The sequence below is a fragment of the Pongo pygmaeus genome, chromosome 19 (assembly GCF_028885625.2).
Source record: "Pongo pygmaeus isolate AG05252 chromosome 19, NHGRI_mPonPyg2-v2.0_pri, whole genome shotgun sequence".
NCBI classification, from domain to species: domain Eukaryota; kingdom Metazoa; phylum Chordata; class Mammalia; order Primates; family Hominidae; genus Pongo; species Pongo pygmaeus.
In genome coordinates, this window is record NC_072392.2 from 44,582,017 (window position 1) to 45,112,884 (window position 530,868).

General features: G+C 49.1%; 22 protein-coding genes, 1 long non-coding RNA gene and 4 other non-coding genes across 89 annotated transcripts; 11 read left to right on the forward strand and 16 right to left on the reverse strand.

Moving 5' to 3' along the window:
- Positions 1 to 4,421: 4,421 nt before the first annotated feature.
- Positions 4,422 to 10,363, reverse strand: UNC119 (unc-119 lipid binding chaperone). Its single transcript, XM_054458678.2, has 5 exons — positions 10,070 to 10,363; positions 6,307 to 6,420; positions 5,714 to 5,816; positions 5,392 to 5,564; positions 4,422 to 5,124 (listed from the first exon to the last, which is right to left on the reverse strand). The coding sequence occupies exons 1-5, from the start codon at positions 10,287 to 10,289 to the stop codon at positions 5,012 to 5,014; spliced, it is 723 nt and encodes a 240-aa protein (XP_054314653.2). The 5' UTR covers positions 10,290 to 10,363; the 3' UTR covers positions 4,422 to 5,011.
- A 729-nt stretch (positions 10,364 to 11,092) lies between these two features.
- On the reverse strand, positions 11,093 to 29,064 carry PIGS (phosphatidylinositol glycan anchor biosynthesis class S). Its single transcript, XM_063656392.1, has 12 exons — positions 28,988 to 29,064; positions 28,574 to 28,713; positions 28,378 to 28,489; positions 21,442 to 21,531; positions 21,055 to 21,146; positions 19,042 to 19,249; positions 17,685 to 17,827; positions 16,196 to 16,310; positions 14,541 to 14,686; positions 13,880 to 13,980; positions 12,566 to 12,776; positions 11,093 to 12,210 (listed from the first exon to the last, which is right to left on the reverse strand). The coding sequence occupies exons 1-12, from the start codon at positions 29,019 to 29,021 to the stop codon at positions 11,935 to 11,937; spliced, it is 1,668 nt and encodes a 555-aa protein (XP_063512462.1). The 5' UTR covers positions 29,022 to 29,064; the 3' UTR covers positions 11,093 to 11,934.
- Positions 29,065 to 30,644: 1,580 nt separating this feature from the next.
- ALDOC (aldolase, fructose-bisphosphate C) lies at positions 30,645 to 34,488 on the reverse strand. Of its 4 annotated transcripts, XM_054458692.2 has the most exons (10): positions 34,331 to 34,453; positions 33,499 to 33,554; positions 32,946 to 33,069; positions 32,648 to 32,859; positions 32,477 to 32,531; positions 32,221 to 32,381; positions 32,019 to 32,102; positions 31,592 to 31,766; positions 31,260 to 31,459; positions 30,645 to 31,146 (listed from the first exon to the last, which is right to left on the reverse strand). In XM_054458692.2, exons 3-10 carry the CDS (start codon positions 33,055 to 33,057, stop codon positions 31,051 to 31,053), a joined length of 1,095 nt encoding a protein of 364 aa, XP_054314667.1. In that variant the 5' UTR covers positions 33,058 to 33,069; positions 33,499 to 33,554; positions 34,331 to 34,453; the 3' UTR covers positions 30,645 to 31,050. The 4 variants fall into 4 exon arrangements, with proteins under 4 accessions (XP_054314667.1, XP_054314666.1, XP_063512145.1 ...); XM_054458691.2 differs by lacking the exon at positions 33,499 to 33,554 and having other exon boundaries at positions 34,331 to 34,487; XM_063656075.1 differs by having other exon boundaries at positions 30,645 to 31,766; positions 34,331 to 34,448.
- A 612-nt stretch (positions 34,489 to 35,100) lies between these two features.
- SPAG5 (sperm associated antigen 5) lies at positions 35,101 to 58,713 on the reverse strand. Of its 4 annotated transcripts, none has more exons than XM_054458685.2 (24): positions 57,904 to 58,713; positions 57,518 to 57,643; positions 49,488 to 50,575; positions 49,204 to 49,378; positions 43,927 to 44,001; positions 43,582 to 43,674; positions 43,356 to 43,490; positions 43,024 to 43,143; positions 42,809 to 42,901; positions 42,592 to 42,705; positions 42,142 to 42,235; positions 41,821 to 41,968; positions 41,638 to 41,740; positions 41,341 to 41,474; positions 41,000 to 41,138; positions 37,540 to 37,651; positions 37,282 to 37,368; positions 36,896 to 37,016; positions 36,672 to 36,783; positions 36,202 to 36,282; positions 35,903 to 36,058; positions 35,748 to 35,822; positions 35,540 to 35,620; positions 35,101 to 35,301 (listed from the first exon to the last, which is right to left on the reverse strand). In XM_054458685.2, exons 1-24 carry the CDS (start codon positions 57,952 to 57,954, stop codon positions 35,230 to 35,232), a joined length of 3,585 nt encoding a protein of 1,194 aa, XP_054314660.1. In that variant the 5' UTR covers positions 57,955 to 58,713; the 3' UTR covers positions 35,101 to 35,229. The 4 variants fall into 4 exon arrangements, with proteins under 4 accessions (XP_054314660.1, XP_054314659.1, XP_063512142.1 ...); XM_054458684.2 differs by having other exon boundaries at positions 49,204 to 49,381; XM_063656072.1 differs by lacking the exon at positions 37,282 to 37,368 and having other exon boundaries at positions 49,204 to 49,381.
- A 6,152-nt stretch (positions 58,714 to 64,865) lies between these two features.
- RSKR (ribosomal protein S6 kinase related) lies at positions 64,866 to 71,166 on the reverse strand. 4 transcript variants are annotated; one of them, XM_054458688.2, is made up of 12 exons: positions 70,972 to 71,166; positions 70,325 to 70,570; positions 70,144 to 70,227; positions 69,957 to 70,025; positions 69,502 to 69,571; positions 69,146 to 69,250; positions 68,934 to 68,974; positions 68,658 to 68,685; positions 68,457 to 68,546; positions 68,283 to 68,371; positions 68,033 to 68,143; positions 64,866 to 67,589 (listed from the first exon to the last, which is right to left on the reverse strand). In XM_054458688.2, the coding sequence occupies exons 1-12, from the start codon at positions 71,164 to 71,166 to the stop codon at positions 67,368 to 67,370; spliced, it is 1,350 nt and encodes a 449-aa protein (XP_054314663.2). In that variant the 3' UTR covers positions 64,866 to 67,367. The 4 variants fall into 4 exon arrangements, with proteins under 4 accessions (XP_054314663.2, XP_054314662.2, XP_054314664.2 ...); XM_054458687.2 differs by having other exon boundaries at positions 70,325 to 70,573; XM_054458689.2 differs by lacking the exon at positions 69,146 to 69,250 and having other exon boundaries at positions 70,325 to 70,573.
- Positions 71,167 to 71,324: 158 nt separating this feature from the next.
- Positions 71,325 to 102,095, reverse strand: BLTP2 (bridge-like lipid transfer protein family member 2). Of its 2 annotated transcripts, XM_054458681.2 has the most exons (39): positions 101,880 to 102,095; positions 100,935 to 101,064; positions 100,486 to 100,535; positions 100,040 to 100,187; positions 99,742 to 99,860; positions 99,147 to 99,207; positions 98,761 to 98,950; positions 97,427 to 97,550; positions 96,765 to 96,889; positions 96,439 to 96,506; positions 96,179 to 96,324; positions 95,388 to 95,506; positions 95,116 to 95,279; positions 94,699 to 94,957; positions 93,834 to 94,039; positions 91,385 to 92,477; positions 90,764 to 90,955; positions 90,418 to 90,620; positions 90,152 to 90,270; positions 89,811 to 90,031; positions 88,925 to 89,115; positions 88,698 to 88,797; positions 88,354 to 88,556; positions 85,142 to 85,436; positions 81,106 to 81,263; positions 80,633 to 80,839; positions 78,267 to 78,366; positions 77,856 to 78,038; positions 77,377 to 77,498; positions 76,729 to 76,884; positions 76,523 to 76,644; positions 75,648 to 75,828; positions 74,111 to 74,197; positions 73,768 to 73,878; positions 73,497 to 73,632; positions 73,258 to 73,388; positions 72,975 to 73,076; positions 72,544 to 72,678; positions 71,325 to 72,126 (listed from the first exon to the last, which is right to left on the reverse strand). In XM_054458681.2, exons 1-39 carry the CDS (start codon positions 101,945 to 101,947, stop codon positions 71,944 to 71,946), a joined length of 6,708 nt encoding a protein of 2,235 aa, XP_054314656.1. In that variant the 5' UTR covers positions 101,948 to 102,095; the 3' UTR covers positions 71,325 to 71,943. The 2 variants fall into 2 exon arrangements, with proteins under 2 accessions (XP_054314656.1, XP_054314658.1); XM_054458683.2 differs by lacking the exons at positions 100,040 to 100,187; positions 100,486 to 100,535; positions 100,935 to 101,064; positions 101,880 to 102,095 and adding an exon at positions 99,978 to 99,995.
- Positions 102,096 to 105,565: 3,470 nt separating this feature from the next.
- Positions 105,566 to 116,762, reverse strand: SDF2 (stromal cell derived factor 2). Of its 4 annotated transcripts, none has more exons than XM_063656077.1 (4): positions 116,588 to 116,738; positions 112,245 to 112,441; positions 108,435 to 108,491; positions 105,566 to 106,239 (listed from the first exon to the last, which is right to left on the reverse strand). In XM_063656077.1, exons 1-4 carry the CDS (start codon positions 116,736 to 116,738, stop codon positions 105,952 to 105,954), a joined length of 693 nt encoding a protein of 230 aa, XP_063512147.1. In that variant the 3' UTR covers positions 105,566 to 105,951. The 4 variants fall into 4 exon arrangements, with proteins under 4 accessions (XP_063512147.1, XP_063512148.1, XP_054314670.1 ...); XM_063656078.1 differs by lacking the exon at positions 116,588 to 116,738 and adding an exon at positions 116,180 to 116,309; XM_054458695.2 differs by lacking the exon at positions 108,435 to 108,491 and having other exon boundaries at positions 116,588 to 116,762.
- A 276-nt stretch (positions 116,763 to 117,038) lies between these two features.
- Positions 117,039 to 157,261, forward strand: SUPT6H (SPT6 homolog, histone chaperone and transcription elongation factor). 2 transcript variants are annotated; one of them, XM_054458693.2, is made up of 37 exons: positions 117,039 to 117,204; positions 128,307 to 128,446; positions 129,217 to 129,375; positions 129,471 to 129,547; positions 129,901 to 130,093; positions 130,332 to 130,416; positions 131,088 to 131,361; positions 132,658 to 132,759; positions 133,018 to 133,134; positions 133,487 to 133,576; positions 133,763 to 133,905; positions 136,261 to 136,409; positions 136,889 to 136,987; positions 137,736 to 137,865; positions 137,951 to 138,101; positions 138,277 to 138,431; positions 138,630 to 138,825; positions 139,600 to 139,739; positions 139,862 to 139,979; positions 141,360 to 141,436; positions 141,675 to 141,810; positions 142,109 to 142,246; positions 142,325 to 142,492; positions 143,103 to 143,230; positions 144,366 to 144,573; positions 145,094 to 145,241; positions 145,929 to 146,071; positions 148,711 to 148,851; positions 150,364 to 150,559; positions 151,855 to 152,093; positions 152,655 to 152,768; positions 152,941 to 153,065; positions 154,803 to 154,915; positions 155,195 to 155,272; positions 155,368 to 155,534; positions 155,963 to 156,150; positions 156,459 to 157,261. In XM_054458693.2, the coding sequence occupies exons 2-37, from the start codon at positions 128,338 to 128,340 to the stop codon at positions 156,643 to 156,645; spliced, it is 5,181 nt and encodes a 1,726-aa protein (XP_054314668.1). In that variant the 5' UTR covers positions 117,039 to 117,204; positions 128,307 to 128,337; the 3' UTR covers positions 156,646 to 157,261. The 2 variants fall into 2 exon arrangements, with proteins under 2 accessions (XP_054314668.1, XP_063512146.1); XM_063656076.1 differs by lacking the exon at positions 117,039 to 117,204 and adding an exon at positions 127,675 to 127,733 and having other exon boundaries at positions 127,995 to 128,446.
- Positions 157,262 to 158,453: 1,192 nt separating this feature from the next.
- PROCA1 (protein interacting with cyclin A1) lies at positions 158,454 to 167,091 on the reverse strand. 12 transcript variants are annotated; one of them, XM_054458703.2, is made up of 6 exons: positions 162,766 to 164,203; positions 161,971 to 162,366; positions 161,616 to 161,801; positions 159,657 to 159,792; positions 159,253 to 159,381; positions 158,454 to 159,158 (listed from the first exon to the last, which is right to left on the reverse strand). In XM_054458703.2, exons 3-6 carry the CDS (start codon positions 161,746 to 161,748, stop codon positions 158,498 to 158,500), a joined length of 1,059 nt encoding a protein of 352 aa, XP_054314678.1. In that variant the 5' UTR covers positions 161,749 to 161,801; positions 161,971 to 162,366; positions 162,766 to 164,203; the 3' UTR covers positions 158,454 to 158,497. The 12 variants fall into 12 exon arrangements, with proteins under 12 accessions (XP_054314678.1, XP_054314673.1, XP_054314672.1 ...); XM_054458698.2 differs by lacking the exons at positions 161,971 to 162,366; positions 162,766 to 164,203 and adding an exon at positions 166,299 to 167,067 and having other exon boundaries at positions 161,616 to 161,699; XM_054458697.2 differs by lacking the exons at positions 161,971 to 162,366; positions 162,766 to 164,203 and adding an exon at positions 166,299 to 167,067 and having other exon boundaries at positions 159,253 to 159,444; positions 161,616 to 161,699.
- A 1,961-nt stretch (positions 167,092 to 169,052) lies between these two features.
- On the reverse strand, positions 169,053 to 173,044 carry RAB34 (RAB34, member RAS oncogene family). 10 transcript variants are annotated; one of them, XM_054458750.1, is made up of 11 exons: positions 172,884 to 173,044; positions 172,002 to 172,080; positions 171,669 to 171,760; positions 170,756 to 170,821; positions 170,563 to 170,664; positions 170,404 to 170,468; positions 170,221 to 170,272; positions 169,988 to 170,045; positions 169,801 to 169,891; positions 169,562 to 169,669; positions 169,053 to 169,479 (listed from the first exon to the last, which is right to left on the reverse strand). In XM_054458750.1, the coding sequence occupies exons 1-11, from the start codon at positions 173,027 to 173,029 to the stop codon at positions 169,412 to 169,414; spliced, it is 927 nt and encodes a 308-aa protein (XP_054314725.1). In that variant the 5' UTR covers positions 173,030 to 173,044; the 3' UTR covers positions 169,053 to 169,411. The 10 variants fall into 10 exon arrangements, with proteins under 10 accessions (XP_054314725.1, XP_054314724.1, XP_054314716.1 ...); XM_054458749.1 differs by having other exon boundaries at positions 169,964 to 170,045; XM_054458741.2 differs by having other exon boundaries at positions 169,964 to 170,045; positions 172,002 to 172,214; positions 172,884 to 172,929.
- RPL23A (ribosomal protein L23a) lies at positions 171,970 to 179,094 on the forward strand. 2 transcript variants are annotated; one of them, XM_063656084.1, is made up of 6 exons: positions 171,970 to 174,069; positions 174,248 to 174,787; positions 175,462 to 175,645; positions 177,468 to 177,644; positions 178,313 to 178,382; positions 178,607 to 179,094. In XM_063656084.1, the coding sequence occupies exons 2-6, from the start codon at positions 174,763 to 174,765 to the stop codon at positions 178,619 to 178,621; spliced, it is 471 nt and encodes a 156-aa protein (XP_063512154.1). In that variant the 5' UTR covers positions 171,970 to 174,069; positions 174,248 to 174,762; the 3' UTR covers positions 178,622 to 179,094. The 2 variants fall into 2 exon arrangements, with proteins under 2 accessions (XP_063512154.1, XP_054314729.1); XM_054458754.2 differs by having other exon boundaries at positions 172,706 to 174,787.
- Positions 175,305 to 175,371, forward strand: LOC129018487 (small nucleolar RNA SNORD42). The gene has a single exon (XR_008495309.1). It is a non-coding gene; the product is annotated as a small nucleolar RNA SNORD42 (small nucleolar RNA).
- On the forward strand, positions 177,327 to 177,398 carry LOC129018497 (small nucleolar RNA Z17). Its single transcript, XR_008495318.1, has one exon. It is a non-coding gene; the product is annotated as a small nucleolar RNA Z17 (small nucleolar RNA).
- On the forward strand, positions 178,171 to 178,234 carry LOC129018488 (small nucleolar RNA SNORD42). The gene has a single exon (XR_008495310.1). It is a non-coding gene; the product is annotated as a small nucleolar RNA SNORD42 (small nucleolar RNA).
- LOC129018498 (small nucleolar RNA Z17) lies at positions 178,424 to 178,493 on the forward strand. The gene has a single exon (XR_008495319.2). It is a non-coding gene; the product is annotated as a small nucleolar RNA Z17 (small nucleolar RNA).
- On the reverse strand, positions 179,091 to 181,580 carry TLCD1 (TLC domain containing 1). 2 transcript variants are annotated; one of them, XM_054458753.2, is made up of 4 exons: positions 181,503 to 181,580; positions 180,231 to 180,313; positions 180,051 to 180,133; positions 179,091 to 179,636 (listed from the first exon to the last, which is right to left on the reverse strand). In XM_054458753.2, exons 1-4 carry the CDS (start codon positions 181,553 to 181,555, stop codon positions 179,253 to 179,255), a joined length of 603 nt encoding a protein of 200 aa, XP_054314728.1. In that variant the 5' UTR covers positions 181,556 to 181,580; the 3' UTR covers positions 179,091 to 179,252. The 2 variants fall into 2 exon arrangements, with proteins under 2 accessions (XP_054314728.1, XP_054314726.1); XM_054458751.2 differs by lacking the exon at positions 181,503 to 181,580 and adding an exon at positions 180,652 to 181,045.
- A 1,081-nt stretch (positions 181,581 to 182,661) lies between these two features.
- NEK8 (NIMA related kinase 8) lies at positions 182,662 to 198,198 on the forward strand. Of its 3 annotated transcripts, none has more exons than XM_063656080.1 (15): positions 182,662 to 183,007; positions 188,703 to 188,908; positions 189,482 to 189,714; positions 189,949 to 190,080; positions 192,022 to 192,230; positions 192,391 to 192,452; positions 192,535 to 192,716; positions 192,811 to 192,961; positions 193,384 to 193,460; positions 193,798 to 193,915; positions 195,174 to 195,324; positions 195,533 to 195,696; positions 195,789 to 195,947; positions 196,124 to 196,282; positions 196,670 to 198,198. In XM_063656080.1, exons 2-15 carry the CDS (start codon positions 188,773 to 188,775, stop codon positions 196,696 to 196,698), a joined length of 1,962 nt encoding a protein of 653 aa, XP_063512150.1. In that variant the 5' UTR covers positions 182,662 to 183,007; positions 188,703 to 188,772; the 3' UTR covers positions 196,699 to 198,198. The 3 variants fall into 3 exon arrangements, with proteins under 3 accessions (XP_063512150.1, XP_054314688.1, XP_054314687.2); XM_054458713.2 differs by lacking the exon at positions 182,662 to 183,007 and adding an exon at positions 183,462 to 183,612; XM_054458712.2 differs by lacking the exon at positions 182,662 to 183,007 and adding an exon at positions 183,462 to 183,612 and having other exon boundaries at positions 189,482 to 190,080.
- A 514-nt stretch (positions 198,199 to 198,712) lies between these two features.
- On the forward strand, positions 198,713 to 204,833 carry TRAF4 (TNF receptor associated factor 4). 2 transcript variants are annotated; one of them, XM_054458729.2, is made up of 7 exons: positions 198,713 to 198,999; positions 201,965 to 202,016; positions 202,595 to 202,699; positions 202,770 to 202,931; positions 203,016 to 203,177; positions 203,265 to 203,420; positions 203,701 to 204,833. In XM_054458729.2, exons 1-7 carry the CDS (start codon positions 198,857 to 198,859, stop codon positions 204,331 to 204,333), a joined length of 1,413 nt encoding a protein of 470 aa, XP_054314704.1. In that variant the 5' UTR covers positions 198,713 to 198,856; the 3' UTR covers positions 204,334 to 204,833. The 2 variants fall into 2 exon arrangements, with proteins under 2 accessions (XP_054314704.1, XP_063512151.1); XM_063656081.1 differs by having other exon boundaries at positions 198,747 to 198,999; positions 202,574 to 202,699.
- Positions 204,834 to 210,801: 5,968 nt separating this feature from the next.
- On the reverse strand, positions 210,802 to 310,149 carry FAM222B (family with sequence similarity 222 member B). 13 transcript variants are annotated; one of them, XM_054458719.2, is made up of 5 exons: positions 309,467 to 309,782; positions 244,704 to 244,751; positions 241,775 to 241,997; positions 221,536 to 221,657; positions 210,802 to 214,702 (listed from the first exon to the last, which is right to left on the reverse strand). In XM_054458719.2, the coding sequence occupies exons 4-5, from the start codon at positions 221,615 to 221,617 to the stop codon at positions 213,096 to 213,098; spliced, it is 1,689 nt and encodes a 562-aa protein (XP_054314694.2). In that variant the 5' UTR covers positions 221,618 to 221,657; positions 241,775 to 241,997; positions 244,704 to 244,751; positions 309,467 to 309,782; the 3' UTR covers positions 210,802 to 213,095. The 13 variants fall into 13 exon arrangements, with proteins under 13 accessions (XP_054314694.2, XP_063512157.1, XP_054314697.2 ...); XM_063656087.1 differs by lacking the exon at positions 309,467 to 309,782 and adding an exon at positions 297,761 to 297,890; XM_054458722.2 differs by lacking the exon at positions 309,467 to 309,782 and adding an exon at positions 267,447 to 267,753.
- Positions 309,482 to 315,585, forward strand: ERAL1 (Era like 12S mitochondrial rRNA chaperone 1). 2 transcript variants are annotated; one of them, XM_054458735.2, is made up of 10 exons: positions 309,482 to 309,834; positions 310,792 to 310,919; positions 311,033 to 311,110; positions 312,456 to 312,502; positions 312,663 to 312,724; positions 312,891 to 313,003; positions 313,093 to 313,341; positions 313,481 to 313,630; positions 313,720 to 313,800; positions 314,949 to 315,585. In XM_054458735.2, exons 1-10 carry the CDS (start codon positions 309,552 to 309,554, stop codon positions 315,069 to 315,071), a joined length of 1,314 nt encoding a protein of 437 aa, XP_054314710.1. In that variant the 5' UTR covers positions 309,482 to 309,551; the 3' UTR covers positions 315,072 to 315,585. The 2 variants fall into 2 exon arrangements, with proteins under 2 accessions (XP_054314710.1, XP_054314711.1); XM_054458736.2 differs by lacking the exon at positions 311,033 to 311,110 and having other exon boundaries at positions 309,510 to 309,834.
- An 18,592-nt stretch (positions 315,586 to 334,177) lies between these two features.
- FLOT2 (flotillin 2) lies at positions 334,178 to 352,711 on the reverse strand. 6 transcript variants are annotated; one of them, XM_054458755.2, is made up of 11 exons: positions 352,400 to 352,695; positions 343,790 to 343,871; positions 339,065 to 339,155; positions 337,948 to 338,071; positions 337,415 to 337,533; positions 337,179 to 337,292; positions 336,960 to 337,079; positions 336,656 to 336,870; positions 336,032 to 336,215; positions 335,552 to 335,701; positions 334,178 to 335,438 (listed from the first exon to the last, which is right to left on the reverse strand). In XM_054458755.2, exons 1-11 carry the CDS (start codon positions 352,446 to 352,448, stop codon positions 335,400 to 335,402), a joined length of 1,287 nt encoding a protein of 428 aa, XP_054314730.1. In that variant the 5' UTR covers positions 352,449 to 352,695; the 3' UTR covers positions 334,178 to 335,399. The 6 variants fall into 6 exon arrangements, with proteins under 6 accessions (XP_054314730.1, XP_054314731.1, XP_054314732.1 ...); XM_054458756.2 differs by lacking the exon at positions 339,065 to 339,155 and adding an exon at positions 340,717 to 340,807 and having other exon boundaries at positions 352,400 to 352,603; XM_054458757.2 differs by lacking the exon at positions 343,790 to 343,871 and having other exon boundaries at positions 352,400 to 352,600.
- Positions 352,654 to 357,754, reverse strand: DHRS13 (dehydrogenase/reductase 13). Its single transcript, XM_054458760.2, has 5 exons — positions 357,486 to 357,754; positions 357,251 to 357,369; positions 356,160 to 356,283; positions 355,652 to 355,963; positions 352,654 to 353,763 (listed from the first exon to the last, which is right to left on the reverse strand). Exons 1-5 carry the CDS (start codon positions 357,610 to 357,612, stop codon positions 353,312 to 353,314), a joined length of 1,134 nt encoding a protein of 377 aa, XP_054314735.1. The 5' UTR covers positions 357,613 to 357,754; the 3' UTR covers positions 352,654 to 353,311.
- Positions 357,755 to 359,895: 2,141 nt separating this feature from the next.
- Positions 359,896 to 405,880, reverse strand: PHF12 (PHD finger protein 12). 3 transcript variants are annotated; one of them, XM_063656089.1, is made up of 15 exons: positions 405,731 to 405,880; positions 404,328 to 404,479; positions 381,276 to 381,348; positions 378,205 to 378,598; positions 375,957 to 376,077; positions 373,444 to 373,576; positions 371,582 to 371,746; positions 368,530 to 368,688; positions 367,126 to 367,921; positions 365,751 to 365,876; positions 364,864 to 365,007; positions 363,427 to 363,525; positions 362,239 to 362,321; positions 361,501 to 361,639; positions 359,896 to 361,161 (listed from the first exon to the last, which is right to left on the reverse strand). In XM_063656089.1, exons 1-15 carry the CDS (start codon positions 405,866 to 405,868, stop codon positions 360,827 to 360,829), a joined length of 3,057 nt encoding a protein of 1,018 aa, XP_063512159.1. In that variant the 5' UTR covers positions 405,869 to 405,880; the 3' UTR covers positions 359,896 to 360,826. The 3 variants fall into 3 exon arrangements, with proteins under 3 accessions (XP_063512159.1, XP_063512160.1, XP_054314737.1); XM_063656090.1 differs by having other exon boundaries at positions 405,158 to 405,820; XM_054458762.2 differs by having other exon boundaries at positions 404,328 to 404,509; positions 405,158 to 405,820.
- A 257-nt stretch (positions 405,881 to 406,137) lies between these two features.
- SEZ6 (seizure related 6 homolog) lies at positions 406,138 to 464,505 on the reverse strand. 4 transcript variants are annotated; one of them, XM_063656092.1, is made up of 17 exons: positions 464,421 to 464,505; positions 439,352 to 440,008; positions 437,710 to 437,843; positions 424,025 to 424,220; positions 418,229 to 418,414; positions 415,066 to 415,234; positions 414,766 to 414,932; positions 413,959 to 414,153; positions 413,595 to 413,733; positions 413,286 to 413,482; positions 412,201 to 412,395; positions 411,601 to 411,792; positions 411,298 to 411,495; positions 410,972 to 411,010; positions 410,602 to 410,719; positions 410,411 to 410,513; positions 406,138 to 410,246 (listed from the first exon to the last, which is right to left on the reverse strand). In XM_063656092.1, exons 2-17 carry the CDS (start codon positions 439,686 to 439,688, stop codon positions 410,214 to 410,216), a joined length of 2,598 nt encoding a protein of 865 aa, XP_063512162.1. In that variant the 5' UTR covers positions 439,689 to 440,008; positions 464,421 to 464,505; the 3' UTR covers positions 406,138 to 410,213. The 4 variants fall into 4 exon arrangements, with proteins under 4 accessions (XP_063512162.1, XP_063512161.1, XP_054314740.2 ...); XM_063656091.1 differs by lacking the exon at positions 464,421 to 464,505 and adding an exon at positions 464,158 to 464,207; XM_054458765.2 differs by lacking the exon at positions 464,421 to 464,505 and adding an exon at positions 463,866 to 464,084 and having other exon boundaries at positions 406,138 to 410,230.
- A 6,346-nt stretch (positions 464,506 to 470,851) lies between these two features.
- On the forward strand, positions 470,852 to 474,559 carry LOC129017874 (uncharacterized). The gene is made up of 2 exons (XR_008495155.2): positions 470,852 to 471,000; positions 474,394 to 474,559. It is a non-coding gene; the product is annotated as an uncharacterized LOC129017874 (long non-coding RNA).
- A 4,902-nt stretch (positions 474,560 to 479,461) lies between these two features.
- On the reverse strand, positions 479,462 to 479,832 carry LOC129017873 (NADH dehydrogenase [ubiquinone] iron-sulfur protein 5-like). The gene has a single exon (XM_054458766.2). It carries the CDS (start codon positions 479,830 to 479,832, stop codon positions 479,512 to 479,514), a length of 321 nt encoding a protein of 106 aa, XP_054314741.1. The 3' UTR covers positions 479,462 to 479,511.
- Positions 479,833 to 501,397: 21,565 nt separating this feature from the next.
- Positions 501,398 to 515,381, forward strand: PIPOX (pipecolic acid and sarcosine oxidase). Its single transcript, XM_054458767.2, has 8 exons — positions 501,398 to 501,598; positions 503,108 to 503,256; positions 511,144 to 511,357; positions 511,636 to 511,818; positions 512,749 to 512,895; positions 513,267 to 513,425; positions 514,017 to 514,092; positions 514,382 to 515,381. The coding sequence occupies exons 1-8, from the start codon at positions 501,485 to 501,487 to the stop codon at positions 514,510 to 514,512; spliced, it is 1,173 nt and encodes a 390-aa protein (XP_054314742.1). The 5' UTR covers positions 501,398 to 501,484; the 3' UTR covers positions 514,513 to 515,381.
- Positions 515,382 to 530,868: the final 15,487 nt, after the last annotated feature.

Genomic DNA, 530,868 nt, shown 5'->3' on the forward strand with positions numbered 1-530,868 from the left:
TGATTGTAGATACACACACACACACAGTCATCTCACAGTGGTTCCAGGACCTCCCACAAATTCCAAAATCCATGAATGTGCAAGTAAGTCCCTGATATAAAATGGTGGAGTATTTGCATATAACCTACACACATCCTCCCGTATACTCTAAATCATCTCTAGATTACTTATAACACCTAATACAATGTAAATGCTATGTCAGTCATTGTTATACTGTATTTTTTAAGGACTAATGACAAGACAAAGGTCTGCACATATTCAGTACAGACATTTTTGATGCACAGTTGGCTGAATTCACAGATGCGGAACCTATGGCCAATTGTATATAGCTTTTAATACATAAAATAAATAGGATAGACCTGGCAGGGTGGCTTACGCCTGTAATCCCAGCACTTTGGGAGGCTGAGGCAGGCGGATCACGAGGTCAAGAGACCGAGGCCATCCTGGCCAACATGGTGAAACCCCATCTCTACTAAAAATACAAAAATTAGCTGGGTGTGGTGGCACGCACCTGTAGTCCCAGCTACTCGGGAGGCCGAAGCAGGAGAATCGCTTGAACCTGGGAGGCGGAGGTTGCAGTGAGCCGAGATTGTGCCACTGTACTCCAGCCTGGCAACAGAGCAAGACTCCATCCCAATAAATAAATAAATAAATAAATAGGATAACAATATATTTTATGTTCCTAAAATCCTTTTTATTGTCCATAGGCTTTAGCAGACTGACAACAAGAAAGTCTGTGACACATAGAAAAGTAAAGCAAGGGGCTGAGCCTGTAATCCCAGCAGCTTGAGAGGCAAAGGCAGGAGGATTGCTTAAGCCCAGGAGTTCGAGACCAGCCTGGGCAACATGGCAAAACTCTATCTCTACAAAAAATTAGCTGGGTGTGGTGGCACATGTAGCTTCTGTAGTCTCAGCTACTTGGGAGACGAGGTAGGAGGATTGCTTAGGCCCGGGAGTTTGAGGCTGCAGTGAGCCGTGATTGTGCCACGGGACTCCAGCCTGGACAACAGAACAAGACCCTGACTCAAAAAAAAAAAAAAAAAGGGTAATGTCCTTGCTTTAGTTGCCAGATGGTAGGGAAGTGGAGGGTGACTCTTAGGGGAGGGGCCCGGCTAGGGCGGCCTGGGACAGTCGCTTTTTAACAGCTGGAAGGGAAGATCTTAATATTTTAACCACTGGTTTGGCAGTCCCAGTGAGCACCTTGCCGGCCAGCCCAGGAGGGCACAAGCTGTGGGTTTCCCTGTGGTACTTGGGCTTTCCTTCTCTATCCAGCGGCAGCATCCTCACGACACCCCTAAAGAGTCAAAGCAGGCCAGGCACGGTGGCTCAGGCCTGTAATCCCAGCACTTTGGGAGGCCGAGGCGGGCGGATCACTTAGGTCAGGGGTTCAAGACCAGCCTGGCCAACATGGTGAAACCCCGTCTCTACAACAATACAAAAATTAGCCGGGCATGATGGCTGGTGCCTGTAATGGGTCCAGCTACTTGGGAGCCTGGGGCAGAAGAATCACTTGGACCCGGGAGGTAGAGGTTGCAGTGAGCCGAGATCATGCCATTGCACTCCACCCTGGGCGACAGAGCGTGACTCCTTCTCAAAAAAAAAAAAAAGAGTCAAAGCAAAAATGGCTGGCCCATTTCAGAGACAAAAGGGAATTGTCCCTTCAAGGTCAACAGCTCATGAACATCAGAGCAAAGACTAGCCCCACCTCTACCCTGTCTTCCTCCCAGGCAGCCTCTAGGTTCCTAGGGACAGTGCCAGGAACTAAATGCAGCAAGATGTACCATTTGCAATAGGACTAGTGCCGGAGGCATGAAGACTTAAAAGAAGACACGGGGCCAAGCTTTTCCCAACCTAGCCTCCTCCAAGCCCAAGGAACGCAGGCCTCTTTTCAAGGTGAGTGCCAACTGGGTGCCTGCTTCAGAGATGAGAACCTCAGAAGAGGGACCCTCCTCTCTCTGAAGATGGACGTGCAGCAGGCCCAATCTAGAACCCCAACCCAGTTCTACTTAGCAGCTGCAGTGAGTAGCACTATTATCAGGGTATTGGGAAAAGGTCCTCTTCCTTGCTATACCTTCTCTGCAGACTTGTAACCCCATAAACTACAACAGCAAAACCACCCCTATGCTGTACTTTCTTTCATACCTCTACAGCCTCATCTGCAAACAAATCCCTCCCTTCCACATTCTTGTCCTCATTCTCCTTCTTTACCTTTGTGGCAACTGATAGTTGCTGCCTACTTGCTTTGTGATGAACTTCTTTCCTCCAAAACATGGCTGTGCTCCCACCTCCCTGGAGGCTCACTCCTCCTGTCTCCATTGTTTCCTTTCTTTCTGCCCTGCTCTCAAACACTGGCCTTCCCTAAGGTGATACATTCTCGTTCACCCTCAATTAGGGGATGGGGATTCGTATTATAATAGCATCGTTTGGGAGAGTCCCAGTAATTGCAGGACATTTGGCATTCCTAAATATCAAGAGTGTCAGTGGAGGACCCCATGATCTCAGCCACCATCATAGCTTCAGCAATCACCTTGCGGCCGATGGCCTCAACAATCACCACCTCCAGCCTTTATTCCCCTCCTGGTCTTAGGGCCCACCTTTCCTGTCTTCTGGTAATTTTCTCCATACCACAGCATATCCCAGTCTGAAGTCACCCTCTCCTGCTGGCATCCACCCTGATCCAGCCTGCATTCCCAAACCCAGTGATGACACCCCTAGCTACCCCAGCACCCAGGCCACAAACCAGGAGGTCAGCCTCACCTCCTCCCTCTCTCCAACCCACTCATCCAATCAGCCACCACTCCTGAGGATCTCACCTCTTAAAAATATCAGTTTCACCTGTTTCTCTCCATCTTTGAGGATACTGACCTAATTCAGGTTCTCTTTCTCTCCCACCAGATTCCTGAAGCACTCTCCTCATCCTCACTGCCCCCTGCCTTTAGTATGGTAGTGCATGGAGCCAGACTGCCTGGCTTCAAGTCCTGGCTCTGCCACTTCATAGCTGTGCAACGTTGGCTGGGTACATTAACCTCTCTGGACCTACATTTTCTGTAAAATGGGCATCATAATAGTGCCTTCCTCAGAAATGACCATGTTTATGAGTTAACACATGTAGAGTACCCAGCCTGGCACTCAGTAAATCTTGGCTATTATTGTCAGTGTCATTCTTTCCAATCCACCATTCACTCAGCAGCCAGAGATAATCTGACCAGGTCATGCCCACTTAATCCTCCACAGGGGCTCCCCACTTCTCAGAAGCCCTGCTCCTAAGGCTCTGCCGATCTGTCTTCCTTTCACATCATATTGACTCTTGAACACACCTAGGCTTATGCCCATAATCGTAGCACTTTGGGAGGCCAAGGCAGGAAAATCCCTTGAGCCCAGGAGTTTGAGAGGGAGACCCCATCTCAAATAAATAAGTAAACAAACAAACAAACAAACACCTGACAAATCTTGCCTTGCGCCTTTGTTTATGCTGTTCCCTGTGCCTAAGTGCTCTTCCCCATCAATTCCCATCACAAGCAGCTGCTCCAGTGCTACCTCCTCTAAAAATCCTCCCCAGAACCCTCCACACAGAACGACTCTGATTCTTGCTCTCCATGTCCCCAGTCCTTTTTTTTTCCCTAGGGACGAGTATGTGTTCCTTCTGTCTCACTCACTTCAGAATTCCCAGAATTCAGTGCAGATCCTAGCTCCACAACCCTTCCCCCAGCAAGGGCTTCACAGAATCAAGCTGAATGCCAGCACTTCTGGGCCTCCTAGGGCCAGAGCTCCTCAGCCCAGAGGGTGCGTCAGCTCTGGGCATATCTGAAGGAGGGCCTGAAACTGTAGGGTGTGCTCTCTGCCCACCTCAGCTCCTGAATTTCCTCCATTAAGCAGCCCCCTCCTCTGAGTCTGGGGTGGGGGTGGAGGCTGAGGGCAGTGTTATGGGCAGGGCTACCCAGGCATGGGGGCTCCCCAAGGCAGCTGAGGGCAAGGAGATGGCTCCAGGCCTTAGCCAAAGCCCTGCCACCGTCTATGATGAGGGCTAAAAGCACAACCCAGTGGTCCTAGTGGCCTCTGGGGTTCAGGGAAGGTAGCGTGGAGGACAAGGCCACCCCCCAACACCTTCCCCTTGTACCCTGGAGTTCAGGGCCTTTGTTTCAGCCTCTGTTCTGCCAGGGTTGGCTCTGACTTTGAGCCAAAGCTTCCCCTCTCAGGGTCTGGGTCTCCTTCATCACAAGAAAGACCCTCTCCAGCTCCATCATGTTCTAAATGCTGACTCTAGATGGTGTCAGGGTAGAGAGAATCAGGGGACAGGAAGACTAAGGGGTGAGAGTGCACTGGAATGTGGGAGGTAGGAGAAATTTTTACTGCCTTAAGCACATTCCTGCCTATCCCTGCTCCCTTCTTTGCCCATACACACAGAGGCTAGCCACACCAGAGAACAGAAAAGGAAAAAGTTTATTGAAAACTATATACAGTTGGTCCAGCTCCTACCATGGGCTGCAATCTCAGCCAGTCCCTCCCACACCTCAGGCAGTGTCTTGGCCCCTCATGGGGAGGGATGGGGCTAGGCCTAGGGCCCAGACTCCCTTGGGTGGCTTGGCAGCTGGAGCCCACCATGGATCTTTGTAAATTTACAACTCTAAATGGCCTGAAGGTAGTGGGCAGGGGACAGGGAATGGATCCCTGCCTGATCTAGTCACAGCCTTGATAGGGGAACACTATTCTGAAACTTGGGCCCAAGTAGGGCCCAGCTAAGTCGTCTGGAAGTCCTGATTGCTCCTCTCACAGGCCTTCCTAGACATGGAGGCAAATAGCCTCCCTACGACCCCACCCCATGTAGCAGGCCCCATGGGCTTCATGGGCTTGACTGGGGACACCCGGTACCCTTCCTGCCAACATTGACTCAGGGTCCAGAGCTCCTGGAGAACTCCCCAAGCAGAGGACTTGGGGTTGAGGGGTGAGCGTTGGGGAGGTCACAGCTCCCAGCCCAGAACTGGAGCCTCCTGGGGTCAGGGCAGCCGTGGGGTCAGGGTGTCCCGCTGTAGGAATAGTCTGCTTTATTGTGCATCACCAGCCGGTCATCCACGAAGTAGAAGCTGTCAGACTGGGTCTCATACGGGTGACGGATCATCTCGCTGACTACAAGAGAGGCCCAGCCAGGCCGGGCAAAGGTCAGGAGCTTGAGTCCGGCCACTGCAGGGGCTTCAGGACTGGGGTACAGGGACAGCCAAACAGCCTGAAATATCCCCAGCCTCTTTCTCTACAGATGATATGGGAATGGTGGCAGACACAGAAGAGCCCCAGGGTGGGGAGAAATTGGATCAGACCCACAACTCCCCCTCCCTCCCACAGCTCAGTCTCTAGACGCCCCCACTTCCCCACTCCCAGAAGACCCTGCGCACGTACTCAGCTCCTCGGAGAGAGGAGGGAAGTCGTAGATGTGCTCGCAGGTGTTCTTGCTGCTGGGGATGCAGAAGCCAAAGTGGAAGTCGAAGCTTTTGAGTAGCTGGTTGCGGAAGTAGTGCCTCTCGATCATGCGGAAGTTGTTGACAGGCTTGTCTCCCACTGTGAACTCCACCCTGAGCAAGAGAAGGAGGCAGGGCTGAGTCTGTCCTTGAAGTCAGCTACCCAGCCAGGCTCAGGACAGGCCACCCCTACAAGAAGCTGAGAAGGGCCCACTCACACCTTCTCCCTCACCCCCACCACCACCCCCAGCCCAGCGACTCACGTGGCTCCCACCTGCCTCAGGCGGAGGAAGGCAGGCGTGAACTGGTAGCGGACAAAGCGCCCAGCATTGGGGTCCAGGTCCCGCCGGTTGATGGGCAACCGTTCTGCAATGTACCCCAGCTGGGGCTCAGTGGGCTTCAGGCTGGGCCCTTGTCCACCCAGGGTTCTACCCTTGGGTCCCCATCTATCTGATTTTTTTTAAACTCCCCAAGAAATTCTGGGGCACACTGAGGGCTCAGACCGTTGGCCAAATAGAGCCACCTAGGGGTTCTACGTCTGCAGGTTCCCAATCGCCACTGTGGTTTCGGGGGCCACAGGATGCTGAGGCCTGGGACCCGTAGGACTGCAGTTCCCAGAGAGCCCTGCAGAGGGCAGGTTGGCAGGGACCGAAGGGGTAGGGCTGACCTCGCAAGATGTCCAGCCTCAGAAACATATGGGAAGGAAAAGAAAGGGCTCCCCTGCCTGCAGACTCCTGAGAATGCTGGGGTCCAAGCCCCAGCTCTGTGGACTCCTCTGTGGCCCAAGGAGTCCCTGGGCAGCCCACTCCACAGCTCGTATCTGCCTCTCCATCAATGGCCCACCCAGCCCACTCACCTGAGACTGGGGGCTTCTTGATTTCAAAGAGGACAGTGCCTGAGTCCATGTCCCGAATCTTAAACCTGACGAAGTCGATCTTGTAGATATTCTCCTCAGGGGAGCAGAGGTAGTCTAGGGGAAACAGGCAGCTGAGCAAGGAAGGGGCCCCAAAGCCTCTGCTGCCAGGTCAGCTTGTGTGAGACCCCAGAGTAGCTACCATCTTCTCATCCCTGGGATCACTGCCCTCTGGAAAGAGGGACCTCAGCCCCTGCCCTTCATGTACACCCCCAGTGTGGAAGAGACATAACTCCGCCATGGGGATCTAACAGGGGATAAGGAGTGCCATCCTAGTGGTCTCTGGGGGCCAGGGAAGGGCAGGGCAGAGAAGGGTAGAGGACAAGGCCACCTCCTGAACACTCCCCCTCCCACCCTGGAGTTGAGGGTCCTCATTCTGGCCTCCGCTCTGCCAAGGCTGGCTAGATGACTTTGGGAGAATTGGGTATCCAGCCTGGTGGGAGCCTCTCCTCTCATATGGGAACAACTTCCTGCAGTCTGACCTGTCTCTTCTACTGCAACTCAATCTATCAACTTCTCTGGTACCCTGCCTTTGAGAACCACACTGTAAAGGGGGCCACACAGCTCTGTCTTGGGAGAGTCACAGTCCTTCTCTGGAGGATACTCCTACCCTCACCCCACAGCTGCCCCTGGCATGACATCTAGAGTATCAGGTGAGGCTGATGTTGAGGGGACTTTCCCTGATACGGGTGGTGCTGGGCCAGGTGAACAACCCCTTCCCCATTTCTCCTCCCCTCCCAACCCCCTCCTCTCAGTAAGAAGCTTACACCAGCCCAACTCCCTTAAGCAGCTTAACCAAAGCTCTGCTGACTCAAGCCCAGAGCCTGGGATATGGCAGGGGGGAGAAGGCCAACTTTGCTCTCATCCTTTGTTGATCTCCAAATGGGAGGAAGTCTTAGCAAGCAGAGGGAACCCCCTTAGAGGTCATTTGCGCAGCCCTGGCTATAAGCCACCACCATGGAGAAAGTGGTCCTGGACCCCCATAGAGAAGAACACAGGCTAGGCCAGGAAGAGGGTGTGGCAGGTGCAGCAGTGGGTGTGGAAGGGGTAAGGGGAGTCCTCAGGCCCAGGAGGGGAACCAAGAACAGTGGGAGGCCCTACCTAAGGAAGCTCAGGGAGCTACAGGGCCTGATCTAACCCTCACAGCTCTTGCAGCAGCAACTTCAAGTGCTCAGGGAGGCCCTAGCAACAAAGAGAGCTGAGAGGTGCAGGGAGGGACTCGTGCTGTCAGCCTGCACAGCATCACATCCTCCCCTGGTGGCCCACAGAGGCCCGGAAATCACCCTCCAGGCCCCTGGGCCACCTCCTATTCCTCTGGGGCAGGAAGAGGAAGTGAATATAAAGTCATTTTCTCTTCCCCAGGCCTGCTTCTTCCCCAAGCCTGATGCAGTCCCCTCCAGGAAGCCCTCCTGGCAGCCATCTGGTACCCTGGGGCCCAGCATGGACTTTATATAGCTTGGGGAAAAGGCAGGGCCCTGAGTCTACTACAGCCCACATGTGGGGTGGGGAGAGAATGGAAGTGGGCAACCCCTATCTCACCCCATTCACCCTATTTTCACAGAAAGTAAGCACCAGTATAAAGACATAGAAAGAGGGTACAGAGCATAGGGAATGGAGGTGGCAGAGTGGGGAGCAGGATCCCAGTGCCCAACTCCCAGATCCCTGTAAGGCCTTCTCTTCTCCCATTCTCCAACTTTTGGAGCCTCTCTCATTTGGGAACAACTTCCTGCAGTCTAACCTCAGTCTCTTCTACTGCAAACTCAATCTATCAACCTCTCTGTCCTTAGAAGAAGTGAGGAACAGGGATGTCTATGGCTCAGAACACCACGGCCACTCCTTCTCTCCTAGAAAGGATGAGGCCTGGGACCCAGGGTCAGGTCAGAATAAGGGGCAGAGTGGCCAAGGGCTCAGAACACAACTGCTCTATTCCTCTCAGCCACAAATAGCTTCCTAAGCTGGATTCAGGGCCCAGTAATCTGGGAACAGCAAACCTCGGACCTGCATGATTAGGGTCAGAAGAGACCAGGCAAGGGGTGCCAGGGTGGAAATCCCTGGAACTCTGTTCTCAACTCCTGCACAGGAAGGGGTTCACATGAAGCCCTTTCCTCTACTTACCCTTCACAGATGCCCCATCTCTAAGGGCTATGAATTTCCTCCAAATTAGGAGACAAATGGTGGTACATGAGCTGGAAGCTCCCTCTAGTTGCAAAATAAACCCCCAAAGTTACTCAGGACTCAGTCAGTCTGACCTCTGGACTTTCTCTGAGAAAGTTCTGTCCCAGAGCTAAGCTGAATCCTAAATGCTGCTATTGCAAATTATAGCCCAACTGGCTTCAACATCAGCCTGGTCCAGCCTCCTTCTCTCCATCGATGCCTGCTTGGGCAAGGGAGCTCAGTACTCTGGGGGCACAGCCAAGAATGGCTGCTGCCTAGCTCAGTAAGGAGAGAGGAATTGGCCCCCAGGGACCCAGGAGCACAGGCTCAAGGCTGCCTCCCCTCCACAGCTCTGTCTGGGAGCCCTGTGTTCTGCTGCTTTGGAAGCTCTAGGGCTCAGGTCCACTCCAATACATGCCCCCCATACCCACAGAGAGGCCCCCCAACAGTTATTCTCACAAAGGGGGCCAGGGCAGGTTGCTGGTGAATGTGGCCAAGATGGAGATGGAGAGCCACTGTCTCTCCATGCACCTTTCATCCTTTGAGGCTCATCCAAAGCCTCTGCTATGAGGTTTCCTGGCCCTCATTCCCTGCCTATGATGACTCCCTCCCCTGCCCTGAAAGCCAAGTTGTTTGACTCCAGGCAGCAGCTATGAGCAGCCCTGTAGGGCCCAAAAATACTACTGATCAAAGAGCCCAATGTACACAGCACGCATAGATGCCAGGCACTGTACAGAATCAGGGGACTTATCTTCACAATAATCTTATGAGATAGGTATCATTATCCCCATTTTACAGATGAAAAGACATGCTCAGAGAGGTGAGGTTACTTGCCCAAGGTCACACAGCCAATTATATGGCAGAGTTGGAACTACAACCCAGGCAGTCCAGCTCAGAAACTCTTAACCACAGTGGAGACCAAGCCTCCCTTGATGACAGAGCCCCCAGAACAGGACAGGTGCTAGTCCAGGCTTGGAGGGACGTTAAGCCACTCCCCATGAGAGGAACCACAGCCAACACACTAAAGCTGCCTGCTCAGTTTGTTTCCCGGGGAAGAAAACGGCCCAAGTCTTCCTGGAGGATCAGGGTGAGGGTATTAATGGTTGGGGAGACATGAAGAGTCTGAATGCCTCCAAGTAACTCAGCCTCCACCTAGCCTCCAGCGTGGGGGCTGAGGACAGGCTGCACTCAGCCCCTCTCCTCATTAGTGCAGGGGCGGGCCTCAAAGCGCTCTGGAGACTCCACAGCTACAGGGCTACGGTTGCAGCTGCTGCCGCACTACCTCCACGCTGGGAAAAGGGGACGGGCCCCTGGAAAAGGAAGGAATAAATCTCGAAAGGGAGAAGGAGGCACAGAGAGAGATCAAAGGAAGGGGGTACACAGAGATCTCGGACCTGGCGGCAGAAGGGAGAGCAGGGGACACAGGAGAGGGGACTCGGTGGGGGAGGGGAGGCGGGAAAGGGGGCGGGGGCCAGGGCTTGGCGCGCCGGGAGGGCCCCTCGCACCCTCTCCCCTTCCCACCCGCGGGCGGCGCTCCCTCGCGGGTGCTCACCACCGGTGATCCGCTGCAGCCCCAGCACGTCCTCCGGCACGATCGGCTGCTTCCTCTGCAGCGGCCCCGGCCTGGGCCCTGGGCCTGCGTCCGGCTCCGACTCGGACCCAGATTCGGATTCCTCCGGCGGCTGTGGTATGGGGGCCACGCTCGGGCCCGAGGGCCCCGGAGCGGGCTCCGCCCCCGTCCCGGCCCCACCGCCGCCCTTCTTCACCTTCATGGCCTTGCGGGGCCGCGGCTCGCCTGCTGCCGCTGCCGCTGCCTGCGCCGGCTGGAGCCGGGGGAAGGGGGAGCGTCCGCAGCTCCGCCCCCGGCCGGGGCCCCAGGTACCGCCCCGCCCCTGGGGTGGGCCCTGCGCTGATCCCGCCCGCCGCCCGGCCCAACCCTCCCGAAATGCGGCGGACGCGGGGGAGTCGGGGGATCCTGCTCCGGGCTTCATTCTGTTTTTCTAACACTTTCTTGTACTGGTACTAGTGGGGTCCTGACTACCTCTCCGCTTACTGTGTTCCAGCCTTTCTGCCCGTGAGTTCCGGGCTCAGGGTCTCTGCTTGGATGGTCTTCCCCAGATGGCCTCTTTTCTCCTAGTCACAGCTCAAATGTCATCTGCTCAAAGGGCCTCCCTCACACCCAGTCTGAAGTCCTTGCCCCTCAGTCACCATCTGACCAGCCTGTTTTTGTCTTTCTAATGCATTATGTGAAATTATTTTTATTTGTCCACTGACTCTTCCCCCTGAAAGCTCAGCTTTGTGAAAGCACTGGTCCTGCCTACTTTGTTCTCTGTAGGACCCCTGCACATAGCAGAAGGCTCCCTGCAGCTGGTGCTCAAGATTTTTTTTTTTTTTTTTTTTTTTTTTGACCTGATGAATTAGTGTCTCAGGTAAAACGCAGATGCTAACAGCCTTGGGCAATCCAGCTAGGAAGGGCACATGGCCACGTGGAAGCAAAGTGGACCTGTGAGCACAGGAGGACAAACACCAGGAAACTGTTACTTAGGCGTGAATGCAGAAAGAGTAGAACTCAGACTTTGTATCATTCCAATTCATATTCAGCCAGTGTTTATTAAGAGCCTACTATACGCCAGACACTTTACATGCTGATCACATTTAATCCTCACAACCACCTTGTAAGGGAGACATCATCAGTGCCATTTGAACGAGTGAAAAACTGAGGCTCAGAGAGATTCAACAGCTATCCAAAGCTCTCCAGACAATAAGTGCAAAAACAAGGATTTGAATTCAGGACTGTTTGATTCCAAATCTGGAACTTTCTGGAACCTCTCACACACACACACACACACACACACACACACACACAGAGAGAGAGCACCATGTCCTGAGCTGCTGCCTCCTGGACTCCTGCCAGACTGTACCTGACAGACAAAGCCAACTAGGAGGGAGGGGAGTGAGGGAGAAGGTCCCAGAGGTGACCAATGCCTGGCCCCTTCATGACGGCAGGGGCTAGGGCTGTCCCACAGGGACTAGAGAGAAGTGTGGAAGGGAGGGACTTTCCCATAATGCTCCCTCCTCTCAGTGCACGAATGTGCTATGTTGAGAAGTGGGGCAAAAGAACAAACAGTCCTTGCCACAGAGGGAGACAGGCAGCAGCCTTATCAAACAAGATAAGGAGACCCGGATGATGTGCCTTTTGAGGCCCCTGGCGGTGGAGGAGGATTGAGCCAGGTGAATGGGAAAGGAAGAAAAGATGAACCCATCTTGGAGTGTTGTACTTTGGTTGCTGGAGAGCCAACAGTGGAGACTGGAGACAAATATTTAAGTCACTCCGGCAGGCCCCATGTACGTGCCTCTCAATCTAACACCGCCCACCTTGGCCAGAAAGGAAGGCTTCCTATGGAGGTGCTGCCCTGCTCAGTCTGTCTTCTGAGGCTTTTTCCAGGACTTGCGGGTCTCCAGGAAGATCTTGACCAGGGACAGGAGGATGGGCACAGCCATAGGCAGGAAGAGTGGGATGTAGATGGCAAACTTCTGGTCATCAGGGAAATAAAGGAGGTGGAGGAGTGACGGGTCAAAAAAGGCAAGCTCAGAGGATGTCACAGCTTCCTGGCTGGCGACAAAGGCAGATGCCAGATGCCCAGAGGCCAACTCTTCTGCTGATTTCTGGACAGCAGCTACAGCCCTGTACACCTAGGAAGGAGAAGGGACAAGAGGGTATACCAATAAGTCCTAGGCATTGGTGGAAAGGGTGCTGGGCCTTATTGTGCCTTCCATCTACCAAGGAAGATGCCTGGAGTTCATCCAGGATCTGTGGAAGTCTGTCTACAGGGATATGGTTTATTTTCCTAGGGTCAGCTTGAAACCTCGCACTCTCATCTGCACTCCTGCTTGGGGGCTGGTACTGCCGTCTAGAGGAAGGCTGGGACGCTAAAGATGGCAAGCCCACACATACCGTGGACCTCACAGGCTCTCTGGTCTCACCACACTCTGGCCCTCTCTGGCTACTCCAGTCCCAAGCTGCAGAATCCATCCCCTGCCTGCTTACCTCAGATGCCACGTCGTCCTTAATGACAATGTTGCTGATCTTGCCCAGAAGCTGCGCCAGGGAGGTGAGGGTGGTGGTGGCTGTGGCCAGGTTCTCCACTGACCGAGCCCAGAGCAGCCGGTCTAGCTCCCAGGTCATTAGTCCTTCACTCTTAGGCCCTGAAAGCAGGCATTTTGGAGGCACCTGGGGCTGAGCAATCCCAAAGAGCAACCTGCAGGAACATCAGAGTAAGGTGGCTGAGACCACAAGGCGGGAGATGATGGCTAAGATTTCTCAAATATCTGTCCTAAGCCAGTGATTTTCAATCTTACCCAGAACCATAGGGGTTAAAGGGAAGTACCTCAGGGTCTTGGGGGCATAAGGGGCAACACCAAGCAAGTTGGCCCCAAATGCTGCTTCAGCAGGTGTTTATGCTTTTACCTGTTTCTACATTAGATTTCCAAGATCTTGTTTTTTAAACAAAGCTTCCATGGCTAAAATACTTCTGATAACACCAACTCAGTTTAATCCTTTCACCTTCTCTATCCTGTCTTTGAACAAATGGGGCCAATGGGACTTAGCATTAAGGGATGATCCAGGACTGCCTTTGCCAAGGCACATGTGCTGTGCTTCTCTAAGCCTGCATCCGTGAGAGACACTGCTAGTCAATCAGAAGAATACTCTTTCCTAATGAGCCCAGATACAGCCTTAGAATCCTCAACACAGAGCCTCAGGCAGCCACTCTCAATCCATCAGGCAGCATAAGAATTAACAGCTATTTTCTTAAGCAGCCCTAATCACACTCCATGGACCTGACATTCATGAGTCTATTTTTCTTAAAACTGGTTTTGCTGGCTGGGCGCAGTGGCTCACACCTGTAATCCCAGCACTTTGGGAGGCCGAAGCGGGTGGATCACGAGGTCAGGAGTTCAAGACCAGCCTGGCCAAGATGGTGAAACCCCGTCTCTACTAAAAATACAAAAAATTAGCCAGGTGTGGTGGCGGGCGCCTGTAGTCCCAGCTACTCGGGAGGCTGAGGCAGAGAATTGCTTGAACCCGGGAGGCAGAAGTTGCAGTGAGCTGAAATGGCACCACTGCACTCCAGCCTGGGCAACAGAGCGAGACTCCTTCTCAAAAAACAAACAAAAAAAAATAACTTTGTCACCTACTAGTCCTTCTTAGAAGGATGATGGGATCCTTAGAAACTTTTCTTGGTTTCCCTGGGGCTCTAGGCACAGCCAAGATATCCCTGCCAGGTAAGACGTGATTCCACTTTACAACTCCCCTCTACAGCCAAGGAGACTATGTCCCCAAGTGGATCATCCAGGACCTCACCGCAACTGTGCCAGGAACACCTCCATCACTCGCACCATGTCCACCTCGACTCTCACTGGCAGCACTGAGGCATTATAGGTTTTGGAGTCAACATTATATACCTGAAAGGGGGAATGAGATTACCACAACATCATACCAGGCCCATGCACAGCTCTGCCCTAGGCACTCTGGAGAGAAAAGGAAGACATATTCTGTGCTCTTTAGAAGCTATAAACCTCATGGTATAGCTAATATTTTTTAAGTACCTACTACAGGGAGCATTAAATACATTATCCCTATTACCCCCTTGAAAGTCCTGCAGAACATATTTTTTTCTTATCCCATTTTAGAATTCTCCCCCATGAGAAACTTCCAGTCTAACAAGGGAGACAAGGCTCCCAATCTTGCAAGACTCCCACAAATAAGGCCAAGATCTAAGATAGACACAGAATGATCCTAGGTAAGGGCAAAGGGTCATAGTATAGAAAACACTGGCAGAAGCAAAAGTGGGGCCGGCAGAAGAGGGGCATGAGCACATAGCACCCTCACCTCCCTGGTGCCTGCCCCTCCCACAGGCTGGGCCATGGAGGTCACCAGAAGGAAAACAGAAGGAACACAGTTTCAGGGACACCTGCCTGTCCCAAAAGCATGGGCTCTGGGGTCTGCGTAGTGTGACTATTACCATAATGCCACCCCAGCGGGGACTGTGGAAGGCATTGGTGGCCACTGGAGCGCCATCCTTGTCCTGAATGTACAGCGGTGAATGTGCAAGCTCAGGCACGTAAAGTAGAAAGTTGAGCACAGGGTACAAGGAGGCAGCACTGGATCCTGTGGTGTAAAGACAAGGGAAAGCAGAATATCAAAACATGCTGGACCTGGACCTTAGTCCCAGGTCAGCCTCTAACTTGCTGGTCACTCACTCTGGGACTGATTCCCCAACTAACAATCATTAGGATATCCTCCTGTCCAGGGTATCTCTAGTAAAGGGCTTCAGAATGTTCTCCCGAGATGTGCCACACAGATGGAAACATAGTCCTTAGCTCCAAAACACCCCCGAATTCTCCCTCCTCAAAGGCCCCTTGACTGTCTACGACAGCTTTCTGGGCCACTCCCACAATGTACCCATATTACTACAGATAGTTTTATGCAAACCAGAAATCTGACCTTATGTTATTTCCCTGCTTAATATCCCTCAATGGCTAGCCACCCATATCAGGTTAAAGTTCAAACTCCTTAACATGGTCCTTTATGATCTGGCTCCTGCCTGCCTTACCAGCTTCATCTTTGGTCACTCACTCACATTTCAGCCACACTAAACTACTCTGAGCTTCCTGAATGCCTAAGCTCTCTCACTCTTCTGCATCTAAGCTCACAGTTCCCTTTGCCTGAAATGCCCTTCTTTTCTCTACTCAGCACTGTCATAAGGTAGTCCCTCAGTCAATGTTTGCTGAATGAATAAATGAACGGAGGAATTTTCTAAGGCCTCACATGCCACCCCCTCACAATCCTCGGGCCACACTAGCCTGCCTCTGGTATCTGAGATTCCACAATTAGATATACTCACTTTGGTTTGCCTGTGTTACAGTTCTTAGTCACACCTCCTCTTCCTAGTTTCCACCCGAAAAATGAAAAACTATAATACTAGCTTCAAGGTTATTCAGCCTCAATCAGCAGAAATGTCAATTCAAATTCTGCCCTCAAGTACTTTTGCTGTTGTCTTTCCTATGTTGTGTGACAGCCTCTCTCCTAGATGGCTTTTAGGGAGATAGACCCAGCCTAGCCATTCATTTGTAAAAAGTGCTGGGAATCATGTTTAATAAATGCTTTTGGGTATGATAGGTGTGAGGATGGAGATATCAACAGAGCATCATGAAAAAGGAACCTAGGGCTCAGGCATGGTGGCTCACGCCTATAATCCCAGCATTTTAGGGGGCTGGGGTGGGAAGATCACTTGAGGGGAGTTCAAGACCAGCATGGGCAACATAGTGAGATCCTGTCTCTAAAAAAGATTTTGAAAATTAGCCAAGTGTAGTGGCACATGCCTATAGTTCTAGCTACTCGAGAGGCTGAGGTGGGAGGACCACTTGAGTCCAGGAGTTGGAGACTGCAGTGAGCTATGACTGTGCCACTGCACTTTAGACTGGGCAACAGAGCAAGGCCTTGTCTCAAAAAAAGAAAAAAAGGAGCCTCAATCTCCACAGTCTCCTCAGACCAACCCAACCTGGGAACCACCACTGTATATAATCCACCTCCAACTCCCGTCCCCCACCCAGCTGAGCCGTCAGGGTCCCTCCCTAGCCTGGCATAAAAGAAAGACCCTCATCCTTAGGTGCTCACCCAGCCGGGACTCCACTGGGTTGATGACATGGGGGAGGTTGTGCATGTCCAAATAGTAGCTGGAGGAAGCTGAGTCAAAGCGGGGGTTCACCCCCAACACTGCATAGTAAAGAATCTGGAGAGCAAACAGGGAGTGGTTACTTTGTTTAGATTTATATTCTACTTTCTCCCAAAAAAGATTTGAGGTGCTTTAAAAAAGACACAATCAGGACAAGGCAACATATAAGAGACAAAATCAGGGCTGAGAGAAAATAATTGCAGAAGAAAATACCAAAGCCAAGGGTAAAGTGAATAAACTAAATACGTGCTTTAAAAATCACGTATTTTACCAGGTTTCCTAACAGTCTACACAAAGAGAGAAACAAAGAACAGCATAATTCAGTGTCTACAAGATCAAATCAAGCCAGTTATTCAGAAGCAATGACTCCCACTAGGAAGACCTGATAAAAATTTCTCCCACGTATTTTCCCTACAAGGAGACAGCGTGACACAGAAAGCTACATTCTTCACATCTTTTTTTTTTGAGATGGAGTCTCACTCTGTTGCCAGGCTGGAGTACAGTGGCACGATCTCGGCTCACTGCAAACTCCACCTCCCGGGTTCAAGCAATTCTCCTGCCTCAGCCTCCCAAGTGGCTGGGACTAAAGGTACGCGCCACCATGCCCAGCTAATTTTTATGTTTGTAGAGATGGGGTTTCACCATGTTGGCCAGGATGGTCTTGATCTCCTAACCTCGTGATCTGCCTGCCTCACCCTCCCAAAGTGCTGGGATTACAGGCGTGAGCCGCCGCACCCGGCCCTTCACATCTTTATTGTTACTACAATAACAAATTTCAGGAAGCATTTCTCTAAAAACTAAATTCCTTAAGAATGGCTCTGCTGGGCTCCATCACTCACACCTGTAATCCCAGCACTTTGTGAGACCAAGGCAGGTGGATCACGAGGTTAAAAGATCGAGACCATTCTGGCCAACGTGGTGAAACCCCGTCTCTACTAAAATACAAAAATCATCTGGGCATGGTGGCGTGCACCTGTAATCCCAGCCACTCAGGAGGCTGAGTCAGGAGAATCACTTGAACCTGGGAGGCGGAGGTTGCAGTGAGCTGGGATCGCACCACTGCACTCCAGCCTGGTAACAGAACAAGACTCTGTCTCAAAAAAAAAGATGGGTCATGGCATTAACATCTAAGCACAACTGGTGAGTACAGGTGTAGAGGGAGCTAAGGAAGGTGGTTTGTTAACAAGCACTGACAAACTCCCTCAATGGGAAGCCAAGGAAGTAAAGACACCAGAATCTGCCCTCAATGGACGGATGGACACAGACAAGGGCACACACACACCTCCAGTACCCGCCCTTATGACACTCACATACATATACACACAGGAAATTCCTAGCAAATCAGCAAGCTCTAAGAGATGGAGGAACAGACTGCACTTGTAAATATGTATAGACGTTGAAAAGGACTCCTCAACTTGCTCCCGGTCTCACCTGAGAGTCCACAGAGAAGTTGCCAGCGGCACTGAGGGCATTCAGGAAAGGTTGCACATAGCGCCGGACAGCCCCCTCAATGTCCCAGTGGACGTCATGGGACTTGGGGTCTGGGTTGAGTAAACTGAAGGTGATCTCATAGCCTACAGAAACAGGAGTCAGGGAAGTCAGAGGCTCTTGTGGATCAAAGAAGAAAGGCAGCCTGTACTCCCAGCTGAGCTGAACTTGTTTCTCCTCTGGAATGGGGCTGCTTTCCATCATGGAACCAAAAGGAGGACAAAACTGGGATGAGGAACACTGAGTAAGAAAAAGCTGCCGGGCGCTGTAGCTCACGTCTGTAATCCCAGCACTTTGGGAGACTGAGGCAGACGGATCACTTGAGGCCAGGAGTTCAAGACCAGCCTGGCCATCATGGAGAAACCCCATCTCTACTAAAAATACAAGTATCGGCCAGGTGTGGTGGCTCACACTGTAATCCCAGCACTTTGGGAGGCTGAGGCAGGCAGATCATTTGAGGTCGGGAGTTCAAGACCAGCCTGGTCAACATGGTGAAACCCTGTCTCTACTAAAAATACAAAAATTAGCTGGGCGTGGTGGTGGGCGCCTGTAATCCCAACTATTCAAGAGGCTGGGGAAGGGGAATCGCTTGAACCTGGGATGCGGAGGTTGCAGTGAGACAAGATCACGTCACTGCACTCCAGACTGGATGACAGGAGGCTCTGTCTCAAAAAAAATAAAATAAAAATAAAAATACAAGAATTAGCCAGACATGGTGGCATGCACCTGTAATCCTACTCAGGAAACTGAGGAGTGAGAATCGCTTGAACCTGGGAAGCAGAGGTTGTGGTGAGCCAAGATTGCGCCACTGCACTCCAGTCTGGGCAACAGAGCAAGACTCTGTCTCAAAAAATAAAATAAAAAAATAGGCCAGGTGCGGTGGCTCACGCCTGTAATCCCAGCACTTTGGGAAGCCGAGGCGGGCAGATCACGAGGTCGGGAGATCGAGACCATCCTGGCTAACACAGTGAAATCCCGTCTCTACTAAAAATACAAAAAAATTAGCCAAGAGTGGTGGCGGGCACCTGTAGTCCCAGCTACTTGGGAGGCTGAGGCAGGAGAATGGCGTGAACCCGGGAGGCGGAGCTTGCAGTGAGCCGAGATCGCGCCACTGCACTCAGCCCAGGCAACAGAGCAAGACTCCATCTCAAAATAAATAACTAAATAAAATAATAATAACATAAATAAGAAAAAAATTGAGACTAGAGAAGAAAGGAGAAAGAAGTTGGCATGCAGATTTCCCTCCTGCCCCATGTAATTCATTTTCTCTGCCTTCATGTGGCAGAGCCTGGTGCCCTACCCAAGCTGGACTTGAGAGGCCGCCTCTTCTCAGCGCTCCACTTGTCCTCTGGAAGGTGGTCAGCCAGGGCAGCAGCAAGCACATCCTCAGTCAAAGACATGGCCTGGGCCACCTGGACTATGCGGCGGCCAATGATGTTAAAGGCCTCCCAGTGCATTATCCCCCGCACCACTGCTGTCCTCTTGGGCCCAATGTAGCTCATCATGTCCTGTGGGGGTGAGCAAGGGACAGAATGCCCATGGCTCAGAAAAGAAAGCCGAAAAGCACCCTGGCTCCTATTGTTCCGAATCTGCCCCTTTGCCAATGACCAACAGGTTTGCACCTCTCTTGAGATTCATGAGCTATTAACTCAGCATTTCTGAGCTATGAGTATATATTGAGTGTTTTCATTTGTTTCCATTCCCTTCTTTTTCCCAGTAGACATGGGTCCAGGCAGCATCTGGCTCTTCAGGGGCTGGTAAAATGGTGAAATGGAAACTCAGAGATGGCATGCTGAGCAAGAAAAGCAGAATAAACAGACAACTGGAGAGTCTGATATAAAAATGGCACATGACAAAGAAACAAGTATTCACAATAGCATTATTTCTAGCAGTAAAACCTAGAAATAATCCAAATGTCCATTAGCAATAGAATGGGTAAATTATGTTTATGTTTATACAATGAAACATAGATTCAACAGTATAATTATGGATGATTCTCTCACCAGGCTCTGCCACATGAAGGGAATAAAATAAAAGTGGCAGAGGAACATGTGCTATATGCCACCATTTATATAAATTCAAAAATGTAAAATTAAATACACTATTTACAGAGATACAACATATGTGATCAAACTCTAAGGAAAAGCAAGAAAATTACAAACACAAAATCTGGTTGCCTTGGGCTGAAAGGGAATGGAGTATAACCATGGAAGTACGCACTGTGCTACTGCACTGCAGTTTGTGAGCTAGGGGTGGGGATGGGGATGTTCATTAACATTTTCTTTAGTGTTTTTATAAAAATTAAATATTTGATTATAAATTTTCTTTTTGAGACAGAGTCTCACTCTGTCGCCCAGGCTGGAGTGCAGTGGCACTATCTTGGCTTATTGCAACCTCCACCTCCTGGGTTCAAGTGATTCTCCTGCCTCAGCCTCTTGAATAGCTGGGACTACAGGCACCCACCACCACGCCCGGCTAATTTTTGTATTTTTAGTAGAAATGGGGTTTCACCACATTGACCAAGCTGGTCTCGAACTCCTGACCTCAAGTGATCCGCCTGCCTCGGCCTCCCAAAGTGCTGGGATTACAGGCATGCGCCACCGCACCGGGCTGATTCTTGTATTGTTAGTAGCGATGGGGAGTGCAGTGGCATGATATTAGCTCACTGCAACCCCCACCTCCCAGGCTCAAGCACTCCCCCTGCCTCAGCCTCCAAAAGTAACTGGGACTACCACATCCAGCTAATTTTTTTTATTTTTTTGTAGAGGTGGGGTTTTGCCGTGTTGCCCAGGCTGGTCTTGAACCCCTGAGTTCAAGCAAACTGCCCGCCTCTGCCTCCCAAAGTGCTGGGATTACAGTGTGAGCCACCAGACCCAGCCAGCATTCTTTATTAAAAATATGTGGAGGCCGGGTGCGGTGGCTCACGCCTGTTATCTCAGCACTCTGGGGAGCCAAGGCAGGTAGATCACAAGGTCAGGAGTTCAAGACCAGCCTGACCAACATGGTGAAACCCCATTTCTACTAAAAATACATTACATGGCACATGCCTGTAATCCCAGGTACTCAGGAGGTTGAGGCAGGAGAATCACTTGAACCCAGGAGGCGGAGGCTGCAGTGAGCTGAGATCCCACCACTGTACTCCAGCCCAGGCAACAGAGCAAGACTCCGTCTCAAAAAAAAAAAAAAATTTTTTTTTTGGAGAGTTTTCTGTAGCAAATGGAAGAAATGAGTAGCAATGATGCAAGAAGGAGGTGACCCAGGAGTCCACGAGCTGAAAGGATAAGGCAAAGTCGCAGCCTCTCTGTTACCTTACCTGGGGAAGAAGTGAGGAGTGTTCAGAGATCACGTACATAGTCAGGGAGCCCTCCGCTTGTTCCTGAGGCTCATCTAACATAGCTTCTGCCTCTGGGGGCAAGAACAGGCGGTACACCAAGAGCAAAACACCATTCTATCTACCCCCAGCCCCACAGAATGCCTAACCCACCCCTTCACTCACATTCAGCTGACACAGTGGTCAGGCTTGGGTAAGCCAATCAACCTCTCTGGCCCTCAGTGGACTGGGCTGAATCCCACAGTTCCTCATTCCCAGCATTCCAAGAGAGGTTTTGGAGGTAAGCCAAAGCATGGGAACTATGCACTTAGAGATCAGAAGGAAAAAGAGAGCTTCACATTAAAATGGTGTGCTCATCCCTTCCCATACCTTGCATACTGCCCGATGACAGGGCCTCCTCCTCATGGTCCAAAGCCCTCCGATAGGCCTTCTGGAAACGGCATTTGATTTTCATTTTGTCTGGGAGGGATAAGAAGTAGCACGATGAAAAGGGCAAGCATCAGGCCTCTGCCCACCTTCCCAGACCTAACACTGTCCAGCATCTGAGGACAGCAAGATGGCTGTTTACAGAAAAAGACCAAGCAGCTGCAGCCAACTCTGATGATTTCTGCATAGATGATATCAAACACACGACACCCATTTCGCCCATCTGCCCCAGCTCTTGCCTTCACCTCTGCACACACTGGTCCTTCAGCTTGAAATGTCTTCCCACTGGGAAATCTATTTCAATAATCATTACATTAATAGGCAAAAGAAGAAAAACCGTATGGTCATTCCAATCACTGCCCCAAAATAATTAAATTCAGTGAATGTTCCTGATAAAAATGGCTGGACACGGTGGCTCATGCTTGTAATCCCAGCACTTTGGGAGGCCGAGGCAGGCGGATCCCTTGATCTCATGAGTTGGAGATCAGCCTGGGCAACATGATGAAACCCCATCTCTACAAAAAATACAAAAATTAGCCAGGTATGTGCCAGACACGGTGGCTCACACCTGTAATCCCAGCACTTTGGGAGGCCAAGGCGGGTGGATCACCTGAGGTCAGGAGTTCGAGACCAGCCTGGCCAACATGATGAAACCCCGTCTCTACCAAAAATACAAAAAATTAGCTGGGTGTGGTGGCAGGCGCCTGTAATCCCAGCTACTTGGGAAGCTCAGGCAAGAGAATCACTTGAACTCAGAGGGCGGAGGCTGCAGTGAGCTGAGACCACACCATTGCACTCCAGCCTGGGCAACAAGAGCGAAACTCCATCTCAAAAAAAAAAAAAAAAAAAAAGCCAGGTATGGTGGTGCACACCTGTAGTCCCAACTACTTGGGAGGTTGAGGTGGAAAGATGACTTGAGCCTGGGAGGCAGAGGTTGCAGTGACCTGAGATTGCACCACTGCATTCCAGCCAGAGTAGTAGAACCAGACCTTGTCTCAAAAAAATAAAAAATAAAAAACCATACACTTAATGACAAAACATTAAACATAATTCTATAAAGTTAGTAATAAAACAAGGATGCCTGCTATCTCCTCTATTCTCATTGTTATTCAGTATTGTTCTTTCTAAAGTTCTTGACCAATGTAATATGTGAAGGGAAAGAAAACTTGTAAGTATTGGAAAGAAACAGATAAAATGGCCACTTTGAAGCAGCATAATTATTTCTCAAGAAAATCAGAGAACCAACTGAAAAACTATTAGAACTAGCAACAGTTCAATAAGATGACTAGATACAAGAATATGCAAGAATCAATACCCACATAAATACCAGCAATATCCAATTAGAAACATCTTTTAAAACCTCAATCACATTAACAATAACGTATAAAAATACCCAGGAATAAATGTATAAAACTATAAGAAGAAAACTTCAAAGACTTTACTGAAGGACATAAAATATCTGAATAAAATGGAAAAGCATACAAGGCCCCTAGATGAACATTATAAAGATATCATATTATAAAGACTATTATAAAGATGTCAACTCTCCCCAAATTAATATATACATGTAAGGCAATCCTGAAGGGATTTTTTTGCCTCTTGAAACTTGACAAGCTAAACCTAAAATTTATTAAAAAGTTCCTCTTTTCTTTATAAAAGAATTCCAGGTCATACATTTCTTCCAGGAAGAAGAAATGACAGAATTGTAAAAGTCACTAATTTGGCCAGGTGTGGTGGCTGATGCCTGTAATTCCAGCACTTTAGGGTCCGAGGTGGGAAGATTGCTTAAGCCTAGGAGTTTGAGACCAGCTCGGGGAACACAGTGAGACCCCGTCTCTACAAAAAATTTAAAAATTAGCTGGGGCCAGGTGCAGTGGCTCACGCTTGTAATCCCAGCACTTTAGGAAGCCAAGACAGGCGGACTGCTTGAGGCCAGGAGTTCAAGACCAGCCTGGCCACCATGGTGAAACCCCGTTTCTACTAAAATTACAAAAATTAGCCAGGCATGGTGTCTGTGTGCCTGTAGTCCTAGCTACTCAGGAGGCTGAGGCAGGAGAATAGCTTGAACCCGGAAGGCGGAGGATGCAGTGAGCTGAGATTGCGCCACTGCATTCCAGCCTGGGTGACAGAGTGAGACTCTGTCTCAAAAAAATTAATTAATTAATTAATTAATTTAATTAAATAAATAAAAAATTAGCTGGGCACAGTGGCACATTCTTGTAGTCTCAGCTACTTGGGAGCTTGAGGTAAGAGGACCACTTGAACCCAGGAGTTCAAGGTTACAGTGAGCTATGATTGGGCCACTGCACTTCAGCCTGAGTGTCAGACCCTATCTCAAAAAAAAAAAAAGGACCCCTTCTCTACTTTTTCTTTCTTTTCTTTTTTTTTTTTTTTTTTCTTTTGAGATGGAATCTGGCTCTGTTGCCCAGACTGGAGAACAGCAGTGGGATCCCGGCTCACTGCAACATCCGCCTCCCCGTTTCAAGCAATTCTCCTACCTCAGCCTTCCAAGTAGCTAGGATTACAGGCATGTGCCACCACACCCAGCTAATTTTTGTATTTTTAGTAGAGACAGGGTTTTCCCATGTTGAGCAGGCCGGTCTTGAACTCCTGACCTCAAGTGATTTACCCGCCTCAGCCTCCCAAAGTGCTGGGATTACAGACGTGAGCCACCACGCCCAGCCTACTTTTTTTTTTTTTTTTTTTTTTGAGACAGAGTCTCGTTCTGTCTCCCAGGCTGGAATGCAGTGGCATAATCTTGGCTCAATGAAACCTCTGCCTCCTAGGTTCAAGCAATTCTCCTGTCTTGGACTCCAGAGTAGCTGGGACTACAGGCACACATCACCACACCTGGTGAATTTGTGTATGTTTAGTGGAGAAGGGGTTTCACTACATTGCCCAGGCTGGTCTGAAACTCCTGACCTCAAATGATCCACTGCCTTGGCCTCCCAAAGTTCTGGGATTACAGGCGTGAGCCACTGTGCCTGGCCACACACCAGTAGTCCTACCTACTTGGGAGGCTGAGGTGGGAGGTCTGATTGAGCCTAGGATTTCAAGGCTGCAGTAAGCTATGATTGAGCCACTGCATTGCAGTCTGGGTGACAGAATGAGACCCTGTCTCTAAAAAAAATAAAAATTAAAAAAAGCACTATCTTGTGACTGCTACTGAAATGGATTCTATGATCAAATAGATGCTAAAAATATCATGTAAAAAGTTGATGAGAAACTCTAAAATATAGAGATCAGGCTGACAATACCTGAACTTACTACATAATCTTTGCATCACCCAAAATGGAACAACTAGCCATTAAGTGCTTCAGCATACAACACAATAGGAAGTATACTACACCACCTACAATGTATTCTCATCCAAAAAATTGAACCTGGCTTTAATCAAACCACTAGATCTAACTCCCAGTTTATAAGAAATATGGATGCTAGAGGAATGAGTTAAATTAAACTGTGAGGAAGCTACTTGCCAAATCCCAAATGTGAGATGTTCTATAAAACAAATGACCTGGTTTCTCCAACAAATCAATGGTGTAAAAGAAATGTATGGGGGTAGGGTGGGGGAAGCTGACATAAAATAAAAGTGACAAAAAGACAAATGCAACTTATTGATCCTGATGGAATAAACTATCTGTGAAAGGATACCTTAGAGATAACTGGAGAGATCTAAATACAGACTGAGAATTAGGTGATATTAAGGAATCACTGCTAACTTAGGTGTGATAATGGTAGTCATGTTTAAAAAAGAAACAAAAAACCTTCAATGGCTTCCCTTCTTATCTAGAATAAAAGCCTAGAATGCAAATTCTCACAATGACCTACCAGGCCCTAAGTGATTCAGCCCCCTTCTACTGTTCTGGTTTCATTTCATTTCCTCTTTCTCTCTTCCTCATTCACCCCAGTGAAGCCACAAGGAGATTCTCACTGCTCCTGAAAGGTACAACACTTGCTCTTAACTCAGGACCTTAGACATGCTTTTCCCTCTGCCAAGATGCTCTTCCCCCAGATATCTGCACAGTCTATTCCCTTGCCTTTTAGGTATTTACTTGAATGTCCTCTTTTCAATGAGACCTCCCTTGTCCACCCTATCTAAAACTGCAATCCCCTCCCATTCCTCAAGAAAATTCCCTCTCCTCCTGTCCTGCTCTATTTTTCTTCTATCACCATCTAACATACATTTGACTTGTCTTTTTTTCTTTTTTTTTTTTTTTTTTTTTTGAGATGGAGTCTCTGTCACCCAGGCTAGAGTGCAGTGGTGGGATCTTGGCTCACTGCAACTTCCACCTCACAGGTTCAAGCGATTCTCCTGCCTCAGCCTCCCAAGTAGCTGGGATTATAGGCGCCTGCCACCACGCCCGGCTAATTTTTGTATTTTTAGTAGAGATGGGGTTTCACCATGTTAGCCGGGCTGGTCTCAAACTCCTGATCTCAAGTGATCTGCCTGCCTCAGCCTCCCAAAGTGCTGGGATTACAGGTGTGAGCTACCACGTCCAGCTTTGTCTTTTTTATTGTCTTCTTTCTGTCTGTTTTGTTCACTGCTATATCTCTAGTAACTAGAACTGTGTCTGACATAGGTACACAATAAATACTTGTTGAATAAATGAACAACCCTATTTCTGTCTAACAGATGAGGAAACCAAGGTTTAGAGAAGTTAACAACCTTACTCAAATTTACACAAATAAGTGGAAGAACAAGGCTTGAATTCCAGCTCTCTGATCACCCAGCTCTCTTGGTCACCCTTTATACGTGTTGCCTATACTATACGCTTACAGTATACCCATATTACTGAACACTGTGTCATCAAATATGAAGAAATCCATGATAAACTGAAAACAATCAAATTTCAAACTAACTTGTGAGGGATAGTCCAATTTTTGTTTAGAAAACAAGAAGTTTGGCTGGGCGTGGTGGCTCACGCCTGTAATCCCAGCACTTTGGGAGGTCGAGGTGGGTGGATCACCGGAGGTCAGGAGTTTGAGACCAGCCTAGCCAACATGGTGAAACCCCGTATCTACTAAAAATGCAAAAAATTAGCTGGGTGTGATGGCAGGTGCCTGTAATCCCAGCTACTTCAGAGGCTGAGGCAGGAGAATCGTTTGAACCCAGGAGGCAGAGGTTGCAGTGAGCCGAAATCGTGCCATTGCGCTCCAGCCTGGGCAACAAGAGCAAAACTCCATCTCAAAAAAAAAAAAAAAAGAAAGAAAACAAGAAGTTTGTGTGTGTACAGAGGCTGAACCATACGAAATATCATTTTTTTAAAAAAATGTTTTAACCAGCCGGGTGCAGTGGCTCACACTTGTAATCCCAGCACTTTGGGAGGCTGATCACTTGAGCCCAGAAGCTCGAGACCAGCCTGGGCAACATGGCGAAACCCTATCTCTACTAAAAATACCAAAACAAATCAGCTGGGTGTGATTGTGTGTGGCTGTAGTCCCAGCTACCGAGGCAGGTGGGCTGAGGTGGGAGGATCGCTTGAGCCCAATAGGTCAAGGCTGCAGTGGGCCCTGATTGTGCCACCATACTCCAGCCTGGGCAACAAACTAAAAAAGTAAATGGCACAGAGGTGCCTCATGCTCTAGACTCAGCCCAAATCTCCAGTCATTCCCAGTCTTTCACTACACATTCCAGCAAGGCAAAACTGCTCACAGGTCCCCCAATATGCTGATTCACCCCGCCATACTTTCACACGGGAGTATAGTTTGTTGGTTAAAAGCTTGAACACTGCAATCAGTCAGGCCTGGATTTAAATCCCAGTTCCATCTCTTACTAGCTGTGTGATCTTGGACAAGTTAAATTCTCTAAGCCTCAGTTTCTCCATTTATAAAATGGGGATCATATCATTAGAAAGGATTAAATGAAGAAACACATATAAAATGCTTCACCTAGTTTCTGGCACACAGCGAGCAACAACTATCAGCTATCCTTACACTGTCTCATGCTATTCACTTTGCCTGAAATTCTCTCCCTCCCTTTCCCATTTAACCTGAATTCCTACACATCCTTTAAAAATCTGACTTAAGAATTACATCTCTCAAAACTTTCTCTGCCTTTCTTTCCTCCCAGATGGTTAATACTCTTTACTAAGTGCAATCTCTGTTTCTTGTATACTTCTACTGTAATTTATTTTATCCTTCTCCCCTGCCTATGAACATCTTGAAACCATTATCAATTTCTTATTCATTCCTAAATTCCTGGTACCTAAAAAAAGTACCTCAGTAAAGTGTTTAACGTTAAACTGAATAGGGGCTGGGCGCGGTGGCTCACGCCTGTAATCCCAACACTTTGGGAGGCTGAGGCGTGCGGATCACCTTAAGTCAGGAGTTCGAGAGCAGCATTGCCAACATGGCGTAACCCCGTCTCTACTAAAAATACAAAAATTAGCTGGGCGTGGTGTCGCGCGCCTGTAATCCCAGCTACTCGGGTGGCTGAGGCAGAAGAATCGCTCGAACCCAGGAAGCGGAGATTGCAGTGAGCCAAGATGGCGCCACTGCACTCCAGCCTGGGCGACAGAGCGAGGCTCCGTCTCAAAAAATAATAAATAAATAAATAAACAAATTAAATAGGGCCTATATGCAAATCCAATTTAATTTCAAACTCTGTGTTCTTTCCACTATATCCCACCTCTTCCCCTATACCCTGATGGGCATCAACTGCTTCCGATTAGGTAGCCTGTCTTATGAGTAAAATTGCTATTTAGTGACTGTGAATTTGAAAGTAGTTTTTTTCTGACCAAACACACTGTTCATTCAGAGAGGTCTTTCAACAGTAAGTTTTTAACTGCGTTTATGGTACACCCCCGCTCCTCCCGTCCAACTCAGCTCTGAACTGAGCTCAGACGCGAAAAGCAGCCCTGATCCCCAGGAACTCACATTTCAGAGGAATCTCTCTTTCATGCACAACGGTGAAGGGCAGCTTCTCCTGGTCGTCCAGGGGCACTGACTCCCGCGTAAACACGACAGTGACAGGCACCATGAGGCGGAGCTACAGGAAGGAGCATCAGGGCCGTCACTGAGTCTCCACCTTGACGGGGGGCTGTCCCCCGACCCTCCCGCACGGCAGTCTCACCTGCAGGGCATTCAGCCCACTGATCTGGGAATAAGGCAACGAGGCCCGGTAGGTCTCCGTGGTCTTCCACCAGAGCGGTAGCCCCAGCACGATGGCCACCGCAGCGAAGAAGAGGGCGGCGCGCTTGCCCCGGGCCACCTCTGAGGGCATGGGGAACCGAATGAGGCGCTGGAAACGGGCTAGGGTACCGGCCCCATCCCCGACGCGGAGAAGCCCCAACCACCGGCCTCCAGGGGCCCGCGTTCATTGGGATCTCCGTGCGAAGGGACCCGGCCCAAGCCTGAAGGGAATCTTGTCTGAAGAGACCCCCCGAGCCCCCTGTCCCCAGGACCTCTCGCATACCACAATCCCCACCCCTGCTATTCCTCCCTTGCCATCAGCTAGCTGCAGGCCCCCACCCGAAGCCCACCGCACCTAGGTCTGTAGCCGCAGCCCCGGCGGCCGCCATGCTAGCTTCCGGCTGCTCCGGCCACCGTGGGGGCGGAGCTTCGTGAGCCTCACCCAATCGGAATCTCCGCAACGAGGGGGCAGGACCGCGGCGGTGATTGGGGCCAATCGCGAGCGCTACTCCAGACCCGCAGGCGGGAGCAAGCGGGCGAGGGGTGGGAGGGCTCCGCTGGGAGCTTCGCTGGGGGTCTGAAAGGAAGTCACCCGGGCGCGGAGGGACGGCCAAGGGGCCGTGCGAGTTTCGGCGCTGCTGGAACGAAGTCCCCCGCTTCCCTGTAGAGCACACTTCTAGCCCCGCAATCAAGAGCGCAACCTCTGCAGTCCTTAAATACTAGCTGGGCAACTACAGGCAGCTCCGAGGCTCATCTGAAAATGGAGATATTTACATAAATGAGGCCGTTCTTGTAAGGAGCCTGGCACACGGAAAGCCCTCAACGTCAACTGTCATGGTCTTATTATCCTTATCGTAGAGCTCCTCTTGGGGTGCCCTCTCCTCAAAGCCTCAAACACGGAGATAGCAAGCTAGTATGTTTTAGCACAATTGGCTCTCTCGCTATTTTAAAATAGGTTTTAATTCATTTCCAACTTGGAAATCTCAGGATACTTCACTTAAAAATCTTGAAAAGTCATGAGCCCAGACTCTAGATGCTGATCACTGCGGTTCAAATCCTGGCTTCATCACTTATTAGGTGAGTGATCGTGAGAAGATCGTTCTGTGCCTCTCTCTGCCTGTTTTCTCTATTAAAATAGGGATGATAGTAATAGTACCTACTTTATAGGGTTGTATGAAATGTGTCAGTACATATAAAGTGATTATAACAGGGTTGGTGCTATGTGCAAGCTATTTTTGTTATTATAAGGTCAGGCCACACAGGGTGGAGCATTTGTAGCCTCCCCAGTTGACACAGAACACACGCAGCTTGTTATCTCTTCTTTTTATCTGCTTAGACCCAGGTTCTCAGCCTACCTCACAACCCAGCCCAGTGGTCAAAGTTCAGCATCAGGCCTCACCAGAGCTGTCCTTACCCAGACCCTCAGATTGGCTCCCTTTGTGCCCACTTCTACCCCAAATGAGAATGGGCCATAGCCCTTGGCAACCTCCTAGATGCCCTGCTCAGCCTTGGCAGCCCGCAGAGCCTTGGTTTTCCTCTTTGGGCAGGAATCCAGGTGCTCGCTCGCCCTTACTGGTGTGGCTCCCCCTAGTGGAAGGTGCCAGGTCCCAGCTGGGCTTAACACTGCGAGATGGGAGAGACTCCCACCCACTCTTATCCCAGCCTGTCCTGCTGCTTCCCTGCTTTGAGCCTTGCACAAATCTGCCTTCAGGAGTTGCCAGTCTGGCCTCACTCCATCCTTCTGTAGCTGCAGCCCAGTGCCACTGATGTGGCAGTCCCTAGAAGACTTGCAGTCTTCCTCATTGCCCCACTCCAGACTTGGACATCAAGAGAGCAAAAGCCTGAGCTGGGGATGGTGACTGCATGTGCCCTTCCTCCATAACTTGAAGCCCAGTAAGACTCAAATCCCACCCTCTCCACCTCCAGAGTCAGAGGGCCCAGAGATAGAATTAGCAGAGATCAGAAACTGGGAGGTGGGAATTTGATGTGTAAAACAGACAGGCAAAGTAGAATGTTTTGCTACCATTTATTTGCTGTATGGTATGTACTCAAGGCATGAGTCAGGGCTTCTGTACTGCCCTCTGATCCCAGGAGACAGGGCAGGCAAGAAGGAGAGCCCAGGGAGAAGCTACCTCATCATAGGAAAATTGTGGGAGCTGGCAGAGGTAGGGGGAGACCCAGCCATCCTGTTCTGACTTCTAGCAATTTCTTCTGCCCTCAGTCATGAGGGGCTCCCTATCCTCTCATCCTATGGTGCCAGGTGCAGCAATGAGAGAGGGGAAGGGAGGAGAGAAAGGAAGAAAAGTTGGTGCCAGGTGAAGGCATCTCTGCTCTGCATAGCTATTTGGCCCTGGCCATGACTACAAGCAAAAGTGGGTGCAGATGGCTGGGCCAAGGGCTGTGGTATGGAGTGGATACTCAGTAGGCATGGTTGGCAATGTAGAGGGACTGTGCTGCTGCTCCACCATCTTCTCCACTGCCTTCATACTTGCCCTGGGCTGCAAGCCCATTCACCTGCAAAAGGGAGCGTGGAGTAAGCAGGCTGAGCCAGCCCACAGGTGCCAAGCCCTGCCCAGGCTATAGCCTCTGGGTGCTGCCCCCACCCACCACCACCTGTAGCTCCCAACCTCAGCCCGCTTGATGAACTCCTCAGTGGCAGCCCCAGCATTGTCCCGTTGCCCTCGCCAGGCATTGAGTGCAGAGGCTTGCAGGGCACGCCCATAGGAGAAGGTAAGCGCCCAGGGCCGGGGAAGGGGGCAGCGGTTGATGGCATTGAGGTTGAATGATGCCTCTTCTTCGCTCTGACCCCCAGACAGGAAGGTCACTCCTAGTGTGGAGGAGAGAAGACAAACTGACTGGTCACTCCCAATTTTTCCAGGATAGGGAACCCCTGAAGGCCACAAGAAGGACCTGAAGATGGGCCTTAGGGACAGGAGCAGGTTAGGGAGCTGGGTAGTACCTGGGACAGCTGGGGGCACAGTGCGACGCAGGGCAGTGACAGTTGCCATGGCAATCTCCTCTGGGGTATACTTGATGGGACAGGCATGGCCCGGGGTCACCATGTTGGGCTTGAGCAGGGTCCCCTCCAGGTACACATGATGGTCACTCAGGGCCTTGTACACAGCAGCCAAGACCTGGGTGGGGATTAGAGGAGGTTTACTAAGGGTCTGGGCCCCCACTGGTTACTGCTCGATGCTCCCTATCTATGGGTAGATGGGCACAGACTGTGAGGGCTCAGTACAGGCTCAGATCACAGGCCTGTGCCGGGATGAAGTGAAAAAGTGCTAGGGGAAAGTGTGCCTGGATCTAAGCTGGGGGCTCTGGGGAACAGGCACTCCTGCCGAGCTGTCCCTGCAGTATGTTTGTGTGCCCAGGTGTGGACTCACCTTCTCTGTAACATACTGACAACGTTTGAGGTCGTGGTCTCCATCAGGCAATATTTCAGGTTCCACAATAGGCACAATGCCATTCTGCAGGCAAGAGCAGAGATGCTTGGGAGGGGCAGTAGGGGAGATGAAGAAAGCCTTGTAACTCTCTCCCCACCAGGCATACAGGGCACCTAGCTCACCACCCTCCCAACACACACACCTGCTGGCAGATACTGGCATAACGGGCCAGCACGTTGGCATTCTCCAGAATGGCAAGTGCAGAGGGCGTGCGCTCACTGATTTTCAGCACACAGCGCCACTTGGCAAAGTCAGCACCATCCTTCTTGTACTGGGCACAGCGTTCTGAGAGCCCATCCAGCCCTGTAAGCACAGTGCCAACCTCATTACTCTGCCCCTCTTTTACCAGCATCAACTATCTAACACCTCTTTGGTCCTCAAGCCCACCCATCCTATACCTTGAGTGGTGGTTTCTCCATCAGTCCCAGCTAGAGGCACTACACCCTTGTCAACCTGTAGAGGAAGCACAAGCAGAGAGTTGAATCCAGGCAGGATTCTCCTTGCTACCCCTCCTACACAAGCTTATTTTCACACCCAGCTTCCATTCAGAGCAGGGCCAGGGGCTGCACCTTGATACCCACGACGATGCCCTTATCCTGGATCGTTCGGAGAAAGGGAACACCATTATCATCTTTCTGGTAGAGGGTCTCATGGAAGAAAATGACGCCTCCAATGCACTTTTTCACACGGTCATCAGCACTGAACAGGACCTGGCGGTACAGCCGACGGTTCTCCTCTGTGTTCTCCACCCCAATTTGGCTCAGCCGCTTGGCCATGCTGCCTAGGGGCAAACAAAGAGAGGCAGTGAGAACATCCCCAGGGTCCCCTAGCCACCTGTACCCTACCTGGCTACAGATGTCCACTTACCTACAGACTCATCCGCAGCCAGAATGCCTTTGCCCGGGGCTACAATCCGCAAGGCAATGTCAGACAACTCCTTCTTCTGCTCAGCAGAAAGGGCTGGGTACGACTGAGGCATGATGACAGCTCCCTGGAGTGGAGACAAGATAAAAAAAGCCAGACCTCACCTACTACCTCCTCTGCTGCCTGTCCTGGCCAGATGGGCCAAATGGCCTCCCCCATCAAGCAAGGAGCTGGGAACAGGGCAGCAGTCCTTGGCATGAGTCCTGGGCATCAAGTAGCACCAGTCCTTCTGACAGTTAGCAAGCTTAGGGCTCCAGTTCCCACATCTCCTTTTGTCCCTGGTAGGCATCCTTCCCAGCCCTGGGGAAAGATGCAGGGTGGGGGTGGGGAGGGGAGCAGCCCTGAAGCCACAGGTCTTCTGATGAATCTGCTGCCCAATCGATGATGCCAACCCTTCTTTCACTGAACTTGGCCCCTTGTTGAGGTAGGCAGAAGCCCTGGCCTTTCCAGCTTCCCTTTTCTCATCCTCCACAGGACCCCTAGGGAGTGTACTTACTTCCAAGGCTTCAGAATGAGGCAAAAGTACTTATTGCCACCCTCTTCTCTCAGCTTCTAGAGGAAAAGGTTGGAAGAACAGGTAGGGAGTAGGAGTGGCACAAATACCAGCCACAGGCTCTTGCAGCTTCTCCTTTTCTGTACTCCAAACCTGCCTGCCTATGCCTATTGCCTACTCCCACCCAGTACTGGAGGTTGGCCCCGGTGGGGCTGCAGTGTTGTAGGAAAGAGGGCCCAGCGGGTCAGCTGTGTTAGTGTGTGGAGACTGCGGTTAGTGACCCTCCGGGTCATCTCTGTGCCCAGGGAGCACTTCACCTGTGTAGCAGGAGGGATAGCAATAGGAAGCACTTCAATTCCCCACAACTCAGACACCCAGACGGGAGGGCAGAGGACCAAAGCTGAAAGGAGTAGAGAGCCTGAGAGAGAGATGAGACTGAGGGGAGGTAGTGGTGACACAGGCTAACTAGTCAGCGGGAGAGACCTAGACCAGGGGGGCAGAGAAGGTGGGAGAACTGGAGAGAGGATCTAGCTAGGAGGAGAGGGAGCAGGCTGAGAAGGAAATGCTCTGGGTAGGAGAGGCAGACTCCAAGAAAAAATCCAAAAGTAGAGGAGGATTTGGGATTGGAAAAGCTGAGGTCCAGGTGGGAGAGCTGAGGAGGGATAGAACAGAAGAAGTTGAGCCATGGGGTTTCAAGTATGCGGAAAGGAGCAAAGATGTTAGGAAAGGGTCGAAAGGGCACATCCCGGAGTCCCAGGTAGCAGGTCGAGGATGGCAGGGGAAGAGCCAAGGAGAAGCGGAGATGTTGAGCGGCTCCCGCCTTGCCTGGCCTTACCTGTGCTCAGCCAGTTAGCAGCCGCAGCCACAAGCACAGCTCGGGTTCTGATCTGCAAACAGATGCGGCTGCAGCCCTGGCTCCCTCTGGTAAATGAGGCTGCGGATGTCGCAGAGCTACGTGACTCCTCCGAGGGGTGTGGCCTGCATGCCCCGCCCTAACCACGCCCCCTCCTTAGGACTGGTGTCCGGGGCAAGGCCACGCCCTCAGAGGCGGGGAGGCGAGGTGGAGTGAGCGCCCCGCCAGGCATCAGTGGCTGTTAGGAACTGCCCTCCCACCTCGGGGAGCCTGGCCTTGACCTTGCGTTCATTTCTGCCACAATCCCTTTACCACGTGCCGGGCACTTGCTGGATGCTGGGGATTAAGCTTGGTCTGGTGAAGAGGAGGCACCAGAACAGTAATAACAGGTTGAGTAGGTGGGGCAGAAGCATCTTCAAGGTGCCCAAGTTCAGGGCAGGAAGTAATGAACTGAGCTTCTCTGTCCTCACCCCCATATTTGTCAGGGTATACCCCCGAGGGGGCTGGGGAAAGTAAGAGAATGAAGCCTTTCTGTTTCGTCCAGGCGGTGAGCCAGGGAACAAGCAGTCCAGTGCCCAGAGTTTTGGTGAAAGCAGGGGAAGGGAGGAAGGGCAGGGAGCCTTGGCTTTGGATGCAGCAGGAGGTGGAGAGGGATCTATGGAGGGTGCCCAGGCAGGAGGCCCAAGCTGCCTCTTCCCTGACTTCATCATCTGCCCCCTCTCACCCAAAAAGTAAGATTCCGTAAGCTTGGAGAAATTCATTAAATACACTTTATTTAAATAGCATTTATCTCAGTTGGCTCTATGCCAGTTGGTCTTGGTATGGGGGTAAGGGGGTATCGCAGGTAAAAAGGGGTGAAGCAGATTCTGGCTTTCAGTTTCTTAGCTTAGAAATTCCAGCAATCCCTGTAGCTCTTTGCATCCCCTCACCACCTCTGGAATAGAGAGCAGGGTCTGGGAAGAGAGGCAGAAAACGCAGCTCAGGACCACAGACCTAAGGCCCAGGGCTCCCAGCCCCAGGAGGCAGCCACTGAATTAGAGGGGAGAAAACAGACACCACAGAGAAGCCTGCAATAGTGATTCAGGCCCAGCTCTCAGCACAGGCTGGGAACCAGGGCTGTGCTCATTAGTACCTCCTGGGCCAGGCCTTGTACCAGGTGCATTAGTGATATCACCTCCCTCCTGCCTATACCTTATAAATATGCTGAACAATGTCATCTAGTTTTTCTAACTCCTTGTCAGAGCGCCGAAGGTTCTCCTCTAGGATATTTCGCTAGAAAGCAAACAGATTTTATAAGTCCTATGCATAAAAGAGCAAGCTTGGTAGGACAGGGGAAACATGGCGGGGCATTTGCTAACGATGGTAGGAAATGGCCCTGGAATGGCATGGACATTCTTACATGGCTCTGGAACTTGATCATGAGTTTTTCCTTCTCATTTTTCATCTCCAGGAACATCACTCTCAGTTTGTCCACCTAGAAATATGTCCAGATCAACAGGGGTACAGCCTGGGGTCCCCACCTGCTGTCCAGCTTCTCTGTTAACTCTGAGTCACCTCCTGAGACAGCCACACTTTCTCCTGGATCCAACTGGTGGCCATAGGCTGGCAGTTTGAGTCCAGCTGGCCTGCCAGGGCCTCCTGGAGCACTTTGGTCTCTGTCTCCGCACGCCGAAGTGAGCGGGTAAGGTGGGTCACCTCCTCTCTAAGGCTCTGGGAATGAGAATGGAGAGGTGTCCAACAGGACATAAGGATAGACAACATGTGGTGAACAAAAGTAAACCATTTCTCATATTTGGGATCCTGGCTGACCAGTAACACAGAAGGCAAAGGCCTGGGCATGATGGTGAACATACTATGAGCTCGCCACTCTTGTCTATCTGTTCTAGGATCTTCTCATTCTGCTGCTGTATCACTTCCTGGAGCTCCTTTTCATTCTGTGATGGAAAGGGAGGTGAGAAGACACATGGAGAGCTGGTCTCTTCACAGCCCTTGCCAGGAGGTAGGAGAGAGTGCCTGACCCATGCTTAGCCCACATGGGACCAATTGATTATCACACCAGTTCTTCCCTCAGGGCCAAGCCAGGCAAGGCACATTTCAGTGCTGGGAGAGCTCTGCTAGAGTTCCTGACTTCTCTCCTGGGTGGGTCTGGGAAGATAGGTCAGCCCATAGCTGATATGTGAAATGTCTGACCCCAGGAAGGGCAAAACTAGGGCAGTGGTTGGAAAATCCCCACCACCCAGATTCCTGGAGAGATAATGGCTCCCAGTGGGCCAGCAGAGCTGCCCCAGTTCTTCATCGCCCCACTTCTAGGTCCCTCCTTCACCTTGTAGCGCAAGCACAAGGCCTGGTTCAGCTTCTCTATGTCTGCTTCCTTTGCCTTCTGGGCTTCCTGATGCTGTTCTTCCTGGGCCTGCAGCCTAGCTTCCAGCTCACAACTGAAGGAAGGAAGAATACAGCAACATTCCTGTCCTTTCAGGGGCCAGTTGGACCCTTGGCATAAGAGGCTGTCTCACTGTCCCTCTGTCACCAAAACTGCATCCCACTCACATTTTTCGCTGTAGAGTCCTGATGGCTTCTTCTTTAGACTCTTGTAGCAGGGAACAAAGACTCTGAAGCTCAATAGTCATAATACTCATTTCTGCCAGGCTCTCCTCCATGCCTGGGGTCTCTGAAAGAGAAAGTGCCAGATAGAGGTCTAGCCTTCCAGCCCTGGAAGGAAGGAGTATATAGCCATCATTTCCACAACTCTTATCCGTGTTCCCCACCCACAGGATTTGAATGTCTGGAACATTACAGATCCCAGAAGGCAGAAATAAAATGAGCCCAAGTAGAATTGAGGTTTTTAGAGCAAAGCACTTCTCACTGCTTTCGTCTTTACTCATCACCACCAGGTTTTCTAGAAATGAGGCAGGATCCCTGGAGCCCCTCCTAACCTGCGGGCTGAAGGGAAACCATTGATGCTACTCGAGTGAAAGCACTCTTGTCACTTCCAAGCAAGGGTACAGGAGTTGATTCTGGTTCTAAGAGAAAAACCAATAATGCGAGAGGGCCCCTCTGATGATCCAGGCAGGGGTCTACCATAATGGAAGCCAGGGTAAGATAGACAAGCCCGCTGGTGGACATCTTCAACAGCTGAAGATGTCAGGAGCAGCGTCACAACTTTCCCACCCCCAAATCCCAGGGCCTTTAACCTTCATCTGCCACTGCTGTCAAGATGCTTCCCAGGAAGGTGCTGTCATTAGGCAGGGGGTGTTCCTGGGTGGGAGCACAGGCTGTACTCAGCAGAAGGGTCTCTTGTTCAGTCTAAGGGCAAAGAAGAAAAAATAGCTGCTGTTCAGGTCTAGTGAACTCCTGGGCTTCCAGATAACTCCCAGCCATCTCCTCCAAAATGCTGTTCCACCTATTATCTCAATTCTCTATCTTCAACTTCTCCATTAGTGCCTTTCTCTGAACATGTTTATATTCTTAAGCCTCTCCCACAAAAACAGCAGTATTTTAAAAACAAACCTAAACAAAACAAAACAAAACCCTTCTTCTTACCTTAAATCCCCTTTTAGCTACTGCCTTTTCTAGAAAGAAAATAAAAGAAAGAAAGAAAAGAAAAGAAGCCTGTACTTCTTGTTTATAACTCTCACCATCTATTGACTCCCCAGCCCACTACACTCAGGCTTCTCCCCTGTCATTCCACCTAAATTCTTGTCATTTGGTTCACCCATGGCAGCCTTACTTTCAAATGCAATGCATATATTTCAGCTCTTGTTTTACCTGACCTATTTGATATTGATGACCACATTGTTCTTTTAGAAACTTCCTTTTCTTAGCGTCCAGGACATGAGTCTCTCTCCTTTAAAGGCAGGCCCCACACCTTTCTGGTTATTTCTTCTCTATTCACAGGTCCTTCCTTAACTGCTGGATCCTCTGGGTTAAGTCCTTGGCCCTAAATTTACTCTAATTCATTCCCAGGGTGGCCTTGCCTTGGGAGCGTCACAAAAACATCTACTTCAAACTTCCCTTCCACATGAATGACTCTTCATCCCTCTCTCAACTGGATTTTTTCCCAGTCTGCAGACTCAAAGGCTAACTGCCTGTGAAGAATCTACCAGAAGGTTCCACAGTCAATCTGTCAACTTAGTATGTATGAAGCTGAGTTCACCATTTTCCCTGTGCCACCCTATCAGAAGTCTGTTCCTACTCCCCTATTTACTATTCTAGAGCAAGGAAAGGGAAGGCTAGCAAATTGTAGCCTACAGATCAAATCTAGCCTGCCAACTATTTTTGTAAATAAAGTTTTATTGGAACGCAGCCAGACCCATTAATTTACGTATCATCTATGGCTGCTCTTGAACTACAAAGGCAGAATTGAGTAGTTGAGACAGAGACCATATGGCCCAAAAAGCCAAAAATACTTATTATATGGCCATTTATAGGAAAAGCTTGCTGGCCTCAGTTCTGAAGTAGCTGTGCTTGTGGCTGCAGCTGCTAACTGGCTGCGCACAAGTAAGGCCAGACAAGGCGGGAGCCGCTCAACATCTCTGCTTCTTCTCCTTGGCTCTTCCCCTGCCATCCTCGACCTGCTACCTGGGACTCCAGGATGTGCCCTTTCGACCCTTTCCTAACATCTTTGCTCCTTTCCGCATACTTGAAACCCCATGACTCAACTTCTTCTGTTCTATCCCTCCTCAGCTCTCCCACCTGGACCTCAGCTTTTCCAATCCCAAATCCTCCTCTACTTGTTGGATTTTTCCTTGGAGTCTGCCTCTCCTACCCAGAGCATTTCCTTCTCAGCCTGCTCCCTCTCCTCCTAGCTAGATCCTCTCTCCAGTTCTCCCACCTTCTCTGCCCCCCTGGTCTAGGTCTCTCCCGCTGACTAGTTAGCCTGTCACCACTACCTCCCCTCAGTCTCATCTCTCTCTCAGGCTCTCTACTCCTTTCAGCTTTGGTCCTCTGCCCTCCCGTCTGGGTGTCTGAGTTGTGGGGAATTGAAGTGCTTCCTATTGCTATCCCTCCTGCTACACAGGTGAAGTGCTCCCTGGGCACAGAGATGACCCGGAGGTGTCACTAACCGCAGTCTCCACACACTAACACAGCTGACCTGCTGGGCCCTCTTTCCTAGCAATCTAAGGATCATCATTCACTCTTCTGACTTACTCTTACATCAAATTGGTTCTACTGCGTCTGCTTCCTAAATATCTATTGAATCCATTCATTCCATCCTCTCCTTTCTACCGCCTATAAAACTGCCATTATTTCAAGCCTTCAAAATCTGGCCTCCTGCCTACTTCTCCAGTGTTGTCTCCTGCCTTGCCCCACATAGCTCTCATGCTGCAGCCATGAAGAGCTGCTTCCCATTCCTCAGACTTGATGCATTCCATATGAGCAGCATCTTGCCTTGTTCATCCTCTAGTCCCAGCACCTAACCCAGGTTTTATAAGGTAGACACTATAAAAAAGAACACATCATGTACTATGTGCATGACTTTCTACGTACGACTCTCATATGTAGTCAGATGAAACTTTCATACACCATTCCCTCTGCCTAGTGGGACTTCCTAAATACCCTCCCCTGCCCCACAAACTTCTAAACCTCAAGACTGTACCCAAGGTCAGCTGCTTTGAGAAGGCATCCTAATTCTCGAAGGCTGAAGTGGTGTTCCCCTCTCTATCTCTCACAGTGGTCCATGCAGACCTCTACCATGATCATAAGTCAAGATGACAAATTTACATCTGTTTGTCTTCCATGCTAAACTGTAGATTTGTTGGCATTTCCTGTGCTCGGTACCCAGTTGGGGAAGAGGATCAGGTCATAAGCAATTGCCAGATTTTAGGATATTTGTTGTGCCTTTATCTGCTGAATAAGCTAATTACCTTTGTATTCTGAATGATGTCAACCATTTATTGTTTAGTGCACACTGCAGGGAGGCCAAAGAAGGCTATATTTCTGCTTTCTTGAAACATAGTCTGGTTGAAGAGACCAGGTATCCAAGGAAAATTAATACAAATACAAAAGGAGAGTAAGTTCATGAGAAATATGGCAGAAGAAAAGATCACCGGGTCCACATGATTTGATTTGGGAACATTTCAAAGAAGGTAAACCAGGGAAGATTTCTTTTTTTGGGGGGGGAAAGGGTTTCACTCTCACCCAGTTTGGAGTGCAGTGATACAAAAAAATTAGCCAGGTATGATCATGGCTCACTGCAGCCTCAACTTCCCAGGCTCAGGTGATCCTCCCACCTCAGCCTCCCAGATAGCTGGGACTACAGGTGCACAACACTACACCTGGGTTAATTTCTGTATTTTTTTGTAGAGATGGTTTTCACCATGTTGCCCAGGTCGGAAGGGAGGATTTTAATAGAAAAGGCATTTCCAATTTGAAGAAAGAAGAGAATGAATATGGGAACAGCCAGAGTCTGGGTTCTGGGGATAAAAATGGGGACATGTGTGTAGCATACAGGCAGTCTAGCTGGGGCAAAGTGTTCATAATAGGGAGGTAGGAGATAGGGGAAGAAAGGTTTGAGCAACAGGCTAATGAGGTCCTGTAGGTAACTGAAAGTCATATAAGGTCACAGTTAGAAAAAGAGTAATGTTTTAGGAAGACTATTCTGTAAAATAAAGATACAATTGGAAGAGAAGAGAAGGAACCCCAGGATCCTACCTTCTCCTTTAGTTTTGTCTGTAGGAAGAGAGTCAGGCTCTGTAGTTGCTCAGTCAGCACCCCTAGCTTTTGAGAGTACTGCTGTGTTTTCTCCAGGTCTTGCTCCTGGTTATCTGCTATGGTGCTGGCCAGTTTAGCCCTGAAATAAGGAACAGGGAAGATGACCAAAGACCAAATTACCTTCTCTGAACGCCTCTCCCAAATCCCCACAGAGCTGCATTAAAGGAGAGAAACAAGAGGCTCAACACTCACAGTTCTCTTCTTGGAGATTTTGGCTTCTAGAAGTGTTCCTGAGAAAAAATAAGCACTTAGGGGGAAGTACAGAAAGTTAGAGAACTTACGTTAGGTTCTCTACAGTGTCCTTGAGGTTCTCACACTGCAAGCTGCGCTCCCGGAGCACTTCCAGTGTGGTTTTCAATTGACACTCAACCTGACCCAGCTCCAGGTGAGCAACCTGATTCTCCTGGTCTGCAAACTGGGAAGAAAAGAGAAGGAGCAAGACAGGGAGGGAGAATTTTAGTGCCCTGGGTACAGAGGCTTTTTTTAGTTCACAGTCTCAAACCTTACCTCAACACTATCAGGCAAGAATCACATTTCTGAGGCTTACCAACTCCCTTGGCCCAAGCCATATTCCTTACCTCCAAGGTCTCTTTCAGGTCCCGCACCTCTTTGGCCAGGACAGCTTGTTGCTGCTGCAGTTCTGCCTGCATGTGTTTTAGTGCCATCTCTTCCTTTTGCCATCTGCCAGAGACCACATATTAGATCCCATTTGGTACTAAATCCTGGATGCCTACTGCCACAGTACCCTGTTAGGAACTCACTGAGCAGCCTGCTCCTCATTGCTCTGGGTAAGCTGGCAGAGTAACTCATCCTTCACAGCCAGGTCCTGGGCACAATGGGCATGCTGACTCTGTAGCTCTTTTAGCTGGCTGTCCATGTTGGCCAGAATCTGCAACTGAGCCCGAAGATCTAGAACAAAAGTATCCTAATGACACCATGCGGTCACCAGGCTAGAAACTCCCCAAACTTCTGCTCCAAAGCAAGTGCTCCTGAGTACTTCCTTGCTCTAGTGCCACACTCCAAGCCTTAACAGGGCTCAAATGCTTACATGCGTGCATACACACACACACACACACAAACACCTGTTGCTAGACGACTGTTTTCCAACTCCAGTTGTTCTGTTTGGCCTTTGCACTCCTCTAACTGGGCAGAAACTTGTTCCAGCACCCTAGAAACCTAGGAAGAAAAGATGGTTTTCCTCCTATAGTTCCTCCTGAATCAATAATCCCAGGACTTGGTCCAGCTTCTCTTTCTGGACAAGACAGAAAACTACCTTGCTCCTGGGCATCAACATTGCAGAAAATAAGGTTGATCCTCAGGAAAAAGTAGAGACAGGAGAAAAGTTGCTGAAGTAAAGATGCTGAAGGGCAAAGGAAAAAACTGGGCTTAAGGCCATCTTACAGCTAAGGGACCTTACTGGCTGGCCTCCAAACCCACAGGGTGAAAAGAAAACAGATCCAGGGTAAGAGGCTAATGGTATCACACATTAGGAAGGAAACCAAGCCTAAGTAGTCCCCACTTTTGGTTTGTACCTCCTGCTTTTCCTCAATTGCCGCATCACGTTCCTGCAGGGCCTGTTGGCTCTTGACTGTGAGTTTCTCTGTGAGTTGTCGAGACCGACTCAGCAAAGCTGTCCATGTTGTATACTACCAGGGGAAGCAAGCAGGTCAGTAGAGCACACTTGAGGCAAAGCTCCTAACAGGACCTGATGTGAGTAAGGAATTAGTTATGATGGCCCCAAATACTCACATCCAGTTGCATGGACCTCCAGTCTTGTTGCAAGGTAGAAGTAAGACTCACTGTCTGCTGAACCAGCTCTTCTTGCTTGGCATGAAGCCCTACCTACAAAAGAAAGATTGCCCAGGCGGGAGCCCCTTCCCTTTGGATACAGCAAAGTGGGAGTATGCAACCACCCTCCCCGTCTGTCAGCACAGACCCCAGGAAAGAAAATGCCGTTAAATTACCAGTTGGGTCTGGGTGTCCTTCAGAAGGCCTCTGAATTCCCGCATGGATGCTAGGTCCTGTTCCAGCTGGCTGATGCGCTGGCTGGCGTGTGCACAGAAAGCCTCCAGCACTATCTCTGCCTATTGAGGGAAGAGGTTGCAAGGACATAGTGGGCAACAGGGGAGCCAGCACAAAAAGCTGTAACCATCTGACACCTCAATAGATCAGTTCTTTACTGCCCAGGGCAGGCAGTTCTTAGGCCACCCATCTGTGTCTAAAGTGCATTTGTGCTCCTGCAGGAACCTTGAGGTGGAAACCTCCCACATCCAAGAACAAATGCCTGGCACCTTACCGCATCCTTGCCTCTGAGAGCCATTTCCTCTCTGTGCCTTGCCTCCTCCCTTTCTGCTTTGAGGCTCTGGAGCTTTGCCCTCAATTTCTTCAGCAAATCAAAACAGCAAGAGACCAAGGTTTCTGCACGCCGAGACTATATGATAAGAATCAGTTGATGTGTCTGGTTCCTCTTTATGGCTTTTAGTCCCACCACAGGCCTCCACCTCCATCTTCATGCTGCTTACCTCCTGACTCACAGTAGTCTTATCTTCTTCTAAATGCAACAGGGATAGGTGAAGCAAGGATATCAGCTCTTTGGAGACAAGCACCCATGATTGCTGTAGAGAAAAAAATGGGTAGGTGAGATTAAATATAGTCAAAAGTCAAATAAAGTCACTAAGCAGGAAACAGGGGCACTGGGGAAGAAAACCGCTAACCCCAATTCCAAGCTCCGCATAAGGAGACGTACTTTACAAAGGTTTGAAAACCTCCCTTCACCACCACGGCTTAGTATCACCATCTACTAACCACCCAGGATTCTCCATTCTTGATCTTCACAGGAGACCCAGTGGTGGTGTATCAACACTTACCATGACATTTCTGGCCTGCTGTAGGGCCTGTCCCATCTCATGGCTCTCCTTAAGATGCTGAAGTTTATTAGTTATCTAGCCAGAAAAACAGAGTTGTTCCTTGTTTTGTTTGTTTTTGAAACAGAGTCTTGCTCTATCATCCAGACTGGAGTGCAGTGGCACAATCTCGGCTCACTGCAACCTCCACCTCCCAGGTTCAAGCAATTCTCATGCCTCAGCCTCCCAAGTAGCTGGGATTACAGGCATGCACTACCACACCCAGCTAATTTGTATATTTTTAGTAGAGTCGGGGTTTCACCATGTTGGCCAGGCTGTTCTTGAACTCCTGGCCTCAAGTGATCCACCGACCTCGGCCTCCCAAAGTGCTGGGATTACAGGGGTGAGCCACCATGACCAGCCAAGTTGTTCCTTTTGAGTAGGCAACATGTACCACCAGCACCTCATTCTTCCTCCCACCCAGTGAGTTACAGGAGCCTTTCCTATTTTATTTATTTTTTATCTTCTGTAGAGATGAGGTCTTGCTATGTTGCCCAGGCTGGTCTCAAACTCCTGGCCTCAAACAGTCCTCCTGCCTCGGACTTCCAAAGTGCTCCTGCCACACTCAACCACCTTTCCTATTAAAAGCAGAAGCAAAGTTCTCAATTCAATGAAGCCAAGTCAGAAAGAAAAATCCACAGGTAGGTAAAAAATTTCTTTGTTTAGCCAGGCACAGTGACTCATGCCTGTAATCCCAGCACCTTCAGAGGCTGAGGCAGGAGGATCACTTGGGTCCAGGAGTTCAAGACCAGCCTGGGCAACACAGTGAAACCCCATCTCTAAAAAAAAAAAAAAAAAAGGCTGGGCGCGGTGGTGCACGCCTGTAATCCCAGCACTTTGGGAGGCCGAGGCGGGCGGATCACCTCAGGTCGGGAGTTCGAGACCAGCCTGACCAACGTGGAGAAACCCCATGTCTACTAAAACTACAAAATTAGCCAGGCGTGGTGGCACGTGCCTGTAATCCCAGCTACTCCGGAGGCTGAGGCAGGAGAATCGCTTGAACCCAGGAGGTGAGGCTGCAGTGAGCCAAGATCACGCCATTGCACTCCAGCCTGGGCAACAAGAGTGAAACGCCGTCTCAAAAAAAAAAATTTTTTTTCATTAGCCAGGCATGGTGGCACATGCCTATATTCCCAGCTACTCAGCTGGATTGAGGTGGGAGGATCCCTTGAGCCCAGGAGGTGGAGGCTGCAGTGAGCCATGTTCGTGCCACTGCACTCCAGTATGGGTAACAGAGCGAGACCCTATCTCAAAAAAAAAAACAAAACAAAAAAGGATGAACCAATTTATATCCTACAGATAAACAGAGTATGCTTACCAGCATTACCTATTTTATTGTTTGCTACTGAGTCACAAGAAAATGGCATCTCACTGTTCAATTTGCATTTTTTATTGCCAATAATGCTAACCTTCTTAGGTATTTATTCATCATTTTTACTTTCTTAATTGTCTGCTCATTATCCTGGGTCGGATAGATAAAACTCATAGTATGCCTAGAGTAAGTAGGTATGATCTCAAAGGCAGTAGAACCCCAGAAGACAAGTTCTAAGAGAAAAGTGAGAGTCTTCATTACTGAGGCAAGGCAGCCATCATCTGGGGGAAAAATTACTACTGGAGCAGCACTGCTGATTTCTTGGAGTTCATGGCTCCCTTCCCCAGCAAAGCAGTTATCATTCACTGCTGCATCATGAAATAAGGCACAGAGTAGCACATGAGCTTGGATAGGGCTCACATAGTGCTCAGCTGGACAGTCAGGCAGGTGATGAGATTAATGTGAAGGAGGCAGCCAGGCAGCAAGAACATGGCATGCTGATGGAGAATGGCTAAAGGTATGTCATTTCCCCTCTTTGGTTCTGCTTCAGTGGCCTACAAAGGGACCTGGCAAGCTTCAGGGGAAGAGGATGCATGGCAGATTCAGGGATGGGAAACAAGGTCAAGAACAAGAGGAAAGGACACAAAGATAAGAAAACAGGAGGGAAACTGAACAGCTGGAGGAACACAGAGCTTATGGTTTCCAGGATTTTTAGCAAATGGTAAGGTCATTACTTTGAGGATATTTTCAACTCAAAGGAGGTCTCTGCACATTTGGGACCATCTCTTCTTAGCAGCAGCCACCTATTATCTCAACAGCCACAATGGTGAGGTGCTATCAATTCCTTCACCTGCCACCATTCCCTTCCTTCCTAGGCCTGTGTTGTGACAGAATCCTCTAGAACATTGTTGTTGTTGTTGTTGTTTGAGACAGCCTCACTCTGTTGCCCAGGCTGGAGTACACTGGCGCGATCTCAGCTCACTACAACCTCTGCCTCCTGGGTTCAAGCGATTCTCATGCCTCAGCCACCCAAGTAGCTGGGATTACAGGAGTGCACTACCATATCCAGCTAACTTTTGTATTTTTTATAGAGAAGGGGTTTCACTATGTTAGCCAGGCTGGTCTCAAACTCCTGGCCTCAAGTGATCTGCTGGCCTCAGCCTTCCACAGTGCTGGGATTATAAGCGTGAGCCACCACGTTGGGCCACCAGTGGTCTTTTAGCTACTTTCCTCTAATATTTCCCGCAAAAACTAAGTACCCTTAAGTTTAAATTGTTGCAAAGGCTGTAATGTCCAGCATATTACCAATATTGACAATTTAAAATAATTTTTTTTTTTTTCAGACAGAGTCTTACTCTATCCCCCAGGCTGGACTGCAGTGGCGCGATCTCGGCTCACTGCAACCTCTGCCTCCCGGGTTCAAGCGATTCTCATGCCTCAGCCTCCCAAGTAGTTGGAATTACAGGTGCCCTCCACCACACCCGGCTAATTTTTGTATTTTTAGTAGAGAAGGGGTTTCGCCATGCTAGCCAGGCTGGTCTTGAACTCCTGACCTCAGGTGATCCGCCCGCCTCGGCCTCCCAAAGTGTTGGGATTACAGGTGTGAGCCACCGAGCCCAGCCTAAAATAAAATTATTAGATCACTCTTAAATATATCCAGTGGCATAAATACTACATACACCAAAATGATGAGATACCTAGTTGTTATCTTTTAAAAATACAAGAAAAAGCTCTTCTTAGCAGTCAGAAATTTTATTATGTCGTCCCTTTTTCTCTTTGAACATATATTTTTTATTTTTCTCAGAATTTCATCCTAATGTAATATATTTGTATGCTTTAAAGTCTGTTATTAGCTGGGCACAGTGGCTCACACCTGTAATCCCAGTGCTTTGGGAGGCAAAGGCTAGCAGATCACTTGGGCCCAGGGGTTTGAGAACAGCCTGGCCAACACAGCAAAACCCCATCTCTACTAAAAATACCAAAAAATTAGGTAGGTGTGGTGGCGTACACCTACAGTCCTAGCTACCCAGGAGGCTGAGGTGGGAGGATCACCTGAGCCAAGAAAGCTGAGGCTTCAGTGAGCCCTGATTGCAACATGGTACTATCTAGCCTGGGTGACAGACCGAGACACTATCTCAAAAAATAAAAATAAAATCTGTTATTAACCTTCATCTCTGCAACAACAACAAAAGTTCATCTAAATTTAAATTAAAATTTCCTTTAAATTCCTTTGACCAGAAGGCTTTAAAGTGAAAAAGCTTTCTTTTGGATAGAGAAATCTTTTAATCAGTTGTATATTAGTCACTGTAATATAATTTCTAATAAAATAAACACGCTCAGCAAAATTTAATTGGGAATCACCTATTAATGAAATCGATGGAGCTTCCTTCCCCTTATTAGTTCATATATCTGTGGATTACTATAATTCCAGCAATAAGAAATGGTTCAGCAACAATTCATGACTCTTTGTTTTTTAAGGCAGGGTCTGGCTCTGTTGCCCAGGCTGGAGTGCAGTGGCAAGATCTCAGTTCACTGCAGCCTTGAACTCCTGGCCTCAAGTGATCCTCCACCTCAACCTTCCGAGTAGCTGGGACTACAGGCACACACCACCGCACCCAGCTAATTTTTGTATTTTTTTGTAGAGATGACGTTTCATCACATTTCTCAGGCTGGTCTTGAACTCCTGAGCTCAAGCGATCCTCCCACCTCACCCTCCCAAAGTATTGAGATTACAGGGGTTAGCCACCATGCCAGCTAACTCCTTTCCATTCTGACAGATGTAAACACTGAGAAATCTTCTTCACATAAACAATAGGGGCCGGGCGCAGTGGCTCACACCTGTAATCCCAGCACTTTGGGAGGCTGAGGCAGGTGGATCATGAGGTCAGGAGCTCGAGACCAGCCTGGCCAACATAGTGAAACCCTGTCTCTACTAAAAATACAAAAATTAGCCGGGTGGGGTGGCATGCACCTGTAGTGCCAGCTACTCAGGAGGCTGAGGCAGGAGAATTGCTTGAACCAGGAGGCGGAGGTTGCAGTGAGCTGAGACCACGCCATTGCACTCCAGCCTGGGTGACAGAGTGAGACTCCGTCTCAAAAAAAAAAAAAAAAACTAAAAGAGTATAATTGGATTGCTTATAACATTGTAACACAAAGGATAAATGCTTGAGGGGACAGATACAGATACTCCGTTTTCCATTTTCCATGATGTGATTATTGACCATCACATGCCTATATCAAAACATCTCATGGACTCCATGAATATATTTATCTACTCTGTAACCACAAAAATTAAAAATTATTTTAAAAAATGTTTTAGGCTTATTCATAATTTTTCTTAAAATATTAAATATAGTCTACCAATGCAGAAAACGAAGAAAAAGAATACATGTGGAAGATGATGATCTAAAAACCAATTCCTTTAAAAGTTTCCTTGCTTGCACTCCTTTGGAAAGTTTTGATGTACCCCAGGGGTATAGTGACTACCCACAGCTCTAAGGGAATTTTCCAGATCCTCAGCTTTTTTGTTTTAAGAGACAGGGTTTCACTGTCTTACCCATGATCATAGCTCACTGCAGCCTTAGCCTCCTGGGCTCAAACAATCCTCCTGCCTCAGCCTCCTGAGTAGTGAGGCATGCAAAACCATATCCAGCTGATTTTTTAAAAATCTTTTGTAGGGATGGGATCTCGCTATGTTGCCCAAGCTGGTTTCAAATGCCTGGCCTCAAGCAGTCCTCCCGCCTTGGCCTCCCAAAGCAGTGGGATTACAGGCATCAGCCATTGTGCCTGCCCAGATTCTCAGCTTTTACAAATGTTCTAAGTATAAGCCTGTGATAGGAGTCCCCTTTGCCCTCTGGCAGCTTCTCAGCTTAAATTCCAAGGAAGAGAGCCCACTGGGATCCTTCAAGCTTTGAGAGGAACCTTCTTACCCCACTGTGAGATGTGTCAGTCTGTGTGCTACTGTCCTGGGTTTCTGGGTGAGGGACAGCCAGCTGGCTCTTCCAGTCCCGAAGCTGGCGGGAGAGAACCTCCAGAATGACAAGAGAGCTCAGCAGGTTATCTTCCAAGTCATGTCGAGACAAGGCGGTCAGATCTGGAGGCCAGCTGCTGCAGAAAGAGAAGAACATGATGAAAAGAAAGGGTGGGGAAGGGATGGGAGGGGAAGGTCCAGGGTAATGGAACTCACGAGGCACAAGGACATAGGGGCACTTACCCACACAGGAGCTGCTCTGTCTCAGAAGTACTGTCCTTGGTGCCAACCAGGCCTGTCTGGGATGTGTTTGTACTCTTTTCCTGTGGTGCTGAAGGAGTCAACCAAGTCCCCACCGAGCAAGTAGAGAAAGGGGTAGTGCCAACTGCAGCATCCCGAAGCACTGAGGGAAGGCATAAGCTTTGGCGGAGATTTTCCAGCATGACGGAGGTATCTACACCTTTTTCCAGCCAGGCCAGTGGGGACATCCAAGACTCTGTATCAGAGCCAAGAATCCTACCAACATCTTCTACTGCTGGGCCTGGAGCTGCTTGGGATTCCATTTCTACTAGATTTGGTGTCAGGCACGTGGACAGAATATCTTCCACATTTGAGACAAGTGCTTGATCTTCCGATTCAAACTCCTTAGGGTGTGTGGGAAACCTCATTTCTCTTTCCTCCATAGCTCCATGCTCTACAATTTCCTCCTCTGGGTCCACATGATTGGCAGGGAAATCTGCTGCCAAGGCAGTTGAAGGGGAAAGCCAGAGAACAGAGGAAGGCAAGAAGGCATTACTTTCAGAAGGTACTAAGTCCTCAGGCACAGCCTCAGTCCTACTGTCCCTCAGGCTTTCCTTGGAGCAATGTAGTTGTTCAGAACAGGGATTTGGTGGAGACTCCTCTAAGAGATGGGACGGAGATTCCTGAAAGACAGGTTTCTCAGATACAGCAGCAACTTCTGAAAACCTGTCTCCCATGCAGGGTGCCACCTCCTCTCTCACCAGATCGTCTGTTCTGAAAGGTTCATTTAAAGATATGCTGTTTGTCTCTGCTATGGTATCTAAATGGGCCTCAAATGTCATGTCTTGCTGCTGCCCCAGTGGAGATGGTACAAGGACGATGGTTTTAACCATATAGTTGTCCAGTGGGTCTACTGCTTCCTCAGACATTTTAGGAGTAGAGCTAATTTGGGGAATTGGATCTAGAGGCTGCTCATCTGATTCATGCTGACAAGCTTCTAGCCACTTTGAGGAATGACTGAAATGTTCTGAAGGGAAATCTGTCCTCTTGGTATTTACAAAATCCATTGGAGATGAGTTGTTGCTGCCTTCCTGCCAAAGGAAACAAAGGTAGTTGTCATGAGATACCATCTCACACCAGTTAGAATGGCAATCATTAAAAAGTCAGGAAACAACAGGTGCTGGAGAGGATGTGGAGAAATAGGAACACTTTTACACTGTTGGTGGGACTGTAAACTAGTTCAACCCTTGTGGAAGTCAGTGTGGCGATTACTCAGAGATCTAGAACTAGAAATTCCATTTGACCCAGCCATCCCATTACTGGGTATATACCCAAAGGACTATAAATCATGCTGCTATAAAGACACATGCACACATATGTTTACTGCGGCATTATTCACAATAGCAAAGACTTGGAACCAACCCAAATGTCCAACAATGATAGACTGGATTAAGAAAATGTGGCACATATACACCATGGAATACTATGCAGCCATAAAAAATGATGAGTTCATGTCCTTTGTAGGGACATGGATGAAATTGGAAATCATCATTCTCAGTAAACTATCGCAAGAACAAAAAACCAAACACCACATATTCTCACTCATAGGTGGGAATTGAACAATGAGAACACATGGACGCAGAAAGGGGATCATCACACTCTGGGGACTGTTGTGGGGTGGGGGGAGGGGGGAGGGATAGCACTGAGAGATATACCTAATGCTAGATGACGAGTTAGTGGGTGCAGTGCACCAGCATAGCACATGTATACATATGTAACTAACCTGCACATTGCGCACATGTACCCTAAAACCTAAAGTATAATAATAATAAATAAAAAAAATTAAAAAAAAAAGAAAAAAAAATTAAAAAAAAAAAAGTAGTTGTCTAAGGCAGTCAATTCAGTTCCGGACATACAATTACAGGTGCAAGATAGTGCACTCAAAAAAGAAAAGAATTCTTACTACCTCTGCTTAGGTAAGAACTTGGCTAATCTTTGTTGCTCATATAGAGACCCAATAGTAGGGAAAGAAAAGCTGCTAAGCCATTTTGGGTCCTTCCAAGTGAACCAGCCTACATTATAAACAGGCTGAGAATATAGATCCATATCATGGGCAGATGGTAGCTTGAACGTGACCCCACTCATCTCCATTCTGAACTCTAATGCACTTCTAGATAAACAGGTAGGAGGGGTCCATAGGGTGTGAGTGAAGGCTTAAGCTCTGTCAGAATCTAGAGTTGGTACAAGATCTTCTCCCTCTTGGCTGGGCGCAGTGGCTCATGCCTGTAATCCCACCACTTTGGGAGGCCGAGGCGGGCAGATCACCTGAGGTCAGGAGTTTGAGATCAGCCTGACCAACATGGTGAAACCCCCATCTCTACTAAAAATACAAAATTAGCTGGGCGTGGTGGCGCATGCCTGTAATCCCAGCTACTCAGGAGGCTGAGGCAGGAGAATTGCTTAAACCCGGGAGGCAGAGGGTGCAGTGACCCGAGATTGTGCCATTGCACTCCAGCCTGGGCAAGAGTGAGACTCCGTCTCAAAAGAAAAAAAACAAACAACAACAAAAAAAGATCTTCTCCCTCTTGAAACAGATGAGAATTTGGGAACCAGAGTTAGAAAGCACATGGACCACAGAGATCCATGAAGCCCAGGGAGAAAGGGCAACACTAACCTGTGCCAGTGACCTAGTCTTCTAGTCCACAGAGCTAAGGGCATCCTGAACACACGGTTGAGCCAACTTGGCCCTTGGGATTTGAAAAGCGCTAGACTTTGTAGCATAGGAGACTAAAGAGCAGAGAGACTTCCTCCTGATGCCCTGACAAGGGACTGACAACCTCCCTACTGCTGGGTCACAGGGAGAAAGACAAGTGCATCTTCCACCAACTGCACGATTGCTGGACCTGAGACTCAATGAACAACAAAAGAAAATATGAATGATCTTAAGTGGATCTGGTAGCCAGAGAAAGGATAAACACTAAGATAGTTAGTAAAGGCAGACCTTAGGCCAGGTACAGCTGCTCATGCCTGTAATCCCAGCATTTGGGAGGCCACAAGCGGGTGGATCGCTTGAGTTCAAACCTCATCTCTACCAAAAATACAAACATTAGCCGGGCATGGTGGTGCTGATGTGTGCCTGTAGTCCCAGCTACTCAGGAAGCTGAGGTGGGAGGATCACTTAAGCTCAGGGGGCAGAGGCTGCAGTGAGCCAAGATCGCGCCACTGTACTCCAGCCTGGGTGACAGAGCAAAACCCTGTCTCAAAAAAAAAAAAAAGAAAGAAAGAAAAGAAAAGGTAGACCCTAACAAAACAGAGCCGCTGGAAGACACAGATGATAATCTGAACAACAACAACAACAAAAAAAACGAGTACTTAAGCTTTAACTACAACATAAATACACACACAAAGACTTTTTAGAAATAATAAATATTATTTTAAATAAAAAATGTCAGTAAAATGAATTGAAAGAGTAAATTATCAGAGTTGAAATTAGAATTACTGGCCTGGACAAGTGGAAGAAATATCTTAATGCAAAGATAAAAATATAAAGAAATGTAAATCTGAAGGAAAAGCTAAGAGAATTAGAACATAAACCCAGAAAACCTAACAGTTAAATAAAAGAAATTCCAGAAGAGAACATATATACATGAGGCGCTGATTAACAAATATTAGAAGAAAACTGCCTTAATGAAACGCCTGAGTTTGCACATTAAAATGGCTCACCAGTTTCTAAGCAGGACTGACTAGAAAAGATACATGCTAGACACATAATTATAAAATTTCTGTGCTATAATGAAGAAAAAACTATTCTGGAAGCTTTAGATAGAAAGTCCAATTATTTATTAAACAAATAATCAAACAGACCGGGCGCAGTTGCTCACCTCTGTAATCCCAGCACTTTGGGAGGCTGAGGCGGGCAAATCACGAGGTCAGGAGATCGAGACCATCCTGGCTAACACTATGAAACCCCGTCTCTACTAAAAACACAAAAAATTAGCTGGCTGTGGTGGTGGGCACCTGTAGTCCCAGCTACTTGGGAGGCGGAGGCAGAATGGCATGAACCCGGGAGGCGGAGCTTGCAGTGAGCCAAGATCGCGCCACTGCACTCCAGCCTGGGCAACACAGCGAGACTCCGTCTCAAAAAAATAATAATAATAATAATCAAACATATGAAATTTCTCATTTATATCAGTGGATGAAACAAAACCAAGGTTAGGTTAAAAAGGGCTTCTGATATTCTGGCACTGTCCTACTTGGGTATTAGTTACATGGATGTGTACTTTATAGTAATTTGTTATGCTGTTAATGTTTTACTGTAATTTCATGTATCTTACTTTAATTTTGAAATTATTAAAAGGTATGGTGGCTCACACCTGTAGTCCCAGCTATTCAGGAGGCTGAGGTGGGAGGATTGCTAGAGCTCAGGAGTTCAGGGTTGCAGTGAGCCAAGATCACACCACTGCACTCTAGCCTGAGTAGCAGAGCAAGACCCTGTCTCAAAAAAAAAATAAAAAAGACAGGGCGTGGTGGCTTATACCTGTAATCCCAGCACTTTGGGAGGCTGAGGAGGTCAGATCACAAGGTCAGGAGTTCGAGTCCAGCTGGGCCAACATGGTGAAACCCCATCTCTACTCAAAATACAAAAATTAGCCGGGCATGGTGGCGGGCACCTGTAGTCCCAGCTACTCGGGAGGCTGAGGCAGGAGAATCGCTTGAACCTGGGAAGCAGAGGTTGCAGTGAGCCGAGATCGCGCCACTGCACTCCAATCTGGGCGATACAACGAGACTCCTTCTCAAAAAAAAAAAAGACAATATAAAGATGAGTGTGTGTGTGTGCATATATACAAAATAGACACACATAAAGAGATGCATGAAAGAACTGTCAAATATGACAGTTATCTAAGATAGCAGAAATATTTCTTCCTTATACATTTATATATTCAAATGCTTCAAACAATTAATATCTATTAATAATCAAAAATTTACAAAACAGGCCAGGTGCAGTGGCCCACGCCTGTAATCCTAGCACTTTGGGAGGCCAAGGGGGGCGGATCACTTGAGGTCAAGAGTTTGAGACCGGCCTGGCCAACATGGTGAAACCCCGCCTCTACTAAAAATACAAAAAATTACCCAGGCATGGTGGCACGCGCCTGTAATCCCAGCTACTGGGGAGGCTGAAGCAGGAGAACTGCTTGAACCCAGGAAGTGGAGGTTGCAGTGAGCCGAGATCATGCCACTGCTCTCTAGCCTGGATGAAGGAGTGAGACCCTGTCACAAAAAAAAAAAAAAAAAAAAAAATTAGGCCAGGCGCGGTGGCTCACACCCGTAATCCCAGCACTTTGGGAGGCTGAGGCGGGCAGATCATGAGGTCAGGAGTTCGAGACCAGCCTGACCAACATGGTGAAACCCTGTCTCTACTAAAAATACAAAAATTACCTGGGCGTAGTGACACATGCCTGTAATCCCAGCTACTCAGGAGGCTGAGGCAAGAGAATCACATTAACCTGGGAGGCGGAGGTTGCAGTGAGCCAAGATGGCACCACTGCACTCCAGCCTGGGTGACAGAGCGAGACTCCGTCTCAAAAAAAAAATTTGCCAGGCATGGTGGCACGCACCTGTAATCCCAGCTACTTGGGAGGGTGAGGCAGGAAAATTGCTTGAACCTGGGAGGCAGAGGTTGCAGTGAGCCAAGACTGTGCCACTGCACTCCAGCCTGGGCGACAAGAGTGAGACTCTCAAAAAAAAAAAAATTTTACAAAACAAAAATAATAGCTATTTTATTGGGGAAAAACCCTTTTCATTGTGTAGCTGACTGCATCTGGAGGTAGTAAGCCCAGCAGTTAAGAGGGAAGGAGAATTTGATTTCAATCTAGTGTTCTGGCATTGTGATTAAATAATTATGGTTAAATTCTATAAGCTCAGGCTGGGCGCCATAGCTCACGCCTGTAATCCCAGCACTTCGGGAGGCTGAGGTGGGTGGATCACCTGAGGTCAGGAATTCGAGACAAGCTTGGCCAATATGGCGAAACCCTGTCTCTACTAAAAATACAAAAATTAGCCAGGCATGGTGGCACATGCCTATAATCCCAGCTACTAGGGAGGCTGAGGCAGGAGGATCACTTGAACCCAGGAGGCAGAGGGTGCAGTGAGCCAAGATCGTGCCATTGCACTCCAGCCTAGGGAACAAGAGCAAAACTGCATCTCAAAATTAATTAATTAATTAATTAATAATCATAAATTCTATAAGCTCTATACAGCTAATTTCCACCTAGTACTTATTTATTTTCCACCTTAAGCTGTACTGTCTAATATGATAGCCACTAGCCACATGTAGCTATTTAAATTAAAATTAAAAATTCAGGCCGGGCACGGTGGCTCCCAGCACTTTGGAAGGCGGAGGCGGGCAGATCACCTGAGGTCAGGAGTTCGAGACCAGCCTGACCAACATGGAGAAACCCATCTTTACTGAAAATACAAAAATTAGCTGGGCATGGTGGCACATGTCGGAGGCTGAGACAAGAGAATCACTTGAACCCGGGAGGCGGAGGTTGCGGTGAGCCGAGATCACACCATTGCACTCCAACCTAGGCAACAAGAGCAAAACTCCATCTCAAAAAAAAATTAATTAAATTAAATTAAATTAAATATTCAATTCTTCAGGCCAGGCACAGTGGCTCACACCCGTAATCCCAGCACTTTGGGAGGCCGAGGCAGGCGGACCACTTGAGGTCAGGAGTTTGAGACCAGCCTGGCCAACATTGTGAAACCCTGTCTCTACTAAAAATACAAAAAATTAGCCAGGTGTGGTGGCGTGCACCTGTAATCCCAGTTACTCAGGAGCCTGAGGCAGGAGAATCGCTTGAGCCCTGGAGGCGGAGATTGCAGTGAGTCAAGATCGCGCCACTGCACTCCATCCTGGGTGACAGAGTAAGACTTCGTCTCAAAAACAAAAAAATTCAATTCGTCAGTCACTTCAGCCACGTTTTAAGTGCTCAATAACCATGTGACTAGTACTTACCATGCTGGACAGCACAGATTATCAAATATTTCCCTCATCCCAGAAAGTTCTATCGGACAGTAGGTATTTTGCAACTCTTTCAAGAAAGACTGCTATCATCATACTTCTGTTACTCAGGATGTCATCTGTCTATACGCTCTTTTTTCCTCCTCATACCTATTTTATTGATATCCCATCTCCTTCCAAAAATAATTCATATGCATGAAAATGAATAGATAGATACGATTAATGAAATAACAAAGTCATGGTCAAAAAAGAGGAAGCAAAACTTCTTATACAGCTATAACAGTAGCTGTATGTGATGATCCAGTTTGGCCTTGAGCTTTCTAGAAGGCAGAGCAAGAGGGAAAATATGGTAAACTACATAGTTCTTATTATCAGAAAGAAAAGGATAGTAATTTCTTCAGGAAGACGATTTTTCCAGGCAGTTAGTCCTAAAGCCTTTCTTGGAGGAATCTTATACAGGAGTCAAGCTGCTTCCTTGACAAGTTTTGACAGCAACTGAAATGCAGTTTCTACATGGCTACGTCTCTCAAGACGTTTAACAAAAGTACAAATCAGTGAGGGCAATTCTGCAAGGGGCTAGTTTAAACTAAGATGATCCAAGTACCCTACCTTCCAGTGGTGTAACTTGATCCGAGGAGAGTTCTGACTACCTCCTAGAGTAAATGGATATTGCCTCAATCTTGCAGCTGACTGACCTTTCCATAAGTGACCCCATGTTGGAGGAAGAGCACTAATCAGGGTGGTAGGATTTCTCAATAGTTTGATAAAGGTCGAAGGGAGGAGGAGGAGGTAATAAAAACTAACAGCCAAACAGAGATTCAGGTTCTCACTGGATTTCCTTTAACCACCCTAGGGCACCTCTCTGTTGGCCTGAATAGCTGTAAATGGATGTCACTGACGTAGAAAACTTCATTATCCTTATTAATTATTCTAGCCCTGGCCCTCTGTTCCCCTGAGCTCTCACCCTGGGCAAACAGCCCAGTCGAGAAGCTGTCCAGGCGAATCTCACCTGCAGCCCCAGCTTGCACAGTGATGGGGTCAGCGAGGAGCAAGCGGGGGGCATTTTTCCAGAGTTGGTGACGGCACCGGGCTGCAGGATAAGTTCGCGGAGAGGAGTTCTCATAGCTGGTTTTCCCTGAGAAAGAAACCAAGAAAGAGGGCGAGTGTGAGGAAGCCTGGGCTCTGCCAGCCCGCCCCTCCTCCCTCCCTAAGAAGCCCAAAATGCGATTAGAAGAGTAGGCTCGCACCCTAATCGCGCAGGAGCGGCAAGGCGAACAAAGACTCCACAAGACCCCAACCCCGGGCTCGACCCAACTTTCTAGGACAGTCGACACGGCCGGTGCCCCCGCGCCAGCAGCCCGGCCCAGTTCTCTCCGCCAGAGCTCTCCCGCTCACCGTCTGGGGCGAAGGCGACAGGCTGAGGCTCAGTTTTTTCACTCGCCACATCTTCAACCAGAAGGCAGGCCGATCACGCCTCAGACCAAGTCGAGGACGCCATGTTCACCCGCCGTCTGTGTTTGAACCTGCTCTGCGCTTCCCGATTGGCTGCTTCAGGCAGGCGCGTCCGCTCGGGGTTAGAGCCCGGGGGGCGGGGCCCGCGCTGACCACGCCCCCGGCCCTGCCTGCCCCTCGGTTGTCCAGCGCTTTCCGCTGATGGAGCCCTCACCGCAGACACCAGCGGTAGGGCTGGATGCGGGCCCGGCCCGGGACCGGTCTTGTGTCCTCACACCGGGGAGGACCACGCAGGTAGCTGGAGAGTCCAGGAGTCCATCCCTCCTGCTTCCAGCGGACCCCCTCACATCCGTGGTGTTCATATCCAAGTTGTCTCCGTGGATGGAGAAGAGGAATCCTCTCCCTAGGTCTCCCTCAGTCCTCTCCAGCCGCAGCCTTGACTGGAAAGAGCCGGCCAGGGAGTCTAGAAGCCGAAGCGGTGCCGAGCGGCTTCCCTAGGCTTGGTGGGCCCGCGTCCGGGACGGCCCGGGCCGTGGTTCTCGACCTGAGCTGTAATGTCTCCAGTTTCTGGGCTTTTCCTGGGACTTGCTCAGGCCGGCTACCAGTTTACTGGGCTAACCGCCTACACGTATTGAACACTGAGTGTGTGCCTGGCGCTGTGCCGAATGCCGTGTAGTAGCTCATTTAATGCGCATAAGGACCTACGTAGTGAGAAATACTATAAATATCCCCATTTGTGACAGGAAGGAGCTGAGTCAGAGAGACCGTGTGTAATTTGCTCAGCGTCACACAGATAGTAAACGGCAGAGCCGCCCTTCCTCCCCGCCCCGCCAGCTCCTGCCTTCTGCTGTCTCGGATCTCCTTTGCACGGGAAACCTGTTGAAGGTAGGACAGCCGAAAGGTAAGTATTCAGAGTGAACCGTCTGCGAAGGTGTGTGTGCTTTGCACACTCACGGCGCCCTGTTTACACTCTGCAAGTCTTAATACATTGGGGGAAAACAGCAGTCCAAAGAGGAGGAACTGTGATGTTATAAACTGCAGCGTCCTCAGGGACGGGCTCCTCTAGCACTGTGTTGTCGAATACGTTAGCCCTAGCCATAGTGGCTTTTGAGCACTTCAGATGTGACTAGTCCCAGTGGGAATGTGCTATAAATGTAGAACACTGTACAAACTGGATTTCAAACACGTCGTATGAAAAAAAGAATGCAAAATATCGCCAGGTGCGGTGGCTCATGCGTGTAATCCCAGCACGGAGGAGACAGAGGCAGGAGGATCCTTTAAGCCCAGGAGTTCGAGACCTGCCTAGGCAATATAGTGAGACCTATGTCTACAAAAAAAAAAAAAAAAAAATTTAGGCCGGGCACGGTGGCTCACGCCTATAATCCCACACTTTGGGAGGCCGAGGCAGGCGGATCACCTGAGGTCAGGAGTTCGAGACCAGCCTGACCAACATGGCGAAACCCCGTTTCTACTAAAAATACAAAAATTAGCCAGGTATGGTGGCACACACCTGTAGTCCCAGCTACTTGTGAGGCTGAGGCAGGAAGAATCACTTGAACCTGGGAGGCGGAGGTTGCGGTGAGCTGAGATGGCACCACTACACTCCAGCCTGGGTGACAGAGCTAGACTCCGTCTCAAAAAAAAAACAGTTAAGCCAGGGGTGGCAGGGGTGGGGGCACACACCTATAATCCCAGTTTGGGCAGATCGCTTGAACCTAGTTCAAGGCTGCTGTGAGCTATGATCATCCCACTGCACTCTAGCCTGGGCGACAAAGCAAGACCTTGTCTCAAAAAAAAAAAAAAAAAAAAAAAAAATATATATATATATATATATATATATATATCTTTTAAATACTGTTTACATATTGAAATATTTTAGGAATATTGGGTTAAATAAAATACATTAAAATTAATTTTTTTTTTGAGACAGGGTTTTGCTTTATCACCCAGGCAGGAGTACAGTGGTGCAATCATGGCTCACTGCAGCCTTGAACTCCTAGGTTCAAGCAATCCTGCCTCAGCCTCCTGAGTAGCTGGGACTACCGGCACGTGCCACCACGCCTGGCTGATTTTTTATAAAGACAGTCTCTTGCCATATTGCCCAGGATGGTATTGAATTCCTAGGCTCAAGCGATCCTCCCATCTCAGCCTCCCAAAGTGTTGGGAGTACAGTCATGAACCACCTACCTAGCCTTTTTAAACTTTTTTTTTTAATCTAATTTTTTTTTTTGAAACATGGTCTGGCGCTGTTGCCCAGGCTGGAGTGCAGTGGCACGATCTCACCTCCCTGCAACCTCCACCTCCTAGGCTCAAGCGATCCTCCTGCCTCAGCCTCCCAAGGAGCTGGGATTACAGGCGTGTGCCACCACGCCTGGCTAATTTTTGTATTTTTAGTAGAGACGGGGTTTCACCATGTTAGCCAGGCTAGTCTTGAACTCCTGAGCTCAGGAGATCCACCTGCCTCAGCCTCCCAAAGTGCTGGGATTACAGACATGAGCCACTCTACCTGGCCCCTCTTTTTACTTTTTGAATGTAGATACTAGCAAATTAAAAATTACTTATGTGGGCTGGGCACAGCGGTTTGGCTGATCTTGGCTCACTGAAACCTCTGCCTCCCAGGCTTAAGCGATCCTCCCACCTCAGCCTCTTGAGTAGCTGAGACCATAGGTGCATGCCACCACGCCCAGCTAACTTTTTGTGTTTTTGGTAGAGACAGGGTTTCACCATGTTGCCCAAGCTGATCTCCAGCTCCTGAGCTCAAGCTGCCTGCCCGCCTCGGCCTCTGAAAGTGCTGGGATTACAGACGTGAGCCACTGCACCTGGCCTATTTAATTTTTTTAAAAAAAGCTTTGACAAGATTTCTACATTGAAGACTCTATCAAACAAGTAACAAATAAATTGAGATTACTGATTTATTACATCAATGAGCAAGTGAACAAGTGAACAGATTAATATGTAATAAAGTAACTTAGGTTAGAGGTAAGAAATAATGAGTAGAGCTACAAAGATACTTTTCTAGAGGAGTATAGGATTGCTGTTGACTAATCTTAAATTCTTACAAAAGATAATATGAAATATAGAATTAAATATCCATTATTACAAGTGAAGTCTATCGGATTTCTTTTTTTTGAGACGGAGTCTCGCCTTGCTTTGTCACCCAGGCTGGGATTAAAGGCACGTGCCACCGCACCTGGCTAATTTTTATATTTCTTTAGTAGAAACAGGGTTTTACTATGTTGGGCAGGCTGGTCTCAAACTCCTGACCTCAAGCAATCCACCTGCCTCGGCCTCCCAAAGTGGTGGGATTAAAGGCGTGGGCCACCACACCTGACCTCTTTCTTTTTTTGAAGCAAGGTCTCTGTCACCCAAGCTGGAGTGCAGTGGCATGATCATAACTCAGTTTCGACTGGCAATAATCAGTAATAATTGTGCCTCAGATAAACCTTATTGGCTATGATACTGCCACTGCCCAAAGCTGATTATAGGTCACTGTAGCCTCAATCTCCTGAGCTCAAGTAATCCTCCTCAGCCTCCCAAAGTGTAGGGATTATAGGCATGAGCCACTGCACCTGGTCCTGATTTCTTTTAGATTAAAAAAAAAAAATCAGAGCATATAAACTTAAAAGATCATTTCAGATTGTATATTGAAAAAAAATGAAAAAAAAATTTTTTTTTTTTTTTTTTTGAGACAGTCTCACTCTGTCACCCAGGCTGGAGTGCAGTGGCACAATCTCGGCTCACTTCAACTTCTGCCTCCCGGGCCCAAGCTATTCTTGGGCCTCAGCCTCCTGAGTACTGGGATTACAGGCACACACCACCATGCCCAGCTAATTTTTATTTAGTAGAGACAGGGTTTCACCATGTTGGCCAGGGTGGTCTCGAACTCTTGGCCTCAAGTGATCCACCCACCTTGGCCTCCCAAATTGCTGGGATTACAGGCATGAGCCACCACACTGGGCCTAAGAGAATTTTTTTTTTTTTTTCCTTTTTGAGATGGACTCTCACTGTCACCCAGGCTGCTGGAGTGCAATGGCGTGGTCTCGGCTCACTGCAACCTCCGCCTCCCGGGTTCAAGCGATTCTCCCATCTCCACCTCCCTGGGACTACAGGCACGTGCCACCACACCTGGCTAATTTTTGTATTTTTAGTAGAGACGGGGTTTCATTATGTTGGCCAAGCTGGTCTTGATCTCCCGACCTCGTGATCCGCCCACCTCGGCCTCCCAAAGTGCTAGGATTTACAGGCGTGAGCCACTGCGCCGGGCCAGGAATTTTTTTTTTTATTTTAATTTTTAATTTTTGTGGGTATATAGGTGTATATATTAAGTGAATTTCATGTGAATACATAAAAGGTATAAGTCAGTGACTCTGAATGGAGGTGGAGGGAAGAGGAGGAGAGAATGCCTTCCAGAGATAATCACATCAGAACTGGATGAAAGAGTCAGTGCTTTTTCAAATTATAAAAATTATACTTTCTGAAACTTTTTTTTTTTTTGAGATGGAGTTTCACTCTTGTTGCCCAGGCTGCTGGAGTACAATGGTGTGATCTTGGCTCACTGCAACCTCCGCCTCCTGGGTTCAAGCAGTTCTGCTGCCTCAGCTTCCCAAGTAGCTGGGATTACAAGCATAAGCCATAACGCCCAGCTAATTTTGTATTTTTAGTAAAGACAGGGTTTCTCCATGTTGGTCAGGATGTTCTCGATCTCTTGACCTCGTGATCCACCCGCCTTGGCCTCCCAACGTGCTGGGATCATAGGCATGAGCCACCGCGCATGGCCTTTTTTTTTTTTTTGAGACGGAGTCTCCCTCTGTCGCCAGGCTGGAGTGCGGTGGCGCAAGCTCGGCTCACTGCAACCTCCGCCTCCCAGGTTCAAGTGATTCTCCTGCCTCAGCCTCCCAAGTAGCTGGGACTCCAGGTGCCCACCACCACGCCTGGCTAATTTTTTGTATTTTTAGTAGAGACAGGGTTTCACCATGTTGGCCAGGGTGGTCTTAATCTCTTGACCTCGTGATCCACCCATCTCGGCCTCCCAAAGTGCTGGGATTACAGGGGTGAGCCACTGCACCTGGCCCTCTTCTTTTCTTTTCTTTCTCTCTCTCTCTCTCAGTCACCCAGACTGGAGTGCAGAGGCCAAATCATAGCTTCAGGTTATGATCATAACCTGGGGCTTCTGAGCTCGAGCAATCCTCCCACCTCAGCCTCCTGAGTAGCTGGGTGGTATAGGACCACCACACCTGGCTAATTTTTTAATATTTTTATAGATGAGGTCTCACTGTGTTGCCCAAGCTGTTCTGGAAGTCCTGGACTGAAGTGATCCTCCCACCTCGGCCTCCCAAAGTGCTGGGATTACAGGTGTGAGCCACCATGCCCAGCCAAAACCTTGATTTTTCTGTTACCCCCTCCACTGCACCCTGAGAATCACTGCTGTAGTAGACTACTGAAGAGAGTATGTTGAAAATGTTCTCATTTGGTAAGAAGTAATTCAAACGACATTCAGGTGATTATGGTCTCTAAACTAATATGACCTAGGAGAGAGACCCTAGTGACATTATATTAACCATTTCTTAAGGACCTTAAACCCTAGTGACATTATGTTAACCATTTCTTAAGGACCTTAGCACATTGTGCTGCTATGACCATAAAAGCCATATAATGTGGGGTGACCTGAATATTAATTAACACAGTATTATAAAATCCTCTGCATCTGCACTTTGAAAAAGCATCACAGGGCTGGGAGCAGTGGCGCACGCCTGTAATCCCAGCACTTTGGAAGGCCAAGACGAGTGAATTACCTGAGGTCAGGAGTTTGAGACCGGCCTGATCAACATGGTGACACCCCATGTCTACTAAAAATACAAAAATTAGCTGGGCATGGTGGCGGGTGCCTGTAATCCCAGCTACTTGGGAGGCTGAGACAGGAGAATCGTTTGAACCCGGGAGGTGGAGGTTACAGTGAGCTGAGATTGTACCATTGTACTCCAGTCTGGGTGACAAATTGTACTCCAGTCTGGGTGACAAGAGCAAAGCTCAGTCTCAAAAAAAAAAAGAAAGAAAGAAAGAAAAAGCATCACAGGCCAGGCACAGTAGCTCACGCCTATAATCCTAGTACATTGAGAGGCCAAAGCAGGTGGATCACTAGAGCCCAGGAGTTCAAGACCAGCCTGGGCTACATGGCGAAATGCCATCTCTTAAAGAAAAGGGAAGGGGAAGGGGAAGGGGAAAGAAAAGAAAGGATATGAATAAATTGCCTTATTTATTTATTTATATAAATAAATAAATTTCAGCATCACAGAAATCTGAACCCATACCCCACAATTAAGAACCAGTGGTTATTTTACCCTCATTTTATACACCAGGAAACTAAGATCCAGAGAGGTTAAAATGACTTATTAAAGACGACGAGAGCCTGGGCGTGGTGGCTCACGCCTGTAATCTCAGCACTTTGGGAGGCCAAGGCAGGTGGATCATCTGAGGTCAGGAGTTCCACACCAGCCTGACCAACATGGCAAAACCCCGTCTCTACTCAAAATACAAAAATTAGCCAGGCGTGGTGGCATGCACCTGTAATCCCAGCTACCCAGGGGGCTGAGGCAGGAGAACTGCTGGAACCCGGGAGGCAGAGGCTACAGTGAGCTGAGATTGCACCACTGCACTCCAACCTGGGCAACAGAGCAAGACTCCATCCCCACCAAAAAAAAAAAAAAAAAAAAAGACGATGAGATAGTTATTGGTGGATCCAGGCATCAGATCTCCTAAATTCCAATCGAATGTTCTTAACTACTATTTTGGAAACCATTAATTCCTATTTTTAGTATTCAGAGTTTTTATCCAGTATGCAGTTCTGGTCATCACAATTTTAAAAAAGTAATAAAAGTGTCTAAAGAGAAACAAATGAGATAAAAGGATAAAGGATACATTGCCTTATTTATTTATATCCCAACCTTATTACAAAAAGGCTTACAAGATGCAGATATTATAGTAATATAAAAGGATTAAAACTTAGAAAAATGAGAATAAGGAAAATAAAAGTAGAAAAGGAAGACAGAACTAAGAACATGACTAGCATACAAAATACATAAACACTTGCTGAAGGTAGACCACAAACTGGGCTCTAAATGGTCTAGTATCAGTACAAACAGAAAAATACAATCAGTTGAATATTTAGTGTCCTTAAGGTAAAAACCAAACAGCAATTCAGGAAAAGCATAACTGGGTCCAGAGAAAATTTCTCCCATGCATTCTTAAATAGAACATTATGAACTGTTATGATAAACACCCTTTACAGTATCCACAGCAATTAAATTTATTTTATTTTTTTCCTGAGACAGGATCTCACTCTGTTGCTCAGGCTGGATGCAGTGGCATGATCTTCACTCATTGCAACCTCCATCTCCTGGGTTCAAGCAATTCTTCCCCCTCAGCCTCCTGAGTAGCTGGGACTACAGTGTGCGCCATCATGACCGGCTAATTTTTGTATTTTTTTGGGAGAGACGGGTTTCACCATGTTGGCCAGGCTGGTCTCGAACTCCTGACCTCAGGTGATCCACCCACCTCAGCCTCCCAAAGTGCTGGGATTACAAGTGTGAGCCACCACACCCAGCGAGCAATTAAATTTCATAGAGATTTTCATATGGATTACCAAAGTCCAATCCAGAAAAAGCAATTCTGCAGAGGCCAATAAAATGCCAGCTATGCATGGGGAAATCTGGCTTAATCTAGAGACAGAATAAATAAATAGAACTACGGAGTACTCTCCAGACTGTCTTTTGTCTAGAGAGATTAGATGTAACTGAATAATATGGTCTAGATTAAAACTTACTTTCCCTTCAAGTCTCAGGACAAAAATGAAAATTGTGAGAAGTTAGTTTAAGAAAAATGAAAAGAAGTCATAAAGGCCAAAACTGTATACAAATTTAAGGTCCAGATGATTTTCCTTACTAAAGGAAAAGGTTATTGAGATATGTCTCTAACCTTAAATCTTTTTTTTTTTTTTTTTTTTTTTGAGACAGAGTCTACCTCTGTCACCCAGGAGTGCAATGGCACAATCTTGGCTCACTGCAACCTTGGCCTCCAGGGTTCAAGCAGTTCTCCTGCTTCAGCCTTCCAAGTAGCTGGGACTACAGGTGTGCAACACCACGCCCAGCTAATTTTTGTATTTTTTAATAGAGACAAGGTTTCACCATGTTGGCCACGCTGGTCTTGAACTCTTGACCTCAACTGATCTGCCCACCTTGGCCTCCCAGATAACCTTAAATCTTAAGGTTGATGCATGCCTCTTAATCTCTTGGTTTGCCCATCAGAAACTGAATCATGGGCTGACTAGGAGAAATTATCAGTTTAAAAATCCTATGCTTTTGAAAGAGGTTTTATTTTGGATAACTGTTCCAATTATAGACCTAGAGAAGACATTTAACCCACCCATGTTTCAGTTTCTATTTTCTTCCTCACTAGATTATTTTATTCACTTTTCAAGTTTTAAAAATTAGATTTATTGCAGACTGGCCTCAAGCTCCCAGACTATATTTTTTAGCTGCATTATTTAGGGGTTGAAATGCCAGCTTTTGAGAAATTTTGAAAAATTCACAGGCTGGATGTGGAGGCTCACGCCTATGAAGGTTGCAGTGAGCTGAGATCGTGCCACTGCACTCCAACATGGGTGACGAGAGTGAGACCCTATCTCAAAAAAAAAAAAAAAAAAAGGGCCTGATGCAGTGGCTCACACCTGTAATTCCAGCACTTTGCGAGGCCGAGGCAGGCCAATCACTTGAGGTCAGGAGTTTGAGACCAGCCTGGCCAACATGGTGAAACCCTGTCTCTACTAAAAAATACAAAAATTAGCTGGGCATAATGGTGTGCATCTGTAATCCCAGCTACTCGGGAGGCTGAGGCATGAAAATCACTTGAACCTGGGAGGCGGAGGTTGCAGTGAGCTGAGATCGCGCCACTGCACTCCAGCCTGGGCAACAGAGTGAGACTCTGTCTCAAAAAAAAAAAAAAAAAAAATTCATATTGCTTCTGACAAGCCTATTAAACACATCAGTAGCACCCTGGGAGCCCATGAAGTATTATTATTGCTCAAGAAAGGAAACATGGCAGAGAAACAAGCAAAAGCAGCTCTGGCTGACAGCCTGAGGGTAACAGCACTGGAGAAGTAAAGAAAAGGAAAAGGTCACCACCCTGATCTGACATGTTGAATTGAGAGGTAGGTTGTATGATAGGGAAGGAATAGGGCCAGCTGTGGCTGCCAGTAGCAGAATGTCCAAGGTTGGAACTCTAAAGCCTAGGAGAACAGAACGGTAAGAGGCTACAAAATAAAAACAAACTGGATTATCAAGGTGGTCATACTGAGTGGGCAGGGATGGAGATCTTCAGGCTCCCAGCCGGGCCCCAATTTACAGTAGAGAGGCTCAAGCAGGGATAGGGTAGAGCAAGAAGGACTCCAGATCACAGTCAAAGTCGTCGAAGGGCATGGTCTCCGCTGAACTGGGCTGGGTAGCTAGTGTCTCCATGACGAAGTTCACTGGCTGCTTCTGTAGGAGCTCTGGGTCAAAGGCCACACCCCGAAAGAAAGGGTGGACCTGGAAGTGATGCAGATAACGTAGACGATGGAGGGGGTTCTGGCATAAGAGCTGAAGGAAAATAGAGCATGAAGGATGAGTGACTAGGACAGGAAAGGCCTGAACAGAAAGGATGGAAAAGAAGAAAGAAGTTCATGGAGCTGTGGAGGGTAGGAATAAGAACCCTGTAGAGTAGATGATTTGTAAAAGAGGGAGAAATAGAGGCTAATTTGGGGCAAAGGTGGGAATAAGGAGCTGTGCTTGTGAGTTTTCAGATGAGTGTATAGTGTTCCACTCTCTCAGAAGGGACCTCTCTGTTCTAGATGGGGAGGAGATTTGGGGGACCAGGAACTTAGGAATGTGACTCAGTACAGCTTAGATAGCAAGTAGTTAGGTAGTTAAGTTGGAGCCCCCCAAAAAAAATTGATGAGAGGAATGGGGAAAAATCACTTTAATGAAGGCAGGAGAGCATGAATGGTTTGGTAGCCAAGAAGGAAAGCAGTGCTCATCCTTACCTCATGGAGCAGGAGTGAGAGGCCCTGGTTAAGAGAAGCTGGGATCTCAGAGTCACTGTGGGTCACACTTGCCAACATGGCCACATGATCTCTCTCTGCAGCCACTGGAAACTGAGTTAAGAGGTAGGGAGTGGAGGTGGGGGTAGGGGTTCATTCCTTAGTAGGAATACAGCAAGATTTCCTAAGGTCTTTCTTCTTCCCGCCACAAGGCAAAGCTCTTCTCTGCCCAAAACTGCTACTATTCTCTCACCTTTCCAGTCGCCAGAGAGAAAAGCAAGACACCCAGGGACCACCAATCAGCAGCATGGTTGTAAGGTCCTCCACTTAGGACCTCTGGGGCTACAGATTTCAAAGATACTCGTCACTGACATCCTTTAGCTATCCTCGTGCCCAATGCTTACCCATCAGCTTTAACCTCTCTCACCCATGTACTGAAGAGTGCCACAGATAGTGTAGGCTCGAGCTCCCTGGGGCACGTGGCGGGACAGACCAAAGTCTGTCAGTTTCAGATGGCCTATGAAAGAAGGTAAGGCAACTGCACCACTGTTCTACCCCTCATCAGCCATGATTTATTCCCAAACCAAAATACCTCTCATCCTGGGGCTAAGGAAGGAAAAAGACTTACCTCGTTCATCTAGAAGAATATTCTCCATCTGAAAGATCACAGGTGAGAAGTAATTCTTCCTCTTCCTTTCAACTCTCTTTCATCATGTATACACCCCAGCTGAAGGTGATGCCCTACTCAGCACTCAAATCTATACTCAGAGAGCCCTTGCCCAAATCCTTGGCACCCATGGGGGCCCCAATGTCTACAGTTCTCAGCTCCCTAACTTCTTGGACTTGTTGGGACTTCTTATTGAGACTCCTTCTCAGACAAAGGGAAAAAAGCACTTAACTCTACCTTCACATCTCGATGCATGATGCCCAAGTCATGGAGATAACCTGTGGATAACAAGTATGGGGCATGCTGCAGCTTTTCTGTCCTTTCCAGTTTCCCTAGTAGCCCTCATCCCATCCCTATCCTATTTTTTGACCTCCATTATTAATTCTTTACTCTCCTTCTTTCCAACTTAAATCTTCCCTCCCCATTTCCTTTACCACTGTTTCACTTACACAGTACCAGGACCAACTCGGCAGCAAAGAGACGGATGGAAGCCTCAGGAAAGCAGCCAACAGCCAACCAAAGGGAGTACAGATCTGTGCTGCAGTAGCTACACACTGCAAAGCCAGTGTGGCGCTACATACATTGCCAGAAGTCTAGGCAATGTTTGGGAGCCGCAATGCCTGGGCTCAAGGCATTGTAGGCCTCCTGCCCAAACTGATACCACCTGCTGTTCCCCTCCCTTTGGGACAGACAGGTGCCATGAGAAGGGGAACAGAGCAAAGGCAGAACAAGCCAAAGAGGTAATCTCAGGTGGGGAATATGCTACAAAGACCCTGGGGGATGAGGAGAGAATCCAGTCACTCACTAATGAAAAGGTGCCGTTTTCCCTGCCAGCTGTCCCCCAAGCTGTGTACAAAGGGATGGTTGATCTGTCGCTAGGGACAAAGAAAACAGGAAGTTAGGGAGGAACAGGGTCATTGAAAATAAAGGCAGCTGAGAAATCAGGTTTTACCCAGATGTGCAGAGGGGGAACTGCTGCCTCACCTCTCAGTTCAGAGAAACTCAATATTTGGAACTATCTGGTAATCCTAGAACCAGCAAATACTAAGGAATACACTGGGACATGCTTAAGAGATTTCCCTGGTAGGACATGGGAAAACTGTGTTGAGAGCTGATACTTTTCCCAGATCTACTTTAGGGTTAAACTAGGCTGAAGCAGATGGAGGAGGCAGAACCAGTAAAAGAAGGTGGGCAAGAAAGGTACTTTCCCTACCTGTGGCCTAGCTCTTCCCACAATCCTTTCCAGGACTCTGTGCATACCTGGATGCTAACCTCCTCTTTGCACTGCCTCACGGTGTCCCTCTGTAGGACCTTTACCTTGGGCACCACCTATAAAAGGAGAGTAGTGATGACTCATAGAGGATAGTGCTATTGAATTGTTTATTCCTCCCAACCTCTCTGGAATCAAGATTGGAAACAGAGACTAATGTGGTACCTATGCCCCTACCTTCACTGCAAATACAGCATTCTGGGTGCAATCTAGCACCTTGAGGACAGTTCCAAAGGAGCCTTTAGCCACAAGGCCTAAAATCTGTACAGAGAAATGGAGAACAGGCCAGTTGAGACTGGTCATTTCTAACTTCTCCCAAAGACTGAGACCCCCCCACTCAGAGATTCCACTGACTTACCTTCAGCTGCTGCTGCCCCCTAATGGGCCTAATGGGAAACTCTGGTAGAAAGAGGTTGATGAACTGAGGCACTGGCCACTCTGGCAGAGGCTTCTCTACCAGTAGTGGGGCTGGCTTTAGGGACTCCCGGTGCAGATAGCGATGCCCCCGTAGTTCCCAGAGTTCTTCCAGATCTGACCTGATGGTTCCCACACCTGACCAGAGGCTCTTCCAGCCTCGGGCCCAGGGGCCCCGGATGTTGCCACCCTGCTGAGAACCAAGGGAGCCACTCTAAACTTTCTGCTCCTGAGGTATAGCAGGTTCCACCCATCTTACTAGGCACTCCCTCCCCTTAAGTCTCAACCCCTAGAGGGACATTTTTGAGCATGAGGCAAAATTCCCATTACCCTTGCTTTGTGCTAAGCCCCGGATTTCCTGGACACAATTCAAATCCTCTAGGAAAATAACTGTTGGACATTTTCACCATGATGCGTTAAGAGTACAGCCTGCACCTCAGTATTGGGCTGTGATGCTTTCATAGTACAGCCTCCCTGCCCCACCCCCACATTGGGTAATCACTGCCATGCTCCTAACCAGGAACTTCCCAGACCTCAAGCCCATGTCTCCCTCTCCTCCCCTCAGTAGGCTGCCAGAGCCCCACAACCTACCTTGTGAGGGACAGCCACCCGGGCGTGTTCCCCCTGCTGGGTGTGCTGCCCCTGCCGACAGCTTACTGCTCCCATCCCCAGCCTCTGCCTCCTCTCTCTGCTAAATCTGCCGTCCCAGTTATATAAGCAATTCCTCTCCCTGATGCTGCATGACATGAGCCCCGCCTCTTCCAGTCTGCAGAAACCCATCAGCATGGGGCCAGAGTCATACTAGGACTAGAAATTTCTGTGATACAGCTTCAGGGCAGAGGAAGGAAGGGGCCACCCTCAGAGTGGCAGCTGCAGAATGTTCTGGGTTGATGAGGGAGGAATACACAGATTGAATGCATGCACTCAACACACACACAAAAAAATGAGCATCAAATTTAAAATATCTTTTTTTTCTCTTTAAATCATTTTGCCATTCTCCACGGTATATCCTACGGGGAAGGGTAGGGGACCCATGGCCAGCCCTGGCTCCTACTGCCATCCTCCCAAGTGAACTCAGCACAGACTGGGGAGGGGTTGACCCCCACTCCAGAACACCAGTACCTCTTTCATACATGGCAGTGGAGTGAGGATCAGAGGATCAGCCCCCTCCCGTTTCCTGGCACAGAGGGAGGACAGTTACACTTAGAAATATATATATAATATATATATTTATATATGTCTATAAAAATTTATCACACTTGATCAGAACTATCCCCCTACCCTTTCACTTGACCCCAAGGGAATAGGGTCCTGCCCTGGGCCCATTCCCTGGGTCTTGCTCTCTTGTTGCCTCTCTGGCCCTGAGCCTCATCAGCGTGAGACGGAACTCAGCATTATTGTCCACCATGCCCTGCAGTGAACAGGCCAGGTGCTGAAGAGTGATGCCTATGGGCTCTGACACCCACAAATCCTGGTGGATAAAGGGAAGCCCCTCCCACCCCACAAGTCCCTGGAGCCTAAGCCAGAGTCAGATCCTGTACTGCAGCCACTCGAATCGCCAAATCATTTGCGCCTGCCAAAGATGGACTTCTTGCCAGGGTTCTTGTCGCCCACACTTAAACCAATGAGGAGCCGGGCTTTCTCCTCCTCTTCCTGCTGTTGCATGTTCAGGTCCGATTTAGTTTCTAGCTTTCCCCGGACCTCAGAGCCTGTTGCAGGCTTCAGCCTTAGCTTCTCTTTGATTACCTGGCAGATTGGAGAGGAGTAAAAGAAAATGTAAATATTAGTGGGCAGGCAGAATAAATCAAAATGAACCAAGACAGTAAAGATTTATTAAACACATCCAAGGCACAATGGGGCAATTCACATACAATGGTCTCTGCTCTCAAGAAGCTTACAGTCTAATTATAACCCCTTCTAAACTTTAGGTTGTGTTAGCTTTCAGTTCCCTAAAATCAATGGTGATATATGAAACACTCAGTAAACATTGAATTTAATAATCTGAGTGAGGTCATGGAGAGGGTAGGCATAGAAGCCACTCACTTCATGCACCTGCCCCTTCCCAAGGATATTTATTCATGGATTCTAAAACGAAAGGCTCCTGAAAAGAGGATCTGCCTGCCAGCCCCATTAGCCAAACAGCCATGAGCCCTGGCGTGATACCTGGGCAACCAGGGCTTTGCGGCTGTCCCTTTTGACAGCCATGGCAAAGTCTAGCCATGTCCATGTGTTGTTGTGGTACTCCAGACAGGGCAGCACCAGGTTAAGGTCACCCCAGTCCACACTGTTCTTCTCACCCTGTAAGAGGAGGGGGAGGGGAAAGAAAAAAAGAGGGGTGGGGAATACATCAGCTGCCATTTTGAGTCCCAGCCAGTCACTTGAGTGCAAGTCCTACAATAGTAACCTACAGATACTGATTTCCCCTTACCTCAGCCTCGTAATGGTGCTGACTCTTGAGGGGAGCAGAGGGAACAGCAGATTTATCACCCACAGCTCAGCATCACAAACAACCTGGCTGTCTCCCTGTATAGAATCTCTGATCTTATCTGGTTCCCTTCCCACCCTGTTCTACAAAGTGCTTGAGAAGTGCAGACCTTGTAGCTGACACATAGTGGAACCTGCGGAATCTTTATGTAGATGAAGGAGTTGTTCATGGCAGCTCGCTCTTTCATCTTGTCAATGTCATCCACAGGGTGCTAAGAAAGGCAGGCAAGGAGTGTGAGCCCTGAATCCATCAGAAGAAACTCAGAACCCCAAACATCTCCCTCTTCTTTTATCCCTAGAATGGACTCAGAGGAAACCGAAGAAATCCCAAGCCACACCAAACAGGACCTCAAGACTCTCCCATTTTTCTATCATCAGGGGCATATTTGGTACCTCTGGCGATTTGCGAAATGACCTTCTGACCCCAGAACTCCGAGTCAAACCCTGTGCCACACCCTTCCCAGGCCCCAGTGGTACTGCATCATCTGTTGCAATCAGCTGCCGAGGCTTCACCACTGGTATTCCTATGAAAAAGCAAGTGCACCAGCCGTCATCCATCCTTGTTCTGAAGTCTCAGCTGTCTTTGGGGCTGCTACCCTATTCTTCTGGGGCTCCACCATAAAAGTTCTCACCAGTAGTCACCAGTTTGGACTTATCCTCTTCATCACCAACTTCATCATCTTCCACACTTCGGCCAGGAAAGAAAAAGCCCATCATTCTATGGAAGAACTGGTGTGTCAGCTGGATGGTGAGAGGCACCACATTTACCTAAAAAGGAAAAAGATTCAAGAAGCAATTAAGCTCAGACACCATCATCAGTTTACCTACTCCTAATATCGTGTAACACACAGCTGGCTTTTGAATGTCCTTTGTTCCCAGGTCCCTAAGGGACTGCTTACTAACCTCAAAATGCTCCTTAACAGAGATACCCCCAACAGGGGGCCGAACTTTGCTGAAGAGGCGGAGAGCTAGCTGTCGCCCAGACTGGCAGGAGCTCTGGGGCCGCAGTACTACCTGTAGGATAGAGAGTAAACAAGAGCCCAACCCGATGTCCTTCCTGCCATAAAGCAACCCACAAATCCTCTGCAGAATGAGAGGAGAAGCAATGGTACTGCTAAGCTGGGCAAGCTTTCACCCTCTCAGATCACCACATTGTTTTCCATAGTGGATTTATATTGAAGGGCCGTTATAAATGCCCCGTGCTAAAAACATGCAAATGGACTAGGAATGGGGGAAAAAGACTTGCCTTATAGACAGCATTGGGGAGGAGGTTGTTCATGGTAAACCAGCCCAACTCCAGGAGATGTTCTGCTGTGTCATCAGACTTATTCACCTATAAAGACAGATTTCACCCCATCTACTATAATAAACTTTTCTCAGAAGTCTACTAGACAATTGTTATGTACCCAGTTTGTTTTCAGGCTCTACATATGCCTAATCCCAACCTTGAGATCTCCTTCAAACTCATACAATCAACACTCTTTAATCCAGTGTGTCTCATGGGCACTACTGTCCAGGACATTAAATGCTGGTAGTACTATCTAGCCATTGTGACATTAAAAAATGTTCTAATTCATTTCCAAACGCCCCTTGTAGGAGAAAGTAATAAATAATACTGCCTTCTTTATGTCAATGGCAGAAAAGCTGAATGTCAGTATTCGAATATTCTATTCCAAGCTAGACATGAAAGATTATTTGCCTCTGGGCCATACTTCTAGGGAACATCTTCTTACTCAACAAGAGAAGCATCTGATCAAACTCATCTGTATCTGATTTTTATTTTTATTTTTTTGAGACAGGGTCTCACTCTGTTGCCCAGGCTGAAGTGCAGTGACACAATCTTGGCTCACTGCAACATCCATCTCCTGGGTTCAAGCGATTCTCCTGCTTCAGCCTCCTGAGTAGCTGGGCTTACAGGCACACACCACCACACCCAATGAACTTTCTTTTCTTTTTTTTTTTTTTTTGAGATGGAGTCTCTCTCTGTCACTAGGCTGCAGTGCAGTGGCACGATCTCAGCTCACTGCAACCTCCACCTCCCAGGTTCAAACGATTCTCCTGCCTCAGCCTCTTGAGTAACTGGGACCACAGGCGTGCGCCACCACGCCTGGCTAATTTTTGAATTCTTAGTAGAGATGGGGTTTCACCATGTTGGCCGGGCTGGTCTTCAGCTCCTGACCTCAGGTGATGCACCTGCCTCGGCCTTCCAGAGTGCTGGGATTACAGGTGTGAGCCACCGTGCCCGGCCTATCATATATGTTTTTAATTATTTATTTTCTTTTTTAGAGACAGGGTCTCACTCTGTTGCCCAGGCTGGAGTGCAGTGGTGTGATCACAGCTCATTGCAGGCTCGAACTCCAGGGCTCAAGCAATCCTCCTGCCTCAGCCTCCCAAGTAGCTGGGACCAAAAGTATGCACCACGATGCCCAGCTAATTTTTAAAATTTTTGTTGAACTCTTGACTTTAGCAATCCTCCCATCTCAGCCTCCCAAAGTTATGGGATTACAGGCATGAACAACTACACGTGGCCTGTATCATTTTTAAAAAATTATTTTATTTCTTTATTCATTCTTACTCTCCCCCTATGGCATCAGAGCTATATGTGTATCATTCATTATAAACAGATGTGTCTAAGGAAGCTCTGCTCATGTTTCCAATCATACTATCATTAATAATCATACAATAATTAGCCCCTTTTTATTTCTCTTTTATGAGTTAGACTCCTAAGCTAAGTCAATGTCTCTCAATACAGCTGCCTTTGTGTGACCATATACCCCAGATACCTTGCTGTAGAGGAACCTCTGCAGTTCTAATTCAGCAATTCCCAGCTGTCCATCTTCCTCTGTCAGGCGCCACCGTGCCTGAGCAAAGTAAAACTCAGTGCGACGGACCACACTCACATCTTCTTGCTGCTTTCGCAGCTCCATCTTGTTAGCCCGCTGCAGTTGGAAATCCTTAAAACACCTATAAGTGGACAGAGGAGCCAAAGCCAGTAAGGGAAACAGCACATGGGTTGGGGGTGGGATAGAATGCTCTAGAATGATGCAGGAGGTAAACCCAGAAATTAACCTATTCTGGGTTAGCCAGTCCCTACATTTTTTTCACTGAATTTATTGCTCCTGACATTCTAGGTCATAGGAGCACAAATCCCATCTTTCAGCTCTATAGCTTCTTGATAAAGTAGTGTCTTCCCACTAATAATTCCTACAATTTTATCTGCAATTGTATACTGATCAACTTCAAGACATTTTCATATGTTTATGTCAGGTTCATTAAAAAAAAAAAAAAGATATTTTCAGTTCAGATGCATAGTATCAAGGCCACCAAAGTGATCTTTCAGCTGGGTGTGGTAATCCCAGCTCACGCCTGTAATCCCAGCACTTTGGGAGGCCAAGGCAGGAGAACTGCTTGAGCCCAGGAGTTCCAGACCAGCCTGGTCAACATAGTGAGACCACTTTGTCTCTAAAAAAAAAAAAAAAAAAAAAAGTGATCCTTCCCAACTACCCATTTTCTTATTCAGGAAGAGATGTCTGAACCTACTCCTACATCAGCCTTTGATAATGCACACTAGACCTAAAGACAGTCAAAACATGGGCAAGAAACAGAACTGCCTCTAGCTGGGGCACTGGAAAAGGGCAAGGAAAGAATGCTGGGGCACCTGATGAGGATATTCAGTTCTTCACTTTCCAGCTGCAGGCTGGCCTTCTCCTGGTTTAGCTGCAACTGAAGCTTCTGGTTCAGGTCAAGCAGATTCTCATTCTTGCTGTCATCCTGCAAAGACTAGGGAACCAGGATAGAAACTGAGAGACCACCCTCGTTCTAGGAGACTTCCTGGTTCTCGAACTATCTATCTGCAGTGACTACCTTCATGATAGAATACATCTGCTTCTCCAGCTGTCGTATTTGGGCCACATGCTGCCGCACAGCCTCCTGCAAATGCAGTATGCTGCTGCGTTGCTCCTCTGGATTGCTAGAGATCTCAAGCTGGAACCTGACCCGTTGCTTCTTCTCACTATGTTCCTAAAGGAATGGAAAGGGAAATGAATACGATTTTTAAGTAGACAAGTCTTGTAGTAAAGTGAAATAGAGAAAGGAGAAATAAATGGGAGGGGTCTCTTCTAGAAAGCTAACCTTTATCTGTCACTGGTAATGGCAACAGTAGTAGGTCAATGCAGAAAATTTGGCAATGTGGATTTCACAATAGGTCAGGCCCAACAGGATGGGATGGAGGTGGAAGCAGGGAATAGTAAATGTTTTTAGAGGTGTCTAGGTGACTGAGTAGAGAAATGACTAGGAGAAAACAATCAGGCAAACAAGCCCTACGGTCTGAGAGACATTCAGGCCTTTCCTAAGTAAGTGGAATTTCAATTGTCACTGCCTACTAAGAGAATGTATCAACCACAAGGCCCTTTTTCAGTGTGAAGCATGGCTTTTCTTACAAAGCCCAAATAAAGCACAAAGTCTGGGTGTTCCTGTGAGGCTAACCAGCATTCTACAAGGGCCCATGCTCACCTTCCGCTTAGGTTCTACGTGCAGCAGCAGGTTGTTGACAATGTCCAGGATCATGGCATACTGAGCTGGGTTGGTGGAAATTTCCAGCTCATGGTGGATAAGGGTGAAGGTATCCACAGCCCCTAGATAATTGTTAGCAGCTAAATAAAAGGCTCAAGTTTCTATCTAAATATCTACTCCATCTCTTAACCCACATTTGGAACCACCCCACTAGTCAACCCCACAGAAAGGGTGAGAGGTGCTCATGGGCAGAAACATGTTTATTTCAGAATCATAAACAATGCCCATTCATCCCAGCTCCCTCCAAGAATAGAAGTTATTTTCTCATAGCAGAACTTACAAAAAGTAGAGCAAAGTGAAATGTTAATGCCAGTGCACAGTGGATTTTTAATAACTCTACTGTCTCAAAACCACCAAGGAAATAACTACTTTCACAACTTCTCTAGTCCCCTCCTAAAAGCTGTTCAAGCCCTGAATACCTTCCTGCTTCTTTAGGAGATCTTCCTTTTCCTGGTTCTCAAGAACTTCAGGTGGCTTAATCTGAGTTGCTAGTTCAGGATCAATGTCATGGCTGTAACTAATATAGTACATTCGGCAGTTGCAACGCGAAATGATCCGCTGGACTTGCTGGGCTTGCTGTGCCTCAGCTGGCTGGTTCCAATCTGGGAAGAGGTGGGAAAGAGAGAAGAAAAAGACATTCTCAATAAAGGTAATGTGAGAGCCTCCCAGCTATGTCTCGGCAACTCCAGAAACACTGCTTTCAACCTAGCCTAGCACAAAATGGTCCTACTCCAGCATACATTGACGTTAAGAATAGGTAGGGAAATGAGGTCCCTTTGGGATGCACATCTGCTCCTAATCATTTGATGCAGAGGAGGGGGAGGGCTGACCTGTGGTTGTGGTAACCATGCCGCCCACTGCCTGCCCACTCTCCATCAGCTCCTGCACAGAGTCCAGACTACGCTGCCGGTGCTCCTCGATATTCTTCACCTGAAGACAGAGATGCAGGCAACTTTAGCTCCTGGGAAAAGAGTGGCTTGTCCTGGACAACTGGGTGACAGATCTCCATGTTTCAAGTAGTTACACTTAATATCTGGACCTCCACTGCATGGAATAGCTTGAACCATCTCCCAGGATAGAGGACATACTTGTCTCATTCTCTTGCCCCAGTCTACCCAAATTCTCCAACCCAACTGAGTTACATGCACACTTTGCCAGGCCCACAGGTCTTGTGCCAGAAAAACAATGAGCAAGGTTCAAATCTAATCATATCATGGGCAAAATATCTCATTAAAAAAAAAAAAATGACTTTCCTACCCATTTTGGTATTTGTTCCATTTGTGTTCTTGCTGTTTTCTATCTTCAGATAGATAACCACTCTGACAATGTTGCCATGGGGGAAGGGAATTGAATTATTTTTATTCACTCTGCCAAGCTGAAGTCAGAGTGAATGACACTGAGTGAGATGGGAAGACCACAGCAGATGGTGGATCTGACAAGTCTCAAAAAAATATAGGAAAGGCCAGATCAAAGTCCCTTGTACCTAAGCCAAAGACGTTCCACTCTAATGCTAGTATCGCAGCCTGAGGGGGGCGGGGGGAAAGAGTTCACCCACACAAGAAGGCATGCCTAAAAGCAGCAGAGGCACAAAAAATGCCAGAAAGATCCTGATAGCTCATCCATTCTACTTCTGCACGGGTAGTTAACACCTGTGCTTACCTCCTCAGACTACTGATAAAGAGCACTGCTTGCCTGAATGAACCACAGCTCTTATATATCAGCATGACTTCTCATATTACCAACAACCGGTCCCTTACACGGCTTGAGATCTGATCTAAATGCTCATTATCTCTTACTACACTTGAGGTTGCCTGGATTAAGCCCTAACGTCATTGATATAAGAAGCATCAGGCAGGGAGGTGAAAAGAGGGATCAGTTTTATCCCCACTAAGTAGAACTGCAAATGGATTTATCGCTGTGGTCCTTACCAGATACAGCTAGATCCTGTAACTCATATGGGGGGTGTACCATGCCGAGTACAATGTGGGCACTTAACACCTGTTAAATAAGTAATAACGCACAATCTTGACTAGGCATATCTCATAATCAATAGACTCTCCAACAATTCTGATGATATCTTAGAAGTTACAGGGTAAAATATAACCTGGTTCAGTTTTACCAAGAAGCTGAAAAGAAAATTAACAACCATGCAATGCAAAGACAGGCTCCTTTCCTTGTTTCTGCCAACTGCTCACAATCTCACCATCTAACAAAAACATTATCTTGGCTGGGTGGGGTGGCTCACACCTGTAATCACAGCACTTTGGGAGGCCGAGGCGGGCAGATCACGAGGTCAGGAGCACGAGACCAGCCTGGCCAACATGGTGAAACCCTGTCTCTACAAAAAATACAAAAATTAGCCAGGCATGGTGGGGCACGCCTGTAATCCCAGCTACTCAGGAGGCTGAGGCTGGAGAATGGCTTGAACCCAGGAGGCAGAGGTTGCAGTGAGCTGAGTTTGCGCCATTGCGCTCCAGCCTGGGCTACAGAGCAAGACTCCGTCTCAAAAAACAAACAAAAACAAACAAAACCACATTATCTTGCCACACACTTAGACTTCCCCAGCCATACTGACTTAAAAAAAAAAAAAATGAGTACTTTCCACCTGAATAAAGCTTTATATTTTCAAAGCACCTTATCATGTGATCCTTTCAACAATCTTGTGAGGGTGAAGTATCAATTCCATTTCACAATTAAAGGTGACTTGTCCAAGAGCTCATGGCTACTATAAAGGGAAAGCTATCATTAGAACTCACATAACCTGACTCCTAGGCAGTCTTTCATTCAACCTCACTGCCTTGCTGAAATAACCAATCAGTCATTTTCATGAGAGGACAGAGAAAGGGCAGATAGTGAACTTATCGAAAATTCTCAGTCACTGCCTGTTTTCTTGGCTGCCTGCTGATTAGTGTGAACATTAATAGGCATCAGCAATCTTAAAGAGTAAAACAGTTCCAGTCCATTTTATACTAGTTCTGAGAAATGAGAGTTTCTTTTGCAAGGAAATAGAACACCATGAGAAAAAAAAAAAAGCACTACATGCTTCCAGACCAGAGACTGCCCACATTCAAGGTGTTATTAGCCTCATTATTCTGCTAAGCTAGTAACAGCAGGTTACTGTCAAGAATCTTCCAGCCATTAGAAAGTCTATGGAAAACCAGGACTATAACGTGCCTTCACAAACCCACTGACTAACCTCTAACCAGAGCTGTCGGCCATCCTGCTCTGTGGGGCTACTTTCGGTGGTGGCAAAGTACTGCATGCCATCCAAGAGGCAAGTCCAGGATGTCTTTTGCTTCAATGTATCACCATACCAGGCTGGATGGTGCTGGCACTGCAGCAGTTGGGCTTTGGCAGCTGACACAATGACACAGCCTTCTGTCTCTGCTCCACGAAGAACCATCTATGTCACAGATAGAAGCAGAGTTAAGCTACCAAGGAAGATGAGGTTAGTGAGCACATTGTATCAACCACTGCAGCTAGGTCTAATTCTGGCTTACTGAGTAAATTTTACTGGCTTTTAGACATAGAAGTGATTATCTATGATACCTATGAGAAGGACAAATTTTTTGGAGCTCTATTCACCCATTCATATTTAGAGGTGGGGGAAGGGGAACAGTATGATCATGATCTAGCCTGATGTTGAGGTAACTTGTAAAGAGAAGGTACCTGACAGTTGACCAGTTCAATAAGGCAGTTTCGGTTGTATATGTCATCCGTCTGGCAGGCAGCAATGCCACACAACTGGTCACTCATCCCTGATTCCTCTTCTGTGAACACTACAAACCTGTCTGTCTCTTCAATTAGCTTCTGCAACATGTAAGCACCTGGCAGAGAAATAGGAAGCAGGGAAAGGTCACAGTCTCAAAGGGAAAGACTTTTCCCTTTCCAGAGCCAAACTGATCTTCCCTCAATCTATCTGGCTAGGTAAGGGCTTAGAATACATCCTCCCAAACCTAGAACTCTAGCCCAGCCCATGAAGGCAAAACAAGGGTTATTTCATTTTCCCTTCAATTTTAATAAAAGTAACAGATTCCCAACAGAAACTTAGAAATGCTAGGTAACATTTTCTTCTCTTAGATATTACTCTATGATCTCTCCCTTACCCCCATTTTATTCCTTTTTTCAGTTCATATTATTTTACATGCTATTTGACCACTATTTTCCACTTGAAACCACTCTCTTGCCATCAATGTCATTATATTCTCCTAGGTCTGCTGCTTCCCCTGATTATGTTTCCAGGCCATCTTCCTTCTCCCAGGTCTAAGCTCCTCAGATCCATCCTTGGCATGTTCCCTTCTCTTTCCTACTCTTTCTCTTAATGGGTTTGTCAACAGAGTATATGGTTAAGAGCACAGTCTCCAGAATCAGACTAGTCTGCCTGTATTGTGACCTTGGGCAGTCTGCCCTCTTTGTGTCACAGTTTACTTGTTTGTAAAAGAGTAACTCTCTCATGAGATTGCTATGAAAGTTTAAGGGGGCCAGGTGCGGTGGCTCACGCCTGCAATCCCAGCACTTTGGGAGGCTGAGGTGGGCAGATCACGCGGTCAGGATATTGAGACCATCCTGGCCAACATGGTGATACTCCATCTCTACTAAAAATACAAAAATTAGCCAGGTGTGGTGGCATGCACCTGTAATCCTAGCTACTTGGGAGGCTGAGGTAGAAGAATAGCTTGAATCCAGGAGGCAGAGGTTGCAGTGAGCCGAGATCACACCACTGCACTCCAGCCTGGTGACAGAGCGAGACTCCGCCTCAAAAAAAAAAAAAAAGCAACAGAAAAAAGAAAATTTAATGGAATAATACATAAAAATATTCTCTTAGCTCTATGCTGAAATTCCCAAATATCTATCTTTAGCCCTAAGCTTTTAGACCCTAATTTCCAGCTGTTTGTTAGATATTATATTGATAGCCTACTAGTGACACAAATTCAGCATGCCCAAATGTGAACTCAACAACCCTACACCTCCCAAACCTGCTTAGTCCCAAGGCTCTATTTCTGATATTACTGTTACCATCATGCCAGTCATCAGGCTCAAAATCTAGTCGTTATAATTTTCTCCCTTTAACTCCTCCTTCCAACCAGTGGTCAGTTCTCCCATATGCACAATAATGTTTCCATCCATCTTATCTCCATTCCCACTGCCTCTACCTAGTTCTAGCCCTCAATGCTTTTTTTCTTTTTTTTCCTTGAGACGGAGTTTCACTCTTGTTGCCCAGGCTGGAGTGCAATGGCGCAATCTCGGCTCACTGCAACCTCCGCCCCTGGGTTCAAGCAATTCTACCGTCTCAGCCTCCCGAGTAGCTGGGATTACAGGCACACACCAGCACACCCGGCTAATTTTTGTATTTTTAGTAGAGACAGGGTTTCACCATGGTGGCCAGGCTGGTCTCGAGCTCCTGACCTCGTGATCCATCCGTCTCGGCCTCCCAAAGTGCTGGGATTACAGGCGTGAGCCACCGTGCCTGGCCCCTGCCCTCAATGCTTCTTACTGAGACACCATAATTGTTCCCTAATTTGTCTCCCCACCTCCAGTTTCTTCCTCTCCAATCCTCCTACACACTACTGCCAGATCTGTCTTCATAAAAGTAAAACAATGACACACCCATATTCAAAAACATTCAGTAGTTCACCACTGCCTACTGTACAAGGACCGAAACCTCCTTAGCCCTATATGAAAGGTCTTTGATGATCTACCCCAGCTTTCCTTTCCAGTCCTTTCTCTCACTCCTCTCCTTTAGTTACTCTCTCTGTCAACTAAAAGAGACGGTTTACTCTCTGTGATACTGTGAAATATATATTTGGTCTTCCCTGCTTCCTGGAATATAAAATCTAAAATCATTAGTGCCTCCTAAGTGATGTCTTTTTGTGTGCTGAGTTGACTAGTTGCTGGCAGCCCCTAAGTAGCTTCCGGATGGTGGCTGGTCACTGGAAAGACCCAGGCAGGATTAGAGGGTTATAACTTTTAGCACCCCCCCCACTCCCTCCCCACACACTTCCTGGGAAGAGAGGGGCTGAAGGCTAAGTTAATCACCAATGGCCAATGGTTTAATCAATCATGCCTACATAATGAAGTCTCCATTAAAAACCCAAAAGGACAGGGTTTGGGGAGCTTCTGGATAGCTGAACACGTAGAGGTTCCTGGGGCGTAGCATGCCTGCCTGGGGAGGGCACAGAAGCTTTCCACCACTTCCCATACCTTGCACTATGCATCTCTTCATCCACATCCTTTGTAATACCCTTTACAGTAAACCAGTAAACATGTTTCCTTCAGTCCTGTGAGCTGCTCTAGCAAATTAATTGAACCCAAGGAGGGGGTTGTGGGAACCCATTTATAGCCAGTTGGTGAGAAGCACAGATAAAGCAACCTGGAACCTGTGACTGGCATATGAAGGAGAGGTGCGGGCTTAGAGACTGAGTCGTCAACCTTTGGAATCTGATGCTGTCCCCGGGTAGATAGTGTCAGAATTGAACTGAATTAGAGGACACCCAACTGATGTCCACTGCAGAATTAATTGCTTGCTTATTGGTTGGGAAAAATTCCCACACATTTGGTCACAGAAGTCTTCTGTGTCAATTGTGTCACTTCTTCTGTGTCACTTTCGAGTTTGGGTTTTTCCACTCAAGACTCTCCTTTGAACACAGTAAGCTTTCAAACTCCACTCCTACTCAGATTATTCCCTCTGCCTTGATTGCCCTTCTACCCCATTTCTACATGTTCAAACTATACTAGGCTTTCAAGGCCTGGCTCAAATGCTACTTCCTCAATAAACCCTCCCCTGATGGTATTCCCCCCTTCACTCCTGTCAGCAATAACTCCATTTTTTTTTTTTTTTTTTTTTTTTTTGAGACAGAGTCTTGCTCTGTCACCCAGGCTGGAGTGCAGTGGTGCGATCTCGGCTCACTGCAAGCTCTGCCTCCCGGGTTCACATCATTCTCCTGCCTCAGCCTCCCAAGTAGCTGGGACTACAGGCACCCGCCACTATGCCCGGGTAATTTTTTTGTATTTTTAGTAGAGATGGGGTTTCACCGTGTTAGCCAGGATAGCCTCGATCTCCTGACCTCGTGACCCGCCCACCTCAGCCTCCCAAAGTGCTGGGATTACAGGCGTGAGCCACCACGCCCGGCCCCATATTCTTTTTTTTTTTGAGATGGAGTCCTGCTCTATCTATCACCTCTACCTCCTGGGTTCAAGCGATTCTCGTGCCTTAGCCTCCGAAGTAGCTGGGATTACAGGTACATGCCACCATGCCTGGCTAATTTTTTTTGTATTATTTTTAGTAGAGATGGGGTTTTGCCATATTGGCCAGGCTGGTCTTGAACTCCTGACCTCAAGTGACCCACCCACCTCGGCCTCCCAAAGTGCTGGAATTACAGGAGTGAGCCACTGCGCCCGTCCAACTCCCATTTTCTTTTATTTCTCTCTTATGGCATTTACCACTTTGCTTCTTTCCCTTACTCATCTTGTTTTGGCTCCAACACTCCCCTTCTGATTCTCTTCTGGCCATAGGACCAGACCATTCAATGCCCCAACATCACTGTTACTTAATATGTAAGACTTAGGTGGCCTAAGAAGGAAAAATAATAGTTTCACTTCTTTACCTAGATAGAAGCACCATGACTCAGTCCTTTTCAAACTCCTGTCCAAGCCCATATCCATGTTCTAAACCCAAACCTATAAAGTCTCATCTCCCAGAGCTTACCTCCTGATGACCCCTTATCAGGTCGTCCACTGAAGCTAGGAGTGTTAACACGAGGTGGGGCTGAGGCACTAGTTGGGATACCCCGCTTTGGCTTTTTGGCTGGCATCTGTGGATCAATCTTTAACCCCTTCAGGGCCTCAGTAGAGAGATTACGTTTGAGTACAGCTGCCTTTTTGTAGCCATCATATAACCCAAAGGCAATGTCTCGATTGGTAGTTGTCCAGGAAATCCGTAAATCTACTAAGTGCAGCTGATGTGTATGAAAGGTAGGATCCCCATCACGAGTAGAGAGCTCCTAAGAAACAGGAAAAGGACCTCAGGGTAGCGTGGAAATTGCCCCCAATGCCACAAAGGCAGTGATAAGAGAAAAATTTGTTGAACAAGAAACCTGTTGGCCAGATGCCGTGGCTCATGCTCGTAATCCCAGCACTTTGGGAGGCCGAAGCGGGCAAATCATGAGATCAGGAGTTTGGGACCAGCCTGGCCAACCTGGTGAAACCCCATCTCTACTAAAAACACAAAAAATTAGCTGGGCATGGTGGCTGGCACTGGTAATCCCAGCTACTCAGGAGGCTGAGGCAGGAGAATCGCTTGAACCTGGGAGGCGGAGGTTGCAGTGAGCTATCACACCACTGCACTCCAGCCCCGGCAACAGCGAGAGACGCGGTCTTAAAAAAAAAAAAAAAGAAAAGAAATTCGCTGGGCGTGGTGGGGAGACAGACCCTGGAGAAAGAAAAACTAAGTGGTCTTGGCTTTTATATTATATTACATTCGAACTATACCTACTGTATTTTATTCGTTATCAAAAAATGTTTTTAGAGTTCCTCTAAAATTTTTTTAAGAAATGGAGTCTATTTTGCCCAGACTGGTCTTGAACTCCTGGCTTCAAGCAATCTTCCTGCCTTAGTCTCCCAAGTAGCTGGGACTACGGGCACAAGCCACTGTGCCTGGCCCCACTTTATTTTTTAAATATACTTATTTATTTTTATTTACTTATTTGAGACAGAATCTGACTCTGTCTCCCAAGCTGAAGTGCAGTGGTGTGATTTTTTTTTTTTGAGACAGAGTTTCACTCCATCACCCACGCTGGAGTGCAGTGGCATGATCTTGGCTAATTGCAACCTCTGCCTCTCAGGTTCAAGCGATTCTCATGCTTCAGTCTCCAAGTACCTGGGATTACAGGTATGTGCTACCACACCTGGCTAATTTATTATTTATTTATTTATTTATTTATTTATTGGAAACAGAGTCTCACTCTTGTCGCCCAGGCTGAAGTGCAGTGGTGCGATCTCAGCTGGCTGCAACCTCCACTTCTCGGGTTCAAGCGATTCTCCTGCCTCAGCCTCCCGAGTAGCTGGGATTACAGGCACCCGCCACCACGCCCAGCAAATTTTTGTATTTTTTAGTAGAGATGGGGTTTCACCATATTGGCCAGGCTGGTCTCAAACTCCTGACCTCACATGATCCGCCCACCTTGGCATCCCAAAGTGCTGCGATTACAGGTGTGAGCCACTGCACCTGGCCTAATTTTTGTATTTTTGGTAGAGACAGGGTTTCACCACGTTGGCCAGTCTGGTCTCAAACTCCTGACCTTGAGTGATCCATCTGCCTCAGACTCCCAAAGTGTAGGGATTACAGGTGAGAGCCACTGCACCCAGCCTCAATGGTGCAATCCTGGCTCACTACAACCTCTGCCTCTTGGGCTCAAGCCATCCTACCTCAGCCTCCTGAATAGCTAGGACTACAGGTGCACGCCACCATGCCTGGCTAATTTTTTTGTATTTTTTGTAGAAACAGGGTTTCACCATGTTGCCCAGGCTGGTCTGGAACTCTTGAGCTCAAGGGATCCACCCACCCTGGCCTCCCAGAGTGCTGGGATTACAGGCATGAGCCATCACACTTTGCCTATTTATTTTTGAGATGGGGTCTGTCACGCAGGCTGGAGAGCAGTGGCGCGGTCATGGCTCACTGCAGCCTTGATTTCCCAGACTCCAGCCATGTTCCCACCTCAGCCTCCTGAGTAGCTGGGACCACAGCCACATGCCACCACACCCAGACAATTTTTTGTATTTTTGGTAGAGACAGGGTTTCCTCATGTTGCCCAGGTTGGTCTCAAACTCCTGAGCTCAAGCAATCCACCCGCTTCAGCCTCCCAAACTGTTGGGATTACAGGCATGAGCCACCTGAGCCCAGGCCCCACTGTATTTTTTTTTTTTTTTTTTTGTATTTTGGAGCCAGCATCTTGCTCTGTCACCCAGCTTGGAGTGCAGTGGTGCGACCTCGGTTCTCTGCAACCTCCACCCTCCAGGTTCAAGAGATTCTCCTGCCTCAGCCTCCCAAGTAGCTGGGACTACGGGCATGTGCCACCATTCCCAGCTAATTCTTTTGTACTTTTAGTAGAGACAGGGTTTCACCATGTTGGTCAGGCTGGTCTCGAACTCCTGACTTCAAATGATCCATCCGCCTTGGCCTCCCAAAGTGCTGGGATTACAGGCACGAGCCACCGCATCCAGCCCTCCCCAACTGTACTTTAAATGACTTGAGAATTTCAACTTAAAATCCTTCCCTAATTGGGGGAAAAGTCAGTACCAATTTTTTTTTCAGTGTTAGGAAAAAATTTTACTCTATTTCCTAAACAGTAAGATACTATTTTTAGGAGAGAAAGAAAAAGTATTTTCAAAAAGAAGGATGCTGATACAGCTAAATCAAGTGAGTTTGTCATAAAGTAATGACATACATGCTTGGAATATATGAGAAACCTTACCAGGGACTTAACCTGCAACCTACTCCTATGGACTTTATTGTGTTCCCCCCAAATTCTTATGTTGAAGTCCTAACCCCCAATGTAACGGTATGTGGAGATGGGCCTTTGGGAGGTAATGACATGAGGTCACGAGGGTGGGGCACTCATGACAGAATTAGTGCTTTTACAATAAGAGAAACCAGAGCACTCATGCACACTTGTGCTCTCTCTCCCTCTCTGCCATGTGAGGACAGAGACAAGGCAGCCATCTGCAAAAGCCAGGAAGACAGCCCTCACCAGAACCCAACCATGCGGGCACCCTGATCTTGGACTTCCCAGTATCCAAAACTGATAAATACATTTTTGTTGTATAAGCCTCCCAGTCTCTGGTATTTTGTTATGGCAGCCCAAGTAGGCTGAGATACCTACTAATATAAATAAGTAATAAAGAAAGTGTGTCAGGGAGTACCTCCTCAGCCATGCGATTGCTATGCCGTTGGTAGGTGAGGGAGGACAAGCTCAGCAGGTGGGTCTTTGTTACCAAGGGATCAAGACAGTGATCAGCATTCTCTTCAGTGGGTGAGGCCATCAAGTGAACGGTCACCTGACTTAGGTCACTCACCATCTGGGTAACACTCCAATCAGAGATAAGGCGCCGCATCACTGTGCCTGCTGAGAAAAAGAGGCACACAGAGACCATGCTGACCAGTTCAGAGGATAGTGTAAGACAGAGATGGAGGAGGGCAATGGAACTGAGAAGGGAAAAACAACAAGGAACAGGACAGGAGAAATGAAAGGAGTCTTTCATCTTACCTTGAGGTATAAGCCGCTGAGTCCCCCGAGTGAAGACATGGCCCTGACTGCACTCAATCTGGATGCCCCGCTGCTGGGCAAATGAGGCCCAATAATGTACCTGGCAACGAGAGCATAACATTAACAAAGGATGGCATGAGAAGGATGATTAAGGGACTCAATATGAGAAACAAGAAAACTAGAAGCAGAATAAAGTGAAGATGTCAGCAGGGACATCAGTGCCTTACCTGCAGCTGGGGAAAGAGGGCTGTATAGGAAAGTTGCTTGTAGTGCTGACCAAGTTTCTTCTTGCTGGGTTTCAGGTTATTGAAGAGCTTTCCCCTGCAGATAGGCCTTGTGACACTTGTCCAAGTTGCCCAGAAATTTTGCATCCAGCGCAGGGTACTACTATATAGCAGAATTCGGGGCTGGGATATTGCTGCAAAGAGAAGGACAGACATTTCCTAGTTATGGATGAAACACAGAGGTAAAGCTAAATCCTTCCCTTGCTGCAGGTTGTAGAGGTTTAAAAATCCAAAATCCATACAGCACCTAGCCTCACATTCAGCATGCCCAACTCCCTCTTTCAAGGATCTAAGCTCTCTGCTTTCCCCTACTGCTATGGTCTAAATGTTTGCATCTCCCCAAAATTCATGCTGAAATACTAACCCCTAAGGTAATGATGTTAAGAGGTGGGCCTCTGGGAGGTCACTAGATCATGAGGGTGGAGCCTTCGTGAATAGGATTAGTGCCCTTTTAAAAGTGGTCCAAGGGAGCTCACTGACTCCTTCCACCACATTAGGACACAGCAAAAAGGCACCATCTATGAGGAATGGTCCCTCACTACACTGAATCTATCAGCTCTTTGATCTTCGACTTTCAAGCCTCCAGAACTGTGAGAGATAAATGTTTGTTGTTTATAAGCTACCAAACTTGTGGTATTATTGTTATAGCAACCAAAAAGGACTAAGACACCAACCCTTTCCCCGCCAAAGAAAAAAAAAAAAAAGGTCCTAACCTAGATTCTCCCTTGCCCTTCTCCCCTCCCCTCCCCAGAGGGTCAAGCTAAAGTCCCCAGCGTCCATGCCCGTCCTCCCAGCCCTTCCTCCCCACTGCCCCAGGCCCAAGCCTCACTTCCACTGTGCCGAGTCAGATCCATCTTGATGGAGAGATTGAGGTTCTCCGAGCGAAAGGCCCGGTAGGAGTCATGAAGCTGGCCCAAGGGCACCTCAGGCAGGAACTCTGGGGCCCGCAGAGTGACACTATGGTGATCATGGGGGTTCCCATGGCACAGCCACTGCAGGTCCAGTGTCATGCAGAGGTCAGGCAGGTGAAGGAAGCAGCAGTCGTCATACCTGCCTCACAATGGAGCCCCAGCCCTCAGTGCCCTGGTCACTCACTTCCCCTTGGCTCTTCCCCCTCCCTCCAACCTGAGCCCCTCACCCCATGGAGGACCCTCCCTTCACTCTACTCACTTAGAGGCTGTTCTCACGTTGATATCCAAGTCACCCTTGAACACAAACTGACCAGGTTTCCAATGAAAAGACAGGTGGCTCCACTCCCAGTGCATATTTTCAGTTGTGTTGTATGGATCCTATGACCACCCCCGAGAACTTGGTGAGATATAGGTAAGAAAACCATCCTCATCTCCCAAATCAGCACCTTTCTCTCTTCCCACATGTGCCATACAGACCTCAACCATACCATCCTGATAGGATAAAAGTATCATGACACCCCTCACCTCAGTGGCCAGCTGGTGCAGGTTCGCCTGTTCAATGTCCATGTGCCAGTCTCCATGGAACAGAAGACGGCTCTTGTCCCACCAGGGCAAAGGTGGGCTGGGGTCAGCTGAGGGCTTGGTCAAGAGGTCCACGCACTGGCCAATCAGCGTCCAGGCTGGATCCCAGCATGGGCCCCATACCACTGTGTACTGGAATATTTCCGCTGGGGTAGAGGAACAAAGGCTATAACTTGTTCACAACATTACCCCTCTCTTCCTCCTTCACTCCAGAAGGGTCTCAGCTCACCTCCCATTTCACCCATCACAAATGTCCCTCAGCCAAACCAACTGCCCCATCTCTACTCACAGTGGAAGTCATGGTAGAATTTGAGTGGGGGCATGTTCCTCTCCACTGCCACGTTACCCCACGGAAGCCCCAAGTGCAAGATCTGACGCCGACGGGAGCAAGGCTGACCACTCTGCTCGGTGCCCACAAGTCGACCCATTAGCCGCCAGTCACGGATCTCAAACAGGTACCGTGGGTAGTCTCTGATCCGAACTGTTACCAGAGGAAGGGTACACACTGGCTACTCAGAGGCAGCCTGAGCACTCTCGGGCCTGTCTTTTTCCTCACCACTATTTTACCCATCTATATTTACAAAGTCAATTGAGAGAACAAGGGCAGGCAGTTGACAGCAAGCTGAAAAATGACAGTGACCCCGGAGCAGAAGGTTAAGGGCATAGCACTGAGATCCAAGAGACACAATAACCTTAAAGATGACTGTGTTAGCTTTCCCTTTATGTTAGCCAAGCAATTTCAGGGTGAAATTCAGGAACAAAGAAAGGGAGGGAAGCCCACCCATCCCACCCCACCCACCCAAAACGGCACAGTTTCCAATATAACCTAGTTCCTCTGAAATCACTCAGAGAGCTCGCTAGAGCTCAGCAGGCAAACACGGGGTCTGCAAATAAAGGAAACACTACTTACCCAGAAAGGTCTTGACACTGCACTTGAGCATTCGACACCACTGAATGACAAGATCTAATCCCTCAGGGGGAAAAGGGCTGCCTGGATCAAGCTCTTGAACCTGTTCTACCACATGCTCAGGACCATGGAAGGAGGCATCTGCCAGAGCTACCAGTTCTAGCCCTGCTAAGCTCCAAGTGAGCAGTGCCCGGCGCATGGGTGTGTTGCCATAGAGACGACGGGAACGCTGGATGTAGATTTCAATGTTTTTGCGTTCCAAAGAGGCATAGAGCTCCTCAATTTTGCGGGCAGGCAATAACTCCCCATGCTGCTTCCGAAGGGCGGCCACTTTGGCATCCAGTAGCTGTAGTCTTTTGGCACTCTCCTTACTTTCATCCTTCATCAGCTCATAGTTATCATGAAGTTTCACCTCAAAAATATCATCCAAGAAAACCCATGAGAAGTGCTGAACCTTTAAGAGTAGATCAGGTGGGAGCGGGACAGGGCTTGGAGAGGCCCAAGCACGAGTCCCTCGATGCAGTCCCTTCAGCCACTTCTGAACTCCCACAGCCTCATCTAGAGTTCGAGAAAAGTCATACTGATAAGGAAACTCCACCGAGACTGAGCCGAAGGAGAGGAGCCAAACACGGTTCCGGAGGGTCTGCAGCGCAGGGAAGGGGTTCCGGTGGAGGATCATCTCTTCCAGCTCAGGTAGCAGCTGCACTTCCACCTCCTTGAAGTTGAAGATACTATTGCCATCAAAGCCAGCAGCCAGCTCTGGACAGTATGCCTGCAGGGAACCTCCATGCCGACTCAGTGACACACTCTCTGCAGCCAGGGTAATGAACTTGTCCTCAGCTACAAAAGCCGTGAGCTTGGCTGTGCTCACCTCCAGGGTTAGGTTTAGCAGCCGCTTTGGGGCTAGTGGCTCAGGGGCATGGCCTTCTAGCTCAGAAGTAGTTCCTGAAGTCTCTAGTGCAAGGGATGGTACAGTCTCAGGAAACACAGTGGCTCTTAGGAGGTCTCGGCACTCTAGAGTGGCCAGGACATGCTGGTACAGGTACATGTGATCTGGGGGGCTCCAAAGTAAGGTCAGCCCTGCACCACACTGAACCTTTAGGGAGCAGAAGAAAAGGATCTGTCAATTACCATGTCACAAAACAGTAGAGACGGCAAGGATTATGATACATGCATACCTGGCTCAAGAACCATCTCCATCCAGAAGTTGTTCCTGAGTAATCACATTAATTACTGCCTTGCTTTGTTCCTGTTAGCACTAATGTGCTGAGCTGACAGTTGATAGTGTCTGACATTTAAAAGCACTTACACTTTTTAAGTTCTCCTCAACTGGATTCTAAATTGTCTGAAAATAGGGGCCATGTGCCTTAATTCTTTGGTATCTACCATAGTATACTCAGTATAGACAGCAGGTACTCAATAAATCATCTGGCTTCATGTTTCTGCTTATGAGTTACCTTTCTATCAGCAACTACACTGTCTAGTAACCACTGCAACAGTCAACTTGAAAATGTTTCATGAATTGATTGCACCAATTTAATTCTCAAAATATAGCATAATAAAGTACTGAGCACACAAGTCAATATGGCAGCTGACTTATGTAAAAGTATGCCTCAAGGAGAGAGTAGTGTCTTTGTCAGCTTCTGAATAGCTAAGTGGACAGAGAAAAGTAAAATTCCAGGACAGAAAATTCTCAAGTTCTAGTCTCTAAAAAGGAAACTCTTCAGTTTCCAAAGGAAGGTGAAGTCTGACAAAGAGGAACTAACGCCCCACCCTCCTCCTAAGAGGGTCCCATGTCCATCTGTTACCCTGAGGATAAAGATACTGGAAAGCCTCTCAAAACCTGCCAGTGCCTCTATCTTCTGACTCCTTCCAGTCTTTTAATGGGCCGAGGGCTTCAGCAAAATAACACCGGATCATTATTTTTAAAAAAGCCCCTTATTTTTCAGAGATGCATAGTGAAATATTTATAGTTGAAATTATATGTGTCTGATACGTACCTACCTACTTCAAAATAATCCCAGAGCCTGAGGCAGGGGAAATTGGTGAGAGTATAATTAAAAGAAGTTGGTCATGAATTGGTAATTATTGAATTTTGATATCTAAAAACCTTATATATTCTCTCTAGTTTTGTATGTATTTTAAATTCCACAAAAAATTTAAAAACATACGGGCTAGAAAAAATAAAGAAGATCAGGTGTCATATTTCTCATGAAACCAGTTTCACAACATGAGTTAAAAAGAGAGGCTGGGCATGGTGGCTCACGCCTGTAATCCCAGCACTTTAGGAGGCCAAGATAGGAGGACTGCTTGAGCCCAGGAGTTTAAGACCAGTCTGGGCAACATGTGACACTCTGTTTTGGGAAAAGACAAGGAAAAAAAAAAAAAGACAGAGAAAGGCTCTAAGCTGAGGAAAAAACAGCCTGGCCCCACCTCTCCACAAGAACATTACCTCCAGAGAGCGGATGCTGCTGTGATAGGTGATGGAGATCATGGAAAGGCTGAGCACTGGGGTAGGGATGTCAGGGGCCTTGCAACAGGGTTGCATCTTCTCTGTGACTGATTTCACCAGCGCTAACACAAGTCCTTGAATTCCCACAGTGGAGGTCTCTGCACTGCCCAGGATAGTTAGGGTGTCCAGTCGTACCTCTGAAGCACCTAACAACCAGAAACCATGTTAGCCTTGGTTCCCGGCTCTCAAAGGGCAACGATAGTCCTCACTTGCCTTTCTCACTTATTCCTTTAATTATCTTTATTCCTCATGCCTCCCTAAGTTCATTCCTTAGGTTTTAAGGAAACTTTCCCTTTCCCATCTTAACCTAACTAGATTCGGCAGAGCCAAAGTTGTTCCTTAACTCCTACAAATTGCACAGAGACATACCATTTACTCTCTAGAACTAAACACACAAGGAAATAAAAAGCTGTATGTATCTCTCTTGACTAGATCAAGGCTGTCTTTTTCTTGTATGTCTTGCTTAGTACTTGCCTTTCATAAGCCCTTAAGAAATATCAAAAAGCCTAATATTTATGCAAGACTTTCAAGCATCTCATGCCTCTAATTTAGAAAAATTCCAGACAATCAGGTTCATTAAATGAGGAGCAGACTAAACCAACATAATCTGCTTAGGTTACACACTGCACACTTCAGTATATTGATTTACTTATTTTATTTTTTGGAGACAGAGTCTCACTCTTTTGCCCAGGCTGGAGTGGCACCATCTCAGCTCACTGCAAACTCTGCCTCCTGGGTTGAAGTGATTCTCCTGCCTCAGTCTCCCAAGTAGCACACTTCAGTATAGACTCCTTGTCCCACTTACCAACTAAGGCAGAAAGGGTAAACAAGTTCATGTCTTCGACCTTCAAGTCCACCTTCCACAGTAATGACACAGATTCCCCAAATGAAGAGTGCCTAGAAACAGCTGACTTCCCAGATTGTGGACCCATCAGGGATAAGATACGAGACAGACATTGGGCACAGGTATCTGATGCTTCCACCTGAAGTCCTCGAATGGTACAATCAAGAAAGAGGGTATCTGACTGGGTGCTGGACAGGCCCAGAGGCTGGTTATAGCTACCCTAGAGAAGAAGCAGACAGATCCCATTAGAAGTATGCAGGCGCACAGTTTTATAATGCCCTAATGCACTTCCTGCTGCCCACAGGATGCTCCGTGCTCTGATGCATGACAGGATGAGGAAAGCTGTGCAGGCCCCTATTCACCAAAGCCCTCACCTACCTGTAGTGTGAAGGAGTCCAGAACAAGTGCCTCACCCCAAACATGCATATTGGGTGGGTGTGGCGCCCGCTGAATGTGGGAGTCACTGCCCACACGCCAGCAGAGGTGGTCCACAGTTAGGACGCCCCGCTGATGGATGCTTTGTGGCCTGAGGTGCTGGTAATCTGAACAAAGGTGAGAAAGAGGGATTGCATGGAGCCACTGTGGCCATCAATTGGGCCTAGCTATACTAACGGACAGATTCTTTTTCCTTTTCCATCTTAGAGCCTTACCCAGAGAGATAGAATTGAATCCCAAGGCAAAAGGCGGTGTATCTCCAAGTTGAATGGAAATGTTGACATTGGAGACAGAGGTGCTAAAGATGATGGGAGCCAGGATTTGGGGGAAGGTTCTGCATAGGAACAAGACATCATTGTTTGGTAAGAAAAGAACTGCAGCTTCCTATCATGGAACAGTTTCTGAAGCTCTCACAATCAGAGTGAGGATTTAGAGTTTTATTGTGATTCTTAGGACGAGATACACCTAGAAGATAAAAGGCTGAACTCATCGGTTTATTGCTACTCTTAACGGTAATCTGCAGGAACCCCAGAAAGATATTAGGTTGACTCATATAAAATTGTCATTTTCATAGGCCAAATACAATGAACACCAGCAATACTATACGCTTGAACCTAAAATAACCAAGAAGCATCACTTCTAAACCATAACCTTAAGTTCTCTGTGCAGCACAACAGAAGCACTACACAAAGACATGACTGCCACCTTACAATCTAAGGCAGGCAAGACAAAGACATTCCTTATCATTTAAGTTCAGTTCAAAAAACATTTGTTTTGTATAAAACACTACACTGAGCACCGAGGACATAAAAACAAAGAGGACAGCATTCTGCTATCAAGGAGTCTAGTCTAATGGGAAAGATATATAAAACAGGATTGCTGTTGAGACTCAGATTTGAGGAGGTCAAACAACCAAATACATATTTAACACAGGATGCCAATTTGGACCAAAAGAATCCCAGAGAATCCAACTGACAAGAAGGTGGCTGAAAAAGATCAGACTGACCTTTTTTTCCTTTGCTTTAGAACAGGTGAACTAGACCCTTGGGTTTCCAGTGCTAGCAGGTGCAGCCAGTGAGAGAATTCCTGGTGCCGGTAGTGAATGATGCAAGTGTTCAGAACTAGGGAGGCTGAGAGGTCAATTGTGGTCACCTGAAATAAGAAGACCAGAACTGTGGGCTTGGGTTTTATTTCACAAACTCAAAATGAAATAATGTAGCGGGAGAATAGAGAAAGGAACAATTCTCGATACCACAATCATCACACCTGCACACTAGCCTTGAGGGAGTTGAGGCAGACAATGCGTTGGCGACTCTGGGACAATAACAACCCATCTGTAAGAGGCCAGAGGACAGATCAGAGGAGAGCACTGGAAGGGCAAGAGTTAAAACTGGGAGAGGGTCAGAAGCCGGCAAAGGGGTAAACAGGCTGTCATCAAAACTTGTGAGCTGGGGCTATTTTCTCTCAGTATGTTCCCTCCTTCTGCTCCCCAATTATACTGAGATTAGATTAAAGAGACCATATGGGGCATGAGCAAAGAGAGTATCTAGTTCTCCCATTCTCGCTCAGTACCAGTACCCCGACCCATGAACCTTCCAGCAGGAGTTCAGTGCTCATCTGTGCCATATCAGAGTTTGCTGTGAAGCTTCGAAGGGGCAGCTGATCCTCATCACGGTGGTACAGGAACTGCAGCAGCTTCAGAGTCCAAGTCAGGTGCCTGGACCGAGACAGATTCCGACTCAGGAAGATGTGGAATGCCATTCCTACTTCTTTTACTTTTATTTTTTAAAAGTAATTACTTTTTGGCCAGGTGCAGTGGCTCACGCTTGTAATCCCAGCACTTTGGGAGGCTGAGGCAGGGGGATCACGAGGTCAGGAGATCGAGACCATCCTGGCCTACACGGTGAAACCCCGCCTCTACTAAAATACAAAAAATTAGCCGGGCATGGTGGCATGTGCCTATAGTCCCAGCTATTCGGGAGGCTGAGACAGGAGAATCACTTGAACCTGGGAGGCAGAGGTTGCGGTAAGCCAAGATCACACCACTGCACTCCAGCCTGGGCAACAGAGTGAAACTCCGTCTCAAAAATACTAATAATTTTTTTTTTAATTCTTCCCACACTACATGGATGTAACCATTTCTACTTCCTTTCTCCCCACAGACAAGCTCAGCAACTACTAGGCTGGTTACAGAGATACCAACATACAGCTCCCACTATCACTCTCCCATCTTCTGTGTCAGGAGAGACCTCACCTCTTTTGACTATTCATGGACAATACCACGCTTGTGTTCTCCATCTTAACCTTGACCTGGTCTGGCAGCTGCTGGAGGAGGAACAGGCCAGGCAGAGTTGGCTCAACCAAGTTTTCTGTCACCTCTGAAAATATGAATGAATAACATAACAACCATCAATTCTTAACACTCCCAATTCTCCCGAAATGCCCTGGCCTCTATGGTCAAATTCTCCCACATAAAGTAGGCTAAGCAAATGCCTAAGCTGGATGGACCACAAGGCGAATGCCCCAGAGATCCAGGCACCTGCAGTACTTCTTTCTCCAGTCTCTAAAAACCTAAAGAGTACAAGGAGCAGGTTGGTAAATGAAAAGAATGTGGACCTTAGGGCCAAATAATTTAAACCTCATTTTTACTACTGACTGCCTGTATGACTTCAGTCAAGTTACCTAGCTAATCTTCCTAGGCTTCAGTTTCCTTATTTGTGAAATGCTGAGGATTTAGTGAGAGAATATACAGTCATCCCTTGGTATCCCTGGAGCTTTGGTTCCAGGACCCCCTGCAGATACCAAAGTCCGCACATACTCAAGTCCAGCAGTTGTCCCTGTGGGAACTCACGTATACAAAAAGTCAGCCCTCCATACTGGTGAGTTTCATATCCTGCAAATATTGCATTTTCCATCCACATTTGGTTGTGGATGCGGAAAACACAGATATGGAGAGCCAACTGTATTTATTGAAAAAAATCCACATATAAGTGGATCCGCACAGCTCAAACCTGTGTTGTTCAATGGTCAACTGTATATAAAACACATAGTACAAGGCTGGGCACGGTGGCTCACGCCTGTAATCCCAGCACTTTGGGAGGCCAAGGCTGGCGGATCACGAGGTCAGGACATCAAGACCATCCTGGCTAACATGGTGAAATCCCATCTCTACTAAAAAATACAAAAATTAGCCAGGCGTGGTGGTGGATGCCTGTAATCCCAGCTACTCAGGAGGCTGAGGCAGGAGAATCGCTTGAACCCAGAAGGTAGAGGTTGCAGTGAGCCAAGATCACGCCATTGCACTCCAGCCTGGGTGACAGAGCAAGATTCCGTCTTTAAAAAAAAAAAAAGAAAAGAAAAAAAAAAAAAACCCATAGTACAGGTCTAACTCATGACAGTTGCCCAATCAATGTTAGTTCTGCCACTCAGCACAAGCAAATGCCCTATTTCCTCTAACTATCCTTAGGGTCAAAGTCCATGATGACTATTGAATCACATCTAAATAAGCAGTGAGACCACTATTTTTTCTACTTCCAAAACAATCCCTGAGAACAAGGCAGCCAAGAAGCTCAATCATTGGGGCTTTACCTGAACAGGGAACAGGCTTAGATGCTAGGCTTGGGCCCTGGCACAGCAGTTGGCTCTGGAAAAGGCCCTCATGCAGTTCAGCATGGAGTGTCCACACATCCACAGTGATAGCCGTGAGATGCCGACTGCTAATGCCCACCTTTAGACACAGGTCCAGGGCCAGTGAGAGCTCCACTAGGCAAGTGTCCTCCTGTGGGGATGATAAGCCTCTAAGGTGTATGTAAGAAAGTTTGGAAGTTTTAGGTCAAAATGTGGTGATCTGGAACACTGGGTACTGACTTGAGGGAACCCCCTAAGGCCACAGAACCTAGGATGTAAGCCCTAAGCTCCTTCACACTTTATGCCCAGGAGGAAATGAGGCATCTGAATGATCATGGCATACTTACCAGCTGACCACTCTTTAGAACTTTGCTGTTGATCTTACATAAGCTCACCTCACAGATTAGCCTGGGAAAGGAAAAAAATTAAGAGCACTTGGCCTTGCCGGGTGCGGTGGCTCACGCCTGTAATCCCAGCACTTTGGGAGGCCGAGGCAGGAGGATCACAAGGTCAGGAGATCGAGACCAACCTGACTAACACGGTGAAACCTCATCTCTACTAAAAATACAAAAAATTAGCCAGGCACGGTGGCAGGTGCCTGTAGTCCCAGCTACTCGGGAGGCTGAGGCAGGAGAATGGTGTGAACCCAGGAGGCGGAGCTTGCAGTGAGCCAAGATTGCGCCACTGCACTCCAGCCTGGGTGAAAAGCGAGACTCTTGTCTCAAAAAAAAAAGACAAAAAAAAAACAAAAGAGCACTTGGCCCCTTTCCTCACCATTTACCTCCAGTCAAGCTCTGTTGGCTAGAAGGGACAAGGCAAGTGGAAATGTCTAATCTTAGCATCTCCTCCAACTGCACAGAATGAGAACACCTTGATAAGGAGGCCCTGAAGCAACTCTAGGCAAGAATAGGACGGCTAGATCCTCTGCTCCCCAGTGCTTACCTTTTCCCATCACTATCCAAAAGAAATCTGCTTCTACTGATCTGAATATGCCATAAGGACTCAGAGGTATCCACCTTGAGAACCATGATGTTTATAGCATCTACATGAATGGAGAATAGCTGGAAGGAAAAAGCAAGAATGAACAATAATTAATGTTAAGGAACTGCCCTTCCTTTCCAGATAAGAAAGAGGGGCAGCTCTTAGCATTATGCCCTAAAAATAGTAGAAAAATCTACCCATAACTCCAAAGCCAACCATGCCAAAGTACAGTCCAGGATAGCGGGAGAAGTTGTCTCACTTGGCAGAAGATCTTCAATAAGGATGGGCTGAAGGACAGTTCCTTTTGATCCACCCCAGCGCTCTGGGAGAATGGGGCAGACAGGCCAGAAACTTTCTGTAGGTCCGTTCTGATACGCACTTCTCCAAAGCACAATGCCACATAGTGTCTGCCCAGAAGAGAAATCTCACTGCCACCAGGTCCACCCCTCCCATAGCAGTCTATTCCCCACCCTCACATTCACTTTCTCATCCTTCCTAGAAATATAGCTCAAATCACAGAAATTAGTTTCATAGCAGTTATCAGTATCTGTCTCACAAGATAATGGCACCCAGGCTAACAGGAAGACTTCAGCAACAACCTCCCTTCCTCCTTGGATTGTGATGCCTCTGTAGAAGAGTGTCACTCTGCAAACACCAACTCCAAAGTACTCCTCTAGGGGAGAAGTGAGAATATAGGGTACTCACGGAAGATCATGGCTAAGGAGTTTGCTGGAAATCCACAGGTTATCAATTTCCTAAAACAGTGAGGGAGAAAGCTCTGTGTGCTAGCTGCTAAATAAGCCACGAGCAGCTTGACAAGCCAGGAAAGGTTCTGGATTATTAGAATTTCTGTTTCATAGGCATGTTGCCTTGAATCTTCTCTTAAATTAGCACGGTAAAATCTTCGATTTCCTATTATCTTTCTTTTGTATCTTTGTTATGTGCCCTGGACACTCTGTGTCCTGCAAACATTTTTAACTGAACAACTTGCAGCGTTCTCCAACTAGCTCTAAGATCATCTTGGCAAAGAAATGGCAAGGCTGGAATTAACTAGAAAAGCCACTAGGATTTCTTTTTTTAAAAAAAAGGAAATTAAGAGTTTAAATTCAATTGGATCAACCCTACACACATATCCAGAGTTTCCCAGAACTCACCACTGTTTGCTGGTGTTGCTGAAACTTAAGACTGACATTCTGGATCCAAAAAAAGCGGAAGGAGCCAATCTTTAGCTCCGCCTGCAGCTTCCGCTGACACCACTTGGTGGCCAACCGGACCACAAGCCACCTGCAGAAAAATTCCTGTTAATTCATAGGACCTTTTTCCAATGATGGTTTCCCTCACCCCTTGCTGGTTTTACAAAGCCTTGCAAAAGGTCGTGTCCTGAAACTGGATCTGAGCAACTCTCTTTTCTCCCAAAGCACCACTCTGTCATATACATTCAGCCACGCTGATCAAGATCTTAGCTCCCGACTGACCCCTCCACCCAGATGAAACCAGAAACTCCACCCTCTAAGTTGGAGACAAAAAAAAAAAAAAAAAAAAAAATCCCACAAATTGTTAGGAATCCCAGAGGCAGAGAGAGAAGGCCCCAGCAAGAGTCAAAGCGGAGGCAGCTCTGTCAGATGTGCCATCACACTCCCCAGAGGGTCTCTCTGTCTCCTGCCCCCACCCTCCAGACAGGTATCCACGAGAAGGCATTTTGAGGTCAGACCCGGCAGCTCGAATGCTGTTCTCCCCAGACCGATGCTGCAGGTGCCCTTCGCACTTAGCGAAGGGGACATGCAGGGGCGGGTGGAGGGGGAAAGGGAAGCCACTGAACCAGGCCCCTTCCTCACACTCCTATTCAGTTCCTGGCCTCAGTATTTCCTCAGACCCCGCCCGCTTCCTTAGTCCCCCCAACTCGCAGCCCATCCCCGGCAGCTCGGGCCGCGCGCCTCCTCACGATCCCTCCCCTCGCCGCGCGCCCCCTCCCTCCACCCTACCCACTCTGCCTCACGCGCCTCAGTAAGGCACGCGCCCCCTCCTGTCTTTCTTCCTCCTCTCCGCCCCCTCCCACCGCCACCGCCGCCGCCGCCGCCGCCGCGGCCGGGAACCCTCACCGGCCTAGAAAGAGGGCGCTAAGCGCAACTAGCAGCAAGACCAACAGCGCGGAGAAGAACAGAGGCATTTAGGTCCGGGTCCGGCCCGGCTTGGCCCCGGCCCCCGCCATGCCGGGCCCCGACGCCGGATCCGCGCAGCGCCGCTGCTGGCCGACCAGCCGCGCGCGCAGGAGCAACGCTGAGCGAGGACGCGTTGGTGCGCACGCGAGCCCCGCCTTCCGCAGCCCGCCAGCCAACCAACGGCCTCCCACCCCAGTCCCGCCCTGCCCCACGACCCGGCAGGGCCGACCGGCTGCGTGCGCGAGGAGCAGGCGTGGTTCCGGGAAGAGGGAGAGAGGGAACGGACCAAGAGCTGACGCACGACCCGGGCGCACCCCACGGTGCCCGGAACCGCGGGGCTCGGGGACCCGCGGGGGTCGGAGTCCGGGCCCACTCCCTGGGCTGGCGATGGACCTGACTCATTTCCTTCCGGGGAGCTCACTTTGAGGGGAGTTGCAGTCCGCCTAGCCACTTAGGCCTGGACTCAGGGTTCTGCTGAAGTTACACCTTTGGTAAGACGTGGTAGCACTCCCATCTTATTCAAGATCTTGTTTGAAAATTACTGAAGCAGAAACTAGGAGGTAATTAAAAGGCCTCAAAAATCCCGCCTCATTCCATCCACAGAGGAAACTAATGAGGTTTTGTTTTGTTTTTTTCTTTGAGACGAGTACTTGCTACGTTGCCCAGTCTGGTCTCGAACTCCGGCAGGCTCAAGGGATCCTCCTGCCTCAGCCTCCTGAGTAGCTTGGACTAAAGACGCGTGTCACGGTTCCTGGCCAATGAGTTTTTACTTCATTTACTGTTTGAACACTGTTCTGGTCAATCTACTTATGGCACGAACTGGGCCCTGATGGAGGAGAGGGGGAGATACTGCAGAAATAGTGAATATTCTTCTTGCCCTTTAGCAAAAAATAGTTTATCTGGGAAGCAAACATAATTACATGAAATAGACAATACATAGTCAGTTTTGCCTGCTTCCTTCTCTGTAGTTTATCTGGGAAACAAACATAATTACGTAAAATAGACAATACATAGTTTTCCCTGCTTCCTTCTCTGTAAAATAGTTTTATCTGGGAAGCAAACATAATTACATAAAATAGACAATACATCGTTTTGCCTGCTTCCTTCTCTGTAAAATGAGAGAACAGGACAAAGGTCCCTCAGCGTTACCGTGCTGCTAAGGGTCAGTATCTGAATGATCTACTGATACAGCACAAGCTAAGGAAATCCTGAGGGTTTCAAAATAAGTATTATGGAGTAGGTCATGTCTCTTTTCATACCCCTTCACTCCCACGTCCTAATCTCCATATATATCCTTCAAGATTTTACTCAGAGCCTCTCTTTTTGGCTCCCTCAGATAAAACACCATTTCATCTTTCACCTGTGTGTTGCCCAAAGTTGCTCTCACTCCTCTAATTGTTTCCTCCCTTATCTATTCCTCTCTTCAGTGATTTCACATCTCCCCAAGCGCGCCAACGCTGTTTCAAGGTCATACTTACCTCTCAAGCACTGTATTTGCGTCATCTTCCTCGTCATCTGCAGCCTTCCCTCAGGGTATGTCCTCCAAATGCTCTGGGAAGGCCCAATTCACTGAAAACCTCTGTCCAAGTCAAGGAGGGGTGCCGTGCAACACATATCCCTACTCTGGTTCATCTTATCCAATGTATTTATTGAGCCAAGATTCCTGTCACTTCCTTCCTTCTCCCTTGACTGTTACCAGCCCTACTCTCAGCCATCTCATAGCCTAAAATGTTGATTTTATCATTTGTCTATTTCTTTCTGGAGAGATCTTAAGGGATCAACACAAGTGAAGTGGAATAAAGGCAGGGAGTCAGGGGTGGGGGGTGGTTGAGGCAACAGTGGAGGTCAACTAATTCACGGCCTCCATTTATTGAGACCACAAATCCTTGTAAAAGAGACCAAGTCTTTTAATGTCACGGGCCATGTTTGGCACAGAAATGGTGTCTCTAAATATTCAACATTAACAAAGCAAATAGGAAAAAAAAAAGAACAAAACTCGGAAGTTTCTAAAAATAAAAAAGCCTGCTAGTCACTGAAATTCCAGCAGATGGCAGCCATCTCCATTCACCAATACCATGACTGAAAGCTACAGGAGCAAATTTTCTGCAATTGACACAGGAAAGGAGGAAATCAGGTAGGCAGAGGACAAAAGTAGTTTTCTATCCACCTTTTTAGAGAAAAATGTATCTACGTTTGTCCAAAAAACAGGATTTGTTTTCCAAAAGCTAAACACAATCGTAGTGCACTTAAAAAAACCTGAGTCAGAAACAGCTGGATTCCTATTCCAAAATGATTTATTAGTTTTAAGAATTCAGGCCGGGCGCGGTGGCTCACACCTGTTATCCCAGCACTTTGGGAGGCCAAGGTGGGCGGATCACACGAGGTCAGGAGTTCAAGACCAGCCTGGCCAATATGGTGAAACCCCATCTCTACTAAAAATACAAAAATTAGTCAGGTGTGGTGGTGGGCGCCTGTAGTCCCAGCTACTCAGGAGGCTGAGGCAGGGGAATCACTTGAACCTGGGTGGCCGAGGTTGCAGTGAGCCGAGATTGCGCCACTGCACTCCAGTCTGGGCGACAGAGTGAGACTCCATCTTAAAAAAAAAAAAAAGAATTCAGGCAGTAGGCCAGGCATGGTGGCTCACCCCTGTAATCCCCAGCACTTTGGGAAGCCACAGCATAAGGATCACTTGAGCCCAGGAGTTTCAGACCAGCCTGGGTAACACAGTGAGACCTTATCTCTACGATAAATCAAAAACTGACACAGGAGGATCACTTGAGCCCAGGAGGTCAAGGCTGTAATAAGCCACGATTGTGCCCCTCCCGCCTGGGTGACAGAGCAAAGACCTTGTCTCAAATTAAAAAAAAAGAAAAAAAGAATTCAAGCAGTTACTCAACTTTTCTGCTGCACTGATAAAAACGCAGTATTACCCTATATGAATTCTGTGAAGATTAAATGAGGTAAGATCTATAGGCCAGGCGCGGTGGCTCACGCCTGTAATCTCAGCACTTTGGGAGGCCGAGGCAGGCGGATCACCAGGTCAGGAGATCGAGACCATCCTGGTTAATACAGTGAAACCCTGTCTCTACTAAAAATACAAAAAAATTTAGCCGGGTGTGGTGGCAGGCGCCTGTAGTACCGGCTACTCGGGAGGCTGAGGCAAGAGAATGGTGTGAACCCAGGAGGTGGAGTTTGCAGTGAGCCGAGATCGTGCCACTGCACTCCAACCTGGGCAACAGACCGAGACTCTGTCTCAAAAATAAATAAATAAAAAAAAAGATTTATAATATGGTACCTAGTATTTAGCAGTGAATAAATACTGGTTCTTTCTTTCTACCTCTACCCCTTTTTCTCATTTGCAGTAACAGATACAAAGCAAACATTTCACTGGCTATTTATTATGCTGTATTCTCTGAGAGTTTTTAGCTATAATTAGTCAAAGATCAATTAAAGATGAGATGCCTGGAGAAAAGTCAAAGTAGAGAGAGAAAAGGTTTCTATGCAAGTAAAGCTCTTAAAAGGGCCCACATTGGAGCTTCATAGTGTCTCCAAAGAGTCTTAGGACTCAAGGATTAAGCAGCTAATGAAATAGCACACCTAATAAATAACAACACAGTGACTCATAATAAAATTATTGTTTTTATCATTTTGGAGAGAGAAAATAGGGGAAAAATCACATAAACAGTCCATGATGCCAAGCTCCTGAAGAGTAAAAAGTTTCCCAGCTAAGAGGGATGTTCCCCTCAGTTTATCAGTATGAATAAAAAGCATCTGCCCCTTTACCAGCAAGTCCTCTACTCAGAAAGAACTGACCCACGCAAATCTGGGAGAGTGACTAGTTCAAGTATGCGGGGCTGAAGTTTCCAAACACAGCCACTATTTTCTGTTGTATATCTTCATCTCAATGGTAACACGGCCACTGCCCAAGGAACTTGTGACAGGGATCCCAAGGTGAGGCAGCAACAGACGTCTGTGAACATTGTGCATTAACAGTGGCTCAGAGCCTCTAGATTCATAGCTCTGCATGGTGGGCTTCTGCCTTCAACAACTCACTGGGCTTCATGAAGATGCCTTCCATGGCTTTCCAGTAGTTGTTCTGACTTGGCTGGGCCATGCCATGCACCTCTTTTTGCCCACTGATAGGTCGACCATATTGTTCTCCTGTGACAGACAGCAGTACCTCAGTGGAAGAGTGTTTGAACCGCACCTCACCATCTCTCACCCAGTAGGGTCCATTACAGAGTACTGTCCAGTCATCCAGATAATCACCTTCACCTTCCTCACCAAAAGCACTCACTTCCTAGAAAATACAGAAGGTAGTAACATTAGCATGGCTGGCAAGGGCTTGAAAAGGGGTGGGAGGCAATGGGAAGAAAAAGAAGGCCACCTTGAAGTAAAAAATCAGAGGGGCCAGGCTCATGCCTGTAATCCTAGCACTTTGGGAGGCTGAGCGGGGCAGATCACTTGAGCCCAGGAGTTTGAGACCAGCCTAGGCAACATGGTGAAACCCTATCCCTAAAAAAAAATACAAAAGAAATTAGCTGAGGTCAGGAGTTCAAGACCAGCCTGACCAACATGGAGAAACCCTGTCTCCACTAAAAATACAAAAATAGCTGGGTGTGGTGGCACATGCCTGTAATCCCAGCTACTCGGGAGGCTGAGGCAGGAGAATCACTTGAACCCAGGAGGCGGAGGTTGCGGTGAGCCGAGATCACACCATTGCACTCCAGCCTGGGCAACAAGAGCAAAACTCTGTCTCAAAAAAAAAAGAAATTAGCCGGCCATGGTGGCACATGCCTATGGTACCCAGCTACTACAGCTATCACCTGAGTCCAGGGGATCAAGGCTGCAATGAGCTGTGATCATACCACTGCACTCCAGCTTGGATGACAGAGCAAGACCCCATCTCAAAAAAAAAAAAAAAAAAAAAATTCAGCTGCTTTCCAGTGTTGTTATTTTATTTATTTATTTATTTATTTTGAGACAGAGTATCGCTCTTGTTGGCCAGGCTGGAGTGCAATGGCGCGATCTCGGCTCACGACAACCTACGCCTCCCAGGTTCAAGTGATTTTCCTGCCTCAGCCTCCCTAGTAGCTGGGATTACTGGCATGTGCCACCATGCCCGGCTAATTTTGTATTTTTAGTAGAGACAGGGTTTCTCCATGTTGGTCAGGCTGGTCTCGAATTCCCAACCTCAGGTGATCCGCCCGCCTCGGCCTCCCAAAGTGCTGGGATTACAGGTATGAACCACCGCGCCTGGCCATTCCAGTGTTGTTTAAAATAAACCATGAACCATGGAAAAAGACGAAACACACAAAGGACGTAGGAGGAAAAAAATTCGTTGCTGTAAGATTATGGTCCATGGTTCCTAATTGAGTCATGGCATCAAAAAGAAAGGAAAAAAAAAGATTATGGTCCAAACACTTATTTTGCAATTAATACTATAGTTGCCTTATATTTTCTATTACAGTGTTAAAACAGAATTTCTTTTTTTTTTTTTTTTTTCTTTTTAAGACTTGGGATCGTGGCCAGGCACGGTAGCTCATGCCTATAATCCCAGCAATTTGGGAGAGCAAGGCGGGCAGATCACCTGAGGTCAGGAGTTCAAGACCAGCCTGGCCAACATGGTAAAACCCCATCTCTACTAAAAATACAAAAATTAGCCAGGTGTGGTGGCAGGCGCCTGTAATCCCAGCTATTCGGGAGGCTGAAGCAGGAGAATCGCTTGAACCGGGCAGGCGGAGGTTGCCATGAGCCAAAGGTTGCAGTGAGCCGAGATTGCACCACTGCACTCCAGCCTAGGTGACAAGAGCGAAACTTTGTATCAAAAAAAAAAAAAAAAAACAGTTAGGATCTTGCTCTGTTGCCCAGGCTAGAGTGCAGTGCCTCAAGTGGTCTTACGGCCTCACCTCCTGAGTAGCTAAGACTACAGGCATATACCACCACACCCAGGTAATTAAGTTTTTTTGTAGGCAATTGTGTTGCCTTGGCTGGCCTCAAACTCCTGGTCTTAAATGATTCTCCCCACTTGGTCTTTCAGGGTGCTGGGATTACAGGTGTGAGCCACCGTGCTGGCTTTAAAATACTTTACTTTTTTGAGACAGCATCTCGCTCTGTCGCCCAGGCTGGAGTGCAGTGGCATAATCTCGGCTCTCTGCAACCTCCACCTCTTGGGTTCTAGCGAGTCTCGTGCCTCAGCCTCTGGAATAGCTGGGATTACAGGCATGTGCTACCACACCCAGCTAATTTTGGTATTTTTTAATAGAGATGGGGGTTTCACCATGTTGATCAGGCTGGTCTCAAACTCCCAGCCTCAAGTGATCCACCTACCTCAGCGTACTGAATTGCTGGGAGTACAGGCATGAGCCACCACATTCGGCCCTTAAAATACTTTATATCTCTTGTTATTTGACATTAAATATTACTGCTTCATTCTCTTAACTAGATTTTAAATGACAAGTTCAAAAGGGAATGGACTCTTGGAGTCAGGCTGACCTTGAATCTCAACTCGATCCCTTCTTCTGTAAATCCTTTGAGCCTTTGTTTTCTCCTCTATAAAATGATCACAATATCACCTTACAGAGCAACTGTGAGAATTAAATGAGATAGCAAATATTAACTGAGCAAAACATAGCAAGTTCTCTACATTCTTTTCTTTCTTTCTTTCTAATAAGGCAGTGAGAGAGAGAGAGCAAGTTCTCTATATTCTACTCTTCATCTAAATCCCATCCTCCTTAAGGCCAAATATTCAGTTTCTATACGATGGCAATTGAAAAATTACTGATTATTTCAGAAGTGTGTGTGTGTGTGTGTGTATACACTCTACTTGATAAAATTGTTCCCAGGAGGGCACCAGCATGTAATTCTGATACTGCTATATTCGTATACTGGAACTGAACTGAAGTTCAATACATGGATGGCAGATGGTAGGAACAAGGTATCCTACTGTTGGAGTGGGAATTTACAAATTAGCACAGGGAGGAGGCTGGGACGATCTATGTGGTAATGGATTACAACTAAAGACATCAATAAGAACCCTAGCCAGGCACAGTGGGGCATGCCTGTATTCCCAGCTACTTGGAAGGCTGAGGCAAGAGGACTGCTTGAGCCAAGGAGTTCGAGGCTCTAGTGCACTATGATCACACGTGTGAGTAGCCACTGCACTCCAGCCTGGATAATATAGCAAGTACCCATCTTAAAAAAAAAAAAAGAAAAAGAAACCTCATTTAACTTAATATATAAGATACAGATGGCTATGCAAATAAAAATTTATAGATACGTATATATACATGAGTAAGCATACACAGGTAACAGTTCTTCTTTTATTTTTTTTTGAGATGGAGTCTTGCCCTGTCACCCAGGCTGGAGTGCAATGGTGCAATCTTGGCTCACTGCAACCTCCACCTCCCAGGTTCAAACGATTCTCCTACCTCAGCCTCCCGAGTAGCTGGGATTACAGGCTCCCGCCACCATGCCCAGCTAATTTTTGTACTTTAGTAGATACGGGGTTTCACCATATTAGCCAGGCTGGTCTTTAACTCCTGACCTCGTGATCCGCCCACCTCGGCCTCGCAAAGTGCTGGGATTATAGGCGTGAGCCACTGCACCCGGACTACAGTTATTTATTCTGTCAAGTGAGAGGGCCTAAAAGAAACACTCCAGTAGCAACAAGCTTACATAAGGCCTAGAACTTGGTTTTAATATCATTCTCCAATAAAAGGAAGCAGAGCTCCTTGGAGAAATAGCTGATTCTAGTACTGGAGCAAGAAATAAACAAGATGAGCCTGGAGCATCTTTTGGTGCCAGAAAGGAAAGAAGTGCTTTAAAGTGCACGCACATATACACAAAAACACAATGGGATACTACCAATGGACACAAAGCCAGCTGAAAGAATTCCCAATGGCCGAAGTTGGAACAACTTGAGCAACAAAATATAGCAGCATTAGATTATAACAAAATATAAACTATCCATAAGTTTATACTAATGTAAATAACTGAATAAATAAACAAATTGGGGAAAAGACACAAATCCCCAATATGGAAAAATCCCAAATAAAATATGTAGATATGCCACCCTAAGGTAGACAGAGTATAACTCTCCAGTCTGTAAGAGTGAAATGCACATAGTGACTTCCTTCCAAAAAGTGTATGGAAAGGGGGAAAATGAAAAGAATAACTTTACAGGAGAAACCTAACGAACAAACACTACTTCAGCCAGGTAATCAAGGTCAACATCAACAGTCATAAATCATAAAGATAGTATGTACCCCTGATATGATGGGATACAAATGGCACTTTACCTCTGTGATCTTCCTCCGAAACCCTTTATAAGTCCAGTCTAATCACAAGAAAAACAAATTCCAACAGAGGGGCAATCTACAATACACCTGACCAGCACTCCTCAAAGCCGTCAAGGTCATCAAAAACTAGGGAAGCCTGAAAAACTGTCACAGCCAAGAACAGCCTAATGAGACATGGCAAGTATATGTAATGTGGTATTTTGGAATGGAAAAAGAACATTAGGTAAAAACTAAGGGACCGGGCACAGAGGCCTCACGCCTGTAATCCCAGCACTTTGGGAGGCCAAGGTTGGGTGGATCACGAGGTCAGGAGCTCGAGACCAGCCTGGACAACATGGTGAAACCCCGTCTCTATTGAAAATGCAAAAATCAGCCGGGCGTGGTGGCAGGTGCCCGTAATCCCAGCTACTCAGGAGGCTGTGGCAGGAGAATAGCTTGAACCTGGGAGGCAGAGGTTGCAGTGAGCTGAGATCGCGCCATTGCACTCCAGCCTGGCACAGAGCGAGACTCCCTCTCAAAAAACAAAACAAAAAAAACAAAGGGAATCAGAAAAAAACTATAATCTTTAGTTAATAAAACTGTATGAATATTGCTTCATTAAATATAGCAAATTTACCCTTTGAAGGTAAGATGTTAATAGGGAAAACTGCATACCGGGGCTGGGGATAGGGAAGGAGTCATTAAGGGGTCTACATCCCCTGACAACTCAAGGCTTAAAACAGTGGCACAAGGCCGGGTGCAGTGGCTTATGCTTGTAATCCCAGCACTTTGGGAGGCTGAGGCAGGCAGATAGCTTGAGCTCAGGAGTTTGAGACCAGCCTGGGCAACATGGCAAAACCCTGTATCTATAAAAAAAAAAAAAATACAAAAATTAGCCAGGCATGGTGGCGTGAGCCTGTAGTGGGGGCTGAGGTGGGAGAATTGCTTGAGCCCAGGAGGCTGAGGCTGCAGTGAGCAAGATCACACATCACTTGCACTACAACCTGGGTGACAGAGCGAGACCCTGTTTAAAAACAAAAAACATAGTGACACAAAAGCAAATCTATTTTCCTAATGTAACTAGTCAGCATCATTAAAAAAAAAAAAAACTACAAGTTGGAAAACATTGGGTTTCTTTATTGCAGGATATCAGAATTTATGATATGCTAATGTATACCCAGTCTGTCTGTCCTTCTCATTTCTTGATTTGGTTTAGTTGTCTCCACTTTGACCAGAAACAATTTTCTTCACACTTATAAAACAAAACCGGCTGGGCGCAGTGGCTCATGCCTATAATCCCAACACTTCCGGGAGGCAGAGGCGGGTGGATCACCTGAAGTCAGGAGTTCAAGACCAGCCTGACCAATATGGTGAAAACCCATCTCTACTAAAAACACAAAAATCAGGCCAGGCGCGGTGACTCGCACTTGTAATCCCAGCACTTTGGGAGGCCAAAGCGGGCAGATCACAAGGTCAGGAGTTCCAGACCAGCCTGGCCAACATAGTGAAACCCCATCTCTACTAAAAATACAAAAAAAAAATTAGCAGGGTGTGGTGGCACACGCCTGTAGTCCCAGCCACTCGGGAGGCTGAGGTGGGAGAACCACTTGAACCCGGGAGGCAGAGGTCGCAGTGAGCTGAGATCATGCCATTGCACTCCAGCCTGGGTGACAGAGTGAGACTCCATCTCAAAAAAATAAAAATAAAAACAAAAACAAAAATTAGCCGGGCATGGTGGCATGCGCCTGTAATCCCAGCTACTTGGGAGACGGAGGCAGGAGACTTGCTTGAACCCAGAGGCGGAGGTTGCAGTGAGCCAAGATCATGCCACCGCACTGCAGCCTGGGTGACAGAGTGAGACTTCGTCTCAAAAACAAAAAAAAACCCACACAAAAACAGCCATTTCCCCAGGTCTGCACAAAAGAGAACATCTACACCTAGAAAAGAAACAGTTAAGAACCAAGAGATCAAACAAGCACCGACTGAGTAATGCAGAGCAGCAACGATCCATCGAAAGCCACCTCACCTGGTTTCCAGAAAGAGGTGAAGTGAAGTGGTGACTATGGAGGTTTCGGCCAGTGTTGACATGTGTCAGCCGGATGGGCTGGCCACACTTGATGGGGGTTCCCCTCTCACACACTGTGGCAGTCTTCCCCCGTATCCTCCAGTAACTGTTGCTGTCATCCACAGAGGTTACACCTGTCACTGACTGCTGCCCACTGCCTGCAGTTAAGAAAAGAAAGGCAACTCTCTTTCTCTGCCATGGACAACATGCTCAGAGACAGAAGCTTGAGTGCGCTCAAGATTCACCTTCACCTGTAACCCACCACCATGGCCAAGGAAGACACGCTGCTGAAGGTGTAACGGATATTAATACTGCTTTACAAGAGGCTGAAGACCGCCCTCAGCCATGATGGCCTAGCAGGTGGAACCTGCAAAGCTGCCAAAGCCTTAGACAAGGGCCAAGCCCATCTTTGTGTGCTTGCATCCAAATGTGAAGAACCTATGTATGTCAAGCTAGGGGTGGCCCTTTGTGCTGAACACCAAATCAACCCAATTAAGGTTGATGACCTTAAGAAACCAGAGAAATGGCTAAGCCTTTGTAAAACTGATAGATAAGGAAAACTTCATAAAGTGGTTGGTTGCAATTGTGTCACAGTGAAGGGCTACAGCAAAGAATTTCAGGCCAAGGATGTGACTGTGTACTTCAAATGCAAGAGATTAACAAATAAATTTGGTACCCATTCCTCAAAAAAACAACGGCAAGTGAGCTCAGCCTCACCCTTCTTGCCTATGGCCAATATTGTGCCCTGTGTCATAAAACAGGTAAGAAGGGGTGGGGAGAAAAATGCTATGCTTGGCAATATTTTTTCTTCCACAACATTAAAATATTTATAAAAAATACAAAATGTGCTGGGCGTGGTGGCTCACGCTTGTAATCCCAGCACTTTAGGAGTGAAATTTTTTTAGGCTGGGTGTGGCGGCTCACACCTATAATCCTAGCACTTTGGGAGGCTGAGGCAGTTGGATTGCTTGAGCCCAGGAATTCAAGACCAGCCTGGGCAACATGGCAAAAACCCATCTCTACTAAAAATACAAAAATTAGCTGGGCGTGGTGGTGGCAGCCTGTAATCCCAGCTATTTGGGAGGCTGAGGCAGGAGAATCGCTTGAACCCGGGGGGTGGAGGTTGCAGTGAGCCAAGATCGCGCGACTGCCCTCCAGCCTGGATGACAGAGCCAGACTCCGTCTCAAAAAAAAAAGAAAATACAAACTGTGTCCACATAATACTAGTTATTATATGATAAAGTATACTTAAGGGTATGTCATATCAGAAAATTCTAAGAATTTGCATCAAAGGATATCCAAAGCACAAATCTATGTGACTTTTTTGAGGCACAGGCAGTGCTAACCTATACACACTAGCCTGGATAGCCCCTAACGTGTCTAATCATATAATTTTAACATGTTTGTAATATTATTCATGTTCATTAACTATTACAAAAAAATTTTTGTATTTCACAATTAAAATGAGACTACTTTATGTTGCCAACTTTAAGCAGCCATTACAGCTCCCAATTCCCATGAGTGGTCAAGTATTATAAATGTATTCTTTGAGCAGGGCACGGTGGCTCACGCCTGGATCCCAGCACTTTGGGAGGCTGAGGCGGGCAGAACACGAGGTCAGGAGTTCGAGACCAGCCTGGCCAACATGGTTAAACCCCATCTCTACTAAAAATATAAAAATTAGCTGGGCGTGGTCGCATGCGCCTGTAATCCCAGCTACTTGGGAGGCTGAGGCAGAAGAATTGCTTGCATCCAGGAGGCGGAGGTTGCAGTGAGCCGAGATCACATCATCGCACTCCAGCCTGGGTGGCAGGGCAAGACTCTGTCTCAAACAACAACAAAAAAAAGTATCCTTGGAGGTCTGGCACAGTGGCTCATGCCTGTAATCCAAGCACTTTGGGAAGGTGAGGTGGGAGGATCCCTTGAGTCCAGGAGTTCGAGACCAGCCTCAGCAACATAGCAAAATGCAGTCTCTAAATGTACATATATATATATGTATATTTTTTTTTTTTTGAGACAGGGTCCCTCTTGTCACTCAGGCTGGAGTGCAGTGGCACGATCACAGCTCGCCACAGTCTTGACCTCCCAGGCTCAGGTGATCCTCCTACCTCAGCCTCCCAGTAGCTGGGATTTCAGGTGCCTGCCACCACACCTGGCTAATTTTTCCATTTTTTGTAAAGATGGGTTTTTGCCATGTTGCCCAGGCTGGTCTCAAATTCCTGGGCTCAAGCAATCCAACTGCCTCAGCCTCCCAAAGTGCTAGGATTATAGGTGTGAGCCACTACACCCAGACTAAAAAAAAATTTTTATATTTAAAAGAAAAAAAAAGAGGCTGGCCACAGTGGCTCACCGTCAATCCCAGCACTTTGGGAGGTCAAGGTGGGCAGATAGCTTGAGCCCAGGAATTCAAGACCAAGCCTAGGCAACTGACAAAACTCCATCTCTACAAAAGACGCAAAAAATTAATCAGGTGTGGTGGAGTGCACTTGTAGTCCCAGCTACTCAGGAGGCTGAGATGTGAGGATTGCTTGAGCCCAGGAGGTCAAGGCTGCAATGAGTCGTAATTGTGTCACTGCCAATTACACAGGTAAATGTAGCCAACTATCAGCTCCTTTCTACTATCTCCTTCCACTCAGCTCATGACTTTATTATATCTTTTTTCAGAAAAGGCAAACCAAGTCTCCCTTCCTACTTCTGGTTACTGCCTTACAGCTCTCTGGGTCCTCACAGCCACGCTTCACTAAACCATGGTCTACATTTTGTCTCCTACATTTTCTGCTTTCTATTCAACCTTTCACTTCCTCCTCCAAATCCTTATACCTTGGGATTATCCAAAGTTCTATGCCTGGCCTTCATCTGTTTCTACCCGTAGTTCTTAAACAATTGTTGAGGGTCAGGACAAAAGCATTTGTATTTTTAACAAGTTTCTCAAGTTATTCAAATTGATCCCAGATAAAGAACCACAGTTCATCCTGGGCAATTTCATCTACAACCCTGACATCTTCAACCACAGTCTGTACAAGATGTTGAATTTAATGTTGTATCTCAGGCTCAGCACAGATCCCTTTTCTGAGCTCCAGACTGAACCTGGTTCCCAAATCTGGCTGTCCATCAGAACCACCTGAAGAGCTTTTTAAACCTACAGATTGCTACTGCCAAGCCTCTGTCCACCTCCACTCTAATTCAGTAGATCCAAAGTAGGAAACCAAAACAAATTAAAAAATAAGCCTGACAACATGGTAGGTGTTCACTGAATGGGTGCTAGGATTATTAAGACATCGCAGAGATGATAACTCACGTCCTTGCCTAGTCTAACTGATCAGATGGGTTTTGGGAATCATGAACCAGACTAGCCCACCTGACAGAACTCTTTCCTCCCTCAGCAAACAGCATCATCAGTCATCCAAAACAGAAATCTACCAGCTATCTTAGATGCCTCTCACATCTCACTAGCTGACCTTCATTCTTTTTTTTAATCTTTTTTTTCAGGCAGATAAGACTTTCTTTTTTTGGTCTGTTTTTATTATATTGTAATTTTTTTGACTGATTATCACCACCGAATCTCCTGTATGTAGTACAATTCTCGCCATGTAGTAGGAACTCATTAAGACCTATGCTGAATGAATGAATCCACAAATAATTTATTACTAAACATTTTAATTTCAAACGCTTAAAAAAAAAAGTTTTCTCTGTAATTCCTGTCCCTGCTCCAAGTTCCTTACAATAAGGAGGTTAAGGTTTGGGTAGAAGGGGGCCAAAGATAGAAATTGAGGAGCAAGTGTAAGATGCAGAAGAGCTGGAAGACAAAGGGTTGTAGTCAACGAGTGAGCTCTTGGAGTTTAAAGTTTCAGATACAGTACTTACTGTAACTTTAAAATTTCAGACACAGCACTTACTGTCATTTTCTTGTTTGTCTCTAAAGCAGGCTTTGAACCTGGATAGATATGGATAGAACCCCGACTTTGTCATTTGCTAGCTGCAAGGCTTTGAATAAACGATTTAATTTCTCTGCGTCTGTTTCCTCATCTGTGAAATGAGGATAACAATAGTATCACCTTACAAGAATGTTAATAATCGGAAAAAGTACATAGGTAACGTGCCTGGCCTGTAGCTCACCAAATATTAGGTGGTGTTGCGATTAAGATGCCTTAGAACAACTCAGTTCTCCGACTCTCTAGACCTGAAGAACCTTCCCAGGGAACCCCTAACTCTCCCAGACCACACCCTCAGATTTTCTATAGGCCCCGCCCCTCCAGAGCCTCCCAGGCCTCCCTAGCCCACCCGAGCCCGGTCCCCAGCATTACCTGACCCATAGCGCACGTCGTGTGAGTGCAGTCGGACGTTGTGGCGCGTATTGAGTAGCTTCACCACCGAGCCGCAAGTAACGACAGCCAGGCTGGACGCTCCCACAGCGCTCCACAAACCCCCCAACAACAGCAGAGGTACTACCGCCATCCTAGCTGTATCGCGGAGCCCCAAATCTTCGAAGAAAACTCGGCCCCTCCCCGGAACCGGAAGCTGATGGCGAAACCACGGAGAGAAGGAAGTGAAGAAGCCCGAGTCTGATCTTTATGGTTTATTTGACTAGAGCGGCCTGAGAAACCGGCTGAGCCTGGTTACTTACGATACTCTCGCTCTCTTCCAGAGGCTCAGTGACAGCTGCCTTCCTGAGCCACTTCGGTTACCTTTCGCACCCACGGGACGAAAGCTTCCGAGAGCGGGAGGGAGAACAAGAAATGGCCCGCCCACTCTCGGTGACAGGGAGCCGGAAATGACGTAGCACGTTGACGCAGCAGCGGCGGCGGTGGCGGCGGAGGGGCTGTGCGGTGGGTCAGTGCTATCTTTTCCCAGTCTCGGTTCGACGACTCCATTTTCCTCGGTGGGGGCTTAGCGCACCGGAGGAGCGGCGGGCTTCAGACAGGTAAAGTTCCGACTGAAGAGCGTGTTTCTCGCAGGAGTCAGGTGGGGAACCGGGCTCCTAGGGCCTGGTCCCGTAAGGGAAGAGGCAATGGGGAGCCGTATGCGGGAAGAAGGGGGGGCCTGGCCTTCCCTGCTCTATGGTGGGAAGGGGGAGGAAAGCGCTGTAGTTGCTCAGAGTCTGAAAGCTTTTCCCAGGCCAGTGACACCCGGAACCCGTGAATTGGGTGGCACGTTGAATCAACAGGCTTCCTGGCATCCCGTCCTTCTCTCTGCAGGTTTTTAAAACTGGGCCACGCGAAAGGATTGGGGATGGAAGGGACCTGGGGCTTCTGAGCCAGGATCAGGTGACCGAGTTGTTTGTTCTGGGGATATGAATCCTACGGAGCTTTCAGCAGCTCGGCCATCAGGCTAGAGGGCGATGCCAAATTCCAGCTCTTTACATATTGCTGAATAATACAAATAGAACTTTTTGTAGATGGTGGCATCCTTCATCCCTTTCTAAAGATCGAAGGTCTTATAGAAGTCCTAAAGCCCGTCCATTCTCTATAGATTCATTTCCTCAAACGTTTGCCAGAGGCCTATCATGAACGTCAAAATTAGTTATTAAGTCAAAACTCTATCTTCTAGTTTCTACCTTTCTCCTCAGGCACTCCTTTGAACCAGCTGGAGAAGTTAATTTTTCTGGGTTGTTGCAAGAACTGATACTTATTTCAGAGGCCTAACATCTCTGAAAATACTTCCATGGAAATTCACTGTAATATCAAAAGTAAAAAGGGTGTATGAAGCTACATCATTAATGAGCATTAGGGAGTGTAAACAATATTGAATTTGATTAATTTCTTCGGAAAAATGTCTGGTTCCACTGTTTATCTGGAAGTTACCAGTTTGTAAGTCTTTGGTATTTTGATTACAGAAATATGACTGCTCTTCCATCAGCTGTGAATTTAGAGCCCTTTTTCACGAGTAATGTCCCTTTCACCAGTACAAGTACATTTTTATTCACTTGGCTTGTGTGGCTGCTAGATTGGATTAGCAGAGCCTTGCGACTCTAAGAGGTTTTAACTTCATCAGGAGATTAATTACATCAGAAAGTGGTACAGTCTGGAGAGGCTTAGTCAAATTTTACAGTTCTTCCTCTGAAAGCCTACCTAGTGTGGTGGAAACATATGATCTTTGTAGGCAAATACGTTTGCCCTGCTTCTATATTCTTGACCTTAATAAATGGCACTACCATCTGTCCTGCCTGTAATCCTTGTCTTCCTTCCTGTCCACTATTTCCCAATAAAATCAGTCACCAAATCCTGTCTCTCCCTGTAACTGTTCCCATCAGCATACAAATTATGTTCTGGTATCCTTCACATCCCTCTCCAACCACCCTGCCAGTTTTTTAAATTTCCACTCATAGATTTCTACCTGTACCAACTCAAATTTCTCACCTTTTATTCACTCTTCATTTTATACCAATCTGGCTTCTCTTCTGCCCACTCCATTTTTTTTTTTTTTTTTTTTTTTGGAGACAGGGTCTTGCTCTGTTGCCCAGGTTGGAGTGCAGTGGCCCCATCATAGCTCACTGCCACCTGGAACTCCTGAGCTCAAGCACTCCTCCTGAGGCAGCTTCTAGTAATCAAGTGCCACCGCATCTACTTTGCCCACTCCATTGAAGTTGCTCTTATCAAGGTCACCAGTGACTTCTATGTTGCCAAATCCAGTGGACACTTTGTTCTCATCTTACTCTGTCTCTGCAATATTCAACATAGTTACTCCTGTCGCCAAACTTTCATCTTGGCTTTATTGACATTTCGCTCTTGGATTTTCTCCATTTCTCTGGCTGTTCCTTCTGAGTCTCATTTGCTAGCCACTTTTGCTCTCACTATCTGATGTCTAAATGTTGGGGCTGGTCGCGGTGGCTCGCGCCTATAATCCCAGCACTTTGGGAGGTCCAGGTGGGCGGATCACTTGAGGTCAGGAGTTCACGACCAGGCTGGCCAGCATGGTGAAACCCCATCTCTACTAAAAATACAAAAACTACCTGAGTGTGGCGACAAGCCTGTAATTGCAGCTACTTGGGAAGCTGAGGCAGGAGAATCACTTGAACCCAGGAGGCAGAGGTGCAGTGAGCAGAGATCGTGCCACTGCACTCCAGCATGGGCAACAGAACAAAACTCCCATCTCAAAATATATCTATATCTACATATGTTGGAATTCTCACAGGAATCCTGAGCCCTCTACATGCTTCCCTTTAGGTAATCCAGCCCCATGGCTTTAATTACCACCCGAAAGTTGGCAACTCCAAAGTTTAAATCTCTAGTCCAGCCCTCTCCTCTGTGTTGCAGAATCACACGTCAAAAATGCCTGTTTAATTATCTCCATTTGGATATTTCTTAGGCACCCAAAGCTAACATAGCCAAAAGAAGTTTTGGTTTTCTCATCATTCCAAACCTTGTCTTCCCGTTTCACTGAGTGGTGCTCCTATCTGCAGGGTTACCAAAGATAGACCTCTGAGAATCATCTTTGTTCTTCTCCTTTACTACTCCTCTTCCCCAGTCTTTCAGTAAGTCTTGTCACTTCCACTTCCAGAATGTTTTTGTAATCTGTCTTCTATTCTCCATCTTCACTGCTACCACCTTATTCCAAGCCACCACCATCTTTTGCCTGGGCTACCACAACAGTATCTTCAGTTTTCCCTGGTTTCCACTCAGATCTTCCTCCAGTTCATTTTCCATGTAACAGAATTGGATCAGGGCAGATCATGTCATTTCCCTACTTAAAACTCTCCAGTGACTTTCTGTGGCCTTTACGCCATGGTATGCTTGAGCATACCTCTCCCTCATAGACTGCTGCCTTCACCTGCCATCAGCCTCAGGACATCACCTATTATATACCACGTTCTTGCCCACTTTCTCTACTGGAACCTCTCCTCCTAGTTCTACAGGTCATATCCTACCTATTGACATCTCAGCCTAAGTAAACTCACTTTAGGTGAGATGAGAATATGCATTTCCTTCTCGCTCTTAGAGCAAGGTTTATTTTATTTGTTGCCAATATGTCTCCTGCACCAGAATACAGGCATCCTAGGGGCATGGACCTAGTCTTGTACGTGCCTGGCATGTGGTAGGCACTCATTCAGTACATATTTATGCCAGGCATGGTGGTTCACGCCTATAATCCCAACACTTTGGGAGGCTGAGGCGGGCAGATCACCTGAGGTCAGGAGCTTGAGACCAGGCTGGCCAACATGGTGAAACCCCGTCTCTGTTAAAGATACAAAGAAAAAATTAGCTGGACGTGGTGGTGGGCGCCTGTAATCCCAGCTGCTTGGGAGGCTGAGGCAGGAGAATTGCTTGAACCCGGGAGGCGGAGGTTGCAGTGAGCCGAGATCGTGCCACTACACTCCAGCCTGGGCAATGGAGGAAGACTCTGTCTCAAAAAAAAAAAAAAAAAAAAAAAAATATATATATATATATATATATATATGTATGTATTTGTCCTAGCTACCTGGGAGGCTGAGGTGAGATTATGGCTTGAGCCCAGGAGGTGGAGGCTGCAGTGAGATGTAATCACACCACTGCACTCCAGTCTGGGTGACAGAGCAGGACTCCATCTCAGAAAATAATAAATAAGTTTTTGTTGGATTAGCAAGTAAATTAAGTTCAGTTCTGCATTTAAAACCCTGCAGTGGCTTCCCAGTGCCTAGATCCTTATGACTTCTCCTCCAACCCTTATGAACCATTCTTCCTCTCCTGAGCCTTCTTTGTACCTGTCACAGTACATGTGTTGTGCTAGAAGCACACGTCTCCGACATCACTCCCCAAACCATCTCCAAAGAAGCCAGCTCCTCTGCTGAACTAATTCCTCCATACTCTTAAGGTCTTTGTTTAAAGTCACTTCCTCAAAACCAGGTTAGGTTGTCTTATTACAGGATCCCATGCTTTCCTTGTCATCAATTCTCTAAATCAGGGGTCACAAACTAAGGCCTGTGAGCCAAATAAGGTCGCCCCCATTCATTTACATATTATGTATGCTGTGCTACAGTGGCAGATCTGGCCCTATAGAGAAAAGGAAAGGTTTGCCAACCCCTGTGCTAGAGCAGGAACTATGCGTTCCCCAATGTGTGTACCACGAGGTTCAGTAACTGTTAATCTCTCTTTGTGTTGCAGGGGTTCTGAATCTGGTTACATATTTCAGTTGTGCTCTTCTTTAGCCCTTACCCTGTTTCTCTAAAGAAATGTGGGAAAAAAAGGAATACTTTTTTTTTTTTTTTGAGATGGAGTCTCGCTCTGTCACCTTGGCTGGAGTGCAATGGCATGATCTTGGCTCACTGCAAGCTCCGACTCCCAGGTTCAAGCGATTCTCCTGCCTCAGCCTCCTGAGTAGCTGGGATTACAGGCGTGCACCACCACGCCCGGCTAATTTTTGTATTTTTAGTGGAGACAGGGTTTCATCATGCTGGCCAGGCTGGTCTCGAGTGTCTGACCTCAAGTGATCAGCCTGCCTCAGCCTCCCAAAGTGCTGGCATTATAGGCATGAGCCACCGCGCCCGGCCGAATAAATAATATTTTTAAATGAACAAAATTAACTTTTTCTGTATTTTAACATCTTGACTTCATGTAATTAGGTTTTCAGGGTTTTTTAAATTACAAAGAGTTCTGAATTCCAGATTTAAAAGGACTTAAGTAGACTCTAAATACTTTTATTTATTAAACTTCAGGTTTTGAAATTCCAAATTGGATATTCACTTATGGATACCTTTGGAATAGTCCTAGTCCCTTGCCCATAAAATATAGGATACAAGTGTAATCCCAGCACTATGGGAGGCCAAGACGGGCGGATCACAAGGTCAGGAGATTGAGACCATCCTGGCTAACATGGTGAAACCCCGTCTCTACTAAAAATACAAAAAAAAAAAAAAAAAAAATTGCTGGGCATGGTGGTGGGCGCCTGTAGTCCCAGCTACTTGGGAGGCTAAGGCAGGAGAATGGTGTGAACCCAGGAGGCGGAGCTTGCAGTGAGCCAAGATCATGCCACTGCACTCCAGCCTGGGTATCTGAGCGAGACTCTGTCTCAAAAAAAAAAAAAAAAAAAAAAATATATATATATATATATATATATATATATATATATATATATATATATGATACAAGACAAAGTGGAATGTCTTATAGCTTAAACTCCACCCTAGACTTCTGGGACTGTTCTTCAGAGCACCACGCCTAAATGTTTGCTCATGTTGCCTTTTTCCAGACTGTTTTCTTAAATCCTCTTTTATTCAGGCATTACCTTTTCTCAGATATTCCCCAACCTTCCCATTGCTCTCATAGTCCAGTTATATAACTTAACATAACCCTATTGTGCTTTGTCATAACGTTATTAACAAGTTTTTTGAGATAGATTGTGAACTCCACCAAGATTGTGAACTTCACCAGGATCGGAAGCATATTTTACTCATTTTTGTATACCCAAGTCCCAGCACAGAGCTTGACTCTAAAAAAAAAAAACCAGCAAATGTTAATTGAATCTGCAAAGTGGAAGGAATTAACAGACTAGATCTCTTTTCACTCTGGTCTCCTCTTAATTGCCTCCTACAACTTCTTGTTCAAAGGGAGGGACTGCAGAGGGCCTCCCTTGTGGCAACCTGATCACAGTTCCATTCCTCTTCCAGCGAATGTCATGGTAACCACCAGCCTCTCCCTTTGAGCCACATCTTGTTCTGCAGCTGTGCTTCTGCCTAGAGAAACCTCTCCCTCCATCTCCCCACTGCCCTTCTAGACCTATTCCAGTTGCAAATTTAATTTACAGTGTGAGTATGGGGAAAATTTTAAGAGCGTAAGTGCTAAATACAACATCCAGACTACATCAGGCTCATCATAGATACCACATATTAATAATAATCATGTACAAATAAATACATTAGTGTCTTTATTCTAGAGTAGTTCCCGCTTGTCAGTCTCAGACTGCAGTAGCACTGCAGTCTGCACATCTAGCTCCTGCAAGTTGCAGCAAGTCAGAATTGCTTCTGGCACACCTCTTATAACTGGAAGTCTTGGTATTGAGCTAGATTGGAGGCGTTCCCCAGCTATAGCATAGTGTGTGCTTTATTGCTAACCTAGGCGATGGGAAGAAAGACAACACAGCTATCTTTCCAAGCTGTGTGCAGCATGGAGCACCAGCTGCCCTTGAGACAGAAGAAAGCTGTTGTTTTCATCAGGTAGGCTGTGTGTTTCTTTGTTAAGTAGGCTGAGGGGCATCTGGTCTGCAGGAGCTGGCATTTAATTTGAAGATGTTGAGGCCTTAAAAGATTGAACTTGTGGGTCTGATAGCCTAATTAAAACAAGCTATGTGTGGGGGCTGCCGTACTCAAATCTATTTTTAATGGCTCAGTTCAGGGCTGAGGGGGAGCAATGTCAAAATTAAAATTAGAGCTCCAGATTTAATTGGCAGAAGTTTAAGACTTTCACTTTTGGCAGTGCTCAAGCTAAATGACCTTAAGGATAGAGATCTTGGGGGCATGGGAGAGCATCACCCTAACCCCTAGGCTTACTATACCGCAGCTCTTTAGGGTCTTTACAGTCATTCCTCAACTTTTTGGACTCAGGACCCTTTTATACTCTTAAAACTTATTTAGGACTCCAAAGGCATTTTGTTTATGTGAGTTATATCCTTTGATATTTACCAGATTCAAAATTAAAACTCAGTGAGACATTTAAAAATATTTATTGATTTATTTTAAAGTAGTAAACAATAATACTTTTTATGAATAACAATAGTTTTTTTGGGTTTTTTTGTTTGTTTGTTTTGAGACAGAGTGTCGCCCAGGCTAGAGTGCAGTAGCACCATCTTGGCTCACTGCAACCTCTGCCTTCCAGGTTCAAGCAATTCTCCTGCCTCAGCCTCCCGAATAGCTGGGACTACAGGCGCCTGCCACCATACCCAGCTAATTTTTCATTTTTAGTAGAGGCAGAGTTTCACCATGTTGGCCAGGCTGGTCTCAAACTCGTGACCTCAGGTGATCAGCCCGCCTCGGCTTTCCAAAGTGCTGGGGTTACAGGCATGAGCCACAGCACCCGGCCAAATAATAATAGTTTTTAAAACAAAACATTTTAGTAAGAATGGACTGGGTGTGGTGGCTCACTCCTGTAATCCCAGAACTTTGGGAGGTCGAGGCAGGTGGATCACTTGAGCTCAGGAGTTCGAAACCAGCCTGGCTATAATCCCAGAACTTTAGGAGGTCGAGGCAGGTGGATCACTTGAGCTCAGGAGTTCGAAACCAGCCTGGCTATAATCCCAGAACTTTAGGAGGTCGAAGCAGGTGGATCACTTGAGCTCAGGAGTTCGAAACCAGCCTGGCTAACATGGTGAAACTTCGTCTTAAAAAATAAATGAATAGGCCAGGCGTGGTGGCTCACGCCTATAGTCCCAGCACTTTGGTAGGCCAAGGCAGGTGGATCACTTGAGGTCAGGAGTTCGAGACCAGCCTGGCCAGTATGGCCAAACCCCATCTCTACTAAAAATATAAAAATTAGCCGGACGTGGTGGTGAGCACCTGTAGTCCCACCTACTCGGGAGGCTGAGGCAAGAGAATCGCTTGAACCCAGGAGGCGGAGGTTGCAGTGAGCCAGGATCGTGCCATTGCACTTCATCCTGGGTGAGAGAGCAAGACTCTGTCTCAAAATAAGTAAATTAAGTAAGAATGACATTTTTTGTTTTTTAGTACAATGTTTTAATGTCTGCCCTAACAGAATACAGCTGTGTTCTCATATGTTTTTGCATTCAGTCTGTTGTGATAACCACATGTCATATAACCTCTGGAAAACTCCCCTCTACACTCCTGAGAGAACAGAGGGACTGGCCCCTGGACCACGCCCTGAAAACTATTGATAGTTGTGGTACTGTCAACCATGAAGAGTCAGACAGACCTCAGCACTTACAGATGATAGTTTTGTCACCTTGAACAAATGACTACATCTCTCTGAGTCTGTTTCCTCCTCTGTTGAGAGAGAAGTGTGCTGTAACTCATAGGACAGTGTAGGGATTAATAGAATACTTGTTCCCCTTGATAGGGACATAAAATAGTAGGATATTTGTTAGTGTCTGGCACTTGGTAGGTGTGTAATAAGCATTATTCCTCAGGGTACTTTTTAAAAAATTGCTTAAAATACCCGAGAGAGACCCATATTATTTTGGTTGGGTTCTGTGTGTGTGTGTGTGTTGTGAGTTTATTGTCCAGTTCTCTTCCTATGCCTGTTCTGTGTGTCTGTAGTAATATATAAAATGATTTTATGGTCCTTATTTTCATATTTCTCCCTCTAGGAGACATTCCAACTCTTTGAAAATGAAAAATCCGGCCAGGCGTGGTGGCTCACGCCTGTAATCCCAGCACTTTGGGAGGCTGAAGCGGGCAGATCACCTGAGGTCAGGAGTTCAAGACCAGCCTGACCAACATGGAGAAACCCCCTCTCTACTAAAAATGCAAAATTAGCCAGCATGGTGGTACATGCCTGTAATCCCAGCTATTCGGGAGGCTGAGGCAGGAGAATCGCTTGAACCCAGGAGGTGGAGGTTGCGGTGAGCCGAGATCACGCCATTGCACTCCAGCCTGGGCAACAAGAGCGAAACTCCATCTCAAAAAAAAAAAAAGAAAGAAAATGAACAATTCTCTTCAAATCCCCAGCTCTTAGCAGAGTATATGTACATGGTAGGCATTCAGTTAGGTTTGTGGAAAGAATGGCATCTGAAACCTCAACCGAAAATTGAACATTCCCCCTCCCTCCTATACCTTCAGTTTTGTTTTCTTGAGTTTAGTTAATCTCAAGTTCATTGGTTATAGTATTGATTGAGCTCTGTAAGGGCAATTTTGAGGAGAATTAGAGCCACAGAACTTAAGGCACCTTCAGGTAGCCATTAGCCACCCTTCTCTTCTCTCCCCTCCCACTGCCATCTTTAACTGGGAAGATGGCAGCAATATGAAAATGTAAGTAGTTTATTTAACAGACACTTAATAGTTGCTAATTTATTGCTAATGTGTTGCAGCACACTTGAAGGGATATAGCTTTTCTGGTACAGAATCACAGAGTGCCTTATAATGCTTCTTGTATTGCCATTTATGTTTTCATGATTTTTATTAGTCCCTCCATTGGATATGTTCTTTATCTTCCAGAAGCTTGTAGTCTAAGTGGGAGAAAGGTACATGGGATATATCCCATAGACCGTTTTACTGGACAGGGTGAGGAGTGATGCTGAGTGTGTCAGCAGCCAGCTTTAGGGTTCCACAATGGAATCTTGTTGTGATGATGTGTGCTGTTTTTTAAGTCCTACTCAAGGCCCATCAAGCTCCATGTTACAGTTCTTGAAGATCCCTACTGTCGTTTCCAGGCTTTGGATGAGTCTGAAAGCAGGGAAGTGGAAGATAAAGTTGGGGTTGGTTGGTACAAAATTACAGAATGCTAAGGAAAATTAGGCTCAGGATTCAAATTCAAACTCAGTTAACCCATCTTGAAACAATAGGTTCTTTCCCCTATGTCATGTAATATTCTCAACTGTCCTCTAAGGTAGGTAGCGCTATTACCATTTTCTAGGTTAAGAGAGTGATATTCAGGCGTGTCCAATAATTTGCTTAAGTTTATGTTTAGCTGATAGGGTATGAAACCAGGATTTGATTTCTACTCTTGAGCCCAGCAGTCTTTCCATTTAACCATGTTGCCTTTATTTTGTAGGACATGGAAGCCTTTCAAGATTTTTTACCTGCAAGGGGAGTAAATGATAAAAATAGGCCCTTTTTGGACCCAAATGCTCCCAACCAGTACTCACACAAATCGGCTCAAGTTCATGAAGTATTTGTGTGTTTAATCTATTGAAAAGAGATTTTGCTTTTGACTTTGCTAATAAGTATGAATAGTGTATGTAAATATATGAAAGTGTATGTAAATATATGAAACCTTTTATAAAGTTGGCACTTACTGTTTCCAAGCCTCCTAGGAGCAGATCACATAATCCCACTCTACCACCATATCCCCACTTAATTGTCCCTACATTAGTTTCTTTCCTCATTTGCCCATTCCTGTCTTTAAATGGTAAGTGAGGTAAAACTCTGGGGAAGAGAGATGATACATATACAAGTCTGGTATAATTGCCTTCTTTTTCTTTTCTTTTTGTTTCTTTTTTTTTTTTTGAGATAGATTTTGCTCTTGTTGCCCAGGCTGGAGTGCAGTGGTGCAATCTCAGCTCACTGCAACCTCCACCTCCTGGGTTCAAACCATTCTCCTGCCTAAGCCTCTGGAGTAACTGGGATTACAGGCACCTGCCACCATACCCGGATAATTTTTGTATTTTTAGTAGAGACGGGGTTTCACCGTGTTGGTCGAGCTAGTCTCGAACTCCTGACCTCAGGTGATCCACCTGCCTTGGCCTCCCTAAGTGCTGGGGTTATAGGAGCGAGCTACCACGCCTGGCCTAATGGCTTTTTTTTTTAGATGGAGTCTCATTCCATCGCCAGGCTGGAATGCAGTGGCACAATCTGCAACCTCCACCTTCCAGGTTCAAGAGATTCTCCTGCCTCAGCCTCCCGAGTAGCCTGGCTTTTGCCTTCTTTTTAAAAGTACGTATGAGGCCGGGTGCGGTGGCTCACACCTGTAATCCCAGCACCTTGGGAGGCCAAGGTGGGCAGATCACCTGAGGTCAGAAGTTCAAGACCAGCCTGGCCAACATGTTGAAACCACATCTCTTCTAAAAGTAGAAAAATTAGCCAGGCATGGTGACGCACGCCTATAATCCCAGCTACTCGGGAGGCTAAGGCAGGAGAATCACTTGAACCCAGGAGGCGAGGCGGAGGTTGCAGTGAATGGAGATTGCGCCACTGTACTCCAGCCTGGGTGAAAGAGTGAGACGCCACCTCAAAAAAAAAAAAGTACATATGAGAGAAGCAATGCTGGGAGGAGTGGATAATGAAGAGTTGGAACCATCTGATTCTTCTTTTGTTCTCCCCAAGTGGGAATGTTGAGTGGGCAGAGCAGTGGCAGGTTGCTAACAGGCAGTTTGTGGGAAGGTTTAAGAGCCCTCTGTACAATCATGTGTCCCTTTTTTTTATCCTTCACTCTTTTCTTTCCCTAGTTGTCTTCAGGCAGAGTGAGAAGCTGCAGCAATGTCTGATTTTGTGGAAAGCGAGGCTGAGGAGTCAGAGGAAGAATACAATGATGAAGGCGAGGTGGTACCCCGAGTCACCAAGAAATTTGTGGAAGAGGAGGATGATGGTGAGGAGGCCCCAGCCTCAAGCTTCTCCCCACTATTGCTAAGCTTTGGATAGTTGGATTCTTGCTGATGAAAGGCTCAGGCTCAGCACAGAAGTTATCACACATGAGGTACCAGCTTGAGAACTTTCAGTCATTCTTAGCAGATACTAACTGAGCATCTGTCTATATGCCAGGCACTAGGCCTGGAACTAGAAATATAAAACAACAAAGATCCAGCTATTATGGAGTTTACTTTAGTTGGGGGGTGGTTGATAATAAATCAATAGATAAGTCTGTATATAATACTTTCTGTTTTTAGACCTAGCATTGTTGATATTTATTCACCTAGTTTCCTATTTCTCTGGCCAAGCCCAGTCTTTAGAATTGTCAACAGAGTAGAACCACGAAATGACTTCAAAGGGGTAAAGGGACGTACAAGTTTTATCAAAGGAATTATGGCAAAAAAAGGAATATAGCTGCTGAGTTTACAAACAGTAAAACAAAGTTATTGGTGGCTATAATAATCTAGTAATGATTTTGAGAAGCCAAAGTGACCAGGAAGATCATCCTGCCCAAAGACAGATGGTGAATGTAGGGGAAAAAAACATTCTTTCCAGATGCTGCTACTCTTAAGTCAATGGCTGTGTTTTGCATCTTTACATGAGGCAGAAGAGTTAACATGGCACCCAGGTCATTAGGTGCAGATCAAATGGATAATCACATTAAACAAGTTACCCTGAACCTCTAGCCTGTTTTTCAGTCTCCATGCCTCAAACATGCATGTCTTCCAGATGAGGAGGAGGAGGAGGAGAACCTAGATGATCAGGATGAGCAAGGCAACCTGAAAGGCTTTATCAATGACGATGATGATGAAGATGAAGGGGAGGAGGATGAGGGCAGTGACTCTGGTGATTCAGAAGATGATGTTGGCCACAAGAAGAGAAAACGCAGTGAGTAGTCTGTTGTTGGCTCAAGTGAGGCTTGGGTGGAGGTTGTAGCAGAAAAGGGCCACCCCATCACCATGGGCAACACTTTGTTTCTTCAGCCTCTTTTGATGACCGCCTGGAGGATGATGATTTTGACCTCATTGAGGAGAATTTGGGTGTCAAAGTCAAAAGAGGAGTAAGTGTCATTCTTTGTCTTTGTCCCTGGGGGGTGAAGGAAAAAGCCCTGGAAATTTCAATGTCTCTGGGTGAGAAGGCACACGCAGGACAGTTTGGAGAACATTAGAGCACGGTGTTCGGTATCATTGTACTACGGAGCCTAGATTTGCATCCCAGATCTGGGTGCCTGTTAGAGAAAGTCTTGTCCAAGTTTCAAGGATGGGCTTTGAGGCTACAAGAGCATCACTTAGCATGTTCTTTCCCATCTCTCTTGGTCAGAGTAATTGTGGGAAGAAGGGAGTGAGACTGGAGATTTGGTATCCGTATGCCAGACTCCTCAGATCCTGATAAGGCAGGTTTTCCCACCCCTAGCAAAAGTACCGGCGTGTCAAAAAAATGTCAGATGACGAGGACGATGACGAGGAGGAATATGGCAAGGAGGAACATGAAAAAGAAGCTATTGCGGAAGAAATCTTCCAGGATGGGGAAGGGGAAGAAGGGCAGGAGGCCATGGAGGCCCCCATGGCTCCTCCAGAGGAGGAGGAAGAAGATGATGAGGAGTCAGGTATGTTATATTGGGCAGGGAAGCCAGTGTTTGGATGGGTGTTGGGATTTCCTGACCCATGGGAACAGGATGGAAACCATTCTTTAGCTACATCCCCCAGCATTTGACGCAAAGAAGTTCCTTTTCAGGAGCTTCCCTTCTGTTTTGCTCACTGGCCACTCACATAGTAGGAACCAAAGCAATTTAGTCCTGGCTGAGCCCCTGACTCTGAGCCCCAACCCCTCCTTTTCCTACCCAGATATTGACGACTTCATTGTGGATGATGATGGACAGCCTCTGAAAAAACCTAAGTGGCGGAAAAAGCTTCCTGGATACACAGACGCGTGAGTGGGGTCTGGTACATGGTGGGGATAAAGTGATTGAGTGGGCCCAGTCAGGAAGGAGGAGGTCAGAGGCCTTTGCCAAAAATGGGGCATTCCTAGCTTGCAGCCATTTTGCTTCCCTGCCTCAAATAACCTCTACCAGGCAGTGATTTCAGACTGCTTCTGGAAGCCCTGGGAGCTGTCTCTGCACTCTAGGGCTACTGTGGGATTGGAGTAGAGTCCCACATGGGCAAGGCTGCAGCGTTCCTCTTCAGCCTATAGCTCCATGTTTATTCAATTATATATATATTGACATTCTTAATATAATTTTGTTGGAAGACAAATGCCCGTGTCACAATTTACAAATTTGAAAGCTTTTGCTCTAAGGGAATACTGTAATGCCTTAGCAGAAGATGGGTCCGCTGAGCAAGATACAGACCCGTTTGCTCTGTTGCTATTTGATTGCTGTCACTTGAAGGTGCCAAAGATGAGCTTTTTATTCTTCCATATACAACAGTTTGCCCAGAAATATCCCCCAATGAAGCCTTTCGTCCACAGTGAATATGGTTATTTTGTTTACCTTCCTCCTAACCCTCTCAGTTCCCTTGGGACAAGTAAAGGATCTATGCAAGGGCTGCATTTCTCTCCTCTCACCTGAACCTGAGCCAACTGCCTCTTGCTGCCACCTACAGGGCCCTGCAAGAAGCCCAGGAAATCTTCGGTGTGGACTTTGACTATGATGAATTTGAGAAATACAATGAGTATGATGAAGAACTGGAGGAAGAGTATGAGTATGAGGATGATGAGGCTGAGGGTGAAATCCGAGTGCGCCCCAAGAAGACCACCAAGAAGCGTGTGAGCCGTAGGAGCATCTTTGAAATGTATGAGCCCAGTGAGCTAGAAAGCAGCCACCTCACAGATCAGGACAATGAAATCCGAGCCACTGACCTGCCTGAGAGGTTCCAGGTAAAAAACCACCAGCCTCCGCTCTTCTACCAATCCATAATTACCTTGTAGCCAAGAAATAATCTAGCAAAAGTCTGGCATTGAGTATCCAGCACAGGCTTTGAACCTCATCTCACCCGGGGCCTGGGAAATCCAGCTCTTAGAGAAGGGAAGATAGACTCTACCTTGCTTACGGTTCTAGAAATACTGTTTTCTTTAGAAATCTGTGAAATGCAGTCTGGGTGCTGTGGCTCACACCTATAATCTCAGCACTTTGGGAGGCCGGAGTGGCACATTGCTTGAGACCAGGAACTGAAGACCAGCCTGGGCAACATAGGGAGACCTTATCTCTACAAAAAATACAAAAAACTAGCTGGTTGTGATGGTGCACACCTGTAGTTTCAGCCACTCAGGAGGCTGAGGTGGGAAGATTGCTTGAGCTTGGGAGGTCACGGCTGCAGTGAGCCATCATTGCACCACTGCACTGCAGCCTAGAAGCAGACCCTGTCTCAAAAAAAAAACTATGAAATGCTTATGGCTAGGCGCGGTGGTTCACACCTGTAATCCCAGCACTTTGGGAGGCCAAGGTGGGTGGATCACCTGTGGTCAGGAGTTCGAGACCAGCCTGGCCAACATTGTGAAACCCCGTCTCTACTAAAAATGCAAAAAATTAGCTGGGCGACCAGTCATGGTAGCTCACGCCTGTAATCCTAGCACTTTGGGAGGCCAAGGCGGGTGGATTGCCTGAGCTCAGGAGTTAGAGGCCAGCCTGGGCAACATGGTAAAACCCTGTCTCTACTAAAATACAAAAAAAAAAAAAAAAATTAGCTGGGTGTGACAGCGTGCATCTGTAATCCCGGTTACTTGGGAGGTTGAGGCAGGAGAATTCCTTGAACCTAGGAGGCGGAGGTTACAGTTAGCCGAGATCACGCCATTGCACTCCAGCCTGGGCAACAGAGCGAGACTCCATCTCAAAAAAAAAAAAAAAAATTCAGCTGGGCGTGGTGGCGGGCACCTGTGATCCTAGCTACTCAGGAGGCTGAGGCAGGAGAATCATTTGAACTCCGGAGGTGGAGGTTGCAGTGACCCTAGATCGCACCATTGTGTTCCAGCCTGAGCAACAAGAGCGAGACGCCATCTGAAAAAAAAAAAAAGAAATGCTTATTTCATGCCAGAACAACACTGGTATGGCATTTGTAGAGCAATACTGGAAATGTGCACTTCATGATCACATGTTTCTGTCCAAAAAGGTATATGTTTTTCTTAAGTGAGACACAAGATAAAGTCAGTCTCACCCTGTTGTCTTATCCACTGCAGCTCCGCTCCATCCCAGTCAAGGGGGCTGAAGATGATGAACTAGAAGAAGAAGCTGACTGGATCTACAGGAATGCTTTTGCCACACCAACCATTTCTCTCCAGGTACGCAAAAAAGATCCTTAGGTTTTGACATGAACCGAAAGACACTTCATCAAGATGGGGAGCTCTTCCTCCCCTATTTCATACATCCGTGTGCCTGGTATAGAAAACTATGTGTATGTAGTCCCAACAAGTGTGTGTATATGAGAAAAATTTTTTAGATTTCATCTAGAAAGGTTATCCTTTGTTATTAAGCAGTCTTGTATGGTAAGACAAACCAAGTAAACACTGTCTTGCTATTTATTTATTTTCCTACTGTAGGAAAGCTGTGATTACCTAGACCGAGGGCAGCCAGCCAGCAGCTTCAGTCGGAAAGGGCCCAGCACAATTCAGAAGATCAAAGAGGCCCTGGGCTTCATGCGAAATCAGCATTTTGAGGTAACACCTCAAGCTCTGGTGGCCCATTGGTGAGAAATTTAGTTAGGGGATGAGGGAAAAGATAGTTACCTAAATGAGGTGGGAGCCCCCTTCTCCTATCCCCTATCCATGACTCAACAAGTGTTAGGATCAGCAGAGACCCTAGTGATCATAAGAACAATGCTACCCTGTCTGTAGCTTTATTTTCTCCTATTGAGGAAAGCACCAGGCCCTGGAAGGGCTGTGAGGGAGGCCAGGCTTCTGACTATTGAATTTCCTGGAGCTGTTTCTCTAGGAAGTCACTATCTACTGACAGAGGGGATCTTAGCAAATCTATCTTCTCTGAGTGACTGCAGTCTCTTTGCCATCCTAGGTGCCTTTTATTGCCTTCTATCGAAAGGAGTATGTGGAGCCTGAGTTGCACATCAATGACCTATGGAGAGTCTGGCAGTGGGATGAAAAGGTAATGTGGATCCATGGCCCCCAAGAGGTGTAGGCCAGGGAAGGCACCATTACTGCCAGGATACCACAAACCCAAACCTCCCAGGCCTGTCTAGTCCCCCCAACTAGGTTTTCTGGTAAGGAACAGAGCAGCCTTGAGTCTCCAGGGCTGAACACAAGCTCTCATTCCTGCCCTACTTCACCTTAGTGGACCCAGCTGCGGATCCGTAAAGAGAACCTAACACGGCTGTTTGAGAAGATGCAGGCTTATCAGTATGAACAGATCTCTGCTGACCCTGACAAACCTCTTGCTGATGGCATCCGGGCTCTGGACACCACTGACATGGAGAGGTAAAACGTGGTGTTTATTCCATGATGGGAAGCCCTCAGACCCAAGGCTGGCCCTGCAGGAGCATTGTTAAACCTTGGAGAATGTGTAGCACAGGGCCCCATCCCTTAGAAATCCAACTTGTCAACCAGGCACAGTGGCTCACGCCTGTAATTCCAGCACTTTGGGAGGCCAAGGCGGGCAGATCACTTGAGGTCAGGAGTTCAAGATCAACCTGGCCAGCATGGTGAAACCCCATCTCTACTAAAAATACAAAAAATTAGCTGGGAGCAGTGGCACACGCCTGTAATCCCAGCTACTCATGAGGCTGAGGCAGGAGAATTGCTTGAACCGGGAGGTGGAGGTTGCCGTGAGCTGAGATCGTGCCACTGCACTCCAGCCTGGGCAACAGAGTGAGACTTCGTCTCAAAAAAACAAAAAGAATTATAGCTTCTCAAAGCCAGGCGCAGTGGCTTCTGCCTGTAGTCCCAGTTACTTGGGAGGATGAGGCAAGAGTATCACTTCAGCCCAGGAATTCAAGGTTGCAGTGAGCTATGATTATGCCACTACACTCTACACTGAGTGAAAGAGCAAGATCCTGGGTTTTTTTTTGGGTTTTTTTTTTTTTTGGTGTTTTTGTTTGTTTGTTTGTTTGTTTGTTTTTTTGTATTTTTAGTAGAGACAGGGTTTCACTGTGTTAGCCAGGATGGTCTCGATCTCCTGACCTCATGATCTGCCCGCCTCGGCCTCCCAAAGTGCTGGGATTACAGGCGTGAGCCACCGCGCACGGCCGATCCTGTCTCTTAAGAAAAAGGGGGCTGGGGCCGGGCACTGTGGCTCACGCTTGTAATCCCGGCACTTTGGGAAGCCAGGGCGTGCGGGTCATGAGGTCAGGAGTTTGAGACCAGCCTGGCCAACACAGTGAAACCCCGTCTTTACTGAAAATACAAAAATTAGCTGGGCGTGGGGACGGGCGCCTGTAATTCCAGCTACTCGGGAGGCTGAGGCAGGAGAATCGCTTGAATCTAGGATGCAGAGGTTGCAGTGAGCCAAGATCATGCCACTGCACTCCAGCCTGGGCGACAGAGCTAGACTCCACCTCAAAAAAAAAAGAAAGAAAAAGGAGGCCAGGCACAGTGCCTCATGCCTGTAATCCCAACACTTTGGAAGGCTGAGGTAGGCAGATCACCTGAGGTCAGGAGTTCAAGACCAGCTTGGCCAACATGGTGAAACCCCATCTCTACTAAAAATACAAAAAATTAGCTGGGTGTGGTGGCGGGCACCTGTAATCCCAGCTACTCAGGAGGCTGAGGCAGGAGAATCGCTTGAACCTGGGAGATGGAGGTTGCAATGAGCCAAGATCGTGCCATTGCACTCCAGCCTGGGTGACAAGAGCAAAACTCTGTCTCAAAAAAAGAAAAAAAGAAAAGGGGCTGGGTGTGGTGGCTCACACCTGTAATCCCAGCACTTTGGGAGGCTGAGGTGGGCAGATCACCTGACGTCAGGAGTTTGAGACCAGCCTGGCCAACATGGTGAAACCCAGTCTCTACTAAAAATACAAAAATTAGTCGGGTGTGGTGGTGCATGCCTGTGATCCCAGCTACTCGCAAGGCTGAGGCTGGAGAATCTCTTAAACCCAGGAGGTGGAGGTTGCAGTGAGCCGAAATCACGCCATTACACTCCAGCCTGGGTGACAAGAGCAAGACTCCATCTCAAAAAAATAAATAAATAAGATGTGGTCTAGGGCTATCATGTGTCTTGGTTTTGTTTTTGTTTTTTGTTGTTGTTGTTGAGACAGTCTCACTCTGTCGCCCAGGTTGGAGTGCAGTGGCGCGATCTTGGCTCACTACATCCTCCACCTCCCAGGTTCATACCATCTGCCTCAGCCTCCCAAGTAGCTGGGACTACAGGCACCCCGCCACCATACCCAGCTAGTTTTTTGTATTTTTAGTAGAGATGGGGGGTTTCACCATGTTAGCCAGGATAGTCTCTATCTCCTGACGTCGCGATCCCTCCGCCTTGGCCTTCCAAAGTGCTGGGATTACAGGCATGAGCCACTGCACCCAGCTATGTGTCTTTAAAAAAAAAAAAAAGAAATGGTCTTTCTCTGTTGCCTAGGATGGAGAGCAGTGGTGTGGTCACAGTTCGCTGCAGCCTCAACCTCCCAGGTTCAAGTGATCATCCCGCCTCCAGTCTGGGCAACAGAATGAGACCCTGTCTCAGAAAAATAATAACAATAGTAATAATAATTAGAAAAAACTGGTTGGCATCCCATTTTAGTTGGGATACTGCCTTTTGGGAATTGGACCTCTTGTAGCCAAATTGGGATATACCCTTTCTGCAGTGATGACTGAAACCTTATGTCTCTTTCCTTTCAGGCTAAAGGATGTCCAATCAATGGATGAGCTGAAAGATGTCTACAACCATTTTCTTCTTTATTATGGCCGAGACATCCCTAAGATGCAGAACGCCGCCAAAGCTAGCCGCAAGAAGCTGAAGCGTGTCAGGGAAGAGGGAGATGAAGAAGGTTAGTGCTGGAAAAGAAAATCCAGGAGATTTGATGGCCGTGCATGATGGCTCATGCATGTAATCCCAGCATTTTGAGATGCCAAGGTGGGTGGATCACCTGAGGTCAGGAGTTCGAGACCAGCCTGGCCAACATGGCAAAACCCCATCTCTACTAAAAATACAAAAGTAGCCAGGCTAGGTGGCACATGCCGGTAATCCCAACTGCTCGGGAGGCTGAGGTATGCCTGAACCTAGAGGTGGTTGTTGCAGTGAGCCGAGATCATGCCACTGCACACCAGCCTGGGCAACAAACCGAGGCTCTGTCTCAAAAAAAAAAAAAAAAAAAAATCAAGAAGAAAACCCGGGAGACTCGACGGCCCATGGCATCTTGAAGGAGGCCCTTCACTGGGTACCCTTTGAGGCTTTTCTCCTAATGTGTCAGATCCTTGGGAGTGATTGGAAACTAGAACCCTAAATCTCCCCATGTTTTCTTCCCAGGTGAAGGTGATGAGGCAGAAGATGAGGAGCAGAGGGGGCCCGAGCTCAAGCAAGCCTCTCGCCGAGACATGTACACCATCTGCCAGAGTGCTGGGCTAGGTAAAAGCTAGCTGCTTTGGGATTTAGGCATTCTAGCCTGAGCAAGGGGAGTTACCCAGAAAAAAGACTGGTAGGTAGGAAAAAGAAAGGCTATCTGGGTCAGTCACCAATCCAATCCTGAACCAGCCTATTACCTGGTCTTCAAAAATACTTCCTCTCCACACCCATTCCCGCCCCACATGATGGTTCAGCCTGTCCCTAATTTCCTGAGATAATGGGAAACTCATGATTGGAGGGAGAGAGTCCCGTCTCTCTGTTTCTTCTGCCTTATAAGAGCCCATCAAGTGTTTAAAATCAGTTTTTTCATTGTTCTTTGACCACCTGGTCCTGCTCATTCATGGCCTCTTTAAATTCCAGTGCCCTAGCTGGGCACAGTGGCTCACGCATGTAATCCCAGCACTTCGGAGGTCAAGGTGGGAGGATCACTTGAGCCCAGGAGTTGGAGGCCAGCCTGGTCAACATAGCAAAACTCTACAAAAAATACAGAAAAAATTAGCCAGGAGTGGTGGGACACACCTGTAGTCCCAGCTACTCGGGAAAGCTGAAGTGGGAGGATCACCTGAGCCCAGGAGGTTAAGGCTTCAGTGAGCCATGATCACACCACTGCACTTCAGCCTGGGCAACAGAGCGAGACCGTCTCAGGAAAATAAAAAAGGCTAGTTCCCAGAATTCCAACTCCAGATTCTGAAAGCCAAGAGGTTTATCAGCCCATCTGCTGCCTTACTGTTCACTCTTCTGTTTGCTTTAGATGGCCTGGCCAAAAAGTTTGGGCTTACTCCCGAGCAGTTTGGGGAGAACCTGCGGGACAGCTACCAGCGGCACGAGACAGAGCAGTTTCCCGCAGAGCCCTTGGAGCTGGCCAAGGATTACGTTTGCAGGTAGGCATGCAGCAGGTGGCTGACAGGAGGAGGGGCCTGAGGGCCGCAACACCCTGGTCCTGTAGCTGCACCATTTTCCCCACAGCCAGTTCCCTACTCCAGAAGCTGTGCTAGAAGGCGCCCGCTACATGGTAGCCCTGCAGATTGCCCGTGAGCCCCTTGTCCGGCAGGTGCTGAGGCAAACCTTCCAAGAGAGAGCCAAGCTAAATATAACCCCCACCAAGAAAGGTAGAAAGGTGAGCTGGGTGAAGGGCTTTGATCCAAGATGCGCCCCAGCTCTTCTTCGATTGGCTTGAGTTTCTTGCCTTCCACTTCACTGAGCTGTGTGTCTGAAAGCAGAAAGGCTGTCTTTTCTCCTGGGGCCTGGCCCAGCCCATCCACAGGCTCATGATTCCCCCTTCATGTGTGCAGGATGTGGATGAGGCCCATTATGCCTATTCCTTCAAGTATTTAAAGAACAAGCCTGTTAAGGAACTGAGAGATGACCAGTTTCTCAAGATATGCCTGGCTGAAGACGAAGGGCTCCTAACCATTGACATCAGCATAGATATGAAGGGAGTGGAAGGGTAAGCAGAGCCCTGGGCTGGCGACTCTCTGGGGAAGGCCTGGTGAGGAGTCTGGTGGAGGGAAGGGCCCCTCAGGAGTGGGGAACCACAATTTCAGAGTTGAGCAGGCTGTTGTCTCTGGCTTGCTTAGAATGTTCATGGACATTGGGTGTCACCTTTTCTCCATTCCTGACACCATAGCTTTGTGTCTCTTCTCAGCTATGGCAACGACCAGACATATTTTGAAGAGATAAAACAGTTTTACTACCGAGATGAGTTCAGCCACCAGGTGCAGGAGTGGAACCGGCAGCGCACCATGGCCATCGAACGGGCTTTACAGCAGTTCCTCTATGTGCAGATGGCCAAAGAACTCAAGAACAAGCTGCTGGCTGAAGCCAAGGAATATGTCATAAAGGTGAGGACAGAGACTCATGTTTGTTTTTTTTTTTTTTTTTTGGTGACAGAGCCTTGCTCTGTTGCCCAGGCTGGAGTGCAGTGGCGTGATCTCGGCTCACTGCAAGCTCCACCTCCTAGGTTGACGCCATTCTCCTGCCTCAGCCTCCCGAGTACCTGGGACTACAGGCGCCCACCACCATACCCAGCTAATTTTTTATATTTTTAGTATAAAATATGTTATATTTTTAGTATAAAATAACATGGTTTTACCGTGTTAGCCAGGATGGTCTCGATCTCCTGAACTCATGATCTGCCCACCTTGGCCTCCCAAAATGCTGGGATTACAGGCGTGAGCCACCACGCCTGGCCGAGACTCATGATTTTTAGTCATATGATTTCCCCAAACTATAGCTGGGCATGAAGGAACCCCTTAGGAATAGTCCCATAGCTAATGGAGAAACACAGGGGGCAGGTGAAGCATAATCTGAGAGGGAATGCTAACAAGGCCACAGGGGCCACCTCCAAGACCTCTCTGCTCCAGGAGCTTCTTCCCTCCCCCACCCCCACTCATCCAAACATTCTTTGTTTATATCACTGTTCTCTGTATACTCTCCTGTTTCCACAAGCAAGATATGTCTTCAGGTGGTAAGCCTGCCAATGGCTAGGAACATCTGCACATAAGAGTACACACCCTCGCACATGTGTGTATGAGTGTGTTTCTATAGCACACTTGGTGAGCCTGATGACCATAATGTCATCGTGTATGTAATATCTGTTGTGTCTCTTCCCCCAGGCCTGTAGTCGAAAGCTCTACAATTGGTTGAGAGTGGCACCCTACCGACCAGATCAGCAGGTGGAAGAAGATGACGACTTTATGGACGAGAACCAAGGGAAGGGCATTCGAGTCCTCGGCATTGCTTTCTCCTCTGCCAGGTAACAGCCTATTTTTGCCTCCCCAGCACCATCTCTTACTTGTCTTCCTAATTTCATTTTTCTCTCATTCATAACTTCATATTGCTGATTATTGCACTCTTGTTTTTCTGTCTGTCTGGCAGAGATCACCCTGTGTTCTGCGCCCTGGTCAATGGTGAAGGAGAAGTGACAGACTTCCTTCGACTGCCCCATTTTACCAAACGGCGAACTGCATGGAGAGAGGAAGAGCGGGAAAAGAAGGCAAGTGGCTAGGACGAGAGGACGAGGATACTAAGTGTACATCTGGAGTATGTCTTATGATTCAGTGGAGATAAGTGTTTATGGTCTAAGCAACATCCTATGCAAGACTGATTGTGTCTGATCTGGTCACTGACTTGTCCCCTGGGATGCCTCACTTCCATGATCAGTAGATGGCACTGAAGTTATCTGGTACAGGATTTGCTTCTGGCTTGAGGCCAGTTTCTAGGCCTTGTGTGCTTCTGGAGTTGCTTTAACTGCCTCTTTTCTTACCAGCATCTGGGTCAGGCTGTTCCAGCAGCTGAAAGCCACTGAGGCATGAAGCCAGCCTTTTCCCTGCTTTAGCCTTTCAGGGTCTCTTTTTTCCAGGGAAAGAAGACTTTCAATTCATTTGGTTGGTATATTTCTGAATTTTGTTTATCCTAATGGTATCTGTAGTATCTTTCAGTTTTGTTGACAGAGCCCCATTCTTGAAAGAAAAACTTCTTAAGAAACAACTATTTTTTAAATTTTATTATTATTATTATTATTATTATTATTATTATTGTTGTTGAAACAGAGTCTTGCTCCGTCGCCAGGCTGGAGTGCAGTGGCAAGAACTCACCTCACTGCAACCTCTGCTTCCCAGGCTCAAGTGATCCTCCTGCCTTCCAAGTAGCTGGGACCAGAGGCGTGCACCACCACACCTGGCTAATTTTTGTATTTTTTGTAGAGACAAGGAGGTTTCACCATGTTGCCTAGGCAGGTGTCAGACTCCTAGACTGAAGTGATCCATCTGCCTCAGCCTCCCAAAGTGCTGGGATTACAGGTGTGAGCCACTGCACCCAGCCCTTAAAATCTTGAAATGGAGATCAGAATATCATAGTTCTAACTACTCTCATTTTAGCAAAAGTCACACCACAAATGAAATAGCCACAAAAGGAGGACATGCAGGAGTGTGAGGCACTGGAAACTAAATCATAAGAAACTGGACATCTTTAAGCTGAAGGAAATATACTTAACCATGTTGACCTTTTCAAAGGGCCCTCACCCAAAAGAGGGCAGCTGCTAGTTCTTTGTTTTGCTTCATCAAAACTAGAACCAATGGCTAAGTATTAGATTTTGGTTTACAATAAAAAAAGAATGGTTTCCTAACTTCATTCTTGCGACCTAGCCAGTGGCAGCTAGTACCACTGGAGTGCAGTTCTAGTCAGTGGAATTATTAAGCAGAGACAGGGTTGGCCAACTTTCAGGAAGAGGTGGAAATAGTTCCTTGGTAGCACCTTGGACCAGATAGCTTCTGAAGACTTCCAGTTCTTACAATATCTCCAACATAGGGAGACAGAATTTCCTGAAATCTTTACATCCTCAGAGCCATTCAGCTTCAATTTTCTTTCAATCCAGGCTCAAGACATTGAAACGCTAAAGAAATTTCTCCTGAATAAGAAGCCTCATGTGGTGACAGTTGCAGGAGAGAACAGGTAGGTAGGGATTAGACCACACCTGGTTTAAGGCTGTGACCCGACTCATCCCTTATTATTGAATCTGGCATATGCCCATAACAGATAGGGCTTGTGCTTGTGCAGGGAGTGTCCCTGGGGATGTTTGACCTCATTTTCTTCAAAGCCCTTTCCTCCCCTACCTCTTCACCCCCAAGGCAGTCATGAGACTGTCCATCCCTAAGAAAACGTATTCATTGACCAACATTCATCCCACCAGGGACGCCCAGATGTTGATTGAAGATGTGAAGCGCATTGTACATGAGCTGGACCAGGGCCAGCAGCTGTCATCTATTGGGGTAGAGCTGGTTGACAACGAGTTGGCCATTCTCTATATGAACAGCAAGAAGTCAGAGGTAATGCTGGAGCCCCACCCTTAGGGCCTGCCCAGGCAAGTGCTATTAATCCCAAAGAGATTAAATTGGGAAACAAAGGTTATCAAGGGCACAGGAGTGTACCTGTGTACTTATCCATGCAGAAGTTCTCCATTTTGAAGTTACGGTTCAGATTGGGAGTCCCAGAAATTAAATCGGTCTCAGGAAAAAAGATCCCAGAGAAGCAGAGAAAATGATTCAAACCAGAATGGTTTGGATTTCCTCTTGATGTTGTAGCTAAGGGGATTTTAAGGCCCTGCTGACCCTCGTTTGACTCTAGGCAGAGTTCCGGGATTACCCTCCAGTGCTGAGACAGGCCGTCTCCCTGGCCCGGCGCATCCAGGACCCTCTGATTGAATTTGCCCAGGTGTGCAGTTCCGATGAAGACATCCTGTGTCTCAAGTTTCACCCCTTGCAGGTGAGTAGGATTTGACAGGCAGCCTCGGGTGAAGGGAAAGGCAGAATGACCTTAATCCTGCCTGCTGAATGTCAACAGGAGCATGTGGTGAAAGAGGAGCTGCTCAACGCCTTGTACTGTGAATTTATCAACCGAGTCAATGAGGTCGGGGTCGATGTCAACCGTGCCATTGCCCACCCTTACAGCCAGGCCTTGATCCAGTATGTTTGTGGCCTGGGACCTCGGAAAGGGACCCACCTCCTGAAGGTAGGATTGGAGTGAATTCAGAAATTTTAAAACTTGCCATTTCATTGAATATGAATATATACTTTGTCGGTATAATTTGAGAGATCAGGAGGACCAAGGTCAGTGACTTGTCCAAAATCACTCAGCTAGTGAGAGTCAAGAGTCTGACTTCAGACCCAGTTGGCCAAAGCTGTGCCCTTCACTGCTGCTTGCACCACCACACCCAGCTAATTTTTTGTATTTTTAGTAGAGACGGGGTTTCACCATGTTGGCCAGGCTGGTCTTAAACTCCTGACCCCAGGTGATCCACCCGCCTCAGCCTCCCAAAGTGCTGGGATTATAGGCATGAGCCACTGTGCCCGGCCAACTAGTGTTAACTTGTAACTTATAAGCCATACATTAGTTGTATATGGTCTTTGGTGTAGGTATAACATCATTTATTTGTTTATTATTTTCCCATTTAAAGCAAAACTTTTTTTTTTTAATTCTGAGTGGTTGATAGCATGCTGTAGTGCTCAACTAGATACTGGGTGGGACAGAGTTTTTTTTATGAGGGTTTAATAGAGACTGGAACAGTCTGGGAAGGTGGGGTCTGCTTACTGCCCTGGCTCAGTCCAGCTGTCTCCCCCAGATCCTGAAGCAGAACAACACCCGGCTCGAGAGCCGGACCCAGCTGGTCACCATGTGCCACATGGGTCCCAAAGTCTTCATGAATTGTGCTGGCTTCCTCAAGATCGACACGGCCTCCCTGGGGGACAGGTGATGCCCTCTGCCTGGATGGGGCAGGAGGAATTCCCTTGTGGGCTTTGTTTTTGGGTTTCAGGGGTTAGGGCTATCAAAGGGCCACAAGCCATTTTAACTTAGGAAATGTTTTAAAGAAAAGGTAAGGAACTTTATTCAGTCAAGAGCCCCTGACCTATGGAAAAGATCGGTTCAATTATGTGAAACATTTTTTGTGTGAGAGAAACATAAAAAGTACCAGCTTAGCTTATAAATTAAGCATGGAAAACACAAGATTTTGTTCAGTAAACACAAACTTGCTTTTTTATTATTATGGTTTGTTGTGGCCAGATAAGGGTGGGAATAGCAGGGGCAATGAAAAAGGAGTTTGGGGGTATGAAGAGATAAGGAAGGGGGAGAGAGATTTGGTATGTTTTGAGATGATGTTATTAAGAGAAAGTTCTATTCACTTGGACTTTGGACTTCACTATTGACCTCTTCCTCTCCAGAAGTTATCAACTCAGTCTTTGGAGGATCTTTTCCACGGGCACATAGCTCCTCATTCAGTAATGGAAATCAGTGGGGAAATAGGCTTCAAGTTCTAAAACTTCATTTTCCACTCAGCTTTGCTGTAACACTCCACGAATAACATAGGTCCATGTGAGTGCACGGGCAAGACCAGCCTGGGAAGGCTTTATGGGGGAAAATAGCTATCAGCAAATTTTCAAAGGTTTTTTTCCCCTTTCTTGATTTATCTTATTATGAGACTCATATAAGTTCATCATATAAAATTCAACATATAGAAATATTATGCAGAAAGTGGAAGTCCCCCATAATCCCACCCCCCAGAGATAACTACCATAACAATTTTATGTATACTATAGTTTTTCTAAATTTTATTTTTGCTATGCATTTACTAACTACCCATTTACTACAAAAATGGGATCATATGGTTCATAGTGTTTTTGCAATGCATTTTTCACGTATCAATATATTGTGGCCATCTTTCCATGTCAGCACACATAGATCTACCTCATTCTTGTTAATGGCTGTATAGTATTCCATTGTATGGAGGTGCCCTAATTTATTTAACCAGTTCCGCATTGGTGGACATTTGGGTTGTTACTAGAAGCTTATCGTTCTATATCCTGTTCCTTTTCTTCCTTTCCTCCAGCACTGACTCATATATTGAAGTCCTTGATGGTTCCCGTGTCCACCCTGAGACTTATGAGTGGGCTAGGAAGATGGCAGTGGATGCCCTGGAATACGATGAATCAGCCGAGGATGCCAATCCTGCAGGAGCCCTTGAAGAAATCTTGGAAAACCCAGAACGACTCAAAGACCTGGACCTTGATGCCTTTGCAGAAGAGCTGGAGAGGCAGGTAAGGGACAGCATGGAAGGCCCGGCAGGAAAACCCATCCCAAGTGGCCAGGTTGGTAGGAGACTTGGGCAGTGAGTGTGCAGAAAAAGCCTGATACTGTTAGTATGGCAGACTTGATCCTCATCTCCCTGCCCTGCTCTACTGGGCTCCTCAAGGAAGTTTTTGGTCTGCTTGTTAAGGAGCCAGGGAAGTCTCAGAGATTGCCACCATAATTACAAGGGGCAGGAGGGAGTTGGGAGGATATCAGTACTACAGTTTCCATCTAGGCCCCCTTTCCTCCTTTCTAACAGCACAGCTTTGCATTTATCTGTGGACTCATTGGGGTTCCATAAAGCATTTTGATTAAAGTGTTTCATGGCTAAGTTTGAAAACCATCTTTAGTAAATGTTGATGGAAAGAAAAGAAGAAGCCCTGACGGAAACTTACTCTCATCTGAAGAGGCCCGCCCCTTCCCTGGAACTCCTTGAGGCTCAGGTTGGGGGGCAGCTGCAAGGCTCTTCTTGATGGGCTTCTTCCCTAGGGCTATGGTGACAAACACATCACACTCTATGACATCCGGGCAGAGCTGAGCTGTCGATATAAGGACCTCCGGACAGCCTACCGCTCTCCCAACACAGAGGAGATCTTCAATATGTTAACCAAAGAAACACCAGAGACCTTCTACATTGGTAAATTCTGGGGTCGTTTTTTCACTGGGGGCAGGGGGTATGTTTACCGTGTACATTCAAACCAAGCAGCAGTTCCAGCAGATTGAGGCAGGTTTGTGTTGTGCATGGGGAAGACCACGAGAGCATTTTAAAAGACTGAAGAGTCCTGGACTGGAAGTCAAAACTGAATTTAAGGTCAAATGTGCTTCCAGTGTGCTGTGGAATCTTCATGCAGTTAGTCTTCTTATAGGCTTTATTTTCCCCTATCATCAAATCAGGGGAACGGCCAGGCACAGTGGCTCATGCCTGTAATCCCAGCACTTTGAGAGGCCACGGCAGGCAGACTGCTTGAGGCCAGGAGTTCGAGACCATCCTGGGCAACATGGTGAAACCCCATCTCCACTAAAAATACAAAAATTAGCTGAGCGTGGTGGTGGGCACCTGTAATCCCAGCTACTCGGGAGGCGGAGGCAGGAGGATTCCTTGAACCTGGGAGGCAGAGGTTACAGTCAGCCGAGATGGCGCCACTGCACTGCAGCCTGGGCAACAGAGCAAGACTTCATCTCAAAAATAAATAAATAAAAATCAGGAAGAGTTCCCTCTTCAAGGATGGGAAGGAAGTCAGATATTCTGTCACTGAAAGGCTGGTGGAAAGAAGTTCTCTCCACATTCTCTGAGCCTGCTCCCCATCCTCTTTCCTTCTTGCAGGAAAGCTCATCATCTGCAATGTCACTGGCATCGCCCACAGGCGTCCCCAGGGTGAGAGCTATGACCAGGCGATCCGCAATGATGAGACAGGGCTGTGGCAGTGCCCCTTCTGTCAGCAGGACAATTTCCCTGAACTAAGCGAGGTGTGTGCTGCAGCGTTATCTTGCTCAGTGGATTTCCTTGGTTGAGTGATCTCGGTGCCTAGAAGGGAATCAGAAATGAGGGTGTTCTAGATCATTCTCTTACCAAACAAGTACATAAAGAAGGAAGATGGATAGGAAACACACAGGTTTAGCATGAAGTCCCTTCTGAGAAGGCTGACATAGCTGGGCACGGTGGCTCACGCCTATAATCCTAGCACTTTGGGGTGCCAAGGTGGGCAGTTCATCTGAGGTCAGGGGTTCGAGACCAGCCTGGCCAAGATGGTGAAACCCCATCTCTACTAAAAATACAAAAACTAGCCAGTTGTGGTGGCACATGCCTGTAATCCTAGCTACTCGGGAGGCTGAGGCAGGAGAATCACTTGAACCGAGGAGGCGGAGGTTGCAGTGAGCCGAGATCATACCATTGCACTGCAGCCTGGGTGACAGAATGAGACTTCATCTCAGAAAAGAAAAAAAAAAAAGGCTGACGTAGAAACTTCTTATGGTCAGCCGGGCACGGTAGCTCACGCCTGTAATCCCAGCACTTTGGGAGGCCAAGGCGGGGGCGGATCATGAGGTCAGGAGATCGAGACCATCCTGGCTAACATGGTGAAACCCGGTCTCTACTAAAAATACAAAAAATTAGCCAGGCACGGTGGCGGGCGCCTGTAGTCCCAGCTACTCGGGAGGCTGAGGCAGGAGAATGGCATGAACCCAGGAGATGGAGCTTGCAGTAAGCCAAGATAGTGCCACTGCACTCCAGCCTGGGCGAAAGAGCAAGACTCCGTCTCAAAAAAAAAAGAAACTTCTTATGGTTGCTGGTCGCTGGGTCAAAACAAAATGGCAGACAGGCATGGTGGCACGTACGTATAGTGCCAGCTACATCAGAGGCTAATTTGGGAGGATTTCTTGAGCGCAGGAGTTCGAGGCCAGCCTGGGCAACATAGCAAGACCCCATCTCCTTTTTTTAAAAAGGGAGGGGCCGGCCAGGCGCGGTGGCTCACGCCTGTAATCCCAGCACTTTGGGAGGCTGACGTGGGCAGATCACGAGGTCAGGAGATCGAGACCATCCTGGCTAACACGGTGAAACCCCGTCTCTACTAAAAAATACAAAAAATTAGCCGGGCATGGTGGCGGGCGCCTGTAGTCCCAGCTCCTCAGGAGGCTGAGGCAGGAGAATGGTGTGAACCTGGGAGGCGGAGCCTGCAGTGAGCCGAGATCGCACCACTGTACTCCAGCCTGGGCGACAGCAAGACTCTGTCTCAAAAAATAAAAATAAAAGTAAAGTGGGGAGGGGCCAGGCCAGGCACAGTGGCTCATGCCTGTAATCCCAGTACTTTGGGAGGCTGAGGCGGTTGGATCACCTGAGGTCAGGAGTTCCAGACCAGCCTGACCAACATGATGAAACCCCGTCTCTACTAAAAATACAAGGATTAGCAGGGTGTGGTGGTGAGACTCCCATCTCAAAAAAAAAAAAAAAGGGAGGGGCCTCAGTTGCAGCTAAGTTGGATAAACATAAAAGAGGATGGGGCACAGTCACACACCAGTAATCCCAGCACTTTCAGGGGCCGAGGCAGGTGGAGTGCTTGAGCCCAGGAGTTCAAGACCAGCCTGAGCAATATGGCAAAACCCTGTCTCTATAAAATAAAATTACCCAGGCTTAACCAGGCGCGGTGGCTCACGCCTATAATCGCAGCACTTTGAGAGGCCAAGGCAGGTGGATCACGAGGTCAGGAGATCGAGGCCATCCTGGCTAACATGATGAAACCCCGTCTCTACCAAAAATACAAAAAATTAGCTGGGTGTGGTGGTGGGCACCTGTAGTCCCAGCTACTCGGGAGGCAGAGGCAGGAGAATGGCATGAACCCGGGAGGCAGAGCTTACAGTGAGCCAAGATTGCGCCACTGCACTCCAGCCTGGGCAACAGAGCAAGACTGTCTCAAAAAAAAAAAAAAAAAAAGAATTACCCAGACTTGGGGGCGTGTGCTTATAGTCCCAGCTACTTGAGAGGCCGGCATGGAAGGATCACTTGAGCCTGGGAGATTGAGGCTGCAGTGAACCCTGATTGCACCACTACCCTTCAGCCTAGGCAAAAGAGTGATCCTGTCATAAGAAAAAGATGGCTAGGTGTGGTGGCTCACGCCTGTAATCCCAGCACTTTGGGAGGCTGAGGTGGGCAGAACACCTGAGGTCAGGAGTTCGAGACCAGCCTGGCCAACATGGTGAAACCCCATCTCTACTAAAAATACAAAAATCCGCCCTGTGTGGTGATGCATGCCTGTAATCCCACCTACTCAGGAGGCTGAGGCACGAGAATTGGCTTGAACCCGACAGGCAGAGGTTGCAGTGAGCCGAGATTGCGCCACTGCACTGCAGCCTGGGCAACAGAGCAAGACTCCATCTCAAAAAAAAAGAAAAAGATTCCTCTGATGGCCAGTGGTGCCAAGCATCAGCTATGAGACAAGGGACTTTGTAGATGTTCAAATTCTGTCTTGGCAGATGACTAAGTCATTGTGTTTTCAGATCATGGTGCAAGGTGTCAATGATAAAAGAAATTACAACACCTCTGGGAGCTCTTTTCTGAATGAGTGATCTCCAGAATCTTGATAATCAAGCTCCTCTCCTCATGCCCTCTTCAGGTGTGGAACCACTTTGATAGCGGTTCGTGCCCAGGCCAGGCCATCGGTGTCAAAACACGGCTAGACAATGGTGTCACCGGCTTCATCCCCACCAAATTCCTCAGTGACAAAGTGGTAAAGCGGCCGGAAGAACGAGTGAAGGTAGAGGACTGACTGTCCTAAGGTCGTAGCGCAATTTTCAGCTGCCCAGATCAGGCTGTCTTTAACTTTGGGCTGTCCCCACCATAAGTTAGGCTCTGTTCCCAGTGGCTGCTGGTGGGAAGTGTTTCAGGGAAGATTTATAACTAGTTGAAAGAAGCTAGGGTGAGAAGCATTTGAATGAGTAGCAGCTTTTGTTCACTGCCTTTGTGAAATTTCAGCAAGTTCCCAGTCCTTTGGGAGAGGGCTCTTCCTGTGTGGGAAGCTGCAGTTCAGTCCAGAGGGCAGGGCCCAGCATTACATGCTGTGAAACAGAAAGGCTCTGCCTCTTCTCCCAAGACCAGGCGTCAGTGCTTTAGAGGGTGGAAAATAATGCATGGCACAGTCCCTGTGCACAGGGAGCCTCTGGATCCTCTAGGCAGAACCAGATAACCCAGAAGGAACCTTGAGATGGTGTCTGTGGATGGGGAGGAAATCTCTAGGCTCCATTTCTGTTCTGTTAATTTTCCAGCCATATATTATGCACCCACTAGATACCAGCACTGACATCGACATGTGTTGTCTCTAATCTCACATGCTGATGGAAATGGAAATGTTGTCTTATGTCAGAGAAATTCAACTTTTTTCAGAATCACCCAGTTGGTGACATAGCTGGTACCAGCTCTGCCAAATTCACTGGTTCTGAGTGTTGTGAACCCCTGAGAACTATGACTTAGGAGGGCTAGGGAAAGATAGTTCTAATAAGTGAAGCTGGGGAGATTTTTCACAAGGAGAAGAGTGACGCAGAATGACTGGCTTTTGCCACTACTTAGACAGAAGGGCTCATATCAAGGGTAAGATACAGAAAACAGCTATTATTTTGCTTCCCCTTCAAAAAGGGAAGTCAGGCCAGGCATGGCAGCTCACACCTGTAATCCCAGCACTTCGGGAGGCCAAGGTAGGTGGATCATTCCTTGAAGTCAGGAATTCGAGACCAGCCTGGCCAACATGGTGAAACCCCGTCTCTACAGAAAATACAAAAATTAGCCGGGCATGGTGGCGCACACCTGTAATCCCAGCTACTTGGGAGGCTAAGACAGGAGAATCGCTTGAACCCTGCGGGTGGAGGTTGCAGTAAGCCAAGATCATGCCACTGCACTCTAGTCTGGGCAATGAGTGAGACTGTCTCAAAAAAAAAAGGGGGGGTCGGGGGAGTCAACCTTTGATGGCACCTTGGGAGCAGTAACTAAGCAACTTCATGGGAGAAGAGAAGAGTGCCAGGGACAGGGTAGATCCAGCAGGCTCCAGCTGGTTTTCCTGTCCAGAGTGGAGGCATCAGTGCAGGGCTTCGCCTGTAGTCTACAGACAAGATTCCACCCCAAACTCCCAGTCTGCCATGCAGCAGCTAGCTGGCTTTGGGCAAGTCACTTTACACCTTACACCTTTCTGCCTGGACTTTGGTTTTCTCATGTGTGAAATAGGGCATCGGGCTAGATCATCTTTGTCCCTTCCAGCTTAAATGTTCTGTGGATCTAGGTGGGAATGACTGTTCACTGCCGCATCATGAAGATTGACATTGAGAAGTTCAGTGCAGACCTGACCTGCCGCACATCAGACCTCATGGACAGGAACAATGAGTGGAAGCTGCCCAAAGACACCTACTATGACTTTGATGCTGAAGCTGCAGACCACAAGCAGGAGGAGGACATGAAGCGGAAGCAGCAGCGGACCAGTGAGTATGCCTCCCACCATCTCTGTGCAACCTGAATCTTGGCAGTTCTCCCAATGCAGGATTCAGGCCACAGGATGCACATGTGTCAGTCTCCCAGTGGAAGTGGGGACTCAGCTTTGAGGTGCTAAGGCCTGGAGATGTCATGAAAAAGTCATAGGTAGGGCTGGAACCCAGAGTCTTTTGGGTCACATTTTCTTTGCTAATGCCTTGTGACTCTTAAAGCCTCATTCTTACAGTGTCCTAGGAGCCCAGGTGAACATGTCCTTCATATCACCTAATCCAAGCCCAGAGAAGGTGAAAGAGTCTCAGAATCCCATAGTGGGTCAGAAATTAAGCCCAAACAGGGTGGCTCATGGCTGTAGCCCTGCATTTTGGGAGGCCAAGGCAGGAGGAGCACTTAAGCCCAGGAGTTCAAGACCAGCCTGGGCAACTTAGTAAGACCCCATCTCTACAAAAAAAAATTTAAAAATTAACCAGGAGCCAGGTACGGTGGCTCATGCCTATAATCCCAGCACTTCAGAGGCTGAGGCAGGTGGATCACTTAAGGTCAGGAGTTCAAGACCAGCCTGGCCAAAATGGTGAACCCTGTCTATACCAAACATACAAAAACTACCCAGGTGTGGTGGTGGGCACCTGTAATCCCAGCTACTGAGGCAGGAGAATTGCTTGAACCCAGGAGTGAGAAGTTGCAGTGAGCCGAAATTGCACCACTGCAGTACAACGTGGGTGATAGAGTGAGACTCTGTCTCAAAAAAAAAAAAAGGCCAGGTGCGATGGCTCACGCCTGTAATCCCAGCACTTTGGGAGGCTGAGGCAGGCGGGTCGCTTGAGGTCAGGAGTTCAAGACGAGCCTGGCCAAAATGGTGAAACCCCATCTGTACTAAAAATACAAAAACTAGCCAGGCCTGGTGGTGGGCGCTTGTAATCCCAGCTACTGGGGCAGGAGAATTGCTTGAACCTAGGAGGGAGAAGTTGCAGTGAGCCAAAAATGTGCCACTGCACTACAACGTGGGTGACAGAATGAGACTCTGTCTCAAAAAAAAAAAAAAAAAAGGGGGCTAGGCATGGTGATGTGCACCGGTATTCCCAGCTATTTTAGAGGCTGAGACAGGAGGATCGCTTGAGCCCAGGAGTTCGAGGCTACAGTGAGCCATGATTGTGCCACTGGCACTCCAGCCTGGATGACAGAGCACCCCAACTCAATAAATAAATAAGAAACGAAGGCCTGGTTTGTCCTGTTGCTGCCAGCTCTTAGCCCCATCACCCAGTCTGTACTGCTTTTCTGCCCTCTTCAGCATACATCAAGAGAGTGATCGCACACCCATCCTTCCATAATATCAATTTCAAGCAAGCAGAAAAGATGATGGAGACCATGGACCAGGGTGATGTGATTATCCGACCAAGCAGCAAGGGCGAGAACCACCTGACAGTGACCTGGAAAGTCAGTGATGGCATCTACCAGCATGTGGATGTGCGGGAGGAGGGCAAGGAAAATGCCTTCAGCCTGGGAGCCACTCTGTGGATCAACAGTGAGGTGAGAGCCAGTGCCTGCCTGCCTCCCATCCCACTCCTGCTTCCAGAAAGGCGCCCTTCAGGGTGCCTTCACCTGACATTAGTAACTGGGGTCATAGGTATTTTAGCTGTGCACAGCAACAAAACGGGAGGTGGTTTGCGGAATGAGTCATTTGATATCAATTTTATTTTGTCCCCTCCTTCCCTGTCCTCCAAATGTTAAAATAGTCTACCGAGAGAGAGCTAGTGGAGGAAGAGGAGAAAATACACATATGTACGCACCCACATATATCAAGTTTCTCTTTTCTGTTTTCAGTGAAGAGAAATCTGGTGAATTTTCCTCTTGTTCTCAAGCACTAGGGGAGAATCAAAGTCAGGATTTAAAGGACTTTATGCCCTGTGAGCTAATATATCTGGACATGACAGAGATGGATAAGCTGAGGGGACTTTGCTATGGAGTGAGGCTTCAGCAGGACTGAGAAGCCCATCCCCTCCCATGGTTTCTCTTCTGGATGGATTTGATCAAGGGCCAAGAGTCTCAGCTCTGGATATGACACATGGGGCCTTTACCTTCTTCCCACAGGAATTCGAAGATTTGGATGAGATTGTTGCTCGCTATGTCCAGCCCATGGCATCCTTCGCCCGGGATCTTCTGAATCACAAGTATTATCAGGACTGCAGCGGTGGGGACCGCAAGGTAAGCCCAGGGCCCTCTGAGGAATAACACTTGCCAATCACTTAAGGATGTACGCTTTCCCTTCAGTATAGGGGACACTCAGGCGGTGAAGGAAGTGTACATCGTGTGTGCACCAGACGTTGTGTACCAAGCATGCTGCTATCCCAACCTCTCCCCCTCATTCTACCCCCAGAAATTAGAGGAGCTGCTCATCAAAACTAAGAAGGAGAAGCCCACCTTCATCCCTTATTTCATCTGTGCCTGCAAGGAACTGCCCGGCAAGTTCCTACTGGGATACCAGCCCCGGGGTAAACCCAGGTGAGCACTAGTGCTGAGAAGGTGCTGCCACTGGGGTTCATAGGCAGGCTAGAAGGGAGGGAGAGGCCCGGAGCAGTGCCCTCTCTGGCTCTGCCGGACTGCCTTTCTCCTCTCATCTGTTTAGAACAGAGGTGGAGGTTGGAGGTGGGAAAAGAGGGTGATGATTTCGAGGCAAAAAGGCAAGGATTCACATAAGAAGGGCGCTTTCTTTAACACCGTGAGAAAGGAGTTCCTTCACCTCCTCTCCCTCCCACAGAGTGACAGGAGTCACCAGACAGTCTTCACCTGATTGCAGAAACTGGGGGCCAGTACACTGGTCTCTCCTGTCCCCCGCCTGCCTCACCCTCACCAGGGCTTGCACACAGTGGCTCACTGTTGCTGTAATGTGCTCACTCCGCCCACACTGAAGCGGTGGTCAGGAGAGCCTGTCTCCTGTTCTGCTCTGTCTCCTGCTCTGCCTGCTTCTGTGTGACTGACAGGCTGGCCTTCCTGAGGTATTCCTTTATCTGAGTCCCTCTAGCGCTTACCCTGAACCTAGAGGACAAAGTCCAGTTTCCTTAGACCAGCGTCTTTGTGTCTGTGATACAGACTGGTAATCACACTTGCCTTCTCTGCCTAAGCCCTGCCCCCGTCCTTCCATTGGCCTTTGGCCAAGGCCGTGTGCACTTCTGCTTTTATCCCTGTACTGGCTTTACCTGATGCACAGCTCAGGCTGCATTAGTAGGGCCTCACTGGCCAGATGACAGGAAGCCCTAGACTGGACCGTGTGCCATCTTGGGCACATCTGGAATATTGTGCTCATTTCTTGAGAAGCCTGTTGACTCACCAGTGTGCTTCCAGAGGCCAGCAGCCAGGGCCAAGTGGGGCTGGAAACTGTGTCCTATGAGGAACAGTTGAGCAAACTGGGTCGGGGTGGGGAGCTCTAACCAGGACCAGGTGCAGCATGATAGCTTCTGGGTAAAGGAGCTGACTCTCCTTGTGTGGCAGAATTAACACTTACGGAAGAGTTAGGAGGCAGGTGTCAGCCTAATAGAAATGAGAACTGTGTACTATGTAGCATTATCTGGTTGCCATTGATAGCTGGCCTTTATTGAGCACAACCCAGCTTTAGGCATTGTGGAACGTGCTCTGTGCATTCTCATTTATCCTCACACCAACCCCATAGGCTTAAGTGCTGTGGTCCTCATTGGACAAATGAAGCAGATTCAAGTTTAGTAACTTGGTGCAGCGTGTCATATGTGGTGATTGGCAGAGCTAAAACTAGAACTAGAACTGGAACTAACCCAGAGCCCCTCTTAACTACTATCTGCTACTCTCAGAAGTGTTGAACAAGGGCAGACTACCACCTTCCACAGGCACTGCAGAAAGATGCCTGCTTTAGGGGAGTTGTGATTTGCCGCTCTGGGAGGCCCCTTCCAACCCTGGCACTATGGAACCTCCGTCTCACTTCACCGGCAGTATCCTGCCTTCATACTGCAGCCCAGTATGGTAGCACAGCCTCCAGCAAGCCTTCCTCCGGCAGCCTGTATGCAGCACACGGGGCCACTGACTCCTTGGTCTTGACTATATTCTGCCATGTGCTGCTCACCTCCCTTCACAGGCCTGGGGACTGGCTCTGTCATCTCTCCTTTCCCCTAGCACCCAGAATGGCTACTTCACATGGTGGGCATCTGTTCTGGTCACTCTCGTGGTGGGTCCCAAGTGGTTTCTGATGCATGTTTCCTTCTAAAATCCCAGGATAGAATATGTAACAGTGACTCCAGAGGGATTCCGGTACCGGGGCCAGATCTTCCCAACCGTGAATGGACTGTTTAGATGGTTTAAGGATCACTACCAGGATCCTGTACCAGGTGAGTTCTGCTCTTCCTGACTTCAGGGACATGGCTGGAGGAACACCGAGGACCTGACTCAGAGTAGTCCCAGCCTAGGGGACCAGGTGAGGAGTAGGCTGTCACTGCAGCTGTCTTACTCCTCCCGCAGCCTCCCAGCATCAGGAAGGTTCTCCATCCACTGTGCCTATGCAGCTTCCCTTCCTCCCTCCACCTACTTCAGTGCCCCTTCTACACCCTGAATTGGGAAACCAAAAATAGGTTTCTGGAGGGATGTAACTAAATAACCACTTCCTGCAGGCATCACCCCTAGCAGCAGCAGCAGGACCCGGACACCTGCCTCTATCAATGCTACCCCAGCCAACATCAACCTTGCAGGTGAGGAGCTTGAGCCTGGGACTGGAGGTGGGAAGGATGGAGCTAAAGGAACTTTCACCTCTAACATGCCCCTCCCCGCCTCTGTGTGCTTACAGATCTGACACGGGCTGTGAATGCCCTGCCTCAGAACATGACTTCACAGATGTTCAGTGCCATTGCTGCGGTGACAGGCCAAGGACAGAACCCTAATGCCACCCCAGCCCAGTGGGCCTCAAGCCAGTATGGCTATGGCGGCAGTGGAGGCGGCAGCAGTGCTTACCACGTATGTGGCTTGGTGGGGAGGCTCCCTGTGCAGGGTGGGGCCCATAGACTGCCCTCTCGCATTGCCCACAAGGGGCTTCACATGCACAGATGGGGCTGCCACGGCCTTGGTAACTGTCTCCAACAGATATTCCTTGTCCTCAGGCCCATTTGAAGGGGAAGAGGGTAAGAGAGGGCATAACCTTTCCACAGGCCTTTGGGATATTTGGAACCCGCAAGCCGCTAGAAAGTTGACATGGTCAGGACCAGTGAGCACCACTGTGTGCTCGGTGCCGACCTACAGCCTTCCCACTGCTGGTCAGAAGCACATACTCAGTGGAGGATCATCTGGAAAGCTTTGCTGAGCCCACCCTTGCGCTTACCCAGAATTCACAGCAAGGCCAAACAAGCCCCACACCCATCCCTATTTAACTGTTCTTGCCTCTCCAGGTATTCCCAACGCCAGCCCAGCAGCCAGTGGCCACACCATTAATGACCCCTAGCTACTCCTACACAACCCCAAGCCAGCCCATCACCACCCCTCAGTACCACCAGCTCCAGGCCAGCACCACCCCGCAGTCGGCCCAGGCCCAGCCCCAGCCCTCCTCCAGCTCCCGGCAACGGCAGCAGCAGCCAAAGTAAGTATCTGGATGGTGGCACAGTGCAGGTCAGTGGTAGGGGCAGGTGTTGTCAGGAGGCCGAAAGGCTTAGCATAGGCAGGTGCTCTGGATCCTGAGGGCCCTGACCACATGATATGCCAGGAACACTAGTTTCTGACTAAAGACAGAAGAGGGCAGTGTGGCAGCCAGCTGCTGCTGTATCTCCCTCATCCCAGCAGAGGGGCTGCTGCCCATAGGTATGAGGTTCCTTTCCGCAAGGGTACAGTGATTGGTGGGAAGACTTCCTTTTAGCAAAGTCTCAATCTCAATTTTTCTTCCCCTCCCAGGTCCAACAGCCATGCAGCCATCGACTGGGGGAAAATGGCGGAGCAGTGGCTGCAAGAAAAGGAGGCAGAACGGCGGAAACAGAAGCAGCGGCTGACACCTCGGCCCTCCCCCAGCCCCATGATCGAAAGCACCCCCATGTCCATTGCTGGCGATGCCACCCCACTCCTGGACGAGATGGATCGGTAGGGGGCCTGCTGCTCGGACTCTGGTTACCTCTGAGGCTGGGAAAGGCCTGGCCACCCACTGCCTCCCTCCCTGCCCCTCCTTTTCTGTCCATAAAGTGGCGTGAAGTGACGTTCTCTTTGGTGGTCAACCTGGATGGGTGACAGGCTGGACGGCCTTGTGAACTTGAGCTCAGTGTATGCTAGGCAACAATTCTCCCACTCCAGACCCTCACCGACCACCTGTCTTGGGACCAGGCTGGGAGGGGAGTGTGGCAGGGAGGAGGAAGAGGAAGGTGAGAATGAGTAGAATAGTTTTGTATTCTACTCCCTACAAGCCATTTTGAACTTCTGCCCTCACCGGACTCTGGGCTATGACTGGGGCACCAAACTCAGCACATGAGTCTCCCCTAGCTCTCGTGGGGAGAGGGATGCTATTTATTCAGTTTGGGGCAGGAGGGAGAGGAGGGAAAGTATTTCTGACCCAGATGCCAACAGCCGGGTGGCTGTCCAAGCAGGATTGCAGGGGACACAGGGAAGCACTGCCCAGCCCCTGCCTGGCTGCCCTTTCCCCCCTGCTGCTGCCACCGCTTCCTGCCTGTCATTTGAATAAACAGTGTTTCTATTGAGCTCTTGCCAAAGCCTCTCTCTCCAACTCTCCAGTTCTTTGAGGGGTGGCTTTCAAAGCAGTGTTTGGAGCTCCAAGGATTCCCCTGACTCCCTCTTCTGATCCATCAGAGGCAAAGATTCATAGACTAGAGGCAGTTTCTGCATCAGACTGCCTGGGGCACATCCCTGCTCTACTTCCCAGCTGGGTGACCCTGTGCCAGTTCCTGCTGGCTTTCAGCTGGGTTTCTTACCTGTAACATAGAGATAGTGATACCTGCCTCATCAGCTGCTGTGAGGACCAAGGCAGCGTGTGCAAGCTCCTTGGCCCAATGCCTGGTACCTCGCAAATGTTACCCGATATTATTATACCCACTCACCCACAGCACAGCTGCCCCATCCACCCATGCCTGCTGGTCTTCTCTGGCATCCTGGAGAAAAGGCCACAAGTAAATCTGGATTTCTCAACTTGAGCCTCTGCCGTTCATCTCTTCCCTTTTCCCAGCTGGGTCTTGGTCTCTGGCAAGCTCTCAGCAGTAAGGTGTTCCTGCCCCACTGCATTTTTTGTTCTGAACTCCTGCCATCCCTGTTTCTGCACAAGGGCTTCGTCTCACAGCTCTGTGAGTCAATGCTGGGAGAGTGGGGCTCCCTTTCCTTTGCTTGGGGCTCAGCAGAGAAGTCAGAAAAGGCCACTGCTGCCCAGACGTGGCACACTCCCCTTGTTTTTCTTCATCAAGATCTGGGGGAAGGGGTCAGCTCTGCCAGGAACTCAAGTCAGCTCCCTTCAGCACAAAAGGGCTACAAGGGAGGAGCTAGACCACCAGCTGGGAAGGTCAGTCTCTGGTAGTACCACGAGCACCTTCTGCAGAGCCACTTAGAGGAGGGAAAGCCCAGGCACAGTGGCACAGAGGGGGTTAAAAAGTTCCGTTTATTGGGGGTATCACTGCAGACAGTACTACCTGTCCCATAAGTGGATTTCACACAGCCCGGTCTCTCCCAGCAGAGAGGGGAAGCCCTCCTTCCCACCCCAGATGCACTCTTCCACCTTGTCCTAGCAGGTAGGAAGAAATAGGGCTGTGCCCCTTCCTTTCCTTCCCACCTGCCTTCCCATGGGCTTCCTTTGTGAAAGCTAGATTGCCTTTGAGAAACCCCTGCAGCCCTGAGCCCACCCCTTGCCCTGCAACAAACAGCCAGGTTGGAGGGAGAGAACAGCAGCAGAGGGCCAGCCACAGGCTCGATGGCATTTATTCTGCACCCTGACCACCCTGGCCTCAACTGAGGTTGGGGTTTGATCCTGGGGGAGATTTTCTCTTGTTTACCTTCCTGGCTTGTGAGGGCTTTGCCCCTGTCTTTTTGGCCTGGACTATGTTCTTCTCTCTCTTCCTGGGTGATGATGATTCCACAATATCCTCGCTGGACAGTTCTCCCTGCCCCCGGCCATTGTAACTGTCCTCGCTGTCCAGCTCTTCCCGGCTTTCTGGGCTGGACTCGGACATCCTGGCCAGCTGTCTTGGGCTTAATGATCGGCTCGCGTCTGGCGGGGAAGGCTCCAATTTAACCGGGCTTTTCTTCTTAGTCAACTGGCCTTTCTTGGCTTTTTTCTTCAGCTTTGCCTTCTCATCCATCTCCTCCTCCTTGTCTTTCTCTTTTTCCTTTTTCTTCTTTACCTTCTTGATCACTTTGCTGCCCTGACCCTTCCCGGTGGGGCTCTCAGAGCGCCAGATGGTGATGGGCGCTGCAGAGTCAGGGGTACCAGTGGCCATGCTGGTGGCTAGGTCAGGGGAGACGGTGGCGGGCCCCACCTGCGTTGGGATGGGGGGCTTGCTTTCCTCCTCCTCCTCTTCCTCTTCTTCATTTAGATCATCTGCCCCATACTCATGGTAGAGGGGATGGTGGATCACTGCCACAGAGACAGGTCTGTAGCTTTTGCACCTGGGAGGAGGGACGACAGGGGAAGTTTGACAGAGAGTTGGGGGCAGTGCCCTGTAGAGGCCCCTTCCCCATCAGCCCACCGGGGCTCACTCACCAGCCATACCAGAATCGCTCCACATGCTCCTCCTCCGGTGTGAGCTCAAAGCAAGGGGACTCGATGACATGGGAGCAGGTTGGGCCCGCGCCCCGCGAGCTGCTGCTATCCTCTGAACAGTCCTTCAGCCTGCCACACATGGGACTCTCAGCCTGGCTCCCATCACTCCCCCAGGGACCCAGAGCCAGAAACCTGAGGGACAGTGGGCTTCTGCTGGGCCTGCCTCAGGCCGCCAACAGACCTCCTCCCCATTTCTCTTAGAGCAGAGCAAGGTGTGCAGAGCTGGGACTGGGCTGGCAGCACCAATTCAAAGCTGAAGAGGCAAACCAAAGGTTGAAGGGGAGACCACAATGAAAGTTCGGACCTGGCTCTGCCATGGGTCCCCCAAGGGGGTGGGCCCTCACCTAGAATTACAGTTGCAGTGGTTGACAGAGTGTAGGTGCAGGCTGTGGCGGACACAGTCAGAGGCGAAAGGGTAGATGATGTGCCCAGTGCACTGCTTGTGTTTCCAGCAGCACTTGTCAGGCTCCTTGCAGTCACCTGAGGGGGCAGGGGTCTGGGTCATCAGTAGCAGCCGCAGACCTCTGGGTCTTCCCACAGCTCAAGCTAAAACCTCACCAAATTCACCTGCCACCACCAGCTGTCCACCCCAAGAAGTGTTTCTGCTTCAGTAGTAGTAACTTGACCCCAGAGTAACCCCATGTCTCAGCAAAATGTCTGGTTCCATGTCTGATACACAGGAGACCCTTACCAAGCCCCCTGCAGTCTTGTGATTCCCTGTTCCTTCTTCATCTCCCTCCAGTGGGAGGCCTCCACCAGCTCCTGCCTGCCCCTCACCCAGCTGCCCACAATGAGTGGCAGCCCTGCTCCACAAGGCGCCTGGTAGGAGAAAGCCCTCCTGCTATGGCACCCCAGAGTCCCAGGAGCAGCAGAGCCACAGCATCCTCAGTTCCTACACCTGCCCTGGCCCGCGCTGATCTCTCACAGCCTGGCCAGGAGCTAAGGCCTGCATCATGCTCCTTAGCTTCTGACTCATCCTTCCCTCCCCACTTCCCCCTCCTCCCTTCTTCAAGCCCCTTTTTTTCTCCCTCCTGACACCTTTCTCACTCCTCTCCCTTCCCATGCCCCCTTCTTGATCCTTTCCCTGCTCTTCACTCAGCACCTTCCCACACTCTCCCCAGTCCCTAGAGCCCCAGGCTTTCGAATGACCCACCCCCAGCCTAGGCACCCTTTTAGGCAGCACAGAGACCACATCCCCTTTCCCAGGCACAGGAAGAAGCTGCTGGGGTGAGAATTTGGGGTTAGGGAAAAGCCCTGGAGAAAGGCCCCCCACCTCTGTTGCTCAGCTCAATGCCAGTCCTGAAGACAGGAGAGTTTCCCCAGTCTACCACCACTGCCTCACCTCTGACCCTGCCTAAGGCCCGGCTGTCCCCTCAGGCCGCTATCTCAAAGGTAAGCCCATGAGGCGACTCTGCGCCTCTCACAGCCCCGAATCTCACTCACCCGACAGAGGACAAGGGACCTTACCTCGGATTCCCCAGCACCCCTAGGGGAGGGAGGGAACAGGCAGTGGCCTGGGGTGCTGTGGCTGGATTACCCTCAAACAGGCCGAGGATTGTGCCTTTGCCAGCCCCCACGAGGAGTGGAACTAGGGTGAGACCTGATACTGGCCACCAGCCAGGAATGAGCCCAGGCTGTGGGTGTGAGTCCAAGTGGCCTCACAGTGCAGCAGCTTGGCCTGAGGCTTACCCACATTTCTTCCTCCTTCCCTTCCCCACACAAGTCTGTGAAGTCCTGCGTCCTCACTACACCGCTGACCCATGGGTGATCTGTGTCTCTCTCCTCCCCTCTTGTACCCTTTATCCCCCGGGAAGATGAGGAAGGCATGGGTGTGTGGCAGGACCCTGAAACTTCACCACCACCTCGGCCTTCCTCGGCACGGCTGAGCTGGGCCAAAGGGCAGCATAGTGGCAAAGCGCCCTGAACTTGTAGTCAGGCCTAAGCCCAAGTTGTGGGTCTGTCACTTACTAGCCGGGTGGCCTAGGGCAAATTTCTTTACTTCTCTGAGCCTTTAATTTCCTTATCCACAAAATGGGATGGTGGTCATACCAATTTTGCAGGGTTGTTGTGCGGACTCAATTCACATATGTCAAAGATACTTATGTGCCATAAAGTTCTATACAAACGAATGGGGTGATTGCGGCCTTGAGAAAGGGGTCCCCTCTGGCATCTGTAGGGGATGGGTTGAGGATGGGACCACACTTCCCTCCCTCCCTGCCTCAGGACCAAGCTTCCATCAGGTGTCAGCTTTCCCAGGTGAGGGGTGATGAGGACCCCCTGGGTCAAAGGTCTCCTGGACCCACCTTCAGAGAAGATAGACACATCAGTGCTGGACGCCACACCAGCCAGCAGATGTCCTCTCTCCCATCTGGGTAACCTGTTTACATCTGAGAGAGCAGAGTGGCAGTGGTGGCAGCAGCCCCCTCCCTGTGCCATTTATTCACCAAACATACCCCAAGAAGCTCCACATGTCAGGCCCTCGCTGCATCCTGGAGATGCAGAGATTAAACAACAGTCCCTGCTCTTAAAGGGTTGTGGGGGGGTGGGGCGGTGAGGGGGAGTGGAGAGGGGGAGGGGAGAGGGACACGGGAGGTTCATGACAGTAATGTGATGCAGATGCTGACAGGGAAATGGTAGCACAGGACAAGGTCCACCTACCAGGACTGGAAAGGAGGACTGGGGACTATGGAAGACTTCTTGGAAGGAGCATCACTAGAGTTAGAGTGATGAATAGGAGCCAGCCAGGGTCTAGGCAAGGAGGGACAGCTCCAGAAACTGTCCTAGGGTGTGTGGAGCCTGGACAGAGGATGACCCTAAGCAGACCTCCAACTGGGGTGGCAGCTCCCTCAGCCATTAGCAGCCACAAGACAGAGTCTGCCCCTTTGCCTTTTCTTCCCACAACTAGCTTTATCCCTTGAGGCACTGGACTTGAGGTCTGCTTAAGGAAGGGAAGCTGATTGCTTGGGGTCTTCAGCAAGCCTTCAGTGGCACTTGGTCATCCTCCTACAAGTCGCTGGTCAGCTCCTCCTCCTGTTTTCCACAGCACGGCAAGTACTCAAAATTTGTTAAATGAACAAAAGAATGAATGAATGACTTTAAGCACTTCCTGGAAACTCCTACAACCACTGTTTCTCTCAGCAGATAATTTCACCGCCATTATCTGTGGACACTCCAACCCTCATCAACTTTGCTTGCCTGGGAAAAGGGTGTCCCTCCCTTCTCATGCCCAAAGCGTCTATATTTTAGGTCCCAGCCAGAACTGACACCTTCTCCTTCTTTACTGGCTTCTTTTTTCCCCCCTTACAGGCTATAGACATCATAAAACAAAACACTTTGTCAATCTTGTTTCTCCTACCACTGCATATCCCCCTTTCAATCCAAATTGATTAACTCATTCAGAGGACATATGTTGGGTGGCTTCACTCGGCACTAGAAAAGAGGCCCAGTCCCTACCTTCAGTGAGCTCAGTGTCTTCACCTCTTTCTTCCAGCCACCTGCAACATGGCAGCCATCCGCCCCCCAATCTGAATAGCTTTGGCAAAGGCCACCAGCAGTTTCCCAGTAGCCAAATCCAGTGGGCTTCTTATCTCACTTGACGCTGTTTTTTGTTTTGTTTTGTTTTTCGTTTTCGTTTGTTTTGTTTTGAGATGGAGTCTCGCTCTGTCACCCAGGCTGGAGTGCAGTGGTACGATCTCGGCTCACCACACCCTCCGCCTCCCGGGTTCAAGCAATTCTCCTGCCTCAGCCTCCTGAGTAGCTGGGATTACAGGTGCACGCCACCACACCTGGCTAATCTTTGTATTTTTAGTAGAGACGGGATTTCACCATGTTGGACAGGCTGGTCTGGAACTCCTGACCTTGTGATCCGCCCTCCTTGGCCTCCCAAAGTGTTGGGATTACAGGCGTGAGCCACTGCGCCCGGCCTCACTTGACCCTGTTGACCAATGAATCTCCTTCTTCTGCAAACTGTTCCTTGGGCTTCCATGGCAGACCTCATCTTTCTCTTCCTTCTCTAACCAGCTCTTGAGTTCTTCCCTGTCTCCTTTGCTGTCTCCTCTTGTTTTGTTGTACGCCTTAAATTGGTTATTACAAGAGTTCTGACTTGGTCACCTCCTCAGAAGGCTCTACAAAAGCATGTCCTGGATAACTTCATCAACTTCCATGTTTTCAACATCCACCAATGAAATGACATAAATCTGTAATCCCATCATTTTGGGAGTCTGAGGCGGGAAGATCACAAGCCCAGGAGTTCGAGACCAGCCTGGGCAACATGGCAAAACCCCATCTCTACAAAAAATACAAAAATTAGCTGGCTTAGTGGTGCACACCTGTAGTTCCAGCTACTTAGGAGGCTGAGGTGGGAGGATCACCTGAGCCCAGGGAGGTCGAGGCCGCAGTGAGCCGTGATCGCGCCATTGCATTCCAGCCTGGGCAACAGAGTGAGACCCTGTCTCAACTAAAATATATGCCTTTGATTCTAAATCCCCACCACAGCCCCATTCTATGGATGAGAACACAGAGACTCAGAGAGGATAAGTAATTTGTCCAAAGATAGATGTTAATAGACGGCAGAGGTAGGACTCAAACCCAGGTCTTCCTGGTTCCATAGCCTATGCTCTTTCAGCCCTGTCTACGTACTGTTGGCTGGGGATACACCCCTGTAAACCAAGGTCATTCTGTATGTGAAGCTCCACAGCCAAGCCTTTTTTTTTTTTTTGAGACGGAGTCTCGCTCTGTCGCCCCAGCCGGAGTGCAGTGGCGCCATCTCAGCTCGCTGCAAGCTCCGCCTCCCGGATTCACACCATTCTCCTGCCTCAGCCTCCTGAGTAGCTGGGACTACAGGCGCCCACCATCATGCCTGGCTAATTTTTTGTATTTTCAGTAGAGACGGGGTTTCACCGTGTTAGCCAGGATGGTCTCGATCTCCTGACTTCGTGATCCGCCCGCCTCGGCCTCCCAAAGTGCTGGAATTACAGGCGTGAGCCACTGCGCCCGGCCCACAGCCAAGCCTTAAAACCACATTCTGCTTGAGTGAGCCGGCGAGGCAGAGGTTGCAGTGAGCTGAGAGAGCCACAGCACTCCAACCTGGGCGACAGAGTGAGACTGTCTTATAAAATAAATCACGTTCAGCTCCATATGCAAAACCTGTCCTACCAGGCCGGGTGCAGTGGCTCATGCTTGCAATCCCAGAATTTTGAGAGGCCGAGGTGGGCGGATCACTTGAGGTCAGGAGTTTGAGACCAGCATGGTCAACATGGTGAAATCCTTTCTCTACTAAAAATCCAAAAATCAGCCAGGCGTGGTGGCACATACCTGTAGTCCCAGCTGCTCTGGAGGCCAAGGCACGAGAATCGCTTAAACCCCAGAAGTGTAGGTTGCAGTGAGCCGATATCGTGCTACTGCACTCCAGCGTGGGCAGCAGAGTGAGACAGCGGGAAGGACGTGTTTTTTTGAGGCACAGTCACTTCCTACTGCACCTTCTTTTCAGCTCCAACGCTACCAATTCCTCACCCTCTGGTTTTACTCAATCTGGACTCCACAGCCTCCCTTATCCACCCTGGACCCTAAAGTCATGCCGCTGGGGCCTCAGCCAGGGTGAGGAACCAAAACTCCTCTACCTTGCTGTTTCAGGAACCACCATGAAAGACACACACATGGCCAGGCGCGGTGGCTCACACCTGTAATCCCAGCACTTTGGGAGGCTGAGGTGGGCGGATCACGAGGTCAGGAGTTCAAGACCAGCCTGACCAACATGGTGAAACCCCGTCTCTACTAAAAATAAAAAAAATTTAAAAAAATAGCTGGGCATGGTGGCGCGCGCCTGTAATCCCAGCTACTCAGGAGGCTGAGGCAGGAGAATTGTTTGAACCCGGGAGGTGGAGGTTGCAGTGAGCCGAGATTGCGCCACTGCACTCCAGCCTGGGCGACAGAGCGAGATTCCATCTCAAAAAAAAAAAAAAAACACACACATGGAGTCAGAGCCTGTTTACTCTCCACCCACTAGCTCCCCCAGAGCTGGGACACCCATCAGCTCTGTTTGTGAAGGAGACGAGGGGAGGAAGGACAAAGGGGGAGACGAATTTAGTAACTCTCTTCAGAGCTGAGAAAAGCAATCTGCTCTTTAGTCCCAGAAGACAGGAGGAGAGCTCTGACCAGCAGCAGTCCAGAGTTCCTGCAGCAGGAGTGACTGACAACACACACAATGAATGAAGAGGGTGATAGGGTGAAAGAAAGTGGGAGGCTTATGGCGTCTTTCCCCGTGAGGCGTTAATCGGCGCACAGAGGCCTAACTCAGAACTCACAGGTTATGCTCATCTGTACAGAATCTTCCCTGTCCTGCGGGGCCGAGGAGCTCTCCTCGTCCTCGAGGCACTGGGGGTGGGCACCAGAGCAGCCGAAAGGAGTAGGGCGGGAAGGGAGGGAAGGAGAAGGGAGGGAAGAAACTAGGAGAGGAAGGAGGGAAGAGGAGGAAGCAAGGGAGGGGCAGTGCGCCCGCGTCTCCTTGGAAATGCCTGTCTGGCCTCGCCGCCGCGGAGGTAATTGTGATGCCACACGTGGAACCCTCAGTCTCCTTGGTCCACCCTCAGGGTCGATGGAACCGCCCGCTCCCGCCCCGGCTTCCGGGTGGGCGCTGGTCCACGGGCTCCAGCCAAGGCCGGCGCTTCAAGGGCAGCGGCCTGCGCCCGGTGCCACCCAGTCCGATAGCCAAGAGTTCCAGCTCTGGCTGAAGCCAGACTTCCCGCCCAACCCGCGGGCGACCCAGCAGGGCCTCAGGACCCCAGTCCTCAATCATTGGCCCGCGGCTCGACGCGAGCCCGCCCCCGGCCCTAGCTCCGCCCCGGCCCAGCACTGGGCCCCGCCTCTCTCGTTGGTTTGCTCACCTCCCTTGTCGGTTTGCCGGCCTCCAGCGTGCGCCGCTCGGAGTCTGCGAGCCGGGCCGCGCCCTCTGCCCAGCCCCTGCCCAGCCCCTGCCCCGCCCCTCTTACCGCGGCACCTGCTGTCATCCCACGAGCAGGCCTTGGGCTCGGTCTTTTCCTTAGTCCATCTTGCAGTTGTGAGCGTCGTCCTGACCCACATCGCTCTCCGCCCAGGTCTTCGTCTCTACAGGACTCTTGCATGAAGTCCAACCCTGAGCCTCAGCCCGGCCGAGCCCTCGGCCCAGCCGTGAACTCCAGTCTCGGCTTCGCCCCCGCCTAGCCCCTAACCCCGCCTCATGCTGGCACAGCCGCCGCCCGCCTCCCCAACCCGGCTCCAGGCTGCGTAGTCTTCCCAGCTGGGTCTCAGCGTCAGCCGCGTTCTTCATCCGGGGCCTCCCGGCGCCTCCCAGGCCCCTCTTTGTTCCCCCTGTAACCCTAGGATTTCCCCTTTATCTCAGACCTTAACCTTACAGGCCCAGCTCTCACCACCCATCTCTGGTTCCAGCTTGCAGTCCAAACCCCAGATTTTCACCCTGCCTCCAGATCGTAGCCCCAATTCTTAGTGTTAAAACGAGCCTTGCCCCCAGCCCCATTCTTAGCCTCGCCCCGGCCATTCTCTAAACCGCACACTCCCGTCCTGCTCCCCGCCCCGCCGACCCTTGGGAACCCAGCCGCAGCCCCGCCTCTGCCCGCCGGCGAGGGAGCGAACCCCATCTCTACAAAAAATACAAAAATTAGCTAGCTTAGTGGTGCGCACTTGTAGTCCCAGCTACTCGGGAGGCTGAGGTGGGAGGATCCCGAGCCCAGGGAGGTCCTGGCGTCGCCATTTCCACTCCACCGTCCGGGCTTCGAGGTCCCTCCGCCTCTGGTGGAGCCCGGGCTTCCGCTCTCTCCGCCCACAGGCCTCTCCTAAGGCCTAACTCCCGGCTGAGGACCTGATGTCGGCTCCCAGCCCCTGCGCCACCCCGCAGCGTTCCGCGCCCCTGGCCCCCATGGGACACCCTATTCTAGAGACAATACTGCCCTATAGAGAGTCGTAAGCTTATCCTGATAGTCTGGAGAACAGGGCAGGCTGCATTCATAGGAACCTCATCCCAGTGACACCCCTCACGCCCTCAGGTGCAACATGCACACTCTGCACATGCATATATCACACACACACAAAATATACTCACCACACACAGACTAATACAACATGCACACGGAACACAGAACTCCCACACCCGGTGCAGCACAAACACCACACCTGGACTGTGGTGCTGGATTCACACAGATCTGTTAACAGGCAAGGCAAGGGTGAGGAGCCCAGTGCTGCGAGGGAACAGAAATGGAAAAAATAATCACAGGAGAGTGTGAAAATAAGTTATCACCATATCGCCGACATTCCATGCACCACCACCCCTCCAGTTCTCTTGGCACCAGCTTCCAAAGCCAGGATGAAGAGGAGAAAGGATGGGGTCCACACCTTGTTTTTTCCACCATCATCCAGGGGCTCTGCTGCTGCTGCTATTGCTCTGCCTGATCCCCACCTTCACTTTCCTCCAGACCCAAGTCCGGAGTGGGTAGGGCTGCTGCCCAGACCCTCCTTCCCGTGGTAGCTCTAGAGAGTCTAGGAACTGCGAGGGAGGGGAAGCCAGGAAAAGGGAAGTGTGCAGAAAAACCAACCATCCTGGTGAGAATGGAACCAGGAATGGAACAGACAGAGCACTTGGCAACTGGGAGCCAGAATCTGCCTTCTAACTTGGACACCCCCTTAGCCTCCTAGGATGACACGAGGCCATAAGTCCTCCTTTGTTGACCCAGCTGTCTGAGGTGCTTCCAGCTACTCTGGAACTCTGGGTTAGATGTCAACAGGGAGCCAGGGTCTTGGTCACCTTTCTCCATTTAAAAGTTAATGGCATAAACAACCAAAAAAAACAAAAAAAAAACAAAACAAAGAAAAGTTAATGGTTATAGTAACTCCTGAGTTCAAGCAATTCTCCTGCCTCATCCTCCCAAGCAGCTGGAGTTACAGGCACACACCACCACGCCCGGCTAATTTTTGTATTTTATTTTATTTATTTATTTTTTTATGAGACAGAGTCTCGCTCTGTCGCCCAGGCTGGAGTGCAGTGGCACCATCTCGGCTCACTGCAAGCTCCGCCTCCCAGGTTCAGGCCATTCTCCTGCCTCAGCCTCCCAAGTAGCTGGGACTACAGGCACCAGCCACCACGCCTGGCTAATTTTTTGCATTTTTAGTAGAGACGAGGTTTCACCATGTTAGCCAGGATGGTCTCGATCTCTTGACCTTGTGATCCACCAGCCTCGGCCTCCCAAAGTGCTGGGATTACAGGCGTGAGCTACTGCGCCCGGCCTAATTTTTGTATTTTAATGGAGACGGGGGTTTCACCATGTTGGTCAGGCTAGTCTCGAACTCCTGAATCCAAGTGATCTGCCTGCCTTGGCCTCCCAAAGTGCTGAGATTACAGGCACGAGCCACCGCACCCGGCCTGGAAAAGTATTTCTTAAAGGGAAGGCAAGAAAAGGGTGAAAAAAAGAAAAAGATTCTCCAGTGGTGAAAATTTGGGTATAAGCACCAAGTAGGAGGATACATGTGGGGAAAGGATCAGGGGAAAGGGCTCTCAAAGCCAGCCATTCAGACTTCACCCAGTGAGGGCCGAGTGCAGCCCCCAAACTGATCTTTCAGCTCCCAGCCTACCTGAACCTGCCCAGGGGCCAGGGATGGCCAGCACAGCATCCCCAGGGGACTCTAGTGCCAAAATGGCCACACAGTCATGCCCATTCCACATCCATCATCCCCAACAAAGAACTCTAGCCCCAAAGTGCTCGTAACAAAGAAATTTTAATGCATAAGGCACAGTGAGAGGCTGGATTCATTAAGCATCCTCATACACAAAGGGCCCAGCAGGCTGAGCAAAAGAACAGAGACACTCTCCCCCACTACCACTGGGCACCCTGGACAGTCCCCTGACGAGTAGGGGGCATCCAGTCTTTGGCAAGGTGCCTGGGGGCAGGAAGTGACTAGCATGGTCCCAGCTACCCCTCTGTGGGAATACTGCCACCAAGAGGCAGCTCTTTGGTCTGGATAAAGTCAGTGCAAATGTCCAGGGGTCAAGTTCTGGAGGAATGAGGGTGGCACAGTGCCCTAGGGCTGGGCAGTCTCTGAACAGTCTCCTCAGCCCTCATGGGCAACATGTGGGCTTCTTCTTGCTGGCAGTTAGGTAGAGGTTGCTGTCATCACTGTTGATGCCTAAAGAAGGGTGGAAAATATGTGAAGCAGGGATTGGAGGCTCACTGTGCCCCCTGCCACCCTCAACCAGGCAAGCACTCACGGACAACATCCCCAATGCGTCGAGCCCCCGATTTCTCCAGCTCAGCCAGCACATTGGCCTCAAAGGTCAGTGCTGCCACACGGAAGAAGAATTCTCGGACATTCTCACCTGACACAGGGAGCAGATAGGTGCTCAGGGGCAGTGCCGGGTCTGGGGACACAGGGCACAGCTGGAGGTGTAGCAGTGAGAGGAGAGCCAGGCAAGAGTGTCACAGCAGAGCCCTAAAGCCTCCAACTCACCAGTGAGAGACGAGACTGCCCAGTACTCAGCCTTCATCTCCTGGGCCACTTGGAGGGCATCTTTCTCCATCAGCGCATACTGAGCAGGGGTCTGAGGGAAGGCCAGAGTCAGAGGGGGGCATTCCCTCACCAAGTTGGGAAGTCCCCCCACTGGCACACTCACACTCAGATCCTTCTTGGAACCTACAAGGAAGAGAAGCACACTGGAAGGGTCATTCTCCTTCAGGGCATCAGCCAGCCACTGCCTGCCATGGGAGGTGGAAAGTGAGGGATGAGTGAGCCTGCAGGGCCCCTCCCGCTGACATTCATAGGCCCAATTACCCCCTCTCTGGTCCTACATGCATTCTTCTTCTGACCACCCCTCTGTTCTGAACCCTCTCTTCCCGGAGCCTCCCATTATATTGCAGGATGCTCACATACTTGGTATGTTCCAGAGATGCCACATCATTCAGGTTGAAGACAATGATGATGGCTGGAAGAGTGGCAGAAACAGCCCCAGGTTGACAGGGAATTCACTGCTGCTCATTTCCCCAATCCTTCCAGCTCCATATGAGAAGCCATGTGCACTGAGACCCAGCTACCCCACCTCACCCAGCCCCTTACCTTGAGCTCCTCTATAGTAGGTTGACGCAATGCATTTGAACCTCTCCTGTCCAGCGGTATCCCAACTGGGAGGAAGGAAGAGTGAGGCACAGGTATGTATGTTGGGGGGTGTGGGTGCTGGGGAGAAGGGATAGCTGGAAGGGGTGTGGAAGCACTCACAGCTGCAAACTGAAGGGGATGCCCAGCACCTCAAATCGTTCCATCTCGAAGTCCACTCCAATGGTGGCCTTGTAATTCTTATCAAAGGTGTCTTTGCAGAACCTGAGAGGGTACCAGATGCTGTGATCTGGAGCCAGCCCACCTGGCTAGGCTTGGCCCCACCCTGCCCAGCTCAGCTCCAGCACCCCCTTACCTATTAATGAGGCAAGTCTTCCCCACCGACAGGTCCCCCACCACAATGACCTTGGAGATCTTAAATCTGCTGGACACAAGAGTGGGCAAGGGGAGCGGGCATGAGCTCTTTCACCCTAGGGAGTTCCAATGCTCCCGACTAGGTCCAGAAAGGTAGCTGCACCCAGGCTGAGGGTATTATAGACACCAGGTGTCCCAGGCAGCTGCGTGGACAGATGTGCTGGGGAGGAGGAGTGTTTTATGCTCCAGCAGCAGAGAGACATGAATTTGAATCCCAGCTCTCACACTGATTAGCTGTGTGACTTTGGACACGTTATTTAGCCTCTCTAAGCCTGTTTAAACATTTAAGTAAAGTTAGTATATATTTTACTGGGTCGTTGTGAAGGTTAAAATGAGATAAATGTCCTATATTCTAAGATACCCTCCCCCCTGCATTTTAATGTCTCTGAAATCAGGATATATCTTAAGTGATGGACTTTTCCATTCAATAAAAATAATGATAGTACCCAACACTGCCTGGCACACAGCAAATGCTTAATTAATGGTGCCAACTGTTATCAGTATTACCTTTAAAACCCACAATAAGACTCATCCCTGTAAGCACAGCCAGACCCCTGCCCTGGGGCTCCATGGATGCTATGTGGGGATCTGAGCAGGTGACCACCTTCCCATTTCAGACACCTTAGTCTCTACTCAGGAATCCAGCTGCCACCCTTCTACCCAACCCCATCTCATAGAACTCACAACAACCTTGTTGGGAAAAAAGGAGAGGATACAGGGGCTTAAAGAGGGGGAAATAACCATATAGCTGGTAGGGGCTGAAATGAAGCCCCAAGGGGGTGGTTGTTTACCCTCGCTATGACTACAGAGTTTCCTGGGACCTCCTCTCTTTGTTGTGGGTGTCCCTAACTCACCCCACGGTGCCTGTCCGGTGCTCCTGGCAGGCGCAGGTGACGCGGGGGTGGAAGTCTTTGTGCCCGTGCAAAGCGGCCTCCTTCCTCAGGCACTTAGTGGGAAGGATGGAAGAGAATGGAGCTTCCTACTCCTGGCCCTTGTCCCGCAGCCAAGCGGCCCGGGTAGGGGTGGAGTGCAGGGACCACCCAGAAGCACCAGGCCTAGCTGGGTGGCAGGGCTGGGCCCAGTCCTCTAACTGGTCTGGGCCCAGTCCTCTAACTGGTCTGGTGCCGCCTCCGCCCCGCCCACACCCCGGGCTGTAGACTGAAGCCCGACGTCGCCCCGGCGCCTACCTGGGGCAGCTCCGCCAGGACGCGATCCCTCCGCACGGGTGCCAGAATGTTCATCCTGCCTGCGGCCTTGCAGGGCGCCCTGAGAAGGCGCCGAGGCCGGATCCGCGCCAGCGACCCGGGCGCGTGGAGACCCGACGATCACCCGCGGCCGGGGTGTCCCGACTACAACTCGGGGCCACGGGTACCCTACGGGAGCCCGCGGTCTTGGAGACGCTACGACCACCGCGGGCCACGGAGATGAAACAATCACCCGGGGCCGGGGCGAGCCCACAATCACCCGGGCCCTGGGCGTCCCGAAGATGACTCTGGGGCGAGGAGACTCCTCGGCCGCCAATTGGGGGCGGGGAGTCCCGTCTGGTGGGGGCCGGGGCCGCGCAGACCCTACGATTACGCGGGGCCGGATAGTTCCTACAATAACCCGGGGCCGCGGAGACCCGACGTCATCTCGGGGCTGAGGCTGCCCTACCATTACAGAGCTGCCCGGGGGCGCGGAGCGGCCCCGCCACACGGGGTCAGTGTGGGCACAGGCGGCGCTGCCAAGGCCCGCAGGCCGCTGGAGGAGGGGGCGAGGGGCCCAGTCCGGTTACAGGGCCTTGAGTCCCACTCCGCTCGGGCTCCGCCAACGCTGTAACACGATCCCCGGAAATTCCTGGAGAAGGGCCGCCCCCCGCCCCTCTCCTGGCCGCTCCAGGCCTCGCTGCCCGCCCTCGCCACCCCCTCCTCTCCACCCCTCTGCGTTGCCCCGCTCAGGCTCCCTCCTCTGACGCTTCACCGGGCACCAGGACCGCCCCCACCCAGGCTGGAGCCTATCCAGATAGGGACTCCCCAGGCTGCTGTCCCCTGCACCTCTATGCCCGGCTGCGCCTTCATAGGGACCCTTACCCAGCCCAATTGGTGATGGGGAATCGGAGACTGCTGCGCAGCATCTGGCGATGCCAGGAACCAGCAGGGAGGGGAAAGGGGGAGAGAAGGGGCCCAAGGAGAGGCGGCGCTTCCCTCCTCAACTCCAGGCCTGGGAGGTGACTCATAGAGTCTGCCCCCGCTCGCCCTTCTGCCCTGGGAGGTCGGGGGTGGGGGTGATGGAGGGGAAGCGTGCGAAGTGGGTGCCAGGGTTAGAATAAGGTGCCCACCGAGGAGAGAGACGTCTGAAGTCTGGCGTCTTTTCCTTCAAGGCTGCTGTGTAGATTGTGAGGTGGGAGGGCTGAAGATCAAGCTGCCTCCCTCGAGGGAGGTTAAAGAAGGGCTAAGTGGACCCGGAAACTCCGCTCTTTGGGGTGGTCTCCGCTCTGGGAGGCGGGGACTCCCCTCTGGTATGGGTGTTCATTGTTCTGGCCGCATTGGAATCTATCCCCCAGGGACAACTTCTCCTTTGTGCAAAGTCCTGCAGGATAGAAGAGGGGGCAGTGCACAATCAATTTCACCGTCAAAGGGGACATGTCTGGTTTTATAAGGGGAGAGGGAAGAAGAAAGGATCAAGTGGGGATGGGTTAGGCACACACCTCAGGAGAAGCAAACCTGAGTGTTAAGAAACCTTACTCTGTGTCTGGAGCTGAATTTGAGGATGTAAAGATGACCAGGACACGGAAGGGAAGACTAGTTTAGGGCAGGGGATGGTGAGTGAAGTTACTAACAGGAAGAACTAGGGAATCTTGGAGAAATGTGCGGAATTTTCATAGAACTTCAAGTGCATTATCAGGAAACACAGTAAAACTGACAGTATCAGTGTCGCAGGTAAAGAGGGGCAGGTGTGGCCGCTTTGTACTTCCTCTGACACTCTTCCCCTCGTGAGTGGATTATTTATTTATTTATTTATTTATTTTGAGACAGGGTCTCACTCTGCCACCCAGGCTGGAATGGCTCACTGCAGCCTCGACCTCCAGGGCTGAAGCGATCCTCCCACCTCAGCCTCCCAAGGAACTGGGACTACAGGCACGCACCACCACGCCCGGCTAATTTTTGTATTCTTTTGTAGATACGGGGTTTCGCCGTGTTGCCCAGGCTGGTCTGGAACTCCTGGGCTCGAAGCAATTCGCCCACCTCGGCCTCACAAAGTGCTGGGATTACAGGCGTGAGTCACCGCGCCCGGCCCTGACTTGATTTTTTTCTGCCACCAAATCACTGTGTTATTGATAAACCACATTCCTCTCTGGACCTCAGTTCGACCGAGCAAATCCTGCTCCAGCACTCTAGAACTTAGCTGTATCTAACTCCCGAGTCAATCCAAATGTGTTCTTTCCTCTTGGCAGCGTTCCTGCCTCCTGGCATGGCAATCCTCTTCCCTGAGACTGGCAGTTGCTCAAGATGGGAAGCTCCCGGGACCAGACCCGAGCGACAGCCGGCTACGCCGTCCGCTGGCCTGAGCAAATAAACGCGTGTCTTCAAAAAACTACAATCCCCATGGTGGCACGCGCCTGTAGTCCCAGCTACTCGGGTGGCTGAGGCAGGAGAATGGCGTAAACCCGGGAGGCGGAGCTTGCAGTGAGCCGAGATCGCGCCACTGCACTCCAGCCTGGGCGACAGAGCATTCAAAAACAAACAAACAAAAAAAAACTACAACCCCCATGAAGCTTTAGTGCCTTTGAGGGGAGGAGTGGCGCATGTTTGTTCACGCACGAAAAAGAAATTAAACCTAACTACCGTTCCCAGAAGGCGCCACTCTGCAAATTACCCAATCAGCTCTAAGTACAAAGCATCGCGAGTCTTTAGTGAGCTTTGGCGCTATAAGCCCGTGGGAACGGGCATTGGAGACCCTTTTCACAAGATGGCGCCGAAAGCGAAGAAGGAAGGTGTGTGTTGGGGATGGGGCCGCAGCTGGTTTACCGGGGATTGCCGCGCCGCAGAGCGAACGAATTGGGAATATGGCTGCTGGGCTAAGCCCTGAGGGCTCTGCTCTGGGGCTGCTTCCTGCGTTTCGGACACGCTGCAGTATACGTGGGCCGCGTGGGCTCAGCCTCGTGGGCTGAGTTCCGGTGGAGGGAGTTGGGGAGGCAACGCGACAGGCATCATCCGCCAGGGAGAGCCAGACATTCGGCTCTGGGAAGCTACACGCATCCACTGGTTGGCCCTCCATGTCCCCGGGCCTGTAAGGAATTAGTGCCTTCAGCTTTAACCATTTTCCTTCTGGTTCATGTTCAACCGGGGTACATTACCCGCCCCCCTCTCCGCAGCGTGATTTTGCGATGGGGTATGTCTAAAATTCGTAGGACATTTTCTGGAAAGTATCAAGCGTTCGTTAAGTGCTACTTGGTTTCATAGTCGTATCCCTGGAGTTACTTAGAGTTGGTCGCTTTCGTCTCTGGTATCGTGCATATGATGGAAAAGTTTTAATCTCCTGACACTTGTGATGTCTTCAAAGGAACCACTGATGCACGTGTGGCCAGGGTCGCCCACTGCAGTTCTTGGGGCCGGAAGTGACCGATTTCTAAATCCCGCACCCACGTTTTCTTTCCTTTTCTCCCAGCTCCTGCCCCTCCTAAAGCCGAAGCCAAAGCGAAGGCTTTAAAGGCCAAGAAGGCAGTGTTGAAAGGTGTCCACAGCCACAAAAAAAAGAAGATCCGCACGTCACCCACCTTCCGGCGGCCGAAGACACTGCGACTCCGGAGACAGCCCAAATATCCTCGGAAGAGCGCTCCCAGGAGAAACAAGTTAGTACTGCCCCCTGTACCCATGAAAAGATTTGGGTATTCTCCATTGGTAATTTGGAAATTCACTCATTCTGTGTGATGGTTTCTCAAACACAAATTGTGTCCAGTGTGCTTCTCTAATTGGAAGTATGAGGAGATTGTTTCTGCTGTATTTACAAAACTGGCAGGAATTCTTTGTAAATCAGCCCAGAGGCCGGGAGCGGTGGCTCACGTCTCTAATCCCAGCACTTTGGGAGGCCGAGGGGGGCGGATCACTTGAGGTCAGGGGTTCGAGACCAGCCTGAGTAACATGTAGAAACCCCGTGTCTACTAAAAATAGAAAATTCGCCGGGCGTGGTGGCGCATGTCTGTAATCCCAGCTACTCGCGGGAGGCTGAGGCAGGAGAATCGCTTGAACCCGGGAGGTGGAGCTTGCATTGCATTGCAGCCTGGGCAACAAGAGTGAAACTCCGTCTCAAAAAAAAAAAAAAAAAAACCCTGAGTCTCTCAAAATTTGTTAGGTTAATTATTGCTTCACATGTGATCACGGTTTGAAAACTTATGTTGGGGGGAGTATAAAGTAGAATACAGAGATTCCTTGCTCATAGTTCCTACTGCTATAGGGAACAATCCTTGAGGGTGAGAACGTGGATTGATTCTTGATTGATAATGGGGATTCCATTATCTGTATTTGGCAGTTATGGCCTGCTGCGGTGTATAGAAGCTTCTTTCCATTCATTTTCCCCAATTTTCGTACTGCTCAAGGAACGGTTGGGGGGAAATGGGCAGAAGGTTGGGCCCTTGAGTATTTGAGCTACCAGTAATAACTGACTTTTTAGGGAGCACAGATTTGAGTAGAGCCATGGTAGTAGTTAGTACCAATGGGTTTTTGCTGTTTCTACTCTTTCCTCATGGAAAGAGTGGACTGTGTTCATACAGGAAAGCAGTTGACAGACTGTCTTCTTGCCCCTTCCCCCACCAAGCTGGACCTAGAATCGAGTGTGACTTTAAGTGGGGAAAGCTGTGTTACAGTTGTGCTTAAGCCACTGCTGTGCATAAGAATTTGCTCCTGGCTGGTCGGGCACGGTGGCTCATGCCTGTAATGCCAGCACTTTGGGAGGCTAAGGCGGGCAGATCACGAGGTCAGGAGATCGAGACCATCCTGGCTAACACAGTGAAACTCCATCTCTACTAAAAATACAAAAAAAATTAGCCGGGCTTGGTGGCAGGCGCCTGTAGTCCCAGCTGCTGAGTCCCAGGCTACCTGTAGTCCCAGGCTGAGGCAGGAGAATGGTGTGAACCTGGGAGGCAGAGCTTGCAGCGAGCCGAGATCGTGCCGCTGCACTCCAGCCTGGGCGACAGAGTGAGACTCCGTCTCAAAAAAAAGAATTTGCCCCTGACCCGATTCTCCTGCCTCAGCCTCCTGAGTAGCTTGGACTACAGGCGTGCACCACCATGCCCAGCTAATTTTTGTATTTTTAGTAGAGAGGGAGTTTCACCATGTTGGCCAGGATGGTCACGATCTCTTGACCTCGTGATTAGCCTGCCTCAGCCTCCCAAAGTGCTGGGATTACAGCCATGAGCCACCACGCCTGGCCCAGAGATGATTCTTTAATCACTTGAGGTGTAAGAGCCCTTCAAGAGAAAGAAAATGCACAATGTTCTGCCCCTGGGATTGGGGCTTCAGGCCCTTAGATTTCAGGGTGCAGATGATGACACTGTAAAGCGACCAAAGTCTGAACAAAGTGATTGGTACCTCGTTGTCTGATGCACCTAGGCTCTCCTGGCTCTGGGCTCCAAAAGAGTGGGCCCAGGCCAGGTGACCCCATTTTGCCTCTCCCAGGCTTGACCACTATGCTATCATCAAGTTTCCGCTGACCACCGAGTCTGCCATGAAGAAGATAGAAGACAACAACACACTTGTGTTCATTGTGGATGTTAAAGCCAACAAGCACCAGATTAAACAGGCTGTGAAGAAGCTCTATGACATTGATGTGGCCAAGGTCAACACCCTGATTCGGTGAGTTGGGCCTCAAGGGATGGGGAGCAGGCTGGACCAGCAGTCTGGAGCCAAAAAAAACCCTGCATTTCATGAAGCTCTTTGATGTTTAGATAGTCCTAGTAATGCAGGACTACACGTGTAGTCCGAGCTATGCAGGAAGATCGCTTGAGGCCAGGAGTCACCCATGATTGCCCTGTTGTACCCCAGCCTGAGCAACCAAGCAAGGCCCTTTAAAAAAAAAAAAAATCCCCTGGACCTTTCAGCAGGGGAAGAAGGTTCCTTGATTTAAACTTGGCGTAGGTTTAGCAGTGTGTGAGCCTTGAGGCAGGAATTACAGGCTGCCTTAGTTACAGACCTTTGTGTGGACCTGAGGCAATGCTTTCTAGGACTCGATTGGGGGTTGGTGCTCATTTTCTGGGTCCCTACTTCTATTGGCAAAGGCCACTAGAGTGCGACACGTGGCAGATTACCTTGGTTTAAGTCTTAATGTGGCCTGTGGTGTTTCCCATAAGAGAATTGGCTTTGTGGCTTCATGGTGTCCTCTGGCCTAATGATGGAAAAATCATTATTGGAAAAGAATGACATGAACAAAGGAACCACTGAAGTGCCGGAGGACTGGAGGAGGAAGGGGAAGGGTGTGGGGGCAGTGAGGGTGGCAGGGACTAAGGCTTCCTTCTCTACCCTAGGCCTGATGGAGAGAAGAAGGCATATGTTCGATTGGCTCCTGATTACGATGCTTTGGATGTTGCCAACAAAGTAAGTTTCCTTCCTGCAAACCCCTTAACGCTCACCCCTTGGGTGCAAATGATGCATGTTAGTGACCAAAGCCTGATTTTTGCTGATTAGTCATAATTAACTGACTGCACCCCTATCCTAAACAAACCTTATCCTCACATTCCTCATTTTGCTTTCTAAAAATAACACTCCAGCTTAATCTTCATATTTCAACTCCAGTAACGAGGTTCCCTTTTGTTTTTCAGATTGGGATCATCTAAACTGAGTCCAGCTGCCTAATTCTGAATATATATATATATATATCTTTTCACCATATACATGCCTTTGTCAATTTCTGGTTGGGCTGGGAGGCCACACACAGACACTGACATGACTAGGGCTTGGGCAAGACTCCTGTTCTACTTATCCTTTTGAAATATTCACCCTGCCACTTCACCATGTGTGATCACTCCAGAGATCTTTGTGACTAGAGTTAGTGTCCTAGGAAAACCAGAACTCAGAACTTGCCTCCATGGTTGAGGGTAACAAGAAGCTGTACAAGAACCCCTTTTATCCCTGGAAGAGGCTGTGTATGAAACCAATGCCCAGGGTTTGAAGGGCGTTAGCATGCATTTCAGGGGAGTGTGGATTGGCTGGCTTTCTGGTAGCATTTTGTCCTCACACACCCATCTACTACGTCGAACCGGTCTGTCTGCTTCCCTCACCGCTTGCCCAATAAAGGACAAGGACTTCAGAGGAGTACTTTCATTAGTGTTTTCAACAGTGTGGGCGCAGGCTCAGAAGGTGGAGAGGCTGGCCCCAGAGGACACCCAGGCTTGGGGCTAAGTCCCAGTGTCCATGTGAAGCTGTTTCTAGCCTTGTTCATTTTTGTTGTCCCAGGCTCTGTGCCTCTCACTCAGTCAAGAACTTGTCTTTGTGTTGCTTCTTGGGGACACGCTCAGGGCAGAAGTCAGAGCGGAGGAGGCGGGAAAAGTAGATTATGATCATCACGTCCAGCATGAGCAGGATACCCAGCAGGAAGGTGCCCAGGGTCCTCTGGCTCACATAACGCAAGAAGAAATGGGTGAGGTAGGCCTGAGGGGCCAGGCGGAAGAGAAAGTACATGACCAGGTTCACATACTTGTTAACCTGGTAGAGGAGATGATCTTGGGCATTATTGATTTTCATCATCATGCGAATGGTGAGGAAGATGTTGCTGACTTCCACCAGTAGCGTTAAGACACCCCCACCGACAAAGCTGCTCCAAAAGATGCCGGAGAAGAAGGCACCCATGGCCTAGAGGGAAGAAGGGAGAATAGGAATTAGGGAACCTAGATGCAGATGCTTTCCTGGAAGTTTGGGGGGTGTGGGTATCAGATTGAGGGCTGGAAAATCCCAAATTTACCCCTGGAATAATAGTTTATAGTGGATAAAATGCTTTGTTTTGTTAGTTCAACATTACTAGATTTTGATCCCTGCTCACAGCTTCTGGCTGTGGGTGACGTTTAGTCTAAAGAGGCAGTGAGATCATGGGTTGCTGGCGTCAGTGAACAAGCACAGACTGCCATCCTCCAGCATCCTAGCATAAGAAGTAGCACACAGATTGGGGGCGGGTGGTAAGAAAACACGGCCTTCTCCCAGGTTCAGAAACGTGGAGCTGAGACTAGATTACTGACACCAGGCCTATACCACATAGTCTGCTTCTCTTACCATGATGTGATGGACAAGGTATTCCCAAGAGGCTCGCGTCTGTCCGCTAGCCACGATGTCCACCGTATCGTGGATGAAATACCCTAGTGGAGGGATGGGGCAAGAGATCATGAAGAACTGAACAAGCAGCTTCCTTCTCCCTGTCCCCAATTTGCCTCCCGCTTCCTGGGCAAGACCTACCTGCAGAGAAGCAAACGAGCAAATAGCCAGAAAGTGACCATGCCGTCTCAATCTCCACCAACATGTTGGGAGTCTGCCATACACTGGAAAGGAGGGAAGAGGAGGCTCTGCATTTCGGCACCCTCAAGGACCCTCACCTCGGTTACCCTTCCCCAGCCCCAGGGGAGCCTGGGCTCGCGCTAGTGGCTGACTGGGAAGCTAAGAGTGGCTGGGCAAAACCCAAGAGCCTCCAGTTTCCCAGGGGCGATCCCCCTCCCCTGGGGCTACTGCGGCTTTTGGTTGGGTAGGATACCAAACGGGATCATGTGAGACTGCGTGGCCTCAGCCCGCCGGTGAGCGATGGGGGTAGTAACACAAGGGCCGGCCCCGGCTCCCCGCTCAGGATCCCCCGGCCACCTCATTTCCACAGTCGCTCACTCACCACAGCAGTGCCCAGATCCCCGACACAATGGAGTGAGCGAAGGAGACGAGCAGGTTGTGCCAGCGCCAGGTGCGCAAGGGGTCGGCGCGCACGTGCACGGGTAGGGGCAAGCGACAGAGCGCGCGCCGGAGCGCCCGGAAGGTCAGCGTGGCGCCCAGGAGCAGCGGCAGGGCGGGGTGCAGCAGTGGGGGCATGCTGGCCCTCCCTGCCGTCCGCCCTCGAGGCCGCCTCCTAGGGCTGTTCTGGGAACCGGGGTCCCTCTCGGGCCAGTCCAGTACGGCCGCCTCTCTCGCCGGCCTCCAGCCCCACACAGTTGGCGAAGCCCTCTAGGCCCCTTCGATCCTCCTCGCCCTCCCTGCGAGGCCTCTGCCCCCGCCCCCAGCCGCCCGCGCCCCCGCCCCGCCCGCCTGCTCCCGCCCCGTCCGCCTGCCCCCGCCCCTCAGGCGCTGCTGCCGCGCGAGCTGGGTGTCCCCGCGGCCTCTCGGCCACCGGCCGGCTCCCGCGGACTTCGGGTAACTAGGAGCTGTGCTGGGGGCGTCGTCGCCGAGGCACCCCTCGCTGGCGCCTCCCGACTGCCGACGGAGTCCCCGCTGCCCTCGCTCGCCTGGCCTCATTAACCCGCGTCCCCACTTTTCCCCGGGCGACCGGCTCCCCCGCCCTGGGCGGGTACCGCGAGAGCTCTCTCCGCCCTCTACTTTCTGCGCAGAGCTGGACGGGACCCGACACGCCCACCCCCCCAAGTCCTGGTCCTGGGGTGGGCTCGGGAGCCCCGCGTCCGACAGTGGTCTCCGTGCAGACCCAGTGCCCCTACCGCACCACTCGCAGTCTTCTGGCCGGAGTCCCGTGTTTACCCGTCCCTCCCGCGCCCGCGAGGTGGGCATTTGGGAACTGCTGAGTAACCCATCGCCACCTCTTCCCGCCCGCTCTTAAACTCCTGGGGCCGGGCGGCTGTCACAGTCCTCCCTCAGACAGTTCCGGCCCTCGGCCCGGCTCCCTGGAGGCTGGGCAAGCAAGACCTCCGATTTGCCGGGACTGCTGGGGTGACCCGCGCTCTCCAAGCCGGTAGCTTGCGGCAGTTGCGGCTCCTAGCCACTAGGTGTCAGCCTGCCCTCACTGTGGCGTGGGCTCCCCCTCCCGCCTCCGAGCGAGGTAGCTGCCTTCGGGGAAAGTTTAGGTATAAACTCTGGACGAAAGGAGGAGCAGCTGAGAGCCAGCGAGGGAAGTTAAGCGGGGATGAGAGCGGGGAGGGAGAAGAGGGTGGTAACAGAGGAGGGGAGGGAAGAAGCGGGGGAGGGGAAAGGTGCTGCAGGCGGGAGGAAGAAGCCAAAAACCTGAGGCGCCAGGACCCAGGGACCAAGCCATTTGAGTGTTTTCCTCCCCTATGGCTCCAAGGTTACACATTAACCCCTGTGGGACTCCTAGGTCAACCAAGGCCCAGTCGGTTTCTAGGTGAGAGCACGGGTGTCCCGGGTGAGCGGCTTTCCCGCCCCTCCCCTTGGCTCACAGAGCTGCTCTGTCCGCCGGCCGACACCGGCCTGAGCCAGCGCCCTTCCAGCAGTCATTCCACATGGGTGGGTTTGGATACCCTTGCGAGTGCCAGGGCAGGGGCAGAAGATAAAACGCCCCTTTCCTCACACCCTTTGCCCACTCTGATACAGGGACGCTAACCTTCAGCTAGTGACCATCCTCCTCCTGAATACTGAGGTTTTCTTTTCTTTTCTTTTTTTTTTTTTTTGAGATGGAGTCTCACTCTATCGCCCAGGCTGGAGTGCAATGGCACGATCTCGGCTCACTGCAACCTCCGCCTCCCAGATTCAAGTGATTCTCCTGCCTCAGCCTCCCGAGTAGCTGGGATTACAAGCGCGAGCCACCATGCCCAACTAATTTTTGTATTTTTAGTAGAGACGAGGTTTTACCATGTTGGCCAGGTTGGTCTCAAACTCCTGACCTCAGGTGATCCGCCCGCCTTGGCCTCCCCAAAGTGCTGGAATTACAGGCGTGAGCCACCGCGCCTGGCCGAATACTGAGTTTTTCTAGAGCTCCCGCAGAGCAGGAGCCCGGGAGAACCTGGAATTAACCTCACTTCCAGTAAAGAGCCTAGCTGGTCACACTAACCAGCCCCCTGCCTCTAGGCTTTTGCCTTGAGCTCATCTCGGCGAAACCGCGGTCTTTCCTTCTCCCCTTGATGCTTTCAGGTACTGATCCACTTCCGCCCCCATCTTCCCCCACGGGAAGATGAGCACTGAGGGCAGATTACCCTCCTGCAGCACGTGTGTGTGAAAGAGGAGTTGAGAGTGCTGACGAGCGCGGTGCTCACTAGTCGGGACGGCCCGAGACCGTGTCATGTCCTCCCCAGGTGAATCAACTTGCACGACTTGGGATTTCCCCCTTCCCTCCCCAGACAAACACGAAACCAACCCTGGTGCCTTCTCCCAGGAGCGCTGGTCTCGGTCGTTTTGGGTGTGTTTATCGTTTGCGTGCCAAGGAGAACCTGCTTTCTCCTGAAATAGCGTCACTCGTGGGCAAAAAGGGGGTCAATCTTCTCTTCCCACCCCTTCCCGGCCTGTGAGGTTTAACTTTCGGGAACGCGACATCCTTTTAGTCTACCAAGCTTTACAAGGGCTGGATATATGTGTGGGAGGGGCGGGTACCGTGCCCGCCATTGCGGGGCGCGCCCTATTTTCTTGCCCTATTCTTAGACACTGCGTGGGGCAGGGTCGTGAGGGGAAAAGTGACGGCGTGTCGCAGCGGGAGGTGTGTGGTGCAGGCCCACAAATACGGACGCGTGGCTGAACCCACACCTAGGGCGCCGGCTCCGCCCCGCAAGCCGCTCGCCGTGAAGGGGCGGGGCCCCGAGTGGGTGGGTCCGCGCACGCGCCGCGTGGGGGACGGAAGTGAAACTCTAAGAAATGAGATGGAGAAGTACGAGCGGATCCGAGTGGTTGGAAGAGGTGCCTTCGGGTGAGCCAGGGCTCTGGGGGAGGAAATTGCTAAGGGATAGGGAAAATAAGCCCCAATTCTGCCCGCGAAGTCGCCGCCCGCCTAGTCCCGCCCCAAGGCGTGAGCGCCACTCTGGGAAGCCCCGCCCAAGCTTCCGGTCCCAGTCCCGCGGGGAGACTCCGCCTCTACGGAGGCCACGCCCCTGACAAGCCCATTGCCCCGCCTACTGAGTTCTGTTAGCTTCTTTATTCATTCGTTCAACAAATACTGAGTGCCAGCTATGTATGTCAGGCTTTGGCCGCTGGGTATACAGTTAGAACCGGAACGGGCGTGGTCTTTTCCCTCTTGGAACTTACTATGGGAAAATTATACAATAAACAAAACATGATGAAGTAAGAAGTTATAGCAGTTATGAAGTGTCATTAGCAGGTTGTGAGGGTAGAGTACGTTACCAGGGAGAATACTTATATGAGATGGTCAAGGAAGAATTCTCTGAGAAGGGAGATTGCTTGATTGATTGATTTTTAAGACAGAGTCTCCCTCTGTCACCCCGGCTGGAGTTCAGTGGCACGATCTCGGCACACTGCAACCACCACCTCCCGGGTTCAAGCAATTGTTGTGCCTCAGCCTCCCGAGTAGCTAGGATTACAGGTGTGCGCCACCACCCCCGGCTAAATTTTTTGGATTTTTTTTTTTTTGAGACAGTCTCACTCTGTCGCAGTGGCGCGATCTCGAGTGCAGTGGCGCTATCTCGGCTCACTGCAACCTCTGCCTCCCTGGTTCAAGCGCTTCTCCTGCCTCAGCCTCCTGAGTAGCTGGGACTACAGGCACGCGCCACCATGCCCAGCTAATATTTTTTTCATTTTTAGTACAGACGGGGTTTCGCCATGTTGGCCAGGCTGGTCTCAAATTCCTGACCTCAGGTGATCCGCCCGCGCCGGCCTCCCTAAGTGCTGGGATTACAGGCGTGAGCTACCGCGACAGGCAAGAAGTGAGATTTAAGACCAAGACTTGAGGAATGAGGACCAGTAGTCTGCAGGTGAAGGGAGAGCTTTTCAGGCAAAGGAAATAGCATATGTGAAATGTCTCACATGGGAAAACAGAGCATTCAAGAAACCGAGAAAAAGACTAGTAATAGTTGGAATGTAGTGGGCAAGGTAGAGAATGGTATAAAATGTAATTGTCAAGGGTGGGGACTAGATTATGGCCTGATAACCTGAGATAAAATGGTTCATTTGCCACAAACGGTTTTGTTTTGTTTTTGTTTTTGAGACGGAGTCTTGCACTGTCGCTCAGGCTGGAGTGTAGTGGCAATCTCAGTTCACTGAAATCTCCGCCTCCCGGGTTCAAGCAATTCTGCCTCAGCATCCTGAGTAGCTGGGACTACAGGCACACGCCACAACGCCCGGCTAATTTTTTTTTTGAGACAGAGTCTCCTCTGTTGCCCAGGCTGGAGTGCAATGGCACCATCCTGGCTTACTGCAAGCCCCGCCTCCCGGGTTCAAGCAATTCTCCTGCCTCAGCCTTACAGGCGTGTGCCACCATGCCTGGCTAATTTTTTGTATTTTTAGTAGAGACAGGGTTTCACCATGTTGGCCAGCCTGGTCTCGAACTCCTGACCTCAGGCGATCCACCTGCTTCTGCCTCCCGAAGTGTTGGGATTACAGGCGTGAGCCACCACTCCCAGCCACCAGGAAGGGTTTTAAAGAGGAAGAGTGATCCTGAGACTTGGCAGAGTTTTTTGAAAAGGGGCAGGGTGCAGTGGCTCACGCCTATAATCCTAGCACTTTGGGAGGCCAAGGTGGGCAATTGCTTGAGCTCAGGAGTTAGAGACCAGCCTGGGCAACACAATGAGTCCCCCTGTCTACAAAAAACTTAAAAAATTAGCCAGGTGTGGTGGCATTGGCATGTGCCTGTAGTCCCAACTACTCAGGAGGCTGAGGTAGGAGGATCACTTGAGCATGGGAGGTGGAAGCTGCAGTAAGCTGAGATGAGACCCCTGCACTTCAACCTGGTTGACAGAGTGAGAACCTATCTAAAAAAAAAAAAATAATACAAGAGAAAAAGAAAGAGAAAGAAAGGAAAGAAAGAAGGGGCCGGGCGCGGTGGCTCAGGCCTGTAATCCCAGCACTTTGGGGGGCCGAGGTGGGTGGATCACCTGAGGTCAAGAGTTCGAGACCAGCCTGGCCAACACAGTGAAACCCCGTCCCTACTAAAAATACAAAATTTAGCTGGGTGTTGTGATGGCTACTTGGGAGGCTGAGTCAGGAGAATCGCTTGAACCTGGAAGGCAGAGGTTGCAGTGAGCTGAGACTCTGCCATTGCACTCCAGCCTAGGCAACAAGAGTGAAACTCTGTCTCAAAAAAATAAAATAAAATAAAACAAAAAGGCCGGGCGCGGGGGTCATGCCTGTAATCCCAGCACTTTGGGAGGCCGAGGCGGGCAGGTCACGAGGTCAAGAGATTGAGACCATCCTGGCCAACACGGTAAAACCCCTTCTCTACTAAAAATACAAAAATTAGCTGGGCGTGGTGGCACGCGCCTGTAGTCCCAGCTACTCGGGAGGCTGAGGCAGGAGAAACGCTTGAACCCAGGAGGCGGAGGATGTAGTGAGCCGAGATTGTGCCGCTGTACTCCCGCCTGGCAACAGAGTGAGACTCCTCAAAAAAAATAAAAATAAATAAAATAAAAAAATCTTATCAGACCATTCCTCTATATTTTGTCTTTCTTTCTTTCTTTTTTTTTTTTTTTGAGACAGAGTCTCGCTCTGTCACCCAGGCTAGAGTGCAGTGGCACCATCTCGGCTCATTGCAAGCTCCGCCTCCCAGGTTCACGCCATTCTTCTGCCTCAGCCTCCCGAGCAGCTGGAACTACAGGCGCCCGCCACCACTCCCGGCTAATTTTTTTGTATTTTTTAGTAGAGACGGGGTTTTACCATGTTAGCCAGGATGGTCTGGATCTGCTGACCTTGTGATCCGCCTGCCTCAGTCTCCCAAAGTGCTGGGATTACAGGCGTGAGCCACCGCGCCCGGCCCCAATTTTTTTTTTTTTTTTTTTTTTTTTGAGACGAAGCCCTGCTCTGTCTCCTAGGCTGGAGTGCAGTGGCGCAATCTAGGCTCACTGCAAGCTCTGCCTCCCGGGTTCACGCCATTCTACTGCCTCAGCCTCCCGAGTAGCTGGGACTACAGGCCCCTGCCATCACACCCGGCTAATTTTTTGTATTTTTAGTAGAGACGGGGTTTCATCGTGTTAGCCAGGATAGTAGGATTTTTAAATTGCATTCTGGGGCCGGGCATGGTGGCTCATGCCCATAATCCCAGCACTTTGGGAGGCCGAGGTGGGAGCATATCTTGAGGCCACAAGTTCAAGACCAACCTGGCCAGCATAGTGAGACCTCATATCTATTAAAAAAAAAAAGAAAAAGAAATAAAAAATAAATGTCATTCTGGTTCATGTAGAATTTAGATTTGAGGGTGACAGGAGTGAAAGGGACCATTTTGGAGAGTTATACAGTATTTTAGGCAAGAAATTATGATGACTATAGGGCAAGGGATGTAGAGAGGGCACAGAGAATTGGGTGGATTTACAGTATTTCAGAGGTAGAAATGGGATTTGCTGATGTGCTTGTGTGAAATGGAGGAAAGATTCTAGGGTGATTTTCTTTTTTCTTTTTTTCTTTTTTTTTTTTTTGAGATGGAGTCTCGTTCTGTCACCCAGGCTGGAGTGCAGTGGCGCCATCTCGGCTCACAGCAAGCTCCACCTCCCAGGTTCAGGCCATTCTGCTGCCTCAGCCTCCCAAGTAGCTGGGATTACAAGCGCCTACCATCACACCCAGCTAATTTTTGTATTTTGGGTGGAGATGGGGTTTCACCATTTTGGCCAGGTTGGTCTCAAACTCCTGACCTCAAGTGAGCCACCCACCTTGGCCTCCCAAAGTGTTAGTATTACAGGTGTGAGCCATTACGCCCGGCCTAGGGTGATTTTCAAGTGTCTGTTTTTTGTTGTTTTGTTTTGAGACCATCTCACTTGGTCACCCAGGCTGGAGTGCAGTGGCGCGATCATGGCTAACTGTATCTTCAATGTCCTAGGCTCAGGTGATCCTCCCACCTCATCCTCCAGAGCAGCTGGGACCACAGAGGCTTGCCACCATGCTCAGCTAATTTTTTTTTTTTTTTTTTTTTTTTTTTTTTGAGAGAGTGGGTTTCACCATGTTGCCCAGGCTGGTCTTGAACGCCTGGACTCAAGTGATCCACCTGCCTTGGCCTCCCAAAGTGCCGAGATTACAGGCCTTAGCCACTTGGCCCTGCCTCAGGTTTCTGATTTTGGCAGTTTCTGATTTTAATAACTGGAGGATGGTGGTAGCATTTACTGAGATGGAAGAGACTGAGCAAGGAAAGGTTTGGAGGCAGGAATCAAGAGTTTTATTTTGAATTTGTTAAAATTTAGGATGACTGTGAGCCATTCAAGTGGATATCTGAGTCTGAGGTTCAGAAGAGAAGTCTGATCTGGAGGTAAAAATTTGAGACTTAGATCAGCTTATAGTCCACTCATTCAACAAATACTTATTGACTGCCTATTGTGTGCTAAATATTGGGCCATGCACTGGGGTTATTGTGGTGAACAAGAATGTTGTAGTCCCTGCTTTTATGGAGACTGACCACAGAATTAAAATAAAATAAATGAATGGCTTCTATTCATTGAGCATTTTCTTTGTGCTGGCCACTGCACTCAGTGCCTTACATGCATTTTCTCATTCCATCCTCTCAACAACCCTGGGAGGCCCATTTCATTTTCCAGACAATGATGTCAATTAATGTATCAAACCAGATAACTAGTAACAGGAGGCACCCAGATTTGAACCCAGGCAGTCTGTGGGAACTTAGAGATCAAGACTAACTTTACCTCACAGTGCCTGTGGTGAAACTAAAGTCCCACACAGCTTGTAATCAGTTCTTCCTGTTCCCAAGCTCAGTGTTCTGTGCGCTTGGTTAGATGACCTCTTAGTCTAGAACCCTCTTCCAAGAGACATCAGTCACCAGGCTGCACCGCCCTGCCTGATATGTGGCTGGAGGCTCAGCTGGTAACCTGTCCCTGTCCTCCGTATCCCTAGGATTGTGCACCTGTGCCTGCGAAAGGCTGACCAGAAGCTGGTGATCATCAAGCAGATTCCAGTGGAACAGATGACCAAGGAAGAGCGGCAGGCAGCCCAGAATGAGTGCCAGGTCCTCAAGCTGCTCAACCACCCCAATGTCATTGAGTACTACGAGAACTTCCTAGAAGACAAAGCCCTCATGATCGCCATGGAATATGCACCAGGTGGGCCAGCCTCCTTATAGTGGCCTGGCTGGAGGGGCCTCTTATCTCTGGGACAGGCAGACACAGATCACCTGGCTTCCCTCCTTGGAATGGGCATGGCCAAGGGTTAGAGTTCTGGTCCCAATTATCTGACCTTGGCTAGCCCCTTGTCCTCTGGTCCCAGTGCCCTGTTCCATACATAAAAGGAGAGGGGTTGTCGGCTGGGCACGGTGGCTCACGCCTGTAATCTCAGCACTTTGGGAGGCCGAGGCCGAGGCGGGCGGATCAAGAGGTCAGGAGATCGAGACCATCCTGGCTAATACAGGGAAACCCCGTCTCTACTAAAAATACAAAAAGAAAAAATTAGCCGGGTGTGGTGGCAGGCACCTGTAGTCCCAGCTACTAAGGAGACTGAGGCAGGAGAATGGCTTGAACACGGGAGCGGGGGCTTGCAGCAGTGAGCCGAGATCGTGCCACTGCACTCCAGCCTGGGCAACAGAGCGAGACTCCGTCTCAAAAAAAAAAAAAAAAAACGGAGAGGGGTTGTCGTAGGTGTGAGAAAGCCTGGATCTTGATTAGTCCCTTGGGCCACAGGCGGCACTCTGGCTGAGTTCATCCAAAAGCGCTGTAATTCCCTGCTGGAGGAGGAGACCATCCTGCACTTCTTCGTGCAGATCCTGCTTGCACTGCATCATGTGCACACCCACCTCATCCTGCACCGAGACCTCAAGACCCAGAACATCCTGCTTGACAAACATCGCATGGTCGTCAAGATTGGTGATTTCGGCATCTCCAAGATCCTTAGCAGCAAGAGCAAGGCCTACACGGTGCCTGGGCATGGAGGGGACCTCCAGGGTGCTAGAAGTCTTGAGGCCCAGGACCTAACCCTGCCTCCTCCCCTCCCCCTAAAAAACCCTTGGCCCTTTAGCCCCTGTTTGCGTGGTTCTGCAGGAGGAAGCCCCTTGGCTTGCTTTGAGAAGAAGCTGTCCGCAAATAGGCTTTTGCGCAGAGCCCCGGTCTTCCCTCCCTGCAGGGCTGTGATCCCAGCTTCTCTCCTGCAGGTGGTGGGTACCCCATGCTATATCTCCCCTGAGCTGTGTGAGGGCAAGCCCTACAACCAGAAGAGTGACATCTGGGCCCTGGGCTGTGTCCTCTACGAGCTGGCCAGCCTCAAGAGGGCTTTCGAGGCTGCGGTGAGTGTACGCACCCTCCAGGGGACAACTGAGAAATCTACTGCCTCGCCCAGCAGCCCTTGGCTCCAGCCACTTCAGGTTTCTCCTTTAGCTGAGTCATGTCTCTCCCTTATCAGATTACCCCAGGGGAGGGCTATGGGTGTCCCTCAGACTATGGATTTCTGAGAGTAGGTCTTGCCTCCCATTAGACGGAGGGCTCCTGAGGGCAGGGCTGTGGCTTTCCCAGAAGACCCTCCCAAGAGCAAGACTTGAGTTTTCCCAGCATCCTGGGGTTTCTGAGGATATAGCTGCAGCTCCCCTATCAGACTAGGGATCACTGAAAGCCAGGTTGGACTCCCCTGTCAGTCTGGGAGTCTCCTCATCAGACTGAAGTCTCCTGAGGGGAAAGCTGTTATTTTTTATTTTTTAATTTTTTTATTATACTTTAAGTTTTAGGGCACATGTGCACAACTTGCAGGTTTGTTACATATGTATACATGTGCCATGTTGGTGTGCTGCACCTATTAACTCATCATTTAACATTAGGTATATCTCCAAATGCTATCCCTTCCTCCTCCCCCCACCCCACAGCAGTCCCCGAAGTGTGATGTTCCCCTTCCTGTGCCCATGTGTTCTCATTGTTCAATTCCCACCTATGAGTGAGAACATGTGGTGTTTGGTTTTTTGTCCTTGCAATAGTTTGCTGAGAATGATGATTTCCAGCTCCATCCATGTCCTACAAAGGACATGAACTCATCATTTTTTATGGCTGCATAGTATTCCATGGTGTATATGTGCCACATTTTCTTAATCCAGTCTATCATTGTTGGACATTTGGATTGGTTCCAAGTCTTTGCTATTGTGAATAGTGCCACAATAAACATACGTGTGCATGTGTCTTTATAGCAGCATGATTTATAATCCTTTGGGTATATACCCAGTAATGGAATGGCTGGGTCAAATGGAATTTCTAGTTCTAGATCCCTGAGGAATCGCCACACTGACTTCCACAATGGTTGAACTAGTTTACAGTCCCACCAACAGTGTAAAAGTGTTCCTATTTCTCCACATCCTCTCCAGCACTTGTTGTTTCCTGACTTTTTAATGATCACCATTCTAACTGGTGTGAGATGGTATCTCATTGTGGTTTTGATTTGCATTTCTTGATGGCCAGTGATGATGAGCATTTTTTCATCTGTCTTTGGCTGCATAAATGTCTTCTTTTGAGAAGTGTCTGTTCATATCCTTCGCCCACTTGTTGATGGGGTTGTTTGTTTTTTCCTTGTAAATTTGTTTGAGTTCTTTGTAGATTCTGGATATTAGCCCTTTGTCAGATGAGTAGATTGCAAAAATTTTCTCCCATTCCGTAGGTTGCCTGTTCACTCTGATGGTAGTTCACTTCTTTTGCTGTGCAGAAGCTCTTTAGTTTAATTAGATCCCGTTTGTCAATTTTGGCTTTTGTTGCCATTGCTTTTGGTGTTTTAGACATGAAGTCCTTGCCCATGCCTATGTCCTGAATGGTATTGCCTAGGTTTTCTTCTAGGGTTTGTGTGGTTTTAGGTCTAACATTTAAGTCTTTAGTCCATCTTGAATTAATTTTTGTATAAAGTGTAAGGAAGGGATCTGGTTTCAGCTTTCTACATATGGCTAGCCAGTTTTCTCAGCACCATTTATTAAATAGGGAATCCTTTCCCCATTTCTTGTTTTTATCAGGTTTGTCAAAGATCAGATAGTTGTAGATATGTGGCATTATTTCTGAGGGCTCTGTTCTGTTCCGTTGGTCTATATCTCTGTTTTGGTACCAGTAGCATGCTGTTTTGGTTACTGTAGACTTGTAGTATAGTTTGAAGTCAGGTAGCATGATGCCTCCAGGCAAAGCTGTTATTATCCCAGGAGACCAGGCGCTGGAGCTGGGGGGTGCTGCCCCCACTTCCCCAAATTCTCAACCTGGTGCCTTCACAGAACCTGCCAGCACTGGTGCTGAAGATCATGAGTGGCACCTTTGCACCTATCTCTGACCGGTACAGCCCTGAGCTTCGCCAGCTGGTCCTGAGTCTACTCAGCCTGGAGCCTGCCCAGCGGCCACCACTCAGCCACATCATGGCACAGCCCCTCTGCATCCGTGCCCTCCTCAACCTCCACACCGACGTGGGCAGTGTCTGCATGCGGAGGCCTGTGCAGGGAGAGCGAGCGGTCCTGGGTGGCAGGGTGTGGGCACCCAGTGGGAGCACAGGAGGTCTGAGGCAGAGGGAAACCTGGAGCAAGTCCTCCCTTCCTGCATGTAGGAATGTCAGGAGGGTCTTTGTCCTTAGGCCCCCATCTGTCCTGCAGGGCAGAGAAGTCCGTGGCCCCCAGCAGCACAGGGAGCAGGACCACCAGTGTCCGCTGCAGAGGTAAGTGGGAAGAGGCCGCCAGTCCCCATGGATGCCACACCATTCCCATCAGTTTAATAGTCCCCATGCGCTGTACCTGCAGGTATCCCCCGGGGACCTGTGAGGCCAGCCATCCCACCACCACTGTCGTCAGTGTATGCCTGGGGTGGTGGGCTGGGCACCCCCCTGCGGCTGCCAATGCTCAACACAGAGGTGGTCCAGGTGGCAATTGGGCGCACGCAGAAAGCCGGCGTCACACGCTCTGGGCGTCTCATCCTGTGGGAGGTGAGCAGGCCAGGGGGTGGCCTGGATGGGTGGAGGTGTAGGTCCACAGCAGGGTTGGGGTGCTCAGGTGCTGCCCATCCCCCTGCCCCTGCAGGCCCCACCCCTAGGTGCAGGCGGAGGCAGTCTCCTCCCTGGGGCAGTGGAGCAGCCACAGCCCCAGTTCATCTCGCGTTTCCTGGAGGGCCAGTCGGGCGTGACCATCAAGCACGTGGCCTGTGGGGACTTCTTCACTGCCTGCCTGACCGGTGAGTTGTCGGGCCTACCTTGTGGGACCTGCTCTCAGGCCCCACAGAGCACCTTCTCTCTTCTCTTGCAAAACACGCACTTAATGAATGCTTCTGTCTACTAGTTATCGAGTTATTGCTTCTGTCTAGTAACTATTGAGATTTCCTTATACAACCTCCTTTACCCTACAGACAGGCCTGGCAAGGCAGTTATTATATTATCCTCATTTGACAAGTGGGGACGCTAAGGCTCAGAGAGGGTGTCACTTGTCCAAAGTCACATATGTTTGAAGAGACTCATATCCTTTTCTCTCTTCCTATCCCATCCTTCCAGCCCTGGTCCCCAACTTTATTTTGCTGCTGCAACCCACTGGAGGACCGGGCTATCTGGAAAGACTGTTTAACTTCTTTCCCTTCTCCTTCCTCACTGCCCTTCTCCCCAGACCGAGGCATCATCATGACATTCGGCAGTGGCAGCAATGGGTGCCTAGGCCACGGCAGCCTCACTGACATCAGCCAGGTGGGTGTCACATGTACCTTGGGGAGGGGACGTCGGGGGATGGCAGGGAGCCCACATCTGTGAGCTGACACCAGATTGGGGGCAGGGGAGTTCCCAGCCAACCACAGGTTCCTCTAGCTTCCCAGCTGCACCTGCTCTGGGCCACCTACATCGGGGGAAGTACAGAAAAACCAGGCTTCCCCAGTGGTTGCCCGCCTGGCAGTGTGTATGGCTGGAGTTAAAGACACAGCCACCTCCTGAAAATGTGTAGCCTCCAGCTTTGTCCCTACAGGGGGTGTTGAAGCCAGATGGCTCCAGACCCTTTGCCCAGTTTCTTCTTGCTTCCTCTCCTCTCTAGCCCACCATTGTGGAGGCTTTGCTGGGCTATGAGATGGTGCAGGTAGCCTGTGGGGCCTCTCACGTGCTGGCCCTGTCCACTGAGCGAGAACTATTTGCCTGGGGCCGTGGAGACAGTGGTAAGCTCCAGCCTTTAGGCCCCATCTCACAGCATCCTCAGCCATGACTTGCTCCCCTTCATACCCACCTTCCACCTCACAGCACATGCTCTCTTCCCTCTTTTCTCTCAAATTCTCTTCATTCATTCAACAAACCTTTATTTTACACCAACTATGTGCACACCCTGTGCTGGGTGCTGAGATGAGATGGAGATGTGGCTTCCTTCAGGTGTTTATGAGGTAATGAAGGAAATTTCATTCATCTACCTATTTTTTTATTTTATTTTGAGATGGAGTCTTGCTCTGTTACCCAGGCTAGAATGCAGTGGTGTGATCTCAGCTCACTGCAACCTCCACCATCGGGTTCAAGTGAATCTCCTGCCTCAGCCTCCCAAGTAGCTGGCATTACAGGCACCCGCCACCACGCCCAGCAAATTTTTGTATTTTTAGTAGAGACAGGATTTCACCATCTTGGCCAGGCTGGTCTTGAACTCCTGACCTCGTGATCCACATGCCTCAGCCTCCCAAAGTGCTGGGATTACAGGCGTGAGCCACCGCGCCTGACCCATCTACTAATTTTTATTGAGGTCCTCTTTGGGTCAGGCATCAGGCTGGCCACTGAAACTAGAGATGACACAGATGGGTTCCTGTCTTCCTGGAGGACGCAGTCTAGTGGGAGAAAGATGACATTGCCAGCATGCCAGCGAACAGATAGCATCAGGGCTACACCCCGGTGCAGAGGTGTGGAATTCAGTGAACAGTAATGTCAACTGGAGGAGAGAGATGGCATCTGAACTGGGCTTTAAAGAAGGAGGATTTTGAGCCGGCGTGGTGGCTCACGCCTGTAATCCCAGCACTTTGGGAGGCCGAGGCAGGTGGATCACAAGGTCAGGAGTTCGAGACCAGCCTGGGCAACATGGTAAAACCCCGTCTCTACTAAAAATAAAAAAATTAGCTGGGCATGGTGGTGCATGCCTGTAATCCCAGCTACTCAGGAGGCTGAGGCAGGAGAATCGCTTGAACCGGGGAGGCGGAGGTTGCAGTGAGCGAAGATCGTACCCCTGTACTCCAGCCTTGGCGACAGAGTGAGACTCAGTCTCGAAAAATAAAAATAAAAAATAAAGGAAGAGGATTTTAACCAGCAGAGGGGCCTAGGAAAGGCATTTGGGACTGAGAGAACAGAGAACTCATGCTGTTCCCTCCCTTCAGTGGGCCCTCCTCATTCCAGCATCACCCCAACTAAAGCTCAAATTAACTCCTTCTGGGTTTCTTCTTGTAGGCAGACTGGGGCTAGGCACCAGGGAGTCCCACAGCTGCCCCCAGCAGGTGCCCATGCCCCCAGGACAGGAAGCTCAGCGAGTTGTATGTGGCATTGACTCCTCCATGATCCTCACTGTGCCTGGCCAAGCCCTAGCCTGTGGGAGCAACAGGTGAATAGATCATCAGGATGACTAAGCTGCCCCCGGCTCTCCTTGGCTGCAAGTGCTCCGTCCATCATTGCCTACCTTTCACCAAAGACCAGAATTGAGGGGGTTGAGGGTGCTATTGGTTCAACCCAGGGTGGGATCTGTCTCCTGGTACACCAGCTCCTACCCAAACTGTCTGTCAGTTGGATTTGGCTTCTGGCTCTGCCCTCAGGTTCAACAAGCTGGGCCTGGACCACCTCTCCCTGGGGGAGGAGCCTGTCCCCCACCAGCAAGTGGAGGAGGCCCTGAGCTTCACACTACTAGGCTCTGCACCCCTGGACCAGGAGCCTCTGCTGAGTATAGACCTGGGCACTGCTCACTCAGCTGCTGTGACTGGTGAGCAGGACTTGGGCTCTAGAGGTCAGAGGGGGACTCATGGTCTCCTTGGTACCCTGTTGAAGCACCCCTTTCCTTCCTCTCCCCCATAGCCTCGGGTGATTGCTACACTTTTGGCAGCAATCAGCACGGGCAGTTGGGCACCAATGCTCGCCGAGGCAGTCGGGTACCCTGTAAGGTCCAAGGCCTTGAGGGCATCAAGATGGCAATGGTAGCCTGCGGGGATGCCTTCACTGTAGCTATTGGGGCAGGTGAGGACTGAGCATGGTGGGGGCAGACAGTGCCATGAGCAGTGGGGGTTGGGGGTTGCTATTCAGGGCCACTGGACTCTGGAGCCTCCCAGGGGCCATCCTGGCAATGTGGGAGGGGAGATCCTGCTCTGGCTGTGCCCACTTCCCACTTCCCTCCTGGGGATTCTTCCTGGCAGAGGGTGAAGTGTACTCTTGGGGCAAAGGGGCGCGAGGTCGATTGGGAAGGAGGGATGAGGATGCCGGACTCCCTCGGCCAGTGCAGTTGGATGAGACACACCCTTACACGGTGACTTCCGTGTCCTGTTGCCATGGAAACACCCTCCTGGCTGTTCGACGTGAGTTGTAACTTTTCCCGCTTCACCACACAGCCCAGCTGGCCCCTGTCCACACTCCCATCCCCAGTGTTCACAGATGCCCACGTCACCAAAAGCATCTTTAGCCCCCAGATAAAAAAAGCAGAAGCTGCGGGTAAAAAGCTTGAAGCTTCCTGCCTGGGGTGGCCAAGGCAGGTGCTTCTTGGGCCTCATGGAAGGGCTGCCTCCACTGCTCCCCAGGGCTCACATGCATTCTTTCTCCTACTGCTGAGTCCCGTTGATGTTGAACCTCTCTTTCTGGCCTAACAGGGTCCAGAATCCAGGGCCCAGTGGGAGTGGGAGGTGGGTGATGATTTCTGGAGGCACTGCCCTCAGAAGCTGCAAGGGTTTCTCTTCGGTACCCTCCAGCGGTCACAGATGAGCCAGTACCCCCCTGAGGCACCCGGATACACCTCTGGACCACCCTGATATTGCTTCTCCTCTGAATGTTCTGAAAAGCGCAGGTGCCCAAGGCATGACTTGCAGCCGTCTCCTGGATTGTGTCTTCATGGGGTATCAGGGCTGGCAAAACCCCTGCTCTGCTTTTGGCCTTGGATATGGAAACCTCAACCACTTTGTTCTCCTACCACCTCTTTGCCCTTCCTACCCCTTCCTCCCTTCAGTCAGTGTCCCCATGGTCCAGCCTGGCTAGAGTTAGAAGTCAGACCTAGCCTTTGGAAGCAGGGTGGCCTCCAGAGCCTTGCCATAAAAAGGCTGAAGGCAGCCGGGCGCGCCGGGCGCGGTGGCTCACGCCCGTAATCCCAGCACTTTGGGAGGCTGAGGCGGGCGGATCACGAGGTCAGGAGATAGAGACCATCCTGGCTAACGTGGTGAAACCCCATCTCTACTAAAAATACAAAAAAATTAGCTGGGCGTGGTGGCGGGCGCCTGTAGTCCCAGCTGCTCAGGAGGCTGAGGCAGGAGAATGGCGTGAACCCGGGAGGCGGAGCTTGCAGTGAGCCGAGATCGCGCCATTGCACTCCAGCTAGGGCGACAGAGCCAGACTCCGTCTCAAAAAAAAAAAAAAAACAAAAAAGGCTGAAGGCAGCTGTAGCTCCACACAGACCCTATCCTTTCCCCTAGCCCAGTTAGAAAATAAGTCTGGGCCGGCGGCGGTAGCTCACACCTGCATAGGCAGTTCTTTGGCCAGGAGGATCCCTTGTGGCCAGGAGTTGGGAGACCAGCTTGGGGACCATAGCGAGACGGCTGTCTTCACCAAAAAGAAAAAAAAATAGAAGAAGAAGAAAATAAGGCTGGGTGCGGTGGCTCACGCCTGTAATTCCAGCACTTTGGGAGGCCAAGGCGGGCGGATCACTTGAGGCCAGTAGATTGAGGCCAGCCTGGCCAACATGGTGAAACCCCGTCTCTACTAAAAATACAAAAATTAACCAGGCATGATGACGGGCGCCTGTAATCCCAGCTACTCTGGAGGCTAAGGCAGGAGAATCCCTTGAACCTGGGAGGTGAAGTTTGCAGTGAGCCGAGATCGCACCACTGCACTCCAGCCTGGATGACAGAGCAAGACTCCCTCTCAAAAAAAAAGTCTTTGGTGCTTACCGGGACTCTATCTCCATGCTTTGGAGCAGGTCAAGCCAGGGCCTGCCTGGACTGGCCATTGGGCTTGCCTAGCTTCGGCATAGCCTGGGGCAGGGCGGTCCCCGGGAGTGCTGCCACCTCCCCTACACTTTCATCCTGAGGCAGGATTTGCTAGACGTCGGCTTGCCTCTCTTCCCCAGCAGGACGGCAGGAGTCACTAAGTGCTGCAGAAAAGATCCGCGCTGGAGATTGCCCGTCACCCCATGCCTTTCCCCAGAAACAGTTGAGAGAATGGGTAGCTGGTGGGACCAGACCGGTTTCCCAGAGGACAGGAAGTAAAGCCAATAAAAATATCAGCTGCCTGCCTGGAGTGTGGTGTCTTCAGGGGTGGGGGTGGCGACCAGGCACCCCAGGACTGGGCTGGGCCCGACTTCGGTGGCAGGGCTGCGGCCAAGGGAGGAATGTGGGCGCAGCCGGAGGCTGGGGCCAAGGTTCCTCTGGCCCAGCGCCCAGTTCAGCCTCCCCGCCCCAGCTGGGCTCCCCGGAGCTGGTTGCCAGGCTTCGGCTGCCTAGCACCTGGAAGCTGGGGCCGCGGTTCCTGGGCTGCTCACGGCCCCGGAGGCCGAGCTGTTGCCTCTGGAAAAGAAAACCTTTGTGGCGCGGCCCGTCCCCTTTTCCGACCCGCACTCCCCCGGGGCCCGCGGGCTCTGGGGAGAAGCGGAGCCACGATCTCTCTCCCCCAGGGGAAAGAAAAGCCCATGCTCCCGTGGGTGGGCGAGACTGGCGGTCACCGGACCCAAAAACCATGCACTCGGGGGTGGGCGGGGCCGCGAGGGCGCGCATTAGGACCGCGCGGCCGCGGCCCCGCCCCCTCTTCCGGCGGGCGGGCTTCACAGCCGAGCCCTGGCCGCGACCGCCAGTCGGCGCCGCCCGGAGCCGGGAGCGCCGCTCCAGCGAGGCGCGGGCTGTGGGGCCGCCGCGTGCCTGGCCCCGCTCGCCCGTGCCGGCCGCTCGCCCGCCATGCCTGGCTTCGACTACAAGTTCTTGGAGAAGCCCAAGCGACGGCTGCTATGCCCACTGTGCGGGAAGCCCATGCGCGAGCCTGTGCAGGTTTCCACCTGCGGCCACCGTTTCTGCGACACCTGCCTGCAGGAGTTCCTCAGGTGCGGGCCGGGGAGCAGGAGGCAGCGGGGGCGGGGCGGGGCGGGGGGCGCCGCCTGGGGAGGGGCTCGGGCCCGGGGCAAGGCGGGCCTTTGTCTGAGCTGCGACCCTGTGACCTCAGGGGCGCCCCGTGACGTCACGGGGATGGATGACGTCAAGCCCCGAGGGAGGCCCCCCCCCCCGCAGGAATCCGAGGGGTCCTGGCGGGTCCCAACTCCCCGGCCCGGGGCGGAAGACCCCTCGGTGCCTTCTCGCGGGGTCGGGAGGGGAAGAGGCCCTTCCCCATCACCTGAGAGCCGGCGCAGCCTCAGCCTTGAACTTTGAATCCCGGGGGAAGAGGACAGAACCCGCTCCCGCGTGGCAGTTTGAGTCTCCGGAGCTTTCCCCCATCTAACCTCTTTTGATTCTTCGAACGTTCAGAGAACGGTAGCTATTGTTCTCCCATTTCACAGATCATGAAACGAGATTCAAAGAAAGGCTGCGACTTGCCCAGGGTCACATAGTTACTTAAAGGCTTAACTAGGATTTAAACCCAGACTGCTTATGATCACACAACGGAGGAAGGACTGAATCCTCCCCCGAAGAAGGACCCCTCTAGGCGGCTCCCCTCTCTCCCGGGGGCTGGAGTAAGGCGGGTGGTCCATGAGTCATGAAGAAGGGGGTCGCACTCGTGTTGTTGCTGAACTCCCGCTGCCCTCTCAGGACGCAGGTCAGCCCTTGACTCTTGGACATCCATCAAGTTTCTGGGCGCCCTGTGGTGTCTTGAATCTCCTGCTCACGCAGGGAACCCCTCAGGCCTGGGTGTGGGAAGCAGGGTGAAGGAGCCCCGACTCTTCGGAGGTCATACCCCCAGAGCGCAGGGGAAGGCCGAGTCGGCCACTGCCTGGCTGTTTGCTGGGACGAGGGGATCGAGGGCCCGGCAGGGATAGTACCTCAGAGACGCCTGCCTCCAGTGCTCCCTCCCTCCGTGCCTCCCTCCCCCGCTCGGTCCTCCGTAGCTCCTACTGGCGGAAATCTCAGCAGGCCCTTTGTTTTCTGTTCCCCACAGCCTGGGCCGGCTCCTGCCCTCACATATGCTCCGGTACAAGCTGCAGTACTGCCCCCTCCCTCTCGGCAGTGTACACATTTACTCTCCTACAGACACAGCCCCATTGTCTCCGCCACTGCTCTTCCCCGGCCCTCTGGGTTCCAGATGAGGCCAGCTGAGCCCCCTGACCCACCCCCCCACAGCTGACCCACCCTGACTGCCTCGGGGAAGGAGCGGGGGAGGGGGCCGTCAGGCCCGATTCCTTCCACCACTTTCTTGTCCCCCTCTCTGCCCCTCCCCCTCCCGGAAATCCCCTCTTCCTCTCCCACTCCCACACCCCCTCCCCCCATCCTGTCTTCTTCCCTGGGCCTTGGCCTCCACTGCACAGGCTGGACCAGCCTCTGCCCTGCCCGTCCCCCATCCCCCAGTGCCTGAGCTGTGCTGCTGAGGCTTCTGAAGGGGAGAGAGGTGGTTGGGTGGGCCCTGCTCCTCACCCGCCATAGTACAAGCACAAGTGAGGGTGTCCACAGCCCTGGCTGGGCCCCAAGCTGCAGGCTAAGCTTCTGCCTGAAGCCTAGGGACTTGCCTTCATCCCCTCCCTTTCTCCAAAACCACGAAGTCAGCACATTCCTGAAGCAGCCAAGTGGACCCCCTCCCCCTGGGCCCACCCCTCTTTCCCCACTCCTGCCTGAGCTGTTAGGTTGGCCCAGGAAGGCTGGTTGCCCTGTGGGCAGACACACCCCTTCAGTGCCTGTGCTTGTATTGTTTTTGGCATTGAAGCATGGCCAGTGGTAGTGGGATCAAGGGGAGGAGGTGGGTGCTAGAAATCCTTGGGGCAGTTGGGGCATGGACTGCCCGGGTCCTGGAGAGTGCCTCTAGAACTGGGCTCCCATGCGGGCTCTGGTTCCGCCTCGATCCTTGCCTGCCTTCCACCTACCTGACTCAGACCTGCCAGGAATGCCCTGCCCCAGGGCCCTGAGTCCTGCTGGGTGAGCCCTTGCTCTGCCTGAGCCATACCAGGCATGTGCGACTGGCCCTGGCTGGGGTCAGCAAGGCCATGTCGACAGAAAGAAGCATGCCAACAGGCTCCTTGGGTGCTGACAGCCAGGTAGGGTTTGGTGCAGGAGAAGGCAGGCAGCTAGCAGGAGGGGACAGTCACCAGGCTTCAGAAGCCCACTGAGCAGTGCCCAGAGTCTTAGCTGTGCTTGCTGGACATTTTTCCTTGCCCCAGCTTCTCTTCCTTGTGTGTGTGGTGTAGTAGAGCCTGTCTGAGCTGTGGAGTCAGACACACATAGCCAGGTGCTGCTTCACCTGTAAGCCTCTTTGTTTCATCTGTAAAATGGGGGCATTCCACCCCTTCTCAGAGGCAGGTGGCAAGGGCCAGGTGGGAGTGTAAACAGGTGCCAAGGAGCATGCCTTTCCTCCCCTTTTCTGTGGGAGACACACCCTCAAAGGAGCAGGGCAGGGTAAGGTGGCCGCAAGCTGACCTTTGCCCTGGTTCTTGGCAGAGGACCTTCCTGGGGACTGGGCAGCCCTGGCACTTAATCTCAGCCCATCCCTGTTCCCCCTCCCAGTCAGCTTTCAGCCAAGCCAATGAAAACTAACCTAGGGGGAGGGGGTAACTGTGCAGCCTGTTCCTTTCCCAGTCCAGCTGCCATCCTGGGGGAGGGGGTGCCAGCTGCCACCTGTTGGCCAAGTCCTGACTGAGGCAGCTGTCTGTGCCTCCTCTAGGCCCAGACCCCCTTCCCAGGGCATGGGCTAGGGTCTTCTGGGATCCTGGGGAAGTAGAGCCCCTCAGACCTCTGCTTGCCCTTTTGTCTCACCTGGGCTGGTTGGGAACCGGTCGGGTGAGGAAGGGAGGCTGCCTCGGTGGAGGGGGTGGGGCCAGGCCTCCCTTTCCCCTAATGAGAAGCCTTGACCCTGCCCCTCCCCCATTTCAGTGAAGGAGTCTTCAAGTGCCCTGAGGACCAGCTTCCTCTGGACTATGCCAAGGTGAGTCCACACTGCCAGGAAGAAGCCCAAGCACAGTCTGTTGCCCTTGGAGGCCGGAGCTGCTGGCAGCCAGTGGGCTCAGGGCCAGTGTCAACCAAAAGCCTTGGGATGGTGCGCCTCCACAAAGGTAGCCTATTCCCTCCCACCAGGCCAGTTTGCAAACGAGGCCCCTGTTTGCCCTGGAGGGCAGGCACAATGCCCAGCCTGTAGGGGTGCACAGAGCTGCTCTGTGCCCACAAGAAGTGTTCCCTCCCCTTCCGGTGGCAAGCCAGACCTGTGGCTGAGGGCCAGTATCCCTCCACCAGGGGGAAGGAAGCAGAGCCCCGGGGACAGCCTGGGATCGAGCAGGCTGATTGGCTGCCTCTTCAAAGGAAGCGTCCTGTGCAGGCATGTTAGGACCCAGCATCAGAGCAGATGCTGCCTGCTGTGCCCTTCATCCCTGGACTCAAGAGGGGCAAAGAGCCCAAGAGAGGCTATTACAGGCTCCGAGGTAGAGCCAGCCCAGTTGGGTCTAGGGGTGGGAACTGGGCACTGCAGTCAGCTCTGACCCTGGCCAGTTCCCCCATCCCCACCCCCAGATCTACCCAGACCCGGAGCTGGAAGTACAAGTATTGGGCCTGCCTATCCGCTGCATCCACAGTGAGGAGGGCTGCCGCTGGAGTGGGCCACTACGTCATCTACAGGTGAGGCTCTGATGTGAGGGTGGGCACCACCTCTCCCTTGGCAGGCACTAATTGCAGCCTTCCCACCCAGGGCCACCTGAATACCTGCAGCTTCAACGTCATTCCCTGCCCTAATCGCTGCCCCATGAAGCTGAGCCGCCGTGATCTACCTGCACACTTGCAGCACGACTGCCCCAAGCGGCGCCTCAAGTGCGAGTTTTGTGGCTGTGACTTCAGTGGGGAGGCCTATGAGGTGGGTGGGGTCTGGCTGAATGTGGAGGAGGGCTACCTGATGGCCTAGGCATCCCTTAACTCAGCCCCTCTGACATTTCCACAGAGCCATGAGGGTATGTGCCCCCAGGAGAGTGTCTACTGTGAGAATAAGTGTGGTGCCCGCATGATGCGGCGGCTGCTGGCCCAGCATGCCACCTCTGAGTGCCCCAAGCGCACTCAGCCCTGCACTTACTGCAGTAAGGAGTTCGTCTTTGACACCATCCAGGTGAGGCTCCTCCTGAACTGTGGGTTGCAGGGTAGGTGAAAGGGAGTCAGGATATTGACTCCTGCCTCTCTGCCTCTGTGACCCCAGAGCCACCAGTACCAGTGCCCAAGGCTGCCTGTTGCCTGCCCCAACCAGTGTGGTGTGGGCACTGTGGCTCGGGAGGACCTGCCAGGCCATCTGAAGGACAGCTGTAACACCGCCCTGGTGCTCTGCCCATTCAAAGACTCCGGCTGCAAGCACAGGGTGAGATGCCCCTTTTCCTGTCAGCCCCCTTTCGCCCTTGAAGCCCTAGACAGAGGCTCAGCTTCCTGATGCCACTTAGGCCTTGGTGGTCCCTGCTGTGCTGCTCTGAAACCCTCAGTCCTTCCCTCTGCTGCCAGCTCCAGCCTCTTCCTAACACCCTCTGTCTTCCTCACGTAGAGCTGGGTGCCTGCTACCCTGTACCCACTCCTCTCCTCTCTCTGGACCTCCCCCTACTGATAACTCTCCTCCCTTCCCCCATGGCCTGGGGCTTTGTCAACAGTGCCCTAAGCTGGCAATGGCACGGCATGTGGAGGAGAGTGTGAAGCCACATCTGGCCATGATGTGTGCCCTGGTGAGCCGGCAACGGCAGGAGCTGCAGGAGCTTCGGCGAGAGCTGGAGGAGCTATCAGTGGGCAGTGATGGCGTGCTCATCTGGAAGATTGGCAGCTATGGACGACGGCTACAGGAGGCCAAGGCCAAGCCCAACCTTGAGTGCTTCAGCCCAGCCTTCTACACACATAAGTATGGTTACAAGCTGCAGGTGTCTGCATTCCTCAATGGCAATGGCAGTGGCGAGGGCACACACCTCTCGCTGTACATTCGTGTGCTGCCTGGTGCCTTTGACAATCTCCTTGAGTGGCCCTTTGCCCGCCGTGTCACCTTCTCCCTGCTGGATCAGAGCGACCCTGGGCTGGCTAAACCACAGCACGTCACCGAGACCTTCCACCCCGACCCAAACTGGAAGAATTTCCAGAAGCCAGGCACATGGCGGGGCTCCCTGGATGAGAGTTCTCTGGGCTTTGGTTATCCCAAGTTCATCTCCCACCAGGACATTCGAAAGCGAAACTATGTGCGGGATGATGCAGTCTTCATCCGTGCTGCTGTTGAACTGCCCCGGAAGATCCTCAGCTGAGTGCAGGCGGGGTTCGAGGGGAAAGGACGATGGGGCATGACCTCAGTCAGGCACTGGCTGAACTTGGAGAGGGGGCCGGACCCCCGTCAGCTGCTTCTGCTGCCTAGGTTCTGTTACCCCATTTTCCCTCCCCCAGCCACCACCCTCAGGTGCCTCCAATTGGTGCTTCCGCCCTGGCCCCTGTGGGGAACAGGTCTTGGGGTCATCAAGGGCTGGAAACAAGTGACCCCAGGGCCTGTCTCCCTTCTTGGGTAGGGCAGACATGCCTTGGTGCCGGTCACACTCTACCTGGACTGAGGTGCCTGCTCAGGTGCTATGTCCCAAGAGCCATAAGGGGGTGGGAGTTGGGGAGGGAGAAAGGGTAGTTCAGAGTCTGTCTTGAGATCTGATTTTTTCCCCCTTTCCCTAGCTGTGCCCCTCTGGTTATTTATTTCCTTAGTGCCAGGAGGGCACAGCAGGGGAGCCCTGATTTTTAATAAATCTGGAATTGTATTTATTAATTTGCTTCCAGCCTGACTTACCTGGGTTGGTTAGGTCCCTGGGAGGCTCAACCAAACTGAAGGCAAAGAAAGAAAGGACCAGTCAGAGAAGGGCCGCTGCCTGGGTCTGGCCCCAGGATCCAGCTGCCCTGCTGGCTCGCCCTCTGATGGACGCCGGGAAAACTGCATCGGGCTTCGTGTGGAAGACGGTCCCTGCTACTGCCCTCTGTCGATGAAATGCGGGAAGTGTATGGCCTGGATGTTTCATAAGGCTGGAGTCCCTGGTCAGCCCCACCAAACTACTGCCTCTAGACCTAGGCAGGGCTTTCTTGGTCTAATGGTAATAGGTACCGACACTGCTAAGCACTTTACGTGCATTATTATTTCATTGAAAAGAACTGTCAAGTGAAATACTTTTTATCACAGTAACTGGCTTTGTGGGCTCTAGAGAAGAGTTAATGAGGCAGTGCATGTTTTGGCCCAGAGTAAGTGCTTACTTAGTGAATGCTTTCTAACTCCGAACCCCAGCCACATCCAGGGACTGGACGTTGAGCAAAAGGGGCCTTCAAGATGTTCAAGGCACTTGGATTTTCTCCTGTCTCTCATCGGCTTTTCTTACAGGCCTCAGTGGGTGCGTGTGATTATCCAGGTTTTACCTACGAAACACGAACAGAGGAGTGACTGACTTATCAGTGATTCTTCCGCGGATTCGGATAGGGCCTCGATTCTGTTTTAAACTCCAGTAGTCCCTGGAAATTGTAGCTCCCTCTAGTTTTGGCAATAGGCGTAGGTCCTTGTTGTGCTAGCTTTTGGCAAGTTTCTGAGCTACATAGGGCCTCCATTACCGTCACTGGTGAAACCCGGCTCACCTCCCAGATTTGCTGTAAAGATTAAATGAACTGGTCAGCACACAGTGCCTTACTGTCTTGCCTAGCCCTGAGAAGAGGCTGTATGTACGAGAATTATTAGTAAGGGAAGGTTCAAGGACTGTAGTTCTTTCTCTTCCCATGCAGAGGCTGAGGGTTTAAAAAAAAAAAAAACTTAGCCTCTGCTGCACACGACTAGCTAGTCTCAGGAGACTGAGATGGGAGGATGGCTTGAGCCCAGGAGGCAGAGATTAAAGGGAGCCGAGCTTGCGCTACTGCACTCCAGCCTGTGTGGCAGAGCCAGACCCTGTCTCAAAAAAAAAGGCCTCGGGCCGGGCGAAGTGGCTCACTCATGCCTGTAATCCCAGCATTTTGGGAGGTTGAGGTGGGCGGATCACGAGGTCAGGAGATCGAGACCATCCTGGCTAACATGGTGAAACTAAAAATACAAAAAAAAAAAGCCGGGTGTGGTGACACGCACCTGTAGTCCCAACTACGCGGGAGGCTGAGGCAGGAGAATCACTTGAACCCGGGAGGCGGAGGTTGCAGTGAGCCAAGATCACACCATTGCACTCCGGCCTGGTGATAGAGGGGGAATAAAAAAAAAAAAAACCCTTTATCGGGTGACAGGACAGGACTAAGCCTCAGTGAGCCAGGCTGGGGAGGTCATCATCAGCCCAATCTTTTCAAAAAGGTCAAATTGACTTATCTAGGGAGAAATGGGGCCCTGCTGCCTAGGTGAGAAACTAGAGCTGGGCTTCACCAGATAAACTCTTGGTACGGTGATGCCTGGAGACTGGTAGAGGCAACCATGGGGTCCAGCAGCATAAATGCTTTCAGGCAACAGGCTGAAACACCATTCCAGAATCCCAACTACACACCTGACCGGGCACAGTGGCTGACGCCTATAATCCCAGCACTTTGGGAGCCTGAGTTGGAGATCACCCTGGGCAACAAAAGAAGACACCCTGTATCTACAAAAAAATATAAGGAGCCGGGCGCAGTGGCTCACGCCTGTAATCCCAACACTGGGAGCCTGAGTTGGAGATCACCCTGGGCAACAAAAGAAGACACCCCGTATCTACAAAAAATTATAAGGAGCCGGGCGCAGTGGCTCACACCTGTAATCCCAACACTTTGGGAGGCCAAGGAGGGCGGATCACCTGAGGTCAGGAGTTCAACACCAGCCTGGCCAACATGGTGAAACACAAGTCTCTACTAAAAATACAAAAATTAGCTGGGCGTGGTGGCGGGCGCCTATAATCACACCTACTTGGGAGGCTGAGACAGGAGTATTGCTTGAACCCGGGAGGTAGAGTTTGCAGTGAGGTAGAGTTTGCAGTGAGCTGAGATCGCACCACTGCACTCCAGCCTGGGCAACAATGAGCAAAACTCCATCTCAAAAAAAAAAAAAAAAAAATTAGCTGGGCATGGTGGCACACACCTGTAGTCCCAGCTACTTGGGAGGCCCAGGCAGAAGAATCACTTGAACCTGGGAGGCGGAGGTTGCAGTGAGCTGAGATTGCGCCACTGAACTCCAGCCTGGGAAACATAGTGAGACTGCATCTCAAAATAAATAAATAAATAAATACACTGTCACTGCATGATTCCGGGGGTCACATTCACATAGTCTAGATGGTGCCTCCTAGAGTTGCCTGCAAACAATGGGGCTGTTAACCCCATACGCTGCAAGCCTCGCACACCTGGACCTCATTCAGTGCTAGTCGTAACTTGCAGAATTCAGGCCATGTTCTGCAATAAAATTGTGAGCTGCACTCCCCAAGGATCTACCTCAGCCCAGGAATCATTCACTGTGGAGGAAGCGCTGTACTTTACTACTGTCTAGCTCTATGCTTTTAGGCTGACTGCAGATCTTATCTGACACAGGCAGAAGACAGCTTCCTTTCACAGGCGTGGCATGAGGCATAAAGGAGTCAAAACACTTTCACAAAAGAACACCCTCGGCCAGGCACAGTGGCTCACGCCTGTAATCCCAGCACTTTGGGAGGTTGAGGCAAGCGGATCACAAGATCAGGAGTTCAAGACCAGCCTGACCAACATGGCAAAACCCCGTTTCTACTAAAAATACAAAAATTACCTGGGCATGGTGGTGCACACGTGTAGTCCCAGCTTCTCATGGGGCTGAGGCAGGATAATCACTTGAACCCGGGAGGTGAAGGTTGCAGTGAGCTAAGATCGTGCCACTGCCTGCCTGAACGACAGAGCAAGAGACTATCTCAAGAAAAAAAAAAAAGCACCCCCATCCTGGCTAACATGGTGAAACCCCATCTCTACTAAAAATACAAAAATTAGCCAGGCATGGCGACGGGTGCCTGTAGTCCCAGCTACTCGGGAGGCTGAGGCAGGAGAATGGCGTGAACCCAGGAGGCGGAGCCTGCAGTGAGCCTAGATTGCGCCACTGCGCTCCAGCCTGGGCGACAGAGTGAGACTCCGTCTCAAAAAAAATAAAAAAACAAAAGCACCCTACAGAAAAGGGTGTGCTCAAGAAGGCTGGTGCTTTAGCTCCGTCAGCACTCAAGAAGCCACCTACAGACTCTTGCCACCAAGGGTCTGATTCTACCCTCCCTGAATCCCACATCTTGTGGAATCTATATGTGTATATATATAATTTTTTTTTTTTTTTGAGACGGAGTCTCTTTTTGCCCAGGCTGGAGTGCAGTGGCACGATTTCAGCTCACTGCGCAACCTCTGCCTCCCGGGTTCACAAGCAATTCTCCTGCCTCAGCCTCCCGAGTAGCTGGGATTACAGGCCCCTGCCACCATGCCTGGCTAATTTTTTATTTTTAGTAGAGACGGGGTTTCACCATGTTGGCCAGGCTGGTCTCAAACTCCTGACCTTAGGTGATCTGGCTGGCCTTCACTTCCCAAAGTGCTGGGATTACAGAGGTGAGCCACCGTGCCAAGCCTCGATTTTCTTTTCTTCTCTTTTTTTTTTTTTTTACAGAGTTTTTGCTCGTCATCCAGGCTGGAGTGCAGTGGCGCGATCTTGGCTCACTGCAACCTCTGCCTCCCAGGTTCAAGTGATTCTCGTGCCTCAGCCTCCTGAGTAGCTGGGACTACAGGCGCCCGCTGCCACGCCTGGCTAATTTTTGTATTTTTAGTAGAAACGGGTTTTCACCATGTTGGCCAGGCTGGTCTCGAACTCCTGACCTTAGGTGATCCAGCTGGCCTCAGCCTCCCAAAGTGCTGGGGTTACAGGTGGGAGCCACCGCACCCGGCCTCAGTTTTCTCTTTTTAAAAAAATATGTATTTTTTCATTTAGAGATGGGGGTCTCACTCCTGTCACCCAGATACTGGCACTGCAGCCGTAAACTCTCAGGCTTGAGGAATCCTACCACTTCAGCCTCCCAAGTAGCTGGGACTACAAGTATGTGCCGTCACACCCAGCTTTTTCCAACTTTTTTTTTTTTTTTTTTTTTGAGATGGAGTTTCACTCTTGTTGCCCAGGCTGGAGTGCAATGGCGCGATCTCGGCTCACTGCAACCTCCACCTCCCAGGTTCAAGCAACTCTCCTGCCTCAGCCTCCCAAGTAGCTGGGATTACAGGCATGCGCCACCATGCCCAGCTAATTTTGTATTTTTAATAGAGACAAGGTTTCTCCATGTCGCTCAGGCTGGTCTCGAACTCCCGACCTCAGGTGATCCACCTGCCTGGGCCTCCCAAAGTGCTGGGATTACAGGTGTGAGCCACTGCACCCGGCCTACACACCCAACTTTTTACAATTTTTTGAAGAGACAGGGTCTCACCCCTGGGCGCAAGCAATCCACTTCAGCCACCCAGAGCTAGGATTACAGGCATGAGCCACCACACCCAGCCAGAATCAACTTTTCCCTCCATTACATCTTAGCTCAAACCCAAGCTCAACAGAAGAGGAGGGTAACTTCATTCATTTTTTTTTTTTTTTTTCTGAGACGGGAGTCTCACTGTCGCCCAGGCTGGATTGCAGTGGCATAATCTCGGCTCACTGCAACCTCCACCTCCCGGGTTCAAGCGATTCTCCTGTCTCACCCTCCTGACTAGCTGGAATTACAGGCGCGTGGCACCACGCCCAGCTAATTTTTGTATTGTTAGTAGAGACTGGGTTTTCCCATGTTTGTCAGGTTGGTCTTGAACTCCTGACCTCAGATGATCCACCTGCTTTGGCCTCCCAAAGTGCTGGGATTACAGGCATGAGCCACTGTGCCTGGCCGCAATCACTTAGTTGTTTTTTTTTTTTTTTTCCCCTCTGCAGACAAAAAAATAAAGTTATCCAAAATTCAACATAAGAAAACTGTAATCACCAAGAGGAGCCAGTTACATTGCAGATAACAGTGCCTATCACCTTCACCTCTGTCAGAGGTCCTCAGAATTTCCAAAGTGTTGGAAGTGGAAGAAGGCAGGTTTGAAGTTTTAGGTTGGGTTATTAACAAACCAGATCCCCATTTCTTGGCTGGGCATGGTGGCTCACGCCTGTAATCTCAGCACTCTGGGAGGCCGAGGCAGGTGTATCACTTGAGGTCAGGAGTTCGAGATCAGCCTAGCCAACATGGTGAAATCCCATCTCTACTACTAATGCAAAAAATTAGCTGGGCGTGGTGGCAGGCACCTGTAATCCCAGCTACTCAGGCGGCTGAGACAGGAGAATCGCTTGAACTTGTAAGTGGTGGTTGCAGCGAGCCAAGATCGTGCCATTGGACTCCAGCCTGGGCGACAGAGCGGGACTTCGCCTCAAACAAAACAAAACAACCAGATCCCCATTTCTCAATGACTTACGACCCTTGGAATGCAAGTGGCAGGACCTTTTGGGTCTCTGGTGAGGGACAGCAAACCACACTTATCCTCAAATTTCACAGTAAGCCCACAGCAGCCCTGCCCAGGGAGAGGGCCTGTCAGCCGGGTACCCTGTGTCCAGGGTTTCATTGAAGAACTGTCTACAATCACCATAGCACCTGGCCTTAAATAATGGACTTGGAGACGGCTTCTGGTGGGATGCATATTACAGGGGGTCCCCCTTTTAAAAATTAGGAATTACTCCTACGAAGTGAGGTATGTTAGAAACTGTTGTAAGAAAAAGTTACCTCAAACATTCACAGCACTAAACGAATAGAACAAGGTCAGAAAGCGAGGTTTTCTTATTTTTACTGGTTTATAATAATCTTAAAAACCCCATCACACCCATAAACCACCACAGGTGAGGTGAGAGATGGAGAATGAATGCTACAGTATGTGGATAGAATGGGGAATCCAGGTATTCCCTAGGGTAGTGTACGATGGAGACAGGGAGTGTGGAGAGGAGGCCCTGGCTTGGACCCTTATTGCTGGCTGGGGGTTGGCTGGCAGAGGGGAGAGGGACTCAGGCTGAACTCCGAAAGAAGGAACATCTCACACCAAAGGCGAGGGCAGTTGGGGGCAGGGGGATCACAGTACATTTTCCATGCAGACTAGGGGTGGGAGTGAGAGCTTCAGAGACTTGCACCCCTACACAGGAAGAGATGGGTTTGAGGTTGTTTGACTTAAAGCCCCCAAGTTGGTGTCTGGTCCAATTTCCTAAAATAGCAGCTCACCTTTCAGGGAGAGGTATTGGGGAGGAAAAAAAAAATACAGCAAGAATATCTGCTTTGGAGATCAAGCAAGGGATAGGGGGAAGACAGTGGTGCTCTTTAAATCTGACTCAGAAAAGCAGGAACTGGAAGAGGACCCTGGGTGAGATGGCGGCCAACACCTTCGGAGAAGGCATTGAGTCAGAAGCTGCAGGTGCTCCTGGGGGATCAGGACAGGGAGGTACCAGTGTTCACAGACGGCAGGAAAACAATTGGGAACAATAAATTAGGACTTCATGTTGCTATCATTTGGCATAACACAATCAGGCTTTTTTTTTTTTTTTCCTTTTTCCTTTTAAATATAAGGCAACTTGCCAACACATAACTTAAAACTGGTCTTCAGTCACATTGCTTCAGATCACTAGAGAATTTCTGGCTAATGAACAGTAGTGGATAGTGAACAAAATGCAAAACCTTAAATAAGAACCATCAGCTGACATTCCCCAGAGACAAGAGGACAGGTAAGGGCTTATTTCATCTGTAAAAAATAAAAAAGCCCAATTCTGCATCTTTAACAGAATGGTGCAAAAATTTATAACAAAACATTCTAAGTTTAAAATTACGGAAAAGTGTTTCTAGCCAACTAATTGTCGCTTGGGATGAGACGTGCTGAGCATGGAGTGGATGAAGGTATGCTCTAAGAATGGACAGAGGGCAGGAGGGGCTGTTTCCAATGTAGGCCCATCTCCAGGTGTTAGAACCATGCTCATTTGGTAAAGGAAGTACTCAAAGAGCTTAAGGCTTTGTGTTTTTTTTTCCTTCATTGAACTGAGGGGCTGCACTAAGAGGGTGAATGTACACCTGTGGGGCCACTCACACACAATGCTACTCAAACCCACACTACATTCATACAGAAACATAACATTTAAAACTTACAGTGTAGAGCAATATTGTTAGCCAGTGTAGAGAGAACCAAATGCATTTTTTTTTTTTTTTTGGTGTTTTTAATCCCAAACTCCAATGTGATCATTCCTTACCTACCTAATTCCTCAAGTAAGGTAGATTTTGTTTTTGTTGAGGGGGAAAGGATAGGGGCTGTGGGGAGGTGAGTTAGGGGACAGGCAACAGTGAGAAAGGGATCTTGGGTATGCTCAAAGGTCAATGTATTTTTCTAGGTTTGGAAAGGGGAGTCTGGAACCAAGATGCCAATACAAAAACTTTTTTCCCCCATATCTCCAGAAATGGTCAAATACTTCCAAGATGCCCTTGAGATCAAGTGTGGCAAGGGCAAGTGCAGTGGCTGTGGGATCAATATAGACACAAAACAAAGCCTTGAGGAATGGAAAGGAACTTGAAGGATATGAAGACTGGGTCAGCTTCGATTTGAGATCTTTTGATGAGTAAGTAATTAGCTTTCAGAGCACCTGGGAAATCTTGCTTCTTAGTCCTGGGGGGAGGGGAAGGGGGTTAGCAACAGGTAGAGGTCTGGATTAGGGGCCTGAGCACCTATACTACCTCAACTAGGGCATTCCGTCAGCCCACACCTTAGTCGTCCTAAGGGAAACAGGAAGAGATTCAAGAAAAGATGGGTAGGAGCTGGCTGGAAATGGCCAAGGTGGAGAGACTAGCTGACAGGCAGTCAGTGGAGAGAAAAGCCTGGGCTTGGGGTTAGGTTCTAACATAAAACCAAAAGTTGCTGGGGGGGAGGATGAGAGGACCCCTTCTGTCCCCACTTAGATCCCACCAAATTCCCTTTCTTAGACATCTAAGAATGATCACACTGGAGCAGTGAAACTTTGAAACTATCCAGTTACTGAAAAGACTAAACCTAGGAGGGTGATGTATGATGTGTTGCACGTGGAGGGCAGCAGGGCTACCTATCTATACCCTGGGTGCTGAATATGAAGACTTCGACTCTCTGTGGGATCGGGGGCTCGGTTGCCAGGGGCTCGGTGGGCCTTGCTCAGCATGGCCAGGCTCTGTTCTCGGAAGCAGGCCTGTTGGAAATCCCCACTTAGGTAATCCACTGTTTGCATCAAGCTGTTCTGGCTTGCCACTGGACCGCCCCCGGTCCCTGCTCGGTAGTGGGCCCCGGGAGCTGCTGCACAGTCGAGGGGTGCACCTGTGGGCTGCCCACCGTGGAACGGCATGGCGAGGTCCTGAGACCCCGAGCTGTCGCTATTGGGAGTGGGCAGAATGTTGTTCCACAGGGGTTGGAAGTAGTGACCATTGGGGTAGGCCAATGGGGCTGCCATGCCGTTGACTGGTGGGGATGGGGTCGGCTTTTCCAGGGGTGGCTTCAGATGGAAGGACTGCGCCAGGCAGAGTTCCTGCGGGTAGGCAGGGGCCTTGCCCACAAAGCCAGGCCCTGCCAACTCGCGTCCTGCCGCATGCTTGCCTGTCAGGCCAGGGGCTGGCGTCCCACTAGCCTCGCTGCACATCTGCTGTAGGTGGGCCAGCTGGTGCTGGTTCCAGGTGACTGGCTTGAGGTCGCTAGGGTAGCCAGTGGGGACGCGAGAGATGCCTGTGGGCAGGTTGACAGGACCTGCAGCAGGCAACGCGGCAGTGGCCGCGTGGGTGTGCTCCATGGGATTGACCACACATGAAGGCATTGGTGTGGGGACGCTGTGGGTCGACACCCGGGTGCTTGCATTGATGAGCAGACTGCGACTAATGGGGCTGGGGTTGGCGATCTGGCCCTCACACACTGAGGTAGTGCTGATGCCTGCCCTCGTCTGGCAAAACTGGTTGATCTGGTGCACGATGCTACTCAGGTCCGGGGGCTGGCTGTGCTGCAGAGTGGCCGCCATTGAAAGGGGGATAGTTGAGGTAGACACGGTCACATTCGGGGGGGCATCTGAGTCTGGCATCTTCCGGCCTCCATGCAGCAAGGGATTGTGGGGGTGCTGGAGACCCTGGTGAGCCAGGGCCTGAGGGTGGACCAAGCCCTGGGTTTGGGCCATGGGCTGAGGGTGGCCCAGGCCCTGAGGCTGCTGGAGGCTCTGAGGGTGGGACAGTGCCTGGGGTGGCGGGATACCCTGAGGGTGCTGCAGCGTCTGGGGAGGGGCATGGGCCAGGGTCTGTGCATGCTGCAGGGCCTGCTGGCGGGCCAGAGCCTGGGCCTGGGGGTGGGCTAAAGTGCTGGGTGCCACAGTAGCATAGGGTGCCACTGGGGGGTTCATGATGGCCTCAGGGAGCAACCGGGCTCGGGTGCCGTCAAAGTCCTTGAGTATGCTTTTGGCTGGCACTTTGACAATGGCAAGCAGGCCTGCCTTGGTGGCAGCCTGTGTCGGGTAGGGGCTGTAGCGCTGGGCTGATGTGTCGAGGCCGTTCACAGTACGACGAACGTGTTTCCGCTGGGGAACCTTCACACTGTTGGGGAAGATTTTTATAGTCAGTGGGTTGTTTGCGACCTTCTTAGCATACGCATCCAATTCGGCTGGGGTAGGATAGTGAGCAGTTCTCATTTTCTGTGTAGTGTCCCCTAGAGAGAGAGAATGGGAAGGAGAGCAAAGAGGGAGAGGGAGCTCATCAGTGCCAAGGCAACCAGCCCGTCTAGATTCCCCTTTTGAGGGCCTGGGATGGGGTGGGGAAGTGACTAGATTGTCATCTGTAGCCTTCATTCGAGACCCAGCTTCAGTCTTCACATTAACAAGCACTGCTAATGTTCAGTAAGTGCTTATCCAAATAGAAGTAAGGCTAGGCCTTCTGCCAAGTGACAGGCCATCTCAATGAATCCTCACTATTGCTCTAGAAGCAGGCACTATCATCATTTATATTTTATAAATGAGGTAAGTAGAGATCAGAACAGCAAAGCATCTTTCGAAGTCTCGTATCTTGGAGAACCAGAATTTGGCCAATTCTCAGAAAGGTAACCGAGAATTCTCCCCCTACATAGAAATGCAGGGTCGCTGGGCGCAGTGGCTCACGCTTGTAAATCCCAGCATTTTGGGAGGCCAAGGTGGGTGGATCATCTGAGGTCAGGAGTTCAAGACCAGCCTGGACAACATGGCGAAACCTCGTCTCTACTAAAAATACAAAAGGTTAGCCAGGCGTGATGGCAGGCACCTGTAATCCCAGCTACTTGGGAGGCTGAGGCAGGAGGATTAATTGCTTGAACCCAGGAGGTGGAGGTTGCAGTAAGCTGACATCGCACCACTGCACTCCAGCCTGGGCGACAGAGCATGACTCTGTCTCAGAAAAAGAAAAAAAAAAAAAAGAGAAATGCAGGGTCTGGAACTCTACCAGCCCATGTGGCTTGGGGGTAGGTTCTAAGCAAAGCTCCTTCTCAGGGCCATGGTGGCCCTTCAGTCTAGAGGGTACCCAGAGCTATGACTCTTCAGTCTGCAGGGACCAATGAGGGAGCTTTCACTTGCATCTTGGCAGCTGGGGGGCTTTGCCCACTGGGTGGGCACCCTGAACAGTAGACAGAATGCTGCCTTTCAGGAGCAGAGGAATAAGCTGCCAACATCTCTCCCCTTCCCCATGTCACAAGTTCACTTTTGTTTACAGTTTACTCTATGCCTGACTGGGTGAGGATCAAAGGCTTTATTTATTTGCTTGAGAAGGAAGATAATAATGACAGGGTAGCAGGGAGGGAATTGAGAAGAAAGGATTCAGAGCATCTTTCAGTCCTTTCAGTCCTGAGAGCCAAAAATAGTCTGTATTTGGTCCATGTCAGCTGTCATTTTCCAAAAAGAAAGAGGAAAAACCTGCCTTCTTTTGGAGACTGCAGAAATGCCCACTCGGTGCGCCTCATTAATGTTAACAGTCTCTTTGTTCCCATCTCCTGTTGCCTCCCATCAGGGGGCTCAGCGGATGTCCGGCTTCCAGTCAAAAAGGAAAAGGTTCCGAGAACAAGGACTCTTTAAGGATGCCAAGCTCCTGCAAGGGGGCTCTGCTCTACTCTCTCGTCTCTGAGGGAGGGACCCCTGAGTATACACAAAAGGTGCCTAATAAATGCTTGCTGAATGAGTACACAGACTGCCCAAAGCAGAATTGGCTTGGCAGGAAGCCCAGGCTCAGCTAGCTGACTCTGTCCTTACTTCCTCCTCTTGCAAAAGGCAGGAGGATAGGCCAATGACTAATCTGACTGAATGCCCAGCTTGTGGCCTCTGGTGGCCTTGGCCCAAAGGAGACCCTATTCAAAGTCACGTCACTGGGCATCACCTAGAACAAAGGTAGGCTAATCAGCATATTAGAAGGAAAATGGGTACAGCTACCTTTGTTTGGTGATAATGCTGGTTAGCAACTCCTGCTCTGGGAAGCAGGAAAAGCAAGCTCAAGTCAGGAGGGGCAGAGAGATTTGGGCCCATGCTCACAAGCAGCTCTGGGCAAAAAGGGCCAGGCATCCCCACCCCCCAAAACAGGTCTGTGCTTTCAAATACTGGCAAAAAAGTCTGGGATCACTGATTGAGAGCAAGTCCCTAAACTCAAGACATCAGAATTCCAATAGAAGCTGCCTTGGTCAACCACTGTACCTATGTGTCTTATTGGTCATAATCTCATATAATACTCCTAGCACAGTGCTTTAAACCTAGCCCACCTCCATGCTGGTGGGCTTCTCTCCTTGAAATCCAAATAGAAGTTGTATAGTACCTTGATGAATAGAAGAGTCCCTTTGTTCCAAGTTAGTACCAACTCTGAGGTTTTTTTCTAGCAGAGGCAAGGGGGAAGCTTGACCTCATTCAGGAGTATGGAAGGGGACACTTACCCACATTGATTAGTTTTCTTTGTCCTGCCTCCACTAATACTGACAATGGTGAAGAGGGCTATCAAAGGATTCAGAAATAAAGTGAAATGAGGGTAGGGAGGGTGGCCACAAGGCTACAGTAGCTTTGTTAAGGAAAAACCCCAAAGGTGAGTACAGTGTATTGAACAAAAAAGGGGTATCATTCTGGGAATACAGCACCATCTACCTCACATACCAGACTTAAGCCTAACTCTTAAAAAAAAAAAAAGTTTTCTGCTGGGCACAGTGGCTCATGCCTGTAATCCCAGCACTCTGGGAGGCCGAGGTGGGTGGATCATGAGGTCAGGAGTTCAAGACCAGCCTGCCCAGCATGGTGAAACCCTGTCTCTACTAAAAATACAAAAAATTAGCTGGAGATGGTGGAGCGCACCTGTAATCCCAGCTACTTGGGAGGCTGAGGCAGGAGAATTGCTTGAACCCGGCAGGTGGAGGCTGCAGTGAGCCAAGATTGCACCATTGCACTCCAGCCTGGGTGACAGAGCGAGACTCCATCTCAAAAAAAAAAAAAGTTTTCTCAGCTGGGCATGGTGGCTCACGCCTGTAATCCCAGCACTTTGGGAGGCCGAGGTGGGTGGATCACGAGGTCAGGAGTTCAAGACCAGCCTGGCCAAGATGGAGAAACCCCGTCTCTACTAAAAAAATACAAAAAATTAGCCAGGCATGGTGGCAGCCATCTGTAATCCCAGCTACTTGGGAGGCTGAGGCAGAGAATTGCTTAAACCCGGGAGGCAAGGGTTGCAGTGAGCCAAGATCGCACCACTGCACTCCAACCTGGGTGACAGAGTAAGAGTCCGTCTCAAAAAAAAAAAAAAAAAAAAAAAAAAAGTTTTCTCAACACTTATCACAGCCACAGCCCCCACACAGGCACCCTGACTACTTATTTTCTTCTGTAATGTATTTCCGTAACTACACAGCCAACACAGATACCACAGCTTTGTAAGCGACTTACTTAAATAGCTTATACCAATAGTGTCATTAATAGAGACATAGACAACGTAGGGAATAGGAAATCTGTAGTTTGTCAAGGGTTAGAGAAACCTGTATTCAAGTACTAGCTTCATCATTTGCCCATACTGACAGCCTGTCATTCCTCAATTATCAACAGGGATGAATTCTGCTCTCCTACTTCACAGAATTACTAAGATCGAGAGAGTCAATGAACATTTTCACTAAATAAGCATTTTCATTGAAAATGAAACTATGATGGTCAATAGTTACTATTCAAGGATAGCAGATGTGGCTGAGTCTGACCACAGGCAACACAAAGAAAACTAAGGAAGCCCCAACTGCAGGACAACCTGGCCTTGAGCCTGAGAGTTAAATGTAACAGAAAGCACTGCTGTCTATTCCAGGATGGACTGGAGGCAATTTTCTGCCTGAAATTCAGTCCTCCCAATGGAGACCTCTCTGTTTATCCTTCTATTTTGAAGGTCAGAGGGCACAGGTGGCATAGGCAACAGGAACCTCTATCTGTAGGCAGAGAGGCACAGGCAATGTGTTCAAACACAGATTTCAGAGTCTGAGCTGAGTATGGGCCAGTCACAGGACAGTCACGTGGCATTGGCAAGTGACAAACCCTCTATACCTTATCCTTGTGACAAAGGCAAGAGAGTCTTCCATACGGAATTTTTGAGGAATGGGTGAGAACATATGTGAAAATATTCAATATAGTGCCTGGCACATGGTAGCAACTTGACAAATGTTAGCTATTATTTCTACAAGTTTATCCAGTCACTGGGTCAATCTGCCATTTCCAGACCCCTCCACTAGGGGGCAGATATGCATATAAAGAAGCAGTAAAAGAAGGTAATTTTGGCATTTGTCCCCGGAGCCCCAGTGCTCTGCCATGAAAGGAGGTCAAAGTTGTTATCTAAAGATGGTTTAAGGACCAAGGACCTTTTATCAGCCATTCAAACAGTAAATATTTACAGAGCCGCTACTATATTGTGATCCTGAGAAGGAGAAATACAGAGCAGAGGTTTAGGATTAAGAAAGAAAAAATTTCTGGTGGCTCATGCCTGTAATCTGAGCTACTCGAGAGACTGAGGCAGGAGAACTGCTTGAACCCGGGAGATGGAGGTTGCAGTGAACCAAGATTGTGCCACTGCACTCCAGTCTGGGCGACAGAGGGAGACTTCATCTCAAAAAGAAAAAAAAAAGCCGGGCATGGTGGCTCATGCCTGTAATCCCAGCACTTCGGGAGTCCGAGGTGGGCGGATTACCTGAGGTTGGGAGTTCAAGACCAGCCTGACCAACATGGAGAAACCCCATCTTTACTAAAAATACAAAATTAGCCGGGTGTGGTGGCACATGCCTGTAATCCCACTACTCAGGAGACTGAGGCGGGAGAATCACTTGAACTTGGGAGGCAGAGGTTGCAGTGAGCCGAGATCGTGCCACTGCACTCCAGCCTGGGCGACAAGAGCAAAAGTCTACCTCAAAATAATAAAATAAAATAAAGTGGGCTGGGTGTGGTGGCTCACGCCTGTAATCCCAGCACTTTGAGAGGCCGAGGCGGGCGGATCACCTGAAGTCGGGAGTTCGAGATCAGCCTGACCAACATGAAGAAACTCTGTCTCTACTGAAAATACAAAATTAGCTGGGCGTGGTGGTGCATGACTGTAATCCCAGCTACTCAGGAGGCTGAGGTAGAGAATCGCTTGAACCCAGGAGGCGGAGGCTGCGTTGAGCCGAGATCACGCCATTGCACTCCAGCCTAGGCAACAAGAGCAAAACTCTATCTAAAAAAAAATAATAATAAAATAAAGTGAACACCAAGATAAAGCTGCCAATTTGCCTGTCCTCCAAATGGCTTTTCCCTTGATATCACATCTTTGGGTAAAGCTGTCAGAGTGCGTTAAGGAACCCAGAACAAAGCAAGCTTCTCTCTGTCGTCTTATTGCATGCCTCTAAGTATGTTCCCTCTCCAGTTGTGTCCCCAGAAGCCCAGAAATAGGCACAATGCAGTTAGGATGCTGATTTGGATAACCAGAGAGTATAACATAACACCTTCATCACCCAATCATCACTTATTAAGATAAAGGCTGGGTTGAGAAAGCTACAGCAGAGCTTGCCTTATTGTGTCAGACAACTGTAGGAGGACTACCACCTTCAGCTGTTATTACATAGAGCTGGATTCACTGGCCAAATTCTAGAACTAGCCAGGCTCTGAGTCTTACGCTCCCTCAAAGAAATGAAGTCCAAAGGCTGGACCATTTTTAACTTCTGATGATGATTTCACAGGGCAGGGGCTGGCAAACGACAGCCTGCGTGCCTGGTCCAGTTGCTGTTTTTTTGTAAAAAAGTTTCATTGGAACACAGACACCCTCATTTGTTTATTGTCTGTGGCTGCCTTTGCCCCACAATGCCAGAGTTGAGTAGATGCAACAGAGACCACATGACCCACAAAGCTTAAATTATTGGCTATCTGGGCTTTACAGAAAAAGTTTGTTAACCCCTGTCATAACGGGTTCAGTTAAGGTGCTGAAGCACCTTTTCTATCAAAGGGAAGCCTAGCCACCTCACTGATTTCCCCTTTGTGCTCTGAATGGAAGGTCTATTCCAAATTTAGGGCTGTTTTTATACCTGAAGATACTATACATGGTAATGTGCCAAGAATAGAATATTTTCCTTGCAGATCATGTATTACAGGGAGAGAAGGTAGGAAGGAGTCTGGAAAAATATGAAGTGTAAAACCCCAATTCCAGAAAGTTAAGACAAGAATCTAACAGTTTTCGAAGGCTCAATCTTCTGGGAAATGTATCAGCAGGAAAATGCCCAGAGAGACTGAGAAAGCTAGCTCTCCATCTCTTCTGAGGGCAAAAGCTCCCTGACTTCCTGCGAACTAAAGTCACACTGACTCAGAAGGCAGGCAGCAAAGCCAAAGGGAACTGTCTGTTTCCATGGTAGACTACTAAGAGAGTTCAAAACAAGAGAACAGCACAGTTTATTTCAGAGATATAGTAAGTAATCTGGACTGTGAGTTTTCATTCAATTCCCCATGAAGGTTCAAACTGAAACACCTTTTTTAAGGGTGAGATATATATATATTTCCTCTGAAGCTCTTTATAGTTTTGTTGTTCAACAGAAAGCTATCAGCAACAATTAAAATTGAGATACATTGGGGAATTACAGAATTTAACCAGACCCCTAATGGCTGGACACAGTGGCTCACACCTGTAATCCCAGCACTTTGGGAGGCCAAGTTAGGGGGATCACCTGAGATCAGGAGTTTGAGACCAGCCTGGCCAACCAACATGGTGAAACCCTATCTCTACTAAAAATAGAAAATTAGCCAGGCATGGTGGTGGGCACCTGTAATCCCAGCTACTTGGAAGGTTGAAGCAACAGAATTGCTTAACCCGGGAGGGAGAGGTTGCAGTGAGCCGATCAAGATCGCGTCATTGCACTCCAGCCTGGGTGACAAGAGCAAGACTTTGTCTTAAAAAAAAAAAAGAAAGGTGTCAAAATTCAAGGTCAGTGTACCCCAGATGTGCTTCAAGGACAGCCCAAATGTAGACAAAAACAAAGAATCACACATGCTCCCTAGGATCCAGATTACTTACATTTCTGAAGTCCAGTGTTCATCTGCGTGTGAGAAAGAAGCTGAAAGGACAGGTCACCTGGCCCTGGTAGACAGGCTAGCATGGCAGACCGGCATCAACACAACATGGGGCAGTGGCTCACACTGTAATGAACAAAAACAAGGTCATGAAACACAAGGCAACTCATTCGAAGAAGAGAGTAGAACACTGGATATGACTAGCACGAGGCCCAAGTTTAGACAGATAAAGCAATTTAATTAGCAGTGTGTTGGTTGAAAATATACTTACAACTTTATCTGTGACGACAATTTGCTGTCAAATATCACTATGGTTAAAATGATTTTTCAGTTACCACAGATGTATGGGTGGGAGAAATAAAACTGGAAAGCACCTATTCATACAACTGGAAAGTACAGGTACATTTGTAATGTCTCAGTATTCCTGGAGAGTGGGCCCTCATAGGGCCTGGCTCAGCCAGCCCATTTATAAGCCTGGTTGGAGACCAGCCAGACATTTTCAGAAGCAGCACATTATATGATTGCAAAGGTACCCAATGTCTGACTTGTGAGCCAGTAATATGAACCCACTTTTATTTTATTTTTTTTGAGACGGAGTTTCACTCTTGTTGCCTGGGCTGGAGTGCCATGGTGCGATCATGGCTCACTGCAACCTCTGCCTCCCAGGTTCAAGCGATTCTCCTGCCTCAGCCTCCCGAGTAGCTGGCATTAAAGGTGCCCGCCACCACGCCTGGCTAATTTCTTTGTATTTTTAGTAGAGATGGGGTTTCACCATGTTGGCCAGGCTGGTCTCAAACTTCTAACCTCAGTTGATCCGCCCACCTCGGCCTCCCAAAGTGCTGGGATTATAGGTGTGAGCCACCGCACCCGGCCATGAACTTACATTTATTTATTTATTTATTTATTTATTTATTTGAGACAGAGTTTTGCTGTCGCCTAGGCTGGAGTGCAGTGGTACAATTTCGGCTCACTGCAACCCTTGACTCCTGGGTTCAAGCGATTTCGTCCCTCAGCCTCTCTAGTAGCTGGGATTACAGGCGCATGCCACTGCAACCCTTGACTCCTGGGTTCAAGCAATTTTCGTCCCTCAGCCTCTCTAGTAGCTGGGATTACAGGTGCATGCCACCATGCCCAGCCAATTTTTATACTTTTAGTGGAGATGGGGTTTCACCATGTTGGTCAGGCTGCTCTCAAACTCCTGACCTCAGGTGGTCCGCCCACCTCACCTTCCCAAAGTGCTGTGATTACAGTCATGGGCCACCGCACCCGGCCGAACTCACTTTTAAATGGAAGGAGGAAAGCATCCTAGGAGGCACAATTAACCACTGTTAAAGCAAATTCTGTTTGCAAATTTCTGGGGATTCACCCTTCCTGACATGCAATTAGACCTCCTGAACTACCTCCCCCACCCCCTCAAAAGAAATGCATTGCTCCCAGACTAAAGCAAGGAGATGATAGGCTGCCAGCAGCTCTCTTCGTGCAGGCTATCCTGACATATCAAGACGGCATGAGTTTCATTAGTGATGTTTACCAACCAGACAAACACAGCCCAAGCAAGCAGACATTGATGGGGCCTTCTGTAGCAAAAGAAGCCCTGTCAACAATGCAAGCTCCTTATGTAACAGAAATACGATTTTCCTAAATAAGTACATGAACTTCTTTTCCCATATTTCAGAAATCAAGGTGGCAAATTATGGCTTTAGATCACAGCAAAAAAGGAGTGGGGGAAAAGCTCAAAAGTCAAAGACGACAAAAAATCTCTTTATTTTCTTGAGAGGGCTCTCTCAGATATATTAAACTACCTTGTCATGATGAGTATCAGAGGGCTCCTGCTTCCAAGACCAGGTAGCTGAAAATACACTTTGTAAAAGAGGCTGCTCAAATTGTGTCTAAGATAGCAACTGCAGAAAGAACTGAAGATTGAATACCTTAATGAGAATAGAGCTGTCCAAGAGTTCTGGCACAGCGTCAGTCTTTTAAAGGTCTCTGGTGGGTAGGAAAACAGAATGAACACAGTGAGCCAACTTCAGTGCCTCAAAAAAAAAAAACCTTGGCCAGGTGCAGTGGCTCACACCTGTAATCCCAACACTTTGGGAGGCCGAGGCAGGCAGATTACCTGAGGTCAGGAGTTCGAGACCAGCGTGGCCAACGTGGTGAAACCCTGTCTCTACTAAAAATACAAAATTAGCTGGGCATGGTGGCACATGCCTGCAGTCCCAGCTACTTAGGAGGCTGAGGCAGGAGAACTGCTTGAACCCGGAAGGCAGAGGTTGCAGTGAGCAGAGGCTGCACCACTGCACTCCAGCCCGGGCCACAAGAGTAAAACTCTCTCAAAAAAAAAAAAAAAAAAAAAAAGACTTCTGTTGGGTCTGGATGCTGATCTTTACATAATAACTTCTCCCTTAAGATCCTAACACAGTTGAAGGCAAACTCCAAGGAAAGGAAGGGAATTAACAAGTATTGGGAACTAAAACTGTGAAATGGGCTGTATGAGGGGCTTTAGTGATGTTTTCTTAATTGAGTCTCTCAAGCCTTGGAAGTAAGTAACAAACTTCACCTGTCATTTCATCATCTCTAGCTGGGATTACTATTAGCCTTCTAAATGGTCTGTTCCACGCTTACCCTTTATCACCCAATCTATTCTCTATTCAGCAACGTTAATTCTTTTTTTTTTTTTTTTTTGAGACGGAGTCTTGCTCTGTCCCCCCCAGCCTGGAGTGCAGTGGTGCGATCTCAGCTCACTGCAACCTCCGCTCCCGCGTTCACGCCATTCTCCTGCCTCAGCCTCCCGAGTAGCTGGGACTACAGGCGCCTGCCACCATGCCCGGATGATTTTTTTTGTATTTTTAGTAGAGATGGGGTTTCACCGTGTTAGCCAGGATGGTCTCAATCTCCTGACCTCATGATCCGCCCGCCTCGGCCTCCCAAAGTTCTGGGATTACAGGCGTGAGCCACCGCGTCTGGCCCAGATGGGGTTTCACCCCGTGTTGGCCAGGATGGTCTCGATCTCTTGACCTCATGTTCCGCCCGCCTCGGCCTCCCAAAGTGCTGGGATTACAGACGTGAGCCACCGCGCCCGGCCAATTCTGTTAACTGGAAGTCAGAGCAGCTCAAATATCTCTAATGACTTTCCATCTCAGAATAAAATACAAAATCCTAACATGGACCCCAAGGCCCTCCATGATCTATTACTACTGGTTCTCTGACCTCACCTTCTGACCTACCCTGCCCTCTCTTGCTGACTTACTTCCAGCCACCATGGTCTCACCATGGTCTCCTTGCAGTTCCTTCAACGAGCCAAACACGCTACCGCTTCAGGACTTTGTCCTTACCATTCCCCTCTGCCTGGAATGTTCTTGCCCCAGATGTCTACTTATTTTTCTAGCTCCCTCACTTCATTCAGGTTTCTGCTTAAATGTCACTTCCTAAGGGGAAGGCTTCTTTGACCTCCATGTCTAAAACAGTATCCTTATTTCCCTCATTTTTTTCTTTTAAAATCTATACTGAGACCCTGAACTCAACAATTCCTCTCACACAATTAACCCCAGGCACGTGGCCCTTCCTGTTGTTAACTCCTCTATTTCCCTCACTTTTTACCACCATCATTACCACCTGTTTTATGTCCATCTCTCTCCACCCTACTAGGATATAAACTCAGTAAGAAAAGACCCTTGGTTCGTTTTGTTCATTATCACATCTAGAAAAGCATCATCTACTAACACTTACTAGGCTCTCCATAAATAACTGTTGACCATATAAAAGGCAGATTGTTATTAATTTTTTGAGGTTGTCATTTAATCTACATATGTCAATCTATTAATGATGGCAGAGCCCAGGACTGAAACCTAGATTTGACTTTTCCCAAAGCCTGTGCTCACTCTTCAACTCCAGGCTCTATCAGTTTCCTTTTTCTTCAGACAGCCTATCACCCAGGCTGGAGTGCAGCAGTGCCATCTTGGCTCACTGCAACCTCCACCTCCCATGTTCAAGTGATTCTCCTGCCTCAGCCTCCCAAGTAGCTGGGATTACAGGTATGCACCACCATACCCAGCTAATTTTTTTTTGTTGTTGTTGTTTTTGTTTTTGAGACAGAGTCTTGCTCTCTCGCCCAGGCTGGAGTGCAGTGGCTCCATCTCGGCTGACTACATGCTCCGCCTCCCAGGTTCATGCCATTCTCCTGCCTCAGCCTCCAGAGTAGCTGCAACTACAGGCACCCGCCACCACGCCCAGCTAATTTTTTGTATTTTTAGTAGAGACGGGGTTTCACTGTGTTAGCCAGGATGGTCATGATCTCCTGACGTCGTGATCCGCCTGCCTCAGCCTCCCAAAGTGCTGGAATTACAGGCGTGAACCACAGTGCTGGGCCATATCAGTTTCCATTTTGAATAGTACATTCAGTAAGTTCTAAGGGTCACAATGTCTATGATTAAGAGGCAATTATATATATATGTGTGTGTGTGTATATATATATGTGTGTGTGTATATATGTGTGTGTGTGTGTGTATGTGTGTATATATATATATATATATTTTTTTTTTTTTTTTTAAAGGAGAGGGTGCAATGATGCTCCCTAGCTAGTAAGAGTCCCATCTTGGCCTTCTAAGGGAAAGATAGGTAAATGAAAAGACTGCTAAATCCAAGGTCAGACAGCATATAGAAGGTTTTATAAAACAACAAGAAAACTCAGAACACTAAATAAGAGAGTGCTTTCTTGGACTCTGCAATTGGCCTCAATCATACACTGCAGAATCTGGAATATTACTTTTTACGATTTTGGAAGCCGATACACACCTACAGGAATAACTGAGGAAGGTAGAGTATGATTAGTCTTATTTTTACCTTTCAGTGTGTATCAATGTTAAGTGAACAAGAGCAAGAGGAAAACCATATATTTAGTATTTTGCAACATATACAAAATAACAACACTGGCTGGGCGTGGTGGCTCAAGCCTGTAATCCCAGCACTTTGGGAGGCTGAGGCAGGGGGATCACAAGGTCAGGAGTTTGAGACCAGCTTGGCCAACATAGTGAAACCCCGTCTCTACTCAAAATACAAAAAATTAGCCAGGCATGATGGTGGGCACCTGTAATCCTAGTTACTCAGGAGGCTGAGGCAGGAGAATTGCTTGAACCTGGGAGGCAGAGGTTGTAGTGAGCTGACATTGTGCCACTGCACACCAGCCCGGGAAACAGTGCAAGACTCCGTCTTAAAAAAAAAAAAACAAAAACAAAAACAAAAAACACCCTCCCTCCTCACCAGCTTTAAAAAAGGACTGGAAAGAAATACTCTAAAACATGAAAAACATGAATAGCCGCTACTATCTGGGGGCAATTTTTTGTCTTTATACTTTGGCATGTATATTATTTCTACCAATAATTTTAAAGGCCGGGTGCGGTGGCTCACGCCTGTAATCTCAGCACTTTGGGAGGCCAAGGTGGGCGGATCACAAGGTCAGGAGATCGAGACTATGCTGGCTAACACGGTGAAACCCCGTCTCTACTAAAAAATACAAAAAATTAGCCAGGCGTGGTGGCGGGCGCCTGTAGTCCCCGCTACTCAGGAGGCTGAGGCAGGAGAATGGCATGAACCCAGGAGGCGGAGCTTGCAGTGAGCCAAGATGGCGCCACTGTGCTCCAGCCTGGGCAACAGAGTGAGACTATGTCTCAAAATAATAATAATAATAATAATTTTAAAATAAGGGGAAAAAATCACTGATAAACCAAAAACCTCAACCTTAAGAAACGTTCACATATGTATAGCTGATACTCTGATGATGGGGATACAAAAACACCTTCACTCAGTGGTCTTGCAGATATTTTTTTCCCAGTATTTTTTGGAAAGAACCAATCTTTGTCTTTTTTTCTCCTTCTTCAGGGAAATTTATGAATCCAGAAGGAGCCAATGTTTGAATGATTACTGCAATCTCATATCTATTAAATCCTGATACCTGCAACCAAGAGATGAGTAGGAGATGTGGATCCTAAGAGGTGACCTGTAACATACTGCCCCTCAAACCACACCTTTGGATTTCAATAGTAAGAACAGAGAGAATTAAACCAGCTAGGGCTGCACGCGGTGGCTCACGTCTATAATCCCAGCACTTTGGGAGGCCAAGGTGGGCAGATCACAAGGTCAGGAGTTCGAGACCAGCCTGGCCAATATGGTGAAACCCCGTCTCTACTAAAAATAAAAAAATTAGCTGGGCGTGGCGGTGGGCGCCTGTAGTCCCAGCTACTCAGGAGGCTGAGGCAGGAGAATCACTTGAACTGGGGAGGCAGAGGCTGCAGTGAGCCGATATCGCACCACTCCACTCCAGCCTCGGCAACAGAGCGAGACTCTGTCTCAAAACAAAACAAAAGAAAAAACAGCTAAACTATGGCAAAGAGGCATTAATGAACTTATTGATAGCAAACAAAGAAGTAAAGATAAGAGGTGAATTCAGCAGACTCCGGAAAGTCAACTTTTAGTTTGGGCAGGAAGGAGTGAACCAGTAAGAAACAGAGCTTGAGGTCCTCCGTGATTACAGTCCCAAGAAGAAACTTCCACAAGTCTAGAATACTCTAGAGCTCTCACTGGCATGAAACGAACTGCTAAGATTACAGCCCATAATTTGTGACCCTTGCTTTAAGAATTCTGGGATCCAGGGCGGGTGCGGTGGCTCATGCCTGTAATCCCCAGCACTTTGGGAGGCCAAGGCGGGTGGATTACCTGAGGTCAGGAGTTCAGGACCAGACTGGCCAACGTGGTGAAACCCCGTCTCTACTAAAAAAATACAAAAAATTAGCCGGGCATGGTGGCGGGTGCCTGTAACCCCAGCTGCTCGATAGGCTGAGACAGAATTGCTTGAACCTGGGAGGTGGAGGTTGCAATGAGCTTAGATCACGTCGTTGCACTCCAGCCTGGGCAATAAGAGCGAAACTCTGTCTTTAAAAAAAAAAAAAAAAAAGAATTCTGGGATCCAACCAGGCACAGTGGCCCACACCTGTAATCCAAGCACTTTGGGAGGCCAAGGTGGGAGGATCACATTAGGTCAGGAGTTTGAGACCAGCCTGCCCAACATGGCAAAACCCTGTCTCTACAAAAAATACAAAATTAGCCAGGCATGGTGGCATGTGCTTGTAATCCCAGCTATTCAAGAGGCTGAGGCAGGAGAATTACCTGGGTCCAGAAGGCGGAGGTTGCAGTGAGCCGAGATCACGCCACTCCACTCCAGCCTGGGCAACATAGCAAGCCTCTGCGTCAAAAAAAAAAAAGAATTCTGGGATCCATTTGTCATCCTTTCCAGAAGTACTAAGAAAGTCCACAAGCCCCTTGACCAGTTTCACTGAGGTCAAGAATCAGATCCTGCTAGGGTAGAAAAGGTACAGAATGAGCTCAGACTGTGGCAAGGTCATGAGGGTTGTGATGAAACAAGAATGAAACAACCTCTCCCCACAACATATTCTAGAAAGCAGAGATGTCAGAATAAAGGAATCCTCCAGAGGCCCGAGGGCTGAGTGAAGGCGTTTTATTTAAAAGCTTCAAACTACCCACACCTTTTGATTACCATCTGGCTTTTTCTATTTTTCTTTTGTTTTCTTTTTTTTTCCTGGACAGAATTGACTGGGGTCTGACTTTTTCTTAAATGTGAATTCCAATATAATTGTACAGCTGGTATTTCCAGAATTAGATCCAGAAATCAGCACTAGCACTACTCTCTGAAAGTGTTTCAGAATTCAACTCTTAACTGCAGAAGAGAATCAAGTAGTAACCTGGAGCAGGCCAAATGAGTTACAGACATTACAGAGAAAGATTGATCACTTTGGCAGAGCCTCTCTGTGAGCTTTAGCTAGTTTTCCTAATGCCAGCTGGTATGCTACGTTAGCTACCCAAGGCAGGGGGACTACGGTATCACAGTGACCACAGAACTAAGCTTTTCCAACTCTCCTGGGGCACCTGAACAAGTGCTAGCATTTCCCAGACTACCTCTAATTAAGGAACAAACCTTTTTCCCTACTGGAAAATTCAAAAGTGCTTTCATCTCTGCTCCCTGTCCCCCACCAGAAGAGGTTTTATTAGAGTTCTGATGTCACACTCTCTGCTTTCCTGGGTGGCATCTGAAAAAGGACCACCTCTGCCTTCACGGTAGATTTGTGCCAGTAAGAAAACCTCAGCTTCAGGAATTCGCAACCAGCCTGGTCAACATGGTGAAACCCCGTCTCTACTAAAAATACAAAAATTAGCTAGGCATGGGGGCACATACCTGTAATCCCAGCTACTCAGGAGGCTGAGGCAAGAGAATCGCTTGAACCTGGGAGGTGGAGGGTGCAGTGAGCTGAGATGGCACCACTGCACTCCAGCCAGGGCCACAGGGCGAGACTCCGTCTCTAAATAAATAAATAAATAAATAAAACAAAACAAAACAAAACCCTCAGCTGTATTTTTTTATTTTTATTTTTTTGAGATGGAGTCTTGCTCTGTTGCCCAGGCTGGAGTGCAGTGGCACGATCTCAGGTCACTACAACCTCTGCCTCCTGGGTTCAAGCAATTCTCCTGCCTCAGCCTCCTGAGTAGCTGGGATTACAGGTGTGCACCACCATGCCCGACTAATTTTTGTATTTTTAGTACAAACAGGGTTTCACCATGTTGGCCAGGCTGGTCTCCAACTCCCCACCTCAAGCAATCCACCCACCTCGGCCTCCCAAAGTGCTGGGATTACAGACATGGGCCACACAGCCCAGCCTCATGTTTTTTGATGAGAAAAGGAGAAGATAAAGTACTGGCAAAGGCATTTTTCCTTGGGGAATGGGGGATAAAGTGATCTCTAGAGAGCTCACTTCCCAGCATAGCCTCGCCACTCACAATCTAGCATCTTTCAGTACTTCATTAGTTCTCTTCTGCCTTCCTTTCACTGCCTTCAAAAAACAAACAAACAAACAAAAAAAAAAACAGACAAAAAACAACTGCTCCCCTAGCCCCCAAAAACCCAGGGTGGCCAGTCCAGCTTCTGATTCATGCTGTGGCTCAAAAATGAAGTTTACACACTTGAATTAAAAAGTAAAACTGGAGGTTGTGCGTGGTGGCTCACGCCTGGAATCCCCAGCACTTCGGGAGGCTGAGGTGGATGGATCACTTGAGGTCAGGAGTTCATGACCAGCCTGGCCAACATGGTGAAGCTCCATCTCTACTAAAAATACAAAAATTAGCCGGGCATGGTGGCTCGAGACTATAGTCCCAGCTACTCAGGAGGCTGAAGCAGGAGAATCACTTGACCCCAGGAGGTGGAGGTTGCAGTGAGCCGAGATGGCACCACTACACTCCAGCCTGGGTGACAGAGCAAGACTCCATCTCCAAAAAAAAAACAAACAAACAAACAAAAAAAACAAACAAAACAAAAAGAGCCGGGCATGGTGGTGTGCACCTGTAATCCCAGCTACTTGGGAGGCTGAGGCACGATAATCGCTTGAACCCAGCAGGCAGAGGTTGCAGTAAGCCAAGATCATGCCACTGCACTCCAGCCTGGGCAATAAAGTGAGACTTTGTCTCCAAAAAAAAAAAAAAAAGCCAGGTGCAGTGGCTCACACGTGTAATCCCAGGAGGCTGAGGTGGGCGGATCACGAGGTCAGGAGATCAAGACCATCCTGGCTAACACGGTGAAACCCTGTCTCTACTAAAAATACAAAAACAAAAATTAGCTGGGCATGGTGGCAGGCGCCTATAGTCCCAGCTACTCGGGAGGCTGAGGCAGAAGAATGGTGTGAACCCGGGAAGCAGAGCTTGCAATGAGCCAAGATCACGCCACTGCACTCCAGCCTGGGCAGCAAAGTGAGACTCTGTCTCAAAAAAAAAAAAAAAAAAAAAAAAAAAAAAGTCATTGCCAATATCTGATTCTTCTCATCCATGAGCCAAAGGCTTACCTAAAAAAGACTACTTTTTTTTTTTTTTTGAGACAGGGTCTCACTCTGTCACTCAGGCTGGAGTGCAGTGGCACAAACACGGCTCACTGTAGCCTCAACTTCCCCGGCTCAAGCAATCCTCCTGCCTCAGCCTCCTGTGTAGCTGGGAGGGGCGTGCTACCACCTGGTTAATTTTTAAAAAATTTTTTGTAGAGATGGGGTCTCACTTTGTTGCCCAGGCTGCCGCTGAACTCCTGCTGAAGCAATCTTCTGGCCTCAAGTGGCCTCCCAAAGTGCTGAGATTACAGTTATGAGCCACGGTGCCAGCCAAAAGACTCCTTTTGATAATCAAGGGGAAAGTTTTATCCTACACTGCTCCCTATTCCATTACTCCTGGGTTCCAAGAAATGTAGCTTAAACCTAAGGGAGACAACAAAATGCTGCTCTGGGAAAAATAAGCAGCACCAAAGACTTCAAAAATTACAAGTTTATCAAATCAGACTGCAAAATCAGTCATCTTTATGGTCTGTTACAATGAAACAATCCATTCAACAGGTAATTTTGTTAGCCCAAATAACTAAGAATCCTCCAACTAGTACATTTCACTATATGACTGACCTGAATAATGTTTAGCCATTGCTCAAAGGCCTTTTTCTTCTCCATCTTTAACTCAATAGGGGACCGTAAAGTCACTTGCAATTGTGACCTCACAACTCTAGGCTAGAGGAAACAGCAAGGAAGAGAGATGGGTATTTACTCTAGACTTACTCTCCTGAAAATCTAGAAATATATCTGCTACAAACCATCTTCATGCTGCTGAACACATGTGGCTCAAGGCATTTGGAAACCTACTTCTAAACTACACCCTTAGAACCTGTCACAACAGGTCCTCTTCCCATCCTGTTTCGTGTCCCCACCCTGATTCCCCCAAAGGTACTATCGATACCACTGCTCTCTTTGGCAAGGATACTCTTTCGGGGATCTACTTATTATTACTTAACTCATCTCTGATCCAGAGTTTTCTCTTGAATTCTTTATTATTCAGGTACCAGGGAAGTATTCTCCCTGCATATTCTAACTTTTCAATTTGAGTGTGACCTTCCTAAGACCACAGCCTGTCTACTAATCATCCTTCCATGTTACAGAGTCAGGGGCAAGATTATTCATATAATAAATGTTTAATAACTTTTACTGGCTCACATTCCTGAAGGATAGCACATACTTTAATTCCAGGCTCCGGAAATTTGTGGTACATGGATAATACAAGTGTTAACAACTGTGTGTGTATGCGTGTGTGTACAGGTAACTTTACTAGGGGAGTGAGAGGAAAGAGGAGATAAAAATGCCTGGTACTTTTTTTTTCCTTCAGTTTTTTGAGACAGGGTCTCACTTAGGTGGTCCAGGCTGGAGTGTGGTGGCTTAATCTTGGCTCACTGTAGCCTTGACTTCCTGGGTTCAGGTGATCCTCCGACTTCAGCCTCCCGAGTAGCTGGGACTGCAGCCATGAGCTACCATGTCTGGCTAATTTTTTGTATTTTTAGTAGTGACAGGGTTTCATCATGTTGCCCAGGCTGGACTTTTTATTTTTTATTTCTTTCAAGCCTGGGCACTACTTCTGCACTGTATTGAAAAGTATTATTTGGCCTCTGTATTTTTGTTTTTTATTTTACTTTAAGTTCTGGGATACATGTGCAGAACATGCAGGTTTGTTACATAGGTATACATGTGCCATGGTAGTTTGCTGCACCTATCAACGTGTCATCTAGGTTTTAAGCCCCAAATGCATTAGTATTTGTCCTAAAGCTCTCCCTCCCCTTACCCTTCACCCACCGACAGGTCCCGGTATATGATGTTCCCCTATGTCCATGTGTTCTCATTGTTCAGCTCCCACTTATGAGTGAGAACATGCGGTGTTTGGTTTTCTGTTCCTGTGTTAGTTTGCCAGAATGACGGTTTCCAGCTTCGTTCATGTTCCTGCAAAGGACATGAACTCATTCTTTTTTATGGCTGCAGGCTTCTGTGTTTTAATGTTTTAATTCCTATTAAGTAAAAATGAGTGTTCTCCCCACCCCCGCTTTTTTTTTTTGAGACACGGCCTCCTTCTGTCACCAGACTGGAATATGGTGGTGTGATCTTGGTTCACTGAAACCTCCACCTCCTGGGCTCAGGCAATCCTTGCACCTCAGCCTCCTGAGTAGCTGGGACTACAGGCACGTCATCATGCCTAGCTAATTGTGTGTGTGTGTCTGTGTGTGTGTGTGTGTATATATATATATATATATATATATATATATATATATATATATATATTTTTTTTTTTTTGGTAGAAGTGGGGTTTTGCCATATTGCCCAGCCTGGTCTTGAACTCCGAACTCAAGTGATCCACCCACCTTAGCCTCCCAAAGTGCTGGGATTATAGGTGTGAACCACCTCACTAAGCCAATTTTTCATTACGTTATTTAATAGACTTGAGGTTTCAAAGCTCTATCAGGACTGGATCACTGTAACTTGAGCTGAACTACCTTAGAAAGGTAGAGTGACCACTGCATTTAATCACATTCATAACTGTAAGCAGAGCTGTCAGACTGAGTAGAATTTTGCTCATAATTACCTGGGTCTATGCTCAGCAAGGCGATGAAAACATCAAGAGACCAGAAGAATTCTGCCAAACACTTAAGGTAAAACTAGTACCAATCCTTCTCAAACTCTTCCCAAAAATCAAAGAAGACGAAATACTTCCAGATACACTTCCAAACTCATTTTATAATGTCAGCATTACCCTGATACCAAAGCGAGACAAGGACACTACAAGAAAATTACAGGTCAATATCCCTGATGAACAAATATGCAAAAATCCTCAACAAAATACTAACAAACCAAATTCAACAGCCCATTAAAAGAAGTATTCACCATGATCAAGTGAGATTTATCCCAGGAATACAAGGGTGGTTCAACATAAACAAATCTATAAATGTGATAAACCATACAAACAAAGTGAAGGACAAAAACCATATGATCATCACAACAGATGCAAAAAAGCATCTGACAGGCCGGGCGTGGTGGCTCAAGCCTGTAATCCCAGCACTTTGGGAGGCTGAGGCGGGCGGATCATGAGGTCAGGAGATCGTGACCATCCTGGCTAACATGGTGAAACCCCGTCTCTACTAAAAATACAAATTAGCCGGGCGTGGTGGCGGGCGCCTGTAGTCCCAGCTTCTCGGGAGGCTGAGGCAGGAGAATGGTGTGAACCCTGGAGGCGGAGCTTGCAGTGAGCCGAGATTGCGCCACTGCTCTCTGGCCTGGGCGACAGAGCGAGACTCCGTCTCAAAAAATAAAAAATAAATAAATAAATGAAGCATCTGACAAAATTCAACATACTTTCATGAGAAAAACTCAACAAATTGGGTATAAAAGAAATGTACCTCAATACATAAAGGCCATATACGACAAGACTTCAGCTAACATCATACTCAATGGTGGACAGCTGAATGCTTTTCCTCCAAGATCAGGAAAAAGACAAGGACCACTCTAGCCACTTTTGTTTTTTTTTTTTTGAGATGAAGTCTCGCTCTGTCGCCCAGGCTGGAGTGCAGTGATGCAATCTCAGCTCACTGCAACCTCTGCCTCCCGGGGTTCAAGCGATTCCCCTTCGTCAGCCCCCTGAGTAGCTGGGACTATAGGTGCACGCCACCATGTCCGGCTGATTTTTATATTTTTAGTAGAGACGGGGTTTCAACATACTGGCCAGGATGGTCTCGATCTCATGACCTCATGATCTACCCGCCTCGGCCCACTCCAGCCACTTTTATTCAACATAGTACTGTAAGTCCCAGAGAGAGCACTTAGGCAAGAAAAATAAATAAAAAGACATCTAAATCGGCAAAGGAGGTAAAATTTTCTCTGTTTGCAGATGACATGATCTTACATACAGAAAACCCTAAAGACTCCAAAAAACTATTAGAACTAATAAACAAATTCAATTAAGTAGTAGCATAAGGAAATCAATGTATAAAAATCAGCAGTGTTTCTATGTACTAAGAACAAACTATCCAAAAAAGAAATAAAGAAAACAATCTCACAATAACTACCAAAAAAAAAAGAAAAGGCTTGGGAATAAATTTATTCAAAGAGGTGAAAGACTCATACACTAATAAGTATAAAATATTGAAGAGGATGGGTGCAGTGGCTCATGACAGTAATTCCAGCACTTTGGGAGACTGATGTGGGCAGATCACCTGAGGTCAGTAGTTCAAGACCAGCCTGGCTAACATAGAGAAACTCCATCTCTACTAAATATATACAAATTAGGTGGTCGTGGTGGCAGGCACCTGTTAATACCAGCTACTCGGAAGGCTGTGGCAGGAGAATTGCCTGAACATGGGAGGCGGAGGTTGCAGTGAGCCGAGATCGCACCATTGGACTTCCAACCTGGATGACAAGAGTGAAACTCCGTCTCAAAAAAAAACCCAAAGAAACAAAAACAGAGTTAAGAGACAATCTACAGGGAGAGAGAAAATATTTGCAAACCATACATCCAATAAGGGGTTAATATCCAAAATACATAAAGAAATGACTCTTAACAGCAACAAAACAACCCAATTAAGAAATGGGAATAGAACTCAAAAGACACTGCTCCAAAGACATACAAATGGCCAATAGGTACGTGAAAAAATGCTCAACATTGGTAACTGTCAGAGAAATGCAAGTTAAAACCACAATGAAATTAGCTGGGCATGGTGGCTCACACCTGTAGTCCCAGCTACTCGGGAGACTGAGGTGGGGGGATCACCTGAGTTCACGGAGTCGACGCTGCAGTGTGCCATGATCATGCCGCTATACTCCAGCCTGGGTGATGGGAGTGAGACCTTGTCTCAAAAAACAAAAAACCAAAAACAAACAAAAATACCCCATATCAACTCACACCTGTCAGAACGGCTATTAAAAATATATATGTAAAAAAAATTGTTGGAGAGGATGTGGAGAAAAGGAACCTTTGTACACTGTTGGTGAGAATGTAAATTAGCACAGCTATTAGGAAAAACAGTATGGAGGTTTCTCATAAAACTGGAAACAGAACTACCATATGATCCAGCAATCCCACTACTGAGCATATATACAAGGAAATGAAATCAGCATGTTGAAAAGATACCTGCACTCCCATGTTCACTGCAGCATTATTCACAACAGCCAAGATACGGAATCAACCTAAGTGTCAGTCTATCAATGGATGAACAGATGAAATAAAATGTATATAAACACAATGAAAGACTATTCAGCCTTAGAAAGAAATCCTGCCATTTTAAGTAACATGAATGAACCTGCAGGACATTATGTTAAGTGAAATAAGTCTGACACGGAAAGACAAATACTGCATAATTTCACTAATATGTAGAATCTAAAAAAAGTCAGACTCAGAAGCAGAGAGATAATGGGCTGGAGAGGGGTGACTGGGGAGAAGGAAACAAAATTTTAGCTAAGCAAGAGAAACAAGTTCAAGAGATCTACTGTACAACATGGTGACTATAGTTAATAACAATGTTTTGTTTTCAGGCATGCCCCATTTCAGTCAACACTAGACTGCACATACAATGGCAGTCCCATAAGATCAAAATATCGAGGGGCCAGGCATGCTGGCTCACACTTGTAATTCCAGCACTTGGGAGCCTGAGATGGCAGGATCACTTGAGACCAGGAATTTGAGACCAGCCAGGACAACACAGAGACCCCATCTCTACAAAAAATAAATAATTAGCTGGGTGTGTTGGCCCATGCCTGTGGTCCCAGCTGCTCGGGAGGCTAAGGCAGGAGGATCACTTAGGCTCAGGAGCTCGAGGTTGCAGTGAGTTATGAATGCACCACTGCACTCCAGCCTGGGTGACACAGTGAGACCCTGTCTTAAAAAAATAAATAAATAAAATAAAATAAAATTTAGGGAAATAATCAAAGATGTGAAAAAAGATTTACAGGAAATTCTCTTCACTGCAGTGCTGTTCATAATTATTTAAAAACTGGAAATAATCTAAATGGATTATGGAATCTAAATAACTCCAAAAGCAGGAAAATGGTTACATAAATTTTGGGGTATTCATCTAATAACATTAGCATGAGCCTCCTAATATGTTAATATTGTTAAAGAATATCTAAAGACAAACAAAAATGCTTATAATATAAATGCTGGGTATGTAAATATGGTATAACAAGAATTTTTTAAAATTATATGCACACAAAAATTATGAAGTCACTTGTATTTGATCATCAAATGCATTACAACATTTTGTGGGGATAAATTCTCATTCTTGCTGGGCACAGTGACATATACCTGTAATCCCAGCTACTTGGGAGGCTGCAGTGGGAAGATCACTTGAGCCCAGGAGTTTGTGTCCACCCTGTGCAACTATCAAAACCCTGTCTCTTTAAAAAATAAACAAACTCGGCCGGGCGCGGTGGCTCACGGCTGTTAATCCCAGCACCTTGGGAGGCCGAGGCAGGCGGATCACAAGCTCAGGAGATCGAGACCATCCTGGCTAACACGGTGAAACCCCATTTCTACTAAAAAATACAAAAAATTAGCCGGGTGAGGCGGCGGGCGCTTGTAGTCCTAACTACTCGAGAGGCTGAGGCAGAAGAATGGTGTGAACCCGGAAGGCGGAGCTTGCAGTGAGCCAAGATCGTGCCACTGCACTCCAGCCTGGGTGACAGAGCGAGACCCTGTCTCAAAAAAAAAAAAAACTCATTCCTAGACTGTCTAGTTTAGGATAACACACAAATCAGTTTCTCCTAATTTGGATTACAGAAACATAAAATTGACAGAGCCAGGAAGTAACCCAGGAAAAAGATGCAGTGGCAAGGACAAGTCATTCTTGGAGAAGTTTTCAAAAGGGGAATATCCACGGGTAAATGTCAACTGAAGCTCAGATCACCTCAAGAAACCTGGGATTAACAAAAAGTTACTATATAGAAGTGGGTAAGAGAAGACTGGAAGCACACTGACTAAATTTGAATCCCAGCTCTTTGCATTTACCAGCTGTGTGACCTTGGGAACACAGTTTACCACCATTTATAAAATGTACCCCACCTTCATGAGATTTTTTTTTTTTTTTTTTTTTTTTTAAGACGAAGTCTCGCTCTGTCGCCCAGGCTGGAGTGCAGTGGCGAGATCTTGGCTCACCGCAACCTCCGCTTCCCGGGTGCAAGTGATTCTCCTGCTTCAGCCTCCCTAGTAGCTGGGATTACAGGCTCGCACCAGTGCATCCAGCTAATTTTTTGTATTTTTAGTAGAGACAGGGTTTCACCATGTTGGCCAGGCTGGTCTTGAACTCCTGGCCTCAAATGATCCACCTGCCTCAGCCTCCCAAACTGCTAGGATTATAGGCATGAGCCACTGCGCCCAGCCTTTTTTGAGGCAGAGTCTCACTATCCTACCCTGGCTGGAGTGCAGTGGCACAATCTCGGCTCACTGCAACCTCTTCCTCCTGGGTTCAAGCGATTCTTCTGCCTCAGGCTCCCAAGTAGCTGGGGTTACAGGCTCCTGCCACCATGCCTGGCTAATTTTTTGTATTTTTAGTAGAGATGGGGTTTCACCATGATGGCCAGGCTGATCTCGAACTCCTAACCTCAGGTGATCCACCCGCCTTGGCCTCCCAAAGTGCTGGGATTACAGGTGTGAGCCACCGCACCTGGCCGAGATTGTTTTGAAGATTAAATTTGGGTTTAACAGATTCCAGTGCTTAGGTGCCTGATACACAGTAAACATTATTTACATGTTGGCTCTTGTGGGGCGCAGTGGCTCACATCTGTAATCCCAGCTACTCAGGAGGCTGAGGTAGGAAGACTGCTTGAGGCCAGGAATTCAACAGCAGCCTGGGCAACGCAGTAAAATTCCATCTCTTTAAAAACTTTTAAAAAATTAGCCAAGTGTGGTGGCATAAACTGGTAGTCCCAACTACTTAGGAGGCTGAGAGGACAGAATTGCTGGAGCTCAGGAGCCTGAGCTTGCAGTGTGCCATAATGGCACCTGTGAATATCCACAGTACTCCAGCCTGGGCAACAACAGAGTAAGATCCCCTCTCTTTAAGAAAAAAAAAAAAAAAGGCAATAATAATTACTATTACTTTCCGCTGGGCGCGGTGGCTCACGCCTGTAATCCCAGCACTCTGGGAGGCCGAGGCAGGCGGATCCGGAGATTGAGACTATGCTGGCTAACACGATGAAACCCCGTCTCTACTAAAAATACAAAAAATTAGCCGGGCATGGTGGTGGGCACCTGTAGTCCCAGCTACTTGGGAGACTGAGGCAGGAGAATGGCGTGAACCCAGGAGGTGGAGGCTGCAGTGAGCCAATATCGCGCCACTGCACTCCAGCGTGGGCGACAGAGTGAAACTCTGTCTCAAAAAAAATAATAATAATAATAATTATCATTATTACTTTCCTATGAAACACAGGTCACAACAGAACCAAACCACCACTTCACATTTTATACTTCTTTATACCTTTTTTTTTTGGAGACTGAATCTTGGTCTGTCACCCAGCTGGAATGCAGTGGGACAATCTCGGCTCACTACAGCCTCCGCCTCCCAGGTTCAAGCAATTCTCCCGCCTCAGCCTCCCAAGTAGCTGAGATTACAGGCATGCGCCACCATGCCTGGCTAATTTTTTTTTTTTTTTTTTTTTTTTTGAGACAAAGTTTCGCTCTTGTAGCCCAGGCTGGAGTGTAATGACGCAATCTCGCAATCTCGGCTTATTGCAACTCCATCTCCCAGGTTCAAGCGATTCTCCTGCCTCAGCCTCCCGAGTAACTGGGACTACAGGTGCCTGCCACCACGCCCTGCTAATTTTTTTGTATTTTTAGTAGGACGGGGTTTCACCATGTTAGCCAGGATGGTCTCGATCTCCTCTCCGCCTGCCTTGGCCTCCCAAAGTGCTGGGATTACAGGTGTGAGGCACCACGCCCAGCTAATTTTTGTATTTTTAGTAGAGATGGGGTTTCACCTTGTTGGCCAGGATGGTCTCGATCTCCTCACCTTGTGATCTGTCCACCTCGGCCTCCCAAAGTGCTGGGATTACAGGTGTGAGCCACCACACCTGGCCATAGGTTTTTTAAGTGTGCATGTAATTACTGACTTCCTAATGAATTGGAGGAATCACCTCTCCTAGGCCAACACTTTGCAATGTAACTCATTCTTATGCTTTGGCTAGCCTAACACTTTGAAATCAATTCATAGTGAAAATCCTTTCAAAGTGAAGGATAAGACAGCAACTATAACCAAGGTAAGAATCTGCTGGGAAAATGACTATATATAGGCAAAGAAAAGCTTGAAGTGGTCAGACTTTTATTCGCCCAGGGGAGAGCTGTATTATTCACACAGAGTAAACTGTATCAAAATACAATACAACTAATGATGGAATAGTTACCTCTCATTCTCAAGCAATCCTAGCACAGAAAACCCTTCCCGTTGTATCCTCATTCTCTCCCTGAATGTGAGAAGTAAACCCTGACTTGAAGCCTACTCTCAACTCGTACCTTTCCTAAGTCAGTTTTCATGTCGACACTTGTGCTGTGACATCTCTTGGACGCTGGGCATCACACAGCCCGTGCAGGTCTCTAGCAGGAAGCATCTCCCTGCTCTCTATATTATTTTGAATTTTCTGGAGAAAAGGATTTCACATGTATACTTGGCCATGTATCCACTATGTATCCATTTGGTCTGACAACTTCTAACTAGTTCTCTGTGCACAAAGCCTTGTCCTACATTTCTAGTGAAGAGCTTCAGAAAGGACAGTAAATTCAGGGCAGGGAGAATTAAGTTTTACTTATAGCTAACACACTGCCCTTCACTGTATCTTTTTTTTTTTTTTTTTTGAGACGGAGTCTCACTCTGTCGCCCAGCCTGGAGTGCAGTGGCGCCATCTCAGCTCACGGCAACCTCCGCCTCCCGGGTTCACGCCATTCTCCTGCCTCAGCCTCCTGAGTAGTTGGGACTACAGGCGCCCGCAACCACGCCCGGCTAATTTTTTTGTATTTTTAGTAGAGACGGGGTTTCACCATGTTAGCCAGGATGGTCTCGATCTCCTGACCTCGTGATCCACCCTCCTCGGCCTCCCAAAGTGCTGGGATTACAGGCTCACGCCACCATGCCCAGCCCCCACTGTATCTTCTATTCTTCTGTTATCTAGGGCTAGTTTGCCAATCTTGCCAAGGCAGATTATAAGGTAATACAGAAAGACAAGTTTGATACATTAATGCATTCTATTCCCTTTAGGCCCTTCCTTCTCCTCCCCCAGCCTGAGAATGGACCATGAGGAATCCTGATATGTAATAACCTTTGTCAAAGGCTTCTATATAGCCTTAGTGAAAATCAAAGCACTTACACTGCTTGTCACTGAGACTCACTATAACTTGAAGATTTATGGTTCACGCTCCACATGTCCAAGGAATTAGCAGGTTTCTGAAGCTAAAGGGTCTCTGAAAGCTCAAGAGGCTGCTAAGCCTTAAAGGGGCCCAAGAATTAAAGCTTAAAGGAAGAGGTGGAGCACCCCCTTCCACACCTGGCCGACCACAACCAGCTAATGAAATTTGGAATGCTGGGTCAATCTACAGGAAGGAAAAACAGATATACAGTCCCTGTTAGAATAATACTTTCATAGCTAGAGTAAACACACAGATAAAAAAAAACATTCTGAAATTCACTTTAGGAAGCTTCCTCATTTCAGGAACTGTCTGCAAAACAAATAAAAAACTAATAAAGTAGTCTTTTTTTTTTTTTTGAGACGGAATTTCGCTCTTGTTGCTCAGGCTGGAGTGCAATGGCACGATCTTGGCTCACCGCAACCTCCGCCTCCTGGGTTCAAGCGATTCTCCTGCCTCAGCCTCCCGAGTGGCTAAGATTACAGGAATGTGCCACCACACCCAGCTAATTTTGAATTTTTAGTAGAGATGGGGTTTCTCCATGTTGGTCAGGCTAGTTTCGAACTCCCAACCTCAGGTGATCCGCCCGCCTCGGCCTCCCAAAGTGCTAGGATTACAGGCGTGAGCCACTGTACCAGCCTAAAGCAGTCCTTTAAACCTCTAAAGTGTTGAAAGTACCACAACTCACTCAATGATCAGAATTATTTGGCTCCCTTCTGTGGCCCTGAGAAATTCAAGTCATTCAGAATTGCTTTTTTGTTTGTTTTTGAGACAGGGTCTCACTCTGTCATCCAGGCTGGAGTATGGTGGTGCAATCATAGCTCACTGCAACCTCGAACTTCTAGGCTTAACGGATCTTCTTGCCTCAGCTTCCCGAGTAGCTGGGATTATAGGTGCACACCACTGCACGTGGCTAATTTTTTTGTTTTTTATAGAGACGGGTTTTTTGCCATGTTGCCCAGGCTGGTCTGGAACTCATGAGCTCAGGCAATCTGCCTGCCTTGGCCTCCCAAAGTGCTGGGATTACAGGCATGAGACACCGCGTCTGGCCTCAGTATTGCTATTTATCAAAGTGTGTGACTGCTTCTAACCTGTCAAATATGCATTTTATACCACATATTAAGTCCCACCAAACAGGTTCATTTAAGTCAACATTATTTTAGCATTGAGTTAATCGGGGGGTAAAAATCCAATAAATATACATGTAACTCTAAAGATGCCCAAATAATTGTAATTTGCCCTCTCTTTTAAAATTAATTTACTTTTGTTTTTTGAGTCGGAGTCTCACTCTGTCATCCAGCCTGGAGCGCAGTGATGCAATATCGGCTTACTACAACCACTGTCTCCCAGGTTCAAATGATTCTCCTGCCTCAGCCTCCCGAGTAGCTGGGATTACAGATGCCCGCCACCACACCCACCTAATTTTTGTATTTTTAGTTTAGTAGAGATGGAGTTTCACCATGTTAGCCAGGCTGGTCTTGAACTCCTGACTTCAGGTGATCTGCCTGCCTGCCTCAGCCTCCCAAAGTGCTGGGCTTACAGATGTAAGCCACAGAGCCCAGCCTTGCCTTTCTTTTATCTCAAAGATACCTCAAAAAAAAAAAAAAAAAAAAAAAAAAAAAAAAAAAGCTAACACCCCCTGACAAGTAATCTTATGGATAGTGGTAGAAAACAAAAGTTCAAAATTCTTCTATTACTGGTACACATCTTCTTCATTCTGTGTCCTTTTTTTTTTTTTTTGAGTTGGAGTCTTGCTCTGTCGCCCAGGCTGGAGTGTGCAGTGGCGGGATCTCAGCTCACTGCAACCTCTACTCCCGGGTTCAAGCAACTCTCTGTCTCAGCCTCGCGAGTAGCTGGGATTACAGGTGCCCACCACTACGCACAGCTAATTTTTTGTATTCTTAGTACGCATGGGGTTTCACCATCTTAGCCAGGCTGGTCTTGAACTCCTGAACTTGTGATCCACCTGCCTTGGCCCCCCAAATTCCTGGGGTTACAGGCGTGAGCCACCGTGCCTGGCCCACTGTCCTCTTTAATTTCTTTCTCTTTGGGACCTCCCTTACCAACTCAGTGTCCTTATCAACTTTTACCCAGTTCTATTAAGTCACTTCAATTGAATTAGAAATGGAAGCTACCCAAACAGAATGAGAAGAGTATTGGATGCAGTGATCACTCCCACCCAATTGCAATGAGCCCCAACAGGGCCTACTCTTGGTTTCTAAATACTGCATTTTCCATTGAAAGGAACCAAGGCTCCTTGGAGAATTGACTGAGGTGGAGAAAGTACTACATGAGTCTAATATATCTTATTGTGCAGGAAAGGAAGTGCTCAAAGAATAACAGTGAAATATCAAAGGACAAAGAAGCCACAAGATGCTTAGTTGGTGAGGGAAACCCCAGAGAGAGAAGTTTACACAGTAGAAATTAGAGAAGACAGTGAGTGGGTACACTGGGTAAAGCAGGCATGTTACCGGAATTCAACAGTTGTGAATTTCTCTTTTCTACCATTGCCTGTAAGGTGTTAGTTTGGGGAGTATCTATCTGTCAACCTATTGAAATAAAAGAATGGCAGATTATTTGGGCATCTTTATGATTAAACATATATTTATACAATTTTTTTTCTTGATTTACTGGCCAAATCAGGAATAATCTGAGCATCAAAATAAATAATAAAATAAAACAAGAAATCATTAGTTCATACTAATGTAAACAAACTAATACATTGAAAGGCTGAAAAGGAATGGAATATTTGTATAGTTTCTAAGCCCTGTCTCCTAAAAATACTAATTACAAAGGGAAAATGAGTAACTTTACTTTGGAAAAGCCTAGCAAACACCACCTTAATCAAGTGATCAAACATTATCAGTAATGATACAAATCAAAATTCTGTACCTTTTGAAATCATGCAATGAAGAACACAGCATCACTCCTGTGATATTCCTGTTGAAGATATGTTACCTAAATTAAACACGAGGAACCACCAGACAAGTCCAAATTGAGGGACTTTCTACAAAATAACTTAATAGCATCAAGGTTATGAACATCAAAGAAGGCCTGAAGAAACTGTTTCAGACTGGAGGAGACTAAGACAACATGAAAAATAAATGCAATGTGTGATTCTGACCTGGATCCTTTTTGCTATAAAGCATATAACTGGTATACTAATAAGCAACATTTGAAGAGGATCTGATAATTATATGGAAGTAATGTGTCAATGTTACTTTCCTGATTTTGACAGTTGTATTGTGGTAAAGTTGGAGAATGCCCCTTGTTTATAGGAAATACTAAAGTATTCAGGGATGATGGAGCATCAGGTCAGCAACACTCTCAAATGATTGAAAGAAAAAAAAATTATTTCTAGCATACTTACAACTGTTCTATATATTTCAAATTGTTTCAATTTTTTTTTTTTTTTTAGAGACGGAGTCTTGCTCTGTTGCCCAGGCTGGAGTGCAGCGGCGAGATCTTGAGTTACTGCAAGCTCCGCCTCCCAGGTTCACGCCATTCTCCTGCCTGAGCCTCCTGAGTAGCCGGCGTAGCTGGGACTACAGGTGCCCACCACCACGCCCAGCTAATTTTTTTTTTGTATTTTTAGTAGAGACGGGGTTTCACTGTGCTAGCCAGGATGGTCTCGATCTCCTGATGTCGTGATCCGCCCGCCTTGGCCTCCCAAAAGCTGGGATTACAGGTGTGAGCCACTGTGCCTGGACAAAGTTTTTTATTTTAAAAAATACAAGGTTGAAGTCTAGAAAGGGTTGGGTTGGAGATGAAAAAGAGGTGAGAGTGGTCTGTTAGCAACTATTCTCATTTATCTTAATGGAGAAGACATCTCTAAATTGGTGACTGTGCCACTGGGGTTCTTGCCATTTGGAATAGGTTTCCTGTATCTTTCTGCCTCATCAACTTCCAATTTCTTCTCAACAGTTTTTTGAATAACATTTTCTCCAGTGCCTATACTTCAAATTATCTCCCTACTTCCACTATGTTCTGGGAATGCTTCCACTGTGAGCATTCATGGACTCCCTTATTCTAAAGATAGAGAATGTCACCATTGGAAAGCAAAAAACAAAAAACAAAAAACAAAAAAACCCACCTATCCTGAGCCAGGTGCAGTGGCTCATGACTGCAATCCCAGCTCTTTGGGAGACTGAGTCAGGAGGATCACTTGAGCCCAGGAATTTTTTTTTTTTTTTTTTGAGACAGTCTAGGCTGGAATGCGATCTTTGCCTAGGCTGGAGTGTGATCTCGGCTCACTACAGCCTCCACTTTCTGGGTTCAAGTGATTCTCCTGCCTCAGTCTCCTGAGCAGCTGGGATTACAGGCACGTGTCACCACGCCCAGCTAATTTTTGTATTTTTAGTAGAGACTGGGTTTCACCATGTTGGCTAGGCTAGTCTCGAACTCCTGACCTCAGGTGATCTGCCTACCTCAGCCTTCCAAAGTGCTGGGATTAAAGGTGTGAACCACCCGTGCCTGGCCATGCCCAAGAATTTGAGACCACCCTGGATAGCAAAGTGAGACCATGTCTAAAAAAAAATTAGCCAGGTGTAGGCCAGGCGCAGTGGCTCACACCTGTAATCCCAGCACTTTGGGAGGCCAAGGCGGGCGGATCACAAGGTCAGGAGATCGAGACCATCCTGGCTAACACGGTGAAACCCCGTCTCTACTAAAAATACAAAAAAATTATCTGGGCGTGATGGCAGGCGCCTGTAGTCCTAGCTACTTAGGAGGCTGAGGCAGGAGAATGGCGTGAACCCAGGAGGCGGAGCTTGCTGTGAGCCGAGATCACACCACTGCACTCCAGCCTGGGCGACAGAGCAAGACTCTGTCTCAAAAAAAAAAAAAAAAAAAAAAAAAAAAATAGCCAGTTGTGGTGGTGTGTGCCTGCAGTCCCAGCTACTTGGGAGCTAAGGTGGGAGAATCGCTTAAACCCAAGAGTTTGAGGCTTCAGTGAGCTGTGATCGTGCCACTGCACTCCAGCCTGGGCGACAGAGCCAGACCCCGTCTCAAGAAAGAAGAAACAAACAAGTTGGGCGTAGTGGCTCACATCTGTAATCCTAGCACTTTGGGAGGGTGAGTCGGGTGGATCACCTGAGGTCAGGAGTTCAATACCACCCTGGGCAACATGGTGAAACCCCATCTCTACAAAAATACAAAAATGAGCCAGGTGTGGTGGCATGTGCCTTTAATCCCAGTTACTCGAGAGGCCAAGGCACGAGAACTGCTTGAACCCAGGAGGTGGAAGTTGCAGTGAGCCAACATCACATCATTTCACTCCAGCCTGGGTGACAGAGCGAGGCCCTATTTCAAAAAAAAAAAGAAAAGAAAGAAGAAACAAACAGAAAAAGAAATGTCTATCTTGAAGGAGGAGCTATTAATGATCCTCCCTTCTTCATACCTGACATTCACTACCATCTCTTTAACTGCCATGTTCACTTTTCTTTTTTTTATCTTTTTTTTTTTTTTTAAGATAGGGTCTCACTCTGTTGTCTAGGCTTCATTCAGTGCAGTAGTATGACCGCAATTGCAGCCTCGACCTCCTGGGCTCAATTGCTCCCACCTCAGTCTTCCCCAACCCCCACACCCCCACCCAACAGTTGGGACTACAAGCATGCACCACCACACCTGGCTAATTTTTAAGTTTTTTGTAGAGACAGGGTCTCACTATGTTGCCCAGGCTGGTCTTGAACTCTTGGGCTCAAGCAATCCTCCTGTCTTGACTTCCCAAAGTGCTGGGATTGCAGTTGTGAGCCACCATGCCCACCCCATGTTCACATTTTAAAAAGAGTTTCTCAAGGTCCTTCCTTCTAAACACACATCCAGAACCTCATCAAGTGTCATGCAAACTCTCTTATATTTTAAAAGAAAGCCTTCTTATATCTTCCAGAGTGTAACCGTTTTGACATTCTTTCCTCACATCATCCAAAAAGTTTCAAATGACATCATAAACTTTATCTCCAACTTCCTGAAAAGTACCCACTATAGCTAGCTTCTCCACTTTCACACCAACAGCAGCTGGCCAGCAGGGACTTGGTTATTCTATAGCAGAATGGTTTTCAGTAACAACCAATGAAAAGCTTTGTCGTACAAGGATGATGTTTATATACTCCCCCTTTCCTCCTCTTTCCTTGTTAGCGGGGCCTGTGAAGTTCTAGAGGTAGAACAAGTGTGTTATGACCCTTCTGCAAGCAGCCATCAACTTATCCCCCTACTTTAAACAAACATTAACAAAAAATAGGCTCTTAAAATGCACTGTCATATTCAACCAATTTTTTTTTTTTTTTTTTTTTTTGGAGACAGAGTTTCACTCTTGTTGCCCAGGCTGGAGTGCAATGGTGCGATATGGGCTCACTGCAACCTCCACCTCCTGGGTTCAAGCGATTCTCCTGCCTCAGCCTCCAAAGTAGCTAGGATTATAGCCATGCGCCACCACGCCTGGCTAATTTTTTTTGCATTTTTAGTAGAGACAGGGTTTCTCCATGTTGGTCAGGCTGGCCTCAAACTCCCGACCTCAGGTGATCTGCCTGCCTTGGCCTCCCAAAGTGTTAGGATTACAGGCGTAAGCCACAGCTCCCAGCTCAACCAAATTTTTATGCAGCCAAGCCCATGAAGATATCCAAGGAAACTGATACACCCTTAGATAGAGTACACAACAACAAAGGATACGAAGGCAGGCTACATCCAAAATGAAAACAGCAGCAAGTCACCTGCAAATCTAATAACAGCACCAGCTGGAATCTACTTTTCTTTTGCTTTTTTTTTTTTTTTTTTTTTTTTTTTTTTTTTTGAGACAGAGTCTTGCTCTGTCACCCAGGCTGGAGTGCAGTGGTGCGATCTCGGCTCACTGCAACTTCCATCTCCCGGGTTCAAGCAATTCTCCTGCCTCAAGCCTCCCAAGTAGCTAGGACTACAAACACGTGCCACCACGCCCGGCTAATTTTTTAATTTTTAGTAGAGACAGGGTGTTTCAACATGTTGGCCAGGTTGGTCTCAAACTCCTGACCTCAAATGATCTGCCCACCTCAGCCTCCAAAAGTGCTGGGATTACAGGCATGAGCCACAGTGCCCGGCCTGTCTTTTGCATTTTAAAGAGATAAGATTTTGCTTATACCCACATTTTAAGAAGTAACAAAAAAATCCAAATAAAATTAAAATTTTAAAAATATTTTGCTTATAAGTCCACTTTTCAGGGTAACCATCAAAGAACAATACTGACAAGAAAGTTTGAAGAAAGCAGAAGGGGACCTACGAGTCTTCTTCAAGAAAGGCAAACTACGTCCCTTGTTTCTATCCCTCTTTATCCATCTTATAAGGGTTACTTCCAAAAATATGTAACTTTCTATTAAAGTAACCTACTAGCTGGGCATGGTGGCTCATGCCTGTAATCCCAGCACTTCGGGAGGCTGAGGTGGGCGGATCACTTGAGATCAGGAGTTTGAGACCAGTCTGGCCAACATGGTAAAACCCCATCTCCACTAAAAATACAAAAATTAGCCAGGTGTGGTGGCACACGCCTGTAATCCCAGCTACTCGGGAGGCTGAGGCAGGAGAATCACGTGAACCAGGGAGGCCGAGGTTGCAGTGAGTCAAGATCACACCACTGCACTCCAGCCTGGGCAACAGAGTAAGACTCTGTTTCAAAAAAAAAAAAAACCCTAAAATTCCTATACAGCAAAAGAGACGTGTCCTCAGTCTCCTATTGATTTTCTTTTCTTTTTGAGACAGAGTCTTGCTCTGTTACCTACCCTGGAGTACAGTGATGGGATCTCATACCACGGCAACCTCTGCTTCAAGCAATTCTCCCACCTCCGCCTGCCAAGTAGATGGGATTACAGGCACATGTCACCGTGCCCGGTTAACTTTTGTATTTTTAGTACAGACAGGGTTTCGCCGTGTTGGGCAGACTGGTCTCGAACTCCTGACCTCAAGTGATCCTCCCGCTTCGGCCTCCCAAAGTGCTGAGATTACAGGTGTAAGCCACCGCACCCAGACTTCTTTTGTTTTTGAGACAGCATCTCATTCTGTTGCCCGGGCTGGAGCACAGTGATGCAATCACTGCAGCCTCGACTTCCCGGGCTCAGGTGATTCTCCCACCACAGCCTCCTAGGCATCTGGGACTACAGACATGTGCCACCACACCCAGCTAATTTTTAAAAATATTTTTTGTAGAGAAGGAGTTTCACTATGTTTCCCAGGCTGGTCTCAAACTCCTGGGTTTAAGCAATCCACCTCGTCTCCCCAAAATGCTGGGATTACAGGCACTGGATTACAGCCAATGTCCTACTGATTTTTAAAGTGTCCAAACCAAGTTTTCTTTTGCACTTAGAAGAGAATTTAAAATGCAATCAGAAAACCAGACTGTACCTTGCCAGTTACTATAATCTTAAAATTAGCATATATTGCTAGGAATGACATTTAGTTATATCTCAGTCTATTCTCCTATGATAAGCAACAGTGAACTCAAGGGTATGATCTCAGAATGTAAAAAGCCATTAAGACTGCTCCTAATAGATTATTTTAAAATATGATCCTACAAGTCTCTTCCAAGGAAGGACAGTATGTTTTAATTGTGAGATGGACTTTTCAATGCTTTGACTTCTTGTCTAAAAGAGGCCTAGAAAAAGAAATAACTGCAGTGGAGTGAGGGTGTGAAATGTGTCATAACAGTTATTAAAATCCATCAGGTTCATACTTCAGTCTTGGTTTAACTGCAGCCAAAAACTGACTTGCAAGTAATTATCATCACTATCTGCAATAAAAGTTAATTGGACATAATTGAACTAACACCCTAAGTGGAGGGAAGCTGTAACTGGCGAAGAGCCCATTCCTCCTGCTCCTTCAATCTGCAAATGAAACTGCTAATGATAATTTGTGGACAAACATGAAATTGCTCTCATGGTTTCCCCACTGCAAATCACTCAGCAATTCCAGTTAATACCCAGCATGTTGGGCCAGGAGAAAAATCATTAACTGGTGCTTCCTTTGATAAAGATGAATTTTAACAATAAACAAGCCCATTAAGGCTGAGAGTTACTGAGAATTGTTAAATTTCTCCTGGATGCCCTAAAGTAAAGCACTGTGGTCTGATCTCCACACCATGCTACTATGCACTAAACGCATCATGTGCCACCAGTGTGTAGTAGTAAGAAGAGACGCTATGCAAAGAAAGACAGAAGCTACTGTTATACTAACAATTTATCTTCTTTTAACAGAATCCTGGAAAAATCTTATTTTTCAATAGGCAAATGGCATTGTTGATCTACTTCAACAGCAAAGATTAAAAAAAAAAAAAAGTGGACCCAACACCTTTCAGAATAATTGTGAGGATTAAATGAGATGGTATTTGTAAAGTGGTTAGTACACTGCCTGTGCTTGATGGCAGTTGTAACTATTATTTGCTAATGTCAGACTTCTCTGAAAACCATGGGGAGACAGGGATAGGTTTTAAGGCAAGTAATATTATCAGATGTCTATTTAGAATAAATCTTCTGGAAGTGTGAAAGAAAAACGGGAGATGGTAGAAGCCAGTTAAGTGGCTATTGCTTTTTTTTTTTTTTTTTTTTTTCAGACAAAGATCTTGCTCTGTCATCCAGGCTAGAGTACAATGGTGCGATGTCAGCTCACTGCAACCTTCGCCTCCTGGGCTTCAGTGATTCTCTTGCCTCAGCCTCCCGAGTAGCTGGGATTACAGGCACAAGTCACCACACCCGGCTAATTTTTGTATTTTTAGTAGAGATGGGGTTTTGTTGTTGGCTGGTCTTGAACTCCTGGCCTCAACTGATCTGCCCACCTCAGCTTCCTAAAGTGCTGGGATTACAGACGTGAGCCACAGCGCCTGGCTGGCTATTGCGATTTTGAGGTGAGATGATGAAGATCTCAAATGAGGATGTCATAAAAGGGCTATCATATAAAGGAAGAAGATCTGTCTCTGAGCTCCAGAGATAAAAAATAAGTTAATAAAGTTTTTGAAGAAGGACAATTTTAAGTGAACATAAATAACAATTTGATCTTGTTCAACAGCAATAGAGAAATGCTGAAGCAAAAGCAATTATCATGCATCAGGAATTATGGAAAAGGGTTTTTTTCAGTAGCTAAGAATTTGGACTAGATGACCACTAGAATCAACTTTTAGAGTCTATGATTCCAAATCATTTTAAAAAGGTGGTTTTTGTAAGGTCATTAACAATATCTTACATTTGTAGGGAGTCTTACAATTTTCAAAGTGCTTTTTCACGATTCTCTCTCCATCTTCTCAAGATGCCCTTTGAGATAGTTTGGGTATGTATCATCAGCCCCATTTTCACATATAAAGATACTAGAAACTGGACAGCCATCATGGATCATGCCTGTAATCCCAGAAATTTAGGAGGCTGAGGCAGGAGGACTGCTTGAGCCCAAGAGCAAGACCAGCCTGGACAACATAGGGAGACCCCATCTCTAAAAAAAAAAAAAAAAAAATTAGCCAGGTGTGGTAGTGTGCACCTTTGGTCCCAGCTCCACAGGAGGCTGAGATGGGAAGATCACTTGAGCCCCGGGGTGGAGGCTGCAAGGAGCCATGATCGTGCCACTGCACTCCAGCCTGGGTGACAGTGAGACCCTGTCCCCCAGCCATACAAAAAGAGTGATAAATGCTATTAAAAAAATGTGAAAAATAAATAGGTCAGGCGCGGTGGTTCACACTGGTAATCTCGACACTCTGGGAGGCTGACGTGAGCAGACTGCAGGAGTCCACGAGTTTGAGACCAGCCTGGCAAGAGCAAAACCTACCAAAAATACAAACAATTAGCCAGGTGTGATGGCGTGCACCTACAATCTCACCTACTTGGAAGCTAAGGTGAGAGAATCACCTGAGCCCAGGAGGTTGAGGCTGCAGTGAGCCAAGATCATGCCACTGCACTCCAGCCCGGGCAACCAGAATAAGACCCTGTCTCAAAAATAATAATAATAACAAATTAAATAAATAAAGCAGTGTAAGGAAATAGAAAGTACTGGGTAGGGTAGTAATTTTAAACAGCATAGTCAGAGCAATCCTCACTAAGAAACTACAGTTTCTCCATGGTTTACCTGTTAGTTTCAGTGCAAGACAGCAGCACAGCTTTTAATTAGGTAATTTTTTAAAAAGCACTTAACCATAACTAAATACAGTTTTTGTTTTCTCATGTGAAGTTTAATACTTAGGCACTTGCACTTTTTTTTTTTTTTTTTTTTGAAATGTAGTCTTGCTCTGTCGCCCAAACTGGAGTGCAGTGGCGCGATCTCGGCTCACTGCAAGCTCCACCTCCTGGGTTCACGCTATTCTCCTGCCTCAGCCTCCTGAGTAGCGCCACTATGCCCAGCTAATTTTTTGTATTTTTAGTAGAGACAGGGTTTCATCGTGTTAGCCAGGACAGTCTCGATCTCCTGACCTCGTGATCCACTCGCCTTGGCCTCCCAAAGTGCTGGGATTACAGGCGTGAGCCACCGTGCCAGGCCACTTGCACCTTTAATAAAAAGCAATTTATCAACTTGTTTTAAGAATGGAATCCTGGGGTTTTTTGTTTTTTTTTTTTTTTTTTTAAGATGGAGTCTCACTCTGTTGCCAGGCTGGAGTGCAGTGGCACGATCTCGGCTCACTGCAACCTCCGCCTCCTGGGTTCAAGCAATTCTCCTGCCTCAGCCTCCCAAGTAGCTGGGACTACAGGTGCACACCACCCTGCCCAGCTAATTGTTGTATTTTTAGTAGAGATGGGGTTTCACCATGTTGATCAGGATAGTGTCGATCTCTTGACCTCATGATCCACCCACCTCAGCCTCCCAAAGTGCTGGGATTACAGGCGTGAGCCATCGCACCTGGCCTCTTGTTTTTGTAACACAGAAAAACTTTTTTTTTTTTTTTTTGAGACTGAGTCTCACTCTGTCGCCCAAGCTGGAGTGCAGTGGCGCGATCTCGGCTCACTGCAACCTCTGCCTCCCAGGTTCAAGCGATTGTCCTGCCTCAGCCTCCCGAGTAGCTGGGACTACAGGCGCCTGCCACCACGACCGGCTAATTTTTTTTTTTTTTTGTATTTTTAGTAGAGACCGGGTTTCACAGTGTTCGCCAGGATGGTCTCGATCTCCTGACCTCGTGATCCGCCTGCCTCGGCCTACCAAAGTGCTGGGATTACAGGTGTAAGCCACCGCGCCCGGCCGATTTCTTTTATTTTTAGTAGAGAGAGGGTTTCACCATGTTAGTCAGGATGGAAAAACTTTTTTTTTTTTTTTTTTTTCAGATGGAGTCTCGCTCTGTTGCCCAGGCTGGAGTGCAGTGGTGCAATCTCAGCTGCAACCTCCACCTCCCAGGTCCAAGCGATTATCCTGCCTCAGCCTCCCAAGTAGCTGGGACTACAGGCGCCCGCCACCACGCCCAGCTAATTTTTTGTATTTTTAGTAGAGACGGGGTTTCACCATATTAGCCAGGATGGTCTCGATCTCCTGACCTCGTAATCTGCCTGCCTCAGCCTCCAAAAGTGCTGGGATTACAGGCGTGAGCCACTGCGCCTGGCCAAAACTTTCTTTTTTTAAGAGACAGGACTCACTCTGTCATCCAGGCTTCAGTGCAGTTGCACCACTATAGCTCACTGCAGCCTCAAACTCCTAGGCTCAAGTGATTCTCCTGCCTCAATCTCCTGAGTAAACTGGGACTACAGATGATTGCCACCACACTTGGGTAATTATTTTATTTTTTGTAGAAACAAGATCTCGGTTGTTGCCCAGGCTGGTCTTGAATTCCTAGGCTCAGGAGGTCCTCTTGCCTTGGCCTCCCAAAGTTCTGGGATTATAGGTGTGAGTTACCACACCTGGCAAGAAAGGCTCTTTAAACAATAATAAAACAAAGTAATGCAAACTTCCACACATACCAAAGACTGCTGTTGTATGTAACTATGACTTTGATAAAGACTGGCATTTCTCTGGTTGAGCAATGATACTTTCTTTTCTTTCTTTTTTTTTTTTTTTTCTGAGACGGAGTTTCACTCTTGTTGCCCACGCTGGAGTGCCATGACGCAATCTCGGCTCACAGCAACCTCTGCCTCCCGTGTTCAAGCGATTCTCCTGCCTCAGCTTCCCGAGTAGCTGGGATTACAGGCATGAGCCACCATACCTGGCTAATTTTGTATTTTTCATAGACGGGGTTTCTCCATATTGGTCAGGCTGGTCTCGAACTCCCGACCTCAGGTGATCTGCGCGCCTTGGCCTCCCAAAGTGCTGGGATGACAGGCGTGAGCCACTGCGCCCGGCCTATGATACTTTCTTAACTAGTTGTGAGGAACTGAAAGATGAGCAGATGTGGACAGATGTGAGGTGGAGGGAGTTGGTATAAACAATTTTAGAGAGCTATTAAAATTGATGTGCAGGCTGAAGTGGCATAAGCTTCTTACTTCTAGGCGCACTAAGGAACAATTTCTCCCACAATATACTATCACTGATAAGAACGACACGTTTCAGTTGGGACACTGGTTCAGCTTGGAGAAGAGGCAAAAATAAAAATATATCTGGCTTAAAAAGCTGCCTTTTCCAAATTAATTTTGCCAGGGACTATGGAAATAGTCAAAGGACTTTTCTTAAAATGAAAGGTTCTTTTAGTCTCTCTGGAGAAAAGTTCTAACACAGTATCACTCTCCAATTGCACCATACCTCACTAAATATAGCCCAAATATTAAAATATTTTGTAAAGCACTTTAGTGAAAGCACAGTAATACCTGGCAAGACAAGTTAGAACTAAGATGTGGATTCTTCATTAAGCTACTAGTTCCACATTTTGTTGAAAAAAAAAAAAAGCTGGCCAGGTGCAGTGGCTCACACCTGTAATCCTAGCACTTTGGGAGGCCGAGGCGGGTGGATCACAAGGTCAGGGGTTCAAGACCAGCCTGACCAACATGGTGAAACCCCATCTCTACTAAAAATACAAAAATTAGCTGGGCGTGGTGGCGGGCACCTGTAATCCCAGCTACTCAGGAGGCTGAGGCAGGAGAATTGCTTGAACCTGGGAGGAGGAGGGTGCAGTGAGCCGAGATCACACCACTGCACTCCAGCTTGGATGACAGAGCAAGACCCCGTCTCAAAGAAAAAAAAAAAAGGCCGGGCGCGGTGGCTCACACCTGTAATCCCAGCACTTTGGGAGGCCGAGGCGGACGGATCACGAGGTCAGGAGATCGAGACCAACCTGGCTAACACAGTGAAACCCTGTCTCTACTAAAAATACAAAAAATTAGCTGGGTGAGGTGGCAGGCGCCTGTAGTCCCAGCTATTTGGGAGGCTGAGGCAGGAGAATGGCGTGAACCCCAGGGGGGCGGAGCCTGCAGTGAGCCAAGATCATGCTACTGCACTCCAGTCTGGGTGACAGCAAGACTCCGTCTCAAAAAAAAAAAAAAAAAAAAAAGAAAAGAAAAAGTTCTGGAAAAATAAGATAAGCAAAAACCAAACCAGTACCTTTACAGCTGCTAAATTAATGTCTTTATAATAGTAAAACAGGCTGGGTGTGGTGGCTCACGCCTATAATCCCAGCACTTTGGGAGCACTTTACTACTACTACTACTACTACTACTATTATTATTATTATTACTATTATTATAGTAAAACCATTATTATTATTATTATTATAGTAAAACCATTATTATTATTATTATTATTATTATTATTATAGTAAAACCATTCTCAGCTGAATAGCTGGGTAATGCACAGGGTCCATACAGGAACCCAGTATATGGAACTTTTCCATCCTAATTTAGGATAAGCTGTCTTCAACTTCTCACATTCTTGATACATCTTTCCTTTTAAAATAGATTAAGTCCTGTCCTTTACATAATAAGAATAAAGATAAATAAAATGCCAGTGGTAGAAGTGCTTAGCTTTTGGAAGGAAGTAAATCTTAAGTTATGACTAATAATGCTTATGCTTCTCCTTTGAAGCAACACGAATGTTGTCTAAATCATCTCAATTCTGCAAGTAGCATAAAATCTGATTTTCATTCAGTTCAGCAACTGATCCTCAAAAACACTTTGCTGAATGCAAAAAAAAAAAGAAAAAAAGAAAAAAAAAGTGATTGTTCAGATAATATCTTCCCAGCAAACAGCACTTAAAGAAACCCCCAGCTTTTTTTTTTTTGAGACCGAGTCTTACTCTGTGGCCCAGGTGCAATGGTGTGATCGGCAATGGTGCAATCTCGGCTCACTGCAACCTCTGCCTCCCAGGTTCAAGCAATTCTCCTGCTTCAGCCACCTGAGTAGCTGAGATTACAAGTGTCTGCCACGACACTCCGCTAATTTTTGCATTTTTAGTAGAGATAAGGTTTCACCATGTTGGCCAGGCTGGTCTCAAACTCCTGACCTCAAGTGATCCACCAGCGTCGGCCTCCCAAAGTGCTGGGATTATAGGCATGAGCCACTGCGCCCAGCCAGAAACCCCCAGCTTTAAAGTGATGACTGCTTTCCAATTTGGGCCTAGCAGAATGGCTCCCGCAAAGGGTGGTAAGAAGAAAGGCTGTTCTGCCATCAACCAGGTGGTAACCCAAGAATACACTATTGAGATTCACAAGTGCATTCATGGAGTGAGCCTCTAAGAAGCAAGCCCCTCAGGCACTCAAAGAGATCTGGAATTTGCCATGAGGGAGATGAGGACCCCAGACGCACACATTGATAGCAGGCTCAACAAAGCTGTCTGGGCCAAAGGAATAAGGAATGTCTCACACAGTGTATCCCTGTGTGGTTGTCCAGAAAATGTAATGAAGATAAAGATTCACTAAAACAAGCTCTATACTTTGGTTACTTATGTACCTGTTACCACTTTCAAAATCTACAGACACTCAATGTGGATAAGAACTAACCACTGGTCATCAAACAAAATTATACAACTGCAAAAACAACAAAAAAGTGATGACAGTACTACTTTCATCACACACTGACTATTCTAAATGGATTTCATTTCAGCCAACAGCTCTGATTATTAGCAAGTATTGCCCAGTGTTAGAAAACTTTGCTTTGGTAAGAAGAGAGGTTTGTTTCTTTTCTTTTTCTTTTTTTTTTTTTTTTTTGAGAGGGAGTCCCACTCTGTCGCCCAGGCTGGAGTACAGTGGTGCAATCTCGGCTCACTGCAACCTCCACCTCCCAAGTTCAAGCAATTCTCCTGCCTTAGCCTCCTGAGTAACTGGGATTACATGTGCATGCCACCACGCCTGGCTAATTTTTGAATTTTAGTAGAGACAGTGTTTCACCAGGTTGGCCAGGCTGGTTTCGAATGCCTGACTTCAAGTGATCTGTCCACCAAAGTGCTGAGATTACAGGCATGAGCCACCGTACCCAGGTTCTTCTTTTTTCTTTTTAGAGACACAGTCTTGCTCTCTCACCCTGGCTGGAGTGCAGTAGCATGATAGCAGCTCACTGCAGCCTCGAACTCCTGGGCTCAAGGGATCTTTCCATCTCAGCCTCCCAAGTAGCTGGGAGGACAAGCACACATCACCACACCCACCTAATTTTTTTTATAGAGAGACAGGGTCTCACCATCTTGCTTGGGCAGGTCTCGAACTCCTGGGCTCAAGCAATCCCCCTGCCTCAGTCTCCCAAAGTGTTGGGATTACAGGCATGAGCCACTGCATCTGGCTGCAGTTTGTTTCTTTGGCTTAGCTACCAACAGCTCACCCACATATGATGAATTATTTACATATACTATGGGCAGAAGACACCAACAAAGAAGACATTTCGGCCAGGTGCGGTGGCTCACACCTGTAATCCCAGCACTTTGGGAGGCCGAGGTGTAATCCCAGCACTTTGGATCAAGAGGTCAGGAGTTCAAGACCAGCCTGGCCAAGATGGTGAAACCCCCGTCTCTACTAAAAAAATACAAAAAATTAGCTGGGTGTGGTAGCAGGTGCCTGTAATCCCAGCTACTTGGAAGGCTGAGGCAGAGAACTTTTTGAACCTGGGAGGCAGAGGATGCAGTAAGCCAAGATCGTGCCACTGCACTCCAGCCTGGGTGACAGAGCAAGACCACGTCTCAAAAAAAAAAAACAAAAAGCAAAAAACAAACAAAAATGACATTTCAGTATCAAAAGCTAGTTTATGTATGACTTACTTGAAAGATTTTAATTCTCCATAGCACCTCAGTGTGATTAAGTAACAAAGGTCAGGTCTCTTCGGGAACCAGGACATCTATCTTCTCCTCCCCTTGGCAATCAGAGCTCCTAGTTCTTAGGCCTTTGGCCTCAGACTGAATGACACCACCAGCTTTCCTGGTTCTCGGGCTTGCAGACAGCATACTGTGAAACTTCTCAGCCTCCATAACTAAATGAGCCAAGTCCTAATCCCCTCTTATATATTTAACCTACTGGTTGTTTCTCTGGAGAATGCTAATACAGATTTTTTTTTTTTTTTCAGGCACAGTCTTGCTCTGTCGCCAGGCTAGAGGGCAGTGGCGCGATCTCGGCTCACCGCAACCTCCACCTCTCAGGTTCAAGTGATTCTCCTGCCTCAGCCTCCTGAGTAGCTGGGACTACAGGCACGCGCCACCACGCCCAGCTAATTTTTGTATTTTTTAGTAGAGATGGGGTTTCACTATGTTGGCCAGGATGGCCTCGATCTCTTGACCTTGTGCTCCACCCACCTCGGCCTCCCAAAGTGCTGGGATTACAGGCATGAGCCACCACGCCCGGCCTCTAATATAGATTTTATATTTAGTATTAAACAAAAAAACTGTCCCAAGGATACTACATTGAGCTGAATTTTTCTAGGTCCAGTACTGAGTTATATACTACTTTTGATTATTAAGAAACTAAGTGCAGGCCGGGCGCGGTGGCTCACGCCTATAATCCCAGCACTCTGGGAGGCCAAGGCGGGCGGATCACAAGGTCAGGAGATCGAGACCATCCTGGCTAACACAGTGAAACCCTGTCTCTACTAAAAATACAAAAACAAAATTAGCCAGGCATGGTGGCAGGCGCCTGTAGTCCCAGCTACTCGGGAGGCTGAGGCAGGGGAATGGCGTGAACCCCATTGGCAGAGCTTGCAGTGAGCTGAGATCGCGCCACTGCACTCCGGGCTGGGCGACAGAGCGAGACTTCATCTCAGGAAAAAAAAAAAAAGAAAGAAACTAAGTGTAGTCTGGGCATGACAGCTCATGGTTCTAATCCCAGCACTTGGGAGGCCAAGGTGGGAGGATCATTGGAGCCCAGGAGTTTGGGACCAACTTGGACAACATAGGGAGACCCCGTCTCTACAAAATATGAAAAAAGTAGCCAGGCATGATGACACGAACCTGTGGTCCCACCTACTCAAGAGGCTGAGATGGGCTGAGCATGGTGGCTCACACCACTTTGGGAGGCCATGGCAGGCAGATCACTTGAGGCCAGAAGTTTGAGACCAGCCTGGCCAACATGGTGAAACCCCGTCTCTACTGAAAATTCAAAAATTAGCCTGGTGTGGTGGTACATGCCTGTAATCCCAGCTACTCGGGAGGCTGAGGCACAAGAATCACTTGAACCCAGGAGGTGGAGGTTACAGTGAGCTGAGATCATGCCACTGAACTCCAGCCTGGGTGACAGAGCAAGCCTCTCATCTCAAAAAAAATAAAAGAGGCTGAGATGGGAAGATTGCCTGAGCCCAAGGGGTAGAGACTGCAGTGAGCTGTGATCACACTATATTCCAACCTGGATGACACAGTGAGAACCTGTCTCAAAAAAAAAAAAGAAAGAGAAACACAAAAAAGTGAGATCTCTGTCTCAAAACAAAACTAAGTGTAATACAAGTTCTTGGCTATCTTGCCTACTGCTTAGTTGAATGACCAAAGAAAAAAACAAATTTTTCAGTAGTCTGTATGCCTAGAAAATCTCAGTTAAAAACCAGAGGAAGTTAAAGCTATTGCCTAAAAATGTGCCCTTGAGGCAGGGCACGGTGGCTCATGCCTGTAATCACAGCACTTTGGGAGGTGGAGGCGGGCTGATCACCTGAGGTCGGGAGTTCGAGACCAGCCTGACCAACATGGAGAAACCCCATCTCTACTAAAAATACAAAATTAGCTGGGCACATGGTGCATGTGGTGGCACACGCCTGTAATCCCAGCTACTTGGGAGGCTGAGACAGGAGAATCGCTTGAACCTGGGAGGTGGACATTGCAGTGAGCCGAGATCGTGCCATTGCACTCCAACCTAGGCAACAAGAGCGAAACTCCATCCAAAAAAAAAAAAAAAAGTGTCCTTGAGAATATCTTTGGATTGATTTCACCTGTCTATACTTTGCCTGCTTGCCCTTTAGTGTGTATAATCAATAACAGACTTTTCAAAGATCAGGAATGAACTTTTGTTTTTTCCACTTTTGGGTCTCTGTGAATCTAAGGAATGAACTCTTAACCAGAGTCTTGCCCATATCTTGGTAAAGATGCCCTCTGCCCTTTTCAGTTAGGCTGCAACATAACAAACTCAGTCCATGACTGAATTTAATCTAACCAGCCCAGTATTTCCTTCCTGGGATCCACCAGCACCAACTATAATAAAACTTCAATCTGGAAGTCGGGCACCACGGTGCACACCTGTGATCCCTTCGGTGGCTGGGTCGGGAGTACTGCTTGAGTCCAGGAGTTCAAGGCCAGCCTGGGCAATATAATTGGGACGGCACCCTGTCTCAAAACAAAACAAAATCAAATCACCTTCAAGTTGGTCTTTTCTTAACAACTTTATTTTTTCTTTCTCCAATACCTCATCTTGAGCATTCTTCTTTTGACTAATAATAGCATACTGGTGTTTGGATTGCCTTCACAACCAGAAAGATAAAAAAAGCCTCTCAGGGTAGAGATAGGAAAACTTCAAATCATTTCAAATAGGGTTCCTGAAATTTCTTGGAGAAAATAATAAGCTATATTAGAAATTCAGAGAAAGGAAGAATTCAGAGACCTTGGCTCTCGGTCTGGCTTCGCTACCAAATCACTTAAGTTATTTAAATAATCACAGGGCATTAGTTTTCCCTACTTCAGAGAAATGCTGAGACCAACGTTCATTTAATTCACTGGATAAAAACTATCCAAAAGTAAGAGTATTTATCTTTTTTTTTCTTTTTTTTTTTTTAGATGGAATTTCGTTCTTGTTGCCCAGGCTGCAGTGCAATGGCACAATCTCGGCTCACTGCAACCTCCACCTCCTGGGTTCAAGCGATTCTCCTGCCTGGGCTTCCCAAGTAGCTGGGATTATAGGCATGCACCACCACACCCAGCTAATTTTTGTATTTTTAATAGAGACGGGGTTTCTCCATGTTGGTCAAGCTGGTCTCGAACTCTCGAACTCAGGTGATCTGCCTGCCTCAGCTTTCCAAAGTGCTGGTATTACAGGAGTGAGCCACCGCGCCTGGCAAATATTTATCTTAATACTGGAAATGATTCTTGGGCTGAAGAAACGCTTGTTTTTTTGTGTGTGGTTTTTTGTTTGTTTGTTTTGCTTTTATGTGGAGTCTCACTCTGTCACCCAGGCTGGAGTGCAGTCCAACGATCTCAGCTCACTGCAACCCCCACCTCCTGGGTTCAAGCAATTCTCCGGCCTTAGCCTCCTGAGTAGCTGGAATTACAGGCCTGTGCCACCACGCCCAGCTAATTTTCATATTTTTAGTAGAGATGAGGTTTCACCATGTTGGTCAGGCTGGTCTTGAACTCCTGGCCTCAAGTGATCCATCCGCCTCAGCCTCCTGAAGTGTTGGGATTACAGGCATGAGTCACCGCATCTGGCCCAAACTCTTGTCTTAACCTTTTGTGAGACGTTTTATGTATTTACAGATCATGAAATCTCTAATGAAGTAAACGTCTAAGATCTGACTAAACAAAAGGATCATCAAGTGTTCACAGAATGCTAACATATAGAACAAAGTTTAAAGAAGATACAAAGGCCTGGATTCTAAAAAATAAATGAACAATTCAAATGTCTGGTTTAAAACAAACAAAAAGATGGATTAAAAGTTTGTATCGGAAAGGTAACTTTGTTTTGAATGGTTTTAACAATCTCATAACTCCTGCAGTATCAAATACAGTCTGGGTAATTAATTCAGTGGACTCTCCCTTTTACTGCCAGATTGAACAGCTCTGAGGATAATCTCCCTCACTCTCCCAGGGCTCAGTTGGGAGATTCATTATTTATGCCCTCAATTGTTTACTCTGTCCTATTTTTCCACATATCCAGCAGGCCCAAGAGCTGTGTTACCACTGGCCTGTTTCCAAAATGAATGCATTACTCATTGCCCTATTAGTTACAAAACCAAAATAATCAAACACAGTGGTGTCTTAACGTTAGAAAGCAACCCCACCAACCATTTGATCTAGGAGAGAAATTAATAACAATACCAGCCCAAGTTACCAAAAGCTAAATTGTCCTGGATGAAGAGAGATCCATACATCATTCTAATCCTTTATTTTGAGCCACTGAACAACATACATGCATATCCAACAAGGATTCTTAAAGGACAGTATCATTAGAAAGACAGCTCTGGCCTTCACTGAGAGTAGACTGTAAACTACTAAGGGTTAAACTGATTGAGATAAAATTTGCCTAGCAACCATTCTTTAGGAAGAGTTCAGTAACTCACCAACAATAAATTCTACATCCTCATCTGAGTGGTAAACAGATTACAGACTCCACCAAGTCCTCGACTTTCAGGATTCAGACTCATAGCAAACAACTTCCTCAAAAGATTCAGCTTCCAAGAGTCAAACCCTGGGGGAGGGGATTGTGCTTAAACACACAAAATATTGTCTCTGACACCTGACTGAAAAAGCTGAAAAGCTAAAAACTACCATCACCCACATCTCCATATGAATGCATCCATTGTTCTAAATAAGTCTCTGACAATTGAGAGAGCATTCTCAGAGTCTCCTTTGCCTCTAATATTTTCTCACCTAGAGTAAGCTTTTCCCAATTCCAAACCCTACAACACTCAAACTGATTATTCTGAGAATCAAGCAATACCAAGGGCCCAATATTTTTCTTTCACCTTCTCAAGGGGATCATTTTATACTTCTGATGTGAACAGGGGATTAGTCTCGAGTCTCCCTTTAGAGAGAACATAAGGAGTCCTTTTTCTTAACACATTCCAAGCTGTGACTCACAGAAATAAGCAGGGTAGGCCGGGCACGGTGGCTCACGCCTGTAATCCCAGCACTGTGGGAGGCCGAGGTAGGTGGATCACCTGAGGTCAGTTCGAGACCATCCTGGCCAACATGGTGAAACCCTGTCTCTACTGAAAATACAAAAATTAGCCAGGCGTGGTGGTGCATGTCTGTAGTCCCAGCTACTCAGGAGGCAGAGGCAGGAGAATTGCTTGAACCTGGAAGGCAGAGGCTGCAGTGAGCAGAGATTGTGCCACTGCACTCCAGCCTGAGTGACAGAGCAAGACTCCGTCTCAAAAAAAAAAAAAAAAAAAGAAAAATGAAATAAGCAGGATGGATAAAAACAGACTGCTAAAGAAAATTAAATCAACTGCTTTAACCTCAACCAGCACTATGCCCCCTCAACCTAAGAGATTATGGCTTTCTATAATTGTTTCCTTGCAGATGACCAAATTCCAGGATTTCCATGCCCCTTAAATGATATTTGTACATCAGTGCAAATACATTTACGATTAGTTCTATACATAGTCTTTTGTCTCCTGGGAAAATTCTTTCAGGAACCCCTAATTATTGCACCATGCAAAATAGTGATCACACAAATCAGTCAAGAAAATAGAAATATCGGGCGTGGAGGGGTGCAGTGGCTCACACCTTAATCCCAACACTTTGAGAGGCCTCTGGGAGGGCTGCTTGAGGCCAGGAGTTTGAGACCAACCTGGGCAACAGAGCCAGACCCTATTCTCTACAAAACATAAAAATTAAAAAATAGTAATATAAAAAAGTGAGTGAAGTATAACTTTATAAAGCTGTACTTACTGCTCACCCACGGGTAGAGAACATAAAAACCACCCAGATATCAAATAGAAGGGCAACTTGTTTCTTGACAGAAGCAAGTTGAAATTGTACAGCCTCTAACTGGTTTTTTTTGTTTTTTGTTTTTGTTTGAGACAGGGTCTCACTCTGTCACCCAGGTTGGAGTGCAGTGGTACAACCTTGGCTCACTGCAACCTCTGCCTCCAGGGTTCCAGCAATTCTCCCACCTCAGCCTCCCAAGCAGCTGGGACTACAGGAGTGCACCACCACACCCGGCTAATTTTTTTATGTTTTGGTAGACACGGGGTTTTCACCATGTTGGTCTTTAACTTCTGACTTCAAGTGATCCACCCACCTCAGCCTCCCAAAGTGCTGGGATTACAGGAGCAAGCCATTGCACCCCGCCCTCCAACTGGTTTTTTTGGTCACTTCCCCAGGTTCCTATACCTTAGACATCAAAGCGCACTTTGTTTTATATACTAGCTAACTTTGTTTTATATACTAGCTAACTTTGTTTTATATACTAGCTAACTGTAAAAGCTTCAATCAGTGATTTTTAACAGTTCACTCTCAGTAGCAAGTTAACTAAGTCAACATCTGGGGGATCCCCTTTCCCTCCCAATTTAAATACAACTCATGGAGCCTTAAGGGACAAGTGAGTAATAAAAACCCAAAACCTGACACAGGATTACTGTGAATCTACTTTTTAGTAACATGTCTATTCTAAGGTACTTGAAATCTTATTTTTAAAAAAGGTAAAGTAAGCTTCCTAATCCCTATTACTTTCCACAGCTGAAATGTTTTCCTATCCCATTATCCCTATTTTTTATAATACTTGCTTTCATCCCAAATTGCTCCTAATGGTTTAGAGATCTAATAAATCAATGCAAAGAAAAAAATCACTAATCTAGCCAAAACTGTAAGACAGCTCCAGTGTATCAATTCTGTCTTCAAAAGTGGACCCCAGTTACAACAGTGGGAAACAACCTGTATTACATAAACTCTGAACCATTTTAATTAATATTTATCAAAGTGTTGCCAAAAAAAAAAAATTCATCCCTTCTGGTACTGTAGCTCTTTGCTAATCAACATTAAGATAAACCTGGTCCAAACACGTTTCGTTGAAAATGCCCATTTAGGCCAGACGCGATGGCTCACGCCTGTAATCCCAGCACTTTGGGAAGCCGAGGCAGGCGGATCACGAGGTCAGGAAATCGAGACCATCCTGGCTAACAAGGTGAAACCCCGTCTCTACTAAAAATACAAAAAATTAGCCAGGTGTGGTGGCAGGCGCCTGTAGTCCCAGCTACTTGGGGAGGCTGAGGCAGGAGAATGGCGTGAACCCAGGAGGCGGAGCTTGCAGTGAGCCGAGATCACGCCACGGCACTCCAGCCTGGGCGACAGGGCGAGACTCGATCTCAAAAAAAAAGAAAGAAAGAAAATGTCCACTTAAAGCAAGTGTGGTATGGACATTGCCACCCAACATACACACACACACACACACACACAAACTCCCTTTGTTTCTAACATCAAAAATTTTGGATTTTCTATTTTCCACTGAAAATGTTTTTCTCAATTTAAAGCCTGCAAAGAGGTTCCCGATTTTGACTGGAGATGGATGTTCTTCAGAAATAAAGGATCCCAAAGATGATGAAGCAAAGGAACTCAAAAAAAATTTTCATTTAAGTTGTAATGCTGCAGCCACCCAAATTCGTAAGTTTGGGGAGAGGAACCTTTTTAAAAAAACTAACGAGTCCGGGCGCCATGGCTCACGCCTGTAATCCCAGCACTTTGGGAGGCCGAAGCAGGAGGATCACGAGGTCAGGAGTTCGAGAACAGCCTGACCAACATGGTGAAACCCCATCTCTACTAAAAACACAGAAAATTAGCTGGGCATGGTGGTAGGCGCCTGTGATCCCAGCTACTCAGGAGGCTGAGACAGGGGAATCGCTTGAACCCTGGAGGCGGAGGTTGCAGTGAGCCGAGATCGCGCCACTGCACTCCAGCCTGGGCAACAGAGCGAGACTCGTCTCAAAAAACAAAAACAAAAACAAACCACGAACTAAAATACATCTGGAGGTTTGTTTTAAGTTTGGTTTTGGTTTTTGACGATAGAAACTAATCCCTCCGAGGGTCTGTGAATATAAGAAATATACCAACAGAGAAAAAGATAAGACTTTTAAGTTTCAGCAACAGCAAGGTAAGTTTGCCTGCTCTAGTCAGGTTTCTCCAACAGAGATGAGCTACTACACAAAGCGGGTGACAATGTACTCCAGGAAGAGACTTTAGCAGAGTTAATTGCTAACAACTATCAGGATTTCCTTTAACCACCATTTGACTGGGGCTGCTCCCTCTTTCCACTAGCACCTCCTCTCCTTTCAGATTGTTATTGCTGATCAAGGCAGTCCCAAGGAGGAAAATGGTGAAGACAACCTTAATGGACACGGATGCAGTACAGTTCCAAATATCCACTCCTAGCTTGCCTTTTCTTTTTTAATTACGGTTTACTGCATCAGATACCACACAAAAAAGGGCTCCTCTTTTCTTCTCTGTGCATTTTACTATGCGACCGATATCGACACATCAGTAAAAAGAGATAAGAGTCCTGAATCTCCTTACCCTACCCATCTGCAGGGGTGAGACGAAGGAAAAAAAATGATGAAGGGTAGAAACAGATAATCAAAATAAACTGATGGGATCCAGAGATATTATTTCCCATTCCATTTCCCCTTTTCTTACAAGGTTAAGTCGGCTGAAGTCGGGGTCGCGTTAGAAAAAGCACACACACATCTTGCGCCCTGGAAAGGTGAGGTTCGCTCCGCAGCGCTCGGTGGGGCTCCTGGCTCCGCCCCGCCCGCCTTGGGCAGCTGAGCCCAGCTCACCCCCGCCCCGGGAGGATGGAAGAGAGGGGGCTTCTAGCGGTCTAGGCAGGGGGAGGGGGAGGCGGCTGCTCCGGGTGCCAGGCTCACGGAGCGCAGGACTCCGCGGTGCGCCGACACCCCCTCCCCCAGCCGGCTGCCGCTTGCTCCCAGCCGCCGCCGGAAGCCAGCCCCGCCCCCTCACCTCCACCCTGGCTCTTCGCGAGCCCCCTCCTGTCTGCACAGCCAATGGCGAGCCAGGGAGCCAGCAGAGCGACTCGCCAAACAGCCAACTGGGGAGGCCCACAGGGAGGTCAGCCACCGGGATAGGCCCGCTACCCGCGGACCCGGCCCGACTCGGCTCCTCTTTGTTAGCGCTGCCCCCATCTCTCCCGGCCCCCACCCCAAAGCCAGGAGCCAAGCATCCCGTAGCTGGGCCAGGTGAAGCTGCGCCCCTTTGCACCCCTTCTCCCTCTGTCCCCCTTGTCCCCTCCCACTTTCTGCCTAGGTACGAGACCCCCCCACCCACCCACGCGATACCTCCCAGAGTGCCTCAGACTTCAACAGCAATTGCCACCTGGAGACACTCGACAGTAAAAAGATGCTCCCCAAGCCTCTCTGCCTCTAGTCTAATCAACTGCACTGCACTGTAACAGTGGACGGATTTAGGATTGCATATTAAATCAATTGCACACATCAATCCTCCCCGTCGGAAACTCCTGCTTCCCGTGACGCAGAAATTAAGGGGCGGGGGGTGGTTGGAGGCATGTTGGGAAAGTATGTATCTAGAAGTTGGTGGGGTGGAGAAGGGAATACATGAAATCATCAGCCAAAAAAAAAAAAAAAAAACACATACAAAAAAAAAACACACATAGTTGGCTCCAACCTGTTTCAGATACAAAACGTCCAATGTATTTAGCTGGATGTATCCAATCCAGTTAAATCCCAAGATAACCACTCCTTTAGCAGGTTTCAGTACAATTAGGAAGCAAACACCTAATCCTTGTTCAGTCATATACCTAATATTATGGGGAACATACTCTCAGCAACCAGACTGGAGGAGACTAAGACAACACGAAAAATAAATGCAATGTGTGATTCTGACCTGGATCCTTTTTGCTATAAAGCATATAACTGGTATAATAATAAGCAACATTTGAAGAGGATCTGATAATTATATGGAAGTAATGTGTCAATGTTATTTTCCTGATTTTGACAGTTGTTTCCTTTTTTTTTTTGGAGACGGAGTCTCGCTCTGTTGCCCAGGCTACAGCGCAGTGGCGAGATCTTGGCTCACTGCAAGCTCCGCCTCCCAGGTTCACGCCATTCTCCTGCCTGAGCCTCCCAAGTAGCTGGAGTAGCTGGGACTACAGGTGCCCACAACCACGCCCAGCTAATTTTTTTTTTGTATTTTTAGGAGAGACGGGGTTTCACTGTGTTAGCCAGGATGGTCTCGATCTCCTGACGTCGTGATCCGCCTGCCTCGGCCTTCCAAAGTGCTGGGAATACAGGCGTGAGCCACCGCGCCCAGCATGGAATAGGACATTTTAAACACTGTGGTATATTTTCTTGGGTGTAGTGATAGAGCACTACATGGGGCTCATTTAAGAAAACTGGCCGGGCGCGGTGTGTCTCACCTGTAATCCCAGCACTTTGGGAGGCCAACGCGGGCAGATCACTTGAACCCAGGTGTTCGAGACCTGGTCAACATGGTGAAATGGTGAGAACCCCATCTCTACCACAAATTTTAGACGTAGCTAGGCATGGTAACTCGCGCAGTAGTCCCAGCTACTTGGCAGAGTACAGCGAGCAGAGACCGTGCCACTGCACTCCAGCCTGAGTGAGAGTAAGACTCCAACTCTAAAAAAAAAAAAAAGAAAAGAAAAAGAAAACGGGGGTCAGGGAAGGCAAGCTATTACCTAGAATGTCATTTTTATTCAGAGTTCTTGCAAGTACATAACATTAAATATCTACATCACACTCTACAACACTGCTTAATCCCCCCAAACACTACTATAATTTAAAACAAAACTTTAAAATTAAGCAGTCTAGGCTACCTTGGAACTCAAAACATATCATATATAACAACCTAAGTACTCCTGGAAGATGGAAAAGGAGCTGTATGACATGCCTGGTTTTATTTTATTTATTTTTGAGATGGAGTTTCGCTCTGTTGCCCAAGCTGGAGTGCAGTGGTAAGATGCTGTGGTGTAATCTCGGCTCACTGCAACCTCCGCCTCCTAGGTTCAAGCAGTTCTGCCTCAGTCTCCCAAGTAGCTGAAATTACAGGTGCACACCAACACGCCTGGCTAACTTTTGTATTTTTACTAGAGACGGGGTTTTGCCATGGTGGCCAGGCTGGTCTCGAACTCCTGACCTCAAATGATCTGCCTGCCTCGGCCTCCCAAAGTGCTGGGATTATAGGCATGAGCCAACGTGCCAGGCCGATCTTTTTGTTTTTGAGATAAGAGTCTCGCTCTGTCGTCCAGGCTGGAGTGCAACAGCACAGTCTTGGCTCACTGCAACCTCTGCCTCCCGGGCTCAAGCGATTCTCCTGCCTCAGCTTCCCGAGTAGCTGAGATTACAGGCACGAGCCACCATGCCCGGCTAATTTTTGTATTTTTAGTAGAAACGGGGTTTCACCATGTTGCCCAGGCTGATCTCGAACTCCAGACCTCAGGTGATCCACCCCCCTCAGCCTCCCAAAGTGCTGGGATTACAGGCATGAGCCACCGTGCCCAGCATCACATCTATTTTTTAAGCACATATAAATATACATCTCTTGGTCCAATATAATATCTAGATGTTACACCAATCTGTCAACAGTAGTTATTGAGAGAATAAGAATATAGGTAGGGAGAAGTGAAGAAGAGAATTTGTTTTATTACATCTTTTTTTTTTAAGACAGAGTCTCGCTCTGTCACCCAGGCTGGAGTGCAGTGGTGCGATCTCGGCGCACTGCAACCTCCGCCTCCCGGGTTCATGCTGTTCTCCTGCCTCAGCCTCCCAAGTAGCTGAGACTACAGGCGCCCGCCACCAAGCCCAGCTAATTTTTTGTATTCTTTAGTAGAGACGGGGTTTCACCGTGTTAGCCAGGATGATCTCGATCTCTTGACCTCGTAATCCGCCCGACTCAGCTTCCCAAAGTGCTGGGATTACAGGCGTGAGCCACCGTGCCTGGCCTTTATTACATCTTTTAAAAAATAAAAAAGCGGGCCAGGTGCAGTGGCTCATGCCTGTAATCCCAGCACTTCAGGAGGCCAGGGTGGGTGGATCACTTGAGCTCAGGAGTTCAAGACCAGCCTGGGCAACACAGTGAAACCCTGTCTCTACAAAAAATACAAAAATTAGCGGCCAGGTGTGGTGACTCACGACTGTAACCCCAGCACTTTGGGTGGCTGAGACAGGCAGATCTCGAGGTCAGGAGATTGAGATCAGCCTGGCCATCATGGTAAAACCCCGTCTCTACTAAAAAAAAAAAAGTACAAAAATTAGCCAGGTGTGGTGGCACGCATCTGTAATCCCAGCTACTCAGGAGGCTGAGGTAGGAGAATCGCTTGAAACCGGGAGGCGCAGGTTGCAGTGCGCCACTGCACTCCAGCCTGGGCAACAGAGCGAGACTCTGTCTCAAAAAAAAAAAAAAAAATTAAGGCACAGCATGGTAGCTGACGCCTGTAATCCTAGCACTTTGGGATGCTGAATAGGGCAGATCACTTGAGGTCAGGGGTTCAAAACCAGCCTGGCCAACATGGTGAAACCTCATCGCTACAATTAAAAAAAAAAAAAATTAGCCCAGCATGGTAGTGGGGGCCTGTAATCCCAGCTACTCGGGAGGCTGGGACAGGAAAATTGCTTGAACCCAGGAGGCAGAGATTACAATGAGCCAAGATCACGCCACTGCACTCCAGCCTGGGCGAGTGGGACCCCGTCTCAAAAAATAAATAAGTAAAAAGCATTAATTTTGTCATTTTTACTGTGTTAACTTAGTGAAATTACAGATTTTATCATCTTTAAACTATGTTGAACATGTCTTTTATAGTCAGTAAAAGATATTAAAACATAAACATCTCTCAAAAATAGATGGAAGAGATCAATAGGCTAGACTAAAAACTAGTTTAGGTAACATCCCTCTAGACTGATCAGTTTGCACCTCATTATTTCCTGAGCACCCTATTTTGCAAATTTCCTAAATGGCATTTATAATAACCAAAAAAAAATAAAATGTAACTTTGACACTTAATTTACTCCAATCAAAACGACACAGTTCCCAGTAGAACGGAATAACAAAAACAAAAAAAAACAATGATTGCACCCGAAAAGAAGGCAAACAGTCTTAAAAAGACAATTTCCTCATAAAGAACTGCTACGTCATATTTACAGAATTCAAACACCCATGACACAGAGCATAGAAACTTTGATAAAACCTTTACTGTTCATTAGACTTCAAGAGAACAGTAGGCCTGAGAAAAACACTGTGGTAATTTTTTTTAAGGGAATTCCTGGCACTATCACTTCAAAGTAGCAAGGTAAACAGTAATTAAAGGGTTTTAACTGGCTGCACTTTCTGTTTCAGACACTAGAGGGGAGTATAAAAATCCAAATAAAATCTGAGATTTCGTTTTACTCATTCACTAACATCATCAAACATGTACTGTATTCCTGTATGCCTGAAATTCTATTAGACCCCAGAGTCAAAAAGATGAATAAGATTTGTCTTTAAAGTACTTAGTTTAGTTAGGGAAGACGTGCCTGTTAAAAAAAAAAAAAATAGTAATAAGGCCGGCGCAGTGGCTCACACCTGTAATCCCAGCACTTTGGGAGGCCGAGCAGATGGATCAACTGAGGTCAGCAGTTCGAGACCAGCCTGGCCAACATTGTGAAACCCCATCTCTACTAAAAAATACAAAAATTAGCCGGGCGTGGTGGCACATGCCTGTAATCCCAGATACTCAGGAGGATGAGATAGGAGAATCGCTTGAACCTGGGAGACAGAGATTGCAGTGAGCCGATATTGCACCACTGAACTCCAGCCTGGGCAACTGAGTGAGACTCTGTCTCAAAAAAAAAAAATTAATAATCATAATAATAATAAGGCCAGGCACAGAGGCTCACGCCTGTAATCCCAACACTTTGGGAGGCCGAGGCTGGACTACCTGAGGTCAGGAGTTCGAGACCAGCCAGGCCAATATGGTGAAACCCTGTCTCTACTAAAAATACAAAAAATTAGCCGGCCATGGTGGTTGCCTATAATCCCAGCTACTCGGGAGGCTGAGGCAGGAGAATTGCTTGAACCCAGGAGGCAGAGGTTGCAGTGAGCCGAGATTGTGCCATTGCACTCCGGCTTGGGCAACAAGAGTGAAATTCCATCTCAAAATAATAATAATAATAATAGGCAAACTACAACAGAGAATGCAGAGTAGAGAATCAAACCCATGACTTTGGGAGACTATGGATATGGGACAGGACAGAAGGAGAATCATTCCTAGAAGAGAGAGGAAAAACATGTGCCTATATATAATAATTCACACTAGACAAACCAGCCTATCCAAATTGGCTTTTTCTCCTAATAACAACGTTTCTGGCCTTAATCTAAATGGAAATAACCTATACCTAGATGGTATCTTTAAACTTCTCTCTATGAAAGTAGAAGCATTATCTGGTAAAGAAGATTTGCTAAAATAACTAGTTAGTTAGGCTTCAAAATCTATTGTATGCAGTTTAAAAGGCATGAAGGTGGGATGTAGGGGGTGGTTTATACTTCCAGCTACTTGGGAGGCTGAGGTGGGAGGATCATTTGAGCACAGGAGTAAGAGTTCAAGGTTATAGTGAGCTATGATCGTGCCACAGCACTCCAAGCCTCAGTGACAGAGCAAGACCCTGTCTTTAAAAAAATAAAAATAGGCCAGGCGCAGTGGTTCACGCCTGTAATCCCAACACTTTGGGAGGCCGAGGCGGGCAGATCACGAGGTCAGGAGATTGAGACTATCCGGGCTAACACGGTGAAACCTCGTCTGTACTAAAAATACAAAAAATTAGCTGGGTGTGGTGGTGGGCACCTGTGGTCCCAGCTACTTGGGAGGCTGAGGCAGGAGAATAGCGTGAACCTGGGAGGCGGAGCTTGCAGTGAGCCGAGATCGCGCCACTGCACTCCAGCCTGCGTGACTGAGTGACAGTCCGTCTCAAAAAAAATAAGAATAAAAATAAAAAATAAAAATAAAAAGACTCTATAGGAATGACTGATAAACCAGAATTAAAGCTCAAAGTCACGACAAGGGTGCCAAAGGGAAACACTTGTATGGTATATTTTTCCCTAATCTTCAAAATGACTGCTCCATCATTTGTTATGGTTTAGGATGTTTGGGTTGTATGTTCTGGGAGTAGAGAGCTGGAGAGAAGGGGCAAGTTGTTAATTTTTCATACTGATGGGGTAGCACATGGTAGAAAAAGTAAAAAGCCAAAATCCTGAAGAAGTTTCACACACATAGACAAAATGAGACAGCAAACTTGTGAATCGAGCATGATTTGGCATCTTTAAATGCACAGCCAATTCCCTTCTAGTGCCAAAGCCAATGGCTTCTCCTGTAGATAAAATGGCACGGTTCCTGAAAAAGCCCTGGACGCTGTTTCCCCACAATCCTATAATCTGTCAGAAGACAGAAAACAAAAAGAAGGCTGTGCAAGCCAGAAAAAGCAAATTATAACCAACACAGAGCCAACACTTTACTTCAGACAGAAGGAGCTTTTCTATGCATCTTTGGAAAGGGAGAGACAAAAGAAGCTTACCACTGCTCAAATAATCAAGGCAAACAATAAAACAATTTAACCAAACACCATCTTGGATTAGCATTTAATGCAATAGCCTCCCTTCTCACTTCTTATTCATAGCCTTAAGGAATACTTACATCACATAAAAAAAGAGTTGAATGCCACAATATACAAAGAACTTTTATAGGTAAATAAGAGGAAGACAAATAACCAAAGGGGAAAATATTAAAGAATATGAGCTGGTAAATCACAGAAGAAATACATAAAGTCAAAAATTATATATATATTCCATTTTGTTAGGTAGTGGTGGAAAGTGCCTTCTCCATACAGTCCTAAAGGCATTTTGTCTTGATAGTACTGCCAAATGCAAGCTTCCAAAGAAACTTGGGCTATTTTGAATGAAAAAAATAATGATAAAGATGTCAAGCATAAGTAATACATTCCTAAAAATATTTAGAAGTTTTATGAAATACCTAATCTAGGAAGGAAACTATTCAATACAATGGATACATATAAGCTACAAATTAAATCCAAGAGAACTAAAATATGAATATAAAATGAACCTTTGCCTATGAATGTAAAACAGTTGAAGCCAATCCCTAAGCCTAGAATGAACAAAGCTGATGATGAAAGCAAATAACAGGGAGTCTTACTATAACCACAGAAATAAAACGTCTCTAAGAAAATAAAATTACTCAACTGTCTTTGCTGTGAAAGCATGTCATTCAAGGACCCTTTTAGCAGTCACCAAATGCAAATGCAAAAGAAAAGCAGATAATGCCTGAGTCCAGCAAAAGCAAGTACAGTCTTCCCATCAAAGAGGAAAAGAAACCTAAGCCTTTCACTTGTCCTTGATACAAAAAGGTAATGGATTGTGAAAGAACTCAAATTCCAGGAAAAAAGATTCCATTCCAACCTGCATAAAGCTAAAAAAACTTCATGTTACTTTGTTCTAAAATTAGCAACACACAGGTCCCTATACTAAAAACAATATATACAATCCCAGCTGAGGTGTCTGGGTAAAGTTCTCAGCACGTCAGCAGACTATCCCATAACCATTTCAGTTTTCCCTTATCGGCTTTTAGACAACATCCCAATTTTCCTCTATTGTTAATGTCACTTAAAAGGCTGAGAAAAATTTAGTTCAACAGATTCAAATTTCAATGTAGTTCCTAAGTACATTACAGGTAATGATGCCACTGATTCTATATTTAGACTCTGGTATGGAACAAGGAGTGTTAGTTTTGTCTAAAATGGCACCATGTCACTCTTCAAAGCCTAACTGCAACAATCACCTAATCCTTCATTAAAATGTCTTTAAGGTGTTACCTATAGCAAGTTAAAATGTTTTTTCAGTGTATTTTGTGTGTGAGTGTTTCTATTGATTGGCTGTGATGCTATAAATATAGACACAATAAGTCACTCCCATCAGTCCTTTAAACATTCAGCACTGCAACTACCATAAGGTGGAATTCATTCCTCATCTGAACCAAAAAGCAAAGATGGTAAAACTTTTTTTTTTGAGGCGAAGTCTCGCTCTGTCACCCAGGCTGGAGTGCAGTGGCAAGATCTCGGATAACTGCAACCTCTGCCTCCTGGGTTCAAGCAATTCTCGTGCCTTGGCCTCCCGAGTAGCGGGGATTACAGGCACCCGCCACCACGCCCAGCTAATTTTTTTTGTATTTTTAGTAGAGATGGGTTTTCACCATGTTGGCCAGGCTGGTTTCAAACTCCTGATGACCTCAAATGATCCACCTGCCTCAACCTCCCAAAGTGCTGGGATTACAGGAGTGAGCCACTGCACCCAGTCTGGTAAAACTCTTTTTTCCTTTTATGAGATGGACTCTCGCTCTGTTGCCAGGCTGGAGTGCAACGGTGCGATCTCGGCTCACTGCAACCCCCCCCACCCGGGTTCAAGTGATTCTCCTGCCTCAGTTTCCCAAGTAGCTGGGACTACAGGCATGCGCCACCACACCCAGCTAATTTTTATATTTTTAGTACAGACGGGGTTTCACCATATTGGCCAGGATGGTCTCGATCTCTTGACCTCGTGATCCACCCACCTCGGCCTCCCAAAGTGTGGGATTACAGGTGTGAGCCATCACGCCTGGCCAAAACTCTAATAATATGAACATTCTAAAGTGATATAATAGTACTTATAAAAATATATTGCCTCCTCAAAAGGAACTTAAGGCCTCCCAATAGACAGCATGTTGCTTATTTTCACAACATCCCAATAAAGAACCATTATTTAGCATTTATATCACACTTTAACTTGCAAAAGTGTTTTACAATTATTTTCATTAGTAGTCATGCATCACAACCACCCAACAAGCCAAAATGGTCCTGTTATCCTCATTTGACAGCTGAGAAAACTGATGTACTTTAAGAACAAGGTCAAGTCAGTCTGCTTTTCTTATAGACCAAGGGCCTAACCCTTATAAAAAGTCTCATTCGCTCACCAGTTACCTGTATTGCTCATAAAAGTAGTTAAAGCAGGTTTTTGGAAATAGGAGTCTATCTAAAATAATCATACAGGGCCGGGTGAGAGGTGGCTCATGCCTGTAATCCCAGCACTTTGGGAGGCTGAGGCAGGTGGATCACATGAGGTCAGGAGTTGGAGATCAGCCTGGCCAACATGGTGAAACCCCATCTCTACTAAAAACACAAAAATTAGCTGGGCATGGTGGTGCATGCCTGTAATCCTAGCTACTCAGGAGGCTGAGGCAGGAGAATCGCTTGAACCTGTGGGGGCAGAGGTTGCAGTGAGCCGAGATCGCACCATTGCACTCCAGCCTGGGCGATAGAGCAAGACTCCATCTCAAAATAAATAAATAAATAAAATAAAATAATGGCACAAAAACACTGAAAGATACTAATTCAACAAAAATACATAGTCAGGCTGGGTGCTGTGGCTCATGCCTGTAATCCCAGCACTCTGGGAGGCCAAGGCGGGCAGATCACTTGAGGTCAGGAGTTTGAGATAGCCTGGCCAAACCCTGTCTCTACTAAAAATATATATATATTTTTTTGAGACGGAGTCTCACTCTGTCGCCCAGGCTGGAGTGCAGTGGCGCGATCTCGGCTCACTACAAGCTCTGCCTCCCGGGTTCACGCCATTCTCCTGCCTCAGCCTCCCGAGTAGCTGGGACTATAGGCGCCTGCCACCACACCCGGTTAATTTTTTATATTTTTAGTAGAGATGGGGTTTCACCATGTTAGCTAGGATGGTCTCGATATCCTGACCTTGTGATCCACCCGCCTCGGCCTCCCAAAGTGCTGGGATTACAGGCGTGAGCCACTACGCCCGGCCTAAAAGTATTTTTTAAAAAGGCCGGGCAGCACAGTGGCTCACGCCTGTAATCCCAGCACTTTGGGAGGCCGAGGCAGGTAGATCACCTGAGGTCAGAAGTTCAAGACCAGCCTGGCCAACATGGTGAAACCCCGTCTCTACTAAAAATACAAAAATTAAGCTGGGCGCAGTGGCGTAAGCCTGTAATCCCAGCACTTTTGGGAGGATGAAGCAGGAGAATCGCTTGAACCCGGGAGGCAGAGGTTGGAAAGAGCCGAGATTGCACCGTTGCACTCCAGCCTGGGCAACAAGAGCAAAACTCTGTCTCAAAAAATAATAATAATAATAATACAAAATTAGTCAGGCATGGTGGCAGGCGCCTGTAATCCCAGCTACTCGGGAGGCTGAGGCAGAGAGAACTGCTTAAAACCCAGGAGGCGGAGGTTACACTGAGCTGAGATCACGCCACTGCACTCCAGCCTGGGCGATAGAGCAAGACTCCATCTCAAAAAAAAAAAAAAAATATATATATATATATATATATATATATGAATATAAAATTAGCCAGGCGTGGCTCCATGTGCAGGTAGTCCCAGCTACTCAGGAGCCTGAGGCAGGAGAATCACTTGAACTCATGGCAGAGGTTGCAGTGAGCCAAGATCGCGCCACTGCACTCCAGCCTGGGCAAGAGACCGAGACTCCATCTTGGGGGGAGAAAAAAAACTTATTCAACTGGAATACAAACAGGTAAGTACTTAGTTACAATGACACAGGAAATTTTCAAGGAAACTGGGTGCCAAAACCTGTTACCAAACAAAAACAAAAAAAATGATCAAATGTTTCTTCATCTTATTTTTCCCCCTCAATCAACTACAATTAGACTTCTATTTCCACCACTCCAATGAACGGTTCTACTGGAAGTCACCAATAATCCCTAGGTCCCTAGGTTGTCAAATCCTGTGAGTACTTCTCTGTTACGTGTGACCTCTATATAGCATTCAACAGAGCTCACCACTCCATTCTTTTTTTTTTTTTTTTTTTTTGAGAAAGTGTCTAGCTCTGTCACATGGAGTGCAGTGGTGCAATTAGGCTGGAGTGCAGTGGCACGATCACCGCTTACTGCAGCCTCAACCTCCCAGACTCAAGCAATTCTCCCACCTCAGCCTCCTGAATAGCTGGGACTGCCATAGGCATGTGCCACCACAGACAGCTAATTTTCTATTTTTTGTAGACACAGGGTCTTACTATGTTACCCAGGCTGACCACTCCCTTCTTGAAACACTTCTTTACTTGCCTTCTATAACATCACTTTCTGGGTTTTCCACCTATCTCACTAGCTATTCCTTCTCTTTCAAATTGCTCTTCTCTAGCCACAAACCATCCGTAGATGACCTCCTGATTAAATTCCATGACTTCAAATTCTATCTATTTCAGCTCAGAATTCTCCTAGGAATGCCAGGCATTTCTATCCAACTGCCTATCTAATTTCTCCATTTGGATACCTAAGAAGTATCTCAAACTTGGCAGGACTAAAAGATAATTTTTGTGTGTGTGTGTGTGTGTGACGGAGTCTCGCTCTGTCGCCCAGGCTGGAATGCAGTGGCACAATCTCGGCTCACTACAAGCTCTGCCTCCCAGATTTATGCCATTCTCCTGCCTCAGCCTCCCAAGTAGCTGGGACTACAGGCGCCCGCCACCACACCCGGCTAATTTTTTGTATTTTTAGTAGAGACAGGGTTTCACCGTGTTAGCCAGGATGGTCTCGTTCTCCTGACCTCATGATCCACCCGGCCTCAGCCTCCCAAAGTGCTGGGATTAAAGGTGTGAGCCACCACACCCGGCCGAGAATTTTTTTTTTTTTTCATTTTAGACAAGTTATCACTCTGTTGCCAAGGCTGAAGTGCAATAGCACAATCACAGCTCACTGCAACCTCCACCCCCTGGGCTCAAGCCATCCTCCCACCTCAGCCCCTCAAGTAGTTGGGACCACAGGCATGTACTACCACACCTGGCTAATTTTCTTATTTTTTGTAGACACAGGGTCTCTCTATCTTGCCAAGGCTTGTCTGAAACTCCTGGGCTCAGGCGATCCTCTTGTCTCAGACTCCCAAAGTGCTGGGTTACAGGCATAAGCCACCACTGTCCAAGAATTTTTGACAATTACATTCTGCTAGTCTTACCCATATCAACTAACAGCATCAACCATTCACCTCCCTGGTTGCTCTAGTCAATAATATAGAAGTTATCCATGATTCCTTATTACCTCACTTCCAAAGGTGTAACAATCCCAAAGCAAGCCCTGTCAACTTCACTTCCAAAAGATATGCCAAATCTGTCACCTTTCCACAGCTTTTATACCATCACCCCCGTCCAAGTTACCATAAAGTCTCATTTGATTAGTGCAAAGAGCCTTGTTACTGGTCTCCTTGCTTCCTTCTACAGCCCATTTCTTTTTGAGGTGGAGTTTCGCTCTTGTTGCCCAGGCTGGATTGCAATGGCATGATCTCAGCTCACTGCAACCCGGGTTCAAGCAATTCTCCTGCCTCAGCCTCCCGAGTAGCTGGGATTACAGGCATGTGCCACCACGCCCAGCTAATTTTGTATTTTTAGTAGAGATGGGGTTTCTCCATGTTGGTCAGGCTGGTCTCGAACTCCTGACCTCAGTGATCCGCCCGCCTTGGCCTCCCAAAGTGCCTGGATTACAGGCGTGAGCCACGGCGCCCGCACTACAATCCATTTCTAACATAGCAACTGAACATTCTTTCTAGTCACAAATCGACTCATATCATACTCGTACTTAAAAACTCCAGAGGCGGCTGGGTGCAGTGGCTCACGCCTGAAATCCCAGCACTTTGGCAGGCCAAGGCAGGTGAATTGCCTGAGCTTAGGAGTTTGAGACCAGACTGGGCAACATGGTGAAATCTGGTCTCTACCAAAAATACAAAAAAATTAGCTGGACGTAGAGGCGTGCACCTATGGTCCCAGCTACTTGAGAGGCTGGGGTGGGAGGATCCCTTAGCCCAGTGGTGGGGGTTACGGGGAACCAAGATTGTGCCACTGCACTCCAACCTAGATGACAGAGTGAGATCCCATCTCAAAAAAAAAAAAACACACTCCAAAGGAAATGAAACACCTTACCCTAGCTTCCAAATCTCACTGTCACCTAGCCTCTGCCTTTGTCATCTCTTGTCATTCTCTCCCTCATTCACCGTATTCAAACAACACTGGCCTGATTTCTGTTCCTCCAACATACCAAGCTCATTCCTCCTTAGGCGCTCTGCACTATAATGTTTGATCTGCTGATCTTCATATACTCCTAGATCTTAAATGCCATATCCTTAGAGAGATATTCTCCCAATCTAAAGTAGCTATCCATTCATACTATCACATCCTCTATTTTTCTGTACAGTATTTATCATTAACTGATTTTTATTTATTTTGTTTTATTTTATTTTTGAGATGGAGTCTCGCTCTGTCTCGCAGGCTGGAGTGCAGTGGCACAATCTTGGCTCACTGCAACCTCCGCCTCCCGGGTTCAAGAATTCTCCTGCCTCAGCCTCCCAAGTAGCTGGGATTACAGGCACCCACCACCATGCCTGGCTAATTTTTGTATAAAAGTAGAGATGGGGTTTTGTCATGTTGGCCAGGTTGGTCTTGAATTCCTGGCCTCAAGTGATCCACCCACCTCGGCCTCCCAAAGTGCTGGGATTACCGTGCCCGGCCATTAACTGGTTTTTTTTTGTTGTTTTTTTGAGACTGAGTCTTGCTCTGTAGCCCAGGCTGGAGTGCAGTGGCACGATCTTGGCTCCCTGCAATCTCTGCCTGCCGGTTCAAGCGATTCTCCTGCCTCAGCCTCCTGAGTAGCTGCGACTACAGGCTCATGCCACCACACCCAGCTAATTTTTGGTATTTTTAGTAGAGACAGGGTTTCACCATGGTTGGCCAGGCTTGTCTTGAACTCCAGACCTCAAGTGATCTGCCTGCCTCGGCCTCCCAAAGTGCTGGGTTTACAGGCATGAGCCACCCACGCCCGGCCATTAACTGATTTTTAAAAAGCTGTCTGTTGCTGGACACGTTGGCTCACGCCTGTAATCCCAACACTTTGGGAGGCCGAGGCCAGTGGATCACCTAAGGTCAGGAGTTCATGACCAGCCTAACATGGTGAAACCCTGTCTCTACTAAATACAAAAAAAAAAGCTGGGCGTGGTGGTGCATGCTTGTAATCTGAGCTGCTTGGGAGGCTAAGACAGGAGAATCGCTTATACCTGGGAGGCAGAGGTTGTGGTGAGCCAAGATGGCGCCATTGCACTCCAACCTAGGCAACAAGAGCGGAACTCCATCTCAAAAAAAAAAAAAAAAAAGCTGTTTGTTGTCTGTTTGCCCTCATTGGAATGTAAACTCCATAGGGACTTTGTCTATCTTGTTTTGTGTACCGCCAACGCTGAAAACATAGTAGAAACTCAATACATTTGGGAGGCTTAGTTGTTAGGTGCTGAAGTTAAAAAGGTGAAAAAGGGCCAGGCACTCACACCTGTAATCCCAGCACTTTGCGAGGCTGAGATGGGAGGATCACTTGAGGCCAGGAGCTTGAGACCAGCATTGGCAATATAGCAAGACCTTGTCTTTGCCAAAAAAAAATTTTTTTTCATTAGCCAGGCACAGTGGCTAGTGTCTATTGTCCTAGCTACTTGGGAGGCTGACACGAGAGGATCATTTAGGCCCAGGAGTTTGAGGTTGCAGTGAGCTATAACAGCACAATATACTCTAACCTGGTGGAGAATTAAACTCTGTCTCAAAAAAGAAAAAAAACAGCCTGGACAACATATTGAGACCCCATCTCCACAAAAAATTTTAAAAATTAACTGGCACGCTGGCTTGCATCTGTAGTCCCAGCTACTTGGGAGGCTGAGGCAGGAGGACTGCTTGAGCCCAAGAATTTAGAAGCTGCAGTGAGCTATGACAGTGCCATGGCACTCCAAGCCTGGGCAACACAGTGAGATCTTGTCTATTTAAAAAAAAAAAAAAGAAGAAGTGAAAAAGGAATAACCCCTACCTACAAAAAGCTCACAATCCAGATGAGGAAACAGAATAGCAATTAAATAATAAATGTAAGGAACATGTATTCTACTTTATAGAATGAGATGTTGTCATTTAAACAATGTAAAAAATAATAAGGTAATGTTAGCAGGATAGTAAAATGTCAGAGTAGCCCATCAGCAAGAGTGATTAATACTGCCTTGGGAACAGGGAAGACTTCACAGAAGAAATTAACTATGAGCTAAATCCTAAAGCTTAATTAGGAGAGTCTTGGTTATGTTTGTTCAGATAATTGTTTATGTTTGTCTATTTTGGAAGAAATGTCCTTGGAAGAAAAGAAAATAGCTTGAGCAAAAATATAATAAAGTGAGGAAGGAAGATGAAATCAAGCATCTGCTATGTATCAGGCACTAGGGTAATGAAGGGCCTTAAAGGGAAAGGGCATAAGTAGTCTTACAACTTAGGAAGATCACTCTTGTGGCAGTGTGGTGGACAGACTAGTGAGGTGATAAGCCTTGAGACATGCAGATTAGTTAGGAGGCTACTGTAACTGTTGAAGTAAGAAATAAAAAAGGTCTCATCCAAGATTTGGCAATATGGTAGAAATGAAAAAATGCAGATTTAGGAGACCTTCAAGGTTAAAATCAGACCTGGGACCAACCAGATATGTCGGATAAGGGGTAAGGAGAAATCAAGGTCAAATCCAAATTTTTTTTTTTTTTTTTTTTTGAGATGGCGTTTCACTCGTTGCCCAGGCTGGAGTGCAATGCTGCGATCTTGGCTCACAGCAACCTCCGCCTCCCGGGTTCAAGCAATTCTCCTGCCGCAGCCTCCTGAGTAGCTAGGTAAGAGGGAAACCTTGTCTCAAAAAAACAAAGTGAGCTGGGCACAGTGGCTCACACCTGTAACCCCAGCACTTTGGGAGGCTGAGGTGACCAGATCACTTAATCCCAGGAGTTCAAGACCAGCCTGGGCAACATGGCAAAACCCCATCTCTAAAAAAAAAATACCCATAAAAAATTAGCCAGGCATGGTGGCGCGCCATCTGTAGTGCCAGCTACTCAAGAGGCTTAGGTGGGAGGATCGCTTGAGCCCAGAGGCATAGGTTGCAGTGAACTGTGATTGTGCCACTACACTCCAGCCTGAGCTACAGAGAAGACTCTGTCACAAAAAAAAAACACACACACACAACTGCATTTCTAAGTAAAATAAATTCAAAAGGATTTACATTTTCTAGACTTTTCACTTTTAATTATGTAAAATGTATTAAAAAAGAAAATTAAGCTAAAAATTCAAATGTATTTAGGGAATTACATTTCTGGAATTAGTCTTTAAAGTCTCTCTTCTCTGCCCCAGACAAAAATAACATTCTTTTAGTGTTCAGTTCTAAGAGTTCTCATAAATGCATAGTTGTGTAACCACAACTACAATCAAAATATGGAACAGTCATGTCACCCCCAAAAAATTTCCTCATACTACCTCTTTGCAGTCAACTCTCTTTTTTTTTTTTTTTATTGAGACAGAGTCTCGCTCTATCACCAGGCTGGAGTGCAGTATGGCGCCATCTCAGCTCACTGCAACCTCCGACTCCCGGGTTCAAGCGATTGTCCTGCCTCAGCGTCCCAAGTAGCTGGGACTACAGGTGTGCGCCACCATGCCCGGCTAATTTTTGTATTTTTAGTAGAGACAAGATTTCACTACATTGGCCAGGCTGATCTCGAACTCCTGACCTCAAGATCTGCCCGCCTCGGCCTCCCAAAGTGCTGGCATTACAGGCGTGAGCCATCACACTTGGCCACCCTCTATTCTTTTTTTTTTTTTTTGAGACGGAGTTTCACTCTTGTTGCCTCAGCTGGAGTGCAATGGCGCCATCTTGGCTCACCGCAACCTCCGCCTCCTGGGTTCAAGCTGCGCCACCATGCCCAGCTAATTTTGTATTTTTAGTAGAGACAGGGTTTCTCCATGTTGGTCAGGCTGGTCTCAAACTCCTGACCTCAGGTGATCTGCCCCAACTCAGCCTCCCAAAGTGCTGGGATTACAGGCATAAACCACTGGGCCCGGCCCACTCTCTCTCTAGTCTTATCCAAAGGCTACACAGGAACAATCACTGATCTGTTCCCCACTGTCCTTATAGTTGAGTTTTCCCCAGAACATCATACAAATGCAATCATACAGACCATAGCCTTTTGAGTTTTGTTTCTTTCACTAAGCATAATACCAATGAGTTTCATTCATGTTATTGCATATATGAATAGTTCCTTTTTATTGCTGAGTAGTATTCCATTGTGTAGATGTATCAGTTTGTTTATCCATTCCCCAGCTGAGAGTCATTCAGGTTGTTTCCAGTTTGTGGTGATTATAAATAAAGCTGCTGTAAACAGTCACATACAAGTTTTTTTTGTGAACACAGATTTTTATTTCACTTGGATAAATACTTAGGTCATTTTTATTTTTATTTTTATTTTTTGAGACCAAGTCTCACTCTGTCACCCAAGCTGGAGTTGGAGTGCAGTGGCGCGATCTCGGCTCACTGTAACCTCCGCCTCCCGAGTTCAAGCGATTCTCCTGTCTCGCCCTCCCAAGTAGCTGGACTACAGGCGCGTGCCACCACACCCGGCTGATTTTTCTTTTATTTTTAGTAGAGACAGGGTTTCACCATGTTAGCCAGGATGGTCTCGATCTCCTGACCTCGTGATCCGTCCGCCTTGGCCTCCCAAAGTGCTGGGATTACAGGCGTGAGCCACCGCGCCTGGAGTTTTTTTTTTTTTTTTTTTGAGAGCGTATCTCGCTCTGTTGCCCAGGCTGGAGTGCAGTAGTGTGATCTAAGCTCACTGCAACCTCCACCTCCCAGGTTCAAGAGATTCTCCTGCCTCAGCCTCCCAAGTAGCTGGGACTACAGGCGCAAGCCACCATGCCTGGCTAATTTTTTGTATTTTTAGTAGAGATGAGGTTTCACTGTCTTAACCAGGATGGTCTCACCAGGATGGTCTCCATCTCCTGACCTCGTGATCCACCCACCTCGGCCTCCCAAAGTGCTGGGATTACAGGCGTAAGCCACTTCGCCCAGCCTCTTTATACATTCTTTTTTTCTTTCTTCCTTTCTTTTTTTTTTTTTTGAGAGCGTCTCTGGCTCTGTTGCCCAGGCTGGAGTGCAGTGGCGCGATCTCGGCTCACCACAAGCTCCGCCTCCCGGGTTTACGCCATTCTCCTACCTCGGTCTCCCGAGTAGCTGGGACTACAGGTGCCCGCAACCACGACGGCTAATTTTTTGTTTTTTAGTAGATATGGGGTTTCACTGTGTTAGCCGGGATGGTCTCGATCTCCTGACCTCATGATCCACCCGGCCTCAGCCTCCCAAAGTGCTGGGATTACAGGTGTGAGCCACCACACCCGGCCTATACATTCTTAATATGAGCTGTATGTCTGATACATAATTGGCAAACATTTCTCCCAGTGTGTTGCTTATATTTTCATCTACTTCATAGTCTTCTGCAAAGCAAAAGTTTTTAATTTTGATGAAATCCAATTTATCAATTTTTTATTTTATGGATCTTGCTTTTGGTGTCATATCTAAGAACTCTTTGCCTAACTCAATGTAATAAGGATTTCCTCTTATCTTCTTTTAAATCTCATAGTTTAGGCCGGGCATGGTGGCTAACACCTGTAGTCCCAGCACTGTGGAAGGCTGAGGTTAAGCAGATGGCTTGAGCCCAGGAGTTTGAGACCAGCCTGGGCAACATGGCAAAACCCCATCTCTGCCTAGGAAAACCAGAGACCTTTGTTCATGTGTTTATCTCCTGACCTTCTCTCCACTATTATCCTATGACCCTGCCATATCCCCCTCTCCGAGAAACACCCAAGAATGATCAATAAATACTTCAGAAATTAAAAAAAAAAAAAAAAAAAAAGAAATCCATGATTCTACCATTGAAGGAAACCACATTTTGATACATTTCTTTCTAGTCATTTTCTGAGCATATTTCTGTTTACATTATTAAAATCATGCTGTATGTAATGCTTGAATTGATTTTTTTCAGCTTTATTACGCTATGATCATCAAAAATCATATAAAGTGAACAACTCGATGTTTTGGTATATGTATACATTGTGAAATGATCACCACACCAAGCTAATTAATATATCCACCACCTCATATAATTATCTTAAAATTTTTTTTGTAGTAGGAATCTGGATTTTTTTGGCCACTATCATGTCATCAAAAAGTCATTACAAACATCATTATTAACTGGATAACATCAAGGGATACACAATGACTGATTGAACCAATTCCCTATTGTTGGACATCTGTGCTATTTCTAATTTATTGCCTATTACCAAGATTGTGACAAACATCTTTGTAAGTAAAGGTTTTTCTGTCAAAAAAAAAAATAAATAAAAAATAAATAAATAGAGAGGGGAGAAAAAAAAAATTAAAATTAAAATTAAATAATAAAAAATATTTTATAATTTTACAAATTACATTTAGGTGTAATTATTGAGATGACTATTCTTTCTCCACTGAATTGCCTTTGCACCTCGGTCAAATATCAATAAGCATACTTAATAGTGTGAATGTTTCTTTTTTTTTTTTTTTTTTTTTGAGATGGAGTCTCGCTCTGTCACCTTGGCTGGAGTGTAGTGGAATGGTCTCAGCCACTGCAACCTCTGCCTCCTGGGTTCAAGTGATTCTCCTGCCTCAGCCTCCTGAGTAGCTGGGACTACAGGTGCCCACCACCACACCCCACTAATTTTTGTATTTTTAGTAGAGACGGGGTTTCACCATGTTGGCCAAGCTGGTCTCAAACTCCTGACCTCAAGTGATCCCCCACCTCGACCTCCCAAAGTGCCGGGATTACAGGCATAACCCACCGTGCCCAGCCTGAATCTATGTCTGAACCTCTGTTCTGTTCATTGATCTATGTATCTATCCTTCTGCCAATACCACACTGTCTTGATTACTGTAGCTCTTTATTAAGTCTTGAAATCAGACAGTATGAGTCTTCCAACTCTGTTGTCCTTTTTCAAAATTGTTTTGGCTATTTTAGTCCCTTTGCCTTTCCATATAAATTTTAGAATTAGCTTGTCAAAGACTTCTTTTTTTTTTTGATACAGGGTCTCACTCTGTCACCCAGGCTGGAGTGCAGTGATGCGATCTTGGTTCACTGCAACCTCCGCCTTCTGGGCTCAAGCAATCCTACTGCCTCAGCCTCCAAAGTACCTGGGATTACAGGTGTGAGCAACTATGCCAGGCTAATTTTTGTATTTTTTTATAGAGATGGGATTTCACCATGTTTCCCAGGCTGGTCTCGAACCCTGGGAACTCCTAGGCTCAAGCAATACACCCACCTCTGCCTCCCAAAGTGCTGAGATTACAGGCATGAACCACCATGCCTGACCATGTCAAAGACTTTTTAAACTTTCCCACAGAGTGTCTACTTTTAAGTAGGGGTTAGCTTCCTAGATTTACTTGAAGAAAAAAACAATGCTGGGCCGGGTGCAGTGGCTCACGCCTGTAATCCCAGCACTTTGGGAGACCGAGGAGGGCAGATCACAAGGTGAGGAGATCGAGACCATCCTGGCTAACACGGTGAAACCCCGTCTCTACTAAAAATACAAAAAAATTAGCCAGGCGTGGTGGCGGGCACCTGTAGTCCCAGCAACTCAGGAGGCTGAGGCAGGAGAAAGGCATGAACCCAGGAAGCGGAAGTTGCAGTGAGCTGAGATGGCCCCACTGCACTCCAGCCTGGGCAACAGAGGGAGACTCCCTCTCAAAAAAATAAATAAATAAATAAGTTCCACTGGGCATGGTGGCTCATGCCTGTTATCCCAGTATTTTGGGAGGCCAAAGCAGGTGCATCACCTGAGGTCAAGAGTTCGAGACTACCCTGGCCAACATGGTGAAACCCCGTCTCTACTAAAAATACAAAAATTAGCTAGGCGTGGTGGTGTGCGCCTGTAGTCCCAGCTACTTGGGAGAGGCAGGAGAAATGCTTGAACCCAGGAGACTGAGGTTGCAGTCAACCAAGATCGTGCCACTGTACTCCAGCCTGGGCAACAGAGTGAGACTTTGTCTCAAAAAAAAAAGAAGTTCACAGAAAAAAAAAAATCGAAAAATAAGGAAAAGGACTAGCACTGTACTATGAAGTAGTAGTTGTCATGCCACATTCCTGCAAGGCTAATCTCTCAAAAGGATACGAATGAACAACATATAAAGCAACTGAAGCTTGGACTCACAGAGTCATCAAGCTGACTTTAACTAGTAATATGCTAATGACTACTAAATCTGTATCTCCCTTCTGAACCTTTCTACTCAAGACCTATGTATATATCCAGAAGCCTATTGGATTTCCCAGATACTTCAAATCCTATATACCAAAATCAAACTTATTTCCCTCAAATGTAATACCCTCTTTTACTCTTGTATTCCGTAACTTGGTTAATGACATCACATTCCACTTAGATGTCCACACCAGCAATTTCAACTCCATCTTTGACAACTCCTTCTTCTTTACCCATCCCCCAATATAAAGTCAATGAGATCCTTTTAGTTACTCTCCTAAAAAGCTCTTCAATCTGTCTACAATTCCACCATGACTACTGTGCCTGATATCTTCAATCTCTCAAGTCATCACATCATTCTCCCAACCAACTAGTCTCCCTACAATCAATTGTGCCTTTTAAAGTCTAACTTCTACACTGTCAACAGAGTTACTTCTACTTAAATAGTGATCTAAACATGTTCCTTACCTGGTTTAAAAACTCTTCCATGACTCCTCAGCACTACAAAATAAAATTCAGACCCCTTACTAAGGTCATCCATAACTGGATTCCAACCCATCTCTCATCTCACTTCCTTCTACTCCTTCCTCATACCCCATGATCCTGCCACATTAAACTAGTCCACATGTCCATACTTCTTGCACATCTGTATCTTTGTACATGCTAATTTCTGCACTTCAAACAGTAACTTTTACAATCCTTTTTTTTGCTGACTCAGCCAAATTGTATTCCTCCTTCAAGACCCAACTGACTCTTTCTCCAGGAAGTCTTCTTTAACTTTCCCCTCCCACTACAAGGCAGAACTAATGTTCCCATAGCACTTAGCACAGATCTCTATTACAGCACTTATTGTACTGACTCAGAACTATTTATATGTTGGTCTCTAATTAAAATGTGGCTGGTCCCAGTGCAGTAGTGTTTACAACTAATTGATACAAGAAGTTACAAATTTCTTTGTTGCTTCTTCATTCCCACTGCTTCACTTGGCTAGCCTTAAAAAAAAAAAAAGAAAAAAAAAGTGAATTTTTTTTTTTCCTGAGATGGAATCTCACCCTGTCGCCCAGGCTGGAGTGCAATGGCGTGACCTCGGCTCACTGCAACCTATGCCTCCCAGGTTGAAACGATTCTCCAGCCTCAGCCTCCCGAACAGGTGGGATTACAGGCGCCCACCACTATGCTCAGCTAATTTTTCCTTTTTTTTTTGGTGATGGAGTCACGCTCTATCGCCCAGGCTAGAGTGCAGTGGCGCGATCTTAGCTCACTGCAACTTTCACCTCCCGGGTTCAAGCAATTCTCAATCCTAGCCTCCTGAGTAGCTGGGATTACAGGCACCTGCCACCACGCCTGGCTAATTTTTATATTTTTAGTAGAGACGGGGTTTCACCATCTTGGCCAGGATGGTACTGAACTCCTGACCTCATGATCCGCCCACCTCAGCCTCCCAAAGTGCTGGGATTACAGGTGTGAGCCACTACATCTGGCCAACAGTGAACTCTTTAAAAATGATTTTGTCATTTATATTTTAATTCCCTCCCAGCGCCTAGTACAAGACACAACACACGGTAGACACTTAAATATTTGCTGAAGTTGACTGCTGAAAGGATCAACTCCAACATTTTTCAATGAGGCCACAGAATCCAAAAAGCTTACGATTCAAGCCTAGTTATGGCTTACTGGTAGAAAAAAAGACATCACACAAATTCGCAAATTGATACTTATGTTGTTTCTAGATTTGCATATTTTTCCCAACTAGTTTCAGGGTTAGTTCCCAGAAAATTGGAACCAAGTAAATCTTTTAAACAAACACTTTTTTTGTTGTTGTTTTAAATAGGATCTCACTCTGTCGCCCAGGCTAGAGTGCAATAGCGCGATTACAGCTCAGATTACTGCTCACTACATCCTTCATCTCTTGTACTCAAGTGATCCTCCCACCTCAGCCTCCCAAGTACCTGGGACTATAGGTGCATGCCACCACACCCGGCTCATTTTTTTATTATTTTTTTGTAAAGAGAGGGTTTCACCATATTGCCCAGGCTGGTCTGGAACTCCTGGGCTCAGGTGATCCTCCTGTCTAGGCCTCCCAAAGTGCTGATATTACAGGCATGAACCACCATGGCGACCTAAATCACTTCTTATTTTTATTTATTTATTTTTTTTCAGAGTCTCCCTCTGTTGTTTCCCGGACTGGAGTGTAGTGGCATGATCTCGGCTCACTGAGACCTCCGCCTCCCGTGTTCAAGCAATTCTCCTGCCCCAGCCTCTCGGGTAGCTGGAATTACAGGCATCCACCACCACACCCAGCTAATTTGTGTGTTTTTAGAAGAGATGGGGTTTCACCATATTGGCCAGGCTGGTCTCGAACCCCTGACCTTGTGATCTACCCGCCTCGGCCTCCCAAAGTGCTGGGATTACAGGCATAAGCCACCGCGCCTGGCCCTAAATCACTTCTTAAATGACCTATATTTTCCCATGAAATAGTACGATCCAGTGTTGTACCAAACCACCATTTAATAATTGAGCCAGCACACGCCTGTAATCCCAGCACTTTGGGAGGCCACAAGGCGGGCTTGTAGCAGGACAAGCCACAGACAGAACCCCTCAGACGCTGAGTTAAAGAAGGAAGGGCTTTACTCGGCCGGGAGCTTCGGCAAGACTCACGTCTCCAACAACCGAGCTCCCCGAGTGAGCAATTCCTGTCCCTTTTAAGGGCTCACAACTCTAAGGGGGTCTGCGTGAGAGGGTCGTGATCGATTGAGCAAGCAGGGGGTACGTGACTGGGGGCTGCATGCACCAGTAATTAGAACGGAACAGAACAGGATGGAGATTTTCACAGTGCTTTTCATACAATGTCTGTAATCTATAGATAACATAACCTATTAGGTCAGGGGTCGATCTTTAACTACCAGGCCCAGGGTGTGGCACCTGGCTGTCTGCTGGTGGATTTCATTTCGGCCTTTTAGTTTTTACTTCTTCTTTCTTTGGAGGCAGATATTGGGCATAAGACAATAAGAGGGGTGGGCTCCTCCCTTAAGCTGATCACCTGAGGTCAGCAGTTCGAGACCAGCCCGGCCAACATGGCAAAACCCCATCTCTACTAAAAGTACAAAAATTAGCCAGGCGTAGTGGCGGGCACCTGTAATCCCAGCTACTCAGGAGGATAAGGCAGGAGAAGCTTGAACCCAGGCGGTAGAGGTTGCAGTGAGCCAAGATCGCACCCCTGCACTCCAGCCTGGGTGACAAGAGTGAGACTCCATCTCAAAAAGTAAATAAATAAATAAATAAATTTAATGGCCGGGCACAGTGGCTCACGCCTGTAATCCCAGCACTTTGGAAGGCTGAGACGAGTGGATCACAAGGTCAGGAGATCGAGACCATCCTGGCTAACATGGTGAAACCCCGTCTCTACTAAAAACACAAAAAATTAGCTGGGTGTGGTGGCGGGCGCCTGTAGTCCCAGCTACTCAGGGGGCTGAGGCAGGAGAATGGCGTGAACCCGGGAGGCAGAGCTTGCCACGAGCCGAGATCGAGCCACTGCACTCCAGCCTGGGCAACCGAGCGAGACTTCGTCTCAAAAAATAAATAAATAAATAAATGTTTTTAAAAATTGAGCCAGCAAATCTGATTACCCCTCCTTGTATTAAATGCATCTTTAATAAAGAAAATTTAGTATTTTTCTTGTTAAATTGTAGTCCTTTTCACTATAAGTCACAGAGGTTTGACAGGGAAACAATCGAGACCCTGAGAGGTAATAAGACAGAAATAGATATTAAATACTTCTTTTTGTTTTGTTTTTTGAGACGGAGTCTTGCTCGCTCTGTCGCCCAAGGTGGAGTGCCATGGCACGAGCTTGGCTCATTACGACCTCCACCTCCTGGATTCAAGCGATTCTCCTGCCTCAGTCTCCTAAGTAACTGGGATTACAGGCGGGTGCCACCATGCCCAGCTAATCTTTGTATTTTTAGTAGAAACGGGGTTTCACTTTGTTGGCCAGGCTGGTCTTGAATTCCTGACCTCAAATGATCCACCCACCTCGGCCTCCCAAAGTGCTAGGATTACAGGAGTGAGCCAACATGTCCAACCAATAATTTTGTTTTTAAATAGAATGTTTTTAGGCCGCGTGCAGTGGCTGACGCCTGTAATCCCGGCACTTTGGGAGGTAGAGGCGGGTGGAACATTTGAGGTCAGGAGTTCGAGACCAGACTGGCCAGCATGGTGAAACACCGTTTCTACTCAAAATACAAAAATTAGCTGGGCGGTAGTGCCATGCCTGTAATCCCAGCTACTCAGGAGGCTGAGGCAGGACAACTGCTTGAGCCAGGGAGGCAGAGGTTGCGCTGAGCCAAGATGGCGCCACTGCACTCCAGTCTGGGCAACAGAGTGAGACCCTGTCTCAAAAAAACAACAAATAGGCCGGGTGCGATGGCTCACGCCTGTAATCCCAACACTTTGGGAGGCCGAGGCGGGCAGATCACAAGGTCAGGAGATTGAGACCATCCTGGCTAACACGGTGAAACCTCATCTCTATTAAAAATACAAAAAATTAGCCGGGCGTGGTGACGGGCGCCTGTAGTCCCAGCTACTCGGGAGGCTGAGGCAGGATAATGGCGTGAACCTGGGAGGCGGAGCTTACAGTGAGCCGAGATCGCGCCACTGCACTCCAGCCTGGGCGACAGAGCGAGACTCCATCTCAAAAAATAAAAAATAAAAATAAATAAATAAGTCGAATTAAAAAAAAAAAGATTTTTGGCTGGGCGTGGTGTCTCACACCTGCAATCCCAGCACTTTGGGAGGCCGAGGCAGGTGGATCACCTGAGGTCGGCAGTTCAAGACTAGCCTGGCCAACATGGTGAAACCTCATCTCTACTAAAAATACAAAAATCAGCCAGGTATGGTGGTGCGCGCCTGTAATCCCAGCTACTCAGGAGGCTGAGACCAGAGAATCACTTGAACACAGGAGGCAGACGTTGCAATCAGCTGAGATCTCGCCATTGCGCTCCAGCCTGGGCAACAGAGTGAAACTTGGTATCAAAAAAAATAAAATAAAATAAGGCAGGGCGTGGTGGCTCATGCCTGTAATCCCAGCACTTTGGGAGGCTGAGTCGGGCAGATCACAAGGTCAGGAGATCGAGACCATCCTGGCTAACACGGTGAAACCCCGTCTCTACTAAAAATATGAAAAGAAATTAGCCAGTCATGGTGGCAGGCGCCTGTAGTTCAGCTACTAGGGAGGCTGAGGCAGGAGAATGGCAAGAACCCGGGAGGCGGAGCTTGCAGTGAGCCGAGATCGCGCCACTGCAATCCAGTCTGGGCAGCAGAGCAGAACTCCGTCTCAAAAAATAATAATAATGATGATAATAAGCCAATAAATATTTATTTTAGCCCCTGGTATGTCAGAGATTCACAGGAAGTCCTTAAATCTCCAAAGTTCCTCTCCCACTTTAGAAAAACTTCTCACACGAAAGGCAATCAAGATACTGGCCTACCCCTTTTTCTTCCCCAGGGAAAGAAATCCTCATTTTGTAAGGTCATTTACTACATAAAAGTAACCACAAGTAGGAAAGAGAATAGAAGGAGAGGAGGACAGGAAATTCTCATCACAGCTGAACAAACCTCTATTATTTTAACATAACATGGGTGGCATTTATGCGCTTATTTGAATTGATGGAAATTTCCAGTAGGGGGAAAAATGCATTACCAACATTAAAAATAAATGTCCAACTATTAAAAAATAAAATAAGATAGCTATGCCCAGCTTTAACATTTTATTCTCTACTCCATGTAGTAGTCAAACATGGAATAAATTTCTGTAATGACCTATCACAATATTAACAAATGCTTTATTTTTAAAACTATTATCTTAAACAAAGTATTATAGACAAATAATCCTTTGGGACAGTCAAGGAACTAAAGTAAAAAGGTTAAAATTATACATCACTGTGCATTTCCAGGAAAGAAAAGTGAAACACATTTTACCAGACAGAGAAGTTAAAAACAACCAGGTTCATTTTCCCCATTCCTATAAATTCACTCCCCTTATTTGTGAATCTTCAAGAACCTAGTATAGCCCCTCCCTACCTTTACTCAGGTAAAAGACAAATCACTCATCAATTGCCAAAACGCCTTGACAGTTTAAGGTCTCAATCCTCAGAGTCAGCAAAGCTGAAGCGTCTATGTCCTTTTAAAAGGAGTCTGCATCTCTACTTTAGAAACCATTTTCTCACTGGGCTTGGTGGCTTACGCCTGTGATCCCAGCACTTTGGGAGGCCGAGGCAGGCAGATCACCTGGTTCGAAACCAGCCTGACCAAAATGGCGAAACCCCATCTCTACTAAAAATACAAAAACTAGCCGGGCATGGTGGTGGGTGCCTGTAATCGCAACTACTTGGAGGCTGAGGCAGGAGAATCGCTTGAACCTGGGAGGTGGAGGTTGCAGTGAGCCAAGATTGCGCTACTGCACTCCAGCCTGGGTGACAGAGCAAGACTCTGTGTCAAAACAAAATAAATAAAATAAAAAGAACCCATTTTCTCTTTCCATAAACACATAGTTTGACTGTCCTCTGCTTTGTCTACATTAGAAAACAGGTCTCAGGAGTGTTTCTTCAGCCTCTCAGGAAAACCAAGACACCTCTTGGGCTCTTCTTCTGAGATATTCCACCTGGGAGATCCCACTGACAAGCAGGGTAACAAAAAGCAGAGCTAGAGGGCTGCCTTATGCATATCTGACCTCCAAAATAGCGACAGGTCCCCAGAGCAGCCAGAGACTCCTTTGCAAAGGAGAACTTTTTATAATTTAAAAATAATAAAATGGGCCAGGCGCGGTGGTTCACGCCTGTAATCCCAGCACTTTGGGAGGTTGGGGCGGGCGGATCACCTGAGGTCAGAAGTTTGAGACCAGCCTGGCCAGCAATGGGGAAACCCCGACTGTACTAGAAAAAATACAAAAATTAGCCGGGTATGGTGGCACGTGCCTATAATCCCAGGTACTAGGGAGGCTGAGGCAGGAGAACTGCTTGAACCCAGGAGGCGGAGGTTGCAGTGAACCAAGTTCGCACCACTGCACTCCAGCCTGGGCGCCAGAGCAAGACTCCTTTCCCCACCTCAAAAAAAATTATCATAAAATAAAATAAAAATAAAGATAATAAAATAGCCAGGCATGGTGGCTCACGCCTGTAATCCCGGCACTTTGAGAGGCCGAGATGGGTGGATCACCTGATGTGAGGAGTTCAAGACCAGCCTGGCCAACATAGTGAAACCCCATCTCTACTAAAAATACAAACATTAGCCAGGCGTGGTGGTGGGCATCTGTAATCCCAGCTACTCGGGAGGCTGAGGCAGGAGAATCGCTTGAACCCGAGAGGCGGAGGTTGCTGTGAGCCGAGATGATGCCACTGCACTCCAGGCTGACGACAGAGCGAGACTCCGTCTCAAAAATAAAATAAAATACAATAAACAAATTATATTTTCACATCCCTCACTGGGCAGCCCTCCCAGCTTGTCTCAAACTAGTTTTCTCAACTCTTTTTTTTTTTTCCAGACGGAGTCTCGCACTGTTGCCCGAACTGGAGTGCAATAGCACTATCTCGGCTCACCGCAACCTCCGCCTCCCGGGTTCGAGTGATTCCCCTGCCTCAGCTTCCCAAGCAGCTGGGATTACAGGCGCCCGCCACCACACCCGGCTGATTTTTTTGTACTTTTAGTAGAGACGAGATTTCACTATGTTGGCCATGCTGGTCTCCAACTTCTGACCTCGTGATCTGCCCGCCTCAGCCTCCCAAAGTGCTGGGATTACAGGCATGAGCCACTGCATCCGGCTTTTTCTCAACTCTTTAAAGCACATTAGTGCCAACTGTGTTACAAGGCAACATGAGTTAGTTAAGTTCAGAAAGTATTTTAACAGATTGGCCCTCCATCCTTTTGGGTGAGTTGCTGCAAACCGTTTGTAAAAACGCCGGAGTACGGTATTTTTCCTACAGAAGTCTGATGGCTAATTTATCACATTACACAACTGGTAGTTCTGCACATGATCTGCTGTGCCCATAAAGAAAGCACATATGTGTCTACTGAGGCTTTACAAACAATATGCTTCCTACCTTAACAGAGAAATTAGTCATTCCATTAACAACGGTAAGGTCTAAATTCCACTAACATTGTTGGTGATACATTAACATCAACATAGTACTTACAATTCACAATTTGCATAAACAATCTCAATTACATAGGTGATGCTTGCAATAGCCCGTTTGAAGCATGACATCTTCCTGGTGTTCAGAAAGGTTAAGTGGGACCTGCCCAAGGTTACCTAACAGCTTTATCAATGGTGGACTTCCTTTCGAACATGCCTGACTCTAAGCCCCTAGCTCTTTTCCCTAGACCCCTCCCAGCTTTCAAAAGAGGGCTCCCGACTCCCATCCTCTACCCAGAGCAGCCTATTACTCCGGGAGACCGACCCTTCCCCTGCCTGGTTCAGAGGTGGCTTCTTCAGCTCCAGCAGAGCTTTCATTCTCCACCACCCTCCCCCCGCGATCATTCTCTGAAAGAAGCGGAAAAGGAGAGGCGACCAAAAGCTCCTGGAGGAAGGGATGATACAAATGGGCTACTTCACTCCACAGCACGCAACCCCTTCCCCCTCCACCAAGCTGTCCAGCTCTGCGGCCGGCGACCTGGCCACCCGTGCCCCAAATTCTCCTATCATCACCTCAAACTGTACCTCCCCCACGCCCTTCCGTCTCCCACAGTCAGAGCCCACCCCACGAAGTCATGTATCCTTCCGCCAAGTTACCCTCTTCCCACGCGTTGTCCACTCCCCCTCCACCACTACTCACGGTCGGTGACTGGGCCCGGCCCTCATGGCTGCTCCTTTGCCGCCCGCCGCCCGCCGCCCGCCGCCCGCCGCCCGCCGCCACCACTTCTCCACTGCCCGGCCCCTCAGTCACCGGCGCAGCTGTCGGGACTAGCGGGAGCCGCTCCTGCGCCTGCGCAGCGTGTAGCGCCTGGGCCCTTTCGGGCCGCATGCGCCTGCGCAGCCCCTGCCGGGGGCGTCTTTCTCAGTGCCTGATGTTCTGGACCTCTGGGTCTCTAGTGGACATGAGAGCTGGCCTTGAAGAATTCTGAGGCTTAGAGAATTTGGCGGCTGCCTCAGGGTACGCCTCTGGAGTACCGTGCCTAGGTTACTAAACTCTTGGATCGCGCTTCCCCAAGGAGCCACAGACTTACTGGCTCTTCCAGAATTCTGCATCCTACTTGCACTTAAAGGCCTGAATTCAGGTGCTCTGAGGTGACCACTGATGATAAATTTGGGTCTTTTTTTTTTTTTTTTTTTTTTCTGAGACGAAGTTTCGCTCTTGTTGTCCAGGTTGGAGTGCAATGGCGTGATCTCGGCTCAAAGCAACCTCCGCCTCCCGGGTTCAAGAGATTCTCCTGCCTCAGCCTCCTGACTAGCTGGGATTACAGGCTTGCGCCACCACGCCCGGCTAACTTTTGTATTTTTAGTAGAGACGGGGTTTTATCATGTTGGTCAGGCTGGTCTCGAACTCCCGACCTCAGGTGATCCGCCCACCTCGGCCTTCCAAAGTGCTGGGATTACAAGCATGAGCCACCGCGCCCAGCCTGGGTCTTTTTTTTTTATTTTTTATTTTTATTTATTTTATTTTTTCTTTTTGAGACAGAGTTTCGCTCTTGTTGGCCAGGCTGGAGTGCAGTGGCGCGATCTCAGCTCACTGCAACCTCCGCCTCCCGGGTTCAAACGATTCTCCTGCCTCAGCCTCCTGACTAGCTGGGATTACAGGCTTGCGCCACCACGCCCGGCTAACTTTTGTATTTTTAGTAGAGACGGGGTTTCACCATGTTGGCCAGGCTGGTCTCGAACTCCTGACCTCAGATGATTGGCCCGCCCCGGCCTCCCAAAGTGCTGGGATTACAGGCATGAGTCACCACGCCTGGTAAAATTTGGGTCTCTTTCAAGAAGATGATCGTTTCTAGAATGTATCCGGGGTAATTATGTAAAGGCAGCTTTGCCATCCTAGAATACACTACTAGCTAGGAGGTGCAATGAAGTCCTGGGGACCTTGTCAAGGAGGTGACGTCGCCTAGAATGCACTGGGGACACCGCTAAATTCAGTACATTTATCAAGCACATGCTGTTTATTGGACAGAAATGTTCTAGGCATCGCGTGTGTGCTATTGAGGAATTCGCAGGCAAATAGTCCCCTACTTTCCAGCTCTCACTGTGAGCCTGGCCCTTTTTCAAACTGGTAAAAGAAAACCAGACCTTTAGTCCAGTGAGGCCCAACTGTCAGTCCCTAGACTACTGTGCTGCTTTGGCATAGCCTGACAAGAGACTAAGCTCAATCGAGTCCTGAGAATTCAACAAAACAGACTTGAAAGCAGCAGGCAATGAACAGCAACCAAAGGGAAGAGGAGGTACAGAACTAAACTCTCCTCATCACCATGGCTCTGTTTTCTCTCTCAACTCCAGCGCTGGTCTCCTCTCTTCAGAGTTTGGACACATAAGGCCCAAGATACAACGTAAGGGGGAAAAAGAGAAGAAAAAAAGACGACAAGTTGAGGGCTCAATGAGGAATGTTAAAAAAATTAGGCCGGGCGTGGTGGCTCACTCCTGTAATCCCAGCACTTTGGGAGGCCGAGGTGGGCGGATCACGAGGTCAGGAGATCGCGACCATCTTGGCTAACACGGTGAAACCCCGTCTCTACTAAAAATTCAAAAAATTAGCCAGGTGTGGTGGCGGGCGCCTGTAATCCCAGCTGCTCGGGAGGCTGAGGCAGGAGAATGGCATGAACCCGGGAGGCGGAGCTTGCAGTGAGCCAAGATAGCGCCACTGCAGTCCGGCCTGGGAGAAAAAGCGAGACTCCGTCTCTAAAAACAAAAAAACAAACAAAAAAATTAAAATAGGCCGGGTGCGGTGGCTCACGCCTGTAATCCCAGCACTTTGGGAGGCCGAGGAGGGTGGATCATGAGGTCAGGAGATCGAGACCATCCTAGCTAACACGGTGAAACCCCGTCTCTACTAAAAATACAAAAAATTAGCCGGGCGTGGTGGCGGGCACCTGTAGTCCCAGCTACTCGGGAGGCTGAGGCAGGAGAATAGCGTGAACCCGGGAAGCAGAGCTTGCAGTGAGCCGAGATCAGGCCACTGCACTCCAGCCTGGGCGACAGAGCGAGACTGCGTCTCAAAAAAGAAAAAAAAAAGGAAAAAAAGAAAAAATAAATAAATAGTCCGGGCACGGTGGGTCACACCTGTAATCCCAGCACTTTGGGAAGCCGAGGTGGGCGGATCATAAGATCAGGAGATCGAGACCATTCTGGCTAACATGGTGAAACCCTGTCTCTACTAAAAATACAAAAAATTAGCCAGGCATGGTGGCGGGTGCCTGTAGTCCCAGCTACTTGGGGTGCTAAGGTGGGACAATCAATTGAACCCAGGAGGTGGAGGTTGTAGTGAGCCGAGATTGTGCCACTGCAATCCAGCCTGGGTGACAGAGCAAGGCTCCATCTCAAAAAGAAAAATAAATAAATAAATAAGGGTCGGGCCTGGTGGCTTACGCCTGTAATCTCAGCACTTTGGGAGGCCAAGGTGGGTGGATCACGAGGTCAGGAGATCCAGATCATCCTGGCTAATATGGTGAAACCCCGTCTCTACTAAAAATACAAAAAATTAGCTGGGCGTGGTGGCGGGCACCTGTAGTCCCAGGTACACGGGAGGCTGAGGCAGGAGAACGGCATGAACCCGGGAGGTGGAGGTTGCAGTGAGCCGAGACCGTGCCACTGCACTCCAGCCTGGGCGACAGAGCGAGACTCCACATCAAAAAAAAAAAAAAAATTAGCCGGATGTGGTGGTGCACACCTGTGGTCCCACCTACTTGGGAGGCTGAGGTGGGAGAATCACTTGAACCCAGGAGGCAGAGGTTGCAGTGAGCCTAGACTACACTACACTGCAGCCTAGGCAACCGAGTGAGACTGTGTCTCAAAAAAATTTTTTTAATTAAAAAAAAATTCTCAGGCCAGGTACAGTGACTCAACGCCTGTAATCTCAGCACTTTGGGAGGTGGAGTAGGTGGAGTTTGAGACCAACCTGGGATACACGGTGAAACCCCATCTGTACAAAAAAATTACCAAAAAATTAGCCGGGTGTAGTGGCCTGCGTCTGTAGTCCCAGCTACTTGGGAGGCTGAAGAGGGAGGATTGCTTGAGTCTGGGAGGCAGAGGTTGCAGTGAGATTCAACCACTGCACTCCAGCCTAGGGGAGCTAGACTCCATCTCAGTAAGAATAAAATTTTCCTCTTAAAAAAGAAAAGAAAATCCTCTATTAACCCCACAGCCCTCTCCTGCTCAATATTGGTTCCCAATATCCAATGGTTCAGCATCTAGGAATTCAACAATCTGAAGAACAAAAATATCTGGGGAAAGGCCAAACGTGGTGTCTCATGCCTGTAAACTCAGCACTTGGGGAGGCCAAGGCAGAGGACCATTTGAGGCCAGGAATTCGTGACCAGCCTGGGCAACGTAGTGAGACTCTGTCTCTGCAAAAGATTTAAAAATTAGCGCTGGGCGTGGTGGCTGACGCCTGTTAATCCCAGCACTTTGGGAGGCCAAGGTGGGTAAATCACCTGAGGTCAGGAGTTCGAGACCAGCCTGACCAACATGGAGAAACCCCGTCTCTACTAAAAATACAAAATTAGCCGGGTGTGGTGGAACATGCCTGTGATCCCAGCTACTCAGGAGGCTGAGGCAGGAAAATCGCTTGAACCCCAGAGGCACAGGTTGCAGTGAGCCAAGATAGTGCCATTGCACTCCAGCCTGAACAACAGAGAGAGACTCCGTGTCAAAAGAAAAAATAAAAAGAAAAAATCTAAAACTTCCGTGACCCCAAGTTACAAGGTGTAACTTTATCTTCCTTACTAAAATAGTGTAGTGGGCTGTGCGTGGTGGTTCATGCCTATAATCCCAGCACTTTGGGACGCTGAATCAGGCAGATCACGAGGTCAGGAGTTCGAGGCCAGTTTGGCCAACATGGAGAAACCCCGTCTCTACTAAAAATACAAAAAATTAGCCAGGCATTGTGGTGGAAGCCTGTAATCCCACCTACTCCGGAGGCTAAGGCAGGAGAATTGCTTGAATCTGGGAAGTGGAGGTTGCAGTGAGCTGAGATCGTGCCACTGCACTCCAGCCTGGGCGACAGAGCAGGACTCTATCTCAAAAATAAATAAATTAATTAATTAAATAAAGAAAAACAAGGCCGGGCATGGTGGCTCACGCCTGTAATCCTAGCGCTTTGGGAGGCCAAGATGGGCAGATCACGAGGTCAGGAGATCGAGATCATTCTGGCTAACATGGTGAAACCCCGTCTCTACTAAAAATACAAAAAATGAGCCGGGCGCCGTGGCAGGCGCCTATAGTCCCAGCTACTCTGGAGGCTGAGGCCTGAGAATGGTGTGAATCCGGGAGGCAGAGCTTGCAGTGAGCCGAGATAGCACCACTGCACTCTGGCCTGGGCGAAAGAGCGAGACTTTGCCTCAAAAAAAAAAAAAAGAAAGAAAGAAAACAAAATAGTGTAGTGAAGATGAAGGAGAGAGAAGCAGATGGAGCCTGCGCATGTTGGCTCACATCTGAAATCCCAACACTTTGGAAGGCTGAGGTGGGTGACTTGAGCCCTAGAGCAGTGTCTGGCACATAGCAACTACTCAATAGATTTTTGTTCAGGAGTGAATAAATGATATCTTTCTCTGGGTTGGCTCTCCCCTTCTGGTATCAACATGACTGCAGCAGCTCCAGATATTATGTCTTCTTACATCCAGCTCCAGTGGGAAAGAAGCAAAATTCTCCTTGTACCTTTTATCTCCCTGGGTTATGTGCCCATCTCTAAAACAATCATCATGGGCTAGAGAATGTTATACACTGATTGAGTTGGTTCCGGGTTGTGTGCTCCCTGCCTGGAGTGAGCCTCATCCAACCACATGGTCTGAGTTTGGAGTAGGGGTGTTTCTATGGATAACTATATTGTATATAATGAATTAATAATTGGCAGGGGAAAAATCCACTATTCTGCCCTTGGTAAGAAATTCAAGTAGGGGTCCGGGCGCGGTGGCTCACGCCTGTAATCGCAGCACTTTGGGAGGCTGAGGAAGGTAGATCACGAGGTCAGGAATTCAAGACCAGCCTGGCCAAGATGGTGAAACTTTGTCTCTACTAAAAATAAAAAATTAGCCAGTGTGGTGGTGGGTGCCTGTAATCCCAGCTACTTGGGAGGCTGAGGCAGGAGAATCGCTTGAACCAGAGAGGTGGAAGTTGCAGTGAGCCAAGATCGGGCCACTGCACTCTAGCCTGGGTGACAGAACAAAACTCTGTCTCAAAGAAAGAAAAAAAGAAATTCAAGTAGGGAAATGGCTCAGAAGACCCACAATGGTTCAAATATAGGAATATATATTGTTGTCATATAGTCTCCAGCAGGGGGCGCCACCTTCCCCTCTCCCCTGGGAGCCAAGAGTCTAGACTGGGCCACCAGCCCATACCCCAAGTGCTGGCAGCACTGATTCCCCACCAGAACTGAGCTCATGTTAAGTGGGGGATGACCCGGCTGGGCACGGGGGCTTACGCCTGTAATCCCAGCACTTTGGGAGGCCGAGGCGGGAGGATCACGAGGTCAGCAGATCGAGACCATCCTGGCTAACATGGTGAAACCTCGTCTCCACTAAAAATACAAAAAATTAGCCGGGCGTGGTGGCGCACACCTGGAGTCCCAGCTACTGGGGAGGCTGAGGCAGGAGAATGGCGAGAACCCGGGAGGCGGAGTTTGCAGTGAGCCGTGGCACTCCAGCCTGGGAGACAGGGAGACTCCGTCTCAAAAAAAAAAAAAAAAAAAAAGTGGGGGATGACCCAAGAAAGCACTGTAATTGACACTTAGCGATTTTCTACTCTTCTGCCCCGGGGCCATGGAGCCTTGAGTAGAGTTGTTTTTTTTAAATCAGCATATCAATTTATTTTCTCTTCGACCCCAATCCCTTCCCTGCTACTCTCTACACTCCAGGAACTCACCAGCAGGGAGCAGGCCGCAGCTAATTTTGGTACCACTTAAGGGTTCCCCATTCTGGCCCCCCCTTCTACTCTCTCACCCTCAAATCTTTGTATCTGGAGTGTTTTCTTCCAAGAAGCTGCAACACCCAAGGTTGGTACCTCTCATAACCAACCCACACAAGCGCCCACCTCCTCTTTAGGAATTGGCCAAATTTGGCATTTTTTTCATTACAGCCTGCCATTCCTAGATGTTTTCTACATTAAAGAAGAAGAAAAAAAAAATCACTGTTTTCTCCTTAACTTCAAGCTACCACTCTCTCCTCTTCCCCTATAAGGGAAGAGAAAACAAAAAGCTGAAATGTAAAAATTCCCCTCCTCACCAAGCGCAGTGGCTCACGCCTGTAATCCCAGCACTTTGGGAGGCCAAGGAGGGCAGATCACCTGAGATTGGGAGTTCGAAACCAGCCTGACCAACATGGAGAAACCCCATCTCTACTAAAAATACAAAAAATTAGCCGGGCGTGGTGGTGCATGCCTGTAATCCCAACTACTCAGGAGGCTAAGGCAGGAGAATCACTTAGAACCCAGGAGGCAGAGGTTGCAGTGAGCCGAGGTCATGCCATTGCACTCCAACCTGGCCAACAAGAGTGCAACTCTGTCTCAAAAAAAAAATCCCCCTCCTCCCATTATTTAAGCTATTGTCACCACTCTCTTCTCTGCCCCATAAAGCTGTGAAGCCCTTTGCCTCACTCTTGACAGCATGAGGGGCCAGCGGGCAGGGATTGTGGTTTGAATTTCTGAGTTGTTTTTCCTTCCACTCTGGGTACTTGCTCAGGCATTGGAGTCTCCTCACCCTTGGCCACATGAGTTTCTTTTTTTTTTTTTTCTTTTTTTGAGACAGAGTCTTGCTCTGTTGCTCTGTCACCCAGGCTGGAGTGCAGTGGCCCCATCTCGGCTCACTGCAAGCTCCGCCTCCCAGGTTCACGCCATTCTCCTGCCTCAGCCTCCCAAGTAGCTGGGACTACAGGCGCCCGCCACCACGCCCGGCTAACTTTTTTGTATTTTTAGTAGAGACAGAGTTTCACCGTGTTAGCCAGGATGGTCTTGATCTCCTGACCTTGTGATCTGCCCGCCTCGGCCTCCCAAAGTGCTGGGATTACAGGCTTGAGCCACTGCGCCCGGCCAGCCACATGAGTTTCTTTAGAATCCTTCGGTCAACTGGGACCTTGATTTTGAAACAGTTTAGTCTGGGGTATTTGTGTTCTGTTTGTAGGTTCTGTCTGTTTGCCTATTTTCTTCTGTTTGTCGGTTTTTGTTGTTTTCATCATTGTGGTTCTGGAAACTTCTCATGTGCAGTGTCTGACCAGTTTTGAACAGGTTCTTTCTATAAAAATCAAAAATTGTAAAAAAATGTTCCGCCGGGCGTGGCAGCTCACACCTGTAATCCCAACGCTTTGGGAGGCCAAGGTGGGCAGATCACAAGGTTAGGAGTTTGAGACAAGCCTGGCCAATATGGTGAAACCCCGTCTCTACTAAAACTACAAAAATTTAGCTGGGCTTGGTGGGGTGCTCCTGTAATCCCAGCTACTCAGGAGGCTGAGGCAGAAGAATTGCTTGAATCCAGGAGGTGGAGGTTGTGGTGAGCTGAGATCACACCGCTGCACTCCAGCCTGGGCGACAGAGGGAGGCTCCATCTCAAAAAAAAAAAAAAATGTTCCAAGGCTGGGGCAGTAACTCACACCTGTAATCTCAGCACTTTGGGAGGTCAAAGTGGATGGCTCACTTGAGCCCCAGAGTTCAAGACCAGCCTGGGCCAAGCCAGGCGTGGTGGCTCACACCTGTAAGCCCAGCACTTTGGGAGGCCGAGGTGGGTGGATCACCTGAGGTCAGGAGTTCGAGACCAGCCTGGCCAACATGGTGAAACCCTATCTCTACTAAAAATACAAAAAATTAGCCGGGTGTGGTGGCAGAAGACTGTAACTCCAGCTAATTGGGAGCCTGAGGCAGGAAAATAGCTTGAACCCGGGAGGCAGAGGTTGCAGTGAGCCAAGATCGCACCATTGCACTCCAGCCTGGGAGTCTCAAACAAACAAACAAACAAAAAAAAGACCAACCTGGGCAACATGGTGAGAGCCTGTCTCTATAAAAAAATACAGAAATTAGGCTAGGTGCAGTGACTCATCCCTGTAATCCCAGCACTTTGGGAGGCCAAGGCGGGCAGATCACCAGATCAGGAGTTTGAGACCAGCCTAGCCAACATGGCGAAATCCTGTCTCTACCAAAAATACAAAAATTAGCCGGTGTGGTGGCGGGCACCTGTAATTCCAGCTACTCGGGAGGCTGAGCCAGGAGAATCACTTGAACCAGGGAGGTGGAGGTTGCAGTGAGCTGAGATCGCACCACTGCACTCCAGCCTGGGCGATCAGCAAGACTCCGTCTCAAAAAAAAAAAAAAACAGAAATTAGCTGGGCATGGTTGGGCACATCTGTAGTCCCAGCTACCTGGGAGGCTAAAATGGGGGAATCACCTGAGCCCAGGAGGTGGAGGTTGCAGTGCGCCAGAATTGTACCACTACACTCCAGCTCAGACAACAGAGTGAGATTGTGTCTCAAAAAAAATTTTTTTTAATTAAAAAAACAACGTGGCCTGGCACGGTGGCTCACGCCTGTAATCCTAGCACTTTGGGAGGCCAAGGTGGGTGGATCACGAGGTCAGGAGATCGAGACCATCCAGGCTAACACAGTAAAACACCATCTCTACTAAAAATACAAAAAATTAGCCGGGCATGGTGGTGGGTGCCTGTAGTCTCAGCTACTCGGGAGGCTGAGGCAGGAGAATGGCCTGAACCCGGGAGGCAGAGCCGAGATCGCGTCACTGCACTCCAGCCTGGGTGACAGAGCAAGACTCCGTCTCAAAAAAAAAATGTTCAGGCCAGGTACAGTGACTCACGCCTGTTATCTCAGCACTTTGGGAGATGGAGTAGGCGGAGTTCAAGACCAACCTGGGATACATGGTGAAACCCCATCTGTACAAAAAAATTACCAAAAAATTAGCCAGGTGTGTTGGCCCGCATCTATAGTCCCAGCTACTTGGGAGGCTGAAGAGGGAGGATTGCTTGAGTCTGGGAGGCAGAGGTTGCAGTGAGATTCAACCATTGCACTCCAGCCTAGGGAAGCCAGACTCCATCTCAGTAAAAATAAAATTCTCCTCTTAAAAAAGAAAAGAAAATCCTCTGTTAACCCCACAGCCCTCTCCTGCTCAATACTTGTCCTCAATATCCAAGGGTTCAGCATCCAGGAATTCAACCAACTGAAGAAAAAAATATCTGGGGAAAGGCCAGGCATGGTGTCTCATGCCTGTAAACTCAACACTTGGGGAGGCCGAGGCAGAGGATCACTTGAGGCCAGGAGTTCGTAACCAGCCTGGGCAACGTAGTGAGACTCTGTCTCTGCAAAAGATTTAAAAATTAGCACTGGGCGAGGTGGCTGACCCCTGTAATCCCAGTGCATTGGGAGGTTGAGGTGGGTGGATCACCTGAGGTTGGGAGTTCAAGACCAGCCTGATCAACATGGAGAAACCCCATCTCTACTGAAAATACAAAATTAGCCAGGCGTGATGGTGCATGCCTGTGATCCCAGCTACTCGGGAGGCTGAGGCAGGAAAATCACTTGAACCTGGGAGGTAGAGGTTGCAGTGAGCCAAGATCGCGCCATTGCACTGAAGCCTGGGCAACAAGAGCAAAACTCTGTCTCAGAAAAAAAAAAGAATTACTAGGCATGGTGGCGGCAGGTCTGTAGTCACAGCTACTAGCAGGGCTGAGGTGGGAGGAATGCTTGTGACTGGGAGGTCGAGGCTGTAGTAAGCCATGATTGCACCACTGCACTCCAGTCTGGGCGAGAGAGCAAGACCCTTTCTCAAAAAAATAAAAATAAAAGAAAGAATGGGAGGAGAGAAATTGAGGATAGCCAGAATATACAGTTGTGTCTTCCCAGGGAATTTAGATACCATAATTTCCACCCTCCCATCCTATGGATACCAAAATCTGCTGATTCTCTTGTAGTAAGAGATGACTTTAAGTCATCTTAAAGTCTCTAGATTACTTATAATATCTAATACATTTAAGTGCTATATAAATAGTTGTTATACTGTATTGTGTCGTATTTTTGTTGTTGTTGTTATTTTAGAGATGGGGTCCCTGAAGTCTCGTGATAGAGATTTCTGTTTTGTTCACTGATGTATTCCCAGCACAGGACAGAGCTTGCTAGTAGATGCTTTATACATCTTCCTCCATAGTCAGGCATGTTAGCATGTGCCTGTAGTCCTAGCTACTCAAGAGGGCTGAAACTGGAAGATTGCTTGAACCCAAGAGTTTCAGGCTCCAGTGAGCTATGATCATGCCACTGCACTCCAGCCTGGGCAACAGAATGAGCACTGACTCTAAGAACCTTCTTTCCTCAACACCCCCTCTACCAAAGTTTATCTCTGTTTCCTTTTTTTTTCTTTTTTCTTTTTTTGAGATGGAGTCTCACTCTCTCGCCCAGGCTGGAGTGCAGTGGTGCAATCTCAGCTCACTGCAAGCTCCACCTCCCAGGTTCACGCCATTCTCCTGCCTCAGCCTCCCAAGTAGCTGGGACTACAGGCGCCCGCCACTACGCCCGGCTAATTTTTTGTATTTTTAGTAGAGACGGGGTTTCACCGTGTTAGCCAGGATGGTCTCGATCTCCTGACCTCGTGATCCGCCCGCCTCAGCCTCCCAAAGTGCTGGGATTACAGGCGTGAGCCACCGCGCCCGGCTCTCTGTTTCAAGTGTTTGATTTAGAGGCTACAAAGGATGAAGAGGGCTCAAGGCCTCAAACAGAGCAAGGTAAATGGAATTTCTCCAGCTGCTAGAGCGGTCTAGGAGACCTTAGGTGGCTAAGCCACTTCCTCCTTTGCAAACCCTCTGGTTGTTCTCCATAAAGGAATGACCTCAGATAGTAGACAGTAGCCAAGTCTTACAGGAGGGAAATCCAGACCTGCTCTTCATCCCAAACACCGACCCAAGGACCACTCCTTCCAGGAACCTAGCCTAAAGCAAAGGTGCAGACAGCCCGGGGCCACCGCTGACCTCTAGGGCAAGCCAAATTAAGGCTGGGAGAGGATCCTGCAGGCCAAAGGATGGAAAGGACTAGGAACAAACAACAACAAAACCCTTATGGGGACAGGCGGAACATTGCCCCCTCCCACTCCCACAACCATTCCTCCCTCGATGGGAGGACGATTTCTGCTATTTGGCCTCCTGGGAAATGTAGTCTTTTAGGAGACATGGCCAGAAGGGCCTTTTACAAAACTTTGGCAGAAGAAAAAAATACGTTGTGTATGGGAGTCCAAAACTACCGTCATGCTTGCATAGACTCTGAATACACATTTTCCCCCTTCCTTAGCCTCCACCAGTCTCCAGAGCAGTTCCTCCTCCCGCCCACATCCCATGTGTCTCGGCTTTCCATTTGGGCAGACCTACCTCTCTCCTACTCGCTGGTTCGTCAGCCGCTCTGTTCAATCGTAGGAGCGCTCCTGGTCGGTTCCCGCAGTGCCTTGCGGCTGTAATGGCTGCCCCCAGCTGGCGCGGGGCTAGGCTTGTTCAATCGGTGTTAAGAGTCTGGCAGGTGGGCCGTCATGTCGCGAGGGAGCGGGTGATCCCTTTTTCCTCACCCTTAGGCTTTCAACGGAGGTGCGTGTCCTGCGTCGCGGGATCCGCTTTCTCTGGTCCCCGCTTGGCCTCGGCTTCTCGCAGTAACGGCCAGGGCTCTGCCCTGGACCACTTCCTCGGATTCTCTCAGCCCGACAGTTCGGTGACTCCTTGCGTCCCCGCGGTGTCCATGCACAGAGGTAAAGAGCCCTGATAGGTTTGCCCGGAACTGTCATGTTTTTAGCATTGAAAGGTTTCTGGGGATACAGTCTTTGATTCTATTTTATAGAGAACGATTTTGAGGCCCTGACAGGGACGAGCAGTGAAAAATCTCTCAGGAGAGAAATAACAGTTTGAGTGGGAGAAGGAAACGATCTGGTCACAACCAGAGACACTCACTAAAGAGCATGAGATTGAAGGGCCACAGACAAAGTGGAACTATGGCTCTGCACCCCGACATGGGAAGCAAATTTGATCCAATAAATGCATGTTGGGCCTCATCTACTTGTCAAGACACAGTTACACCTGGAAAACAGCACACTTTATTCTTCAAACAGTGTCCGGTATTGGAGACTGGACACAAACTGGTCATTGCAAAATGGTGTCATAAGAAGATAATATAAAAAGAATGGGCCCTCTCCCTTCTTGACCCCAGCCCTTCCTCCCGTCCCTCCTTCAGAAAAAAAAAAAAAAAGACTGGGAAAGCTTGCAGAGCCTTCATAGCACCCTTAGTAGGGTGAGAGAATGAGAGCTGAGGAAGTATCTGGCTTTGTGTAATCCAGCTTGCTTTCATGTACATACACTTCTCAGGCACAGCTACCCATTATAATTACATGCAGTAATTATTAAGTGCCAGGTATTGTGCTGAGTTGTTTTACACAATTGCAAGTCATCAAAAAAATTATAAGATAAGCTGGTAAGTAGGTACTGTTAATATCAACTCGATTTTACATATGAGAAAACTAAAGGGCTCAGAGAGTTACTTTATAAATTAATGTAAATTAAGGGCCAAACAAAGTCTCAAAGTCAGGTCTAGGTGACTTCAACCTGGTGCATTAATTTTGTACCCCTGCTCCCTTTGTGGGTGGGCAGGAACAAGCACTTGACAGGAAATCCAGATTCCACTATGTCTCACGCCTCTTCCCACTTGCACATAGATGAGCAGGATGTCCTGTTGGTCCATCACCCTGATATGCCTGAGAATCCCCGGGTCCTACGAGTGGTCCTCCTGGGAGCCCCGAATGCAGGGAAGTCAACACTCTCCAACCAGCTACTGGGCCGAAAGGTATGCTACACCCTTGACCATCCTACCCTTTACATCTTTTACTTCCTGCCATGCCTTCAAGGATGGTCTTGGAGGGATCTGGGACCTCACTGAGACGCCTTTGTTCCTGGCAGGTGTTCCCTGTTTCCAAGAAGGTGCATACCACTCGCTGCCAAGCTCTGGGGGTCATCACAGAGAATGAGACCCAGGTGGTGGGTACCTACAAAGGGAGTCCTTGAAACTGGACAGAGGGTGAAGCTAAGAGGGTCTCCCTTACCATCAGCCTTGAAGAAAATGATGGTCACATTCATTTATGTGAGGAAAGGGGGTTTCTGTTTTGTTTTGTTTTTTTTTTTGAGATGGAGTCTTGCTCTGTCGCCCAGGCTGCAGTGCAGTGACGCGATCTTGGCTCACTGCAAGCTCCACCTCCCGGGTTCACGCCATTCTCCTGCCTCGGCCTCCTAAGTAGCTGGGACTACAGGTGCCTGCCACCACAGCCAGCGAATTTTTTGTATTTTTAGTAGAGACGGGGTCTCACCGTGTTAGCCAGGATGGTCTCGATCTGCTGACCTCGTGATCCGCCTGCCTCGGCATCCCAAAGTGCTGGGATTACAGGTGTGAGCTACCGCGCCTGGCCAGGAAAGGGGGTTTCCTTTTCCTTTAGGCATAGTATAGTTCTGTCTCTACCTTGCCCTCCCCTGGCATCTAGTCAGAAAGATTTCATTCTCTCTCTCTTTTTTTTTTTTGAGATGGAGTTTCATTCTTGTTGCCCAGGCTGGAGTTCAATGGCATGATCTCAGCTCACTACAACCTCTGCCTCCCGGGTTTAAGCAGTTCTCCTGCCTCAGCCTCCGGAGTAGCTGAGACTACAGGCATGCGCCACCACGCCCGGCTAATTTTGTATTTTTAGTAGAGATGGGGTTTCACCATGTTGGCCAGGCTAGTCTCAAACTCCTGACCTCAGGTGATCCGCCCGCCTTGGCCTCCCAAAGTGCTGGGATTACAGGCATGAGCCACCACGCCCAGCCGATTTCATTCTGTTTACTGCTTCCTAATCTTCCTTATATTCACAGTCATCATCTTTCTCCCAGATCCCATCAAAGCAGAATGGTAAAAACCTAAGGTCAGCCTGGGCACGGTGGCTCACGTCTGTAATCCCAGCACTTTGGGAGGCCAAAGCGGGTGGATCACTTGAGATCAGGAGTTCCAGACCAGCCTGGCCAACATGGTGAAACCCTGTCTCTAATAAAAAAATACAAAAATTAGCCGGGTGTGGTGGTGCACACCTGTAATCCCAGCTACTCAGGAGGTTGAGGCAGGAGAATTGCTTGAAGCCGGGAGGCAGAGGTTGCAGTGAGCTGAGATTGTGCCACTGCACTCCAGCCTGGGTGACAGAGTGAGACTCCGTCTCAGAAAAAAACAAAAAACAAACCTAAAGTCAATAATAGCTTGACTGAGAAGGGAGGGCAGGTCCTGACATCACAGGTAGCCTCTCTCTCACTTCCCAGTCATAATCTTTTCTCCTGGGGTCTGGGTATCTCACTTTCCTGATTTTAGATTCTACTTGACACACCTGGCATTATCAGTCCTGGTAAACAGAAGAGGTAATGGTGGTGGAATTGGGGTGGATTGGGAGGGAGGTACTGAAAGAGGGTGGGGAGATTCCATTATAGGGGCTGGAAAACCCCTTTACCATACGACATCCCTCATCAGAAATGCCTTAGTCATAAGACCTTTCCTGACTGATGTATGTCTGTCCCTCAGGCATCACCTGGAGCTCTCTTTGTTGGAAGATCCATGGAAGAGCATGGAATCTGCTGATCTTGGTTAGGTTCAGGATGGGAACCTTAAGCCCAGTTTACAGGGGTCATGGCCTTTCATTCCTTGGCAGTTTGGGGGGCGAAAGCCAAGCTCATACCATGGAAGTTTTTGTCAGGGCAGGAGGAAGAGTGACCATTTCCTTTTCCTTCTTCCTGCCTTGCCATCTTCCAGTTGTGGTTCTTGTGGATGTCTCAGACAAATGGACACGGAACCAGCTCAGCCCCCAGTTGCTCAGGTGCTTGACCAAGTTCTCCCAGATCCCTAGTGTCCTGGTCATGAACAAGGTGAGCACTACCCACCTGAGGAAGGGGTCTACTTCCCTCCAAGTCCCCTATCTCTGACCACACACCCTTTGCCCATCCCCCATGTCCAGGTAGATTGTCTGAAACAGAAGTCAGTTCTCCTGGAGCTCACGGCAGCCCTCACTGAAGGTGTGGTCAATGGCAAAAAGCTCAAGATGAGGCAGGCCTTCCACTCACACCCTGGCACCCATTGCCCCAGCCCAGCAGTTAAGGACCCAAACACACAATCTGTGGGAAACCCTCAGAGGACTGGCTGGCCCCACTTCAAGGAGATCTTCATGTTGTCAGCCCTAAGCCAGGAGGATGTGAAAACACTAAAGGTCAGTTAGTCTTGGCCGTAGCCTGGCCCTTGGTTTCTACCATATGAAGACAGCCCTCAAATTTCCTCCTGGAAGCAAAAGTGAGGAGAAAAGTCCTGGTTGGGATTAAGATGCCCATCTATTCCCTCTGTTCCCACAGCAATACCTCCTGACACAGGCCCAGCCAGGGCCCTGGGAGTACCACAGTGCAGTCCTCACTAGCCAGACACCAGAAGAGATCTGCGCCAACATTATCCGAGAGAAGCTCCTAGAGCACCTGCCCCAGGAGGTGCCTTACAATGTACAGCAGGTACAGAGTGAAGGGTTCTGGGGGCTCTCTACCAGACACACACCTCTACCCAGGTGTATGACTGACTAATCATTTGTCTCCCTGTACAGAAGACGGCAGTGTGGGAGGAAGGACCAGGTGGGGAGCTGGTTATCCAACAGAAGCTTTTGGTGCCCAAAGAATCTTATATGGTAAGTGAGACTAGGCTCAGAGGAGAGATCAAGACTGTGTTAGGCAGGAATTCTTCCCCCAGCTTGGAGCCCTGAGAGCAGGACCATATCCTTCTCTCTTTTTTTCTTCTTTTCTTTTTTTTGAGACAGTCTCACTCTGTCACCCAGGCTGGAGTGCAGTGGTGTGATCACAGCTCACTGCAGCCTTGACTTCCCACGCTCAAGCAATCCTCCCGCCTCAGCCCCTGAGGAGCTGGGACCAGCTGATTTTTTTATTTTTTTTATTTTATTTTTTTTGAGACAAAGTCTCACTCTGTCATCCAGGCTGGAGTGCAGTAGCGCGATCTCTGCTCACTGCAACCTCCGCCTCCTGGGCTCAAGTGATTCTCCTGCCTCAGCCTCTCGAGAAGCTGGGATTACAGGTGCCCACCACCAAGCCCAGCTAATTTTTGTATTTTTAGTAGAGACAGGGTTTCACCATGTTGGCCAGGCTGGCTTCGAACGCTTGACCTCAAATTATCCGCCCACCTCAGCCTCCCAAAGTGCCACCTGACCATCCGCTAATTTAAAAAAATTTTTTTGTAGAGAAGGGGTTTCACCATGTTGTCCAGGCTGGTCTCAAACTCCTGGGCCCAAGCAGTCCACCCACCTTGGCCTCCGAAAGTGCTGGGATTAATATGTGTGAGCCACCGCACCTAACCCTCTCTTTTTTTTATTTTTTAATTTTTTTTGAGCCAGGGTCTTTCTCTGTCACTCAGGCTGGGGTGCAGAGGCGCGATCTCAGCTCACTGCAACCTCTGCCTCCCAGGTTCAAGTGATTCTCCTGCCTCAGCCTCCCAAGTAGCTGAGATGACAGGTGCCCGCCACCATGCCCAGCTAATTTTTTGTATTTTTAGTAGAGACAGCGTTTCACCATGTTGGCCAGGCTGGTCTCGAACTCCTGACCTCAGGTGATCTGCCCGCCTCGGCCTCCCAAAGTGCTGGGATTACAGGCGTGAGCCACTGCGCCCGGCCACCTTCTCTTTTTTTTTAAAGAGGGGTCGCACTGTTACCCAGGCTGGACTCAAACTCCTGTGCTCAAAGGATCTTCTCACCTTAGCCCCCCGAGTAGCTGGGACTACAGGCATGTGCCATCATTCCTGGCTTCCTTCTCTTTCACGTATCCTCAGAAACTCCTGATTGGTCCGAAGGGCCACGTGATCTCCCAGATAGCACAGGAGGCAGGCCGTGACCTCATGGACATCTTCCTCTGTGATGTTGACATCCATCTCTCTGTGAAGCTCCTCAAGTGACCACCCTCTACTGACCCTCCCAGGGCATTCCAGCTCAAGCTGCTGGTGGGAACTGACCAGATCTGTCCTTGGCTGGGGACCCTCCAGGCACTGGTGAGAGACATGAACACTGACTGGCCGCTAGCTGGCCTGGCCCTACTGAGTCTGCACAGTCCCTGCTCAGCTGTGTCTTCTGTTGGAAGAAGGAACCTGCCTTAGCTCAGTTTCCAGGTGGTTCCTCTGCCTGGGACCACAGCTACAAAGGTGTAGCTAAGAAGATGGCCCATTGGTGGGAGCAATGTCACCCTGCCTCCAGCTAGCTATGGGCCCAGAGTTTCTCCCTGAGTCGCTGTTGCTAGCAGGGAGATTTCTCTTCCTGCCCTCACTTCCTTCACCTTGAACTTGGATAAAAACTCGTGTCTCCTGAGTGAGGTCGCGCCACCCATCTGCTCCCCAATTCTTGATCTCTCCCACCCCATCCCTCTCCCCAGTCTTGGATACTACTAAAATATAAGCATTCTGGTTCTCATCTTTATTCCTTTTATTTATTTATTTTTATTTTTTAATGTTAGGGACTGAGTCTCACTATGTTGTCTAGGCTGGTCTCAAACTCCTGGGCTCAAGAAATCCTCCTGCCTTGGCCTCTGAAAGCGGTGGGATTACAAGCGTGAGCCACTGTGCCTGGCTTATCTTTATTTTTTTACAACAGGAAAGAGAAAATGTATCTATTCCCTCCCCTACCCCCCATCCCACGCCCCCACCCTTGCCTTGTTTGAGCTGGAGTCTCCCTTCCAGTAGTCTGCTCCAGGGTCCTGAGTTCTCTTCCTGGCACGTTTTCTGGGTATAGCAAGAGAACCATTACCATTACTAAACTCAGTAATGGTAACGGTTTCCTTGCCATTCCCAAGTGCCCTGGCAGTCAGTAGGTTGTGACAGGCTGAGCAGAGAGCTTCTTGGGCTTGCAGCATCTCTCCTGTCCTCCTTGTCAGGCTCCAGAGCTGGGGGTGCCCAGACTAGTACATCATCTATACTGTAGTGTCTCATCGCAAACTTACAGTATATGATGATATCCCAGCCAGGGCCCCACTGGGGGCACAGGAAGCATGGCTTGAAAAGCACTGTGGGGGGCTGGGGGCAGAACAGGACAGGTCAGGGCTGGACACACACAGCTCCCTGCTCCCTGCTCTACGGCTCCCTCCCAGGCCAGCGTCTCCTTGATTCTGTGGTCAGGCACAGCCCAGGTGGGTTATGGGAAGGGGACTGGAGCTAGGGTCTGCTGAGATCTCACAGGGACCCAGGGCCAGTGTTAAACAAGCCAGAGATGGCATAATGATGCAGAAGGTTCCCTTTGGTCAGACCAACAAGCAGACAGGCAGACCCATAGAAGGTGCACTTACCTGGAGCTGGAACTGCAGACTGAGGAGGCCTTTGGATGCAGGGAGGATCTGTCCCTTCCTCTTCCTCAAGCTGCTTGCCTTTTAACATACCAGTCCCTCCCCTGGGTGGGGCACTTTTCCTGGCCCTGCCTCTTAACCCTTGCCCTGCTAGAGTCCATGACAAGGGTCACTGGCCCCTTTCCCTAGAAGGCCTTTTCTCACATACTCTCTCATGGACCACATTAGCCCTGAGATTCACCCTTCACTCCCATCTCCAAGAAGCTCGTCATCTCTGCTGGGCTGGGAAGGAGAAAGAACAGCCTCATCCCATCCACCAGCATTTAATTGCTGGTCAGATCCCTAGTGGAAGGTTTTTCGTTTTTGCTTTTTTTGTTTTTGTTTTTGTTTTGCAGTGGTGGTGGGCAATGTTAGTTGACTCTTTCTGTATAGGGCAGGAAGGGTCCTGGCAACTGGATCTCCAGAATCTGTCTGGCAGCCGAGCTCACAATACCCGTCAGCCTAAATTTCTATTCCCAGCCCCTGCCCCTGTGTTTATGATGAGCCCAAGGAGGCCAGACCTAGGCAGGCAGAGAGACTCTGCCTAGCACTGCCCTGGCAAGGTCCTCTTGGGGGTTGCTCTACTAGGAGATTTGAGAGCAGCTGAATCCCCAGCTGTTGTGGGTCTGCTCTTCAAAGCTCAAGGCACTTCCAGTGAGAGCCTAGCACTGTTTGGTTCTTTGCCTCTGGGGTAGAGGAGAGGCTCCTCAAAGCAAGGCCTCTGCTGTTTAGAATCCGCATTCTGGGGGACACGCCCTTCCCTCTTCCCTATCCTAGACAATCTGGTCTGTGTGCTGGAAGGCAGTTATACTCTTCCTCTGCAGGGGCAGACTAGACCAGGATGGAAGTGGGAGAAGAGACCCAACCTTTTCTGGGTCCTGTGGAGGTGTTCTATTTCCTGAGGCCACAGCACGCTGGCATGCTCTACCCTCTGCTTAGCATGGTCTTCCCTTCTTTTCTTGTCTAGTTAGCTCCTAGCCCCTCTTCAGAGCTCTTTTTTTTTCTTCCTTTTAGACAATTTAACTCTGTCACCCAGGTTGGAGTGCAGTTGTGTCATCACGGCTCCCTGCAAACCCCCCGGGCTCAGGGGTGATCTTCCCACCTCAGCCTCCCAAGTAGCTGGGATTACAGGCGTGCACCACCACACCCGGCTAATTTTTGTATTTTTAGTGGAGACGGGGTTTCGCCATGTTGTCTAGGCTGCTCTCAAACTCCTGGGCTCAAGTGATCCGCCCACATGGGCTCCCAGAGTGCTGGGATTACAGGCGTGAGCCACCGCACCAGCCTCCCTCTTCATATCTCTAAGTGTTACTTCTGCAGGGAAGTCTTCCCAGACTATTTAAGTCTCCCTGATAGGGGCTTATTTATTTGTGTGATTATTCACATTAAGGAAATAATCATGAGGGCCTTGTTTATTCACTGATGTATTTCTGTGTCTTGTTTTTGTTTTTTTGTTTTTTTTGAGCCAGAGTCTTGCTCTGTCACCAGGCTGGAGTACAGTAGCGCAATCTCGGCTCACTGCAACTTCCGCCTCCCAGGTTCAAGCGATTCTCCTGCCTCAGCCTCCTGAGTAGCTGGGACTACAGGCACTCACCGCCATGCCCAGCTAATTTTTTGTATTTTTAGTAGAGACAGACTTTCACCATGTTGCCCAGGCTGGTGTCGAACTCCTGAGCTCAGGCGATCCGCCCGCCTCAGCCTCCCGAAGTGCTGGGATTACAGGCGTGAGCCACCACACCCAGCTCACTGATGTACTTCTATCACATAATTAATGACTAAATAAATGTTCCAGCCTACATCAAGCTGAGCCTAATGTAATATGGGGGTGGAGAGAGACCTTGGCCTCAGGAGGCAGATGGACAAAGCTGTGGCTCTCTCAGGCAAGCCATTTTCTCTCTGGGACCCTCCCTGATCTTATTTGTAAATAGGAATAACAATAGTCCCCAGTTCACGGAGTGGCCAGATCTAGGGGATCAGCTGCTGGTGCTGGTCAACAGAAGGGGTTCAAACAAGTTCATTCCCACCTCACCCCATTCCCTCAGGGACCCCCACAAGGCCTGTCCTTGAACATCTGAAAGCCCATGGAATATTCTTGAAAGCCACCTGGGACCATTGCGAGAACCCAGGTCTAGAGGTGAGAGGTCCCAAGTGACAGTCTTAGCCCTGCTGCATCCAGCTCTGTGACTTTGGACCAAGTGTTCCCACTCTCAGTTTCCTCAAATTTAAAATGGCAGCTGTGAATACCTACCTTATACAGTGATGAAGAGGGTGATATTGAGCACTCATCTCAAACTCCCAGATCAGGTCCTAGCACATATGAAACAAATGTCAGTTTCCTTCTTTACTTCTTTCTTCTGTCTCACAAACTGTGTGACTGGGGACAAATTGCACTTCTCTGAGCTTTGGTGGTTATACATATCTTGCCAAGTTGTAAGAGTCAAGTCAGAAATATGAGTGAGAGCCCAGGCACGGTGGCTCACAATTGTAATCCCAAAACTTTGGGAGGTTGAGGGGGGGCAGGTTGCTTGAGCGCAGGAGTTCAAGACCAGCCTGGGTAACATAGTGAGACCCCATCTCTACTAAAAGTACAAAAAAAAAAAAAAACAAACAAAAACAAATTAGCCAGTTGTGGTGGCATGTGCTTATATAGTCCCAGCTACTTGGTGGGCTGCGGTGAGAGGATCACTTTAGCCTGGAAAGTCGAGGCTGCAATGAGCCATGTTTGCACCACTGCACTTCAGCCTGGGTGACAGAGTGAGACTCTATCTAAAAAAAAAAAAAAAAGAAATATAGAAAGATGAGTGAGGGCCAGGTGCTATGGCTCATGCCTGTAATCCCAGCACTTTGGGAGGCTGAGGTGGGTGGATAATTCGAGGTCAGGAGTTTGAGACCAGCCTGGCCAACATGGAGAAACCCCGTCTCTACTAAAAATACAAAAAATTAGCCGGGCGTGGTGGCATGCACCAGTAATCCCAACTACTCGGGAGGCTGAGGCACAAGAATTGCTTAAACCCAGGAGGCACAGGTTGCTGTGAGCCAAGACTGCACCACTGCCATCTACCCTGGGTGACAGAATGAGACTCCGTTTAAAAAAAAAAAGATGAGTGACAAAGCTTCTGAAATCCAGCTGCTCTAACCAGGTGAGGCATTGTCGTTATGTCTGCTCCTGCTTCCCCTGACCCCCTTTCCTGTCCTGTGTCCCTCCTGCGAGGCCACCTCTACTCAGAGACCCCACAGACAGCTCAAGCTCCTTCAACAAAGCCAGGGCTTCGTGTACTAGGGCAAGCTTCATGCCACTTACTTCCTAGACGTCTGCCTAGTCCCTGGGGGCCAAGTCCAAAGGTGAGCATGGGCAGAACCTAGGGGTCCTGAAGGGAAAGGAGAGAGATTATCTCAGCCAGCCAGAGATCCTGTGGCTGTGGCCTCTGGCCAGGGGTGGGGATTGCTGTGAGTAGGGTGTGGGTTGGAGGAGAGTCTGGGTCTGGGTGGGATAGTCAGGGGGCCCTGATAAGCAGACATTGGGCTATCAGGGTGGGGGCCCAGCAGCCTTCTGTTTATCAGGAGCCAACACAGGCCAAAGTAGGGCTGAGGACACTTCGCTTCCCGCCCAGGGCTGTTTTCCTGGATATTTGTTCTTCCATTCCTCTGCCTCCCCAGTACCTCACAGGGAGTTAGAATGTGAATCCCTCTGCCTCTCTGCAAGGCACATGGAGACTCTCTGGCCAGTACAGAGGTGGGAGGACACCAGCTAGGGCCTTGGGCCTGACTTTTAAATTCTGACAGCTTTTGATTCAAACCAGGAGCTCCATGGCTTTTCTGAGGACAGTGAGGCAAGTCTAGGGCCTTTGTCCTTCTAACTTCAACCCCTGCCACTGCAGCTTTAAGCTCTTGACTGTTCTTTAGGTATTTTTTGGAAGAAGTCCTAAAGTGCATGGTGATGAAGTTAAGGATGGTCAGATCTGCGTAGGTCCTTCAAAATCATGGAGTTCAAGTCTCCTATTTATATAGGAAAGAAACTGAAGCCAGAGAGGAGCAGAGAATTGTCCAAAGCTTGTGGGTTCCCTCCACCTCTCAGCATCGGAGAACAATGCACGACTCAAAGAGGAACAGGAAGCAGCCGTAGACACTCACAGACAGATACACATAATATGCAAAACACACACATACAAATGCACACATGTGCACTGCCCACATGTACGCACACATACAACACATAGAGATACACAGCATACACATTAAAAAAAGAAATTCAGGCCGGGCACAGTGACTCATGCCTGTAATCTCAGCACTTTAGGAGGCTGAGGCAGGAGGGTCGCTTGAACCCAGGAGTTCAGACTGGCCACAACAACATAGCAAGACTTCATCTCTCCAGAAACATTTAAAAATTAGCCACCTGTGGGCCAAGCATGGTGACTCACGCCTGTAATCCCAGTACTTTGGGAGATCGAGGCGGGCGAATCACCTGAGGTCAGGAGTTTGAGACCAGCCTGACCAACATGGAGAAACCCCATCTCTACTAAAAATACAAAATTAGCCGGGCATGATGGTGCATGCCTGTAATCCAAACTACTCAGGAGGCTGAGGCGGGAGAATCATTTGAACCCGGGAGGCAGAGGCAGCAGTGAGCTGAGATCATCCCATTGTACTCCAGCCTGGGCAACAAGAGCAAAACTCCATCTCAAAAAAAAAAAAAAATTAGCCAGCTGTGGTGGCACACATGCCTGTATTCCTAGCTACTTGGGAGGCTGGGGTGAGACCATTTCTTGACCCCGGGAGACTGAGGCTGCAGTGAACTGATTGCAGCAGCACTGAACTCCAGCATGGGAGGCTGGCTGAGTGAGACCCTGTTTCTAAAAAATAAATAATAAATTCAGTGGGTAGAATTACTCTTATTTTCCTCTTGGTTGCTTTACTATGTCTCATGACATTAGCAGTTTTATACAAGGATAAAAGGAGGCCAAATAATATGGTTATTCAAACGGTTATTCAGTGTTTTCTCATTCAATGTCTCATAGCATAGACAGTAGCAAAACTCATTCAGGAACAAAGGACTTTGAGAAATTCTGAGAAGCTGGGAAACTGGTTTTTCGTTTTGTTTTGTTTTGTTTGCTTTTTGAGACCGAGTCTCACTCTGTTGCCAGGCCGGAGTGCAGTGGCACAATCTCAGCTCACTGCAACCTCCGCCTCCCAGGTTCGAGGGATTCTTTGGCCTCAGCCTCCCGAGTAGCTGGGACTACAGGCGCCCGCCACCATGCCCAGCTAATTTTTGTATTTTTAGCAGAGACGGGGTTTCACCGTGTTGGTCAGGATGGTCTTGAATCCCCTACCTCAGGTGATCTGCCTGCCTGGCCACTATTTTTTGTTTTTCTTTTTTTCTTTTAAAAAAGACACGGTCTCATTCTATTGCCCAGGCTGGAGTGCAGTGGTGCAGTGGTGCGGTCATAACTCACTTCTGGGCTCAAGGGATCCCCCTACCTCGGCCTCTCAAGAGTAACTGAATAAGCATTCCTCCCGCATTGGCCTTCCAAAGTGCTGAGATTACAGGTGTGAGCCACTGCACCCAGCCTGGAAAACCATTCTAATCCTTACCCTCCATGTGGTCAATGTGGCTTGAGATTTAGGAGTTTGTCAGAGAGGCCTGTTCCACTTCATCTTGACTGGTCTGTGAAGCTTCTCTTCACTCTCCCTGACACTTGCCTCTCTAGGTCCAGGCTTGGGACCTGCTCTTACTGTTGTCCTCATCACAGTGTGGCAAATTTCCTTGTTTGTCCCCAACCATTCCATGAATGGGCACCTTGTCTGAACCATCTCCCTGGCCCAGCACCCGGGATTTATCCTGGGAGGTGTTCAGAGAATGTCTTACATGGAACAGATGCTCAAGCATATGTTCCCTTATACTCTTTATGCCGTTTAGCCCCATGAGGAAGTGTGCATGTTGAGCACTGTACCCAGATGCCCCTGGAGCCCTTCCAGGGAGTGGGGTCCTAGGAATGGCTTTCCTGGGGGCTTTGCCGATGTCCGTCAGTCTCCAAAAGACACCTGCATGCCATTTTCACGATAGAGAAACTAAGGTTCAGGGAGGAAGTGCTTGGCCGGAGTCTTACAGTGAGCAGAACTACAGCCCTGTTCTCCAGACCCCCCACACCCTGGCTCTATGCACAAACCTGCTAGGAATAGGGTAGATTTTGTGTCTTTGTGAAGCCTTTTTGAGTTTCAATGGAATCAAACCTAAGTTCTGCCAGTTACCAGTAATGTGATTCTGAACCTCCTTATCCATTATAGGGATGAAAATAATACCTGCCTCACAAGATCCTTCAGAAGATTCAGTAAAATCTAGCTGGGAACGGTGGCTCACACTTGTAATCTCAGTACTTTGGGAGGCCAAGGTGGGTGGATCACTTGAAGTTAGGAGTTCGAGACCAGCCTGGTCAACATGGCAAAACCCTGCCTCTACTAAAAATACAAAAAAGGTCGCTGGGTGTGCTGGCGGGCACCTGTAATCCCAGCTACTCAAGAGGCTGAGGCAGGAGAATCACTTGAACCTGGGATGCGGAGGCTGCATTGAGCTGAGATTTGCGTTGCTGTACTCCAGCCAGGGCAACAGAGTGAAACTCCGTCTCAAAACAACAACAAACAAACAAACAAGATTCAGTGAAATCGAGTAAGAAAGCCCCTGAATGATGCAAGGATTCCTTCTGTGTTTCTGCTTATGCAGGCTGACTCCACTCATCTATCAGACCTCTTTTTTTTTTTTTTTTCCCCAGAGACTGGAGTGCAGTGGTACAATCACAGCACGTTGCAACCTTGAATTCCTGGACTCAAGGAATCCTCCTGCCTCAGTCTCCCAAGTAACTGGGACTGCAGGCACATACCACCACACCCAGGTAATTTTTTTTTTCTCGCTCTGTCGCCCAGGCTGAAATGCAGTGGCATAGTCTTGGCTTAATGCAACCTCTGCCTCTGGGTTCAAGAGATTCTCCTGCCTCCGCCTCCCGAGTAGCTGGAATTACAGGCATGCACCACCACTCCTGGCTAATTATTTTTTGTATTTTTAGTAGAGACGGGGTTTCACCACGTTGGCCAGGCTGGTCTCAAATTTCTGACCTCCAGTGATCTGCCTACCTTGGCCTCCCAAAGTACTGGGATTACAGGCATGAGCCACTGCACCCGGCTCCACGTATTTTTTTTGTTTTTTTGTTTTTTGTTTTTTTTTTTGAGAGGGTGTCTTGCTCTGTTCCACAGGCTGGAGTGCAGTGATGCAATCTCAGCTCACTGCAACCTCCATCTTCCGGGTTCAAGCAATTATCTGTCTCAGTCTCCTGAGCAGCTGGGATTACAGGTGTCCGCCACCACGCCTGGCTAATTTTTGTATTTTTAGTAGAGATGGGGTTTCACCATCTTGTCCAGGCTGGTCTTGAACTCCTGACCTCGTGATACACCCGCCTTGGCCTCCCAAAGTGCTGGGATTACAGGCATGAGCCACCACTCCTGGCCTGGCTCCAGGTACAGGTAATATACATTTTTTTAAGACCAAGTCTCGGCCGGGCGCGGTGGCTCACGCCTGTAATCCCAGCACTTTGGGAGGCTGAGGCGGGCGGATCACGAGGTCAGGAGATCGAGACCATCCTGGCTAACACGGTGTGAAACCCCGTCTCTACTAAAAATACAAAAAATTAGCCGGGCGTGGTGGCGGGCACCTGTAGTCCCAGCTACTTGGGAGGCTGAGGCAGGAGAATGGCATGAACCTGGGAGGCGGAGCTTGCAGTGAGCTGAGATCGCGTCACTGCACTCCAGCCTGGGCGACAGAGCGAGACTCCGTCTCAAAAAAAAAGACCGAGTCTCGCTCTGTAGCCAGGCTGGAGTGCAGTGGCATGATTTTGGCTCACTGCAACCTCTGTGTCCTGGGTTCAAGCGATTCTCCTGCCTCAGCCTCCAAGTAGCTGTGACTATAGGCGTGCGCCACCACACCCAGCTAATTTTTGTATTTGTATTTATTATTATTTTTTGAGACGGAGTTTCACTCTTGTCACCCAGGCTGGAGTGCAATGGCACAATCTTGACTCACCACAACCTCCTCCTCCCGGGTCCAAGTGATTCTCCTGCCTCAGCCTCCGGAGTAGCTGGGATTATCGGCACGTGCCACCATGCCCAGCTAATTTTGTATTTTTAGTAGGGTCGGGGTTTCTCCATGTTGGTCAGGCTGGTCTTGAGCTCTCGACTTCAGGTGATCCACCCACCTCAGCCTCCCAAAGTGCTGGGATTACAGGCGTGAGCCACCGTGCCCAGCCCTAATTTTTGTATTTTTAGTAGAGATGGAGTTTTACCATGTTGGGCAGGATGATCTCTATCTGTTGACTTCATGATCCACCCACTTCGGCCTCCCAAAGTGCTGGGATTACAGGCGTGAGCCACCGCGCCCGGCTCCAGGTAATTTTAAAACAAAATTTTTATAGAAGCTTGGTGTGGTGGTTCATGCCTATAATCCTAGCTCTTTGGGAGGCTGAGGCGAGTGGATTGCTTGAGGCCAGGAGCTGGAGACCAGCATAGGCAACATGACAAAATCCATCTCTACAAAAAATACAAAAATTAGCTTGGTGTGGTGGCATGTACCTGTAGTTCCAGCTACTCAGAAGGCTAAGGTGGGAGGATTGCTTGAGCCTGGGAGGTTGAAGCTGCAGTGAGCCGTGATTGCACCACTGCACTTCAGCCTGGGTAACAGAGTGAGACCCTGTCTTAAAAAAAATTTTTTTAGGGCCGGGTGCAGTGGCTCATGCCTGTAATCCCAGCACTTTGGGAGGCCAAGGTGGGTGGATCACGAGGTCAGCAGTTCGAGACTAGCCTGATCAATGTGGTGAAACCCCATCTCTACTAAAAATAAAAAAAATTAGCTGGGCGTGGTGGTGGGCACCTGTAATCCCAGCTACTTGGGAGGCCGAGGCAGGAGAATCTCTTCAAACCAGAAGGTGGAGGTTGCAGTGAGGTGAGATTGGGCCACTGCACTCTAGCCTGGGCAACGAGAGCAAAACTCCATCTCAGAAAAAAATTTTTTTTTTTTTAAATAGAGATAGAGGCCAGGCACAGTGGCATACACCTATAATCCTAGCACTTTGGGAGGCCGAAGCAGGCAGATCACTTGAAGTCAGGAGTTCAAGACCAGCCTGGCCAACGTGGTGAAACCGTGTCTCTACTAAAAATAGAAAAATTAGCTGAGCATGGTGGCAGGCGCCTGTAATCTCAGCTACTCGGGAGGCTGAGACAGGAGAATTGCTGGAACCTGGGAGGCGGAGGTTGCAGTGAGCCGAATCATGCCATTGCACTCCAACCCAGGCTGACAACAGTGACAAAAAAAAAAAAAAAAAAGTTCTCACTGTGGGACCCAGCCTGATCTCAAACTCCTGGCCTCAAGCAAACCTCCCCACCTCAGCCCTTAAAAGTTCTGGGATTACAGGCATGAGCCACCATGCCTAGTCATCTAATCCCTTGTTAAGCCTCTTCCACACACTGCTCTTGGGCAGCTGCAATCCAGCAACAATCCCCTCTCCTTTCTCTGACCTCTTGCAGTTTATGAGCCAAGCCTTCTCATGAAGCTCGCTTGTCCTGAAATCACAGGCCATGTTTGGCTTGAACCAGAGCTTTAGCCTTCACAGTTCAGGGGTTGTGCATTAGGGTTCTTGCTTCCTATCTAGGAGTACTGAGAGCTAGCAGGGAATAAGCACAGCTTCTGATTGACTTGTCAGAGTCCGGGTTCCACCACACTACCGCTGAGTGATTCTGGCCCCTGCACCTGATCTTAGAGTCTTGGCTTCCTCAACAGTAAAATGGGGTTCAGGCCAGGTTCGGTGGCTTATGCCTGTAATCCCAGCACTTTGAAGGCCGAGGTGGGCGGATCCCTTGAGGTCAGGAGTTTGAGACCAGCCTGGACGACATGGCGGAACCCTGTCTCTACTAAAAATACAAAAATTAGCCAGGCGTGGTGGTAGGCACCTGTAATCCCAGCTACTCGAGAGGCTGAGGGAGGAGAATCTCTTGAACCTAGGAGGCAGAAGTTGCAGTGAGCCGAGATAGTGCCATTATACTCCAGCCTGGGTGACAGAGTGAGACTCTGTTTCAAAAAAAAAAAAAAAAAAAAAGGCTGGGCGCGGTGGTTCACACCTATAATCCCAGCACTTTGGGAGCCTGAGGCGGGCAGATCACGAGGTCAGGAATTCGAGACCAGCCTGACCAACATGGTGAAACTCCATCTCTACTAAAAATACAAAAATTAGCTGGGCTTGTTGGCACAGGCCTGTAATCCCAGCTACTGAGGAGGCTGAGGCAGGAGAATTGCTTGAAACCGGGGATGCGGAGGTTGCAGTGAGCTGAGATCGTGCCACTGCACTCCAGCCTGGGCGACAGAGCAAGATTCCGTCTCAAAAAAAAGGGGTTCAAATGCTTTCTTTTCCATGCTGGTGAAGATGAAATGAGACAGTGAAGGTGGATATTTCTAACCTAGAGCCTGGCACGTGAACAACAGGAGCTCAACAGATGCCAAGCTCCTTCCTTCCTGGCTTTGCAGTGGGCTTTCCCTGTTTACTCTCTCCAACGGGGCATACACCTGTGGGCACTCATGCTCACTCATACCTGTGCACGTACACGTGATAGTGTCCCCCTTGCACCCCTGTTGAGACACATACTGAGTCAGAAATGGAAATTTTCCTCTCAACACCTCCCTAACTCTATTCATCAGCTTCCAGTTCCTATTCTCTGGGTCAATGGGGACCCTCAAGTCCAGACTTGGGCCATGACCTTTCCAGTCTCCTGGTACAGTTCTTTCTTTTTTCTTTCTTTCTTTTTTTTTTTTTTGAGATGGAGTCTGGCTGTGTCCCCCAGGCTGGAGTGCAGTGGTGCGATCTCGGCTCACTGCAAGCTCCGCTTCCCAGGTTCACACCATTCTCCTGCCTCAGCCTCCCGAGTAGCTGGAACTACAGGCGCCTGCCACCACGCCTGGCTAATTTTTGTATTTTTAGTAGAGATGGGGTTTCACCATGTTAGCCAGGATGGTCTCGATCTCCTGACCTCGTGATCCGCCTGCCTCGGCCTCCCAAAGTGCTGGGATTACAGGCGTGAGCCACCATGCCCAGCCAAGTACAGTTCTAAAGGTGGCTGTTGAGTGGAGCCTGGGTGTCCCTACTGCCTCAAATCCTTCCCGCCATCAGCCAGGCCTTTACATTCCTCCCTCCCTCCCAGGACAACCTGTTTGCTTCACAGCTGCTGTGGAAACGATAGGCAGCCTGGATTATCAAGACAGACAAGGCTCCTTGCTGACAGTTCCCACCCACCCAGAGGCAAGCGTTCCTGAGCCCTTAACCCCCTCTGTGCTGGGCCTTCAGGCCTAGGGACTGGGCACAGCAGGGAAGATGGGCAGGCCTGGTACCCTCTATACCGAATTCCTAAGGCTGGTGGGGTCATGAGCACAACAGGGTAGGAAACAGCATCACCTGCACGCTCCAGGTGCCCATTTTGTATACTAAGCCCTTTCCTTCCTGGGTTCATGGAAGTTCATGGTAAACAGGGCCTTAGCAGGCCTCTGAAGGCTTAGGCGGAATGCTCTATACTCTCCACTCCCTCTTCCTGAGGCTGGTTCCAGGCTCTGGGGACAGAGGCCTGGCTTTCTCCATTCCAGGGGTCCATTGGCATTAGTACAGGTGCTGGGGCATCCCCTCCTTACTCCCTACCCCAACATCATTGCCCCTTCCTCCTCTCCAGCACCCTTCAGATTTCTTTCAGCAAGGCCCCTCCCATCTTCTTGCTGAAGTCACTGTCCCTGACACTAAGGCCAACCTGGACCATCTACTAGTTGGGTCTCATTGCAGCCACTCCGGCCTTCTTTTCCTGAAGGTCAACAGGAAGCAGTGAAAAGAGCAGTAGTGGGCCAGGCATCGTGGCTCATGCCTGTAATCCCAGCACTTTGGGAGGCTGAGGCAGGTGGATTGCTTGAGCCTCAGGAGTTCGAGACCAGCCTGAGCAACATGGTGAAACCCCATCTCTACTAGAAATACAAAAATTAGCCAGGCGGTGGTATGCGATTGTAGTCTCAGCTACTTTGGAGGCTGAGGCAGGAGAATCGCTTGAACCTGGGAGGTGGAGGTTGCAGTGAGCCGAGATAGCGCCACTGCACTCCAGCCCAGCACAGCGGGACTCCATCTCAAAAAACAAACAAACAAACAAACAAACAAACAAAAATTAGCCAGGTATGGTGGTGCATGCCTGTAGTCCCAGCTACTCAGAAGGCTGAGGTAGGAGGTTCACTTGAGCTTAGGGAGGTCAAAGCTGCAGTAAGTCATGATGGTGCCACTGCACTCCAGCCTAGGAGACAGAGACTATCTCTCTATCTCAAAAAAAAAAGTCTGCTCCCTCAAATGTTTTTCCCATTTCAGTAAATAACAACTCCGTTCTTCTGTTCTTCGAGATGGGACGAAGATCTTGGAGGCAATTTATTTTCTTTTTTTGGACATGTTCCAGATTTTGATCTTCACACTGGTTAGAAAGGTATATGCATTTATGAAATTTTATTATATGTAAAATTCACAAGATTTGTACCCCTTTCGCTATGTAAGTTATACTTCCAATTTAAAAGCAACCACTCAATTCTCTATTTTCTATGTATTAATCACAATTTTTTTTTGTTTTGTTTTTTGAGATAGGGTCTTGCTCTGTCACCCAGGGCAAAATGCAGTGGCATGAACATGGTGTGTCCAGAATTGGTGGGTTCTTGGTCTCACTGACTTCAAGAATGAAGCTGCGGACCCTCGCGGTGAGTGTTACAGTTCTTAAAAATGGTGTGTCCGGAGTTTGTTCCTTCTGATGTTCGGACGTGTTCGGAGTTTCTTCCTTCTGGTGGGTTCGTGGTCTGGCTGGCTTCAAGAGTGAAGCTGCAGACCTTCGCAGTGAGTGTTACAGCTCTTAAGGCGGCGCATCTGGAGTTATTGGTTCCTCCCATCCGGAGTTGTTCATTCCTCCCAGTGGGTTCGTGGTCTTGCTGGCCTCAGGAGTGAAGCTGCAGACTTTCGCAGTGAGTGTTACAGCTCATAAAGGCAGTGCGGACCCAAAGAGTGAGCAGCAGCAAGATTTATTGCAAAGAGCGAAAGAACAAAGCTTCCACAGTGTGGAAGGGGACCTAGCGGGTTGCCCACAATTTATTTTCTTAATTAACATTTTGCTGAAGTAGAGCATATATTCAAAAAGTGCGTGACTCATACATAAGTGAATTATCACAAAGTGAACACACCCATGTAATCACCATCCAGGTCAAGAAACAGGACATTCTCAGGGGGCTCCTGTGCCCACTATCTCAATCTCTTCTTCCCCAAAGGTGACCTTTAACCTGACTTCTAATGTCATAGATTAGCTTTGCCTGCTTTTTGGACTTTATATGGAATGATACAATCTGTATTATTATTATAATTTTTTTTTTTTGAGATGGAGTCTTGCTCTGTTGCCCAGGCTGGAGTGCTATTAATAGTGTGATCTTGGCTCACTGCAACCTTTGCCTCCCAGGTTCAAGCAATTCTCCTGCCTCAGTTTCCCAAGTAGCTGGGACTACAGATGTGTGCCACCATGCCCAGGTAACTTTTGTATTTTTAGTAGAGACGGGGTTTCACTATATGTTGGCCTGGCTGGTCTTGAACTCCTGACCTCAGGTAGTCCACCCGCCTCAGCCTCCCAAAGTGCTGGGATTACAGGCGTGAGCCACTGTACCCGGCTATTATTATTTTTGGGACAGGATCTCACTGTGTCTCCCAGGCTGGAGTGCAATGGTGCAATCTCGACTCACTGCAGCCTCAACCTCCCGGGCTGAAGCAATCCTTCCACCCCAGCCTCCTGAGTAGCTGGGACTATAGGTGCAAACCACCATGCCCAGTTAATTTTTTTTTTGGTATCTTTTGTGGAGACAGGGTTTGCCACACACTCAAGTGATCTGCCCACCTCATCCTCTCGAAGTGCTGGGATTACAGGTGTGAGCCACCGCACCCAGCCCATGTCTGGCTTCTTTCACTCAACATTATGTTTGCAAGATTTATTCAAGTATTTGCATGTAGCAGTAGTTCATTTGTTTTTATTACTGCATAGTATTCAATTTCATGAATATGATACACATTTTTCATTCTACCATTGATGAACATTTGAGTTGTTTGAATTTGGGGGCCATTATTCATAATGCTGCTGCGCGTATTCTTGTACCCATATGTATGTATATTGCTGTTGGGAGTGAGATGGTTGGGTCAAAGGGTATGCTTATGTTCAGCTGTAGTAGATTCTGTCAAACAGGTTTCCAAAGTGGTTGTATTGACATATATTTCTACCAGCAGTGTATGAATGTTCCAATTGCTCTTCCTCCTCACCCATACTTGATATTGTAACTTTTTTTTTTCATTTCAGTCATTCTGGTAGGTGTGAAGTGATAATCTCATTTTGGTTTTAATTTGCATTTCCCTGATGACTAATGAAGTTATGCATGCTATTCCTGCCATTCTTTACTATGTAACAAATCAACCTCCAACTTAGAAGCTTAAACAATGAACAGTCCATTTACTATCTCACACAGTTTCAGGAGTCTGGATTTTAGGAGGTTGGCTGGGCAGAACTGGCTTGGGGTCTCTCCTGCAGATGCAGCCAGATGGTGGCTGGAGCAGCTGCAGGTATCTCTCTCTTTCTCTTCATGTAGCCAGGGCGTAACCCTGTGGTCCCTCTGGGCTTCCTTACAGTACAGTGCCCTCAGAACAGCCACACTGCTTACATGGTGGCTAAAGGCTTAAAGAGAGAGTATTCCAGCAGATAAAGCACAGGCTTTGTCATCTTTTGTGATCTAAACTCAGAAGTCGCATAATGTCACTTCGGCAATACTCTTTATTGGCCTAAATAGCCACAAAAGTCCCACCAGTTTCAAGGGAAGGAAGAATAGGCTCTACCTCTAATTGTAAGGATGGTCAAAGTGATACTGTAAGAGGAACATGTAGGATGGAAGATATTGTTGCCACTATCTGTGGAAAATACAATCTGTCACACACATTTCATACATCTATTGCCCATTCCTTTGTCTATTTTTCTGCGACATTGCCATTTCTTCCCATACTGATTGGTAAAATATATTCTGAATGCTAGTTTTTGTTTTGTTTTTTTTTTTTGCCAGACATATAGCTTGCAAATATTTTTTCCCATTATTCTGAGGCTTGTCTTCTCATTCTTTTTTTTTTTTTTTTTTTGAGACAGGGTCTCTGTCGCCTAGGCTGGGGTGCAGTTATGTGATCATAGTTCACTGCAGCCTCCATCTCCTAGGCTCACGCAATCCTCCCACCTCAGCCACCCAAGTAGCTGGGACTATAGGCACAAACCACCATGCTCAGTTAATTTTTTTTTTGAGATGGAGTTTTGCTCTGTTGCCCAGGCTGGAGTGCAGTGGCGCGATCTCAGCTCACTGCAACCTCCGCCTCCTGGGTTCAAGCAATTCTCTCTGCCTCAGTCTCCTGAGTAGCTGGGATTACAGGAGCCTGCCACCACGCCTGGCTAATTTTTTGTAGTTTTAGTAGAGACAGGGTTTCACCATATTGGTCAGGCTGGTCTCAAACTCCGGACCTCAGGTGATCCACCCACCTCGGCCTCCCAAAGTGCTGAGATTACAGGCATGAGCCACCATGCCTGGCTTGCCAAGACCTATTTTGATGATGCAATATATCAAATTTTTCTTTTATGGGTAGTAGGTTTTTTTTTTTTTTTTGGTCTTAAGAAATCTTGCCTATGTCAAGGTCATAGAAACATTCCCTGCTTGCTCTATGAGCTTTATGTTTTGAGTTTTTACGTTACATCTGTGATCCACCCCAAACCAGATTTGGGTATACGGTGTGAGGTAGGGGTTGCAATTCAATTTTTTTTTCTTTTTTTTTGAGACAGAGTCTCACTCTGTTGCCCAGGCTGGAGTGCAGTGGCATGACCTCAGCTCACTGCAACCTCTGCTGCCTGGGTTCAAGTGATTCTTCTGCCTCAACCTCCCGAGTAACTGGGATTACAGGTGCCTGACACTGCACCCGGCTAATTTTTGTAGTTTTATTTTTTTGAGATGGAGTCTCGCTCTGTCACCTAGGCGGGAGTGCAGTGGCGCGGATCTCAGCTCACTGCAAGCTCCGCCTCCTGGGTTCATGCCATTCTCCTGCCTCAGCCTCCCAAGTAGCTGGGACTACAGGCGCCTGCCACCATGCCCAGCTAATTTTTTGTATTTTTAGTAGAGACGGGGTTTCACTGCGTTAGTCAGGATGGTCTCGATCTCCTGACCTTGTGATCTGCATGCCTCGGCCTCCAAAAGTGCCAGGATTACAGGTGTGAGCCACCATGCCCAGCCCATTTTTGTAGTTTTTAGTAGAGACAGGGTTTCACCATCTTGGCCAGGCTGGTCTTGAACTCCTGACTTCATGATCCACCCACCTAGGCCTCCCAAAGTGCTTGGATTACAGGCATGAACCACTGTGCTCAGCTGCAATTCAATTTTTTTCCCCAATACAGACCCAGTTGTTCTAGCACCATCTGTTCCTTTCTGCCTTGAATTGTCTTGGTGCCTAGAATTACCTTTTAAGGTGTATCAAATGATATCACTCGTTTTTCAAAGCCTTTCAGTGGTTTCCCACCTCAGAGTAAAGACCAAAATATGCCTCATTAAGGTTCTACATGATCTGGAAAGATGAGATCCTGACTCATCTCCTGATACCCTGACTTACTCCCTTGCTCCAAACATCCTGACCTTGCTATTCTTTCATCATGCCAGACACTCTCCTGCCTCAGGGCCTTTGGATGGAAAACTCTTCCTTCAGATATCTGAATGGCTCAATCCTTTACTTTCTTCAGGGCTACCTTCTTAATGAGGCCTTTTTTGGATACCCTAAAATTTCAGCGGCCTCCCACACTTCCTATTATTTCTTTGACTTCTTTTCCCTATGACTTACCATTATCTAACATAGTGTACATTTAATTTTTCTTGTTTCTATCTGAATGTAAGCTTGAACGGCTGTGCATTTATTTTGTTGACTCATTGCTCTGGCATATAAGACAATGCTTGGTACATGGCAAACATTTGATAAATTCATTAAATGAATACGAATATTGAGGCCCAGAAAGATGAAGTTACTCACCTAAGATTACACAGGTAATAAAACAATAAAGCTAAAATCTAAACCTACATTGCCTTACTTCAGAGTCTAAGCTCTTAAGCCTGAGAGATGGGCTCCATTACTGAGTAGGGCTCAGTATACTGGTACAGAGGTGCAGTGAACCTGGCAGTTTCCTCCACCTTTTCTTCTTCTTTTTTTAAGAGATGGAGTCTTGCTATGTTGCCCAGGCTGGACTCAAACTCCTGGGCTCAAGCAATTCTCTCACCTCAGCCTCCTAAGTAGCTGGGACTACAGGCATGTGCAGCTGCGTCCTGCTAGCCCCCTCCACCTTCTGCCTCTGATGGAGCCAGATGTTCCAGGGCTGGGGTTTGGCCTAAGCATCTTAGCCAATCAGTCATGTCCAAGGCGCAACTGGGGGCAAGGCCAGTGTGCTGTTGCTCCCCAGTGGCTAGAATGGAGAAGAACAGGCTAAAAGCTGCCTTGAAGCTGAAGAGGGGTAGAGGACCTGGTTGGTTCTTGGTTCACAGTCTCTCTCCTCACAGAAGACACAATGCAGGAGTGGGCATTAAGAGATCTTTATTTTACCAGAAGGGACAGGCAGTGGGGCAGTGCAACATCCAAGCCCCAGACCAGACATGCAGCATCCACATGCAGGAAGAGCTACACAGGCTGGGGCAGGGCCAGGGTGGGGAGCTGGCACCACTGGAAACTCACAGCACCCCTGCCAAGACGCTTGGGTCCTGGGCTCTTCTGCCTCCATTGGAGCAAGGAGACAGAGGATTGGGTTGCTTCCCCATGGCTGGAACCCCATCACTCTGGCCAGGAAGAAAGATGGCACAAGGGCTCTGGGGTCTGGCCAGGCTATAGCACTCGATTCTGTACAGGGTTGGCACAGCCTTGTCCACCGGAAGGGCCCAACACCCAGGACAGTGCAGCCCTAGCAGGAAGAAGGTCTACACACTTTTCTGTCCCCAACAGGGCTAGACCCTCATCTCAGAAAACTTAGCAGAGTTGGGACCAAACCCCACCGCCCCAGCAGGAACATGCCCATGAAGAGGCCTTCCCTGAGCACAAGCAGGAGCCTCCTAAGGCAGTAGGAAACTGAGGAAGCTGCTGTAGACAGGAGGCCTTGCCTCTGTGTCCTTGGGGTCAGGGAGAAAGGACAGGGTATGAGCGCTGGCTGGGGCCTTGGGTGGATGAGGGGAAAGACAATGTCTCTGGGCCCTGCAGGTCATGGCTGCCCAGACCTAGAGGGGCAGCAGCGGGTGAGGCTGTGAGCTTCCTGGGGCAGGGTTTAGGGCTGGGAAGACCAGTCCAGGAGAGAGGACAGTGACTGTCCTACCCAGAACCCCTGCCCATGCTGAGCTCTGGCCAGGGCCATAGGGAGGATGGACAGATGCACAGAGAACTTCAAGGCACCAGGATTCTGAGGAGCAGCGGGGCCACCCCCTACAGAGAGTGATTGTAATAAACATCTTCAGCTTAATCTACATGATGTGCATAGGGGAGAGAAAAAGACAGACAAAGGAAAAGACACACACGGAGATGAGACACAAACCTGATGAAAGTGGCAGTGAAAGTGGGGTAAAGGAGAGGAAGAGGAGGAGGTGGACCGACAGGAGAGACAGGAAGCCAGCCAGAGATGGCCTGAACACGCAGCACTTCTGGTCCCTTCAAGATAAGGCACCAGAGTCAGTAACGTTCCCGTTGTTCTGTGGGATTAAAACGGGTGCTGGAGGGAGGGCCGGGTGGCTGCTGAAGAGAGTGGGCCTGCAGGAGCCTCACACCTGCACACCAGTGGCCTTCTTGATCAGGGGTATCTGCAAGGATGGGAGATGCCATGAGACCTTGGCTCCAGGGCCCAGGACCACTTTGCCTGGGCCAGTCCGATGGGCTACCCAGGCAACCCCACCGCAGCTAGGCAGGCACAAACCTTAGACAGGTCCACGCCCGTGAGGGCATGCACAGAGGCAGGCAGCTCGGCCAGCAGTCGGTTCACTTCTGATGTGAACTTACTGTTGTCTCCACTGAGGACCACAATCTCATCGACTTTGGTAAGTGGGGCAGCGATTTTGGCAGCAATCTAGGAGGTAAGAGTGGGAGGAGAGCCTGGTTGGCGCTGACTCTGTTCTCAGCCCGGTCCAGCATCTCTCCCTCCCTTCCTTAACTCACTCCAACCCCAAAGCAGCCTGGGTGGCCCTTAGTCTCGAGCCATAGTAAGAGAGGCCCTGTGGGCCAGCGATGGGTTAGGCCTGTTGTAGGGTTCCTGACCCCTGCTGAGGATGCTCCTCATTTAACCCTTCTAGCCATCTGTCCCTGTGTTACTCGCAAGGCCCAGAGAAGTTCTGGCACTTGCCCAGCTTGTCAAGCAAGGACACTTGAACCCTAGGACCTGTTTGGGTGGAAGCCTCACCTGGGGCAGGGCCTCCAGCACCAAGGCCATCTTGGCTGCGTCCCCGTATTTCTGGTAGGCTTCTGCTTTGAGCTTCATCCGCTCAGCCTCCGCCTTGCCCATCGCCTCGATGACTGCTGCTTCCGCCTCCCCGATTTTGCGGATCTTCTCAGCCTCTGCCTGTGCCAAGAGGACCTGCTTCACCCTGGGGGAGCCCAGGCCAGGCAGGATCAGTGGGACGTACCAGGGTCCTCTCAAGCCTTGCCTGGGGGCCAGCAAACCTTCAAACCCTCTGCTCTGGGGGCTGTCAGGGGTGGGAGACATTTGAATGGAGCGGGGTGGCCTGACCTTCCGGCTCTGGCCAGGGAAAGGCCACCAGCTCCCATCTGTAAGTGGGAGGGGACAAACCAGGATGCCATCTATGCCCAAGCACTACACCAGGAACTGGAGCCTCCTTTATCTATTTAGTCTTCCTAACAGCAGTCCCACAGGGGCTGTGGGGTTATCCTCACTTCACAGTGAGTAAGAAGACACAGTGGAGGGGGAGAAGTGCCTTCCAAGCTGTGGTCAGGAGAGGAGAGGGAGTGCACTGAAGGCAGAGGAGCCTGACTTAAGCCCTGACCCCGACACCTGGGCGGCTCTCACTTTTCACCCTCGGCAATCTGCTGGATGCGGTGGGCCTCGGCCTCGGCAGGCCGGCGCACTGTAGCAATGAGCTCCTTGTCCGTACGCAGGATCTCCTGTGCCTCCACGGCAATCTGTTTCTTGCGCTGCACAACCTCAATCTCAATCTCTTCCTGTCGGATCTTCTGCTGTTCACGGGCCCCCTGCAGCTCATAGGCCAACTGGGCCTCAGCTGTCTGTGGCAAGAGGGTGTTTGGCACATTAGAGGCTGGTCACCAAGTCCTGATTCCTGAGCCCCATCCCAGGATGCCCTCAGGCTGCTCACCTTGATGTTAACCTCCTCACTGAAGGCTGACTTTTGCAGCTCGAAGGCTCGCTTAGAGTCAGCAATCTTGGTGTCTGCCATGAACTTCACATCCAGCATCTCCTTCTTGCACTCAGCTTCCTGGGGGCAAAAGGGGCAGAAGGGGCAGGTGAGTGAGTAGAGGTCCTGAGTCATCATGGTCCCATCACCCCTGAGCTTCCCATCCTTGAACCCACGTACCCGGATGCCTGCGTCCCGTTCAGCCTCGGCCACGCCAATGTCAGCATCTCTCTGCACCACGGCAGTCTGTGTCTTGCCCAGGGAGCTCAGATAGTCCACTTTGTCATACACGTCCTGGGGAGGGAAGGGGGTATCAGAGGCTCAAAGGAGCAGCCAGAGGCACAAAGATGCCCCTCTAGCCAAGCCACCATCTCCCAGATGGACGCCAGGAGATACAGCTTCCCATCACATCGTACCTTGATGGTGAAGCTGAGGATCTCAATGCCCATGCGGCCAACATCAGGGGCTGCCACCTCCCGCACCAGCTTGGCAAACTGGTCCCGGTCCTGATAAATCTGCTCCACTGTCAGGGTCCCTAGGGGCAGAGGGATCAGGGGCTGGCTCCCCAGGGACCCAGCCAGCTGGGGAAGGGAGGAGGCATGCATGTAGAGGTCGGGGTGCATGCGGGGTGCTGCACTCTGAGCTGGGTCTTCCTGGGGTATCTTCTCAACAGCACTTAACACTGAGCTTCCTGCTGCACAGTCCAGGCTGAACGAGGAAGTGTCCCAAGCAGCACCAGGTTCCTGAGCAGACCGACAGCCCCCATCCCACCCCTTCACTCATGCCCTCTCCTTCACTCAAGTCACCTGAAGTTTTGAAATTAAATATTTGAGGAAAAACGTTTTAGCTTGAAACTCCTGTGAAACAGGCCCCCTGCCCAGCCCTGCACCCCTCCCTGCCTTGGCTTAGGGGCCCCATGAGGCTCCTCAAAGGCTGAACAGGGCCTCACCGAGGATGGAGCGCAGATGTCCCTCCAGGGTCTGCAGGACGACGTTTTTGATGTCCTGCACATTCTTACCCAGAAACTGCTCACAAGCCACGGCCAGGAGTTCCTTCTCCGTCATGATCTTCACCTGCCAGTGATGACAAAGGTGCTTCAGCCAGGCTGGAGCGAGGCAGACAGAGGCCCCAGACCCAGAGGTAGGCAGGATGGTGGCTGTGCCTCCTCCCTTCCTTTTTTCAGACCTGGAGGCCCTGGGGGGCTGGAATCTGTCTGAGGCCTCTAGTGGGGAGATAGCAGCACAAGGGCTTCTCACACTGTGAAACTTCACCTGCACTGGCAGCCCCAGGCCCTGCCACAGCCTCTCCTGGGCATTCGGGGCTTGTCTCCCCACCCCTCCAGCCTACCGTCCCCTCACCAGCTAATTCCTCCCTTGCAGGCTTCCCACACGTGGGAGACCCTCAGGCTGAGGGGCAGAGAGTATGACAGGCAGAATGAACAATAGGGACACAGACAGAGAAGGAAAGAGCCTGGACAGGGCAGGGGAGGGTTGGGGGATGCAACTGAGGGTACCTCTCCTTCTTGAGTTACTCAGCTAACCCCTTGCCGAGGCCTACAGCATGGCTGAACCTCACTGCCCTGTGAAGCCAAGAGGTGGATCGGGGCAGGAAGCCCTCACCTAGGCCCCCAGCTGGGAATATGACGCAGCCTCCGACTCCCAGAGTCCAGAGCTCCTCTGCCTCACATGGCCTCTCCCTCTGGGCCCCACCCCTCCCACCCCATACCCAGGGAACAAGGAAGGCCTGGATTCTGGGGCTTGACATTTCCAACACCTGCAAAGAATGGGGGTGGGGTTAGTGAGCCAGGAGCCCTCAGCACTGGTTCTGTCCCTCGTGGGCCCGCTGAGGAGAGAAGGGGTGTCTGTTAGTCCTGCTGGGTGGCCAAAAGGGCCCGGTGAGCATGTTCCAGTGGCGACGACCCGACTGGCCCTCTCTTGTGGGACTTGCGGGGGCTGGGGTGCTGGAGAGAGACTGCCCCTGGCTGCTGTCCTCTCCTCCTCCCCCCGAACCCGAGTACGGGACCAGGCAGCTCAACGGACATGCGCAGGGCTGCTGAGTTACTATACCTGGGCGACACCCGTCACAGTTAAAGCTACCCCCTCGGCCGTCTCTACGTCCTCGCAGCGGGGCTGCAACGTCATAATCTCTAGGGAAATCCTGCCAAGAAACGCAAAACAGGGGCATGGGTCTGGGGGCGCAGGGCCTGGTGGTGTTGGGAAAGAGGCCAGTACCTCACTGCTCTGGCTGGGTCCTGGTGAGGAAGGTGGAGGGAGGACTCTCCACGGGGCTGAGATGGGAGTGTCTGAGAAGGAGGCAGGGTGAGAACGAGGGCAGGGTGGGTGCAGGTGGCCCCAGGGGAAGGAGCGGAAGTGGGCTGCGTTATGTGCACACACCCTCCGCTCAAGTCAGCCTGGCTGGAATTGTGAGGAAAAGGAAGTAGAAAGAAATGGCTGTGGGTGGTCAGGGGCTGTTGGTCGGGGGAGAATCCAGGTGTAGCTGTGTGTATGTTCTAGGATAGCAAGTCAGTGCTGGTCCTCCCGGCCCTGCCATGCAGGCCATCCGTGGATGTCAACTGAGCCTCCCGCAGGGGCCCTTGCCCATTCCTTGGTCTACCCAGCACCCCAGGGTGCCCCAGGAAGCTGCTTGGAAAGTTCTGCCTGATTGCCTGGCATCCTGGAGTATGCCCACTGCTGGGCTAAGATGGAAGTGATTCTGTACCTGCCCCTTGCCAGAGAAGCCCTACCTGGTGGCTGCAGCCTTTGACTTGAAACCCACATCTGGTATTAGGCTCAGGTGGGTCACATGGGGAATTTAGACTGAAGTCACACTAGAGCTTCTTGGCCAAGGAGTGTTAATCCTGGAAAGAGCTGTTCTGGCCACGCAATCTGACTCCTCCAGGGTCCACAGTCACCCACTTTAAAAGGGATGTGGGCTTTGCAGGTGTTTCAAGTGTAGGTGTGGGTGTGGAAGGGGAGAGGACTGCATCAAATAGGGTATTGAGGGAGGCCTGGACCCTACCCCTTCCACACAAGGTGCTCCGAGCCTCTCAGGCCTCTGCACCTCCCATGGCTATAAGGGCTAAGGGGATGGGGATGGTCCCCTTCCCCATTAGAGATGGCAGGATGGGTGAAGAAGGGAGTGGTGGTGTAGTGTTTTTGCCTAGGCAGAGGCTGAAGGGCAACTGAATGCAGAGGGAGGGGGTGAGAAAGATGCGGTTCAGGCCTCTTCCAGCCTGGGAACCTGCTGGCACACAGGCTCTGAGGGGGCAGGGGCTTTCTGTTGTTCGCTCCTGCAGTCCACATGCCTCAAACTGAGAAGGTGCTCAGTAGAGAGCTGGTGAATGAAGCAATGAAGAGGGGGAACCCACACATGACAGAGTAAGCATTTGGAGCTAATTAACACCCAAGCCCAAGAATAGATTTCACCAGCTATGGCTGCATGGTAACGAAGGCCTGGCATCCAGGGACACTCACTGGCAGACTTGGCAGAGCTTCCAGAATCCCTTGCTGTTTCCCCGCTTGCAGTCCAATAGGCAAGGGCAAGGGACCTGGGGATCTACAGGGATCCATCCTGGCACCCAGAGCAGTGGAGGAGAGAAAAGAGGAGAGGGAGGAAGGCACGGTCTCAGGAGGGGAGTCCATCGGCTCCTGTCTGCCAGGCCCCGCAGGGCAGGAAGAGAGAAGGTTAGACACGGAGGAGGAAGCAGGTGGGTTATTACCTGTGCAACCCCTGTTACGAATAGTGGAACCCCCTCCGACGTCTCAATATTCTCACAGCGACACAGGATGGTCATAACCTCCAGAGACAGTCTGAGGAGCAGCCAGGGGGTGGGGAGAGGTAGGGACAGGAAGGGAAGGAGGGGACACAGCAAACACACACAGTAGTTACCAGACAAGCAACGATGCCTGATGCCTGGGGGCAGGGGGGGCATGCTGTCAGTAATCCAACCCCCCAACTGCCAGCTCAGCCGAGGGCTGCAGGAGAGCAGTGACCTCCTGTGCTGATCCGAGGCCTCTGGGTCTCTTCTCTAGCCCCCAAACCCTTTTAGTGAGGACCTGCTAGGCTGGGGAAGATGCCTGCTGCCACCCTGGGCCTGCGGCCTGAGGTCAAGAGGCTTGTGCACAGGACACCTGGGTTGCCCGCCACCTCACTTTCCCAGGGATCCTGTCGCAATCTGGGAGACTGAGCCTTAGCCCCCTGTCTTCACACAGGTAAACCTGTGTTTCCAGAAATCGGGAGTGGGAGGCTATTCTGGGGACTCCTGAGCTTTAGCAGATGCTGAATCCGCCAGGTCTGCACTATCTATCACTAAGGCAAGGCGAGGCCAGAAAAGCCCAAATGTTCTGATGTGGGGGGCCAAGGAAGGCTGGGGGAGAAAGTGTGCTCCTGCCAGAATACTCAGGGATAACCGGGAGATAAGGGAGACATTTAATTGGGAATTTCCAAAGTTGGCCAGGGGCAGAGAGAAGATTATTGGCAAAGAAAACAAGGTGCTTCGAAGCTCCCTGGCCCATCCTGGCTGGGCCTCCCTAGGCAGTGTGTGTGCAGGGTGGTTGTCTAGGCAGAGGTCAGGCTGTGGACAGTGTGGAAGGTTTCCCTAAATCAGAGGAAGGAAGAGAGGACAGAGGCCGAGGGTGAAGGGGCAGAAGCAGGTGGAGGGGGTGATAAGGAGCAGCAGTCGATGTGCAGCCCCCATCTCAATCCCAGGAGGGGCCATCCCCACAGTGCCAGCCCTGGGACACTGGCCATGCAGATGTGCAAAAGTTGCCTTCATTCGAGCCCCTAACACTAGCATCCTTGGGCCTGAGAGGATTCCTGACCCGGCTCAGACAGGAACCCACCAAGCTCTCTTCTGGGGAAGGAGAAAGGGAAATAGGGGAGAGGGAGGGAGGGAAGAAGGGAGGCTGCAGCTCAGATGCCAAAGGTGGAAGAATTGCTCAGGTAAGAGGGAGAGAGCTGCCCATATCAGGGCCTCGGGATAGTATAGGATGTGGCAGCAAAGTGCAGCAGGAGGGGTCACGGAGCCTGGAAGAAGAATGGCTGACCCCAAGGGCACGTGACATATAGACAGCTGCGGAAAGGACCTTGAGAGGGAGGCTGAGTATCCAGGCTGAGTTAGAAGCCTCTACTCTGACTTGAGAGGCTCCTGCCAGCCTAGGGAAATAAAGGCCCCAGCCTGTGGAGGTGTCCCCCAAGCAGGCTAGGGACTAGGGAAGAGGCTGCCCCCCAGAAAAGGGGTAAGAAGGGGAAGGATTACTGGCTCAGATTACCCAGCAAGTGAGACCAGAGGGAGGATGTAGAGCCTGGGTGTGAGGTCGGTGTCCTGGGAAGAGATACAACGCCCTTCACCTCTAACTTCCAAACTTGCTGTCAGAAAGGCTCGGCCCTTCTGTCCTGGCTCTGCTCCCTGGAGCAAGAAGGGAGAGCAGGGGACCAAGAATTCGGAGAAAGGACTGCAGGGGAATTGGCCTAGCAGTGGCTGCCCACGCAGGACAGGTGTCTGGACAAGATACTCTGTTGTGCTGGGAATGCACAGTGTGTGGGGTGGCAGTATGTCTGGAGAGGGCTCCCCACGGCTTCTGACAGGCCACTGGCCCACTCAGGTGCCACCAGGATCCTCTCGAGTGGAGGCTGTGGCCACTATTGATTACTCTGACACTTTGAGCCTTGGACCAGAAGAGTCCCCAGCATCGCTCACCTCCGGTCAGGTAAAGTGAGGGGAAGAGGTGGGAGAGTGGAGCGATTACTGGGAACCAGTGAAGTTAATCCATTGTGCCATGCTTCCCATTCCCCCCGACCCTAGCAGATGCCCTCAGACTCCCAGGAGCCTCAAGTGCTAGCAGCTTGGTGCAGACGTGAGCTGCTGACGGGTGGGGGATGGGGCAGAGGGGGTTTCCACTAGAATCTCCATGATTTCCCCTGTGGGGTGACCGACCCCCTTGCAACATGCCCACAGCTCTGCTGCCCTTGTTGCCTGGGTCCTGGTTGGGAAGGGTCTGCTCCTCCCCTCCCCACTGCCCCATCTCCCATAATCAGGAAGGGGGCGATCGTGGAAAGGTAGCTGGCGTGCCTCATCTCCCGGGTGGGCAGTGAGGGTGGCAGGAGAGGCCAGGTCTGACCCTGCCCTAGGCTCTGCAGGCAGTGGCAGGTAGAGCTGGATGGTGGGCCCTCTGGGGAGCTGAAATCTCACTTCCTCTAGTAAGTCTTTCCAGACTGATTTAGGAGGTCCAGACCTGTCTTGCTCAGCCCCAGCACTAATTCGTTAGGTCCCCCTCCCTGTCTAACTTACCACTGTCACAGAACCACTTTTGACTATATGTCCATTCTCTGCCACGTAGTCCCTGCCTGGATTACTCCAGGGCCTGCATAGGTAAGGGTGTGCATGGGGTCCCTCCAGCCTTTCCTCCCTTCATATGCCCACTCCAAACTAGGCGTATAATAAAGACTTCTTAAATAACTTTGAGTTATAATCAAGAAATCAAGATTCTGCCTGGGTTATGACCTTGAATTCTCTGGGACAGAAGTAATGCCACCTCCAGTGGAAAAAAGAACACCCACTAAGGAGGGGGTGCCCCTGACAGACCTTCCTGATGTGTGTCTCCTGCACCCCTGTGCAACCCATCTCACATGCTTCTTAGGAGGTCCCCCCCAACCCCACCCCTCCACCACCAGAATGGAATGTGGAAATGGTAGATGCCCTAGCTGACCCTCAGGGTGAAGCAGAATAACGCTGGAAGCCCCTCTCTCCCTGGCCCACTCCATGACAGGTCCTAGAGCCCCCAGGTGCTTACCTCTGAGTGTCGGAGATACACCACCAGGCCCAGGCCCAGCCTCCAAACACGTACTGTTTATAGTCGGAACCACAACAGCCCCCTGGGGAGCAAAGCAAACCACTGCAGGTCAGTCGGTTCTTGTGTCTGTCTACCCTCCAGCCCACTGATAGCAACTTTTGTCCTTTACCTGCTCTGATACTTGACAACGCCTACTGTTGGGTGCCTAGTGCTGAGGTTACACATAAATGAGAGAGAAGTTCTCCCTACCCTTACGGGAGTTAAAGTCTAGCTTGGTAGACAGGCAATTTACATAAAGAGAAGGATAGCCAATGAATAGTTCAGAATGTAAGTTCTTCCAGAGAAAAGAAGAACAGAACAGGACAACGGGCAGAGGTGATCTGAAAAAGCTTCTTTTTTTTTTTTTTTTTTTTCCCAGACAGAATGTCACTCTGTTGCCCAGGCTAGAGTGCAGTGGCGCAGTCTCGGCTCACTGCAACCTCTGCCTCCTGGTTTCAAGTGGTTCTCCTGCCTCAGCCTCCTGAGTTGCTAGGATCACAGGCGCCCGCCACACCATACCTGGCTAATTTTTGTATTTTTAGTACAGACAGAGTTTCATGTTGGCCAGGCTGGTCTCAAACTCTTGGCCTTAGGCAATCTGCCTGCCTTGGCCTCCCAAAGTGCTGGCATTACAGGTGTGAGCCACCTCGCCAGGCCGGTTTCCTTTTTTTTTGTTTTTCTGGAGACAGAGTTTTGCTCTGTTGCCCAGGCTGGAGTGCAGTCGCGTGATCTCAGCTCACTGCAACCTCTGCCTCCCAGATTCAAGCAAATCTCCTGCCTCAGCCTCCTGAGTAGCTGGGATTATAGGCATGCGCCATCATGCCCGTCTAATTTTTGTATTCTTAGTAGAGACGGGGTTTCACCATGTTGGCCAGGCTGGTCTCGAACTCTTGACCTTGTGATCCACCTGCCTCAGCCTCCCAAAATGCCTGGATTACAGGCATGAGCCACCGCGCCCGGTCCAGCTTCCATTTTTAATTAATTCATTCAATAAACAAGTATGCCCTGGAGTTCACCTGTTATCACGGTGGGTGTAGACAGAGAAGGAACGCAGACAGGGGCAACACTGGGGGGCTGGGAGGGAAGGAAGAGTCTCCCAGCCAAGGCGAGGGGGTTTGCTCTTCTGCCTGGCAGACACATCTCAGTGAGGCTGGTTCTCTACTTCCAAAACATTCAGAATGACTTTGTTCCTCTCGTGGGAACGGGTGGGGAATGCAAGGCCTCAAAACAAAGGCTAACTTGTGGTACCAATGGGAGAAGTGAAGAGAAAGCAAAAAGGTCTAAAAAGGAAGTGGTTCTTGGCAACAGTGTGTCAGCTACACAGAACATCTAATTCAGCCACAACCCAGATCCATGCTGTAGACATGTTCTACATGTTCCCTACACAGAAACGAGAAAAATCAATTCCTGAGATTTCTTTTTTTTTTTTTGAGACGGAGTCTCGCTCTGTCACCCAGGCTGGAGTGCAGTGGTGCGATCTCAGCTCACTGCAAGCTCCAGCTCCCGGGTTCACGCGATTCTCCTGCCTCAGCCTCCCGAATAGCTGGGACTACAGGTGCCCGCCACCACGCCCGGCTAATTTTTTGTATTTTTAGTAGAGACGGGGTTTCACCGTGTTAGCCAGGATGGTCTCGATCTCCTGACCTCATGATCTGCCCGCCTCAGCTTCCCAAAGTGCTGGGATTACAGGCGTGAGCCACCGCGCCCGGCAATTCCTGAGATTCTTGTAGTGAACTCTCTTGTTAATGCCAAAATTCCTCATCAAGTTCAAGGAAACCTCATAAAACTGGACAGGCAGTTAACTTGCAGTGCAAAAAAATGTACAGGAAACAGTATTCAAAGGAAATATGTGATCTGGGAAAAACCAGAGAGTGTTATCATTTCTTTTCTTTTTCTTTTTTTCTTTGAGACAGGGTCTCATTCTGTCGCTCAGGCTGGATGGAGTACACTGCACACGAGTACAGCACTGCTGGAGTACACGGCTCACTGCAGCCTCCACCTCTTGGGCTCAATCGATCCTCCCACCTTAGCTTCTCGAGTAGCTGGAACCACAGGTGTGTGCCCCCATGCCCAGCTAATTTTTGTATTTTTTGTGGAGACAAGGTTTCACCATGTTGCCCAGGCTGTTCTCGAATTCCTGGGCTCAAGCGATCCACATGCGTTGGCCTTTCAAAGTGCTGGGATTACAGGCGTGAGCTGCCGTGCCTGGCCGAGCATCATCATTTCCATGTTCACAAAGTTAGGTTTTCATGAAAGCTTCAAAGAACCTCAAAAGGTTGTCTGACTCCCAAGGTCAAGGGTCTGGGGGAGTTTCATGCAGCTGGGTTAGTGTCTCTGAGGACTCACGGCAGGGAACAAGGCAAGTGGAGGGGCAGAGGGCAGATCACACAGTGTCTTGTGTGTCAGGCCAAGAAGCTGTGTATGTGAGTGACAGGGAGCAAGGTTACCCTTGAGAAACACACACCACTTTGCACGAGGAGGAAGATACTGGGATCAGGGAGACTGGTCTCTTGCAGTAATCCAGGCAAGGCATGGTGGCTGATACTGGCAGACAACTTCTAGAGCAGTCTTATCCATGACAACTTTCTGTGAGGGTAGGAATGTTCTATATCTTCTTCTGTGTTTATGCTGTGCAGTACAGCAGCCGCTAGCAACATATGACTGTTATGCACTTCAAATGAGGCTGGTATGACTGGGGAACTGAATTTTTAAATTAATTTAAATGGCCACCTGTGTCTCCTGTCCACACCAGACAGTGCAGCTATAGAGTCTGGGTTTGGGTGGGTGGTGAGGACAATAATAGAAACAGACACAATGGAGAGAACGGGAAACTGGGGACAAATTTTCGGTGGGTGGAGGCAAAGAAATAAAGAACTGTTCCACCTCACCCCCAGTGGGGAGGGCTTGAAAGGTTGGAGAGCTGGCATCTAATACTGCTTGCCAGGTAGGTAACCCAGTTTTCTGGGTCTGCTGCCATGCATGAAGTTCCAGTAGCAGAGCCAGAGGTCCAGGGATCACAGAGCAGCGTGGGCAGCGAACAGTAAGAGGGGGTCCTGGGTCTCTGTCTGTTTCTCTGGGGTAGAACTACCTGTTAACAGGGCTGCTGTTCAAGGTAAGCCATTCCGGGCTTCTTTGACCTGGGAAGTGGGGTGGGGAGGCCTCTGAGGACAAGCACTCAATCTGAAACCCAAACCATCTCAGGATCAAGTGAAACTGGACGGGGACCAAAAATCACAGCTTATTCTACATCTTCTGGCCTGGTGGGGGCTGGGGCATGGCTGCCTTGGGCTAGCCCCATGGGACTTCTCAATGTGCAGTGGGAAGGTGGTAGTGGTGGGGGTAGGATGAGGGAGTGGGGTGGGGGATGGACAGGGTAGATGGCCACTCTTTTTTTTTAAGATAGAGTCTCGCTCTGTCGCCCAGGCTGGAGTGCACTGGCGCAAGCTCTGCCTCCTGGGTTCACGCCATTCTCCTGCCTCAGCCTCCCGAGCAGCTGGGACTACAGGCGCCCGCCACCTCGCTCAGCTTTTTTTTTTTTTTATTTTTAGTAGAGCCGGGTTTCACTTTGTCAGCCAGGAAGATCTCGATCTCCTGACCTCGTGATCTGCCCGCCTCGGCCTCCCAAAGTGCTGGGATTACAGGCGCGAGCCACCACGCCTGGCCCTAGATGGCCACTCTTTATCTTGTTTGTTTTTTTTTTTTTGAGACAGAGTCTTGCTCTGTTGCCCAGGTTGGAGTGCAGTGGCACAATATCAGCTAAATGCAACTTCTGCCTCCCAGGTTCAAGCGATTCTCCTGCCTCAGCCTCCCAAGTGGCTGGGATTACAGGCAACCACCACCACGTCTGGCTAATTTTAAAATTTTTAGTAGAGATGGGGTTTCGCCATGTTGGCCAGGCTGGTCTCGAACTCCTGACCTCAGGTGATCTGCCTGCCTCAGGCGCCCAAAGTGCTGGGATTACAGGCATGTGCCACCGCACCCAGCCCACCCTTTACCTTTAACTTATTCTTTGGCTTGGGGAGCAGGCTGCCACAGCTCAAGCTGGGCCTTGGCCAAGGGCAACATTGCCAGGTTCCCAAGGGTAGCAACAACAGGAAGCTGAAACTGCCAGATTACCCGCCCCTACCAGCATCCTCCCCTGGAAGGCAACTTCCTGCCAGCTTCCTGGTCACTCAGCCTGAGCACCCCTCCCAAGAGGCCAGTTAGGTGCCTCTTCCTTGATTTCCCTAACTCTTACTCATCTCAAGACCTGGAAGTTTCTCCTAACTGTACCTCACTCTATTCTTTCTAACCCAACTTGCTTTCCCTTTCCACAATTAAGCTGAAGAACCACAAAATACCCCACGATAACCTCTGTTCCACTCCCTTAGCCCTTCCCCGGGACACAGCCCACCACTCTGCCCTCTCAGGAGCATCCGCTGCTCTTCCTGGCCTTCCTCCACCTTATTTATTTATTTACTTTTTTATTTTTTGAGAGACAGTATTGTGCTCTGTCACCCAGGCTGAATGCAGTGGTGTAATCACAGCTCACTGCAGCTTTGAACTCACGGGCTCAAGCGATCCTCCAGCCTCAGCCTTCCATACACCGCAATGCCTGTCTAATTAAAAAGAATTGTTTTTGTAGAGACAGGGTCTCGCTGAGGGAAGAGAGAGACACTCTCATATTGTTTTATACTCAGTACCTGTTTTAAGAAAAAAACAAGGAAGTGAAATCAAAGACAGGCAGCCCGGCGCCAGGCCCAAAACCAGTGAAACCAGGCCTGGGCCTGCCTGGCCTAAACCTAGTAGTTAAAAATCAACTCATAACTTAGAAACCGATGTTATTCATAGATTCCAGACATTGTATAGAACACTGTGAAACTCCCTGCCCTGTTCTGTTTCACTCTGACCAGTGCATGAAACCCCTGTTATGTATCCCCTAGATTGCTCTATCAATCACCACCCTTTCATGTGAAATCTTTAGTATTGTGAGCCCTTAAAAGGGACGGAAATTGGGCACTCGAGGAGCTCGGATTTTAAGGCAGTAGCTTGCCGATGCTCCCAGCTGAATAAAGCCCTTCCTTCTACAACTCGGTATCTGAGAAGTTTTGTCTGCAGCTTGTCCTGTTACATCACTATGTTGCACAAGCTGGTCTCAAACTCTGGGCCTCAAGTTATCCTCCCACCTCGGTCTCCTAAAGTGCTGGGATTACAAGTGTGAGCCACCGTGTCCAGCCCACCTTCTTCCTACTAGTCAAGAAGTCCGTATCCTGGCTGGGCATGATGGCTCATGACTGTAATTCCAGCACTTTGGGAGGCTGAGGTGGGAGGATTGCTTGAGCCCAGGAGTTTGAGACCAGTCTGGGCGACACAGGGAGACCCTGTCTCTACAAAAAATTAAAAATTAGCAGCCAGGCATTGGTGGCTCACACCTGTAATCCCAGCACTTTGGGAGGCCGAGGTGGGCGGATCACTTGAGGCCAGGAGTTTGAGAACAGCCTGGCCAACACGATGAAACCCTGTCTCTACTAAAAATATAAAAATTAGCTGGGCACCGTGGCGTACGCCTGTAATTCCAGCTACTTGGGAGGCTGAGACATGAGAATGGCTTGAACCTGGTGGGTGGAGGCTGCAGTGAGCTGAAGTCACACCACTACACTCCAGCCTGGGCAACAGAGCAAGACCTTGTTTTTTTTTTTTTTTTTTTTTAAATACTGAGTGTGGTGGCGTCCACTTATAGTCTCAGCTACTTGGGAGGCCAAGGTGGGAGGTTTGCTTGAGCCTGGGAGGTCGAAGCTGCAGTGAGCTGTGATCATGCTACTGCACTCTAGTAGCCTGGGTGACAGAGCAAGACTGTATCTCAAAAAAAAAAAAAAAAGTCCATATCCTACTAGGGGGTTTAGTCTTTTTTGAGCCACATACCCCTTTAGCAATCCAGCAATGCCTAAGGACCCCTCCTCAAGAATATTTGTTTATTATTTATTTATTTATTTATTGAAACTGGGTCTCACTCTGTTGCCCAGGCTGGAGTGCAGTGGTGTGATCTTGGCCCAATGCATCCTCTGCCTTCTGGGCTCAAGCGATCCTCCCACCGCAGCCTCCGGAGTAGCTGGGACCACAGGTATGTGCCACCACTCCTGGCTAATTTTTTTTTTTTTTGGTAGAGACAGAGTTTTGCCATGTTGCCCAAGCTGGTCAAACTCCTGGCCTTGAGTGATCCATCTGCCTCAGCGTCTCAAATTGCTGGAATTACAGGCATTAGTCTGGCCAAGAATACTTATAAATTCATAAAATAAATACATAAGAAATTATATTGAAAGTTATCAAAATTTAAAACAACCAAATGTGCAATATTAGTAATATGTCATTCTTTATTAATACATTAAATAGTAAGATCTAGTGGTAAATCTAATTATTAGCTTAATGGCAAAATACAGATGAATTATCTCCCTTTTTTTTGAGACACTTACAAGCGTGCGTCACTATGCGCGGCTAATTTTTTGTATTTTTAACAGAAACGGGGTTTCACCATGTTAGCCAGAATGGTCTCGAACTCCTGACCTCGGTTGATCCTCCCATCTCGGCCTCCCAAAGTCCTGGAATTACAGGCATGAGCCACCGTGCCCGGCCAATAGATTTTCAAGGTACCAGAAATAACTGTAGTGTAGTAGGAAACTTTCTGCTAATACTATCATGAATTGTTGCCAACATTCATAATCACAGAAAACACTAAATTTCAGTTAGGGTGAGTGAAAATAAAATTACGCTTTTCTCCCCCCTTATCCCCATCCCCCGACCCCATCCAAATGAAAAGGACTCCCCTTTAAAATTTTCAAAAGTAGAGAGAAAAAAGGTTTTATGTTACAAACTGAAGGAGGGAAGTTAGATAATAAGAAAGGATGGAAAAGATGACCATGAGATGTATTAGCATCCTCCTGAAACTGGGCTGGGTGAGATGCCTCTGGTCTTAGACGCAGGTCCAAGGAGCAAGGCAGACAGGTGGGGGCAGGGGTGGGAGCAGTTGCTCTGCTCTCTCAGGAGTCCACACACAAAAGGGAGCTGGATCTCAGCTTGATCATCTCAAATCCCAAGGTATCATTGTGCCAGGCATTATCTGCCACCCCCCCAACCTTCTCTGCTTCCCTGACTCCAGCATCCTCAGTTCTCAGCAAGACCTCCTCTTCCCACCCCTAAAATAGCGTTGAAGCTAACAGTGCATTGACTTCTGTTCTGAAGACCAGGTTCTCAGTAACTGGAAGGCACAGAGCAACCCATCTCTGGGGCTCTTCTTGCCCCTCAGTCCCAAGACTTTCCACAAGGATGGAATTGGAGCTTTTGTCTTCTCAGCTCAGAGTCTGGGCTTCCTGAAGGAAATTCCACAAGAAAAACAAACTGCAGTGCAGATTCTGGTCTCTAAAAGCCTTCTCTAAGGGTGGGGACTGGGAGACAGGTCCAGGTCTTATGGAGGAGCAAGTCCGCCTTCAGTGTTCTCTGGGAGTCTCCCTTCTGTCCTCAAGGCTATTTCTGGTCTTCAGGGGGGTAGGGTACTTATCTCCCACATACTGGGGATGTCCCAGTGGAGAGATTGATTTTGAGACCCAAAGTGAGCCTGAAGCCATGTTTTGGAATAAAAATTCCCAGTGGATTTATCACCCCTCTCCAAGGGTTGGCAGCTGTAAGGCCTGGCTCAGGGCTTCTATCCCCTTCTATCTCTTCAGTAACCAGTTCTACCAAATCTGCACGCAGGCTGAAAAAATCAGCACTGATAGTGGGAAGATAGACAAGAGAAATTCCTCTAGCTCCAGGCCTCCAAGCTGTCAGGCACCAGGACCCCCCTCCCCCAGCTCCTGAGAGCAAGGAGCTGCACAACCCGGTGGCTTGCAAGGTGTCAGCCGCTTCTCAAAGCACCCCAAATATAAAATCTCAATAGCAGCTCCTTTTCCCCAGTACCGCAGTCCCCATGCCCCACTTAGACAGAAATTCTGGAACTCGCAGCATTTTGCAATCCCGAGCTGCACAGCCCACAACCGGGTTTCCCAACCTGTAGAGGCCGCACCCGCGTCTCCTGGGCGGGCAGTGCCGGTAATCCCCAACAAGCCCCAGCCTGCTTGGAATTAACGGGTCTGACTGTGCCCAGAAACGACCTCTGTTTCAGGGCCCCTCCCCATACAGGCACCTGCCCTCCAGGGCTGCGCGATCCGCCCCCCTATCTCGGGCGCTGGAATCCAGCCAAACCTCTGCGTTCCCAGAACCACCAGTTCCCTCCCTCCTGCAACCCCGCCGCTTCAGTTCGGGACCCCCAACCTCACAGTAGAGCGGCGGGGAGGCCCGCCTAGGGAGGGGGAGGAGAAGCAAATAAACACAGGAAAACACGCAGCGGGAGGGGGAGCCCCTGGTGGGTGCCCGAGGGTGCGCAGCAAGGAAAGCGTGAGCACAAGGAGATCTCCCTTGGAAGGGGCCTCAGGTGCGGCCCGGGGGCCAGCGCCCTGCGCCGCGCGGTGGACTCAGGCCCAGCTCTTCCCCGTGCACTCCCCAGCCCTGCACCCACCCCGAGCACCCTCCACAGCGCCCACCTTCCTCGCCGCCCCTCACCTGAAACCACCAGCGCCTCGTTGGGCCCCACCGTGTGGCAATTGCCCATGGCGCCGGCGGCACGGAGGGCCCTCGGGACCGCACAGACCCGGACAGCAGCAGCGGGTCCGCAGCGCCGGCCGCGCCCAGCCTATCCCGCCACCCCCAGCGGCCGGCCGCCCGCTCGCCCGCGCCCCTCTGTGGTCGCAGCCCCGCCGGAAGTGTGGCGGCGGAGGGCGGGGCCGGCGCTTTGAGGCAGGAGCGAGCGCAGCCTCGGCAGTCAACGCGCTTTATTCCAAGGGACTCCAGATACAGATGGCCCCAGCCCTGCATCCGCCCGGAAGGCGTCCCCTTACTCCCATGGGGCACCTCGATACCGGCTGCCCTACCCTGACTCACTTCTCAGCACCCATCTTAACGGCAGTCGGCCCTGGCCTCAGACCCTTGGGTTCAAATCCCAGGCCCTCCTCCTACTCACTGTGAGACCTTGGGCGAGTCCCTTAGCTCGGGAGCCTAATTCCGCCTCATTAACATGGGGGTAATTTAACTACCTAGCTAGACGGTTGCAAAGGGATCAATTCACTAATTCTCAATGTTGGCAGTGCATCACATTGCAAACTCCCTGCCTCTGCTCCAGAGCTGACCAGAATCAATGAGGGTGGGGCCTGAAAATACTACATCCAAATTTCCGAGAAGCGCAGTGTCTAGCATACCCCTATTTCTCCATCTGGGGTTACTGTCACTCTCAGGAAGAAATAATCACCCATTATTCCTTCAACCAGGAAAAGAGATGTCCAGGGCACAGCTTGGGGCCCCAGAAAGTAACCATGGAGGTCAAGATCACAAACCCGTCAGTGTCCAGGGCATGGCCTGGCACACATCCGAGGTTTTCAAGGACCATGAAGTGCCATGGAAAGCATCCTGGCCTGAGGGTTAGGAGAGCTGGGTCTCAGGCTCAACTTTAGCCTGAATTCGGTGCGTCATCTTAGACAAATCTGGTGAGCTCTGAGGGCTGGGGTAAGGTTGAGAAACTGTGGGCTCCTCAGGGTGGGGGGTGCTTAGAGAAAATGGGGCCTCTGAGTCCTCAGACTGGGGGTCTTCATCGGGTTCAGCATCCTCCCCAGGCCCAAGCCCTGCCAGCCTCTTGCTGGCCTCCCATAGCCGATGGGCTGCCCGGTCGTCTCGGGCAGCTGGAGGCACCTCTTCCACATGGCAGTTGGCAAAATATCTCCCACTGAGAGGCTCGATGCCCTCTTGTAGAGCACAATACAGGGGTGTCTGGGCACCCCCTCTTGGTGCCCGGAGCACCAGCCAAGCCAATGGGCGCAAAAGTGGGCGCAGCCATCCAGGAACATGGCGCAGGAACAGTTCCGAGTTCACAGGCCCTGTAGGCAGGAAGAAAGAAAGGAGTTGGGCTAGGTGCAGTGGTGTGTATTTACAGTCACAGCTACTCGGGAGGCGGAGCAGGAGGATCACTTCAGCCCAGGAGTTTGAGACCAGCCTGGATAACATAGTCAAGCTCTGTCTCTTTAAAAAAAAAAAAAAAAAAAAAAAATTGAACAGAGCTACAACAGGGACAGAATCTGGTTTCAAGGGAACCAGGATAGTATTTACCAGGCATTCGGGGCTTCTGCGAGGTGACTTCACTCATTTCCTGCATGAAGCCTCTTCCCTTCCATCCAGACTGCTTGTTCACCCCACATCTCAGATTTTGTTCATGCTGTGTCCCATGCCTGAAACAATTCTCAGTCTCTCTCCATCTTTTCTTCTAGCTCAAGTCCTGTTCCTTGTTTAACCAGCATTTATTAAGTACTTGCAGTATACCAGCCACTATTTTGGACATTAGTGATATGGAGTGTAATAAAGGCTTAATAAAGGCTAATTGTGATCATTGCTATTATAATTACTGATGAGCCTTAGGCAGTGACTATCTAAAATGCAGTATGGTAATATGAATATGGCAGATCTTGTTATCCTGGTATAACCTCTTCCATAAGACAAAGTGTGCCTCTGGATCCCCAATTATCTCATTCAGAGTAAAAGCCAGAATGCCTATAGTGAACCTCCCTCCAAACCCTACAGCACCCAGTGCCTCTCTATGACCTCACCTCTTGCCACTCTCCCCCCTCACTCTGTTCCAGCCACATTAGCCTTTCTCAAGCACACCAGGAACTTCTGCCTTAGGGCCTCTGCACTTACTTTTTTCTGTTTTGTAGACAGAGCCTCGCTCTGTCACCCAGGCTGGAGTACAGTGGCGAGATCTCGGCTTACTGCAACGTCCACCTCTAGGTTCAGGCGATTCTCCTGCCTCAGCCTCCTGAGTAGCTGGGATTACAGGCGCGTACCACCACGCATGGCTAATTTTTGTATTTTTAGTAGAGACGGGTTTCACCATGTTGGTCAGGCTGGTCTCGAACTCTTGACCTTGTGATTGCCCGCCTCGGCCTCCCAAAATGCTGGGATTACAGGTGTGAGCCACCACGCCCGGCCTAGAGATGGGGTTTCACCATGTTGCCCAGGTTGGTCTCGAACTCCTGACCTCAAGTGATCTACCAGCCTTGGCCTCCCAAAGTGCTGGGATTACAGGCATGAGCCACCGCTTCCAGCCCCTCTGCACTTATTTGCGCTGTTCTCTCTTTTTCTGGGCATCTCCCCAGTGAGCCATGTATCTTTCAGGCCTCTGTTCAAATGTCACCTTTATAGATATGTCTTCCTTGACTGCCACACCATATTCCCATTCCATTTGCCCCTCACCCTGTTTCCTTTTTCCTCAGAGCACTCTATCACCACCCCTCATCGTACATATTTATTGGCTGTCTCCCTCTCCTTCAAACTAGAAGGCAAACTCTATGAGGGCAGGGTCTTTGTTTTTGTTCACTGCTATGTCCCCAGCACTGCAAATAATGCCTGATACAGAGTAGGTACTCAGTAAATGCTTCTTGGATGTATTATTAGCTATCATCATCATCATTATCAGTTCAGTCAGTGCAGATGGCTCCTGGGGGTGGGAATCCAGGTCTCATTCATGGCCAGATACCGGCCCCCCAGGGCTCAGGACCCAGGCTTGTGGTGTGAGAGGAAGAAAATAAACCAGGAGAGCCTGGTTCTAAGATCAGCAAGGAACAGGTCTCTCCTTGGACTATGCTTCCTTCCTGCTCTGAGATTCTGTGACTTAGTGAGGGATGGGGGGCGGGGAGGTGGTAGTGATGTGGGGGGCGCAGGATGGGGCAAGGAAAGGAGAGGGGAATCGGAAGCCAAAGAACCAGACCTCACCTGGGTGGGCTGCATAGCAGGTGACGCCAGTGCCCTCAAGCTGGTTGGCAAGCTCCCGGGCAAACAGTACATTAGCCAGCTTAGTGTCAGCATATGCCCGCAGCTCCTGTCGCCAGCCCACCACTGGGCGGTCCAGGCGTTTGAAGTCAAGACGTCCCCGACGGTGGGCAGCTGAGGCTACCACCACCACGCGACTAGGGGCACATGCCTTCAGGCAAGGCAGCAGCAGATGTGTCAGCAGAAAGGGACCGATATGGTTCACCCGAAGCAGCAGGTTAAATGCCTCGCGGGTCCGGCCACAGGAACTGATCCCTGGGGCAGAGGCTAGATGTGAGCGGCTGCTCCAGAAGGAGCTCTGCAGCCTTGGCATACCTATCTGTGAGATGGGAGTAGGGGGCATCCTTCCCATGTGTCCACTGGCCTCAGCAGCAGGGTCCCCGCTGGAGGGGGCAGCTGCCTCTGGCCACCCGCCACCCACCCCCCCCACGCAGGGCCTGCTGCCCCTCACCGGCATTGTGGATGAGGATGTCCAACCGTGGCTCAGAGCTCAGGAAGGCAGTGGCAAAGGCCCGCACCGAGGCCAGACTGGCCAAGTCCAAGGCCATGAAGATGACCTCATTGTTCCCACTCTCCTGTGGAGCGGCAAGGGCTGGGCTTGTCACCAGGCATCTCTCTCCTCTTCCCTCTCCCCAGGCACCAAATTCTGAGAGTCCATCTCCTACTGTTTACTAAAATCTGCCCCTATGTCTCAGAGTGTACTACATAAGTGTGTGGATTCAAATCCTGACTTTGCCTTTTACTAAAGTGTGCCCTTGGGCAAGATACTTAATCTCTCTGGGCCTCAGTTCTCTCACTGCATAAAGGGAATAATAATAACAACAGTCCCAATCTCACTGAGCTGTTGTGAGGATGAAAGGAGTTAACACGTGTAAAATACACTCCAGCAGCATTGGGTAGGTACCTGCTATTATTATTATCACCTTCTTTCCCCATTACCATTTACCCTAAAATCTGTAACTTCTCACTGGTCTCCTCTCTCCCGCTCTTGCCCCTCCACTCCAGGCACCACGCAGCCACAAACGGGTTCCTTTCAAAGGCTATTCTGACAGTCCGGAGCCTACTGAGGGCCGTTCATGGTCTCCACTGGTCTCTGCTGCCCAATCTATAAAATCCAAGCTTCTCAATGGGCTCTAGAAGGTTCTCCAGCCCCCTCACTTGTCCATCTTCCTCATACTTTGTGCTCCAGCCTCATTAAATCTTTTTCTCAGTTTTTCAGATCAGTCCAGCTCTCTTGCCTCAGAGCCTTTGCTTATGCTGTGCCCTCTGCTGTTCCCTTTCCTACTAATCATTAACCCAACTTCTACTGATGCTTAAACGTCTCAGAACTGCAATTACGGCCTTCAGGAAGCCCCTCCCCCACTCGGCTCTGGTGCGCCTTCCTCGGGTGACCCCAGAGCTCCGTGCACTCCCTCTTCGCGCTCAGCCGCCAGCGCCGCACTCTCCTCCCTGGACCTGGATCCTCCGCAGCCCCTTTGCTGGCTTCTCTGTGTCCCGGCGGGTTCTCGGCTCACCGTCCCACGCGCCCCCGCTGCCTCTCACCTGGCGGAGGTCAAAGGCAGCCGCCTCCCCGCGCTCCCGGCTGCGGCAGGCCAGCACCACGCGCGCTCCCCGGCGCGCCAGCTCCAGCGCCGTCATCTTCCCGATGCCGCTGTTGGCGCCTGCGGACCGCGGGCGGGAGCCGAGCTGAGCTGAGCCCGGCGGGCCGCTGCTACCGCCGGCCCGGCCTCCTCTCCGCGCGCCCCGCCAGCTCGCACTCACCCGCCTCCGCACTCACCCGTGACCACTGCCGTGCGGCCCCGCAGGTTGCCCATGCCGCCGCACGGCGGGGCCTTCACCAGGTTGTAGTAGACAAGCACGTAAGCGCCCAGCAGCAACCCCGCGCCCAGCAGCAGCGCCTCCATGCCGGCCGCGCCTCCCGGCTCCCGCCCAGGCCCCGCGCCGCCCTGGATCGCCGCCAGGAGGCTGCCGATCCGCCCTGCACAGGCCTGGAACGGCGCCGGGACGCGTCAGCCTCCGAAGGCGGAGGCGGGCAGGAGGCTGGGCAGGGGTGTGTGCGCGTGCGGGTGCGCGCCGGCCCTGCGAGCGCCCCCTAGGCGTGCGTCGGCGTCCTGGGGGCGTGTGCCTCTGTGGACACCTTTGAGGTGCGTGTGTGCACCTGGTCCCTGGGAGCGCCCCCTAGGTGTGTGCCTGTGTGAACTCCTAGGTGTGTGTGTCCATGTACACCTTGGGAGTGCACGCTAGGTATGTGCATGCATCTGCAACGCTTATATGTGAATGATCTCTAGGTGTGTATGTGCCCATGTCCCCGAGGATCACCCTTTGGGTTGTGTGCGTGCCTCTGGATCCTGTGTGTGAGCCCATGTAAGCACTTTGCAGGTGTTTGTGTGCATTCCGGCAGAGTCCCTCCAGGTATGTGCCTGCATCTGTAGTCTCTGCCAATGCATGTGCTTGCATATCTCCATATGTTTACTCGAGGTGTATGTAGCACAGTCCCTCCCTTCTGAATTTAGGTGTGTACATGAATACACGTGTGTCTTTGAGTCTAGTCCTAGATGCTTTTCCCTCTAGGAACAAATCCTTCTCCTTCCTTCCCTTCTTCCCTTCCTTCCTTCCTTCCGAACAAATCCTTCTCCTTCCTTCCCTTCCGAACAAATCCTTCTCCTTCCTTTCCTTCCTTCCTTCCCTCCCTCCTTTCCTTTCTTTCTTTTGAGACGGAGTTTCGCTCTCGTTGCCCAGGCTGGAGTGCAGTGGCATGATCTCGGCTCACTGCAACCTCTGCTTTCCGGGTTCAAGCAATTCTCCTGCCTCAGAATCCAGAGTACCTGGGATTACAGGTGTGTGACACCACAGCCAGCTAATTTTTGTATTTTAGTAGAGAAGGGTTTTCACTGTGTTGGCCAGGTTGGTCTCAAACTTCTGACCTTAAGTGACCCACCTGCCTCAGCCTCTCAAAGTGCTGGGATTACAGGTGTGAGCCTCTGCACTGGGCCAAATCCTTCGTTTTCTTATCTTCACATCCAGCCCCCAGCTTCTAGGATTCTTCCCTGTTCTCCCCACACAGGCTAGAGGGGACACTGTTAAAGGTGGCACAGGCAGTTAAGGGGTGTCAGAATTCACTCCTTCATTCCCCCTCTGTATCTCCCTACCTCAACCCCACTAGTGCCTTCCATGGCTGAAGGGAAGCAGGAAGAGATAGAGAGTAAAATCTGTTATTGCCTTTCAGGAGGAAATTTGCCTTTGGAATGGTTCTCACAGGTGATAAGAGACAGGCAGGGAAGCTCCATCACTCAGTTACAAGTGACCATGATGGCAGGAAGGGTGGGGCCGGCTAGGAACAAATGGGTAAGAGCATTCCAGGGCAGAAGACCATTGCCTGATACATTCAGTACAACTTAGAACCTGGTATTTGGCACTTATGGTGTGCCCAGCAGTGTAGTTAGACTTGGAAATTCTGAGCAGAAGATATACAAGTTTCTGTCCTTAGGGAGTTCAAAAAGCCCATTAGGGCACCCATTAGGGAGCAGAGTGATGACGCCTACATGGGCAGATGAAAGTCAGAGACAGACCTCAGATTCCAGGGCCAGTTTCCTATTTAGCTGCACTGCGGATTCGGGTTTCCATTGTAGATGCTGTGGGATGAGGCTGGGGGTAGAATATTCATTCTCTATCCCTAAGGCAAAATCCTGACACACAAGCAGATGCACCTACACAAACAGTGCTGGAATATACACAGAGGTGCTCTCCATCTGAGGAGGCTGTCCTCAGGAAAACTTCCTGGAGGGTTTTTCACTAAGATCTGGGAGGAAAGCATAGAATTTGGTTTAATGAAGGTCCCCGGGACTTGAGAATTAAGGTAATGCAGCAGACTCGTTTTTTGATGAGGAATAGCAGTTGTAGAGAAGTGTGACTGCAGATCACATGACTAGAAGTGACAGGTCAAGACTAGATTCCACTAGCAGCCAGGGTTCTCTGGAGAAACAGCCCCTCCACCGGCCAGCAGATGCACCCATGTCGTTCCATCGTCGTCCACCCACCCTGGCTCACTTTTCTCCAACACCTCCCCTACCAAACTTCCCTATGGGAAGGAGACCTGTTCAAAAGGCCCCCCACCTGCTAGACCCAGATCTAAGGGAGGGTCTCCTCTAAGGGTGATGACAGGTAGGACAGACAGTCAGAAAACATAATTTGAAGTATTTTTGTTTTTTATATACAGAATACAGGAAAGTTTCTGTAAAGTCTAAAACATTACAATTACTATGTACATTGGTACTGGTCGTGGGGGTGGGAGAAGAGGAGGGAACCAGGGGCAGGAGGAAGAGGAGAGAAGTGGCAAGAGAACAAAAAAAGGAGACAAAACAGGTTTACGACAAAAACATTTTTGCTACAATAGACAATTTGAGAAAACGCTCTACCACATGTAGTACTGTACACGGTTTTTAAAAACATTGAAAAAATGTCATCACTAGATGTATTTACACAAAATCCAAATACACTTTTCCTTATTTGAAATAAAATAGATGGACAGCCAGAAAAAGAATTCATTTCTCATTTGTCCGTAATACACAGTAGCTACCTGTAGTGCAACCGCTGCAGAAAGGGAAAATAACGTGGGGGGCGGGAACCACGGAAGGAAGGTGGGTAGCGATCTTTATATTAAATAAAACAATGATATTGTATAGATTTTGCTGTATGAAAACTGTATTTTTTCTTTTAATATAAAACTATTGTCACTGCCACAAAATAGAACAAGTTTCTGATTATTTTACAACGGCGGGCGAGGGGGAGGGAGCAGGAGGTGTGTGGGGAAGGGTTTGTGTTGGAGGAAGTGTCCAGACCCTGGGTCTTTCCCTCCCTGCCCACGCTGTTCCTCAGCTCGGGTCTGCCGCTTTCCCATGAAATGTTGAGTAGAAATATATGTGCAAATGCCCCCAGAACTTGAGAAAAGAAAAAGGATTTTTAAAAAACAGTCAAAAGGTTTTCTTCATTTCATGCAAAGATTGTAGTTGAAGGGTTTCTGGTAGAGTATAGAAAACACCCGGGCTTGGTTTGTGTACATTTTTGCATTGCAGGAGTCTTGGGTGGGTGTACAGGCCAGTGGCGGGGTAGCCGCCAGTCCTAAGGAACGGAGTTGGAGCGCAGCACAGGGCCCTGGTGGGGCTTGAGAGAGAGCTTCTCGGCCAAGACCCCATCCTGCAGCAGGCTGGCATCGCCTTTGGGCTGTTTGGTCGCAAACTCAGTGATGCTGAAGACAAACTGCAGGCAGCCCAGCTTGATGTAGCTGCCATGGTGCAGTAAGGCCGTGCCCTCCCAGCCGGCCCCACTGCCCCCAATCAAGCTCGAGCTGCTGGCTTTGCAATTGCAGGGTCTCCGCTGCGGCCCCTGGGCCTGGGAACTCATCATGGCTGCCTCTTCACTTGGCTCTTCATCCTGTTTCTGGTGCTGGCGGCGCCCTGGGAAAAAGGGGGATGGTCACAGAAGAGGAACAGTGAGCAGCCAACCCATGTGGGCTGTCTGCCAAGGTTGGGCTCCTGCATCTCCCCATTCCAACTGCTGCATGACTAAGGATGAAGGATGCTCAGAAAGGGTTGGGTGGAGTCTGAAGTCCCCACAGGTGTGTACACACATGAGGGTACTCAGCACTTGCTTCTCCATGGCCTGCCCTGGGCCCATGAGGAAGTAGAGCTTGGCCAATAGGACTGGGAAGGCAAGAGACAGACCATGAGCAGCAAGTCAGAACCACCCTGACTGGGGCCTCAGCTTTGTGGCCACAGACCTCTGCTCCAACTTACTGATGACACTCTGCACTTTGGCAACAATACTGCTTGGGGGGGTTGGCGGGGTCTTCTCCGAGAAGTCACATGAATACAGCACATTGTCCACCGTTGTCCCATGCTCACTGTAGTTTAACAGCTCATAATGTTTGGTATTCTGAGGAGGAGGAGGGGAGATAAGATGTGTGGTCTGCTGTGTGGGGCCTGGGGTTAAGGGGAGAGAGGACTTACGGAGAAAGCCGTGCTGCTCTACCTAGGGAGTCCTTACTTGCCTCCCCAGTCACGGCCCCTGTCCTTTCAGAAGGGGGCTGGAGACACCTCCTCAGGGAAGCCTTCCTTCCAGTGTCCCACCTTCCCCACTCTCCCACTCCTCCTTCACTCTGCCCTCTCAGCACCACTCCTCTTGGTATGATACTCACTGGCCCGTGATGATAATGAAATTCACAGGGACACACCCACAAGGCTTGGCTTCCTTCTATGCTGGTCCCCTCCCTTGCTTTAGGGTAGGCTCCCTCTGTTGTGCCTGTGACTAACCTCAGGAAAAATGGTAGCCCTGCTCCTGGGAAGCAGGTAGCTTCCCAGGTAGGATGCCATTTCACATCAAGACTCTCCTCCTCCAGGAATGACGGGGAGGGAAGAAAAGGAGAGGACCCCCAATCCCTCTTCCCTCCCCCTCAGGGCACTGAACAAAAACCTACTGCCTGGGAGAGGCCTCACGTTGGGAAAGCTCCCTCCCACCGCATCTCCAGCCCTCACCTCATCGTAGAATATGCAGGCATGTTTCCCGGACACGTAGTTACAGTGACCATAGTTTGTAAGGCACACATCCATGTCAGCTCCTGCAAGGTGGCAGGAGTAGAGGAAAAGGAAGGCAGAGAACAGATTGTAAGGTGCATGTGTCGGGGAGGTGAGACAGGGAGGGAGTTAGCTTCTGGGTTGGCACTAGCAGAGACTTCAAGGGTGAGTAGCTCAGGGCCCTCCCCTTTTATTTTTGAACAAAAACTGTTGTCTTTTCCAAGCTCCTGATAAAGAACAGCTGTCCCTGCCAGCTGATCTGCTTTAGAACATGTGGCTGCTACCCAGAAGGGAACAGTGAGCTACTGAAGAGGATGGGATATTTCTATGAAAATACAGCATCGGGGTGCAAAGCCTAGAAAATCATATCACCTTAAAGAAAGGGAAGTTTCTAGGGTAAGGGCTAATCTGTCTGTCCTTCTGTACCAGATATAGAGCTATCGGTCTCTAGGACTTTTAGGGAAAACAAAACAAAACAAAGAACAGATACAGGGCTAACTGAAGATTGGGTATGTGTGAGTCTATCACTCTTTCAAAGACCACCAGGGACAAAGCATCTGCCTTCTCCTTGGGTTCTTCCCTGCAGTGTTTAAAGTGCCTCCCTGGGCAGTAGTCAGAGCTGACTTTCATCTCTGCTGTTGCAACACTGGGCAAAGACAAAGCAAAAGGGCCTGAACAAGGGAAGACAAGGAACTGATGGTCTCTTTTATTTCTGAGACAGGGTCTCACTCTGTTGCCTGGGCTGGAGTGCAGTGGCACGAAAAGGATCACTGCCTGGACCTCCCAGGCTCAGGTGATCTTCCCACCTCAGCCTCCCAAGTAGCTGGGACTATAGGCATGTGCGCCCAGCTAATTTTTTATATTTGTTTTTGGTAGAGATAGGGTTTCACCATGTTGCCCAGGCTGGTCTCGAAGTCCTGGGCTCAAGTGTTCCTCCTGCCTTGTCCTCCCAAAGTGCTGGGATTATAGGTGTGAGCCACCGTGACTGGCTGATTGTCTCTTAGTTTCTCTTGTCTAGCTATCCACTGATTTAAAGCAGTCAACTCTGGAAAGGGCTTCCCTCACCCCTTTCTAACTTCTGTGGGTAAGGGTGTCAGTCTTTAGGGCTGAACAGATTCAGTGTCTCTCCCAGCTTCCTGGCTGGCTCACCTGTCCCGATGTAGAGGGTTCGATAGCACATGTTCACAGCTCCTCCCAACCCTAAGAGGGGGTAGAACACAGCTCGGGCCTGTACCTCCTTTCTTTGCACTACAAGACAAACATAGGAATAGGATCATTCAGAAACTCAGATCCTGTGATCGAAACATAAACCAACAAAATCTGGACCTTTGGCTCATGGCCTGGAGAAAATCCCGCTGGATGACTCATCTTTCCAAACTCACATCCAACACTGAGCTGCAGCAGGGTAAGGCTTTCTCTCCCCACCCACAGCATTTCCAACACAGGGTACATCTTTGAAGATGGTCAGAGAAGTCAGAGATAACAGTACTGTGTAAGTGCCTGGGCTCCTGGTTGGCTAATCCGGGATATTCCAGCTGGTACTACAGGGAGAATATGGAAGAACAGACGGCATGGACCAGTGTTTCTCAAACTTTAATGTGCATAAGAATCGCCTACAGATCTTGTTGAAATGCAGACTCTGATTCAATAGGTCTGAGGAGGGGCCTTAGCTCTGCATTTCTTTTGCTGTTTTCTTTAAAAATAGGCAAAAAACCAATGCACTGAGCTCTGCATTTCTAACAAGCTCTCAGGGGCTGCTGATGCTGCTGGTCTGAGAACCACACTTTGAAGCAGCAAGGCTCTTAATGGCCAATGCTCAGACATATCTGAAACACAGTTAACCACTTGGGGAAAATTTCCTGAGGGTTGGCCTAGTGTTATCCTATTTCTCACCTTGAACTTGAAAAGTTTCCTCTCGGGAAGCCATTCTTTTAAAAATTTTATTTATTTATTTATTTACTTATTTATTTGGAGACAGGGTCTCACTCTGTCACCCAGGCTGGAGTGCAGTGGCACAATCATAGCTCACTGCAGCCTTGACCTCCCAGGCTCAAGCGATCCTCCCACCTTAGCCTTCCAAGCAGCTGGGACTACAGGTATATGCCACCATGCCTGGGTAAGTTTAAAATTATTTGTAGAGATAGGGTCTCACTGTGTTGCCCAGGCTGGTCTCCAACTCCTGGGCTCAAGTGATCCTCCCACCTCAGCCTCCCAAAGTGCTGGGATTACAGGTGTGAGCCACTGCACTCAGTCAGGAAGCCCTTCTATCAAATATTTGAAAGCAAGTAAGCAGAAAGTACACTACATATACCCAAAGGTACTGGTAGCTGCTTTGCTGTGTCTCGAAGTAGACTTATATATGAAAGAAAGTTACAGCAGACTTCCCCAAGTCTGATCAGAAAGCTGTGGTTGCCATCTTGTTCCTGCTCTCTTCAGAAAAAAACCATGGTGCTTTATTAAGCCCATGAAAAGCACACAAGGAGGTTTGAGATACTGGAAGCTCAGATTCTCCATGGAGGCAAGGTGACCATTCGCACACGTAGAGGGGAGATCTGATGATGTGGTGACAGGTGTGTACATGCGCACCTTCTGTGTGGTGCCCTCCAGAAGCCAGCTGATGTGTCCCGACACTGCCCGGTGAAGGTTGGACCCGGGAGGGGAAAAGCTGATGTATTCTCTGCAAGGCCAGAAACTTGATCAGCTTCTCGTCCAGCATATTTATCTCGATTTCTATTAGCCAAAGAGAAAGATTAAAAAGCAGCTGAGATGGGAAGTGGAATGTGGAAGCAAATCAGGGTCACAGAGCAAATAGTTTGGCATTTCTAAAATCCAGCCAAGTGATTTTTACTCAAACAGCATTGAGTGCAGAGCGTACAAGGAACTGCAGCTGGGCATCTCACTTGCCATTTGCAGTGAGATGGGCCCCAATGCAGCCTGTGCAGCTGCCTCCTGTAGTTGGGTGGACTGATTTTAATTAAAGTGCTCCTAGAAAGGCAGAGTGGAATAAACCACTTGCCTGTCTGTGGAGGAGGGCCTGGATGTCTGATATTGAGACTTGAATTTTCTACCCACCTTGTGTTCACAGAGATCAGGATCTGTCCCTGTTCTCCTGGACTTTGGGGGTTTCTCACAGATGAGGTCCCTCCTTTGGGAGTGAGGATCTTAGTTTTATTCTGCAAATCCAGGTGATCTGCCTAAAGTGATTTTGTTCTCATCTCACTGGTTCAGCTTGGCTCTGTCCTCCCTTCATCTCTGATTATGTGTATATGCACATGTAGAAGGCAGAGCTATAGAAGGAGCTTTCTTTTTCACCCCACCCCCTCTATCCAAAAGGATACTCCTCATTCCCATCTCCCTCTAGGCCTCTGGGATCAGGTGTCTCTTCCCTCCCTTTCTGAAAAGAGCTGAATGCTGCAAAGGAATAGCACCTTCAACATAGCAAATGGTGGAACAGCAGCAGCTCATTCACTCACCTCCATTGACATCCATAAATGCTCGAAGTGAGTTGGTGAGGTCCACCATGGCAGTAGAGTTGGCTGGGAAAGAGGGTACGGTTAAAGCGCTTCCTATGGATAACGTGCCGGGGCTGACCTTGCCATCTGGGGACGGAGCAGGAAGACTGTTACTTACGTCGCCTGAGGGAAACCCACCGTCCAATCCCCCACTGCTGAGACAGGTCTGGATTTCGGACCCAAGGTGATGTTCCCTTCTTGATTCTCAACCCATAGGCTCTGGAACTCCTAGAGCTAAAAACGTGTGGTGAGGAAGGGCAGATGGAATGACAAAGCACCCAGGCACGCAGGAGTCTCCAGAGCACTGAGAACCATTGAAATCCACTGCTCTGGGGAAAGTGGTGGGGCAGCTTCATTCTTTGGGCCATGACCACCTCCCTGCTGCCTCTACTTTTAAATAAGTGGTGCCTGCCCTTATAATTCTTGCCTACTGAAATATGACTCACAGCATGGAAAATCTACCCACACTGGTATTAAGTGATAAACAGAGACGGGAAAACAGCCTGGGAGTGGGGCCATCCTGGGACCAGGGGCCCCCATGCAGAGAAATCACAATCACCTGGTTACCGAGACTCCCAGCTGACTAGGAGGCCGGCTTCAGTTCAGACGGGAGAGACCACAGGGGGTTCCGGCAGCATCTGAAACCTGGTTCAGATGCCGGGGTCAGCAACCTCAAGGTCCTGAGTGCTGTCTGGGGACAGCTGAGAGAGCAGGTTCACAGTAGGCCAAGTACAGACCTAAAGGACCGCCCTTTGGCATGTGGCCTGAGGGCACGCTTCTGGGCTAGACCAAACCCTGTGGGCATCCCACTCTACAGCTCTTCTGAAAGACGGTGCTGCTGTCTGTCCCTGCTTCCTGACATGGAAGTTCATCAGATTAACTCTTTCTGAGAATATGCATCAGGCATGAATCAATTCTTTTGTGTGGATCTGACAATACTGAGGCCATCACGCAGAACCTCAGGCTGATCACAGTAATTCCAGAGAGCACCCTGCCTTCTTTTAAGGTGACAGAACAAAACAGGCAGGGGCCTAGGCCTGGAAGGTATGGGATGGAGTCAGGAGACCTGGGCTGTGTTTCCAATCCTGCCACTGACTCAGTAGGTCATTTTAAGGAAATCATTGAAGCTTTCAGAGTCTAAGCAGTCCCATTTATAAACGGGACAAGTTAACATGTGCTTTCTCTTCTATTATGGAAATGAGAGTAAGACAAACTATACAAAGGCCAAAGTCCTCTGAAGTATTCACAGGCATATAAGTGCTTTTAGAATCTTGTCTTATTTGCCAGAAAGAGCATAAAATTATTCCAAATCAACCCAAGGCTGAGCAGCACTCACCTGACGATGGCGCTGGTGAGCTGAATCGTTGGTTGGCTGCTGTGGCCAAGATACCATCTCCTGCTGCTTGCGGGGGAGTGAGCACCCGGGTGGCGTTTGGGGGTGAGCCCAGTGGCCTTGAATCTGTCAACGGAGGTCCTATCTGTGATTGGACAGTCTTTCTTTGCAAAGTGCTGGTGTTCTCGATGCTGGCACAAGAGCTGGGAATGGAAGGGGGCAGGCTTGGGACAGGAACCAAACTCCTCTGGGGGCAAGAGCTGGGGCCAGTGGCATTCTCTGTCTTCACAATGATGCCGACGGTGTGGTTCTGAAGGCCCCCAGCCGCTGGTGGCGTGAGGGGCCGGGGCCAGCCTTGCCGATGTGAGAGGCCTGGTAGTGGGGTGTTAGCGCCTGGAAGTCGCCGGGGGTCCGTGGAATCAGTAGGGCTGCTGTAGAGGTGTGGGCCATTAGCTTTCACCTCTGTGTTCACTGGCCCATTGGCAGTCCCACAAGGGGTTTTCTTGGATTTTTCCGCACAAGAACTGCAGCCGATGTCCTCTAGGGCTGGGGGCTGGTGGGGTGGAGAGCAGCTCAGGGAATTCTGGGTGCTAATCCCTGAGGGGCAGGACAAGGGGTAGTGGGAAGGTGTAGGTGTCTTGTCAGCTGTTTGCAGGGAGGTGGTGATTGAGCTGTCAGTCACAATAACAGGCTTAATATCAGCCTTCTCTGTCTGTTCAGAGTCCCAATGCGAAGGCATCTGCTTAGCAGATAAATGTTTCAATATGCTGCACTGGAGCGCAACAACACTACAGAGCCACTGCAATGGAAGCAGAGGAGAGGAGAGGGGGTGAGAGGCCTGAGAGGCGCCGGTCCTTCCTGCCACAGTGGCCAGGGCTGCAGCAGAGCTGACAAGCAGTTTCCGAGGTCCCATCACGAATGCTCACAAAGGGTGTGCTTGACTCCTGATAGAATTCCATTTCCATTCCCAAGCAAGACTTATAGGTAGCCTCAGCAGGCCAACACTCCCTCTGGCCGACAGAGCTTGGGATCTGCATTTTGACTCTGCCTTTAAGGCTTACTTGTGACCAATATTCAGCAATTACCCCGAGCACCTGTGGTATGTCCAGCACTATCACCTAACCTCTCTATGGGTCTACTACTCATCTCTTTCTACAGTATAGATTTGCCCATCTCACAGTGCACTGGCGTAATGATGGAGAGAAGCAGACCAGGTGCCTTTGTAGATCTCTTACTTGCCTTTGGGATTTGAGCCAGAAGTTCCCCCTGGAATACTCAACTCTTGAGGGGTTAGGATCAGGGTGGGTGGGGACTGGAATGAGAATGACACTGAGGCTACTTCCGATAACAGCTGTGGTGACACGGAAGGAAAGCTGGATTTGGAATCCCCGCCCCGTCTTCACTCACCTCTTGCTGCTCTGCTTGGGTGGCTAAGTGCTCAGAGTTCAAAAGGTGCATCTGTGATTCCTCAGGGATCCCATTGCAGATAAGCTCCCCGTCCCGAATGGCCGCAGGTGCAATGAGAGGGGGTGGAAATTGGTACTGAGATTTTATAGCATCGGGAACCTGTTCAGGATAGATAGAAGGAGGAAGGAGAGGGAGATAGTTCCAACATGTCTAGTTGATTCTGCCCTGGTATGCTGTTCTGTCTGTGGTGCTGGTGCTCAAGGGACCATCCACTCTGGGGTCTGCTGAGGAAAAGGAAGCTCAGAAATGGAAATAGCAGGTGGGGCCTCCACTTTTCTTCATCAAGGTCTAAAGCCTGCAGAACACAGAAACCACTGCATTCTGTCTTCTGCTTCAGCCTGAAAGGTGTAAGACTGGCACTGGACAGGGCTTCAGAGTGGTACTCTATGTTCTTATTGCTCAGTGTCAAGTTTGGGAGTGGGTGAGAAGTCACTGAGAGATAAAAAAGCTTGACATGAGGCCTGGCTCATGATAAGCACTCAATCAATGTTAGTTTCCTTCATCCATTCATTCATGACTCATGAAACAACTAAAGACATCTTTGTGCAACAAAAACAGAAGACACACTCTGAATCACCCCATGTAAGAATGAAAGAGCCACACAAGCAAAGAGTCATTCATACATTCAACCAACATTTATTGAGCACCTCCTGTGTCTGGGCACTGTTTCAAGTTCTAGAGATCCAGAGATGAATAAAAGTTAAGACTTGCCCTCAAGGAGCTCACAGTCTAGTGGGGAGATAAACACAGAAATATTACAACACAAGGTAATGGGTTCTAGAAGAGAAGCATGTCTAAGGTGCTATTAAAAACATAAAGAGTGCTTATTTTAGTTTGGGGGACAGGAATTTGGGATTAGGGACAATTTTATAGGAAGTCAGTATTTGAGTTGACACTTGGAAGTTGAGATGGATCTTCCAGGCAGATAAAGGAAAAATAAGGGAGGGGGAGAAGCATGTAAGGCATAGAGATGTGATAGCACTTTGTGGATTTGGAAAACATCCAGAGAACCAACAGATTTGGTGACAAAATCCTTATGGTAGACAAGGGAAGAACTGAAAATGGTTCCCAGAATTTTAGTTTGAGGGACTGAGTAGTGATCATTGTTATTTACTGCAATAGGAGATACAGGAGGAAGAGCAGATGTGGAGAGGCAGAAGACTTTTGGTCTTAGGGAGGTTCATCCTGAGATATCTGTGGGATGGCAGGCAGATATGAGTCTGGATATAAGGAGAAAGGCATGGAATATGGAGTTGAGAGTCATCACCATGGGCTGGTGATGGCCTTAGCTGGTGCCATGGGCTTTCTGAGATCACCCAGGAATGAGAGGAGGAGGAATGAATAGTGGACTAGTCTAAGGCTACCCCTGGGGAAGAGTGAAGAGAAATTTGCAATGAAGATACAAAGTTCTCAGCAGATTTTTCCTGAATTGCTAGAATCAAGTGCAAAGGCTAATGTTCCAGGAGAGAGCTGGGGTTCTTCACCAATGTTCTATGGTGCTACCATCCTCATTTCACTCTCAAACTATCCAAGTACAAAATGCTTTGCAGGTAACTCATGCCCTTTGAGTTTCCTCACTAGAGAAACACTTAAAAAGGGGGGAGGGGCACCATACAACAACAGGATTTTTATCAAGGTCTCCTGGCCCGTTCACTTCAGCAGCCATGCTCTCTGACAAATCTACACAGTGAATTACACAGTCTGGATTACTTTTAGGTCTGTTTCACTGAGATGAGGCATACTACCTTTAATATCATCCATCCCCAAAATATTTGAATCTAGTTTTGGAAAACCTGTGTCTCCACTGATGTATAAATATTTGCCCAGTTAAGTTTGTTATACAATCTTCAACAGTTAGCAACTTGCTAGTGCTGATACCCACTGAAGGTGATGGCAGTGGTGTGACTGACCTTTTTTTTTTTTTTTTTTTTTTTTGAGACAGAGTTTCACTCTTGTTGTCCAGGCTGGAGTGCAATGGCGTGATCTCGGCTCACTGCAACCTCCACCTCCCAGGTTCTGATTCTCCTGCCTCAGCCTCCTGAGTAGCTGGTATTACAGGTACCTGCCACAATGCCAGGCTAATGTTTTATATTTTTAGCAGAGACAGGGTTTCGCCATGTTGGTCAGGCTGGTCTCAAATTCCTGACCTCAGGTGATCCCCCTGCCTCGGTCTCCCAAAGTGCTGGGATTACAGGCGTGAGCCACGGCGCCTGGCCAGTGTGATTGATTTTAAAATGTGGCTGCCACCAAGTGGCCATACTTGAGAAGTGCTGGTTTCTGCTAGCACATAAGACTGTGGGATCATTTCAAAAGAGAAAAACAAGTTTATATATGGGTATATAGTGCTGGACCCTCTAGGTTGATTGAATGGTTTAAAAACATCCTCACTACCACCAAATGCTTTTCAAGGAGGGAAATTTTTCTGTCAATCTCTGTAAACACACTTTGGCCAATGTCAAGAGCATATAAATGTTAGGTATTATTACAGCTATGCTACAATTTGGAGCATTGGTGATATATTAACAGCAGCCTGCAAAAATAGATTCAAATTCCCTTTAGATATTTTCCACTTAAGTTCCTGAGCTGGGATTAGCTCTTCACCTTCCACATGGCTCTTTCTGCTTAATCACCCCCACCTTTCCCTTGCTTCTTGGACAGAGGCCATCTAACAGGAACAGATAGAATGAGTGTTAGGTGAGGGTGGCAGTAACAACAGAGCACATTTGGGTATGGTGGGATGGGCTGAAGAGTGCTTATCCTTTGGAAAACTAGAGACTGGTAGACTTCGAAGCCTAACTTGAGGTTTGGCCCTCATAATCCTGACCATCATCCCCAAGTATTAAAATGAAGGTCACACTCATTACTCACTAGACACCACAAACCTATTTCTGGGGCTTCAGTTTCCCTGCCTGTAAAATTGGGACAGTGATCCTCTGTTTAACCCATGATGGCAGGCAGACCACCATCTTGCCTGCACCTGATTGTGACTCACCTTCAAGCTTCTTCTTTTGACCGACTGGAGCACACGCCGGTTAGGGGGGTGCTTCTTGTGGATTCGGTTCAGGAAGTCCACTTTGACAACATGCTGCGAAACGGTGTCCTGGAAACGATCAAACACCTGGCACCGATTGCTCAGTGTCATATTCTTCTGGTTCAGCTAGGGACAAAGCAGACACAACCTTGTGGTAGCCTCAAAAGGCACCTCCTGTCCCAGTTAACCCCATTCCCTGTGTTTAAAAACTAGAAGCCCTCAGCCACATGGGTTCCCTCAATTAGGGACCAGGATGTCGGCACTCTTTGTCAGAGAGCAAGGGAACATGGATGAGACTTCCTACTCAGCCCTGCCCAGTCCAGTGGAAGACAGCCAATATGTTCCTGCTCCCTAGAGAGCCTTAAGGAAGGCGGAGAAATTAGCCAAGACGTGCCCTTCCAAATTCAGCCTCTGACAGTCTTCTGTTCCAGCTCAGAGAAGCCTCTGTCAGGGCCCTCTAATAGCAGCACTAGGTTTCAGAGAAGACGTATGCTTCAACCCTTAAGAGACCCAGACTCCCTTCCCAGGAAGGGCCTCTCTCTCATAGGAAAAGCAGGACCGTGTCCTACATAGGAGCTTGGCTGACAACTGGGTCAGAACCAGAAATCTGTGTGCTCTGCTCTATTCCTACTCCGTGGTACCAAGGAGCATAAGTTAACCCATCTTGATATCAGTCTTCCTCTACCGGAAGGGAAAACCTTGGATTGCTCTTAGAGGCCAAAAGGAGAAAAGAAAGAAGAGTTTCTGCAATAATATACGAAGGCATACAGAAATTATGCCACTTTTCCTATTCTACATCTGGGCTCCTACATTTTAATTCAAAAGAAAGGACCTGCTGTGGCAGCTTCCTAATTCATAAATCAGGAAAAACCTTTAAGTGGCTAACAAAAATTTAACCAACTAAGAATTTCTCAACTGCTAGAAAGCTGCTCTTTAAGTTTCACATTTGGGTAAACTGCTTATGGTCATTTTTTTTCTGGTTCATCAGGAAGCAAAACAAGACTAGGAGAGAAACAAGGAAGCAAAACAAGACTAGATTTTCCTCCTAGAAAAATCTTTGAGTGGCATGAGTCAAAAGAACACAAAGTAACTCTTCTCTTCCATGTGTGCAAGTCTTTAACAGAGGTTCCTCTCAGTGCAAGGTCAGCAGCACACTGCCATGAAGGCCAACGGTCATTCCATGGTTATCATCATTTGACAGACAGTGTCTTAAGCAGTAGCCTTTTTAATTTGGAAGGCCGCTCTTATGAGGGAGCTCCTCCTCCTCAAATCCTCTCCCATTCAATCTTGTGAGTGACTGTTCTAACTGCCTATAAAGAGATGTCCTAAACTTCTTTTGGAGATAGCAAGTGACAGCTCTTTTCTAGCCTCAGTCTGGAAAATAAACCCAAGACTCTTGGAAGAGAAAGCAATAGGACCTTCACACTATTATTCATTCAACAGCTTATTTACTGAACTTCATTTGGTGCCTGGGACACATGTACCCCAGACAGCCAACGATTTATTTCCTTAAGGTTGGATCTAATATACTCCTCTTTTAGGGCTGTAACATCAACTGCTTAATTCCCTATAGGAGAAGTCACTTACAAACAACCAAGCACTAGTGAGTTAAGTCTGTGTGGGCAGCTGGAACAAAACATTGTGAGAAAAAGCATAGCTGAAATATGTCAAAATGATCAGAATTGAGTAGGGTGGCCTGCAGAAACCAGTACCTATGACAATGTGGTGAACTTGGCACCAAGCTGACCTTAATATGCTTTCTACTAATCAGTCCATGCTCCAGCTATGCCTGTTGAGGACTGAATGGACACTGTTGTGCTTACCACCACATGTTCGATGTGATTCGGACACATCCATCTGCCCAGGGGCATGGCAGTGAGCGGCGGCTCGAGGCAATCCATGTGAAACAGGAGAGGGCAATAGTCACACTGGATGAGAGGAGCCACACGGCAACTCCTGCAAAAAAGAGATGTAGGCCATTTCTGTGGCAAGAAAAGGAAAATTCAAACTAACTTTGACCTGTGGAACAGCCTCCCCTCCTTGATCCTAACATTCTCCCATATCTTCCTCCAGTGATTCAGTTACATTTATGATTAGAAAGATGGATGGGGCTGGTGCGATGGCTCACGCCTGTAATCCCTGCACTTTGGGAGGCCGAGGTGGGCGGACTGCCTGAGGTCAGGAGATTGAGATTAGCCTGATCAACATGGTGAAACCCCATCTCTACTAAAAATACAAAAAATTAGCTGGGCGTGGTGGTGGGCGCCTGTAATTCCAGCTACTCGGGAGGCTGAGGCATGAGAATCGCTTGAACCCAGGAGGCCGGAGGTTGCAGTGAGCCAAGATGGCGCCACTGCACTCCAGTCTGGGTGACAGAGAGAGACTCTATCTCAAAAAAAAAAAAAAAAAAAAAAAAAAGATGGATGGATTTGGGGGCTCCCATTAGGTTCTCCATTATTCTCTCTTCTAAGAAGAACATGTCTTGTGGGAAAGTGAATGTTTATTTGGAGTACAGCTAAAGTGGCAGAGCAGGGATGATCGACGCTCAGTACTCACTGGGGGAAAACAGTGAACTCTGCTCTGATCTTCCTACTTCTTAAAAGAGAGTCTACTTCATTAAAGAAAATCACTAGCAACCTTTCTGGAGTCTTAACTATAGCAAGAAAATATTTCTCTTCTGCATGAAGCACTCAGCAGAACTGACAATTAGAGGTGTGCTGGAAAGATGATTTTGTAATGTATTCATGTAAGCAGGGTTCAAGGGAGGATTAAGCAAATGACAAAAGTGAAGGGAAGACTAAGCAAATGACAACTACAATTTGTAACTACAATACTCCTGGGGTCCCCAAGATGCACTGGAGCCACAATTTGTCCTGGCTCAGAGTTCTGCCACTCTACTGTCTAGTTCCCCTTCCCTATACCTTTTGCTGTGAAACACTTCTTTTTGATAGTTACTTTCTCTTGCTACCCTGCTCTGACCGTAATACAGTCCTTCTAACACACCTAAGCCAACAAGTCCAGCTTCAGTAACTGAAGCAGCTGGTTTCTGTCAAAGAGATCCTATTTGAAGGAAACCTGTGCCCAGAGACTATAACTGGGGCAGCCCTAGGGGCTTTTGGAAGTCATCCAATCCAATACACACTATCATAGATCCTTATACTACTTTTAAACTTATCTTTAGTGATTCAAGTTAATGTTTAGTTTAAGTCCAACTCCTCTCGTTCTAGTGTGTAAACAGTTTTTTTTGAGATGGAGTCTTGCTCCGTCACCAGCGTAGAGTGCAGTGGCGCGACCTCAGCTCACCGCAACCTCCGCCTCCTGGGTTCAAGTGATTCTCCTGCCTCAGCCTCCGGAGTAGCTGGGACTACAGGCGCGTGCCATCACATCCAGCTAATTTTTCTATTTTTAATAGAGATGGAGTTTTACCATGTTGACCAGGATGATCTTGATCTCCCGACCTCGTGCCCAAAGTGCTGGGATTACAGGCGTGAGCCACCGCACCGGGCCATTGTTTTTATTTATTTTTATTTATTTTTTTGAGACAGAGTCTTGCTCTGTCGCCCAGGCTGGAGTGCAGTGGCATGATCTTGGCTCACTGCAAGCTCCGTCTCCCAGGTTCATGCCATTCTCCTGCCTCAGCCTCTGGAGTAGCTAGGATTACAGACGCCTGCCACCACGCCCGGCTAATTTTTTTTTTTTTTTGAATTTTTAGTTGAGACAGGGTTTCACCATGTTAGCCAGGATAGTCTCGATATCCTGACCTTGTGATCCGCCTGCCTCGGCCTCCCAAAGTGTTGGGATTACAGGTGCGTGCCACGGTGCCCGGCCCCTTGTTTTTGTTTTAAAATACAGGGTCTCGCTCTGTTGACCAGGCTGGAGTGCAGTGGCATGATCACAGTTTAGCCTCCAGGGCGAATCTGCTTAAGCCTCCCGAGTAGCTGGGACTACAGGTACGTATCACCATACCTGGCTCAATAAAAAAATTTTTTTTTTGTAGAGACAAGGTTTCACTATGTTGCCCAGGCTGGTCTCAAGCTCCCAGGTTCCAACAATCTGACCGCCTCGGCCTCCCAAATTGCTGGGATTACAGGCATAGGCCACCGTGCTCGGCCTCAACACAGTTCAGAGTACTCCTGTACTGTGATTCTTCAGAAAATTTGTTAACACATACACATTCAAGGCTCTCGTCAGTCCATTAGTCAGTTAGTCTCCATGTACTCATACTATCAGAATATGGGCTGTTCACATTTAACATACATGGTCTGGAAGAGGTGATGAGAGAAAAAGTATCATTTGCTAAATATGATAAAGAGCCCCTTAGTATGAAAGAAAATACCTGTTACACGTGAAGCAGACTTTGACGGGTAAGGGAACGAGACCATTGTGATCTAATTCATGCTGTGTCTTCTTAACATTTTTCCCTGTGGTTTCCTCCTTTCTTCTCCTCTTGCTAGAACCTAGAAAAGAAAATGATGGTGCTGAGCTATCCCTGGCTTCAGAGTTCCTAGCCTGCAATATGGAAATAACATTAAGTGACAAAAACAGATCTTAAGCATGTGTCATGGCCTAGGCATGAATTGCTCTCTGAGGCCCCTGGGGTTGATTTTAAGTTAGAAAAAAGAATGAGAAGGGAGGAAAAAAAAGAGACTAATACATAAGTCAGAACCAGAAGTCACCTGTTCTATGGCAGAAACACATCTAACTGTTTTGCAAACATAAAATGGTCAGAAATGCTAGGTTAGATACAGGCAACTTAAGAAATGTAAATGTCCAAAGTCACATAGTCAATAAGGACTACTCTGTGGAGTTGGCCTGCAGCCTTGAACTACTGGGCTCAAGCAACCTTCCTGCCTCAGCCTCCATATTAGCCAGGACTACAGGTGTGGGCCACCAAACTCAGCTAACTTTTTTATTTTTATTTTTTGAGAGATGAGGTTTCATTATGTTGCCAAGACTGGTCTCCAATTCCTGGCCTTAAGCAATCCTCCTGCCTTGATCTCTCAAAGTACTAGGATTACAGGTGTGAGCCACCACACCTGGCCCACATTTTCCTAAAAATCAGAGAAGCTTTGATTCTATATGCATCCTTCTTAAGCCTACCAATTTCACTTTCTTTGGGAATAAAAAGTAAGACCTAGAAGCTTTACGGTATCAAGAAGCCAGGACTTAAAAAAAAAGAAGAAAAAAGAATGGAGGACAATTTGACAGTATCTATCAAAACTATAAATGCATAGTTTTGACCCAGCAATTTTATTGTCCTATAGACATAGTCACACATCTATACATGTATACAATGATGTGATGTATTTACAAAGTTATTCACTGAAGCACTAACAGTAGTAACAAAAGATTTGGAACCTAAATGTTCATTAATAGAAAATTGGTTAAATAAATTATGACGTATCTGTACAATGAACTACTATGCAATCATTAAAAAAAGCGAGAAGGCCAGGTGCAGTGGCTCATGTCTATAATCCCAGCACTTTGGGATCCTCTGAGGCGGGAGGATCATGTGAGCACAGTTCGAGACCAGCCCTGGCAACATAGTGAGACTCTGTCTTTACAAAAAATATAAAAATTAGCTGGGTGTGGTGGTGTGCACCTGTGGTCCCAGCTACTTGGGAGGCTGAGGTGGGAGGATTGCTTGAGCTGTGGTCACACCACTGCACCACAGTGCAGTGCAGCCTGGGTGATAGAGCAAGACTCTATCTCAAAAAAAAAAAAAAAAAAAAATTCTATATTAATATGAAAGACTTCTAGAACATATTTTAAAGTGAGAAAAAAAAGCAACGTGTAGAATGGTTTAACTAGCACGTTACTTAAGGGGAAATTAATCAGCATATATCTGTATTTGCTTTTACATGCACAAAGAAATTTGAGAAGAGTAAGAATCAACCAGTGGTTACCTGTGAAGAGCAAGAAGGTGGAAAGTAGGCAAATGGCAGACGGGTGGGAGGGAAAATTTTCATTGTGGCCCTTAATATTTTTTGATTTTTGAACCATGTGAATGTATAATACTTTTTTTAAAAAAAAAGATAATTCTGGGGCCGGGCGTGGTGACTCACACCTGTAATCCCAGCACTTTGGGAGGCCGAGGTGGGCAGATCACCTGAAGTCAGTTCAAGACCAGCCTGACCAACATGGTGAAATCCTGTCTCTACTATAAATACAAAAATTAGCCAGGCATGGCAGCATGCGCCTGTAGTCCCAGCTACTTGGAAGGCTGAAGCACGAGAATCGCTTGAACCTAGGAGGCGAAGGTTGCAGTAAGCCGAGATCGTGCTACTGCATTCTAGCCTGAGTGACAAAGTGAGACTCACAAAAAAAAAAAAAAAAAAAAGAAAGAAAAAAGGAAAAAGATAATTCTGGGGGAGGGGTAGGAAAGAAGTTGAGAAACTGAGAAAATGGAAAACTGAGTAAGCTCTGTAATGGCTAAGACCTTCAAAGATCTCTCCAAGCAGAACCAGGAACAGGAACCCAAGACAGTAGCTACATGAACAGTGACTCCACAGGCAGCACTGCTCTTGTGCTGGTCCTTTGGGGAAACTGGGATTGGGGAGGGATATGATGATGGTTTGGCTGACCTGGTAGTGCAGTGGTACAAGTCAGTTCATTGGGCAACTGAAATTGGGTGGGGTTCCGCTCCATGGCGGCAGCAATCAGCAGCTCAAAGGGCCGCCTCAGCTGGGGCTGCACATAGTCTGGCTCCGCTGCTACTGGTTCCTCATCCACGTCAATGATGTCTTCGTCGACATCATTCTGCTCAGAGGTGGGGGTCTCTGTGCTGGCGCTGGATGTGGGCGTGCCAGGCCTGCTGGCTCTCCTTTCCAGGATCCGGGCATGGGCAATGGCCTTTAGTTCAGTTTTGCTGGCCGATCTGTCCAACAAGTCAGTGTCACTGCTGGGGGATGTAGTCCGTTTGCCAGATTTGTCCACCAGTCCATTGACATGACCCAGCTCCTTTTTCTGCTCTCGTTTCTGTGCAAATGAACAGGTGGGCCCATCATGAAAAGTACCATGAAACAAAGAGATGGGTGCTACGAAGTCCTGGTAGACCACTAACCAAAATCGTAAAAGGCCTTCACATATCACAGACTCATCTACCTGGTCACTTGGAACACTGGTCTGTTAAAGTTGACACAACTATAACTGAACTAAAGCTGACAAAACTGTTGCATCAGAGAATCACCAAAAAGCGTGGTAAGTTAGGCATAACTATACAAAATATACATCATTAACATTAACTCATCATATGACATACAACATCTATAAAGTATAGGGTAAAGGGCTAAAAAGGTAACACAGTGAGAATAAATTTATTGAGACCAATAGTAAAAATCAATGGGGCAGGCATGGTGGCTCACGCCTGTAATACCAGCACTTTGGGAGGCCGAGGCAGGCAGATCACCTGAGGTCAGGAGTTTGAGACCAGCCTGGCCAACATGGTGAAACCCCATCTCTACTGAAAACACAAAAATTAGCTGGGTGTGGTGGCACGCGCCTGCAATCCCAGCTACTCAGGAGGCTGAGGCAGGAGAATCGCTTGAACCTGGGAGGCAGAGATTGCAGTGAACTGACATTGCGCCACTGCACTCCAGCTTGGGCGACAGAGCAAGATTCCATCTCGAAAAAAAAAATCAATAATGAGATCACTATGAGCCTCCTGACCTCCTGAATGGTTTTAAAAACTTTGCTCAAAATAAGTGACACTTCTTAGAAAGTGGGGAAATGGAAAAAGATTAAGTGTACTCAGTAGGACTGGATATCTGATAGTACATTTTCCTCCAAGACTCCCAATAGAGTGGTCAAATGAAGGTTTAACACTGATCTCCAGGTAGGAGACCTGTGATCTTGTCCTATTTCTGCCTCTGATCCCCTCTGACCTTGTGGTGACTCAGGCTGGTGGGCAGGAATTTCTTCATCTGTAAAATGAGACAGAAAAATCTTTCCCCTCCTCCTCTCAGGGATATGGTGGAGGGAGATAAAAAGGGTCATATATATGAAAGGGATAATTTGGAGTTGGAGTAGGACCTAGTGCTTCCACTACAAATCATGATAGGGCCTGAATGTCAGGAGCTGATGAAGGCCAGAGGATGTATTATTTCAAACCACTTCAGTGTAAATACAAGAGGCCAAAGGGGAGTAGTGCTGGTGATAGTGGAAAAGGCAGACTTGGCACTGGTAGGCAAAGAGGTCTACGTGAAAGCTAAGAGAGGCATCTCAGGAGAAGTGCCATGTTAGAAAAGGGCATACTGTAATCCCCAACAAGTAGCTCTCCTTCTAGAAAACTGATGAAGAGGTAACAGAGGTTTGGAATGACAGAATTTGGTTCAAATATTGGTTCTGTCAATTCCTTTGAGTCCTTGGGAAAGTTAATCTACATTTTTGAGCCTCCGTTTCTTCCTTTCTAAAATGGAAACCTACTGCCAGCATTCGGTATCCATCTATGGCTGGATGGATAGATAATGGGATAACGTAATAAAACACTTGGCATACGATGGTCACTAACATAATATTTCCTTTTCTCCACTGTCTTTACCTCTTTTCCTTCAGCTCCCCTAAACCTTTTCAGGTCCAGCTTTTTTGAGTGGCAAGTTTGAGAGGGCTCCTAGCTGGCAGGTGCCTCTAACAGGCCCTGCTCTAACCTAATTAGGGATGCACAGGAAAGGATCTTGGAAGGTGGAAAGGCTGGAAGACAGCCTGGTTTATGGAGAAATTTAACTACAGCTGTGGTTAGGTGGTTGACTTGGCTTTGGCTTGCTTTTAAATATGAATCCTTATGCACGTATTTGAAAAATAATGTCTGCTTGTTTACTTTCTTTCTTAAAGGCTGAAACTGTTACACACATAAACCACAATCTGAATCATCTCATCCTGTTTCTGCAACCAAGGAAGTCATCATTCACTGTGACATCATGTTCGGGGACCAGGCAAATAGAGGTGAGGTCACAACATAGGAAAGTTGCTTGGTGTATAATTAGTGTGGGGAGCACAGGAGGGTGGATTACAATGCACAGACAAATTCTAATCCATAGTCTGTAATTTGAGGGTTGGGTCAATCATAATTTGGGTGCAAGCACACCTACTTCCTTTTTTAATAAGGGAGAATTTAGTTCTTGTTACCCACAAGAGTTCTCAAAGTAGAAAATAATAAACCATGTTCTTGAAGCCAGTACTGAATTATCAAAGCTGAAGGAAGGGAAGCTAAAGAAAGATTAGGCAACTTGGGGTACAAATGGGTTCAAAATCCTCTCCATCAGTATGCCAAGTCTCTGGATACCAGTGACTTATTTGCCCTGGGGTGAGAGAAAACTCCATTTTCCATCAACCTGGAGAAGCAGCCTTCGTTTTCCAGCTATGGATAAGGCCACTTATTAGGAGGACAACAAGAAGGTAAGACTACTCCTGTCACTAGTGACTAAACATGGCTCAGTAAGTTAACACACCTCTTCTGCCCATTTCAGCAGCCCATGTTTGGATTTTTAGGCCCTACTGGATTCCAAACAGTCACCATGGGAAGAGTGGGGTGATTCCAGGGCTGGAAGAGACAAGAAGAAGGGACAAGAATGCCTTCAGGGCTAGGCCATCTTAGCTCTAGCGTATCAGTGCTCTGGATCAGGCTTTCTGGACAGTCTTCAGAAAGCAGCATTATTACCTTTCGGCGAACAGTGCACCGGTGACACATCCACTCTCCAGGAGGCAACATTTCTTCACTCAGTGGAGGGTTACTGTGGGGAACAGACAAGGGCAAGACTAAATAACTAGCCCTTTGAGGCAGTAGGAAAAGCCTAGCTAGGTTTGCATGTTCCTAAACTCCTATTGTGGCCAGTCCTGCAGGACTGCTAGGGTTGTCTCCTCCTTCAAAATGCCTAAGTCAGCATCACTCATAATAACCTAAGGAGTGAGCATCCCTTCCCACACCTTAGAGAGAGAAGCCAAATCCAGAGCTATTAACACTGGGTTTGTAGGGAAAGGTATAATAAAATAACTGAGAGGTCCTCCACACTGTTTTCTTAAAGCCTGTTAGTGTAGGGCTAAGCTTTTCTAACTGCTGTTCAAAGCCCTGTCACATGGTCCCATTCCATCTTCCCAGACCCCTTCAGGTGCTCTTCCCACTATTCAAATGGAAGACTTCCTATTTCTTCCTCTAGAATACCCTTCCTTTAGAAAGCTATGCCTGTCAAAACTCTATTCATCCTTTCATACCTGCCTCAATCAGTGTGATGGATTAAAGACAGCTGCAAATTATTTGCTCTGTCTCCCATCCACAGGTAGTCCCTTTCCCTCCTCTTGAATTGTGCTTGTCTTATGACTTGCTTTGACCACAGAATGCAGCAGAGGTGACAATGTTGCAACTTCCAAAGCTGGGCCTTCAGAGATCTGCAGATTCTATTTTTTAAAAAATATGCTTGGAAAGTTCCACCTCAGAGCACTGCTGTCATGCTATGAGAGAGGACATGGAGGAGACAAGGTATTCCAATCAACAGTTTTGGGCTGGGCGCAGTGGCTCATACCTGGAATCCCAGCACTTTGGGAGGCCGAGGCTGGTGGATCACTTGAGGTCAGGAGTTCAAGACCAGCCTGGCCAACATGGCGAAACCCCATCTCGACTAAAAATATAAAAATCAGCCAAGTATGGTGGCACATGCCTGTAATCCCAGCTATTTGGGAGGCTGAGGCAGAAGAATTGCTTGAACTTGGGAGGTGGAGGTTGCAGTGAACCAAGATCGCACCACTGCACTCTAGCCTGGGCAACAGAGCGAAACTCCATCTTGAGAAAACAAAAAACAAAAAACCAGCTTCAGCTGAACTCCAAGCCAACACGCAGCAGCAACTACTGCTATGTGAGTGAGTCATCTTGGACATACCAGTTCAGTGAAGCCTCCAAATGACTGCACTCCCAGCCAACATCATGTGAAACAGAAAAATCACCCAGCAGAGCCCAGGCAACCCTCAGAACTGTGAGAGATAATAACAAGTTTCTGTACCAGGCCACTGAGTTTTGGCGTAGTTTGTTATGCGACAATAGATAACCAAACAGCTTTTCCATGAGTTCATATTACTGCTGTATCTTGGACCTCTTGCTGCATGGGTTAGTTCTCTTTTGGCACTTCTCATGCTTTGCCCATTTCAGCAGTTCTCTTATTTATTTTATTAGAGGGACTAGGACAATGATTGGATCTCTTCCCTCCTTGTATTTTTATAATATAGAGGTTGTGCACACAGCGGATCACCTGAGATTGGAAGTTCAAGACCAACCTGGCTAACATGGTGAAACCCCATCTCTATTACAAATACAAAAATTAGCTGGGTGTGGTGGTGGGCACCTGTAATCCCAGCTACTTGGGAGGCTGAGGCAGGACAATCCTTTGAACTCGGGAGGCAGAAGTTGCAGTGAGCCGAGATTATGTCATTGCACTCCAGCCTGCGTGACAAAACTCGATCTCAAAACAAACAAACAAACAAACAAAAACAAAAAACAGGCCAGGCATGGTGGCTCACACCTGTAATCCCAGCACTTTGGGAGGCCAAGGCAGGCAGAACACGAGGTCAGGAGTTTGAGAATAGCCTGGCCAACACGGTGAAAACCTGTCTCTACTAATAATACAAAAATTAGCCAGGTGTGGTGGCGCACGCCTGTAGTCCCAGCTACTCAGGAGGCTGAGGCAGGAGAATCGCTTGAACCTGGGAAGTGGAGGTTGCAGTGAGCCGAGATAGTGCCACTGCACTCCAGCCTGGGCGACAGAGTGAGACTCCGTCTCAAAAACAAAAACAAAAAAACAACAAAACAAACCACATTTATGCTTAAGAAATTCCTACCTTTGAGTTCTTGGCTAAGTCACCTACTTGGAATGCTATGTAGGAAATTTTTCTTCAAATAATGGGGGAAATGGTTAAAAAAAAAAAAAAATTGAGTATTTTTTTTTTGAGATGGAGTTTTGCTCTTGTTGCCCAGGCTGGAGTGCAATGGCGCGATCTCAGCTCACTGCAACCTCCACCTCCCAGGTTCAAGCAATTCTCCTGCCTCAGCCTCCTGAGTAGCTAGGATTACAGGCATGCGCCACCATGCCTGGCAAATTTTTTAGTGTTTTTAGTAGAGACGGGGTTTCTCCATGTTGGTCAGCCTGGTCTCGAACTCCTGACCTCAGATGATCCGCCAACCTCGGCCTCCCAAAGTGCTGGGATTACAGGCGTGAGCCACCACGCCCAGCCAAACTTGAGTATCTCAGAGCTTAAAGCTATGCTGTTTTACCATTTCTACATAAAACAGCACTTGACTTGGCAAATTTTCTTAGCTCCCTGTTTCCCCAGAGCCCTAAGCATACATGTCAGATGCCCACCAAGGCTTCACAGCTCATTACTTCCCTTCCTCCCTGTTTCCTTAGTGAAATCTCAGGAGGATGCTTACCAGGAATCAGGAAACTGGAAAAACAATCGCCTGCTGGGACAGATCTCCAAGCCCTAGAGGACCACAGGTGAATGTCACCTGTAAGTCTCCGCTCATTCTCGCCAATGTAATTCTGCAAAAGGCCACATCTAAACTACTGAAATGCGTGCAAGTAATTTTCAAAGGCCTACAGACTCTGCTATGCTTCAGTAGCTGTCCTATCAAAATTAACCCTGAAGGGTGTCACTTCTGATTCTGTTTCTCATCATTTCTGTTCGTCTGCCCACTGGCTTTATACCAAGATATCCTACCTCAAACATTTAAAACATTTAAAGTAGAGAAGATAAGACCCCTGTGGCCAGAACCCTCTTCTTTCTCCAGCTCAATCAGTTGGCCGGCTCCCTACACAGACCATACTGTTTCTCATCTGTGTCTCTGCTCACTCCAGGGCTGCTACCCACAACTACACCACTCTTCCCTAACTACTTCACCTGGTAAACTCTTTATCTTTTGAGACTCAAGTAAGGTATTCTTTCCAGGAAGCTTTCTCTGAAAGTCTCTGGTTCCCCAAAGCACTTCTGCACCACTGTATTCAACCCATTACATGTCTGAATCCCCTTCTCCATGCCTCATTTGCCTTTGTACCTCCACACACTGTACAATGCCTGGCATGTAGTAGGTACTCAATAAAGCTTTAAAGAACTGGGGAACACTAAGGAATGGGCTTCTAGGAAGTGAGTGTAATCCTTCAAAGCTATGAGGCAAGGTAATGCAATGGGGCAGGCAACTGTTTTGTGGGTTAAATCACACATGAAATTACTTATGTTTCCTAAGTTACTACACAATGAGACGCAATAGGAGTCCAAGTCCATACTGGCAAGCCTGTACTTATTGAACCATCCCACCTCTACTCATTTTAATCTTCTTTAAACAATTTGATTTTTAATCTCGTTTATCTTAACACAAGGTAAAATGCTTAAAACTTGTATTAAGAGGCTCTCAGAAGTAGCATCTTGCTGGTTTCTAAAGGATCACTTTTAGAGTTACCAAGTTTAAGAACACACTTCTGGCCAGGTGCAGTAGCTCATGCCTGTAATACCAGCACTTTGTGAGGCCGAGGTGGGTGGATTGCTTGAGCCCAGGAGTTCAAGACCAGCCTGGACAACATGGTGAAACCCCACCTCTACTAAAAATACAAAAAATTAGCCAGGTCAGGTGGCATGAGCCTATAGCCCCAGCTACTTGTGGGGCTGAGGTGGGAGGATCACCTGAGCCTGGGAGGTAGTGCCGTGATCGTGCCACTGCACTCCAGTTTGGGCAACAGAGTGAGACCCTGTCTCAAAAATAACAACAACAAAAAACAAACAAAGAAAACCACACATTTCTCAGAATTCTAGATAATGACCTTAGGCTCCTTTTGTTAAGCCTGCCCTAAAGTATGGATAGGGGCTATGAATTTAGGGAGTAGTCCAGGGAAACCCAAACATTGTCTCCCAGATGAAGACAAAACATTTAAAAGACTGAGGCCATCATTCCTTTTTTTTTTTTTTTTTTGAGATGGAGTCTTGCTCAGTTGCCCAGGCTGGAGTGCAGTGGCGTGATCTTGGCTCACTGCAACCTCTGCCTCTGGGGTTCAAGCGATTCCCTTGCCTCAGCCGCCTGAGTAGCTGGGATTACAGGTTGCCCTCCATCGCACCCGGCTAATTTTTATATTTTTAGTAGAGATGGGGTTTCACCATGTTGGCCAGGCTGGTCTTGACCTCCTAACCTCAAGTGATCCGCCCACCTTGGCCTCCCAAAGTACTGGGATTACAGGCGTGAGCCACTGCACCTGGCTGAGGCCATCACTTCTTAAGATTTGCTTTTTTTTTGTTTGTTTTGAGATGTAGTCTCACTGTATCACCCAAGCTGGAGTTCAGTGGCGTGATCTCGGCTCACTGCAACCTCTGCTTCCTGGGTTCAAGTGATTCTCCTGCCTCAGCCTCCTGAGTAGCTGGGATTACAGGTGCCCGCCCCCATGTCCAGCTAATTTTTGTTTTTTTTTTTTAGAGATGGGGTTTCACCATGTTGGCCAGGCTGGTCTCGAACTCCTGACCTCAAGTAATCTGCCTACCTCGGCCTCCCAAAGTACTGGGATTACAGGCGTGAGCCACTGCGCCTGGCCAAGATCTGCTGCTTTCTTAGGGACAGAACATGCATCTTGAAATAACAAATTTGAAAAGATGGTATCTTGGGAGAAGACAGTAATATCTAAGATTAGATGGATAGGAAAGAAAGGTCTTAGAAAATGATCATCATAGACATAGCTGGAATACAAGAATCACCCATCATAAAGCTTTCTCATGACCATGTTTCCTCTCTGCTTCAAGCAATTAATTCCTTTCAAGCTATTTAGAAGGCAGCTTTTCAATTCAAACTTCTATCTTTTTTTTGAGGCAGGGTCTCACTCTGTTGCCCAGTCTGGAGTGCAGTGGGGCAATCTTGGCTCACTGAAGCCCTGACCCCCTAGGCTCAAGCAGTCCTCCCACCTCAGCCTCCCGAGTAGCTGGGACCACAAGCGCATACCACTACACTGGGCTAAGTTTTGTATTTTTTGTAGAGATAGGGTTTCACTATGTTGCCGAAGGCTGGGTCTTGAACTCCTGGGCTCAAATGGTCCGCTTGCCTCTGCCTTCCAAAGTGCTGGGATTACACGTGTGAGCCACCACGCCCGGCTCAATGCAAATTTTTTAGAGGAAAGGGATTCATGAAATGGTTCCAGGAAAGACACTGTCATTGGGGTAAGCTCAGGAACCAATTCTGAAAGAGGCTGTTTTGCTCCATATCAGAAATACTGCTGACAGGGAAAGGACTCCAGGGAGAAAGGAGATTCTGCAGCCTCACGGTACTCATGTACTTATTCTGAGGACTCCCCACCTCAGCTGCCCATCTCAAAACTCCTTCTGCAGGTGGGTGTGGTGGCTCACGCCTGTAATCCCAGCACTTTGGGAGGCCAAGGTGGGTGGGTCACTTTAGGTCAGGAATTCGAGACCAGCCTGGCCAACATGGCAAAACCCTGTCTGTACTAAAAATACAAAAATTGGCTGGGTGTGGTGGTGCGCACTTGTAGTCCCAGCTACTGGGGAAGCTGAGGCAAGAGAATTGCTTGAACCCAGGAGGTAGAGGTTGCAGTGAGCCGAGACCGCATCACTGCACTCTAGCCTGGGTAATGGAACGAGATTCTTCCTAAAAACAAAAACAAAAACAAAAACCCCTCCTTCCTTGGAAGAATGGTATTCCCATAAGCCTAGTGGGCAACTCTGAAAACAATTACATGCACACCAGAGTCTTTAAATCATGATATGCTTGTCAAGAAAAAAAGGCTCTGCCCTCGCTCCCTCTCATCCTCATATATCAATGAAGACAGGGTGCTGGAGGCCATCCTTTATAAGAAAAAATCATTAAAAGTTAAAAGTCACATAACACTGAGATTACTCTACCAGTTTCAGCTGCTCAGCAGTGAACACACTATAATGAGCCAATGCTGCTTTTGTAAAGACATCAATGTGTTTCTTAAACTAAAGCCTAGAAATAGCACAGTGATAATTTCATTGACATCTAGGTATTACAGTTCACAAAGTATCTTAACAGATGTTCTTATTTGACCTTCACTGCCACACTCTGAGATAATTCTTGTTCCCATCATACAGGTGAGGAAACTGACTTATCTAAAGCCACTAAGTAGCAGAACTGGAACCCGAATCAGTTTCCTGGCTCTTTGAAATCTTGAGCCTAAGCTATTTTTGTTGTTGTTGTTGTTTTGTTTTTGGTTCACTCTCAGGATATGCTTCAGAGCCCAAGTTGTTTTTTAAGAACCTTTAGTAGTTTTCTTATTTCTGGGGTACACAGTGAAATATCCATCAGGGTACCCTCCTTAACCTCAAGGCTGAGCATTTCCTTCTACATCAGTCAATATTTATTGAGTACCCATGACTTTCTCATCAATGTACTAGGTACCACACTGAAAAATGAATGCAAAGCAAACAAATTATCATCTACCCCATCAAAAAAGTAGCCTAGGCCAGGCTGTAGCTCATACCTGTAATCCCAGCACTTTGGGAGGCTAAGGTGGGAGAACTGCTTGACCCCAGGAGTTAGAGGCCAGGCTGGGCAACATGGTGAGACCCCGTTTCTACAAAAATACAAAAATGAGCTAGATATGGTGGCATGCGTCTGTAGTCCCAGCTACTTGGGAGGCTGAGGCAGGAGGATCACTTGAGTCCAGGAGGGCAAAACTGAAGTGAGCCATGTCCACACCACTGCACCCCAACCTGGGCTTCAGAGCAAGACCCTGCCTCAAAAAAAAAGTAGCCTTGCGGAGAGAAGATCAAAGTCATCCATCCACTCAAACATTATTGGATGTTTATTTTAGACTAGACAATGTGCTAAGTGCTGGTATTTCAGACATGGTTCTTGATTTTAGGGATCATGGGCTGGAGACAAGGTGAAAAGGACATGCAGTAATGAGAACATACATAATCAACTACAAACTGATTCTTACCATAAAGACCCACGTAAAACTCAATTGCTTATGGATGCCAGAATCAATGAAGAGCCCCAAAGTTTGGACATTTGGTACCTGAAGGTGACATGGGATTTTTTCCTACTCTTTTCATAATTCAGAGCTATTTAACAAATGGTAACTCAGCCACTGAGCCTTTAAAGACAGTGAAGTTAAGGATCGTGAGGAGTTCAGGAGGAAGCCATAGTTTCAGAAGCAGGTATATTTCTGCATTTTGATAAAATACCTGATAAAAGGAAGGTTCTAGGAGTGGGGACATTTCTCCTGAAAATGAATGTTTAAGTCTGTCTAGAGCACAATAGTGTTTGAACCTTTCTTTTCTTTCTTTTTTTCTTATTTTTTTTTTTTGAGATGGAGTCTTGCTCTGTTGCCCAGGCTGGAGTGCAATGGTGCGATCTCTGCTCACTGCAACCTCCGCCTCCCGAGTTCAAGCGATTCTCCTCTGGAGTAGCTGGGATTGCAGGCACCCGCTACCACACCCAGCTACTTTTTGTATTTTTAGTAGAGATGGGGTTTCACTATTTTGGTCAGGCTGGTCTCGAACTCCTGACCTAAGGTGATCTACCCGCCTATGCCTTCCAAAGTGCTGAGATTACAGGCGTGAGCCACTGCGCCCAGAGTATTTGAACCTTTCGATTCCTTCTGAGAATTATCTGAGTATTTGGGATGGTGAGCTCTGGAATAGTTGTCTTCTGTACCTGAACTGGCTTGTCTTGGAAAACTGGTAGCTTTTTAGCCAACAGGCCAAGGACCTCTACTTTATTTTCTGGCTTCAGAAGAGCATAGCCTGCATTGCTATGGGACAGGCATTCTCTTCCATAGGCAGAGATGACAGTGCCCTCTGAAGACAGAGCTCTTGCAGAGTATCTTCCCATTTTCACTGCTGTTGATAAGTTTCCTCCCAGATCATTTGTTAAAAGGCCCTGGCCTACAATTCCTGGCCAGAAAGCGACCGTTGACTGCTTTTACAACTCACTATTTTATTTTGTTTATTTTATTTTTTTATTTTGAGATAGAGCCTCACCCTGTCGCCCAGGCTGGAATGCAGTGGTGCGATCTCAGCTCATTGTAGCCTCTGCCTCCCGGGTTCAAGAGATTGTTGTGCCTCAGCCTCCTGAGTAGCTGGGATTACAGGCATGCGCCACCACACTGGGCTAATTTTTGTATTTTTAGTAGAGAGATGGGGTTTCACCATGTTGGCCAGGCTGGTCTTGAACTCCTGACCTCAAGTGATCCGCCCTCCTCAGCCTCCCAAAGTCTTGGGATTACAGGTGTGAGCCACCACTCCTGGCCCCAGCTCACTATTTTAACCACTACCTGATCTTAAAGACATGCTGTTAGTTATAAAGCTGTTCATAACAATAAAGCCCTAAATCTTCAGAGACTGTACATTCAATTGGAGGGTGTGTTTCTCAGTTTGGTGTGGCTCTCTGTGAGGCCTAGAGGGCCTACAAAGTGTTAAGAGTAATATTTACATACAAACCAATTCCTAAAGCCAACCTCTTCAGCATGACTCCAACATACCTAGACTCCCATAAACAAATCCAAATGGCCCATCTCTATTGCTGAGGAGGGTATCTAGATCAGTCTATTTCTGGACATCAAGGAGAAAACCACAAACACACATCCCTCAGCTAACTGTAATACCTATACTGACAGACCTCTGTTTCAAAGATTCAAATCAAAGCCCAGAGCCAGATGATCCCAACTCTCAGCCCGAGGTTAAAGTCCAGTTTTAATTTAGAATGCCTTGCATTCACTAATAAGGCTGCAGCTCAACACTGCAAGTGGAAGATGTTGGTAGTTGTCATGGTGCTTGGCTCTCTAATTAAGAGGATCTATTTCAAGTCATATACCAGTGTGGTTGATCTGAGTCTAACCTCACTCATCTCCCTCGCCTATTAATACATGTGAACCTGCACAACATTAACATTTACTTCAGATTTAGCCGCTACCAGTGGGACCTGTTGCTCCACAGCACCATGTTAATTATCCATCCAGCACAAGCAGTTTCTCAGTCTGGAATTGGAGGGTAGAGGGGGGATGGGGGAATAAGAGAACAAAGGGAAGAGGCAAGAGGCAGAGGGAGAGAAAGCAAGTAGATAAAAAATATTTAAGAAAAAGCACACTCCATTTTCTCTTTCTGGATTAACAAAATAATTCTATTTAATACAAATACTTAACAGGAACACTATGTAAATAGCATATCCATATACAATACACCAACAGCCTACTAAGCGGGTTCTCTTCCAAAAGAGGTCAGTCACATGAACTGGTAGGGTCCTTCTTGTCAGAACCCATAATTCTTCAGAAATCAGAAGCTCTCTAGCCATCTACGGCAGTTTCAGTCGAAATAAAACATCAGTTGGACTAAGGAAGAGTTCACTGCCCCTATCATCATCTGTATGCCTCCCCACCCTTTTTTTTGGTGGGGGAAGAAGTGTTCAGCAAGCAAACAATAGGACTGAGCAGTTTTGATTTTTAATTTCACAGTTCACAGGGCTCATCCATCTATCTGAGGACCACTACCAGATAAAAATCCTGCAATTATATTTAGTCTCACTGTGTAAGACAAACTGCAAAACATAATACATGCTCAGAACTAGCCTACTCTCCCTCAGACTGGCCCTGCGGCCCTCATCCAGCTCAGAAAATGTGTTGGTACTAGCCAAAATGGAGAGTGAAGGTGATCACTGAAAGGACCGCAATCATGTCTCAGCCTCCTAGCAGCCATCTTGCTCTATAAAGGGACCCATGAGCACAGAGAACCAGCCTTTTATAAATGAAAACAAACTTATGTCATGGAAAAGCTAAGTGGTGCTGGGTAAAGTTTAATTTAAATTTTAATTTAAATTAAAAGTTGCATTAATACACCCAAATTTTAAAGTGTATGCCTTGAGGGAACAACATTTAATGAAATGTAAATGTCAGCAGAAATAGCTAGCTTCCTCTGGACACTTGTGTGGGCATCAGCTTTTCTCTTCAAGTATGGCCTGTCTTTTGCAGGAAGATAGCTATATTGAAGGATATTAAAGAGATGGAAGGAGAAAATTCACAGGGTCCCTCAACTTTAATCCCTTATCCTCCTTCATCTTGGCTACTGACTCAAACACCACTAATGCCACAAAGTACATAAAAAGGTACAAGGACTGCTGGTTTTCTCATGCAAAGCCTCAGTGAGAGTGTTAACAAGGAAACAAATGAAGTGCCAGAACATTACAAATGCCCCATTGAGAAACTTAGCTAGTTGCGTCACTTCCACAGGCAAACAATCCTTTTAAACTGGCTGACTGTGCTCCCAAGTTTTATCGTCTTCTATGTAGAGCTGGCTGGTGGCATCTTCCCAGTAAAGGACACCTGGATATGAGTGTTACTAGTTAGTACAGGGAAAAAAAGATGCAGGGAGGGTAGAGCACGGACAGTTATACCAGGTGTTTGCCTCTGCTAACTTTTCTACAAGCTGAGCCTCAGTCTCAAGGGCCTGATCTATCACTAGCCTGGTTTGGCTATTCTTGCAATTCTGGCTTCTCTACAAAGAAAGATGGGCTGGGGTGCAAACATTTTAAAACCGGGCTTCATTAATTCACCTCATGATAGATGCTAGAGCCCACCTGTTTTGGAAACGGGACAAAATTCTGGCCTCAACAGTAATTTTCTCACACTCTTGGGAACATTCCATTGGAAGGAAGAACCAACAACTGCCAACTCTGTATTCTGGAAGAGTCTCAGAGGTATGGAAAACTGGGTACTATTCTATTGCCAAATTTTAGCAGACTATCAAGAAAAAGGAAATAGCCAGGTAACACACTTCTTGCAGACACAGCTCAGGAAGGTGGGCCAGTTTACAGTTTATATATATTGGACTTAAAATTCTATAAAGGCTCAGAAAACAAAAAATACTAACAATGTATTTAAAACCCAACAAAATCAAGAGAGCAGGTTTCTTTCTTTTCTTTTGAGATGGAATCTCACTCTGTCATCCAGGTTGGAGTGCAGTGGCACAATCTCAGCTTACTGCAACCTCCACCTCCCGGCTCAACTGATTCTTCTGCCTCAGCCTCCTGAGTGGCTGGGATTACAGGCAGGTGCCACCACACCCGGCTAATTTTTGTATTTTTAGTAGAGATGGGGTTTCACCATGTTGGTCAGGCTGGTCTTGAACTCCTGACCTTGTGATCCATCCACCTCAGCCTCCCAAAGTGCTAGGATTACAGGTATGAACCACCACACCCGGCCTGAGAGCAGGTTTCTACTTAAGACCCAGCAGTTTTTTCCTAAGGAGAGACTTCGGTTTAATTTACCCTTCCCTGTCAGGGTCTATAGAAACAGGAAAAAGGGAGAATAATATTATTTGGGCCATGCCTGCATAGGGATTATACCCCCCTACTTTTACCCTTACCCTTTCCCATCCCCCAATTCTACTCATAAACATCAAAGCTCCCCACCCTACAGGACTGAAGTAATCTCCTGGGCATGCTGTCAAACTGTGCTGTCATGGTCTGATGCCACAGCTAAGTGCTGACTTGGGCTTCCAAAGCCTTCCAGTTATACCCACCAGTGACCTATTTATGAGTTGAACATACTTCTCCAGAGCCATGATTTTCCCCTTTGGTCCACTTTTCTTTCAGATGGTCCCTAACCAAAGAACGATCACCCTAAAGGTCTGCATGTGTACACACAAACGGTGAGCGCTAAGGAGAGCCCTCAAAGAAAGGCAGCAAGCATATAAACCTTGGACATGTGTTATTTGCTATAACAAACAAAATGGAGATACTTTTCTTAACATAGAGCTTACTTCAACACCAACAAACTGCAGCCCGCAGTCAGATGCCTGATATCATAGAATTAGGCATTTCCTTTGGTATGACAGTTTGCTAAGTTAAAATGGTTAAGTGTCACCCATGCCAGGCAAAACCACAAGGACCACAAAGGAGGGATACAGCAAAACAAAAATGACAAAGCAAAACAATGTTTATTAAAAAGCCAAAATTACTGACAACTCTCCCTACATTTTAGATGATGCTTTTGCAAAAAATGGCAAATAAGATCAAGGAAAGTTAAATATAGCCAACCTATGTATAGAACTATGACAAGTTACAGGTTTAGACACATTTAATGAGATTAATGGAGTATAATTTTCATAATTATAATGTATTCTGACCAGTAATTGATGACTGCTAATTGAAAAAGTTCACTGTAGAGTTTTCCTCTAAAGCTGAGAATCAGCAGAACTATGATGGTTTAGTGAACGTGGGAATTAACAAGCACTCAGCTCATCACAGGAGCCTAGGGGTAGTGGAAAGAAAAGCAAGAGTAGGTCATCATTGCCTCATTTCATAATGCAGAGGCTTCTTTAAACTCACTTGAAGCTCTGTGCATTTCATTAGTTTCTCTGCTCTGTTCTCTGCACAAATGCAGACAGGAGAAAAATAATATTCAACATCCCTCTGAGGACCATAGCTGAGTAAAAAAGGTGCTTGTGCTGCCACAAACTGGGGTCCACCTGGAACTCAAGCTTGCTAGTAATTCTGAGAGGTTCCCCTATCCCTGCCTGGCTTGGAGGTAAAGTGATGTCTTTGGGCTACCATTAAATTCAAACCCTGCAGAGAGTCCTCTTTTGCTCACTCAAGCTTATTTCAAAAAGAGCCTCACGCAGAGAGCCCAGATCAGTGGGTAAGACTGACGCTACATTCAGGCACGGAGTTTCTCCCTGCCCTGCTGTTATTCTATATGTCTTTTGTCCTGTCAAGGCTGAGAAACATTTCTTGGGAGATATCCTGTAAAATTCGTCAGAAAACAGGGGAGAGGCAAAAATTAAACACCAAAGTCACTAACTTAAAAGAAAGCAAATGTAATTAGGGGAAAAGAAATTTTCACCTTGTGTTTGTGTTAACAAAGGTATCATCCACTTGGAATAACCCAGATATCATTTTTGTTCCCCAACTACTGTTTACCTTTGCATGTCTCTCATCTGTAATACCACTAGGAATTACACGGCAGTGAGAAGAGGAAATGGGTCAGGCTCCCGCTTTCAAGTAGTTTAGTGAGCATTTATGTAGTACGATTATAGCAAAAGGGAAAGTAGGCAGCAGAGCAAAAGGGACTCACTCTTTGAGTGAGCAAGTCAAGTTTTTCATTACTTTGAAAATTGCATCAACCTGCAAGGTACACTTGTAATTTACTTATTGTGAATTCCACAACAGCTCTACGTAGTAGTCAAGTTCCTTCTTGCTGATGGGTCAACTCATGGATTCCTCCTTTTATTAGTGTCTATTGTATGTCTCAGCTTTTGCCTCACACAAAATGTGCTAAAACCTCATCTTTGTTCTTATTTGCTGAGACTTAGATTTAGGAATAACCTTAGGCTTAAAGGATAAGGATTTTGATATCTGGAAATGGCAGGCAGAAAAAGGAGTCACATTCTCATTCTTCTTAACCGTTCTCAAGTCCTGGGAAAAGCAGTCAGCTAGTGACCTGTGCATGCGTCCTGGGCATGGTGACAAATCTGCAATACCAAAGTGCCTTTCTGAAATTTGGTCTAGGACTTGCACTGAATACAATGTCCTCCTCTTTCAGGAAACTGGCAGGGGGACAGCCGTGCTCCTGTCCTGTGTTCTCTTGGGAGGCACGCATTATGCAGAGGTTCTCTTCTAAGTGTCACTCATTGAATGGCAATGCAGCTGGCCATGTTGTACTCCCTGGGGCCTCTAAGTCAAAGGAGGAGCCCAGTGGAGGGGGGAAAACAGACCTTTTTTTTTTTTTTTCTCTGTTCTGGTGACTTAAAACGCTGGCACCTTAAAACTTGAATGAATTTCCAGGAGCTTGTGCTGCATTAATATATAAGGGCTACCATAAACCCAAACGGAATCTTTTATCAGGGTGGCCTACTTAACTGTATACCCAAGGAATTGTCTCTGTGTTGGGGTTGGGACAAGAAAGTTGAGAGATGGATTTCAGTATGCTTACCTATTATCAAAAGCCCAGAGTATTAATCTATTTTCTATTACTCTTCGCTTGTTGGAGAAAAGATGCACCCATTTCTGTTCAAGAAGCAGGACATCTGCATTTTTAGGTAGCAAAAATCCTCTTGGGAGGATCAAAGCAGACGGTTTCTTTTTATGAGCCTTATAAAACTGTCCAGTAAATATTCTCTGCTCTCTCTTTATTTACTGTTATCTGGGCTTATATAAAGATACAAATAAACAGGTGAGTTTGCTGCAATATACAAACAACTTTTTGTTCTTGTTAACTGGGCTCAAAAGACAGCACATTTTAATTGACCTGAAGTTCTGAAGTTATTTCCACCACAACCAATAAAACTGAGACAATTAAAATCTTTTTTTTTTTTTTTTTTTTGAGATGGAGTTTCACTCTTGGTGCCCAGGCTAGAGTGCAATGGCATGATCTTGGCTCACTGCAACCTCCACCTCCCAGGTTCAAGCGATTTTCCTGCCTCAGCCTCCCAAGTACTTGGGACTCCCAAGTAGCGTGCATCACCACGCCCGGCTAATTTTATATTTTTAGTAGAGGTGGGGTTTCACCATGTTGGTCAGGCTGGTCTTGAACTCCTGACCTCAAGTGATCCACCTGCCTCGGCTCCCCAAAGTGCTGGGATTACAGGTGTGAGTCACTGCCCTCAGCCAGCATCTTCTTTCTTAAACTAGGGTCCTCCAAGTATGAGAAGTGCTCAAACACAGAAATTTTCTGTTGTGGCTTGTGGGTGACAGGTGATCATCCTATCTAAAGGCAGATGGTGGATTTTTTGTACTTCCTCTAAGGCAACAATACAGCTTTAGACTTCTTTGCTAGGAAGGGACATCCAGAAAAGTTGAAACAACAACATACCAAATCACATTGTAAGGTTCTCTTCACTGGGATGTACTATCCTAACTGGAGCTCACAGAAGAAACTCTTCATTTACTGACATTACAGAGGTAATACAGGCATAGATATTAAAGTGTGCTTAAATCAACCATCTTTTGCTAAGTTAAGACTAAAAAATAAAAAATAGAGGCTGAGGCAGGAGGATCGGTTGAGGCCAGGACAGGAGTTTGAGAACAGCCTAGGTAACACAGTGAGACCCTATCTCTACAAAAAAAAGAAAAAAATTAGCCGGGTGTAGTGGCAAATGCCTGTAGTCCCAGCTACTCAGGAGGCTGAGGTGGGAGGATTGCTTGAGACTAGGAGTTCGAGGTTACTGTGAGTTATGACTGTGCCACTGCCCTCCAGCCTGGGAGACACAGCAAGACTCTGCCTCTAAAAATAAATAAATAGGCTGGGTGCAGTGGCTCACACCTGTAATCTCAGCACTTTGCGAGGCCAAGGAGGGCAGATCACGAGGTCAGGAGTTTGAGACCAGCCTGACCAACATGGTGAAACCCCATCTCAACAAAAAATACAAAAATTAGCCGGGTGTGGTGGCAGGCGCCTGTAATCCCAGCTACTTGGGAGGCTGAGGCAGGAGAACCGCTTGAACCTGGGAGGTGAAGGCTGCAGTGAGCTGAGATCACACCACTGTACTCCAGCCTCGGTGACAGAGGGAGACTCTGTTCCAAAAAAATAATAAGTAAAATAAAATAAATAAATAAATAAAAGATGGGGGAAGGGTAAAGACAACCCACAAAATGGAAGAATACTTGCAAATCATATATGCGACAAGGAACTTATACTTACAACATATAAAGAACTCTCATAACTCAATTAAAAAACCAAATAACTCAATTAAAAATGGACAAAAATCTGAGTAGAGATCTCCAAGTAAATATACAAATGGCAAATAACCGCTTGAAAAAAAGTTTAACATCACTAACCTTCAGGGAAATCTGATTCAAAACCACAGTGTGATACCACTTCACGCTCACTAGGATGGCTTTAATCAAGAAGGCAGAAAATAACAAGTGTTGTCAAGGAAGTGGAGAAATTAGAACCCTCCCACACTACTGGTGGGAAAGTAAAGTAATGCAGCTTCTTTGGAAAACAGGCAGTTCCTCCAAAGGTTAAGAGTTACCATAAGACCCAGCAATTCTGCCTCAAGGTGTACATCCAAGAGAAATGAAAACTTGCACATAAAAACTTGCACCCTGGCTGGCGCGGTGGCTCACACCTGTAATCCCAGCACTTTGGGAGGCTGAAGTAGGCAGATCACTTGAGGTCAGGAGTATGAGACCAGTCTGACCAACATGGTGAAACCCCGTTTCTACTAAAATTACAAAAATTAGTCGGGCGTGGTGGCGGACATCTGTAATCCCAGCTACCCGGGAGGCTGAGGCAGGAGAATCACTTGAACCTGGGAGGTGGAGGCTGCAGTGAGCCGAGATCACTCTACTGCACTTCAGCCTGGGCAACGAAGCTAGACTCTGTCTCAAAAAACAAACGAACAAACAAACAAACAAAACCAAAACTAACAACAAAGAAAACTGGCACCCAAATGTTCACAACATTATTTACAACACCAAAAAGTAGAAACTACCCAAGTGTCTACCAACTAATGAACTAATAAATAAAATGTACACCCATACAATGGAATATTGTTTAGCCATTAAAAAGCAATGTAAGTATTGATAAATGCTACAACCAGGATGAACCTTGGAAAGATTCACTGAGCTCCTCTGAGTAATTTTAGGTATCACTTGTACTTTCACTCAGGTTAGCAAAAACCAGTGTTTTATTCAACACATTAATAGTGACTAGTTGAATTCCTTTTAAATTAAGATTAGACAATTTATTGAACATTACTGATTTAGCTTTCAAAAATACTCCTGGAGGCATACTTGACCAAGAACTTACAACAGACCAACATGAATCCCATCTCCAGATTCAAATCAGTACCTAAATATTCCTTTGAACCTTTATATCTATTAAAAATACACAAGTCACTTACAAAGGCCAAAACTGTCCTAATATATTATTAGTGGAGCTATATGTAAAGCACTTAGTGAGCCTTAAGGAACAGCAGCAGATTGATGAGATTATAACTGCATCCTACCTTTTACTGAATATGGTAATTACTTTTGGGACAGGCCTTAAGTGAAAAATTTCCCATAACAGTACTACTAAGTACTTGACTTACTTTACACAAAAACTGTCATCTTTCAAGAGTATAACCTCCTTTTCCACTTTAAATACTTCTGACACTTGCACTCATTTCATAAGAATTAGCCCCTAAGCCCTACATTAAGCATGCATCTGAACCTGAGTTAAAATTGAACATTACCGTATCTTCCATATTTAGGTGGACCATTAAGACAACATGACACGTAAGGCAGGAGAATCACTTGAACCTGGAAGGCGGAGATTGCAGTGAACTGAGATCACACCAATGCACTCTAGCCTGGGCAACAGAGTGAGACTGTCTCAAAAAAGAAAAAAAACAAAGACAATACGACATACCTAGATTCTAATTCAACACAGAAAATGCAAAACAAATAAATAAATAAAATAAACATAAAACCAAATTAGGTTTGTTTACTGTAGGATCATTTTACTACGGATAGGGCCGGGTGAGGGGAAGGAATCTAGACGTTGTCACCTCCAGTTCGTCAGTGCTAGGCTTCTAAGCACTTACAATGTCAAAAACAACATACTGACAAGATAATGTTAAAATTAATATATTTTAATCTGTCAATTGCCTGATACTATTCTAATGAGGAGCTAAACACAACAAAATCAGAAAAACCACCTCCTTAAAAGTTCAAACAGGTTGGGCATGGCAGCTCACTCCTGTAATCTCAACACTTTGGGAGGCCAAGGCGAGAGGACTGCTTGACCTGCCTGGGCAGCATAGTGAGACCCTGTTTCTACAAAAAAATTTTAAAAATTAGCCCAGCATGGTGGAACGTTCCTGTGGTCCCACTGCTTGGGAGGCTTAGGTGGGAGGATCACTTGAGCCCAGAGTTTGAGGCTGCAGGGAGCTAGGATCAAGCCTTGGAGACCCTGTATCCAAAAACAAACAAACAACCCCACTTCAAACATTAAACATTTTCTGCAAGGCAGTTTTCTACTCTATGTGTGAAACCTTTGTTACGACTCACTGAAAATATGCAAAACTCCAAGCTGAGCTTAGTTTTGCCTGTGCACAGAGACCTTTTTACTCTCATTCTTCGAAAACCTCATTTTGGATCTCGCTGCCAACACCAGAGAGAGGAAAGCTAGCCAACAATTCCAAATATAACACGCGGAGGCAAATGCTACAGAAATCTGTCTGACGGGAAGGGACCATGCTGAGGTCTGCCGAGGTAGATGCACTTCTCTACCAGACCATTTTGGTCCCTGTCTGTTTGGAGCAAAATGCCATGAGAAGGTAATCACAGGAAACCGGTCAGTTTTATCATCCTGATTACTGATGCCCCATGGTATTCACTCTGTCAATGACAACAATCCTACCGATCTCAAACAGAAAGATGGGTCAGCGGCAACTAAAGCTGTACTGGTTATTTTAATTTTTAACAGATTTTTTTGGGATCAGTCCAGAGACCTTTCAGAAAGCTCAACTCATGGCATGATAATGATGATGAAGTCAGACTCACCAAGGGACACTTAAAAACATATCTTTCCATGGCCGGGTGTGGTGGCTCACGCCTGTAATCCCAGCTCTTTGGGAGGCCGAGGCGGGTGGATCACGAGGTCAGGAGTTCGAGACCAGCCTGACCAACATGGTGAAACCCTGTCTCTACTAAAAATACAAAAAAATTAGCCAGGCCTGGTGGCGTGCGCCTGTAATCCCAGCTACTCAGGAGGCTGAGAAAGGAGAATCGCTTGAGCCCGGGAGGCGTTGCAGTGAGCTGAGATTGCACTACTGCACTCCAGCCTGGGCTACAGAGCAAGACTCCATCTCAAAAAAACAAAAACAAAAACACCACACACGCATCTCTTTCCAATTCTTTAGGGACAGGTTTAGTAACCCCTACTATCACTCTGAATAATTGATAAACCAGTTGAACTTGGATAAAATGATTACACTATCACTTAATCAAAAAGACATCAGTTCTTCAAGTTTAATTCTTTGGTGAGGTCATGGTACTGAGCACAAGACAATTCATTCCTTCACCCAGAGAATCATTACAGAAAACCCAGAAATAGGTTCCCAGTCTAATTGGGAAGAGATGATGTGCCTCATACAAAGCATTGGCTCCTGAGAAAAGACAGAACAATTAAAACAGCTTATTTGACTAGTCATTTCCTTACTATTTATCTTAGAAAGATCTCCTGTGGTTTATAGCTGTGTTACCAAGCCCAGGAGGTAAAGTTTGCCTAGAACCACTTCTGGAACACTTGTACTGGATTCCGTTCACAGTGAGGCAGACTGGCAAGGAATACTAGAGACTGAAAAAAGACTTATCCCACAGAGCTTTGGATGGAGAACCACAGCAGCACTGCAATTAAGATCTACAGCATTTGCAAAATTTAAATTTCACTTTTTCTTTAAATTTTGTAGAGATGGAGTCTTGCTATGTTGCCCAGATTGGTCTTGAACTCCTGGCCTCAGGCGATCCTCCCACCTTGGCCCCTTTAAGTGCTGGGATTACAGGCATGAGCCATCATACTCGGCTTCAACCTTACTCTTGTACTTACCGTATGTAAGGAAAATTATCATTATCATGCCTACCTAAATAATTCAGTCTTAGCCAGTTTAAAAGGGAAGCAAGAAGAAATATAACCTTACTCTCATATGATAAAAGTAAGCAGTAATAGGACAATTTTTTTTTTTCTTCCTGAGATGGGGTCTTACTCTGTCACCTAGGCTGGAGTGCAGTGGTGTGATCTCGGCTCACTGCAACCTCCGCTGCCTGGGTTCAAGTGATTCTCCTGCCTCAGCCTCCCGAGTAGCTGGAACTACAGGCTCGTGCCACCACACCCGGCTAATTTTGTATTTTTAGTAGAGACGGGGTTTCACTATGTTGGCCAGGCTGGTCTCGAACTCCTGACCTCGTGATCCACCCTCCTTGGCCTCCCAAAGTGCTGAGATTACAGGTGTGAGCCACAGCACCCAGCTGGGACAAATTCATGAAAACATATTCAAGAATAAAAATGTTCTGAGACATTAACTACTTGATCTAACTACTCTGATTGAGTTAATAAAATACTTCACTCTCCAGCCTGGCCAATGTGGTAAAACCCCGTCTCTACTAAAAATACAAAAATTAGCTGGGTGTGGTGGTGGGCACCTGTAATCCCAGCTACTTGGGAGGCTGAGGCAGAAGAATCCGTTGAACCTGGGAGATGGAGGTTGCAATGAGCCGAGACTGCACCACTGCACTCCAGCCTGGGTGACAAAGTGAAGACGCCTGTCTCAGAAAAAAAAAAAAAAAAAAAAAAAAAAACCAAAAAACTTCACTCTTGGTGGAAAGAGTGTGGCTTCAGACGCAGAAAAGTGGGATAAGCCTCACTAAATGAAATTCGTCTAGGGCATTCCTACTTAAAAGACTTCCTGCCTTTGCACCAATATCTACAATGCTTTGTGATTTAGATAATAACTCAGATAAGTCAATGGTACATTCAGTATTGACATCTTCAAAGGGAGAATTGGAGATGTGAAACAAGCACTACTTCATTTACTACTATTCACAAATCTCTGATTACCAGTTCCTATTCAATGCCTCAAGAAAAAAAAAATTCAATGAAATGCACAGTCTAGGCAAGTCTGAATCTCACGAACAGCTAGAGTCCCTCCTTCTCTCTCCTTTCATCTAAAGTGGAAACTGTTAATTGTTACAACTTGACAAGACTTTAGACTCATCTAATTAAAAAATTCAGAGGTTAGATTTTAGAGTTTAAAAGCCCAATCTCAGCCAAAACAGACAGCACACTTTTCCCATACCTGAGGTTTCTAATAAACAATTTCAGCTTTATCAAATAAGTGAGCTTATCAAATTCTCACTCAACATGCATGTCAACAATCATGGTTAACACCAATTTCATCCTAGGAGTAGGACGTAAGCCCACATTTTAAATCAAGAAGTCTACAACTCAGTCCTGGTATACATACCAAACACACACACTAAAAAAATGTAAGCAACTGGGAATAACTGGTAAGCAACACAACGTATATTCAGGCACAAATTTCTCCTAAGAACAGCAAAGGAAATGTGACCAGAAATATCTTCTCCAGGTGGATTACACCTTATAGGAAGTAAAGGCTAAAAACCACAGACCCTCAGTCACTTCATAATAAAAATTTTAAAGCCAGCAGCAAAACTTCCTCTATGATAATCATTTTTGTCCCAGCAATTTTACAAGCTGGGATGGGGTGCCCTCCTGGGCAAAAGTATCTTGGGAATGGTAATGGGAGCTTCCTACATAACTTCTGACCACAGACTTAATTTGCTCAGTATCAGTCATCTGTCTAATAAGTGTTCCCAAACCTACAATTAGTACAAATATACAGTAGACACTACTCCACAAACCGAGAGATGGAACGTGAATGGAACTGTTGAGAGACCTTCGGTGAAATTTCACTTAAAACAAAATAAAACAAAAACAGAGGGCTAAAAAAGGCAACATCAAAAAACTGGTGGGAACACAGAAACAGCCCCCTCTTCCTCTCTCCAACCCCTGCCTCAGTCAACTGTTGCAGAACAACAGAACGAGACCCAGTAGAACAAGACGAAATCTGGGTTTGCTGCCGCAGATGTGGGATTTCTGTGGAGGGCAGAGGTGATTTCGGCCGGCAGAAGATGGAGTTTAAACTCTTCTTTGCCGGATTGTTCTGGGCTGAGCCGCTGAGGAGGATCACGCAGCGGGCGATCAACCCAGGTCCCTCCCTCTCGATTCGGTCTCTCCCCTCCCCTCACGTCCAGTAAGGGGGAAAAAAGCGTACGGCTTTCCAGCTCAGTTCCTTAAAAATGCCTTTCCAGTGCCACCGCACACAATCCTCCCCTGGCAGCAAAGAATTTTGCAGCGAAGGGCTCGCCGATCCAGAGCGGAGAAATGAAATCGGCGCCCAAGGGCAATTTTAATTGTCTAACCCGGCCCGATTTCCTAAGAGGCAGCGGCGCCGGGAGGGAGGAGGGAAGAGGGAGGAAGGAGGCAGGCAGCTCTGAGAGGCAACAGGGGGCAAGCGGAGGCAGAGAAAGGGGACCAAAGCGGCGAGATCCCAGCCTGGGCCCCCGAGGAGCTTCTGCAGAAAGGACTCTGGGGCTGTCCCCACCGTTCCCCGAGAGACGTTTGCAAATCATATATGCAGCCAAAATGGCGCTGAGAATAAAAATATAATTTAAAGGCAGGTCGCCATATTGTAAACAGAGAGGCAAAGAAGAGGCGGACTCGAGAGACACCCTCCATGATTTCTTCTACAGCCACAAGCGCCCGGTTGCCGGGGTCTGGACCAAGGCGACTCAGGTGGCCGAGGGCTCCACGCACCCACCCCGAGGAGAGCCCGGCCGGGCAGGAGCCCCGAGGGCAGCGGGCGCGCGGGCAGACAAGCGGCACTGGGCCTGGAGCTCCTCCCCTTCCTCCCCCGCCACTGCCGGCTGTCCCCGGCCGGCACTGTCCCGGCTCCCCAGCGACTTCTAATCTCATATCGGGTTCTCTTCACTCCTCCCAACCCCCACCTCGGGGTCCGGACCCACCGCTGCTCCTCCCCCCTAAACTGCCAGAACCCGGCGGACACCTGGGGGCGGGGAGGTGCTCGCCCTGGCAGCTGCAGAAAGTCAACTAGCGGCTGCAAGCGCCCGTTATTTCGGCAGGCAGGGGCAGGCCGGGTGAAGGAATGCGCAGAGAAGGGTCCGCCAAGAAGCTCCAAAAGGGTCCCCAGACCTTACCAGCACTGGAGGTGGAAGGCAGCCGGGCAGTGGTCGCAGCACAGGAGATCTCCACCTTCCTTGCAGCTATCGCAGCTGTCGTGGTTGGTGGCCCTGCCGCTTCTCCGGGGCTCCTTCTCAGGCTTCCGACTCCGCTTTTCTGCCTCGTCCGTCTTGGGGGGAGCCAGAAGAGCTTGGATTTGCTGCACGCACATACAAACGGCGTGTGTGCACACTCGGAGCTCCCGGGCGGTCCGTCGCCCCCCCGGCGCGGCTTCTCCGTCACCCACCCCTCTCCCCCCTTTTGTCCTTCTTCCTCCCATCCAGGCTGCTCCCAGAATCTCTCAGCCCCCGGAACCAGGGGGAGCCCACCCTAACCGCGTTCCTGCAGCACAACAACGAGAACAGCTTCTTCCAAATGGGGAGGTTCAAGGGTAGGGGGATGGGAAGAGGGTGCGCGGTTCCCTTCTTGCCACTTCCTTGTATGGACAGTGGGGGACTCCAAAGACCGGCTCGGGAGAGGCCCGAAGCCCGGTACCCGGACGTGCTGGGGGAAACACAAAGGGGCCAACAAGAAGGGGGTGGGGAGGCCTGCCGGTGCAACGAGATGGAGTGGGCTGGCGCCTTGGGAGAGCGAATCGAGGGCGGCGGGTAGGTGAAACTGCTGCAAACGTCCTCGGAGGCTGAGCTCAGCCCCCTAAATTGCAAAGAGGGGAGGGAGAGGCTAGGTGAGGAAGAATCCCCCTCCCTTGGCCCTCTAGGCGCTTCGAGTTTAGGACCGGCTTTGTGGGGCGGAGGGCGGAGGTTCCCTCCCGGCGCTGGGGGAAGGAGATGAGGAGGGCCACTCTTACCTCCATCAGCCCCCCTGATGTGTCCAAGTCGTACACGATCGTCTTGGTCTCCATTTTCTCCCACATTCATCCACCTCCCGGGCTGGGTGCTCTCTGCTCCGGCCCCCCCAACCCCGGGGGGAGGGGGGAGGTGAGGGGAGGGGGCGCTCCTGACCCCGGCCCCGCTTTTTTCCCAGCGCGGGTCCCGACTTCCTCGCCCTGGCTCCCCCCCACCCCCCGGCCCCCAGTCCCCGGGACGACAGCGTCCTCCCGACGGGCCGCGAGGGGGGAGCGGCCCCTCAGTCCCGGCCGGGCTGCTGGCTGCACAGTGGGTCCCGGCTCCGGGGGTCAGGCCTCGGCGGGGCCTAGTCCCACAGGCTAAAGCCGGCACTGGCGACCGCCGGTCCGGCCGGGAAGGCTGGCGGGCGCTGCCATCCCGGGGCTGGGGGTATCGGAGGGGGGGGTGAGAGGTTAGGTGAGGTTGTGGTACGTGAGGTGACTGGGGGGAGGGTGATGGGGGGTGGTCCCCGGGCTCCGCCTCTCGCCGCCGCCGCCGTCTGCGTCCCGGCTGCCGCGCACTTGGCGCAAACTTACCGCGAGCGCCCGCAAAGCCACCCGCGCAGGCGCCCCGGGATCGGCGCTCGCCGCGCGCAACCGCAGTGACAGCCGGCGGCCTGGCTCCCGCGCAGCCGCAGTGAGGGAGTACCCCCCAGCGCGCAGCCGCGCTGGCATTCGTCTGGAGGACCGAAGCCCCACCTTTCTGCCCTGCGCCAGCGCACTGAGACAAAAGGGCGGGACCTGAGGTCTCGCGCAGGCGCTTGAGAAAGCTTGTAGGGGTCAAGGCGCAGCCGCAGGAAGCTAGGGACTTTTCATCCATTGGTGTTTGTGTGCAAACTAAGAAGACTCTGTTCTGCGCAGGCGTGTTGGTGGTGCTCCCCTCCCACTCCATAACACAGACGCCTCCCGCGCAGGCGTATTGCCTTCCGCAGGCCCTCACAAGAAAGCTGCTCCTTTCGCCATTTTGGTAATGGGATATGGGCTATCATGCCCTTGGAGTCCTCAGGCATGAACACAAACGAGCAAGGTGTGGTGTTGGATGGAGCTGGTCGCCTGTCGGTGACAGCAGTATTCCTAGGGATGTTGTACTGGACCGTTTGGTTCTAGCATCAGGTGTGGCTGGACCAGGCCACCATATTGGTAAAGAGAAAAGCCATTTGAGACAGAAAATGACGCTTTTGGAGGCGTGTTGTATGACTGTGGTTCCTAATTCTCTCCCGCTCCTGACAGTTAATTTTATCAGTTAATTGTATCCTGAGCATCCCTGCCTTGCGTGGTGGTGGCACTGGAGAGTTCCGCCTGCCCGTTACCACCCTCTCTTCACCACTGTCCCTGAGATCTGCTCTTCAAGAGGAAGCCTAAAGTGGAGAGTTTGTAATCCTGACAACGCCCAGCTACCTGCATACCCCGGACTCCAACTCCCAGTTTGCAATGCCAAAGGGTCTAAAGGGCGAACGGGGGCGCATTGCATCCTGGGAGCAACAATCGCGATAGGTCTGATGGATTGTGGGAGCTGTAGTTCCATGTGCGTGCGATGCACTCTATGGTAGGATAGACCGGGGGAAAGAGTCATTTGCCGGCCAGGAAGGGATACTTTTGAGAGCGTTAGTGCTGCATGCCGGGATTTGTAGTCTGAGGGCCCGCCTCGCATTCTGGGCGGGGATTCATGCTCCTTTTCAGGGCGCCCGCTCCTCCCCTTGGTATCGCCGTCAGAGATGGGCGGTTGGTTATTGCTGCCTGATGGTGGATGAAGCAGTGTAGAAGAGAACTGTATCGTTGTTCTTGACACTAGGGGTTTAGTTGGAATTGTCGCTTCGTAGCTGTGCTCGGCCCACTTTTAATGTTAAGGGACACTTAGCATTCTCAGAGTCGTAAAACTAGAAAGGGTTTAGAGACCATCTGATTTAATCCCCTCGTTTCCAGATGCACAGGGAGGCGCAGTGATTTGCCTAGGTCACATAGTGCATTTATGGCAGACCTAAGAATTAGATTTCTTGATTTTCAAGCCAGACACTGTCCATTACACCATGTCGACTGTGTCTAAGGAATTACTATGCTTGCTTTGGGGACAGTAAGGAGGATGAGTTAGATAGAGTGCGGATGTCAGTGTATGGAGTCTTAGGTTTCTGTTTTCCTGACTTTTCGCTTTTCTGATGACCCTCTTGGTGCCTGGAAAGAATGATAAGGTCATGAATGGTGGGGTGGAGAATGTCATCTGAATTGGCTGCTTTCTGCTTTCTACCATCCTGAGCCAACAATAAACTTCAGGAGCTGTGGACCAGAGATGTGGCCCTCAGAGAGGGGAGGGCTGAGCTAGATTGTTTGTATGAAAGAGGCAAGATTTTCTATCTCCTATGGCTATGTTTTATGTCACAGGCTCTCAGAGCTTAGAACCTCATGTGCCCTCTCTCTTTGGCTTGTTTTCCTACTGCTCAGGGCCCAGCTGTGCTGCTGTGTCAACCTGAAGGCATTATGGAACAGGTAAGTAAGCCATTGGCGTCCATCCACTGGACAAGGCTTTGCTTTGATCAACACCATCAGTTGCAGCTGATAATAGGAACTATGGGCTAATGAGGGAAATAAGACTTGGCTCTGTTGACAGGAGCCAGGGAAACTTCACACATCTTCCTCTTGGAACTTGGAGGATGAGGTTAGGCCAGTGGGGCCAAGGAATGCTGCCACCTTGGAGAGCTCCCGCCCTGACAGTTGAGGGGGGATTGAGGGGCGAGCAGGTGGGATACAGACGCCTTTGGAAGTGACCTCTCGTGGCTAATCTAGGCACTGCACTCTGCATGGACAAGAGCTTCTCCATCCTTCAAGGTGGCTTGTGCTGGAGCCAGGGGTAGGCAGCATGAGTGGTCAAGACCTCCCTTTTGGAAGACTGTAGAAGCAGAAGGTGCTGTTGCTGCTATTATTTCTTTCATGGATTTTTCTCTACTGGTTTCTGAGCTCCCATAATTTCCTGTTGCCTGCCTCTTGCTGTTACTCTTGGAGAGCAGCAATGCAGGGCACACCTCTCAGCATGGAATGTGCATATTGGGGGCCAACGCTGGGCACTTTCCATCTTGGTAGGTGCTGGGGCCCATAGGGAAGGGGCAAACTTAAGCAGATCCTCCCAGCCACCTTTTTCCAGAGCCACGGTTAGGGCCTTTGCCTAACTTAGGATCCAAGCCCCTAAGCTGCATTACCACTGCTCCTGACAATCTAAGGGTTTTCTAAGACCAAGCCAGATTAGGGCTTCATGTTCCGGGGATCAGTCTCTGTTTCCTATTCTAATTTCCCAAGCCTTCCTTACTTAGAAATAAGGGGAAGGAGAGATGCATCAGACTTCCTGAGCCTAGTTAGCATTGAGAAGGGCATCAGTGGCATTGAGAAGGGATTTGGGAGTGTGCCAGCCTGTAGTTCTGGACCTGGCAAAGAGGAGGAAATAAGGCATTGGGTGGATGTGCAGTGGTGTTCCTGGGCTCCCACATCCCTGCAACACCAGCCACTGGGGCCTCTGATTTCGCCTGCTCTCTGTTGCACTGTCCCTTTTGGGACAGGGGACCCTGTTCAACTGCACGTAATAATTTCTTTTAAAATAAAATCTGAGCACTTTGGGTGGCTGAGGTGGGAGGATCACTTGAGCCCAGGAGTTGGAGACCAGCCTGGGCAACATAGTAAAACCCCGTCTCTACAATAATTTTTTTAAAAATTAGTCATGTGTGGTGGCCTGCGCCTGTAGTCTTAACTATTCAGGAGGCTGAGGTGGATCACTTGAGCCTTGGAGGTCGAGGCTGCAGAGAACCGTGATCCAGCCGCTGCACTCCACCCTGGATGACAGAATGAGACCCTATCTCAAAAACAGTAGTAATAAAATAAAATCTGAAGATGATTGATTGGTGGGTCTAGAATGCCTTCTGGTCCTGAAGTCCATATCCCATTTATGTCCCACCTCCTGTCCCTCCAAGAAAGCATCATTCACCTGGCCATTGCTTGTTTTTTTTTTTTTTCAAAAACACCATTTTAATAAGGAAACAACAGAAATAAAAGATTGTTCTCTGGCTGGAGCCCAGACCCCATATAATACATCACATGTACAAAGTGGCTTTCAGCCAGCTCCTGGGCGTCTCCCTGGGGCTCTCCTACCACCTGTTCCATGCCAAATTCCTGGGTCCTTGGACCTCTGCTCCTCTCCAGAATATGCCCACCCCCTCCCCTTACCCATAACACAGTGGCCAAGAGGAGAGCCTGACAAGTGGCTGGAATTGGAGGAGGGACTATTAGGGTGAAGATGTTTGTAACAGCCAAATAAACATCGGAGGAAAGTCTCCCTCTCCTCAGGGTATAGGGTGGTCAGTGGAAAATGGCATGTCCTGCTTTGGTGTGAAGCATGAGTGCCCAGGGAAGCCCAACCTGAGGTGGGGGTAGGGTCCCCTGAACCCCTTAGGATCTCCTAGAATTACTGCCTCCACAGGGACAGGGCAGGAGGCAGAACTGTCTGGAACTTTAGAGAACTAGAGACCTCCCAAGAGGCTGATGTTGGCAGGCCAGGACTACCCAGAGGTCACCATTGAGAGGAGTTTTGGCCATTGGTGATGGCGCTGTGAGGAGTACCCTGGTGCAGTTCCCACCATGGTCAAGTTGATCCTGCTGCAGGTTGCCATGCCAGGGCGGGATGGTGGTCATATGGAGAAAGGTACTCCTGCTCTGCTCGTGTGTTCCAGGCTGATCCAGGGCATGAGGAGGCTCAGGATGCTGGCTGTTGATGCTTGTGCTCCAGCTGTGTTCTGCCCACAGGTAGATGCCCCCTGACATGGGCCCAATGAAGGGCCCCAAGTGGGCAATGACACCAAGAAAATAGGCCATGGTGGGCATCACAGGCGGGGAAGGGCACAACTTCTTGAGGGATTGGTGGCGTCTCCTCCTAGGTGGTATGTACAGGATGTGGAGGGACAGCAGGAAGCAAGGAGCCTTGCTGCTGGACTGTGGTGCAGGTCTGAGTTGACTTCCCTAGGCTGCCCCCACCTAGATGGAGACTTCATATTCTCTCGTCTCCTGCAAAGGAAAGAGACTGCTGGGAGTTGGAAACTTGTATTAGGTTTGCCAGGCCATAATTCACCTTCCCCAGGAAAAGGGAAAAAGTGAGAGGGCTTGGCAGGACCCTCAGGGTTATCTGCCCAAAGAAGCAAAGAACTGGGTCTTGGATAGGGTGGCAAGGCTGGCATGGTTACTTACTCCAGTCTCGTAAGTTGGATTGTCAAACGCTGACTCTATGGTAATGCGGTTGTAGGGGCGGGGGCGTGTGCGGGGCAGCTGCAGGGAGCTTTTTCCCTGGAGCCTGTGGGGCAGAGAAGCCTGCAAGTCAGGAGCACTGGGTAGGAGTGAGGTATGCAGGTATGCAGAGCAGAAAGAGAAGCCAGACTCACCTGGAGAAGTAGAAGTATACACCTCCTACCAACAACACCATCGCCACCAGTGGCAAGAAGATGGCAGCTGCAATGTGGGCAGCATCCAGGGTGCTGGAGGCAGCAGGTGCCTTGGCAACTGAAGATACAGAGGGTGGGACTGGAGCAGAGGTCTCTGTCACCTGGAGCCCATATTCTGTCACCTCTGCCAAAGGGCATCTGGCTACCAGCTCCCTCTAGCTGGCTGGGTGCAGGAAAGGAGCTTTTTATCCTGCTAGGCCCAAACCTCTCTCTTTCTCTGCCCTCCCTCCTTGGGAAGCCCATGACCTGGGAGCTGTGAGAACCAGGGCCAGGGAGACCATTTCTCTGGCCCTCAAGGGTGGAGACTCACCATCCAGGCTGCGACTGTTGTAGAACCCATCCAGAGAGGCTGGAACAAAAGGGGAGGGCCAAGGGCAGTGGGTGAGCCCAATGGGCCAAACCACTAAGGCAGGGAGAGGAGGTAGTGGGATGATCATGGGAAGGATTTGTCCAAGGAGAGGCCACTCCAACATTTGTCTTGGTGATGCCAGGTCAGAAGGATCTGGCAGAGACTGGGGAGACCAAGGGTAACATGAAGGTGGCATGGGCAGGTGGTTCTGGTTCTCAACATTGGACATCTTTGCCAGAGCAGCTCTATAGGCCAGGGAGGGTTTTGAGGGGTGACAGGGCACTCACCAGCCCTACAGATGGGTGGGGGGTCACTCCAATGCGAGGGGTGCCCAGGCACACACTTGATGCTGGCCTGGCCCTTCAGCACATAGCCAGGGGCACACGAGAAGTGGATGGTGGCCCCTGCTGGGTGTAGCCGCTTCTCAGGACTTCGGGCACCATTCTCAGGGGCACTGAGACCATGGCATGGCTTGAGCTGTTCCACTGCAAAGCAGGCAGAGCGCAGTGAGGGTGTCATGCCCTTGGCCTCCAGGGCAGCATCTTTTATCTCCAGCTAGAGGTTTTCCCTCCTACTCAATTGACACTTACAGAGACATTTAGGGGCCCGGTCACTCCACTTGGGGCTGCCAGCCTGGCGATCATGACAGGTGAGGATGGAGCTGCCCGTCAGCACAAAACCCTGGTCACAGATATATTGCACAGTGGCCCCCACGGGAAACTTGGGGCTGGATATGAGGCGTCGGCTGTGCTCCACATCTCCAGGATCATGGCAGGAAGTCACTATGGGTAGGGGATGATGGAGAGAAGTAGCCCAAGGAGAACTAAGCAGAGGCCAGTCCACCCTGGCTTTGTTCCAGGCCAGCTAACTTCTTCATGTCATATGGGTCTACCCACTATGTATCTGTCCCTACCATTATGCTGGTGTGTCCCCCCATTTGTCCCCTTCCCATCTATTAGGTTCGATAAACACTGATTGGCCATCTACCAGGAATGAAATACTTAGAGTACGTGGCTGATAACCCCACGAAAAGGTATCATCCCCATTTCACAGATGAGGAAACTGAGGCTATAAGAGGTGAAGGAACTTTGAGGATACTAGCTAATAACAGCTACAGTCTGGTTCGGAATCCAGGAGAGAGGTTTGGAGGTTGTGTTGGGAAGGGGAGCATGGGGAACAGGTATACTCACCCCTCTGGCATGAGGGCAGGTCCTCACTCCAAGTTAGGTCCCATTGGCACATGAGGACACTGGATCCGACCACCTGGTAGCCAGGGTAGCACTGGTAAGTGACCACGGTGCCATGCACTAGCTCAGGCTGCGATGGGCTCTTCCAGCCATTGGGGATCTCAGGCAACTCCGGACATGTGTCATTGCGGGGCACCTCTGGGGGCACAGAGGCACAAGATGCAGGCCCTCAGCCAGCACCAAAGTGACTGTCCCCCTCACCTTGAGGGCACTCTGGCTCCTGCTAGTTTGTCTTGGACCTAGACTGTCCTGGGCGGCCTCAGGGATCCATTCCTCCCTGCTCAAGGGCCCCTCCTTGACTGCCTCTGACATTGCTCTGTCTCCTAGATTCCAGGGTTACCATTTAAGCTTTGGCCTTACTTCCAAAAGCACCTTGACCAGTTCCTTAGGCCTGAGAGATGGGGCCAGGTAGGGTGAGGGAAACTGTCACTTCTATGAAAGATTGTCAGAAAGATAGAAGCCAGCACCTTTCCTTAGTTCCCCCATTTTTGCTTGAAAGTTGTTCTGGCCAGCTGCAGTGGCTCAGAGCTGTAATCCCAGCACTTTGGGAGGCTGAGGTGGGCAGATCACTTGAAGCCAGGAGTTCGAGACCAGCCAGGCCAACATGGCAAAACCCTGTCTCCACTAAAAATACAAAAATTAGCCAGGCGTGGTGGCGTGTGCCTGTAATTCTAGCTACTCAGGAGGATGAGGCACGAGGATCGCTTGAGCCCAGGGGGTGGAGGTTGCAATGAGCAGAGCTCGCACCATGGTCTGGGTGACAGAGAGAAACTGTCTCAGAAAAAAAAAAAAACAAAAGGAAGAAAAAGAAAGTTGTTCTGCTGCCTACCCAAACCCCTCTTGCCACTATAGAATTCTGGCCCCCCCTCAGGGCAGATGGAGAACAGGACTAGCTTCCTCCAGGTGATCCCTGGTGCTTTTCCAGCTTCCTTTTGTCTGAGACAGCATTCAGGCACCTCACTGCCCTGGCCTCTTTGACTTGCCATGGCTTGCTGTCTGCACTCTGAGTGGGGTAGGGACAAGCTCACCAAAGAAGTGGATGACGAAGCCCTGCTGGTAGCCCAGCACTGAGGTCCCGGGGTCCGACTGGAACTGAATGGTGACATCAGCCATGGAGGTAAAGAGCTTGAAGTGGCTATGAGGCCCTGAGTACTGGCCCAGCACCCGGGCCGTCAGGTCATCCCCATCATAGAAGGTAAGCACATCACCAGGGCCTATGCGCAGCCTGTGAAGGAGGAGCGTCAGGGCAGAGCCGGCCTGGGGGCCCGAGGATGGGCTGAACAAGGAATATCCCCAGACCTCAGGAGTTGGCTCGGCCTGACCCGGTAGGCACTCACACTCGGACGTCCAGCATGATGCGCTTGTCCTCTTCCACATGCACACCCCAGATGCAATCCTGCCCACGACCATAGGGCTCGGGCCAGTTGGGAGAGAGCACCACGCCAGCCGAGTCTGTGGTCTCCCCGCTGCACACGGCTGGAAGGCAGGGGAGGCCCAGAAGGGTCTTTTCCAGCTTACCATGGTGTTGCTTACCATCTGCCCGCAGGAGTGCCCACCAATTGCTGGGACCCCCCACCTCCTCCTTGGAGGAAGCCTGAACCATGCATATCACAGGGCCCCTGTGGTCCCGGGCTCTGCTGCTATTCCCCTGGTATGACCCTGCTTTTTGCCTGGCGGGCCCATCCACTGGTGTCTACTGACCTCGGCAGGCTGGCTCTGTCTCATTCCACTGGGGGTCATGGGGGTCAACACACTCGATGATGATGGAGCCCTGCTCCAGGGTGTAGCCAGGGTCGCAGCTGAACTCCACAGTGGTACCCACAGGGTAGGTGGGTGCGCTGCTGCTGAAGTTACCGTATTTGACAAAGGGCTCATAGCAATGGCCCTGCTGGAAGGCTGTAAACCACAGGGCCCAGCCCAGCTCAGCCTTGACTGGTATTAAACACAGTGGGCAAGCATCCCCCTACTTCCCTCCCCAGAGCCTTTCTTTTCCTGGGTACGAATGACAAATATATGTCCCGGGGTTGGAGCAGGAAGGTGATGGAGGAGGGACAGCCAAGAGCATCCATCCCTGTTATGCTCAGGAGGCCATCTTGATCACCATCCTCTTCCCAGTGCCTGGTTTTGTGCTTAGTACACAGAAGGTACTCCATACATGTTTTTTGAATGAATTAATCAATGCATGCATGCATAAATGGTTCTAGAATGTCTCTTACAGCAATTCTTTCTTAAGGGTTGAGGCCTTTTTTGCTTTCCAAAATCTGGAGAATTTATTCCCTTGGACCATAGGGCCTGGGTCCAGGCAGAGGTTTCCTGAAAAGCTGGGGTAGGGATCCCCGACCCAAAGAGAGGGGCAGGGAAACGGGGCCTAAGTACTGAGTGAGCAGGGGCTGACTTGGAAGGAGTAACAGCATGGAGGCAGAGAGGGGTAGGGTGTGGGAGAAAGACCCTAGGCCTGAGCCCATCCCCCTGGACCCCCCACCCCCAGTGAGGCCCCAGCAGGCTCACCCTCATAGCGCAGGGCCATGCCTGCAGCCGCCCCGCTGCTGTCAGTACTGAGCTCGACAAAGAAGTGTTTGCCAGAGCTGAGCAGGCCCTCAATGGGCAGGTATTCCACCTCATAGGAATCATACACCGGTGGGGCCTCCACGTTGTCCCCATTGCGAATGATGAGCCTGAACCAGGAGAGTGGCAGCTATGTAGGCTGGTGGCTGACCCAGACGGGGTGTGACCCCAGGCTTGGGTAGTGTCTCTCCAGCAGGGTATTACCAGGCCAGGCACTCCCATTCCACTAGGACAGCCCCTCACCTGTCATCATCCTCTGCCAGGGAAACCTTCTCAAAGTGCAGGTGTAGCCGCTGGCCCTCAGGAGCCTCAAGCAGCCAGTGACAGGTGAGGTTGTTGCTGTAGTTGCCCGGGAAGCCTGGAGAGACGATGCGGCCAGTGGTGGCGTTGCGGATCACTCCGCCACAGGCAGCTGTAAGACCAGGACAGGACGTACGCTAGGCCCCTGCCTGAACCCAGGCAGCCTAACATGCCTTCCTCCCTATCCCAGCTCTGTATCCTCTGCTTGGAGAAGCGAGGACCTTGCCTCCCTGCCATCTTGGCCCTCATGGTCCTGAAGGTCAACCTTTTAGCCCTGTGAACCTGCATCTCCAGGCAGCCTGAGCTCCAGAATCCTGCTGCCTAACCTTTCACACGCCTGGGACTGACCAGGGCAACTCTCTTGACTGTGGGTAGATGTATCACTGCCTGGTTGTGTGCCCAGGTAAGTCACTTTCCCTCTCTGCTGACTTCTCTAGAAGGCTGATTCTCCCTAGGTGGACTTTATTAAAGCCCTTACTGTGGGCTTCAACCTTCTTGGATACATCTGCTACTTCTACCTCATGCCACTTTCCTAAAATCAGTTGTTTGGGTATGTCCCTTAACTAGGACCCCCTGGAGCAGCAACCAGGTCTTTTCAGGCCAGGCACAGTGTTGGTGTTCAGTGTTGGTTGAGTAAAATGAGTGAATGAATGTAAAAAGGGGTTAGCACTAGATCCGGGCGGGAAACACCTGATGTGCATGCCATCGACCCGGCCTCACTACCACTGCCGTTCCTGGGCTGACTGACCTTTCTAGTGCTGACCCCACTGGCTTGGGGCTGTCCTCTCTTTCTAAGGAGAGACTGAACAGCTTGCCTATGGCTATCTGTGAGGATTGCTGGGTTACTTGGCCACAAACTCCTGGCGGTTATGTGAGGCCAGAGAGGGGGCCTCAGGCAAGAGGAGTATGGCTGGTTCCAGGCAGTGCTTTCCTCTCCCGGACACATAGCTCTGACCTACCCGACTCTCAGAGACCAGGCTGCCATGACCAATACACAGGACCTTTGTCTCCAAATGCTCAAGGCAGCAGAATATTTTAACCTAGTAAAGCTCCTAGGGGACTGGGGCAAGTTTCTTCTCTGCAGAAAGGACAGATCTGCCTTGGCTTGGTCTCAGAATGGAACTGCCCTTCAAATCTGATCATGCCCCATGCTTTGCTTAAAATTGCTTAGTGGCTCCCCATTACCCTCAGGATAGAGTTAAAGATGAAAATGGTGTTCAAGCCCTTTATGAATCCAACTCTCTCTAGACTCAGCTTCAGTCCCCTCTCCCTGCATACCCGCTGCTTCAGGCACATTTCACTGTGTGCTCACTATCTTGTGCTATTTCATGCCTGCACACCTCTGCATATGCTGTTCCAGGAATCTACCCCACTTTCCCAAACTAATATTTCTGAAATCCTTCCATGCTGTCTCCTTGGGAAGCCTTGCTTGCCTCCTCTCTCATCTTGGAGTAGCTCTCTGTCCCTCGGGCTCCTCCACCACTCTGCCTTTACTCCTATTGTAGCATCCTCTGCACTGAGCTGCTTGCCAACCTCCCTGCTAGATCCTCGAGGGCTGAGAATGCGTCTGTGTTATTTAACTCTGGTTGTGCCTGGCACCCAGGAAGAATTTATAGAATGAAATAAGATTCATGGCTGGTTATGGTGGTTCAAGTCTGTAATCCCAGCACTTTGGGAGGTCGAGGCAGGTGGATCACCTGAGGTCAAGAGTTCGAGATCAGACTGGCCAACACGGTGAAACCCCATCTCTACTAAAAATACAAAAAAATTAGCTGGGTGTGGTGGCATGCACCTGTAACCCCAGCTACTGGAGGGTGAGGCAGGAGAATTGCTTGAACCTGGGAGAAGGAGGTTGCAGTGAGTGGAGATCGTGCCACTGCACTCCAGCCTGGGTGACAGAGGGAGACTCCATCTCAAAAAAAAAAAAAAAAAAAAAAAAGATTCAAAAGCCTAAGCCCATACCCACTAAAAAAAAAAAAGCCCAGCCGGGCGCGGTGTCTCACGCCTGTAATCCCAGCACTTTGGGAGGCCAAGGCGGGTGGATCACGAGGTCAGGAGATCAAGACCATCTTGGCTAACATGGTGAAACCCCGTCTCTACTAAAAATACAAAAAAATTAGCTGGGAGTGGTGGCGGGCGCCTGTAGTCCCAGCTACTCGGGAGGCTGAGGCAGGAGAATGGCGTGAACCCGGGAGGCAGAGCTTGCAGTGAGCAGAGATAGCGCCACTGCAGTCTGGCCTGGGTGAAAGAGCGAGACTCTGTCTCAAAAAAGAAAAGAAAAGAAAAAAAAGCCCAAGTTGCCTTTCATACTGCAAACCAAACACTGCATCTTCCTTTCTCCAACAAGCCCCTTTTCATTGGCAGCAATCCCAGACCTGATCACTCAGGACCAGAACTGGGAGTCCTCTTTCCCTTTTCCCAGTTCCCATCAGTTTCTGGAACTTCCCTCTGCTTCATTCCCCAAATCACAATCTAAGTTCAAACTGTCTTGCCTGGCTGGCCTCCCAGTCATCTCCTGAGGAATTCTAAGCCCCTCCCTTCTCATAAGCTTCAACAGCTCCTCAGCCTGTATCTTGCCCTGACACTCAAGGCCCTTCCATTGCCACATGTCTCAGGCTTCAGCCAAACCTGTCTGTCTTGTGTCCCTAAACACTCTCACCTTCCTGCCTCTATGTCCCTGCCCACGTTGTTCTCTCCATTTAAATGTCAAACCGGCAGTGCCTCCTCCCCTAGGAAGCCTCCTAAATGTCCAGCTAAGAATGATTGCGCCCTCGCCTCCCAGGTCACTTTATGTCTTTTCATTGGTGCTTTTTACTTCTTGCCCTGGAAATTGGTGACCTCTGTGCTTTCTCCTTTCCCCTTTCCTGGAAATGTGGGTTCTTTGAGGGCAGAGTCCCTGTTTAATTCAGCTGTTTATACCTGTGGTGCCTTCATCTGGCAGATGCTCAGTAAGTGCAGGTTGGATGAATGCCACTGAGGTGCATGGCCATTTTCTGGCTTCCTTATGAAGAGCAAATGAAAGTGGCAGACAGCAATAGAGAGCAGGGATGAGCCCCCACCTCACTTCTCTGCTCAGCACTGAGCCCTTTCCCCTGGGGACACTCACCGATGCAGATGGGCTCCTTTGAATCCCAGAAGGGCTGGGTGGCATTGAGACAGGTGAGACGCCTGGTGCCCTTCAGCTGGTAGCCAGTGGCACAATGGAAGCGGGCACTACCCCCTGGGTGGAGGCTGGTGACAGTCACATCTCCGTAAGCTGGACGACGGGGAAAGTGGCAGCTCAGGAGATAGGCTGCAAACAGAGAATGGGCGACACTGTGTATGTGTGCAGGGTGGGGGTGGGAGCTGGGCCATTGGTTGGGGGAGGTCTGCCTCAGTCTTCCTGGAGGTGTCATTTGGGGCCAGAGGAAGCACTAGGAGTTCCAAAACAACTCCAATCTCCTCCCTAGAAGGTGCCAATGATATTTCCAGCAGCCTGGGCTGGTTAGTGGAGCAGACACAGAGCTGGAAATTAGAAGGGTTAGGTTCTGGCTCAAGCTTTATGACACTTTAGGCAGGTTATTTAACCTTTGTGTGTGTGTGTTTCCTCATTTGTTAAATGAGGTTTAAAATCCCAGCCCACCTACAGGGTTACTGTGAGAAGAAATGGGATAGTATTTTATCTAGCTTGGTATCTCTGGTACCCAGATGATAATATATCTTCAAGAAATGCCTATTGAATGACTTGTAGACATGAAAGCACTTGAAATACTGAAAAACCTATACTGATGTAAAGTGTTGATACTGTTTTTCCTTTAGGGAATAAATATGAATTGCAGCAGCAAAGACTGAAATCAGACAGTAAAGGCTTTCACAGTATTCACTGAGAAATGCTAAAAAGCTTGAGGCCAATGGCCATGGACTTCTTTTAAAAACAGAATGGTGGCCGGGCCGGTGTCTCATGCCTGTAATCCCAGCACTTTGGGAGGCCGAGGCGGGCAGATCACCTGAGGTCGGGAGTTCGAGACCAGCCTGACCAACATGGATAAACCCCGTGTCTACTAAAAATACAAAATTAGCCGGGCATGGTGGCGCATGCCTGTAATCCCAGCTACTGGGGAGGCTGAGGCAGGAGAATGGCTTGAACCCGGGAGGTGGAGGTTGTGGTGAGCCGAGATCGTGCCATTGCATTCCAGCTTGGGCAACAAGAGCAAAACTCCATCTCAAAACAAACAAACAGCCGGGAGTGGTGGCTCACGCCTGTAATCCCAGCACTTTGGGAGGCCGAAGTGGGCGGATCACCTGAGGTCAGGAGTTCGAGACCAGCCTGGCCAACATGGAGAAGCCTCATCTCTACTAAATATACAAAAATCAGCCGGGCGTGATGGCAGGCACCTGTAATCCCAGCTACTCGAGAGGCTGAGGCAGGAGAATCACTTGAACCTGGCAGGTGGAGGTTGCAGTGAGCCAAGATCGTGCCATTGCGCTCCAGCCTAGGGGACAAGAGTGAGACTTCATCTCAAAAAAACAAACTTACAAACAAAATCCAGAATGGTGGTAGGCTGGGGCAAGGTAGGAGGATTGCTTGAGGCCAGGAGTTTGAGAGCAGCCTGGGCAACATAGTTAGGTCCCCATCTCTATAAAAATTGTTTAAAAAATACCCAGGCATGGTGATGTGTACCTGTAGTCTTAGCTACTCAGGAGGCTGAAGTGGGATCGCTTGAGCCTAGGAGTTTAAGGCTGCAGTGAACTATGATTGCACCACTGCGCTCCAGCCTAGGTGACAGAGTGAGTCCCTGTTTCGAAAAACAACATCAAACAAACAAGAAAAAGATGGGGACGAGGGTAGGGAGGCAGTGCACTACCTTCTTGGAAGTTGGGGGAAGAGCAAGTTGCCCTGGGAAAGCTGGTAGCTTTGGAATTGTCATACCAAATTTGACCAAATGGTGGCAGCAAATCCTACAAAACAATCTGGCATATCCCAATCCCGGGGTCAAGCTGGGGTGGTAGCTAAAAGGATCAACCCCGTGCGGTGGCTCACGCCTGTAATCCCAGCACTTTGGGAGGCTGAGGCGGACGGATGGCCTGAGGTCAAGAGTTCAAGACCAGCCTGGCCAACATGGCAAAAACCCATCTCTACTAAAAAAATACAAAAATATTAGCTGGGCATGGTGGCGGGCACCTGTTATCCCAGCTACTCGGGAGGCTGAGGCAGGAGAATCGCTTGGACCTGGGAGATGGAGGTTGCAGTGAGTCGATATCTTGCCACTGCACTCCAGCCTGGGCGACAGAGTGAGACTCCACGTCCCAAAAAATAAAATAGATAAATAAAATAAAATAAAATAAAAGTGAAGATCCGGCTGGGCGCAGTGGCTCACATGTGTAATCCCAGCACTTTGAGAGGCCGAAGCAGGTGGATCACAAAATCGGGAGTTCAAGACCAGCTAACATGGTAAAACCCCATCTCTACTAAAAATACAAAAAAAAAAAAAAAAAACCAAAATGATCTGGGCATGGTGGCACGCGCCTGTAGTCCCAGTTACTTGGGAGGCTGAGGCAGGAGAATCGCTTGAACTTGGGAGGCAGAGGTTGCAGTGAGTGGAGATTGCGCTACTGCACTCCAGCCTGGGTGACAGAGCGAGACTCTCAAAAAAAAAAGTGAAGATCCTGGCTTGCGTCTAAGAGGTGAGAGCAAAGGCCTGGAGGGGTCAAGGAGAGGCTGAGAGGCTTGTGCTACAGAGCCTGATAACCCTTGGGGTGGTAGGAAAAGTGAGGACTGTCTAGACTGAAGAACTTGGGTCTTGGGGTAGGGGGCAGCCCCACTGATGGTATCAGGTAAATTGGGAGGAGAGGTCCATGCAAGGCCTCTGTTCCTGGGTGCCTTTGTGTGAATAGAAAAATGGGCTCTCTTTCTTCCCCCCATTAAAAAGAAAAAGAAAAAGAGGCTGTCTCTGGGCAGACCAGGGTCCAGAAATTTGAGTTTTATGACTTTCACCTGTCCTGTTACTATGTCTGTGAAAGTGGGAGGAGAACTGCCCCTCTTCTGTCTCTCGCGGGGCTCTGGAGAGAATGGTCAGTAAGTGGCTAGTTGTGCTTGGCAGGCAGTACAGGGCAGTGCTTAGCAGGTGGGCTCTGGGTCAGACTGCCTGGGTTTGAATGCAGACTTCTTCCCTATGTGCTGTGCCACCATGGGCAAGTTACCTAAATTCTCTGTGCCTCAGTTGCCTCATTTATCCACCCATTTTCAGTATTACATCCAAGGTTGTGGAGGTTAAGTGAGAAAACATATGTGCAGTTCCTGAACAAATGCCTAAGACATCAGCCTGCTGTTATTGTTTGTAATCTTGATTAATAATAGCACCTCACATCTGCATGTACTTTCCAGATTCTAAAATGCCTTCACACTCTTCTTTCTTGATGTCTACAATATGCTTGGGAGAAAGGCAGGCAAGGTAGGGGCTATTAGCCCATTTTCAGATGAGGAGAACAGGTTCAGAGAGACCCTGTGCCCTCATCACACAGCAAGGAAGTACTAGACCAGGAACTTGAAGCTCCTGGGCTCTGAAGCCTTCTTGCTTTCCACCACCACCCCACCTGCTTCCCCATTTGAAGTAGAAACTTGGGTTCAGGGGTCGGAGAAATCTGAGAGTAACAGACAAGCCTGCTCTGGGTGGTTGTCCAGGGCAGCCACTCACAGTGACCTGGGGAGAGATCTCAGGCCAGGATAGGACAGGGAAAGGGGTGTGGGGCACCACGCCCAGAGTGGAGGAGGTTAAGAGGTTAACTGATGCCTATGGGGTCTAGACCATGAGCCAGGCTCAGGCCCAGCATTTCCCCTTACATCTTCCCCTTTGAGTTCTTATCACCACTCTAGTAAGGGAGGGCCCTCGTTTCACAGATGAGGAAACTGGGCTGGAATGGGGTGGAACTGGGCTGGAACTGTAGGAGGCTGGGGGCAGACAATGAAGCCCCCAGACTCCATAGTAGTTAAAGTATCACTTCCCAGGATGAGCTTCCTCCTGTTGCCATGACAACCGTTCCCGGGGAGCCTGCATCGCTGCAATCTGTTGAGTTATTTTCTCACTGGAGTCTGTTTCTGGAGCCAAGTCCAGTGCCAGGAATGCTGAGGATGGAGGAGGGGGGATGTCTGTCAGGGCCGTCTGCCTCCCCCACCCTGCCTGAGGCTGTGGGAGGGGAGTTGGAACTTGGTCCTGCGATAAGGCCCTTGTGAGGGCTCATCCTTGTGACCTCCAACATCAGCCTGGACAGCTCCAGCACAGGTGTGGGTACTAGGCCCCTCATCCCCTCTTCTGGCACCCTCTTTCTCTAGCCCACGGAGATTCGCGTGTGAGCACACGCTCCTCCTGTTCCCATCTCTGGGATCAGGGCTAATTACAGCCTATAATTAGGGGAATTACACTCATTAAGGCAAGAGCTGATCATTGACAAAAACTGGGCTGACGAGGGAGGGCTTCTGGGAGCTGAGAAGGAGGCAGGACCAGGCCAGCTCTTCCAGCCCTTCCTTGGAGGTTGCTCCCCCTTGCTGGGCCTCCAGCTCACTGCCATTCAGCCACCTTTGTCTGGCCCGACAGAGAGGAGGTCCGGAGTTTTGTGCAAAGGAATTTGCAGCAAGAGAGAAGGTTATCATGGCATGAAATTATGCCTGCTGCCAGGGAGGATTGATGAGCCATTAGGGAGGCTAGCTGGGCCGCCCAGACATTTCACCCTTGCCTCAGCTGGCCCCTTGCCTCTGCCAAGCCACTCTGCAGTCCCATCCACTTCCAGGCTCCCTGCTGCTATGCCAGACTGCTCCCTTAGTTTGGGTGGAGGGGTGAGGGTGGGGTGAGTGCTCCTTAGGTGGGGTTCCAAGCAGCCCCATCTCCAGAGTGCTGGCTCTTCTGCCCGGCTATTGTCCCCTGCAGGGCCGCAGAAGTGGTCCATGACAATGCAAGACAATCCCTTGATTGTTCACACCAATTATTTCCCTATTAGTTCTCCCTAGTCTCAACTAGTTAACCCATGCAAAGGATCAAGCTGACTTTGTGCTCAGAGAGGGGGATGGGTAGGAGGGACACAGCTGAGAGAGCGGCAAAGTCCTGAGCCCATTTTCCTCCCTTTCCCATCCTGCCATTCATGTAATACTGGTTTCCTTAATGAAGCATGTGCTAAGCACTTGACATGTACCATTTTGCTTAATCCTAACCATGACTTTGTGGGGTAGGTGTTTTGGTTTCATATTACAGCAGAAGGGTCAGAGAGGTCAAATGACCTGTCCAAGGTCAACAGCCAGTGAGGAGATTCAAACACAGATCTGCCCATTGCCTGAGTCTGTGATTTTTTTCATTACATCATGCTGCTCCCTTATTTCCAGAGGTGTTCTGAGCTGATTGGGGCATGGGCCAGGTCAAGGTGGGTGAGGCAGTTCAGGAAGGGCAGTCTGGCAGCTAAGACCTCCAGATGGTCATTGTCAGATCCCTTTGACCTTCACCCTCTTGCATTCGGGCTTCTATTGTTATTGCCTGTTTAAGTGTCTGCCTCCTCCTGAGAAAGAAAGAACTTGAGGACAAGGACCTTGGTGCATCCTGACATTGCCAGTGTCCAACACAAGCCTGGCAAAGAGCAGGTGCCTAGGAAAATTTGCTGAATGAATGAATGAGGGACAACGGGCACACCTAGAGGCTACCTGATCCTGAGTCAAGACCAGCTCTCTGCAGGGTGGTGGGTGGAAGAGAGAAGATCCTGGAGGTTTCAGATACGCGATACTTACCTCCAATTGTCCAGAGCTTCACTGGACATTCGTGCTATGTGTCACTAGCCCCTCTCTGCTCCTTCCCTCTAGGATGTAATTGCACAGCGACCCCCCTCCCCAGCAAGGAGGGCAGTGAGTCTGGGCTGGTTCCGCCTTCAACTACCCAGGCCTTACCTTGGTAATGGAAATGGAAGGTGCCAGGGCCAGCCGGTGGTGGGAGGCTCTGGAACCTCAGGGCCACTTGGTGGGTGGGGCTGCGGATGACTTGGCCCCGCAGCAGGAAAGACTGGTTGGCCAGGGGCAGTGGGTCAGGCCCCCCCAGGCCTTCCACAGTCACTGTCTCCCCTTCCCGGAGGCTGATATTCTGGACCTGTCGGTGGAGTAGAAAAGCAAAGTAGTCAGACTTCTTCCTGCTGCCTGGATCCTGCCGCCCTCAGGATCCTGCAGGCCCTGGGTAGATCAATCCTCAATGCTCCTTGAGCATCGGAGCCCCCAGGCCCTGAGCTGGGCACTTCAGCAGTGCAGGAGTTGCTCATCTCAGTGTGAGACAGGACCAGAAGTTCAGAGATTAAGTAAATTATCCAAGGTCACATAGAGATTCTTAGCAGAACTGGGGTTTGTAAACACATCTTTCTGTCTCCAAGCTTTTCAGATACACCAACTGCTTCCTGTCCTTCCCCTCCCTGGGCTCTGTTTTCTCATCTGTAAAGTAGGGATGGGGTAGGTGTATTGAACCAGATGGTGTCCGAGGCCCTGGTCAGCAGTATGAGGTCTTAAATATCAGATCCATGTGCCCAGCTTCCCTTGGACATCCCTGTTGGATGCTTCACACCCAGCCTGCTTCACGCTAGGTGACTGTCTTCCCCCAGCCAGCAGTTCCCCTGGGAATGATCTCGCTATCTCCCTGGGTGTCCAAATCAGAAACTGGCATCTTGCCTCCTCCCTCATACCTAGTCAGTCATTCAGTCCTGTCAACTGGATCTCAAATCTGTTCATTACTCTTCATCCCCACTGCCATTCCCCAGCCTATCGCCGTTGCTGTGCACCTAGATCACTGCAGCAGCCTCCTGGCCAGTCGTCCTGCCTGTAGGGCTTAACCCACTCCTCCCTCTACAGCAGTATTTTCTGAACTATAGCCAGCTAACAGTCTTAGATCTGTTGCTGATCATGGTGCTTCCTTGTTTAAGTCCTCCAGTGGCTCCCCATTGAGTCCGTGAAGGCGATAATATGTAGTCCGAACTCTTTGCTTAGCCCTCAAGGCCCTGCCCAACTTGGCCCCTGCTAACTGTCAGCTGGGCCTTACACCACGCCCCTCCGCATGTCAATCGTGATTCTCTCTTTTTTCTGAGCCTCTTTCTCCGATCCTTTCCCCTGGCTGTCACAGTCTCCTCTGCTACCACGCTGATCTTCAGGCCCTCAGTCCCTTGAGCGTCTTTCTGGGCTCCATGCCTCCATTCAGGCAAACAAGGATTAGACAAGGACGGACTCTGCCCAGAGGGAAATTAGCAGCATGGCTTGATAGAAGGAACACTGGATTGATTGGGAGCCCAGAGATCTGGGACCTCATCCTAACCATGTGATCTTGGACAAATATGCTGCTATTTGAACTTAGTTTCCTCATTTTATAAAACGAACTAGTGGAGTTCTCTGCTGCTTAAAATGTGGTTCCTGGACCAGCAGCATCAGCCTCACCTGGGAACTTGTAAGAAATGCAGAATCTTGGCGCTGTGGCTCACGCCTGTAATTCCAGCACTTTGGGAGGCCCAGACGGGTGGATCACCTGAGGTCAGGATTTCAAGACCAGCCTGACCAACATGGAGAAACCCCGTCTCTACTAAAAATACAAAAATTAGCCGGGCATGGTGGCGCATGCCTGTAATCCCAGCTACTCAAGCGGCTGAGGCAGGAGAATCGCTTGAACCTGGGAGGCGGAGGTTGCGGTGAGCCGAGATCGCGCCATTGCACTCCAGCCTGGACAAAAAAGCGAAACTCCATTTCAAAAAAAAAAAAAAAAAAAAGAAATACAGAATCTCAGACCCCACCTCAGACCCACTAAAGCATACTCTGCATTTTAATAGGATCCTCGGGCAACTCAAAAGCACTGATCTACATGGGCTCAAGGTTCCTACCATGTTGCTCTGAAGCAGGGTTTCAAGGGTTGACCACCTGGGATGGTTAGGTGGTATCAGTAAGTCACCAAATCCTTCCCAGTCTTATTTCCCAAATACTCCAATGGGTTCCTCCTCTCTATCCTTTTGTTACTGTCCTGGCCCTAATTACCTCCTGCCCATTATTTTTCACTTGAGAATGGCTTTCTGTCTGTCTCACACTTCCCATCCCCAACTCATGTCCTGCTGATTTCAGATTGCCCAGAGGACAAGGTCCAAACTGCCCAGCTCACATTTGGTGCCAGTGTCTCTGCGGCCCTCATTAATGTGCACTGCAGCCGCAGACCACCCCTCACTTCTGCCCCCTGGGCATCCACATATGGTACTCTGAGGGGGCAATGCCTTCCCTTCTTCCTCTCCTGGCGAAGCTGGTCATCTTTTCAGATCTTAGGGCCGCATCCTCTGCCTCCCAGGCTAGGCCAGGCAGTCCTTCTGTTTCAGACTCTCCCCACTGGCCCCTGCCTATCTTGCTGGTAAAGCCCAGGGTGGCATGTTGGCTCACAGTGCCCCCTTCACTGGCCAGTCTCAACAAAGACGTGTGGAAAGAGTAAATGTGTGGGCTGCTGGAGGGACATTCCCCATCAGATACTTGTGAGCTGAGAAGCATAGAGGATGCTGAGCCCAGCCAGGTCCAAGGAGATGGCTGCTGCGAGGCTCAGGGCCCCTCAGACTGGGTGCTGAGAAGAGATGTGCCCTGGGGACTCCAGAAGGGGCAGCTGCGCAGGGAGAGGTCCCTACCCCTGCCTGAGAGGAAAGACCTGGTGGGTCTTTGGGCTGAAGAGAAGGCTCAAGGCAGGGTGCTGGAGGCCGAGGCGTCTCCTCTCTGTGAGAAACTCCCCACCCAGGCACGTTTGGGCGGAGGCTGCCTGACCATCTGCTGGGGACATTCCTCAGGGAATTCCTGCAGCAGGCGGAGGCTGGATGAGGTCCCTTCAAACTTGGAGATTCTGTGATTCTAGAGTTGGGAAAACAAGACTCACACACGTGGAATCTGTAATTATCGAGAGATGCCAGGCAGCATATAATTCTGCCTTAAGTGGCACTGAATGCAGGCAGCAGGAATCCTCGGGGGGAGAGCGAAGGGCTCAGAGGCTCAGGGAAAGCGCCTGAAGCAGGTGGGTCTCAGAGTGCCTTGAAGAGAGGAGCACTGGGAGAAGGAGGAAGGGAGGATGCTCACTGCAGGGAAATTACCACGAAAGCAAAGGCAGAGAAGTGTTACTAGAAATTAATTTGTATTTTCTTCCTAGTTCCTCATATACCTCTGGCTTGACCTCTAGCTTCTTGTTCCTGATCTTGCTGCTTTGGGACCAGAGAGAAGCTGCAGCAACAGAGTAACAACAATTGCCATCATAGAGTGTGTCAAGCCTTGTACTAGGTGCTTTTCATCCTCACCACGATTCTATAAGATAGGTGGTAAAATACCCACAAGTAACAGAGGCTCAGAGAGGCTAAGGAACTTGCAAAAGGTCACATAGGGGTTAGGCAGTCTTGCCTTGCTGAGACAAGGCAGCTCCCTATCCTCCCAACTTCTTCATGGGGGCATCTTCTGTAGAAATAACATCTAGACATCTTTATTCCCAAGCTCCAGCCCCCCCAGGTTTAGCAAGGAGGTGGGTCTTGGCTTGGCCTGGCTTTTTTAAGATGTTGGGATTTGAGTTCCCACCAGCCACCCTTGCTCCTAGCAGTCTGTAAAGCTGGGAAAACTGAGACTGAGAACTCTGGCCCCCTCTGGTCCAGGGGAGGCATGGCCCTTTCAAGCTGGCCTGGCTCCCAGCACAGTCAAGTGGTGAGGGTTGGGATGAGAGTGTGGAATGAAGTGGCTCCTATCCAGAAGGCTCCCTGTTCTCAACCAGAGGCTGTCTGTGCAGCTCTGGTCCCCTGGGTTTCAAGCACCCTCTTGCGGGTCTGCTGCAGTGGCTGGAATGTAATTTGTCACTTGTTTGAGGGCCAGGCTGACAGAGGCCAGACAGGGCTGGGTGTCAGACAGGAGGGGTGATGAAGTCTTGATGCAATTTGCAGGCATCTGTAGAGCCTGGGAGACAGATTGAAATGTCAGCTCTATTCTTGAGGGCTGTCTTCCATACCCATAGCCAGTGACAGGAGGGGACCTGGGGGCCAGGCAGGGGGAAGACAGAAGCAGAGGGAGCTGAGGACAATTACTCCAGGACCCTGGGCTGTCTAACACTGCCCTGCTTCCAGCAGACCATGGGGTCAGCTCAAGGAAGAAATATAGCCACTTTGAGAGGCTGGCCCTTTCCAGGATGGGAGGTGGGAAGGATTCAGGTTGTCTTCTGCCAACCTCTAACTCAGCAGCCTCATCTGGCCTGTCTGTCCCCATAGAAGCTGTCAGTCAGGCCTCCAGCACGTGTCCTAATGGCGTAACCCACAGGTGAGATGGCACTACAGTTTTTGTACTCATTTGCACCAGTACAACCCGGCCTAGGCAGATGAGCTCAAAGATGACTCTTGTGTGCGATCCCCACCCCCAGATGCTGGCTACAGGTCTCCTAGGCTCTCTTGGTCACCATCACCTATGTATACTCAGACACAGGCCCACTTACACGCACACAGGCCCACTTACACGCACACAGCCTCCTCAAATGTGTCCTGGCACGTGCATGCCCTCACACACCTGTGCTCCCTCACAGCAACCATAGGATAATCACAACTTTCCCATAAGAACCTTCACAGTGCCCTCTCCCTCTCCCTCTCCCTCTCCCTCTCCCTCTCCCCTTTCTTCGGTCTGCCTCTCCTTCTTTTTTCGGTCTCCCACTGTTATCGAAGCTGGACTGTACTGCCATGATCTCGGCTCGCTGCAACCTCCCCGCCTCGGGCTCCTGTGACTCTCCTGCCTCGGCCTGCCGAGTGCCTGGGATTGCAGGCGCGCGCCGCCACGCCTGAATGGTTGTATTTTTGGTGGAGACGGGGTTTCGCCGTGTTGACCGGGCTGGTCTCCAGCTCCTGGCCTCGAGTGATCTGCCTGCCTCGGCCTCCCGAGATGCTGGGATTGCAGACGGAGTCTCGCTAACTCAATGCTCAATGGTGCTCAGGCTGGAGTGCAGTGGTGTGATCTCGGCTCGCTGCAACCTCCACATACCAGCCTCCTGCCTTGGCCTCTTAAAGTGCTAAGATTACAGCCTCTGCCCCGCCGCCACCCCGTCTAGGAAGTGAGGAGCATCTCTGCCTGGCTGCCCGTCGTCTGGGATGTGAGGAGCCCCTCTGCCCGGCCGCCCTATCTGGGAAGTGAGGGGCGCCTCTGCCCGGCCGCCCATCGTCTGGGATGTGAGGAGCGCCTCTGCCCGGCTGCCACCCCGTCTGGGAGGAAGTGAGGAGCGCCTCTGCCCGGCTGCCCCGTCTGGGAGATGAGGAGCACCTCTGCCCGGCCGCCCCGTCTGGGAGGTGAGGAGCGCCTCTGCCTGGCCGCCACCCCGTCTGGGAGGAAGTGAGGAGCGCCTCTGCCCGGTTGCCCCATCTGGGAAGTGAGGAGCGCCTCTGCCTGGCCGCCACCCCATCTGGGAAGTGAGGAGCGCCTCTGCCCGGCTGCCACCCCATATGGGAAGTGAGGAGCGCCTCTGCCCAGCCGCCCCTTCTGGGAGGTGAGGAGCGCCTCTGCCCAGCCGCCCCTTCTGGGAGGTGAGGAGTGCCTCTGCCCGGCCGCCCCGTCTGGGAGGTGAGGAGCGCCTCTGCCTGGCCGCCACCCCGTCTGGGAGGAAGTGAGGAGCACCTCTGCCCAGGTGCCCCATCTGGGAAGTGAGGAGCGCCTCTGCCCGGCTGCCACCCCCTATGGGAAGTGAGGAGCGCCTCTGCCCAGCCGCCCACTCTGGGAAGTGAGGAGCGCCTCTGCCCGGCCGCCCACTCTGGGAAGTGAGGAGCGCCTCTGCCCGGCCGCCCACTCTGGGAGGTGAGGAGTGCCTCTGCCCGGCCGCCCCGTCTGGGAGGTGAGGAGCGCCTCTGCCTGGCCGCCACCCCGTCTGGGAGGAAGTGAGGAGGACCTCTGCCCAGCTGCCCCATCTGGGAAGTGAGGAGCGCCTCTGCCCGGCTGCCACCCCCTATGGGAAGTGAGGAGCGCCTCTGCCCGGCTGCCCACTCTGGGAAGTGAGGAGTGCCTCTGCCCGGCCGCCCACTCTGGGAGGTGGGGAGCGCCTCTGCCTGGCCACTCCGTCTGGGAAGGGAGGAGCGCCTCTGCCCGGCCGCCCCGTCTGGGAGGTGAGGAGCGCCTCTGCCCGGCCGCCACCCCGTCTGGGAGGAAGTGAGGAGCACCTCTGCCCGGCCGCCCCGTCTGGGAAGTGAGGAGCGCCTCTGCCTGGCCGCCACCCCGTCTGGGAGGAAGTGAGGAGCGCCTCTGCCCGGCTGCCCCATCTGGGAAGTGAGGAGCGCCTCTGCCTGGCCGCCACCCCATATGGGAAGTGAGGAGCGCCTCAGCCTGACCACTCCGTCTGGGAGGTGAGGAGCGCCTCTGCCCAGCCGCCCCGTCTGGGAGGTGAGGAGTGCCTCTGCCCGGCCATCACCCCGTCTGGGAGGAAGTGAGGAGCACCTCTGCCCGGCCGCCCCGTCTGGGAGATGAGGAGCACCTCTGCCCGGCCTCCCCGTCTGGGAGATGAGGAGCACCTCTGCCCGGCCGCCCCGTCTGGGAGATGAGGAGCACCTCTGCCCGGCCGCCCCGTCTGGGAGATGAGGAGCACCTCTGCCCGGCCGCCCCGTCTGGGAGGTGAGGAGCGCCTCTGCCTGGCCGCCACCCCGTCTGGGAGGAAGTGAGGAGCGCCTCTGCCTGGCTGCCCCATCTGGGAAGTGAGGAGCGCCTCTGCCCGGCCGCCACCCCATATGGGAAGTGAGGAGCGCCTCTGCCTGGCCACTCCGTCTGGGAGGTGAGGAGCACCTCTGCCCGGCCGCCCCGTCTGGGAGGTGAGGAGTGCCTCTGCCCGGCTGCCACCCCGTCTGGGAGGAAGTGAGGAGCACCTCTGCCCGGCCGCCCCCTCTGGGAAGTGAGGAGCGCCTCTGCCTGGCCGCCACCCCGTCTGGGAGGAAGACGTGAGGAGCGCCTCTGCCCGGCCGCCCAGTCTGGGAAGTGAGGAGCGCCTCTGCCCGGTCGCCCCGTCTGGGAAGTGAGGAGCGCCTCTGCCCGGCCGCCCTGTCTGGGAGGTGAGGAGCGCCTCTGCCTGGCCGCCACCCCGTCTGGGAGGAAGTGAGGAGCGTCTCTGCCCGGCCGCCCCGTCTGGGAAGTGAGGAGCGCCTCTGCCCGGCCGCCCGGTCTGGGAAGTGAGGAGCGCCTCTGCTGGGCCGCCCCGTCTGGGAAGTGAGGAGCGCCTCTGCCCGGCCGCCCCGTCTGGGAGGTGAGGAGCGCCTCTGCCCGGCTGCCACCCGGTCTGGGAGGAAGTGAGGAGCGCCTCTGCCCGGGCGGCCCCGTCTGGGAAGCGAGGAGCGCCTCTGCCCGGGCGGCCCCGTCTGGGAAGCGAGGAGCACCTCTGCCCGGGCGGCCCCATTGGGGAAGTGAGGAGCGCCTCTGCCCGGCCGCCCCGTCTGGGAGGAGAGGAGCGCCTCTGCCCGGGCGGCCCCATCTGGGAAGCGAGGAGCGCCTCTGCCCGGCCGCCCTGTCTGGGAGGTGAGGAGCGCCTCTGCCCGGCTGCCCTGTCTGGGAGGTGTACCCAACAGCTCCGAAGAGACAGCGACCATCGGGAGCGGGCCATGAGGACGATGGCGATTTTGTTGAAAAGAAGGGGGGGAAGTGTGGGGAAAGGAAGGAGAGATCAGATTGTTGCTGTGTCTGTGTAGAAAGGGGTGGGCATAGGAGACTCCATTTTGTTCTGACTAGGAGAAATTCTTCTGCCTTGGGATGCTGTTGATCTATGGCCTTTCCCCCAGCCCCATGCTCTCTGAAACATATGCTGTGTCAACTCAGGGTTAAATGGATTAAGGGCGGTGCAAGATGTGCTTTGTTAAACAGATGCTTGAAGGCAGCATGCTCTTTAAGAGTCATCACCACTCCCTAATCTCAAGTACCCAGGGGCACAAACACTGCAGAAGGCCGCAGGGACCTCTGCCTAGGAAAACCAGAGACCTTTGTTCATGTGTTTATCTCCTGACCTTCTCTCCACTATTATCCTATGACCCTGCCACATCCCCCTCTCCGAGAAACACCCAAGAATGATCAATAAATACTTCATAAATTAAAAAAAAAAAAAAAAAAAAAAAAGAAATCTAAACACCAGATACAATGTGTAGAAGAATTTGAATCCTAACTCGAACAAACCGACTGCGAAAAAGCTAATTTCTAGACATTAAGGAAATTAAAATATAAACTCTGAATAAAGAATACTTACTAATTTTGTTAAGCATGATACTGTATAGTGGTTATATAAGAAAATATCCTTATTTTTTACAGATTTGTACTGAAATACTGAAGTGCTAAAATTATGATATCTGGAATTTGCTTTAAAATATTTCAATAAGGAAAATATAAATACAGCAAAATAAAAAAAAAAAAAAAAAAAAAAAAGAACCTTCACAGTTTTCACATCCATTATCTCTTCAGCTCTCATAAAGCCTCAATAAGGGAGGCAGGGCAGGCTGTTTTCCTGCACTTGATAAAGATAAGGGAATCTTGTAATCAGGGAAGTTGAGAGATCCTCTTTGGTCACACAGTGAATCCAAGACAAAGCCAGGACTCGAGGCCAGGACTCATGATTCCTGGTCCAGTGCCCCGTCTTGTGTGCCTGGCAACCCCAGGCCCTCCCCAGAACTGGGAGAATTCCAAGTGGATGTCCTCCAGAATCAGGCAGGGCTTATTCGGAAAGGGCATCTGGGGCAGATCCTGACAGGTACCGGTCTCCGCCTGAGTCTCCCACTTTGGATTTGCCTTGTGCCACGGACAGGCCTATCTCCTGGGCCAAGGGAAGAACAGGGGCTTTTGAGTCTTGGATTGAATCCCGGCTCCATCACTGATCAGTTGAGGGGCCTTAGGCAAGTCATATGACCTCTCCGAGCCCCAGTTTTGCCTGGGAAATGGGGATAGTTTACCTACTTCATGGGTTTGTAAGGATTTGGTTAGATCCTGCCAGTAAGGGTTTTAGCACAGAGGGGCACAGCGCTAGCAGTCATCTTTCCATTTAATGGGGAGATGTGGGCCACACCCTGGTAAAACCTTGGCATTTGCAGCAGAAATGATAGCTGGCTATGAACTTACTTTACCCTCAGGTCTGCCAGGGTTCTGCCTGGGAGGCATTGTACCTTGGAGCCACCCTCTGCCTGGCCCAGGCTCTGCAGCTGCCAGGAAGCAAGCAGCAGAGCCAAGAACCTGAGGTGCCCCTGCTCAGTCAGGCCTATGAGGGAGCTTGCTGACCCCAGAGAAGGAGCCACACTCAAAGGGACCGGCTAGGAGGAGCCTGGTGCATCATCTGGTTCAATCTCCCTTTATAGAGAGGTAAACTGAGGCACAGAGGCCAGGGGTTTAGCTCAGTCACGGAGAGGTGGGCTGCAGAGCCAACACTGAAACCCCAGTCTTACAAGACAGCCTCTGTGCCCTTCTGAATTGGCACTTATCCAGAAAACCTTATGGTGTAAGATCTGTTTTAGGGATGAGGAGAGTGGCCAAAATCCATGGGGCTAGACCTGCCTGCACCCTGTCATCCCTCTTGGATAAGCCTGCCTAGAGCCAGGAAATATAAAGTTGTCCAGAAATTCCACCCAACTGACCCCCTACCCCATGCCCACATCAGGCCTGGTCCTGACACGGCTTAGAAGGGCAGGGTATTCTGGCTGTCAAACTGTCAGCTGGCCTGGCATAGGCGAGCTGTGTGCCAACAGAGCCACCTGGGGCACGAGGGCAGAGACTGTGGGCAGCTGTGCCCAGGCTCCAGATGGTACAGAGAGCAGCCAAGCCAAGATGGAGGCTGACAGTGGGAAGGCTCTTGGAATGCCAAGTGCAGAGAGAGGCAGGCACCAGGCCCAGAAAGGCCTGGAGCCCTCAGGGGGAGACTGACTGCCTGGGGAGGGGCTGGGACCCACATGGGCCATGAAGCTCATTCCCATCCATCCTGAAGCGGCTTCTCTGGACCTCTCAAGAAAGAGCCTAGCCCAATGCCTGATCCCCAGATGAACCAGGCAAGCCTCCTTGGATCACAGAGGGCCTGACCTGGCCTCCTCCCTGTGGATGGCTCAGACCTTCAGCCTCAGAGGGCATCAATAACTGCAGCACCATCAGAGGAGGTGGGAGGCAGGAGATGAAGCAGGTTATGAGAGGCTGTGGTCCAAGCCATGGAGAGTAGGGCTTTTAGGATTCTGGTACCCCTGAGGCTGGTCCTCCAAAAAAAAGGGAATTGAGAGGGTCTTGCTCAAAGCCCCGGACTTTAGGCAAGGGCTGTGGTCTCATGCTAGGGTCCCAGCATGGTGTCCGGCTGCTTTGCTTTGTGGGTCCCTAAGACCGTCCTCTCCCCCATGGCTCCCGTCACTCTTCTTGCCCAGACTTTGTCCCACCTATCTGCCCTGAGTGATCCCAGTGAATTCATAGAGGGGCAGGTAGAGAATTCTCCATGATGGAGGGAAGCCATAGGCCGTCCCTTCTCCCCAAGCCTGAGGAGCCATGGGGAACTCTGTAGGCCTTCCAGCTGCCCACCCATCCCGCCCCCAGTGTCCAGCATGGCCCAACACAACTGTCAGCCTGGGCAGAAGGACGCTGCTCTTGGGCTGAGCCTCCGGCAGGAGTGTGATCCGGAAGCCCTTACCCTTACCCTTACCCTTACCCTCTGCCCCTACACAACAAAGCCACCTTTCCAAAACAGCCAGGACAGCCTTCAAGGGCCAGGTCTGCCGCACCTGCTGCTGCCCAGGCCAGACTTGGCTGCTGGCTTCTCATCCTATATGTCTCAGGCCAGGTGTCATCACCTCCAGGAAGCCTTCCCTGACCCCCAGGCTGGTGGAGTGTGCCCGTCCTGTGCTTCCCATCCCCATCCCTGCCAGCACTGGGCATTCCGTGGCCATTGTTTATGATTTCTGTCTTCCCTACTAATCATGAAGGTCTGTGTCCCCAGTGCCCAGCGCAGAGCATGGCACATAGCAAATTTTCAATGTATGCTTGTGGAACAAATCCACTCAACAAAACTAATTAGTTAGTAATTAACTGACCGACTTTTGGCAAATCCCTTTTCTTGCCTGGGCCTCAGTTTTTCCAACTCTCCAGTGGTTATTGTTGGGTAGTGTCAGAAATTCTTCAGGTCCCAAGTGGCCTGGGTGGGAGTGGAGATTGCCAGAACTGGCCCTGGAAGAAGAACCTTAAATCCTGCTTAGTTCTGGCTGATTCTTTCTCTTGCTCCTTCCCCAAATTGGGTGCTGACCCCGCTCTGGCCACCCTGTGCCCGCCTCCCCTCCATGACTTCAGACTATCTCAGGCCATCCGGGCCGACAGTGTCCCCAAGGACCCTGCCCCCATGGTACCGAGGTGGAGGGTGGGGCCAGCATCTGCCACATTTCCTGACAGCAATCCAGGGCTGTGGCAGGTCTTCGTCTCAAGGTTGCCTGGTAACAGCTTTTGCATTCTGATAAGAGAAAAAAAATGTGGCAGCACCAGACAACAGACACGGGGCTTATGTGAGGGGGTGGGCATCCAGCATGGGGCTTGTGCCTGGGCCAGAGAGGGGGCAGGCAGAGCCAGCATCTTGCTCCATTGTGGAGGGTACCAGGGCTGGGCTCAGCCTTGTCCAGCGGGCTTCAGTAGGGGTGGTAGGCTTGGGGGGCAGACAGAGCCTCCCAGGCCTGCAGGGGGGCACTCAGCCTGGCACCTGCCCCCTCCCACCCCCTTTCTCACACCTGCAGCTGGTGCCTTCCACCCAGTGAGCTACAGCCGGTGCCACCTCTCATTAGGTGATGATTTTACATTAATTACCTTAATTAAGCAGTGCTGAGTGCTAATGGCTTGAGGTGGGGTGGCTGTTCCTAATTACCCTCCCAGTCAGCCCAGAGTGAGGGGCACAGGGCTTGGCAGAGTAGGAGGAAACAGTTGTAGGAAGAAGGGGAGGGGCCCAACAGGGGTAGGAGAGGGTCCCCCTGACAGGGTCTGATTCAGAGACCTGGACCTGACATCCCTAGAGGGGAGGGGTGGAGGCACTTCCCCAGGATAGGTCTAGACGGCTCCAGGCCCCAATCCAGGGACATGCAGGAATTGGAATGGGCGGGAAGCAGAACAGAAGGCAGGGAGCAGGGAGCAGGACACACTTCTCAGCACCCTGCCAGATTCCCTCAACCGGGCTGAATGCCTCTCTTGCCCACCCCTGGCCAGTCTCCAAGATTCAAGTCAAATGTCACCACATCCCTTCCTTCCTCCATTCCTTTGTCCTATCATTCAGTCAGAGCATGAAGTACCCATTCTGGGCTCTGCACTACAAGGCACCCCTTAAGGAGCTCACAGTCTAGCTGGGGAGGTGGACAGCTGTAAACAGTTGGATGGAAGGCAGACTGCTAAGAGCTAAGATGGGGGATGCCCCAGGCTTTGGGAATCTGAGGGAATTCCCAGAGAGGGTGATGCCAGGGCCGAGTCCTAAGGGAAGGCATCATGGGATGACTCTTCCAGGCAGAGGGACCAGCATGTGCAGTTGGGACTTGGGAAAGAAGGTTTGGCCCATTCAGTTAGCTGCAAGCTTTTTAGTGCAAAGTGGGGGTAAAGAACAAGGGACGAAGTGTCTAGGGGTGGACCCAGAGAGACTGACCTTGATTCAGGAGCCCTTAGAGAGGTGTAGGGGGCAGGATTGATTTGAGAAAAATGACTGCAGTGGAGGTGGAGATGGGTAGAGTAGGGAGCAAGTGTGGACGGAGTGACCAGTGAGGCAGCTACTGCATCATCAGGGGAGGGAAGGTAGGGTCTAAACCATGTGTGGTTGTGGGGATGGAGGGAGAGAAGCAGAGAGATTTACAGGGGAGTATCATGGTGACAGAATTTGGGGATGAATTGATGGGACTGGGGGAAGAGGGACAGGGAAGGGCTAAGGTGACCCCATGTTGCACATCAAGGGACACCATCCATATTGCACTGTGGTGGTTCTGCTCCAGGTTTCTGACCTGGACAGGAGTGGCTTTGGGGGAACAAAAGGAAGATTTGGGTTTGTGGAGGTTGAGGAGCCTATGGGACATCTGTGAGGACCTGTAGCCTCAGACCTTGGGATTAAGAGAAAGTCTTAATCCTAACGGAGGGATGAGATAACCCACGGAGGCTGGGGACAGGAGGCTGGGCTGTAGATTTGACTTTCCTATCAGCTGATCACCTCTCTGATGGTGTGGTCAGGTCTGTCTTCCCCCACCTCTGCATCCCAGAAGCCAGCACAGAACCTGACCCAGAGGAACTGCTCAGAGAGGATTTGCTGAATGAATGAATGAATGAATGAAGCTCCATGACTCTTTCAGGCCCAACGAGGCAGCCCTGTGTTCTCTGCTTAGGCCATAGATTCAGATGTAGGGTTTATACTCACCCAATCCCCTGCCCATCCAAGGCTAGAGCCCCCTCCCACAGCCCCTCTTGGCCTAGGCCATTGCCAAGCACACAGGACAGAATCCAACCATGTTTTAGGCCCATCTCCCAGCCCTGGCCTTAGGCGACGCCCCACAATTGATGCCCCTAATCATCCCCACATCCTCTCATAGCATGTGCCTCTCTGAAGAAAGAGAATACACCCGCCCCAACTTTGCCCTTGCCAGATCCAGATCACTCACCTTGATTTCCACGCCATAGCCAGGGTAGACAGAGATGTAGAAGAAGCAGTCCAGGCCAACATCAGTGGGGGAGCTGAGGTCTGTAGGGGAGTCCAGAGAGCCCTCTGGGCCTGAGAAATTCCAGCTACAAGGGCCTGGGAGGCAGGAGGAGACACAAAGCTAGTGCCAGCTCTGGTGAAGTGGTCCAACTAAGGCTGAACTGTGTGTGTGTGCGTGTGTGTGTGTGTGTGGTGAAGACCACCTCTTGTGATGTCTAGTCTTCTGTTGAAGGAAGGGGACCACCTTTCATTAGGCACCTACCATGTGCGATCTTTTTTTTTTTTTTTTTTTTTTTGTATTTTTAGTAGAGACGGGGTTTCACCATGTTGGCCAGGATGGTCTCTATCTCCTGACCTCGTGATCCGCCTGCCTCAGCCTCCCAAAGTGCTGGGATTACAGGCATGAGCCACTGCGCCCGGCCCCCTAACATGTGCAATCTTATCTCAGTTTTCGCTGTAGCTCAATGAGGTTTGTTTTCTTTTTTCTTTTCTTTTTTTTTTTTTGAGACGGAGTTTCACTCTTGTTGCCCAGGCTGGAGTGCAATGGCGTGATCTCAGCTCACTGCAACCTCTGCCTCCTGGGTTCAAGCTGTTCTCCTGCTCAGCTTCCCGAGTAGCTAGGATTACAGGTGTACACCACCATGCCTGGCTAATTTTTTTTTTTTGAGACAGAGTCTCGCTCTGTCGCCCAGGCTGGCATGCAGTGACGTGATCTCAGCTCACTGCAAGCTCTGCCTCCCGGGTTCACGCCAGTCTCCTGCCTCAGCCTCCTGAGTAGCTGGGACTACAGGCGCCCCCCACTACGCCCGGCTAATTTTTTGTATTTTTTAGTAGAGAAAGGGTTTAACTGTGTTAGCCAGGATGGTCTCGATCTCCCGACCTCGTGATCCACCCGCCTCAGCCTCCCAAAGTGCTGGGATTACAGGCATGAGCCACCGCGCCCGGCCAATTTTTTGTATTTTTAGTAGAGACAGGGTTTCACCATGTTGGCCAGACTAGTCTTGAACTCCTGACCTCAGGTGATCCACCTGCCTCGGCCAGAGGTTTGTTTTCTTATTGCCATTTTACAGATGAGGCTCAGAGATGAGATGTTAAATAGAATTCCAAGGGTCATGTTATAGTTGGAAGAATCAAGATTTTTCTTTTTTGAGACAGAGTCTCGCTCTGTTGCCCAGGCTGGAGTGCAATGGTGCAATCTCGGCTCACTGCAACCTCTGCCTCCCAGGTTGAGTGATTCTCCTGCCTCAGCCTCCCGAGTAGCTGGGATTACAGGTGCCCACCACCATGCCTGGCTCATTTTTGTATTTTTAGTAGAGATGGCGTTTCGCCATGTTGGCCAGGAGGGTCTTGAACTCCTGACCTCAGATGATCCACTGGCCTCAGCCTCCCAAAGTGCTGGGATTACAGGCATGAGCCACTGTACCTGGCTGAAGAATCAGGATTTGAGCTCAGGTCTATCTGGGTCCAATCCACACGCCTCCTGCAGGCTGGCCCTTGGTGCCAAAGGGCAGGGCAGGCTGGCACAGTGTCAGAGACAGGCTTTTAGGGGCCCCGCAGCCTCCCTCATCCCCATTTCCACATCTGCAAGCCAGCAGGTAGCTGACCTGGTGTCTGGACTGTGGTGATGGTGGTGGTGGTAGTGGTGGTCTCCTCATCATCTCCTGAAGCTGTGGAGGAGGTGATGGTCCCCTGGATCCTGATCCCTGCACCCTGGGACACAACCTCTGGAACCCATGGCCTTCCCATGTCTCCAAGACCCTCTTGGGTTGGTGTCCAGGCTCTGCTGGGGAGTGTAGTGCTGGCTGTCTCCCCTGGGCCTAGGGTGGGCACTGCCATGCTGGGCCCTGGAGGTAGGGGAGCTGTGATTCGAAGCATAGGGGACTCTGACTCCAGACTCCAGGGTCCCTCCTTGGACTGGGGCTGAGTGGGTACCGCAGCCATGGCTGGAGTGGGGCTGGTAAAGACAGGGCGGCTGTCCTGGTTGGCCAGGCGGGGAAGGGGACTTGGGGTGAAGGGTGTAGGTGGGTCGGGCTGGAAGGGCAGTGCTGGCCTCAGCTCCTCATCTCCCTTCTCCAGCCCCTCTTGTAGGAATTCCTCAAGCAGTGGGTGGTGGTTGAGCAGCTTCAAGGTGGGGGCTGTTGTGACAAAGTGGACGCCTCGTTCTGGCTGCTCAGGTGTTGGGGCTGCTGTCAGCTCGCCATCTGTCTCCTCGATGCCTGGGGCTTGTCCTTTCCCCGCGGTTGGGGCCTCTAAAGAGAGTCCTGAAATAATAAGGGATGGTCAGAGGTTCTCCCCCTGCTCCAGAGAGCAGCATCACGCCCAACTCGAGTAGTGGGGGGACCCACTGTCTTTTGACAGAGCCCTGAGGAGTGTGCTCACTGCTGAGAATCACGGAACTACAGAATTTGTGAACTGGAAGTGAGGTGCTATTACATACTTCAAGGGTGGTACATGAGAAATTCTTTCTCCTCCAGCACCAGAGGCAGACATTTCTAGCCCATCCATGCACTATTTCCTACTGTTCTCAGGTTCGGCCTCAGAATCCTCCTCAACACAGCACTCCACGAGGTCACACCTGACACCTCAGACTGACATGACAAATATTTGTCATCCCTAATGAAGAGCAGAGGCCTTATTTTACTAGTGAGGAAATAGGCCAGAGAAAGGAATTGACTTGCTCAAAGTCACGCAACCAATTGAATTGAGATGAAAACCTTAAGCGAGCGTAAGTGTGTCCCACCACAGTGTCTTTCCTGCCTGAGATGATAGGGCATTCAAGTTCATTTCCTCTTCTCGGTGAACCTGCTAGTCATTAGCCTCAGGAAATGCGTCACATATTTGGGATTTTATTTTAGATTTCCTCATGGTTGCATGACTTCTTTTTTTGTTTGTTGGTTTTGAGACAGGGTCTTGCTGTGTAGCCCGGGCTGCAATGCAGTGGTGCGATCATGGCTCCACTGCAGCCTCAACCTCCCAGGTTCAAGAGATCCTCCCACCTCAGCCACACTCCCCACACCCCCACTTCTAGTAGCTGGGACTACAGGTGCATGCCACCATGCCTGGCTAATTTTTAGAATTTTTGTAGAGACGGAGATCTCACTATGTTGTCTGGTCTCAAACTCCTGGGCTCAAGCAATCCTCCCACCTCAGCCTCCTAGGGATTATAGCATGAGCCACCGCACCCGGCCATGGGTGCATGACTTCTTTGTTAGGGGCCCAGTAGTTTCTCTCAGTTCTCAGAAAATCATTTCTTTTGTACTCTTTTCTGTTTTTATGGTCCTTCTAGAGCAGTAATATGAGTAGAGTGGGAAGAGCCAAGTTCTGGAGCTAGGCAGACATAACTTCAAATCCCAGATCCACTACTCTAGGGCTGTGTGCCCTCAGGCAAATAACCCAAACTCTCTGAAGCTCAGTTTTCTCATCTGTAAAATTGGGTTTCCTTTTTAGGATTGACTGAGATAATATTACATCCCGTCTCTATTTGATATGTCCCCCTGAGTTCCCTTAATCTTTCTGGTGACACTAATCAGGTTCCATTTAGGGCAGGGTCAAAAACAGGTGTAGAATGGAAATCTAGCATGCTACCCACCCACCCCCTAATCCATGGTAGGCATTGCTAATCAATTTTGGTTATTTCTTGCTAAGGCCACATGGGCCTTAGCAACTTCCCTCTCACAGTGTTATCCAGGCAGCCACTACCAATCAATGAGATTGGCTCTGGGGGATGAAACTGATTTGCTATCTCTGGTCCGAGGTACAGATTGCTCTACTATTGATTATGTTGACTTATTCAACCACATAGCTGGAGAGATGATGCATATTCTGCTTGTGGCCCATTCGGCTCCCCAGATCCTTAACTGCCAAGAAAAGGTCAATGAATGCTGGCTCCAGATTCAGCTCATACAGAATTTTGCCAGCTCTGAGAAGCCTGGGAGGATATTTCTGATCCTTACAGCTCTCAAAATGGCTGCACGAGGACTTGAAGGGAAACACAGCCAGGGTGAGATCACAGAGTTTGCAAGGAGAAGGTCGCTTCCTCCGCACGTCTGGTGGTGGGGCTGTCATTCCAGAGGCTCACACCCACTCCATGGATTGGCAGGCATGAGGAAGCAGCAGATGGCCTACGTTCTGTTCAGGAGACCATAGCAGCTCTGATGTGTCAGACAAATGGGAGGAGGGAGGAAATTGGATGGGGGAGGTGGGTACAGGTTGGAGGACTCTCCATTCTTCTGGGTCAGAGGAGCTTGGGCACCCCGCAGCCCTGAGAAACCAGGACCAACCGCTATCTCCTGAGATGCCCACTAAAGCAGCCCATCTGTGTCTTGGCATTGTGTGCCAGCCACTGACAACACCGTCCAATCTAGATGTCCAGCCAGGCCCATACCCCCCAGAGCAGATGGTCCCTGTCTTTCATCTGAATCAGTTACGGAAGGTCCAGGCAGTGCCTGTGACATGCCAGAACAGGGCTCCTCTTTTTGCCCACCCCCCAGATGTCACACAGGCTATGCCAGGTAAGCTGAGACTGATTCTAGCATGGTGCAAGGAAGGGGGGCTTTTCTAATCATATAGATTGGAGCCCCCTGGATCTGGGCATTGTTTATGCAGCCCGTTTCCAGAGTACCCAACAAGAGATGTGGCCCTTGGCTCTCAGAGTAGGTACCTGTGTGACTCTTTCCTGGGAGAGGGAGTGCACAGAGATCCTCTAATTCAGGAAGTGACCAAGGCAGGCATAGCTCTTCCTGCTGGCTGCCAGGTGGGTGCTGAGCAATGGAGCAGCACTAATGGGCACCTCCCATCACTGTCGATTGCACTGATTGTGCTATCTGGGATTGAGATAGCACATCAAACGGGCAAATTGATTCCAAAATCAGCTGCCACTTGGTCCCAGCGGGTGTCACCCACTGTCAGAGAGGGTAAGATAACCTCCGGGAGACAAGCCATTTCTGGGGAGAGGGCATCTCCAGACCCCCTGGTTGACTCTGTTGGAGGCCTGAGGCCCTGAGACCTGCCCCCTAGTTTCCCAGGATTGTGGCCAGTGGATAGGGGCTTCTCTCTGCCTGGGCTGACTGAATTCAGGGGTGCAGGGACTGACAAAGGGAGAGTATGATATAGGTGACAGCAGAAGAAGGTGGCAGGGGCTCCGATGCCCAGTCTCATCAGGCACTACTGTGTCAGGCCCTTCCCAGACCTTGTATCATTTAATGGATGCTGCGCCTCTGGGAGATGGGAATTTTATTTCCATTTTACAAAGACCTGAAGCCTAGAGAGCTGAGGCAAGGACTCGCCTGAAGTCTCGCAGTGACGCAGCTGGGATTTAAACCTATGATGATTTGGCTTCAAAGCCCTAGGTCTTTCCACATACCCACCTGCCTCATGGAAGGGGCAGACTGGAGCTACACAGCAGAGAACACTCCAGCCAGTTGAAACTAAGTCCAGGGAGAGGCTCGGACTCGTCGAAGATCTCATGCCATTTAGAAGTCTGGGGCCAGAGCTCCTGGCATTGGGACTTGGGTTGGGCCCTGGTTGAGCAGGCCCTCAGGAAGCCTTCTGGCTGGGACCCAGGGAAGCCCCCACCGTGTGCCTGAAGCACATTTGAGCCTCAAACCCAAACCGGAGACCCAACAACACTGCTGTGCAGGGCCAGGGCACAGAGCCACACAGACCTGGGTTCAAGTGTCAGTTCTGCCACTTAAAAGTCATGTGAACCTGGCAAGTTGCCTCTCAGAGCCTTTGCCTCCTCAGCTATAAAATGGGCACTTTGGAAGGGTTTTGTGGAAATCTGCATGCTCTGAATAGCAGAGTTCTGAGCTGAGGGAGAAGGCCACAGTCAGAGGTTAGGCAGCCCCTGTCAGGGGAACACTGAGGCAGGCTTCTAGGGTAGGAAGGGGCTGGCCCTTGGCAGGTAGGGCTCTCTCTTCTCTGGGGGACTACCCATGTTCCATGTTGGGTGGCAGCATGTGTGACCCTGAGGATGTCAAAGACCTCATCCATAAAACAAGGATAATACTGCACCATGCAAAGGGCAGTCACCTTCAAGGCCCTGCATGTCCGTGGGGGACACAGCGGTGGGCCGCAGCAAGATCGTCCCCCGTGATCTCCACTTGCCAGGCCCACCTGGTGCCAGAACACAGGATTCACTCCGCAGTTGCTCAGTCATCCCCTCCCGCAGGGCCGGGGGCTGCATTCTCCAAGTGGGCTGGGTCCGGGAAACACCCCTCCCCTCCCCGCGGGCCATCCCTGGTGGAGACGGCCCAGGAACTTCCCAGCGCCTGCCGCCCCCAGCCCTGGCATGGCCCCGCCGCCGCCTGGGCCCTCCCCCCGCATTAGCTCTTAAGCTATGCAAATAGACATCGGAGGGAGCCCTGTTTAAAGTATTTAGACGAAATGAAAAAAGGCTTTCATCGGCACTAATGAGCCATTCAGGATGCCTCCCCGGTGGATTCTCTCCCGCTCCCGCCTCCCTGCCCGCACCGCCCCGCTACGGCCCCTCTTGGGATTGGAGGCCCCTTCCTCCCAACCCCAGCCTGGGACTCCCTGGGAGGAGCGCTTACCCCGCCCCACTTCCCAGGGCCCAGCTGGGTGAGGGTGGAGCGGAGGCCCCCTGCGCCCCAGCCCCACCAGATCTGGATCGGGATGGGGGGCGGGGCCCAGCCTGTGTTTAGGGGAAGGCTTAAGGACTGGGGCCTTTTCTAGCGTCCAGCTAAGTAGGTGTTATGGCCTCTGTCTTATAGATGGGGAAACCAAGGCTCCGTGAGGCCCAGGAGGTTGCCCAGGTTCACAGTGGTGGTGTGCCATGGAGCTGGAGTCATTACGCAGTGCCCCAACCTGGGGGAACCGCCGAACCGGGCAGTGGTGCCATCTCAGGGCCAGCTAGCCTGCCCCTTCAGCGCTGCTGTTTCTGCAGATCTTTCTGTACCAGTCAGCCAGAAAGCCTTGGGTTCCAATCCCAAATCGATGTGACACTAGCCGTGTGACCTGGGCGGGGGCTGCCCACTCAAGCCTCTGTCTGCTCATTTGTGGAGTGAAGACATACTGGATTTGGGGAGGGCTCATCTATGGACAGACATATACTGTCACCCACTGCAGCCTCTGGAAGGGCAGGCAGCACTGCCTGTCACTCTGGCAGCCCCTGAAGAGGTGCCAGGCATTTCCCAAGCCTCTGGCCCCTCCGAGGTGGGCAGGCACGGGAACCAAAGTTCTGGGACGAGTTCAGGCCTGATCCCCACCTCATGGCAGCACCAACTGTCAGCTTTAGGGGAGGGCATGACAGCGTGTGGGTACAAGGGGGAGCCTGAGGGACAGGGCGGGCAGGGGGCCCACTCCTCTGGGTTCCAGAGGTTAAGCTGGCCCAGCACGGGGACAATGAGAATTTAATGGGATCCATTTATTATCCCATAAAAGTTAATGAGTTTATTCTGGAGGTTCCCTGGCCCCTTTCAAGTTTTAATAGGGGATTAGTGAGGGCCTGGTCCCTGCAGTCCCCTATTATCCGAGAACCTGAGGGAGCTGAGAGTGCTTGGGCCCCCCAGAGCCAGAGTCCTCGTTACAGTGACAATTCCACAGGCCGAGCCCTGCCCTCTGTACTGTAAGGCCCCAGCTAGAGGCTGGCAGGGCTATATAGGGCCACTGGGATCTGAGGCCTAGTTCTAGAGGCTTCCAATTCCATGCGCTACTGAAATAATTACCCCCACAGTGTCCAGCACCTGAGGCAGGTTTGCTGCTATCCATCTGCTTGTATTGACAGGGAAAGCAATATAACCCCCATGAGACAGATGAGGAAACCAAGGCCCTGAGCAGGGATGTGGCTCCTCCAAGGTCACCCAGAAGCTATGGCTGAGCCAGAATGGACACATTCTGTCTCCTGTGGTCTGTAGCCAGGAAACTGGGGCTGGTAAGAGCTGCCATTCACTTACTCTGTGCCCACTGTGTGCTGACCATGCACTCAGTGCCCTCATACGTAATTTCTCATTCTCTCCTTGCTCCAGGGAGGTTTGGGACATTATCCCAAGAGATGAAGACACTGAGGCCCAGAATGGTTATGTAACTTGTCCAAGGTCACGCAGCTAATGATGGCAGAGCCTCGGACTGGAACCCAAAGCTGGACAGCCCCATAGCTCAGATGTCTACTGCTCTTGCTGGCTTTCGGCTGTAGCACCTGGGGCCTCCTATCTCCCCACCAAGCTGGACACCACTATCCTAGGGCACTCGTGCCAGGAGCCCTGCAGCTTGAATGATGGGGAAGGGTGTTCTGGTTGTGTCCTGGAGGGGCAGTTGTTGGGTTGGACACAGAGATACACTGAAAAGGACCTTCTCATTGTCAGAACAGGTGCCTTCCCCGTTTTGGCCCCATTTGCTCATGTGATTCTGTCTCCTTGCCATGGCTTCTCTACTCCTTTGTCCCTGCAAACTCTTCCCATCCTTCACGGGTCAGTTCCTATCCTCCTCTGGAGAGCCATCCTTGCCTGGCCCTTCTCTTGACCTCCTGGGGGCACTTCCTAGTGGGCTCCTAACACATGAATGGCTTGTGTCCCTGGGCAAGGATCCAACAGTGGGTATCTCTCTTCCCATTTCTCTACCTGGTGCTAGGCATAGTGAAGACTGGGCTCAGGGCACACTGTTTCCAAGCCCCGATTCTGCCTCTCTGCACACTCAGAAGGCAACCTGCTCCCCAAAGTGCCTAGCCCTTGGCCAGCAAGGTGGGCAGGAGCGGGTCCTGCCGGGAGAAGATGGGCAGCCAGCGCTTGGCAGTGCCCCATCACAGCCACAACCGGCAGTTGATGGGGAGTGTCTGCTGGCACAAGCTGATGGGTCCCCATTGCCCCAGACTACCCTCTCTTCCCCTGCCACTGATCATCCCCATCACAGCCTTCCACCACCCTCTCTTTCTTGGTCAACCCCTGCAGTCCAGTCAAATTTGGATTGCAAATATGAATGGGGGCACCTCCTCTTGGCCAGGCTCCAAGTAGGGCAGCGGCTGGTTCCCAGAACCTGAGCCCTTGTAGCCTTTGTGAGCATTTCATCCCTCGCTCACTTACCCAAGAGGAAACCAAGTCCAGAGGGTTTTCCCAAGTCACACAGCAAACTTGGGGCAGGGTTGGGACTCAGGTTGGGGCTGGGACATCTAGCCCAACTACTGGGAAGAGTGAACCCTGCAATCTGGAGCTGTCTATTATCTGTGGGCATACCTCCAGGGACAGAGACCCCACTGCCTCCTTAGCCATCCTGGTTGGGGACAGGGGTAACTGTGGGCTTTGGCATCTCCAGAGTTGGGGTCTCATTGTCACATGGAGGGAGCATGGGTGGAGGTAGTGGGCACCAGATAGGAGTCAGGCCATGCTATCCTCGTCCCACCCCTGACAAGCCAGGTGCCTCAGCACAAATCACTTCCACAAGCTGAGTTTCCATATTTTCATCAGTAAAATGGGTCTCTGCCAGTTCTCACAGTCCAGGATCTAGTGAACCATGAAGGGCTCTATGAATAAAAATATTGAATGCTGCTGTTTACTGAGTATACATTTACCACATGCCCAGCAACACTCTAAGTGCTTTATCAGAATTAATCCCTATAATAACTTTATGAGACGGGAACTTTTATTATCCCATTTTGTAGATGAGGACACTGAGACCCAGGGAAATGCATTAGCAGTTTGGATGCTAATGCAGTCTGATTCAAACCTGGGTTGTCTAGCCTAGAGCAGCCCTGTCCAATAGAACTTTGCGATGATGGAAATATTTTTATTTATTTATCTTATTTTTAGAGATGAGGGTCTTGCCATGTTGCCCAGACTGGGCTTGAAACCACCTTTGCCAAAATTATAATGGTGAGAAAATTATGACCGTGAAATAGATGTGATCTAACCAACTCCATCTTACCTTTAACCTCCAGACTGCCCTTGGTCATTCCTGGGTATGGGCCAAGCTAACTTTGGGAGAAATTTAGTTTATAGTTTAAATGATAATAGCCCTTCCCAAAACTAAACTACCTTTTAAAAACTAATGAAAGAGGCCAGGTGTGGTGGCTCACACCTGCAATCTCAGCACTTTGGGAAGCCGAGGTGGGTGGATCACCTGAGGTCAGCAGTTCGAGACCAGCCTGGTGAAACAACATGGTGAAGCCCCATTTCTACTAAAAATACAAAAGTTAGCTGGGCGTGGTGGTGCACACCTGTAATCCCAGCTACTCAGGAAGCTGAGGCAGGAGAATCACTTGAATCTGGGAGGCAGAGGTTGCAGTGAGCTGAGATAGCACCATTGCATTCCATCCTGGGCGACAAGAGTTAAACTCCATCCCCCACCCACAAAAAAAAAAATAAATAAATAAAATAAAATAAAAGACCACCAGGTTTGGAGGATGAGAGGGGCCTGAATTCTGCTGAGATGTAGGCATAGTTAGCAGCCGTTATTCTGGAAGTCACAAGATTTGCAACTTTCCCAATTACTCCTGTAAATAACATCACTATTGTAGAACACCCGATTGGCTTTTTGAGATGTCTTTTCAGGCTTTTGCATTTCTTTTTTTCTTTACTCTGTCACTCAGGCTGGAGTGCAGTGGCATGGTCTTGGCTTGCTGCAGTCTTGACCTCCCAGTCTCAGGTGATTCTCCCACCTCAGCCTCCTACGTAGCTGGGATTACAAGCATGTGCCACCACACCCGGACAGTTTTTTGTATTTTTAGTAGAGATGGGGTTTCACCATGTTGCCCAGGCTGGTCTAGAATTCCTGAACTCAAGCAATCTGTCCACCTCAGCCTCCCAAAGTGCTGGGATTACAGGTGTAAGCCACTGTGCCTGGCAAGACTTTTGCATTTCTGTTGACAAGATGGCTCCACCTGGCTCAAGACTCGTGACTCCCGGGTACTGCGGCCCCCACCCAGAAGTGGACTCAGTGTAGGAGGACCATTTTCCAGACCCCTATGATTTCATTTCCAACCAATCAGCAGCACCCAACCAATCAGCAGCACCCATTCCCCATCCCCCGGCTATAAAAATACCCTAGCCTCCTTCAGGCTTGTAAGGACGACTTCCAAATAATAATAATAATAATAATAATAATAGTAAAAAAAGTAAAAAACCAAAAAAACACCAAAACCCTAGCCTCCAAATATTCGGGGAGGCTGATTTGAGTAGTAATAAAACTCTGGTCTCCCATTTATTTATTTATTAAAAAAAATTTTTTTTTTGAGACAGTCTCACTCTGTCACTCAGGCTGGAGTGCAGTGGCATGATCTCGTCTCACTGCAACCTCTGCCTCCTGGGTTCAAGCAATTTTCCTGCCTCAGCCTCCCAAGTAGCTGGGACTACAGGCATGTGCCACCATGGCCAGCTAATTTTTGTATTTTAGTAGGGATGAGGTTTCACTGTGTTGGCCAGGCTGATCTCAAACTCCTGACCTCAGGTGATCTACCCGCCTTGGCCTCCCAAAATGCTGGGATTACAGGCGTGAGCCACCACTCCCAGCCTCTATTTATTTATTTATTGAGACGGAATCTTGCTCTGTCACCGAGGCTGGAGTGCAGTGGCAAAATCTTGGCTCACTGCAACCTCCGCCTCCTGGATTCAAGCAATTCTCCTGCCTCAGCCTCCTGAGTAGCTGGGATTGCAGGCGCCCGCCACTGCGCCTGGCTAATTTTTGGTATTTTTAGTAGAGACAGGGTTTCACCATGTTGGCCAGGCTGGTCTCGAACTCCCGACCTCAGGTTATCGGCCTGCCTCGGCCTCCCAAAGTGCTGGGATTACAGGTATGAGTCACAGCGCCCAGCCAGTTTACATTTAAATAGCCACATGTGGTCAGTGGCTACCATAATGGAAAGTGCATATCCCTAACTGACTTCTCAGCCTTACAGTATTCACCACCTCTCAGTGAGGAAGAGCCCAGGGTGGGACTCCTGGAAAAGAGTTAAGATGGGGTATCTGCTCCCCTCCTTTTGGGTCTGGGAAAACTGCGGCTTGGGATTGGCAGGGAGAGATGACAAGGAGCCCTGGACTTCTTCGAGTTTTTCAGAAAGGCCTCGGGGAACTGAGTGTAGCAGCCACTCATTCCTCAGGGAGGATTCTTGTCATCCACCGATGAGGTTTGCTTCCCAACCTTGGCCATGCACTGGTGCTCTGAGGGTTGGATGTATGATGGGCAATTCTGGAAGCTCAGACGGAGCCAGTTTAGGAGGATTTTATGGGTGGAGGACAGCCAGGAACACTTAGCCTCGTACTTTGCCCTCACATGTGTGTTCCAGGGGAACGTTTGCTGCGCTCTGTTGGCTTGCCCCTGCCTCACTGCCCAGCCAGCAGCACAGAGGGCAGAGTATCTGGCCTGGCTACTACCCCAGAGCAGCTGCCTGGCCTCGGGCACAGGAGAGGCACTCACATTTACTGAGCACCTGCTATGGGCCAGCCATGCACTTCACAAAGAGCTGTCTTCCACCTAGAGTGGCAGCCCTTTGTGCTTGGAATCAATAGTTTATGCTTGGCCTATGAAGAAACTAAGGCTGAGAGGCAAAGTGAATCCTCCTAGTTCACACAGAGGAAAGTGACAAATAAAGAGTTTGAACTGAGTCTGCCTGTTCCATAGCCTGGGATGAAAATGTCTACTGCCTTGGCTGCTGCTTCGTGTGAGCATGTGTGCACGTGCGTGCATGTGTGGGCGTATGTGTGTGCATGAGACCGGGGGTGTGTGTGTGTGTTCAAATGCATGTGCATGTGCAGGTCCAAATACATGCCTGCGCCACAAGTCACTACCATATGTCCCTGCCCAAGGATGCCACACCCTGGGACCTGGCTTCAAGCAGTCCCCAAGCCCAGAAAGGCCCTATCTCCCAAAAGAAGGGATATATTTCTCTCCAAGCTGGCTGTTGTGCCCCTTTTTCACTCTGCCCTCTCCTTGGGCCCTGACCTGACCCACCCCAGGGCCATCTGTCCTGGACAGCGTCTCAGGCTCTGGGTGGGTAGGGGAGGGAGAGACTAATTGGGGCTGCGGCTGGGCCAGTCCTCTCTCCTCCAGTGTCCCCTCCCTCCCATGAGGCTGTGACCTGGGGCCCAGGGGAGAGGGAGCTTCCAGCTAACTGCCACATTCTCTGCTTTCCAATTTACAGTCTAATATGGTCTCGCCACTGCAGAGCTGGGGGCTGGAGAGGTGATGAATGAGGCCTCTGCTCCTGCGTCACCTGCTGCGCTCTACACCCTCCCCTGCAGCCCTCTGTTCCCCTCTCCTGTTTGCCTGCTGGCCCTGGGGACCCCAGCCCTGCCTGCCTACAGTTCCTCAGACTGGGCAGGTGGCACTAGAGCTGGGGGCCTGGAGTGGGGGTTAGGTGAGAGGGAGGGACTGACCTTGAGGTAGGGGCAGGAATTGACCCCAGCCCCTGGGGTAGGATGGAAGGAATGGTCTTCTTGGCATCACCCCCTCACCAGTCTGATAAATAATCAATCTGCTGTACCTCACCCTGCTTATGCCAGCTCCCAGGAGTGTGGCCAGGGCAGAGTCCTAGGTAGGGCGGGAGCTGGGGACTGGGCTTCGTTCTCTCCCTGGAGGGGTTTCTGTCCATCAGCTCCTTCTGTCCATCTGCTAGCCGCAGGCCCCTTCTCCTACCTGCTATGTTAGGAGGCAGAGAATGAGGAGCTACCCACTGGCCCCAAAGTGGGGGTGTGGGGCAAGTGGGCAGAAGTACGTGGCCCTGAGCTGGGTGCTCGGCTCACAGCCCTGTCCCTATGCCAGCCACTTCTACCACCACCATATCAGCAGCAGAGACCATATTTCTCTGAATGGAAAATCTTGGAGGTGTCAGCTGGGACAAGGAAGGATGTGGAGGCAGGAGCTGCATTCTCCCTGGATCCAGTACCAGGGTCAGCTCTGCCCAGCGCAGTGGTGAAGTTGGGGGACAGGGGTTGATCTAGGGAGGAATAGCATCCCCTTCATCCTTTGCCCTACTGCCTCGCTCCACATACCCACCAAAGACAGTCCTTCCTAGCCGTGGAGCCCAGCAAGACAGGGCCATGAGGTGCCAGGGCCGGAGAGTAGGTTCCTTCCTGGGCCCCAGGCCAGCATCTTTGGACTACTGCCCCCTCCCAGCCTCTACCCTGAGGTTCAAAAGGCCACACCACTGGGGCTGTTCCAGCACACGTGTCCACTTCTGAGCTGAATTACCAGCCTGGCAGCCCCAAGCCTCTGTGGCCTTTGGGTCAGATGAAGAGGCTTGTTTTGTGCACCAGGACAAAAGTTACCTCCCTGACTTTGTGACCTTTGCCGTGTGGTTACTTTTGTCTGCTGCATCTGGGAGGAGATGAAGTTGGAGAGCTTGGCTGTAGATGGAGGGGCCCTAAACCCAGACCTCTGGGCTACCCTGATGCTGAGGTGAGCTCTGGCCACTCCCTACCCTGGAGGTCCCTAGCGTGTCTGTTCTTAGCTGTGGAAGCTGAGGAGCCTTGTGAGATCTTATTAGAAGGCCTCGAGCATGGAGGGAGCTCTGCCTCTGACAGGCTATGCGACCTCGGGTTTGCCCGGCCTCTCTGGGCCTGGCCGGCTTTTCATATAGTACTTGGTTACTGACTTTTTTTTTTTTTTTTCCTTTTTTGAGACGGAGTCTCACTCTGTCTCCCAGGCTGGAGTACAGTGGCGTAATCTTGGCTCACTGCAACCTCTGCCGCCCAGGTTCAAGTGATTCTCTTGCCTCAGCCTCCCGAGTAGGTGGGAGTACAGGTGCCTGCCATAGTGCCCGGCTAATTTTTGTATTTGTATTAGAGACAGGGTTTCACCGTGTTAGTCAGGATGGTCTCGATCTCTTGACCTCATGATCCGCCCGCCTCAGCCTCCCAAAGTGCTGGGACTACAGACACCCGCCACTGCACCTGGCTAATTTTTTGTATTTTTTAGTAGAGGTGGGGTTTCACCGTGTTAGCCAGGATGGTCTTGATCTCCTGACCTTGTGATCCGCCTGCCTCGGCCTCCCAAAGTGCTGGGATTATAGGCGTGAGCCACCGCGTTCAGCCCGGTTACTGACTTTTTAGTCTTTTGGGTGGGTGGGACATAGTCATTGATGCTTTATTATCAGTGCTCAACCCTGGGGGCTGATGGAGCCTCTGGGTGGGCAGGGGTAGAGGAGGAGGGGGCTTGGCATGGTGGGGGACTGTGCTCTGTTGACTTGCCACTTTTCTTTTCTTTTCTTTCCTTTCCTTTTCTTTTCTTTTCTTTTCAGACAGAGTCTCACTCTGTTGCCCAGGCTGGAGTGCAGTGGCGCGATCTTGACTCATGCAAGCTCCACCTCCAGGGTTCACGCCATTCTCCTGCCTCAGCTTCCTGAGTGGCTGGGACTACAGGCACCCACCACCATGCCCGGCTAATTTTTTGTGTTTTGTAGTAGAGATGGGGTTTCACCGTGTTAGCCGGGATGGTCTCGATCTCCTGACCTCGTGGTCCACCCACCTTGGCCTCCTAAAGTGCTTGGATTACAGGAGTGAGCCACCGCGCCCAACTGACTTGTCACTTTTCTTTTGTGTGTGTTGGAGCCTGTCACCTCATCTCCCTCTGCTGAGCATCTGCAGGGCTAGGCTGTGTGTATGTGTTTGTGTGTCTGTGCGTCTGTGTGTGTGCACATGTGTATGTATGTAGCTGTGTGAGCATATTTGTGTGTGTGTCTCTATGTGTGTGCATGTATGTCGGGGGGTGGTACATTAGGTGAGGAATAGGAGTCAGGGATGGAGGTGTGAGAAGAGGGCCTGGAGAGAGCGCTAAGGTTTCTGGGCAGCTGCTGTGTGCTAGACTCCATGCTGCCCCATCATCTACACCATCTGATTAATCCTCTCCATCCCACAGGTGGAGAAACAGGGTCTGAGAGCTGATGTGACCTGTGGGAGGTGGTCTAGCTGGGCCTGGGAGGCAGACCCTGGGGCACCCTTGTCCTGCTGAACTCAAGAGACAGACGGAAGACAGATGCAGGAACAAAAGACTTTGAAAGCAAAGATGGCCTGCGACCAGAGGACTCCCTCCTTGGTCTCTCAGTTCAGACCCTTGAACTGCCCTACCATACCTTCTCCCAGCTGGTGCCAGTTTCCAGAGCAGCTGCAGCTGGCGGTGGTGGGACCCAGGGTGAAGGCTCAAGGGTGTGGAAGGCAATGAGCTCTAATGGTGGCCTTTTGGCAGAGTTGAGCTGTAGTAGGGGCCTGAAGCCCCGCTGGGGAGTGCAAGGACAGTACTGGAGGTCCCTGGGTGGGCCACCTCCTCCAGGCGTGCCTCCCACCTCTCCACATTGTGACACTTTGAGCTCCTTTCTGCCTCTCCCAGCCTCTGTGTGGGAGACACAGAAGCTCCAGCCTTATTGCTTTTTTTTTTTGGAGACGGAGTCTCTGTTGCCCAGGCTGGAGTGCAGTGGCGAGATCTCGGCTGACTGCAAGCTCCGCCTCCCAGGTTCACGCCATTCTCCTGCCTCAGCCTCCCGAGTGGCTGGGACTGTAGTCCCAGCCACCACACCCAGCTAATTATCTCCAGCCTTATTTCCAAATGGCCTAGGGAGGAGTCACTGGAGGCCTGGGCTCTGCCCTTAGGGACTTGACGAGGTTGTGGGGGCAGAGGGAGGTCATTGTGGGACCTCTCCCATCCCCAGGCAGGTGGAATGAGCTTCACCTGCCCCAGGGTGTGGGCCCTGCACCTGTGGGCTATCCCAGGCACCTTTTGTTCTCCAAGGCCTTGTGGGCCTGAGGGGAAGGGGCCCCGCCTGCCCAGCACTCCAGCCCATGAGGCTGGCCTGGCCCTTCACTTCCCCAGCAAACCTGATTGGGGGAGGGGAGGGGTGCAGAGAGGCTAAAAATAGCTGCAGCAGCTCCAGCTATGAGTCTCCTTGAGGGGTCAGTGGAGCCCAAGATTGGGGAGGAAGAGACTGGAGTGGGCTGCAGGGAGGGAGAGAGACCAGCCTGAGCTGGGGCCTGGTGTACCTTACACCCAGTCCACAGTCCTAGGATGCAGGGACAGAGGGCACAGACATGCAGGGACATGTGAACACAGACACTCAAGGACAGGTGAACAAGCCAGGCAGAAATGCACATAGACATGGCTACCAGCACACCTGGGGCTTCCTCTCCCCAGAACTTCAGGAACACCAGACGGGCCCAGCTGCACAGCTCCCAGCCTCTCAGGCCTGTCTCTTGTCTCCACCTTGTTTTGACCTCCAAGGACCCTGCAGAGCTGGGTGTGTGGACACCTTGAGTTGACAGGGCTAAGCCCTCCTCCCTTGTCTCTTTCAGTCTCCTGTGTGTGCGGCTCAGGGTAGGGAAGGACCAAGGGTCACCAGAGGCAGCATCAGGGATAGAGTTACAGCACAGACCAGAGTTAGGGCACCAACAAGTGGCTGTTGGCTCAGGAGCATCACTCTACCTGAGCAACAGGCTCTTTCTAGCCTGGCTAGCAGGCAGAGGGAGGCATGGGAGAGAAGTGATTGGACCCAGTAGGGCAGGACTGGGGCTCTGCCAGGAGATGTGTGGGGATTGAGGGAAGGGGGCCAAGGGGATCTAGAGAAGTAAATGGATGACCACTCTCGAGCATGCGTTGTTTGATCCCACCTTCACACCTTTGCCCGGAGATGCCCCCTTTGCCAGGGGCTCTTTGGTCCACAAAAGTTGACTCCATGTCTTACCTTTCCTCTAACCAGCCAGAAAATAGGGCTTCATGACAGGAGGGCGCCTGTCAGCTGCTGGACCAGACGTTTCAAATCACCAGCATATCTCTTTGCTAGACGTAAATGATGCCTAAGACAATGTCCATCAGAGCAGCAAGCCAGGGTGAAGGCCTTAGAAGCACCCTGACCTTGGTCTCTCTGCATTGCTAGTCTCACCTTCTTGGAAAGACCCAAACCAGCTGGCAGTCACCGCCACCGCTGCCTCAGCGGTCCAGCTCTGGACTCCTGGGTTGTATGATTCAGCCCCTCCAAAGATGCCTGACAAATCAGCCTCTCCTGATGATGGACAGCTCTGGCTGTTGGAGGGGCTCCTCTCAAGGGGCCTTGTGGTTTTTTCCCAGTCACCACCCCCCCATCCCGATCCTTTGATCTTCATGCTGCTCTACAAAAGAGGTGGGGCAGGGACAGGCATCATGAATTCTCAAGGAAACTGAGGCACAGGGGTGTGACACAACTTGCCCAAGGTCACACAGCCAGCAAAACCCAGCACTGGGTGTAAACCCTACAGTCCTGACTCCCTGACCAGCCTTCTTCCTCTTATGTTCTTCCTTTAGGACTCCCCCCTCCTCCTTGAGCACAACTTGGCTCCCCACACTGCCTGATGCCTCCCTGCCCCCAACCCCAGGCTCTGGGACTCCTTAGGCACCTGCTGGCTGGTGGGACCCAGGCCAGACACTCAGCAGGTGGCTGCCTGGGGGACAAAGGAGTTGGCACTCAGCTGCTGAGCTGGGAGGGAGGGAGGGAGGGAGGGAGGGAGGGAAGGAGAAGCTATGGGGAGGGAGGAGGGATGGGGCTGGAAGTTGGGGGGAGAAGGGTCCGCTTTGGTGTCTTTAACAAGGAGCCATGACAAAAAGGGTTAAACCAGCATGCACATGAGCATGGGGGGCGCTCAGTGGTTTAGGCACTTTTCACAGTAACCCCAAGTTCTGTCCTCCCAGACTCATGACCAGTTAGAGGGAGGGGCTTGAGGGTAGAAAGAAGAGCCTGTTGGGAGGGGGGATGGAGAGACAGAGAGATGCCAAGGTTGATGCCACAGTGTCAAGGTTCTGGCTGGGCCCTGGGGACCCAGGGGTAGGGAGGGAGGGCATGGGAAGGACGGCATGGTGAGGAGAGATTCTGCAGCACATGCGATTTGGTGCTGCAGAATCCAAGCAGCGAGTCTCCCCCTTCTTTCCCCACCACAAATTCATGATGCCTGTCCTTTTTCCAGCTCTTTAATGGAACAGCATCAGGATCAAAGGAAATCAGGGGGGTGGTGACTGGGAAGAAACCAGAAGTCCCCCCCACCCCTTGAGAGGAGGGTCTTCCAATAGCCAGAGCTGTCCAGTGGCAAGAGAAGTCCTGTACCTGCTCTTCAGGAGCACACCTGACCTGCCACAGATAGGAAGGGTTGTGATGAAGGGCACCCATCATGGATTGGCCCAGGGACCCCAGAGGCTTGCTGGGTCCTCACAGACCTAGAGGCAAACTCTTTTGCTACAAATGAGAAACTGAGGCCTTGAGCAGTCCCTGGCCAGGAGTCTCCTGTCCTTCTGGAGGCCAGAGTAGTTGGATCATATAGGTGCTGTTTGTCATTTCATCTGTATCTCTTTCTATTAAAATCTAACTGGCGAGGTAGTCACAACTGAGCTTATTAAAAAGGCAGCTCTCCTCTAAACTGAGTTCCTTAAGGGGAGGGACTATGTTGTATTCCTGCCGATCAAAGCACCTGGTAGCTGTTGAATAGAGGGTTGCTGAATGGAGAATAGATGGATGGATGGATAGAGGATGGACAGGCTAAGTTCTGTTGGTGTTTGGGAAACAGAGAGAGCCATCTGGGCTGGGTGATCAGGAAAAGAGGGGATGGGAGAATTGAAATAAGCAGAAGGACCCAGGATAGCATTCCAGGTATGAAAAAATGGCTGAGCAAAACTGTAGGGGATGAGTGAAACAGGGCATGCACAGGGTCTAGGATTCACCCTAGCATCCTCATGGCATCTCCCCACTGCCCCCCTTCATTCAGTCCCTGCTCATCTCCTGGCAGAGCCCCTTGTTGCAGATGGGCCTAGCCAGGACTTCCCACCCCACCCCCTCCCTTCCTGCCAGACTGCCTGCCAGCAAGCCTGCAGGCTCTGCAGCCTGAGACCCGGAGACCCGGATTGTTGTTGGAGAATCGGCAGGTTTGTGGATTGTTGTTGGAGAAGCCGCAGGTTTGTTTGCTCCAGAGCCCGCGGAGAAATCCCAACAATCAATGGCCAACAACACTCTGCCTGCGGCTGCAGCATCGATCCTCCCCCCACAGGTCTGGTGGTTTGGGCAGCAGGTAGGCAGGTGGAAGGAAGCTGGGGCAGGGTTGGGCCTTCCCATCTGGGGGCTGGGCCTCAGTGGAGGCTGAAGGGGAGAGGTAGGGAAGCCCAGGATGCCAGGACAGGAGTGACTGGTCCTCTCATTCACAAAGCCCTCAAAGGATTGAAGAATAAGAGCCACCCCACATCACTCTGCTCTGGCCCAAGACTTCAGGGACCATAGTTCACCTGATTCCCAGCCTCTTGTTCTTTCCTGACCTCCAAATATTGGAAAGGATGTTTTATTCCTTTGCCACTAATGACTGAGAAGCACCTATCATCACCAGAAATGTGCTAGAAGAAAGTGAGGGGCTGTTTATGTCTTGGGTCTGTCTGACAACGTGGGTTTCAACTTGATTAATAAAATGCAGATAGTAACTTCTATCTCACAGAGATGATAAGAGAACTAAATGAGCTAATGTATACAAAGCACTTCGTACAGTGCCTGGCACATAGTTGGTACCATATAAATGTTTGCTATTATTGTTGTTGCTATTATTTGGATAGTGATACTCTCCTGGGTTCCCATCTGCCTGTAGTGAAGCTCTCCCCTATGCTGGGAAAGTGGACACAGTGCTAGCTGAAGCCAGGTTTTGTGAAATGGGCAGACACTTTGGAGCAGCCTTACTACTTACTGGCTGTGCAGCCTGAGGGTAAGTGACTTAATCTCTTCAAAACTCAGTTTTTCCATGTGTAAAATGGGAACAACTAATATCTTACTGTGAGTACTAAATAGAAAAGTCATGTGAAAAGCTTGACCAGTGAAGGCTGGGTCCCTAGGGATTCTGGGCCAGGCCTCACGCCTCAATATATGTCTATGGAATGAATGAGTGAATGAATGATGGATGGATGGGTAGATATACCCCAGGGCCTGCTCTTTTAGGAGCTGTAGACCTGAACTATTGTGGTTCTGGATGATTCTTAGGCCTCCACCTCTCCATTAAAGGGCATGTAGGCTCAGAGCTGCTCCCAAAAATTCATGTTGGTCCCTGCAAGCTATGTGAGAGTGTCTGAAGCTGGGAGATGGATGAGGGGGCTATGGAGCCAGATGACATGGATTCATCCTTCCCTTACCTCTTAGTGCCAGCCAAGTCCATTCGAGGCATCCCTCTCAGTCATTAGGGGTAGTGGGTGGGTGCTTAGGGTGGCTGTTATTGGGGGGGGGTCAGGAATTCTGGGCTTTACCTCTGCCAATATCCACCTGTGCAACTCTCATTAATTTATTCAACATGTATTTAATGTCTGCCATGTGCTAGGCTTTGTGCCACTGGGGACACAAGCAGTGGTGGCACTAAGGGGTGACTGGGGAGAGGCTTTAGCCCATTCAGAATGGCCATCAGCACCCTACCCCCGAGCCACCTCAGGCTGATGGCGTGACAGCTTAATTTGTAGAAGGAAAAAACGAAGTAAAGGCTGTAATTTACAGTTGGGATAATTGGCCAACTGTTAGGAAAGGAAAAAAATTCTAACATACAATCTATGTAAAAATAGCATGCTTGCTACGCAAACTCAGCTTCAAGATTCAGTCCCAGCTGCCATAGGCCCGCCTCCCCTTCCTAACCAAGCAGCTGACCCTAAACTTCTCCCGAGCAAGAATTCTAGAGCTTCCCCAAGACATAGTGGGTGAACAAAACAGACTTGGGATCATCTTTGTTGAGTTTAGTTTTGCTGCTGGAGCATCAAGCAACCAGGGACTTGTGACCCAGCAAGATGGGGACCTGGATGGGGGAAGCCAAGGGATGGTGAGAACACAGAAGAGTCCTCTGACCCAGGCTGGAGGACAGGCCTGGCTCCCCTGAGGAACCACATAGTAGATGCCCCTTAAATATGTACTGAAGAATTACAGGAAGTGTCAGCTAAGCTAATACTTGAAGCATGAGGTAGAGTGAGCCAGATTGGTCCAGGAGGGGAAAGGAATTCAGGCAGAAAGGCTGGTAAGAGCCCAGAAGCTATTGAGAACTTGGTTCATTTGACTTGGCTAATTTGGAAAACTGAAGCTAAAACTCCTTTGGCCTGGCTGGGTGGGTCGGCTTCCTGGAATTGCCACTTCCTGTTAGAATTGGTCTTGGAGACCTCCTAGTGCCTGCTTCCTAACACCCAGCTGCAGACCAGTGCTGGCAGCATAGTCTCCGCCGGAAACCTCTTCCGTATAGAACCTCTTCCGTATAGAACCTGGCTCCTCCTCCCTGAGAATAGGCCAGTAAGCTGGGGACCCAGAAATCTGCATGACTTGACAAGAACTTTGAGGCTCTCCTGTGCTATAAGGCATGGCAACTTCCTTTGAAGACTCCAGAAAGTGGAGGTCCAGAGAGGACAGGGGTATACATGAGATCACATGGGAGCCTGGGCTCTTAACCACCTGGGCTGAGAAGTCCCTTCACTAATGTAACCCCTGCCTAATAGGCCCTTTTCTGCACCCTCTTTCTTCTTCTTTTTTTTTTTTTGGTGGCGGTAGGGGTGGGGTTGGTGGAGTGCTGAGCCATGACAGCTCTGCCCAGGTGGGGGCACAGCATTCCTGAGCTGACCCCAGCCTGGCAGATGGGGCTTAATAGGGCTAGGATAGGTGGGGACAAGGAGCACAGGAAGCTGGAGGGCCTGGAACTGGATGGATGGAGGGGCTAAGGAAGCAGGCTTTCTGATATGCTCCCCATATTTAGGCAGGCATGGTAGTACTGGTGGGGAATGGAAGCTCAGTTTCTAATTAAGCCCAGCCCTTGTGTCTCCTTGCTCTCCATTAGTGCCCCACGGTGTCCCCAAGGCATTTTAAGCTGCCACCCTGCTGAGGAGGCTGGGATGGCCGCCAGGGCCTGCCAAGCTTAGACCTATGAGGAGCAAAAAGCCAACTCAGGCTTCTCCTGTCCATGGCAGTCTCTGGGTCCTCCAGCCTCCTCAGAAGCCTGGGGCCGGTGGGCGGGGGTGTGCTCCTGCCTGCCATGTCAACCTCTGGGGTTCTGAACAGAATCTGGACTGTCTCCCATGGGGCCTTGTCCCCAGTACCACTTCCTGATCTGGAAGTGCCAGGCAGCACTTCCCCCAGACTCAGGGCAGCAGCCCCCAGACTCAGGGATGTGCTGTTAGAATCCAGCACCTACCAAGGAGTCTGCAGGAAGCAGCAATTACCATTTTAGGTTAAGGCAGCCCTAGTTTGTTAACCATTGCAGCACTAGGGCTCCTGGAAGCTGAGTCGTCCTTCCTCTCTTTTCTCCTCCAGACCTTTCCTTCCAGACATCATCCCTCAGTTCTTGGCAGAGTGAGCAACCCAGACTAGCCATCCCCAGGCCCCCTCTATCACCACATTCTGAAGTGGAGCTCAGAGAGGTGGAGCAGCAGGTCCAAGGTCACACAGCCATGGAGGCAGCCTCCATTCCCGAGACCCAACCTTACCCCAGTCTCAGCGGCTTCCACCTTCATAATCTCCCTAGGCCACATTCACACATGCAGAGTTTAATTAACTTTATTGATATCCAGAAATTAGGAGAATGACTAAAGGTAATTGCTCATTAAAAATCATTAAACTGACACAGCAGGCTCGGCACACACAGCCCCTTCCACACCGCCTTCTTCCTCCACTGTGGCTGGATGGCCCAGGCACCCCACACAGCTGGGGAAGATACCCCGTGGCCCAAGGCACCCCTGATGCCTGATGCCAATCAAGACTTGGAGGCTGCAGAAGGGAATAAGGGACTGAGCCTGTGAGCTTGGGCCAGGCCCAGCACGATTTTGCCCTACCTCTGCAGCCTCGGCATATCAGGCCTTCCAAGGCATCTGGGCCGTGCCTGGCTACATCCTGCAGTCTGCATCCTGCCTATGAGCAAAGCTCTGAGGGCCTCATCAGAGAGGTGGCAGGGCTGAAAGGCTGAGGGATGCACCCCTCCGGCCGAAAAGGCTCATAGCCCGGGCCTTTGCTACTTTAGGCTCGCCTTCACAAAGCTAAAGTGCCCAGGAACCCTGGGATGGCCAAATGCGCTGCTCCCCACTGAGATGACTCACTATCCCAATGGCTGGGACCTCCAGCCCAGCCGAGGAGAGAGGAGCCTCTGGCCACCCAGCTCTGACATCCCAGCCCTCTCACCCTCAGGCTTGGCACTTCGGGGCTGCTTCTTCGTCTCCCTTGGGGAGTGAAAATAAAGGTCTTTCCCAACAGCCAGACTCCTACCCCACATATCCCATGGGCAGGTGCCCCCAGGGGCACAGGAGATCCTGATAGTCAGGATGGGACACTGCCCAGGGACACACAGACTTGAGGCCACAGAGTGAGCAGATTCCTCCTAACACTCACACCCACATGCCCATCAGGGCTGGTCGGACTCCTGGCCACACCAGTCTTCCTCCTGGATTCCCACAGTCTCACTCCAGCCCTGCAGGGAGCTCTCTGGCTGGGGCTGCCCCCACACACTAGTGGCCTCACACAGTCCTCACACCCATTCACTGCTGACCCCTCACCCAAGATTCTGACCACCTGAAGTGCAGACACACTGGGACTGGCTCCTCTAGGCATGCAGGACCCTGATTACTTTCACATTCAGACCCACAAACTCACATACAAGGCCTTGACTAACTGCCAGGGGACAGACACAGGCCCTGCGCCCTAACGGAGCTGTCCAGCGCCAGGACCCGTCAGGACCCAAGACAGGTTCGGAATTCCTAGGGACATCCCCAGGCAGCTAGGCAGGGATTCAGGCTTCTCCTCCCCGGTCTTCGTCCCTGGGGTGGGGCTTGCCGGACTCTTCCCCTCTCCCCAGAACGTGAGCACACGGTTTCAAGTTCTGGGTGCTGCCGGAGGATCCAGCATGGGCAGCCCGGTGGCGGGGTGAGGACACTGGGCTGTGTGCAAGTGGAGCTAGAGGCTCAGAAAAAGGCTTCTGCGTCTCTGGGGCCACAGTTTTTCTTCCTGGATGAAGAAAACTGCCGTCCAGGGGCCCAGCCTCTCCCTGGCCGCGCTGCCTTGACCTCGGCAGCGGCCTGGAAAGATCGAGCAGGGAGGTTAGAAACTCCCACCCTCACACTTCTCCACATCAGGCGCTTCAAACCATATGGCAAGGGATGGCAGGTCTCAACTCCAAGTGCGGTTTTGCCGACCCTACCAGCCTACTGCAGCGGGAGAAGGACGTGGGTGCCAGTAGCTTCCATGAGAGCTTGTTTGAGCCAGGACGGCAGGTCCAGACAAGACTCTTCCCCGAGGCACGGAACCCCTATCCTCTCCCCAACACTCCCTTGCCGCTCACACCATGGCCAAGCTTCCCTCCACCCGAGACCGATGAAGTTGGGGACCAGACTCCTAGAGGGGGCGCGGAGATTCTCAGGGTATGGGGAACCGGTCCTCCAGAGACGAATCTGCCTCGCAAGTGGGGAGTGGACCAGGGCCAGGCAGGAAGGCAGGCCGGTAGGGAGACAGAGCTCGGGGCAGTGGTTGGGGTGTGTGTGTGTGTGTGTGTGTGTGTGTGTGCAAGGAAAGGACTTTGAGGAGGACAGAGTCTCTATCCCAGGACCTCCGCTGCTGCAGCCGAGGGCAGAGCCAGGAGCCAGATAGGGGGTTCAGGCCCTTGGAGTTTCTCTCTAGAATTGTGCTCTAGGTCCCGACTCCGGCGTGGCAGCGCCAGGGCATGGGGAGGTGAGCGAGGTCTCAACCCCGGGTCCGGCCGCCATCCGGCCCCGTCTCCCCTCAGTAAGAACATGAGAGGCCCTGGAACCGGCGGCAAAGTCGAGCGAAGTTTGGCGGGCGTCAGGGGAAGCGGGACCGCGGGCCGCCAGCTGGACCGTCCGGACTCATTGCCTCGAGCCCCCCGGCACGCGCCCCGGCGCCCTGAGACGCTTAGAGTGTGGCGAGGTAGCGCGCGGGTGAGCGCGTGTGTGCGGGGAGTGGGTGGCGTGATGAATTGCATCAGAGAAATCCCATTAGATCTGGGGAGATGATTAAAGGCGAGGTCTCGGCCGGGCGCGAATGGCGGGAGCCGCGGCAGCTTCCCGCCCGCGAAGCCCGCGCCCCGCCCGGCTTGGCCGGCGCCGGGGGCAGCGCAGCCGGCGGGGCGCGGTGTTTGGACTGGGCAGCCAGATGCCCGAAGCTGGGCACCGGGTCTCCCTTCCCACCCCTGGGGCCCCGCTCCCGCCCCCGTCCTGCCGCCGGACGCCGGGGTTCCTTACCGTGAGCCAGGAGCGCCAGCAGCGAAGGCAGGAGCAGCAGGGCTGCCGGGCGCATGGTGCTGGTTGCGGCCGCGCCCTGGGCTGGGACCGCGGCGGGAGGGCGGGGGGCTTGGTGGGGTTTGGGCGCGGGGGCAGAGCGGGGTCCGGCCGGGGAGAGGGAGCGGGGCCGCAGCCGTCACCGCCGCTGCCGCCGCCAGCGCCTGACAGAATCAGCACCACGGCCAGCGCCTGGCGTCGGCGCCGGGGATCGCCGCGCGGGGCTGGGGGCGGGGGCGCGGGAGGAGCGGCTTACCGTAAAGTCTCATGCAAAGGCGCAGAGACCCAGGGGCAGGAGCCCAGGCTCCCGCTCCACCGCGACTGCCCTACTCATATGGTTGGTGTCATGTGGTCACACGGCCCCTGCCCTTCTGCGCTGCCCACGCCCAGCCAAGCATGCCACCCTCTTTCCTGTTAGCAGCCTGCCAAGGAACCTCAATTAATAGCTCACTGTAGCCTTCTGATTCTCCATGAGAAAGAGCAACACCTTCCCCACCCCTCTCCACCCAATCCTGGTACCTGAGGGCGTCAAGGGTGACCTGGGAAGACATCCGAGAGTGAGGCAGCTGGTGAGGCCCGCGTGCCCTTGTGGCAGTTCCGTCTTGGGCCGATAATGAAGATGGCTTTTGAGCTTACAAAGGACAATAAATTATTACTTTGCGCTCAATAAATGCCAGGGCTCCAGGCAGCTGCATCAGCAGCAAACTGTGCTCACAGAAAAGCTTAATTATCCTGATATTATAGTTAAAAGCCAGTGGCACTCGCATCCTGGGGAGACATTCTTCACTTGGCAGGAGGCAACCTGGGCCAAGCTGTGGGCAGCTGAAGGTAGTATCCTGGGTCCCCACGTAGCCCTGGATCTCCAGGACTCTGCCTTGGCCCCTCTGCAGGACTAGAGAAGCCACAATGACGGTCTATACAGACCCTTCATGCCATCTCTGCCCAGGTTTCTGGAATTGGTGGAGAAAATGGGATAGGCATGAGAGAGGGTTTCCTAGAGCTGTTATTTTATTTTATTTCATTTTATTTTCTTACTGTTTTTAGAGACAGGGTCTCTGTTGCTCAGGCTGGAAATGCAGTGGCACAATTATATTAATAGCTCACTCAAACTCCTGGGCTCAAGAGATCCTCCCACTTCAGCCTCTCGAGTAGCTAGAACTACAGGCATGCACCCCCAAGCCTGGCTAATTTTTAAATTTTTTGTAGAGATAAGGTCTCATTATGTTGCCCAGACTGGTCTTGAACTCCTGGCCTCAAGAGATCCTCCCACCTCGGCCTCCCAAAGTGCTGGGATTACAGGCGTGAGCCACTGTGCCCTAGGGCTGTTTTAGATAGAGACTTGAAGGAGGCCCAGGGGTGTAGCCTGTACTATTAAAGGCATGGAAAAATAACTTTCCAGCGCCCTGCTTGGGCTGAGGAGTCCCAGTGAGTCACAGGGCAGCAAGGGGGCAGTCACAGCTGTGCCATCCTGAGGCTGCTCTTTAAAGGCAAGGGCTCATGGATGGGCTCACTTGAAGAGCTTTAATGGGTACAATGGTACAGGATCCTATGGCTAATGTTATTATTCCCTGTAGAGGAATAGGAAGGCTGAACTCCCTATTGCCCCTGGGAGAAGGGCAGTTTCTTGTTTAGTTTCTTTTTACATGAACTTGGCTGCTCTCCAAAGCTTCCAGACTCCAGTCATTGTCCAGTGTCCTTCCTGGCCTCATCCTGCAAGCAGGTGGTGAAATTTCTGCTCAAGTTCCTTAAAGAGTGTTTTGGTCCTCTTGACCAGAGTCTCCCAACTCTGCTGGTTGGATTCTCTCCAGACCCTCTTCTTGTGGGCTCTGGGGAGCTGTGATGACTGCTGTAAAGAATCCCAGGCAGCAGGCAGATGGCGTGTGGAATTAGGAAGACGCTGGGATTTCTGGACAGTTGTTTTGAGAAGCTGAGGAAAAAGAGGGCAGCAGCAGAAGGATGGCAGGAAGAAGGAGGAGTTGATGAAAGAATCAGGGTTGAGGAGAGGAAGCCAGGAAGGAAGGTGCAAGAGGTGAGGCAGAAAGAGAGTTGCCAACAGAGGAAGGGAAGAGACACAGAGGTAGAAGGTTGTGTGGCCGGGGAAGTTTAGGGAAATGCTGGCAAATGTCATGAGATTCCTCTTTTCCTCCTTGAAAGTATTCCTGGGCTCCTCTAGTATTCCTGGTCCCTCATGGCTAGGCAGCTTGGGCAAGGGGAGTGAGTCATGACCTAGGGATGAACCTTGTATTGCCAGGATGATTCATGGGGATTTGGAGGTTGGTGGCAGGCTTGTCTGACTCTCTTAGCAACAGGGCTCCTTGATGGGCTGGGCACTATGCACATAAAGGAGGGGGAGAGAAGCCATCCTGGAACTTGCCACATCACCTTCCCCATGGCCTGAGCTAATCTAGAGGGTCCAATGGAGACTACAGGTCCCAGAATACAGCACTGTACCCTGAGCTCAGAAGATGGGCTTGTACTGCATGATGGGCATGACAATGCACCGGGGCTGTCCCTCCCTCCTAAAGGCGGTCAACATAGCCTTTATGCAGTGGGTTCCTAGGCAGGTTGAGGCAGAGCCTGGGCCAAACTGGGAAACAGCAGAGCTTCTGTCAGGTGCCCTCTGTCATGCCCTCCAAGGGGCTCGTCCTAACCAGACCTCGATATTACCTACAAATTGAGAACAATAAAATGCCCAAGGGGACAATCAGCTGTATAAAGGGCTGGCAGGCTTATAGTCTACTCAATTCATAGGCACCTTTCAAAGTGGCAGTCTGGGTGGATTTGCAAGGCTCCCCTCACTGCTCTCACTTCTGTTCTTTGCATCCCCCACCTGGCTTTTTACTCCCAGAGAACCCTGGGCTTCCCCTGTCTGTGTAACTGCTTGCTTAATTGTCTGTCTGCTCTACTAGTTGTTGACTTTGCAAAGGCACAGACCATGTCTGTCTCATCTACCCACAATCTAGCTCAGTGGCTGTCACATAGTAGATGTTCAATAAATATCTGTGAATAAACAACAGGGATGAGGAGTGTCTAAAGCCCAAGGCCAGTCATTGGTGTCAAATGAGTGCTGTGAGATAATGAAGAAGAGGGCAATTGTTTCTTTTGGGGGTGAGGCAAGGTCAGTGAAATCTTCATACAATGGATGGGTGAAACCAAATTGAATATGTTTTTAAAAATTAATTAATTAATTTTTGAGACAGGTTCTCACTCTGTCACCCAGGCTGGGATGCAGTGGTGTGATCAGGGCTCACTGCCGCCTCGACTTCCTGGGCTGAAGTGATTCTCCCATCTCAGCCTCCTGAATAACTGGGACCACAGGTGTGTGCTAACATGCCCAGCTAATTTTTTACTTTTTTGTAGAGATGAGGTCTCTGTATGTAGTCCAGGCTGGTCTCAAACTCCTGGGCTCAAGTGATCCTCCCACCTTGGCCTTCCAAAGGACTGGGGTTACAGGCATGAACCACTGCCCCTAGCCCAAATAAGTTTTATGATTCAATGGAGAGGGAGAGGGAAGACATTCAAAGTGGGGGGGTGTGGTTTATGCACAGCGGTGGAAAGTGCATGCTAGTCTGGGGTCAATGAGAAGACTGGTTCTGCTGGAGCAGAGTCCCTGCTGGGAAGTAGGAGAAAGGGCTAGAGTAGTCTGGGGCCTAGCTGTGAAAGGCTTGGTGGTCGCCTGAGCTGAAGGACATCCTTGGTGGCTACACTGAAGGGATTACCCCATCACGAAAATATTTGCACTGAAACAGAGCAATCTGGCATCATTAAGGTATGTTTTCAAGCACTATGGCAAGTGGTAGGAACTGTGGGGTTCACTGCTGACTCAGAAGCCAGGGGGTGGGGTGTGTGTCTGAGCTACAGTGACTGAATTAGGTTTGAGAGACCAGAGAGAGGGAAGAAGGGGCTCTTCAATCCCAGACACCCTAACCCCTGCCCAGACAAAGCCAGACATACATAGAGCCCCCATACCTGGAGAAGCCAGCTTTACTTCCCCAGTTCCAAACAGCCCATCAATCTGTAGGATCACAGGCACATTGGTGACTTATTTTGAAGTCTCTGCTGAGATGACACTTGCTTTCTGCGCGAGAGGAGGAGAAAATTACTCTCTTCTAAGACAGCTTTCAAACCAGAACTATATCTTTTGTGGAGCCAAAGTGGTTTTGGTGTTTCAGGGAGGCAAGGGCAGGGGCTGCCACCTCACTCCAGAGGTTCCCAGGGGTACAGAGCTGCCTGCTTACCTCAACCCATTTCGTGGAGCAGGCTTCCAGACCTTGCAGTGCCTGGAACAGTCAGGGATGCCAGTGCTCCAGCCAGGGCTCTCTGCATTACCCAAAGTCAACCCATTGAATTTAGGGGCGAGAGGAGGGCCCTGCTCTGATAAGTGGAGAGTCCGGGCTCCAGGCATTTGCTCCTGCTCCAGGAGCTGGACCAGATTGGCTGTAGGAAGAGCTCAGGGTAGATGGAGACAGCAGCAGAAAGTGGTTTGATGTGAGCTACTTTCCATCTCCAAACAGAGGCCTCCAGCCTGCCCACCACCCCCAGCCGAGGCCTTTGATCCTCCACAGCTCCATAAATGTTTAATGCCACCGGCTGGGCAGAAATGAGGCAGGTGCTGAAACAGGGAGACTGGGGATAGGACTTAAGATGTACAATGCTGGCTAGATTATTTTCACATAGGAGCTCTGGGATGGATGGGAGGAGGCTTTCCCCCATCATGTGGCAGGAGAAGTCCCAGGGTTCAAATTTGTGGCACTAATAAAGAAAACTCTTTGAAAACCATCAAGGGGATGAAAATAAAATGAATAATCAATTGCAAAAGCCCAATCTCTGGTTTGATTGAAGGAAAAAGATGGAAAGTTAAATGACAATCAAATGCAAATACAGCTCAACAAACACCACAGCAATTACCAGGCGCAGGAACCACATGGTGCTTGCAGGCAGCGGGGGTTGGCAATTTGGAAGCCTGAGCCTGTGCAGAGGTGACGGGCGAGGGGCCATTTTAATGGACAGTTAAATAGATGCAAAAAAACCCTGCATCTACTTTGCATACACTGCTGATGAGTGGGGAGCCGGAATTCTGGCATCCAGAGGGAGGTTGTGCTACCTTCCGTAGCTGCCTCTGTATCATTTCAGGAGGCCCTGAGTACCTGTGGTGGGGTGAGGCCAGAGTGAGCTCTGGCTCAGATGATCAGGGAGAAGGCTGCACCAGTCTCATTGGATTCTTCACACCAGCTGGTGCTGAAGGTTCAGGGGTTGAAGTTGAAAGAAGCCCGTGGGGTCCTCCATAAAGGACTCAAGGTGCTGGCCTTCCAACAGCCTGGTAAGAGTGGCTTTCTCCTCTAGATTTGCATAATGCTTTGCATCTCATTTGAATGCTATTAATTTGGTGTCAGTCTAGGTTGGCATGGTGTGGGAAAGAGAACAGCTGGCCTTCTCCATCCCCTCTGTACCCCAGAGCTTATTCTAAGCATAGCCTTCTGCAACTGGGGGGCATGAGGCCTCCACTTTCACCATCCCCTTCATGTTCCCTGACACTTAGTCTCTCAGTGAAGCCAGCTCCTAAAAGCCAAGGCTGCCTGGCATTGTGTCAGGGTTATGCTGCAGGGTTATGCTGAAGGAATAAGAAAAGGTCCCCCAAGGTCACTCTCACCAGACCCAGAGACACTATGGGAGGATGGTGGGGGCCTTTGTCATCCCAAGCAATCAAGGCAGCTTGGCTTGGAAAGGGTCCAAAGATAATAACCAAGAGAGGGAGGGAACAAAGACAGGTGATAATCCCAGAGAAATATAGAAGGCTCTAGAAATAAAATCCTCTGAACTCAATATTTCTAGTGCTTGAACTTACATAAAATACATCTGTACAGAGGCATTGGGTTTACAGTGCTGCTCTGGGGCTGGGAACCTGGTGCCAGGTTGATGGCCACGTGATGACAGAGTGAGTCACCAAGTGGGGTGAGTTCCTGAGAAAGAGGGAAGAGGCCCCGGGTGCATCCTGTGGGCTGCCCCTGGCAGGTGGGCATCAGGAGGCTACAGGGAGATGCGGATGAGTTATTTAATTGAAGAGGAAGAGAAGTGCGTTCCATGCAAAGGGAACAGCATGTACATGGGTAGACAGGACTAAGAGATGGTTAGTGTGGCTGGATGGCAGCAAACAAGAGTTGTGGTGTGGGATGTAGCTAGAGAGCTGGGGTGTAGCAAAGCTTAGTGGCTGGTACAAAATCTCTAGGAGCCCTACCTGCCCATCCGTCTGTCCATTTATTCATTCATCCTTCACCCTACTATGTCCCAATTCATTCATCACCCACTCATTCATTTACTGAATGAGTGAGCACTTATTGAGCACTGTGTGTATGCCAGGACCTGAACTAGCTACTGGAGAGGGAGAGCCCTCAAGGAGCACCCAGATTGGGGAAGGGAAACAGCCCCAACACGCTGTAATGTTTATCTCCACAAGGTACTTAAACAAGGCTCTGGAAGCCCTAGCTGCCAAGTCTCCCATGCTTCAAGCTTCCCAAGGCAAGTGTCCTTCATTACCTCCGGGGAGATCTTCCATTCACACAGATCCTCCTGGCATCTAATACTATTCCTTCCTGCTACAAAAGCAGCCCGCTTCTTATAGCCCCAGAGTGGCGGGGAGTGTTTCTGATGTTCATTCTCATTGACCCTTTATTTGGGCCTTAGAGGCATCACAGTCTCAGGAGAACCCAGGGGAAGTGATATGAGAGCATGGTCAAGTCTCCCTTAGACATCAGAACCCAAGCTTGGATACACTTCTAGCCACTTCCTTTTCTGGGCATGAAAATAGGACAGAAATTCCCAATGTCCCTTAATTCTAGCATATTCCCTTCCCGAATCCTCCTTGAACTACTTGTCCTCTATTTGTGACATCACAATGGTCTCTATGGCAACTGATTGTGAGGTCACCAGTCCTTAAAGCAACAGAATATGTGGGTCCAGACAATGGCCTGCAAGAGAAAGGAAGAATACAAAATGGAAGCCTGGGATAGAGATCCTCTCCTGGGAAAGGGGGAGGCCACGCAAGGCCTGTCCGGGGGAGGACTCCTCTTCTCAGCCCATCTGCAGTAGGGCCACATTCAGGGTAGGCAAGAGCAAGGCCTGCTAGAAAGGGAAACTGCTCATCAAGAAACTGAGGGAGGCCAGGCGCGGTGGCTCATGCCTGTAATCCCAGTACTTTGGAAGTCCAAGGTGGGTGGATCACCTGAGGTCAGGAGTTCGAGACCAGCCTGGCCAACATGGCAAAACCCTGTCTCTACTAAAAATACAAAAATTAGCTGGGTGTGGTAGTGCATGCCTGTAGTCTCAGCTACTCAGGAGGCCGAGGCAGGATAATGACTTGAACCTGAGAGGCGGAGGTTGTGGTGAGCCAAGATTGTGCCACTGTACTCCAGCCTGGGTGAAAGAGCAAGACTCTCTCAAAAAAAAAAAAAAAAAGAAAAAAGAAAAAAAAAAAGAAGAAGCTGAGGATTGAGGGTCATCCTGAGCATTGGCTAGACTTCAGAGGCAGGCCTGACTTCAAATCATCCCAGCCTAATGTTTGCCTTGGGCAAGTTTTGGAACCTCCATTTCTTAACCTATGAAAGGAAAATGATGCCACTTGCCTTTCAGAAAAGTATTCAGTGAGATAACCTGTTGGAGAGCTTGGCCCATAGTAGGTGCTTGTTTCTATCTACTTGTACTTGCTTCTATTTCTTTTTCTACCCCCTCAGCCCTTACGCCTAGGATCTTGCATATTATATGTGCCTTATTAGTGCTTGCAATTGTAAGTGCACTGTAAGTGCAGGATGAGGGCTACAGGGCAATGTTTAGAGCAGGGGAAGTCAATGGACCTGGATTCAAATCCTCACTCTGCTATTTGCTAGCTGTAAGCCTTTGAGCAAATCACCTTTCTGTTTCTTGGTTTCCTTAACTGTAAAATGGGAGATAGCAATACTGTTGTCTTCATAGGGTTGATTAGGACTAAATGAGACCCTGCAAATAAATAGCAGAGCTTGGCACACATGAGGTGCACGGTACTTAAACTTGAGTGAGGCTGTTTCTGCACGCGCTGCACAGTTTGTGTTCACTGTCAGTTTTCAGGAAATGTGAGTTAATCTGTGGGGTGTCCAGAACTGGAGAGTGGGTGAACCTCAAGAGAGGGTCATAGGACGGGAGTCTCTCCCCGAAAGGGGTGACCACTCACTTTCTGGATTCCCCCTAGTGTGGACACCCAGCTCATACCAGTCACAGGGGCTGGGTGCTCCTTGAAGTCATCTATGAAGCCCAGACCAGGGCCTGACACATGGCACAAGCTCAGCAACAGTTAAGGTAAACTGAGTTAGAGGATGTCTTAATAATATACTGGCTAACATATATTCTGTGCATATTCTGTGCCAGGCTCTGTTCTAAGCACTTTACATTTTGATCCTCACAACAACCTATGAGCTAGATATTATCCATTTTTAAAATGTGGAAACAGAGAGGCTAAGTAATTTGCCCAAAGTCACACAACTAGTAAACAATGATGGAGCTCGGATTTGAACCCAGGCTACCTGGCTCTAGAACCTATGTTCTTAACTCCCAAATTACCCGCAGCCCCATGGGCTGGGTCCATCCATTTTACTATATCTGCCACCACGAATTTCCTCCCCCAGCTCTCCCACTTGCCCCTCTCTTCTCCCAGCTGAGCCCAGGCCCAGTGCAACTCAAAGAATGGAAATTCTCTTCCACCCGCCTCAGCAATCTGCCTCCCCCTTTGTTGAAATAAAGCCACCGCCACAGCCGAAGCCACCACCGGATCTCTTGCTTATTTCAAGTCCTCCTAAAGCTTGTTGAGTTCTTAACTTATTAAAGATAAGCACATGGAAATAGGGAGCAAATCTCTTTATTTATGACATAATCTCCAGCCCAGAAAAGCGGCAGGAACAGTGTTGCCTATATTAGGGAACCAATAGGAAAAAAATCAATTAGATCCGCCAGAGCGTTTCGCTATTAACTTTCTTCTGATGTTTCTCTTAAGGCTGGCCGTGGGGGTCTCCACCAGCAGCCAAAGGGGAGAGAGAGGAGAGCTTTGTAGGAACAGAGAAAGGAATGTCACAAGGAAGGCAGCTGACCAGGCTTGCAGACAGACAGGGGAATCTCTTCATCACGGTCTCCTTCACTGCTTTCCAAATCTCATTTAACCTCCATGTTTCTTGCTGCAATTTCAGTTGGTGTCTTTAGGGGCAGGGGAGTCAATTGGTCACTCTTGGCTTCTTGCAGACTTGAACCCCAAGTCTGACCACATTTTTGCGAGACCCATCGAGAGAAGGATCTTCCCCTTTCTGAAAGAACAATATTCTGGAGGGGCTCTTCTTGACTGATGTTTAGTAGGGTCTTCTGCTGGATAATTATGCCTCAAACAACCCCATGCAGCTACCGCATGAGGTCTTCACATCCATCTGCCTGCCTCCAGGAGCACTTTCTAAGCTGTCTCCCAGAGACAGGGCTCACCCTTATTCCTGAGAGCCTCCGGTGAGAAGGGTGCCCTAGCTCCCATAGTAACCCCAGAATTCATCTCCTTAAAGGCTGGGGATCATGGCTTGTTCAATAGTTTTTCTTCAGGTTCAGACATATAGCAGGGGCTCAATAAATATCCACAGAATCAATAATTATTACAAAAGCCCCATTGATGGAATGCTCGCTCTGTACCAAGGCTGAGAAGGGTGATTTGTCACCTGAAGTGGGACCCCTTTGTTGCTCCCTGAACCAACAACCCAGAAGAGCCTGCCAGTTTTGTTGTTTTGTTTTTCCTTTTCTTGCTATTTGGCCAGGAGCAGCAGTAGCAGCAGCTCCAAGAAGTAAGTATTATTATTATTATTATTATTTGAGACAGGGTCTCACTCTGTTATCCAGGCTGGAGTATAGTGGCACAATCATGGCTCACTGTAGCCTCAACCTCCCCGTGCTCAGGTGATCCTCCCATCTCAGCCTTCCAAGTAGCTGGGACTATAGGCATGCACCACCACACCCAGCTGATTTTTTTTTTTTTTTTTTTTTTTTTTTTGAGACGGAGTCTTGCTCTTTTGCCCAGGCCGGACTGCAGTGGCACTGTCTCGGCTCACTGCAAGCTCTGCCTCCTGGGTTCATGCCATTCTCCTGCCTCAGCCTCCCGAGTAGCTGGGACTACAGGCGCCTGCCACCGCACCCAGCTAATTTTTTGTATTTTTAGTAGAGACAGGGTTTCACCATGTTAGCCAAGATGGTCTCGATCTCCTGACCTCGTGATTTGCCTGCCTCGGCCTCCCAAAGTGCTGGGATTACAGGCGTGAGCCACCGCACCCGGCCTATATTTGTATTTTTTGTAGAGATGGTTGGCCAGGCAGAGGAGGAAGCTGAGTCAAGGAGGAGCAGTAACTTGTCCAGGCTAATAAGTGAATTAGATATTCTATGTCCATCCACTGTCGGTTATTAGGAAGTTCTTCTTGAGGTCTAACCTAAACCTTTTCTGTTTCAGCAGCACTGGCTCCTTCTTAGTCCCATGGAAGCACAGATCAACATCATTGCCCTTGCAAACTTCTCTCAGCTTAGGAGAGTCTACTCGCTCTTTGCACATTGTTGACATGAAATGAATATTAAACACCAAACCTCATAGAGGCCAGCCCTGCTGGGCAAGCAATGAACCAACCTCCTCATGCCTGTTCATTATTATAATTAATATTGAGCCGAGGTTGGTGGCGACCTCTCCCTCGCCAGGTATTTGGGCTATTTTAGCAGCTTATTCAGATCAGTGACAGACAGCTCTGAATAGATAAACTCCCCGCCATCCAGACGAATCAATTGCAACACTGCCGTCACAACAAGCCCAAGAAATCAATCTGATTTCAGGCGACATGGTAACTCAGTGCTGGGCAAGCTGGTTTTAATTTCCGCGTGGCTGAGACCCAGCTTCCTCTACTCACTGGAGCACCCCTCTTTCCCAGCTGATGCTGTGTGCACACAGGTGCCCAGGGCCCGCAGAGGACTCAGGCCAAGGGGGCAGCTACGGGGAGGACAGGGTAACCATGAAGCTATGTTACTCTGAGGAAGACTCTTGAACCCCCAGACCCAGAAGCAGCTGACTCAGATCCACTGCTGGGATCCTTGTTTTGCTGGCTTCAGCTTCGATTTTCCGCTGCCCTTTGCAAAAAACCAAGCCTGGAGGCCTTTCTGGGCTGCCTCCCAAATCAGGAAGCTGCAGAGGTAGGCTGCCTATCTCAGGCACCAGGACAACTGCCCTTTTTGGTCTGGGAGATTGAGTTTGTCTGGCAGGGCAACAAAAAACTCATCAGGACAGATGTAGTCATGTATTGGGTGCCTACATGACACCCAATACATGTCATGTATTGGGTGCCCAGGCACTATGCTAAGTAGTTTATACACGTCATCTTCTTAACCTTTGTAACAGCCCAAAGAGATCAGTGGCAATGATCCACATTTTGCAGGGAAGGAAAACAAAGCTCAGAGAGGTTAAGTAACTTGTCCTGAGTCACACAGCTTGTAAGTGGTAGAGCCTGGATTTGAACTCATGTGTATTAGACTTCTGTGCCTAAGCTTCAGCCACCACACTCTCCTAAAGATGACATCAGAGGTGCCCATACTCTCCCCCTGCCTAGATATTACCTGGTTAAGTAATTCCTACTTTAGAGACGAGGAAGCAGATTCTGAGAGGAGAAGCCAGTGCATTTCCTCTAGGCTCCCAGGGAAGGGGAGCCTTTCTCATGAATTCTTACAATCAGCAATTGTTCCTTGAATTTTCATCTCAATACTTCAGGTACTGAGTAGAGGATGTTGAGGAAAGAGAGGGTCAAGAGGTTGAGCTGGCCTCCTTCCCACGCTCCAGCTCTGTACCACCCCACTTGCACCCCATCACATTAAGAGAGCTAGATGGTGAGGTGAGGGGCTGGGACAGGCAGCAGTGTGTTAGGAGATGTGGCTTTGAAGTCAGCAGATCTGGGTCCAAATTCTAGCCCAACTACAACTTATTTGTTGAATACACGTGGGCAAGTCTATTAACCCCTTGGAACTTCTGTCATCCTGTCCATACCGTGGGGATAATATTACCCAAACCACAGGTTGTGAGGATTAAGAGGGAAAATTGCATGGGAAGTGCCTGGCATAAAGTGGGTCCTCAGTAGGCGTTGGCTTCTTTCTCCCTCTTGTCCCTGCTCTTTCTGAAACCCCATGCCTTGGGTGCCCAGTTCTGAATGGCTGAGGTCAGGGCATTTCAAATATGTTTTAGCCAAGAAACTCTTTTTTTTTTTTGAGATGGAGTCTCGCTCTGTCGCCCAGGTTGGAGTGTAGTGGCGTGATCTCACTGCAACCTCCACCTCCCAAAGTCAAGCGATTCTCCTGCCTTAGCCTCCCGAGTAGCTGGGACTACGGGCGTGTGCCACCACGCCTGGCTTATTTTTGTATTTTTAGTAGGGATGGAGTTTCACTATGCTGGCCAGGCTGGTCTTGAACTCCTGACCTCGTAATCTGCCTGCCTCGGCCTCCCAAAGTGCTGGGATTACAGGCATGAGCCACCGCGCCTGGCCGGATAAGAAACTCTTTAATCAAAAGACACTTTGTGAAGATGGCAAGGATACAAAATAGATAAAGGGGGGGTTGGTCAGATGGTGATGGGGGCTGGGAGTTCTCCTGGCTTGAACCCCTCTCTCACCCCCAGCCCCAAAGCAGCCGCTCAAGTGCTTTCCTCAAGCCCTGGGCCAGCACATAAAGGGCTGCCTCACTCTTAGGTGTCTTAGGTCACGGGCTTCTCAGGAGCTCAGAAGTGATCACCTGGTGATTTCTGGCTCCAACACTATCTCTCAGCCACCAGCTACCTTGAACCTGTTCTGGATTCAGGGCATGACAATTTAGGTGCCAAATGAGCAAAGCTGCGTCTGGCCATAGGGAGGCTGTATCCGGCTGCTCCAGGTGGGAGGTGGGGTTGGGCGTCGCAGCTGGGAGAGCCATAGATCTGGGGAGGGGTGGGCAGATGACCCAGGATTGTGCAGGGGGTCTCTGTCCATCTTGGGCAGCAATGGACCTGTGGGCTCCCATGGAAAGTAGATGCCTGTTCACCAGGCCCAGCACTTAATAGCCTCCCAAGGGAGGCGGGGATCACAGGAAGTGGAAGCGCAGTGGGGAGAGTGACATACAACACCATACAGTGATCAAGTGACAGAAGTGAATTCAAACCTAGGCCTGTGGGCTCCAGAGGGCTGGGACTGCCCTTCATTCTCTCCTGTCCATACAGTGGCTGTCCTCTACCCCCAGCTCTCTGCAGAGAATTATCTATCAGCCCTTTCACCCATCAAACACAGAACATGAAGAGAGAAGCTTAAATTGTAGCAGGAGGGAATGGGATTAGCTACTGGGAAGGACTTCCTGACTCATTAGCTTGTCTCTAGAATAGGTTATTAGAGAGGCAGTGTGCTCTCTCTCTCTGGAGGGATTTCAGATGGGGCTTCAGTGCAGCTGGGCCCCTGTGGCTTCCACTTCCTGAAAGCTACTGAGAGACAAGCTGACCCCTGATGTGTATGGCTTTGTTTTTCGTAACGTTTATTTTTTGAATAGGTAATACCTGTACATGGTTCAAATAATAAGGGTATAAAAGGTTGTTCACTGAACTCTCCCTCCAGCCCCCGTCTCCAGCTTCCCCTCCCCAGAGGCAAGCAATGTTACCTGCTTCCTGGCTAGACATATACAAGCAAACACGGACACATACTCTTTTTTGAGTCCTGCTTTTAATACACAAGATGTAGCATCCCCTGCAAGCTCTTCTGTGCCTCGCTTTTGTCACCTGACAATATATCTTGGAGATTACTCCGAATCAGTACATAAAGAGCTGCCTCACTCTTAGGTGTCTTTTTATGGTCACGGACTTCTCAGGAGCTCAGAAATAATCACATCTGGTTTGATTAGCTTCACATTTCCGTTTACAACGTCCCTGCCCAGAGAGGGCAAGAGACCTCTCCAAGGTCATGCAGCAAGGACTAGGGACGCGCAGGGATTCTCCCCCTCCTCCCTCCTCCGTTCCCAGCTCCTGTCCCCCGCCACCTCGAGGCTGAGCGCCGCCCAGGCGACCAGAAGGGAGGGGGGAGGTCTCTAATTGAAATGCCCTCCGCGCTGCCCATTTGCGATCGGCACCTGGAGAGCCGCGCCGTGCGCAATGAGGGCGGGGCCGTGGGGCTCCGGGTGCGGGCGGCGGCCGAGTGCCCACGTGGGTGCAGGCGAGGCCGGGCTGATTTCCCGGGAACCCCGCGCCGCATGCTTCCCTGTAATGAGCTCCCAGGGCCCGAGGTGAGCTTCCTCGGCTGCTCACACGGCAGCCGCGTGGCAACAAAGAACACGGGGACTTTTTTCTTCCGTGCCTGACAGCTCATTAGAAGAATTAATTTACTCTAGCGTTTGCAGTTTAAAGGACATTATTTACTGGTTAATTGTTGTTATTACAAAATGTTAAATATCATTATTTATTTCCCAGGCCCTGACAGCTTTTCTGACAGGAATTTATTAGGTGAGACTGTATCACCGGTAGGCACCCCTGTGCAGGGCAGCCTAAGGGTGGGGAGTTTGCCCCTAGGCCTAGCTCTCTAGGCAAGGCGGGCACTCCTAGGGGCAGAACAGGAGGGGCTGAACCCTGGCCCACCCCAGGACAAAGGATCATTGTCTTCTCCTCACCCCCCATTTCTGCCCCCCTGATGTGTGTGTGTTGGTGGGGCGGGGGGCTGGCAGTTACCGGAGGCCCAGCGGCCAGAATGAGGTCCAGACTTTGAGTCCTTCCCTTAAACAGTTACTTACAAGAATGTTCTCCTCTCCTGAAGGCACAGAATTGAAGAGCTGGAAGGAAGCCAGGTGGTCCGCTGGTGCTCAGACCACAAACCAGTGGCCTCCAGGCGGTAAATGGCCTACGGACTTGAGTTTGACCTATTCAAGAGACTTCACATAAAAATCCACTTTGCTGGCTTCCCTTGAAAGATCAGACAATCTTGCCACAAGACTTGACCCACAGTCTTGCATCAATTGGCGATGATCAGCGGGCACTGAGGGGCAGCGCTGTGCAAGGAGCATGCCTGCTCTCCAACAAAGGGAGGGTGCCACCTTCCCCCTTTGTTGCCTTGTCTACATTATTTTTCTGGCCTCTGTGGGCATTTGAGTTTTCAACCCCGATCTGCTCTAATGATCACATATAGATGAAGAAACTGAGCCCAGAGAGGTTAAGTCTCTGATGGCCAGGACAACAGCCCCACTCTACTTTTCTCTTCTTCTTCTTCTTCTTCTTCTTCTTCTTCTTCTTCTTCTTCTTCTTCTTCTGCTTCTTCTGCTTCTTCTTCTTCTTCTTCTTCTTCCTTCTTCCTTCTTCCTTCTTCCTTCTTCTTCTTCTCTTCTTCTTCCTCCTCCTCCTCCTCCTCCTCCTCCTCCTCCTCCTCCTCCTCCTCCTCCTCCTCCTCCTCCTCCTCCTCTTCTTCTTCTTCTTCTTCTTTTTTTAGGATGGAGCAATCCTTTATTTTTATACACTTTGACAAAGAGGTTTTCCATGAACAACCTTTCCAGCGAAGAACAGAGAACAGGAAAATCAGCCTCCAGACATCAGCAGCCGCTCTGCTCAGGGCCGAGGCTTCTCCTTGCCAATGTGGTGAGGTGGAGGGGTGTACTTCCCTTCCTTTATCAGCTTATCCCGCTGCTTCCTGATGGTACCTGCACATCTCATCGTTTTCTGCCGAAGCAAACACTCTATGAACTCATCATATTCTATCTTGCACTCTTTCTCTGCCCGGATAACACTGATTCCATGTGCACAGTCTATCCATTCTTTTTCAAAAGCATGGCATCGAGCAGCAATCTTGTAGGGCTGTTCAGCACTCTGGATTGTCCACCATTGATCTATGTTAAGGCTGAACCTTTTCTGGATGGCCAAGAAAGGCATGGCGATCCGATGCTTGTGTCCTTGTCTCTTCTCTGGCCGCCGCTTCAGGATGACCCCCAGTCTACTTTTCACCACACTGTGCTGCTCCCTGAATTTCTCTGCTCCCACCTCCTCTGGGTCCAGTTTAGAGTGAGTTCAGACCGGGAGCGTAGGTCTTCAGCAGCTTCAGGGGCAGGAACAAGAGGCAGCCTAGTGAGAATTTACAAGGATCATGGCCTTATAAATAGCATCCACTTATTCATTCAGCAAACAGTTTCTGGGGATCTACTACGTGACGTATTAAAATGATTAGGACCCAAATTGTGTTGTTGAGGAGTTAGTCTGGGGACACTGTTCATGAAACAAGTTGCACAATGACAATACAAGGAAATGTTTGAGTAGTAGAGGCATAGGAAGATGGGATTGGTGGGGCTGGAGAGAATTCATCCTTCATGCAGCGTTTTCTAGGCTGGGTGGATGGCCTGCATCCTCAAACACAGACGTACGTGTCTTATTTAATTCTCACAACACAGCGGATTGAAAATATCTGTCATCAGCTTATAAATAACGGCTATACCAGGCCTCAGACTTGCTGTCTAGATTCTTCCCTCAGGGTGGGCGCTTGCAAGCAACTCCAGCCCTGGGGACCTTCCTTCTGTTCTAGCGGGTGGCACCCTTGCCATACAGTCTGTTGACTGGCAACCACATCTCATAATCAGGCTGATTACCCTCATTTTACAAGTGAGGAACCTGAGGCTCAGAAACAGGTGACAGAAGCTGGGTGTTGATGGGTGAAATGGGCCCTGGGAAGAAGAGAGAATTGTTGTCTGAAACCAACACCTAGCCCCGGGAAATGTGGGTCTTGCTGGCAGACTTCAAACAATGGCCCTTTAGACAAGGTCTTGGGTCCCATCCTTTCCTCCCCAGGAACCTGACAGCAGTGGGTAGCCTCAAGGAAGATGTGGAGAACCAAAGGGAGATGAAAAGTTCTTTGAAAAAGTATGAAAACAGGTTTAACTGAGCCATTACTGTTGCTATGCTGTATATTATTATAAAGTTATTCCTGCCTGGCAGCCTGGTTTATGTTAGACCCTACCTCATTTCTTCTAGGTTATAGGCCCTAATTCCTTGTCTGGTGAGACAGAAAGAGATCAGCACTATTGGAGTGAATCCTGAGCTGATTCAGAAACTGTACAGCTTGAGGAATTTTACAGATTCTCAGTCAGGGCTTGCTGTCCTTTGGAGGTCTTCACCACCCCCCTCATTTCATTTTACTGCCATATTAAATTTTTAAAAATTTAATTCATTGTTGGAATAGGTGATACATGCCCAAAGTGCAAAATTCAAAAGGCATAAAAGAGTATACGGTGAACAGGCTTTCCCACTGCTCAGAGGCAGCCAGTGCCAGCAATTGCTTCTGTTTCACTGTTTTCAAAAATAGCATTGTTTCTCTTTTCCATTCATATAGAAAATACAGTAATTCCTGCAGAAGAAAGTAAAAAATCAATGCAATCCACTATTTGGAGTTGAACATTGAACATTGTTCACATTTTTGGTGTTCACATTTCAGCCAGCCTTTTCTCTTTGCATAGATGCATGCATCTATAGTCACAAACTCGCATAACCTGGTTTTATTACTTGTTTACATTAAATGTGATTCTTCAAAAATACGGATCGGAGAGGATACAAACTAAACTGATAACAATGAGTACCTTGGGGAAGAATAATGAGGTTGGGTAAGGATTGAAGGGAAATTTTTTAGAATGAAAATATATTGATATAGTACTTCCTCCTGTTATTCCTCTGGAATCTGATTTTAAACGACTAGATCAGAAGGCTACTATTTAATCAATCCTTTATTATTGTGATTTTAAGATGTTTGCAAGTCTTCCTATTATAGATAAACCTGAGATGGACATTTTTGTATCTTTTTGTAGGATGGAGCAAAAGTAATTGCTGTTCTTGCCATTGAAAGTAATGGCAAACCCAGTATATCTTTGCACACTTACCTAGTATTTCCTTGGGGGTGCTTTAAGAAATGGAACTGCTGGGTCAAAGGTGGTGTATACTTTATGGCTTTTTGATCCATCACATCAAATTTCCTTCCCTCTGGGCTGTCCCAATCTCCTGTTCCATGGGCAGAGCCTGCCCCCTACTCCCACATCAGATTTGTTCAACACAGCACAATGTAAGTTCTGTGAGACAGTGAGGCAAACTCATGGGAGGCTGGGGAAGCTTCTTCTCGGGGTGAAGAACTCAAGGATGCTGGCAGCAGCCCAGAGGGACCTCAGTGGCCAAAGGGAAAAGGAGGAGGAGCAAGGAATGGGTGTAGAATCCCCAGGCAGGTGGGGCAGGGGCCTCCACCAGTCCAAATCACAAGGCCAAAAGTTGTACAGCAACAACCCAAGGCTGGACCTGGAACCTCACCAGGGACCTAAGCGCCACCTTCTGCAGTGGCATCACAGAGCTAAAGGCACAGCTGAGATGGTTCCTCTTGGAGTTCTTCTAGCCCATGAGAGTTACATGGCCTCAAGATCATGTGGACATGGAGGACCTTCTAGGACTGGCTCCAACTCCTGCCTTCTCTAAGTGTCTCAGATTTGATTCCAGGTCTCCTTTTTGCTTTCAGGTGCTTGTTACTGCCCAATACTTGTGGGTATCACCCACAGCCTTCGTACTCTTAGATTCTCTGGCAAGTTGACCCATTTCATTTGGAAAGCTTCAGAAGAAACGGGGCAGGCAGAAGATAGACTTGTTGATTTAATTGAAAAGATGGTATTCTGAAAGCACCCCCTCCACTCTGGAGCCCGGCATCTTCACAGTAGCTGAGGTTTCCTCTTGATGGGGCGAAAAGAGAAAGCCCAAGATTGCATCTCATTGGTGAGATGAATAATACATTTGAAGCATCTCACAAACTGTGTTTGATCCGCCTAAAGCTTCAACCGTTAACGTATTTCTCTTTATCCCCAGCAAGGGAGGGCTGGGAACTGTCAACATTTTCCTTTCTGCCTAATTTGTGCCTTCTCCATGAAGAGAAAAGCAGGGGCTGGGGGAGGGAAGGAGGCAAGGAAAGAGAAGGGTGACACACACTCCCTGGAACAATGCAGTGAGCCACAGGACTGGGGGGTGTTCCCGGGGCTTGGAAACACTGGGGGTCATCAGGACACAGCAAGGGGTGGTTGGCTCTCGGGAGAGGGGCTGTGCTATGTGTGCTGGGACCTGTTTGCAGGACTGTGTGCCCCTAAGAAGTCAGTCCCTTGGAGGGTCCATCTCCTGTGTTTCTGGTGGGAAATCAGAGGTGGGAAATTGAGCCTTGCCAGTTGCCAAGCACCAAAGATGCTTCCTTCATCTCATGGGAAGCAGAGTAACAGTGTTAAAAACTGCCCCTTGGCTGGGTGCAGTGGCTCATGCCTGTAATCCCAGCACTTTGGGAGGCCGAGAGGGGCGGATCACGAGGTCAGGAGATCAAGACCATCCTGGCTAACACGGTGAAACCCTGTCTCTACTGAACAAAATACAAAAAATTAGCTGGGCGTGGTGGCAGGCACCTGTAGTCCCAGCTACTTAGGAGGCTGAGGCAGGAGAATGGCGTGAACCCAGGAGGCGGAGCTTGCAGTGAGCCGAGATCACGCCACTGCGCTCCAGCCTGGGTGACAGAGGGAGACTCCGTCTCAAAACAAAACAAAACAAAACAAAACAAAACTAAACAAAACAACTGCCCCTGACTGAGCTCAGGGACAGCACTGTGCCTGTGTTTTTATCAACATGCTTCCAGTCACTCTTTGTGTCTCTCTGCAGGCCGACCTTACTGCTAAGGATCCTATCCAAGGTCAGGCCGAGGGTAAGAGTCAGGCTACCTGGTCCAGAAGTTCACGTTCTTAAGTGCAGTGCCATTCTCCCCCTCCCCGAGTCTCCATGACTTTGCCTACCTAGGCTCCTATTCTGGAGGAGGGTGGTTACGAGCACAGACTCTGGAGGAAGGCAGCTGTGTTCTGAATCCTCTCACCAAGCCTCACTTTCCTTGTGTGTAAAACGGAGGTGTTAACAATAGTACCGACTCCATAGGATTGTGGTGAGATTAAATAAGTAAATATCCTCCGGTTGTCAGAGCAATTCCTGGAGCATAGGATGCACTGTGTGTATTAGCTCGTTTGTGTTTTTCCCACTGCAATGAGCTGGTCTATGTGTGTATGAGCTCTTATTCCCAGCCTATTTCCACAGTCTGGTAACAGCCACCCCTCCCAGCTGGCCTTGAACCTATTTCTTCTCCCCTCTTGGGACGACCATCTCTGTTCCAATCCACCTTATTTCCTAGCCCTCTTCCTTTCCCTGCCCAGCGTGGCTTGGGGCCCCACCATCAGACCCCGCCACATAACCCTCATTCCTGGAAGCTTCCCTGGGACCCCCCAGAGTACCGTTGATGCATATCAGATTTCACCAGATCTTTTGCCTGAGTTCTTCTTTTTTCTAAATTAAAAAAAAAAGTATTGGTTGGTTTGTTTGCTTTTTAAGAGATGGGGTCTTGCTGCATTGCTTAGGTTAGATTCGAACTCCTGGGATCAAGTGATCTTCCCACCTCAGCTCCTGAGGAGTTGGGACTATAGGCATGTGCCACCATGCCCAGATTAAAATTTTATTTTTAATTGACAAATAATAATTGTATATATATTTATGGGGTACATTGTGATGCTTTTATTTCATTTTTATTTTAGAGACAGGGTCCCACTGTCACCCAGGCTGGAGTGCAGTGGTGCGATTATAGTTCCCAGCAGTCTCGAACTCCTAGCAGTCCTCCCGCCTCAGCCTCCTGAGTAGCTGGGACCACAGGCATGCCGCACCATGCCTGGCTAATTTTATTTTGTTTTATTTTTTGTAGAGATGGGGTTCTTGCTTTGTTGCTCAGACTGGTCTCAAACTCCTGGCCTCAAGCGATCCTCTCTTCTCAGCCTCCCAAAGTTTTGGGGTTACAGACATGAGCCGCTGTGCCCGGCCTGATGTTTCAATATATGTTTACAATGTGGAATGATTAAGTCAGGCTAGTTAACAAATCCATCACATGATCTCACTTATATGTGAAATCCAAAAAAGTTAAAGTCATGGAAGTAGAGAGTGGAATAATGGTGGCTGGGCACAGTGGCTCACGCCTGTAATCCCAGCACTCTGGGAGGCTGAGGCGGGCGGATCACCTGAGGTCAGGAGTTTGAGACCAGCCTGACCAACATGGAGAAACCCCATCTCTACTAAAAAATACAAAAAATTAGCCGGGCATGGTGGCGGGCGCCTGTAATCCCAGCTACTCGGGAGGCCGAGACAGGAGAATCGCTTGAACCCAAGAGGCTGATGTTGCAGTGAGCCAAGATCGCACTACTGTACTCCAGCCTGGGCGACAAGATCGAAACTCAAAAAAAAAAAAAAAAAAATTGATAGTCACCACAGGCTCAGGGAGGGGGTTGGAGAGAGAGGAACTATTGATCAAAGGGTACAGAGTGCGTGGTTTCTAATAGGTCCTCTCATTCCCACAGACTTCGCTGATTTGGGTGGCTCTTTTATCTCCTGTAATGGCCAGTACAGGAAACACCCATTCCCTCGGTAACCAGCAGCACACTTACGCATGTGGGAGAGCACCAAGAGAGATGACATCTCTGAGGGAAACAGAGCAAATAGTCCCCACTGGGGAAGGAACAAGGGACTGAGGAGTGAGAGGGATGTTCCTAATAACTAGCAGTGTGTCTCCGTCCTAAGCCACTCATTCCTATACTTCAGTTTCCCAGCCTCCTTCCTCTGCTGACTCCCTGTGGGGAAGTTGCTCATTGTGTCCACCCTCAGTCCCCCAAGTTGCAGCTGTGAACTGGGACTTATGCGCAGCAGCCAAGAGACACCTCAGAATTCCCAAGTTCGGAACAGGAGAAAGGAGTCTGCCAAAGCAAGCGGTGAAACTAGATTTTGGAGAGGACTTCAAGTGTGGATGGTGAGAGGGTGGTCCTGGGGAAGGGAGACCTCTCTCTTCAGGGCAAGGCAGGCCTGGGATCCCTGCAGCCTGGCCTGCAGGCCTGCCCAGTGCCCCAGAGCCTTTCTGTTCAGGCCTGGCATCCCACAGAGGTGGCATTCTGCTCAGGAGCTTAGAGCACAGACGAAGAGGCGGGCATTGCCGGAAATTGATTTGCGGGAGCAGCGGGGGCTTTCTCTTCCTCCTTACTTCCTTGGTCTTTGATCTCCTGTCCTCCCTCCATAGTCCATTTCTCCCCGTCCTTCCCTTGATTTATTCCTCTTTCTCTTTCTTTAGCTGAATCATAGCTGCTCCCTAGAAGGCAAAGGCTGGGAGAGGCAGTTCTTTGTCTTCTTTTTCCCTTAACTAGGTGGGTCCTCGCCGTCCAGATCTCAGCTTCCTGCCCAAGTCATGAGGCAGGATTTGGCCATGGATGGGGAAAGGACACACACACACACACACACACACACACACACACACACAACACACACACACACACACATATTTCCAAGGCAAGAGCTGAAACAGGCAGAAACATCAAGGAAAAGGGGAGAGGCAAAGAGAGAAAGGGTTCAGCCGTCAGAAAGACGGTAAAAGACAGAGATGAGGAGAGTCAGAGACAACGAAAAAAGAGAATTCAGCAAATTAAAAATGTTACAACCATCCAGCAAGTCTGCAAAAATGATCTTCCCTGCGGTCTTTCATTTACCTCGTTATCTGACTCCTAATGTGCTTTTTCCCCCCTTTCTTTTCTCGCCACACTTGGTGCAAAATCTTATTAGATTTTTTTTTTCTGGCAGGGGCTTCATATAGTCTTTTTCATTACATTTCCTAATAAAAGCAATCACTAGGACGGCATGGCTGGAGGATTAAAAAGCCACCTCAGCAGCCTCCTGGCCAGCAGAACCATGACTCGCCAGAGCCTTGTTCACACTGCCAGGGGAGTGGGCCAGCCCCAGCGGGCCCCTGGTCAGGGAAACCTAGGCTGTGCTGTGGAATGTTCCAGGGCACAGATAGGTTCAAGATATTATGGGAGAAGAACTGAAGGAGGGGTCCCTTCCTGGAGCTATTTTAGAGCAGGAGTGACAGACACCTGTATTTAACCCAGCTGATCCCGGCTAATTTTTGTTCCTGAGGAAGGAATATTTTGGGTCTTTTTCTTTGGACTTTGGCCCACTCCGTCCCATAGCAAATTTTTATGAATAACATCAGTGATATAAAATATTTATCTCCCTTTTGTTTTGAGATAGGGTCTCTCATTCTGTCACCCAGGCTGGCGTGCAGTGGTGGGATCTTGGCTCACTGCAGCCTTGACCACCTTGGCTCAAGTGATCCTCCTGCCTCAGCCTCCCGAATAGCTACAGGTGTGCACCAACACGCCCAGCTAATTTCTCTATTTTTTCGTAGAGCAGGGTTTCGCCATGTTGCCCAGGCTGGTCTTGAACTACTGGGCCATGGCCTCCCAAAGTGCTGGGATTGCAGGCGTGAGCCACCATCCCCAGCCAAATCTTTACCTTTTGAGTAGATTTTATTTTGTTATGTAGACTTTTTTTTTTACTGTCTATAATATACATAACATTCACAATTTGCAATTTAACCATTTTAAGTGTACAGTTCAGTGGCATTGAGCACATTCACACAGCCATCACTGCCATCCATCTCCAGAACTTTTTCATCTTCCCAAAATGGAGATCTCTCCCCATGATACACTAACTCCCATTTCCCCTATAACCAGCCCTTGGTAACCAACAGTCTACTTTTTGTCTATGAATTTGTCTATGTCTATTTTAGGTACCTCATATAAGGAGAATCATAATATTTCTCCTTTTGTGTGTGCCCTGTTTCACTTAACATAATGTCCTCCAGGTTCACCTGTGTTGTAGTATGTGTCAGAATGCCATTTCTTTCTTCTTCTTTTCTTTTCTTGCTTTTTTTTTTTAAATTTTTTGACACAGGATCTCGTTCTGTCACCCAGGCTGGAGTGCAGTGGTGTGATCACAGCTCACTGCAGCCTTGACCTCCTGGGCTCAAGCGATCCTCCTACTTCAGCCTCCCGAGTAGCTGGGACTACAGGCTACCACACCCGCTAATTTTTGCATTTTTTGTAGAGATGAGATTTTGCTGTGTTGCCTAGGCTGGGTCACCTTTTTTTTTTTTTAAGGCCAAATAATATTTCATTGTATGAATATGTCACATTTTGTTTATTTCATCGTTTTTAAAAACAGAAACATTTTCTTTTTTTTTTTGAGATGGAGTCTCGCTCTGTCGCCCAGGCTGGAGTGCAGTGGCATGATCTCAGCTCACTGCAAGCTCCGCCTCCTGGGTTCATGCCATTCTCCTGTCTCAGCCTCCCCAGCAGCTGGGACTACAGGCACACGCCGCCACACCTGGCTAATTTTTGTATTTTTAGTAGAGACGGGGTTTCACCGTGTTAGCCAGGATGGTCTTGATCTCCTGACCTTGTGATCCGCCTGCCTTGGCCTCCTAAAGTGCTGGGATTACAGGCATGAGCCACCGCGCCCGGCCAAAAACAGAAACATTTTCACATAAGGAAAGTGAAAAGCAGAGAAAACCCACCAGATTCCTATTAATACAATGGTTCTCTCATTTCTCTTTTGCTAATAATTATACCTCCATCCCATCCCTGAACAATCCTGTCCTCCCAGGGCTGCTCCAAACCTCTCCGAGAAAGCAGCTTGGCAGAGCATTTGGCATTTGGTAAGGGCCAAAAGTTAAGGGGAAACAGGTCTGATAAATCAAGTTAAAGGAGAGCAAGGAAACCCCTATAAAGTAGCAAGACATTTTATTGCCTGGGTTATAAATTGGCCTGAAGGTATTTCACACATCAGCTCCAGGATGACTTGGGCCACACATTGAGTACCACTGGATTAACTACTCAACTTCATACAGGGGAGACTTTGAAGAGAACCATAGTCATTTGGAAATATGTGGTCTGGTATGTTTTAAAATAAAGGTACAATAATCAAGTTAAAAACAACTTTTCAATGACTTGTTGCTTTGAAACCACTTAGGCCACCCCTGGTTAACCGCTGCATCCCTTGGGTGCTCAGCCAGGGATGCATGAGTTGGTCTCAGTCAGCACTTCTCAAAGACCCGAGAGCATCGCAGATGTAGGGGAGGTGCAAGGGAAGCCATTATTGGAGAAGTGTGCACGTGGCTACCTGGAGTGCTGCAAGCTGCTCCCAGCAGGGTCTCCTCAGTCTCAACCACTGGTTCACTGGTTCGGTTTATGATGATAATACTTTGTATCTGCATGGTCCATTGGGATCCTTTTACGTTTCATTTCTTTCCAGTCTCCTCTAGGACCTTTTTTTTTTTTTTTTTTTTTTTTTTTTTTTAAGACGTAGTTTTGCTCTTGTCGCCCAGGCTGGAGTGCAATGGTGCCATCTCAGCTCACTGCGACCTCTGCATCCCAGGTTCAAGCAATTCTCCTGCCTCAACCACGGCCTCCCGGGTTCAAGTGATTCTCCTGCATTAGCCTCCCGACTAGCTGGGATTACAGGTGCCTGCCACCATGCCTGGCTAATTTTTGTATTTTTAGTAGAGACGGGGTTTCCCCATGTTGGCCAGGCTGGTCTCAAACTCCTGACCTCAGGTGATCCGCCCATCTCGGCCTCCCCCTAAAGTGTTGGGATTACAGGCGTGAGCCACTGCACTTGGCCTGTTTTTTTTCTTTCTTTCTTTCTTTTTTTTTTTTGAGACGGAGTCTCACTCTGTTGCCCAGGCTGGAATGCAATGGCACGATCTTGGCTCGCTGAAACCTCCACCTCCTGGGTTCAAGCAATTCTCCTGCCTCAGCCTCCCGAGTAGCTGGGATTACAGGCACTCACCATCATGTCTGGCTAATTTTTTTGTATTTTTAGTAGATACAGGGTTTCACCATGTTGGCCAGGCTGGTTTCAAACTCCTGACCTCAAGTGATCCACCCACCTCAGCTTCCCAAAGTGCTAGGATTACAGGCATGAGCCATCATGCCCGACCTCCTTTGTTCTAAGTCTCTGCCAGCCTCCTCTCTGTCCCAGACTCCAGAAGATAGCAGATCCTGCTCAGCAGCATAGAAGTCCAGAGGTCACAAAGACTTCCTCACCAAGCTCCTTTCCTTCCCTCCTCTTGTGGCAGAGCCCCTGAAATGAAATATGGATTTCACCACCTTTCTTCTCTCTGCATAAGCAGAAGTATTTATTCTCTTCTTTTCCCCTTTCCTTTTCTTTTTTTCTTTTGAGGTGGGGTCTCACTCTGTCGCCCATGGAGGTTATTTATTTTCCACATGCCCTTAACAACGGGGTCTTTTTTTTATAGGCTGACAGACACAGACAGACAGACGCCTCCTTTCCCGCCTTCCACTGGTACCAGCCCTTTCTGGATCACACCCTTTCCCTTCTTAAGAAGCTGCCTCCTCCCTTCCATCAATGCTCCAGGGGGCTTTTATTTTTCTTTTATTCTCGGCTCCCTATCCATCAAGGGGAGGGGGACACTTTATCTGAACCCTTGGTGAGCAACAGCAGCAACCGGCAGCTGCCAGGGCAGTGGGAACTTCATTTTCAGCGCTGACGTTTATAAATGTGGCACAGAGTACCAGCAGGGACTGGAATAAATCAAACAGCTTCTCCAGAGGTCCCTAGGGGCTGCTTTAGAATTTCTTCTCACTGGGGGCTCCTTCTCTTTCTTTGCAGGCATGGGTGGGGGTAGGGAATGTTATTTGCAACGTGGAATGAGCCACATTCTTTCCCCATCTTCACAAAAGAACTTAGCAGGACCCAAGACCCAGGGTGCTGAGGAGTGCGAACATCTGCCTCACTCTTGATTTGGAGAAAGGGTTGGGGTGAGCAGTCTTGGGTGGGGGTGGGAATGCTGACTCTGTTGCTTCTTAGTGATCAGTTGCCTCATCTGCAAAATGGGAGTAAAAATGCCTGCCTGTCCACTTCATGAGGCTGCTGTGAAGATCAAATGAGATGTCTGTGAGTGAGTGCCCTGAAACCTGCGACAAGCTTAGGCAGCCTGGCGGGTGGTTATGAAGGAGCAATGGTAAGGAGCAGAGTTATCCAGCACCCCAGGGCATCTGGAGAGCTTTGAACGGGCTCTGGGCAGACCTTCCCCAGCCCATTCCAGGAAACTCCTCTTTCTCTATCCCTTTAAAAATTCTGGGCAAGGATCCCTGGTGGTCTGTTCCAAACACAACTGGAATCGTCCCAATGTCTTCTCTAAACCTTTCTTCCTCTGTCCTTCTAAACAGCAAGAAAATAAATGTGGGCAAGCCTGAGAGGTGAGAGACTGAGAGAGAGAGAAAGCGAGAGAAAGAATAAAGCTAAGATTCCACTTGGAAAAGGGGGCTGCCAAGGATGAGGTGGGAAGTGGGTGGCAGTTGGTTAATATAATACCGCGCTGCTGAGAGCTCTGCAGGGGTCCTTTCAAGGTTCTGTATGAGAACCTTGCTTAGTGAGATGAGACCCAGCATGGGCCCAGCAATCCCACTTCCTTTACATTCTCTAAATTTTCCAGATGCTGCACACAACCCTTCACCTGCTTTCTGGCGTTTCTGTGGATTTCACTCCTGCTCAGGCTGTGGTTGGGAGCCAGGGTTCAGACAGGATGCTGACAATGCCTAGAGCCCATCCCTGACTCCCATCAGGACTGCAATGATCTGTACAGTATTTTCTCCTAAGTCATTTCCTATATGTAGCAAGATTCCACCCAGCTTCACTCCCCAGAGGCAACTAGTGTTGCCAGTTTCTTGCTATCCTTACAGAGAGAAAATTTATTTTCTATAAATGTTTGTTCAACACTTTATATAAAGAGGTTAGGCACCACAAAAAGGAAGGATGAACAGAGGACCGTGCCTCTCTGTGGATCTGAGCAATTCATTGCTGGTGGGCAATTGCTGCCCATTCATCAAAACAAAAGCTATAAGCAGGACCCACTCTTAGTGGAAAGCAATTAACCTTGGGAGGTCACAGCCTGCACCTGCACCTTATCAAAATATTCCTTCTTTAAAACAAATATAGTGATTCCCTAAAAAACATTCTAGATAGCAAGATGCTCTTCTAAGGTATTCCAATTCATGATGACGCTTTAGGGTTCCACGTATATTGGCCCCTCAGACAAAGCCTGGCTGGTCCACACTTAAATCTAGCTCTCAGGGTGGCTATCAAGAGATTCTCACTCTTGCTGCCCTAGGGGGGAGGTGGTCATCCTTGTTGACAATTGCCACTGTCTTTTTTCACCCTAGGCATCTGGAGAGGAAGGGATGAAGGAAATGAGAGACCAGTACACATGCAGAAGATACTGCAGAGCTTAGATATTCTAGGAGCTAGTACTCTGATTGCAACCAAGTTCAGAAGCTTGGCAATGGCAGGCTGAGTTATTTGGACCGATTATCCCAGTAAAAAGAATGAAAAATGCTAGATAAAATATCAACAACATCTTAAAAGCCTTGAAGAGTTAATAAAATAGTAAGGAATTAACAGGCCAACATGGAAGAGAAAACTAGAGGATGCATAGAAATTCCTTTTCCGTTAAAGAGCATCTGTCAATTCTTGCAAATCTGAACTTTCATTTTGATGGCCTGGTAGAGTAAGAGGGTTGGAAATCCAAGCCCAGTGCCTGCTCATTGTGGAGACTGTAATAGAAGATTCTCCCCTCAATATGCTGAGACCCCCAAAGGGCTACACCATCAGGGTAAGGGTAAACCAAAGTAAGCTAGCCCGATTCACATTGCCTGAGTACTCCAGGGAACCTCAGGCTGGCAGTTGGGGTTAGATGGTTGTGCCGCTGATGCCTGGCAGAAATAAACACAATGTGGTGTAAAAGAAGGCACTTTCATAAGAAAATAATTCCAATATATTTGTTCAAGCACAGCTACCAGAACATTGTTAAAGACAGCCAAGCCTATAAGAAAATAAGGCTCCATGAGTGAGAATCAAAGAAACAAGAGACAAAATAAAAAATTCGTGAGAACTTCACACATTAAAATGATCATACATAGACTATAATACAACGATGCTTACTGCAGTCAAATAAATAAAAGACAAGCTTGAAAATACTTGCAGGGACAGGAAATTATGCAAGGTAACAAAATGGACTAAAGATATAGTAGCAGCAATTAAAACTCAACTCATTAATTTAAAAACAGCTTAGATGCAGTGGAACAGAGAGTTAGCAAAGTAGAAGATAATAAGGAGAAATTACCTGGAATGCAGCATAGAGATTAAAAAAAAGGGGAGAATAGAGAAGATAAGAGATACAGCATGCAGAGATCTATTATATGTATTTTGCAGAAAGAGGGGGAAGAATGAATAGGGCAGAGGAACGTATTTGAAGAGATAATGGCTGAGTTTTCCAAAGCATATGAAAGACACCAGTCCACAGATTCAACAGGTGTGAAATTCCAAACATGACAGTCCTGTCTAAACCAGGAGCCAGGTGAGAGAGGAGGGAGGGGTACAGCTGAGCCTTCCCGGCTCTAGCATGCTTAAACTTCCCATAAAAATCCCAGTGAGAAGAAAAAGCTCTAGGCTTCTCAACAAGAAGCAAAGCTTTCTGGCTTTGGCACCAAAGATTCCCTGGCTCTTCTAGGCCTTTCTCCCTTTTCTACTGCCTCAAGTCCTCTTCCCTAGCTAGGTCCTGGTTTCCTATTATCCATCCATGAAGGCCTTCCCTTATTTTTATTTAGTTATGTTCTTACTCTCTCTCTCTTTCCTTCTTTCTTCTCCTTTTTCTTCTCCTCCTTCTCCTCCTTCTCTTTCTCCTTCTCCTTCTTCTTCTTCTTCCTTTTTTTTTTTTTAGAGATAAGGTCTTGCTATGTTTCCCAGGCTGGACTCAAACTCCCGGGCTTAAGTGATCCTCCCATCTCAGCCTCCAGAGTAGCTGAGACTACTGATGCATGCCACAGTACCACGCTAGGCCTTACCTTAAACCTCTCTTTCTCTCTTGACTTCAAAGGAAGGAAGGGGACCCAAGGCAGAAACAGGAAAAAGAACGGAATAAGAAACAGTGAGAAAAAAGAGTGAGAAAGATGTGTCTGCAGGCATCATGGCCAAGAGATGGGCCAGACTGGCTTAGGGGCCAGTCTGGACGCAACAAGCAGAAAGTGGGCACTGAAGAAGGCTTAGAAGTTGTTATCCAGAATTCTGCTTTCCTTTCCTCCTTTTTCTCAGGCTTCCCTTGGATTCTCTGCCTCCATGACCCTATGGCTGGCGGGATAGTGTGGGGAAGACCTGAGTTTGCATATCTGTCTATGTTCCCTAATAAACAGTGAAATCAGCAGGTCTGGCTGCAGAGCTAGGAGGGGAAGACCACATCTACCCAGAAAGGAGACTACCAGAGAGCCCAATGCTGGAGTTAATCTTCCTGCATGCTGCTGAATTTTTGTTGCCCTGTCACCCGTCAAACCAACTCAGCTCATGCAAAAGCTGTTTACTTTTCCTGCTCCCAATTTCCACTCTTTCCCCAGCTCCCCACTTTAGGGTATAGTGATATCCAGGCTGTGAGGCACAAGAAAGACATGGAAAAGCATCTCTGCAGAGAAGGGAGGGAAAGCTGCCAACAGGGGACACATACCTCGTCTCCATCCCAGACACACCCTCACCTCCACAGAGAAACAGGACCACTTCTGAGCACTCTGATTTCTCATTTTTCCCACTGCCTGCTGAGCTTTAATGGAGCCTTCTCCAAAAGCCTAGGGGTAGAAATATACCCACTCGGATGTACATGTGTATGAAGACACCACTTAATGAATACCTGGGGATGTTTTGGGGCACCACAGTCAGATGAGTGTGCAAATACGGACATGTCTTTATGTAGGATTGGCAGAGAAAGACCTGGAAATAAGGCTAAGAAGATTCCAGTGTTTACCTGCTGGGAAGTTTCGCCTGGAGACAGATGAAAGCCACTCCACCCTCCTTTTCAGTGCATTTCCTTTTGTCCCAGTGAGGTCTGAGGGTGCTCATTCGTGAGTTTATCCTGCCTGCCCCTCACTTCCAGGCTAAATCATGACTGTATTTTCTCGAGGTTATGGTCTTAATTCCCAAGACTTTTCTTATTTTCTGCCCTCCCCTGGAGTCTGCCTAGCAACTGTACTCTTGTATCTTGAGGGAGAAGCATTGACTCTAATATATGTCATTTAACAAATACAAAGGAAGCAGAAACCAGGGTCTCTGGGTGTTCAACACCCTCCACCTCCTGGTCTGAAGGCGGGTGCTGTCCTGGGCACTCACAGAGGGCACTGTCAGCCTTTGATAAACCTTGCCGGGCCAGCCCAGAACAGGCATCTTGCCCTCCCTGAACACCCAATAGCAGACAGCTAGAGAGCTTTGTGACTCGAGGGCACCTATGAGAGCCAGAGAAACTCACCACCTATCAGTAAACAGGAGGGGGTGCCTTCTTATTCCCAAATGTCTCCTACACACCATGGAATACTATGCAGCCATCAGGGAGAAGGTGCCCACTCAGTATGACTGATGTGGATTGCCAAGATAAAGAAAATGAAAACACCAGGGTGTTCTAGTACCCTACTTTTGAGATGAATAAAAGAGAATATACTGTATATGTTTGTCTACCCATGAACATCTCTGGAAGGACACACAAAAAAATAGCAACAGCATTGCTTGCATCTGATGAGGAGAACTAAGCAGCTGAGGATAGAGTGGAAACAGACGTCCTTTCCACAGTGGTCTCTTTCGTACACTATGTTGTTCTATATGTATGTATTACCTACAAAAAAATGACAATGACAAGAAGCCTTTTTCTCCTTAAAGAGCTTGGGGGAAGGCAGGCATGCAAACAATTACAATGCAATATGCTCAGCGTTATTGAGATGCAGAGGGTGGGAAGGGACTGTTTAAGGGGGCTTGGGGGTGTCGGGGAATTTGGAAAAATCACGCCGAATGCTGAAACCTCTCTAGGCTCAGCGTTGCCCGGGCATAAAGGACACAGTGAGAAGGGACCTGAGACGAAGCTGCAAGAGCAGGTAGAGGCCGGAGTGTGAACTGCTTTGTGTGCCAAACTAAAGAATTTAGATTTTATCCTAATAGGAAATAGAGAGCTATTAAATAATTTTCAGCAGGGAGTGACCTGTTCAGATTTGCTGTTTAGAGAGATGACTCTGGCAGGGATGCGGAGGATAGATTAAGAGGGGCAAGGATGGGGCGGGGAGAAATGTTTTGAGGTTAATGCAATAATTAGGTAAGAGATGGTGGGTAGATGACCCCGGGGGCAAAGGGAGGGAGGATGGCAGAGAAGAGATTAAACCTGAGACTTGAACTGGGCCGGCAATGTGTATGGAGACCACGCACAAAGCCTGCTCTGCCGCTCTCTGTTTTCTCATGCTGGCATCCTCTGCACATTTGGATGCCCCAGATGCCCCAGCAGCTGGCAGGATGGGTCCAGGGAGCCCTTCCTGGTCTGCCTGCCTGCCTCCTTGCCCCAGGCTCCTTGGCAAAGCAGAGCAGGGAAAAGAGAACAGAAGCGTTTCCCTCGCCATCCAACTCCTAGGTCTCTCATTTATTCCTTGCTCTCTCCGGATTTGGGTCCTCTCATTATTTCTGATCTGTACAGCTTGCCGCTTCCCTGGCTCAGCTCTCCCACCCCCGTCTGCAAAGTGTCAATCAAGCCATCAGATGAGCAGCTCAGCCTCATATCCTTAGCGTCTCTGCCCCGGGACACGAGAAGCGATTGCTGACACACACAAGCAGCAAGGTGTAAGGCTGCTGGCTCTCCCTTTAATAGTCTTCCGATCCAGAATGGGTGTTAAAATGGAATTTGAGTGGATAGCTTCTCTCTGCCTGCCCCTGTCAGGACAGCCACAAGGACGGGCAACCTTGAGAGAAGGGGAAGCCTTCAGAAGTCGATTCGCTTTTCATTTCAAGGTTGGGCCATGGCCAGTGTCTGCTTTCGGAGGAGCTGTTTGAAATTCTTAACGAGAAGCAGAATGCTTGAGTCCAGGAATCCAGGGCGGCCTTGTGAAGTAGGGATGGGGAAATGGAATTGTCATTTTATCTCTGAAGGGATATTGTATTAAACAAAGTGGGGGTGGGGGTACGGGATACAGAGACGCTTTGTAGCTTCCCTGGAGGACTGAACAATAAGAAATATCGAGGGCAGCAGGAAGAACTGAGATTAGAACAAAGAGTGAACTTCCCCAGACCCTGGAACCAGGGGCCGGGGAGATTTGAAGCATCTGCTTCCCCGGGGGCTTGCTCCTTCTTTTACAAATTGTGAATGGATGTGTGGTTTTTATAGAATACGGCAACTAATGAGCATGAAGCTCAATTACCCCACCAAGTTCTCTTTCGATTTTTGATCGCATGTACACAGAACACTTGGTTGCAGTGTGTGTGTGTCTGTTTGCGTTCTGCTTGCCTTTCTCAGGATTATCTCATACACACATTTCTGCATAGCAGAGTCCAGCTTGTTATTTGGAATAGCTACGTAGTATTCCATTGTGCCAGCGAGCCAGAGCTTGTTCAGCCATTCCTTGTGGTTGAGTTATTTCCCATTTTTTTATATTGTAAAAGCACAGATATAAATATCTTCATACCTTTGTCTCCCCTTGGGATATGGTTCCCCAGGTTGAATTTCTAGGTCAGAAGGTTTGAGCTGTTTTACCTGGATTGCTGTGTGTTGCCTCAGCCACCTCCAGGAGATCCTGACAACCCAAATTGCCACCCTCCTCTATCTCTGTCCCCACAGCACTGACAACATAAGATGTTGTCATTTTTATTTATTTTTGCTAATTTAATAGGCACATAATAGTACCTTGCAGTTATTTAATTCCCATTTCTTTCATTGCTAGTGAGACTGGGCACACTTCCATGTGAGGATTTATTGTCTGCTTTTCCTTGTACGTAAACTGTTCATCTCCTCTGACATCTTATCAAGAGAAATCTGGGGGCTGATCTTATATATTTATATCAAGCCTCTACATACTCAGATAGTACATTTTTCTCGGTTATGTCAGCCATTTTTTACTCTGGGGAGCTGTCCAGTTGTGATGTGGATGCTGGCCTGTTCCGGGGGGGTGGGAGTGGCATATGGAGTTGTGAGGATTTCTGGACTCTTGAAATATACATACATATATATATATATGTGTATATATATATATATATATATATACTTTTTTTTTTTAGAAGAAAAAAAAGCGAGGCACAGTGGGTTTTGCTTGTAACCTAGCACTTTTTTTTTTTTTTTTTAGGCAGTCTTGCTCTGTCGCCCAGGCTGGAGTACAGTGGCACAATCTCGGTTCACTGCAACCTCCGCCTCCCAGGTTCAAGCGATTGTCTTGCCTCAGCCACCTGAGTAGCTGGGATTACAGGCCTACACTACCACACCCGGCCAATTTTTGTATTTTTAAGTAGAGACAGGGTTTTGCCATGTTGGCCAGGCTGGTCTTGAACTCCTGGCCTCAAAAGATCCTCCCACCTCGACCTCTCAAAGTGATAACAGGCGTGAGCCATCGCACCCAGCCAATCCCAGCACTTTGAGAGGCCTAGGTGGGCAGATTGCTTGAGCCCAGGAGTTTGAGACCAGCCTGGGCAGCATGGCAAAACTCCGTCTCTACAAAAAATAAGCTGGACGTGGTAGTGCACTCCTGTGGTCCCAGCTACTCAGGGGGCTGAGGTGGGAGGATCAGCAGAGCCCGGGAATTTGAGACTGCAGTGAGCTATGATCACACCACTGCACTCCAGCCTGCGTGACAGAGTGAAATCCTGTAACAGGGGAAAAAAAAAAGATAAAAGAAAGAAAAATCCAGTCCGACGGCACTTCCTCTCTGGGCTCCTGTTTTCCTAAGAACAAAAAGGGCTGGGCTGAGAGGACAGCCAGTTGCCAAGATCAGTCTGGGGGATTACTTGTGGAATGAGAAGCATTGCTGGCGGCCTTGGCAGGCCACTGTATGGAGGCAGGGCAGCTCCCCGTAGTCATGTGGGTTTGCTGGACCATTATTTTCTCCCACTCATTGTGGGAGAAATAGCAAAATATTGAAATCAGAATCATCATTACAAGTTCTGACTCATCCTCAGTAAAGCACAGTGGTTAAAGGAACGGGTTCTGGAGCAGACAGACCTAGGTTCACAGCTCAGTGTCTTTCTTTTCTTTCTTTCTTTCTTTTTTTTTTTTTTTTTTTTCTTCCATAGAGCTGGAATCTTGCTCCATTGCCCAGGCTGGAGTGCAATGGTATGATTATAGCTCACTGCAGTCTCAAGCTCCTGGGCTCAAGTGATCCTCTTGCCTCAGCCTCCCAAGTAAGTAAGACTACAGGCATGGACCACCATCCCTGGCTAATTTTTAACATTTTTTGTAGAGATGCGGTCTTGCTGTATTGCCCAGACTGGTCTCAAACTTCTGGCCTCAAGTGATTCTCCCGCCTCGGCCTCTCAAAGTGTTGGGATTACAGACGTGAGCCACTGTGCCCAGCCTCAGTGTCTTTGTATACCAGGGGTGTTGCTTTGGGTAAGATAGAACCTCTCTAAGCCTTCACGTCTTCAGCCGTTAAGTAGTGTTTTGGTTATGGCTGTATCAAAAACCTCCCCAAAATGTTGTGGCTGAAAACAACCACCATTTTATTCTGTTTAATGGTTTTGTGGATCAGGAATGAAGCTTGACTGGGTGATTCTTCTGCACTATGCGGCATCAATTGGGTCACTTGGTACCATTTGGCTGGTGCTAGGCTGGGCTGGAGGAACCAGGATGACTTCACTTTTCTTTGAGACAAGGTCTTGCTATGTTGCACAGGTTTGTCTGGAACTCCTGGCCTCAAGCAATCCTTCCTGACTCAGCCTCCCAAGCCAAGATAGCTTCATTCTTATATAGGGTTCTCCACCTGGTCCCAGGTCCTCTCCACGTGGACTCCTATAGGGTGCCTGCACTTCTAACATGCTGGCTCAGGGCTCAGAGAGTAAGGGCTCCTTGGCCGGGTGCAGTGGCTCATGCCTGTAACCCCAGCACTTCGGGAGGCCGAGGCGGTCGGATCATGAGGTCAGGAGTTCGAGACCAGCCCGGCCAATATGGTGAAACCCCGTCTCTACTAAATATATGAAAATTAGCTGGGTGTGGTGGCACGCATCTGTGGGCCCAGCTGCTCGGGAAGCTGAGGCAGAAGAATCGCTTGAACCCACGAGTCAGAGGTTGCAGTGAGCCAAGATCGTGCCACTGCTCTCCTGCCTGGATGACAAAATGAGACTCCCTCTCAAAAAAAAAAGTAAGGGCTCCAACATAAGAAGAGGAAGCTGCCAGTCTCTTTAGGGCTGTGCCAGAAAGTGTCATGGTATCGCTTTTGCCATATTTTATGGGTCAAGCAGTCACAGAGCCTGTGATAGAAGGAGTGATAAAGAATTTGGGGCCATCCTTAATCTGCCAAAAGTAGGCATAAAAATACTCCTAAGCCAGGTGCAGTGTCTCACACCTGTAATCCAAGCTTTTGGGAGGACAAGGTGGGAGGATTGTATGAGTCCAGGAGTTCGAGACCAGCCTGAGCAACATAGTGAGCCCTCGTCTCTACAAAAAATAAACAAAATTAGCTGAGCATGGTGGCATGCGTTTGTAGTTTCAGCTACTCGGGCGGCTGAGGTAGGAGGACCCCTTGAGCCCAGGAAGTGGAGGCCACAGTGAGCCGAGATCATGCCACTGCACTCCAGCCTGCATGATAGTGAGAGCCCAGGGATCCTGTCAAAAACCAAAAAACCAAAAACAAAAACCCGCAGAAACTCCTAGGGCTATGAGGAGTAAATGAGATAACTCATGCAGAGGCAAATTTACCATGAAGCAAATGAAACTTCAACCATGGGGTCCTTAATTGAACAGTTTCTTCCACATCCGGGCATCTAATTTTGTATTCATAATTCTCCTTTTTCCTTTTTCTCAAAGAGGACCCTCGAACTGTATGAGAATCAAGCCATACCCGAATGCCAGTATCAGTACTTACTAAGCATACTGCCTGGGACAGAGAGATGCTCAACACGGGGCCCCTCCAGGCACTGGGCTGGCCTGGTCCCCTCTCTGTGGCTGAGGAGAGGGCTTCTCCTCTCACTCTGTTCTTTCTGTCTTTTCAGGATCATTTCTTCTTCTCCTTTCTTCAAAATGAAAGTAAAACATGCTGGGAATAAATTCGTAATCACAAAACTGCCCCCCCAATTGGCCCCTGCCTCTACCCCCTGACCTCACCACCCACCAGGGAGGTGGGTCTTATTCTGGGCATCGTGCCAAGTTCTTAGCTGGGCCCTCTAGAATGTCTAAAGCAAATCAGGCTGAAGAGGGGAAAACCAGCAGGGGGAGGCAGCATTCCCAGTGCCCAGTATGGTCTAGGAGGCATTGAAATTCCAGGGCCGAAGTCCTGAGACAAAGATCATAATGAGACAGGAAGGTGGCAAAGGAAGGAGCCCATTTGCATGACAATAATTGAGCCAAGAATAGAAAGCCACAGGGATGCAAGGGTGAGGCTGGCAGCTGAGCTGGGCTAAACCTCACAAATCAGACTACCCAGCTCTGCTCCGCAGGGGAAGGGAGGCTGAGCCCTGGGCCAGACTTGGCAGGGAGGGAAGGGGAGGACACGACCCCAGGGCATTGTGGGAACACTGGCCAGGCTGGACTTTGCCTTCTTCCTCGTCCTTCAGCCGGGAGCCCGTCTTTGCTTGCCTTTGCCTTTGAGGCTCTGTAGCTGTGGGGCTGAGTGGCATCATGGCGGCTCAGAAAGATCTCTGGGACGCCATTGTGATTGGGGCAGGGATCCAGGGCTGCTTCACTGCATACCACCTGGCCAAACACAGGAAGAGGATCCTCCTGCTGGAGCAGGTACTGTGTCCCTTCTGCACCCCCAGCTGTAAGGACTGTCCTACCCTCCTCCCCTGCAGAGGAGTTTTCAGAGCCAGCAGGCTACAGGGCAAGGCCAAAGGGCCTGAATCATCAAAAATTCTGTGTAATTTGTATCTTAGCTGCCTAGTGTGTTTCATGACAATTCAAAGAAGTTTCACAGCCCTCATACCCACATTGGGTTTCTAGGCACATTTCCTCTTTCTACTGCTTCCCAGTTCCTGCCGTTGACCAAGCATCCCAGGCCCTGTTCTCTTCCTTCTCACTACTCTTTCCCTTCTGTGCCCAGATGGTTGATCCCCACCCCAGAAAAATAATTGGTTCTGCTCTGGGTCACCTAAAGTAAAGATAATTTTGCCTAGAGGCAAAGGTTGATTTATCAGCCCAAGAGGTAGGATTCTGTCTTGCATATTCCTGGCCTCTCACTCCAGAACCCAGCAGAAGCTTCTGTTTTTGTTTTTTTTTGCCACCTCCAGATAATAGCAGCCTCCTTGTTTGACACATGATAAGTGAGACTGAGGTCTTGTTTTTCCTGCTACGCAGTGCAGTCTGCAGTGACCACTACTTATGTGGGTGGGCCCTGTGTGTCTGCAGGGTCCTTCGAGGACAGGGCCACCCAGCTATCATCAAAGCTTTCCACTGCAGTGGGCTCTCCCTTTCCATCCTGCCTGCAGCTACCCAGGCTGGCTATGGTTTGCTCTTCTTGGTAATGAGCCGGAGTAGTTAGAAACCTTCTTCATTTCTCTATCAGTTTTCTCAAAGCACAAGGATTCCTGGTTCATCCTCTCAGGAAACTCATTGTTGCTGAATCTTATCCTGAGTGAGCTGTAGCCACAGAGAAATAAAGTCAGCATCAGTTTCCTTGTTTATAAAATGAAGGGGCTAGACTAGTTGAACTGGAAGGTTTTTTCTAATTTTGCTTCTTTATGAATCTAAGTGAGGTGAGAATGCAGCAGGATGGTTGAAGACTAGCTAACAAAGGAACTTCTGGATGTGAACAATGTTAGCAAAAAGGAAGCCCAAGTTAGTGCTATTGAAGAACTTCTATCTTGATTGCCAAGTCAGTAAATTGGTCATAAAGAGAGAATTTGGAAAGATTGTATGGATTTTTTTTTTTTTTTTTTGGGACAGGATCTCACTCTATTGCACAGGCTGGAGTGCAGTGGTACTATCATAGTTCACTACAGCCTCAAACTCCTGGGCTCAAGCAGTCCTCCTACCTCAGCCTTCCAAGTAGCTGGGACTACAAGTGCCACCACACCTGATAGTTTTTAAATTTTTGAGGAGACTGGGTCTTGCTATATTGCCTAAGCTGGTCTTGAATTCCTGGGCTCAAATTATCTTCCTGTGCTTAATCTTTCCCCAGATTGTGTGGAAATATTTGAAGGATAAATGGCTCCTGGTTGACAGTACATGCTGAGATGGCTCCTAACGGGGGATGCAGTGTGAGGGGTAATGGCTTCCATCATCTCTCTTGTTTTCCACTTCCAGTTCTTTCTACCACACTCCCGAGGAAGCTCCCATGGACAAAGCCGGATAATCCGAAAGGCATACCTGGAAGACTTTTACACCCGGATGATGCATGAGTGCTATCAGATATGGGCCCAGCTGGAGCATGAGGCTGGAACCCAACTGTACAGGTGGGCTGCGGGAGGAATTCCTTGAATCATGGGGCTCTGCACCTACAGGTGCTTTTACTGTGTGAAGTGGCAGTGCCATGGAACATTTGGAATGCAATGGGAGGGACACAAGGTCTCAAGAAGTACCAGATGCATGGAAGAGTTCTGCTGTCATGGTGGTCACCCCACAGGTCCAGCTGACTCTGGCCAGGCTTTGCCTTGCAGGACTGGGTTCAGACCACGTGTCCAAGGCTAGCAGAAGCGGTACTGGAAAGACTGCTGGCAAGGCACCATGTGGCAGATGCCCAGAGTGGGCAGGAATCTGCTGGAGTGTGTATTTTCAACTCTGTGGAGGCCTCTGCAACTCTTTTAGGGCAGGGGTTGAGATAGAGGAGGTGGCTGCTTTCAGGATTCTTTTTTTTTTTTTTTTTTTGACAGAGTCTCGCTTTTTTGTCAGGCTGGAGTGTAGTGGCGCCATCTTGGCTCACTGCAACCTCCAGCTCCCGGGTTCAAGTGATTCTTCTGCTTCAGCCTCCCGGGCAGCTGGGACTACAGGTGAGCATCACCACACCCAGCTAATTTTTGTATTTTTAGTAGAGACAGGATTTCACCATGTTGGCCAGGATGGTCTCGATCTCTTGACCTCATGATCTGCCTGCCTCAGCCTCCCAAAGTGCTGGGATTACAGGCGTGAGCCACCGCGCCCGGCCCAGGATTCTTTATAGTCAAACCAATATCCTAACTTTTCCTAAGGGGTTCTCACCCCCTGTAGCAGCCCTATAAACCCATTTTGTTCTCTCTGAGTACCTTTTCCTGTAGGAACAAAATGGGGACGTTCCCCAGGCTGGATTGCTTGCCAGGGAGTGAGCCTCCACGTCTTTCTCTGACCTTTCAAACACTCACGGGAAGGAAAGCCAATAATCTGTGATGCAATGGGAACTTTAACCATCCCGCCTCCCTCCCACCTCCTCCGTGACTCTTAACTGAACTTCCTACAAACCCTGGCTCTACCCGATAGGGTGGTGGTTATTTTAATGGCCAGGAACCAAGAGGTTAGTGTTCTGTTGCAAAAATACCATTAACTTAAGAACAAAGTGAAATCCATTATGCAAATCAGCCAGGGCAGCTAATTACAGATTTATTCAGAGGCAGCTAATGCACCCAGCACCCAAATAAAGGAGCATGTCTTGCTGGTGTGTGGCCTGGCAGAGGGACCCTTCTCTGTCAGTTGTCTGTGAATACTGCTGAGCATCTTTTGCTAAAAGAATCGCCCTGGGCCTTGGAGGGCACACTTCTTCCCAGCACACAATGAGGCAACTAGGAGATGTTAGAGTGTCTGGAATCTTTCCGAGGGAGACAATTCTGGAGTGAGACAGGCTTAGGTTTGACTTCGTGCTCTATTCCACACCAGCTGTGTGATTTTGGAAAAGTTTCTTGACTTCTCTGTGCCTCACTTTTTATCATAGGGCTCTGAGAGGATTAAATGAGGCTTTTGTGAAATACTTGGCCCGATGTCTAGCACCTTTCAATAAGGGGCAGTCCCTTCCATCCATTCTGGGTCAGCTGCATCCTGTTCCATTGAGCGACGGCAGGAGGAAAGGCAGGAGGAGACAGATGGGTGCAACAACCACAGATACCAAGGGGAGTGGCAGCAGGAAAGAGGGAGAGGGATCCTTGGGTAGGAGACTCTCAGAAGCGCACAATCCTCCTCTTTGCCAGGAGGACAGGAATTTGGACGGGCTTTGGAACTGGACCTGGCTCTAAATCTCAGCTCTGACGCACTCAGCTGTGTGGTTTGGAACGAGCTGTTGAACCTCTGGTGAGACTCAGCTTTTTTCATCTGTGAAGTAAGGATACTAATACCTGTGTCATGGTGCTGGGGTGAGGATAAGTAGGTAATGGGCTTAGAATAGCACCTGGAAAACCATCTTCCTCCTCCTCCTCACCATATATGTAGTGTTTACAATAAGAAACTAGGCTGGGCACGGTGGCTCACGCCTGTAATCCCAGCACTTTGGGAGGTTGAGGCAGGTGGATCACCTGAAGTCGGGAGTTAAAAACCAGACTGGCCAACATGGTGAAACCCCGCCTCTACCAAAAATACAAAAAGTAGCCAGGCATGGTGGTGGACACCTGTAATCACAGCTATTAGGAAGGCTGATGAGGCAGAAGAATCGCTTGAACCTGGGAGGCAGAGGTTGCAGTGAGCCAAGATCATGCCACTGCACTGCACTCCAGCCTGGGTGACAGAGTGAGACTCTGTCTCAAAGAAAAAAAGAAAAGAAAAGAAAAGAAAAAACTAAGAGTTGCCCAAGTACCTGACACCTGTAACTCATTCCATTCTCCTCACAATCTTATGAGAGGGTTGCTGCCGGGTAGTCAGGGTCTTATCCCATTAACGCAAATCACAGAATTACTATACTCTTAAGTCTAGAATAGAGGTTGGTCAGCTTTATCTGTAAATGGCCACCTAGTAAGTATCTTAGCCTTTGCAGGCAATGTGGTCTCTGTTACCATTATTCAACTCTGCCATTGTAGCGTGAAAGCAAGATGTAAATAAATGAGCCTGGATGTATTCTAATAAAACTTTATTTATAGACACTGAAATTTGAACTTCATATAATTTTAATGTGTCACTCAACATTATTCTTCTTTGGATTAAAAAAATCAACAATTAAAAAATTTAAAAACCATCTTGGCTCATGGACCAGACAAAAACAGGCAGAAGGCCAGATTTGGTCCCTGAGTGGTAGCTTGCTGGCCCTGGGTGTGGAAGATACCTCAAACTGGTTAGCTTGTCCATTTCTGTCTCCACATAAGTTCATGCCTAAATCATCCCAGGTCAAAAGACTGCTACTATGCATTTAAAGACAGGGAAATATCACAGCCCTTCTTAAAAGACCATTCCGATGTCTCATAGCCCCAGTTACGAAAAATGAAAAGTAATGTGAATATGCTTTAAAAACCTCTAGAGTGCTAAGTATTCTTACTACTGTTGTTATTATTCTATTATTATAAGTCCTTTCTTATGGCTAGCCTAATGTACTCAGGCACACCAATTTATTTGGTTCTTTTACTTAGCAGGGACACAGAGCAGATACTTCCCATTCTCAGAATGGTATCTGAATACAGCTCTACTACCTTTGGGCTAAAAGCCATTCTAATTCCTTTAGCTTTTACTGATTCTTATTTTCTAAATGATTCATCATCTGTGTGGTTCTTACTTCCCCCTAGGTTTTTCTAGAAGAACCAGCACAACACCATAATACTACTGATAGATATGAGCAGACTTAATGCTATTTGATGATGATTAAAAAAAAAAACCTTTAGGAGTTGGCAGTTCAGATGGTTGTCCAGTGCTTTTCATTCTGTTCAGCTGCTTCCTGTGACAGCGGCACATGAAACATGGGTGGGTTTGGGACATTTGCATATATTCTGGGAACAGACAATGACACATGTGTCAGATCACAAGGTCTGAATCTTTTGTGATGTGTACAGCCAGGATGCTGATTCCAACAGCAAAACCCAGCTCCCTGGCCCATCTCTTTCCTGCCCCGCCTTCTCCCTTTGAGTCCTACTACCTAGCTCCTGACCCGGGCTGCCCCTGCTTAGCTGACAATATCAGACAAGATCACAGCCGTAGGCAGTACAGCTGCTGGCAGAACCTGGTGGCCCCCTCTGCAGCTGCTGTTTCTTGTGTCTGCGAAGTGTCTGGCTTGTCAGCCACATCCCCTCCCTGGAGCAGTCTTTGTTAACCAATTCCACCTCGGCCCACTGAGCGGAAGATGAAACGCCGAGAGCTCCTCCAAAACCAACAAAGGCAGCAGCCATTACCAAGTCCCCATTCGAATCCCTTCCCCAAGGTGACTCAGAGCTGGCTTGCTGGGCATTTTTAACCCACAGAGGGGAGAGCTGAAGCTTGGGATGGGAGATGGCAGGTGCAGGGAGAGCTGTCTCCTCACCCAATTCCTCCCCACTCCATCCTGCACCCTGTCCTGCTACAGTAACTGGTGGAAATCCCTGATCACCAACTCCCTACATCATATCTGAGGCATTAGTCGGGCCACAGCGGAGTCAACAAGGCCCTCGGGAGGAATCTTCAATTACCTCTTCCTAGTGCTGGATCAAGCTAGGGTCGGGAGGAAGGAATAGTTCATACCAAATGCTCTTGACTCAGCTGATGGGCATTCTGGGAGCTGGGAGCTGCACTCTTTTCTAGGGTTCCCTGGCAACCCCCGTGCTGGCTTTCAGTCCTTCTTTGTAGCTAGTCCTGACCATTCATTTCCCGGTCATTTTTTATCTTGCTGATGCCCTTGTCTCTTCTCACCCTTCTTCTTCCCAAACTTACAGCCCAGGTCTAAGCAGAAAAAAGAAGACAGGGAGGCCACGAACACAGGGGTGAGAAATTGATGCAGAATGAGCAGTCTATTTGTTGGGATCTAGAAAAAGCCATTAAGAAAATAAGCACTTAAATGATTTTCAATCTGCCCATGGAAGCCATCTATCTTCATACTGGGAGGAAAAGGCCCATTCTCCAATCCCGGTTTTGATTGACTGGTTTCCAATTCTCTAAGCATTTCCCATAGGAGCCTCTCACCTGTCTCCCATAATCACAGGCCTTTGCATTTCCAGGCAGTGTTTTACATTTATTTCTGATTTGCTCATAATGGTCAAAAATCTCTCTCCAATCCAAGGCATTTCTCCAGCAGCGCACGGTTTCCCTCAGGCCAAATAGCTCAGCTGTGATCCATGGAAAATGAGAATTTCCCAAACACATCTTCGGACTGGGGAGGGTCCGGCATCACACATTCAGAAGGAAAATTTCCCACTGTTAGATCAATATCTGGGCTAAGAAAGAAATGCCACAGGGGCAGAGAGCTGGAGCAAAATGATTACAATCGGCACAATTACATTCACCGGCAGAATCAGCTCGCTGATTACTCCCAGGGATGGGGAGCTCCAGCTTCATCCACCACAGGATGGCTTGGGAATTAGAACATCACTCAGCATTTCATAATTCGATAGATTTGCCCGTTGTCTTGGCATGAGTTCATTTTTCCCATATAGTACATCCCTGTAAGAGGAGTCATTTCAAGGAAAGAAGGAAGGAAGGAGGAAAGAAAGGAGGAAGAAACAATGGAAAAAGGGAAAGGAAATCTCAGAGTATATGAGAGGCCAAAGCTGGTATATTGCAGGCACAGGTTAGAATACGCTGCTCTGGAATTTCCAGGTCAGGGATTCACATTACATCTGCTTAGGTGTGGTTTAAGCCAGGTCTCTCCCAGAATCCCTCCCAGCCAGGACCCCATCGGGTAAAAAGGGCTCAAGGAAATACACCTGAGTGACTTATACTTATTTGTTGAGTAAGAAGTTTACTAGGGCCGGGCACAGTGGCTTATTTTATAATCCCAGCACTTTGGGAGATCAAGACAGGAGGATCGCTTGAGGCCGCGAGTTTGAGACAGGCCTGGGCAACATACTGTGTGACTCTTGTGTCTACAAAACACAAAAAATTTGCCAAGTGTGGTGGCTCACGCCTGTAGTCCCAAATATTTGGGAGGCCAAGGCAGGAGGATTGCTAGAGGCCAGGAGTTTGAGATAGGCCTCTGCAACACAGCGAGACCCCTATTTCTATACACAAAAAAATTAGCCAAGTGTGATGGCATGTGCCTGTAGCCCTAGATACTTGGAGGGCTGAGGCAGGAGGAGCTTGCTCGCGGCTGCAGTGAGCTGTGAACGTGCCACTGCACTCCAGCCTGGGTGATAGAGTGAGACCCCATCTCCATTAAAAAAAAAAAAAAAGAAAGAAAAAGAAGTTTGGCCAGGTGCGGTGGTCCCTGCCTGTAATCTCAGCACTTTGTGAGGCAGAGGCGGGCAGATCATGAGGTCAGGAGTTCGAAACCAGCCTGGCCAACAAGGTGAAACCCTGTCTCTACTAAAAAAAAAAATACAAAAATGAGCCGGGTGTGGTGGTGAGCGCCTGTAATCTCAGCTACTCCAGAGGCTGAGGCAGGAGAATTGTTTACACCCGGGGGCGGAGGTTGCAGTGACCTGAGATCGTGCCACTGCACTGCAGCCTGGATGACAGAGCAAGACTCTGTCTTGGGGGAAAAAAAAAAAAAGTTTACTAGGCAAGTTTTCATTACCTCTGAACCAATCTGAAGTCCTTTTGGGGGCCACAGAAAAAAGACAGTCAGCTGAGAGCAGGGATTTCCACTGCATCTTTCCTCTGTTGAGCTTCGAAGAGGCGGAGCTCTCGTTGCTATCTCGTTGGTGGTGAATGCTGGGTAGGCGGGGGCCATGGCAGATGGATTGGGCACGCTGCGCGGCTCTGTGTACTGACACCCGCCCCAGGGCCCACGGTGTCCCTACCCCCTCCCAATCTTCTCTTTAATCCCCCCAACCAGATAATGTGGGATTTGGAAGCATGTAATATCCATGAGACTCCATTATAGGCTATTACGAGCTTTATACCCACTACCTGGGGGATGTACCAGGCCGCTGCTGGGCAGTGCAGCAGCTGCAATGGAGAAGGACCACAGGAACGGTCCCAAAGGCCAGAGTGACTCTTCCATTGTTTCTATCCGTTTCCCCCCAAAAGGGAGCTCTGGTCTCTTGTGACAGAGAGGCAGGAAGCATGAAAGAGAAACAGCTTTCACTCCCTTAGGGAGTAAAAGCATAGAGGGAGGTACAGGGAGAAACAAAATCACAGTCACTGAGTGTATTGCTGGAGCCCCAGGAGACCATCTACCAGTGTTTCTGCATGAGAACACCATTGAAATTTGGGGTGGAATCTTCTCGAGCATTGCAGGTGTAGCATCCCTGGCCCCTGCCCACTAAATGTGAGAGGCAGCCCCAGGCACTGTGCCAACTACAAAAATGGATCATGCCATTTTCAATTGTCCCTGGGTGGGTCGGTGAGTGGGGGGTAACGCCCTGGTGTGGAACCATCAGTTGTTCAACAGGCACGTTACAGAAGAGGAATCTGGGCCCAGAGAGGTGAGTGACCTGATCAAGGTCATGGGCAAGGTGAAGCAAGGACTAGAGACAGAGCCAGATCTCTCAGTTTAGGACCCTTTCCGCAAAACAGGCAGCCTCTAAGGAACTGAGAGACAGAGACAGACGCACAGGAAGGGACGAACGCATATGACAAGAAAGAAAAAGAGAGAAGCGGGCAGGGCAGGGGAGAATACAGAACAGAGAGATCAAAATAGTGAATGGGGTCAGGGGACAGGAGGAAGGGAAGAAATCTCATCAAACTGACTGAACTTCTACCACTTCCAAGCCATGGAACATGAAAGAGGAATTAGGATCTCTGCCCTCAAGGGCAGGGTGGGTCCTGAGAAGGGGCATAGAGGACAAGAAAACCAATAGTGACAGCCCAAGGGCAGACTTGGGAATGGGCTGGAAATCAGCATGAGAATACTGTGATTCTACTGACTGAATCTAGATGGCTTCACCTTTTCTCTGAACATGAGGCCATGACTCCTCTCAGTGCCTACACCTGGACCCGAGATCCCTCCTGAAGGAGAGCAAATGGCCCAGGGCTTTGCTTTGTTTTGCTTTAAGACAGGGGCTTGCTCTCTCATCCAGGCTGGAGTGCAATGGTGCAATCATGGCTCACTGCAACCCTGAGCTCCCTGGCTAAAGTGATCCTCTCACCTCAGCCTCCCAAATAGCTGGGATCACAGGCGTGTGACACCACGCTTGGCTACTTTTTAAAAAATTTTTACTTTTTGCAGAGACAGGGTCTCATGATATTGCCCAGGCTGCTAGTGAACTAATTAGTGGCTTCAAGTGATACTCCTGCCTCAGCCTCCTAAAGTGCTGGGATTACAGGCGTGAGTCACCACATCAGGCCCAAGATTTTGAAACACACCTTCACCTAGGTGACTTATTTTTTAACAGGCAGACTGGATTACTGCTGCTGGGAATGAAAGAGAATCAAGAATTAAAGACAATCCAGGCCAGTCTGTCGAGGCAGAGGGTAGAACACCAGTGTCTTTCATCGGAGGAACTGAAGCAACGTTTCCCAAATATTCGGTTGCCCAGGGGAGAAGTGGGGCTGTTGGACAATTCCGGAGGAGTTCTCTATGCATACAAGGCCCTCAGAGCCCTGCAGGTAATGTCGTACAGCACTGGGGCAATGCAGGTGCTCCCTGCTCTGGGCGTCCTGGGTCCCAACCAGCCAGCCCAAGAACCCCTCTGGATGAGGCCTTTGCCCTGCTGGCTTTAGTCTTGACTTTTCCAGCAGGGCAGTGAAATATATGCGGCTGGCCTTGTCAACACAGGACAGGTCTAGATTCTGCACTCTTTTCTGCCCCAGGCGAAAGGCTTTCTGTTCACCAGGGTGAACCACATACAGAACTAATTCACCTTTCCCTGCTCCTGCCCTTTCAGGATGCAGTTCGACAGCTAGGAGGCATAGTGCGTGATGGAGAGAAGGTGGTGGAGATAAACCCAGGGCTACTGGTCACGGTGAAAACCACCTCCAGGAGCTACCAAGCTAAGAGCTTGGTCATCACAGCAGGTCCTTGGACCAACCAGCTCCTCCGTCCCCTGGGCATTGAGCTGCCTCTCCAGGTAAGAGGAGCTGGAAGCCTGAGAGTTGGTGCTCAAGAGAAGCCTTGGAACCAGATGGAGTCAAATTTGAGTCCTGGACCTGCCTCTTGCTAGTGAACAACCTTGGGCAAATTCATTCACCTCACTGAGCCTCAGTTTTATCACCTGTAATATGGGGGATGATAGCTACCTCATAGGGCTGTTGGAGAATTAAATTATTAGGCTGTTGCAAAAGTAATTGCAGTTTTACCATTCAAAGTCATGGCAAAAACCACAATTACTTTTGCACTAACCTAATATATGCTGTATATAAAGCCTTTAAGAGGCCGGATGTGGTGGCTGACACCTGTAATCCCAACACTCTGGAAGACCAAAGCAGGAGAATTTCTTGAGCCCAGGAGTTCAAGACAAAAGTTCTACAAAAACTAAGAAAAATTAGCCAGGTGTAGTGGTGTGTGCTTGTAGTCCCAGCTACTTGGGAGGCTGAGGCAGGAGGATGGCCTGAGCGTAGGAGGTTGAGGCTGCAGTGAGTCGTGATTCTACCACTGCATTCCAGTCTGGGTGACAGAGCAAGACCCTGTCTCAACAAAATAAAATAAAATAAAATAAAATAAAAATAAAGCCCTTAGGACATAACCTGGCTTATAGTAAGCACTCAATAAACCTGAGGTCTTATTCATTCCCGAAAAGAGACAGAAATACGGCTAGGGGCTGGCTGTAGTTATGGGAGAAAACTAAGAATGGGAGAAGAGACAGAGGCTCAGAGATATTTGTGCATCGTAACACATGTAACAGGTAAACAACATGAGAAGTGGGAGAGACAAACATGGATGAGTTCAATTGGGTGTCCAGGCTTGTGTTAGAGGGCTGCAGGGGCCCAGAGAAACTGCTCTCATTGCTGTAGAGTTCCACGGCTTTTCTTCATTTCCCACTTCCTCTCCCTGCCTCAAGACCCTGCGGATCAACGTGTGTTACTGGCGAGAGATGGTTCCTGGGAGCTATGGTGTGTCCCAGGCCTTTCCATGCTTCCTGTGGCTGGGCTTGTGTCCCCACCACATCTACGGACTGCCCACAGGAGAGTACCCAGGGCTGATGAAGGTGAGCGGAAAGACCGAGATAAGGCAGGTAGATGCCAGTGCAGACTGGGGGAAGCTGCTCTAACTTTCCCCTTCGTAGATGCCCTTGGGTCTCGAGGGCAGCATCAGGAGCCTGCTTCACTCATGGCGATTTGCAAGGAAAGACCCTCAGCTGCCCTGAGGCCCAACAAAAGAAGCCCTTCCTTTGCAAACATAGGGTGGTTGCAGGGACCAATAGCTAAGCAGCCTCAGGTGACAGCCCGCAGCACCTGCCAGGAGTGGGGAAGGCTGGAATGATGGATGAGGCTGTCCTGTGTACACACCTGCCCTTAGGCTGTGGGTGTGTGTGGAAGGCCAGCCCTCACCACTCATGCCACTCTGACTGGGAGCCAGGTCAGCTATCACCACGGCAACCACGCAGACCCTGAGGAGCCGGACTGCCCCACAGCATACACAGACATCGGAGACGTCCAGATCCTGAGCAGCTTTGTCAGAGATCACTTACCTGATCTGAAGCCCGAGCCTGCCGTCATTGAGAGCTGCATGTACACGGTAAGGGGTCTGGGCAGCCTTGCTTGGCCCCCTCACCACCCTACAGAAGGGAAGAAGGAGACAGACCTTGCACTGGCCAGGCCCGATTGTTTGACCCCTGACATAGTGTGTGACTTTAAACAAACAGGCTCATTTCTGTGGGTAGGTTCACCTCTACCAGGGAGGGGCCTGTTCGAAATTATTCCTATTCTTCTTCATTAGGAAACTAGGCTATGCCTGGCAGTCGGTCCTTCACTCTGATTCCCAGAAGAGCTCTAAAAGATTTTTTGGCAAGCTCCTCCAGTTGAGCAGGCCTTAGGGACAAAGAGAAGAGACAGATGTCACCATGGCCTGAGGCATCTTGGCTAAAGTTAGTTTACAAAGATTAACTGAACACCTACTGTGTTCGTAGCTCTGTGCAAGAAGAAAGGCAGATGGACAAATGAAAAAGACTGGCATGCCCAGAGGGGCACGAGCATGCGGAAAGCATCCTTGTGCCTCATTCCATCCTTTCTGGAAAGAAATCCAGCCCAGCCCCTTCCAGTTAGAGCCTGCAGTTCTTTCTCCTCCCTCGAGCCTCAAAGAACACAAGGTGTGACTGTTTCTTTCTAGAATACCCCTGATGAGCAGTTCATTCTCGATCGCCACCCAAAGTATGACAACATTGTCATTGGTGCTGGATTCTCTGGTGAGTCTGAGCTGGGGGGAATGGGGTGCCTTAAAGCTGACCTACCTCAGTGCCAGGTGAAATGGTATTTTCCACACTCTTAGCTGCCCAGATAGGTGCTGAAGCCTGGACATTGTAGGTATAAGGAGGCTGGGCAGTCAGAAAAGGGGTATTCATGGTGGGAGGCCACTTCTGGCTTTGGGATGTGACCAGGAGGACAATCAGCCCTGTCTGGGTAAGTAGGGGATGTCCAGAGAGCTCAGCCTCTCTGTCTGTGAAGCTGCCTGAGAGTCTGCTCTTCCCTTCCTAGGGCACGGGTTCAAGCTGGCGCCTGTGGTGGGGAAGATCTTGTATGAATTAAGCATGAAATTAACACCATCTTATGACTTGGCACCTTTTCGAATCAGCCGTTTCCCAAGCCTGGGCAAAGCCCACCTTTGACCTCTGGCCAGAAGCCTCCCTTCTGTGCACAGGAGCCAATTTCACAGATGGAGAAGATGTCTCAGATGAAGGGAGTGTCCCTAAGATGTCATCCTTTTCTTCTGCCTCGCCTGAATCCCCCGTAAACACCAGACGATTGAGTCTACCTTCTTTTCTTGGCCACCTCTCCATTCACAACTACTTTCTTACTCCCAGAAGGTTGATCAGATATTCTACAATCATAGAGTAGCAAGGACCTTTGAGATGGATATATCAGTAAGAAGAGGGCACAAGAACTGGCTCTGGAGACCAAAGCAGTTGTTAAAAATTCTCTTTGCTGGGGGCCGGGTGTGGTGGCTTACACCTGTAATCCCAGCACTTTGGGGGGCCAAGACAGGCGGATCACCTGAGGCCAGGAGTTCAAGACCAGCCTGGCCAACATGGTGAAACCCTGTCTCTACTAAAAATACAAAATTACCCGGGTGTGGTGGCGCATGCCTGTAACCCCAGCTACTTGGGAGACTGAGGCAAGAGAATCACTTGAACCCAGGAGGCGGAGGTTGCAGTGAGCCGAGATTGCGCCATTGCACTCCAGCCTGGGCAACAAGAGTGAGACTCTGTCTCAAAAAAAAAAAAAAAAAAAAACCAAACAAAAAACCTCTTTGCTGGTATATTTGAAGAGCTTGGGATGGATTTGACTAAATCTGCCCCGAGGAGGGTGAACAAGATGATCTCAGAGATCACTACTGCTCTTGGAGTTCCTTTTCCTAAAGCTAAGGCCAGCCTCCATCACAAATGCCCATAAAATCTGGCTTGTCTTTGACGAACAATAAATATTTGTTGAATAAATAACTGCCCTGCATGAAGTCTGTAGCGGGCTTTCTTTTCTGTGTGACCTCGTTTCTTCCAGGCTCTAATTAGCACCACAGAATCCATTAACCCAGGAACCCCTGGAGTCTTTATCCCCTCAATGCGCTGCACCCCCTTTCTCTGGATTCTTTGTCTCCTCCTAACCCCTTCTCTGGTTGTGTGAAGATGCTCAGCTCCCCAGTCTCTCATTAAGGTGTATTGTCAGGTCCTTATGAAGATGGAGCTGTTATACCAGAAAGAAAGAGAGAGACACACTCGCTTAGAAACCCTGTTCAATGTTTGAATGTTAAATGTGCCATTTTATTAGCATTAGGATTGCTCCCACTTAATGAAACAGCATTAGCACCGAGTCGGCTGGCCTCCTTGCACTAATTGCTTTGGAAGGGAACAGGCTTATAACCACCCCAGGGTGGGTGGAGGGGTGAGGGGTGAAAACAGGGGCTCGAGCAAGTCTGGATGCACTCAGATGAAACCCACCTGGAGGATCTCCACATTGGGCCAGTTCAACCCCAGAACAGGAGTTAAAATGCTCTAGAGAGAAAAACTGGGACTGGGCGGGGCAGATGTGTTAGGGGGAGTCACAGAGTGGGGAGGCACAGGCAGTGAGAATGACAGCACAAATATCCCCAAAGGAAATACAACACAGAGGAAATGGCTCCTCAACTGCCTGAGTCCTTAAGGTCCTAGGCACATGTATTAGCACTGATTCTCCAGTGAGTTATAAAAGCCAGCCAAGGCCGGGCGCCGTGGCTCATGCCTGTCATCCCAACACTTTGGGAGGCTGAGGGGGGCAGATCACCTGAGGTCAGCAGTTCGAGACCAGCCTGGCCGATGTGGCGAAACCCCGTCACTACTAAAAATACAAAAATCAGTCGGGCATGGTGGCGGGAGCCTGTAGTCCCAGCTACTCAGGAGGCTGAGGCGGGAGAATTACTTGAACCTGGGAGGCAGAGGTTGCAGTGAGCCGAGATTGCACCACTGTACTCCAGCCTAGGTGACAGAACGAGATTCAGTATCAAAAAAAAAAAAAAAAAAAAAAAAAGCCAGGCAAGCCTGTCAACCCCACGCCAAGTCTGCTTTTTGTGTGATCTCAGATGGTTCCCTGAACCTCAGCCTCCGTAAAATGAGAGTATTACATCTGTAAATGGGAATAATAATGCCGCCCAGCTCCACAGGGGTGTTTGAGGATCAAATAAGATCATTCATTCATGCATTTGTTCAAAACACAAATACTGAGTGAGCCTCTATTATGTGTCAGGCACTATGTGAGGCACCGTAGATGCATCAGTGAACAAAACAGATAAAAATCCCTGTTCTAAAACAGCATGGTTGTTCCTCAAAAAATTAAAAATAGAATTACCATATGATCCAGCAATTACACTTCTGGTATATGCCCAAAAGAACTGAAAACAGGATCTCAAAGAGTTATTTATACACCCCTGTTTAGAGCAGCATTATTCACGATGGCCAAGAGGTAGAAACAACTGAGGCATCCATGGATGGATGAATGGATAAACAATATGTGGTATGTACATACAATGTAATGTTATTAAGCCTTAGAAATAAAGGGAATTCTGGCTGGGCATGGTGGCTCACACCTGTAATCACAGCACTTTGGGAGGCCGAGGGCAGGTGGGTCACTTGAGTCCAGGAGTTGGAGACCAGCTTGGCCATCATGGCAAAACCCTGTCTCTACTAAAAATACAACAATTAGGCAGGGTGCAGTGGCTCACGCCTGTAATCCCAGCACTTTGGGAGGCTGAGGCAGACAGATCAGGAAGTCAAGAGATCGAGACCATCCTGGCCAACATGGTGAAACCCTGTCTCTACTAAAAGTACAAAAATTAGCCAGGTGTGGTGGTGAGTGCCTGTAGTCCCAGCTACTCGGGAGGCTAAGGCAGAAGAATTCTTGAACCCAGGAGGCAGAGGTTGCAGTGAGCCAAGATTGTGCCACTGCACTCCAGCCTGGCAACAGAGCGAGACCCTGTCTCAAAAAAAAAAAAAAAAAAAATTAGCCAGGTGTGGTGGCACAAGCCTGTAATTCCAGCTACTCGGGAGGCTGAGGCATGAGAATCAATTGAACCTGGGAGGTGGAGGTTGCAGTGAGCTGAGCGGCAGAGCAAGACCCTGTCTAAAATAAATAAATAAAGGGAATTCTGATACATGCCACCACATGGATGAAACTTGAGGACATTATGCTAAGTGAAATAAGCCAGTCGCAAAAACACAAGTGGTATTATTTCACTTCATACATATGAGGTATCTAGAGTAGTCAGAGTCATACAGACAGAAAGTAAATAGCGGTTGCCAGGATCTGGGAGGAGGAGGAAATGGGGATTTGTTTAATGGGTACAGATTTTCAGTTTTGCAAGATGAAAGGAGTTCTGTAGATTGGCTGCACAACAATGTGAATGTACTTAATGTCACTTAGCTGTACACTTAAAAGTGGTTAAGATGGTCAATTTCATTATGTGTTTTTGACCACAGTTAAAAAAAAAAAACTCATTCTTTTTTTTTTTTGAGACACAGTCTCACTCTGTTGCCCAGGCTGGAGTGTAGTGGTGAGATCTCAGCTCGCTGTAACCTCCACCTCCTTGATTCAAGTGATTCTCCTGTCTCAGCCTCCTGAGTAGCTGGGATTACAGGCATGTGCCACCACGCCTGGCTAATTTTTTTTTTTTTTAGTAGAGACGGGGTTTCCCTATGTTGGCCAGGCTGGTCTTGAACTCCTGGCCTCAAGTGATCCACCTGCCTTGGCCTCCCAAAGTGCTGGGATTATAGGCGTGAGCCACAGTGCCCGGCCTAAAAAAAAATCTCATTCTTACGAAGCTTACAGTCCAGTGAGAAGGAGACACATAGGCAATCACGTAAGTAATTATAAATTAGAAGGTGATAAATGCTTTGGGGACAAAACAGAGGCAGGTGATGAGGAGGTGGCAGGGACTGCTGGGGGAGGGTCTGACCTTTCAGGTGGGTGGTCAGAGGAGGACTCACAGAGGAGGGCCTTTGAGCAGACTTGAAGGAGAAGGAGTGAGCCATGCAGGCCTTCGGACGCAGGTGAAAGAATGTGATGAGTTGTAAAGCAAGGTATTGTGTTATCACTGGTGGAGACAGACAAATGAGACACAGAGAAGGACCGGAATAAGATCCCACCAGCACCCAAGCAGAGAAAGTTGGGAAGCTAAGATGCTCGGAATGCCCCCTCTCACCTCACAGCTGCCTGCAGTTCCCTCTGGCTTCTCTCAGTGCCACCCCCTCCCCCAGCCAGCTGCAGCTCCCCTTCCAAAATATCCAGCCTTATTCAGCTTGTTGGTGACAGCTAAAGGATGGACCAGTGTCTCCCAGAGGCTGAGAAAGGACGAGTGGGGGCTGCTCCCAAGCCCTGCCTCAGCTGGTGGAGGCCTCTCTAGATGAACCCAGGAAACAGCGGGAGGGGGCAGGGCGGTGAGTGGGGGAGGATGGGTGTGGGGGGATGGATTGGGCCAGCCAAGAAAGGAGACAGACAAGAAGCTGGGAAAGAAGAGACTGGCAATGTGCAGACCACGAAGGCAGGTCAGGACCTCCAAGGATGCCACGCACCCCTAAAGCCAAAGGAAATGGGCCCAGAGTGCCCAAGTGGGAGGAAACCAGCCATTCTTAGGTGGGATGGGGTGGGATAGTAGAGGAGATGTTGGGAATAGTCTCTGGGCCTAGAGGAAAGCAAAAGTCATTGTAGAAGGGGTCCCAGGACAACTTGAGGGTTTCAGTTATATCGAAGGATTTTCCAAAGCAGATCAACCAGTATTCTCTCTCTGCTTCCCTTCTGCCTGAGCGTGGCCAGGCATCCCCTTTCAGGCAGGCCGTACAGATCTTCAGGATGGAAGAAAATCAAAATCAATCGGGCAGGCAAGAAGAGACCTCTGGAAGGGCAGCTGGGGTCTGCACAGGCTGCAGGGGAGAGATAAGGGCAACGAAGAGAAAGAGGCTGGCCTGGTTGGCAAGCAGACTGAGGAAAGCAGAGGCAGGCTGAAAATAGATTGGGGGCGGGAGGAAAGAAAGCCAGGCCAGGAAAGAAGGGAGAGCAGAGGCAATCGATGCCTTCGTGACTCTGACCCAATTTTTCATTTCAGCCTCGCCGAAAGATGAGGAGATGGTGGGGAAATCGGGAAAGACTGGCAAAGAGGGAGGAGAGTCAGGGCAAAGTAATTTGAGTTCTAAGACCCAGGCGATCATGGGGTACCAGTCAGGGATTGTGGTGGGGAGAGGAGGAGGTGTATACTATCCTCAGTACAAGTTTAGACCCCAGCAGAGTTTGGCACCCCAGAATGGGTTTTAGAGCTTAAGGAATGTGAGTGAACCCAGGAAGGAGGGTCAACTATCTAGAAAGGTCAAAGGAGGCAACATGGCCGAGTCAGTTTGGAGACAGTCAGCTACAAAGTAACTGCATGCCTGCATTTTCTTCTCAGAAGGGTGATGAAAGAGAATTTGGTTTTTTAAGTGGTGGGCTGTTAGTGCAGCAAGAGGGATTAAAGTTAGACTTCAGGAAATCCATCCCATTAGGTAGATTCGTGAGGTACTAAAACATGTAGATGATCATACGTATATTTTTTCCTTGGAAATCTTTTTAAAAAATTAGAAGCTCTGCTATTTGGGCCTGTAGAGGCTCGTCTGAAGGCCAGGGCCTCCCCTCAAAACTTTTGGACGACCGCTGGCTAGAAAGGGGGGTCTAAGATTTTTATTACCCTGGCGGTAGGGTCTGAAATAAATATCTGGGCCTAAGGCAGGGCTAATGCAGGCACCCGGGTTAGGGAGAATGGGGGAGGCCCAAGGTGGGCTGGATCTGTCAGCCCTGAAGGAGCCACAGAGGCAAGGGGTGGGATTCTAACAGGCAGGACCTATGACATTTACATAACTTTGAATAATGAATAAGCCCAGCTCTGGGCTTCCTAGTTAGCACTGCTCATCTGCATCTTTACTCAGCTTCATAAATGATTCAGCTCCTACCCCTTCCCCCAGCCCCTGCCCAGCCTGCCCCCAAGCGTCGGGGTAGTTGATTGTTCATTATTTTAGATTAGATTTGTTTCACCAACATTCAGTGAGGCATGGAGTGGGGGTGGCATGGGAGAGAGGAACAAGTCCAAAAGGCAAGTGGCGTGAAGGGGTAGGGGGCTGGAGAATGGAAACAGCAGCCGTGGGAAGGCAGGCTCACAGCTGCGAGCAGAGGCACAGAGCTAAGGACGTGGGCATCACTCTCCAAAATGCTCCTGGGGCCAGCATCTTCAGGAGAGAAAAGTTTCTTAGATTCCCCGACATGTGCCAGGTTCAAGTCCCACTCGAATTCCCGGGTTCCCTTACATCTGCTGCCAAGCCCCCCAGCAGGCCCCGTGCTCAGCTCCAGCACAGCACTGAGGCATTGGAGCAGCCAAGTGAGTACAGCCCCCAGGGAAGTTCTCACTTTTTCCTGAGGCAGGAATTTTGCTATTTTCACGCAAAAAAAAAAAAAAAAAAAAAATCTGCTACGCTTGCAAGGCAGGAACAAGCACCAGGTATATTAGAGGAGGAAGAAATAGGAACAGGTGCACATGCTATGAGAATCTGTAGGGAAAGGGAATGCTGTGTCCACAGAGAGTTAGCACCCACCTTGAAAGAGGAACCTGGAGAAGATGGGCAGCCCTCACCTGATCTGAGCGGCTCTGGGAGCTGCCTGATTAGCTGGTCAGAAACGGGGAGAAGTATTTAATGGCATGAACATGGAGGAGTTGGCCGGAAGCTGGTAGGGGGAAAGGCAGAGCATTTCTCAACCCTGGCTGCGCATTATAACCACCTGGGGAGCTTTAAAAAAGATGATGCTTGGGACCCACCCAAGACCAATTAAATTAGAATCACCCAGGGAGAAGGCCCTAGGCACCATATTTTTTAAAAAGCTCTTCAATTTTATTTGGATCCTAGTTTAAACAGACCATTTAAAAAATATATATTATAAAATGCATAACAAAAATATAGGCCGGGCGCGGTAGCTCACGCCTGTAATCCCAGCACTTTGGGAGGCCGAGGCGGACGGATCACAAGGTCAGGAGATCAAGACCATCCTGGCTAACACGGTGAAACCCGGTCTCTACTAAAAATACAAAAAATTAGCCGGGTGTGGTGGCGGGTGCCTGTAGTCCCAGCTACTCAGGAGGCTGAGGCAGGAGAATGGCGTGAACCCAGGAGGCGGAGGTTGCAGTGAGCCAAGATCGCGCCACTGAGCTCCAGCCTGGGTGAAAGAGCAAGACTCCGTCTCAAAAAAAAAAAAAAAAAAAAAAAAAAAAAATATATATATATATATATATAAAATAAAATCAGGGAAGTTTAAACATTGACTGGATGTTTTGTGTTAAGGAATTGTTGATCATTTTTTAGGTGTGATAAGAGTATTGTGATTACGTTTTTTAAAGAGTCATTTTCTGGCTGGGTGTGATGTCGCATATCTGTAATCCCAGTGCTTTGTGTGGCCAAGGTGAGAGGATCACTTGAGGCCGGGCGTTTGAGGCTGCAGTGAGCTATGATCATGCCATTGCCCTCCAGCCAGGACAAAAGAGCAAGATCTTGTCTCTATTTAAAAAAAAGAAAAAAGTCGGCCAGGCGCAGTGGCTCATGCCTGTAATCCCAGCACTTTGGGAGGCCGAGGGGAGTGGATCACGAGGTCAAGAGATGGAGACTATCCTGGCCAACATGGTGAAACCCCATCTCTACTAAAAAATACAAAGAATTAGCTGGGCATGGTGGCACACGCCTATAGTCCCAGATACTTAGGAGGCCGAGGCAGGAGGCTCGCTTGAACCCAGGAGGCAGAGGTTGCAGTGAGCCGAGATCATGCCACTGCACTCCAGCCTGGCGACAGAGCGAGACTCCATCTAAAAAAAAAAAAAGTCCTTTTCTATTCTTTTCTTTTCTTTTCTTTTTTCTTTTCGAGACATCCTCTCACTCTGTTGCCCAGGCCGAAGCGCTGAAGTGCAATGGTGCTATCACAGGTCACCGCAGCCTTGACCTCCCAGGCTCAAGTGATCCTTCTACCTCAACCTAGCTAATTATTTTTATTTTTTGTAGAGATGGGGTCTCCCTATGTTGCCCAGGCTGGTCTCAAACTCCTGGGCTCAAGTGATCTGCTTGCCTTGGTCTTCCAAACTGCTGGGATTACAGATGTAAGTCACCGTGCCTGGCCTCATTTTCTTTTCTTTGAGGAATACTAAACTATTTCCTGGTGAAATGACATCATGTCTGTCAGCTTCAAAATAATACAGTGAAGAGAATGGGGAAGTGGGGAGGGTTGCCAACGAAGCAAGATTCCCTGTTGATAACTGTTTTAATTTTTCTTATTTTAAATTAAATTAAGGCCAGGCGTGGTGGCTCACGCCTGTAATCCCAGCACTTTGGGAGGCCAAGGCAGGTGGATTGCCTGAAGTCAGGAGTTCGAGACCAGCCTGGCCAACATGGTGAAACCCCATCTCAACTAAAAAAAATACAAAAATTAGGGGGCGTGGTGGCATGCGCTTGTAATCCCAGCTACTCAGGAGGCTGAGGCAGGAGAATCACTTGAACCTGGGAGGCAGAGGCTGCAGAGAGCTGAGATCGTGCCACTGTGCTCCAGCCTGGGCAACAGAATGAGACTCCGTCTCAAAAAAAAAAAAATCAAATTATATATATTTTTTAAGATACAGGAGTTTCACTGTGTTTCCCAGGCTGAATTTGAGCTCCTGGGCTCAAGGAATCCTCCCATCTCAGCCTCCTGAGGTGTGATAACTGTTGAAGCTGCTTGATGGGTAAACAGGTGTATTAGTCCAGTCTCACACTGCTATGAAGAAATATCCGAGACTGGGTAATTTATAAAGAAAGGTTTAATTGACTCACAGTTCCGCATGACTGGGGAAGGCCTCAGGAAACTTACGATCATGATGGATGGCATCTCTTCACAGGGCGGCAGGAGAGAGAATGAGTGCAGAGTGAAGAGTGGAAAAGCCCCTTACAAAACCATCAGATCTCGGCCGGGCGCAGTGGCTCACACCTGTAATCCCAGCACTTTGGGAGGCCGAGGCGGGCGGATCACGAGGTCAGGAGATCGAGACCATGGTGAAACCCCGTCTCTACTAAAAATACAAAATATTAGCCAGGCACGGTGGCGGGTGCCTGTAGCCCCAGCTACTTGGGAGGCTGAGGCGGAGAATGGCATGAACCTGGGAGGTGGAGCTTGCAGTGAACCGAGATCTCAACACTGCACTCCAGCCTGGGGCGACAGAGCGAGACTCCAGGAAAACAAACAAACAAACAAAAAACCATCAGATCTCATGAGAACTCACTCACTATCACAAGAACAGCATGGGGGTAACCGCATCCATGATTCAATTACCTCCCACCAGGTCCCTCCCACAACACATGGGGATTATGGGAACTACAATTCAAGATGAGATTTGGGTGGGGACACAGCCAAACCATATCAACAGGTTCATTCATTATACTATTATTTTAAAACTTTTTGTATATAAACCAAAACAGCCAGGGGTGAGAACCTCAGAGCCAGCCACTTAGGAGGACAGGCACCACCTCGGCGACTCTGTGGGCAGAACCAGCTTGGAGAACAGGTTTGCAGGACCCTAAATAAGAGGGGAGGGCTCAGTCTCCAATGTCCTGGGCCCTGGGCAGCACAGGGCCACGTGGGGAAAGAATAACTGGCACTTAGAGATGCAACTTGGGGTTTGCAGGGCTCTGCAAGCTGCTTTGCTGTAAGCCCACAGAGCCTCTGGAGTCCCCATGCTTTGTGTACCAGGCCTGGAGGCCAGGCTGAGGGTGCCAGCTGCCTGAGGCAACCAATGCAAACAATCAGCTTCTTCTCTGTCTCCCTGCCCTCCCCTGACCAGCTCCACAGGGATTCAGACCCCCATCTCAGTTGGCATCCCCCACTGCCCATCACCACTGCTTCCCTGCACTGTCACTCCTCCGATGGGCTCATCTGCTAGTGCCAGGGAACGTTAGCCCAGCTGACTTCATCGTGGATCGGGGGAGGCTGAACACAAATCTGTACAACTGTGGGCACCCAGACACCCATCGACAGAGGGAGCGGGAGAAGACCCCAGTGGTTGCTGCCAGAACTGTGTGAGCTGCTGAGAGATTCCCCAGTGGCTTGACTCTACTTGCCGATCACTCCTTTAATGAACAAATCAAATGAATCCTAAATGCTCAGGTATCTACCATCCTGGACTTGTTGAGTCTCAGCCTTGGCCCATGGACCAACACAGGAATGCCCCTGTTCTCCACGTGCTCCTGAGAAATAATTTCCTGCACCACCGAAGTGGATGCCCCCACCCTGCCGCACATCTCAGCCCTGTCCTCCACCCATTTCCGCCGGTGGCACTACTAGCTCCGGCCTCCTGCTCAGTTTGGGGCTCTGTCTTCTGTGCTCCATTACCTTCCCCCATGGCCTCTAGGGGCTGGGGAGGGGAGAGAGTTGGAGGGGGGCTGTTTAAGAGATTTTTGGAATCAGTGCTTGCGCATCACCCGCTGCCATGAGTTATTTCAGCGCTGATGTTTGTCTCGAGCTGATTATTCCAGCCCGAGAACAGGTGGAGCAGCCTGCGGTGGTTTATTCGTCAGCCAAGGCCATCTGTTCCCAACAAGCTGAGATTTGTAGCTGATTTCTACTGGGGAGCAAGGAGTGGGGGTGGGGAGGGAGAGGGAGATCACACCCACACCCCAGGGGACTTGCTCCTCCCAGATCTGCCAGGATGCCTCAACCCCCGGGCTTCTCCTTTTACTAGGGATCCCACATTTTCCAGTTTCTCAGAGAAACTCACTGGTCACTCAACTCGGCAACAATACTTCCCTAAGGGGCTACACCTTCTTAGATGGAACCATGTATTAGAAGCACAAATCTACCAGCCAGGCACAAAGTCTGGCCAGTGAGCCATGTCCCCCACTTGCAGATCTTAAAAAAAAAAAAAAAAAAAAGTATATCACTATGACACGAATATCCTAAATGACCTTCTCAACTCTTGGCTTCTCCTCATCCCAGCCCCATTGCCAGCCCCTTTAACAAAAACAGCCTCACCTAAACCGATCACCTGCAGGGCTCCCGGCTGCGTGGGAGGGCTTGGTCTAGATGCTTTTGTCTCATCTGCCCTGCTCGCCTCCCCTAAATACCCTGTTCATGTTCCACCCTCCAATCTGTTCCTCTTCCAGCTTCCCTCTCAGCCATGCCAAGAGAAGCCTGCTGCTTTAAGAATGGCTTTCCCTGAGCGAGGGATCTAAGCAGTTTCTAAGCAGCTTTGCCACACGGTTTACCCCCCCCCGCCCACCCGCCTGCTATGATTTCTGTATATGAAATGTTGGGAAAGAAGTGACTCTTATAATCATGCTAATACGACAATTTGGGGCCTTCTTTGGTGTTGCTACACACATCTGTACTGACTTTAAAAAATTGTATGAAAACTTGGTATTGAAAGCACAGCTACTTCATCTATGACCCTACATCCCCAGGTAAAACTACTTACAGTTTTCAGAGGTCCCTTCTAATATTTATTTATTGATCTGTGTTTTCCCTTCTACTTTTGTCATGTCTGTATGTAACCTTAGGAATCCATTAACAGAGCTGTAAGACTGCCTCACTTTCTAGTTGGTTCTCTAGGCTTATTTTGTCAGTTCCTGGGACAAGAAGCTCCTTTCTACTATTAAAACCTGCCCAGTGGCTGAGTATGTTTCCACCAGAAACAGTAGCTCCCACAGCTGTGCTCCGGAACCCACAAAGGCAGGCCATAAGACCCGTGCTTCCAGGGCAGAACCTTCCAGGGAGTGCACTCACTAGGGTCACTCTTCCTTGGACAGTAGTCCCCCAGCAGTCCTTAAGCAAGGGTGCCAACCTGCAATTGATGCCAGGCCCCAGGGTTAAGATGAGCCATGAGACCTCTTTCATCACATACAATTTTATATTTGCCTGGCTGCCTGTCACTCACCGGTCTTTCAAAGTCCTAATGTTTCCGAAGCTATTGGCTATATCTTCCCCATACAGAGATTTTTTTAAACTCCTTTTTTTCTTGTTGAGACAGAGTCTCACCCGTCGCCCAGGCTGGAGTGCAATGGCATGATCTCGGCTCACTGCAACCTCTGCCTTCCAGATTCAAATGATTCTTCTGCCTCAGCCTCCCGAGTAGCTGGGATTACACGTTCCCGCCAGCACACCCGGCTAATTTTTTTTTTTTTTTGAGACGGAGTCTCGCTCTGTCGCCCAGGCTGGAGTGCAGTGGCGCGATCTCCACTCATTGCAAGCTCCGCCTCCTGGGTTCATGCCATTCTCCTGCCTCAGCCTCCTGAGTAGCTGGGACTACAGGCGCCCGCCACCACGCCTGGCTAATTTTTTGTATTTTTTTAGTAGAGATGGGGTTTCACCGTGTTAGCCAGGATGGTCTCGATCTCCTGACCTTGTGATCCACCCGCCTCAGCCTCCCAAAGTGCTGGGATTACAGGCGTGAGCCACCGTGCCCGGCCTAATTTTTGTATTTTTAGTAGAGAGGGGGTTTCACCATCTTGGCCAGGCTGGTCTCGAACTCCTGACCCCAGGTGATCCACCCACCTCAGCCTTAACTCCTTTTTTTTTTTTTTTTAATTTCCATTTTCAAATTCCCTAGTGTCCTCTCTTTCCCAAATCCATTTGCTGCTTTTCCTAATCTAGTCAGATCATAGATGTGGCACAAAACATATAAAAATTTATTAAAATGTGAAAACTCTTTGACTCTTAAGCCACTTCAAATATAATTTGGTTGGATAGTGTCAAAACGTAATATCCTTTTTGAATTTTCTTTTTTTGTAAAACTGTCATTGACTTTTGATATCTACAGCAAATTCTATCTGCACATATAAGTATTCCACTGGGGGATTTATGTGACTGACTTCAGTTGCAAAGCACACACTCTTTTTGGAATCTCCCTTATGTTTAGGACCCATCTCTGGGGCTCACACTACAGAAGACTCAATTTCTCTGTACAATTCCTTCTAAACACATCCAGCATCCCTGTTAACTCCAAAATGGCTACTGCTCTGGAAATCTTTCCTTCCAGATCAAATAGCAGGGAATGGTCTGGATTGTTGTTGTACTGTAATGAAATTAGACTGAAGTGAATATAGCTTAAAATATGCATTCTGAGCGATGTGGAACTGTTATTCATATTGCTGGCACAGTGGGAGTGAAGTGAAAATGTGATAATATATGGGGGATGCTCTGAAAATTGTGAAGAGCGACGCAAATGTGAAGTAGATATTTTCCCCCCAAATTGCCAAGAAGCGTTTCCTTTCTGAGGCCAGGACTTGGCGAATGCCAAGCACACGCGATTTGAGATGAGGACCACGGTAGTGATTCTTTGCTTTCTTGCCTCTCACTGCATCCTCTGCCAAGGCCAGAATAGTTAGGAGACGCCTGGCCAGCTGCTGGAAGCAAGTTGAGGACTCTGCTTAGAAAGATGACATCACCCCTCAGCCTCAGTTTTCTTTCCAGGATGACGTCTTCACAGAGTTGTGATGGAGGTGAAATGAGATTTTGTAGGGCAAAGTGCGTAAGCGCTGGGGTCACCACAGTAAGTGCTCAACAAATGGGAATTGTTGTTGGTCCTTTTTTTTTTTTTTTTTTTTTTGAGATGAAGTCTCGCTCTTGTCCCCCAGGCCAGAGTGCAATGGCACGATCTTGGCTCACTGCAACCTCTGCCTCCCGGGTTCAAGCGATTCTCCTGCCTCGGCCCCCCAAGTAGCTGGGATTACAGGCACCTACCACCATGCCCGGCTAATTTTTGTATTTTTTTTAGTTGAGACGGGGTTTCACCATGTTGGCCAGGCTGGTCTCGAACTCCTGACCTCAGGTGATCCACCCTCCTTGGCCTCCCGAAAGTACTGGGATTACAGGCATGAGCCACGGCACCCGGCCAATTGTTGGTCTTATTACCCTCCTCTCACTACTGACAGGGTAGGAAGGGGCCTCTCAGTCCCAGTCACTGGCTCTGGGCCTCAACTCAGGCCAAAGAGTTCCAAGGGCCCTTAAAAGGGTGGGAAACAGTATTTCTGGGTTGCTGGGAGAGTAGACCGGTCCTAATGCCGCCGTAATCATTAAAAGGGCAAAGCAGATGGGCTGCCCGTCAGCGGCTTGAAAACCCATTTCTTTTAAGGGGAGTGGCTTCTGGGAAGTGCATAAAGAACCTCCAGGCAGGGGCGGGACCAGAGGGCCACGTGCGCCAAAGAACAGTGGATATGCAAATATATATTAATATGCTAACGAGCTCTTGGTTTCCCAGTGATTGGTAGGGCACAAGCCTGGACTGGCAGAGTGGGCTAGAGAAGAAGAGGAAATGAGAGGACCCTGAGGTTCAGCCAAGTGTCTGAATGGAAACTAACTCCCGACAGACCATGCACAACGTTTCTTCCACAGCACCCGGATCTTGCAGCCCCATTGGCATCAACTGTCAGTCCCTCACTAGGGGGGATGAAGGGGGAGGGTGTGGGAGATTCTTTTGGCTGCAGTAAGGAGCTCTGAATTTAGAAGCCAGAAGGTTCTTGCCAGCAATACTACCTTGTTTCACAGATGGGGAAACTGAGGCCTGACAGGTTAAGCCCCTTCTCCAAGGTCGCAGTGCTAGATGCAGAAGAACTCAGTTTGGCAGGTTTTGTCTATTTTTGCTTTGTTTTCACTACTGCATGTGGGCACCACTCTGGAGGTGAAAAGGCAGCAGCCTCAAAGGTGGCAGAGCTTGGTACATTACTGAATGTGTCGGACTGCCCACCAGGCTGGAGGTTTTAGAAAATATGTCCTGGGGAAGATGGAAGGAGTCAGGGTGGCCGCCAGTAGAAGCAGGCAAGGACAAATTATCATAGACTTGTCTGAAATGTGTTGCTATATAAAAGGTGATGAAGTGTTCCAGCTTCCCAGAGAACCGGTGCAGTGGAAATGAACAGGGAACAGAAGGGATTAGGGTTAGATTTAAGGCAGTACTTTCTCCCAGGGATGATAATGGGGCCCTTCATTCAGTGACCAAGGCAGGCTAGGGACTCATCCCCTCCCACTTCCGAGGCCTTTGGGAATCCATCTGCCTCCAGTCCCACATGGCCTGCTTGGAGGTCAGGAATGAATTAGATGACTTTGAAAAGTCCCCACTATTCAGGTAGGCGATCCTTTCCCTGGATGGGCCTCCTGGGCTCTTTGCTGAGGGTAAGGACAGCAGCCGCTCTTGCTCCAGGGCCCTGGGGGAGAAACAGCAGTCATGGCATCTCTTGCAACACGCTCCCTGCCAAATTGATTCAAATTGGCTTGGATATGAACATATGATTAAAGGAGCGGCGCGATTCATTTATCAGGAGAGATTAAAGAGCGGCATCTGCGCAGCCTAGCTGGGGGACAATTAAGGAGCAAATCGCTAAGTGTCTGTGCCACCAGGCAAGGGGGTGGAAGATGGGGGAAACACAACTGGGATAATCTGCAAGGAGACACAGACAAAAGAAGACCATTTAGGGGTCACTGCCTGCCACTGTCGTTTCTGGGCACAGACTGGGCACCATGGGGAGTCCCACAGGGGCACTGGTTCCTGCCCGTGCCTCTTATTCAGGAGTCAGAGCAATCCCGGGGATCTGCAGTTACAGGGAGGATCTAGCAGGCTGGCTTTGAGCCTGGCAAAGGGCCAGATTTGCCTTCTGCAACCTCTTAAGGACCAGAGGTACCATGAGCGTACAGGTAAGGTCAACAGCAGAGCTTTCAAGGTACACCCAAAATAAAGATGGGCTTTGGTGGCCCTAAAGGCTCCTGGACTCCTCTGGGGCCAAGGGAATTGTCTCCTTCTCAGCTGAAACTTGGAGAAGCACTGGTCATGTGACAATGCACAGCCAGCCTGTGGCATGTTCTACCACCACCTCTCTTTCCCTGCCCCAGGACCTTTGCTTAAACTCTTCTTCTTCTCAATATGCCTTTCTCAGCAACTGTACCTGTGGAAGTGCTATTTTCAAGCCCCGGTCAAAATAGCAGCTCCTTTTAGAGGCTTTCCCAATCCTCCCCGCCAAAGAGAGTATCTCACTCCATAATATGTCCAAAGTAACTTCTTCGTCCTTGTTAGGTCTTACATAATTATTTCCACATGGGTCTGCTCCAGCCCGCATCCACAAACCCCTGGAGGATGGATACTATGATGTGTTCCTCTCTACCCACTCTAAGCTTACGCATACTAGCAGGTGCAGCATGTATTTTGTGTCTACCTCCCTCCACTTTATGAAGGAAGGGACCTTATCCATCACCAGCACCTAGAATGGGGCCTAGGCACAGCAGGCAGTCATGAAATATTTCTCAACTGTTAAGCAAATCAATATGTTTTCTGACTTGAACAAAGCTTTTTACCCCAGGCCGGGTTATTGGAGGTTGATGTTGGAGTTTCCAGTTAACCAGAGGCTTGACTCAGTATGAGTGAACAGATTTGGGAATTCATCTAAAGGTGGCAGAGAGTTTGTCACACTAGTTCCTAGTAGAAACAGAAAATG

Coding starts and splice junctions, on each gene's coding strand:
- TRAF4 (XM_063656081.1), top strand. CDS start 198,857: ATGCCTGGCTTCGACTACAAGTTCTTGGAGAAGCCCAAGCGACGGCTG. Junction 199,000..201,964: donor TGCCTGCAGGAGTTCCTCAG/GTGCGGGCCGGG, acceptor CCCCCATTTCAG/TGAAGGAGTCTTCAAGTGCC. Junction 202,700..202,769: donor GGCCACTACGTCATCTACAG/GTGAGGCTCTGA, acceptor CTTCCCACCCAG/GGCCACCTGAATACCTGCAG.
- ALDOC (XM_063656074.1), bottom strand. CDS start 33,057: ATGCCTCAGTCGTACCCAGCCCTTTCTGCTGAGCAGAAGAAGGAGTTG. Junction 32,860..32,945: donor GGCTGCGGATGAGTCTGTAG/GTAAGTGGACAT, acceptor GTTTGCCCCTAG/GCAGCATGGCCAAGCGGCTG. Junction 32,382..32,476: donor TGGAGAAACCACCACTCAAG/GTATAGGATGGG, acceptor CTGTGCTTACAG/GGCTGGATGGGCTCTCAGAA.
- PIPOX (XM_054458767.2), top strand. CDS start 501,485: ATGGCGGCTCAGAAAGATCTCTGGGACGCCATTGTGATTGGGGCAGGG. Junction 511,358..511,635: donor AGGCCCTCAGAGCCCTGCAG/GTAATGTCGTAC, acceptor CTGCCCTTTCAG/GATGCAGTTCGACAGCTAGG. Junction 512,896..513,266: donor AGTACCCAGGGCTGATGAAG/GTGAGCGGAAAG, acceptor ACTGGGAGCCAG/GTCAGCTATCACCACGGCAA.
- FLOT2 (XM_063656165.1), bottom strand. CDS start 352,711: ATGCAGGGCTGGGGCCATCTGTATCTGGAGTCCCTTGGAATAAAGCGC. Junction 337,293..337,414: donor TCCTCAGCTTCACCATCAAG/GTACGATGTGAT, acceptor TTCCCTCCCCAG/GACGTGTATGACAAAGTGGA. Junction 336,871..336,959: donor GTGAGGAGGTTAACATCAAG/GTGAGCAGCCTG, acceptor CTCTTGCCACAG/ACAGCTGAGGCCCAGTTGGC.
- NEK8 (XM_054458712.2), top strand. CDS start 183,566: ATGGAGAAGTACGAGCGGATCCGAGTGGTTGGAAGAGGTGCCTTCGG. Junction 192,231..192,390: donor GGCAGTGTCTGCATGCGGAG/GCCTGTGCAGGG, acceptor TCTGTCCTGCAG/GGCAGAGAAGTCCGTGGCCC. Junction 192,717..192,810: donor GGCGTCTCATCCTGTGGGAG/GTGAGCAGGCCA, acceptor CTGCCCCTGCAG/GCCCCACCCCTAGGTGCAGG.
- SEZ6 (XM_054458764.2), bottom strand. CDS start 463,920: ATGCGCCCGGCAGCCCTGCTGCTCCTGCCTTCGCTGCTGGCGCTCCTG. Junction 413,734..413,958: donor GACAGAGCCAGCCTGCCGAG/GTCAGTAGACAC, acceptor CCTGCCTTCCAG/CCGTGTGCAGCGGGGAGACC. Junction 411,793..412,200: donor CCTGCCCTCATGCCAGAGGG/GTGAGTATACCT, acceptor CCCTACCCATAG/TGACTTCCTGCCATGATCCT.
- SPAG5 (XM_054458684.2), bottom strand. CDS start 57,954: ATGTGGCGAGTGAAAAAACTGAGCCTCAGCCTGTCGCCTTCGCCCCAG. Junction 43,144..43,355: donor CTCTCAGAGGCAAGGATGCG/GTAAGGTGCCAG, acceptor TTCCCTCAATAG/GCAGAGATAGTGCTGGAGGC. Junction 37,652..40,999: donor AGACAAAACTAAAGGAGAAG/GTAGGATCCTGG, acceptor CTTTGCCCTTAG/ACTGAACAAGAGACCCTTCT.
- FAM222B (XM_054458723.2), bottom strand. CDS start 221,617: ATGCTAGCCTGTCTACCAGGGCCAGGTGACCTGTCCTTTCAGCTTCTT. Junction 214,703..221,535: donor GAACACTGGACTTCAGAAAT/GTAAGTAATCTG, acceptor CTCTCTCTCTAG/GGGACACTACACAGAAAATG.
- SDF2 (XM_063656077.1), bottom strand. CDS start 116,738: ATGGCGGTAGTACCTCTGCTGTTGTTGGGGGGTTTGTGGAGCGCTGTG. Junction 112,442..116,587: donor CGACGTGCGCTATGGGTCAG/GTAATGCTGGGG, acceptor TCTTAACTGCAG/GCAGTGGGCAGCAGTCAGTG. Junction 108,492..112,244: donor CACCTCTTTCTGGAAACCAG/GTGAGGTGGCTT, acceptor ATCATTTTATAG/AGGAGAAAACAAAGGCTCAA.
- LOC129017873 (XM_054458766.2), bottom strand. CDS start 479,832: ATGCCTTTCTTGGCCATCCAGAAAAGGTTCAGCCTTAACATAGATCAA.
- RSKR (XM_054458687.2), bottom strand. CDS start 71,166: ATGCTGATGGGTTTCTGCAGACTGGAAGAGGCGGGGCTCATGTCATGC. Junction 69,251..69,501: donor AAAACGGCACCTTTTCATTA/GTGAGTGACTGG, acceptor CTGGCTTTGCAG/TGTGTAGCTACTGCAGCACA. Junction 68,975..69,145: donor CGAGTTGGTCCTGGTACTGT/GTAAGTGAAACA, acceptor TGTTATCCACAG/GTTATCTCCATGACTTGGGC.
- SUPT6H (XM_054458693.2), top strand. CDS start 128,338: ATGTCTGATTTTGTGGAAAGCGAGGCTGAGGAGTCAGAGGAAGAATAC. Junction 130,094..130,331: donor AGAAGATGATGAGGAGTCAG/GTATGTTATATT, acceptor TTTCCTACCCAG/ATATTGACGACTTCATTGTG. Junction 139,740..139,861: donor ATTGCTTTCTCCTCTGCCAG/GTAACAGCCTAT, acceptor TCTGTCTGGCAG/AGATCACCCTGTGTTCTGCG.
- PIGS (XM_063656392.1), bottom strand. CDS start 29,021: ATGGCGGCCGCCGGGGCTGCGGCTACAGACCTAG. Junction 21,532..28,377: donor AAGAGAGATTCCTCTGAAAT/GTGAGTTCCTGG, acceptor TATCCCTCCCAG/ACAAAATGAAAATCAAATGC. Junction 13,981..14,540: donor CCCGCTGGGGTGGCATTATG/GTAATAGTCACA, acceptor TCCCCCTTTCAG/GTATATAATGTTGACTCCAA.
- TLCD1 (XM_054458751.2), bottom strand. CDS start 180,845: ATGCCCCCACTGCTGCACCCCGCCCTGCCGCTGCTCCTGGGCGCCACG. Junction 180,314..180,651: donor GGGATCTGGGCACTGCTGTG/GTGAGTGAGCGA, acceptor CCTCCTTTCCAG/TGTATGGCAGACTCCCAACA. Junction 180,134..180,230: donor GCTCGTTTGCTTCTCTGCAG/GTAGGTCTTGCC, acceptor TCCCTCCACTAG/GGTATTTCATCCACGATACG.
- UNC119 (XM_054458678.2), bottom strand. CDS start 10,289: ATGAAGGTGAAGAAGGGCGGCGGTGGGGCCGGGACGGGGGCGGAGCCC. Junction 5,817..6,306: donor CAAGAAGCCCCCAGTCTCAG/GTGAGTGGGCTG, acceptor GGTACATTGCAG/AACGGTTGCCCATCAACCGG. Junction 5,125..5,391: donor TCCTCTCTCCGAGGAGCTGA/GTACGTGCGCAG, acceptor CCTCTCTTGTAG/TCAGCGAGATGATCCGTCAC.
- DHRS13 (XM_054458760.2), bottom strand. CDS start 357,612: ATGGAGGCGCTGCTGCTGGGCGCGGGGTTGCTGCTGGGCGCTTACGTG. Junction 356,284..357,250: donor CTGCCTTTGACCTCCGCCAG/GTGAGAGGCAGC, acceptor GCCGCTCCACAG/GAGAGTGGGAACAATGAGGT. Junction 355,964..356,159: donor CATCCTCATCCACAATGCCG/GTGAGGGGCAGC, acceptor CCTCTGCCCCAG/GGATCAGTTCCTGTGGCCGG.
- RAB34 (XM_054458749.1), bottom strand. CDS start 173,029: ATGAGTCACCTCCCAGGCCTGGAGTTGAGGAGGGAAGCGCCGCCTCTC. Junction 171,761..172,001: donor TCCTGGCGGAGCTGCCCCAG/GTAGGCGCCGGG, acceptor CTTCCCACTAAG/TGCCTGAGGAAGGAGGCCGC. Junction 170,665..170,755: donor AAGACTTGCCTCATTAATAG/GTAAGGGGGTGC, acceptor GTACCCTCTCAG/GTTCTGCAAAGACACCTTTG.
- PHF12 (XM_063656089.1), bottom strand. CDS start 405,868: ATGCCAGCGCGGCTGCGCGCTGGGGGGTACTCCCTCACTGCGGCTGCG. Junction 404,480..405,730: donor TGGCTTTGCGGGCGCTCGCG/GTAAGTTTGCGC, acceptor GCTCCCCCCAAG/ACGGACGAGGCAGAAAAGCG. Junction 368,689..371,581: donor TCAAAAGAAGAAGCTTGAAG/GTGAGTCACAAT, acceptor TATCCTGAACAG/GTTCCCGATGCTATAAAATC.
- PROCA1 (XM_054458697.2), bottom strand. CDS start 166,389: ATGTGGGTCAGGACGACGCTCACAACTGCAAGATGGACTAAGGAAAAG. Junction 159,793..161,615: donor TGTGTCTATCTTCTCTGAAG/GTGGGTCCAGGA, acceptor CTGCCCCCTCAG/GTGACTGCAAGGAGCCTGAC. Junction 159,445..159,656: donor CACTGCAACTGTAATTCTAG/GTGAGGGCCCAC, acceptor ACTGTCCCTCAG/GTTTCTGGCTCTGGGTCCCT.
- ERAL1 (XM_054458735.2), top strand. CDS start 309,552: ATGGCTGCCCCCAGCTGGCGCGGGGCTAGGCTTGTTCAATCGGTGTTA. Junction 311,111..312,455: donor CAGAGAATGAGACCCAGGTG/GTGGGTACCTAC, acceptor TCCTGATTTTAG/ATTCTACTTGACACACCTGG. Junction 313,004..313,092: donor GTGTCCTGGTCATGAACAAG/GTGAGCACTACC, acceptor CCCCATGTCCAG/GTAGATTGTCTGAAACAGAA.
- BLTP2 (XM_054458681.2), bottom strand. CDS start 101,947: ATGCCTCTGTTCTTCTCCGCGCTGTTGGTCTTGCTGCTAGTTGCGCTT. Junction 73,389..73,496: donor GTCCAAACTGGTGACTACTG/GTGAGAACTTTT, acceptor GCTTTTTCATAG/GAATACCAGTGGTGAAGCCT. Junction 73,077..73,257: donor CATTTCGCAAATCGCCAGAG/GTACCAAATATG, acceptor TGCCTTTCTTAG/CACCCTGTGGATGACATTGA.
- RPL23A (XM_063656084.1), top strand. CDS start 174,763: ATGGCGCCGAAAGCGAAGAAGGAAG. Junction 174,788..175,461: donor GCCGAAAGCGAAGAAGGAAG/GTGTGTGTTGGG, acceptor CTTTTCTCCCAG/CTCCTGCCCCTCCTAAAGCC. Junction 175,646..177,467: donor AGCGCTCCCAGGAGAAACAA/GTTAGTACTGCC, acceptor TGCCTCTCCCAG/GCTTGACCACTATGCTATCA.